At 37.1% G+C, this 418,809-nt stretch overlaps 15 protein-coding genes and 1 long non-coding RNA gene across 31 annotated transcripts; 9 read left to right on the forward strand and 7 right to left on the reverse strand.

Annotated features, from left to right (window-relative positions):
• The first annotated feature begins 12,158 nt into the window (after positions 1-12,158).
• znf821 (zinc finger protein 821) lies at positions 12,159-18,061 on the forward strand. Its single transcript, XM_081359257.1, has 5 exons — positions 12,159-12,284; positions 12,492-12,604; positions 13,895-13,993; positions 14,897-15,060; positions 15,145-18,061. The coding sequence occupies exons 1-5, from the start codon at positions 12,200-12,202 to the stop codon at positions 15,920-15,922; spliced, it is 1,239 nt and encodes a 412-aa protein (XP_081215383.1). The 5' UTR covers positions 12,159-12,199; the 3' UTR covers positions 15,923-18,061.
• Positions 18,062-28,134: 10,073 nt separating this feature from the next.
• On the reverse strand, positions 28,135-37,179 carry atxn1l (ataxin 1-like). The gene is made up of 3 exons (XM_081349089.1): positions 37,077-37,179; positions 33,849-34,927; positions 28,135-29,688 (listed from the first exon to the last, which is right to left on the reverse strand). Exons 2-3 carry the CDS (start codon positions 34,800-34,802, stop codon positions 28,363-28,365), a joined length of 2,280 nt encoding a protein of 759 aa, XP_081205215.1. The 5' UTR covers positions 34,803-34,927; positions 37,077-37,179; the 3' UTR covers positions 28,135-28,362.
• Positions 37,180-38,093: 914 nt separating this feature from the next.
• Positions 38,094-64,847, forward strand: elp5 (elongator acetyltransferase complex subunit 5). The gene is made up of 8 exons (XM_081391973.1): positions 38,094-38,425; positions 38,502-38,562; positions 38,657-38,737; positions 39,917-40,128; positions 40,823-40,998; positions 41,073-41,168; positions 41,252-41,352; positions 64,222-64,847. Exons 1-8 carry the CDS (start codon positions 38,368-38,370, stop codon positions 64,328-64,330), a joined length of 894 nt encoding a protein of 297 aa, XP_081248099.1. The 5' UTR covers positions 38,094-38,367; the 3' UTR covers positions 64,331-64,847.
• Positions 64,848-67,051: 2,204 nt separating this feature from the next.
• Positions 67,052-79,069, forward strand: ctdnep1b (CTD nuclear envelope phosphatase 1b). 2 transcript variants are annotated; one of them, XM_081359055.1, is made up of 7 exons: positions 67,052-67,655; positions 70,251-70,317; positions 70,500-70,618; positions 74,748-74,936; positions 75,059-75,170; positions 77,652-77,736; positions 77,821-79,069. In XM_081359055.1, the coding sequence occupies exons 1-7, from the start codon at positions 67,542-67,544 to the stop codon at positions 77,879-77,881; spliced, it is 747 nt and encodes a 248-aa protein (XP_081215181.1). In that variant the 5' UTR covers positions 67,052-67,541; the 3' UTR covers positions 77,882-79,069. The 2 variants fall into 2 exon arrangements, with proteins under 2 accessions (XP_081215181.1, XP_081215182.1); XM_081359056.1 differs by having other exon boundaries at positions 67,058-67,655; positions 75,059-75,077; positions 77,821-79,067.
• Positions 79,070-81,575: 2,506 nt separating this feature from the next.
• On the forward strand, positions 81,576-88,571 carry gabarapb (GABA(A) receptor-associated protein b). The gene is made up of 4 exons (XM_081354826.1): positions 81,576-81,915; positions 83,536-83,614; positions 87,095-87,213; positions 87,294-88,571. Exons 1-4 carry the CDS (start codon positions 81,826-81,828, stop codon positions 87,357-87,359), a joined length of 354 nt encoding a protein of 117 aa, XP_081210952.1. The 5' UTR covers positions 81,576-81,825; the 3' UTR covers positions 87,360-88,571.
• A 1,447-nt stretch (positions 88,572-90,018) lies between these two features.
• On the forward strand, positions 90,019-99,813 carry spata6l (spermatogenesis associated 6-like). The gene is made up of 13 exons (XM_081350582.1): positions 90,019-90,186; positions 90,670-90,807; positions 90,895-90,943; positions 91,484-91,525; positions 91,624-91,748; positions 91,873-91,956; positions 92,052-92,162; positions 93,810-93,918; positions 94,559-94,590; positions 96,301-96,437; positions 98,208-98,301; positions 98,421-98,523; positions 99,373-99,813. Exons 1-12 carry the CDS (start codon positions 90,139-90,141, stop codon positions 98,490-98,492), a joined length of 1,041 nt encoding a protein of 346 aa, XP_081206708.1. The 5' UTR covers positions 90,019-90,138; the 3' UTR covers positions 98,493-98,523; positions 99,373-99,813.
• Positions 99,814-102,433: 2,620 nt separating this feature from the next.
• slc1a1 (solute carrier family 1 member 1) lies at positions 102,434-117,755 on the reverse strand (the record flags this gene model as incomplete). Its single annotated transcript, XM_081356273.1, has 12 exons — positions 102,434-102,674; positions 105,049-105,183; positions 105,285-105,479; positions 107,899-108,021; positions 109,663-109,770; positions 111,176-111,360; positions 111,447-111,551; positions 111,635-111,677; positions 111,994-112,108; positions 112,188-112,280; positions 112,907-113,047; positions 117,656-117,755. 12 exons carry the CDS (start codon positions 117,753-117,755, stop codon positions 102,434-102,436), a joined length of 1,584 nt encoding a protein of 527 aa, XP_081212399.1.
• Positions 117,756-121,483: 3,728 nt separating this feature from the next.
• Positions 121,484-174,174, forward strand: rap1gds1 (RAP1, GTP-GDP dissociation stimulator 1). 12 transcript variants are annotated; one of them, XM_081353993.1, is made up of 16 exons: positions 121,487-121,863; positions 125,478-125,585; positions 129,862-129,984; positions 139,328-139,453; positions 144,117-144,263; positions 152,099-152,227; positions 152,353-152,478; positions 157,815-157,958; positions 159,345-159,476; positions 159,563-159,697; positions 159,794-159,919; positions 161,723-161,752; positions 165,141-165,280; positions 167,951-168,077; positions 169,753-169,881; positions 171,938-174,174. In XM_081353993.1, exons 1-16 carry the CDS (start codon positions 121,860-121,862, stop codon positions 172,063-172,065), a joined length of 1,854 nt encoding a protein of 617 aa, XP_081210119.1. In that variant the 5' UTR covers positions 121,487-121,859; the 3' UTR covers positions 172,066-174,174. The 12 variants fall into 12 exon arrangements, with proteins under 12 accessions (XP_081210124.1, XP_081210115.1, XP_081210116.1 ...); XM_081353994.1 differs by having other exon boundaries at positions 161,726-161,752; XM_081353988.1 differs by having other exon boundaries at positions 121,507-121,863; positions 125,475-125,585.
• A 1,359-nt stretch (positions 174,175-175,533) lies between these two features.
• Positions 175,534-199,889, reverse strand: tspan5a (tetraspanin 5a). 2 transcript variants are annotated; one of them, XM_081354089.1, is made up of 10 exons: positions 199,505-199,889; positions 190,312-190,362; positions 189,452-189,598; positions 188,091-188,261; positions 186,704-186,829; positions 184,936-184,983; positions 182,881-182,997; positions 181,685-181,746; positions 179,045-179,087; positions 175,534-178,561 (listed from the first exon to the last, which is right to left on the reverse strand). In XM_081354089.1, exons 1-9 carry the CDS (start codon positions 199,586-199,588, stop codon positions 179,075-179,077), a joined length of 819 nt encoding a protein of 272 aa, XP_081210215.1. In that variant the 5' UTR covers positions 199,589-199,889; the 3' UTR covers positions 175,534-178,561; positions 179,045-179,074. The 2 variants fall into 2 exon arrangements, with proteins under 2 accessions (XP_081210215.1, XP_081210216.1); XM_081354090.1 differs by lacking the exons at positions 175,534-178,561; positions 179,045-179,087 and adding an exon at positions 180,143-180,346 and having other exon boundaries at positions 199,505-199,886.
• Positions 199,890-214,642: 14,753 nt separating this feature from the next.
• LOC308685040 lies at positions 214,643-216,764 on the forward strand. The gene is made up of 4 exons (XR_014029413.1): positions 214,643-214,718; positions 215,181-215,248; positions 215,701-215,775; positions 215,866-216,764. It is a non-coding gene; the product is annotated as an uncharacterized lncRNA (long non-coding RNA).
• A 484-nt stretch (positions 216,765-217,248) lies between these two features.
• Positions 217,249-223,760, reverse strand: LOC308686871 (uncharacterized protein; the record flags this gene model as incomplete). Its single annotated transcript, XM_081358941.1, has 4 exons — positions 217,249-217,960; positions 218,058-218,144; positions 220,883-221,501; positions 223,484-223,760. The coding sequence occupies 4 exons, from the start codon at positions 223,758-223,760 to the stop codon at positions 217,831-217,833; spliced, it is 1,113 nt and encodes a 370-aa protein (XP_081215067.1). The 3' UTR covers positions 217,249-217,830.
• Positions 223,761-235,734: 11,974 nt separating this feature from the next.
• frem1a (Fras1 related extracellular matrix 1a) lies at positions 235,735-265,439 on the forward strand (the record flags this gene model as incomplete). The annotated part of the gene is made up of 36 exons (XM_081358497.1): positions 235,735-235,965; positions 239,625-239,719; positions 239,853-240,166; positions 240,942-241,138; positions 241,228-241,551; positions 242,005-242,113; positions 243,196-243,327; positions 243,454-243,798; positions 244,505-244,647; positions 244,794-244,990; positions 245,117-245,207; positions 245,285-245,452; positions 247,528-247,736; positions 247,851-247,944; positions 248,028-248,280; positions 249,413-249,616; positions 250,570-250,755; positions 250,865-251,061; positions 252,166-252,373; positions 252,792-252,936; positions 253,142-253,283; positions 254,239-254,434; positions 254,546-254,810; positions 255,618-256,035; positions 259,932-260,133; positions 260,233-260,377; positions 260,554-260,683; positions 260,825-260,894; positions 261,563-261,709; positions 261,846-262,048; positions 262,945-262,992; positions 263,151-263,312; positions 263,406-263,522; positions 263,624-263,739; positions 265,034-265,119; positions 265,237-265,439. 36 exons carry the CDS (start codon positions 235,735-235,737, stop codon positions 265,437-265,439), a joined length of 6,492 nt encoding a protein of 2,163 aa, XP_081214623.1.
• Positions 265,440-266,746: 1,307 nt separating this feature from the next.
• usp53a (ubiquitin specific peptidase 53a) lies at positions 266,747-320,194 on the reverse strand. Of its 2 annotated transcripts, none has more exons than XM_081355951.1 (18): positions 319,800-320,194; positions 307,283-307,526; positions 306,943-307,111; positions 304,721-304,813; positions 304,485-304,619; positions 299,773-299,886; positions 298,875-298,957; positions 298,613-298,712; positions 297,194-297,340; positions 294,826-294,975; positions 291,982-292,150; positions 289,270-289,419; positions 286,458-286,592; positions 281,487-282,183; positions 278,562-278,629; positions 270,613-270,664; positions 269,633-270,354; positions 266,747-267,740 (listed from the first exon to the last, which is right to left on the reverse strand). In XM_081355951.1, exons 3-18 carry the CDS (start codon positions 307,084-307,086, stop codon positions 267,664-267,666), a joined length of 3,036 nt encoding a protein of 1,011 aa, XP_081212077.1. In that variant the 5' UTR covers positions 307,087-307,111; positions 307,283-307,526; positions 319,800-320,194; the 3' UTR covers positions 266,747-267,663. The 2 variants fall into 2 exon arrangements, with proteins under 2 accessions (XP_081212077.1, XP_081212078.1); XM_081355952.1 differs by having other exon boundaries at positions 306,943-307,108; positions 319,800-319,956.
• A 17,427-nt stretch (positions 320,195-337,621) lies between these two features.
• Positions 337,622-354,124, reverse strand: myoz2a (myozenin 2a). Its single transcript, XM_081359364.1, has 6 exons — positions 353,971-354,124; positions 352,172-352,258; positions 347,912-348,078; positions 347,660-347,777; positions 340,284-340,467; positions 337,622-339,084 (listed from the first exon to the last, which is right to left on the reverse strand). Exons 2-6 carry the CDS (start codon positions 352,251-352,253, stop codon positions 338,838-338,840), a joined length of 798 nt encoding a protein of 265 aa, XP_081215490.1. The 5' UTR covers positions 352,254-352,258; positions 353,971-354,124; the 3' UTR covers positions 337,622-338,837.
• Positions 354,125-363,634: 9,510 nt separating this feature from the next.
• On the reverse strand, positions 363,635-386,520 carry synpo2a (synaptopodin 2a). The gene is made up of 4 exons (XM_081359351.1): positions 386,391-386,520; positions 371,500-371,651; positions 370,307-371,028; positions 363,635-368,884 (listed from the first exon to the last, which is right to left on the reverse strand). Exons 1-4 carry the CDS (start codon positions 386,496-386,498, stop codon positions 365,142-365,144), a joined length of 4,725 nt encoding a protein of 1,574 aa, XP_081215477.1. The 5' UTR covers positions 386,499-386,520; the 3' UTR covers positions 363,635-365,141.
• Positions 386,521-390,757: 4,237 nt separating this feature from the next.
• Positions 390,758-412,810, forward strand: sec24d (SEC24 homolog D, COPII coat complex component). Of its 2 annotated transcripts, none has more exons than XM_081393717.1 (23): positions 390,758-390,853; positions 393,296-393,496; positions 393,976-394,078; positions 394,163-394,305; positions 394,395-394,664; positions 395,934-396,088; positions 396,180-396,291; positions 396,373-396,500; positions 398,756-398,894; positions 399,039-399,154; positions 401,091-401,215; positions 405,307-405,498; positions 406,164-406,257; positions 406,900-407,016; positions 407,115-407,285; positions 407,406-407,502; positions 408,118-408,263; positions 408,527-408,665; positions 409,010-409,128; positions 409,704-409,883; positions 409,970-410,161; positions 410,899-410,991; positions 412,135-412,810. In XM_081393717.1, the coding sequence occupies exons 2-23, from the start codon at positions 393,346-393,348 to the stop codon at positions 412,273-412,275; spliced, it is 3,123 nt and encodes a 1,040-aa protein (XP_081249843.1). In that variant the 5' UTR covers positions 390,758-390,853; positions 393,296-393,345; the 3' UTR covers positions 412,276-412,810. The 2 variants fall into 2 exon arrangements, with proteins under 2 accessions (XP_081249843.1, XP_081249844.1); XM_081393718.1 differs by having other exon boundaries at positions 410,902-410,991.
• Positions 412,811-418,809: the final 5,999 nt, after the last annotated feature.

Raw genomic sequence — 418,809 nt, forward strand, 5'->3', positions numbered from 1 at the left:
TTTAAATTTAGTATATTTTTACTTACACAGTACATAAGTTTGGACAAATTACTATTTGTAATGTTTTTGAAAGAAGTCTCTTATGCTCATCAAGCCTGGATTTATTTGATCAAAAATACAGAAAAATAATATAGTGAAATATTATTACAATTTAAAATAATGGTTTTCTATTTTACTAGGCTATACTTTAAAATATATTTCTGTGATGCAAAGCTGAATTTAGTGTCACGTGATCCTTCAGAAAACTTTATAATATTCTGATTTATTATCAAATGTTAGAAATGGTGCTTAATATTTATTTTATAACATGTGATACTTTTTTTCATGATTCTTTGATTATTAAAAAGTTGTTTTAAAAAAGTCTTCAATATCACTTTTATAAATTTAACACATCCTTGCTGAATATTCCTGTTTTTTTTCTGTATTTTTGATCAAATAAATGCAGGCTTGTAGCATAATAATAAACTTCTTTCAAAAACATTAAAAATAGTAATGGGTCCAGACTTTTTACTGGTAGCCTATCAAACTTTATCTAAGCTAATCTCTTTTTTTGTTTAATGAAGATGTTATTGTTATTGTTGTTATTTTGCTGTTTTATTCAGTTTATTCACAGTTCCAGAATACCACTTCAGTAGATGAACATGAACGTGCTTTTATCATTTTTCTGCGTTATGGGCAGGATTTTTCCCTCCCATTTAATCAATATTGACTGCAGATATTGTCATATTATTAATATCAGTAATATGTTATTATGTATTGCATTGCTACCTTAAATATGCTATACACAAATCAAGTGGAAGAGAAAGACACGATCGCTACTGAGCAGGAAAAAAAATCTAAACTAATATTCCTATAGGCTTTGATGTCAGGGTATTATCTAATCATCAGCATCAGAATATAGAAGATAGACCCATATGAGATCTTTTATTTGAAACATTTAAAAATGTTGCAGTGTGTTGGTTTTTTAACTTTGAATACAAACGTCTTGTCTTTTACTTTTGTAGCTTTTTTACTAGTCAGCTCTGGACGCGATGTTATTCATTGATTGTACGCGCAAATTCAAAGCGTCGCGTCTGGGCACGTTAATGACGCTCGCGCTCTTTTAAACTCATAAAGCGGTGAATGGTTTTTCCAGAAATGACGCTGATCTACAGTATCCCACAAGTTTATATTTAAAATACATTGCAATCACACCAAAATCGATGACCTGCATTACGAGCTGTGCTTCTTTGCGTGCCTATTTCTGCTTTTGCTTCGCACTCAGCACCTGATGGATGCGTTCGTTGACCGCCTCTGATCGCCTCTGACGTCCCCTCGGACTAAACTGGCTGGCGCCTCTACAGTCATGGGCTGGCGTTAATGTGACGTAATGTAACAGTCTATGGTTAAGATAAACATCGTCACTATTTTTAGTTGATTAATAGGCTACATTTTGAAATAAATTGTAGATAGGACATTTAATTTTTTTTTTTTTTTTTTTTTTTTTTGTCCCTCTGTCTGGGCCCCATCCCGCCAATCGGGCCCTAGGCACGTGCCTAGTTTGCCTTTGCGTTAATCCGGCTCTGATAGCAGCATGTCATTTCCAAAGTCAAATAACTGGCTTTTATATTGTTACGGCTTGTAAAAAGCCAAAGCAAATCATCAAAATATTATCTGGAATATATTAACTTTCTAGTAAAGTCACCATGAAATCAAAATTGAGATAGATATATATATGTGTGTGTTTTTTATGGAATAAGCCTATTGCATTATTTAGTATAAATCATTTATCCGTACACATCATTTATTTTAAATCCATAATTGATATTCAAAATAACTTCCCCTCCCACTTGCAGTGACATCTCTCTGATGAAGTGTTTACTGGTGCGAGGATGGGGCAATAACCTGTCATTCACATAAGATCCACAAATAGCAAACCACAACCATCCAATCAATTCCCCATGGACAAAATCAAGTGCTGCCCTACATTTTTGCTTGCTCATTTCACCCGGATATATGTCACAATCTGGTAGAAAAGACTATAGCAACTTCTGTCTCATGCTGATTTTAAGTTACGTATGTGTTTTTCAATTATTAATAATACATGTATAAGCGTGAATTCAATTCAGGGTTATTTTGTACAGCATTTTTTATATAATTATTATAATTACATTATTATTATAATAACAAATATATTTAATTACATAAAACTATATTTAATGTTCTCTCAATTATATTTCTCAAAACAGTAAGTTCAGATCTCTGAACAAATAGTTTCTTGTTCACATCACATTTAAAAAAGTTTCAAATTACACATTTTGGCAAGTGTGCAAAATTGTCTAGAATTTGCACGATAACTGGCTGATCAAACAGATTAGCTGATTCTCAGTAAAACTGTCATAATAACTCTTAAACATTCTTTCATCATGTGAGCAATCACATGCAAAATGATCCATTCAATTATAAAAATCTGACAGACATACAAGTCTATTTCATAAATATCTATGGCATGGAATATTTTAACACATTTAACACATTGTTAAAATATACCGTGTCACAAAACAAAAATGCAACAATATATTGTGGATAGTGTTTAATCTTTTGTGTATAGTTTACCCAAAATGAGAATTACTGTGTGAGAAATAATTCAGGTTTACAGAGTTTAAGTGTCAGTACTAATATGTATAATAATACAATGGAGGAATATTTGCCAAATGTCTTCTGTTACCAGTAAAAAGTGGCGTACATTATTTTAAGTATATCTTGTCAGTGACAGAGTGCAGGCATATTCGTCTAAAATAATTCTGTATTTTCAGCTTCAGAATCATATATATTTTTGTTCTGGTGTCACCATCGTCCTGTGCATTGGGTTAACTTATCAGCACCAAGTCCAAGCCTATTCATTTCCACAACGAATGTAATACCAAATTTAGCATTTTAATCAACAGTACATTTTTTGTTAACCTTTTACCATGTCTTGGAGTATCAAAATAATATCGTAAAAAGGTCAGTATCGTGATATATCGAATCGTGACATGAGGATATCGTTACACCCCATCAAATATCTCTTTTATATCCCTATTTATTGCAAATGCAATACAAGTATTACTGTTGTACATACATATCCAATTGTATCAAACAATTACATGCAAAAGGTATGCAAATATCGGTCCATAAAGTTCTATCTAATCGTATGGTAGTTTAGAAATTACTACTTTGTAGTAAGTATACTAAAGCATAGCTATACAAAATATTTGATATTATTCTGAATAGATAGATAGATAGATAGATAGATAGATAGATAGATAGATAGATAGATAGATAGATAGATAGATAGATAGATAGATAGATAGATAGATAGATAGATAGATAGATAGATAGATAGATGTCGAGTCGGCCACATTTATATAGCCTAACTGAAGAAAAACGGCATTGTCCTCCACATCAATGTACGTGTATCCCACAATGCGTCTCGTTGTTTCTTTTAGAAACCAAACAGGCTTAAAAACGTAGAAATGAAAAAACTGTTAGAAAGGAAATTTGCCAAAATTGTGAATAATAAAAAAAGAGGTGTAGAAAAGCGCAAAGAAATTATCTCTAATTGGACAACTACTTTAAGTCGTTTTGTGTTAATAAGATCATTTTTGAGCAGTGCTCAAATGTGTTTCAATAATAGTTTGTAATGTATATTATAGCCACAAGCCAGTATCAGCCACTTTGAATTGGACTTTTCTCACTGTTTGTACTGATCCAAGATGAAGATGAGCACGTGCGACTGTTACTTTTCTCAGCGCTGTTGTGGATGAACCAATCACTGCTTATTAGGAAATGAAACGCTAATACCAACAGGTGAAATTAGAATATGTAAATGATAATGTTTATAAGTGGACAAATGTTTGTATATAGACAAAACACGTCCTGAGATTTCAGTGTACTTGATCGGGTGAGTGGGTCTTGTGGGCCGCAGAGCGCCCCCTGCAGGAACGCTCGTGTTTCGCGCATGAGCAGGAGGAGGCAGATGATAAAATTAGTCATTCTTCTCACTTCAGCTCATCGCTTGAAATGCATGTCGCTGGAGATTCTCTGCAGTGTATTTGCCCGGCTACATTGGCGCAGGCTTTCGCATCATCTCCTCACATCTTTCCCGATCTCTCACGTTTGGAAACCGAGCTCTATCGACATGAACGCGCTCTCATCGCCGACCAAGACCAAGATGTCTGTTTACGCAGAAGTGATCTTTGATTGTCTTTTAGTCAGATGAACCTAATCGCGCTGGCCAATGTAGCCGATTAGTGCTCAGTTCTGCCCGCTCCGAGCGTTTTGTTTCTGGATTGTTGTCTGCTTCAAAACATTTCCCTTCGGATTGTCCAGAAGCATCTCCACACATCAGTCGGATCAAAGAAGAGATTCGACTTTTTTCATCCGGGAGTGGGGGATAATATGTCAAGACGAAAACAGACCAACCCTTTCAAAGTGAATTGTAGGTATCCCAGGTATTGTAAACACTTTTCATTTACTAGTTCGTGCAAAAGCCGGCGTTCTGTCTCCTGGAGGTGATAGTGACCATGGTCATGTAGGGAAGCCCGAGTCCTCATGATACTCTGTGGCGTTGAGTTGTTTGCTTTGGTGAAGTCTTACATCCGCATTTTACTGTACGAGGACAACAGCCAGAGGCCAGGCGTTCACACACTATCATCACAACATGGTCACGATGTCAGCTTGCGTAAAACCGAATCCAGAGACTGCAAATGAAGCTGTTTCTGTACAGAACATATCCTCACGTGCACGCACTTCTGATAATATCACACTGATTGAGAAGAGATGGTGAAAAAACACTAGGCCTTTATAACCTTAAATAATAGTCGTTAAATATAAACCGCCTGTGCAAAATATTGCAATCAGTCTAAATGAAGCCTATATATATATATATATATATATATATATATATATATATATATATATATATATATATATATATATATTATATATAAACAAATTTTTGTTAATGCGATTAATCACGATTAATCTATTTAACACCACTAATAACAAACTTTTGTTGGATGCGATTAATCGTGACTAGCCTAGCCTAATTGGTTTGACACAACTAGTTTACATATATTAATTTACTACACAAATTATTTGTTATATATATAGTACCAGTCAAAAGTTTGGAAACGTTACTATTTTTAATGTTTTTGAAAGAAGTCTCTTATGCTCATCAAGCCTGCAGTTAAAAAAAAAAATATATATATTATTATTATGAAATATTATTACAATTTAAAATAATGGTTCTCTTTTTTAATATGCTTTAAAATGTAATTTATTTTTGTGATGCAAAGCTGAATTTTCATCAGCAAGTACTCCAGTCTTTGGTGTCTTATGATCCTTCAGAAATCATTCTAATATGATGATTTATGATCAATGTTGGAAACAGTTGTGCTGCTTAATATTTTTTTTATAACCTGAGATACTTTTTTCAGGATTATTTGATGAATAAAAAGTTAAAAAGAACTGTATTTAATTAGAATAGAAATCCTTTGTAACAATATACACTACCGTTCAAAAGTTTGGGAACAATAACTTTTTTTTTTTAAGAAATTAGTACTTTAATTCAACAAGGATGCGTTAAATTGATAAAAGGTGATGTAACGATTTATATTGTTAGAAATGTTTTTATTTTGAATAAATGCTGTTTTTATGAATAAATGCTGTTAACGTTTTACTCATCAATGAATCCTGAAAAAAGTATTCCAAAAAAATATATTAAACAGCACAACTGTTTCCATCATTGATAATAACTGAGTATCAAATCAGCATATTAGAATGATTTCTGAAGGATCATAAGACACCAAAGACTGGAGCACTTGCTGATGAAAATTCAGCTTTGCATCACAAAAATAAATTACATTTTAAAATATATTAAAAAAGAGAACCATTATTTTAAATTGTAATAATATTTCATAATATTACTGTTTTTTTGTTTGTTTGTTTTTGTTTTTTACTGCAGGCTTGATGAGCATAAGAGACTTCTTTCAAAAACATTAAAAATAGTAACGTTTCCAAACTTTTGACTGGTACTGTATATATATGTATATGTGTGTGTTTCTTAATTAATTGTCTTGCCTGAATAAATAAAGATGAATGCTTCTTCCCTAGTTTCCATAGATAAAAAAAAAAAAAAAAAAATTAAACTGGTTGCATAGAAGGTAACTCTGATCTCCTTTGTAGCAATGTACAACATAAAATATTTAAATGTAAGAAATAATATACAGTTATTCGCTCAGGCTGTACATTATATCTCTTATTACACAGTTAATTACAAAATAAATGAATACATGGACATGAAATGGATTTTATTTTTGACTTAAAGTGAAATAGTTGTACTTGTCTACTTATTTTACTTTACCTACTAGAGACAGTGCTGTGACAGGACACATTCACAGCTATCTAAGAAACAGGTTTCCAGTGGTCATTATTTAGAAATGTCACTGAATTCCACTTTTAATAAATCGGAATTAATATTCTAAAGAGCAGGGTAATATATGGAAACAGTTTGGCCACTCATAAACTCTTCGGAAAAAGGTTCCGGAAGGGGGGTTTCGTATGTAACGATGCCATATAATAACATTTTTTGGTTCCCAAAAGAACCTTTCAGTGATCAGTTCTTAAAAGAACCATTATTTTCTTTACATTTTAATAATCTAGAGCCCTTTTTCACTATAAAGAAACTTTTTTGCAATGGAAAGGCTCTGTGGATGTTAAAGGTTCTTTATGGACCTTTTTTTATATGTTTCCATCTGTATTCAAGAAATGTACCATATTTATCTGATGTCTGTCAATGACCATTCTTCAACCCCACCAAACTAGACAGTGTGTTCTCAGTGTTTGTTGGATTGGTGGGGCTGTGGGAGAGGGATGGTTTGAATTCAGGAGTGCTCTCATTGTTTGGTATCCGAGTTAAGTTTTGCCTCTGTTTGTCTGTTTCGTTCCCACCCCCCTCCTCTGACTTTACCCTTTCTCTCATGTGTCTGTTGGATGATGAGTTTGTCTCTTTGTCTGGATTCAGACAGACACTGCGTCACCTCCTGCCTACAGACACACAGACTCTGAGATAACATCACAGTGGCACACAGAGGGGGAGCGAGGGTGGATGGAAGGGAGAAGACGGAGGGAGGGTGGAGAGACAGATGTACAGACAGAACTGGCAGTGGGGGATGGGTAACTCTCTTCCATCAATCACGGGCTGACTGCCGTGAAGCCGCTCTGTTGTAGCCTTTCGTAGTTTAGCGCTGCAAAATCTTCTGTCCTTGTAGATGCCCCCAAACACTCTTTGAAACTGTCCAGAGGATGCTTGGAAAGTAGGGAACTCTTGATAACCTCCTTTAAGTGATTAGTGGATGTAAAATATTACATCCGGCGGCTATTGTTTTTCAGATGGAAAAACAACATGTGGTGGAGTCATTCCTGAAATGGTCTCTGAGCTCAAGTATAAAGCTTTCTGAAGTTCTGCACGGCCACACTAGAAAAACCCGATTCTAGTCCGCTTTGAACTCGGTCTAATATATCGGTTGCCTTGAGATAAGGCAAACGTCACTATTACCATTGCTCATACTTAAAAATGCAGTTGTTATTTACTCACCTTAATGGCGTTCCAATCATGCATGACTTTCTTTCTTATGTGGTACTTAAAATAAGATATTGAGAAATGTCTCAAGTATTTTGTTTTCTTATTGGCATCAATAGTTCCATGAAGACCCTAAAACTTGGTTCTTTTAAGAACTTTACTCTGAAAGGTGCTTTGCAGGTCCCAAATGATTAATCTGTGGCATTGCTGCAAAAACACCCTTTGGAACTTTTATATTAGGGTGTGTTCACATTTGTAGTTCGGTTCGCTTGGTCCGGACCAAAAAAAATGTAGTCCTGGTCCGCTTAGCGTTCACATTGCCATTTTAACACACAACCTAAAGGCATATGGATATGTTCACAACCTGATTGATTGGCTTTTATTACGTATTGCGTCGGAACTTATCCAAAACAATGCTGTGTGCTGGGATAAATGCACTTGTTGAAAGTGCGTAGCCTACATATGATGGTGTTTTGACCAGATGAGAACTCGTGAAGAGCTTATAAAATGTGTAAAGGAGTCAAAACAGCGGCAGGAATCCCTCCGTCACAAACCATGGGGCGATGGGCAAAAAACAGGTGTGCTTGAGGGTCGCATCTTGTGACATTATGTCCCGTTTTTGGTTGGTGTATATGTCTTTGGTGCGTGTTGAGTTAATATTTCAGTCGAATCGCACCAGATTTAGTTTGAAACCCATCTTTTCGGTGGTCTTGGTCCACTTGTTTGGTACACACTAGGGTTCGGATGACAGCGTTCACACTTATTCAAATGAACCGCACTAACAGCAATCGCACCAGAGTTCGTTTTAACATGCCAAGTCTGAACACACCCTTTATTAATCAAGAAGAATCATTTTTTTCAGTTACAAAAAACCCTTTCAGTTAAAGGAACACTCCAACTTTTTGGGACTTTAGCTTATTCACAGTATCCCCCAGAGTTAGATAAGTCCATACATACCTTTTTCATTTCTGTGCGTTCTGTAAGTGTTATTTGACGCACCCACCACTAGCCTAGCTTAGCACAAAGACTGGATGTAAATGGATAATGGTAGCATACTAATCCCAATAAGTGACAAAATAATGCAAACATTTTCCTATTTACATGTTGTGATCTGTATAGTCACAGCGTGTACAAATAACAAGGCTATATGAGACAGAGACCATTTTTAATCGTATAAATACTGGGAACTATATTCTCACTAGGCGTAGGAGCACAGCTACTTGGGCGGAGTGGCTACTTGGGCGGAGTGATTAGCGCAGCACACAAGACATTTTTTTCCATTCAAATCCGTAACCCAAAGTATCCAGAGTACCTCATTTTGTTGTGATTTGCACATTTTAGAGAGCATAGAAGACGGAAAGACTTTCTTGACTGCTGTCATTGCTTCTTTCACTGCATACGCCATTGATAAGCTGTCATCAGACGATTGATGATCTCATGGGCAAGTTGGGTTTGCAACTTTCAGTGAGTTCAATTTAATGTTTGTGTTATACTCTGGTTGCATTTGTGAGTTAACAAAAAAGTAACTGGTTGTGTAAAATAGGCACAACATATCTAATATAGACCTCATGTAGCCCCACCCCTTTTTAGCGTTGTGCGAGTTGTGCTCTGTCTTCTAGTTTGCATGACGGATTTAATGAATGAAGCGCTTGTTTCAAAATCTTCCCGGTCGACTGACATTTATGACATCCTCTTCAAACATTACAATGCTTATAATAACTGTCGTTAACTCTACAATAAGTAAACCCACTTAACCAGACAGTAACTCTTTGACAGCGATGCTTTAGAAAACGGAAGTTCAAACACAATATTCTAAAGATGGCTGCACGCTTGCAAAAATCTTATCGCTGGCTAAGAGAATTAAAGTCAGGTTGTATTGTGATGAAATGTCCAATTTACCAGTAAAAAAAAAAAAAAAAATCACGAGCCTAACCTTTAGGCTAACTCCATTCCAAAATTGGCAAAACATCTTTTCTGATTCGTTAAAACACTGGTGTCTGGGACACCGTGAGCATGGATTCTTTAGTGTACACCGAGTTTTAAACACTTAGCTTAAATGTGTTTCATAATAGTGCTCATAAATGGCTATTCTCACTTTAAAAGGAGTAGATTATACACTGAAACAGCGTTATAATAAGGTCGATGTGTCACAGTTTAAGCATATTAAGCTTTGATGTTACATTTATAAGAGATCAGACTCAATTTTTGCTTGATGGACAATTCTCGCTTGAAAAGGAGTAGATTATACACTGAAACAGCGTTATAATAAGGTCGATGTGTCACAACTTAAGCCTATTAAGCGTACTCAAATCAGGTGTTACATTTATAAGAGATCAGACTAAATTTTTGCCTGATGGACAATAAAACAGGTGGTAAAAATATCTCATAGATCTTTGAAGGAGGGATCTAGAGTCAACCTCCCAGAACACTGTGGCATGTTGCACTGGCACTCATTACTCATATTTTCATCAGAAAACATTCAAATCTGGTTTTATTGGTATGCCGGTTGCCGTTGGTGTTACTCATTAAAGCGGCTTCGCAGAAGGTGTTTGGTAGATGGCAGTAATGGGATGCATGCTGGGTGGGAAGCAGCTCCGTGTGGGTGTATAGAGTGCTCTGGAGGAGATGATTCTCACATTAGAGGCACGGACTCGCCGCGCAGGAGATGCAGGCTGTTTCCTCTGGGACTGCAGTGTATGTTGTGGGTTCAGCGTGTAACGTGGGGGTTGGTGAGCGAGAGGTGGAGTGTGCTTGTTTGGAATGTGTTAATAATGCAGCATCAACTATTGTTCTGTACACAGAGCACCACTGCATCCCTGGACCTAGTTGCCCTTGTTGTTGATATACAGACTTTTCTTTGAAATTCAAGGCGAAAATCTATCAGATTCAGCCTTTTTGATGGGTTGCAACACTGCATCCAGGATTCTTTTTGGTAACACTTTCTATGAAGCCTGTATTTATAATGCATTATAAAAGGTATTCTTAAAGGGATGGTTCGGAGAAATTTCATCCTAGGGTCCTTTGCACCATGACCTCGAGCCAAACACTTTGTTTCCTTGGTCAAGCTTTTTTTTTTTTACCTTGGTCGAACATAATTAAAGTTAGAGCTTATTTAGAGATATCAGCCGAATGGCTTAGTGCAGGCGCTAATGGATCCGAGGTTGTATCTTGTAAATTACCCCACTAATAATGCCCAGAATGGTACCAAACTTCTACAGTAGTACAAATAGGTTTGTATTTCACACTTGGCTTTGTATTGTCGGCAGAATCTGTCCGTGCTTTTCCCAAATCACGGAAGTGACGTCAAAGTCCAGGTTAGCAGTAGCCATCAGGCAAGTGCTATTTAAATAAACTCCTAATGTACTTACAAACTTTCCAATGCCTCATTTTATGAGTACAGAACCTATTTGTACTACTGTAGAAGTTTGGTACCATTCTGGGCATTATTAGTGCGGTAATTTACAAGATACAACCTTGGATCCATTAGCACCTGCACTAAGCCATCCGGCTGATATCTCTAAATAAGCTCTAACTTTAATAATGTTCAACCAAGGGAAAAAAGCTTCTGGGGGGGTGTTTTGCTCGAGGTCATGGTGCAAATTACTCTGAACCATCCCTTTAAGGCATTATATTGCTTTCATAATGCCTTATTTAAATAAAAAATGTATCAGTTGTTTCATCTCATGAGTAATTACTGTTGTTAAGATACCAAAATTATTGTTTAAACCAGGGTTCCTCAATTAGTTTTTTACCAAGGGTCAAATTCTGCCGACAATACAAAGCCAAGTGTAACCTTCACATCGCTTGGATTTTCCCGGTGAAATAGTCTAGAGTCCTTCATTTAAAAATACAGGCTTGCATAGACAACCTAGGAAGTCAGGGAAGGTCTAATTTTTTAAGTTTCGTTACAAGCTGTTCCCTCATTGGCAATACAAAAAGCAATTAGTACATAAATTCTTGCATATAGCCCCTTTAATTTTAATTTCAGTGTGCACATGTAACATCTTACTGGTAACTTTTATTTTTTACATCAGAAACAACACAATATGTTTTTGTTGATTTTATAATAAAATGTTTGAAGCAATTGTGTCCTACAACCTATTCATGATGTCTTATGGCTGTTTCCTTACTCCACAAACTCGTACATTTTCATTTTAGGGTGAGATATCCCTTTAAGTATTAATGCTCAGCATGTAACTTGTCCCACACCATTTGTGCTACAGTCATGAACGATATCTCAAATAAAAAATGTACATCTATATTTTTGGCATTAAAAAGACAAACAATTCTACAGACTTATAGTGAAGGGACCCGAGATTAGAATATCATAGAGACTAGCTGGGTGCAACTAGGATCTTTTAACATGGGCCTGTAAGCAACACCCTAGCAACCACCCAGAAATGTACTAAAAAGACTCAAAATACCTTAGCAACTGCATAGTAATGCCCTGGCAACCAAAGCAGTGTTTTGTACTGACAAGCACCACTCTAAAAAAATTGTTATACAGTATATATCGTGGTATTCTCAGTGACCGTTGTTTCACTCACAGGGCCTTTTCACACGACTGGGTTGTCCGGCCCTCAGCACACTTTTGAGATGGACGCTAGAGATGACTTCATTGAAGACGGCGAATGCCATAGCAACAACTCACAGGAACCTGAAGAGCAAGACAGCACAAGTGGTGAGCTACACGGCGTCAAAGGCAACTCACGACAGCTGTCTGAATTTATTTATATATTTGCTTGCTGCTCATAAAATATAAAAAATCCAGGAAGACAACTGTGATTGTTCTGTTCAGTGTCGAGACTTATTAGAAAACAAAAGCAAGGTGACCTGTGATGGCGCCGTCGATAATATTATTTACTAACTTTTTTTCCTGTGCTGCCAGATGACGGTGATAGTGATTTTGATAAGGATGACTCCTCAAATGCCTCTGCTGATTACAGCATGATGAGTAATAAGAGAGGCCATGGCCTCATACTACAGGATGACGTCAAGGAGGTGAGTTATGCACATTTAATGTACGAAGTAGATTGTTGTGATTATCTTACATTCTTCTTTTATCACATGATTTGCATGACCAGCTTTTTCATAGACAACTCACTTTATAAAGAGCCTCGCAAAACTATTCAGCCTTGACCAGTCTTATTTTAATGATTTGCAAATAGATTTAAAAATTCTGAAAGGAAAAATAATAATAATATTTTAAGATATTCTAACCTTAACTTCTAACCTTAAAATTAAAATGTAAACATTACCCACATTTTATTTATTTTTTATTTATTTAAGCAGCCTTGCATGCTTTTCATATGTGATTTTGGCCTACTATAATAATTGTATGTATACATCAAGGTAATTTATTGAACGCTTAAAAAAAATATTTTGCCATTAAAATATTCAATTTAATGCAAATATATATATATATGTGGTCAGATACTACCTTGAGACAGATTCTGACTAGATTGAGTTGAGAGCTTTGAATGAAGATTGAGTATCTTTTTTATTGTTGTTTTTGAGCCACTAAATTGTTAATTTGACATCTTTATACTGTTGAAAAATATTACATTTTAGATTTGTAACAGATTTACACTCTGAAATCAGTGAATTTAAATTTAATGAAAAGGTACGGTATAGACCTTATGCGTCAGAGAAACAAGCGTGCAGCCATCTTTATAATTTTCTCTTTGAATTTCCGTTTTTGCGGTAGCTCTGCATATTTCTATGGGATCGCTGTTGAAGAGTAATCAGCTGGTGAAGTGGATTTACTTATTGTAGAGTTAACGAAAGTTATCATGATTAATGTTTGAAGCGGATGTCATAAATGCCAGTAGACCGGGAAAATTTTAAAACTAGCGGTTCATTCATAAATCCATAAGATCTTATCTTCATGCTGTGGAAATACAAACCGGAAGACAGAACGCAACGAGCGCAGCACTGAAAAGAGGCGGGGCTACATAAGGTCTATATGATTGTCATTTTATTTAAATTTACATACATTTTGAGGTGTAGAGCATTAGAAAATTCTCCACCATCACATCTTTAAGGGTATTTTTGTAGGGTGACTCATGGCTCTATAGCAACCCAGTTTAAATGACAGTTGGAATGAGTCACAAAGGCTTATGGATCCATTTGTCTGCCACGCCACACCAGTGCTGCATCTGTCATCTGCAGCTACAGTCATTATCAGTTGTCACTTCACTTGTGTTCAATCATACTATTTAAAATATGACAAGACTTACAGTCTCGTTACTCTAAACTTTTAACTGTTTGTTGGTTCATTATGTCTGACAGGAGAGCGAGGAGGGGACAGACCAGGGAGGAATTTTTGTTTGTCCGCTTTGTTCCCTGGAGTTCAGTAGCCCAGATCAGCTCATCGCACATGTCTACCAGGTGAGGACTACTGAAGCCTCTAGTATATTTTAGACTCTGTTAACACCTGGTATTAAAATCCATCTCGAGCGCAAAAACGTTTTGTTATCAGATCACTCAAACTGCATTTGGAGCTTGTCAATTACATGCGGATTGTGAAGCACATCTAAATGCTGAAATATACCACACAACTTTTAAAATCTGAACACTTGTTGACTTTGTAAATGGTAACAGACAAAGACCGGGCATCATACACTAAATGACTGAAGATCATATACTACCAGAAGTTGTCCTGAACAAACTCACACAGGAGATCCTTGACAAATGAAGACAATATGAGTTGTAAAATTGACTTGGCATCAAACATTGAATGTCCTCTGACTGGATGGTATCCAGCTAAAAAAAGAGAGAGTCTGTGCCCATCCTACACTGTGATCGTCTGTGAAATCTGTCAACTATTGACTTCTGAAATTTGCAGACTGGCTCGGACTTTCTGCAACTAGCGATAGCTCCTCCAGACTGCAAATCAGAGCAAAAAATCTGTGCAAAAGTTGTGTAGTGTATTCTAGCCTTAAGCAATTTTTAAAAAAAAAATTATAATTCTTATGTAATTCTAACTTTCTTCCATGTGGAGAAATTTTGAATAAAGGACTGATTACTCTTTTCAAACCATTTACGATGAATGGAGACTACCAAAATGATAAGTTAATGCTACTTTTGGCCATTTTTGAAGCTTGAAAACTCTAATCCCCATTGTAAATGCTTGAAAAATGACCAGTACATTATTTAAAATGGTCCGGAAGATAGAATGTCAAACGAGTTTGGAACAACATGAGGTTGAGTGAATAACCATTTTCATTTTTGGACTGTTCCTTAAAGACGAATTTATGTATGAAATCTCTTTGTCTTATTTTCTGTGACCAGCACACAGCTGTGGGTAGCAGTAAGAGTTATATCTGTCCTGTTTGTGGACGAGCTCTCAGTTCTCCAGGCTCTCTTGGCCGCCATCTTCTTATTCATTCAGAGGACCGTCTGTCCAACTGTGCAGTGTGTGGGGCTCGCTTCACAGACACCAACAACTTCAACAGGTCAGTTCAAGACATGATTTTATCAGGATGCTTCATTGTTTTCAAAAAAACGTATCTTAACAGTTTCCTGTTCTGAAATTGTAGGGGAAAGTTGAAGGAATTCCTAGACACAAGCAGTATAGAGATCAACAGTGAGGGTGAGGCATGTGCCATGTCCAACTCTCTACCCAGAAGCCCTATGACTAACCCCAGCACAAATCCTGGTACTGTACTGACCTCATTGCCAGATGGACTTCTCCCTTCTGCACCTCCTCTTCCCTCACTGTCTGACAGCCTCAGTCCTTCCAGCACAGGCCTTCCACCTCTTCCAGACCTCATGAACCCTATGCCTGTGTACCCGGCTGGAGTTTTGCTGGTCTGCAACAGCTGCGTAGCCTACCAGCAGCTTGTGGATGCCCAGTCGCCGTCCATGAGGAAATGGGCAATGCGTAGGAAGAGCGAGCCCGTAGAGATGCGGATGCAGCGGCTGGAACGCGAGCGAACGGCCAAGAAGACCAAGAGGGCATGTGAGACACCGGAGGAGCGGGAGGTGCGCCGCTTACGAGACCGTGAGGCAAAGCGGATGCAAAGGATGCAGGAGACAGATGAACAGCGGTCGCGCCGTCTACAGCGTGACCGGGAGGCCATGCGACTCAAGCGGGCCAACGAGACACCCGAGAAGAGGCAGGCACGGCTAATCCGTGAGAGGGAGGCCAAGAGGCTAAAGCGGCGCTTGGAGAAGATCGACCCATCGCTGAGAAACCAGATTGAGCATGATCCTGCTGCAATGGCTGCGCTCACCGCTGACATGAATCTATTCCAGTTTTCCTTCCCCATGTCCGTCCCCTCCATGGACAATGGACTGTTTATGAAGCTTCCCTAACAAGCACAGCCCCAAACACCTCTCAGCCTGGCATTTGAGAAGATCTTGCCATTTTAAAAGAATAACTATCTTGACTATAACTGTGATGAGAATGTTATGCTCTTGCAGTTTCAAGGAGCCGCTCACCTTGACAGCGATTTGCTGTGATGTAGGTACCAGATGTCATTCATTTTCAACGTGAGAGGCCATGAGTTGCAACGCAACAATGTTGAGCAGAGTTCAACTTTATGCAGACAGGCAGCAACACCTGGCGACTACCACTGGGAGTGTGGACAGCGATGCTCACATGATTCGCTGCCTGAAACCGTTGGATATTGCAGTACAGAAGTGGTTCTACTGGACAGACAGGGAAGGGAATTGCTTTGAACCCCCGAGGGTGTCGGGTTACAGTAGTAAACAGCAAGAAGAAATAAACCTCCTTAAAACCAGTGTTCAGCAACGTTTAGTAGACTATGATGACATTTGAGAACCCGCCTCATCCCTTTAGCTATGACCTCAGTGAAACATTGAAATAAGACTGAGATGATGTTCCCATCTGGTAGTCAGAGGAGGAAAAAGGGGGCCTGAGGCACTGGAGTCTTTTACTATCACCACCAGTCAACGCCCACTAGCAACCAACAGTATGGTGACTTGCTGACCTCCTCGTATGAAATTTATTTTCTGTCAGTGTGAACGACCCTTTGTGGATTTATGTAACATAAACTGATTTACAAGATTAACTGGACTTATTGTATAAAAGATTCCAACATTCGCAGAAGGGAAACAAGGCAAACATGTTTCCCTGTCTGTAAGCATGTTTTAGGAGATTTGTCTACTTACTTTTCAAGGCTCAGACTTTTAGCCACCTTTCTTCAGAGCAGGAGGTTCTCTGTTTGCACACGGACCTACAGTGACAGGAGTGAGACGTGTAGCCACACTCCACACTCAGTCTACGGTTCAAATTTGCCAGTCTAAAAGGTTGGAGTTTACCTGCAACTATGGCTCATCTCCCAGGACCCTAGATTGGGTCACTACTAGCTCATATTCACAGAACCAACTACCTCACCATAGGCTCTTTGCATGGCCTAGTCACACCTGTGGCCTTGACCGGGACCACAGGGGCCGTGCAGGACCACACACACCGACTCAACGTTCCTTATGCCAACACCTACTATAGTCCAGTGGAGTCCAAACCTGCTCCTGGAGGACCAGCTTCCTGCAGTTCAGCCACAACCCTAAATAAACACACCTGAATTGCGGCATTCAGGGTTACTTGAAACCTCCAGAAAGGTGTGTTGGAGCAGATCAGAGATGAAGGTGGCCCTCCTGGAGTAGGATTGGACACACCTACAATTATCATTGCCCTACACGTTTGCTGAAACGACAACACTATTTAAATGCTGTTTGAATGCCACTGATCCAAATGGTGAAATCTAGGTGGGCTTGTGGTCTCCTGGTCTTTCCTTACACGGTTTTGTGTCCACGAGACCATATGGTGTCCTATTTATCAAGATTTACAAGGATGCCTCCTTTGCCGCCAATATGCCCCTCGTTGCACCCTTTAGTTGAGCCTGGACTATTTGTGCGCACACTCCAAGGGCTGAGGGTGCCATTTGGGAAAACCTCTATTGGAGATGTTGTCCTTTTGTACTGTTAATTACTGAAAGTATCTGCTTCAAAGCACATTCAGACACACTTCTCTGACCTCCCAAAGGCTTTATACCTTATCACAATGCTACACGGGTTGTTGTTGTTTTTTGCTAGGAACTCAGGGATGGTGTGGATCATCGGCATCCTCACAGCCTGAGAACATAGAGGAGCAGGAGACCTCCTATTCCTAATTCTTCATTATCAGATACTACCTTATACTCACTTTTACTGGTCACATTGGCCTTTTTTTCTCTTATTCAGACTGCAAACTCCTCACCTGAGCCAAAATGTCGATAAGGATATTACATAACTCCATTACATCTCAACTAACCAACCAACCAGTCTCTGCTGCTGTCACTGTACTGTATAATGTGTATTTTACCTCTTTAAACTAGTGTGGTCCTGAATTGGACCAGGGAATGCTTTTTGTTAATGGTGAGGCACTTAGTGTGTGCTCGATCTTAATGGCAACACAAGTAGTGTAAAAATTAAAAAAAAAAGTTGCCTTTGTCACTGGAAAGTTGTGCTTTGGTTTTATATTTAATGATTTTAATGATTGTGTGCTATTTCTATGAGATGTGCAATGATGTAAAGGTTTAGCGAATGCATGTACAACAAAACAATCAGGACGAAAACTTCCAGAGAGAAATCCCTCGTATATATGAAGCAGTGATAATGCTGCATGATTATGCTAAAAATGGAAATAACAAGGTAAATACACATTACAAAATGTTTCACACTAATTTAAAGGTGAAGTGTGTAATTTCTGTGCCACCGTCACATGCCCCGTCTTCCATTGTTGAGTTGAATAGGTACTCACACCCCAAATTTCAAACCGATCCAAAGGTTAACACGTAACTCCCAACAAACGGAGCAAAAGCGCCACAGAGCCAGTGTTTCTCAAACGTTTTCAGGTGGTTGACCACTTCAAGAGTGAAAGGAAATGAGCAGGGGTCTAATTCAATGTCCTTTTCACTGATTCTGTCTTGAGCCACAGTTCTCTACATTTGCCAGAAGGCTGTTGTTCTTATTTTATGGAAAGGACTGAAACTTTTAGCTAATAAACTTAAATGAGCCAACTGTTTGCTTGCTAAGAAATTAAAACCAAACACTTACGTACACTAACATATAAACGTTAATCATTGAAGACAGTCAACGGAAACACTTTATCTTAAAATGCATTGTTATAAGTTAATTAGTTGATTAATTCAATGTTGGTGCATATAATAATTTATTTATTCAGGTCTTTTTATTGACTTAAGTCGCAACCACGGTTTGAGAACCACTCTGCACAAAGTTGGGAGAACATTACACACATCACCTTGGAAGCTTTACTTCTCAGTGTTTCATATGGGCGGAAGAGTCAGTCATGTTAAAACGGACCACTGTACATCTGGAAGTACCTCCTGAAAACAGGGTAGACTCTGTGTATGTCTTATATTTCATTCCAATACTTATTGCAATTTATTTATTACTACAGTGAATGATGCACATTCCAGTGTTTTAAATTCACAGTGTCGTCATTACCATCTTCAGAGATACCTCTAATGTTCAAAGTGAAGCAGCTGAGCTTTTCCGCACGGTTGAAGGCAACTGGATACTGGTCCCACGTTTATGCTGTTGTGAAGTATCAATGATGGGTTCCTTAAGGAAAAGAAAAGGATTTAATGTACATGTGATGAAGCATCACTATGCAATTGAGAGCTGTACTCAAGAAACTTTGTATTACTACTATGCAGTTGATATGAAAGTAAATGGACTCAAATGCTCCAGATCACAAACCTCAGGCAACTCTTGACAGTCAAGCCATTTGTCCTCAAGTCCGTAATCCTCGACCACGAGATCCATCCATAGTTTTGTTTTCATTGAATCGAGTTAATGTATGCACATTCAGGAAGAACAATGCAATTTTGATGGTAAAGTCCCTGAAATTCATTATAAAGCACTGAGTTCATAGTACATAGTAGCATCAAAGTTGAGGAAACGCATCCCAATGCAATGAGAAAATCTGATGATTCTCTGTAGTCTAGATTGAGATGTTGACTGGATGCATTGTCTATTTTGAGGATAAAATATAAAAAGAGTATTTTCAAACATAAAACCTATTTAGTCTGCATTATTACTAAACTACATTTTAGTGGTATGCATTGCCATGTATTAAAAAAACATTTTCTTTGACATATTTGTGCATACGACCCCTGGCAATGGAACTTGCATGTTATAAACTACATGTTAATGCATTTATTCAAGCTTTTCATTAAGGATTGGAGTCCAATAATTACTTGCCTTTTTGTTGTCGTCTATCTAGATATTTTCATGCTAATGTTTACAAACTCTCTAAAAGGCCAAAATGACTGAAACCTTATAAAGTGACAAGAATAGCACTGGTCACAACAACGCCAAATCCTGTCCTGTTCAGAAAGCCATGCTCTGTTATTGGGTTAACAGATTGGAAGCTCATCATAAAAGCAGGAACAGAATGTGGAATAAACATTGACTTTACTGCTAAGAGTTTGTTTCTGTCTTTCTCTCTGTGCACACATGTAAAGTGAGATTAAAATATCCGAGACCATATTGAAAATGTGGTATTCATAAATAGTCATGCTGAGAATATATTCTCTGTAATGGGAAATCGAAAAAGCAAAATGCCAAACAAGCATTTTCACTAGTACACTTTCAGGCCCCGTTTAAATATGTATAAAAATATTTGTATTTTCTCTGGTGTACTGCATTTCATCTGAAATTTGATCACCACATGGTTTCAGTAATCTTGATTATTTTCACCCCATAGTGGAATATAAAATAATAATAAAAAACAAGAGCAATTGTACATTCACAGACTCAAAAGTTTGTATTTCAGATTTAAAAAAATTAATGCATTCTACACTGGATATTATTGTAATCATAATCTATTATTAAACTCTGTAATTGATGCATTGGATTCATCAGATGCATCAATGCACTTTTCAAACCCTTTTTAAAATGTATTACAATTTACTAATTGAATGGAACGCATAAGAAAAACAGACGTCAAGCCAGCATGTTAATATTATATAGATATATATATATATATTATATTGTGTTTACTTAACAAACATGATAAATGCAATGTTTCCAAGAAGTTAGCTGTAACAATAAAAATACAATATCTTTGTGTCCTTACATAGAATTAAAACAGGAAAACAAAATAAAACAAAACAGCCCTAAGTAGTTCACAGAGAGGTACAAATATACAGTACAAATCTATTTTATTCAAAAAAGGGTACAAATAAAAACGCAACAAAATATAGTCATTAATGCTTTGTAAAGTTCAGGTAGGTGTAGGGTAGGCTAAGGGAGCACTTTGGGTAGACGACTCTAAGGCTTTTGAGAAGAATTAATACATATTGGTACGGCCATACGATATTAAAACGTACTATACAAAGTTTATACAACCTGGATTATACTTGAGGATTGAATATAACACATACATCATTGCATATATTTCGCAGATTTTTATGCATTAAACAAAGATGCCATCTCATTTAAAACTGGTCACACATCACATAAAAAGCAGTGTCACTTAGTGCCAAGAAGTACAATGTCAAATTTGAGAGTATATAATGATTCCTTTAAAACCGTTAGAAACCTGATTTCAGCCGACATTACTGACTCTGGATTGCTGTGCCCCCGAGTTCTGTCTGGGATTTACACAAACTGCCATGTGTTAGGTTCATAAAGCCTTCCAAAACAATATATACAAAAAAAATAATCAAATCGCAAACAATTTGAAGCAATGATACAACTACAAGTCACTGAAATGTTACCGATACAGAAAACCCTGATGGTTTATTCTCGAGTGGGTTCAGCCGTTTTCACACTTCACAAACTATTAAGCTCTCCATTTTGCACCGGATGTCAACAGGGAGACTAAAATGGACGTCTGTAAAAGATTTCCTCGGACTCTTAGCCCGAACTATTACGTGTATCTGCAGGGATTCTCGTTTTCTACGCACCATCTTCTGACACAGACTCCGCTAAATTTAGTTTTCACTAATTTCCTCAAACCACTTTAATGAGGATTTTCTGAAAAGTTTTTCACTACAAAATCAAAAGAAATTAGTAGTTTATGCAAAATGGGCGAAATTCGGTTTTGTAAGATTCAAACATTACACAATTTCTCTAAAAAGGACCGCTTACTAAGGAAGTGAGGGAAGCTGGAATCAGTGCAAAGCATCAGTCTTGACTTCACTTCTGCTCTACTAACAAGAGCAAAATATAAATAAAATAATCATTTTGAATTTTATCAAGCTTGCATTGTGTTCAACTAAGATACACATCATGAGCTAGTCCAAAAATAAAAAATCATCTTACAATCAGGAAGTGCAACGTCACTAATTGTTGTCAGTGAGCAACCCCGAGCCACATTACACTAGACCTTTACAGAGTCGTCCACGGCCAAAACGACTAGAACTGAATGAGACTGTCTCCAAGTGAAATCGTACGACCTTGCAGAGAGGAAGTCACTTGTAGGCATCGTTTACGAACAATGCACATCTTAAGGCGTTATTGACAAGCTAATATTATACAAAACATATCTTCATATCTGTACAAGCATAAAAACGTTGGATGATTGTTTATGTGGTTTCGAATGATTCAATATAATGGCGAAACATTTACAATAACACTATAGGTGAGGGGAAATAAGTGCAGAACATTTCATTGCATCAAAGTGACAAACGTCTATGTTACATGATTAGGTGAGGCTCTATGGAAGAACAACACGGTTTCAGAGCGAAGAACAACGCAGAAGGCATGTGCACGAGAATAGGGCGTCTACACACCAGAAATATATCCTTTGATTTCAATGGGGAACATGAAAATCATCATTGATAAAGGAAAAACGCCAGTGTTGTGAAAGTGTGACCAAAACCTGAATCTGAAATGCAACGCACTCTGTTGCAGGCTGGTCTGATTGTGCTTTTGTAAGTATTCCGGAAAACAAATTCCCACTTTATTTCAACTAATCCAACTCTTTGCTCATTAAGAATGCATTTCTACCCATGAAACCCTCTGTTTGTCTAGTGTGCAGGCATCCTATTCTTCATAGGGAGATGAAATGCTTACATCAGTGCTGTACTGCTCAATATGTATGCAAAAGCGAGGTATAAAGGACATGATTGGATTAATTATCTCACATCCATTGAGAGAAGGAAATGCAGAAGCGTGGGAATGTAGCTTAAGCTTAAACCTTCTGTGCTGTTACCATTGAATATGCAACGTCAAGTGATAAAAATCACAGCTTTACAGAGATTCCCACCCCCCACATTGATCTTGCGTCAATAGCTAAGCTATATAGTGCTGTAGGGATGACATTTTTGCTGTCCAAAACCTGGAAATGGGGTAAACATTTTAGCACTTCCAGTTACATAATCCTGAACTAAATTGGTTTTGGGTTAAAAGCCTGAAATAAAGTCTGTAGTTAACACAAGCTCAAGACATTTTCATGTTTTATTTTACAACATAAAGTACATTAGTAATACCAGCATGAGCTTTTACTTGTCTTGTAAAAGGCGGTTGATAACAAGTGGCTAAATGGGACTACAGAGGTTATCAGGGACATTAAAGGGGTCATGAATCGGCTTTTTAAAAATGTTTATATTGTTGTCTGACGTCAACTTATGCCGTTCGCTTGGTTTTTACATTCAAAAACATCAAAATGAATAAGTAATAGGCTATTTTCTACCCTGGTTTTGAGCCTAGCTCCTGAAACGCTCGGTTTTTATGGGCATGCCGCATTTGAAGACTTGGAAGTAAACGCCCACTGCTATGATTGGATAACAGTTTTGCATATTATAATGAGTTTCATGTAATGTGTGAATTGGTGGGCGGGGCTAAACAGGCAGTGTTGAAGTAGGCGTTGATCATCTTCTGCGGAGGCGGTGTTTGATACCCTTTGACGTCATAGATCCCCACTTTGAAAAACCTGTCGTTCGCTGTGCCTGGTGTCAATAAAAGCTTTTATCGGACTAACAGTTCTGAAACTTACAGGATATTCTTATAGTATGATGACCTCTTATATGTCAAAAGCTCAATGAAAATTTGATTTCTCAGTTCATCACCCCTTTAAATATCCTCAGCCAAACAGGTAAACTCATCTACACATTTGTCCACGTTCACAACCTTGTTGTGTTTATAATTATGCTCTTGCAAACTATTCTAACTTCAGGGATTTAAAAAAAAAAAAAAAATTAAATAAAAAATAGACTGAAAGAGTTGTCGGACACTTAATGGTGGTGACATTGACGTCATGCAACCGTGGTGTAGATCGTTTATAGCCTACATTTTGCCTTTACTTCTGAGGACTACATTTATGCTTTACAATTCATAAATTGTGTTCATTTGTAAAGATTATCACGATGAACAAAATGTGCAAGAATCATAAATTTTTTGGGTCACAGAACCAAACGATAATCTGCAATAAAAAAAACGATTTCTACAATAATCCGTTGGGTTTTGTTGAGGGAAACAGGGTGATGCTAACTTCCAGGTTGACCTACAAAAATGTCATCATCAGTGCAGCACTCCATTACTAATATTTCTAATTGTAGGTATTTGGGATGCCATGAAGTTTCAGGCAGAAAGGCTGACGTTGCAGTATAGATCAGATCAAAATGGCCGTCAACAGTACGGAATGATTTTAAAGCCAGCGAGATTGATGTATGACATGTGATGACAGTAAGAGCAAAGTGGAGACATGCAAATCTCCCAGAGAACAGAGCTTAATAAGACAGACCAGAGTAAAGTTAAGACATTGGGAAGGCACAAACATAGCGTCAACTCTTCTTGGTTACAGTGCACAGGATAGTAGCTCAGTTCTTAATGAAAGCGAACTCAGTCCATCTCCGCCACGAAGGTTGCATGAGGGAGATTTCATCTCCACGAGAGATGGCTGGTAAGGCAGTGCATTTGAGAAGACAGAGAACAGTGCACCATTGCTGACAAAAAAAATCGAATAAAAAAAAATACAGCACCAAACTAGCGACACAAGATAAGCTTCAAGTTAAGTGATTTGGTAGTGACATAGACCTAACTGACGACTACCATAAAGGTCACCAAGCCTGCGGGTTACTAGAGAAAATACAGAATGTGCAACGATCTCGAAATGTTTCTTGAAACTCAGCCGATCACAGACGAACTGGTGAGAGTTTAGAAACTGCATTACGCATAGGGTGCTGACTGAGTCTCTACTGCATAGCTCTTGCTAAAGCTGTACTTTCTGCTATCTCGAGTCACGTATTGCTTCATGTCAAATGTAATACTTAAAACAATGGAACAGGTCCTAAATTTGAATAACAAATCCCCACTCTTATCAATTTTCCCTGTGTGTGTGAACCTAACAACCTGAAACCAGTCAAAGTTGGTCTCCCAAGCCGGTTGACCAGCTGTTAAAAAAAAAAAACAGCAAACCATACGCACTTGACCAGGCTGAAGACAAGCAGACCAGGTTAGGCAGGTTGTGACCCTTTTGGGCAGCTCACTCTACATAGTCAAGTGAGCAATAATGAAGTGTCCTCTGTGAACTATCTTAAAGGGGTCCAACATGTGCCACCGAAACATTCTGGGACAAAGGGGAAAGAGCAAGGAAGAAATAACATGAACTAGATTTGAGACCAGATTATAAATAGCATGAAAGTGGGACTCCTTTTAAGAGGGAACAGGATGTCTCCAAACAAAACAACAGATGATGCTCATGAAATGCTTAATAAACAACAAATGGATTTGAACCAATGTTGGTTGATCAAAACCAAATACTGTTATACTCGATACACACATTGCCATTTCTTCATTTTGTCTGAATCAGACTTGTTGGTAAACCAGGTAGGTTCATACTAGGGCAAATGGTTTCAGGGCCCATTAAGTGTACCCACATAATTTGTCCTGCGAGTTCAATCTATTAACCCTTCTTTATACCTCTTCCGAACTTCTCTTTAACATTAGAGGTTTTAGAACTGCACAGACATGTGGTATCATTGAGGTTGATGCAGTGTGGAGGAAGTCTAAATCTAACTAGTCAAATGCTAGCGCTACATTTATATAAAATATATATATTATTATTTTACCTAAAAGAAAAAAAAAACTCCTCTTAAAGCCTTGAGTGATAGTGAGAGTGCAAAAACTGTTAAATTAAATCATGGCCCAAACAGAGAAAGCCCAGCAATGCCAAGAGCCAACAACGCAGAGAAATACCAAAGGTCTCATGAAAGAACTTGAACCAAAATGGAAACGAAAAATTGCACCTGACAAATAGTAAGTGGAGGCAAAACACGGAGGGGGAAACAAAGAAACATTACAAAAACAACAACAACAGCAAAAGGAAAAGTGGGAATGTCAGGCTCTTTTCTGGAATGCTGTTTTGAAACTAAACACAATCTTCCTAATGTTTATATTATTTGGTCTAATTGCACTTAAGTCATGATTTCATCCATCTGAAAATGTTCAGTAACTACGAAAAGTGAAACTGCAGCATTTTCTCTTGGCTAATGTGTAAACAGTGTCAACCTTGCCTGTCAGTTTCTCGTGAGCCAAAAACCACCAACAAAACTGAATACTTCAAAAGAACAAACATTTTCCCTTCATTATTAAAAAAAAAAAAAACGAACAATAAAACACGTAATATATCTGATTCCTGTTAAAGAGTCAGTGTGAGTCAATTGAACTTATCTGTGCAATACAAGACCTGCAGTACAAGTTTTAAAAATCACTCGTGGGTAATATTGCCAAGAAGAGAAGAGAACGCAATACTGTACAAGAGTTCACCAATTACAGAAACCAAAGAAGAAACCATAAAAACCTCAGCACAGATTTGAATTAGAAACTATATTAATAAAGCTCTTTCCTCTTTCGAAATGAGTTTACGGTTCAACACTGGTCCTAACCAGGCATGACGTGACAAGTTTCCAGTGATGAGTAGTTTGTCCGTCCAAACTGAAAGCAAAAATGCTACACCCTGTGACAAAAACAAACCTATGGAGGGATTTTGGACCAATAAGATTTCACGTTAGGCAAAGTTACCGAGCGCAATACCACAAAAACAGAAATCGACAAAATTGACAGCCAAAAGCGTCCTGTTGCTTGGCACTTTTTGCAGACACACCACAATGTTTATCATGTCATACCTGGTTAGGACATCATTTAAGGTAGACCAAGGTCTTTTTAGAAATAGCAAGAGCTGACCCTGAATATCCTAATCAGCAGGTGTTTCAGAAAAGCCCCACTTTGAGGTGTGATTTCATATGTCATCTCTGAAGACACTACTGGTCAGACAGAAAATCTGCCTAAAAGAAAGAGGTGTTGTTTTAGGGGTAATTGCATGCTTGTAATGAACTCCTGTAGTAACTGTTAGAACTCTTTTGAGTAATGAGTATTATCACAAAGTAAAACTGCATTATCTTAGAAAATCAAGAGAAGTGCAGGAAAAGGTTTTTACATACAGACTGCAAACGCTGCACATAGAAAAATCTAAATACAAGGAGTAATCTATCCTGTACGGGATTTAAAAAACAAAAACAAAAAAAAAACATGAAAAACAACTATTGCTTTGATTTTGATAACTGAGCAGGGTCAGTCCACACCCAACAGCAGTGAATCTACACTTGTCTGTGCTCAACGCTTCCAATGGGACGATTTCATTTAAACCTGCACGCTTCAGAGCAATAATCCATTTCCACAGGAACAAGCCGTTCGCAAACGACTAGAACCTGTTCCACATTTGGTCTCAGCTTCGCAAGCACGGCTGATTTTGGCTGACACCACATGTTGTCACCAGGAAATCGGGCACAACAATGTAGGATTAAAAAAAGAAGTTAATTATCAGACTGAAGGATGCTTCCAACCATGAGGTACTATTTAGAGGCGTTTTCCTAGGCCAGCCTTACTGGGAAATGATAACTCCAATGGGTTGAGGAGGAGAGATCACATTGAAACTGGAATGCAGATTCAGAGCCACTGCTGAATCAAAACTAAAAACCTCTGAGGAGTCGTTAATGCAACTGTTAAGATGCGAGTGAGACTTCATCTGGAAATAGTTCCTGATTGTAGAAAGATTGTTGGATCGATTGATTGATGTGACGATGCTGGGCAACTGTTCTCAAACTCCAGACTAGAAAGTAGTCCTCAGCAGAAGCACCCTGAGAAGAGGCAGGGAGAGGAGGAGAGTGTAGGAAAGTGAGGACAAACACACCTCTAGAGAGAGACGCATTAAAAACTGTCCAAGTTTTAAGGTCTTAGCCAATAAAAGCCTGGCAGCGCAACAAGGGAAACAGTCAATGTTTAGAGAGAAAATGCCTGTCTTTTAGGGAAAAAAAGTTGTTGTTGAGCAATCTATCCTCTTTCGTCCTTCTTCAAAATATATAATTATTATTGTAAAGGCTTGTCAAGATTCTATGGCTGTATCCCGTTCTTATCCCTGGCCTTTCTGAAATAAACATCTACTTGAGGAACTGCAAGATATCTTTATGCAAGTGATCACTGCCAAAACATGATAGTTCACCCACAGGAACACGCAGACGATGCAGGCTTTGGTACGTGATTTACCAGATAAAGCTGCCCATGCAGATCATTGCGAACTCTGACTATGACCTGGCAAAATAAGTCCTCTGCTCGAGACCAGAACCGAAAAGAACTGGAGAAGGGGGCAGCAGGGGGAATCTTCCAATATGTGCAAAATCTCAAACATTCTGAGGCTACATTCTCTCTCCCTCCGACCACGCTCCCTCTTTCACATCCGACTGACACTTCACTCCCAAAGACAATCTCTTTTGTGTTTGCTGCTACTTGCCGGCGTTCGAGCGGCCCTCGATGGATAGCTTGACCTCCTGAGGGATAAATGATGGCCGAGAGGAGCCAGAGGTGGCAACTGAGGCTAAACTTCCCTCCTCATTCTTGATGTTATATCTTTGGAAGCCAGGGGCAGACCAGCGCCTCTGGGACGCCCCTAAGGAAGAGGCTCCCGCTCCGGTTCCCGGTGGAGCATGACCCTCAGTGTGCAAATAGTAGTTGCTCTGGCTCCGAGTGTGCTCTGCTGAAGTCCTGTTCGGTCTGGGGGACACATCGATGTGTCGAGGACCCCCGACCTGCATGGGCTCTTCCTTGTCCCTGTCCCTCTCTCTGTGGATGCGCTCCATCTTTAATTGGTTTGGTGGCCGAGGGGTGTGCTGGGGCGCAGGGGGGCCCATTGGCTGAGGAGGGGCTCCTGACGTGGAGTTGGCTTTGGTGGGAGTCCGGGCCTGCAGTTGCTGCGTCGGTTTCTGCTGCAACGTGGCTTGCTGCTGCAGCGTCACGGACACGCAGACGTCGCCCACTTGCAGATGGTGGCAGGTGAGACCGTACAGTTGGGCAGTGCCCTCAGGGCTACAGGACGACCAGCCCTGTCCGAAAACGAAAAACGGGTGTTCGGGGGGAACATCTATAGTCACTTTGCTCTGCTGCTCCCCTACGTTGAAATGCAGCGCCACTAGACCGGGCCGCTGACTAGCGCGGATATCCACCACCATGCTCGAGTCGATCTTCAGTCCACCGCTAACTTCTGCGCTCCGCACAAAGTCCTGAGTCTGCAGATCTTCCACACGCTTCAGCTCTCCGGTAGCCAACTGGATGATGGCGCCCTTCATGAAGTGCGACGGGCCGGTGGCTGCCAGCACAGGAGCCTGTGGTAAAGCACCAGGAGCTTGAGTGGGAAGCTGCTGGGAGGGCTGCTGACCGTGTTGGGGAGGCAGCTCTGCCACCGCCCGCTCTGGGAGACACGCTACTGCATCCATGGCTTTTGTATACGTAGCGGGAGGAGCAACGATGGCTGCTGAGGCCACATCGTTGGATTGATAATGCTGCTGCTGCTGTTGCTGTTGGTGATGATGATGGTAGTCCAGGGGCACGAAAACAGGCTGCCCATTGGCCAAGATCACGGCATGACCTTGTTGAACGATATGCTGCTGATGAGCTCTGGATTCAGCAGGATTTAATGCATACGCTGTTCTGACTTCGCTGTGAGTCTCTCGACTCCTCTGAGAGCTTTGAGAAAGGTTCAGAGGGACATGTGCTGCTTCCTTGCGACTCATGCCATGGACAGGAGAGGACAGTCGTCCAACCACCTGCTGGACCTACAAATGAAATGACAAAATTATAGTCAGAAAAAAATCGAATTCTTTAAATGGAACAGTTTATTGAATAATTAGACAAAATATAAAAAAATACATAAAAAGCTTTATAAGACTTTTAGGCGACTTTGCTCTCTTTTGACAGCGACATTTCTCAAATTAATAATATTTAATCTTTCTGAGGAGATCTGCTAGCTTGTTTACACAGAGCGCTGTGAGTCTGACAGGAGGATGGCTGGACCAATCGTGTGCCGGTCAGTCGAAATGGGGCTTCCCATTGACAAATGATCAGGTATTGTGTACATTTCTAAGCTTTTTGATTGGTTCTATACAACGTGTAAAACCATATTTGGAGAGCAGAGACGTTTGAAGGGATTCCCGGGAAATGCTCAGAGGTGACGAGAGGAGTTGAGAAAAGCAATATTCATTTCCAGCGAATTTAGTAAAACTTTGTAAACTTTAATAGTCATTTAAATACCTTTACTCAATTATCTGGACTACGAAACTTTAGGAGATTATTTTTGAATGTCTGTTCTTCGAAATTTAGCAAAAAAAAAAAAAAGTATTATTTCATTGTTTTTCCACATAATCGGCCCATATCTTAAAATGGAACGTTGCGACTTCCGACTCATTTCGCCAGATCGGGTCACATATAAAAAATACATAAAAAGCTTTGCATGTACATTTTTGTTTAGTATCATATCTGATACATCTGACATTTATGGCTCAGATTATATAGGAGAATATGGATCTCTCACTCAAGGAGGAAAAATGGAGCAAAAAATATGAAATTTGGTGCAGTTGATGTTATTTATATTGCCAAAAAGTAAGATTAAAAATTCTGATAGATTGTAATGTAAATCAATGAGATTTGTATAACGTTCAGCAGAATATTTGCATAAATTGCATATAAATATCAGTTTTCAAAATATCTCCCAATAATATCCTAGTGCTGCTGAGTATAAATCAAAAACCAATCTCTGTTGTTTAACTAAGTAGTAGCCTGAGTTACTCAATCCTCAACACACCCAAAGCGGCTAATAAAGGAAGGAAGTGGTGTAAACTGATGCTGACTCACAAGAAATGACCCCAAAAAGGAAAAACTCTGAAAATACATTAAGTAGAGATGAAGCAGGAGACATTTAAAATATTACTCTGTGTAGGTCCAGATTATGTTACAATATTAAATCAAGTTTGAGGACAAGTCTGACATTGCAAAACATCACAGTGCGTAGTTGCACTCCAAGTGAACCTTACTGGTTGTATAATAATCAGGTTGTAGCAGGTAATCAGTTCAACAAAGAAACCTGATTTCCAACTTCTATTCAAATGTGGATACCTGGGAAGTTGTAACAATAACATGTTCAGTGCGGTGTTGGTATTATTAACTAAAACTAAAAATTCAGTAATTGATCTACATATTAGATGAAAAACAAGCAAAAAAAAAAAAAAAGAGAGAAAAAGTATGCTAAAATTAAACAAAAATATAAAAACAAAAGCTAACTCAAAACATTAATAAATACTATGATAGTATATAAATAATGCAAAAATTAAACTGGTACAGTGGGATCCAAAATCTGAAACCGCGCTTCAGAAAATTCAAACATTAAGAATGAAAGATAGAGATTTAAACACGAAAACAAACCCCAGCAAATTAATTATTATATCATTTACAAATTACAATAAAAACTTTGTGTTATTTGTTTAATTGGGTTCTCTTCATCTAGACACGATTAAAAGGTGCAGTAAGCGATTTTCTGAGAAACGCTATTGAAAATTTAAATCAACACCTAAACAAATAATTTTGTGAATTTTATGAATGTATGCTAGATGTCTGTTCTGTGTGTGCTGAAAAAAGTGTGTTTGTATATAGTCCTGGTTGCGTAAATAGGAGAAAAAAAAACAATGTGGATTGGCAGTAGGGGGCGTATACACTCATGGTGAGGAAAGAGAGTGAGTGAGCGAGTAGGACAGAAAGAGAAAGAGAGATGGCCGAGATATTACCAAAGAGGAAAAGGTCTGGGGAATATAATTGGAAGGAGGGTTACGATCAGATAAGAGCTTTAGGACCAACATTAATATTGGAAAGCTTTCCAGTGCTGGAGAGACGTTAAAGAGACGTTAGAAAGAGGGAAGGCCTGAAAACTGACGCAGAGGTTCCTTTGTTTCTGCTCGACACGTGAGCAACACTGTTTTTTGCTATGTTTCACAAAACCAAGGTATGCTATTGAATCACAACTGATTCATCCAATGCATGAGCTGTCTAAAGTGCCAGCTGTTATTGGTTGCCTGTGTTTCATAGCGTGCTCGCTATTTACAGGGCGGAGAAATTTAAGAGATGGGAGCGTCGATTTCACATATCAACAATGTTTCTCATAAATCGCTTACTGCACCTTTAAACAAAGATCTGATCTCAATATAGGTCAAAATTATAGACTGGCCACCATTTTTAATCAGCTTTTCTGCAGTGCACTCAATAGTCCTGTGATGTGGCAAATTATTGTTCAATAAGAAATCAAAGTTAACCACATTATTTACTTAGAAGTACATTCTCGGTGATATTGTAAGAACTTGCTCTTCTTCTGAAATGACTTCCCCCTTTTGAAATAGCTATTTAGGCATTGCTTTACCAAACCCACATTTGGTCTTGCTCTATTCTGACATTTAACACCCACTATCCAATGAGTTTCCGATTATAGCATGCCAGAAATTGCTGTCACGAATTGCTGTCACATGTCATGTCAACAACTCATCTGCAACTCTTTTTATGAACTGTAGTAAAACAGAAGGTCAAATATGTGATCGTTTCATTCAGCAGCAGTTTTAATTTGCTGACATTAGCAATACAATTGTTGTAAAATCATATTTGTGTTCTAAAAATCACCTTTTATGCTTTCAAACACTGTCTCACATACATGGCACATTACATGCACTTTCTTTTTTAAAGCCACAGCATGTACATTTCAGTTTGTTGATCGAAAAAACGGTTGAATTCTGGAGTGAAAAACCACAGACCTTCAATAACCCACTTTCTTTAAATGGACCCTTTTAACATTTAACATTAGCATAAGTTGTAGTGGTGAACGGAAGATGACAGAAAAAAAAAAACATTTTTGCATTACCATTTGCTCCAACAGCAAAATAAAACATCCGTGATGGCGTTTTCATGACTAATATCAAGAGTGATTACGTTGGTCAGAAATTTGTCATCAGATCAGTCCCTCAGCCGTTGTATTAGAAACACCGTCGCAGCAGTGTTAATGCTTTTTAATTTTGGTCATTTACTGCAAAGGTAATACAAGACAATGTTATACAAGTGTATAAAAAAATTATTTGAATGAAAATATGAAAAACTTTACTAGATTTGCAATGCTGGTAATTGTGGAAATGCGAAGTCTGTGAAAAGGGTCCATTTCTAAAACTCTCTACGAAACTTTCAGCAAGAGTCAAGGCATCTTCATTTATATAGCGCTTTTAACAATGTAGATTGTTCCAAAGCGGCTTTACAGTGATAATAGGAAATTAAAGTAACAGAGATTGTTTTGGCTTTACAGCAGCTCTAGAATAAAGTTATTGTCCAGCTAAAGTTCCATCGCAACTATCATTAGTTATTAACTTAGGGGCCGCTAACACGACACCATTTTAACAGAAAACTCTTTAGTTCTTTCTGCACAAACTTCTAAAACCCGAACCTGTGAGAACGCTGATGCCGTGCACATGCGTATTACGAGTTCAGTCTATAGGTATGTGCGTTTGAATATATATATATATATATATATATATATATATATATATATATATATATATATATATATATATATATATATATATATATATATATATATATATATATATATATATATATATGCACAGGTGTGTAGTCCTTCCCTACAAACCAACCCTCAACAAACTACTTGTCTGGCCTTAAAATTAATTTTTAGAACCGGAATTATCCCGACAACGCTTTATCTGTAGAGAGGTAAAGGGAGGGAGGCCTTCGCAGGGGAGAGATTAGTTGACACTTCAGGAGTGCGTTGTCGTCGCATCCAGAATATGTACTTTATAGATATGTAAATATGTAATATGTACCTTATAGATATGTAAAAGACATTTTACATATATTAACACATTGATCCTATAATAGTAAGCCATCTGTCCCTTACCTCGAGATCAGTGTCTGGCGTGCTTCTCTGTCCTGGAGACATTCTGCCCTCCAGCCTGCGGCTTTTCAAGCTCTTGTCTTGATGGGACTCCTGCAGCAGCCGTCCTCCTCCACTTCTGGCCGAATAAACTGCATCTATATGGCTCTCCCTGCCTCCGTGGTCTCGGTCCCCACCATTCAGCTCCCGTTCCTGCTCTAGGGCTCGTTGAGGTTGGACGCCCCTGACGGCGGGGTGTAAGAACACAGGCACGCCTCTCGGGCTGTGCTCCCCGGCAGGTAACATCCCTACAGTCCCCAGCGCCGCTTGTGTCGCCGCCTGCTCAGACGGGAGCACCAGAGGCGCTGTCATTTTGGTGTACGCGTGGGTCGAGACCTGCTGCTGCTGATGGGACGAGACCACTCCTTCCTGAATCACTGATTGGTATGGAACTAGGTGCGGCTGGGGAACAAATCCCGTAGGCATGCCGTAGGGAACCGCAGTCGCGTACGGAGAGCCAACAAACTGCAAGGAGGAGTGCGGGATATGGGTGTAGCCGAGCTGAGGGTAGGGAACACTAGCATGCTGTAACACCGAGGAAGGAACGGTGTAGGCAGGAGAAATGTGGCTGAGAACAGGTGAGTAGGAGCCAGCGGGCAAAGCTACTTTATAGAGCATGCTGTACTGATCCATGGGCAACCCGATGAGACCCTCAGCACCCTCCACCCCATAATGCACGCTCGGCTGGGCTCGCACCCACTCGCCACAACCACTTTGGGCTTCTCCGCTCACTCCAGAGCTTTGTGAAGACGGGCCATCCTCACCTCCTCCTCCACTCCCGATCCCGCTGCCTCCCGCTCCGCCGCTGATGCTACCGCTGCTGCTGTTGTTGGTGGAGGTGGTGTTGTTGTTGTTAACAGGGAGGTCCCGCTTTTTGGGAGGGAGGCACTCCTGGTTGCGCTCGTGGACTGGCTTCATGGTGATTCGGGATGAGAATGGGCGCTGTTACTGAACAGAGGAAGGGACAAAGCCTGACAGCCGCGGAAATAGCACCACTGGAATCAGCTCTGAGAACCTCCCGCTGGCCTCTTCCATCACCTTACCTAAACGCATAAAGAAATTATGTATAAATATAAACAACATATTCAAACTCACGATGTATAGGCTATTGCTGAACATACTGACCAAGCCAATAAAATGGCTGGTTTAGACAACTGTGCCAACTAGTCGATTAAAGAATGTGGACAATCAATGTCATTTTCAAACTCTGCATTTATATATAAATTGCTATAATATTTTTGGTGAATATTTACTGCCATATTACTTATAAGCAACGTGCAAGAGTACATATTTTTTTCAAATAAGTATTACATAGAATAGTTTACTTTGCATTTCACATTTTTAAAGGGAATTTTTTTTTGCCAATTTGCATAATCTTTTTCCATGTTACTTGCTCTCAGATCTCCCCGTTTATTTGTCAGTTTGAAACAATCACCACTGAATCAACCCTTTAGATTTATTAGTTGCAGCCAAGTTTGATTCAATTCAGATTATTTGGACAATATACACTAATACACACAATTTTGCAATTTATGTGCCAAAACTGATAATTGTTGAGCCATTAATTAAACAACCATAATATAATATAATATATAATATAATACAAGTGTTCTTATTAACCTTTTTTTATAGTTTTAATTTTCATAATAAAGATAAAGTTAAATTAAATTATAAATAAAAAACTGAGCCAAAAATGTTGCCTAAGCAACTAACTGAAATATTATAAAACCTTTGAAAAACAGTGACAAAATGCACTTTTTTAGGTATGACTGTGTCATTTATATTCTCGAGCAAAATGTGGAAGTCTCTTTGAGTAACCTTAACCACAGACCTGTTTTACTCATTCAACAAAAGCCACTTTTCTAAAAAACCCATTGGAAATTACCAAGGAAATCCACAAATGCCCCTTCCAGTTCAGCCTAAACACAACGTTGAGGATACTAGAAAGCAAGATACGAGCGTCATGACAAACATCACTAAACCTCAGAGCAGTTAAAGGGAAATTTTGCAAACTTCCATTTACAGATAAGTGAAATCATTCCAAATGCAAGACTTATCATCTTTTACTATATTTTATTTTAATCAGTAATGTTGACATCATTCTCTAAAAACTACAACTGTTATTACTACAACCTTTTAATAGTATTTCAAAGCTTCTTCTAGTAATATTTAACCTTATATCTCACAGAACAAACATCACAATAAAAAATAAGTGCAGTAACAGCCATAATAGTTAATAGAATTAGGCCAAAAAGATAAAGCACTTAATATATATCTCTTCCAGGCTAACCCATGATGCCTCTGTGATTCATACACGTCAGATTCAATAAAGGGAAAGAAAGTGCAGAAATAGAAGGAGCCAAAACCACCATACTAGTTCTCATTTTTGTGTGTGCTGTCTAACATTTGGTATATTTCACATGAATACAAATCTAGGCGTAGTATGTGTTTAGAGCGGACTTCAAGTATCATACATAAATACACGACAGACCCAAAACACAAACATACCCGCGGTAAAAGGCAATAAATTGCCCCAGAAACCCAATTCTAGGCACAATTTTGCTCCGTAGTAAAAGTAGATTTCTGCTACTACACGCCAGGTGGATAAAATGCACCGCCACCTTCCTAAATATAGCAATCTCTCATTTTAATAGCCAATTTCATAAATCAAAAAGCAGTCACCGAATCGTTTGCTAAAACGAAAAGTTTCCATGAAACGGAAACTTCGCCTGCCTACATTATCCTGACACTATTAAACTGAAAAAGACGCGTAATAAAAACACTAAAGCCACAAAAAAATATGCAATAACGTACAAATGTGATGTTTTGGGTGATAGTAATCCCTGTCAGGATTGACATCGCGCTGAAGTGAATCGTGGCACGAGACACTAGTGGTGTTTTCATCAAGACTCAAGCGTTAGCCAGCTGCTATTAAAGCCTTTCACTTCACTTAGCCAGACGTCTCACACGGGCAATATAATCAATAATTTGCATAGAAACAGTTTGGTGCGTTCGCTTCATTTCGTCCAGTCAAAAACTTTGGTAGTCAAAGCATGTTTGAAACTAAAGCAGGACTAAATGAAAGGCTGGGATTGCCACCGGACCGCCGCTAACGAGCTAATCGCTCTTCCCACATACTCAAACCGCCGCTCCTCTACCCGCACGCAGACGCCCTGCGACACAAACACTCACCTCCGCATAGCATCGTGTAGACGACGGGAAAAATACAGACTCTCCGTGGAGTTCGTGCAATAAATCAATGGTGAAATATGGGCTGGTGATATCTGCCCATTCCAGAGGCCAGCAGACTGAAGCCCAGCGGCGCGCGCTGATGACGTCATGGAGGAGTTGATCCGCGGATTGAAACATTTCAGTTTTTCATTCTCACACTCATATCACACTCATAATATAGCATATAATTAAATATATATCATTATTTTACTTGCATGTATTGTATTATATATATATACACACACACACACACACACACACACACACACACACACACACACACACACATGCATATATAATTTTCATATATAAAATCATATTTTTTACAGATGGAAAACATATTAGTTATTTTTTCTCTTTTCACAATTCAGTTAGCATAGATAGGAGTGAATCTTAAACTGTTTCCCCCCCATGTTCCGTGTGATATCACTAGAGGGCAATGTTAAGCTGTCACTAAATGTTATGTTGGGCCTTGAGGAAACAGACAATTAAAAAGCTTTACTGCCTCTTAGATAAAGAAATATCTTTGCTGTTCAGACATAGAGGCTACAAAGCCGGGTTAAAAACAACGAGGCTGATAACACTAATCATGGTTAAAGGGATAGTTCATCCAAAAATGAAAATCACTAACTCACCCTTCAAGTTGTTCCAAACCTGTATTTCTCTCTTCTGCTGAACACAAAAGAAGATATTTTGAAGAATATGGTTAACCAAACAGTTGATGGACCATATTTTTTTCATACTATGGAAGTCAATGGCAACCAGATTCTTCTAAATATTTTCAAAAAGAAATGTATACAGCTTTGGAGCAACTTGAGGGTTAAGTAAATTATGTCAGAATTAAACATTTTGGGTGAACTATCCCTATCCCTATCAAATGAGATCAGGGGTTTTCAATCTTTTAGATGCTATGGACATCGGAGAGACCACCAAACATGACCATCCTCATGCAAGGGACCCAGAACTACACACTACAGCACAGTAGCTGGCGCTAATGCATTACTCAAGTTTGCAAACAGCGATGCAGAAGAAAGTTGCCGCTGTGCTTTTGGGAAATTGAGTATTAATCAAACTCGTGTTGATCGTGAATTGTACCATAACTCTTTTATATAACCAAGAGTTTTGAATTCTACTTGGGTCTTTAAGATGTTTAATCAATAGCGCTGGTTTAATAAGCCATCCAGGAGCTTGCCAAGCCCAAAAGTGATTTGTTTAGCTGTTAGCTAATAGTGTTTATGTGAGCGTTTGAGTCATGCTGCTGCTAGATGTGCTACAGGGAGCAGAGGCTGGAGGATTCATACTCATCCAAGGTAACATCGATACTCTTACCCCGTTTGTACATTTCTACACTGCTGAGTATACTAAGTATATGTTTGTACGTTTCAGATACTGTCAAATGCACAGGTCGGGGCATCCTCAAGTGTTTTATTAATGCAGCATTGAAGAGGCAAGTTCCTGTCTGCAGATTTTTTTATTAAATTTTTTTTATTGACTTCCATTAAGTTGTTACAGTGTTTGGTTTGTGTTCAAATCTGTTAAAGGGGCGAGGACGTACATGTGCTGGGATTCGAGGCGAGTGAAGCAGAAGTGTGTGCTGGCTTGGACAGAAGCTGTGTGCAGAAGTGAGCAAAATAAATGTTATATATATATATATATATATATATATATATATATATAGAGAGAGAGAGAGAGAGAGAGAGAGAGAGAGAGAGAGAGAGATAGAGAGAGAGAGAGAGAGAGATATTAACTCATGATTTGTGACTTGAAGTTGAGACATGCTTTTATGCATATGGTGACACCTAACATCATATAAATTAATATTAAATGGTACTGACAGTGTGTAATTTAGGATGCACATAATTAAAAATCTTTAAATATCATAGTGCTCTGGTTTTCAACTGTTTTGCTTCAGGACTCAAGATTTTACAAGTGGTGAAATAACACCACACTAAACAGTCTATTGTGCAAAAATAAACAAAAATCACCTTAAAATGAAACTTTTTTTTCTTTTAAATTTATGCAAAACAAACATTTTTTTTTTTTTTAAATGCAGATAATTGTAGGAGACCAAGCAGAAAATGCAATGCAGAAACCTGCAAAGTTATTCATATTTTCCCCAATTATGTCTGTATTACTTATTACTGTCTTAACTTATAGAAATTAAAATATGCAGTTTTATTTTAAGTTTTGCTTAAACGGCAGTAGAAATGTTATATTTTATTAATAATAATAGCCAAAGTATCAAGTGACTGAAGAACCTGTACCAAAAAGGTTAGGTTTATAAGCCTGGTGGTTATTTTGTTACTTAACTATGCATGATATTGTTAGTTACTTTATATTTTTTGCATCTCCCATTATTTTTCACTGATGTTAACTAACAAATATTATATGTGCAAAAACAACAGTAAAAGTATTAATATTAGCCATGTTAAGCAATTTATTAATTTGTGTCATAATATGCACAGCCTTTGACATAAATAATATTTCTATTTTTAAGTTGATAAGCCTGGTTATTTTGCTATCTTATATTTTTCATTATTATTATTTTTACCATATTTTGCTAACTATGTAGGATATTATTTATGTATTATTATTTGTATTTACCAAATTGTTTCCCCCTACTGTTTATTAACACATTTTGTAAGGGCATAAACAACAGCAAAAGTGTAATATTTTAGTAATATTAGTATATTACTGATTAATTTACTACCATTCAGGACAGACATGCAGTCTATTTTGGGATTTTATTGAATTTATTTTGCCACTGAAATACTTTCTCACGTGTTCTGTGTGTTTTAAAGGCTTCATTTTCATAAGGGTTTCCCTGATCCCCTCGGCTGGATGTGCAGATCATCTTTCACCGTCGATCAGCTCACTTCTCAACACATAACTAAGCTCATCAAAGACTCGCAGCATGTCAAAGCACCAGTACTTGTTATTGACTCACTCTCATTGGTTTTAAGACATCATGACCCTGTTGTCATCTCTCAAAGACTTCAAGAGCTCAGAAAAGGTGAAACATCTCACACTGACAAACTGCGTTGCCTTTAATGCCCGGCACACATTGTGTGATTTTGAGCTGTCCCAGATGAAAGATGACCAATCGTGGCGATTTCTGTTGGTCGCGGCTCCTAAACGCTGGTCCTACGTCATACAGTGAGAGAGAGAGGTTCAAAGATGGCCATTGTCATGGTCTTGCAACCAAAGATAGCCTGTGATCATTTTCTGACAGTGTTAGAAATTTAGCATGATTTAGCCAATAAAAATGCTACATGAAATGGCGTAATGATCAACGTAACATGGCGCTAAAATTTAACATGGCGCTCCATTTACAAAATTGACATGCCTCTTTTCCTTAGCAATGACCATATATTATCCATAGGACCATATTATCCTCTTTTTTTCAGCGCACATAAAAAACACAATTGCCAAAGTGAGATTCATCCTGCTCTATTTGTTTACCACATGCAGATGGCGTTTTATTCTTCTATACTAACTTGCGTCGTAGCCTACTATTCAATAGGTGTCATCATCATACAGTCTACAAACATGTCGTACCCAAGTTTATTAGATCCATGTCGTACAGTGTGATTTGTAATGATCTTATAGGATTGCCAAAAGCACACAGTCTGTATCAGGCATTAAGTGTCGACTAATTCAAGACTTAGGAAATAATGCTCTTGTTTGTTTCTTCCACTGACCACTAGGAGGAGATGTTAAAACTATTATCAGTCTCCTGCATTCAGATTTGCATCTACAAGGTGTTGTAGGGATTGTAAGCCACTTAGCCAGTACTGTTATCTCTGTGGCACCTGCAAACAATGAGCATCATGCCGTGGCTACGACTACACGACGCACAAAGTCAGGCAAAGTTATGCGAGAGGTAAGCCGTGAGGTTTTACTCTGAATAAACACGTGATTCTAAACTAAAATCATAAGTGTGTAATCAATTTATAGGAAGAGTGTTTCAGTGTGTCCGAGGACGTGACCCTTTCTGTACAGGCCAAACTCCATCAACCTGGGCATGTGCAGAAAGAGCAAAAGGTAGCAGAGGTGAGCAAAGCCGCTTTGATTCTCAATGACTTTAGATGGAGGTTTTTGTTGTAACTTTTTGTCTTTCACTGTGATCTGAGCAGGCTGATCCAGCATCAAACTTGACCTTCAATCTACGCCTGTCTGAGGAGGAGAGAAAAGCCAAGGAGAAAGTGGCACTGCCATTTGTGTTTAGCAAAGAGAAGTAAGAGACCTCTATTGATGAAAACGGTGTTATCTTGTGCTATCGGAATTAGCGTAAATATGAATTTCCTAGTTAAAAATGTAACATGAACGCCCTTTCAAGCTCGGAGATAATTTTAAAGTCGGCATGAAATCAAATTTGACAAATCTTCTTTTTATATGTAATATTGTAGTGTTTATTATAAATGATTTATCTGTGCACTTCATTATTAGGGGTTCAAGCACGAAGTGCTGAAACCCTATTGTAATTGTGCTGATTTTTATTATTAGGGGTTCAAGCACGAAGTGCTGAAACCCTATTGTAATTGTACTGATTTTTATTATTATTATTATTATTATTATTCTGCCGTAAAACGCATCGTGCAGCCCAAACCGTAAGGGCTAGAGCATTGAAACTTTGCCAGATGGTAGTACAAAAATCGAGGAGAGGTTCAGAGATTATGACCCCGATTGGCCCATAGGTGGCGCTATAGCAACCAAAAGCGCGAAACTGCTCATAACTCCTAGACCGTATGTCGCAGACTCAAGTGTCTTATATCATTGGAAAGCTGGACGCCTGACGAACAAAACGTATATCTCCGATTTCATTTCCGTCATGATAGATTTTCCGCCATTTTGAATTTTGTTGAAAATCTACTTTTGCGAACTAGTCCCTGGTTTTTTGCCCGATCGGAGCCAAACCAGTGCAGAAATGTTCTCTGGAGTCTGAAGATCAATAATTATCGAAAAAATGTTGAAATTTCGATTCATGGACGCTAGGGGGCGCAAAATAATCGTTGTGGGAGGAGCCTATTTTACTAAAATGGCTATAACTTAAAAAGTAAATAAGATAGCTTCACCAAACTCGGTACACATGTGTATGGGTTCATTCTGGGGTCACAGTAAAAAAATCGCGACGATTGAACACTAGGTGGCGCTATAACATGAAAAAAACATGAAAAGGGCTATAACCACCTGACCGTTAGTCCGATTGACTTGAAAATTGGTATGCAGTGTCTTGGTCCAAGGTGCCATGTATGTCTATGAGGACATTGGCGTATCTCAAAAAACATGGCCGCCATTGGCCAATGAAGTTGAGCACCTATTAGACAAGGTTAACGGAGGCCGATCGGAACGAAACTCGATGGGCATGTTCGACTCATGGCCCTAGAGGTCTGTAAGAATTTTGAAAGAAATCGGCCACTAGTTGGCGCTAACGAGTTTTTTGGCTCTGTAATCACGTGGTGTTACACTTATCGTCACAAAAAGCATATCATTTGATATATCTGCTCATGCTGAACAACTTTGCCTCAAGAACCATTTCTGTCAATCAAACCGTTCATTAAATATTCATGAATATGTCTAAAACCTACTTTTGCGAACTAGTCCTAGGTTTTTTGCCCGATCGGAACCAGACCAGTCTAGGACAATTCTCTGGACTCTCTAGATCAATAATTATCAAAAAAAAGTTGAACTTTTGCATTTGGATGGCTGTAATAGGATCATTTATAAAATGGGCATGGAAAAATACATTAAAAAGCCTATAAATCCTAAATAAAAACCCAGAACTTCACAAAAATTGGTGAACTTATGTGACATAACATCATTAACAAGCATGCAAAATTTCATGGAGATCGGACGATAGGTGGCGCTATAACTGTTAAAAATCTTTAAAACCATATATTTCCTATGGTAAACTGCCTGTATTGACTGTAAATGGTCTTTTCCATCTCTGAATATATAATTTTCATATCATAATGTTAAAAACTAGTGCAATACAATTCTCTGGACTCACTAGAACAATAATTGTCAGAAAAAGTTGAACTACTTCATTTGGATAGCTATAATAGGTTCACTTCAAAATCTGGCCTTTACCAAGTGTCCCCGAAAGCCTATATCTCTTTAATGAATGTTCAAACCTTCTTAATAACAAGTCAGAACATGTGAAATATCACTCTGAACATGCATGAAAATTTTCAGACAGATCTGACAAAATTTGCCTCTATAACAGTTAAAAAGGTGAAAATGATATGAATATAATGACATATTAAGCCAAGAAGTGGTATTTTACTGCCCCCTGCTGTTTAAAATAGTCATGTTGTCATATTGTTCTATAATTTATATTTAGACTTTATAAAATCACTATTTTAACATTTACAATTACATTTAGTCAAAAATCCATCTGTTAAATTATTAGTATTGACAGTTTGATCACATCATATATTTCAAATGTCTGTATCTACAATATAATGTGTGTGTGTAGTCTTAGGTTTCTGAATAAATTCTGAATGATCTGATTAATAGCTTACAAAGACTTTGTGAAATGTTTATAGACCATTCAAATATATTTTCATAATGACATATCCCAATAGCATTGAAAAAACAACATTTGTCTTGTGTGTGTGTGTGTGTGTGTGTGTGTGTGTGTGTGTGTGTGTGTGTGTGTGTGTTAACATGCATTATGGATTTAAAATGGAAAAACTGGTTTGCTTTAGTGCAGAAAAATGGTGAAAATCAAGAAGTTTAAAGTGAAAGTGAGCCAATATGTGGTCTTCTACTGCCCTCTGCTGGCCATTCTACTTATTAATGTCTACCCACATATGCTTTTGCATTCATTAGACACTAAAAATCACTTATATAACAATAAAACACTAAAAAATCACTTATATAACAATTACTATTGTAGCACAATCATATTTTGTCAGAGTTTATCACTTCATTTTTACTGATACTTCACATAATTGCTAGCAATGTGGTAAATCATGGTTAAATCACACTAAAAACATGGTAAATCAATAAATGATACTAGAATGTGGTGTATCAAGGTAAATCATACTACAATCCTGGTACATCATTCTAGAACATAGTATATCATGGTACATCATGCTAGAACATGGTAAATCATGGTAAACTATGCTAGAACAGGGTAAATCATGGTAAGCCATGATAAATCATAATAAACTATGGTAAATCATGTTAGAATGTGGTATATCATGGTAAATCATGCTAGAACATGGTAAATCATGGTAAACTATGCTAGAACAGGGTAAATCATGGTAAACTATGATAAATCATGATAAACTATGGTAATCCATGCTAGAATCACAGTAAACAATGGTAAATCATACTAGAATGTAGTATATCATGGTAAATTATGCTAGAATATGGCAAATCATGCTAGAATCATAGTAAATAATACTAGAATGTGCTAAATTGTTGTGGGAGGAGCCTATTTTACTAAAATGGCTATAACTCAAGAAGTAAATGAGATATCTTCACCAAACTCAGTACACATGTGTATGGGTTCAATTTGAGGTCACAGTAAACAATTCTATGGAGATCGGACCATAGGTGGCGCTATAACTGTTAAAAAGCTTTAAAACCATATATATCCCATGGTAAACTGCCTGTATTGGCTGTAAATGGTCTTTTCCATCTATTATGTCCGTGGTTACATGCTTGCTAAATAAATCTTAACTTTTGATGCTTTTGTGCTTAAAAGGCTTTAACTGCTTGAACCCCGATAAATGCTGCTTGCAGCTTTAATTAGGGGTTCAAGCACGAAGTGCTGAAACCCTATTGTAATTGTGCTGATTTTTATTAGGGGTTCAAGCACGAAGTGCTGAAACCCTATTGTAATTGTGCTGATTTTTATTATTAGGGGTTCAAGCACGAAGTGCTGAAACCCTATTGTAATTGTGCTGATTTTTATTATTATTATTATTATTATTATTCTGCCGTAAAACGCATCGTGCAGCCCAAACCGTAAGAGCTGGAACTTTGAAACTTTGACAGATGGTAGTACAAAAATCGAGGAAAGGTTCAGAGATTATGACCCCGATTGGCCCATAGGTGGCGCTATAACAACCAAAAGCGCGAAACTGCTCATAACTCCTAGACCGTATGGCGTAGACTCAAGTGTCTTATATCATTGGAAAGCTGGATGCCTGACGAACAAAACGTATATCTCCGATTTTATTTCCGCCATGATAGATTTTCCGCCATTTTGAATTTTGTCAAAAATCTACTTTTGCGAACTAGTCCCTGGTTTTTTGCCCGATTGGAACCAAACTAGTGCAGAAATGTTCTCTGGAGACTGAATATCAATAATTATCGAAAAAAAGTGGAAATTTCGATTCACGGTCGCTAAGGGGCGCCAAAACGTACGTTGTGGGAGGGGCCTATTTTACTAAAATGGCTATAACTCCCGATGTAAATGAGGTATCTTCACCAAACTTGGTACACATGTGTATGAGCTTACTCTGGGGTCACAGTAAAAAAATCGCGACGATTGGCCTCATGGTGGCGCTATAAAATGAAAAAAACATAAAACAGGCTATAACCACCTGACCGTTAGTCCGATTGACTTGAAAATTGGTATGCAGTGTCTTGGTCCAAGGTGCCATGTATGTGTATGAGGACATTGGCGTATCTCAAAAAACATGGCCGCCATCGGCCAACGAAGTTTGAGCACCTATTAGACAAGGTTAACGGAGGCCGATCGGAACGAAACTCAATGGGCATGTTCGGCTCATGGCCCTAAAGGTCTGTAAGAATTTTGAAAGAAATCGGCCACTAGTTGGCGCTAACGAGTTTTACGGCTCTGTAATCACGTGGTGTTACAAATATCCACACAATATGCATATCATTTGATAGATCTCCTCATCCTGAACAACTTTGCCTCAAGAACCATTGCTGTCAATCAAACTGTTCATTAATTATTCATTAATATGTTAAAAACCTACTTTTGCGAACTAGTCCTAGGTTTTTTGCCCGATCGGAACCAGACCAGTGTAGGACAATTCTCTGGACTCTCTAGATCAATAATTATCAAAAAAAAGTTGAACTTTTGCATTTGGATGGCTGTAATAGGGTCATTTATAAAACGGGCGTGTCAAAATACATTAAAAAGCCTATAAATCCTAAATAAAAACTCAGAACTTCACAAAAATTGGTCAGCATATGTGACATAACATCATTAACAAGCATGAAAAATTCTATGGAGATCGGACGATAGTTGGCGCTATAACTGTTAAAACGCTTTAAAACCATATATTTCCTATGGTAAATTGCCTGTATTTGCTGTAAATGATGTCTTCTATCTTTTATCATATAATGTTCATATCATAATGTTCAAAACCAGTGCAGCACAATTCTCTGAACTCTCTAGATCAATAATTATCAGAAAAAAAGTTTAACTTCTTCAAAAGGTGATTTTATATGAATATAATGACATATTAAGCCAATAAGTGGTATTTTACTGCCCCCTGCTGTCATTTCATCATACTACTCCCTAATATTGTTATAAAATTCATATTTAGACTTTTTAAAATCATTATTTTAACATTTACAATCACATTTTGTCAAAACTCATCTATTGAGTATTACTATTGACAATTGTGTTACACTGAGATATGGAAATGGACGAAAGTAAATGAATGAAATGAAACGAAAGTATAACGGCATTTAAGCCACGCCCCCGAATACAAATCCATTCATAACTCGAAAACGGAAAGTCGTTGCGCGCTCAAATTTTGATGGTGAGGACCTCTCCGGGCTCTTGATCGAAACGTGTCGTCGCGGGCCTCGGGAGCGCGCCCCCCGCGCATCGCGAATCCGCGGGACCCCCGATTTTGAACGGCCATTACTCCCGACCCAGACCACCCCGAACATTGTGTGAGAGCTCGTTGGAAAGGGCGCGTCCTTGGCTAGCTTCGATTCAAATGTGGTGTTATTTGCCCTGGGCATTCCAGAGATAATAGCCCGAACAGATATGCCTTATAACAGTCATAACTCCCAGCCCCAATCGCCCAAAAACACATTGATGGTCTCATTCAACAGGGCTCCTCAAGCACTATCTATGCTCTGAGTTTCAGAATTTTTCGCCTTTTGGTTCCTGAGATATAAGTAAAAAAACAAATTCCCATTCATTCAAACACTTCAACTGTAAAATGTAAGCTATAATACCACTGTTGTCCACTAGAGGGAGCAGCAGGATTACGCATGATCTTTTAATTCGCTTCAGTATTGGAAATAAACAAATGCTTTAAGAAGCAATCTTTTTTATTATGATGTTTTTTTTATTATTATGATATTTGTATATATTTTATTTTTTTTTATTATGATTATGAACGGTTTGATTGACATTAGTGATTCTTGAGGCAAAGTTGTTCAAGATGAGGAGATGAAGATATTTTCACAATATCACATCCTAAAAACATTGAAAACATATTTGTCTTTGTGTGTGTGTGTGTGTGTGTGTGTGTGTGTGTGTGTGTGTGTGTGTGTGTGTGTGTGTGTGGGTTTGTGTGTGTGTCTGTGTGTGTGTAAGCATGCTTAATGGAAAGAACATGAAGAAACTGCTTTGTTTTACTGGTGGATAAAAAAGTATTTCAAATGAAAGTGAGTCAATTAGTGGTCTTCTACTGCCCTCTGCAGGACATTCTACTTAATAAAATATTTTCATCTGTGCTTTTGCATTAGTTTTTGGACTATATCAAATTACTTGCATGAAAATCACCTATTATAACACAGTCATGTTTTGTCAAAGTTTATCACTTCATTTTTACTGAGCTCTCAGTTTGAACAATTCTGCCTCTCAGTGATTAATTTGAAATCTGAAAATGGTGTTATACAGAGGAGATTTGCAATTATCATTTTGTTACCTATCTTTTATTTTAAATATCTCCATCTACAACAAAATGTGTGTGCATGTGTGTGTTCAAGCATGGTTAGTGTATTAAGTATTATTGTTTAAGTATTATTGTTTTCATTTACATTTTAACCACCAGAAGAAGAACACTCATTGGTTCATTCTGCTCACTAAAATATTATTTTTAATTTTTTTTCCATTTGAAATATTGTTTAAACTTAATAAAATCATTAAAATAACATTTCAAATCATATTTTGTCTGTTTATAAATCCCACAGACTCACATTGGCTGCAATACTAATGTTTTTGTAAAACACAGACCTGATAGTCTAATCTGTGTGTATTGTGCATATATTATTGATATTATTACTATTGCAAATCATGTTATTGTAACTCATATCTTAATAGAATATTATTTGTAATTTTAATTCTTTATTTCTTAAGTGTTTTTTTTTATGATTACTACAGATATTATCACCAAAGATATCAACTACACCTTCACTTTTAGTATTGACACGCTGCACACACAGCACAATCACACACTCACTAATGCATTCAAATAAATGTAATCTTACTGTGCTACTTTATTTGTACATGATTAGAATGAACAGAAATCTAAGACTATTTTTCTTCTTTTGTTAAAGCCATTTCAGACTCCAAGTAAGCATTATATTACTAATCATCTATTTTACAGGTGCCATACAATTGAAAACTGTATTTATCTTGGCATAGTTGAATGATAAGAGTTCTGGACATGGAACTGACATACCGTGAGCCTCAAACACCATTGTTTCCTCCTTCTTGTGTAAATCTCCTGTTTGCAAAAGACCGCTGAAAAATGAGTGAATCCCACCATAACACCGACTGTGACGTTGGAGTCAGGATCATTAATATTTATACCCCCCAAATTTGCATTTTCCAGTCCATGTTCTAGGCCAGGCAGTGTTAATGTGGACCTGCACAGCCGAATCATCAGAAGATCTGCAGGTATTGTGAAGAAGCAAGCAAGGACAATAGTGAAAATGGCAGATCATGGATATAAATGTTATGTCTGAGGCTGTGCTGTGGATTTGAGAACTTTTCATTCCCTTCCCACAAAACTGTCAACAGGCATGGTTGATGTTTACAACAGGATACCTCACCATTTTAATTCAAAGCTGTTAGTTTGCTCTTAACGGAGGCCGATCAGAACGAAACTCGATGGGCATGTTCGACTCGTGGCCCTAGAGGTCTGTAAGAATTTTGAAAAATCAGCCACTAGTTGACGCTAACAGGTTTTACGGCTATGTAATCACGTGATGCATATCATTTGATAGATCTCCTCATACTGAACAACTTTGCCTCAAGAACTACTGCTGTCAATCAATTTGTTCATTAAATACTTGCTATTATGTTAAAAACCTACTTTTGCGAACTAGTCCTAGGTTTTTCGCCCGATCGGAAATATACCAGTGCAGTACAATTCTCTGGAAGCTCTAGATTATTAATTATATAAAAAACTTTAACTTTACCCATTGGGTAGCCATAACAGGATCATTTAGAAAATGGGTATGGCAAAAAACACTCAAAAGCCTGTAAATCCTAAACAAAAACTCAGACAACTCACTAGACTGCCTTATGTGCTTAAAGACCCTAAATGCTTGAACCCCGCTAAATGCTGCTTGCAGCTTTAATTATTATTAGGGGTTCAAGCACGAAGTGCTGAAACCCTATTGTAATTGTACTGATTTTTATTATTATTATTATTATTATTATTCTGCCGTAAAACGCATCGTGCAGCCCAAACCGTAAGGGCTAGAGCTTTGAAACTTTGCCAGATGGTAGTACAAAAATCGAGGAGAGGTTATCAAATTATGACCTCGATTGGCCCATAGGTGGCGCTATAACAACCAAAAGCGCGAAAGTGGTCATAACTCCTGGACCGTATGTCGTAGACACAAGTGTCTTATATCATTGGAAAGCTGGTCGTCTGACGAACAAAACGTATATCTCCGATTTCATTTCCGTCATGATAGATTTTCCGCCATTTTGAATTTTGTCGAAAACCTACTTTTGCGAACTAGTCCCTGGTTTTTTGCTCGATTGGAACCAAACCAGTGCAGAATTGTTCTCTGGAGACTGAAGATCAATAATTATCGAAAAAAAGTTGAAATTTCGATTCAGGGTCGCTAGGGGGCGCAAAATTAACGTTGTGGGCGGAGCCTATTTTACTAAAATGGCTATAACTCCAGAAGTAAATGAGGTATTTTCAACAAACTTGGTACACATATGTAAGAGGTCAATTTGAGGACACGGTAAAAAAATCGCGGCGATTGGCCACATGGTGGCGCTATAACATGAAAAAAACATAAAACAGGCTATAACCACCTGACCGTTAGTCCGATTGACTTGAAAATTGGTATGCAGTGTCTTGGTCCAAGGTGCCATGTATGTCTATGAGGACATTGGTGTATCTCAAAAAACATGGCCGCCATTGGCCAATGAAGTTGAGCACCTATTAGACAAGGTTAACGGAGGCCGATCGGAACGAAACTCGGTGGGCATGTTCGACTCATGGCCCTAGAGGTCTGTAAGAATTTTGAAAGAAATCGGCCACTAGTTGGCGCTAACGAGTTTTATGGCTCTGTAATCACGTGGTGTTAGATATATTGTCACAAAATGCATATCATTTGATAGATCTGCTCATGCTGAACAACTTTGCCTCTAGAACCATTGCTGTCAATCAAACCGTTCATTAAATATTCATGAATATGTTAAAAACCTACTTTTGCAAACTAGTCCCTGGTTTTTTGCCCGATCGGAACCAGACCAGTCTAGGACAATTCTATGGACTCTCTAGATCAATAATTATCAAAAAAAAGTTGAACTTTTGTATTTGTATGGCTGTAATAGGGTCATTTATAAAATGGGTGTGGCAAAATACACTCAAAAGCCTATAAATCCTAAATGAAAACTCAGAACTTCACAAAAATTGGTGAGCATATGTGTCATAACATCACAAACAAGCTTGCAAAATTTTATGGAGATTGGACAATAGTTGGCGCTATAACTGTTAAAAAGCTTTAAAACCATATATTTCCTATGGTAAACTGCCTGTATTGGCTGTAAATGGTCTTTTCCATGTCTGATCATATAATTTTCATATCATAATGTTCAAAACTAGTGCAATACAATTCTCTGGACTCACTAGATCAATAATTGTCAGAAAAAGTTGAACTACTTCATTTGGATAGCTATAATAGGTTCACTTCAAAATCTGGCCTTTACCAAGTGTCCCCGAAAGCCTATATCTCTTTAATCAATGCTCAGACCTTCTTAAAAACAAGTCAGAACGTGTGAAATATCACCCTGAACAAGCATGAAAATTTTCAGACAGATCGGACAAAATTTGCCTCTATAACAGTTAAAAAGGTGAAAATGATATGATTTAATGGCATGTTAAGCCAATAAGTGGTATTTTACTGCCCCCTGCTGTTTAAAATAGTCATTTTCTCATATTGGTATTGGTATCAGCCATGGTAAATCATGATAAATGATGGTGTGTGTGTGTGTGTGTGTGTGTGTGTGTGTGTGTGTGTGTGTGTGTGTGTGTGTGTGTGTGTGTGGTACAAATATAACAAAGGTTTTATTTTCCAACATGAAAACAAACATAACAGAGTGCTAGTGCACAAACAATAACCGACAATGATAATGGATGAGAGGGGAACTTAAATACACAGATCAAGACAAGGACAACAGGTGACGGTTATGATGATGAGGAGCAGGTGATGATGAGGAGGGTGATGAGGAGCAGGTGCAGGTGATGACGACAGATGGTGAATGTGATGAAGACAGAAGGTGAATGTGATGAAGGTGAATGTGACACCAATATCACTGAAACATTTGTGTGTGTGTGTGTGTGTGTGTGTGTGTGTGTGTGTGTGTGTGTGTGTGTGTGTGTGTGTGTGTGTGTGTGTGTGTGTGTGTGTGTGTGTGTGTGTGTGTGTGTGTGTGTAGCATTATTGTGTGTAGCATATGTAGCAATTATGCATTATGGAGTTAACATGGAAACACTGGTTTGCTTTAGTGCAGAAAACTGGTCAAAATCATGAGGTTTAAAGTGAAAGTGAGCCAATAAGTGGTCTTCTACTGCCCTCTGCTGGCCATTCTACTTATTAATTAATTTTTTCCACATGTGCTTGCATTTATACTTGAATACACACTAAAAATCACTTATATAGCAATAACTATTATAACACAATCATATTTTGTCAGTGTTAATCACTTTATTTGCACTGACACTTCAAATAATTGCTAGTAATGTGGTAAATCATGGTAAATCATGGTTAACTATGCTCTGTGTGTGTGTGTGTGTGTGTGTGTGTGTGTGTGTGTGTGTGTGTGTGTGTGTAAGCATGCATTGAGTTAACATGGATAAACTGGTTTGCTTTAGTGCAGAAAACTGGTTTAAAGTGAAAGTGAGCCAATAAGTGGTCTTCTACTGCCCTCTGCTGGCCATTCTACTTATTAATGAAATATTTCAACATGTGCTTGCATTCATACTTGAATACACACAAAAAAAATCACTTATATAGCAATAACTATTATAACACAATCATATTTTGTCAGTGTTAATCACTTTATTTGCACTGACACTTCAAATAATTGCTAGTAATGTGATAAATCAGGCTAGAAACATGGTAAATCAAAGTAAATAATACTAGATTGTCGTTTATCTCCTGGTAAATAATACTAGAACGTGGTATATCATGGTAAATCATGGTTAACTATGCTGTGTGTGTATGTGTGTGTGTGTGTGTGTGTGTATGTGTGTGTGTGTGTGTGTGTGTGTGTGTGTGTGTGTTTGTGTGTGTGTGTGTGTGTGTGTGTGTGTGTGTGTGTGTGTGTGTGTGTGTGTGTGTGTGTGTGTGTGTGTGTGTGTAAGCATGCATTGAGTTAACATGGAAAAACTGGTTTGCTTTAGTGCAGAAAACTGGTTTAAAGTGAAAGTGAGCCAATAAGTGGTCTTCTACTGCCCTCTGCTGGCCATTCTACTTAATAATGAAATATTTTACATGTGCTTTTGCATTCATACTTGGACACACACTAAAAATCACGTATATAACTAACTATTATAACACAATAATATTTTGTCAGTGTTCATCACCTCATTTGCACTGACACTTCACATATTTGCTAGTAATGTGGTTAATCATGCTAGAAACATTGTAAATCATAGTAAATAATACTGAAATGAGGTGTATCAAGGTAAATCATGCTAGAATCCTAATAAATCATTCTGGAACATGGTATATGATAGTAAATCATGCTAGAATCATATTAAATAATTCTAGAATGTGGCAAATCGTTGTGGGAGGAGCCTATTTTACTCAAATGGCTATAACTCAAGAAGTAAATGAGATATCTTCACCAAACTCAGTACACATGTGTATGGGTTCAATTTGAGGTCACAGTAAACAATTCTATGGAGATCGGAGCATAGGTGGCGCTATAACTGTTAAAAAGCTTTAAAACCATATATATCCCATGGCAAATTGCCTGTATTGGCTGTAAATGGTCTTTTCCATCTATTATGTCAGTGGTTACATGCTTGCTAAATAAATCTTAATAACTTTTGATGCTTTTGTGCTTAAATGCCTTAAAGGCCTTAACTGCTTGAACCCCGATAAATGCTGCTTGCAGCTTTAATTATTATTATTATTCTGCCGTAAAACGCATCGTGCAGCCCAAACCGTAAGGGCTAGAGCTTTGAAACTTTGCCATATGGTAGTACAAAAATCGAGGAGAGGTTATCAAATTATGACCCCGATTGGCCCATAGGTGGCGCTATAGCAACCAAAAGCGCGAAACTGCTCATAACTCCTAGACCGTAAGTCATAGACTCAAGTGTCTTATATCATTGGAAAGCTGGACGCCTGACGAACAAAACGTATATCTCCGATTTTATTTCCGCCATGATAGATTTTCCGCCATTTTGAATTTTGTCGAAAATCTACTTTTGCGAACTAGTCCCTGGTTTTTTGCCCGATCAGAACCAAACCAGTGCAGAATTGTTCTCTGGAGTCTGAATATCAATAATTATCAAAAAAAAGTTGAAATTTCGATTCACGGTCGCTAGGGGGTGCAAAATTAACGTTGTGGGAGGAGCCTATTTTACTAAAATGGCTATAACTCCAGAAGTAAAAGAGGTATTTTAACCAAACCTGGTACACATGTGTAAGACGTCAATATGAGGTCACGGTAAAAAAATCGCGGCGATTGGTCACATGGTGGCGCTATAACATGAAAAAAACATAAAACAGGCTATAACCACCTGACCGTTAGTCCGATTGACTTGAAAATTGGTATGCAGTGTCTTGGTCCAAGGTGCCATGTATGTCTATGAGGACATTGGTGTATCTCAAAAAACATGGCCGCCATCGGCCAATGAAGTTTGAGCACCTATTAGACAAGGTTAACGGAGGCCTATCGGAACGAAACTCGGTGGGCATGTTCGACTCATGGCCCTAGAGGTCTGTAAGAATTTTAAAAGAAATTGGCCACTAGTTGGCGCTAACGAGTTTTATGGCTCTGTAATCACGTGGTGTTACACTTATTGTCACAAAATGCATACCATTTGATAGATCTCCTCTTGTTGAACAACTTTGCCTCAAGAACCATTGCTGTCAATCAAACCGTTCATTAAATATTCGTAATTATGTTAAAAACCTACTTTTGCGAACTAGTCCTAGGTTTTTCGCCCGATCAGAACCAAACGAGTCTAGGACAATTCTATGGACTCTCAAGATCAATAATTATCAAAAAAAAGTTGAACTTTTGCATTTTTCGCATGGGTATATTGGGTCATAAAGAAAATGGGCGTGGCAAAATGCACTCAAAAGCCTATAAATCCTAAACAAAAACTCAGAACTTCACGAAAATTGGTGAGCTTATGTGCCATAACATCATTAACAAGCATGCAAAATTTCATGGAGATCGGACTATAGATGGTGCTATAACTGTTAAAAAGCTTTAAAAAACACATATTTCCTATGGTAAATTGCCTGTATTGGCTGTAAATGGACTTTTCCATCTATTATTTCAGTGGTTAAAAGCTTTCTAAATAAATCTTAATGTCTTAAATGCTTATGTGCCTAAAGGCCTTAAATGCTTGAACCCCGATAAATGCTGCTTGCAGCTTTAATTATTATTATTATTATTATTCTGCCGTAAAACGCATCGTGCAGCCCAAACCGTAAGGGCTAGAGCTTTGAAACTTTGCCATATGGTAGTACAAAAATCGAGGAGAGGTTATCAAATTATGACCCCGATTGGCCCATAGGTGGCGCTATAGCAACCAAAAGCGCGAAACTGCTCATAACTCCTAGACCGTAAGTCATAGACTCAAGTGTCTTATATCATTGGAAAGCTGGACGCCTGACGAACAAAACGTATATCTCCGATTTTATTTCCGCCATGATAGATTTTCCGCCATTTTGAATTTTGTCGAAAATCTACTTTTGCGAACTAGTCCCTGGTTTTTTGCCCGATCGGAACCAAACCAGTGCAGAATTGTTCTCTGGAGTCTGAATATCAATAATTATCAAAAAAAAGTTGAAATTTCGATTCACGGTCGCTAGGGGGTGCAAAATTAACGTTGTGGGAGGAGCCTATTTTACTAAAATGGCTATAACTCCAGAAGTAAAAGAGGTATTTTAACCAAACCTGGTACACATGTGTAAGACGTCAATATGAGGTCACGGTAAAAAAATCGCGGCGATTGGTCACATGGTGGCGCTATAAAATGAAAAAAACATAAAACAGGCTATAACCACCTGACCGTTAGTCCGATTGACTTGAAAATTGGTATGCAGTGTCTTGGTCCAAGGTGCCATGTATGTCTATGAGGACATTGGTGTATCTCAAAAAACATGGCCGCCATCGGCCAATGAAGTTTGAGCACCTATTAGACAAGGTTAACGGAGGCCTATCGGAACGAAACTCGGTGGGCATGTTCGACTCATGGCCCTAGAGGTCTGTAAGAATTTTAAAAGAAATCGGCCACTAGTTGGCGCTAACGAGTTTTATGGCTCTGTAATCACGTGGTGTTACACTTATTGTCACAAAATGCATACCATTTGATAGATCTCCTCTTGTTGAACAACTTTGCCTCAAGAACCATTGCTGTCAATCAAACCGTTCATTAAATATTCGTAATTATGTTAAAAACCTACTTTTGCGAACTAGTCCTAGGTTTTTCGCCCGATCAGAACCAAACGAGTCTAGGACAATTCTATGGACTCTCAAGATCAATAATTATCAAAAAAAAGTTGAACTTTTGCATTTTTCGCATGGGTATATTGGGTCATAAAGAAAATGGGCGTGGCAAAATGCACTCAAAAGCCTATAAATCCTAAACAAAAACTCAGAACTTCACGAAAATTGGTGAGCTTATGTGCCATAACATCATTAACAAGCATGCAAAATTTCATGGAGATCGGACTATAGATGGTGCTATAACTGTTAAAAAGCTTTAAAAAACACATATTTCCTATGGTAAATTGCCTGTATTGGCTGTAAATGGACTTTTCCATCTATTATTTCAGTGGTTAAAAGCTTTCTAAATAAATCTTAATGTCTTAAATGCTTATGTGCCTAAAGGCCTTAAATGCTTGAACCCCGATAAATGCTGCTTGCAGCTTTAATTATTATTATTATTCTGCCGTAAAACGCATCGTGCAGCCCAAACCGTAAGGGCTAGAGCTTTGAAACTTTGCCATATGGTAGTACAAAAATCGAGGAGAGGTTATCAAATTATGACCCCGATTGGCCCATAGGTGGCGCTATAGCAACCAAAAGCGCGAAACTGCTCATAACTCCTAGACCGTAAGTCATAGACTCAAGTGTCTTATATCATTGGAAAGCTGGACGCCTGACGAACAAAACGTATATCTCCGATTTTATTTCCGCCATGATAGATTTTCCGCCATTTTGAATTTTGTCGAAAATCTACTTTTGCGAACTAGTCCCTGGTTTTTTGCCCGATCGGAACCAAACCAGTGCAGAATTGTTCTCTGGAGTCTGAATATCAATAATTATCAAAAAAAAGTTGAAATTTCGATTCACGGTCGCTAGGGGGTGCAAAATTAACGTTGTGGGAGGAGCCTATTTTACTAAAATGGCTATAACTCCAGAAGTAAAAGAGGTATTTTAACCAAACCTGGTACACATGTGTAAGACGTCAATATGAGGTCACGGTAAAAAAATCGCGGCGATTGGTCACATGGTGGCGCTATAAAATGAAAAAAACATAAAACAGGCTATAACCACCTGACCGTTAGTCCGATTGACTTGAAAATTGGTATGCAGTGTCTTGGTCCAAGGTGCCATGTATGTCTATGAGGACATTGGTGTATCTCAAAAAACATGGCCGCCATCGGCCAATGAAGTTTGAGCACCTATTAGACAAGGTTAACGGAGGCCTATCGGAACGAAACTCGGTGGGCATGTTCGACTCATGGCCCTAGAGGTCTGTAAGAATTTTAAAAGAAATCGGCCACTAGTTGGCGCTAACGAGTTTTATGGCTCTGTAATCACGTGGTGTTACACTTATTGTCACAAAATGCATACCATTTGATAGATCTCCTCTTGTTGAACAACTTTGCCTCAAGAACCATTGCTGTCAATCAAACCGTTCATTAAATATTCGTAATTATGTTAAAAACCTACTTTTGCGAACTAGTCCTAGGTTTTTCGCCCGATCAGAACCAAACGAGTCTAGGACAATTCTATGGACTCTCAAGATCAATAATTATCAAAAAAAAGTTGAACTTTTGCATTTTTCGCATGGGTATATTGGGTCATAAAGAAAATGGGCGTGGCAAAATGCACTCAAAAGCCTATAAATCCTAAACGAAAACTCAGAACTTCACGAAAATTGGTGAGCTTATGTGCCATAACATCATTAACAAGCATGCAAAATTTCATGGAGATCGGACTATAGATGGTGCTATAACTGTTAAAAAGCTTTAAAAAACACATATTTCCTATGGTAAATTGCCTGTATTGGCTGTAAATGGACTTTTCCATCTATTATTTCAGTGGTTAAAAGCTTTCTAAATAAATCTTAATGTCTTAAATGCTTATGTGCCTAAAGGCCTTAAATGCTTGAACCCCGATAAATGCTGCTTGCAGCTTTAATTATTATTATTATTATTATTCTGCCGTAAAACGCATCGTGCAGCCCAAACCGTAAGGGCTAGAGCTTTGAAACTTTGCCATATGGTAGTACAAAAATCGAGGAGAGGTTATCAAATTATGACCCCGATTGGCCCATAGGTGGCGCTATAGCAACCAAAAGCGCGAAACTGCTCATAACTCCTAGACCGTAAGTCATAGACTCAAGTGTCTTATATCATTGGAAAGCTGGACGCCTGACGAACAAAACGTATATCTCCGATTTTATTTCCGCCATGATAGATTTTCCGCCATTTTGAATTTTGTCGAAAATCTACTTTTGCGAACTAGTCCCTGGGTTTTCGCCCGATCGGAAACAAACCAGTGCAGAATTGTTCTATGGAGTCTGAAGATCAATAATTATCGAAAAAAAGTTGAAATTTCGATTCATGGTTGCTAGGGGGTGCAAAATTAACGTTGTGGGAGGAGCCTATTTTACTAAAATGGCTATAACTCCAGAAGTAAAAGAGGTATTTTAACCAAACTTGGTACACATGTGTAAGAGGTCAATCTGAGGTCACAGTAAAAAAATCGCGGCGATTGGCCACATGGTGGCGCTATAACATGAAAAAAACATAAAACAGGCTATAACCACCTGACCGTTAGTCCGATTGACTTGAAAATTGGTATGCAGTGTCTTGGTCCAAGGTGCCATGTATGTCTATGAGGACATTGGCGTATCTCAAAAAACATGGCCGCCATCGGCCAATGAAGTTTGAGCACCGATTAGACAAGGTTAACGGAGGCCGATCGGAACGAAACTCGATGGGCATGTTCGTCTTATGGCCCTAGAGGTCTGTAAGAATTTTGAAAGAAATCAGCCACTAGTTGGCGCTAACGAGTTTTATGGCTCTGTAATCACGTGGTGTTACACTCATCCACACAATATGCATATCATTTGATAGATCTGCTCATGCTGAACAACTTTGCCTCAAGAACCATTGCTGTCAATCAAACCGTTCATTAAATATTCACGAATATGTCTAAAACCTACTTTTGCGAACTAGTCCTAGGTTTTTCGCCCGATCGGAACCAGACCAGTCTAGGACAATTCTCTGGACTCTCTAGATCAATAATTATCAAAAAAAAGTTGAACTTTTGCATTTGGATGGCTGTAATAGGGTCATTTATAAAATGGGCGTGGCAAAATACAGTCAAAAGCCTATAAATCATAAATGAAAATGCAGAACTTCACAAAAATTGGTCAGCATATGTGACATAACATCATTAACAAGCATGCAAAATTTTATGGAGATCGGACGATAGGTGGCGCTATAACTGTTAAAAAGCTTTAAAACCATATATTTCCTATGGTAAACTGCCTGTATTGGCTGTAAATGGTCTTTTCCATCTCTGATCATATAATTTTCATATCATAATGTTCAAAACTAGTGCAATACAATTCTCTGGACTCACTAGATCAATAATTGTCAGAAAAAGTTGAACTACTTCATTTGGATAGCTATAATAGGTTCACTTCATAATGTAGCCTTTACCAAGTGTCCCCGAAAGCCTATATCTCTTTAATGAATTACTCAGACCTTCTTAAAAACAAGTCAGAACATGTGAAATATCACTCTAAACATGCATGAAAATTTTCAGACAGATCGGACAAAATTTGCCTCTATAACAGTTAAAAAGGTGAAAATGATATGAATATAATGGCATGTTAAGCCAATAAGTGATATTTTACTGCCCCCTGCTGTTTAAAATAGGAATTTTGTCATATTGTTCTATAATTTATATTTAGACTTTATAAAATCCCTATTTTAACATTTACAATTACATTTAGTCAAAATCTATCTGTTAAAGTATTAGTACTGACAGTTTGATCACATCATATAGTTCAACTGTCTGTATCTACAACATAATGTGTGTGTAGTCTTAGGTTTCTGAATAAATTCTGAATCGTCTGATTAATAGCTTACAAAGACTTTGTGAAATGTTAATTGACCATTCAAATATATTTTCATAATGACATATCCCAATAGCATTGAAAAAACAACAACAACAACATTTGTCTTTGTGTGTGTGTGTGTGTGTGTGTGTGTGTGTGTGTGTGTGTGTGTGTGTGTGTGTGTGTGTGTGTGTGTGTGTGTGTGTGTAAGCATGCATTAAGTTAAAATGGTAAAACTGGTTTGCTTTTGTCACAGTTGTGTTCTGTCTGAGTATTGTTGTCTCTGATCACATGTCTTCCTTTGTTCTGTTTTCCCGCCACTCCTTGGTTTCCACGGTAACTGTCATTTAGTGCATCTGTCACACCTGTTTCCTCGTTAGTCTTGTCAGCTGTGTCTTGTTTCCCTGATCAGTTCTCCCATGTATTTAAGCCCTGAGTTTTGCCTTGTTCTTTGTCAGTTCTATGCTGTAATTAGAGTGTGTTGCTGCCTGTTCCGATATCCTGAGTTTAATTCCTATTAAACCTGCATCTTGTATGTTCATCCTTGTCTCCGCGTGCCTTCCTGCAACCATTCCGTGTTTAGCTTTAGTGGAGAAAACTGGTGAAAATAATGAAATTTAAAGTGAACCTGAGCCAATAAGTGGTCTTCTAGTGCCCTCTGCTGGCCATTCTACTTATTAATGAAGTCTTTTCACAGGTGATTTTGCGTCACTCTAGACACTTATAAAATCACTTATATAACAATAACTATTATAACAAAATCATATTTTGTCAGTGTTTATCACTTCATTTGCACTGACACTTCACGTGTTGTAAATCATGGTAAATCACGCTAGAAGCATGGTAAATCATAGTAAATAAATCTAAAATGTGGTGTATCAAGGTAAATCATGCTAGAATCCTGATAAATCATTCTAGAACGTGGTATATTATGGTAAATCATGCTAGAACAGGGTAAATAATGGTAAACCATGGTAAATCATGGTAAACTATGCTAGAACAGGGTAAATCATGGTAAACCATGGTAAATCATGATAAACTATAGTAAATCATGCTACAATGTGGTATATCATGGTAAATCATGCTAGAACATGGTAAATCAAGGTAAACTAAGATAAATTCATGGTCAACTATGCTAGAACAGGGTAAATCATGGTAAATCATGGTAAATCATGCTAAAACATGGTATTTTCCATCTATGATGTCAGTGGTTACATGCTTGCTAAATAAAACTTGATGTCTTTTGATGTTTTTGTGCTTAAAGGCCTTAAAGGCCTTAACTGCTTGAACCCCGATAAATGCTGCTTGCAGCTTTAATTTTTTTTAAAATTCATGTACCCTTATAATCTTTAATCAAATACATTACCCTTCCCTCCCCCCTCGAAACGAGCTCTCTTCTCTTTCGGTCACGTGCCATGCGGCCAGAGCCGATGAGGGTGCGGCTATCGAGATGCTCTCGAGGGTGAACTTGACTGATAACTTGACTTGACTCATCTTGGTTCGCGGGAATAATAAAATAAAATAAAAAATCCTTCATGGGAGGGTAACGGTGGGGAGTCCGGTGGAGAGAAATCCTCCACAACTGAATGTAAACTGGCATTCATATCTGCCTCCATTTTGTTTGTAACGCCCCAACCTCCAACGATCCAATCAATTCCTGAAGGACGAAATCAACCCCCGCCCTGCATTTTTTTCTAATTTCAGAAGCCGTTTCACTCGGATATACGTCATAACAAGGAAAAAATGACAGTCTCAACTTCTGTTTCATGCCGACTTTAATACCCAAGTCCCAGAGTTGGGCGGGCCATAAACTTTAAACATGGCCGAGGGGAGAACGACTGCTATTCTTTATTAGTTATTTCCACAACAGCTACATAGCCTTGTCTCATCATTAGTGCATATTTACATATATGAATAATCATTTGAAGCATACTGTATTACAAAATAGCCTGTATTTGACCATTATTCTAGAATTGTCAGCAAGCTATTTTATTAACTATCTAGATAGCATGGTGAATGTTTAATTGGTTGTCAATGAATGGAAAGCTAAATATCATTTTGGCTTTAATAAGAAGTCATAATGATATTTAATAAAGATTTCTGTTCTTTCTGACAACAAAGCACTTGAATAACGACAAGCTCATAATCACAACTTCAGAAGTGGGAAGTAGGAAATTTCTGATTCACATGAAGGCAACATTAGTAAAATCAAAGTCAATCTGGCAAGTCATTTCACTCGGCGACCATCTTTGAAACACCTTTTGGGCAGCTATTTCAGGGTATGTTTACAAGACAAAGATGTATGAAACACGGAAAAGTAAAAAAAAAAAAAGAAACGCTGTATTCTGCTGCCAGACCAGTAGTTGGCGAAGTCACTTTGTGAAGAAACAAAGTGTTATAGACTGAACACGTCATACGCATGCGCATGGTGTCACCGCTTTAAAAAAATGCGCATTATTGTAGTTTACACGAAGACCATACCAGAATCGTTTTCAAAAAAACGTAAACTTTGAAACCTGTTTTGAAAGGGTTTGTGTTTCAGGCCCCCAAAACGCTGCTGTTTTGTAAATGAACGGCCATCAATTTTGTTTCTAAAAGCTTAAATCATGACAAAAAAACTGCATTTTTCAGGATGGACCAGCCAAAGTCCTAGGCGCTCGTCTCAGAACACTGACTGTTTCTAAACCGGAGCTTCTAACAGCAGCTGCAGTAACACAATAGTCTTGGGCTGCGTTCAGCCCCGACAAAAAGTTGCAAAACGTTTTTTAAACGGAAACTGTGGTGCGTTGATGACGCAAGAGTTGCAACTATGGCAGCTGAGAAGGCCATTCTTTGTGAAGAATTTTCGGAGCCTGATGAAATCGGTATAAATACGTGGTTAATACTGCAAAATACGCTCTGTTACAGTCACTGCCCTTGCCGTCCAGAATAAAAGAGAACATCCCAATCGAGTGAAGGGATTTGTGGAAACTGTGGTTCCTAATTATTGTGATCCACTTCTTACCTCTGAGACTGTGTTATTATGAGCTATATGACCTTATTATTTTTATTGTGAGTATTAGGCTTATCATTATTGCTGATCACTTGATATGCTATATTTTTACTATAAAACTCTTACGACAAACATGTCTTCTTAATATCTTCAATTGTTGCGCACATACCGAACTGCAGCGGACACATTTGTAAACGACTTTACTTGGACCCATCGTGCGAGCTGTTGCTTTAATACTGCGTGGTTTATATACATGTTGCTGCTGATTGGGCTGACATTTTTGACAAAACCCGTTGCGCGCCGGTTTGAGCTTGAACATGCCCTAGATGTCTAACACACCTAACGACTTTACCAATCAGCGATTGGCTCTTTTATTTAGGAGGCGGGACTTATTCCACCATATTGTGCATTGCACTTTCTCCCATTCATAGTAATATTAGTGCACCGTCTAATATTCAACCAGATAGATAGATATAGATATTTAGATATATATATAGATATATAGTCTTTGGTAATATTTATATACCATTCATATATTTATTCATATTTTAAATTCTTTTATTTTTATGTTTTTTAGTTTAAAGTTTTAGTATTTTTTTATGTGCTTTTGTCATTTTTATTTTTGTATTTTTCTATTTAGGTTTGATTAAAATATATTTCAGTTTTAGTAATTTTACTACTTAAATTTGTATTAGTTAGTTTTATAAATGTTCAGTTAATTGCCAAGGCACCATTTCTAGTAAGGTTTTTTTTTCAAGTTTTTTTTAATCTAGTATTTATATTTTACTTTATTTCAATGAACAAAAAAAAAAATTCATAGTTTTAGTTGACAATAAAAATACTGTTTGTAATACAAAACTGATTATTTAATTAAAAACAAAAAATCTGGGTTACGCTTTATTTTAAGGTGCCCTTGTTATAGTTTGACTAAACTATATTAACAACATATACTTACTGTAGGGTTTGGTTTAGGATTAGTTACATGTAATTATGTATAATTTACTGTTAAAGTTACTGTTATATTGGTACATGTAAAATATGTAACAAGGAAACTGTAAAATAAAGATCTGAACAATTTTGATGTTCTGAGAAGTTCAGTCTTTCATGCTGCAGTGTAATCTGTTTCCCCCCGCAGAAAATCAGCTCTTCTGAGGCCGACTCCTGGCTCGGGACGGATCATGTACGAGCCTGATGCCAACGATGACTTTGATGAGGAGGATCCAGATGATGATCTTGATGTGTGAATGAAGACAGTCCTCATCATGTCCTAAATCCGGGAATGTCAAATCCATCTTTGAAAAATATTTATTTATAATTCTTTATTTTTATTATGAATCAAATAGTCAGTTTGTTCTCAGCTATTACAAGACCAGGTTTGAGGATTTTATTTTGACCTAAATTGATTAACTTCTTAGTAATGTTATGCAGTTTTTGTATTTGTGGATAAAAAGCACTTATTTTCAAGCACTGGTTTGGACTATTCTTGACTTATCACTAAGCTCATTTTTTACAGTTTATATCATTCTGGGTTTTTATACGTGTTGTAGACATGCAACTTTTCACTTGTTGGTGGAGATCTTGAACAAAGCTCATGGGACGATACTCAAACTTTGTGCCATGTGAGGTCAGACATGCTCCAAACAAAGTAAAGTACAATAAATTATCAATAAAATTATATTGAAAGTCCAACATACATACAAATTGTACACATTTTTGACTTAAGCTTTGTTGACCAGAGTTATTAAAGGGATAGTTCACCCAAAAATGAAGATTCTGTCTTTAATTACTCACCCTCGTGTCGTTCCAAATAGTGGGGTGGCTAAGCGCAAATTTTCACCAGAATCGATCACTTAGCGATAAAAGCATGAAATTTGGTATGAAGGCTCACAAATGGTGTCTGATCAGATTTAGGACCGTAGGCGCTCAAAATTTGGCCCCTGAGGGCCATTTTTCAAAATGGCCGCCAAATATAGATTTCGTAATGGGAAAATGAATTAAAAGCTGCCAGAAACATAAAATGCAATAACACATTTCACCATAAATACATGTAAATATGAGCACACTTTCACATAGAAGGTCTTTTCATTTTTCAAAATGGCCGCCATGACCCCCAGGGGTCAAATTTCAAGCGCCTACGGTCCTAAATCTGATCAGACCCCCTTTGTGAGCCTTCCTACCAAATTTGATGCTTTTATCGCAAAGTGATCGATTTTTGCGCTTAACCACCCTACTAAAACCCATTAGACTTTCATTCATCTTCTGAACACAAATGAAGATCTTTTTGATTAAATCTCTTTCTGTCCCTCCATTGACAGCTATGCAACTACCACTTTGATGCTACAAATAGTTCATAAAGAGATCATAAAACTAATCCATTGAGTGGTTTAGTCCAAATTTTCTGAAGAGACACGAACGGTTTATATGATGAACAAATTAAATTTAGTCTTTTATTCACATTTAAACATTGATCAGCGGACATAAACAGAAGCTCAACCGAATCTGCTTGACCTGCGAGAACAAACCTGGTTGGTTCTTGCTGAAGCTCAAACGTGCTGCGTAACACGAGAATGAACCTCATTGGTTTACTAGATCTGATGTGTGTTGACCAACAGAAAGCTGCTTGTTTGGAAAGTGATTTCTGTATGAGCTGTGCTTCATACATCGTTACACTGACAATAGACATTGGGCGTTTTTTCCCTGTGAAATATAACAAATCGAGTAAGTTAGTAACAAACTGATAACATAAACTGGCGTAACAATGTAACATGCTTAAATTCGGCATGAAACGGCTTCTCGAACAAGAAAATAATATAGGGAGGGGCTTGATATTGTCATGGTGAATTGATTGGATGGTTGGATTGTTGTGGTTTGCTATTGGTCGATCTCATGTGAGTGACAGGTTGTCCCGCCCTCGCACCAGTAGATGTTGCTGCAAGTGGGAGGGGTCGAGGGGAAGTTATTTTGATTAAAGATTGAGGCATACGAATAAAAATATTTTGAAAAGAATGTTACGGTTTGATTTCATAGTGACTTTAAAGGGCTTCTGAAGTAATCTTTTGGTGAGCAAAGTTAAAAGACTGGCGCGGTGAATCAAAATCTCATCACTACGCTAAATTGTACGGAAGCGTATTGCATTCACTTGAGGAAAAAAAATCTACTCTGTTTTTCTGAATTAACGAGTTAATTATCTCAGAATTACGAGATAATTTTTCATGAATAAAAAGTTTTTGCTCTGTTTTTCTGAATTAATGACTTAATTATCTCAAAATTATGAGATAATTTTTTCTTGAAATAAAAATATTTGCTCTGTTTTTCTGAATTAATGACTTAATTATCTCAGAATTATGAGATGATTTTTTATAAAAAATATATTTTGTTCTGTTTTTCTGAATTAACGAGTTATCTCAGAATTATGAGATCATTTTTCATTTAAAAAATTTGCTGTTTTTCTGAATTAATGACTTAATTAACTCAATAATTCAGAAAAACAGAGCAAAAACTTTTATTCATGAAAAATTATCGTAATTCTGAGATAATTAACTCGTTAATTCAGAAAAACAGAATAAAATATTTTTTTTATATAAAAAATTATCTCATAATTCTGAGATAATTAAGTCATTAATTCAGAAAAACAGAGCAAAAACTTTTTATTCGTGAAAAATTATCTCATAATTCTGAGATAATTAATTCAGAAAAACAGAGTAGATTTTTTTTTCTTCAAGTGAATGCAATACGCTTCCGTAAAATTGTTCGTTCATTTTAATAATTTAATATCACACAAAAATAAGGACTTTTTTTTTTTTTTTTTTACTTAACCACTGTCATCAGTAAAATAAATTAAATGACAAAAAAAAAATGTGAAAGCTTCCTACGGTTTGAATTCTCACTGGTGAACACTGAATGGGAACTCAAAAGTCTTTTTGAAAAACGCCGCGGCCACGTGAGCACAAACTTTATGTCTCTTCGCGGAAGTGACGTCAGGGAAGCGATGGCGGCCCGTGTTGCTCTACCGTATTGGCTTTAAACTGTTCTCGGCGCTGAGAAATTGTACGCTTTTTCTTTTCGCTTTCTCAAAGATTATCACAAAGAAGCGGAATACGCATATTGGTTTTAATGTTGCAACAGATGGACGGTCGCACTTCGCGTGGCTTTTGGCAGAACGGAGACATTTGTTCGACACTCCAGTTTGTTTGACCACCTTTAGCCAGCGAGCATTTGAAGGAGCCGGACAGAGAAAACTACCTCTCTAAAGATAAAGACATTCACCAAGTGATATTTAACCCACGCACTTTTGTTTTGCGAACGCTGCACTTTAGCACCCTTCAAACGTTTGTTTGAATCATATCAAGGCGCGTGAGGTGTGAAGTTGTGAATGGTTGGCAGGACCTTATTTCCACAGGTGTGTTGTGTTGCTCTTGTCAGCGGTGTAAATCACACCTCACGGACTCTGGTGTTATGGTTGACATGCTAAAGACCCGCCAATGTCTGCTCGGTGTGCGCACTTTCCTCGGCGTGACATCCAGGCTGTGGAGCTTCTTCTTATACATCCTCAGGAAGCACATACGGACGGTGAGTGTCCTTTTCATGTGTGAGCAACTTTTGTTTCGTGACATGGCACTGGACTTTCATGCAGGTGTCTGAAGGGAGAGCAGACACCTGTCTGGAAACATTCCCATTCTCCTAGATGTAAATAAAGTAGCCAGTGGCTTATTATTTCATGTTTAGGTAACACTATTTTAATGTGTCTTTGTTACACGTTACATTACTATAGTAACTATAAATTAGGCATAATTACATGCAGCTAAACCAAATCCAGCAACACTTTATTTTGCAGTGTCCTTGTTACATAATTATGTAACATGTGATTACTGTAGTAATAACAACAGTAGATTATGTATAATTACATGCAACTAACCCTCAACCAAAGCCTAACCCCATAGTAGGTGCTTGATATTTCTCAGTACTTAAATATATAATTACACTGTAACAATGACACCTTAAAATAAAGTGTAACCCCAAATCTTAACCCTATAGTAAGTACATGTAGTTAATTGCTATTACTCAGTACTTAAATGTGTAATTACACAGTTATAGGGATACATTAAAATAAAGTGTTACCCATGTTTATTCTGTGATTCATTAGAGAGACACATATGTCCATTAAGACGTTGGTAACTGCACAACTTGTTTGCTGGTTATGAAGAATAACATGTTACACTGATTCCATTAAACACTGACATTTACAAACTAATGACAACTGAGTTGTCAACTCCTTAAATTGGTAAATGTGACACTTTACTGTTGCGTAAACCGTTAATAAACAGCCGAACATGTACCATTAGTGTAAAATAAGACTTGACACCAAAATGAGTTATTTTTCTTCAAGAAATTCAAGAAATTATGACATTTCACTGCATCTAAAGCAGTAATGATCCGGGGAGATAAGTGCAAAATAAGACTTGACACCAAAATTAGTTGTTTTCATTTTAAATAACTTTAATTATTTGCAACCAGTGTTACTGTTTTTACTAAAACTATTGAAAACAAGATTTTGTTCATTAAAATCGAGCTTAAATAAAATATAAATATTTGATGGAAAAACATTAAATTAAGATAAGTTTAAGAGAAAGAACCTTTAACTAAAATGTATATATGATGTTTTACTGTGAGCCTAAAGCAATAATGATCAGGGTAAGATGGATAAATCAAAAACCATTTTTAATAATATTTATAAAAGAAAGAGGATTCATCATTTCTAACATAATATACTAATAATAATATGTGAATATTATCCAGTAGGTTTTTGTTTTTAAGAAGTAGCTGATAAATGGGTCACATGAGTATGTAAACACTTTGACTAGGAAAACAGGCTGTAATCCCCCTGTGCACAACAGGCTTTGGCGAGCCAGTTGTGTAATAATCTTTAAGATGATCATTAAGACGCAATTATAGAAGTATTACTCGTCTGGGACTCTGATATGGGTGCCGGAGTAGCGGACGCTTCTCTGAACATGCTTTACAGTCATGCAAGCATCGGGTCGGTTCGACCTGATATTATGAATGAGGCCTAATGCAAGTTGGGAATAAACAGCCCCCTTTTCAAAGTCACCCTGGCAGTTTCGCTCGGCTGTTCTCTCCGAAGTTCCTCTGACGCTTTTAGACAGCTGGGAGAGCTAAAGATAGCTCAGAAGAGAGGGATTTGGAGAAAGAGAGGAAGAGTATCCACATTGTGGTGAGTGCTGGACTGAAGCAGAGGGTCTCGGACCTCTTAAAGAGACAGTGATCTGAGTTTGAGCTCAGTTCAGTTCCTGAAGGTTGTGTACTTGAGTAAGCGGCTAATTGACCAGTTGTGAAGTCCAGGACACCCCTTGTGTTCATTTTGACTAATTTAGGGTTCTCACGGTCACGGAAAACCTGTATTATCCGGCTAAATTGTCCATTTCTGGGCCTAGACATGTTATTATTAACATTATTAGGCATGGAGATTTCTATAGTAAATTTGAATGATCAGCCGATATTGATTATATATCATGAATATGATTATTTCTTTATCCATATATTTATTTTATTATTATTTTTCGTTTGCCAATCTTGAATACGGAGAGCAGAAGCACCCTAATGCCAATGTTTAATAGTAATATTTAATTAAATATTGCTTCTTTTTTTTTAAATAAATATAAACAAATAAATATTTCAAAAATATTAATAACAAAAATTAAGTACATGGGGGGGGGTGAAAATATGACAGATAGATAGATATGAGATGGATGGATGGATAGATAAAGAAATATTGGATGAATGGTTGGATTGATAGATAGTCAACAGTATTTTTAATACAACCTGTATTTTTAAATTGACTATACTTTTTATTTATTTATTTAAATTCTGGATATTGTAAAGTTCGACCTGCTTCAGCAGTGATAGACAAGCTTTTTTTTTATTGTGCTTTCATGTGATGTTTAAATGGTCGTTATTCACTTGTCGTTAGAGACTAGTGAGTTCTGAAAAGTTCAGAGTTGATAAATGCAGACCTAAATGTTCCATTAAAACCATTATATCTTGCTAAATAATCTGTAAAAATGTCCTCTGCTGCATTGTACACGTGTCTTGCGCTGTGCTGTACTGAGGTGGACTGTTTCCTGTTTTGTCGTCTTCCTGTTCTAGATAATCCAGTATCAAACGGTGCGATATGACATTTTACCATTGTCCCCCATTTCCAGAAACCGACTCAGTGAGTATATCTTTTCTTCTCCTCAAGTTTAATACGTGATTATTATGACAACACAAAGCTGCCGGTGAGATTTAACATGCCCAATCTGAGTGTTACTTGTCTTTGAGACAGTGTTGTGTTTGTGTGAAGTCTTTTCATATGCGTTGACTGACCTGTCAATTTGTGTTTGTATTCATGTTCAGACACCGTTAAGCGGAAGATCCTAGTTTTAGATCTTGACGAGACATTGATCCACTCGCATCACGATGGAGTCCTCAGACCTACAGTGCGGCCTGGTACACCGCCAGACTTCATCCTCAAAGTAAGATGAAACATTTTTGTTACAGAGTACATTACATTTGCACTATAAAATGCACATCTATAGACCAACGCTCATTAAAAACCTAGAAATATCAAGTATTGTGATTCCAGGCCAGGGAAATTCATGGAAATTTCCATTTACGGTTACGTTTTTCTAGTTATGCTTGGTTCTAAAATAGTCTTTGTTGCTCTTACAAAATAAAGATTTTTCTTATATATATATTTTTTAAAATAAATTAAAAACTATTAAAATCATAAATACTATTTTTTTTTTTAGCCTGACTTCGTCATACTCATATTCTAGTCAGAATGTGAGTCTGATACCGCTCCATAGAGATTTGATTATGGGGCGTGTCTCAACCGAACTAGGAAAAAAAAACCTCTGCACTCAATTGGATAGACCTACAACCAATCAGAGCAACGGAGTAAATGACGCATGTCCTTCATTCATATTTTCAACCAACAAAATGTCGCGGGCGCGGCTCTCTGTTCCTCTTTTAAAATGAATGCGCTGTCGATATCTTCTATAACAGACGCGATGGCGGAATCTACACATGATGTTTCATAAACAAAGTTCGGGAGGAGCACGTATAAATAATCAATCCAATATCAACTTGTCATCAAACAATACCATGTCTAACGTTACTGAGGAAGCATATTCACTCTGTCAACTTACCTAACACTCCTTGACAGTTTTTCAGCATCCCTCGGTCCCTCCACCACCCCGAATCCTCACTCTTGTCTTGTTCTCTCACAACCAGGAACACGGGGGGAGTATGGCTACCGAGCCCACAGCCCTCTCGGACAGCACGTCATATACGCATTTATTCTGTCTTACTTATTTGTGTGAACTCGTGACATCTCATATAGCCAACGCATTTATTCTATCTGACTTATTTGTAAATGTGAACTCGTGAAATCTCAATTCTCCAGCTGCAGTCGTCTTTGTTGTAAACTAATTCAAATCAAGCGCTCTTTGGTGACGTGGGTGATTACGTAACCGCAGACTATCTGTCCATCATCGATTAAAGCCCGCCCTGGCAATTTGATAGGCTCGGCCTTCTAGGAGCCGAGCATAATTACTCCTCAATGGATCGAGTCCAGACCGAACTTCCCGACCAAAAAATGTTGTGGGCGGGGTTCGGGCTGGCACCCAGGCTAATTTTTTTTATTATACATTATAAAAGTAAAATAGTTATAATTATAATATTATTATAATAATTAATATAATTATAATATTTATTAAATGTATAAAAAGCTATATAAAATATTATTATTATTATTATAGACTATTATTATCAGGGCTGTACGTTAACTTTTTTAAAAACGTCCATTTACGGTTACGTTTTTCTAGTTATGCTTGGCTCTAAAATAGTTAAATAAAATAGCAGCTGCTCTTTGTTGATACTATAAATACATAAATACTATTTTGATTATACATTATAAAAGTAAAATAATTATAATATTTATTAAACGTATAAAAAGCGATATAAAATATTACATATTAAAATATAATAATAATAATAATAATAATTATTATTATTATAGACTATTATTATCAGGGCTGTACGTTAACTTATTTTGAACATTGCTATGATATTGCTGTAGCTGGTGCTAGAGATGTTGAAAGTTTTATAGCAATTATAGCACAATGAAACGTGCTATAAACATATGAAACGCCTGTTACCATTTCTGAAAACAACCATAGTTCATCATGCATACTATATATGTATGCTAATTATGTTATCAATCACTCCCGTTTAAGGGTGGGTGATAATTTATTCTGTTGTTTTTGAGTTTATGGACCAAAGTAAATGAAATAAATATGAATAGAAGTCTCATAAAAATATACTTAACAAAGAGCCAATTTTTCATGAGCATATTTTCCCAGGAAATTATTAATTTATTTAATTATTATTATACTTCAGTATATTTACATAATATATCTGAATTCCTAATATCTTTATTATTAATCTTATTATAATCTGTGAGATACACACATTTTTTCATCTGAAGAAGGAAAGACGCAGGTAATCGCACACGGTCAGTCGATCTCTCTCTCACTTGTTTAGTCCAAATCTACAGAGACTCTGTACAAATCACAATGGTACATGGAGTCTTAATAAAAAAAAATACATTCATCACTCTTGTTATTTTTATTAACTTGTTTAACATTCATGACAAATGCATGAAGTGTAAAACAAGAAGGACATGTGAACATTGCATTCCACTGCGGTTGGCTTGTCAGTATTACAAAATTGTGGTTATCGCTACAGCCCTACATGCTTGACATAGGCCCTGTTTACACCTGGTATTAGGTTGTGTTTTGGTCGATCGGATCACAAGTAGACGAGACAGACACATTCCTGTTTACACCTGGTGTTTTAATCCGTCTCTTTTGTCCACTTTTTCTCTGAGGGGAGGGTCTATGGGCGGGTAAATGGACAAAATGGACCTTTCAATCTAATGGACAAACTAAGCTTGTGCAATTTACATATGAACGCGACCAGGGATGACTGAAAAACATCCGGTGAGCATCAGCTTTCGTTTCTGCTCTGACAGCCACAAAAACACGTTGAACGCTGAGTGTGTGTTAGAAATCAGGAATGGTGAGAGAACATTGTGCTTGGTATGTTTTTCGTCTTCAAACAAAACTTGGGTCTCCAGCCGACAAAGTTTAAATCCCCTCTGGCTAGTGCGCTTCCCATAATGTTCACACATTAGGTCAGTAGACGGAGAGACTGTCTTTTGTGGCTGTTCGAACACTTTCGACCACATGAGCGTTTACACTATGAAAGCAATCTGGTCAAATGTGTTTTTGACTACCTCTGGAAGTGGTCGAAAGTGGACAAGCTCAAAACGCTTTACACCTGTATCTAGCGTCGTCCACTTGTGATCCGATTGACCAAAATGCATCTTAAAGGAGAACTCCGGTCAATTTTAACATTGAGCTCATTTTATTGTAGATTTAGAGTGCTGTCAATACAGAGAACAACAACAAAAATCGGTGTTGCCTACACCGAGTTATTCTATTTTTAAAATTTGCACCCTGTTGACTTCAATGGGGCAAGTACTAAACCTGCTTTTAGGCTCTTAACATCCTTGGTGTGTCATTACAAGTGCACAGAAAATGTGAGTAATTCCTTCTGAGTGAACACGAGTGGATCTGACTGCATATAAAACTGATGTTATTTAAGCCAGCGCAAATACCTGTTTACATCCTGTTTTTCGGTTGAAGTCCAAAGTAATCGATTGCCGAGTTCACGCGCGTGATCATAAGTAACTAAACATATGCGCGTGAACTCGGCAATCGACTACTTTGGACTTCACCCGAAAGCAGGATGTAAACAGAGGTATTTGCGCTGGCTTAAATAACATCATTTTAATACATATCTTTCACATCTACTCCAGTCAGATCCACTCGTGTTCACTCAGAAGGAATCACTCACATTTTCTGTGCACTTGTAATGACACATCAAGGATGTTAAGAGCCTAAAAGCAGGTTAAGACTACTCTTATGTTATGAAGACACTCGACAAAAAGACATTTTGGCATAATTGTGTGTGTTATTGTTCGTTCAAGCTCGAAAGAGAGCTGTATTCTGGCATGCTGTTTTGTGCGCACGCACGATTTTAGCGCGAGTCTTTCTGTCTGTCACAGTCAGGACATTCACATGCAGCGCGTTCATTTTGGCATACATGTGTGTTGTTCGTTCTACCGCGAAAGAGAACTTGATACTGGCGCGCGTCTATCTGTGTGTGTGTGTGTGTGTGTGTCAGGAGGACATTCACATGCAGCTCGTTCTTTTGTCTTATCGCGCATGAATGGTTTAAAAGCATTTGCATTAATAAGTGCATTAATAAGTGCGTTAACAGCGGTAATTTTTTTATTTAATATAAAATCGCAGCATTTTGCGTCATATTGCGATACGATTAATCGTGCAGCACTAATACAAACAAACTGGTCTGTCTTACACGCGTGTTACTGTGGTAAGTTTTCATCACGCAGAACAATTTTTTGTATGTTGCACTGTACAGCCCTTTTTAATGCTTCTCGTTTAATCATGAATCGCTGTTATCTTCACCCAGATGTCTCTTTCATTTTCTCATGTAAACTGTCATTTTTTGCAGGTGGTAATAGACAAACACCCAGTCAGATTCTTTGTACATAAAAGGCCGCATGTCGACTTCTTCTTAGAGGTGGTCAGTCAGTGGTATGAGTTAGTAGTGTTCACTGCTAGTATGGAGATCTATGGCTCTGCAGTAGCTGATAAGCTGGATAACAACAAGGGGATCCTAAAAAGAAGATACTACAGACAGGTAACCACTGAAACTCTTTACATTTCATTGTTCTTAAACCTTTCCTATGAGAAATATGGAAAAGGCAGACATTAGTCACGGATATATTTCAACAACACTCTCCGTTTCTTTATCTTGTGCAGCACTGTACACTGGATTCAGGTAGTTATATTAAAGACCTGTCCGTTGTACATGATGACTTATCAAGTGTAGTCATTCTTGACAACTCGCCAGGGGCATATCGCAGTCATCCAGGTAAGACTATAACAACGCGCTGCAGTTTGCACTGCTTCTTTGCAGGATTAACTTGTGTGTGAGCAGTTGCCCAGCTGGTCTCACTGCATGATATCTGTGGTTGTGTACTTTAGGCCATTTCAGCCTCACCGTGTTTAGCATGCTCAGCATCACAGTAATCTATGCCATATGCAAAAGCAGGATTTAAGATCATATATAGGATTTATATATCATATTATATAGTCAATTCCTGATGAATTCCCCTATTTTTTCGAATGAATTTTACTCTGAAATGCATTACATTATGGAAGTAAATTATAAAGTTGAAATTGATCATACACATACATAGAATGAACATCTGAACTTTAGGATGCAAAGTAAATGACTAAATAAAATTTAAACAACACTTTAGAAAGAACTGATCAATAAATGAATAGCTAGGTCTTGAATAAAACACATTTTACTGCTCTGTGATGGGGTTTTTTGTTGTCACATGAGAGAAATTTCACTGACAAAAAAGGTCCATTGTCTGTTGTCATTGTCAATAGTGCAGTGATGTAAGTCACTTTCAAACCAAGCAGATTTCTGTTGTTCAGTGCAGCGAATCCATGAGACCAACAATGATAAATGTAACCAACCGCACATTTAGTCACAAATATATATATACAGTACTGTGCAAAAGTCTTAGGCATGTTAACACCCCCCCCCCCTCCCTCCCAAAAAAAAGGTTTTAAGTCAGTTATTTATATCTTTTGCTGTAGTGTGTCAGTAGGAAATATCAGTTTACATTTCCAAACATTCTTTTTGCCATTAATTGTAATAATCCAGTGAGATTTGTGTATGCACAAGGAGTCTGACAACAGCCGGTATGATCTGATCTCACCATCATCGAGTCCGTCTGTGATTACATGAAGAAACAGAAAAAACTGAGACAGACTAAATCCAGAAGAACTGCGGGAACGTCTCCGAGATGCTTGAAGAAACCTTCCTGCAAAGCTACAGTACTGTGAAAAGTACTGGCACTTGTGTTAAAATGCTGTAAAGTGAGAATGCTTTCAAAAATAAAATCACAAATTGAATTTATTTATGATTTAACTTCTATTAACTAATTCAAATCAATATATGGTGTAACGACCCTTTGCGTTTAAAAAGGCTTTTGTCCAGGTACACTTGCTCATAGTTTTTCAGCTTTGCAGGAAGGGTTTTTCAAGCATCTCGGAGACGTTCCCGCAGTTCTTCTGGATTTAGTCTGTCTCAGTTTTTTCTGTTTCTTCATGTAATCACAGACGGACTCGATGATGGTGAGATCAGATCATGCCGGCTGTTGTCAGACTCCTTGTGCATACACAAATCTCACTGGATTATTACAATTAATGGCAAAAATACTGTTTGGAAATGTAAACTGATATTTCCTACTGACACACTACAGCAAAAGATATAAATAACTGACTTAAAAACAGTTATTTTTTGGGGGGGTGGTATTAACATGCCTAAGACTTTTGCACAGTACTATAGATTCAAATGTATGTTTGCTGATTTTCAACCTGCTTTGTATTGGTACAATGACGGTAGTTTATATAAATTAACAGCGTGTTTCTTTTTCTCTGTTACCTGGACTGAGAAATTCCAGTTTATTTGCAAAAGTCCATTTGACAGCTCCAGAGCTTTCGTGAAAACTACAGATTATACTTCCACGTTTTTGTATCCCCGCCCACTGAGAGTCGGATTGACAGAGGGTTCATCTCCTCTTTAAAAAGCATTATTGTAAAAATACTGTGGCAACAGCCTACATGATGGCATTTTGTTTCGGCTGGTTTGCAGAAGGTGCGCTCCCCGTTCCTCTTTTTCTAAACGAACGGATGAAATGGCGGTTTCTTTCGTTTTTTCCCTCTCGTCTGTTTCATCTAAAATGCTGTGTTCATAGTCATTCAGTTTAAAATGTAGACTACAAACATTTTTACAGATTTTCCGTCGCAGTGTCCAGTCGTCTCCATATTTCCCATTCTTTGCAGCCTTTAGCTTCTGCCTACAACACTGGATCCTTCACTGGAAACCGAAAATAACTTGCTCCCGCTAAATGTTTATTCTTTGCATTCTTGCACCCAGGAGCAATACAAGTCAACACTGTTGTGTCTAAAAGTTTGCTAAGAAGTCAAGCAAAAGCGGTATTTGACTGGTCAAGCCTATCCAATAACAGACTTGGAGTGGCCTTGGATGACAACATGCCCAGTGCATTATGGGTGTTTTCCTACTTGTTATTACCTGTTTCTTATTTGTTAAATTTAAGTTTTCCTACCTATTTGGCAAAAGGGAAGATGACAGCCTTTTTTCTTTGTTTTCTCTAGTCAGGTAGCACCGATTTCAGAAATGATTTCACCTTTCTACCGTATAGACACCCAAGTTTTCTTGAAAACCCATGTATTATAAAAGGTCTACTGAGGAAAAAGTGGTTTGGTTTGAATGTGTAATTGTTTTCTACATTTCTTTTATTCTGACCCATAGATAATGCAATACCTATAAAGTCATGGTTTAGTGACCCCAGTGACACAGCACTTCTTAACCTGCTGCCCATGCTGGATGCACTAAGGTAAGGATCTTAAAACATGGAACAATTTTTATGCTGTTCACTTGAAATCTCATAGCACCTCTTCATTATGTGTTCCCTCTTCAGGTTCACCGCAGACATACGGTCCGTCCTGAGCAGAAATCTCCACCAGCATCGACTCTGGTGATCATCCGACCGAGGGCTTTCTTCAAGTCCGTTTTTTTTTTTTTTTTTTTTTTTTTTTTTTTTTTTTTTTTTTTGTCGAACTGCTTCCCTATCTGACATCCGCCTGATCATTCTCCCTCGACTCTGGACTCATCACCTTCCAAAAACGGCCTTACATGAGGTCTATCAGGAGGAGAGTCGATCCTGAACTCAAAGGGGATGGAAAAGGCAAACTTTAGGATGTTTCAGGAAGCTTTATTTGCCTAGGTTTTTTTTTTTTTCTTTTTTCTTCAGAATGGAGTCTCTGCCTTACAGTTCTACCTATGCTGATCGTGTGCGAGTTATGTTTGTGCTATGTGTGGATGAGGACATCTGCTGTTTTTCTTTTTAATTATTTGAAGATATGAAGTGGCTGGATGCTGAAGCAAGATAAAAACGGACCTTTTCATGACTTGCGTCTTCAATTCCAGTTTGGGACGTCATACCTCACTTCTAAAGGTGGCGCAAACGGAGATCTACTAAACAGACTGGCTAAAAAAAAAAGCCACAGACACTCTGCACATCCTATAGTTCACTGGAAAAACTATTGATGTCACAGACAAGTCGGGGGTTATTGTTGTAGAGTTGTGTATGCTATTATTGAGGTACTGTCTTGGAAAACATGGGTTTTAACAACTTCTGTATGGTTAACCTGTCAAAATTCAGAATGTGGAAGATAGTATTATCCATATTCTGCAGCAAATTCTTATTTTATTTTTTATTCTGGTCAATTGTCATCCTGTTTTAGTTTTGGCAGTAAATGAATTTTTCATGATTATCAGGGAGGATGTAATAGAATATGTGCTTTGACGAAGCTAAACGACAGATTTTAAGCCTTTCTGCTCTAATTCTTCTCTACAAGAATGTATGTGGTCGGTTACGAAATCCTACCACTTGGGCGCCTTTTTACAATGTATTTTTTTCCTTCCTGAAAATGTAATAATGACAAGACTTGAATTTATAAAACTTGTACTTCATTGTATTGAAGAGCTGACTGAGCAACAGACACCTTTTTTTTACTCAAGGCCTTGTTGGTTTCTCTGCACCTGTCTGATAATGTCAATTCTGTTCTCATCAATCAAACACTTGTTAAGTCTCAAGGCAGCTTCCTGGGACACAAGGAGTCCATAGACCTGTGCACGTTACTAATAAAAACGTGTCACTATCTCATACTCTGGGTTCAGTTTCCTTTTACATTATATGTTTTTTTTTTTGTTATTTTTTTCGCCGCTAGGGGTCGCTAACCTCTTACAATAACAAAGGCGTAGGTTGATGACGCATAAGCGGAATTATGGAACTTGTCGTCATGCTGATGGATCTAATAATGTTTATGGATGAGTGAATACACTGATGTTTTTAACATGACTGTGGTGTGAAGCAGGGTGCGATTGCTAATGAGAGACAGATATCAGCGTCACACGAGTCCCGCGGATATAAAGGAATAAAGACATTTCATTCTACCGAACTACACGCAAATGCAGAAATACTACTCGCATAGGTCAGTTTATTTGAAGAATTAAACTTGAGGTAACGCAGCGCTGTTTCACTTGGTCTACACTATCATACTAAACTGCATTTGAGTGTGTTGAAAGTTATAATGTTATTCTATGCGTTAGTTTGTTGGCTGTATGAGACTAGCAGTAAGCTAGATCAACATTAGAATAACATACTGATCATATTCTAACATTTCATCATGTTGAGCTATATAACACTGATTAGTTTAATGCACATTTGCACGTCTCTGTCAAGTCGAAGTTTGTCGCGGACGCTAGCTCTCGGCATCTCGAAAACGCCACGCTAATATTGATCCTCGTTTTAGTTCTCCTTTTGTCCCAAAGTCTGCTTGCCATGGTCCATAATGTTTGAACGAAACAACAACAGCGTGAGCGTGCCGCTAGACGTAACGCAGATGTCCACGTCTGTCGCCATGGTTACTATCATAGACATGATGTCTATGGTTACTATGGCAGTACGAGCGGAAACCAGGGATAACGCGGATATTACGTCATAGAGACAGAGCGTATTTAGGCCACGCCCACACCGGGGGGGAGAACAATCCAACCGTCTCCATTGACTTTGCATTGCGAGAGGCTGCCTCCTTGTCATTTTATGACTTATAACAAAAAACAAAACAATGTCGAAAAGCTGCTTTGTGACAAGGTGTACAGCAAACAAGCTAACAAACCCAGAAATAAGTTTTTATAATCTGTCGACCCCAAAAAAACATTCAAGGACACAAAAGTGGATACAGGCAATTGAAACAGAGCGTAAGGTGTCATATTACTCTGAGAACTATGTCCACTGGAGCAGGGAACGTAATTGGCGACAGTATAACTTATTTTACAAAAATATAATATATAAAACTGACATTTGGATATTTGACTTACCAGTGACAAAATGTTTACTGCATTTTTTAGTGCATACTGAGTGTCAGGATCCCAATTGACCCATTCGTTCCAGCCTGTGCCCACTTTTGTGTCCTTAAACACTCGTTTTTTGGGGTCGACAGATTATAAAAACTTATTTCTGGGTTTTTTAGCTTGTTTGCTGTACACCTTGTCACACAGCAGCTTTTATGCATTTTTCTGTCTTTTGTTATAAGTCAAAAATGAAGGAGACAAGGAGGCAGCCTCTCGCAATGCAAAGTCAACGGAGACGGTTGGATGGTCCCCCCCCCCCCAGTGGGCGTGGTCTTCAGATTATGACGCGTTGCGCTCTGTCTCTATTGACAGGCGACAATGACAAGGGACGAGCCATTATTTAAAATTGGAATTCCTCTGAAATAAAAAATCTTTGGGAACTTTTGGGACAACTGCAGGAAATATATAACACCGTGCAAGTGATTTTTGGATATTTTATTACAAAAATCTTACATATTTTACCTTTAATAGTATACTCTGCATAATTTTGGAAGCAGGCAACAAATGTCTTCTACCCTTTTGCTGCACCAAAAAAGAAAAGAAAAAAAAAACCTTTAAAAAAGATTTTTTTTTTACAACTATATATAAATAGCGTATGTATTTATGTATGTACACACACACACATACTCACTCTCACTCTCTCCAAGGCAAAATAAGAAAAAATGGGCCATGCCAAAAATGGTAAGATGTTTAGTGGTCTTTTAATTGTCTACCTTTTTAATCACAAATCACTGGTCAGGATTTATGTGTGTATAAAGAGAGAGAGATAATTAAAATAGTGTATGATAAGAATTTTTAGTCACTATACTTGACTATACTTTTGTTCTTGTTTTAACCATAAACTTGAATAAATTGTTTGAGGGAATTCAAGTATTTTTACTGGACAAGACAAAAGCCGATTATATATTTTTAAAGTGTAATAATGCTGTGTCCGAGTATGTCTTAAAAAATATATATTTTTTTAATTTTTTAATTTTTTTTTTTAAATGTTAACTTTTTACCAGCAAAGAGGACAGTTTACTGACGTTAAGGTCGATTAATAGAAATTGTTTGTTGTTTATTTATTGATTCAAGAATAATGACCGTTTGCATATTTGCTCTTAAACCATAAACACCTCTGCGTCACTTTGAATACCGGAAGTGAGGGCAGATAGTCATATGACTGACCGGAGCACCGCTTGAAAATTCTACAGTGTGTACAGCCGAAAAAAGTAGTCCCCACCTTACAAATAACAACGAAATGTCAGAAAACACTTTAATAACAATCGAACACCTTCAATAAGTCTTGCGTCAAATACTTTAAATATATATTTTTTTCAGGATGCGTGGTTTTCAGAAAAATACGAGTTTGAGTTGACAAAAATAATGTAAATATAGTGTGCCCGTATTAATGCGCAGAAGGAAAAGCAAAGCACTAGCAAGCAACTGTGTATGAGAGAGAAGCGTTGGTTACGTTTCTGACACTTCTGTGTGTTTCTGAGACAAATTTACTCTTCCTTTAGCAACCATGAAGTTTCAATACAAAGAAGAGCATCCTTTTGAGAAGAGGCGATCAGAGGGAGAGAAAATCAGGAAGAAATATCCAGACAGGGTTCCTGTAAGTCGGTTTGTATCGTTTGAAATGTGTAAACAGAAGCTCGCGTTATAGGGAACCACAACAAACCAGTAAAACGCGAAAGGCGTGATTGATATACATTATTTGAACGGTTCGTCCGTGACAAAACAAACTTATCTTGTGTATATTCGTTCTTTCTAAGCATAAGTTGCACGAACAAAAACAGCTTTAGCTTCAGTAGCACGTGAAGGGCGAAACTGCTGAAGGCCACGTTGATGTATCATCTGAAATACTTAATTATTATTAAAATTAATAGCCTACCCATGGTATGCTATGCGTATTTGAACGGTTTTATAAATCAAATCACTTTTTTCAAATCTTCTTTGAAAGGCGAACAATTCAACACTCATTCAGCTCGTTTTGTTTTTATGGTCTCGTCTACATTAATCCGCAAGGCTTTATGAAAAGATTGAACTTAATTAAGTGTAATATGTGTGTATGAACTTATTTAAATTTTGTTTATGGGTAAAATAATACATTTAGGACCATGTTGAAGTGGTGAATCTTAAAATAGCCTCGATGTCCTGTACAGTCAACATGTTTACATTCAGAAGGTTGACTTATAACCAAGCCAGTAAAAAAACAAAACAAGCAATCCTCTAAAGATTACATTTTGAAATAATTTTAATGTTGATTTCATTATATTCCTTTTGTTTAGATCACTTACAACCAAAATAAGGTGGTGTTTTGTAGTAGCATATAAAAAAGTGCGAGTCATTTTATATCTGGTTCAAATGAATCAATTGTTTTAAGTGCCCAAATATGACTGAAAATTTTAAACTCAACATCGACAATAAAAGTAGCTCTAGTATTGTACACAATAAGCTCACACATTGGCTGTTCGTGGTCATTCTAGATGTTGTAAGTCTCACTGCTTATTTCTGTGTGTGCTTGTTCAACATTGTGGCTTATATATAGATTTTATTCAACACTTGTTAAAAAATTGCACTGCGTTTCTTTCATTTCCTATGGGTGAAAAATCCAATTTGTGACCTTTTTTTTTTTTACCACTTAGACTCATCGAATCAAGTGCAGGTTTTCCAGATTGCATATCTTAGAAACAGTCGTGAAATAACCTTTGAAACACTAATTTTGAGGAAACAAAACAAAAACACATTCAACAAGACTCACATCTGAGGTAGTGATTGCTTTCTGGCGGCTACGGGTCACTGATGTCTGAAGAGAGTCATGGCTGCTTATATTTCATTTACGTTACGTTTGCTTAAAGAAGAATTTCTACTATTGTTACTGTCAGGTGGTATTTTTCCTTAAGTCCTGAATAATTTCTAGACCTGGAATTGATTTTTATTTGAAAAAACAAACAATCATGAATCATTTAAGACTGCTAATGTAGCAACATTAGCAGTCTTAAGTAGTCTTGGGTCCAAAAGTGTTTTGTATAGTTATCTTGTTCCTCATCTGCAACCTAATTATCAAAAATAGCACAGCTTTTCTCAGATCCTCTTTGTGCCAAGTCAAAAATCACCCATGGTAGGCTTGAAATATGTACGGTGCGAAAATCAATCGAAAGTGAATCATCATTCAGTTAGTTAACTCTACCATTTCTACACTAAAACAAGTGTTTATTTGATTGTGTACTAGGTAATTGTGGAAAAAGCTCCTAAAGCCAGGATAGGTGACCTAGACAAGAAGAAATACCTGGTCCCCTCTGACCTGACAGGTAAGTCGTTTTATGTCTCTAATTTTTTTTTTTTTAAAGGATGTTCATTTACAATGTCAGTGATTGCTGAAAATTCTGTGAAAAGAAGGTACATTTTTGTTGAGCTTTTCTATGTTGGCATAGTAAAAGTACTTTTTAAAGTGCCCCTATTATGCTATTTTAAAGGTTCCTAATTTTGTTTTGGAGTCTCCTACAATAGGTTTACATGCACCCAAGGTACATAAAACACTGTAATTGTCTCATAATATACACTGCAGCATCACCTCTTTTCTCAGAGTGTCTGAAATGGCTCGATGAAGGATTCAGTCTCTCTAAACTCAAGAGCCTACTCTTCTCTGATTGGTCAGGTGGCTCAGTCTGTTGTGATTGGTCGACCGCTTACAGTGCTTCAATTACCATAACTGAACTTCAGCTCTGGATCTTCCTCAGCGCTTGATACTCGAACGACACGAACAGTAACGATGGCGTCAGTTTTACCATATCAATTTGAACCCGAGTCCTCATTTTTTTTAAGTGCATGCAAAGTGGATTTGCTCTCGCAGCGCAGAAAACAGCGTCTTCTTGACATGTCGACAACATGAACCAAACCCTTCCAGCCTCAGCTACAAGTATAGTGTTTGAGGACCGGGGGAAAGTGGACGTCGTTCGTGGGCAGCCAATGAAGACCATAGTATGCACACATGTTGAAATCCTACGTAGGCTCGTGCAGAAAGTAAAGCCCTATTCGGACGGGACTAGTTTTCCAAACGACGTTTGAGTTACAATTCTTATCAACCTACGTCTGTGATTTCATGTATGGATTCGGACGGGACTAACATCTCCGTGTTTATTACCGAGGTAGGAGTGTCTGTTTTACTTGTGGGCATTGCAGAAGATCACGTGTTCAGAATGCGTGGATTGCGTGTGGTCATATGACCGATCAATGGCAAGATGGCGGCGAAAAAGAAAGTGACGCGACACTGGAGTAGGGAGGAAACATTATCTTTAATTTCTGTTTGGAGCGAACCTACGTTTCAGTTTCAGTTTGAAAATTGTATACATAACCACAAGGTGTGGGAGCAGGGCCGGATTAACCATTAGGGCAACTGGGCACTTGCCCAGGGGCCCATGACATCTAGGGGGCCCTGACAGGTAGGAAATACACAGAAATTTAATAAAGTTATCAAACTCTTTACGATCTTCTTCACTGCATAAAGTGCATCTACGCGGGTTCACGCGACTTTCCTCCCTCCCCGCTGAACGCCAGCGATTACTAATTCGTGAAATGCACTCCCGCTGGTTGAGCGCGGTAAAGTTCGTTTCAGTTTCGATATTAGCCGGACATTTGTTCTATAGGGTCGGTAGTCTAACAAAGATATCAATAGCAAGATTAGTTTTAACATTATGTGACCATTGTATATCGACATGATGAAATATTCGTTCTAAATCATTCGTGCATTAATGCTGCATAATTATACCTGAGAATGCTTTGACGCGTTTCCACAGCGCACGATGCTTAAGGGAACGTCTGCCAATTCCACCAACTGCGTTAAACGTAGTCTATAATTTGTATTATTTAAAATTACTTTTAACATTTAAAAACAGACGTTTTCAAATCCCAAAGCTTGCAGAAGGTTCCTAATGTCAATACTGACTTTACAGCTATACAGCTTTCCTGGTAGCCTTGAGTAAATTAACATGTCTAAGAAAATGATTCATAAAACGTATAAATATCAGTTGAGCCTATGTTTATTTTCGTCACTGACACAGACGAAAATGAAAAGACTATCAGTCAAAGTTCAGCTTTAGGAGAGGTAGAAATAGGCCAGTATAAGAATACTGAGAGAATAAGAAATATGAAGATGAGGAGAGAGCAGACAAATAATCTAATGACAAGGTTTTAAAGCTAGCCTATTTCTTATAATTTTTTGGCCTTCAAAAGTCCTAAATTGCACATATGTAGGTCAGAGAAATCCATATTTTCTCGGGGGAGCATGCCCCCGAACCCCCCTAACTACGGGGGGCCTTGAGTCTTGTTGCCCAGGGCACAGGAAATTGTTAATCCGGCCCTGTGTGTGAGGCACTTTTTTAAAAAGTTTGTGAGGTTTATCCATCTATACAAAATACCTTTGACTGGGTGAAGTGCAAAGACCGCATAGAATATCTGAAACGACGTGTTACCGCGAATGTGTGAAGCATAACAAGAAGACGGGGTCGGATCCACAACGCCGCCCATTCTTTGAGGAACTGAGGTTTCTTTTATTTCTTCGCAGTGTACCGAACACATCTACATCCATTATCGGTGCGCAAAAATCAGAAACTTGAATACCGGCGCGATAGAGAGCCTACAAACCTTATTTCGGAAAAATATTGTATGGTAGTCAATGGCGAGAGACAACAAATATTTTGATCTCGTTTGAATTGTGCCATGAATTACACATATGATGTTTGTCAATTTAAAAGATACATTTTAAAGTCAAGAAAGTCGCAGTTTGATGTAAAACTGCTGAGGTATAAGACTGTGAAAATACGTAATTACAGAGACTACAAAGCCAGAAGGCGCACATGTGACGTCATACCTTTTCTCTCAATGAATGAAGCTAACTTTACTGAAGCTAACGTCTGACATTTTTTCTATAGTCTTACCTTATAATCGTAACGTTACGCCGTCATGCCTGAGTGTTTTGAGCCGGACTACACACATACGAGCAACGGATCTTGTGAAGTACATAGTGCGAGACGAGAGATGTAGTTCATTGAGCAATTTTCACATAAAACTAAACTTAACTCTTCTGTTTTATGACAAACTGCGACTTTCTTGACTTTCATAATTACCTTTTAAATTGACAAACATCATATGTGTAGTTCAGGGCACAGTTCAGACGGAATAAAAAGATAAGTTGTCTCTCGCCATTGACTTCCATACATATTTTTTCCGAAATAAGGTCCCATGAGCTGGAAGCGGAGGGGCGGGACTTAGGCTCTCTATAGCGAGAGATTGTACGGTAGTTCACGTTGACCAAAGCACACAAGAAAAAGCGTTTTGAAAAAAAAAAAACATTTTCGGCAATCACAGACATTTGCATTCGGACGGGATTCGATTTCTCTGAGGACCGCCGAGTTTGACGAAAAACAGTAGGTAATTTGCTCTGGAATTTTTACAGATGTCGTGTGAGAAAAAGATCTCAAAATCTCAAAGTACGTCTTTGAAACAGAAATTTCTCTAACGCCCCCCTGTGAAACTAGTCCCGTCCGAAAAGGCCTACATTTGAGGCAGTTCAGAATCGGGTCTTTTGGGAGACAATAACTCCATTCATCGTGCACTTTAATCTTTAAAACTTTGTCTTTTACATTCACAAACAGCCATATAACACACTACATGAAAGGTAATATCTGATCAAGCATAATAGGGGCACTGTCAAATATGTTTTTCTTTCTATAGTGTTTTATATTATATTCTTTTATGTTTTAGTTTTATATATTTTTTTGTTGTTGTTGTAGTGGGCCAGTTTTACTTTCTCATCCGAAAACGAATCCACCTGAGAGCCGAGGATGCTCTCTTTTTCTTCGTAAACAATGTCATTCCCCCTACCTCTGCCACCATGGGCCAGTTGTACCAGGTATTTCACTCTTTCCTCGTCAATATGGAAGTGGTTTTATTTTGTTCCTCTGATAATTTCATGTTCTCTCATGCACACAGGAACATCATGAAGAAGATTTCTTCCTTTACATCGCCTACAGTGACGAGAGTGTGTATGGAGAATAGAGCCAAAGGGAAATGACCCCCTCTCCCTCCTCTCTTTCTTCCTTTTAAAACAAGATATAGACGTCATTCTGGCAGCCTAGAGCTCTCAGAACTGAAGTATCAGATGCACTTTTGCTTTGATTCGATCATATCTCCTTTCATGTTTTTATCCTTTCGTTTCTGATGTTTATTAGAGTTTACTAAGAAGTAGTTTTTCCATTTTTCGTTATTCCTACAAAATGGTGTCTTACAAAACTGTCAGGCGCTAGCTCTAATACAATGAAAATGTCACTGAGACTGTTGCATTTTGAATTGATTTCAGCTTTTGTTTCCTAGTCATGCTCATTTTTAATGTTTCTGACCATAAACGAATGTTTGCTCTTTCTAGATGGTTTCTAACTAGCATGTGCAGTCCAGCACTCGCTGGTCAGTCAGTGGAGAATTCGCACTAAAGTGTATTCGGTTATCAGCTAAGTCTAATATGCTGTTGTTACTTTGATTTACTTTTATTATTGTACCTAAAAATGTAGCTGGGTAGATTTATTTTAAGTTGTAAATCTAAAGTGCAAGTTTTATTTGCAGTTTTGTTTTTTCTTATCTCGGTATTTAGCTGTATTTCTGGTACCCTTGACGATGACCATATAAACCAAACGCACGCAAAATTTGTCTGTCGTCTTTTTATCTTACCATCTGGTAAAGTAAACCAAGCGTTATGCTTAATGTGGAAGCTCAGAGGGAAACAGCTGTGCAACAATTAAATATTGCAAATGATAACTCTGCCTGTCCACAATTATAATAGAGGATCTTGCTTGTTTCCTTTCTATAGAGATATAGAGAGAGAGAGAAAGGAAACAAGCAAGATCCTCTAGTCTATTATAATTGTGAGGATCTATTTACTAAATATATATATATATATATATATATATATATTCTCAGTAAATAGTAAATTCAGATTTCCTGGTTGTCAGAGGACAAATGATTGAGTAAGGTAAGATGGGCATAAATGGACATGTATTTAAAATTAAAATAAAAAAATGTATAAGTACAAATACAGTATTTTGAAGATACACAAGATACATGTGTAATTGGCCATCCAGTGCAGGTATAGGTCACAGTGAATGAAGAAACTACACAGGCCTACTGACTTTTCATTCCTAACCTCATCTCTGCCCTCTCTATCATTCTTTCTTTCTTTCTTTCTGGCAATTACAAATAAACTTGTGCAAAATAGCAGCCATTTATGTACTTATTTCTGACCAGGGTACAGTGTAGTCTATTACTTGTGGTGAACACTATTAAAAACTGGAAACCTTTTCTGCTATTTAGCAAAGGATACGGATGGGCGATATGACCAAAATCTTAATTTTACTTCACAGTAACAAAATATATCATGGTTTCACAATTCTCAATATCAGTTTTGATTCCACAGCAAAAACTGAATTTCAAACATTTATTTTCTGTAAAGTTTATTTGTTTCTATAAGTTTATTAAAATTAGAAAGTTTATCTAAAATTTTTAATTAGAATTAATTTAGATTCATTTGACACTATTTACCCACTGAATAAATATATATATATATTATGAATAAAGCTAAAAGCTGAAGATTTTTGTGGTGTATCATTCATCAGTGCATCTTTTTCCACGTTCCAATAATTCCTGCCCACTAAAAGCTGCTAAAAAGTTCCATCCATTCACACTTTATATGATATGTAGAGTCAGATCACCCAGCCTTAACATGCAGTAATGCTTTAAACACATTTGACAAGCTAGTTGATAAAAATCAACAACCGATCAAGACTGATTGAATATATAATGCACTACTTTAACTTCAACCAACAAGTAGAATTGATCATGACATCCTCACCTTATTCCAGAAAAATCGCTGATCCAATGCTGAGTTGTCCTGCAGCTCACATGCATGAGGGGGCGTGTCTGAACTAGTTGATGCACGAAATTAGTAGGCTACCTTGATAAAGAGGATGACTGGCAAAAAGTATTTTATGTATTTTGAAAATACAAAAATACGCGTAATACGCAAACTACGTTTTTCTAAATGCTTTAAAATACAAAATAGTATTACAAAATAAAAAATAGTAAAACTGCCCATCCCTGGGTATGCATAGTACATTTATATTTTTTATATTTATATTTTTTTAAAGTAAATCCAAACAGGTTTTCTGGTTGTCAGAGGACAAATGATTGAGTAAGGTGTGTGTATGTGTATATATATATTTATATATATATATATATATTTATATATATATATATATATATATATATATATATATATATATATATATATAATTTTTTTTTACAGTCTATGATATATATATATATATATATATATATACGACTCTTCTGATTTCCGGTTACTATCTGCTTCAAAATAAAAGTCCTATTCGTAAGCAAAGCGTTACTTTTCATCTGTTGCACCGATTCACAAATGACAATTAATTATACACTTGCAGATGAATAACCACTGTTATAGTCAAATCCTCGCTTATGAGCGAATAGCAGAAATGTCACGAAGAAAACGTAGTTAATATAATCTTTAAAAGCCCATTTTAAAAAGCTTTAGGCATGCATGATGACGCAATTTCGTCGTGACGTAAAAGATTCACTGGGTTGTGTCTGAACCTGAACCGGTTCTTTGAAATGAACTGTTCGAATACATTGAATCGCGGAAATGAGCTGGATTTCCCAGTGCACATGATGCCATGGAAACGCGACGCTCTCCTGGATTGACCATAAATTATCTCGGGAAAATAACAGTTCGCCAACGGTAACAGCAAAGCACAGAATGTCTCATAAAGCAGTTAAAGTGATCGTTGAACTTCACCTGAGGGCGGTGAGGATTTTTCGATAATTATCTTAGATAACTGTGGATAATATGAGAACGCTGTACCGCCACTTAAAGTGATAGTTCACCCAAAAATAAAAATTCTGTCATAATTTACTCATTACATACCTCAAGTTGTTCCAAACCTGTATTGAGTTTCTTTCTTCTGTTGAACACAAAATAAATAATATATTTTTAAATAATGTTGGTAACCAGATAGTTGACGGTAGCCATTGACTTTCATAGTATTTTTTCCTACTATGGAGGTCATAAACTGTTTGATTTCCAACATTCTTTAAATATCTTCGTTAATGTTTAACAGAAGAAAGAAACTCATACAGGTGTGGAGCAACTTGAGGGTGAGTAAATAATGACAAAATGTTTATTTTTGGGTGAACTATCCCTAAGTGAATGGCCACAGTGCAGTGCACACTATTGTGTGTCTTTCTGTTACATTGAAATATGCAGATTTTTATCATACTTGTATTTTAGATCACCTGTCCAGGTGTGCATCTACCAGCCAAAGATGATGTTTACCTCAGTGTGAGTCTTATGAATCAATACAGGAAGTCAGAATGTCTTCCTGCAGTGTTTCCATTACTGATTCGGGAGAAAATAAGGTTTGAAAAGGTGGTGTGATTTACCATTCTATATTTTAAATAAAGTTTAAAAAAAGCCATCTAACTGTTTTGTAAACTCTCGTCTTTTTTCTTGCAGATCCTGAATTCCTCCACCGATCCTGCAGCAATAGCAGAATTCCTGCAGTGTGAGTGAGCTACGTTTATTCCCTCTCTTCCCTCCTCCTTTACTCCTTCATCTAGCTAATCCTCCCCTGCCTTTCCTTGTGAAAAAGGAGTACACTTAAACATAGTTTTAAAAAGAGTACTCATTACAGAAATAATATGCTTAAGTGAGAACTAAATGTAACGTTTTCTGACACTTTATAATAGCATGTCATAATGTACATTGTAGTTTACATTTATATACAATTCCATTAGCTGAACTTTTGAAACCCACTTAAGTAGGACTTAAAGGGGATAGTTCACCCAAAAATGAAAATTATCCCACAACTTACTCACCCTCAAGCCTTAGGTGTATATGACTTTCTTCTGTAAGTGTTAAGAAACATAGCCTAGTTATGAAAGTGTACTCTCTTTAAATGGCCTTTTATTTCATGAATATTATATTATCTGAATGTACAGCTTTTAAAAATATATTTTTAAGATTAAAATTCAAGTGCACATTCAGTTCAATGAAGCACACTACTTTTTCACAAGGGATATTAAAGTGTGCTTCTCTTTCCCAGGTGAACCAGTGAAAATAGAACTCATTCAGTTGATTCCTCCAGGTACAGCTGATATTATTTCTCAAATATTACTAAATAAATCATTTTGCAGATTGCTGACTCAGTTGAATCTCTATTTGCTTTTTATTGCCTTTTTACAGCTGGAGAAATATTGGCCAGTTTTGAAGAAGATGCTCGAAGTTTTCTTTTCCCAGCGCCAAAGCTGGTCCCATCTTTCTCTGGAGTAGAGAGAGAGGTATTAATGACACGCCATCACAATTTTCCTGTAAGTGCTTATTCATTTACCATACTAATTGAATATATTTGCTTACCAACACCAATAATGGATTATTTTGCATTAGGCCTATTAAAATGGGAAATCTGTCTTTATATTCATTGATTCATCTCAGGGTATCTCTCCAAGATTAGAGTTCTCCACAAAGACGAAAATCAGTGACATCTCCAGTAACAATGGCTTCCTGAGTCTTCCTGTGGTAAAAATACAGATTTTGAAATGGAAGAACGATTTTAGCTGTATTGCTTTATAATATTGAATGCAAAAACTTGGAAGATGTTTTATTTGCTTTAGAGGGCAATAAGGAAAACCTCAAAAAAGTCACGGAAACAGGATATCACCTCATCCCAAAGACATCTCCCGTCTGTTTCATGGAGTCAGAGAGAACACCGCAACAGAGATCAGGTATCAGATGTCTCAACTAATTCTGTATACTTTGGGGAACCCCAGTTGGTACATTACTATAATGTTACATGTTGTAGTGGTTTTCCAAAGTTACTAGCCACAGATATACAGTATTAGGCTGCTGTCACTTTAAGACCTGACACACATGGATCCATTATACTGTTACACATGCGTTTTCTTTCTCAACATAAAACATAACTGACTGTATTTACGTGAATACTCGCCAAGACTGGTATTTTGACATTATTTTGTGTGTATTTGACTGTTTAAGCACAATAAGCAGCGATAAGAGCTCAATTTAGTACTGAGAGGCAGCTTTATGTGCGTGCACTTTGGGTTTGAGAATAAAATCTAAGTAAAATGATGTGCAATACACGCAACCCCACGCCGAAATTCAAGCTGTAGCAGCAACAATATTCATCCAAAGCAAATGAAACGAGTAAGTGAGGGGAGGAGGGTTTGTGTGTCAAGATGAGAGAGCGACGAAGCGCAGCTGGTATCCTGTATCTATTCTGTGAAAAACGAGTATTGGAAGCATTTCTGATATTTCGGTATCAATATGTAAAATCTATTTTTTTCGCAACACTACATTGCACTTAGTTTTTTTTTTTTTCAGATGCCTTTTTAATATACACTGGAAATCCAGAGTTCTCGCAAGAGTACAAATTGAATTTGCTCAGCGAGTCACTCTGGTGTCGAGTAATGATGCTCATTAAATATGCCCTTGTAGCCAATCTGCACCAATCACATCGGGTTATCTGATATAGGCGGGCCAGAGGCGAGCTAAACAGATGACGACAGCGCTGTGACGTCGAAGTCATTAGTAAACATTGCAAGACGGCTATGGATGAATACCAGTTGTTTGAAACGGCTTTGGCCGCTACAATGAACGAGTTAGACTTGGCTTTTTATCTAAAAGAGGAACAGAAGACGACGCTCGAATCGTTCCTTTGCCAGAAGGGCGTTTTTGCTGTTTTGCCGACCGGATACGGCAAGAGTCTAATCTACCAGTTAGCTCCACTGGTAGCTAAGCGTATGGGGCTTATTGTTGTGATTAGTCATAGTGTTATCCAATTGCGTGCAGTGAGATTTTCAAATGCATGCTTGGTGCCGCCCCTCGAGCTGGCCGATTTTCATTAGTCGATGCCAGACCATTAATCTTTCAGATTTGGGTCTGGATTTCCAGGCTATTTTTAATAGACTACAATTGAAAAATGTATATATTATATATCAATTTTGACCGGCCAAAGTGGCTAGTAGGAGTGACTACGCTACATGCCGCTGCTGATATCCATCCGCATTTGGCGGGTTGACAGTGCTTCTGTCTTAAGATCTTAATTAGCTGGTTCAGTTGTGTTTGATCAGGGTTGAAGCTAAACTTTGAAGCAAGGTGTGAGTGAGTGGAGGCGGGGCTAATTTCCATATTCATAGAACCGCGTGTACTAAAAAAAAAAAAAAAAAATTCCCAAGGAAAAAACGTTTAAATATGTCATTTTGGTGATCAAAAATGAGTTTGAAGAAATAAAATTATTGACTACAGGGGGACAAACTAGTTCTTAAGACAGTCTCACCATGGTGGCTAAGTTTATGGAATTGGCCCCTCAGTTCCTGAACGTCTGTGTGTTTGTGCTTACTTGCCCACGGTAGGTTCAGAGATCAGGTGGACGGCCCTCTTCCCATTATTCACCCGTCTCTGACAGAAACTCCCGATTAAGAAGTCTTTCACCACATCACTCAAAACCATCAAGAGAAGCAGGTATGAATGCTATAACACCAACCATTAATGTATTTGTCATATTTGGTCATAATTCATTTGTATAAGCTTTACAACTCTCTTTATTAAAGGGGTCATCGGATGCAAAATTCACTTTTATATGGTGTTTGGATATAAATGTGTCTTTGCAGTGTGTGGACACAACCACCATACAATGGAAAAAATCCATTCACTCCTTTTTTTTTAATCCTCAAAAAGCCTAAACACTTTCAATAATCAAGCCGTTTGGATTTTCAGTATGATGTTATATTGCTCAGGCTCCGCCCACGACCACTGACGGACTGTCCCGTATTAGCATATTTCCGCCCTCAGCCATTTGGATACTGTCTACCAAGGCAGGTTGCCAAGGTGAGCAGTTGCTCATTATCATATAAAGAGACATGCACCGCAACGGGCATCGCTGTGAACAGAGCTGTTTTTGAGGAGGTAAAAAGGGTGTTGTTTTACACAACCATTAACCAAAGTATGTTACAAACTTTACATAAAGACCCTAAAGAATCACACCAACTTGTGGAAAATGGTCATCCGATGACCCCTTTAAGTTTTGTGATGTTTGACTTTAACCAACTGAATGTTAATGGGTAAACCATACTTATTCTGTGTACTGCTTGTTTTTCTTCAGGAGACCTGAGAAGAGGCTATTCCAGACCTTGGGTTAGTTGTAAATATTGTTTGTCATTCACTGTGTGTTACTCTATTAAACACAAAATGCTGATCTGGAAGTTAAAAATTAAAGGGCCCCTATTATGGATTTTTGAAAATGACCTTTCATGTAGTGTGTAACAGCTCAAAGTGACCAAGTTTTAAATCTGAAAGTGCACCGTATATATAAAGTTATTGTCTCTATAAAAGTAAGAGTCGACTCCGAGTCAATGAAATTAATCGTTTTTCAAACGAATCCTAAGCCATTTCGTTGTGACGTCTAGACGAAACATTAGCATATTGCCCGCCCACATATTGCCCGCGCCGACACCAGGGAAAACTTGAACCTCAAACCGGCAGCTGATTCCTGTGGATACTGGATAGCATCATATTGAGAAGACGCTGTGCTCTACAATGTGACGGTAAAGCCAGTTTGTTTTCTCTGCCCAAGGACGAGCATGTGAAGAATCAGTGGTCAAAATTAATCTTTAACGTTACCATGATACCACAGCAGTATAATCCTAAACTTTTGCTGTTTTCACTTAATTTTACTGACGATTGCATCTCAAATCTCGGAGTTCAATGCAGGATTTGCAAAACACTTGTCTAGAAAGACGGGTCAGTACCCAGTTACTATTACCTAAAACTGTGTCTATTAATGCAGATTGTCTGTCGTTCTCACTACTTTGAGTAAAGATTAAGCATGGAGCAAGATTTGTTTTACCAACGTTTATGTTACATCAGTCATTCACGCTAGAGCTCGGCTAATGTATGCACTGTTATTGATACAGTTTCCACGTTCACCGCAATGAATTAGAAAAATATTCGGTAAATAAATAAGTAAAATTATCGGTTTGGTTGATGGACATGCACTTGTTAATGCTGATGGTGAGGAATTACAGTTGCAACATCTCATAATGTATCTCAAACTGAGTAGTGTATCACTGAGAAACGTCCAGCTCGAGTCGTCCTTGCGATGGAGGTTCGGGTTGAATAACTAGTTCTTCCAGTGTTTCATCATCGGACTCGCGCTCGCATTGATATGGTAAAATCAACGTCATTGTTCGTTACTGTGTTTAGTTTATGGTGTAGGAAGCCTCGGGACAAGCAGAGCTGACGTTATGGCAATGGGTGTTTTTGTTTTTGACTCGTGCGATGTACAGGATAGACCAATCACAACAGACTGAGCTGTCTGACCAATCAGAGCAGAGTAGCTCACGGAAAGGAGGGATTTAGAGAGACTGATTCATCTGACGAGTCGTTTGAGAATCATTGAAAATGTGGTGATGCGCAAATGTATATTATGAGAAAATGAAACAGTTTTTTGACCTTTGATGCATGTAAGCCTGTTGTAGGAGACTCGAAAATAACATTAAGAAACTTTAAAATAGCATAATAGGGGCCCTTTAATATTAAATTATCTGCAAGTACAGTTTAAAAAAAAAAACACTACAAGTGCACTGTAACAATGTTCATATTTCAGGGAAGGAGGCGGGAACCAGCAAAAGTTCAACGTAATCTTTAATCCAAAAATAAACAAACAACAAAACTAAAGTAAAGCGGCAGGCCCTCACGGACGACTGACACATATAAACATAATAAAACACAACATTTCAACATATTCAATATAATTAAGCACACTTCTTTTTCACAAGGGTATTTCTTTAATGAAAAGCCTGACATGAGCTGCCACTGTCCTTCATTATCTGATATATTCCTCAGATGGCCGATGAAGACTCTTCAGACACAGATGATCTCCTCGACTACGCTGAGGAAGTGGGCCGTCATCATTCCCTTATGGGATATGAGGGATCTCCCAGCCCAAATTACTCCAGCATGGAACGCCAGAGGCAAAATGGGTATGTTTGTGTGTGATCCCCTGGTAGATTTGCATGAATGAATTTGATTGATGTTTTTTTAGTAGAACCGGCTCAATATGAAGTATCGTTCATGTCTGTAGCAGTACAGTTTACTTGCCAGTTTTAATACATTGATTTGAGTCGTTTGTTCACTGTTCTTAAAGGTGCCTTGTGTCAAAAAAAAATAAATTCATACTCCACATTCCATACCAGATGGGGGCAGTATACCTCCAGAAAGTGAGTTGGTCTACTCGAGCAGTGGTTCCCAAACCTGTCCTGCCGGCACCCCAACACTGCACATTTTCTTTGTCTCCCTAATCAAACACACCTGATTCAACTCATCAGCTCATTAACCCATGTGATAATGAGCTGATGAGTTCAATCAGGTGTGTTTGATTAGGGAGACAAAGAAAATGTGCAGTGTTGGGGTGCCGGCAGGACAGGTTTGGGAACCACTGCTCTAGAGTATGAATATGACATCTTCAAGCTACTCCCCTTCACCTTTACCAGTGAATATGTTCATATTCGTTTTGTTCATATTACATTTTTATTGTTAGTTTGAATTACATTAATTTGACAGACAGCATTCGCTGATGTTGACCAAGCTAGCGCCAACGTAACCAGAGCTTCCACCGTGAGACTCATGCAATTGACACTTTTCACACGCTCTCACGCCACACATCAATTTTCTCACGCACAGAAAAATCGCGAAGCAAAGAGGACACGGATACCGACAGACTAGACAGAGCAGGTTAGTTATGATATAAAAAAAAATCTCAGCTCTCAGATTCTGTCAATTTTATTAAGCAATTCAAACAATAAATACCGTTTTGGCGCTTGTAAATGTTACACGACAGATCCCTAGCGCACGTGAACCGATCATCTCTACTAATAGTAAAAAAACACGAACACTGTTGAAAGATACAGTAGGCTACAACTTACCAAAATGTATTCCTCATACATAATATCGACCAGTCAGTGTTTTTTATCAGCGTGAAGAGGTCAATAACACAGTTGGAGAACAATTATGTCAGATTTACCTCAGGAAAGCCATTTAATAAACATAATATAGGTCATGTAGTTGGCAAGAAAAAAAGAGCTATAGAGATTGTGCTATATATGTGTACTATTACAATACTATATTTATGTACTTTATATATACGTTTATCAAACAGCCTTCGATACATTTCTTTGTTACAACTTCCTGAAAAAACTACACAAACATATAAAACAAACTTCTAACGAAATACTAACAGCATCTTACTTACCAATCCAAAAGAAATGTTGCAAGTTCGGAGTCGAACCTCATTTCTTTCATGTCCATTAGTTGTCTCCATCGATGGAAAGCAGTGCCAATGTTTACTCTGGTTCTGTTCCTTTTTTTATCAGATTTTATTTGAATGTAGTAGTGGGCAGTAGGCTACTTTCCACACAATTGACATCAGGTTCAAGTACGCCCACAAGCCGTGCAAGTTATTCATGTTGCCCGCATACCGCCTCCCATGGCCGAAACTGGTATTACGACACCTGTCGTGCCGTGGCTAGTAATGCTTATGCTAATTCAGGTTGATATCTCTGCAGCACTATAACTTGTCATTTTTTTAATGACATCATCGCCCTTATTTCTTCTCATTCTTTTGATGCGTGTAGCTCATTTTTTTTATATTTTTACCTCAATTCTGACACATGGCACCTTTAAGTATAAGCAGTTTGTAATAGTGATGCCTTATTTAAAAACAAAAAATTTAAATACTGTGTTATTTTCTGCAGCTCTCTCTTGGGCTCTTCTGACCTTTGGGAGGAGGTTCAGGAACGGGTTCAGAGCCTTTTAACATCTCCCAAAGCAGTTCATAGACTAGCCTGTGTGAGTACCATTCAAATGCACGCACACACACACTCTATTTCAGAAATTATTGCAGTGGAATGTTATGCAGATTGTTGGATGGATCATTTAACCTCCTCTGCCTCTGTTTTTGATGTCAGGGTGCCACAGACTCTGAGATAGACGAAGTACTGATACGGAGATGTGTTATGGCCCACTCATGCCCATTTTAAACACCAAAAAGGTGTGTGTTATAAGGAAGTGGTACGTATATGCTTAAATTATAAATTATTGCAATAATAATAAGAGTCTTGGCCATAATCTTCAAAAGAATATATTTGTAATATTTTCAGTCAAATGCATGTTAATTGCAATTAAATGTTTATTATAGTTTATTATGTGTATTATAGTTTAAATTGATATTGAAAACAAATAGCAACTATTTAGAATTGCTTTTTTTACCCACTTAAGTAGGACTTAATTAAATCATTATGAAATTTCATAATTACTTCTTGTCTTTGAAATGTCAGTGGAATGTACTGACAAGCCTTTATGATAAATTAAATAATACTTTAATGTCATTTCTATTTAAACTTGTATGTCATGTAGTTAAATATATTTGTTACACATTTGTAAGGATGAAGTTGCAATTTAATACATTAAATATTTGAATATTAAATGTAATATAAAAAACCCCACTACAGTTAACATTATAATCAAGTACTTAACATGTGCTTTAGTATGTTAGTCAACACATCAAGTGTACTTATTTAAAGCATGCCAAAATATCATGATTATTAATACATGATTTAAAATGTATTTTAAAGTAAAACTTAATTTGACATTATTACAAAGTGCACATTTTAAAAGTGTACTTAAGTGTGTTAAGAAACAGTCATGAAAGTCTACTCTTTTTAAGTACACTTAAGTGGGCTTTTATCTCATTAATATTGTATTATCTGCAGTTTATATATATATATATATATATATATATATATATATACAAGTGCACATTTAATACAATTAAGCCAGTTAAGCAAACTTCTTTTTTCTCAAGGGTTGTACAGCTTCAGTGGGTATTTGTTTACAGAGCGTCCTTCTCTTTATCTACAGATGAAGCAGAGGACCCTGTGATTTCTTGTGGCATTGCATCATTTTCCATTCAATTATGAGTGTGTTTGTTTGTAGTTGTGTTTGTATTGCATTTTTATAGTGAAATAGTATATTCCTGGTGTTTTTGAAGCACAGTGGTTCTCAACCCTGTTCCTGGAGGCCCCAAAAAAGTCCACACCTGATTCAGATAAGCTTGTGTCATGTAGTGGAGACCAAAAGACACTTTTGTGATGCTAAAATGGTACATGTGCGTAATATAACCCTCATAACAAAAAAAGTTGGCTTCCTTGTCGAAGCTGTGGTGCAGTAGCATCGCACATGGTCATAAAAGTGTTTGACATGCACCGTTTCACTATGAGATTCCTATGTAAATAAGGAAAAGGTCTATTAATAACATACAAAAACTCTAGAAGAAGAATAAATCTTCTAAAATGACCATTCAGCAGTGCTTTGATGACATCCTTTCTTCTTCTTTTTTTTTGTTGCATTTTTATGCAAATGTTGCCTTTCAATTATCAGGAATTAAAATGAAATCCCTTCTTTGGTAGATTATGAAGTTCAAACGGCTTATTCTGTTTGTGTCAGGGAGCCTCAGGTGTGTTTTTGTCTACTGCATTTCCTCCTTGGACTGCATTTCCCCTTGAGTATTAAATAAATGAAGAACATCTGTCTATATACACACACACACTCACCGGCCACTTTATTAGGTACACCTTGCTTGTACCGGGTTGGACCCCCTTTTGCCTTCAGAACTGCCTTAATTCATCATGGCATTGATGTAACAAGGTTCTGAAATTATATCTCAGAGATTTTATTCCATATGGACTTGACAGAATCACGCAGTTCCTGCAGATTTGTCGGCTGCACATCCATGATGTAAATCTCCCGTTCCACCACATCCCAAAACTGCTCTATTGGATTGAGATCTGGAGACTGTGGAGGCCATTTGATTCTAGTGAACTCATTATCAAAAGAAACCAGTTTGAGATGATTTGAGCTTTGTGACATGACGTGTTATCTTGCTGGAAGTAGCCATCAGAAGATGAGTACACTGATCATAAAGGGACGGACATGGTCAGCAACAATACTCCCTTTTCCTGAAGGCACACCTACATATTTTCCAAGTCAACTCATCAGCTTGTTAGTAGACTCCAAGACCAGAAATATGTGTCAGATAAGGGAGACATCCAAATTGTGCACTGTTGGTGTGCCTTCAGGAACAGGGTTGGGAAACACTGGTTTAAACGATGCTCAGTTGGTACTAAAGGGGCCTAAAGTGTGCCAAGAATATATCCCTCACACCATTACACCACCACCACCAGTCTGAACCACGCATACAAGACAGGATGGATCCATTCTTTCATGTTGTCTACGCCAAATTCTGACCATTTCATATGAATGTTACAGCAGAAATCGAGACTCAGACCAGGCAACATTTTCCTATCTTTTATTGTCCAATCTGGCCAGTCTGGTCATTTTCCTCTGATCTCTGGCATCAACAAGGCATTTTCACCCACAGAACTGCCTCTGACTGGATATTTTCTCTTTTTTAGACTATTCTCTGTAAACCCTAGTGATGGTTGTGCGTGAAAATCCCAGTAGATAAGCAGTTTCTGAAATACTCAGACCAGCCCGTCTGGCACCAACAACCATGCCACGTTCAAACCATGCTCAGTTTGAACTTTAGCAGATCGTCTTGACCATGTCTACATGCCTAAATGCATTGAGTTGCTGCCATGTGATTGGCTGATTAGATATTTGCGTTAATGCGCAATAGAACATGTGTACCTAATAAAGTGGCCGGTAGTGTATATCAAAGAATATTAGAAACATTACACTCTACAATTAAACAATGCAAGCTGAAACTTGTTAAACAACATCTCATGTTATTTTGTTACATGAAAAAAAAATCAATTTAGGCAATTTTTCAGGTGTTGACATTTGTCTTTTTTATTTTGTGGATACACATACAGTACTTGTTGAATCATACAGTATAACTAATTTGACTACTGTACTGTATAAATACAGTTGTACAATGGTGTGCTTTATGGTGTTAATTCAGTTCCAGAACCTCAAATATAGACCATTAATGCTTCACATTGATCGTTTTCTCTCATTTCTGATGTAACAAAATATAAAGAAATTAAATGCTGTAAAAGAAACTTAAAAAACTGCTTCAATGGCAGAAATTTGGCACTGACAACCTCATCGGTGTAGTCTTTTAAAAAATATTCTTCAAAATAGCTCTGATTCAACAACAACAACAACAACAACAAAGTAAAACCATAAAATGAGTGGCTTGCTGAAGAAACTATTAAGGCTTGCCACCTTCAGTGTCATGACAAAATAATTGTGTACAAAGGATCTGATTTTCATTCTCAAGGCCATTCCTGTACTTCATATCAAATCCTTATCATGCAATATTTCATTTAATTTTAGAAGTTTGTATAAAAATGATCCCCTTCATATCAACAAATTGGCACAAATCTGAAATGAAAGACACGCAAAGCTCATAAACATTTGGCTCTCATTAGCAAGTGCAAATACATAACTGGCAAAATTTCACACTTTACCGAGTCTAAAACATATGAACATAATTTGCGAAGAAAAAAAAGCGTATTTCGATAACCTTAAATTCTGCGTTTTTTTTTTTTTGTGTGTGTGTATAATAACATTGGCTAGTTAGCAACATGCTCTTTGTTGTACAATACAAAAATCACCTACTGCTAAAAAGCTATTCATTAGTACAAAGCCAAAGAAAACCACTGCAGTTAATTAAAGGAAAAACCGCTTTGCATAAATCATGGCAACATGTAAATGAGCTGTGGAAGCACAAAGTTTCCTTACGGCCATTTTTTCTCTCTGTCTAGCGCACACGTAAGTTCAAGAGCATGGTTAGGAAAATGAAGGAAGGAGAACCGCAAGGGCAGGTATTGCTAATGTCTGCGCTCAATCATGTCCTTGGTAATGACTTTCTGTCCTAGTCATGGCACAGCTTTTATGAATGGCTCCTACCTCTCTGAACCCTCCTTTCAGTGATGTCACATTTGTCACGTTACCTCTAGAACTGCGAGGTCTCGGTGAAGGAAATGGCGTCGCTTTTGTCAATGGTGAATCCACCGTTCACGTAAGATTTCTTCTCGCACTCGTCGTCGTCCAGCGTGGTCTCTAGGGCGAAGGGGTTGGCCGCATCCACGTCTGAAATCAGGTCCATCCTCTCTAGTTCTCGCTTAGACAGCTTCTGGACTATTCCGGCACCGTAGGCATCTCCCAACACGTTGATCATGGTTCGGAAGCGATCGCTGATTTGATTGGAAAATTCATGTTAACTCTCACATTATAGCAGCTGTAGAATATTAAGCAGCCATGACTCCAATGTTCACCTTCAAAAATCAATTTCAATTCATACTGCACTGACAGACGGCAGGATCGAGACACTTCGTCAGGGTTTTGTCGGATCAATGTCTGTTGGCATTTGTCGGAAGCTTGTTTTTGCTGATTGAACATGTTGAATCGCGCTTGTCTGGTCGTGGAATGACAGAAGTGACTTGCTGTAATCTGGTGATTGTCCGCATTGGTTGGCGTCTATCAGTGCAGTGTGAATTGGCCTATATATGGGCTCTGTTTACACCTGGTATTAAGATGCATTTTGGTCGATCGGATCAAAAGTGGACGACGCTAAATGCAGGTGTAAACGGGGTCTAAAACGTTTTGAGCTTGTCCACTTTCGACCGCTTCCACGGGTAGTCGAAAACACATTCGACCAGATTGCTTTCGTAATGTAAACGCTCATGCGGTCAAATGTGTTCGAACAGCCGCAAAAGAAGCAGCGCACTTGCCAGACGGGACTTAAACTTTTTGGTTTGGTTTAAAAAGTTTGGTTTAAGGATGAAAAACATACCAAGCACAACGTTCTCTCACCATTCCTGATTTCTACCACACACTCGCAGTGTTCGGCGTGATCTTGCGGCTGTCAAGAGTCTTACGTGGTCTTTTTCCATCGTCTCCAGGTGCGTTCATATGTAAATTGCGTGAGCTTATTTCATCCATTAAATCGAAAGATCTGAAAAACCCATACATTTACCCGCCCATAGACCCTCCCCTCGAAGAAATCGGGACAGAAGTGGTTGAAAGTGGACAAAAGAGACGGATTAAAACACCAGGTGTAAACGGGAATGTGTCTCCCTCGCCTACTTGTGATCCGATCAACCAAACGCATCTTAATACCAGGTGTAAACAGGGCCTATACTGCATTACAATGTTCATTCATGCCATATATTGCAATTACCTGTAGTCTTTTAACTAATTACAACTTGTATACTGGGAATTTTCTGAGAGCTTGTACCATGTGACCTCTGTACCACCTGACCGCTGCAAATGCAATAGAGTGATGCAATAACACCCCCTTTTTCAGTGGTGCTTTTTTCGACTCTCTGATTGGTGTAATTTTCTGTACAGCATCATGGGTAATGTAGGTTATCACCAGGAATTACACTGTTAAACATGATTATTTTTAAAAATAAGCTAATGGCTTCAATAGAAGCAAATATCATGGATTAACAACCTCGTAGCTCACAGTAGTTCTGTCCTTAAAGGTTTATAAGTTATCGTTCAAAATACATTTTCTTTATGGAGAAAATGAATGAGTTTTTACTTCCCAAAACCGACTTTTGCACTCTGTTTGACATCGATAATATTGTCATAGAAACACACAATTCCGAGTCCGAAAACGTGAACAGCTGCGAGTAGAACATCACGTGCTGTCATCTTGTAATTACGGTTATTACGACATGGCATGAACACAGTACAAGTCATCTCAGAAACATCATATTTACCAGTTGAATGTACATGAAAGCTATCACAATGGTGAAGGAAACTCTAAACCCTCGCTTCGTCCGAAATCGCATTCTGTCTGAGTATGTACTTTGAATTGAAACTTACTTTGCGACCATTCAAAAATGTATGTTCTATATATTATAAACGTGGGTAGTATGAATGAAATTCAGACAAACTACATCTGCCATGTTGTTACTTTCATGTGACCTACAAACATTGGTTGCGTAACTTCACTGCCATTAATAAATCCCCTCCCGTGGCCTCATGGGATAGTATGATCCATATGATCCTCATCCATCGTATGCACACTTCAGAATAAACATTCATCAACTCCCACAAGGGAAGCTCAAGCATTTTTGCTTGATGTGCGAGAACCAATGAGGTTCATTCTCGTGTTACGCAGCACTTTTGAGCTTCAGCAAGAACCAATGAGGTTTGTTCTCGTACGTCAAGCAGTTTCGGTTGAGCTTCTGTTTAAATTCGCTGATCAGTGTTTATATGTGAATAAAGGCCTGAATTCAATCTGTTCATCTATTAAAGCGATTGAGTTTCTTCAGAAAATTTGGACTAATCGCAAAATTCCTATGGATTAGTTTTGCAATCTCTTTATGAACTTTTTGAAGCGTCAAAGTTTCAGTTGCATAGCATTTAGCATTTAGGCTTCAAAATTCATGCAAGCCGTGTTCATTTGTGAAGAGCTTATTTTCTGCAATAATCTAAAAGCCAATGGAAAAATCCTATTTGGGTTCTGTCGAGGGCACCAGTGTGATGCTAACTTACAAAAATACGTCATCCTGCAGCACTCTATTGTGTCACATTAAGTAAACCCGACATACTTACAGCAGCCAATCGACAGCAACGATGAGGGTGACATCGTTGGCTGGAAGGCCAACTGCTGTGAGGACTATCACCATGGTTACCAGTCCAGCATTCGGGACTCCTGCTGCACCAATGCTGGCGACTGTTGCTGTGATACTATGAAAAGAACATGTCAAAAAAGTATTATTCGGGCTTTTGTCTTTCACAAAGCCACTTAACTCTATTAAATCACACCAACTGGCGTATATCCAACTTACCTAATGGTTACAATCTGGCCAGCGTCCAGATCATAGTTGTTCAACTGAGCTATGAATATAGAAGCAACAGCTTCATACAGTGCAGTGCCATCCATATTGATAGTAGCACCAACTGGAAGGACAAAGCGAGTGATCCTCTTGTCAATCCTGTTGTTCTCTTCTGCACACCGGAATGTGACCGGCAGAGTGGCTGAGCTGATTTAGTAAAGACTCTTGTTATTATAAAAAGCATAATACTTGCCAGAATAACAGTTTCTCATTGATTATTGTGGGTTTAAAAAAACATAAAACGTCTAAAACTGGAGAGACAGATCCTCAGAAGCAGGAAGTCCTGCTATAAACAGCTCAAAAATAATGATCAAAATACAACATCAAAGACTTTTTTAAAGAATTATTTATAGCATTGAAGGAATTTATGCCTTTTGTTTGTGCAGTGGCCAGAAAAGTATTGGGACACTTGAGTGCCACTTGAGACATCTGAATTTCATTGCGTTAAAGCTACATTGTGTAGGATTTTCTTCCATCAAGCGGTGAAATTGTATATGACTACCAACTGAATATTACTTTCTAGCCCCTCCCATTCCGAGGGCGTTTTAACTCCTACGGTGGACGTATTATTTCAAATCTGCCGGCAGTCGCGAGTAATCTCCCCCTCGCATTCGTCACGGTGCCACTGAGTGTAAAAACGCGAAAGGCGAAGCTTGAATTTCCAGGTATGTCCCTCTTTGGCTAATGTATTTTCAAGATGGAGGCGCAATATGGCTGCCGCCATTCGAGCGACTCGCTCGTATTTATTCTAAATGGCAGATTCTACGCTCAAGAGAATACTTGATTAGTTGGTAGAAGTAATTACACATTAATGAGCACATATCATTTTGAAAGAACAAAGTGTTTTTTGCAAATAATCGACGAAAAATTACACAGTGTAGCTTTAAAAAATATATATATTTATCGTGGTTCCATCACAGAGAGCCACAAAATCACTTTCCAGAACATTCTCATTCACAGTTCCATGCTGGTGGAATGCTCTCCCCACCCTCATCTGGAATGCAGAATCCCTGACAACATTCAAAAGACAACTAACGACTCCGTGAGAACTTAACCTCATTAAAAAAAAAAAAATTCCTTTCCTATAATCCTCCCTTATCAGGCTTATGCTACTCTGAACAATGCCTGAACTTTGTATTTGGAGCACTTCTTGTGTTGGTTTTGCCTTTTCACGATGACTTGCTTAAAGGGTTAGTTCACCCAAAAATGAAAATTCTGTCAGTAATTACTCACCCTCATGTTGTTCCAACCGCGTAAGACCTTCGTTCATCTTCGGAACACAAATTAAGATATTTTTGATGAAATCTGAGCCATATCTGAATCCTCCATAGGCTGCTATTGTGTCCGAAACTTGCTGGCCCAGAAAAGTTATTAAAGAGATCGTTAATATAGTCCAAGTGACTACAGTGACTCAATCTTAAGTATATCAAGCGACGAGAATACTTTTTGTGCGCAAAAACAAACAAAAATAACGACTTTATTCCACTTTTCATTTCCTTCTCTCTGGGCCTCGTAGTGTTTTTGCGCTGCGCGTCTGTGTTGCACGTCATCACGCATCACACACATGACTGGCGTCGGCCAATAGTGAGCCTACGTGGTGACGTGTAACACAGACGCGCTGCGCAAAAACACTACGAGGCCCAGAGAGAAGGAAATGAATAGTGGAATAAAGTCGTTATTTTTGTTTGTTTTTGCGCACAAAAAGTATTCTCGTCGCTTGATATACTTAAGATTGAGTCACTGTAGTCACTTGGACTATATTAACGATCTCTTTAATAACTTTTCTGGGCCAGCAAGTTTCGGACACAATAGCAGCCTATGGAGGATTCAGATATGGCTCAGATTTCATCAAAAATATCTTAATTTGTGTTCCGAAGATGAACGAAGGTCTTACGCGGTTGGAACAACATAAGGGTGAGTAATTACTGACAGAATTTTCATTTTTGGGTGAACTAACCCTTTAACTTAGTCCTAAATTGCTTTGAACAAAAGCGTCTGCTAAATGACTAAATGTAAATGTAATGTAAATGTGTGTATATATATATATACTGTATATATATATATATACATAGTCTATATAGTCTTGTACCTTTGTCTTTTTGTCTGATTTTCAAATACTTTTTTTGCTTCCAATTAAAGTTTGTAATGTTATGATTCACCTCGATGATTGGCTTGGTTCATGGCTTATAAAGCTTTAACAAAGACTTTTTTGAAATCCCTATGGGAGAAATGATTGGAAAAAATATGGTGCTGAAAAAGTGGCCGGGCACTGTTCTACTCTGTTGCGTCGCTTCACTGTCATTCATAAATCCTCTTCCCGTGGCCTCGTGTGATGGTGAAGTCTCCACCGAATGAGCACTTCTGAATCAGTTCAGAATATGTCATTCGAACATGCTATTCTGTTGGCGTACTGTTTTTCGCATACTATATAGTAGGGAAGTATTCGATTTTGGACGCAGTGCTAGTGTTTTAAAATCTGTTCAGATTTGAAAAGTTGTGTAGTGTATTCCAGCCCTTTTGTCAACATGCCCAGAAAATACAGATGCTAGAATATTCGTTGGCTCACCTTGAGGAAATCATGAGAGCCGTTACCAAGGCCTGTGCCATTCCCAGAGTGAAGGTGAATGGATTCTTCCTCACAAACACAAAGTATATCAAGGGGAGGAATATGATGGAATGGATGGCGAGTCTGTGGAAGGAAAACATATTTTAAAACATTAAACATTACAATCTATTATACATTATCATAAGTAATGAACATCCAATATATTTTTACCAAGGTCACGTACCCCCGGTTTCACAGACAAGGCTAGTCCCAGACTAAAATGCAGGTTTGAGCTGTTTTAAAGGCACAATGTGTACGATTTTTGTAATAAAATATTCAAAAACCAGTTGTGTACTTCCATTATCCTAAAAGTTCCCAAGGTTTTGTAAATCCAGAGAAATTCCAGTTTTTAATAATGGCTCGTGCCTATCAATTACGTAATGTCCGCGCTATATCCTCGGTTTCTGCTTGTACATTTACATTTTACATTTATGCATATGGCAGACGCTTTTATCCAAAGCGACTTACATTGCATTTCAAGGTACACATTTACTAGTAGAAACTTGAAGAAACCATTTCAAGGTAAACATTTACAAGTAGAAACTTGTAGAAACCATAGACATATATACATGGATTAGCGTCCCTTTCAATGGGCTGCTATACTTAATCCGCTAATGGGGAATCTACGTATATATTTATTTATCAATAATACAGTATCGCGCACGCCGCAGTTGTGTCGTTCAGTCATCATGGTTCGTGATTATTGATTGGCGAGTACAGAAAATCCAAAAAACTAAAACGTAGATCAACTGAGGCAAGCAGGCTTTGGGAAAAACGGAGAAATAAAACAAGGATCAATACCGGCGTGGTGTTTCTGAGACGGAGAGAGCTTCACGACAAACTTGGACTTGACAGAGACTCCGCTCTCGCATGTGTTTTAATAGACAGGTAAGCAAATATTATTTATTGTAAACATAGTTATATTGCACTTTGTTTGTACTTCAGTAACACTTTATAATCAAGTCTGGTGACCAAGTCTATGGCAGTGAAATTATATACAGTACGTGTTGCACAAAAATATTTAGCCATTACTTGCAAATACTGTTGAGATGGTTCAAATTTACTTTTAGTACGATTGTTTTTACAAATAGTCATATCAGTAACAGGCTAATATAGCATTACATTTCACGTTCCTTGCAGCTAATTCATTACGATGACATGAAACTAACATCTCCCATCGTTCCACTCTTTCATAGCATCATAAAAAATGCGACCTCTGGCGGCGAAAACTTACATATTGTACCTTTAACTGAAAGCAACTTATCTTAAAATATGTCAGAGCCATTGTTTTGAGATGCACACCAGTATGTTCATTTCTAAGGCACATTTATAAAAGCTACTTAAATGTCCTAATAAAACTAAGGCTTAATCTAAACCCTGTCTGTGAAACCAGGCCTTGGATTTATATCCTACAATTTCTTTCTTTTTTCTGTTTGACTCAGCAATGTGCAATCTAAACCTGTCCTTTCGGTCCATTCCACACGAGTGCAGATGGCATTTGTTTAACACCGGCTATAGAATCTCCTGACTGATGTTCGGTTGCCTAAATCACTCTAATAAGTGGAAATTTGGAGTTTATGAAATGTTTTATTAGCACATCTGCAGCTTGAGCAGTTTTGAATGTCCTTGGCTCTTATCTGCGAGTGAACAGAGCTGATATGAAGCTGTACGGGAACAGTAAACGGCCAGTAAATCAGCAAGGGGACATTAAAGAAGCTTCTTCACCCGCTGAGCACCGTCACCATGTACAGGCCCATCTTCCTGAAGATTTCCCAGTCGTCCACCTCAATGATCTTAGCAGCAATCAGGAACAAGATGCCAACGGGCATGTAACTGCAGAAGAACATTCGTTAAGTATCAGTACATTTATAATCAATATGACACACAAACACCTGAGAATATGTTCATTTATATCTTCCTACAATATTCTTTAAGTGAATAACGGTAATAAAAACTAGATTTAAAGGTGTATCTGTGCAAAACACGTGCTACTGCTAAGGTATAGTTAACTGGTTGCTAAGGTGTAGTTAACTGGTTGCTAAGGTGTAGTTAACTGGTTGCTAAGGTTTTCTGGCTGATTGCTAATATGCTGTTTCTAGGGTATTCTGAATGGTTGCTAAGGAGTTACCATGTGGTTTCTAGTGTGTTCTTGTTTGTTGCTTTATGGTTTCTAGGTAGTCTGACTCTGAATGGTTGCTAAGGTATACTGGGTGATTGTTATGCATATGCTAGGGTATTCTGAGTGGTTGCTATAGATGGTTTCTATGCAGTTCCTAGGGTAATCTGAATGGTCGCTAAAGGGTTGCTATGTAATTTCTAGGGTATTTGGGTGGTTGTTAAGGAGTAGCTTTGTGGTAGCTAAGGAGTACTAGGTGGTTGCTATGTGGTTTCTAGGGTATTTTGGGTGGTTGTTAAGGAGTGGCTTTGTGGTAGCTAAGGAGTACTAGTTGGTTGCTATGTGGTTTCTAATGTGTTGCTAGATAGTTGCTATAGGGTTTGTAGGGTATTCTGGGGTGTTGATATGTAGTTTCTAGGGTATTCTTGTTGGTTGCTAGGGAGCTGATATGAGGTTTCTAGGGTTTTCTGTGGAGTTGCTTTGTGTTTCTAGGGTGTTCTGGGTGGTTGCTAGGGATTTGCTATATGGTTTCTAGGGTGTTCTGAGTGGTTGCTAGGGAGTTACTTTGTGTTTTTTAGGGTGTTTTGTGGAGTTGCTTTATGGTTTCTTGGGTATTCTGTGTGGTTGCTAGGGAGTTCTAGGCGGTTGTTATGTGGTGTCTAAGGTGTTGCTAGGTGGTTTGTAGGGTAATCTGGGTAGTTGCTATGCCTATGTGGTTTATAGGGGGTTTTGGGAGGCTGCTAGGGACCTGCTGTGTGGTTTATAGGGTGTTCTAGGAGGTTTCTAGGGAGTTGCTATATGGTTTCTAGGGTATTCTGGGTGGTTGCTAGGGAGTTGCTTTGAGGTTTCTAGGGTGTTCTGGTGAGTTGCTATGTGGTTTCTATGGTGTTCTGGGTGGCTGCTAGGGAGTTGCTATGTGGTTTCTATGGTGTTCTGGTGGTTGCTATGTGGTTTCTATGGTGTTCTGGGTGGCTGCTAGGGAGTTGCTATGTGGTTTCTATGGTGTTCTGGGTGGTTGCTAGGGAGTTGGTATGTGGTTTCTAGAGTGTTCTGGGTGGTTGCTATGTGGTTTCTAGGGTGTTCTTGCCACTACAGACATGCTTTTAACGTGTCAGAACTAACCACATAATAATCTGAACAAGTCGCATCGTGGCCTCATTCAGAGCATCGAAAAACTCGAGCAGGATGCGTCCCCTTTCTCCCATCTTGCCGATGACAAGGCCGAAAGTCACACAGAATACGATGAGGCCAAGAATATTAATCCCATCTGAATACGAGCCCACGATCTTGTAGTCTTGGGTCAAATTCTACAGCATAAAGAAGGCAAAAATAAATGCATACATTCCTTAATTTATCTTTCTTCACCATACATTCTTTAACATCTTTGTCTCACCTGTGCAACTGTTGAAATAATGGTGGTGAAGGGTGGAAATGTAGTTGTATTAGTTGTGTTTGTGTTGGTTTTCGATGGCTCAATCTCTTTGCGTTGCGTCTTGTACTAAAACACAGGTGAAGTTTATTTCAACAAAGTATTATATTTGGATTGTTCTAAGCAATATGTTAAAACATTTTTTATTTTACCTGCTGAAAACAGGCTTGCACAAGATTTTCAGGAAACATATTCCTTTGAAGAAATGAGAAAAACAAATAACTTAAGTGCTTAATACATATATTATATTATATTATATTATATTATATTGTATTATATTATATTATATTATATTATATTATATTATATTATATTATATTATATTATATTATATTATATTATATTATATTATATTATATTTGGACACATAAGCCATACTAAAAACGGTCAACATGTCATTGCATAAGTTTATTTATACAATTTTAAGTATTCCTCAGGTGTCATAATCTTTCTTCCAATGTAGACCAAGGGGTGCAATTAAAAAAAAAGTAAAAAAAAAAAAATGTTTTACCTAACAAGGTCCAGCATGGTGTCAACTGTGCTCACATTTGGTGTGCTTCCTGCTCTCTCGATGTTTTCAGTACTCTGAGAGACCCCAGGTTTAATAGTCGTCACAAGAACGATTCCTTTTGAGCACAACATTTTTGTTAAACAACCACAATATATGTCTTTAAAGTTTATAGATTTGATGTTTATGTGACTCACCAAGAATGACAGCAATGATGGTAGTGGAGAGGTAATAAACCACTGCACGAAGCCCAATCCTGCCTGACATCTCTGAGTCCAGCGCTGCCACTCCTTCAGGAAGCAAGGCCACACGTTAACACTTTAGAATGACAACAACAATGCAAGTTACATTGCAACTGGGTCATACTAATAAACATTTTTTAGGGGACTTAGGCGTGGCGTTTTCGGCATAATCAGCAGCATAAATCCTTATCTTTTTGAGATGATTTTGTTGATAAGGGACAATGCAAAGTACACAAATATTAAAATAATGAATTCAGAACTTAGACAAATACTAGCTATTTACAAATAATCTCTAAACTGTGTTCTGATTGCTTTTTTTATGTACTAAGCTCAACTCTTACGCTGTGTTGAAAAACTGTAACACCTTTGGTGTTCCCAGGTAAATTTTTAACCAATATTAGCTCAGATGATTGACGCCTACAATCAGTCAGTTTTATAATCCTTGAGTGATATGCAAGTAAAATGATTTTCAATGAACAGCAATTTTCCTTTTCATTCTTGCACACCCATGCATATGGTGGGTGACTGCTCTATGGTTAAAAATAAAATAGATACAAATATTTAAAAGAAAATATTGGTAACTTTTACCACCTCTGAATTTTCGCTGCCAGTCATAAATGTAGATACTGTGATGGGCTGAAGAGGGAAAGAGAGACTGAGAGAGAGAGAGATACCTGTTATCATGCTGGAGACGATGAGCGGCAGGATGACCAGCTTTAGCATTCTCATCAGGATTTCTCCTGGGAAGCCAAAGTACTGCTTCTCCAGCTGGGACAGAGAGGTATAGTCCCGCACCAGCACTCCGAGCCCGATCCCTGCAATGGATAGAGTGATAGAGAGAACACGTCAAACTGACTGGAAATGCGAAGCTCTTAGTTGTGCCTAATCTACATCAAGCCAGACTGAATGTGCAGAGCTAAATATATCCAAGAATATCTCAACCACACAAAGATCCACTCTGGGAAGAAAAGCTTCAGAATCTTAAATGGTTCTGTCAGGTTCTGAACCGTTTAGGGCTTCCCATTATGGATTTAGTTTAAATTAATACATTTTTATGAATTAAGCAGCTCGTAAACATTCTTTATAACTAGAAAAAATGGGAATAACCTGTTAAACATGAAAGTATTATGCAATCATTTAAGACATTTCTTCTTGTATAGAAACTTTTTGTCAAGAACCCCATTGAAACTTTGTTCTAAGAGTGTATAAATTCATATTGATTTGTGGTGAATTATTTCTGGGAGCTTGTTTCCGCTGTTTGTTTGTTTTTCCTCGCAATTGCGAAAGTTATAAAGTCCAATTCTGAGATAAAAAGTCACAATTATCTTTTACATTTTTTTATTCTGTGGCGGAAACAAGCTTCCATAATAACTAGTGTACTGTAGAAAAATGATCACAAAAACAAAGCGTCATCTCACTGACAAAGATCTGACATTTGGAGAGTATGCTAATGATGCTTTGTGACATTCAGGGAACAAATAAATTCCCTGCATATGTTGTCAACAGATGCAAAACACAAGATGTGCTGAATTATCTGCAGCTGTTAAACTGATAAAGATATTTCAGACAAATGTATCATTTTGAGTTTTCATCATTTTTGTTCCATCCTTGTATAAAGATGGATTTTGATAGTCAGATATGACGTAAAAGGTTTCCAATTAACGTAATGAAGTCATTGCAGCTACAGGAAATGTATTTATATATGTGTCTGCTTCTAATTTCTTTCTGTAATGTTAGCAAAATTCACAATTTTGCAGTATTAAACAAATAAAAGGCTACTTGCAATACACTTTCATGACTGTATTTCTTAACAGACTTAAGCACACTTTTAAAAAGTGCATTTCGCAATAATGTCAAATGAAATGTTATGAAAACCCTTTTTCATGCTTTAAAGATGTACACTTATTTTGATGTGTTGACTAACATACTAAAGCACATGTGAAGTGCTTGATTATAATTTTAACTGTAGTGTGTTTGCGACACTACATTTAAAGGTAATATATTTTAAATTGCGCTTCACCATTACAAAGGTTTATATATATAAATATAAACTGTAATGCATTTTCATTTAGTTGCGATTAACATGCCATAAAAGTATCATGGTTCAGAATGATTAGCTTCACAACTATTTATTTGGCTAAAATGCAAAACCATATCAGATAACTTCCAAATACGCATCACGGAGGAGTCTTGAAGGTTAAACCAAACCCAGATAACCAAAAAAGCCAACGTGAATTACAATAGTTTCTGTTGTACAGTATCTTATCTTTATTACATTTTAATCAGTATTATACTGATTATGGTGCGTATGACTGAGAAAATAACAGTGATTTGCTTGACCTGCCTTTTGTTTTATTGTAGGTGACTGCCTATTTTTTACAGTCTATGGTGACTGCACAAGCTTGTGTGCATCATAATAATCTGTGTTTTTCACAGTGCACAAACATATAAAATACTGTTAGCATAATTTACTTTTAGTATCAAACATATATAATATATAGCATATCAAATATAATATAGGCTACACATAGACATATATTAAAATATATTATAAAAGTGCACATGCCATCACTGCAATAAAGCCTTTTTTTGTTGTCTTGTCAGTACATACAGTGATAATCTATGACCTCTGCTTAATTGCCTCACCGATCAGCTCAGAAATGCCTAATAGAGCAATAGTGAGATTTTATTGGACAGCCTATTAGTTCTAAGCATTTTGCAAAACATTAAACCATTAATGTTTTGATGATTAAGCCTTCATGAACTGGCCAGTTGTGTGCAAGGCAAATAACTGCTAATTTCTGATTACTTACAGTTAAAAGCTTTTATTTTCAAGAATTGCACATTATGAAATGGTTGTCATAAAGTGTCCATTTTTTTTGTACACTTCTGCACAATGTAGCCTATGGAGGAGTTGGCATTCGGGGGAAGCTGTCTCAGTAACACTAAGCTTATATTTTCTTCAATGTAAGCTAATAACTGATTAACAAACAAACTAACATGGTTTAACCACACTGATATATGTGACCCTGGATCACAAAACCAGTCATAAGTGGCACGGGTATATTTGTGGCAATAGCCAGCAATACATTGTATGGGTCAAAATTATAGATTTTTCTTTTATGCAAAAAATTTCCTACCGTAAATATATAAAACATTTATTTTTGTGAGTGAATGCAGCACAATCGCGAACATAAATGGACAACTTTAAAGGCGATTTTCTCAATGTTTAGATTTTTTTGTTCCCTCAGATTCCAGATTTTCAAATAGTTGTATCTCTGCCAAATATTGTCCTATCCTAATAAACCATACATCAATGGAAAGCTTATTTATTTAGCTTATTTAGCTTTCATGTCATGTATAAATCTCAATTTCATAAAATTGTTCCATGTGACTGGTTTTGTGGTCCAGGGTCACATATATTCATTAAGACAAGGTTCAACTACAGTATGTGATGAGGATATATTTGAACAGAAAGGTTGAACTCAGTGTTCTCAGCCAAGTAATTTATTACTTGTAATTTATTAATTACACACATGTTGTATCACTGTGTTTACACTGTTGGTATTGTTAACATAATAGTTCATTTCATGAAAAGTCGTAGCTTAAGCTAGTTTGCTGGTCTTGTCTGGTCTGATTCAAGCTGATTTCCCAACCTCTCCAAGTTGAAAAACCTCTCTAAAACCAGCCTGGTTAAACTCGGAGACCAGCAAACCATATTTAGGCTGCATGGTTTAGGCATGTTTTTCAGCATTTTGAATCCAACTATATTGTAAAATATGGCTTTATAAAAAGGGCCAGCCCAGCCAACAAAAATATGTTCTTAGAATGTTGTGCTAACATTCCCATTGAGTTATAAAAACGTATTTTTTTTAATGTTCTATTCTTTAATGTTTGAAACGTCCAGTTTTTTTTTACAAAATGTTTTATAAATGTTTTTCTCGGTTATGTGAACGTTAAGGGAACATTCTATTTTAGTATTTTGCAAACATTTCTAGAAACGTTTCAGAATGTTCAGAGAGCATTCAAAAGTAACAAGACCAGATTTGAAAGAACGTTCTGTCAACATTAAAATAACGTTTGTTCACACTCTTGCCATTAGCCCAAGTTCTAAAAAACGTTCCCTTTTAGCCGATGTTGTCACAAAAGATTAGCCTGGGAAATTTAGAAATTTAGATTTGCTCTACAAGTAGTCTGGCAAAGAGCTCATTCAAGCCCATTTCTAATCCGTCGAAATCTCGGCACCAATCAGAAACGTTGAGGCGGGCTTTACACAATGACGATCACTCTGATTGGTTTTAGGTCTATCCAATTGCGCCCAGAGGCATTTGAGCGACGTCCGTTGGTGAAGAAAAACTTTTAAATGCATTATTATATTCAAATTGCAAACACATGAGGACAGTCTACATGAAAGACCCACTGGCATATGAACGTGCTACTACATTTCTCTCCGAAACGGTAGGAAATTAAATTCGATTTAATAGAGGATTTTAACTGTGACAAGATGATTGACAGGGCAGTTTACGTGACAGGATGCACGCGACAGATCCGTCCGATAAAGATGACGAAGTAGTATGTCCCAAAGCTTGCCTACTTTTTTGCTACACATTCAAAAGTAAATAGATTTTCTTCACAAAAAGAGTACATACTTTTATCGCGTAGTGTAACTTAGGCGAATTGGGACGCAGCATATGACTTTACACGATGACGATCGCTCTGATTGGTTTTAGGTCTATCCAATTGCGCCCAGAGGCATTTGAGCGACGTCCGTTGGTGACGCCCCTTTGGAAATGAGTTATTAATGAAGCTTTGCCAGACCATAACTCAGTTACTACTGAGAATGGTCTGGTGTTAACCAGGCTAACAAAAGATAAATGTAAGCCTATCAATGAACTGTGTCTTCTTTTCCTAGCCAATAACGACAGACACGTTCAACTGGTTTAGGCATGTCTATAGAAATTGACCATAAAACAGCAAAGTCACTGAAGTAAAGTGTGACAACTAGCCCCGATCTACACTAATTCATAATACTTGTCACTGCTTGCATGACGTCACGTGGAGCACAGAGAGATTTTACTGTGTCACACTGGAAGTCTGGTCACGTTTCTCTGTGGCAGTAGTAAAATATCTGCACACACAAACACTGATCAATGCCTTCATTTATCACAATCACCCATCAAAACACCTGCAGATATTGTACGTGCATACATGCAACAAATAAAACACTTTAATTGCTCTTATTGTCAAATCAGCTATCGATATCACAACGGCGGTCCATAATGTAAAAGCTGCCACTAATAAAACAATAGCGGTGGATACATAATTAAAGGAATGAGGTGTGATAGAGCACAATGAAGCGAGATATAAGAGAAATGCAGAGAAATGTGGCCGCGCTGAAAGGAAGATGAAGGCGCGCATCGTACCCAGTATCACCGAGGCGATGGTTGCAATTAGAATCCAGTTCCTCTTCAGCAAGCCCTTCACATCTCTGCCTCTCCGCTCTTTCTTTCCCAACATATCCATAATGGACAGGCACACGGGCTGATATGGAAACGCGAATGAATATGGCGAGGCTCGCGCTCGTTTCAGTCAGACGGAGGACCGTTGGAATAATGTGAGGCAGGTTTGTGTGACTGTGAAGCTGCAGCTGCTGTTGGGAGGGGTGATGCGAGGGAGTCTTCTCTGTCTGAGCCTCTCTTGATAACCTTTGCTCAGTTTATTGCAGATTGACCTCTGATTTACCTTTATTTCGTCTCATAAATGAAGACTGTGCGTTATAAATTTAGTGGAATTTAGAAAGTACAACATATCACTGACATCGCGCTCGTGCATGTTGCAAAGCCACGTAATCTATATTGGTGTATTGTTAACAGTATAAAAAATCGTATTCTTTCTCTCGATAGTTAAACATTACAAATCTTGCCTTTTTTATGTTTGTTCAGATTAACAATTGACACTCAGTTTAAGAGGAAAGCACGCTCGCACATTTGCTTTCTTCAATAGGCAATGATTTATGACAAACTTATTTGAATTCTAAACGAGTCTCTAAAGATATTACAAAAGATTAATTTTAGTTTAGTCAAGCAAACGTGAAAAACACAGAGACAACGAGAATTTAGATGCTTTCATATTGTCTTGTGAAAATGAAGTGTGCTTACTTGTAGTTACTTGTGTAATGTAGGTTAATATAGCCTACTACTTGTGCCTACTTGCAGATAAGATAATATTAATGACATAAAAGGCTACTTAAAGGGATAGTTCACCCAAAATTTTAAATATGTCATAATTTACCCTCTTTATATTCTTCATATTTTGAAGAATGTTTGAAACCAGACAGTTGACATTAGCAATATTTCATATATATACCACATTCTTAAAAATATCTTCTTCTGTGTTCAGCACAAGAAATAAATGAACACAGGCTTGGTGTAAATGATAATACAGTAAATTATGACAAAAATTTCAAATACTAAACTACAACTTCATCTACAAATGCGTAGTTAGAAATCTAATTAATTGGCTATACAATTTACAACAGAAATGTAATTATTAAAGTATATTTTTTACCATAAAGCTTGTCAGCACATTCAGCAGTAGGCTACACTTAAACCATATTTCAAAGACAATAGAAGTCAGGGATGTCCCAAGACGATCTCAAGGATCGGTAGGCTATATATTTATTTGATAGATAGACCTTTGAGCCCCTGCCCCTAAGACACTCTCTGCACATCCCTCTATACATTGGATTGATTTTAATTACTTGAATGTGCTTGAAGTGTGCTGTGTGCACCAAGCACTATAATACAAGTAGGCCTATCGGACCGGGACTCGTTATCGCGCAGATAGCTGCAATATATCAGGGGCCTCTTCAAAAAAGTTGGATGAGAAAATAACCCATATTACATAAAACAACGTAAAATAAAATGAAATAGTGTATGAATCACTAGTTTCTCTAACAGTGTCCAACAGCGACACCAGCAGGTAAAGTTACAGCGGGAGTCCGCGTCTTTCGTGCCTCCCCTGAGCCCATTGACTTTTACCACAAAGCTTGCAGTGGGTTCAGTGGAGGGTAATTAAAGGAGTAGTTCACTTTAAAATGAAGATTAGCCCATGATTTACTCAGCCTCAAGCCATCCTATAGGTGTAAATGACTTTTTTCTTTCAGACGAATACAATCGAAGTTAATAAACACCCTGACGCTTCCGAGCTTTATGATGGCAGTGGATTGCAACCATCAGATTGAAGCTCAAAAAAGTGCATCCATCCATCATAAACGAACTTCACACGGCTCCGGGGGTTAATAAAGGCCTTCTGAAGCAAAGCGATGAGTTTGTGTAAGAAAAATATTCATATTTAACACGTTACAAAGTAAAATTCTAGCTTCCGGCCAAGCGGCCATACGCAGTCTTACGCCTAAAGCGCAAAGGGAGTCAAAAAGAACTCTAAAGTTCAGCGAATTTATAGATTTAAACTATTATACAATTTAATTTCAAGTGACTAAAAACATTATAATCAGTTCATACTTAAGTATATTCGGTTACACTTTATTTTAAGGTGTCATTGTTACAGTGTAATTATATATTTAAGTACTGAGTAATATTAAGCAACTATGTAGGGTTAGGGTAGGATTAGGATTTGGTTGAGGGTTAGTTGCATGTAATTATGCATAATTTACTGTTATTTCTATGGTAAGTACATGTAATGTAACAAGGACACTGTAAAATAAAGTGTTACCGTATATTCTTTTAAAGTCTTTTTTTTGGTAATAAGTATGCTTCTTTTTCACAAGGGTCTCTAAGGATTATATATTATTTTTTACATTTCTTCGTATATATATATATATATATATATATATATATATATATATATATATATATATATATATATATATATATATATTTATTTATTTATTTTATCAGGTCTGGCATTCCATATGCCATTACTTCTGCATTTAGTTTTTTTTTTTTTTGAGAATGATTGTACAAATGAAATTATACAATAATCCACTGATAATACATTATGTTGCAGCTTCTCATTGAACTTTACCAATGTTTCTATTGTGTAATCTAAAATTGGATTTACCATCTTTATATGAAACTTTAAAGATATACATGTTCAGCATTGATTTGTGAACAAACAGATGATGCAGTGTAGTATAAAAGTTTTTTTTTTTTTTTTACATTTCAAATATATTAAAATAAATACAAGTTGGGAAAATATTAACAAATTAAACATCACAACACTTCTAATTGCTTTACATTTTGCAAGTATTTATTGGTGGAGCAAATCCGAACTTCATTATATCAGAAACATATAATATTTATATACAAAGATTAGATTTTTAACATTTAGGTAATGCAAATTATTATTATTATTATTATTTTTATTATTATGTAAAAAATGTTTGCATTAATAAATAGGCCTATGGAGTTGTTATTGGCCTAGTAGACTGTCATTAAAATCAGACATTCGGTCTATAATAATAGTAAATTCATGGATCATTATAATATAATTTTGTCATCGTCATTTTATTCTCACAGTTACATAATTACAAAAGAAAATCGGGCATTATCTTCATGTAGAAATGCAAATAGCTTTATGAATTTACTTCACAAAGACGTCCAGTAGAGGGCGTGACTTTATTATTTAGAGGTGTGAATAAAACTAGTAGACATCTTACCTGTTGTTTTCTGGTTGGAGCAGAATCTGACATATTAAACATTACAATTCACTAATTCACGAGGCTAAACGTGAGTTTATCTTAATAGCAGTATAAATAAAACGTAGGCTACTTAAAACAGCATTTTATTAAAACATGGATACATTTTCCAGCCAAGACATGTGAATACATTTTAATGTAACAGCTAACTATATTGAAACTGTATACATTTTTTATGTTTTTATGAGCAGAATAATTCATGCGAAAACTCAAATGGGACGCATGAAATGGTCTTACAAATAAATAAACCTAATCGAAATAAAACGCAACAAACAGACTGACCACGCGATGGCGTAATGACGTCACAACGTAAACGAATCACTGATTCATTTTTTTGTAAGCGTTAATTTGAAACGAACCGTTCGAAAGAGCCGATTCGCGTAAACGAATCGGACTTTCCATTTCATATTTGAGTTGTAAGCAACATGACTCGAACAAATCCCTAAGGAGGCGCGGCTTGTTTTACTGACAACCCAGTCTACCAATCAGCGTCCAGACAAGAACCTTCTGTACAGACCACAAACCAATCAGCTGAGTGGAAGGCGGGGCGTCGCCGCTCTCGTCTGCTGTGCAGAGAATCAGACCGCTTGCTCGCTAGAAGGAAGTGCTTCTGAAGTGGCACTGGTTTTATTATGATGCACATGAGCATTCATCTCTTCGGATAAAATTACGTAATTCCTGACATCAGAACAGAGGGATTTAGCCCGGGTGTATTCATCTCCCCGGTACATCTGGAGCTGTAGAGGCTGTTTTAACCGGAGCAGCGTGGGTTAAGGTGGGCCTTGCCCGGATATCTGTCTGACAAGCGAACCAAAACCGATCCGGTACCCGCCTCAAGATAACCAGCATAGTTAGTCCTCCAGAGACTACACTCGGAGACCGTTTGGACAATAACACACACTAGCCAGATGGGTAAGTAAGGCGAAACATGAACATTTGCAGATATCTGGTAGAGAATATGAACTCTTGATCAGTATTAAACATTTACAAATGCAATCCACAGGATAAATGCACACTAGTAAGTGTGTGTGTGAGTAGCTCAGGCTGTAACTGACGGTTTTGAGCCATAAACAGACTCGATAGTGTGTGTCCATGTTCAACATTATGTGATTTGGAGACAGTATGCAGAATCTCATCCTTAAGGGAGTCTGTGATGCAACGTTTCCATGGATTATTCACAAATGCACAACATGACAACACATGTTCATCATCACGCATCCTTCATTTTGGGGCCAGTTATATTCATCTGGTTTGGTGAGGTGATCGCCACTGTTTGGAAACAGCTAATGAGATGAGTATTTAAATCTGCTGGGAATCTATGTTCATCCCTGCTGCCAGGAAATCAAGTTCATATTTCTTAGACAGTATTGTGTGATTGACAGCCTGTGATGTGAAACTTGACACAAATATGTGAACTAGATAAATAGCCCAGTGCATGTTCAAGTTATTAGAATGAATATGAACAATCTGGATCATGCAATAGCAAGATGGTGAGTCTGCAGAGGTCACATATAAGCAGACATACGCCTAATATATTGTGATCAAGGGATGGGCTGCGGTGTGTTGGGACAGTGATTCCCAACCTTTTTTGACTTGTGTACTCCAACAGCCCCATAAATAAGGCTTAAGTATCCATTATGCGACAGCAAATCTAATATTATAGTTAATCATTTAGCATTGTTAATAATGTTATTATAGAAAGAAGAATACACACTGTGAGTGGAAAACACACATAGTACCATATTCATTCTGCTACGTTTGTCATCCACACAAATTGATTGGACTTAAAAACGTTACACACATTATTTTATTTTATTTCCTCAAAATTATGTAAGTTATTCACCCTCCTGCCGTTCTAAATCTGAATTTCTTCTGCAGAACAAGAAATAGGATATTTTGAAGAATGTTGGTTTTGGTGACCATTGACTTTTACATGGAGACATTTGTCAAAATTTATTTTTATTTGACAGAGGAAAAGTTGTACAGGTTTGGAAAGACATGAGAGGGAGGAAATGATGACTGAATTAAAATTTTGGGCTATCTCTTTAAATTTGATATGAAATGAAAGTTGCAACTGACTTTATTACCATATAATGATGTTTGAATGAAGTGGCAGATCAAATTTTTTTTAAATCTTTTATTTTCTTAACTGATTTTCGAAGTAGAAAAAAAGTATAAAATGCATGCCTGAATCATTCACAATAACACCAGTAACATGCATTGGTTTCATGCTGATTTGTAATTCATGTTCAGTCTGTGAAAAGGCAGCAGTTACACCAGAGCTGCACGTATGGGTCAGTTTCTGACTAGTCCTAAAGTATCTGCGGATGTTTCTTTTTGTTTCAGCTTATTTTTCTGAATATCCTGTTTGCTAAACTAAGGGCCATTCCACTGTAATATTAATATTGCACATTACAGATTAGAAAACCTGCGTGCTCTAACTCCTAGTTGTGTACAGTAAGCAAATCAGATTGAAACTGATGTAATTTCGTACAACAGCAACAGTCTTCAGATTTTTTTGTACCTGACTGAATGACTGAGAAATATTGCATAATACTACCCAACAAGGTAAAGGTAGGCTAATTAATTTTGCTTCCATCATATTTCTGCCCAGTGTGATAGGCTAATTATTGAATTATATACACCCCAAAGCATAAGTGTGTGTTTGCTGGATTCAATAACCTTAACTGCAGTTTCTAACCGAAGACAAAGAAGGCTGTTCTTGAAAATTGCAACAACAAAAAAAAAAGAAAAGAAAAGAAAGATATATTTTAAGGTATATTTGTTTTTTTATTTTTTTAAACATTTTTTTTTTTAATGAACTTATAGCTAGTATTAATCAGTTTTGTTGTTATGCTCTATACAGGATTACGGTATAGTTTGTTTGCTTTTTTTTGCTAGACTAAATATGTAGTAGAAGACATTGGTGATTTGATATTAGATCTGACTCATTTTCTCTGTTGGCCTTCCTCAACATGATTTGTTTTAGTCTGTTAATGGAATGAAGGCTTCACTTGATTTATCCATCCATAGAATGACAAGTGTATTCTAGAATCACCATTCACACTTTAATTGGCCAAATTTGGCTTCTTTTCTGGCCTTGTCATATTAGTGGAGCTTTTCTACCTATTAAAAGAGCTTCAAATCCTGAGTTGACAGATAAAGTTGATGATGTTAGTTACCAACAAAGCCTGATTAGATTGGTTTGGGTTTGTTAACTCAAAACTAATCCTCTAACCCTGGTATATTAATATAGATCTCATTAATATAGATCTCATTAATATACATTAATATAGATCTCCCCCCCCCCATTTTCCCCTTAACTTTTAAATGTATGCATCATCTTTCATGTCAAATTCTTACATTTTATCAAATCAAATTCAATTAGTATAATAAGACACTAAAGGGCTGTTACCAATCAAATTAAATCAGTATTAACATAATCTATGTTTGTACTGACACAGATGCTACACCTGAAGTGGCATTTAGATGTATTTGAAAAGCAAATTTACAGGTTCTAAATCAAATTTTCTGAATGTACAAATATGAAATGTTGGGAAAAATGCAATGATACTTTTAAATATGAATCTGAACAAGTGACTGGGTCATTGAATCATTGACTCACCCAAATTGTTCAGAAACGCTGAATCATTCAGTAATTATTGAAACACTGTTGTGTGTTGCTTGAACATTGCTTTAGCAATGACTTAGTTCTGAACTATTTTTGTTGGCGAAACAGAGCAAAAACAGCCAGTGTTGTGTCTAAAATCTAAGTCACTTAATATTAAACTAGTTGTTTATTGAACTGTTACTTAAATGTCACTGATAATAAAACCCGAAAATTTTTGGTGCGCCGAAGTTTCGGTGCTTCCATAGTTATTCTTTTGTTGTTGTCGTTTTAATCAGGCTACTTGAATTCTCTTTCAATTGCCCTTCAAAAGAAAAGAAAAAGTGTTAAAGTGCCCCATTATGCTATTTTAAAGGTTCCTAATTTTGTTTTGGAGATTCCCTACAATAGGTTTTCATGCATCCAAGGTCAAAAACTTACATTTTCTCATAATATACATTGCACCTCACCTAATTTTTCTTAAAACAGTCCGTTGTCTCTCTAAACCTCTTCTTTACAAGAACCTACTCTGCTCTTATTGGTCAGATGGCTCAGTCTGTTGTGATTGGTCTACCGCTTACAGCGCATGTCCAAAACTAAACTCCCATTTCCATATCTGAATTTCAGCTCTGGATTCTTTCTTTAAGGAGACAATAACTTTATTTGTCGTGCACTTTGATCTTTAAACTTTGCAGACCTTTTACATTCACAAACAGATATATTACACACTACATGAAAGGCATAATAGGGGCACTTTAATTTTTTTCATTTAATTCTTTAACAAGCCTTGTGAAGTTAAATGATTTGGGATCCTTGAGAACAATGCCTTATAAACACAAGTATTTTATCTTTACATAACCTCTGCAGTTATAAACTATTGGCGATATAAAGCTGTTGTTTATTTCCCTGTCATCAGCAGATAACCTAAGCGAAGCCCTGAAGACGCTGAAGCTCTCCTCGGCAGACAGCGCTTCAGACAGCGTCGATGGCTGCTTGGACTGCCTGCTCAAAGCTTTGGCCCACAATAGTAAGTCTGCTTATCTTTTATATAGCTGTTCTTTTTTATCTTTACTTGCAGCTGAAATAAAGAATGATTGAGAAGCGAAGGGAAGGAACCTTAACTAAAGCTCAGGGCTCATATATATTATCTTCAGGTTATCCAAGGATGCAGGGTTGAATAAAATCCATTTTGTTGATAAGGACCTTGCAGTGTCACGTTGCTGCGATTAATGTAGCCAAAGATATAAAAAATTAAATAAATGGAAAGCATCATTTAAAATGCAATGGAAAGCTCAATTCTCCCCAACATTATTCTCTCATTTAGATCGGAAAAGACCTTCTGACTACGTTTTATGTACCATTTAAGGTTGAGGTTACATTAAATGGTTTATACAACAATAATAGACCATTTTGGAAAATATTAGGCCTATAATTAGAATAATGGTGTATCAGTTTCCATGAATGGTTATGCAGAAAATAACAGAATAGAAGTGGTAAATGTGTGTAGACTTTGTGATGAGAATTTATGTCTGTCGAAAATAAACACTGACTATACAGACTCAATGAAAACGAAGTAGAACATACGGTTCTACTCATGGTTGTTTAGTTTACTTAAATGCCTTAAGTGCTTCAGACAAAACTTTATCTTTCAAAGATTAATGCCATTGCAAATGTTGGCAAATTCAGTGGCTAGTTTTTCATTATGTGGTTATTTCTGTGTATTGGATCAACTATCTACCTTGTGGATCAATGTTATTTTATGCACTATTATAGTATTTATTAATTTTAAATTAATTAAGTTTTTTGTCATATTTATTTGTTTTTATGTTTCTAACTTTAATTTTATGTCAGTAATTTTAGTACTTCAAGTTATTTTATTTCAGTTAGTTGCCAAGGCAACATTTCTATACATTTATATTTGATTTCAGCTCTATTTTAATTAACAAAAACAATTTTAACAGTTTTATTTTTAATAACAATAGCAACACATTCGAAATAAACAAAAAAAAGAGTAAAATTTACCATCTACATCAGCCGTTGTGTTAGAAACTTGTAGCCATTGTTGGGGAAAGTTACTTTTAAAGGTCCCGTATTATGCCCCTTTTCACAAGATGTAAAATAAGTCTCTGATGTCCCCAGAGTCTGTATGTGAAGTTTGAGCTCAAAATACCCAACAGATCATTTTTTACAGCATGTTTAAATTGACATTTTTTGGGGCTCAGAAAAACGAGCTGTTTCAGTGTGTGCCCTTTAAATGCAAATAAGCTGCTGCTGGACGACCCAGGGGGCGGAGCTTCATGAGCTCGCGCTCAGTCTGTCAGGAAAAATTCATCTCACGGAATGATGATAATATCAGAAACTCTCAGTAACGGTGTTCAGTTCGAGTCGGACAATAATGCCTACAGAGTCAGAGTGCTGTATAGAGATGAAACAGGTATGGTTTAGTAGTTTAATTACGGTTATTATAACGTATTTGTCATCTGCTTGTAGGCTATGTATCCATTATTTATTAATAGCCTACAAGTCTGCTGTCTGAATGATGATCAAACATATACTGATGAGTTTAATAAAGTTTATTGTACATCACACAAAAGATGAAGCGTCAGTTTTACTTCAAGGGGTCATATAATGGTACATGCACTTTTACAAGTTGATTGCACTGAAATGTCTGTTGGCAGTGCCTGTACACAACCATCCTATCATGATAAAAATCCATCCAGTGGTTTTGTTTTAATCTCCTTATATGTTTGACCATCTCTGAAATCAAGCCGTTCGATATTGTGACGTCATAAGATCGTACGCCCCTCCCGCTATTGTGATTGACAGCCGTGTTTCAACACAAGACCCGCCCTGAGCGAGCTGTGACAGCTGTCGTCTGTAGTCCGCCATTGTTGATATGCTGGAGTAGAATGGCGTCTAAGCGATTGTGGTGTTCTGTTCTTAGATGTAATAAGGAACACAGCAATCATTTGGATGTTCCTAAATCCGAGCCGTTGAAGAAGCAGTGGCTGAGTTTTGTTTTTGAAGCGATATGCCCAAAGGATTGACGCGGGGATTCCCTCACGGGGATTCCCCACGATCGTCTGTGCTTTCATGTTTGCGCGAATCATTTCACACCAGACAGCTTCACAAACGAGAAAAAACGGATCGGTACCAACGTGTTCCTGCTGAACCTCCAGAAGATGTGAGTGTAATGTTTTATTAACCTTTATATTAGTATTTATATTAATCTTTGCGAAATTTGCAAACCTTGCTGCAGGCTTCACGATGAATGCGTCTAAGGTTTACACTCAAGGTACATTACGCATGTTTTCAATGTACGACGTTCTCAATATAATTCATAATCCCACGTTTATAACGAATAACACGTGGTTATTGTGTTAGATACGGTCAGAGAATGTCTAATATACGGTGTACCCACAGAACAGAGGGGCGGGGTGAGCAAAGCTCATTATCATTTAAAGACATATGCACTGAAACGGCGTGCTGAAAACAGAGCTGTTTTTGACCAGGTAAAATTTGTGTTTTCTTACAATACTAATGAGAATTTTTAATTAAAGTATATTACAAACTTTTAATTTAGACCCTAAAGAATCATATTAGCTTGTACAAAAATGGCATTATATGACCCCTTTCAGAAAATCACCGTAAGAGCTGAGTAAACACAGTAGCCTAAGTTATTAGAAGTGCGCAAGTAGCCAGTAGAGTTGAGGTAGCATTCCTGTGGGCGGAGGTTAGTCAAGAAACGGTTCTAGTGACATCATTAAAGCAGGAAGTAGAGGGGTGTAGTCCAATCGAGCCGTTTTTTGTAGTCAACTTCTGTTAAATAAAATATCTCGCTTGGCATTGAACTTTGAGCTTTATAATTTTACAGATATTATTTATGCTCTAACAGCAACATTACACACTAACTAAAGTTTGAAACATGGAATCGCATGCAACGGGACCTTTAAAAGTTACTTTTTTATGGAAAGTAACCATTTTTCTCAACTGGGCTGGACTTGCTTATTTATTTTTAATAAAAATAAATAAATAAATATAAGTGCTATTTTTGGCAAATGTAAAGGCCCTCACCACCAAAAGTGCAGATACAAAAGGAAATGTAAATTCACGCCTGTCATTCTGAATCACAGAAGAATAGGGCACAGGTGAAGAAAGTTCAAACCCACTTACTTTAGCAATAAAACCCCAAAAATGTGATTGTAACAAAGTCAGTGAACACTCAACGTAAAATTTGAATGATAAAAAATACATAAACAACTAAACGAAAGTAAAGCGGCAGCCCCTCATGGACGGCTGCCACATAGACTAAAACAAAACACCAACATAAAGTCCAGGCCTGGTCCTTTCCTGTCATCACTCCTCCTTTCATCCCTCTGGAGTTCCCCCGTGAGACTCGAGACTGGTGTGGCGCACAGGTGATGCTCATTAACAATCACTTCATTCCCACAGCTCTCAGCCCTGCCCTGCTTTCCACAGTGATGTTTATCTAAAGTCTTTTTTGCTTATTAGTATGGTTGAATTGGATCATCAAAGGTCAGCAGCAAAGACATTGGTAAATAAAGTGAGGTTAAATACATAAAGTATATTTCTGTTGTTTAACATTTAATTATTGCATGTTTGTGTAATATTCTGAGTTTGCATTTTACTATTTTTATTCATTTTGAGGAATACTGAATCTGTTTTTGTGCAAGTGAGATGAGCAAATGCTCACATTTAGACTAGAACTACAATAACCATCATGTTCACACAGCACATACAACGCCTCTGCACTTAAGATTTATCTCAGAATGGGGACAGGAGAGCTGTGAGTCAATAAATGGAAAAACAACTGGGGTTACTTATTAGAAAAAGTAACTCAGATATTTTGTTGTAAATTTAAAAGTAATGCATTACTTTCCTCGTTACTTGAAATATGTAATCTGATTACGTAACTCTCGGTACTTGTAATGATTTACCCTCAACATTGCTTGCCGCAGTGTTAACTAGATTTCTGTAATTAAATGCCAAGGTACGATAAAATTTTAATACAAGTATGAGTCAATACTAATATTAATAATGTTAGTGTTATACAGTAAATGTTGTAAAAAAAGGGTCTATAGATGAACACAGCATTTTCGTTGCAGAAATATGAACCGAAGTCACCATATCTCAACTAGATGTCACGTTGGACGTGTGCTATTTCAATGATTCTTCGGTTCCTGCATCACTACTTGTGACTGAATCTTCAACCTTTGTGTTTTGCAGGTTAGATAATTTCATAGTATCATATTATTCACTGATGTTTCTCACTCTGTTTTCAGATGTTGAGACTAGTGAAAAGGTCCGGGAGATGGGTGTTCTTGCCATGATGCCCGCTCTTCTGTCTGTGCAGAACTCATGTACACCAAAAGTAGCCAACATCATTGCAGAGGTGGCCAAAAATGGTAAGTGCTACTACATCAGTCGTTGCTCTTCTTGGATTACTGACACCTAGTGGTGTGGATGCAGCGTGGTCACGCTAAAGATTTCACTTGACCATGTCATTGTAGAAATGCACTAAAAGTAAGTGGACCATTAAAGGGCTTATTGCAGGGTCCCCTGAAAAAAAAAAAAATATATATATATAACCTTGTATGAAGATACCATATGAAAAGTTAATGCAGGATTTAAAATTGTTTTGCAAGACATAAAGGGCACAAATTTAGTAGAAAATGTGACAGTTTCCTTGACCGTATTGAAAAAACGTTTTTTTTTTTTTTTTTTTTCATCATCGCGTCATATTACGTCACAAGAGGGAGTCGTTTGCCGGGCTCTGCGTTCGCTCAGTGCAGAGTAGGTTGGTATTCAGTAGGAGCGGTCGTGATTTAGTTTGTTTTCGATGGTTATTGTATTTGAATTTATTATCGTCGTGGCAAATTATTGTGAATTATGGCCTGTCAGGACTTCAAGTCCACAGGTTTACGAACAAGAAAAAGGATGGTGCTATCTTACGTGCCTGGGTGCGTTATGTGCAGGTGAAAAGCCAGGACTTCACTTCTGCATCTGCTTCAAAAAACGCGGTAGTGTGTAGCGTTCACTATAGATGGAGTTATATAATGACGGCGATATGTGCACAGTCTGCACACTGTCACAATATCTTCATCGGGTCGCCCGGTCCGTCGTCAGAATGTGGTTCGGCCGCCGGGGGGAAACATGATGGTCAGAGATCACTCATTGTACATCTGTTTTACAAAATGTGCCTTGTTTTAATTCATGAACATATTCTACATAAACTTGTAATGTAATTAATTTATGTGTTTGTTATTAGTCTGCAGCCGAAACTTATTATTATCATCATAAATAGTTCTATAATTCATTTTCAATCTGTACAAAACCATTTTAAAGGCACTCTATGCAAGATTTGTACCTCAATATCATAGCTTCGAAATCATTTCGATGGTAAATGAACTCTAGTAGGGCGAATCATCCCATAGCAAAGCGGGGGGCGGGGGGGACACCGCTGGCAAAACCAGCAATGCAGGTTTGAGAGGTGGAGCCCCGCCAAATCTCGCGAGAATCACGACTTGCTTTACGGCACGACGTCACATACATCAACAACATATGAAGCAGCCTCTATGGAAGACACCAGCATGCATTTCAGACGTGAATCGACAAAGAAAACGAAGAAAGCGCGGTCGGAAGAGTGCAGAGACGGCTCTGCGTGAGTGGTATTTACGACAATCCCGTTAAATACAAGTACTCCACAGCAACTCTAGGGGTCGCTGTTTGAGAAAAACGGAAACTGCACAGTGTGCCTTTAAAGGTCCCGTTCTTCGTGATCCCATGTTTCAAACTTTAGTTAGTGTGTAAGGTTGCTGTTAGAGCATAAATAATATCTGTAAAATTATAAAGCTCAAAGTTCAATGCCAAGCGAGATATTTTATTTAACAGAAGTCGACTACAGTGAACGGCTCGTTTGGACTACATCCCTCTACTTCCTTCTTTAATGACGTCACCAGAACCGTTTTTTGACTAACCTCCGCCCACAGGAATGCTCCCTCGACTCTACCGAAATTCGTGTATGTACTTGCGCACTTCTTATAACTTACTGTGTTTACTCAGCTCTTACGGTGATTTTCTGAAGTAAAACTGACGCTTCATCTTTTGTGTGATGCACTATAAACTTTATTAAACTCAACAGTATATGTTTGATCATCATTCGGACCTGGTCCAAAACAACAGACTTGTAACGTTAGGCTATTAATAAATGATGGATACATACAAGCAGATGACAAATACGTTATAATAACCGTAATTAAACTACTAAACTATACCTGTTTCATCTCTATACAGCACTCTGACTCTGTAGGCATTATTGTCCGACTCGAAATGAACACCGTTACTGAGAGTTTCTGATATTATCATCATTCTGTGAGATGTTATTGTCCTGACAGACTGAGCGCGAGCTCATGAAGCTCCGCCCCCTGGGTCGTCCAGCAGCAGCTTATTTGCATTTAAAGGGCACACACTAAAACAGCACGTTTTTCTGAGCCCCAAAAAATGACAATTTAAACATGCTGTAAAAAATTATCTGTTGGGTATTTTGAGCTGAAACTTCACATACACACTCTGGGGACATCAGAGACTTATTTTACATCTTGTGAAAAGGGGCATAATACGGGACCTTTAATGTTTGTGTTGGCTGTTTCTACATATAAAGTTTTTATACAGTAAGACAGTTAAATGGAAACTGGAAACTGACTGCTAATGGCTGACACAACACATGCAGGTAAGGGTCCAATAATTTGCTATTGCCTGATACATGATAATAATCTGTACAATATTGTGATCTGAGCATAGTGTTATACATAACGTGGATATATCTATAAGCTAACACTGGTCTCTCAGCAAGACACCTGCCCTGTTCTCCTCACACCACAACTCAATTCGTCTCCTCTGACCGTTCTGTCCAATCCTGGCCTGTCCCTGCTCTCTTGGCTGCATTGCAGGCTCATAATTTACTTATATGGCTGAGGTTCTTCATACGAGTAAACATTTACAATTTCCTCAGCGTCCGAACTGTCATTGCGATCCATTGCTTTCCTATTGTTTATTTTGACCGCACTCCCTCCCGTTACGTCACTTCCGGTTTGGCGGTTTTCAGATGCGGAAGTAAAATTTTCTCACAAAAACAACTCTAGAACCCTTAATAGCATTTCATAAATATATATTCATATTTAAATCTAGTTCCTACATTATTTTTCTATACATTGACTCACTGGGTAGGGGTACTCTAACTGGCAATATGCCCTTTAAAGTTGTGCTGCATTCACTCACAAAAATAAATGTTTTATATATTTACAGTAGGAAACTTACTAAATATCTTCATGGAACATGATCTTTACTTAATATCCAAATGATTTTTGGCATAAAAGAAAAATGGATAATTTTGACCCACACCATGTATTGTTGGCTATTGCCACAAATATACCCGTGCGACTTGTGACTGTGATCCAGAGTCACATATAAAATTAGTAGAATTAAGCTCAACATGGCAGTCTCCATGGGTTATTATAATCATTAACTAAACCCAAAACCATAAAGAAAACATTTTTGTTACTTGAGAAAAAAAACTTATTTTATTTCAGCTAGTTGCCAAGGCAACATTTCTGATTTTAAATATGATATACTAAAATAACCAAAACTAAAAATTGAAATAAAAACTGTATAGACATGTAAAAACCAACAAAGACTAATAAAAATGACAAAAACACACAACAAAACTACTAAAACTTTAATTAAAATGAAAAAGAAAAGAGCCTTAATATTCTGCCTTCATTTTCACTGGCCTTAGTACTAGTGTGTAATATCACTCTTAATAGAAACCTGTTTAATAGCATTTTTAAATATGGTTTTCCCCCTCATAGGTCTGTTTGTTTGTCTCTGCTGGCCCTCAGTTTCACTGATGCTGCAGTCGAGTCTGTGGCCATTCATGCGTGTCATTATTACTGCTGTTGGCAGTGTGAAGGAAATGATAGCCTCGCATGTAAGCTATAAGATCAGTGCAGCAGAACCAGTCGATCTCAAAACAGACCAACAAAACAGATTTCAATTTTTAATGAGAAAAGTTGACTCATAAACACGCTGCACTACACATGATGCAATCCTGAGATATGCAGTTCTATATGAGAAAAGAAATCACTTTTCCTGCAGGAAACACTTAATACAAAAACGTATGATCATTTTTTAAAATCAAATTTCAATTAGAGCTGTTTTGATAATTAAGACATCAATTATTGCTTTAAATCATCAATTAAACTGATAAAAAAAGATGCTGTACTTTATTCGGGGGAACACATCACTAATAAATGTAAGTGTGTGACTGTATGCTGTACATGCAGTGCAAAAAGGAATTTAAAATACAAACATTGTATGCAATATAAATGTAATGTAGGTTTTGTTAAAAAAAAACATAAATACTTGCATTACATCATTTAAATATAAAAATAACCAGCCTATTTTCTTGATCAGTTTTCTTGATTAGTTGTCGAGGTCCTGATTTCTCTGTCTGTGAAATGTTTTATAAGATATTAAAGGGACCCCACCCCAAAAATGAAATTCGGTCATCCTTTACTCACCCTCATGTCATCCAAACCTATAGGACTTTCATTCATCTTTGAAACTCAAATGCATATGTTTTCTGATATTCTCTCATAATATTCTGTCCATCCATTGAATATCTAGGTAAACAACATATTCAAGCTTCAAAAAGTACATAAAGACACCGCAAAAGTAATCCTTACGAATCGAGCGGTTTAATCCAAGTCTACCAAAGAGGAACAATCATTTTAATTAATGAACAATCATTTTAATTAATGAACAGATTTCATTCTTTTAAAAAAAATCAATAAACGCACATACATCGAGCTCATCACATATGGTCAACGAAAACTCGACCATACCAGTGACCAATGAGTTTTTTTCGCACTTGTAAGTCATGCACATCTGATCGTTGTTTTTATTTATTTATATAATATCATAACAACAACAATATTTATAATATTCAATATGTATTGTGCTTTTATGATGGTACCATTTGCAAGTTTCAGCAGCATTATTCTCAGTGGGTGATTTTCTTTTTTTTAAATCCAGTCACAGATGTGATGTTAACAGAATAACAGCTTGGCGGACTAAACTAGAGTATGGGAGAGCTTTCAATCCACAGTACAATCCACATGGGATAATCTCACAGTATAACAAGCAGCTGTACAAAATATGACACACCAGTGTTTTGCCAGTTTATATCTTTTAATTCTTTTTATGACTGTCCGTCCGACTGACTGCACTGTATTCTTCCTTTTGATTCTAAACTGAACTCAAGTGGCACTGAGAATTGGGTTAGAGCAAAATAAGATAATAAGTTTATTCTATGTATCATCTTTTTACTACTTTAATTCATTTTACTCAAATTCCTTATATAACTGTTTTCATTTCCCTTGCTTTTATTGTGTGCTTATTTTCTATGCAAAGCACTTTGAATTGCCATAGTGTGAAATTTTAATTCCTTTCTATGTAAAGCATTATGAATTGTCATAGTGTATGAAATGTGCTATAGGCCTATAAATAAACTTGCCTTGCCTTGCCTTTCTATATGGAGATGTAAATGTACTCGTGCACTTTGCTTTGTAGGCATAATTTCAGTCTGTTTTTGAAGAGCCAGTCGTCAACAGAAAGCCTAAGTTACCTTGTTTATGCACAACAGCAAATCAAATTTATTTTTGCAATTAAATTTATTGTGAGAACACACCAGTGCAGAATGTTATTCTTCGTTCTTTGATCAGCTTAATTAGTCTTTCTGTTAACTGTTTTGAAGTACCGGTACATCATTTTTTTGTATTTTTTTTTTTTTAAATAACTTTCATTAAATATTTACCAGGCTTTGGTTTGGTATATTTAATAAAAAAACAAAGCCAATTATTAAATATTTCCCAAATCTCTTCTCTAAAAGAAGCTTTTAGCTTTGTAATTACAGCTCTAGCACATCAACCTGACTCTGTGTTCTTCTTCACCTAAAGCTCTTAGTCTAATTACACAAGTGTTTCTTCAGACAGATAAGAGCTGGGGTTTGGAAGTGTATGGAGAGTGCCTGAGATAAAAAGGTTAAAATAATGAATGGCCTTTTAGCAGTTTGCTAGGTAGCTAATGACAGTGGCTTGCTGGTGTGCCAGATCTCTGGCAGCTCCTGCTGGCATTCTGCTGTCACAATTCCTCTGGGAACATCTGTGTTTCATCCACTGATGTCTCCAGCACTTTCTATTAGGAAAGATATATTTTAGGGATTTAAATTATGCATTTGCTTCAGTATGATTTACTGCGGTGTTACTATTGCACATTGATGGTAGGGATGGGTATCGTTAAGGTTTTAACGGTATTACTACTCTTACCGATACTCCTTATCGATCCGGTACTTTAACGGTATTCTTATCGGTTCTTTTTGTTATATTAAAAAAAGGAAAAAAATTATTTAGAACATAATTAATATTGCTTTATATTTTGAAATGTAAAATAAATATCTATAGCAAAAGAAAAAGCAATGCTTTAACAAAACAAATAAAACATGTAGGCTGTGTTATGCAGAAGGGTGCAGGCTTTTGTGTTTTATATATTTATATTAAGACATAGGACACCAAAAACAAAGTACAAACACATGGTCAAACAAAAAAAAGTATACAATAAAACAAATATACAAATTATATACCCAGTGCTTTAATTTCAGTAATGTCTGACATTACTGTTCAAGAGTAGCCTAATATGGGCTAAAAAGACATCTAATAAAGTCAGATTTAAAATAACACTGCATAGTTTAAATCATAGATAGATTAAAGCTTATGAAAGCCAAAATTATTCATTCAAGAGCTGCGACTGATTTTCACTTTGCCTTTTGTTGTTTGATTCACATTAATGGAGCAATCGTCAGCAGGTTTATTAGACTGCTGCCTCTTTAAGACCAAATGCAGATCTAATCATTATTACGCCTCATATTTTCTCCCAACTATTTACGCCCATTTAAGACATAAACTGTATTTAAGTGAATAAACTGTTTAAGTGAATCTCCAAGACGGCCATTTTGATATATTTTTGTGTATATTTGATCGTTTAGAACCGCACAAAGCCCAAAATATACGTTGCTTGTCTCGTTGCGGTGTGTTTCGGAGCGCGCGCCTCATTTGAAACAGCGTCTCTTGCTCAATTTTGGTACTTGCCTTTTATTATCAAACGCGTCCCGGAGTTTAGCAACAGTATAGACCACAATTTACAACAATCACCGATCGTGCAGATTCTGACATTACGTTTGGGTTTTAGGGAGAAATGACAGCGCAACGCTGTGAGGGGAAGTTGCGCTAAACAGAATGAATGCGGCTTTAGTTTTTAATGGTTATACCTCAAATATCTTTTTTATAATCATTGGAAGCCACAATCTAAATCTAAAATAAAATTAGTTTAATATCAAAGATCTAAAGTGTAGCCTAACCATTTGAATGTTTAGTTCTGTCCTCATCGTCACTCATTAAGCAGGGCTGTTGTAATGTGCGCGCCGTCGCTCCGCGTTAAAGATCTCTCTCTCTCTCTCTCTCTCTCTCTCTCTCTCTCTCTCTCTCTCTTTAGCAAAAATGCATCACAGTCAAATGGTTAAATATTATTATATATAGAAGTGGCTGGCGAGATTAAATTAGCAAGATAATAATTTCTTAATAGCAATAGCACTTTCTTAATTTCTCCAGTACCGACAGCAGAACCGATAACGTCCGAGCTTATCGATCCAGCGGTATTTCAAAATTCAGCACCGGGGCCCGTTTAATACCGGGTTTCGGTACCCATCCCTAATTGATGGTAATTCCATGGTACCGGTGTTGTTATTGTTAACTAAAACTATTAGAAATAAAGCTGAAATAAAATAAAACGTCGATTAAATGTAGATGTTAGATGGAAAACTTAAACTTGTACATTAAAGATCCCGTATTATGCCCCTTTTCACAAGATGTAAAATAAGTCTCTGATGTCCCCAGAGTGTGTATGTGAAGTTTCAGCTCAAAATACCCAACAGATCATTTTTTACAGCATGTTTAAATTGTCATTTTTTGGGGCTCAGAAAAACGTGCTGTTTTAGTGTGTGCCCTTTAAATGCAAATGAGCTGCTGCTGGACGACCCAGGGGGCGGAGCTTCATGAGCTCGCGCTCAGTCTCTCAGGATATTTTCATCTCAAGAAATGATGATAATATCAGAAACTCTCAGTAACGGTGTTCATTTCGAGTCGGACAATAATGCCTACAGAGTCAGAGTGCTGTATAGAGATGGAACAGGTATAGTTTAGTAGTTTAATTACGGTTATTATAACGTATTTGTCTTCTGCTTGTATGTAGGCTATCCATTATTTATTAATAGCCTACAAGTCTGCTGTCTGAATGATGATCAAACATACTGATGAGTTTAATAAAGTTTATTGTACATCACACAAAAGATGAAGCGTTAGTTTTACTTCAGAAAATCACTGTAAGAGCTAAGTAAACACAGTAAGTTAAAAGAAGTGCGCAAGTACATAAACGAATTTTGGTAGAGTTGAGGGAGCATTCCTGTGGGCGGAGGTTAGTCAAAAAATTGTTCTAGTGACGTCATTAAAGAAGGAAGTAGAGGGATGTAGTCCAAACGGGCCGTTCGATGTAGGCGACTTCTGTTAAATAAAATATCTCGCTTGGCATTGAACTTTGAGCTTTATAATTTTACAGATATTATTTATACTCTAACAACAACATTACACACTAACTAAAGTTTGAAACATGGGATCACGAAGAACGGGACCTTTAAATCTTCCACAAGAAAAATGTGACCACTTACAAATATTTAAACATTCGGAGAATTAAATCTTTTATTTCTGGTTGGTTTGTGGATATCTTTAGTAAAATAATATTTACTCTAATTTTTTGAAAATGTGAGTGATGCTGCTTGCCAGTTTTGTTAACTAAATCTATTAAAAAATGATCTGAAATAAAATCAAATGTAAATATTAGACAACAATCTTAAACTTTGCCTAAATGTTGCCTTGGCATCTAACTAAAATAAAATTGGTTTAATTAAAAGTACTAAAATTACAAAAATGTAATAAAAATAAATTAAAGCTAAACTGAAGTATTTAAAAAAAAAAAGTAAAAATGACAAAAGATATAACAAAATTACTAACATTTTAACTAAACTTAAATTAAAAACTAAAACTAAAAAAAAAGCTAATTCTGAATATTAATAAATACTATAATAGTATATAAATAATATTAAAATAACACTGCGCATTGTACCGTTTTAAATACAGTGGTACTAAATGATTTTCACATTCATGTACCATGTAATTTACACAGTACTTTAGGTAACCTAAAAGAAAACTGAGGTATATAACTCCATAAACATCTAGTCATAAATCCTAAAAAGGAATACTAACAAATTGCTAATTAGGAATTTATTCCAAGATAAATTATTATTGGATAAAAAATGAAATTCCCAGCTTTTCAAATGTTTATCCAGTAGAATTTTCATTTATTATTAGAGAATTATTTTTCGTTCCCATTATGGACCCAACATTTTAGTATTTTAATATGATATTTACTTAGTGATGCATAAAGGCATTGAACTTGGTTGGTTGACTCTACCACGCAGACATTGATTGCACAGCAGAAAGTGAACATGAGCGAGATTTTAAAATCGGTAAGTATTTATCTGATAATGATTTCTTGATCTTTAATTGTTGCCGTTCTCTGCAGAGTTCATGAGAAGCCCGTGTGTGGAAGCAGGGCTCATTCCTCCACTGGTTCAGCTGCTAAACTGTAAAGACCAGGAAATTCTGCTCCAGACGGGACGAGCCCTCGGCAACATCTGCTACGACAGCCGTAAGTGCCCATTATCGCTCCCTCAGCCATTCCAACCCCGGTGCATCGACAGTGAGATATTTTCTTGTCTCTTTGATGATTTGAAGGGGAACTGCTGGTGCAGTTGTCTGACGGAGTGACGTGAGGAAGATAGATTGTAGATGCATGGCTAAACTCTTCTTGCACACATTCCTTTCGCTCATGGTTAAATGTAAAATGTAATTGCACAAGAGCTTTTACCATTCCTAAATTCTCATCGTCCCATAGATGATACGTGAATATGCTATGAGTGGATTAATTGACTTTAGACTATTGAATTCATGCACACTTTCAACAATTAATTATCATTAATGTAACAGTCCATTGTTAATTATTCTGTACTTGAACCATATTGATGAACTAGCAGTGGTTGATAATTGAAATGATATCTTAATGCTAACTTGTCTACTCTGAATTTTTGCTTTTTGTTGTAGGGAGAGTGTACAGTTTGATTTATGGTTTTAATGCATCTTGCTCCTTTTGCTTGCTTTGTAATCGTAACAGTACAGCGGTGTGAACCGTATTGACCTGTATGTTGTAGAAGTCTTAAACCTTTGGGACTTGTTTAGGGAAAAGAAAAGAGCTTTGTCTGGATGAAAAACGGGAAGACTGCCGTTCCCAAGAGTGTGTTTGAGGGTGTCTGTCGAGCAGCTCTCTGGATCACAGCTGAGTCTGGTGATTTTGACTGATGAAAACATGAGGAAGCAGCCATTTTTCCGCAGATTTATGGACTTAATCCAGTTATTTCCATCCGGGTCCACTTAAACCTATAAAACATAAATCATATCTTAATAAAAAGCAGTAGGATGAAAGAGTTTTTACTTATAGTGTACCTCTGAACTGACAAATTCCCTTTTAGCATGTAAATACATTTAAAATGTACACTCCAAAAAATATTGCTGACTCATCCTGCACTCCACAGAATTTTCTCCAATCAAATGCTCTCTAGAACGATAATGTCCCTCCCCTAACATCACCTGTAACCAATCAGCAAGTAGTAATTCATGCGGTGCGTCCCAATTCGCATACTATCCGTCCCAAATAGTATTTGAAAATAGAATTAGTACATCCCAAATCGTAGTATGTTGAAATGAGTATTCCAAAGATACCCTGATAGTCTACTATTTCCGGTCAGAATCTGAAGTGCAGATCCGTGCACACTCTAACGGCTAATATTTCCCACAAACCATTGCGCGTTGGACGAGGATTCGAATAGAACTACAAACACGAGTAAAAAGTGTTTAAAAAACTACAAACATGGAGGATGTGCGAGTCCGGCGGCTATAGAGAAGTTTAGATAAAGGGGTTTGAGTGATTATCGGTATCTAACCTGATGAAAATGTATTTATTCAATGTTGTCCTCATTATATTTCATCTGCAGAAGTATTGTGAACTTTTGTAAAGATACGTTTAGCCATTAACTTTTAAATGCATCATCATATTCAAATTGCAAACACACGAGGAGAGTCTCTGCATTAAAGACCCACGACTGGCAGATCAAAGTGCTACAACATTTCTCTCCGAAACTGTAGGAAATTTAATTTAATTTAATGGAGGAATTTAACTGTGACAAGATGATTGGCAGGGCAGTTTACGGTGACAGGATGCACGTAACTAAGCGACAGAGCTGTCCGTTAAAGATGATGAAGTAATTTGTCCCAAAGCTTGCCTACTCTTTTGCTACACACTCAAAAGTCCTTGATTCTTCACATACAAAGTATGTACTTTTTTCCTCAGAAGTATAAGTAGGCGAGTTGGGACGCAGCAATGGTTCGTGGCTGTGAGACAACCACAGCCTGGCTATTTTTAAAAAGAGGAGCGAGCACATCAATATGCAGCTCTCAAACATCCTGTTTAAAAAGGAACATGAACACAAGAAAGTTTAATTGGGCAACTGATATGATTCTTCATCTCATGTGAGTGCATATAATTTTTAACAGTTAATGTATATACATGTATTTATTTATTTTTGAAGTTGTTTGTAGCAAATGAAATTTGCTAAATCATAATTTTAAATAAATCATAATTTTTACGTTGTATTCCATAATTGACTTAGTATTTCATAATTTGGACTATTTAAATTATGACTTAGGCTAATATCTCATCATTTTGACTTTTTAATTTAGGTATTTATCTCATAATTTTGCCTTTTAATTGCATAATTGCCTTAGTGGGCCCTATCTTATACCCGGCGCTTGATTTTTGCAAGTTTAAGCCTGACGCAGTTATCATTTTCACGTCCTGCGCCACATTGTTTAAAAAGCAAATGCATTTGCGCCCATTTGTGCACCCATGGGTGTGCTGGTCTGAAAACGAGGTGTGTTCTGGGTCATTGTTGGCGCGTTGCTATTTTGAGGCAACAGAAATAGACTGCGTCATTGACCAACTGAAACCTGGTCTAAAGTCAATGCAATATTTTTTTTTTGTAATTTAAAGAGCGTGTTAGTAATGTGCGCCTATAGGCTGGTCCACAAAGCACGTACACTCTGCTTATTAAACACACAGGGACGCACAGCAGCACACAAATATGCCAAATATTGAAAATAAAAGGATTACAATGTAAAAGATTATTATTGTGTACATAAAGATATGGTGGAAAAAGGTGATTTGCTCTATTTAGATTGTTTCCGTAGACGTCAGTGTAATATCTGAACTATAAACTTTTCTCCCAGTACTTCTGTGATAATATGAAAATTTGTTACACAGAAATAAGGATACTGTGTGTGACTGTGAAGCTGTTTCATACCTAGATAGCCTAACTGCTTTTTCTGGGTCAGCGGCAGCACGAACACAGATTTTAATGTTTATAGACATAGGAAGGAGATCGCAGTCTTTTAACGATGAATAGTGCAGCTGTAATTATGATGCTAAATGAAATTTTGAGTTAAAATAACACATTTCCACCTTAGTGTTGATAAAAAAAGATGTCTGTGGGGTTAAATAAGACAAAAAGATTAGAAAACTGGCTTAGTCTATGATATTGGTGCATTTATAGAGATCAAGCTAGTTAAACTGTAAAAATGTTCTCGAATTACTAGCAATTAAGTAAAGATTATGTTATAATAACTGTTACATTTCTGATTATTTATGTGGTTACTAATAAAAATACAAACATGAGATTGCATTAAGAGCTCTTGGCAAATGGACACAGATGGTTTTAATGGTGAAGCTGACTGACGGAGCAGCTGATCTTGATCCCCGATGACCCTGATCCTTTGATAAAGATGACACATGTCAACCGACAGTCATGCATTTCACTCAAGGACTTCATTGAGTTGCAAACCCCACGCACTAGTGTCTTTTTCCCCACACCGCATCCGAAAACCAATATTATACGCCATTTGGAAATCTTTCAACGTCTTTGTTTTCCGTATTCTTGTTCTTTTACTTCGTTTTGTTGCATTTAAATCACTTTCTCACCTTTTTTTTTATCTCTCTTCCTGAATTGTGTGATAGTAGGCAGTCGTCGTAGACTTTGCGTGGGCAAGCACCAGTGTAAACAAACCTGAAACATTGTTCATACCAACTGAGCTGACTCATATCTGACACACAAATACTGTCCTCTGTTCACTGAGTTTACTGGAAAACCTAGCTATACATAGCATAATATAAATCACTGGTGTATAGGACAGTATTTTGCTTCTGTGAAAAGTATGACTAAATATGGGGTGGAAGTACTGTATACGGGATTGAACTGCAGATTCGTGATTCATAAATCACTTTTATGTAGTCAAATGGTGTTGTAAAGTAGGACGTTGTAGTGTAGGGTAGGAGCGAGTGGAGTTACATGAGATGGCATTTTTTGGATAAACTTTATTTTAAGGTGTCCGTGTTACAGGGATAGTTCACCCAAAAATGAAAAGTCTGTCCAGGAAGAAGATTATCCCCAGAAACACAAAACTGAGAGAGGAGACAGACACATACACTTAAATTAAAGGGATTGTTCACCCAAAAATGAAAATTCTGTCATCATTTGCTCACCCTCAAGTGTACGAGTATGAGTTTCTTTCTTCTGTTGAACACAAAAGAAGATATTTTGAAGAATGTTAGGATCCAGACAGTTGACACGGCACCCATTGACTTCCATAGTAGGAAAAAAATACCATGGAAGTGATTCAATGGCTATGACGTCAACTCCGCTGAACCCCGGTGTCTCTGTGGATCTTTTAACACCTTCCCTTGTTAGTGAGGGTGTTGCAGTCTGGATTTTGCTGTGCTTCTTCTGCACTTCTGGTCTCTAGACTCTGGTTTGCCTTTAGTTGCGTCTGCACCTCAACTTCACAGCTGTAAACAAATCCTGTGCTGGTGTGATATGCATTTTCAGCAGACACTTTTTGATCTCATTTGCGGTTCTTTTATCTCAAAGTTGTCATTTTCTTGTGTTCTCAAAGAAACATTATCAGTTGTCATATTCCATTCCATACGGATGCATTCATGGATCCCATCCTGTCTCTCCATTAAAGGAATCGTTCACCCAAAAAGGGAAATTCTGTGATTCTGAATCATTTGAAGAGGTCGGGATGACATGAACTATTCCTTTAACGCCCTCTTCTCTGTCATTGTGTTTCAGGTTGCTGTTTCTTTGTGTCATTTGTTGCCTTTTTTATTGTTTATTTCTTTTTTATGTGACCTCTTTGTTTTGCAGATGAGGGCAGAAGTGCAGTTGACGCAGCGGGTGGTGCTCAGATAGTTGCCGAGCACATTAAGTCTCTGGCCCAAAGCACTGACCCGGCCACCGGGAAGCTCTTGACTGTCTTTTGTGGCATGCTGATGAACTATAGCAATGATAATGGTAATGACCAATCCCGCAAACCAAGAAGGCGATATTTTTGAATGGTCCCTTATTGGTATAGTCTGAGATGTTCACTAAATGATTCGCATATTAATCAGGTCTACATAGATATGACAACTTTTATCTCATTCTCTATAAAATAGGCATGCACATTTGATTTTCTGACTAGCACAGTTATAGCCTACCTCACGGTTGAACATGAATGGTAATATCTGTAGGGGACCACTCTAAGAAAGCCTGTTTCACTTCTCTTATTTATTCTGAATCTAATGTCTTTCACTGATTTGACATGATAGGTTTGCTAAATGGCTACATTTTCTTGCTTTGATCGGCGACTAGCTTTAATGTCCTTTGCAGCTGGTGGTGGTGTTAATGTTTAGTAATGTTGTGACTCCAGCTATCTTGAATTTTTTATTCACCATCCCTAATAAATATTGTCTAATTTTGCCGCTTTCCGTACATAGACTAAATGCAAAAATACAGTATGGGCTAAAAGTGATGTTCTGCGGGGATATTTGTTGTTTTTTTGTGACCTTATAAGTTCGGTTAAATGATGGAAATATTTAAAATACTTTTAAATATGAAGGAAAAGCAAAACAAACTTGTTTGAAGAGGTATTTATTTGAAAAAAATGACAGTGCATTCATAATTATTATGCAAGTCGATATTCTGATCATATATTTTTTTTCGAGCACATTTTACCAATTCCGAACCACATCAATCTTAATAACTATGATTAATTTTGTATATAATACAATTGATATATAATTCATGAAAAACGCCTTGTATTTATTTAGATGTGCATCATTATTAAACAGGTAAAATGGGCCAAAAAAAAAGAGATTTAACTCGCATTGAAAAGTCATAAATTATGAAATGCCCCATGAGAAGGATGCAATACTAATGCAATACTAGAAATTCCAAAATGATATCACTTATAAATGATTACATACAAAATGTAATAATAGTTATTAAGATTGATGTAGTTTGGAATTGGTAAAATGTTCTTGGAAAAAAATCAGAATATCTATTTAAATATTACTATTTAAAAAAAAATCATAGAAAAACAGAAAGCTCACAGGAAAAAGCAAACATTAAATGCAACATAATCAGATTTTAATATTTTGTTGGTTCTCTCTTGTTTTTACATGTGTTTATAATTTATTTGTATGAAAGCTTGGCCAAAAATGATTGACTCCAAGCACAACTACGCAATATGCTTACAAAATCTTTAGCAAATTTTAATAATATTTGATTAAAGGGTGAAGATGTCAGTTTTCCTAGGCCGGACATCACTTTTTACCACTACTGTAAACATAATTTTAATATTATTTATTAAAAAATTAGTTTAATAAGAAATACATTTTTAATTTAAAAACACGATGTAAAATGTTTAATTTTGACTTTTATTTTTAAAAGTAACTGTGTTTTCTGACAAAAAAATTAAATTCTCTATGCATAAAAAATGCAAACATTTCATTGGCACGTTCTTGTGGTTCCATCAACCAATCAGTCCCCTTGATAAGAGAAGGCAGCATGCAGGTTTTCTGTTTGCGGTGCTAAATGTGCCAGCCAAGCAACTGCCATTGATATGAATGGAAATAGCTTTCACCAAGTTTGGACTGCTTAAACAAACAAGCAATGTTTTAATTTGCTCTGCATTTTAAACTACACTTTTAACATTGAAAAAATGACACACTTCGCCTTTAAAAGAAAAGTTCAGCGGGATGCATTATTGGGACACAAGTAAACACATTCTACGGTTTCGAGTATCCGTATCAGTTGTAAAATGCCCAGGTTACATAAGGCTCTGCCCTTGTGTTTTGCAGCAATGCAGTGCATTGTTAAATATTTAAGGGAATGCAGGCAGTGTATTTACATCCCTGTGACTTGATGTCCTTGAATAATTGATGGACAGGCCAAGCGCTGCGCCCTTCATCCCTGTTTGCCAGCAAGGCTTGAAATGGTAATAGCTTTTTTTTCCGATCTATTACACCTCGCATCCAGAGGCTAGTGCAAATCAACAAATTTAGGTCAGGCATTTTCGCTTTCGGTGTCCTGATGAAAATAAATGGTCAGATATGAATTTAATGGAAGAGAACTGCCAGTGGGCTGTTTATTATCGCTGATATCACACTCATGCTGTTTTGAACCACGGCCTTTTTCTTTCTCTCATCTCTGTTTCACTCAAATGTTGTCTTGTAACAGATTGCGTTTTCTTGCAAAGTCTATCTGTTCTAACTTAAAGCCTGTCATCATATTTACTAAGCCACCAAGATAAATGACTCATCTAATCACATAAGCTTGTCACTTTGGGATTTTTTTTTCACATGGGAAAAGACTTTACATGCCTGGTGAGACATTACACTTGTCTAGCATATCTGTAACCAAAAATACTCACTGAACTGTAATACCCTTGTGAATAAGAAGTGCGCTTCAGCATACTTTTAAAAGAGGAATTATTACACAAATAATTTACTTTAAAAGAATATGGGGTTAGTTCACCCAAAAATGAAAATTCTGTCATTAATTACTCACCCTCATGTCATTCCAAACCCGCAAGACCTTTAATTTTCTGAACACAAATGAAGATATTTTTGGTGAAATATAATTGATTTCTGTCCCTCCATTGACAGCTACGCAACTCCATATGAATTGAGCGGTTTAGTAAAAATTGTCTGAAGAGACGCGGTCGCTTTATATGATGAACAGATTGAATTTCACACATCAGTTGTGGTAAACAGAAGCTCAAGCATGTTCACATGACATGCGAGAAGGTTGCGAGAGGTTCATTCTCGTGTTACGCAGCACGTTTGAGCTTCAGCAAGAACCAATGAGGTTTGTTCTCGCACGTCAAGCATAAACATGTTGAGCTTCTGTTTATGTTCGCTGATCAATGTTTAAATGTGAATAAAAGACTAAATTCAATCTGTTCATCAAATAAAGCGATCGTGTCTCCTCAGAAAATTTGGACTAAACCGCTCAATTCATATGGATTTACAATCTCTTAATGAACTTTTTGAAGTGTCAAATTGGTAGTTGCGTAGCTGTCAATGGAGGGACAGAAAACTCTCAGATTTCATCAAAAAGATCTTCAGAAAATTAACAAAAGTCTTACGGGTTTGGAACGACATGAGTGTGTGAGTAATTAATGACAGAATTTTCATTTTTGGGAGAACTAACCCTTTAAATGCACTTCTTTTTCACAAGGCATATCAGCTCTTGAAATGTAGGACCAGGAGGCTGTGCTATATTTTTTAATATACTCTCAGAAGTTAAAACACTTTCACTGTCAATGACTATATTCACAACATAGCATAGCTGCAAGAGCCTTATTGCTTTTATAAAATGGTTACGACATCTATTTGTATTTGTTGAAATAGCTGTTAGTATATAATCTATTTTAGCATGGCTGACACAGGCTGTATTGACCAATCAGTAGGGCTGTAACGATACGCGATATGAAATCGAAATCGCGACACTCGGATCCATGATCCTGTTTCGCGGTGTGAGAAGGCAAAATCGCGACACACCCCTTCCAACTCTCAGAGTAACGGCCGTTTCACACATACTCCGTTTGCAGTGCGTATGCGGTGCATATTTTTTACGTAGCCTACCCATGTTAACCGGTCAGAGCTTTCAGACTGCACGCGGTTGCCGTCCGTCGATCCGTTCCAGTTGCCGTGCGTATACAGCAGTGCAGCGATCGTTTCCGCAACGAGTATTTCTTTTGTGCTGCACGCGCTGAATTAAAGTGACAGCGCATGGTTCGTGGTCAAAATGAACACAGATTGACAATAAATGCGATTAATTAAATAAAATGTAGTAATCTCACTATAAATGTATTTAATTAAATACTACCTTTTTCACTTTAAGACTGGGGAAAAGCAAGAAAAAACACAATTTACCTCAATTTGTAAGGTTTGATTGGTGTTTGCAGCACAGGCAGTAAGCCTCAGTTACCTCAGTGTGAAACAGTAGCCATTTAATTTAGCCTACTTTGTAAATGTAAGAGAACTTGATTGAAGGAGAATTTTCAACATGCTCGAATCATCACCACAATGGAGTTTAGTTCTGTTTGCTTTTCAACAGTATTTTGTTACAAAGAAAACAGAAGTGTTATAGCTTTGGCTATTTATTTATTTTATATATGGCTATTTATATTGTTAATAATTTGCATAGTTAATCTTGTTCTTTGGTGTTCAGTTTATAAAGGTTTTACAAATGTTATTTAATAAAAAATATTGTTTTAATAAAAATGACCCCCCCCCCCCCCAAAAAAAAAAAAAAAAATCGTGATACGAACCGAATCGTGGGTCAAAAATCGTGATACGAACCGAATCGTGGGTTTGGTGTATCGTTACAGCCCTACCAATCAGCATCCAGTAGTGGAAGCGTACTTTTAATTGCATGCATTTTTCTTTTGTTTATATTGTAAAGAATATATGCAGAGTCACTAGTCATGCAGTTCTTCGGTATAATCGAGTCTGTGACGGCTAAATTTTGCTGTTTGTACACTCTCAGTGTTATAGCCCTCCGCTTCGCCGGGACGTTAAACATTTAAATCTCGCATGAGCTTGAGATGAGATGCAAACACTTCATAGTTCTTTTAGGAAACATGACTCATTCTCCATCAGTGAGCTCTGCGGGTCCCTGGTTTCTCTGACGTGATTTGGGCTTCGATTACTGGCAAGAGTTCCTCAATGATTTCTGGCTTGCGTCCAGTTCTGCCAAGGCTTGTTATGTTGTGTTTTCTCATTTGATACATTCTCCCAATAGATGTTGCTTAAATATTCCTCTTGCTCAGACCAGCAAAGCTTCTGTGGTGGATTAAGCGAATAACAGGAAATTATATCGGAGGGAAGAAGCATTTCGGACTGTCAACTTTTTGTTAAATGTGATGAAGGGATTTCTGTTTCATAAGTGTTTTAAAGTGCCTTATACTCTTTCTTCAACTCATACTCAATAACATTTTTCTCCTTTTTCAACTGCGGATGTTTTCCTCTTCCTGGACTGTCTTCTTAACAGTGCTCTGCTGTCTCAGCTGCCATCTCCTCTTTGCTTCATTGAATTTACTGATCAACATCTGCTTCCCGACAAATCCATGGCATCAGATGTGTGCCGGACGGTGCCGCCCATATTTGGTGTGTCACGGGGACATTTCAGGACAAACTGGAACATCTTTGAACCGGGCTTACTTTTAACAGCAATGCATAATTTGACTCTTACTAAAAGTAAACAAGACATAAAATGATACATTTTGTGAGCTTTATGATTAAAATAAGTAGTGGTCGACTGATATGGATTTTTTGATGGCCAAAACTGATATTTTAGAGAGCAGGATGGCCGATATAAAGCCTAAATGATATTACACTATTTAATTTAATTAACATGCATAACAATTACTGCAATGAAATTTAGATTTTTAGCGCAATTTTCCCCCGGAAATTGCGCTTGTTAACTCCTGATTTCTGTTCTGTGCGTCTGTGCGCACCAATCTTGCACTTCTATCTACTCCTCAACCAGACCACCTAGAGACTTCGGGTTTTCGGCATTATGTTAAGGAAGGTCTAATCTCGGGAACGCACAAAAAAATCCAGGAAAAGATTTACTATCTCTTAGTGTTGTGATCCCATGAGGTGAGAAAATTGCGCTAAAACACTCACCGAGTTTTTATTACTTGTTTTGACATATTTGCTAAATTATAATTATATACAATATGAAAAAAATGAACAAAAATAAACAGATTTATACTTTAGCAGCTTCTTGATTCTGTAATTTCACAAATAAAGAAATCGTTAAAAAGGAAATAAACACTGCAACCAATAGGGCACTCAGTAACCTGGTGAACGTAAATTTGTTCAAATAAAGAGAAGGTAATGTTAATTTTACATACAGTACACATATGACATGTATGTGAAAGCAGCAAACTGGATATAGCACAGCATTGAAGGATTTTGCTCACAGCTAATTACCGTAATTATGAGATTCAGAATGATGTATTTCTATGGTAACACTGTCAATGCCAAAATGAATCCGCAGCGGTACAAGTCGGAGCTCTCAGAAAACTCAAGTTCACAAGTTGTAATTACGAGTTCTTTTACAAGTCAGAATCTTGTAAATTACGCCATGGCTTTGCCAACTAACCTGCTGGCTTTGGCGTTCTTAGCGTTGTCAAAATAAAAGTCCAACTGCTGTCAAAATAAAAGCTACTTCTGACACTTATCTGTCAAACAATAAAACCTATACCAATAATTTAAATATGTAAAATATCTGCCTTGATGGTGTATCAGCCGGCCTCTACAAATAATTAAAATATCTGCCAAAATACACGCATAAAAGGTATTCTCTAAAATAGATCATAAAATGTTACGCAAGCTTGATTCTCAGGTAGATTTATTTGTTCTAAAGACATTTAGATATTTCTGCTGGAGAGCAAGTGTGATTGAGCTCAGGAAGAAGGACCTGTGCTTGTGCATTAAAAGTGATGGCTTAGCAGTCCTTTGTTCCACTGTGGGCTTGATTTATCGTTCACATTTTCAGGTCGAGACTATATATTTTCTGTGCTAGTCTCAGTAAAGCACTCTACAAAAATGAAATGTCAGAGCGTTATATAATGTGGCTGAGTTTTACATACTGCTGGTATTACTTTGATCTGGTGGATGGGCTCTTTTAATCTGCTGCTTCATACACAATTGCAGAATGTAAACAGTGATGAAATCACTCATAACAATTGATTAATTTTTTATGCCTTTTTTTAAAAGCAATGTAGTTTTGAAAGGCTTGCTGAAGAAATCAAGTCATGTACATAAAAAAATGTAATGATTGATAATTAAAAACTAAATAATAATTATTGGAAAACATGCTCAAAATATAGTTTAGATGTACATGACTGGTAAACGTGCACCTTCAGCTCTTAGTAAATATATCTTGTGAGTTACACTCACTGATAAAAAATTGTGTTCACTAAACTTTAGTTACTTTTTTAATTTAAACAGTAATTTTTATATAGCTTTTACATTTTTTTTTTTTCTGTTTTAGTCATTTTAGTTCTTAAACTTATTTATTTCAGTTAGTGTTTTAATTTTTTAATGGAATATTATATTTAATTTTATTTCAACTTTATTTCAGTTACTGAAAATGTTTTAGTTTAAGGGTAAGTTTACACGATAACGATGTACTAAAAACAGAAACGTTTTTCCTTTCACGTTTTTCGCATACAGATGTTGTCAAAATAATTCTTGTTCACATGGATCAGCTAAAACGAATAAAAACGCTGTATTATTCATGCCAGGCCAGTAGTTGACGATGTCACTTTTTAAAGAAACTATGCGCCTATAGACAACACGTATATGTATGCGCATGACGTCACCGTTTTTGCAAATTCACGTTTTTATAGTTTACTCAGAGACAATAATAGTGTCGTTTTGCATTTTCAGGCCCCTAAAACGTTGTGTAAATGAATGGCCAAAGCGCATAAAAGATTTCATTTTTGAAAGCGTGTTCTGTGAACAGCCCCTTAGTTTTACTTTTAATTAACAATAACTGAGAAAAATAGCAAGTTATCACGGTTTTATCACTGTGACATTTTGACTGAACATTGCTGCCATTGTACACTGTCATAAGAAAAGACAGACAAAGAAGTTGAGATTTTTCCTATTATGATGATGATGATGATGATGATGATGTTTGAGGATAATCAATTTTCTTGCAATGTAATTAGCAGATTAATGATGAATACTGGACTTTAACTATTGATAAAAAATGCTGTTATATTATCAAAATCTGCATGAACTAGAGTACAGAAAATCTCATGTGTTTCCTCTCCGCTCTAGACTCGTTGCAGGCCCAGTTGATCAGCATGGGTGTGATCCCAACACTGGTCAGACTGCTGGGTGTTCATTCTCAAAACACCGCGCTCACAGAGATGTGTCTCATTGCCTTTGGCAACTTGGCAGAGCTTGGTGAGTTACCGATTCAATTCAGTCACATTGCCCATCTACATATCCACATTTTCATATATTCAAATACTGTTATTAGAACGTATTGGATAAAGTTAACACATCTCTTTTGACTGATCCTCAAACAGAGTCCAGTAAGGAGCAGTTCGCCTCTACAAATATTGCCGAGGAGCTGGTCCGGCTCTTCCGTAAGCAGGTGGAACATGAGAAGAAGGAGATGATCTTTGAGGTGTTGGCACCGCTTGCTGAGAATGGTGAGAATCACAGTGATTGACATTGAGTAATGATGAACACGAATGAACCAGTCAATGTAGTGTCTTTAATTGAAACACTTACAAAATGTACAGTAGAATTTTTGAGCATGGTACCAGGCTATTGGCATTATTCTTCAGTTATTTGTGATTTTTTTTTTTTTTTTTTTTGATAAAAACTGATAAAGATTACCAGTTTCCAAATACAAGACTGTTAGACTTTAAAAAATTTATGCAAGAAACCATCAGCCAATGCCGAAAAGTTGAACCAAAAACTGCACCTTTTAGTATTGTGGAGAACCATGCAAACACCAAGATATAGGAATATGGTAATCATATAGCATTACCGTCTGATACTCTCACTATATCTTGTTTTCGCCACAGTATTTATTTGTAAAGCGGTGCCATTTATCTTTGTTTTGAAGGCGGACCAGTGTTTTTAAAGTGCCTCTATTATGCTTTTTCGTAGACTACCTTTCATGCAGTGTGTAATAAAGCTGTTTGTGAATGTAAAAGGTCTGCAAAGTTTTAAAGATCATAGTAGTGCACAACAAATAAAGTTGTTGTGTCCTAAAAGAAAGAATTGATTCTGAATCAGCAATTCCCAGTCTCACTTCTGTAACATCTACGGAGGTTTGTCGCTAATTTGCATAATGCCAGCCTATGTTCTTCATTGGTTGCCTGCGAACAACGTCTACTTTGCCCCTCAAACACTGTAGTTTTTTCTGAGACTGGAAGAGTTTGGTTCATGTTGTCGACATGTCGAGAAAATACTGTTTTCTGCGCTGCAAAAGCAAATCTACTTTACATACACTTTAAAGGATGAGGACTCGCGCTGGAATTGATATGAAAAATCGACGCCATCGTTACTGTTCGTATCACTGTGTATCAAGAGCTGAGGAAGATCCAGAGCTGAAATTCAGATAATGGTAATTCATGTAATTAGCATTTTGTTTCAGACACGCGCTGTAAGCGGTAGACCAATCACAACAGACTGAGCCATCTGACCAATCAGAGCAGAGTAGGCTCTCGGAAAGGAGGGGTTTAGAGAGACCGAATTCTTTATCGAGCCGTTTCAGACACTGAGAGAAAAGAGGTGATGCTGCAGTGTATATTATGAGAAAATTACAGTGTTTTTTGACCTTGGATGCATGTAAACCTATTGTAGGAGACTCCAAAACAAAATGAGGAACCTTTAAAATAGCATAATAGGGGCACTTTATTTCATAGTTGATATATTTCTGTTCCATAATTTCATTATGTGCATTAAAACAGCACAGGTTAAGCTTCCAAGTTTAGTCATGCTGCGTTTGCTTTCAGCATGAGTTGAGGGACAGTAGTTGTTGATCAAGCTTGAACATGGATATTGATGTTGGCACGTTTCCCGCGGTAGACCCACTGACCCAGTGACTGAGTGACTTCAGCAGCCTCAAAGGCTTTTCCTCCCAGCTGTGAGCATGTTGTGTTACTTATATAGAAAGTCATACTCTACCACCTGTTGTGGTTGGAAACAGGAAACTTTATGAAATGAATGCATGTGTTTGCAGCTGTGTTTTGTCTCAGAAATCTTGAGCGTGAGCCAACAAGATTTTGAGTTCAAATTTCACATTTAAAAATCACCAAATTTTACTCCTTTGCTTTTCTATTCTTTCTTTTATGTAAGCTGGAACATCAAAACCATCCAAGCTACAGAGAGTGGCATGCCTCATAATGCAATGCCTTGCTAATTTGATAATGAAAATCATTCGAAATGCATTTTCCAGGACTCTGGCTATTGCCTTCGGTTGAGTCGCGAGAGAGAAAGCTACAATTAAGCAGATGCGTGAGATTTCTCGGCTGCTTCGCTGTCTGGATAATAAGTGTTATCACTTGTCTTCTCTGCCGTTGCCACATCCATCGTTTCCTCAAAATAGGACTCTGGGGTCTGCTTAAAGCTGCGGTCTGGACTTGCTTATTTGAACGTAAATCCGCCCGCCACGGTCAGATGCTCTTTTTGTCTGTGAGCTCGTCTGAGGATTTGAAGTGACATTGAAATGTGCATCTGGAAGAAAGCTGTGTTTGGATGGTGAATCTTAATTGTTGAAGCGTGTGTTGGAGGGAAATACTGTAGTTATTGAGGTGTTATAAGTGTTTCTGTTTATGTATTTTTGATACGTTGCAAAAACGTAGTGCCTTTGTCTTGTTTTAGAGCTATAACTTAAAACAGATCCTTAAATCCTTAAAACAAAATTAATTTACCTTAGAAACAGAATTGCACACTAATTTCAGCCTTGTTTTCAGAGAATACATCTTGATGTTTTTATTTTATTTCATACACCATTGAAAATATTGTAGTTTCTTGTTTAAAACACAAACCTCAAGATGTTGTTAAATGTCTGCTTTATTTAATTGAGATGCTATTATAATTTTATATATATATATATATATATATATATATATATATATATATATATATATATATATATATATATATGTGTGTGTATATATGAGATTTTATATATATATATATATATATATATATATTAGTTAACTATACTAACTAAACTAATTTAGTTACTGATTCTCCTAAAACAAGTCTTATTGTTTTTTTGTGTTTTTTTTTGTTTTAAATCAAATAAAATGATGCAGATTAAGAAAGATATAATATGGTTTTATTCCATTTTCAGATTATTTCATTTGTTTTTAGCATAAACAAGCAAGCATTTATTTAACAACCCTTTTTGCTGGTTACTGTATGAAAGTGAAAATGTTGAATTCGAAAATGTTAACATTTAAAAAATGTTTAAATGAAAATGTTATTCTATATATTGTTTTAATATTTTTGTTATTTTATATTATTTTCTAATCTTAGGTATAACATATAGTTAGTTATTTTGAACTGTAAGAATTCATGACTGTTCACATAAAAGAATAGAGCGTATGAGCGAGAGAGAGAGAGCAGGTGTGGGAGATGGAAAGCCGACAGCATTGAGAGCATGTGTGAAAGCGGCGCTTTGGTTGTTAGCATTCTGTGCACAGCGCCGCTATCCCATACTGCCAGTCTCCAAGACAACGGCCTACTTAGAGCCACTACACAGCACTACAGGCCAAGCTCTGTGAGTCACGTGGACCGCAGCAAGAGTGTGTGTGTGATATAGAGGGGGAAAGGGTGAGCAGCGCTATACCTGAACAATGCAGGCGTTTCATAACCAGCCAAATGCGTAGTGAGACGCCCATATGTCTGCGAAACAGTCTGACCTCAGAAATCCATCCCTGCAAGATTTCCCCCCCGGCTTGTTGTGTCATTCGCTGATTGCATGAATCATCAATATTCGGTCAATTGGATTGTTATTCTGCATTTTTTGGAATGCAAAATACAATGAATTATATTTGTTTATATTTCAGAAATTGTGTCATGGTGTTACGTTCATTACATCACTGTGTCTGGTTTAGTATTTATGGGTCAGAGGATTATGTAATTCAGTCTATGTATTTGAAGGGGAAAACATGCATTTAAATGCACCAGAATTGGAGTCAGTATGAATCTGGGTCAGTTTATGGTCTGAGATAGTTGTCAACTGATATGCATTTTTTATTTTTTATTTCAGCGGCCATTGCCAATTTCTAGCCAAATGGTTGGCCAATAAAGTGCTGATATATAGATGATGCAATTTAATGATATATAAATAATATAATGTTATGATAATAAATAAGATCATCTGTACACAGAATTGCTAACAAAACAACTTTATTCAAACAAAATGTCATTTTTTTATTTTATTTGATAAAAACATTAAAAACTGACAAAGATTATCCTTAGACTGTTTTTAGACTGTGCAATGCTGATAATTATGTAATATAATTTCATAATGGAAAATAAGATTGGATGTACACTAAGTTCCTAAAATCAAACAATATTTTATATATATTTATATATAAAAACATTGAAAACTGACAGATAGACAAGGCTGCTGTTAAACTAATGTAAGGCTGATTTATACCACAAATAAGATCAGATGGACACTAAAGTGCTAAAATCAAACTAAATATTTTATTTTTATAAAAATGGAAAATCATTATACATATACAACTCTATATGTATATATATTAATTGCAACTTTTTTTCTCAGAATTTAGTTTATATATCACAATTCTGACTTTATAACTCACAATTTAGAGTTTACATCACAATTCTCAGAAAAAAAGTCAGAATTTCAATTTCTCAAAATTGTGAGAAATAAACTTGCAATTGCGTGAAAAAAGTCAGAAATATTTCTCAGCATTACGACTTTATCTCTCACAATTCAGACTTTATAATTTGCAATTGCGAGTTTGTCTTACCAGTGTTGCCAGCTTAGCGACTTTGCCGCTCGATTTAGCAACATTTCAGACCCTTTTAGCGACTTTTTACCAAAAAGGGCCAAGTGACAAATCCAGTGACTTTTTTGGTCAGAATTTTGAGATAAAAAGGTTATCTTTTAATTTTTTTATTTCATTTCTGTGGCAGAAACAAACTTCCATCTAAGGCTGTTATTAGACTTACAAATTAATACAAGAAGCCATCAGCCAATTTAGGTAAGCTCAATTTAAATTCAGCATTTTCTACTTAAGTTCATTATAATGTCAGACTGGTTCTTGGACCAACAGGTTTAGGTTTGGTATCTGGGTCTTGGAGTTTGGGTTTAGCCTGAATCTGAGGTTAGTTTTAGGTTGGGTCTTAAGGTGTGTGTGTGTGTGTGTGTGTGTGTGTGTGTGTGTGTGTGTGTGTGTGTGTGTGTGTGTGTGTGTGTGTGTGTGTGTGTTTGTTTATATTACATTGTGGGAACCAAATGGCCCCACAAGGATAGTAAAACCTGAGATCACCTCCATTGTGGGGACCAGCCAGCGGTCCCCATGAGGGAAATGGGTTAATAAACATACTAAATGATATTTTTTTGAAAATGTAAAAATGCAGAAAGTTTTCTGTGATGGGTAGGTGTAGGGGTAGGGTTAGTGTAAGGGGACAGAATATACAGTTTTTACTGTATAAAAACCATTATGTCTATGGAGAGTCCCCACAAAGATATGTGCGCCTGTTTGTGTGTGTGTGTGTGTGTGTGTGTGTGTGTGTGTGTGTGTGTGTGTGTGTGTGTGTGTGTGTGTGTGTGTGTGTGTGTGTGTGTGTGTGTGTGTGTGTGTGTGTGTGTGTGTGTGTGTGTGTGTGTGTGTGTGTGTGTGTGTGAGATATTGGTCTGTATCTGGTCTTGACTCTAACTCTGATGTGCATCAGGATTTTAATATGGGCTGTGAAATCCCTGTTAGACATGAAGGTGTTAATGAAGGTTGAGATGTTATAAGATCTGTCTCTTTCTCTCTCTCAGATGTGATCAAGCTTCAGTTGGTGGATGCTGGTTTGGTGGAGTGTCTTCTGGAGGTGGTGGCTCAGACGGTGGACAGCGACAGGGAGGAGGACGTGGCTCAGCTCAAGACGTCCTCGGACCTCATGGTCCTTCTGCTGTTGGGAGGTACAGGACCAACACTCTGGCAGCACTTAAATAACCCTTAAATAAACAGTTTGAGGTACATTACGTCATTTCTTCAGCTTGAATAAAGCAAGCAGGGCCTTATAAAACTTAATGACATGGTGTCAAGCTGTGACCTCATACTGTATGTATAATGAATGGAAATTTCCATTCCCAAGAACGTTTTATATAGTTTCCCAGCAGTTATATAAGCTTATTATTGGCTATATAGGGATCCACGTCCTTTTACTTAGTAAAGGTAAGGGTGAAGTGAGTCCTTTCTGGCAGATGTATTTTTCTCTTCATCAATATTAAACACTAGCTGAATAAGTTGTGGGGTATTAAAAATTACTTTCAATGAATGTATTGAAGACATTGAATTTTGATACCTTTTCCAACCTCACATTCAAAAGTTTGGGGTTGGTAAGATTTTTAAATGTTTCTTTTTAAATATTTTTTTTACAATTTAAAATATCTCTTTTCTATTTGAATATATTTTCAAATGTAATTTATTCCTGATGCAAAGCTGTATTTTCAGCATCATTACTCCAGTCTTCAGTGTCACATGATCCTTCAGAAATCATTCTAATATGCTGATTTGATGCTCAAGAAACTAGAAATGTTATTATCAATGTTTAAAACAGTTGTGCTGGTTAATATTTTGTGGAAAAAAAAGAACAAAAAGAGTCAAAATTCTATAATGAATAATAGAAATTTTAAAAGAACAGCATTTAGCTGAAATATAAATATTTTTTAACATTATAAAAGTCTTTACTGTAAATTTTTAGCAATTTAATGCATCCTTGCTGAATAAAAGTATTAATAAAAGAAAAAATATTACTGACCCCAACATTTTGAAGAGTAATGTATATTCTGTCATTACAAACATAATAATCATCCAGATTGTAAAGTGCGTTTCTCTCTCAGCTCTTCATTACAAAGAAGTCTGGAAGTTTTCTTGTTCACGTCCCATATCAGATTTATTAGCCATACTGCTATAAAAAGGAAACTAAAATAAGGTAAAAATGGGTTCAGAGATTTTTTGATAGAATTTCCTTTGTTAAATCAACTTTTCACACTCCATTTTCTCTAAACTGTCTGTTACAGGGCATTTAGTTGAAGAAACATGATTTCACTCAAAATTCAATTTTGGCAAAATGCTAATATGCATTTTCTTTTGAAGTGTGCCATAAGTTTACTTCACTTTCTCTTTAATAAAATGCAGATTATCTGTGATGTATTATCACAACCAGCCAAAACCTAATACTGGTTCATTGAATAGTTTAACCTAGTTGATCTCCATCTTAAAGGCGTTGTAATTTGTCTCATTCTCTCATGTTACTGTATATGTGTTGTGTTTGCAGTCATGTGTGATGTGTTTTCCTGTAGATGAATCGATGCAGAAGCTGTTTGAGGGTGGTAAAGGCAGTGTGTTTCAGAGGGTTCTCTCATGGGTGCCCTCCAACAACCACCAGCTCCAGCTAGCGGGAGCGCTAGCCATCGCTAACTTTGCCCGCAATGGTAAGACCTCAGGCTTACAAGAACTTGGAGGATCGTGTGGTCACTGTGTTCAGATTGTGAATACGTTTTTCTTTTTTTGTGTACAGATGGAAACTGCATCCACATGGTAGACACTGGTATTGTACAGAAGCTTCTTGAGCTGTTAGACAGACATGTTGAAGAGGGGAACGTCACGGTGCAGCACGCCGCCCTCAGCGCTCTGAGGAACCTGGCCATTCCGGGTCCGTCTGAAATTTCACTCAATCATTGAATGATTCACCAACCTCTGCATAAGTGTCTTAAAACTAAATCTGCATCATTTCCCCTGTCTTCCCCAGTGGTCAACAAGTCTAAGATGCTCTTGGCTGGTGTGTCGGATGTAGTGCTGAAGTTCCTTAAATCCGAGATGCCACCAGTCCAGTTCAAGCTCCTGGGAACATTACGGATGCTCATCGACACACAGGGTATTTATTAACCGACCACGATTCTGAAAACAAAACGTTTAAAAATATCTATAGATAGTCCCGCCCCAGAATCATGCCAGTGTTGCTGTGCTGGACTGGTTGTGATGCTCAAACAAAATTTGCATTAAAATGACACGCTTATCTATAATTTAGACTATATATAAACTTAAAAAAAAAAGTCATGAAATGATTAGTTGATTGATGTTTTCTTTTCTGTATTAACTACGATTTGCTGCTTGCTGTTGATGTTATATTAGGTAGTGGGGCATTTCCATTCTAAAGAGAATTTGATTGGACACAAATGTGGCCACGCCCATGAGTGCAGGATGTGTCATCAAGATTTTTGGTTTGTTTTTTTTCTGAAAGAGAAAAACTGCATTCTAATGTTTGTCCCTGTTGTTACTATGAATTTAAAACTTTTAAAAATAATTTTCATTAGCTGAAATAGAATATATTATTTATATTTATTTGTATTTATATAATTATTTTAAGATGGAGAAAACAAATTAGAAATGTTGCCTTTGCAACTAACTGAAAAAATAAATAAATTTGGTTGATTACTAAAACTAAAACTGAAATAAAAAATAAATTAAAGCTAAATAGAAATATAAAAAATAAGAAAATTGACAAAAGCACATAATAAAAAAAGACTAAAATAAAAACTAAAATCAAGATGCAAACAAAATATAAAATAAAATAAAAGCTCAAAATAAATACAATAGTGTGGCATATAAATGTTATATGTAGCATAGAAATAATTCTAAAATAACGATGTAATTGTAACTTCAAATGTCTGTTAAAAAGTTAGCATTTAGATGGCCTCAAGCTAACAGATATGAGCTAAAAGCCACAAAACACAATTCTTTATTCCATGGGTTTTTATTAGGGTTTCAAGCGCGTAGCGCTGAAACCCTATTGTTATTGTTAATTTTCCCATGATGCAGCATTCTCCATCTAAAACTGATCGGGCAGACCGAACCGTAAGTCATAGAGACTTGAAACTTTGAGGGCTGGTAGTACTCACACCTCCTACAACTTCACCAAAGACGCGCCCCGAACGGCCTGACGGGGGCGCTACTACAGCGGTCAAAAGTACGAAATGGCTCATAACTTAAAGTTATAACTCCTAACTCCTAACCGTTAGGCATAGGCTCAAGTGTCTTATATCGTTGAAATCCTTGGCTCAAGGCGGACGCATACATGCATTTGCTCGTCACCCTGGGAACATTTTCGGGTATTTTGGGTTTTTCCAATAACCTACTTTTGCAAACTAGTCCTAGGTTTTTGGCCAGACCGGAACCAAACCAGTGCAGCAAGATTCTCTGGAGTCTGATTGTCAATAGTTATCAAAAAAAATGTGGAAATTTCGGTTCACGGTCCCTAAGGGCCGCCAAAATGTTCAAAGTTGGCTAAATTGGCTATAGCTCGTGAACGGAACGAGATATTTTCACCAAACTCAGCACACCTATGTAAGAGCTCATTCTGTGGTCGCGTCAAAAAGGACACGGTGACTGGCCACTTGGTTAAAAAGGTGTCAAAATTATGTATTTCTATGGCAAATCCCATGAAATGGCTGAAAGCTGCCCTCTTCCTGCCTCATTTGCATACAACCTCACAAAATCGGGCGTGCACATGCGTCACGTGATCCTAAAGAAGCTTGGAAACTTTTATGGACGTCGGGCCATTGGTGGCGCTTTAACTGTCATAAAGGTGAAAAATGCTCTATATTATCCTATGCTTATTATTCCGTACCTACTTTTTGTATTTTTTTTTCTTCTACCAATTGTATTTCCTCATCCAAAGCAGTAGACAACTGCTTAATTGATGTTACAGGTAAATATGTTTTTTTTATCATCTGCATACATGACTGTCCATGCACACTTTAAAACAAGAGGAAGATCATTGGTCTTAAACAGCTTCCTTGAGGCACACCACATTGCAACTCTTTCACATCTGAATAACTTCCATTATAAAATACACATTGTCCCATTAGACAGTTAACTTTTAAACCAATGTACAGTATAAGTACATTTGTAACATTTCAGTTTATCCAGCAATAATTTATAATCCAGTACATCAAAAAAAGCTAAAATCTAACAATACTGTTCCTAATAAGTTATTGTCATTAATCTGTGCTATCTCAATATGCATGCTGAAAATTAGAGAGCAAATTATTCTCCTTAAAGAATAATTGAATTTGCTCACAAACTATCATTTTCAATACTTTTCTAAGAACTGGTAGCAAACTTATTGGTCGACTATTATAACCTTTAAAGCCCAGTGCTGCATTTTTCTGTAGATGAATAACCTTTGCATCTGTCCAAGCTAATCAATACTGATATTAAAGATGTGGCAAACTGGTTCTGCCAAACAACATTTCCTCTCTTAATTTATCAACTTTATTTATGAAAATATCATTAAAATAATTTCCAATTTCATATGGTTTAAAAATAGTTAAAAATGAGTCACCTGTATCAATAAAAGAAGGAATTTGACTTGATTTCCTATCCATTATTTCATTTTTTTTACAATTATATTTACATTCACTTATTTTGTAAAACATTCTTTTCTTTTTCCTATTAATTTTAGTTCTTAATTTGCAATATACGTCCCAATCCTTCTTGTTCCCAGTTCTGTTTGCTGTACCCTTTGCCACATCTCTCTCAAACATAATGTTTTTCAACTCATTACCAATCCATGGTGCCCTAACATTCACTGTACATGTTTTCATTGGTGCATGTTTGTCTTTCAAATGCTGACAATGCGTTATCAGGATGAACTTCCTTATAAACATCAATCCAACATACATTATGTACGTCTGTACGAAATGATTCTTGACTGAATCTCTAATATGATCTTTTATAAATTACGTTTGGTTTTCTAAGTGTTTACATGCTTGCTAAATAAAACATAATATCTTTTTACGCATGTGCTTAAAGGCCTTAAACAGCTTGAACCCCGATAAATGCTGCTTGCAGCTTTAATTAAAATTGATAATCTTCCAGATCACTGTATGCTTTACAGGTGTTTAGCTCAGTTAAAGACAGCATGTGTCATTTGATCTCAGGCTCAGGCTCGTCCCAGCTGCCGCCGCACAGCAGTTAGTCTCTGATATTAAGTGAGCAGAGGATCGATGGCACTCTGTCATTTAAAAACTATGGATCTGCAGACATGGGATCCGCCACGGATGAATTTGCATTGCCATTCAATGGCAGCAGTCCAGCCGTGTTAGCTCTCAGTGACAGCTTGGGTTTAAAATGAATATTCCTGGGTAAATAAACTTAAATACTGCTTAAGCTGTATCGACAGCGTCTGTGACTTGCTGTCAATTACCACAGGCTTGTCTCTCAGTTTGAAAAATCAAGTGAAAACCACAAACACCTTGAAGACAAGAGAAGAAATTTAAAATATCGAACAACCACAATGTTTAGAAAGTATAATAATGGGTAACATTTTACAATAAGGTTCGATTTGTTAACAGTTGTTGGTTAATGCAAGTATAATGAACTAACAGTGAACTGTATTTTTTAGCATTTATTAATATAGGCTAATTTATATCATTTTTCATTAGTAAATACATTCATTCATAATGCATTATTTTGTACAAAAAATATGAGTACATATTAGCCTTAATCAAGATTAAAAATATGAATATTTTGAATTCGTTTTTATTTGCATTATTTTAAGGTAAAATCATTTTGTGTGCTTTTGTCATTCTTTTTGTGTTTTTTAATATTTCTATTCAGTTTGTTTTAAAAAATGTTTTACTTCCCCTTACACTTATTTTATTTCTGTTAACTTTTCACCTAATATTTTTATTGTATTTCAGCTTTATTTAAATTACTAAAAAGCATTTTTTAATAGTCTTTGAGTTTTAATTAACAATAGCAAAACTGATCCAGCTAAGAAATAGTCACTTTACAGTTAATTCATAACCCCTTCATGTAAGAGCTTTAACAAAAATATGATTCTGTTCGGCTTCTGTTATACTGTATATGCGTTTCCTGCTCTTTTTGCTTTTTGACAAACTGAGGGGAATGAGTTTTCACAGACATGATTTATTATATTATATTTAACACCAGAATATGCCTTTAAGAGGATTGTGCCATAAAAGATCTACATCAGTATATCTTAGATGTTCAAATGTAGCTTCATAAAGTATTAAAGCCACAAAGTAGCTCTTCCTTTAATTTTTTTCCTGGAAAACCACAGTCCTTAAATCTTCTCTTAGGTTAACAACACCCAGTTTATAAGCACTTCCCATTACGAGTTTGTGAAGATGGTTGTCGAATGCTGTGTTTCCATTGACACATCATGGCCATACTCCAGGATGACAATGTCAAGATTCATCAGGCTCAAATTATGAAAGAATGGTTGGGAGGAGCATGAAGAATAATTTTCAGTTTTCATTTTCAAATTTTCAGAGTCCTGACCTTAAATTCATTGAAAGTCTTTGGGATGTGCTGGAGGAGACTTTACAGAGTGCTGGACTCTTGCATTGTCAATACAAGATCTAGACCAAAAATGTATGCATCTCTTGATGGAAATAACATCACATTTATTTCAATCAAGAGATGCATACATTTTTGGTTGCACTGCTGAGGTGCATCAGTTTCATCCTGTAAAATGTTTAAGAAATGAAAAGCTACACACTCCATCAATTAGGGTTAGAAGAACTGTTGCCAAACATGTACAGTAACATGCTAGAAACATTATAATCACTGTAATAATGATCCAATCATAGACTTGATAGACTTAAGCATTTGCCTATTTAAATCCAAACAGCGACTTTGTGTGTGTGTGTGTGTGTGTGTGTGTGTGTGTGTGTGTGAGTGTGTGTGTGTGTGTGTGTGTGTGTGTGTGTGTGTGTGTGTGTGTGTGTGTGTGTGTGTGTGTGTGTGTGTGTGTGTGTGTGTGTGTGTGTGTGTGTGTGTGTGTGTGTGTGTGTGTGTGTGTCTGTCTGTCTGTCTGTCTGTCTGTCTGTCTGTCTGTCTGTCTGTCTGTCTGTCTGTCTGTCTGTCTGTCTGTCTGTCTGTCTGTCTGTCTGTCTGTCTGTCTGTCTGTCTGTCTGTCTGTCTGTCTGTCTGTCTGTCTGTCTGTCTGTCTGTCTGTCTGTCTGTCTGTCTGTCTGTCTGTCTGTCTGTGTGTGGTGTGTGTTGCAACATGTGCTCCACTGTGGTTTGTGTTGGGTAGATTATGTTCAGTGCTGTGTGTGTTGCAGCTGATGCAGCAGAGCAACTGGGGACAAACCCAAAGCTGGTGAAGCGTCTGGTGGAGTGGTGTGAAGCGAAAGACCACGCCGGAGTGATGGGAGAGTCCAACCGCCTGCTGTCCGCTCTCATCCGACACAGCAAGTCAAAGGTCTCACACTCATGCACTTCATTCTCTCTCTCATTCCAGTAGCTATGTTTCCATCCACCTGTTTTTATGCACATTATGAGATATTGCATAAAAAATGCTGGATGGAAACACCAGGATGCAAATCAATTCTAAAATTGTGCATCAAAAACGTATGCTCTCAATTGAGGCGGATCATTTTTTAACATAATTTTTAAACTACGATTGAAACGCATTTACCAAACAAATCCCTCGATGCAAAACAAAAAAAACTCACGTGACTCAACAGTGGGTGTGATTGGATAACTGGACTAACAAGCGGACCAATCGCATTGCACTGCCTCTCAAATGATAGTTAGGTCGTTCTGAAATGCCTTAGTCTGTTATCAAAAAGATTTGGTTTAATTCCCTCCCAGTAGAGTCTCACATGATTGCGTTCCCAAACACCAGGCGTCCGAACGCAAAAGAACAGCATGTATTGCATTTCATCTGCACACTTTGAGGCACAAGTCATTTATGATGTACGAAAAACAGCCGCAGTGGCTTCCCCGATTGCAGCAACCCCCATTTTTAATTAGATATTTTGCACCAGTTTCCCATGAAGTGACGATTTTGAACACATGGGATGGAAATGGTGCTTTATTCGCCAATGTTTTATGCAATATTCCAAATATTTGAGCATAAGCATTACATTCGCAACTTTGGATGGAAACAGCTGGTGATGCTTTACTGATGTTGCAGCATTATGCCTAGACGTTAGGGCTGTTGGAACGAATTCCGAAATTCGAATATAATTCGAATATTAAAAAAATCAATACTATTCGAATGCTGAAGTTCCTATTCGAATATTGCTTTTTTATGTATACTTTTAAAAGAAAATGCAATCTTGCCTTTCTCGCCGCCTTGGCACACACATGTGAAAATTAAATGCTTTTGTTTCGTCTGATAAACAATAAAGTTTTTGAATCATAACACAATTGTGCACGTTATCCACGCTGTATCATCACAACTGTCAAAAGTCGCGGAGAGGAATGTCTCCACGGTAACGGAGATCAACAATTTGATTCTCAGTCCACACTACAACGTGAAAACGGCGTCTTCAAATATATACACTTTGGAGTGCGTTTTCATTAATAAAAACGCCGTCTCATTGCTGACGGAAGGCCAAAACGGAGAGGAAAATATACGTTATTTTTTTTATGACAACTTACAACCTGACAAGCTAGGCGATCTGTCCGAGGAACCGCCGCTAAAACAGGCAAGAATTACTTATGTTCTGCCTCTCCCTCTCTCCTCATCACGGGGCTCAACTGCTACCAGCTGTCCGCCAAAAGGCTATAACAGACAAACTGACGGTTTATCTGTGAAGATATGAGACCGATCAACATCACGCATTGGCGATCCATAAGACTGTGTAATGTCGTAAATATTAATAATAGGATGAATTTGAGCATTTAATATTCGAATATTATTCGAATATTAAATAAAATAAGGAATGGAATTCGAATAGTATTATAGAGGAAGATTGACAGCCCTACTAGACGTGCATCATCACACACCGTACCCTGAGCAGGCTTGACACGACTAAAGCCAGGTGCACACCGTACGATTTATAATAGTCACAGTCAGACTGTACGAACATGACAGCAGTCAAGACTCGTTAAAAACGGATGAAAAACAAGAGGACTCGTCCAGAGATGTACATCATCACTCCGTGTCACCATGTTCAGTGACTGTGAGACTGCATTTACATGCGAGATAGAAATGGGGGATAGCAAACTATAATAATCTCTAGATGAGTGGCAATCAAGTTTGTTAATGTTGTTTATATGTGGTGTTTTTAATATGCTAAGACAAACCATGTGCAAATTCATTAGTCAACACCATTGCTGAGTATTTTCTCCTTAAAACTGCAGTAAATCAAAGACACTCTCAAAAACGCGGTTTGAAATCGCCATTGTTCTCTATGTAACAAATATTTGGTAACCAATCACGTGCGGGGGGGGGGTTTAGCATATCATTAACTTTGCTGCAAAGCAGGGGAGTCTCAAAAGAGTTGTTGTTTCACTTCAGGTCCTATTGGTTTTTGATTCGACGGTTGTCGTAGGAGAAGTCACACTACAGGACTGCGCCTCAAAACTTATGACTCTGACAGAATTTCATCGAAAGTAATATTTGATCGCAATGGTCATTAATCGGCTGTCAGCGATCATGTCAAACTAGCAATTAAAGACTTCAAATTTTGGCCTATGATCAGAGGAATCTCTTCGGATTCACAATATTTGTTTCAGAAGGCCGAATCGTGGCCAAATTGGTTCAGTGTGAACCCGGCTTAGAGCAGCGAGCAGTAAATCCCATCTCTACCATGGAAATCTTTTGTTTTTAACCGGATATGACTGCGACAAGGAATGCACTGTAGTTTAGACTAAACATCTATTATGTCTGTGTATTAAACATCAAATATGTTCTTGATTGGTTCTGATTTTGTTGTTTCATGCAGCATTTTCACTTCTAGTGAGGGCGAAACATGTATTATCTGGGTCATTGAGTCATGGTGTTATGTGAGAAATGGTTCGGAAATTTCATTGGACTCACAACTTCGTGCATCAAAGGAAATGTGTTATTGCAGCCAATTTTCCCATCACGATTCATGTCCTCTGGAAGGTTCTGACTGCTTTTTTTCTTTCTGAATAGGATGTGGTCCGAACAGTCATTCAAGGTGAAGGTGTTAAGCACTTGATAACCATGGCGACGAGTGAACACATGATCATGCAGAATGAAGCGCTGGTGGCCTTGGGTCTCATAGCAGCACTAGATCTGGGTAAAAATCAAGGATTACTGTATGTTATATAAATCTGTAAAGAGACGCTGACACATCTGAATGTCCTCCGCAGGGTGAATTCAACTACACTGCAGTGTTATTTTAGCATTGTCTATATGCTATTGTAGTATTTATCAATTTATTTTTATAGTGTCAGTTTTATATTTTAGTTTAAGTTTAGTCTTTTTGTTATCCACTTTTAATTTTTATTGATTGGTATTTCTATTTACCTCGAATTTGTTGTTTACGTTTTATTCATTTTAGTACTTCAAATTTTTCAGTTGGTGTCTAAATGTGTTTTTTAAATTTAAGTTTTTCATCTAATATTAATATTAATATTTTCTTTCGGCTTATTTCAATTAACAAAAATGATTTAATAGTTTTAGTTCTAGTAAACAGTAACAACACTGGGTTACTTTTGTCTTGACAAAAGTAGCAAAAGAGTCCAAATTTACATAAATTCACCTTATTTGATCACATTCAGAGTTTTTGTAGCAATTTGGTGAGGTTGATAGTCTAATTAAAATTCTGAAATAGCTAAACTTACAAACTAACATACTTTTTATAATATTTAGAAAATGCTTTTTAATTAAAATTGTGTAAAGACATTTTATTTATATTGACCTTCCAAAACTAATTTCATGCATTTCAAGGGCTATATGTAAGAATTTTCATTGTCAATATGTGAACAACTTGTAACGAACCTTCCCCGATTTCCTAGGTTGTCTATGAAAGCCTGTAGTCTGATTCTCATGTGAAAGCCTCGGGACGTTTTTGCCGGGAAAATCAAAAGGAGTGACATTTATGTGCGCCCCGGAGAACCTTTCTTCTGTTCAATGACACATGAAGCGAATGCTTACACAATGTTCAGGATTATTCCGAAAGAGCTATTCTGTACTGTAATGTCGATGTGTCATGCAAAGAAAAGGGATTAATTCAAAATATAGTCTTACATAGCCAGATCTGTAGTCTATATAGTCTCAAATATACTTTATAATCTAACTATAATAACAGTGTAATTTTAATTGGCTGGGGCAAACATATCCACATCACTATGATCAGATGCTTTCTCACAGCTGACATTTTTTTTCTTTGTTAATTTTGTTATTGAGAGGAGATCGAGCAGCACATATTTACATACTCATCTAAACGTTGCTCTCAGCAGCGTGGACGCCGTTGGGATGTTTGCTAAGACCCTGTTTACACCTGGTATTAAGATGCGTTTTGGTCGATTGGATCACACTACGAAAGCAATCTGATCGAATTTTTTTCCACTACATCTGGAAGTGGTCGAAAGTGGACAAGCTCAAAACGCTTTAGACCTTGTTTACACCTGAATTTGGCATCGTCCACTTGTGATCCGATCAACCAAAACGCATCTTAATACCAGGTGTAAACAGGGCCCAACAGTATATCGCTGCAAAGGTATTTCCAACATTTGACTTCTAAGCGAAAAAGAATTGTACGTTACGTGAGCACGAGTGCGAGCACGAGCAATACGTTTCTGGCTGCAGTTCACTTAACGGCCACCGGTGTCGCTAATAACAAGGGTTTCTGAATACTACATATAGCCCCTTGAAGCCTTTAGTGAGATAAGGACATTCATTCAGGTATGTCCAAATGTTTTGTGCTGTTTAGAACTTTTAACTGAGTCACTTCACGGCTTTGATTTCAGACTGTGCAGAGAAGGACTTTGTCGACTCCAATCTGGTGCAGGTTCTACACAAACTACTGACAGAGGAGCACAGTGCACCAGAGATCAAATACAACTCCATGATTATCATCTGCTCCATCATGGGATCTGGTGAGTCAAGAGATCACAGAAACAAGTGACTCAACACGTTCACAAGTGTAGGAAGGATTGAACCAAAAGAAGCCTGAAACTACACTTAAACAGCATTATTATTGTTAACAAAAACTATTTGAAATCAAATAAATTATAAATATTAGATGGGAAAAATTTCAGAATTAGTTTCTAAGTTAGTTTAGTTTTGGGAAAAACAAATGTTGCCGTAGCAATTAGAAATAAGCTTACTTAATACATTTATTTAATAAATAACTATATTATGCATACGTTTAGCTAACTAACCCTAAACCAAACCCTAATACTAACACTATAGTAAGTTTATGCAGTGAATTATTATTACTCAGTACTTAAATGCTAAATTACATAGTTACAAAAACGCCATAGTCACAGAGTTGTACTGATCGACCGGCCAGGGACCGGAATTGGCCGGTTTTCTGAATGATCCATTTTGTTGCCAGTGACACAGGCAATAACGTCAGCTGTGCGTTCTCGTTCTCTTCTCTCCGACGGCGAAGTGACACACACCCGCCTCCTCTCACTCACTCGTCTCATTCGCTCCGGTTAAATATCGCTTGTATTGCGCATAAATTTACTAATTCTAATTTGAAATACTAATTCAGTTAAACACAGTCAGTTTTGGAACCTAATTAGTTGAGAAAGATAATGCAATTTGTGTAACAGTATATTGGATCCGTGCTTAAACCCTTAAAGTGACAGCGGCCTAATAAACCTGCTTATGTCTGTCAATGTTAATCAAAGAACAAAAGAAAAAAAATCACTCTCTGCTCTTGACTGAATAAATTTTGTAACTAATTGTAAGCATTAATCTGTATTTAATTTAAAATTTAATTTAATTTCTGTAGTATTTCTTCCCTGAATATACTGTATACCCACCTGAAAAACTTAAAGCCGTGTTTATTTCATATCTCTTTTTATTCTATTGCATTTAATTGTGCTGTTGTTTGAAATTTGTTTATTTGTTTAATTTTATTTTATTACTGTCTTTTTACTTGTTTTTTATGAAAATACAATTTTGCATTGAAGTAAAGTCGATTTTTGTTTGTATATGCTGCCAGTTATAGTTCTTTGGAAGAAAATCGGAATCTTCGTAATCGACCAAGAAATTTGCAATCGGTGCTTCTCTACTTAAAGCGGTCCTATTATGCCGTTTATCAGTCTTGATTTTGTTTTTTGGGCTCTACTTGAATAGTTTTTCAAGCTTGAATTTTCAAAAAACATTATTTTTCACACATTTTAAATTGTTGCAGCACTTTCCAATTCTGTCAGTAACGCTTTTAGTTCTGGTCTCTGTGAAGCCCCTCCTTCTGAAAAGTGCAATGTGCTCTGATTGGTCGGCTGGACCAGTGTGTTGTGATTGGTCAGCATCTTCACACATGTTTTGGAAATGTCACTCCCCTTACCATAAAATCAAGTTTCAACACACTACAAACGCAACTCATCCAGCACCCATTTTTTTGTGAATGCCTCGGGCGGGAATTATTTAAATGAACAATATTGTGACGTGTTTGTTCCTACAATGGAGACGATTCAGGGAGTTCAGAAACAGTGTTTACTGATATAGAGAATAACTCCCATTGGAGGGACTTTGTGATTTGTAACTTTGCAGACCTTTTTCATGCTTAAACAGCAACATTACACACTGAAGAAAATTATTTAAAAAATCACAAGGACCCCTTTAAAAATAAAAAATAAGCATGATCTTTACTTAGTATCCTGATGATTTTTGGCATAAAAGAAAAATCGATAATTTTGACCCATACAATGTATTGTTAGCTATTGTGAAATATACCCTTGCGACTTGTGATTGTTCTTGTGATCCAGGGTCACAAATGTAGCGTTAACCTAATTATTAAATTAATATTCAATTATCAATGTTAACATTTGTTATTCCATAGACATTTGTCTTCATCATTTTAGTAAAGTAAAAATGCAAGTAAAACGTGTTGTGTATGTTGTTTCATGTGCCGAACTAAAGTCACGTGAATCAGTTTATTTGAATGGTTGAATTGTGTGTTTTCTCCTCGTGCCTTAGAGCCGCTTCACAAAGAAGTGCAGAGCTTGGCCTTCATCGACGTGGTCTCCAATCTCCGCTCACACGAGAACAAGACGGTGGCCCACCAGGCCTCTCTCACAGAGCAAAGGTTAACAGCACAGAGCTAAAAGACTCTTCCGCACCATCTCCTCCCTGCCTGCTTCCCCTCACACACACATATCTCTCGTTGTCATGTGCCAAGATGTTGTCCCTCTGCATTCCCTGCTACAGACTCTGAAAGCCCTCTGTTTGCTCCAAGCATGCAGAGACGCGTTACCCAAAGGCGGCCATACTTTATAGACAGCCTTCTGCAATAGATTCATACCCGAACTGCAAAATATTTTTAAAAGACCATAGCTGTGATAAAAAAAGAAAAAAATGAAATTCATCTGTAAAACCATTAAAGGTTTAGTCCAACCAAAAATGAAAATGACTCACCCTCATGTCGATCAAAACCATTAAGACTTTCGTTCATCTTCAAAACACAAATTAAGATGTTTTTGATGAAATCTGAGAGCTTTCTGTCCCTCCATTGAAAGCATATTCAGATCAAATCCATATGAATTGAGCGGTTCAATTCAAATCTTCTGAAGAAACATGATCACTTTCTCAACCACACAAACCTCATTGGTTCTCGCACGTCAAGCGAACATGCTTGAGCTTCCGTTTACTATATTTGATGCCCTATGTTTGTTCATGATCAGTGTTTATATCTGAATAAAAACCTAAGTGAAATCATTCAAACGATCGTGGATTTATTTAAGCGTCTTTGGGTGAATGGAGGAACAGAAATCTCTCAGACTTCATCGACAAGATCTTCATTTGTGTTCTGAAGATGAACGAAAGTCTTACGGGTTTGGAACGACATGAGGGCGAGTAATTAATGACAGAATTGTCACGTTTGGGTGAACTATCCCTTTAAGCGGAAATAAAAGTAGAACAACATGTATGTTGGCAGTGGAAATAGAGCAGTTGTGCTTTCATGACATGTAAAATCACACAAACCAACCGACTTGTGCATGTTTTTTTTTTTAAATCGTCCAGTTTGTTGATGTATCTGTGTTCAGCTATCCAAGCCACGCCCATATGATATGCCCCGCCTCCTCCTCCTGCTTACTAATTTACATAGAAGAGTAGAGATCAAGAGATGTGTTTGTACTGTATAGGGCACCTCTGGACCAGCGTGGACCTTTTCATATTTTGCCTCCTGGTCCTATTGTGCCATCCACGATCCATATCTTTACTGGGAAGAGCTAATTCCATATCATTAGTCGAGAAATCATTGCTTATTGTCATATGGATGTATGAAGAAGCGATACATCTTGGTACCAAGGACTAAAGTTGATTTTGATTATTTCAGGCTGGCGTACACCTCGTTCAAAAAAGCGACGTATGAATCATGTAAAACACATTCCTGATCAGGATATGACTAGCATGACTGCCAGTACACACACACACACACACACATACTAGGCTTCATCATGGCAGATTACTGAGACATGTAAGGGCTGGGACGGGTTATGTGTGTAGCTGAGACCGCCACAGTTATGCTGAATAATGATGTCTCAGACGACACACTCTTTGTGAATGTTTCTTTCGAGAAAGTGTCTTTTTTTTTTTGCATGTGGAGCTGCCTGTCCTCCTTTCCATCCTCTCCAGTGTCCTCCGAACATGCACCTCCTCGCATGTTCGATACTGTTAAAATCACTGTTCTGTGGCCATTTTATGGCAGGTAAATAAGTTCTTATTTATCATATTTGTACCACATGGCAATCCAATATATCTACAGTAGGAACCGTGCAAATATAAATGGAAATAATTGTTGTAAATGTCATTGAACTGTACATTTCAAAGATTTAAACTTATTAAAACAATTGCTGGTGACAAATTTATGCTCTGTGATTCTACCTTGCCTTCTTGTCAAAGTTGCGTTCCTTCAGGCATGTTCATATTTGGGTGGATATAGTTTATTAAATGTTGAACTGAAAGACTTGAGTGAAATGCTCACTGAGCAGATTAATGATACACTGCAGTAGACTTTTATTCAATTGAATAGATCTTTAGGTTGTATTAAAACTCCCTCTTTCATTTCGATGTCAAGAAGAGATTAAAGTGATTTGAGAGAGTGGCTTGAATCAGCAGAAGCACTAGTGATGCATTGTGGTTAGACAAAATCTATGTGTCAAAAAGGATGATGAAATGGTTGAAACAGGCTTTAATAAAACAGTAGAAACTTTTTGTTGTGTGTATATTTAAATTAAAAAAATATACATGAACACAAGCAAGGGATTTATATTACACAATATATTTATATACAGTAAAATATGGAAACCCATTCTACCACACAAGAAATAAATCATGCTTTGTCTTAATGTAAATTCATGTCTTCATGCTTCATGTAAATCATAAAACATGACATAACTCAAAATGATTCATCATTATGAGAATTATGAGTCACACAGCTATATATTAAAACTTGAAATTATGATATAAAATGTAAAGAATTATGAGATGGGCATGACATAAAAAGTCTAAATTGTGACGGCATAATTCTGAGATAAAAAGTTGAAACTGACACTAAGTCAAAGCTATATAATAAAAACTTGAAATTATGATATAAAATGTAAAGAATTGTGAGATCGGCATGACATAAAAAGTCTAAATTTATGATGTCATAATTATGAGATAAAAAGTTGAAACTGACACTAAGTCAAAGCTATATAATAAAAACTTGAAATTATGATATAAAATGTAAACAATTATGAGATAGGCATGACAAAAATTCTAATTTATGACGTCATAATTATGATAAGTTGAAACTGACACACTAATTCAAAACTATAAAAACGTGAAATTATGATAAAATGTAAAAAATGATGATAGGCATGACATAAAAATTCTAATTTATGATGTCATAATTATGAGATAAAAAGTTGAAACTGACACACTAAGTCAAAGCTATTTAATAAAAACTTGAAATTATGATATAAAATGTAAACAATTATGAGATGGGCATGACAAAAATTCTAATTTATGACGTCATAATTATAAGTTGAAACTGACACACTAAGTCAAAACTATATAAAAACTTGAAATTATGATATAAAATGTAAAAAATTATGATAGGCATGACAAATTTTTTTAATTTATGACGTCATAACTCTGAGATAAAAAGTTGAAACACTAAGTCAAAGTAATATAATAAAAACTTGAAATTATGATATAAAATGTAAAGAATTATGAGATAAGCATGACAAATTCTAAATGATGATGTCACAATTATGAGATAAAAAGTTGAAATTGACGGTCAAAACTGATGATAACTCGAAGTTATGATATAAAAAGTAATATGACATAAAAAAAAATCAAATTATGACGTCAATTATGAGTCGAAATTCCATTCTACCACATGCTTTGGTAAATCATAAAACACCTCATAATTATGTCTCAAAAACTTGAAATGATAACTCAAAATAATATATAATTTAACTAAATTAACAGCAGTCTTTACCATTACACTGACCAATATTCGTTGCTGAAGGGATTCTAAATTGATATTTACTATACTAAAGGCTCCTTAAAAGAAAAGCGAGACACAATGTTAAAATCACTTTTAGTGAAGTTTAATGACACACGAGTGCTACATAGTGCGTTACAGAGTGTTACACCATCCAGCTGTGTTGGCATTGTAAAAGTGCTAAAATATCACTTCCATATTTACAACAAACAGGCTTCTGATTAGTCCATACATTACAGAAAAATACTGTCACGGTACGTTTTTCTCTTTAATCAGAAATTGTTTGTGAAAGATAAACATCTGAATAAGAAATGTTCTCTAATTTGTTAGTGCAAGGATAAAATGAAATGTTTAAATGACTTCCTGACGGTTTCAGTGAACTTAAGCTGCAAGATTTGCTTTATATATTTATTATTATATGTAACTTAAGTGCATAAATGAACCAGTGTTAACAGGATAAACTAAAACAAAATAAACATATTGGCAATGAGAGAGAGACCTTCACGTTCTCCCACAGAGATGATCGAGTGCGACAAATAATGAGTTTTTGAAAGTTTGAAGTCGCTTGTCAATTTTATCCATCATTTTTTCAAAAAAGATTATTATTATTTAGGCCCAGATGTTTATCATGGAATCTTGGTCAATCTTTGCACGCGTGTTTATTGTTGAGTGTCATATTTGATACATCAGGCTTTTATGGCTCACATAGTATGATATAGTGAGAAAATATAGAGCTTATACAAGACGAGGACGGAAATAAAAAACACCTCAATTTTATTCAGAGCCCAAACTGAGCAAAAATATGCTGCAGTTACTGATACTTCAATGAGATCTTTACAACAGACTAGAGACTACTGACATAAAATGAATATAAATATCAGCTGTCACTCTATATCTGCACATAAATGTCTTAGTAAGATGATATTTAAAACTTAGTTTTATGATCAGATCTCAAGTTTTTATTGTGGGGGCAAAACCTATAACGCAGTTCCATATGAGAGATGAACAAATAAAGCCTAATGGATTATATTTGATGCATTTTAACAGGTAGGTTCTGTTGATCAGTTCTCTCTAAGCTCACATTATTGCATTACTGATAACTGAAGTAACTAATTATGTTAATTCTTAACTTTGTATGGAAAACACACATGTACTTATGCATTAAAGTGTAACTCCATATAAAATCCCATAAAATCAAAAATAAACTCATTTGTTTATGTGACAAGGGAACATGAGCAGTAATGCTCACTGGTTTTATGGTGCATTGTGGGAATTCTTAGAGAGTGAACGTTCAGTGCACTGGACATTGACTCCCTGGCCAGTGTTCTGACAGTGTTATTTTGAATTTTATGACGAGGCAAATGATGGAAAATTTTCACAGTGAACAAACATTTGGTTGCACTTTATTTTACAGAACGTGCACTTACGTGTACTTACAGTGTCCTTACCAACGAAAGCATGGGGAATATAAGGTAACTACATGTTACGGTTAGGTTTAGGAGTAGGTTCAGGGTTAGTTATTGCAATAACTATAATAAGTACATAGTATGCACATGGGGACCAGGACTGTAAAATAAAGTGCTACTGAACATTTTCTCACATGTATTACACGTGTTTTACACATAAAACACTCTAGAAAAAACAGCACTATTTACAGATGGTAAAAAGTTATGGTTCACACACACACACGATCCAGTGCACTTGGCATCTTGTGTTAATAATTCGCTCCCTTCATCAAGCTGGCGTAGGCCTGTTTACAAAGAAAAAGTAACATACAGGTTTGGACAATGTGACTAGATCACAATTATGTTTTTATCTTTCTAGTTAGGTTGGTACTAAACAGTCCCTCCAGTTTTTCACGATTCCGCGATCGCTGAATACAAAGCAAAATCAACAAAATGTCGCATTTCTTTGCGGTCCTGCATAATTCCTAATTTAATCGCAAAATAATCACAAAAATGAAAAAGACCTCACAAAACATTAAATTATAATCACCCAATTGAAATATCTCTAGTTTAATTAATGTTTCAATGCATTTTTACGTGGATACAGATGTTGCGGGAAAAGGGAAGCTCATTTTCCTCGATTTACTGAATTCTATATTGTAAAATGCATTTTGCAGCTGCACAGTGAGTGTCTGGCTCACTCATTGGCTGTGCTGCGGCAACTGCACATCCAATGGCGCGGGCGCCTCTGACGTGTGCGCCAATGAGCTAGCATCACGCCATTATAAGTCGCAGCCTTAGCCTATATTATTATTTTACTGTCTATGATATTAGTCCCCGAAAAACGCCATTTTAGCAGGTTTAACGACTGAAGCGACAACTTGCCAGGTTACTATAGTGCGGCCGGCTACGCAATACTCATTCCCTACTCTCAGGGAACTGGTTATGATAGTAACCGAGTAGTTCCCTTTCGAACAGTCACTTCGTATTGCGTTGCTATACGCAGTGGGGACGCCATGCAAAACGCCGCTCTATAAGTAACTGGTTGCCTACTGCAGCTCAGGACCCCTCAACTCAGGATTTACACACAGTTCTACTACAGTATAAATTACTACACCTGCTGTTAATATTTACATAGGTCAGGTAGAAAAATTGCCCATAGGTTGTTTTAAAAGTTAATTTGATGAGAATTTGATTAGACCAAAATAAACAAGCTTAATGCATTTTGTTTGTGATTTGTATCATGTATGGCTATTGTGCATCTGACATAATACTATTATGGTAAATGTGATGTCCTAATTATAAAATATAAAAATCACACATTTTTTCATAAATTTCTGGAAATTACCACCACAAAATCAGTCATTTTGATAGCAAAAATCACACCAAAAAATCGTGAAATCCTGGAGGGACTGATTAAAGTCAGCATGCAACAGAAGTTGCGATAGCCTTTTCTTCCCTATTGTGACGTATAATTGTTTGTCCCATATTGTCCCTATTGAAACAGCTTCTGGAATGGAAAGAAATGTAGGCGGGACTTGATTTTGTCCATGGGGAATTGATTAGATGGTTGTGGTTTGCTATTGGTGGATCTCATGTGAGTGACAGGTTGCCCCGCCCTCACGCCAGTAAATGCATCATCGGAGAGGAGATGAGATGTTGCTGCAAGAGGGAGGGGAAGGTATTTTGATTATGAGGGCACAGTATGAATATTATGTCAGAATATTTACTTTCATTCGTAACATTCACCTTGGTTTCATACTGACTTTAAAGGGATAGTTCACCCAAAAATGAAAATTCTGTCATCATTTACTCTCCCTCAAGTTGTTCCAAACCTGTAAGACTTTCTTTCTTCTGCTGAACACAAAAGAAGATATTTTGAAGAAAGTCGGAAACCAAACGACTGATGGACCCCACTGACTTCCATAGTAGGAAAAAAAAATAGTATGGATGTCAATGGGGACCAGCAACTGTTTAATTACCAACCTTCTTTAAAATATCTTCTTTTGTGTTTAGCAGAAGAAAGGAAATTATACAGGTTTGGAACAACATGAGGGTGAGTAAATGATGACAGCATTTTCATTTTTGGGTGAACTATCCCTTTAAGGATTCCACATTATGAAAGTGTATGAATGCATTAATTACCTGTGAGTGTCTGAACGACTAGCTGCCACTTCATGTGAACAAACTGCACAAGAGAGAGATATGAAAAGATAAACGACACGGGTCATAAACGGACATCTAAAGCCAATGGTGTGAGGCCTCATTAACAGTTGGCATTACTCCAGTGACTTTTCCAATAGAACCAAAGTAGGGCTCTTTATTTTTTTTAATGCCGACTTGACAAATGTGGCCTTGCATTAGAGAAATCACCATTGCAATCTACAGTGTGACGGAATGATTTTCAGCTAGAGAGAACATGACTGATGTGGGATGGATGGAAGGGTAGCAGCAAGGCCAGCTGGGATATCAAGGTTATCATGAGATGAAGCTTGACACCAGACAGTCCGAGGAGCTAAACGGGACTAAAAGTGAGAGAGAGGATCTGAGGGAGTAAAAAGGATGGGGTTAAAATGACAGTGACCGAGGAATGGGACACCTTTATGCATTTACTGCACTCGTCCTGCAGTGGGAGATCTCTGTGGGACTGGAACGTTGAGGAAAAGTTATCCTTATGAATTAAATGGTGACACTTTACAATAAGGTCCCATTAGCTAATGCATTAACTAACAATGAGCAATACAGTTAATATAAATACAACTGCTCATTGTTGGTTCAAGTTAGCTCAGGTCTGTTAAATAATATTAAAATATACAACTTTTGAGTAATTGTTGAAATTAACATTAATGGGATGGTTCACCCAAAACTAAAACTTTAGTTCATCTTCGGAACACAAATGAAGATCTTTCTGATGAAATCTGAGATCTTTCTGTCCCTCCATTGACAGCTACACAACTACCACTTTGACGCTTCAAAAAGTTCATAAAGAGAACATAAATCTAATCCATATGAACTCTTCAATTTGGAGGCATTGTCCAATAGTAAGAAAAAAAATACAATGGAAGTCAATGGCTACCATTCTTCAAAATATCTTCTTTTGTGTTCAACAGAAGACAAACTCATACAGGTTTGGAACAACTTGAGGGTGAGCAAATGATGACAGAATTTACATTTTTGGGTGAACTATCCCTCTGAGAATGTGAAAGTGTAACTTGTTTGATGTTAGTGAATGAACTTTTGACGAATGATGGCTGTTATGGGAGTAAGGACGTTCACAAGCCCCCAAACAAGGAAATACAGAGCGGTCAGAATCTAGGAGGACACAAACACAACACAAGCAGGCATGTTACACACCCACCAGACGAACGCCTCCCTCAGGAGTACGCCGAGGCTTTCTTGCTGTAGTGGGGCGGAGGGCGGCGGGCGACGTAAGAGAGGGGCGGCACCCTGATGAAGGCATGGGGAGGAGAAGTGAAGTTGTGAAGCGAGTTGCCGTGATTATGACAGTGTGGGAGATAGTGAGGAACGGAGGACAGTGAGTGGAGGGGGGTGTGTGGGTGTGTGTTGTGAGGAGTTTAATTGGGAGTAAATCACATTTACATCACCTTAGAGAGAGAATAACTAATAAGGCAAGGCTATACTACAGGTCAAAAGTTTGGAGTAATATTTTTTTAAGTCTCTTAGGCTCACCAAGGCTGCATTTATTTGATTAAAAATACAGTAATATTGTGAAATATTATAACAATTTTAAAATAACTGTTTTCTATTGTGAAATATTTTAAAATGTATAATTTTGTAATTTAAAATATAGTTGTAATTTATTCCTGTGGTCTCAAAGCTGAATTTTCAGCATCATTACTCCAGTCTTCAGTGTCACATGATCCTTCAGAAATCATTCTAACATGATGATTTGATGCTCAAGAAACATTTCTTATTATTATTATCAATGCTGAAAATTTGTTTTTTTGCTACTTGAGGCAAGATTTTTATATATATATATATATATATATATATATATATATATATATATACTTTTATTCAGCAAGGACACATTAAATTGATCAAAAATCACAGTAAAGACATTTATAATGTTACAAAATATTTCTATTTCAAATAAATACTATTCTTTTGAACTTTCTATTCTTCAAAGAAACAAATTATCACGATTTCCACAAAAACATTAAGCAGCAAAAACATATAACATATGAGTAACAATAATAACAGCAGCAAATCAGCATGATTTCTGAAGGATCATGTGACACTGAAGACTGGAGTAATGATGCTGAAAATACAGCAATAAATTAGAAAACAAATAGAAAACTGTTCTTTTAAAGTGTAATATTATTTGACAATATAACTTTTTTACTGTATTTTTTTAAAAAGAGACTTTCAAAAACATATATTTTTTTTAATTATTCCAAATGTATAGTTAATAGTATAAATGATTATAATTAATCATAATATTAGGTAATATAGCAGTATGTTTCCATTCAAAAGAGATAAGAGAGTTTCAACCAAACATCTTTTTTTATTCCTGTTTTGTCCACACGGTGGCAGTTCTCGAAGCAAAAACTGTGAACTAAGAAAGGTTGTTTAGAGGTTTTGATAAGACTCCAGAAACACGCTTAGCCATTAACTGTATTAGAGCAGCAAGTCATTCATGTGCATTATGAATCCACACATCAAAGCACTGGGGCGAAAGAGAAGAGCTGCTCGCTGTAGCAGTGTGCAAAACTAGAGCAGGAAGAGAGAATGTGTCGTGAGTTTGCATCTGTATGTTCTTACCAGCTGGCTCTCACAGCTTCAATATCGCTGACTAAATTTTGTGCAAGGCATATTCCAAATATCTGCAGATAATAGAGGGAGAGAAACAGAATGAGTATAGATAGCAGATCCAGTCAGCAAAAAATGCTTTTCTTACTTGGTATTTTTGTCTTGTTTCCATTAAATCAAGATGCATTTACTAAAGTAGTGAGTAGTGAGTTTTGCTTAAAACAAGGAAAAGGTAACACTTTACTTGAAGGGGTGTGCATAAGACTGACATGACACCGTCATAATCATGACATGACACACGTCATGAATATGAAGGAGGTTTTATGCATGTTTATGACAAATGTCATTAAGTGTCATTCGCTCAATTATGACATTTTTAATGCAAATATGACATTGTGTGAGATGTCTTTGTTACGGCAACTTGACTTTACTAAGACAACACAACCTGTCATAAATATGTCATAAACATAACATAGCAGATTAATTATCAAACTTAAGAAACCACTTAGCTTTATGGGTTAACATTTCATTAAACTGTCATGTGGTTGGTTTTGACATTGGCTGTCATGAAGCCATTATAACATTTTAATGACAAATTAAATTTGTACCACTGTAGTTGAGGTCAAGAAAAACATTCATGACACAGTTATAATGGCCTAAAACCAACCACCTGACACTTTAATGAAATGTTAACCCATAAAGCTAAGTGGTTTCTTAAGTTTGATGGTTACTCTGCTATGTCATGTTTATGACATATTTATGACAATTTATGTTGTCTTGGTAATGTCAAGTTGTCATGACAAAGACACTGACAGGTTATGATGTATTGGTTTATGTCAAGTTGTCATAACAAAGACATCTCAAACAATGTCATATTTGCATTAAAAATGTCATAATTGAGCGAATGACACGTAATGACAGTTGTCATAAACATGCATAAGACCTCCTTCATATTTATGACATCTGCCATGTCATGATTATGAAGGTGTCATGTCAGTCTTATGCACACCCCTTCAAGTAAAGTGTTACCACAAAAACTCACTTAATTTTGATTTATTTCCCCAGAAAACAAGACATAAAATCTTATCTAATTTTACTTATCTAGCAAATGCATCTTGATTTATGAATTTTTAGATATTTGGACTGGAAACCGATACTAAAATACTAAGTAAGAAAAGCATTGCAATCGCAGATGAAGGCGTTCTCACCTGCAGCAGCGCGATTCCAATGAAGATCCCAGCCACTATTGTCAGGTTGTCCTGTAGCCACTTCTCAAACTGCGGCACACAGCCTTTGACATGAATGTATGTCTTCTGTTCTGCATCCTAATGAGTATTGAGGAACATGAAATTAGGGTCAAGACTTTCCTCTTTCTAACTATGCACATGAACAGTCTAAAGTTGGGACACGCTTGAATTTAAGTTTCTCAAGTCATCTTACAGACTCTTGACCTGAAGAATTATGCATATGTTGTGGTGACATTTTATTTTGCACTGAAAATAAAGATAGTTTCAAAGTTTGTAATGGAGTATGTTTTACAAGAAAATACAAGTTCAGTATATTTAAGTCTATAAGTTTTAAGTTAACTTAAGTTCATAAATTAGGAAACTTTTAAATGTGTGCATATTTCAGTTTTTCTTTACTGTGCCTATGTACAGTATTTTGAATTACTTTACCGTTGTGTATAAAATGAATAACAGCTTCCTTCTTTTGTATTCATACATGTTAGGGGTGTAACGGTTCTCTGTAAAAAATAAATAAATAAATCTAACCGTATCCGTTCTCCACCCATGGTTCGTCCATCTTAAATCTGACAACGCATCTATAATAGCCTATGGTTTGTTAAAAATAACGCGTAAAACAAACAAAGTTCGGTTAATGTATGTTTCTTTCAATAGATACGCATTCTGACTTCCCAATACGTTACAACAGGATGATTAAAAAAAAAAAACGTGGACAAAACAGTCACTCTTTGTAAACTTTGTTCAATAGGAGTGCCTATACTCTAATATGACCAGTCATTTACGTCATCATCGCGTTGATAGCGCGCGAGTGCTGGTGAGACCTGAACAGCACATTATCTGTGTTTTAACTACTCATTTGTGACCCTGGATCACAAAACCAGTCATAAGGGTCAATTTTTTCAAATTGAGATTTATGTATCATCTGAAATCTGAATAAACAAGCTTTCCATTGGTGTATTGTTTGTTAGGACAGGCCCATATTTGGCCGAGATACAACTATTTGAAAATCTTGAATCTGAGGGTGCAAAAAATCGAAACATTGAGAAAATCGCCTTTAAAGTTGTCCATTTATGTTAGCGATTTTGCTGCATCCACTCACAAAAATATTTTTTTTATATATTTACGGTAGGAAATGTACTAAATATCTTCATGGATCATGATCTTTACTTAATATCCTAATGATTTTTGGCATAAAATAAAAATCGATCATTTTGACCCATAAAATGTATTGTTAGCTATTGCCACAAATATACCCGTGTGACATGTGACTGGTTTTGTGGTCCAGGGTCACATTTAAACAATCAAAGAAGACGTGAAAGAGAACTGAAAAGATTTGTGTGCACTCCGAAACATGGAAAGCCACATCTTAAGTGAACATAAACAGTCGAGAAACACAACGCATGTGTATCAGTATCAGTGTACTGGATCCGTGCGTTACATCTTAAAGTGACAGCAGCCTAATATTCCTGCTGTCTGTGTTTTAAATGTTAATCAAACAACAAAAGACAAGGAAATCACTCACTCCTTTCGACTGAATAGCTTTTGTAACTTGTAATTTAATTTATAGAGTGAAGATTATATGCAATGTTATTTTACATTTGATTACTTGATTCAATTTCTGTACCTGAAAACTACAGTTAGACCTACCTGAAAAACCTAAAATGCGCTGTTTATTTCATTTGTATCTTTGCTCTGTTGCATTTCTTTGTGCTGTTGCTTGTTTGATTATTTATACTTTTCTTTATCTTTATTTGACAGTAGTCCTTTTTTTTATAGCACATACCGAACCGTGACCCTAAAACAGTGATAAAATCCAAACCACGAGTAATTTGTACCATTACACCCCAATACATGCCGTATAGGTCAGCCAAACCGGCCTTCATTTTGAGAGTCGTGCGGTTCGTTACATTGACTGAGGCGAAGAGCAGAAGGTAGGGGAAACCGTGCCAGAGCCCGACACCTTCATTTTGCCTCAAACTGATGGAGTGTGTGGAAAGTAAGACTGAGAGTAAGACTCACCGATTTTGCCCGAACGTCATACCCACACTGTGTGTTGATAACATCCTCCTGCAAAACAAGTCATTCATGTGGTATTAATGCAGGGCAGTGGTAACATTTCAACTTTAAGAAAGTATGTTAACATTCAGAAGAATTCCAGTGTGGGTGGAGTGAAGAGATAAGACTGAAAATAGCTTAGTTTGAGTAGGTTCATCATTTTATAAAATCCCCCCCCCGAACAAACTAGTCAACAGGATGTCAACAGGAATGTTCAAATGAGATCACTGGACAAATGAAAACTATTTAAAGAACAACTATTTAAAGTGAATATAGTGCATCTATATTCACTTTAAATAGTTGTTCTTTAAATAGTTTTCATTTGTCCAGTGATCTCATTTGAACATTCTTGAAATGAACAAACTCTTTATTTTAGTGAAGTTATAATAGGTAAATTACTCACTATTTGCTTTTCATATTATAACTTACTGTGAATGAAACACATTACCGCCTGCAGTTTACCTTCATGCTGAAATAATGAATGGCTGCATTCACAGAAAGGCTCGTAACTGAATCATTAAATGTCAATAATGATTATTTGTTATGAGTTAATAGCTCACAACAGGCCATAATTCCATCCTCTTTGCCATAGATGTTGTGCTTCCTGTGCCTGTCTATTGTCCGCGAAATGTTATTTTTACTCTGTCTACGTAGACCAAATCCTGTTCTATACTTGCACTTTCCTCTCAAGCTTTTAGTCTCTCTCAAATCAGGAAAATAGTGGCATGCAAATTGTGCTTAGAAAAGAACCGCATTCATTTTGTTTGGGAGCAAGATGGCAAGTATCTCAGTGGTAAAAAAAGACGCTGTTTTCTGCGCTGCGAGAGCAAATCCACTTTGCATGCACCTCAAAAAAATGAGGACTTGGCTCGAATTGATATGGTAAAACTGACGCCATTGTTACTGTTATAAAAAAAAGAAAAAGAGGTGATGCTGAAGTGTATATTATGAGAAAGTGAAAGTGTTTTTAAAATTCACCCATGTAATTTGTTTTGGATCCATGTCAACCTATTGTAAGAGACTCCAAAACAAAATGAGGATATAAAAATGTAATTAAAGCTGCAGTCCGTAGGTTTTCCTCTTTGTCGCCATCTCTGTTCGAAATCTACAATTGCAGTTATTCGCGGAATTATCAACTTTACGTGGGTTGTGCCTTGGCACGGCACAGCGCGGATGAATCCAATGTTTTGAGGAGAATGTGCGGCTGTCAGTCACAGCGCCGGTGTAGATACTGTCATTCGCAATCACAGATTCTACTTTTTGGAGGTATGACCAACATAAGAATTTTCCACCAGAAAATTCTTGTCACTGGTTGTCACTGGTGATTGTCGTTTGAACCTTTCTGGATCCGCCATCAAATTGATAACTTTAATTATATCAAGTGCTGCGAGAAAAGGCTATAAATCTCCACCTCCAACATCCTCACACTCATAGCCTACTAGCCGAGACACCTCTTCATGTGTACAGATGTGACGTAATGACGCAAAGACATGCTCGAATTTCCCGCAGAAATCCCCCAGTACCGCTGGAATTAACAACATTATTACAAGCTTACCGTTTTGAATCGAGCTAAGGCAAGCAGATAGTTTTGAACACTGGCTGGTTGAATGTACTTGCTCAAAAATTTATTTTGGATAATTTTAACCCAAAAAAGTTACGGACTGCAACTTTAAGCAACAAATAACACAAAGTTTCTATATATTTCAGTTTCCATAAAAAATGCATTTCTTACCGCTGGGTCTTTGTTGCAACAAGAGAAGGGCACGCCACATTTTTCTCGGCTGGGGTTGCTGTCTGTGCAATTGAAGTAGATGTTGAGGTTCCAGTCATCTGCTCCAAACGCCCCACAACATTCCCACTAAAGAAACAAAAATATTGCCCGACATGGAATTACATTACAATCTAGAATGCACTTTCATCATAAAATTTAGATCAAATTACAATAATTTGGAATATTGGACACAACTCTATAAGGAAGTACAGTGAAAATACAGATGCATTGAATGCATTAGAATGTATCTGCTTAACACACATCAATGTCAAAGATGTGGCATAAGGCGCTTGAAAACCTCGATCCCCCCATGTTCTCCCATTATACGAGTATATTATGTTGACATGCAGTGCTTTGCTATGTCTGTCTTCTTTATCATGCAAGGTCAGCAAGGAAATAACATGACAGCATCTGCCTGACTCTGATATCTAATTAAATCTGTCCTGAGGAAAAGTCATGTTCTGGAATCTGCAGTACAGAGCATAAAGCTGAAAAAAATAAAAATATATAAGCTTCAGTTGTGCTGTGTGGGGCTGCACAAACGTACTGTTTTATTCCTCAGGAAACAAGTGTGACCAACGACTTGTAGAGTTAACAGGAAACTGAACTTTCACATGTTTAATCTGTGATAAATGTCACTGTTAACAGAGAAATGCAGAAGAATGTTTAAAGAGATAGTTCACCCAAAAATGAAAATTCTGTCAGTAATTACTCACCCTCATGTCGTTCCAAACCCGTAAGACTTTCGTTCATCTTCAGAACACAAATTAAGATCTTTTTGATGAAATCTGAAAGCTTTCTGTCCCTCCATTGACAGCTAATTGTCAAAGTGGTAGTTGCACAGCTGTCAATGGAGGGACAGAACTGAAAGCTCTCAGACTTCATCAAAAGATCTTCATTTGTGTTCCGAAGGTGAACGAAAGTCTTACGGGTTTGGAACGACATGAGGGTGAGTGATTAATGACAGAATTTTTATTTTTGGGTGAACTATCCCTTTAACCTTCTAAATGTAGGATTTTTTTTAACAGCTTCAATAGCCTCGAAATAAACACAATTCCGAGCTGACAACTTACTATTCTAAGAAAAAGAAATGTGAACAGACAGGGATCTCTGTGAGTGGATAAGGAATCATCAAGTCATGCTGTTTCTATGGGAACTGCCTGTGTGCACTTTTGTGATGACATGTGGCACAGATAAACTGATAGTTTGCCTTTTTTTCTCCTGTGCACACACACCTACACACTTTTCATTTCTCTTTCATCTTGTTTACGCCTTTCCTCATTTTCAATTCCTAGTGTATTTTCTCTGCCTTTGTGTTTGAGACATGAGTTCTGGCCTTGAGTCTTACATATTCCTGAGTGAAGTCGATCAGGTTCTGCAAATCAATGTCATCTCTGTAGGCTCGTATGTTGTTGTTGATGAAAAAGTTGAGCTGATCTTTAATCCAGTCTTTAAAGACAAAGGCCAGGATGCCGGCAGTCAGCTCCAGGAAGAAGATTATCCCCAGAAACACAGAAAACTGGGAGAGGAGAAAGACAAATACACTCAAATTAAAGGTATAGTTAACCCAAAAATGAAAATTCTTTGAAAAATGAAAAGTCGTTCCAAACCTGTATGAATTTCTTTCTTCTGCTGAACACAAAAGAAGATATTTTAAAGAATGTTGGTAACCAAACAGTTGATGGACCCCATTGACTTCCATATTATGAAAAACAAACAAAAAAAACAATGGAATTCAATGGGGCCCATCAGCTGTCTGGTTACAGTGGTGGATTTTTAATAGATCAAATAGTAAACTGAATATTAAACTAACCATGTCTCTAACATCTAACCTTACTTCTCTTTTCAGGCCTAACATGATAACACTTTGAAACACAATGTACTAAAACGCTCTATCCTGTGTTTTTGGATGTTGTATTCTTGCCATACCCCTTTGACTTTGGTTGTGTGAGTGTATAAATAACACATTTGGGAATTAAAACTAGACAGATGACTAAATTTGAACCTTGTGATTAACAATGAAGTAATCATTAAAACAAAGTTTGCTTTACCTGGTAACAGAAGGGTTTGTCTATCAAACTGGGGAAATTATGTAATGCAGTATCACATTTTTGCCATACCTCCTTATTCTATAAAAACTGTTGTATTCTTTTAGTTGGTGGGAATCTCAATGGAATTTGTCTGAGATCCTCCGGCCTTGCTTCTTCTTGGGAGAGATTCTCTGAGAACTGCTCGAGAGATCCTCTGGCCGTGATTAAAGCATTTAAAGGACATTTGCTAAGGTCTGTTTGTCGATTATTCCTGCGCAGGAAGAAAGCTAGTTAGGGAAGCAAGTTAGTTAGGTAGCTATATAGGGAATGTCGATTGGAGACAACGCAGTAGAATAGAAAGGGAATGTCGATTGGAGACAACCCAGGTAGACTTAGAACTGAAAGGGAATGTCGATTGGAGACAACCCAGGGAATGTCGATTGGAGACAACCCAGATAGTTAGGTTTAGGGAAAAATCTACGACATTACCAACATTCTTTAAAATATCTTCTTTTGTGTTCAGCAGAAGAAAGAAGTTCATACAGGTTTACAATGAACCAAAGCATATTATAACAACTGCATAAACACCCATGCATTTAAGTGTTAAAAAGGCATTACAAATCAGTTTTGCATGAGGCTACACCAACTCCTAATAAGAGTAAAAACTTGGAAAACGTACAAACTTGAGCAGGAGGGTGTTTTCCCTCAGGGCCCCAATACAGCCTGCAAAACCCAGGATGAACATCACCCCTCCCACCACCAAAAACAGCCATACTGGGTCAAATCCACCCAGATCTGTGATGGAGGAGATATTCGAGAGAACTCCCTGAGGAAGAGAGAGAGAGAGAGAGAGAGAGAGAGGACAGAGAGACACAGAGAGAGAGAGAGAGAGAGAGAGAGAGAGAGAGAGAGAGAGAGAGAGAGAGAGAGAAAGAGAGAGAGAGAGACACACAGAGAGAGAGAGAGAGAGAGAGAGAGAGAGAGGGAGAGAGAGAGAGAGAGAGGACAGAGAGCTTTAATTAGCTGAATTGCTGTTCCAATCTGTTTCAAATGTGGTTGTTTGCAATTACAGCAGATACAAATATTTGCAAATATTCCCACTTGTGTTCTTTAAAAGTTACAAATATGGCACAGAAAATGCAAGAGCCACATTGATCAAGAATACACAGACACACACAATATATCCATGTGTGTTTATACATATTTGTGTGTAAAAGACCAGATGGAGCATTGAGTGAAAAATGTAAATAATATTTTCAGTCTTATATTAAACTGTCTAAAAGTGTATTTTTTATGGCCCACCCTACATAGCACATTGGCTACCAATTTATTTACCAAATTACCAGTTTATATATATATATAAAATCAAGATATTAATAAAAACTATAATAGTAGGTCTATGTAGGTCTCCAACAAACCACTGCAGCTCATCTATTTCATGTGAAGAACATGGGACATCTCAACTTCACATGTGCATTAAGATGCTTATCAAATAAAGATGAATTTTATGCATTATGCATTAGATACTTTTTTGCTCACCTTCTCATTCCATGCCCACAGTCCGATTCCAAGGAAAGCCACTCCAAGCAACTAAAACAAGAAAGATGGCATTGCTCTGGTAAAATTGATTCATTAAAGGGACAGTTCACCCAAAAAAAGAAATTCTGTAATTCTGTCCTTTGGTAATCTTCAAAACACAAATTGGGATATTTTTAATGAAACCTGAGATGTGTCTGTCTATTTTTGGATATTACAGTATGCGTGCATTACACATTGGAAAAAAAATCTTGATGATTTGAACAGATGGATTAAAGGTGCAGTATGCATTTCCTGAGAAACACTTGATATTTAAAACAGACACCTAAACAAAAACACCCTTCCCTTCGTTATGCTCCGCCACCTAAAAAACAATGTAGGACAAAGTATGAATTTAGAATTTTTTTTTATTCTTTTGAGTTCACAAAACTGACACATTTTAAGTAATCTGAACGGTTTCATTGTTTTGAGGTTTATGAACTTGTTTCTTTTAATTTAGACAAACTTAAATTTGACTGAAACTGGGCTGGGATTCCCAGCATGCTTTGCCATGACACCCGAAAGGGAGAATAAATGCAAAAAATTAAGCGTTATATAATGTTTTTGTGCAAGATTAATGATTAATATTACTGATTACCACTAAAATGTTGAGTTTGCCGACTTGTTCTGGTTTACAGTGAGGCCTTAAACATTAGTGGTCTGTAAAAGGTGCTTTGCTATCAGTTCAAAACTATTTTAGGTCCATTTTGGGTTCTTTAGAGTGTCAGTAAATAGGAAAGCAACTCTTATCTGCTTCTTATATCCAACTCTGAACCCACAATGCTTTTCTCCAAAGTACAGCCTAATGTTTCCATTTCAAAACTTCTTTGCCGGTGAGCTAATACTGAACACTAGAGATAAAAAAGCATTTTATCAGATTTCCTCAGCCTGACCACAAAATAGGTCATGGCCTTTGAATGTAAAAGGTGCAAACCTCCATTTCTCTCTTCAGGTCTTTTTAATAATTTCAACAGCTTTTCATGTTACACCATGACATTTCTGCAATCTGCTTTTTCATGGTGGCATCTGAGCAGACATCTGGTTCTTCCCATGAGACGTATGTCCTCATTATGTCCATAGGGCAGTGATTCTGCAAGCCCTTCACAACTAGAGAACATGGCTTTTATTTCTAACCTTATTTCTTCACATACTATGATTTTTTTGTTAGTTAAACACATATGCATTGAGTTCAAATTTACGTTGTTGCTCACAAATTCTCTTGCAGCAATACAAATACATCTAATCCATGCAAAGAAAATTACTTTGGGGTTACAAATGTGCAAGTTATTCCTCCAAATAAATGTATTATTGGCAGGTTTTTATTTCACTAAATTCTGTAATGTACATTTGAAAGAAACAGGAACAATTTCCCCCGAAAATTCACGGATTCATTCTTCAATGGCCAAATAAAGAAAAAGAGCATGCCTTTTTACATATATTCATCACCGATTTCAAATATGAACACGATGTGTCATTTCTTTTCAGAGGGATCAGGACCTTTAGTTCGAACACCTTGTATATCTCAAGGCCGCAGAGACACCTCTAGAATTTCATTCACTATTCAAAAAAACATTCACAGCTACATTTCACCAAGTCGTTTCAGTCTAAACGGCCCTATTTGTCTCTCATAACGCTTCATATTTTCATCTACAGAGCACCAACTGTGCGTCGCACTATGCCTCACACAAGGGTTTTTGTGTACATGAATTACTCAAGACAACAGTACAGTGATTGTGGTTCCAGCAATGGCATGCACAGACCTCCGCTGCTGCAAGGGGGAAATCACGTTCCCATTTTTAACCCTCTGTTGACATCGCGTTCCGCAATAGACCTTATTCAGAGCAGTGCCATGACAGGTATGAAAGCGAGGCTGTGAGGGATAGACTTATCAATGGCAATCCGCTGCATAAAGCAGCTCCTAGATCACTAATCATTTTCCTCAGGTCATATTGTCGCGAGTTTTTGTCTACTGAAATGTACTGGAAAGATATTTTTGCAGTGTTTCGTCAGCAGAAAAAAATCCCAAAATACATTAAATATCAGTACAACCCAATGAAGAGATGCTTTCATTCCCGTTAAAAATCAAAGATGGCGCTGCTGTGAATACGTTCTATACGACCGAAAGGGAACTTTAATATTAGCGATTAATAGTATGTGCATGCCACTGGTGTACAGTCCTGTAATTCTCTTACTGAAAAATAAACTTTTAACTCAGATGATGTACAATTATATATAAAAAAAAAAAAAATGGTGTAGGATTTACTTTGAAACAATTTTCACTCAGAAATTGCTAGTCAATTCTACCAATATGACAAAGAAACGACAAGTAACATTGAATTAAATATGAAAGTAGGTAGTAGAAAGAATGAAATGGTAATAGTAATAGTATTTTTTGCCATCTCGAAAATGTTTTTAACAATTAATGAATATTTAATCCACAGTTCTGAAACATATAAACATATACAGTCAAACCAAACTTTATTCAGACACCTTCAACATTTCTCACAGTTTATTCGCTATAGTGGTAATAAAATATGACAAGAACTACTCAGTTATCAAAACTGTTGATATTTCACTGGTTTTGGCCATCCTTCTGTTAGACTGTCTCACAAATGAATTAGGTTGAATAGCTGTCAGTTGTCAGTAGCTGTTAAATGTTGTACAGAATTAGATAATACCAATTTAGGTCAACCAATTACCAAGCAATGGTTAATTTTGTTCAGACTGTGGTGTAAAAAGGTCGCATTAGCAATAATAAAAAAATACACTTAAGCAAAACATGGTCAGGTCAAAGTGTCTGAATAATTTTTTGTTCCCAAATTTTTATAAATTACACTGGTAGTCCACTGTATGAAGACTTGTTGGGTATAATGTGTCACAGTTTACTTTATTTTGCTATCCTTACCTACATAAATGAACTAGTATAGTATCCTGCATCCACTAGTAAAAAAATATCACAAAATGCAATCTGGTGTATGAAGAATTTTTGGTTTGACTGTATTTGTTAAAGGCGGCATAAAATAAAAATTCTGTTTTCTAAATGAATGTTATAGATCACATTGTAAACAATTCATCCGTGCATTTATTTATTTTTTGACCTCGTAATGTTTAATCAAAATTTCAAACTTAATCTTCTGGTGAAAACGTCAGACTTCTCTCTGGTGACATTTGCTGCCCACATCTCAAAATCGAATCTACAACCGTTTCATAGAGCCAAGTTCCCGCCCTACATTTTTGTTAATCCGTTACACTTGGATGTACTTCACAATCTGAAAGAAAAGTTCTGTTGCTACTTTCGTTTCATTGGGATTTCAAATATTGATTTCATCTCATTAAGGAATTTTTTTTTTTTTATTATTATTAATTTGTTAAACGGTTTCTAATAGAGGGAGACCTTGAGAGTGAAGCATGAAGTACAATTTAGTTTCTTGGACTTGTTTACAAAAGCTGAAGTTGTGTGGTGAACAAAGGCTCCATTCATTCCCATCCAACTTTGCACGGCAAAATGGCAGCAAACCGGAATAAATGCCGCTGTTTAAGCATCACAGAGTGTTGTTTGTGATATTAAAGCTGCGTGTCTCTGTGGACTGTCAGGATAAATGCACATTCCTTCTTACAGCCAGAGCAAACATGCAAAATTATGATCACTATCATCCAGATGTTCCAGTAAAGATTAAGCATAATGGTTATCCTGCACTCCCTATAAGATAGAAAATAATATAGCCTAAGATTACTGCAAAGATCATTTCCAGCCAGTCTGGTCAATGTATGGCCAATAGTCAATGTACAACATAGTATTTGCATTATTTTTAATATATTCCATAAAATTAAGCAATTTAACCTTGCATAAACATGCTAGGCACTAATTTCAACACGAGAATGAATTATTCTTATATTTTACTGCATGTTTTGCTGAAATTCTCATTGCCGCAAAGCATCCGTCCAGCTATGTCTGAATGCGGAGACATCGAGAGTGAAGCATGAACAACAATTTAGTGTCTTATTTTATATATATATATATATATATATATATATATATATATATATATATATATATATATATATATATATATATATATATAACCTTGGGCAGTGCAAAATTGGCACGTTGGTTTTATGTTGCACGTTTATGTTTCATGTCTTTTATTTTTAAGGTTTAGTCAGTCATGGTTCCTGTTTGTAATGTGATCATGTCATGTGCTTCCCTAGTCATGTGTAATGTTCTGATTGGTTGTTTTGGTCATGTGTTCATCAGTTCTGTTTTGTCATTGGTTGATTGTCTTGATCATGCTCAGGTGTTTCTTGTTACTCATTAGTCCCTGTGTATAAATAGCCCTCATGTCCATGGCTACGTTTACACTTGGCATTAACATGCGATCACCGTGGCGTGATCCTATCAAGGCAAGCAGATCGGACCATAAGCCAATCAGGACATGGTGTGTTTACACCTGTCTACATCAAGTGGCTTCTGTATCTGGATAACAGATCGGATCTCGCATAAAAAAAAGAAAAGAAAAAAAAGGATGGCTCCAGTGCAATGTCGACCTGAAGTGGTGGGTTTTCTTTTAAAAACAGTTTTCAGTCGGGGGACATTTTACAAATCTCACAAAATGAAGAGGATGAAGAGGCTATAAGTACTAATAATGTGGACAGATGCCGTAATGGAAACAGAGAACAGAGAAACGTATGGGTCCGAGAACGTTTCCAGCTGTGCTGGGAAAAATGCGCATTCTTCGCGGAAAATGAATGGTTCTGCAAATTTCGGGTGCGAAGGCAAACATTTCAGTATTTGCGATGTATATATTAATGACAGTGGGCGGGGTTTTGTGTGACGTCCACCTGTGAATGCACACAAGATGGCTGGATTGTGTTTACATTACACTGAGAGCCGATCACAATGCGTCCTGGACTACCTCCGAACCTGGACAAGCTGATCGGATAACATTCCGATCAGAAGCACATTGGACAACATCCGGATACAGGTCGCATGTTAATGCCAAGAGTAAACGCACCTCATGGTCCATTTTGTTCAAGTTTTGTTAATAAAAGCTGCACTTGGGTTTTCAATTCAACTCACCTTCAGTGGATATGTGTTAATGTTATTTTGCCTCATTCACTTGAGGAAAATTTAGCATAATGTGTACACTAGTGGTGGGCAGATCAAGGCTTCGTGAAACACTGAAACAGGTGAAGCAAATGTGCCGTATTCGAGGCTTCGAAACAATCCGACACCCAATTCCACTGTGACCCCTAGTGGTCAGAACAGTGTAAATGCAACAAAAACCCAAGCCAAACATGCATAAAAACCTTTTACAAATCGATTGCAAATTTTTTATTGAATATAAAATCTTTCAAATGCAATTATCTAATAATCTAATAAAGTTATCAAATGTTATTTTAGCAATTGTCAGGGTTTGTTTTGTTTGTTCTAGGAATGGCTCAGCTAAACAGGCCAATAAGAGACTATTAACTACCATTATTCATTTTAATTATACTTATGTCTTATTAAAACAAAATGTATAAAACTGATCAGGTAGAACCCACAGTGGTTCTCAGTGCCTCCTCATGATTCATGGGTTGACAGAGATCATCGCCCTCAGCGGTGAACCATTGAAATTTCGAAGTATTTCGAAACAGTTATGGCGTAATGAAGCTTAGTTGACTGAAATCACGACTCTGGCAGTTTGATACACGCACTGAACCACTGATTCGGAACAAAACATTCGTAAAGGTTTCGAAGCTTCATGAAGCAGTGTTTTGAAATTGCCTTCACTAGTGTACACAACCTTTTAGTTTGTTCTTGTTCACCATTTATCATCATCACCCTCATACTCTTGGAGGAAATGACATACACCTCAGTGAAAATATTCTGTATAGCATAGCCAGAAAAATGTCATGCAGAAACAAAGGAGTGCTTTGAATTGAGGAACAGGCTAGCGAAGCCTGACTCACTTTCAATTTGGAAATTTATTCAGACTGTGCTGAGATGACAGCAATATTTTTGAGGTGTGTTATATGCTATCATGCTAAAGTAAAATTGCTATTGCTTAAATTAATATTATTGTTCAGTGCACAACTATATCGTACATCCGTTATCCATCTGTATGCAAACGTGCCTACAAAATCAACTCTACAAGACTATAGTGCACTGACTCTGACTATACGCTTCAATTAGCAGCTGCTTTCTGATATAGCCTATAAGAGAAATTACAAATTACATGTTTCATGAGTCATCTGTCAAAATATATGTGAGCTGTGTCAAAACCCCCAATGTGTTAATCCAAAAAAAGAATGTAAAAACAAAACAAAAAGCAGTACTAGGATGAGATCATAACAGCAAATTCTGACTTCAGTGTCCAGTTTTTGTGTAGTACATGTACGTCATGAGTCAACAGTAAACATACAGTAGCTAATGTAGCAAGTGGTTTATTGTAAATGAGTTCTGTAAAGTAGCACAGCGAACGCTCAATAATACCGCCCTCATTATTGAACATCAGAGTTCATGTGAAAGGATGAGCGTCCCAGATAATTAGTAAAAAGTAGGTGAAGAGAGCAAAGTGATCTATCTTGTAACACTAAATCTTACTACATTAGGCTATAGGAGTGTTGTAACACGGGTTGAGTTGTAACATGATCAATTTAACCAATTTAACCAATTATAAAAGCCTCCTGGGGTGACAATAAAAGGTGTGTGACTCATAATAATTTTATGTTTAGTTCATAGTTTGAATGGGACCCACATTAAATGGGACAGTAGCTGTTTCCATTCAAAGCTGCAAATTTAAATGATGCGCAAAATTGGAATATTACTTAAAACATTTGCGAATAGAGCAGCATCTCCATCCCATGTGTTCAAGAGAACAAAATTGCCACTTCCTGGGAAACTGGCGCAAACTATCTATAAACACATCAAGGAAGCCACTGTGGCAATTTTTCCGTACATCATAAATGACTTGCGTCTCAGAGCAAACTGATGAAACAATAAACACTCATGTTCTCTTTCGTTCGGATGCCTGGTTTTTGGGAACGCAATCATGGGAGATGCTATTGAGAGGGAACTATACCTAATCTTTTTTATTATAGATTTTGGCTCAGGCCAAATAACGACCAAACCAGTAGCGACCACTTCAGAACGACCAAACTAATATTTTAGATGTTGCTGTGCTATGCGATTGGTCCACCTTGTCAGGTATACAATCACATTCACTGTTGAGGCAAAATCACAGGAGTTTTTTTGTTGCGCATCAAGGGATTTATTCTGTAAATGTGTTTCCATTGTAGTTTATGCACATGTCTTCTTATTGGATGAGACATTTATCCAGCTCATTTTTAGAATTTATGCGCATCCTGATGTTTCCATCCAGTGTGTTTTTTAAAATGCGATATCCCAAAATGCGCATACAAATAGGTGAATGGAAACATATGCCCCAACATTTGACCCAATTGGCATAAAAGTTGGGAACACTTTATTTTAATGTGATGTAGCCTAGATACACAAGTATATGTAGTTAATATTACTCAGTACTTATTTGAGTAAGTACAGTGTAACCACCTTAAAATAAAGTGTAACCTAAAAGTTTATTTGGCCAAAAAAAGTTATATTATAAAAATTAGTCAGGGCACTTATTTTTGCCTGGCTGTAAACATGAACAAACAATTTAGGTAATAGCCAAAGAAACGGCATTTAATCATCAGACACTGGCATTATTTTATTTGTCACTAATAAACGTGACCACAAAAATATATGTTTTGTATATAAAAGCCAAATTACAATTCTGGTTCCTCGAGATGAACCCAATTAGATTGCACCCCTAAAAATCCCCATAAAAATTACTTTAAAAATTACATTGGAAAATTCACTCACTGATTAAAATGTTTTTTTTTTTTTTTTAAATTTTGTTTTATATGTTAACGATTTAAAATATTTAAAAGTAAAGGTGGTAAGTTGAGGTAGGCTATATTGAACATGGCATAATATATAATTTTGAATTAAATTAGAATTAAATCTGATTATATTAATGCACAAAACTAAAATGAGTGCATTACTGCAAATGTAAGTGTTACAACTCACCCCTCAACAGTTTAGAAATAAACTGTATATTTTGAAATAACTATAACTATTTAATTTGAAGCAGATAAACGTGAATTATGTTATAACAAAGTTATAGACATACAGCACAACAACACTTACAGAGTTACAGACACTGAAACACAATGTTTTACTCTAGGGTCTTTCAGTGCTTTTGAAATAACTGCATTTTCCGAGTTATAATCTCTTGTCACTCCAGTTATTGCATATAATCCAGGATAAGGATCCATGTGTTCTTCCATGCAGTAACCCATCAAACAGGGATTGCTCAATGCTCTCAGGAATTTAGCTAACCTTCTGGTAAGGTTCTCTAAAGGTTATGAAAATATGAAATTTCCAGTAATGTTATTGGAACGTTTGTTCAACGTCATGTTGTCTTTGTTAATGTTCTCAAAACGTTAGCACACACACACACACACACACACACACAAAACATTATTTATACATCGTTCGTCTAACATTTTACTACTTGTTTTTAGAATATTTCGAGAACATTCAAATGTAACGTTCCTATGTTTGCATTATGATAAAAAAAAATAGAAAAATGTTAGAAAATTGTAGAACCAAGAAAAACGTTTTAAACCATTTAAAACACTGGAGATTTTGAAAAACGTTAAGAAAGCACTCAGAAATAACGTTTTCAGAACTTAAATGGAACGTAAGCAAAACATATTTCTGTTAGCTGGGAAGGTCGATGCATTGCTTCACAGAAGAGAAAGCCGATTATCTGTAGTACGCACTTGACTCGGCGGCTGGCATCTGAGATAAACGAGTGGAAGCGATAGCAAAGAAATTAGTTATTAGTTACATTAAGACGAAACGGAACCAGGGGCTCCTGCTGCCTGCTCAACGTAAAATAATCGATTGGTCTTAATTTAATCGACAAATTATGGCTGTCTTGTACAGTATACCGGCTTCTCGCATTTCAAACAAACGGAACAAAGGAAATTAATTGACCGACCTGCGAGATACTCGTATATCAGGTGAATATACTAATATAATCACGCGCAATGACAAAGAAACAATGATACACACAAAGAAATGGTGGTGCACACTCAAAGCACTTACCCAAAATATTATGTTAAATCCAAATATGAAATATTTAATGCAGCAGCTGACTTCTTGAACCTTGTAATGCTTTCCTGACATCATTGGCTCGTTTTCTCCAGCACAAACTACTGGCTCGCATAAAACCCGAAGCAGGTTGAGTTTAGTATTCCGTTCTTAGGACATCGATGTCAAACTGTCCCAGTAATGTTGTTACCCGCATAAAAGAAACATAATGCTGACCACTTTCAACAGCGCCTACGTAAGGTACAATACCGACTGTCATTTATACACCAAACCGCTGACTTAAACACTGTATATCTCGAAATAACTGCCCCTTCTTCACTGCAATTAGTTCACATCGCTTTTTTTGCCACTTGACATGGCTGCTTTGATTGACAGCACCAGTAACCAATCAGCTGTTGTGCCTGGGTTGTCCCTCAACCCTCCCCCACCAGGATTCCCCTCCTCTCACAAGCACGCGCATGAGAGGTTTTCGACAAAGGGGTGCACGCGCAGTATTGCTAAATTTTCGTAAACTGCTTTTTAAAAAGTTAAATCAATGCTGTTTGAATGTGGGAGAGGAGAAGATCAGTGCCTTAACATCGCCTTTCAGGAAGAGAACACTGAAATATTGTATAAATATTTGCTATTTTATAAACCAAAATGCTTATGCTATTCATTATTAGCTTTAGATTAGTGCTGCGTTCCAGTCCACTTTTAGACACGCACTTGCGAACTTCCCTAAGCACTTCCCCTCGGGGGAATTCCTGCCGCCATTTTGAAGTGCGTTCCACTTCGCGAAGTGGACGAGGGAAGTTTATATGGACAGACCCTTGTTCCCTCGATTTTGACCGAGGGAGCAAGTCTACTTCATATGTACACTTCAGGCACCTATATGTCCCTCAATGCAGTACGATTGTGACGTCCTCACAGATCTCATCTAATCGCCAGCACAAAAAACAACTCTATGATATATTAATTCAAAATTATTATTTTTTAAAACAACCCAAACACACCTATAAACATTTGGATGCTGCATTAAACAAATTCTTAAAGGGGAAAATAAATAAATAAATCAACTCCACAGCTGATCAAGGGCTTAGGACGTTCCAGTTCAGCCCATTGCAGTTTCCGCCAGTAGTGGGCACTTGTGCAACGTAAGCAATGACGTACATCCGAGTGAACGAGATGGAGGGAAGTTTAGCGAGTGAAGGGCATGACAATTTTGGACTGGAACGCAGCATAGGTTATTGTTTTTATATATTTTTTAGACCTCTAATTGTTTTTCTTGATCTCACTTTATTTATTGACTGTAGGCTTATATGTGTATTTGTAGTAGCCTTTTGTTATCTTTGTGTGTATTTGCTGCTGCCTTGACTGAAAGAAGTGATTGTAATATATCAATGGGATCTTCCTGGTTAAATAAAAATAAATAAAATAATAAGATTATATTAGGCCTAAGGTGAATAGCTCTAATATTGGATTTTTTTTGCATTTCAGACTTCTGTGACATATTGCGATGTGTAGCCAAATCATTAAATCCACACCCAATACCATTTTGAAAACCACAGGATGTATCCCAATCAATTCAAAAGAGAAAATGCAGATAACACATTCATAAAAGAAATGGATAGATATATTAGTGCTCTTAGTGCAAGTCATGCGCAGCTTCTTAATGTGCGACACTGAAAAGTCTATGCTAAGCCCAAATCACCTTGAGAATAGTAAAATCTTCTTAAGTTAGTCATTTTCTTGGTTATTGATGGATGAAACATGGATATTGAACACCATCAGTTAATCAGTGGTTTTCTTCCTATTTTATGATGAAAGTGGTCATTGCCTTTTATTCTGTGCTGGAGAGTAGATTTAGGGACATTCCATGGAAACTCCACCATCGATGTCTATACTCATAAGGCTCCTTTCATTCTGTCCTGCCTCCACTGATTTCTTTCTATTATCCTTTTCCTGATTCTGCCTCTCTTTCTCTGCGTCTGACAATCTCTCCCTGTCTCGTCACCACACATTTTTGACTGACTAAAGTACTGTCCCACATTAGGCTAATCATTAAAGTGGGACACTAGGAAATTTGATACAAAAATAAAATATATAGTTTATACGTACAAAGTTATACTATTTTTTAATGGATAAACGTTTCATGAGCACATTAGGCCAAAAAAGTAGCAGGATTGTTTTGTTTGAAATTAATTTATAGGCCTATATTTCTTAATATCAAGTTTGTCAAAACTCAAAAAGGTGCTTCCTGTTTGATGATTGCTCCAACCTCATATTCACCTTATTCCGGAAGTAGCACTGGGTGGCGCCATCCGCGTAATCTCACTTCCTGGTTTAGCTACTTAGCGCTTTGTTTGCCCTGGTCCAATCTGTTATCTGTCTTGATACAAGTAGATAGACTATAATATTATAGCCAAATGCGTTGGCCTATGGTTATTAGCAACTGCTGCAATGTACTAAAGTACATTTCACTTGAAGCTTTTGAAACAATGCCACAATCAAATTATTTAATAGCTGTGTCTTTCTAATAGCTATTACTTATGAAGATGTGCACAAACACTACTACATGTAAAGTTTGAAACATTATTACACCACAGTTTGTTTGCTTAATCACCAGATACATTTGCAGTGTATAGCCAACAGATGAGAAAAAAACGAACTGGTGTAGGAAGAAAGTAGAGCCTCAACTAGATGAACAAGAGGGTAACGTTAGCTTAGCTAACTGCTAGCTGCAATTTCTTATGGTTTGATCTTTAACACAAGTAATGGCTGTAAAATAAATCCAGCGACTGAATTCTAGAGGACCATAGCTTTCAAACAAGGTATAGCATGTGTATGTGTCCTGTAGTGAGACCATTACAACATTAGATGTTTGTGGCTAATGTAGGCTAAACACTACACATCGGCCGGGCTGCGATCAGACAGGCAGACGGGTCATATAAACACCTAAAAGTCGTTTAAAAATTACCCCGAGAAACAGTGCATTGCTGTGCTGTTGGTACACACGTACATAGCACATTTGGCACAAATTAGCTTATCTTATGTGACATTTTATCAGTGAGACTTCTCTGCAGTTCTCCTCGAAATTGAATGAGGGTCCGCTAAACCGGAAGTTGGTTTACAACGGAAGTACTGGACAGAAGTAAAAGTGGGCGGGGCGGAATAAGGTGAATATGACTGGACATTTTAGAGGTCATGTGATTTTGATCACATGAAACCACAGCTTTGGCTAACCCATAGTTTCACTGTCATTCATGTACAGTGGGGAGAACAAGTATTTGATACACTGCCGATTTTGCGGGTTTTCCCACTTACAAAGCATGCAGAAGTCTGTAATTTTTTATCATAGGTACTCTTCAACTGTGAGTGACGGAATCTAAAACAAAAGTCCAGAAAATCACATTGTATGATTTTTAAGTAATTAATTTGCATTTTATTGCATGACATAAGTATTTGATACATCAGAAAAGCAGAATTTAATACTTGGTATACTTTTGTTTGCAATTACAGAGATCATACGTTTCCTGTAGTTCTTGACCAGGTTTGCACACACTGCAGCAGGGATTTTGGCCCACTCCTCCATACAGACCTTCTCCAGATCCTTCAGGTTTCTGGGCTGTCGCTGGGCAATACGGACTTTCAGCTCCCTCCAAAGATTTTCTATTGGGTTCAGGTCTGGAGACTGGCTAGGCCACTCCAGGACCTTGAGATGCTTCTTACGAAGCCACTCCTTAGTTGCTCTGGCTGTGTGTTTCGGGTCGTTGTCATGCTGGAAGACCCAGCCACGACCCATCTTCAATGCTCTTACTGAGGGAAGGAGGTTGTTGGCCAAGATCTCGCGATACATGGCCCCATCCATCCTCCCCTCAATACGGTGCAGTCGTCCTGTCCCCTTTGCAGAAAAGCATCCCCAAAGAATGATGTTTCCACCTCCATGCTTCACGGTTGGGATGGTGTTCTTGGGGTTGTACTCATCCTTCTTCTTCCTCCAAACACGGCGAGTGGAGTTTAGACCAAAAAGCTCTATTTCTGTCTCATCAGACCACATGACCTTCTCCCATTCCTTCTCTGGATCGTCCAGATGGTCATTGGCAAACTTCAGACGGGCCTGGACATGCGCTGGCTTGAGCAGGGGGACCTTGTGTGCGCTGCAGGATTTTAATCCATGACGGCGTAGTGTGTTACTAATGGTTTTCTTTGAGACTGTGGTCCCAGCTCTCTTCAGGTCATTGACCAGGCCCTGCCGTGTAGTTCTGGGCTGATCCCTCGCCTTCCTCATGATCATTGATGCCCCACGAGGTGAGATCTTGCATGGTGCCCCAGACCGAGGGAGATTGACCTTCATCTTGAACTTCTTCCATTTTCTAATAATTGCGCCAACAGTTGTTGCCTTCTCACCAAGCTGCTTGCCTATTGTCCCGTAGCCCATCCCAGTCTTGTGCAGGTCTACGATTTTATCCCTGATGTCCTTACACAGCTCTCTGGTCTTGGCCATTGTGGAGAGGTTGGAGTCTGTTTGACTGAGTGTGTGGACTAGCCTGGGTTTCCCCATACTGCCTTGCTCGCAGCGTGATTTTATTCACGCTGCTAGGCAGTCTGGACACCATGGACCAAATTTTCCCCTGAAAAAGGGAACCAATCACAGAAGGGGGAGGGAGTAGCAAGACGATGACTACACCGAAGCAGTTTGTTTATATCTATGGATCCAACATGGCATCAGACTCGACGTTACCTTCTACCCTCATGTTTATCTTGCACAAACGGTAATATTCGCTAAACGCCATTGTGTACAAATAAATCTTTGACCCATCGTCTTTTTCCTCGTCGAATTTCTGTCACTCTACATACGTCATCTGGTATAATTGAAGCGATTGGCTATGAGCTACATACAGGCGCATTTGATAGACATTCATAGCGCCCAATAAACGGCTCTGGGCAACGCCTCAAATACGAGAAAATGAACATGTGGTTCCCAAATGAGACTTGGTCTGACGTTAGCCAGGCTATGTGTGGACAGGTCTTTTATACAGGTACCGAGTTCAAACAGGTGCAGTTAATACAGGTAATGAGTGGAGAACAGGAGGGCTTCTAAGTTTTAGATTCCGTCTCTCACAGTTGAAGTGTACCTATGAAATTTTTTTTACAGACCTCTACATGCTTTGTAGGTAGGAAAACCTGGAAAATCTGCAGTGTATCAAATACTTGTTCTCCCCACTGTATTTATGGGGGACCAACAAACACTAGACCTTAGGTGTCCCACATTAGGCAGTGTCCCACTTTAGGGCATTTCACCCTATATTATATTATCTGACCATAAAAAAACTGATGGAATTTAAATAGAAGACTTGGCTTCTACTCACAGTATACATACAGTTTAAAGTGAATATTACAATTAAATTATAATTACACTAGAACTTTGTGTGTGAATCTGGTGTGGTGACAAATCAGGTCTCCATTAGGACCCCAAGACCCCATTTGACCCCAGGGCTCAAATAACTTTTAATAGGCACTCTCTTTAGCGCCTGTTTACAATTCCTACAAAAATCATGTTATTATAAAGGCTGTTTGAACTGTTATAATGACCATTAATGTCTGTACTAGTTAGTTTATGTACTAGCATAGCATACAGATAAGATTAGCCTGATAGCTTTATACACTCATTTGTACTTGCTACATCTATTCACAATCATTTTTAATGTAATTACGTTTTAAATTAAGTGTTAAATGTCCAAATATTTCAGTTACAAAAACAATATAATGATGTTCAATTATTCACTTAGGCTATTATTATTATTATTATTAAGCTAATTAATTAACAGTTTATCAAATGAAAGAAACTTTAATTTTGTTTTATTATGCACTATATAGTGACCTATATTAACTGATATCAAATCAGCTACTGATGGTTCAGGACTATACAAACAGGACATCAGGAGACTATAAAGGACAGTCAGGACAGCTGAGAAGATAATTGGTTCCCCCCTGCCCAACCTCCATGATCTTTACACCTCCAGAGTGAGAAAAAGGGCTAAGAAATTCACTTTGGACCCCACATACCCAGCCCACTCTTTGAACTATTGCCCTCTGGCTGGTCCCATCAGAACAGCCAGACACGAAAACTGTTTTTTTTCCCGCAGGCTATATTCATCCTGAAAAATGTAACTGCACATGGTCTACCATAACAGTACATTTGTACATAACATTTAAAATTGTACATCTGTAAATTGTATCATAAACTCTTCACTTGTAAATAACATCTGTACATTCATTCAAACAACTATAGCCTATATAAATACATATATTTTTCTATATATTTCTACTACTGTATATAACACATTACATTTTTTGTTTCTTATATTATTGTTATATTTTATTTATACTTTGCATGTTTCATGTCTGTGACAGTATGTGTATTGTGAAGTTGTTGCATGAAACCTTTATTATGCATGTATGAGGCACCTGAGGTGTTGTGGGTGTTGTGTGTATTGTGGCAGGAAATATCGGGAAGTAAAGTTGAGAGTTCATGGAATTACATGTGAGCCTGTTTCTTTCATGATTATACTATACACAGAATATTGAAACATGGTGGTAGTGGGACACGACGGTAAAGACTGAAAACAAACGCTGGAGATTATAATGACGAAACCACTTCTGAGTGAACCAAAGAGATTACAATGCTTGCTTATGCATCTTCAGTAGTATCAAGTGAGACTTCAATACTGTCCAGGCAAACACCTGCTTCTGGCTGATAGCAGAGAACAGGACAGGGGCCAAGTGGAGTCAGAAGTAGTCTATCAACATGGTGTACATCTGTCTGTGTCCAAGGAGAGACTACAGATAATACAAAGATCAACAGAATTAATCATTTTATTTCTAATGTGCTTTTCTTAGACTCAAAGCGCTACAATACACAAAAAGAGAATAACAACAATAAAACAGACATTCAGTTACAATAAACAGCTGAAAAGCTGTGTCTTTAAAGAATTCTTAAAACAGTCCAACGTTGGAGAGTCTCTAATTCCCGATGGAAGAGCATTCCATAGGCGTGGTGCTGAGACCGAAAATGCTCGACCACCCATAGACTTTAATTTATACCGAGGTTGCTGAAGAATACATGACCTAGAATAGCGCAGAGAGCGAGCTGGAGTATGAAAGGTAACTAAACTGCAGAGATAGGCAGGGGGTGTCACGTAAATTACAGAAAACAAAGGGAGAACTCAAATGCAAAGGGAAAAAGATATTTATTACAAAAGAAACACTAAACACAAAACAAAACCCACGAGGGGGAAAACATAACTAAATACAAAACAACAACTTCAAAAACGAACATACCAAAAGGGGTCACGGGAGAACAGGAGACGTGTACAAGACAACGATCCGACACAGACTGCAAACACAAAGGAACTTATAAAAGGGACAAATCAGGCAGGTAATGAGGGAACAACAGGTGGGACAAATGAAACCAATAATGAGATAACAAGGAGGGTGGGGTCAAAACAGAGACAGGAACACAAACACCACATGTGCTACACAAGACAGGACAGGCATGTGACATTACCCCCTCCTTAAGGAGCGGCTACCAGACGCTCCACTAGGGACGGGAGAGACAGACCAGGGCGGGACGGGAGGGACAGAACAGGGCGGGACGGGAGGGACAGACCAGAGTAGGGCAGGGGAAATGGACAGTTCGGGAGGCCAGGGCGGGCCACAGAGTTCGGGCGGCCAGGGCGGGCCACAGAGTTCGGGCGGCCAGGGTGGAGACCTTCCCTCGGGCGGCCAGGGTGGAGACCTTCCCTCGGGCGGCCAGGGTGGAGACCTTCCCTCGGGCGGCCAGGGTGGAGACCTTCCCTCGGGCGGCCAGGGTGGAGACCTTCCCTCGGGCGGCCAGGGCGGAGACTTTCCCTCGGGCGGCCAGGGTGGAGACCTTCCCTCGGGCGGCCAGGGCGGAGACTTTCCCTCGGGCGGCCTGGGCGGAGACTTTCCCTCGGGCGGCCAGGGCGGAGACCTTCCCTCGGGCGGCCAGGGCGGAGACCTTCCATCGGGCGGCCAGGGAACAGGCACCGGCTCAGGAACAGACATCAACGGCTCGGGCACTGGAACTGGCACCACCGGCTCGGGCACTGGAACTGGCACCACCGGCTCGGGCACTGGAACTGGCACCACCGGCTCGGGCACTGGAACTGGCACCACCGGCTCGGGCACTGGAACTCCCACCACCGGCTCGGGCACTGGAACTGGCACCACCGGCTCGGGCACTGGAACTCCCACCACCAGCTCGGGCACTGGAACTGGCACCACCGGCTCGGGCACTGGAACTGGCACCACCGGCTCGGGCACTGGAACTGGCTCGGGCACTGGAACTGGCACCACCGGCTCAGGCACTGGAACAGACACCACCGGCTCGGGCACTGGAACTGGCACCACCGGCTCGGGAACTGGCACCACCGGCCCAGGAACAGACACCACCGGCCCAGGAACAGACACCACCGGTCCAAGTGTGTGCGTAGCCCACACACACCACATGGCTGTGGCCATAATGGCCAGTGTCGCGGTCACTGAGGACTCAGGAACAGACGGCTCCGGCTCAGGAACTGGCACCGCCGGCTCGGGCACTGGAACTGGCACCACCGGCTCGGGCACTGGAACTGGCACCACCGGCTCGGGCACTGGAACTGGCACCACCGGCTCGGGCACTGGAACTGGCACCACCGGCTCGGGCACTGGAACTCCCACCACCGGCTCGGGCACTGGAACTCCCACCACCGGCTCGGGCACTGGAACTCCCACCACCGGCTCGGGCACTGGAACTGGCACCACCGGCTCGGGCACTGGAACTAGCTCAGGCACTGGAACTGGCACCACCGGCTCGGGCACTGGAACAGACACCACCGGCTCGGGCACTGGAACTGGCACCACCGGCTCGGGAACTGGCACCACCGGTTCAGGAACAGACACCACCGGCCCAGGAACAGACACCACCGGTCCAAGTGTGTGCGTAGCCCACACACACCACATGGCTGTGGTCATAATGGCCAGTGTCGCGGTCACTGAGGGCTCAGGAACTGGCTCAGGAACAGACACTGGCTCCGGCTCAGGAACAGACACTGGCTCCGGCTCAGGAACAGACACTGCCTCCGGCTCAGGAACAGACACTGGCTCCGGCTCAGGAACAGACACTGGCTCCGGCTCAGGAACAGACACTGGCTCCGGCTCAGGAACAGACACTGGCTCCGGCTCAGGAACAGACACTGAAGGTTTGAAGGGCGTCTCCAGGATCCGAGCTAAACGCTCTAAATAGCCGATCAGTGCCCCCCCCGGCCATGAGAATGGGCATCTCCCGATCTGTCTCCGACTGGGCAGACGTGGCTTGAACCATCTCTGGCTGGGCAGATGTGACCTGAACAGTCTCTGACTGGGCAGACGGAACGTGAACAGTCTCGGGTTGGGCCACTAGACTCGGGACCACCGGAACAGGGACCACCGGAACAGGGACCACTGGACTCGGGATCGCTGGAACAGGGACCACCGGAACAGGGACCACCGACATAGCCACGGAGGGGTTCTTTCCTCTCCTCCTCCGTTTCGGAACCACCGGAACTGGGACCACCGGAACTGGGTCGAGGAGGGGCCAGAGTGGAGAGTGGTCTTGAAATTCCCCTCGCCCACCTCCTCTACTGCGGCCTCCACGGGTCCCGCGAAATATGACCAACCGGGTCCCCTCAAAACTTTGCCTCCTCTCCCGCTCAGTGGCTGGGGAAGAGACCCTTTGCTGAGTCCTTGACATGGTCGGATCGTTCTGTCACGTAAATTACAGAAAACAAAGGGAGAACTCAAATGCAAAGGGAAAAAGATATTTATTACAAAAGAAACACTAAACACAAAACAAAACCCACGAGGGGGAAAACATAACTAAATACAAAACAACAACTTCAAAAACGAACATACCAAAAGGGGTCACGGGAGAACAGGAGACGTGTACAAGACAACGATCCGACACAGACTGCAAACACAAAGGAACTTATAAAAGGGACAAATCAGGCAGGTAATGAGGGAACAACAGGTGGGACAAATGAAACCAATAATGAGATAACAAGGAGGGTGGGGTCAAAACAGAGACAGGAACACAAACACCACATGTGCTACACAAGACAGGACAGGCATGTGACAGGGGGATAGGCAATATAAATGAACATTTTTGTTAAAACCAGTGTTTTGAATTTGATATGTGCTTGTATAGGCAGACAATGTAAGTCATAGAGTACTGGGGAAATATGCTGACGAGCAGTTGTATGTGTCAATAACCAGGCTGCTGAATTTTGAATATATTGTCATTTTTTGATGGATCCCAACATATAGAGTGCATTGCAATAATCAAGCCTCGACGTAATAAAAGGCATGAATAAGCCTTTCTGCAATAGAAAGCGATAGAAAAGGTCGTAGTCTAGCAATATTTTTTAGATGGAAAAATTCAGTTTCGATTCCATTTTAATATGGGCATCGAACATCAGTTCTGGGTCAGAGATAACGGCAAGGTTGCGCACTTGAGAGGACGGAGTAACAAAGTCCTTGCCAGAACTGTTAAGATTAAGTAAAGCCGTTGGCGTACTGTTTGGCTGGCGTTGGCTGTTTTTGATTCGTTGAGTTTAAGAACATTGTCATGCATCCAGGCTTTTATCTCATCCAAGCAGGTGGTAAGAGCTGTAACTGCAAGGTTTGGATTAGGGTGCATGCTGATATATATCTGCGTATTGTCAGCATAACAATGAAACCCTAACCCAAATTTACGAATTATGTCACCCAAAGGCAACATATAAATGCTAAATAAGATGGGACCAAACACAGACCCTTGTGGGACACCCTGCTGAACTAGTGTTGGTACATATTTGTTTTTCCCCAGAGACACAAACTGAAATCGATTAGTGAGATAAGATGTAAACCATTCAAATGCAGTACCAGAGATTCCTAGCCATACACACAATCTTTCAAGAAAGACAGCATGAGATTTTGTCAAAAGCAGCAGTGATGTCTAACAATACTAAGATACTACAGGCACCCATATCAGCAGAAATGAGAAGATCATTTGTGACCCGGAAGAGGGCAGTCTCAGTACTATGAATGGTTCTGGAGATTGTTTAAGGACAGGTATTGCTGTAGCTAGCCAACTACAACTCGTTCTAAGATTTTAGCCAGAAAAGGCAGATGGGCAATAGGCCTATAGTTAGACAAATCCTCGACATCATAACCAGTCTTTTTAAGGACTGGTGTGATGGCAGCTAACTTAAGGGCCGAAGGAACCTGACCAGTTGATAAAAAGTGATTAATGATACCAGTAATAGAGGGGCACAATAATGGTAAACACTTTTTTTTTTTAAATCTCAATAGGCATGGGTTAGACACAGAATTAGACATAAAACTCCAGTCGTTGAAAAAAGTGATACTCCAGGGTGTTGAGATGGGTAGAAACAGGGACCAACTCGTCCCTGGGAAAAAATTGGAACAGACTTATTCCAGTTCAATGACCGGGATTACATGGTCACAGTGGACTATCTGACCAACTTTTGGGATGTGGATCACTTGGAAAACACACAGTCAAAAACAATCAAATGCAAATTAAAAGCGCATTTAGCAAGGTATGGAATTCCAGACATGGTGTTTTCAGACAATGGCCCCCAGTATTCATCTGATCAATTCAAGAAATTCAGCAAAACCTGGAACTTTACACACAAAACGTCTTAATTGGGGATACCCACACAGTAATGGAAAAGTGGAGTCAGCTGTAAAAAGTGTAAAAAGGCTTATATGGCTAAAGCCAAAAGAGCTGGGGTGGATCCTTACCTATAGCAATATTCGATCACCAGAATACAACAGGATAGCAGCCCAGCAAGGGCACTGATGGGTCGACAAACTAAAACTCTACCTCCAATGTGTGAGTTTTCAGGACTGATATCCAACAAATCAGGCAACTACAAGAATAGACAGTTGAGACAGGCTCAATACTATGACAGTCCAGCCTAAGATCTCAAAGAGCTGCACTACAAGGACAAAGTGAGAGTTCAGCCGCTGACAGGACAGACACAATGGTGGCCAAAGGCAATAGCCCAGTGGAGCAAAGATTGTATGAAATTAAGATGGGAAGTGGACAAATCCTGAGAAGAAACAGAAAACATTTGAGAATGAGCAAAGAACTTGGTGTTGACTTTCCGGAAGTGGCAGGGCAGACGACAGGCAGGATAGATGACCACTGAGACCGTCAGTAAGATGACGATAACGTGAGTGCTATAGAGGCAGCTCTGAAGGAAAGACCTGGCAGGAACACAAGTAACACGTAGCTTGATGTAGATCTCAGATGTAGCACCAGTCTTGCCACCAGGTAGAGGCTCACAGAACCAGAGGCTTGACAGAGGTTAGATAGCTGCACCAGTCAGGCTGCCAGGCAGTTAAGAGTCAGTGGCCAGGGAACTCGGGATACAGAGCAGGAACACACAAGACGAGACTCAAGACAAGACGGACAAGATATAGCAACAATAAAGAGAACAACACTAAACTGATAAGATCAATGACTAGAGAAAGAAAAAGTAGAGAAATAAATATATAAAAAAGCAAACTAATTCTTTCAAACAGATACCTCTAAAAAGGCAACAGACGGAAAGACATCATTATTTGGTTCTTTCTATCACATATAATGAATACATAATGTAAAAAAACTAAGATCTAAGAACTGGAGTTGCTAAAGAGAAGCAATACTTCCACCTGACAGGGAAAATAAGAACTGAAGAAAATAACTAAAAATAAAATTCTAAAACAAGAGAGAAGTCAAACTAGATTATAAAGCACAAGAGCTAAAGCTAAGCAAAACAAAATAGCAACAAGGATAATCTGATACTGGGAATAGGATAACAAAAAAAAAAAAAAAAAGCGTTAGCGCAAGGATATTTTCAAGAGCACAAACCAGAAAACACCACAAAGTACATACACAAAACAAACCAGTGAAGAGGGAGAGAGACACAATATAAAGAATTGAGAGTTCATGGGAGTATGCGCAGAGATGGGCATAAATACATGCAAATATATTTAAAATACAAATACAAAATACTGTGTGGAAATACAAATACAAAATACTGTGTGAAAAAATGTATTTAAATATAAATACAGTATTTTGAAAATACACAAAATACATGTGCAATTGGCCATCCAGTGCAGGTATAGGTCACAACTACACAGGCCTACTGACTTTTCATTCCTAACCTCATCTCTGCCCTCTCTATCATTCTTTCTTTCTTTCTTTCTGGCAATTACAAATAAACTTGTGCAAAATAGCAGCCATTTATGTACTTATTTCTGGTTACAATGTAGTCTATTACTTGTGGTGAACACTATTGAAAAATTCATACTGTATGTAAAACTGTGGGAACCTTTTCTGCTATGTCGCAAAGAATATGGATGGGCGATATGACCAAAATCTCAGTTTTACTTCACAGTAACAATATCATGGTTTCACAATTCTCAATATCAGTTTTGATTCCACAGCATAAACTGAATTTCAAACTCTTTTGAGGTTTTTTGTTGTTGTTGTTGTTGTTGTTGTTGTAGTTGCAGGTAGTCCAATGCTTTTTAAGTAATTTTATGTTTATTTTATGTAAAGTTTATTTGTTTCTATAAGTTTATTGAAATTAGAAAGTGTATCTTAAATTTAAAATTAGAATTAATTTAGATTCATTTGACACTATTTACCCCTTTTTTATTATTATTTTTTATGTTCAATAAAACTTAAAGCTGAAGATTTTTGTGGTGTATCATTCATCAGTGTTTGTTTTTCCACTCCAGCGTTCCAATAATTCCTCCCCACTAAAAGCTGCACGGATAAATTAGCTTACCCCACAAATAGACCCATCTTATCTATGTAAACGATTTAGAAAAAGTTCCATCAATTCACACTTAATATCATCGTTAGCTATGATATGTAGAGTTATATCACCCAGCCCTAACATGCAGTAATGCTTTAAACACATTTGACAAGCTAGTTGAGAGTTCATGGGATGAACTATGAAATGCAAAAATTCAAAAATCATGAAAATACAAAAATAGTCATCTTAAATGTATTTAAATACAAATTACATTTGATTTTTTCCAAAGGCTTTAAAATACAAAATAGTATATTGTATTTCAAATACGTATTTTAAATACATGTATCTGAAATACTGCCCATATGGGAGCCTGTTTCTTTCATGATCATACACTGTAAAAACTAAAGGAGCCTCAAGTATCCTGTTGGATACTCAAGGAACTTCAAAATGTAATTTTGGTGCCTCAAAGCTCTTTTTCCTATAGTAGGGTTACTGGAGGAGCATTGACAATCTTTGAGGTTCTTGCTGGAACTTATGGGATCCTTTAAGCACTTTGTATTTACTTCAGAGGTTCTGGAGTCACCTTTTCATTACCATGAGACCTCGAAGTGCTTTGGGGGAAAATAGAGGAACTTAAATGCGATAAAAGGGTTATTGGAAGATCTTTTAACATTTAAGTGGTTCCTGGAAGATCTCTTATGTTAAAGCCAGCATCTGGAGGAACTCAATGGTTCAGTGAGGCCCGAATTAGATTATTATTCTATTATTATTATTATTATCCTATTATTATTATTATTATAGGCTACTTAATAATAAGTTTGATTCAGTATACATACCCAGGTGAAAAAGACGTACTATTAAATGTATTAAAAATGTACTTGAGTGTGTTTTTTGTAGACCTACAATACAAATATACTTTAATGCATTTTTATTATTATTATAGGCAAGTTAGTTTGATTCAGTATACATACCCAGGTGAAAAAGATGTACTATTAAATGTATTAAAAATGTACTTGAGTGTGTTTTTAGTAGACCTACAATACAAATATACTTTAATGCATTTTTAATACATTTAACAGTAACCTATTCTTTTTCACTTGGGTAGCTTACAAATATTTAGTATAGGCCTATTTTATTAAGTCATTTAAACCTTAAACAACAACACTAAATAATAATAATATTATATGAAGAAGAAGAAGCAGGAGGAGAAAAGTATTATTCTGTCACGAAACTGCTGCTATTCCTCTGCTGTCGTCGCTTCAGTGATGCTCGCGCTGCTCGCGCGCAACAAAGCTCAGCTGATCGACGTCATCGTTTTGAAAGTAACGGCTCCTCTCATCAAAGCTTCCACCGTTTGTTCGGCTCTCCATTACAAGGTTTGTAAACTCGCCAAATAAATATAAATACAGAGTCTACTCACTATATATTTAAACACGCATATATATAAACTAAATTTATTATACATTACTACGTTTTTACAGTGTTTACCACTCGTTTATTGCACAGTATCTGGTATGAAGGTTTTAGCCGCGATGCTAACTACGTTGATCTAATGAACAAATGGAAATGATTGACTTATTGTCTTAGATTGATTTAGTCATTCAATTCAACATATTTTGTACAACTGTGTCTTCAAATTGCTGATATAGCCTAACTACTTTAGAAAATTCTCTGATTCTTGGCGCTTGTTATGAATAACAAAAACAGGTTATAGTTTGCTCTGTTTTTGTTTAGCCTAACGTTAACTTTACTTACTACAGGTGCCCTCATTCTCTCTCCATTTACTGGTCAATAAATATTATGTTGTGAATAATCAGCTTGTTCTTTTGTTTCCCCAGAACAACCATTAGGCTACATTTCTAAAATAATCTGAACATTTCAGTGGCAACATTGACCTGCACCACATGCAAGTACTTTATTACTATGAACTTTATCTGTGTGAAATTGTATTGTTTGACTGTGTACTTGTGTTTTTTAATCAGTTACTCTCTGAAAATCTTCCCTCATGCTCTCAAATCTCATTCATGTTACTCAGAAAAATAATATCACAGGTTTGATTCACAAAAAATGCTATAGACATTTTAACTCTGAATTATAACTTCAAGTTTAGTCTTTTTCGACAAAAAAAAAATAAAATAAAAAAATAGGAAAAAGCAATTAGGCTTCAGAAGACTTGCAACACAACCCATAACACATGAGTTGTGAACTCATTGATTATTTTTAGGATCTTTTCTGGGACATTTTTGGAGCTTAACCATTTTTACATAAATTGTTGCATTGAATTGAACTAGACAAGTGTGCATAAAAATGGTTTCATGAATGATTTACACAATTGTTTTCTGCTTGTGTTTCATGCAGTGAAAGCGAACGGTGACAGGGGTTGCATTATGCCTGAGATCTGCTTTTGGGTTCCACAGACAGAAAGTCAAACAGGTTTGGAATGTCACAAGGCTGAGGAAATTATTTAAATTTCACAACTATCACTTTAATAACATTACTAACAGCAAATTTTGTACTTTGCAGGGATCTCAGTAAGCTGAAATACAAGTTTGATCAAGAATAAAAATCCTCCTGTAGACCTGAAAATCATTGAAGTGCCTGGACCATCCACCAGAAAAGAAGAAAAACAAATGGAAAACGATGCTGTACCTTTTCACTTTTCTAACTCTTTAAGTACCTCACACCAACTTGGTCCCATAGTGACATTTTTGACCACAAACGAAATTGCTGATCGTGTGGATTCTTATTGAAATGACTGGAATTCACCAGTGAACATTCACAGAACAACAGATCATTTTACTGCACCTTAACTCTGTTTCCGGGTCGAAGCCTCTACTTCCTCTATCTTGTTTCATGAGAATACTCAACAACCATTTATGAACACTGTTGATTCAAGTCGCACATTTAAGCTTTTCAAAAGCCATAGTGTACATTACAGTCTCCAGTCTAACGGCATCCCGGACTTCAACATTTTATGATTCAAAATAGCTGAATAACTAACCATCAGAGATTTCAGTATAGAGATAAAGGTTACAGCACAATGAGTGTATATTAGCACTGTTGTTTGTTTTTGGCATCTGATAGAGCTTTTGGACTTGGAAACAGTGATGTCAGATTAACCATCGGACTGAAACACAAATGTTTTAAAGTTAAGTATGATGGACATTTTTAATTAGTTCAAATGTAATTTTTTACATTGATTTATTTCGTGGAACATATGTGTTTCCATGCATTTTGTTGAGATGTCTTTTCTTGTTTATCTATTGTATATACATGGTTGATTATTCATGTTGCTTATGTATTATACTATTTTTTGTGTGTATTCATTGATATTAATCTGTAGTTAGCTTTTTTCCCCGTGTGCATGGAAGTGTATGTATAAGAATGAATATCAAATATGTAATAAACAGTTCTTATTTTGTATTTGGTTCAATTTGTTTATTATAATAGATGTCAAAGGTAACCATAGTAACAACATGAAATTAAATATTAAAAAAAAAATGAAATTTGGTTCCTGGAGGCACCCAAAGTGGTTCCACACAGTGCCTAATATAAGAGTTCCTCAGGAAACCTGTGTGGTTCCTCAGAGAACCGGCCCTTTTTAAAGGGTGCCTAGAGGATCTACAGACGGTTCCGCCGGTGTGGCGAAGTGAAGCACCCCAAAAGGTTCCTCAAGGCACCTTTTATTTTTACAGTGTACACAGAATATTGAAACAATGTCTGCACTATGTCTGTACTTTCTTCTGCACTGCAGCTCCTGTCACCAAGACTAATTCCTTGTGTGTGTAAACATACTTGGTAAATAAAGCTCATTTTGATTCTGAATCTGATATGGAGACCCGATTTCGAGGGAGGACCCGAAATGTCATGACAACGGAATCACTGGAACAGCAAGGAAATTGTTTTGCAGAACAGATTGTTTATTTTTCACATTCTTTCTTTAAGATATCGTCCTAAATAAGAATAGGAGGTTTCAAAAGGCCAAACAGCAAACATGGTCTCAAATTCAAAGAATTAAACAGTTCCTCATATGCATATACAACTTAGTTGAAACACCTCTGGTGCATCTTTTTTTCTCTCCTATTTTTTCATTTTTAGAATTACTCATTGATAGAGATGAAACACTTCAACATAGGTGAACATTGATGCTCCATGAATATTGAAAGTAACGTTTTCTTGCTCTCTTATGACATCATGTGGCCAAAAGTGCACCTGCAATGTTCTCAAGTAAGTTCTCAAAAAACTAAATATAGGCTACTTTGTTTTCTTTTAAAGACATAAATACAGTTCCAGAAAACAAGTATGTGAACCCAGATGCTTTGGCATGAGCTCAAGATTCACACCAGACATCCTAAGAATATTGATTAGATAAAATATGACAAATGCAGAAATGCATAATCCAAGGGTTCACATAGGCTACTTCTTCCTACAACTGTCATGCTCGCAAATACTTCACATACTGCAGTTTGATTATTTTTGCAGTCCTTTTCATTGAGCAGTTGGCTGGCACACACATCTCTCTGCTCTGATATCCTTTAGCTCCTTTATAATAATGTCCGCAGTGTCACTGTTGTACATCACGATGAGAGATGACAGTCCTTGTGGAGTGCAGTTTGATCTATAAAATATATGAAGACAGTTTTAAGGTCATACCTGTGTTAGACTCACAATTGTCATGCAGAACTATAAAAAGCTGCATAGGAGACTGAATGCACCTTTGAAGTAAATCATTTTCTCTGTGGCGTTTTCTTTGTCTCTGAACAGGCATGGGTGACGCAGACATTTCTTTCAAACAGATACCTCTAAAAAGGAAACAGACAGAAGGACATAATTATTTGGTTCTTTCTATCACATATAATGAATAGCCTACATATAGGCTAATGCAATAAATTATTATGCACAACATTAGGGCTGTATCCAAACCAGTGTTGAGGAACTTGGGAAGCTACTTTGAAAGTGTTTGATACAAAACTGAAATAGTTAAACAAGCGTTTTTAAACATTAACACGTACTACATACAATAAAACATCTTTACAGTATAACTGAGTCGATATATTATACAGAGATTTGATTCGGTGAATCGTATTTAGGCCTAAATGAACCGATTGATTCAGAGAACCTGATTCATTAGAACGAATTGGACTTTCCAAGGCCACAAGTTACATTTACAGCCAACCGATTTACTAGGAATAATCAGACTTTCCGGCCTACATATTTACATGTTTAGAATCAGCTGTCTGACCAGAAAGAACCGGACTGTCCTGACCTTTTAGGTGAGCGTTTAAATATTCTCTCAGCTATTAAAACAGCGATGTAACGTTAGCGTTTGGCCGAACTACATTGCTGTTTAAAGAAGTCGCTCGTTAATGCTTTACTTTTAACAGCTGAACTACTGTCATTTTGGTGAAATAATATTTTCAGCAACTAAATTTAATATAGTTATTTACATTTGAACGAAAATGTATTAGGCTGTAGTAGCTGTAGTATAGCCTACATTTATATTAACCTAAATGCAATTAGTTGAACTCATTTTTTTTTACCCACTTAAGCAGGACTTAAAGGGATAGTTCACCCAAAAAAGAAAATTCTGTCAACATTTACTCACCCTCATGTAGTTCCAAACACATAAGACTTTTGTTAATCTTTGAAACACAGATGAAGATATTTTTAATGAAATCTGAGTGATTTATGTCCCATTGACAGATACTTCAAAAAGTTCATAAAAAGATCGTAAAACGGTTTAGTCCAAATTGTCTGAAGAGACACGATCACTTTATATGATGAACAGTTTTAATTTAGGCTTTTATTCACATATAAACATTCATCAACGTGCACATCAGATATGCGAGAACCAATGAGGTTCATTCTCATGTTAAAGGAGAACTCCGGTCAATTTTAACATTGAGCTCATTTTTTTGTACATTTGGAGTGCTGTCAATACAGAGAACAACGACAAAAATCGGTGTTGCCTACACCGAGTTATTCTATTTTTAAAATCTGCACCCTGTTGACTTCAATAGGGCAAGTACTAAACCTGCTTTTTGCCTCTTAACATCCTTGATGTGTCATACAAGTGCACAGAAAATGTGAGTGATTCCTTCTGAGTGAACACGAGTGGATCTGACTGCAGTAGATGTGAAAGAAATGTATAAAAATGATGTTATTTAAGCCAGCGCAAATACCTTTGTTTACGTCCTGTTTTCGGGTGAAGTCCAAAGTAGTCGATTGCTGAGTTCACGCGCATAGGTTTAGTACCTATGATCACGCGCGTGAACTCGGCAATCGAAGCTTAAAAAGCTTCTTAAAAAACAATGAGATTTGTTCTCACTTTGCAAGCAGTTTCGTTTGAGCTTCTGTCCACTGATCGATGTTTAATAAGCCTATTCAATCTGTTCATCATATAAAGTGATCGAGTCTCGTCAGAAAATTTGGATTAAACCGCTCAATTCATATGGATTATATTTACAATCCCTTTATGAACTTTTTACAAAGTGGTAGTTGCATGAATTGTCAATGGAGGGACAGAAATCTCTCAGCTTTTAACTGTCTTTTAGTTAAAATATTCATTTGTGTTTCGAAGATGAACTAAAGTATCTGAAACGACATGAGAGTGAGTAATTGTTAATTTCATTTGTGTGAACTAACCCTTTAAGTATATAGTTAGTTTATATGTAAATTTTATAATTCTATTGTCTTTGAAATGTGCACTGCTGAACGTACTGACAAGAATTTATGGCAAACTAAAATATACTTTAATGTCATTTCTATTGAAACTTGTATATTTAAAAATATTTGTAATGATGAAGTTCCTATTTAATTTAAAATATATCAACTTTAAACGTAATATATCGAATAACACACTACAGATAAAATTATGACCAATTACTTTTCATGTGCTTTAGTATGTTAGTCAACACATTAAAATAAGTGTACATATTGTTGACATTATTACAATGTACACTTTTTAAAAGTCTTTAACACTTAGCTCAAGGGAACTGGTATGACAAGGTAACATAACTTGCTAAGTGGCCTTTTATTTCATTTATTATTTTATCTGCAAATACAGTTTAAAAAAACAAGTAATAAAAACTCAGTGAGTGTTTTAGCGCAATTTTCTGACGTCATGGGATCACAACACTAAGAGATATTAAATCTTTTCCTGGATTTTTTTTGTGCGTTCCCGAGATTAGACCTTCCTTAACATAATGCCGAAAACCCGAAGTCTCTAGGTGGTCTGGTTGAGGAGTAGATAGAAGTGCAAGATTGGTGCGCACAGACAGAACAGAAATCATGAGTTAACAATCGCAATTTTGTCCGGTGGAAAATTGCGCTAAAAATATACCTTTAATATTTAAAGTACACTACAAGTGCACATTCTATATGGTTAGGTGTATTTTTCACAAGGGAAATCGCACACTATCAGTATATCTAGTTAGTACTGTAATCGATTCGTGTTTTGAATGGCACATTCTTAAACTTTTACATATTGTCAAGCCCCCTTATTCATGTAGTGATATATTACACACAGACAGGCTCATACCTACAAATACTTATGTTGAAACTGGATGGCTGCAGTATCCATTGACTCAACTTGCTCGTATGAAGGTTGACATGATGTACATACAGCTTGCATGCAGCTACATGTCTCCCATGTCTCAAATGTAATTGCTGTCTCTCATATTCTGAGCTGACCATGCAGCTCTGCCTGTGTTCTGAACTCACTCCTGAAGCCCTCTGCTTTAGCTCCATTGATTTGCTCCTGTAGACCACTAAAAGCGGCTGGCGAAGAGAGCTGCCATTCAAGCAGTAAAGGCTCTGTGTGAGGGCTTCGTGGAGAACCAGGCTGCCGCTCTCATCCCCAAAGCGAAGCTGGAAGCCCAGGATATCTGAGTGGCTCTGTGGCTGGCTTATTGCAGCTGTCACGTCAAAAACGTCATAGCCTGTCGGAGGAACCCGGTCCAGACTCAATAAGTGCTCCACAAGAGGGCCACTAATGCTCAGGTTATCTCTTCCTGGTGAAAGACTATGGACTGTGACCGTCACACTAAGCGGCTTGTGATGAAGAGTCTTCCTCAGCAGGACCAGCTCTGCAACCCTCATGAAGGGACTCAGCTGGGACATGTTGAACCAGATCCATCCTGGAGTGCCGTACTTTGAATCTTGTTTGAAAAAAAAAAAACATCTTTTAAGGGTCTTTGGGGTGAAAATTAAGCAGAATTCATTTTATACCTTTTTTTATAATATTTATTTAGTTGTATTTATATAACTTCAAAGGTTATCAAATCTTTTTATGCATCAACATCTCTTCAGAGAAGTGTAAAAAATACAACTACAGTGAAAAAAATGGTAACATCCCCCTTGCAGTCAATAATTTTATCCCTTAAAACTAATTTTTGATAATCACAATGACATATTCAAACATTGTTTCCTTTGACAATCATTTCTTAATGCCTTAAAGGGATAGTTCACTTTGAAATTAAATTTTGGTATGTTTTAGCTTACCTCAAGGGCATCCAAGATGTAGGTGTCTTTTTTTCCGCAGTAGTTTCAATTTTGATATTTTTAGGTCAAACCGTTCTTGTCTGTCAGTCATATAATGCAGGTCTATGGTCACTGTCTCAAAGAGCATGCACAGAGTCCAAATTAAAACAATTCGCCATCGTCCAAATGAAACAATTCCCCATCGTAAGTACACATTGATGGCCTAAGACACGAAACGAGCGGTTTGTGTGAGAAAACAAACAGTATTTATATCGTTTTTACCTCTTATACACAGCCACGTCCAAGTGATCTGAGGGCGCGCGTGCATCCTGGTGTGTGACGTGTGCGCAGACTGGTGCATAGTATATATACACTAGATGTCGCATTAAAGACATTCGTTCCAATGAACTGCCGTAGCCAAGGCGACATCTAGTGTATATATCTATGCACCAGTCTGCGCACACGTCACACACCAGGATGCGCTCGCTCCCTCAGATCACTTGGACGTGGCTGTGTTACAAGAGGTAAAAACTATATAAATACTGTTCGTTTTCTCACACAAACCGCTCGTTTCGTGTCTTAGGCCATCAATGTGTACTTACGATGGGGAATTGTTTAATTTGGACGATGGGGAATTGTTTTAATTTGGACTCTGTGCATGCTCTTTGAGACAGTGACCATAGACCTGCATTATATGACTGACAGACAAGAACGGTTTGACCTAAAAATATCAAAATTGAAACTACTGCGGAAAAAAAGACACCTACATCTTGGATGCCCTTGAGGTAAGCTAAAACATACCAAAATTTAATTTCAAAGTGAACTATCCCTTTAAATGTAATTCTATATGCTTCATTTAGTAGCATCTATAAGACCTTATGTAGCCCCGCCCCGCCCCTTTTCTGGCCTGCGCTCGTTTGTATTTCCACAGCCTATTTACCGCTCGTTTTAAAATCTTCCCGGTCACTGGCATTTGTTATGACACCTGCTTCAAACATGATAACTTTCGTCAACTCTACAATAAGTAAATCCACTTCACCAGCTAATTACTCTTCGACAGCAATGCCATAGAAATATACAGAGCTACCGCAAAAATAGAATTTCAAAGACAAAATTCTAAAGATGGCTATGTGCTTGTTTCTCTGGCTCATAAAAGAAGGTTTATACGTGGATCATTAATATGCAAATTAGTCCCCGCCTCCACTCACACCAGCTTGGATTACCTGATCCGAAAAAATGTTAAACAGATATGTACAGACACATCAATGAAAACAACTATAGCACTCATTATGAATGGAATTTTGAAGGGATCTTGACCAAAAATGTATGCATCTTTGATGGAAGTAACATCAACATTTATTTCAATCAAGAGATGCATTAATTTTTGGTCAAGATCTTGTATTGACAATGCAAGAGTCCAGCACTCTGTAAAGTCTCCTCCAGCACATCCCAAAGACTTTCAATGAATTTAAGGTCTGGACTCAGAGGTGCCAATTCATGAGTGAAAATGATTCTTCATGCTCCTCCCAACCATTCTTTCACAATTTGAGCCTGTTGAATCTTAACATTGTCATCCTGGAATTTGGCCATGATGTGTCTTCCTACATGGTTTTAATTTTAATATTTAAATTGTTTACTTTGAATAAAAACATATACTTACCTTCAATGCTCCGGAAGCTCTGTACAAGAGTTCCATCTGCCCCACTCGGGTCTCTTTCCTGTGTGTCCAAGGACTGGTAAACGTGCTTCATGTAGGGGTGTGGCTTTGCTTGCTGAGGTGCCGACAGTTTATTTATGTGCAGCATCTCCAAAATAGCTTTGCTCAGGTCTCTATCCTCCGGTTCCTCCCCCTCATCTTCCATGAACACCAAACTGCGAATCCCTCCTAGTCCTAAAAGACCAATTAGGAAGCATAAAAACGATGCGGAAAACCTCATTCTGCAAAAAAAAAAGAGCTGCCAGATTCACAGAAGAAAGCCGAACCCTGATTCTCCGACACAGCTCGGTCAGGGAACAGTGTGGACAACAGAAACTCGCTCACTCATTAGAGGGTGGGATTCAAAGCCCATGAAACCAACAGCCAAACACTGAAAAAAGCAATTACCGCTTTCCCACAGAAAACCCAGGAATGTCACACTCCATTTGACAGGCATTGTGCTCTTAGTTTTCGTGGAAGTGCCGGAAAGTGAACAGGCTTGTTTTGGTTTTGAGGCTTCAGTTCCTTTCACTTGAATCAAGGGCTCTTTTCAACTAGTTGCTCTTTCTCAATGTAAGCGGATAGTGCTCGTCTAATCTATGTTCATTAACCTTTGCGTTCTTGGCACAAACAAAGTATCAAGTGCAAGCTCTTCATTATAACCTTGAGATTCATTTTGAAAATTGTGGGTAATAAGTTAGCAATAGACATCATTATTGCTTATTTTCATGGCTGGTACTTTTAAAAACACATGGATGGATTACAATTTAATTATTTGCAGAAAATAGAATATAAATTTAGACTGACTGATAACTTTGATTGAGTTTCTGGTACAAATGGCGCCATTTTCTGAGATTCCTGAGAATGATCTTAAAAAACTGTAGAAAAATTGATAATATCTTGGCTGCAAATTACCATTACCCTTTTCATTCATTTTATACGGACATTTCAAAAAATGTATGCAACAGTTAATCACATGTGAAGAATCAATATAGAAAATTCTGTTATCTTAACATGGTACATTGGACTGTTTTTTTACAAGTAGTTGTTGATTCATAAATAGTTTAAATTTTACAAATTTTACTCTGTATTTTTGTCTTACAAATATCTAAACATTCTTAAATAAAGATACATTTACTTGAGAAGTAAAATGACTTTTCTTGTTTGCTGAAATATTGATGCTATTGATGCTTAAAACAAGAACAAATATCTGTCGGATTTTACCTTAAGTAATTTTACTTCTCCAATAAATGTTTCTTGATTTAAGAATTTTTGACATTTGTAATGGAAAACTACACAAAAAGGAAGAAAATCATTTTTTTGCGTTACAAGATTTAGACTCTGCTAGGCTCCATAACATTAGATCGGAAGTGGAAATACTGTATACAACTGAAGTGACTTCAATATCATGCTGTTTGAGTTTTGCTTATTTATACACTGTTTATAAAAAAGAATCACATTTCTTGACTTTGTAAACATGCTATTGAGGTTCTCCACTTGAAATGGTTGACTTTTCCCACAAACTTTAACTAATCTGTTTTATGAGAAGAGATTTAGGAGATTAGTTGAGCTCTTACGTATTCAAAACTGTGCAGTCATGGTAACTTGACTGAAAGGAAACTGAGAAAGACCAGAAAAAGTGTTTGTTGACTCTTTCCTGGCTTACTTAGGCAATAACCACAGATTAATGGCGTTGGGAAAATTTGAAAACTTGAGTATTATTTTAAAATGATTACATTTCTTTCTAACCCTTTGACTCCATAATCCACCTCATAGACTTTAGTTGCTAACATCCAGATGCAGTTGAACACAAATGAGTGTTATACGACTGAAAGCAGATAGTCGACGTCTACTTATCATCAGTATATAAGGGGACCTGGACTCACTTACTTCTTGAAACAATTTCAAACACCTCAGGAAGAGAAAAGTGTAGATAATCGTCTGTGAGGAGGTCCGGTTAAACAACTTACCTCTGTCTATTTAGTCTTCAGAGCTATTATGCTCTTCAGAGCTACAGTAACTGCTGCAAGCTATTGTGAACACACAGAGAAAGAATGTTTAAGTAAAATATCCATGCGAATACCCTTAGATGAGAGATTAACAGGGATTGCAAGGTCAATGGTCACAGTGCAGAAAACGCTGATGGTTATTGTGTGACAATGTCATTTGGACATTGTTCTACTACATTAGTCTTGCTGTATCTTGATGTTAATAAATAACCAAATGCAGTGGGACCCAAAATGATCAGGATTCGTGAAACTCTAAAATCATCTAAAATGATTTTCGGTTACTCATTATTTTTACAGTGTAATTGCACATTATTTAAGTACTGAGTAATTTGAAGTAACTGTGCTCTTACTATAGGGTTAGGGTTAGTTTTAGGGTTAGTTGCATGTAGTTATGCTTAATTTATAGGTATTGGTATAGTAACTACATGTAACAAGGACACTGTAAAATAAAGTGTTACCACGTTTTATGACCACATATATATGTTTTCTAATTAATTAGTATTTTTAACAGCAAAAATCTAAAAGGTGTTTAAAATAGAATACATACAAATACATACAAATTTAATGCAACTATTGTTTTGCACTTTTTGTGTCATATGCGAATATACTTTACACTTCAGCACAATGGACTTCAACATATGGACATCCTCCTTGTACATTTACATATATTCTTTTCTTATTTTTATATTTAATGCACAATCATGAGGGGTGATTAGACAACATAATCCACTACCTTTGTGTATTTGACAAACAAAAACTTGTTTCACGTTACCTAAAATATAGTTTTTCTTTGTGTTATTTTGAAGTTTGTCCCATATTATTTGCCAGCTACCCATTTAGAGACACTTAGAAACTGATTTCACAGATCTTTGTGAACAAACATGCTATGTTTTCAGTGGCGTCATCTAGACACCCTTTGATGGAAGATCTCCTCGATCTGTCATTATCTAATGGTGTGGTGCGGTCGGAGCGTAGATTGCTTTTCTTTGATCTCTGTCTGTTTGTGTTTGCCTCTCTTTTCCGATTGCCTCTGCATTTTTTGCTCTCTTCATACCCAGCCTCACTCCTCCCTAAAAGCCTCCGGAGCAGGACTGTCCCACCTCCCTCCTCCGAGTTTCCACAGAACACCCTCCTCCTCCTCCTCTACTTCTTCCATCTCTTCGCAGGGGTGAGGATTGCCATCGGGACTCTTGTCAATTAGACTGTTGCTGTGAAAGCGTTGGAGTGAAAAGGAGAAGATAATCAGTTGTGGAGTTATAAGTGCTGTGGTTTCAGGTAAGAACTTGTCTGTAAATGTGCTCTGTGTGTGTTTGTTTTGTGTATGTATGTGCAAGAGTGCCACTAAATAACATTTAGATTAACTAAAGAACAGATTAAATATAAGAAATGAAGGTACATTGTACTTATTGTTTCCGTGTTGTATTGCAAAGCACTTGTGCTGCTATTGAGGTGGGATATGGGTAAGGTTTAATGGTATTGGTATGTTTATGGGGTAAACGAAGGGTCAGCAGTAATTACAGAAATTAATGCAGGTATTGTTTAAAAATAGGTACAATATAAAGCCATGTATGTATACAATAAGTGCATTGTATCAAATGATTAACTTAAATGTTAGTACATAGATAGTAGTTAAAGATACTCAATATAAAGTAGCACAGAACATCCGAATATAACTTTTATCAAATGAGAAATGTTAAAAATAATGGGAAAATGTACATTTTTACCCAACTAATGTTCTCACTGTGAAATCCGTGAAATGATATCTAAACTTTTGGCAAACCCACTGAGTCCTTCTGTTTGTTTTCCATATGTGAATTTGTATAATTTCTTAATAATGTTCTGTTTATGAACTAGTATTGTTTGGCTGAGAAGGATGTAACTCTTTTAAGTCAGAAGAGGAATGGCTCTCAGGGTATAGTCTTCATCCAGGTGAAAGTCAGGTGGAAAGCATGTCACTGAAAACAGCTTTCTCATCTCTGTCCACCTTATGAATTAAACTAGTGCACCTTTATTAATCTTTCTTTAAGCTTATGCTCTTAAAATAAAGAGGGTTTTCGCAACAATGCCATATAGAAGAACCATTTTTGTCTCCCCAAATAACCTTACAGTGGTCAGTTCTTTAAGGAACCGAAACTTTTTTGTTGTTGTTGCTGTAAAGAACCTTTTGTGCATCTTTTGTGCATTTTAAAGGTTCAATGGATGTTAAAGGTTCTTCATGAAACCATCAACACCAATAAAGAACCTTTTATTTTTAGGAGTGTAGAATAACAATCCCCCCGACTGATAACCAAACTCCCTTTTTTTTTTCATCTGTGAGTCTCCAGCACTTGCAAACACTGAGAACGGTCATGCTGGTATGCTGCCAAATGGGGGCCAAAGCTGTTTAGAGAGCGAAGGCCTCCCCCTTTCCCTCTGCTCATCTTTGCTTTGGAAATAGTTGGCTGCTCGTTACCCTGTCATTAGCGAGATGAGAAGCAGTGCACAGCGCTGTGAGGAAAGGCAGCCGATTTCTGCTGGCTCCAGCCGGTGTCTCCAGTCAGTCCCAGCTGTACAGAATGCCCACTTCCTCAGAGAGGAACGCACTTTTTCCCCCCCGTGTGACCCAGAAATTGTAGCTCTAATAGGACCATTGGAAGGAAATGATAGTTTACCTTACCTCACCTTTTAAGAAGAACAGTTACCCTTTGTTGTTTTCCAGTAAAAATACTGAAACATCCTTAGAATAAGATACAATTACATGAGAAGCAAAATTGCATGAGATATTAAAAAACATTTTCACAGAATGTATATTGAATATATTGAATGTTTCTTTTTCTGACCCAATTTGTAATTTTCTTAAAGTAGCATGAATCTAGAAAAGGTTTATACCTTAATACACTGCAAAAAAAAGTCGAAGTTGTAAATAAAACAAGTTAGTATGTTTTACAAGAAAATACTATTTCAGTTTTTCTACTTTAAAATTTCACTTTAATTCAGTGTGTTACTTTGTGGAATTGTGTTTGTGTAATTTACTAGCAGGGAACAATGATTATAATGATTATTATATTTATATATATCTCATTTAAGACATATTCTCTCAATTAATAATTCATATTTTCTTAATATCTTGTGCAGTTTTGCTTCTCAGGTAAATTTATGTTCTTTGAAGATTGATGATTACATTTTTTAATAAATATGTTTTTGTTTTTGCTGCATTGTTGAGGTAGTAAAGCCAGTAACGCTGTGTAACCTTTATTTAACTCAGTATTATATTGCTTAATAACTTTATGTTGCTGAAAGACACATACATGGTCATTTTAATTTAACTGCACATTTTTGAACGGCACATTTTGTCATTGCTCATATTGTTTTTCACACTTGGTCTTGGCACGTTTTGATGACAGGAAAACTGCCCCCACATGTTTGAATGGAAGCAGAGAGAAGTTTAGAAAGAGTGCAGAGGGGTCTGGGCCACCCACCCAGCCTGCCTTGGGCTTTCCTGACTGGAGCCTCATAATCACTGCTATATCTACATCAAAACATTAGTACGTGAATACTGGCTAAACTTGAAGATATCTTCCCATTCCTCCAGGCCTCATCGTAATGAACAAACAAATGTTACTAAAGTAATATCCAATCAGTACAAATAAACCTCTAACGCTCTCATAACATCCACATGCTTGAGCTATTTCAATCAGCTGGCTTTAATTGAGTCCTGATTGCTTGTGACTGGTAGGATTGTCGTACTTTTGTGGTTTTAAATGTCACTATTTTTTACGCCTGTTCTTTTAAAAAAAAATGTTTGATTACATTTTAATAAGAAACAAGAGTTGTCAGTAATGGCTCACTTGTTTGGAATTATACATGTTTGTTATATGAAAATGAGAAATCTTTTTCTGTATGCGCACAATATCTTCTGGCACCCACATAGCACTGTTTGTGAACTCATGGCTTGTCGGCTGGTTGAATAGCCACTGTGTTTGTGAGATGTTTGCATCTCATATTCCACATCTGAATCCAGCAGCTGTTCTGGGGAAATGCTGGTGGGATTGTTAAGGTGTCAGCCTACCTGAGAGCAAGATAAGAGTTCAAAACATTTCAGTGAACTTCCCCTTCATTTGTTCTCAAATCTGTCTTTGTCTCTTAAATGCATTTTTTTGCTGGAACCTTTCCTAGTCAAGCCTCATTACAATTTGCTGTTTACCTGAACCCGTGAAGGATCCCTTCAACACTTGTCTGTTGAACTTGCTCCAAACCTACAGAGAACATCCCAAACAGGGGTGAACCATATAATCACAGACTGTACAGCATGTAGAATCATGCCCTGAGAACAACGTTGACAGTTTCTGAACTGTGAGATCACATAAGAGAGTTGGGAATGCACTGTCTGTTTGATGTGGTGCGCACAAAAACGTCTGAAAGTGATTCAGAGGCACATAAGGGACTTTAAGCCATTAATCACAGGACAGAAGGACTTTTTTTTTTTTTGCAAGAAAAAGTAGTTAATCTAGTAAGGCATTTTGGGCATATAGGTTTTAAATGTTGGTTCCCTTGTGAAAAAGAGTACTATTTAAATGATATACTTTAAATAGAATACCTACATGCGAACTGAATGTAATATTTTCAAACACTTAATCGCATGTTAATTGCATTTAATGAAAACTAGTGCAAAATGCCCGTGCACAATCAGTTTTTGTGTGTCTTTTTAGTAATTGTTGGTTTGGTGTGTTTGAGTGCTCATTGTTACAATTACACAGCAAAAGTTCAGTGACATTTTTATTTGTGCATGGTAGAAAAAGCACACAGTGAACTCAGAGAAAACGCTATGCTTGAGCAAACAGTTTGTGAATAGGCTACTACAAATGATGCCCGTGAAAGAGACTGTGAACGCATTGAATAGGATATGTTTAGTTGGTGAATAGCATAGGCTACTATTACACAGTAGCGATAACGTTAAGTGCACCAGAATGAAATATAATATTCAGAAGAAGTAAACAGCATTGCTGACTTACAGATTCAGTTAACATCCACAAATGAATAAGCGCGTCGATTCAGGGAGCAGTGAAAAGTGCCCGTGCAAAATCAATTTTTGTGAGCTGATCACCGTCAAAAAAGTTCAGGAGATATTTCTTAGCGATGGCTGATTTCAACAGTTTCAATATGATAAAAAATAACTTTTATATTGATTCAATGGATTAATTGCATTTTGAAAAAAAAAAGTGTCATGAATTTATTGCATTTTTGGGGGAAATTATCCGTTTTTATAATAGATCGTTGAAAATCAAAATCTGGGTTTGAATTTTTTATGTTATTATAACTTAAAGATGCTATGTGAAAGTTTGAAACAGAAAATAGTCGTTTTCATCTTGCCACTTTCTTGGTAAAGAAAACACATTTTTACTCAAATTAATCAAAATGGATTTATCACGTTCTGGAACCAAACTATAATATTCAGAAGTAAACAGTGTAGCTGACTGAGTGTTTATGTCAGAGTGTTTATTTTTAAACCACAACCTTTTAAAAATGATATATTTAAAGACATCTTTAGCATTTCTCATCCAAACAACGTCAAACTTGGCACTGCACTTACTCGTGCCCGTGGCAAGACACCTGTCGAATTTGAAATCCATCGGACTAACGGTTCGAGAGATATGTGGTTAACAGACACACAGACAGACACACAGACAGACGTTTCTGTAATTTATAGATAGATGTAGTATATAGTTTAGATTTACACTAAATGTAAGTACCTTTTTTTTACTTTTACAAGTAAGACTTTAATACGTCTTTATATGTCATTTCATAATTACTTTTATTACTGCATGGTTGGGATGTGAAAAGTTTCCAGTGCTAATCTTTGCTCCTTTTTTGGAGAATAACCTGTGAAGGGAATACATAGTCCTCCCTGTTACAGACTTCCTGGGGCTGCGGTGTGAAAGCTTAGCTTACAAAACACAAAATCCTCTCTCCATGACATCACGGCAGTGGAGTTGATCAGCATCCTCATGACAGTTGTGAAGTGATTAAGTAAATGTTCAAAGTCAGTGTGCTTTTTATCCTGGAGACATTCCGGTCCTCAAAACTGATTAGTCGAGCAGCTTTCCAAGAGTGCTGATAACAGTGCAACAGCACTGTTTCTATTAAACTGTGCTTGCGTCAGACTGTCAGTGTGTGCTTGTTATTTTTCAGGGACTCCTCCTTCAGGTTACTTTGCAACAAGTGACAAGTGTCTTTATGAGCGAGTCATTGAATCATTCATTTAAATTATTAGTTAAAAATGCTAAAACGAATGAGTCATGGAATCATTCACTCAACCGATTTGTTTGAATTTGCATACAGTACTATCCGTCCTAAATAGTATTTGAAATTTGAAGTAGTGTGTCCCAAATCGTAGTATGTTGAAATTATTATTCCAAAGATACCCTGATGGTCTACTATTTCCGGTAAGAATTCGAAGTGCCGATAGTGTGAATATATCAAACAAAGTATTGCGTTTAAAGAGAGATTGTGTACTATCCATCTTCAGTGTGGAAGTAAGCAATTTCCTGTGAATGTTCTGATTCATTATCTATTATAGGTAAATAACAAAGAATATGAAGTGCAGTAAACAGTAAAACTAATTTCCCTACATACCTGGGTGTTTAAGATTATGATAATACATTAAACAATATGATAAAACGTACACCTAAAATAACTGGAAGTGGCTGACAAAGGAAGCCTTTTTATTTAAAAAGATGGGCTAAAATAGCCTGTAAATGATTTGATATGTGTTTGAGAGTCATTCTTAGCTCAGATTTTAGACGTTTGCAGCTGAAGTAATTTTTAGACTGCTGTGTTTTTAGGCCTCTGTTGAGAGAGCTGGAATGAAAATGAAAAGAAATTCCCTCAATGAAAAGCATAATGTAATGCCAAACTAAAGGTGTCTGGACTGGAAGAGAGTTAAACAAGGGTTTGGGATCAGGACAGGGAATAATTTACCACATCTGGTTCCAGGTATCATCAAGGTGCCGCACATGGTCAAGATGAAAATGTTTAACTTTTTATCAATATTGCCTGACATCATGATTAAAATGGTATAAGTTCACCACCTTTTCACATTTTATAATGCAATTGTGCTAGTAAAAAATGAACATTGATGAAACATGACATCAAATTCTGGATTTCTGGATCGCTGGAAAAATGTTAACCTAAATCCTGTTGTTCTTTTGTTTTTTTTGCAAGCTAAACTACAGCATTTGCTGTAAATACTAGCTTAATAAAAGTAATAGACACTTAAAAAAGCCCCTAACTAGATACATTACCAGTAAGAAATCTCACTCTACCCAAGGTGGGATTTTCACCTTCATCATGTCTGATCATTCATCTAGTGCCCTTATGAAAAAGAAGTACACTTTAGCATACATTTGAAAACTACATTTGAGTACTTATTATAAAATAATATACTTTTAAAGAATATAAGTGCAAGCTGAATGTAATGTTTTGGGCACTTGCATGTTGTTAAAATTGAATTAAATTTTTATTTATATTAAATGCAATGAGTGTTTTTTTTTTTTGACAAACTTAAGTAGGACTTAATTACATCTTTATATGTTATTTCATAATTACTTCCATTATCTTTAAAATATGGCTAAGTTTACTAACAAATGACAAGCATTTAGGGTCAACTAAAATATACTCATTTTTAATGAAAAATTTAATTTCTTTTTAACTGTACTGTATGTCATGTTGACTTTAAAAGTAATATCGAAAACTAAAGTTAGAATTAAGTACTTTACATATACTTTAGCATGTTAGTCAACACAAATAACACAGGTGTACTTTAAAGCATGACAAAAGTTTTTTTAAAAAACACTGATTTATAATATACTTTAAAGTAAAACTTTTAAAGAATTTTTAAGATAAGAAACATATTCAGTGTCTCCAAAGCCACACACACCTTCTTCAAAACACATGAACTCACACAGCAGATTCTGAAAAGCGTCATGAGAGACGGTGTTAAAGGTAGGGTAGGCAATTTCAGAGCGGCTAGCATTAGCAAGCTAGCTTTGAAAGCATGAGATCCTACCCTCCCTTCAGAGTGTTTCCAGAGCCACGCCTTAAATTACCTCATGTCTCAAAGCACATAACATTACAACAATAATGAATGTAAACAACTTACACAGCTCTTACTTGCACCTGACTGCTTCAGATTCACGTCAGCGTTGATAGTGTTGACATAGAAACGCATAAATCCGAGTCTGAGGACGTGAACAGCTTCGTAAAAACAGTAGAAAGTCACAGGTTTCCAGCTCGTAATTACATTTACGACATGACGTGAACGCAGCTTAAGATCGTTGTTTGGGTTCAGGAGGAACTGTAAAAGGCGGCTGCTGTTTGTTTGTGGCGCTCGGTGACTGTCTGTCTAACTCTGCATAGCCTTATAGAACGCGCGTGTGATGTCTGCGTGAGCATGTGCGTGGAAATACATATGTTGACAGGCAGGTAGGACATCTTACTATTGCATTGGGACTGAATGCAATGATTGGACGAACAATGTTTGGTTCTGAGACTTCCACAGAAGATATATGTACATGTTGTAATATATAGACCACTTCTAGTATTGAATACCCTACCCTACCATACCCTACCTTTAAGTGGCCATACAGTAAAGCTTTAAACTTTTCTAATGGTAAACAGAGCAGAGGCAGTAACGCGTTTCTGTTCTTTGTGCTCATGGTTTTGTGTTCAGTTGTTATTTCTCTTTGTTTCTCACAGACTTTATGTTGAGTAGACCCTGTTTGTACCTCTATGAAATTTCACGCCATTCTGACAAAACAGGCTGATTACTATCTGACCATCTTGTTTTTTAAGCTATGAAACACTAGATTAGACTTTTAGCCCGAGGCTGTGGAACAATCTTAGAAAATTGGGTTTTCCAATGGAGGAAGACAGCAGGAAGAAAAGAGGAGAGGCCTTTAAAAGAAAACACGTTAGTAAGTAAACAAAGGCGGACTAATTCCAGATGTATTGCTGCTAGACTTGACAAATGTGACCCAGTGAGCTCAAATTCATAGACATGAACTGTACAAATCCACTGGGTTTTTCATTGTTTTGTTTTGAAGTAACTTGCAAAATAATCAAAGAGTCAAAAATCTGTCTTAAATTAATTTTGTATTGATAAAACAAATTTGATTAAACAGAAAAAAATATTTCAGTATGCTTGGAGTCTGGAGTTGATCATTTTGAATAATATTACTGCATTACTGCATGAGTCCGAATGAAGCTGTTAGGTGGGAAGCATTTATCATTCACTTGAGCCAGCGTTTTAATGGCTCATTTAACCACAGGTGGAAGAACTAAGGATCTTTAGCAGTGTGTTCAGTGCTGACAGATCAGACAGTCTCAATCTCCAAACTGGCCATTCCAGGGCCTGGGGATTGTTTAGGGTCAAAGGTCATTTTTTAAAGTTGACATCTCACCTCAGTAGGACTGGGCTCGGAAGGAGTTTTTCCCCTATCACTCAACAAACATGTCAGAGAGAGGTGATGGAGACGTTTTAGCCTTAAACTGAAGAGAATGTGATTCCTAAATTCCTTCTTTTGCCAGTTATTTGTTGGATCAGTTGAAGAGTTGTATCTTCTTTCCAATTTTTGCCATTCTTTACTTGTGAATCTCACAAAAAACATCTCCTGACCATGTGCAGATCATATTTCACCACCACAAAATAAAACTATTATGAACAATATATTATACATGTTTACAATATATATGTGCATAATGCATATACTCTTCACCAATGTGAATAATATATATATTTGCACTAAAGCTGTGCTTCCCCTCCCCCTATTCCTTCTCTAGGTCCCATCTCGCCCTCCAGCAAAAAGATTTGGGCTATAAATGTCTTTCTTTAATATGAATGTTGATTATTATTAATAATATTAATGCACCTATTCAGGAAAATCCTAAAAATAGGCTTCATTTCCTTTGACCTTTGTGAAAGTGTAATAAAGTGTAATAATATTTTTGTCTGTTTTATTTTCAGATATCACATCTCATTTGATGAATGGAGAGAGAGCGGGATACTGATCCATGAACTGAAACTAATTGTCTCAGATTAATATCAAGAAAAAGTGGAGATGACCTTGTATGATAACATTCTGTGGACAGAGCAAGACCAAACAACTGTTCCTCCTGTAGATTTGTCCACTCCATCAACACAGAGGTCCTGATCCACACAAACTGAACAGAATGACTGCAATAGACAGGACATATTTGCCTGTCCTCATGCTGGGACTTCTCCACCAGATTCAGGGCTCTCTGGTAAAAACCAACCTTGGTCTTAAGGTAAAGAGGGGACAGTCAGTCTTTCTGCAGGAGGGGGACTTGCAGTTTCATATACCCAGAGAAAAGGATGCCTGCAAGCTGGAAGTTGTGCTGAACGAGCCCATTACACAGCGGGTCGGCACACTGTCCCCACAGGTAAACAATGTTCATTATTTCTGCATGCATTTCTCTCTTTGTATTATCCAACACACTTTCAGTGATGAACATGCCAAAAGGTTTTTCATCTGAGTGCATTATATCTGAAGAACTACCCTTGTGAATAAGAAATGTGCTTAATTGTATTTTGTTTTGAATGTGCACTTGTAGTGTACTTTAATGTAAGGTATATAAAAAAAACCCCTGTATTTGCAGATAATATAATATGGAAAAAAATTCACAAAAGTGTACTTAAAGAGAGTAAACTTGCATGACTGTTTCTTAACATACTTTGTTGTAATAATGTCAAATTAAAAGTTTTACTTTAAAGGGGCTAAAAGTAGAATTGTATACATATACATATAATTAGTACAATAAGTTTATGCGTATTTGGCGTGCTGTCCGGGGGGAGGGCTCCGAGCTCGGAGTTAGGCCCGAACCCAAAGTACTCCCCCCAGTTGGTAAGTGTAGATGGAACTGTAAGTGAGGAGATGGGGTGGAGGAGGGATGCTGACAAACTTTCAATGAACAGAGATAGGTCTGCTGTGAATTTATACTCTGTCATTGAGTTGATTACTGATTAATCTCCAGCTGTGCATAATTTGGCTAATTATCTGAACCTGCTCCTCCCGAACTTTGTTAATAAAACATCATTAAGTGAACTGCAGCCAGCAACTTATTGCTTGTGCTCGCACTCGTAACATATAAAAGACTGAACGTGATTCAATGCCCCTCTATATAACTATGGCAAAGTTATTTTTTCGTTCTTTGCTATGTAGTCAAAAGAAGTTGGAAATACCTTTGCAGCAATATGCTGTTAACGAACATCCCGACAGCGTCCACGCTGCTGGGAGCGACTTTTGGTGAATCTGTAAATATGTGCTGTGCGCTCTCCTCTCAATAACAAAATAAACACACAACAAAAATGACAGCGATGAGAAAGCGGCGGTTAAGAAAGCATCTGATCAGAGTGATGTGGATATGTTTGCCTCAGCTCTGCAATTCAACGGCATCATGTCGACAGATGTTGACATGTTTTTTTTCTTAAAGTTAAACAAAGTTTTTCATCTAATATTTTATTTTATTTTATTTCAGCTTTATTTCAAATAATTAAAACAATTCACACTCTGTGTGACAATTTTAATAGTTTAAATTTTAATTAACAATATGTTTTTTTTTCTTTTCTGATTGTAATTCAGGTTTGTTAATGCAATAACAGTTCATAACAGGTTATTAGGTGTATTAGGATTGTGTGGTGCTAATTTAAGTTAAAGTTGCAGTAAGCGATTTCTGAGAAACACTGTTGATATTTAAAACGATATGTAAAAGCGAGGCAAAATAAAATAAAGCGAAGATGATTAACAAATGACATGGAGGAATATAAAATGAACTTCCAGTACACAAGAGTATATACAGCGCAGGAGTTTGTTGTAAGTCACCAGCAGCACACAAGCTCGACACTCAAAACTGTCCTGTTGGTTCTGTGAAACATAGCAAAAGCAATGTTACTCACATATGGAGCAGAAACAACCTCTTTCAGGCCTTCCCGCTTCGGTCTCTCCAGCGCTGGAAAGCTTTTCTAATATTAATGCGGGTCCTAAAGCTTTTGTCTGATCCATAGACTGTAAAAAAATATGGACGTAGTGTCCGTGACGTCACCCGTAGGTTTCTGAAGACCATTTTTGAAGCCTAAAGTGGGCGGAGCCGGCCGTCGCCATCTTGGCCTTGCGTCACTCCCGGATAACAGAAAATAGGCAAACAGGCGGGGCGTGAGTGGAGCTGAGGAGCCTGGGCTGGCTATCTGAAATCACCTAGCTCGACGTGATCGAGTTAGCTGATGATGTAAAGCCAATTAAACGTTCCTATTTTTGCCCTTCGTAATATTATAATAGTCAAAAGACATGGCTACAAGTGAGACTGTGTATTACTTCGAGAGTGTTTGTGTGTGACAGTGATTTATGTGCATACATGTCCGTCACTCTTTCATGGTCCGTCAGCGCGGCATTGCTCAAGTTCGTAGAGAGCTTATTCAGTCCATTTTAAATTCTGATTTTGGCCGTCTCTCAAATGGGTTAAACCATAGATATATTGCCTATGAAGTTCAAGTAAATGCGCTAGAAAATCCGCGCTCATTCATGTGCATTTATTGCATGAACGGAGAAAGCGCCGACGCCCGCATGATTTCATCTGACGGTACATAAGCATATTATAATCCATCTGTTCCGTGAGAGCAGAACGAACGAGCATTTATTGACGTTTTAAATTTGAAAACCCCAAAAAGCAACGAAATTGTCAGACATCCATTAGTGCAGGTTCACGGAGGAAAACAACTGAAATACAGCGCTGGTTGTTCTCTCGAACGATAACGACGGAATCCAAAGACGTGGGCTTTGTACCCAAGTATTAAATTGTATGAAATAATCCCGAAAAAAAGCACAAACACTGCAGAGATGGCAAGTTCAGCAGCTAACATTGCTGAGGTGAAGTGACGGCTAGTAAACAGCAGACAAACGGCTAGCACTGACAGCGGCAATCCATCTGTCACTCAAGTGGCCACTGGCCACACCCTTAAATTTAAATATTAATCAACTAAACGGACGAGTTGTAAAATAATTCACCCCCCTCACAGTTGTTATGAAGGGCAAAATTAGCTGTATAGACCAAAGCCACATAGAGATCCAGGCTGTAAACATATTTTTTTCTGCTGTAAAGTTGGTAATTTTAACATGAGGGAGATACAGATTTGACTCACTTCTGCAGCCAGGCCAAGCGGCCAGTCAATGAATTGCAGTTTAACTCACTTCCGTGTTGGTTTCAAGAGAGAGACGGGGAGGTTGCCGCTTGGTCTGATCATAACCCTTCTTTTTCCAGTGATATTCCTCTGACCTTTTCTCTTGTGTAATGTCTCTCAGCCATTTCTCTTTCTACAGTCCTTCTTCAAATCTCCCTCTTGCTCTCTCTCTCTCTCCTCCCCTATCATGAGTGGACACACTCCCTGCTGCTGATTGTCTACAAGAGTGTTGTGGCACTTGGTCCAATCCACTAGCCTGGAAATCGGTCGACAAAACAGCAAAAACGTCCTTCTTGCAAAGGAACGATTCGAGTGGCGTCTTCTTTTCCTCTTTTAGATAAAAAGCCAAGTCTAACTCGCTCGTTGTAGCAGCCAAAGCCGTTTCAAACAACTGGTATTCATCCATAGCCGTCTTGCAATGTTTACTAATGACTTCAACGTCACAGCTTGTCTTCTGTTTAGCTCGCCTCTGGCCTGCCTATATCAGATAACCCGATGTGATTGGTACAGCTCAGATACAAGAGCATATTTAATGAGCATCATTACTCGACGCCAGAGTGACTCGCTGAGCAAATTTGTGCTCTCGCGAGAACTCTGGATTTCCAGGGTACCAGTCCACTGTTGTTGTGTTCATAAGTAAAATATATTGTGACCGATATTTTAAAGTGTTGTGTATTGACGTAGCCTAATATGTCTGAGAATAGAAGTGAAAGAGTAATAAAGATGGATGAAGTTTGCTACTCCTGTCCCATGTTCTTCATTATTTAATAACTCCAGACAGAAACCACAACTTTCCCCAGCGTTTCTCAGAAATTGCTTACTGCACCTTTAATTTCTGTTCTTTCCACGACTATTTCTCATTTGATAGGTTTTTGACTGTCACTTTTTGGCCGATGAAGTGAAATACACTCATAATGGATGTCCGATTTTAAAAGAGGATACTGTTAAACTTCGTCTGTACAGGTACGTTTTTCATGCTGCTTTAAATAAATACAGTAAATTGAAATATTTGTGGAAGACATTGTATTAAAAGACAGATAGTAAACTTTTTGTCTTTAAGAATATGGACATTTCATGAAGACTTCTTTATGTTTAGATTTACAGAGACAGAGACCTACAGTGAGCTGTTCTCTCTCAGTGTTGAAATCATGGAGCCTGACTGTAATGTAATTAGGTTTGGATCACAGAGTCTCGAGGTGCCAGAGTTTTATGGCCTCTCAAATATCCTAGACGGTAATGTTGTCTCCTTCCACTATGAACACCGACATAATATTGAGTGCACAGTTCAGATGACAACTTTGGAGACACATCTACCTGTTCACGGTCAACTAGTCACCGGGGAACCGGAGAAACCAGAGGGGCCGAGAGGAGATGAACCAGATAGCTTTGTTCCTCTTCGAAGACAGCTGGGTAAAAGCATAACATAATAATATTTGACCAGTTTTCCTACTTTCCTAATGCACAAATGCGCTTTAAAAATGATTCCATCAGGTCAAATTCATGTGAAAGGAAACCTAAAGGTTGCTAAAATATTCCATTAGGTCATAATTCACTTTAGTGGCAACTTTTAACCCAAATTGTTGTCTTAATAAAATTATACACAAATGAAAATTGACATATATGCTGCAATAAACTGTATTTTTGGCAGACAGTTTTTGGATTGGAAGGAATGTAATGGAATTTTGCGAACGACCTGTTTCGATTTAGCAGAACAGCTGATAGTATCACCTTATTTATTTAATTATATATTTACATTTTTTTTAGGTTTTCAGAATACACTACTGGCCAAAAGTTTGGAATAATTAAGATTTTTAAAATGTTTTTGAAAGTAGTCTCTTATGCTCACCAAGGCTGCATTTATTTGACCCAAAATACGGCAAAAACATTAATATTGTGAAATACTATTACAATTTAAAACAATCATTTTTAAAAATATTTTTAAAAATGTAATTTATTCCTGTGATGCAAAGCTGAATTTTCACCAGTCATTACTCCAGTCTTCAGTGTCACATGATACCTCAGAAACCATTATGCTGAATTGCTCCAAACTTCTGACCATAAGTGTTCTTGAAAATACTTCAAAATATACCTTGACTTCATTTGAGCATTATAATATCTGGGGAAAAAACTACTAATCTGTTTTGTAGTTTAATACTGGGGCATCATTTTCTCTGTCCCCCTGCAGATAATAAAGCTCGAGCTCATTGTAAAAGTGACGACTGTCTAAAGGGTCTTAAACTGCTGAAGATCATCAAAGTACCATGCAATGATTTCCTCATGATGGGCATCCGTTACCACCACACCGACCCTCCATCTCCAGACATAGATTACATCGCAATTAGACTGGATCTCATAGACACTCGTAGCAGAAGCATAATTCAGGTGTACAATCCTAAAATAAAAGCATTTTTAAATTAAAGGAGTTTTTTTTACTACATTATTAACACTAGTTCTGCTCACCTCCCATTCAGTCAGAGCAGGCCTGGATCCCGGTAACCATTAAAGACGCGATGCCCAATCAGCCGCCCAAGCCTGCTTTTATGTCCATGTTCATCTTAGAGGTGGACCAGTTCATTCTGACTCCTCTCTCCACGGCAACTCTGGATGCGGAGGATGATGAGACGCCCAAACAGCGCCTGGTGTTCAACATCACTAACCCCCCTAATGAGGGCTTCATCACTCATTTGTCTGATCACACCAAACCCATCTCCTCCTTCTCCTGGATGGATCTCAACGACATGCTGATCAGCTACCAGCCTCCAAACTCCAGTCACACGCAGCGTAGGAACTACGAGGTAACCCTTCTGGAAAAGATACGATTTAGCATACTTTTACAGAGTACTTAAATATTATATTTTAAAGTGTGAACCGAATGTAATTTTTTCTGACACTGCATGTTAAGATATTAATATATAAAATATATTAACTGTAAATGTAATTTCAAACAACACACTAAAGTTAAAATTATAATCAAGTACTCTACATGTGCTTTAGTATGTTAGTCAACAAATCAAAATAAATGCACTTCTTTAAAGCACGAGATAAATAAGATTTAAAACTAATTTGACGTGTGTTAAGAAACATAGTCATGAAAGTGTACTCTTTTAAGATCTGAAGTACACTACAAGTGCACATTCAATACAATTTAGCACTTCTTTTTTTCTGCAGGGGAACTATACTGACTTGATGTTAAACAGAATTATTTTATTTAACTCGATAATGCAGTATGTATTGTTAATTTCTACTAGGTGGAGTTTGAGGTGCATGATTTCTACTTTGAGAAAAGCCAGCCTGTGGTGGTGCATGTGTCAATCAGGACGGCTGATACTAATGCACCAAGAGTATCATGGAACATGGGTCTGTATTGTGCATCATTTTCATATACATGTATACATGTTGCTCTGTTCTCATCTCAGTGTTTTGCTCAATAATCTTTTCTTAAACAGAACATTTGCAAGGTGGAGACTCCCCTCCCCCCAAAATAGGACTTGTTCAATGTAAATTAAATAAGTTTAGCTTTAAAGCAAATTTAGATGTCCAAACTGATGTAAAAAAAAAAAACTAAATAATGACTATGCTTTTTAACACACTTAAATAGACTTTTAAAAAGTTTAAAAAGTGCACTTTGTTATAATGTCAAATTAAAGGTTTTACCTGGAAGTACTTTTTAAATCATTATGTTTTAATAATATGTATTCGTGCTTTAAAGAAGTACATTCATTTTGATGTGTTGACTAACATACTGAAGCATATGTAGAGTATTTGATTATAATTTTAACTGTAGAGTTATTCAATATCACATTTAAAGCTAATATTGATATTTTAAATGTACTAAATTGCAACTTCATCATTACAAATGTATTTAAATACATGAAATGCAAGTTTCAATAGAAATGACATTTAAAGTTTAACCTTAAATGCTTGTCAGTACATTCGGCAGTACACTTTAACAATATTTAGACAATTTTAAGACAGGCTATTAAGACAACAAAAAGTAATTTTCATATAAAGATATGTCCTACTTAAGTGGGACAAAAAAGGCATTAATGGCATTTAATATAAATATAAACTACAATACTTTTTATTGAATTGCAATGAAGTGTTCAAAAACATTCAGTTCACACTTAAGTTTAAATGTACGCTCAAGTGTACTAAGGGAACATGTTAGATTAGAAGAATACGTCTTACTTGCCAAAATCACACTGAATGTAAAGGGTAGTGGGCTGTTTGTGAAATTAAATTAACTTTCTTTATTAAAGATCACACAAAACCACAGTGAGTGGGGTGATTAAATGCCACGGAAATATCATCAATCCCAGACAATTCATTGAACCCTGAAGGAAAATTCTGAAAATTACAGTACCTGATAATCTAAAAGATTAGGATGTGTAATGAATGCCAGACAAATGAGTTTCTCCCTATTTCTATCAAATGAATAGGTCTCAGTCTGTTGGAAGGTCAGTCCCGTCCAATCACATGGGATCAGCTGCAGATTGTTGACAATGACAACCTGAAGGCTGTGAGGATCATCACTGTGGATGGCCTGCAGCATGGCAGACTAACTGTTAGAGGTACACATCCAGATGATTTCCCCACTCCTCAATTTGGAAATATTAATCTGTTATATCAGTTGAGTCACATCTGTGCATTTTGTACAAAATCTTCTCACTACCACTGTATGTTTATCTGTATGTTAGGTGGAAAAGGTTTCATGTTCACTGTGAAGGATATTAAGGATGGTGCGGTACACTACCATCATGATGACAGTGACACTACTAAAGATTATATAGTTTTCCGGATTACTGATGGCTTACATCAAACTAGACACAAGTTTCCCATCAACGTCCTGCCCAAAGATGACAGTCCACCCTTCCTCATTACCAATATGGTGCTGGAGCTGTCTGAAGGTCAGATGGGTCTTTTGAGAGGATCCATTTTGCAAGCCTGTGATATGGACTCAAGTGATGACTACATCATGTTCAACATCACCAGACCTCCTCAGGCAGGGGAAATCATGAAGATTCCTGGTCCTGGGATAACAGGTGAGGAAAAGGGTTGTAGGAAAACTAGAACATACTCTAAATGCATGTTTTTACCTATATACATGTATATTAACCACCTAGAACACTCTAGCAACGTCTTGTATTGCCCAGGTAACCAGTTTAGCGACTGCCTTAAAAGCCAATCCTATTACCCTTCAAACAAACTAGCAACTCACTAGTAACCACCCAGAACACCCTAGCTAGTAACCCTACTAACCATCCCATAATATCATAACACACGTCCTAGAAACCACCGAAAACTCCCTCGCATCCACCTATTGTAGCAACGCCCTATAAGCCATATAGAGCTCCATAGAAACCGCCTAGTAACACCATAGCAACTAACTAGCAAAGCACCCACAAACCCCAACAAACAGCATTTACATTTTCTTCAGAGCATGTAAAAAATCTAATTCATTCTTGGGGAACTGAGTGTCCTCAGGCATCCTTTAAATACCACTGCAAAAAGTTTTGGTAACACTTTTTTTTTACAGTGTCCTTGTTACATATGTTACATGTACTTACCATAGTAATAACAGTAAATGATGCATAATTACATGCAACTAACCCTCAACCAAATCATAATCCTACCCTAACCCTATAGTAAGTACATGTAGTTGCTTAATATTACTCAGTTCTTAAATATATAATTACACTGCAACAATGACACCTTAAAATAAAGTTTAACCAAAGTTTTTTTTTTCAGGATACCCTGTTTACCGTTTTCTTCAGAAGGACCTCTTCCATTCTATCATCTACTATCGGCACTCAGGCAGTGAGGTGTTTGATGACTCTTTTGAGGTGGTGCTCTCTGATTTTCATGACCCTCCTAATCTTTCAGAGCCTCAGGTAAGTTCCAGATTTCCTAAACATCCCCTCTTTGATCAAATAGTAGTCCATGTTATACTGAAGGTTTTGGCATATTTTTGCTGTTTCCTCTAATCTGACTTTCCTCAGAGTTCACATGTTATTCACTAACCAGGTAATCTTTGCAGGTCATTGTGATTCAAATCCAGCCAGTCCCTGATCAGCCTCCACAAGAGGCACCGGGTGTGACCAGGCACTTGGTTGTCAATGAGACTGATGTCACCTACTTGACCAAGCAACAGCTGCACTTTGTTGACTTGGAGTCACCAGATAGTGAGCTCACATACACCGTAACCACCCCACCTTTCTACAGCACCACCTATGGGTACACAATTAAACTAGAAGCCTATGAGGTCCACAGCAGGATGCGTTCAATTCAAACCTGCTGCATATAACTCAACATGTATGTGCTGAAGGAATTCAGAATGATGTTAATGCTTTTGATTTACAGAGGGTCTGATGCAGGAAGGTTGTTTCTGGTTGATAGCATCCCAAAATTTAAAAAGGACCCAAACGCTCCGATGCTTAGACTTTTCACTCAGGTAAATACTTTGATCTGGAGTTAGACATATAATTTTTCCCAAAGCAACCGAAGCTGTAAATTATCCTCTCTTTATAGAATGCAGTCAACTACATGAAAGTTGCTTACATGCCTCCCATCCTGGACATTGGACCCTACCCCCAGCACATCCAGTTTATCCTGTCGGTGACCAACCAGCAAGGCAGCATGACTGCGGGAATCTGCTTCAACATAACGATTCTGCCAGTGGATAACCTGGCACCAGAGGTAGCCCTCATCTACCCAATCCAGAACAGATAATAATTACAGTATAGTGCTTGCTAGTGGTACTTATTGAGTAGAGTTGAGCTTTTACTTTTCTACTCGAAGAAATCAAATTTTTCCCTGTAAAATGGCCAAAAAAGAGATTGAGATATAGATTTAGGTTGAGCTGGAAAGAGATTGACATGTTTGAGTGGACCGCTCTCAATGTTATTTTCGGTTTCCCTGGTTACACATTATGTCCTCGTTTGTTTCTATAGTTACCCATTAGTTTCAGCTGTGTCTAGTTTGGTTGGCTTTTTCTACCCCTGTGTTCATAGACATGTGTTTCCGTTGTTCTTTGTCAGTTCTTGTTCTTTGTCAAGTCTCCTCCACCTCGACTGCTCCCTTGAGGACCACACAAGGATTTTTTTTAGATCTGGTGTGTCAGACTCCCTATCTTGACCACTCCCTCTGTGCTTTCTTTTACACTGATTCAAAACGAGCAGTCCAAGGGATGCCTGGATATTGTGCTCGAAGGACTTTTATGGATTATTTGGAGTTGTTGCTCCTGCACTGCTGTTCCCCTCTCACTATCTGCAAGGCAGGGGAGGAGGAGCCTGTCAGCCCTGCACCTGCCACGGACCCAGAAATTGAGCCCGAGGCCACCACAGACTTTGAGCCTAGCCCTTGTCTGTCATGGTCCAAGTAAGCCGACTTAGAGCCGACTCTTGCCACAGAGCCAGAGGCAGCCACCGCGTCCATCCTGGAGCCAGAGCCGGCCCGCCACGTCAGTCCTGGAGCGAGCTGGGTTGTCCTGGAGTTTGTGCATACTGCCCAGTCTGATAGACCTGTGGTGAGCTGATCCAGTTCCCTCCCTAGTACCTACTCCCTACTCCTCCTCTGCCAGTCCCATCCGGAGTCCATCCTCTTCCTCTTCCTCCTCCCTCCCCCAGTCTCCTATCTCCTGCATCCCATTCGGTCCATCTCAACTCTCTGGTCTCTTCCATTCTGCTGGTTCCATCCATTCTCTTGGATGCACCTTCTCCTCTGGTGTCGTCCAACTCCTCGGCTCTTGCCATGCCACTTGCTCTATGCAACTCTATGGCTCCGCCTCTGGCTTCCCGATCTCCAGTTTGGTATGGTGTTATGGATTCCCCAGCTTCACCTCGGCCCTCCAGGCCCATGTCTCCACCTTGGCCTGTCAACCCTTCAGCTCCGTCCCGGCTGTGTGCTCCCTCGGCTCCACCATGGTCCATCAGCCCTAGGGCTCCTCCAAGCTCCCTCCTCCCTCCGGCTCAGCCTCGGTGGAGTCGTTGCTCTAGGTCCCTGTCTGTCACCAGCTCTGCTCCCACCTCCAGCGCCCTCTCTCTCCATCCCCTCCCAGAGGACGGGCCTTCTGGGAGGGGAGACTACTGTCACAATTATATGAACTCTCAAGGCCAAAGTATACTTCACTTTTTAAGTGTACGCGATGGTCAGCGTTCAGTGCGCATGACGTGAATTTCAGAATTGTGTATTTATTTATACAAAATAATTATACTCAGTACACACACATGCTCAGCACTACTTGTTTTAATAAGGGATGTATTCACCATATTGTTTATTTTATATTTTTATATAATTTTATAATATAAGAAATTATTATTATTTTTGTTATTTTTAGCTTGTTCAATTAGCTGATTTTACTGCCTAGATGAGCATAGTCCTAATGCTACACCTTGTGTTATCACCATTTTATAATTTTATTTATTATATTTTGCATAATTCGATAAGAAATCATTTATTTTTATTTTTTTTAAACATGAAATTTTACTGTCAATATTTAGCATGATCCTAATGCTACACCTTGTTATCACCGTTTTGAAATAATTTGATATAATGAATTGATAAAATAATAAATTATTATTATTATTATTATTTTTTGTGCATGCTCAAGTTAGCAGCTGATTTTACAATTAGCATGGTGCTAATGGTACACCTTTTATCATCTTATTCTACTAACTATCTTATAAATTATAAGTCCCTTTATTAATCATAGATATCAGAACTATAAAAGCACAAGTTGAGTGCTAGGATGTGTTTTTTTTTTTCCTCTTTAGGTACATGCGAGACAGCTGACGGTGGATGAGGGGGGAGAGAGCTGGGTGAGTGAAGAACACATGCGTCTAAAGGACCAGGACTCGCTCGAGGACTCTCTGCATGTGGAGCTGAAGACGAAACCTCAGCATGGCAGTATTTACCTGGATGGCACACCTATGAGTCCAGGCCAGACTTTCACAGTCAGGGATCTGAAAAGCCTAAAAGTTAGGTCAGATGTGGTTCATCATAGTTTGTTTGGGTTCATCGTAAACACTTTAAGTAGTATTGGACCTGGCTGGTTCATTCTACATTATCTTTAGTTTTAACTATTTTGTCTGAACAGATATCGCCATGACAGCTCTGAGACAGAACATGATGATATTAAATTCATTGCCACGGATGGGATAAATATGGCTGACTTTGTACTACATGTCAAGGTAATGGAGATTTATCTTGCAATTTCTTTTTTTTACCACAAAAGAAACACTTGAAGATATCTAACAAATTGCATGTTTGACAGGTGACGCCAGTCAATGATGAGGTGCCAGTGCTAGTGCCAGGTTTGAAACCCATTTTAGCCTGTGCAGAGGGACAGGAAGTGGTCATCACCATTGAGTACATCTGTGCCACAGATCCAGACAGTGATGATAGCACATTGATGTATATGATCGCCCGACAACCATATTATGGGGTAGTTCAAAGGAATGACATTGTGGTGGACCGCTTCATTCAAGCAGATATATCTGCTGGCTTAATTTCCTATAGACACACAGGTAATATAAGAAAATTAGTAATGCATTTCTTTCACTTTTTATATTTCACTTTCTGTAGTTGAACTTAAAGGGATAGTTCGGCCAAAAATGATATTAAACCCATGATTTACTCACCCTCAAGCCGTTCGAGATGCATATGTCAATCGTTTTTCAGACGAACACATTTTCAGTTATTTTAGAAAATGTCTTAGATCTTTCAGTGGTTATAATGTCAAGTTATGGGGTCCACTCCTTCAAGTCCCAAAATGTGCATGCATCCTTCACAAAAGTAATCCATCCGGCTCCAGGGGGATAAACGAAGGCCTTCTGAGGGTAATCCGTGCGGTTTTGTCGTAAAAATATACAAATTTAAAACTTTATAAATGAAAATAACTGGCTTCCGGCAACGGTCGACGCGCGTTCACGGGAGATGGATACTGGCATATGACGTAGGATTACCCTCAGAAGGCCTTCGTTTATCCCCCTGGAGCCGGATGGATTAATTTTGTGAAGGATGCATGCACATTTTTATAGTTAATCATTTTATTAAATGCAATTAGCAAACTTCAAAGTGCTTTTTTGACCCACTTAAGTAGGACTTAAGTACATCTTTATATGCAATTTCCTAATTATTTCTGTTGTCTTTGAAATATAGTTAAAGTGTACTGCTGAAAATACTGACAAGCATTTATGGTAAACTTTATAATGGTATACTTTAATGTCGATCATTTCTATTGAAACTTGTATGTCATGTATTTTATAAAATATGTAATTGCATATTTGCAATGGTGAAGTTGCAATTTAAAATATAGCAACTTTAAATGTAATATTGAATAACAAAAAAAACCCATTTAATTTGACATTATTACAAAGTGCACTTTTTAAAAGTGTACTTAAGTGTGTTAAGATTAAGAAACAGTCATGAAAGTCTACTTTCTTTAAGTACACTTAAGTGGCCTTTTATTTAATTAATATTATATTATCTGCAAGTACAGTTTTTTTTATTACTTTTAAGACTTTAAGTACACTACAAGTGCACAATCATTGTGCATTTCTTTTTTGCAAAGGTATACTGTAAATGCATTTGATATTGTTTGTTAAATATGATTATAAACCTGTGAAGTAACAAATTTATATCAATTTTACTCCAAAGGACACGAGATTGGGCTACAACCACGTCATGACATTGTCACGTTTGTGATCTCTGATGGAGAATCAGGACTACTTCCTTCCTGTTGCAGTGACAAAGCCACTATATTCAGTGCACAAACACCTGAAATACAGAATTCCCTGCCTGTCTATGACCTTAATATCACCGTTTATCCTGTGAACAACCAACCACCATCTATTGCTGTTGGTAATGGGAAAGCTTTTCTTTCTGATGTAATTGTAACATGCAGTATGTATGTGTACGTATTAAGGAGCTACAGAAAGGAAAAACCTTTGTACATTATAAAACAAGATATTAATTGTGTTTAACATATTAAAATTAATTCTTAGTACCACTGTTGTTGATTACTGTATAATATCAATAATCTCATTTATAGTATGATTCATATCCCTTGTGAAAAGGAATTACACGCCAGCATACTTTTAAAGAGAGTACTTCTTATAAAACAATATTCTTTAAACTTAAGTGTGAACTGAATGTAATGTTTTCAGACACTTAATTGCATGCTAATTGCAATTAAATTAAAATGTATTATAGTTTAAATTTATATTAAATCCAGTTAGTTGAACTTAAGAGTGGTTTTGGACCCATTTAAGGAAGTACATCTTTATATGTAATTTCATAATTGCTTCTATTGTCTTTGAAATACAGTTAAAGAGTGCTGCCGAATGTACTGACAAGCATTTATGGTAAACTAATGTCATTTCTTTTAAAACTTGCATGTCCTATATTTAAATTTATTTGCAATTACACATTTGTAATAAAGAAGTTTCAATTTAGTATAACTAAAGTACTTTACATGTGTATTGAAAAATGTACTTTAAAGCACAACAAAAGATTATAATATATTCTGATTTTAAATGTATTTTAAATTTAAACTTTGATTACTTTTGACATTGAAAGTTTGACATTATTACAAAGTGCACTTAAGTGTGTAAAGAAAGAGTCACGAAAGTACACTTAAATGGCCTTGTATTTTAATATGTTCTATTGTCTCCAAGTAGATTTTAGTTTTTTTTTTAAATATACAAGTACATTTGAAGTACATTAAGCACACTTTTTTTTCACAAGGGATATTGTAGCATTTGCTGCTTTTTGCTGACATGCTAGGGTCCATGACACATTTTTTTTCACATCAGGAGAGGTGCTTGTGGTGAATGAAGGAGGGTCAGCCTCTATCACAGTGACCCATCTGAGAGTTGAAGACCAAGACTCTGCTCCAGAAGATCTCAAGCTCATCCTGGTTGCTCCTCCACAGTTTGGCTACATAGAGAACATCCTGCCCAGTCCAGGATTTGAAAAGAGCAACATGGGAATCAGTATCGGTGAGCCAGTTCTGTTATGTGCATTTGACTGTTTTAAAATGGCGTCATTGCATTGGGTTATATTATATGGTAATGCTAGAGCCTGAATTGTTGGTTTTTCCTCGTTTAGCCTCTTTCACCTACAGGGATGTGTTGAATGGACACATTAACTATGTTCAGTCTAGACACCAGAGGATGGAGCCGACCACTGACCAGCTCATGTTGCATGTGTCCGATGGGAAACAGCAATCCTCTTCAGTCCCGTTCTACATCATCATCAGTCCGACCAATGATGAGATTCCAGACTTCCTGGCCAGAAACATCACGGTCAGTCAGAGAATCATCTTGTAAATAACACAGCTGTGTAGCAAATTAGCTCAAAAGGGAAAACTGTGTAATTAATTGTAATGGGTTTTAGCTTTCAGAATTAACCTTACAATCGTCCACCAAGCAGACTGTACAATCTTCTGTCAACTCTAAGAAAAATTATTCTCCTTGCCAAGAAGGCTTTCTTACTGTATATATTGCACTAACAGTACAAAAGCAAAGTGACTTTGATTTGTGAGCCGCAAACACAGAGACAATCAATTGTGAATAGAACAAGGTTTAATAAATGAAACTACTGGTTAATACAGCTAAACTAAGCACAACACATACTGTATATACAGAGAAAAGAATGGCAATGTTTACAATCAGAGGTGTGAGGTGTGGCGAATGAGGTGTGGCGAGCAGGACGAAATTGGTGATGAGTGACACCTGCGTGACGCACCGGTCTCGTATCTCTCACAGAGGAGCAGAAGCATAAAAGGAGGAGCGACGACAGTGAAGGATGAGAGAGGATCAGGCCTGGACTATTTATGTTATGTTTTGTTTTTATATGTGGCGTCAGTCGTCCTTGAGGGGCTGCCGTCTTTACTTTCGTTTTGTGTTTGTTTTATTTTATGATTATTACAGTCTTTAAATGTTCGCCGGTTTCCGCCTCCTCCTTCCCACAACATCTAACCTTGCTACATCAGGCTTTTATTCACATATAGACATTGATCAGCGAACACAAAAAGAAGCTCAACTGAACCTGCTCGAGGTGCGAGAACAAACCTCATTGGTTCCTCCAGAAGCTCAAACGTGCTGCGTAACACAAGAATGAACTATGAACTATCCCTTTAAAATGATAATCAAGCCTTTTACATGTGCTTTGTATGTTAGTCAACACATCAAAATGTGTACTTCTTTAAAGCACAACAAATGATTATTAAAACACAGTGATTGTACTTTGAAGTAAAACTTTGAGGAGATAGTCAGTCAGAGACTTGTATATAATAGTTAAATAACTGAATAAAGCGAGTAGGTTTGTGTGTATACATTTGGCATGATCTGTATCAAGAAACACTGCTCTAATCAGTTGAGGTGTGATGACCAACGTTTGTCTTTTAGGTTCGGGAGGGAGATATGAAAGAGTTGGACCCATCTATAATCAGTGCGGTGGATCTTGATGTTCCCAGAGACCGTTTAATGTTCAGCATAGTCCAGCAGCCTCAGCACGGCTCCATCGTGAGTCTCCCACATGGCAATCATGTGCCGCATTACAAGCACGGATCTGAGATCCCTGTGGAGCACTTCACTATGGACGACCTCAGGAGTGGTACTTTAAAGTCTTTTACGTTTTTCTTTTGACTACAGTCAAAACAGATATTGATGATATAGTCTATTTGTTATATATATATATATATATATATATATACCTGTATTACCAGTAATTTCATTATTTTATCATTTTCATTATTCAAGTAAAACGTGTTCCAAGTCCCTTTGCGCCACCTATTGGTGATTTCGCAAACAAGTGTCACATGTAACTGGGTTGTACACGCAGCGGCACATCCGCGGTAGTAATAGGCATTTTGGTTGACTACCTACTGTGTGTGTATGTGTGTGTGTATATATATACGATTAGAGCTGGGCAAAATGCGTGATTGTTGCATGATTTAATGCGTCCCCAACCTTTTTGTTTTGTTTTTTAATAATACATCAGACAAATTTTTTTTTTCTTGCTCTGTCCTCAGGCATGACTCTGATGTACATGCACGATGACTCTGAGAGTGAGCAGGACGGATTTATTGTTCAGCTCTCTGACGGAAAACACCAGCTCCAGAAACACGTGCAGGTTAAAGTACTGCCTGTCAATGATGAGGAGCCACAAATTATCCGGTAATTGCAGATAAATATCATTGAAGTGAATCATGCTTTCCCATTATTCATCAATAAATTATACATTAGTTTATTTGTTGTAACATGATTATGAATCGCTCACTACTCGATACATTCAAACCATAAATGTTGAAGACATTATAGCCTATCACATTAAGTGGTAAGTCTCTGTGGAAAAGAAAAACACACTATAATTTATTTGCAGGAACACTGGCCTGGAGATGGAGACTGGAGAGTCCAGACTGATCTCCAGTGCTGTTCTTAGTGCTCACGACAAAGACACTTCTTCTTCTGACATCATCTATGTGTTTGAGAGCATACCGAGACATGGTGTCATTCAGATGAAGGTCAGTTTGCTCAATATGCAGTGAGAAAAATATCTAATCTCTTACTGCCAAAAATACCAAAGTCTCTGAGAAATGTTTCCTGAACCTTTGAATATATGCCATGAAGAATTAAGGCAGTTCTGAAGGCAGAAGCGGGACCAACCCGATACTAGCAAGATGTATATATATATATATTAGGGTTGGGTATCGATTCAGATGTTCCAATTCGATTTGATTTCGAATCACAAGCTCTCAATTCGATTCGATTTCGATTCACAAGCTCTCAATTCGATTCGATTTCGATTCTCGATTCGATTTTCAATTTCGATTCTAAATTAGATTTTCGATTCCCGATTCGACTCAATGAATATAGATTTAATACAAATCCTATATTTATTAAAAAGAAAGTTAATTAATAAAAAGAAATTAAGAGCCACAAACCTGTTTTAAACTCTCTTTATTTTAGGTACACTTGGGTACATTAAACAGAAGCCAACTCTAGATTTCAAATGCATACAAAGAATAGACAGGATTTTGATGCAAGATGAAAAATTGATGCTGAAAATTGGACAATTCAGAACAGTCGCATGCCTTGATCAAACAGGATCAGGTTATTTTATGTTTAAGATAAAACAAACATAAAATCTCACAGCATTAGCTGTAACATGGAGGCTGCAAGCCTATGAAAAGTGTAGGAAAACTAATACTGGCTTTTGGGTGATAGAAAAATCAATTCATGGCCTTTGAGAATAAATTTTTCAATCGACCATAAATTTTGTTTTTAATTAATCGAAAAATCTGTTTTTTTTTGCCCAGCTCTAATATATATATATATATATATATATATATATATATATATATATATATATATATATATATATATATATATATATATATATATATATATATATATATATATATATAAATATATGTGTGTGTGTGTGTGAACAAACCCAGAATGTTTGCTGTTCCTCAGGTCGGCACAGAATGGGTGTCTGTATCTGCAGGAATGAACTGCTCTCAGCAGGTTTTGGATATGAACCTGTTACGGTACCTTCACACCAGTCATCCTGGAGCACCCGCTGCTGACTTCTTTGTCTTTCACCTGATGGACGGCAAGAACCTCTCTCCTGCTCAACGCTTCCACATAACAGTCAAAGAACTGGAGAAAGGTGGGCTGCTGCTTTTATTTCCTGATGATATGCATCCTATATTCCAAGAGTTATCAGCAAATTGTTCAACTGAGTCAGTTCTTTTCAAGTCTGCTCTGTGCTGATCTGCAGGAGACATAGCATTGTTCCTGAAGCCTGTGAGGTCTAGTCGAGGGGAGCGTGTGGTTCTCACCACAGACGTCTTGCTGGCGGTAGACGGCACTGACAGGCCGGAGGAGCTGCTCTATGTTATCACTGTACCTCCAGCACATGGTCATGTGGAGCACATCAAACACACCGGCGTGAAAATTCAGTCGTTCAGTCAGCTGGACGTAGCAGCAAACCTGGTGTGTTATGTACATGACAACAGAGCCACTTCACCTAAAGAGACCCTGCAGTAAGGACCTCATGCAAGGACTGATGCAGTCTGCGTTCATTATCAACCTTTTTTTTTTTTTTAAATGGTTGAACTTTGCAAAATAATGTTATAGAGTTATTTTCCCCCCAAAATCTAAATAAATAATACAAATAATATTTAAATAAATATTCATAATTATGCAATGATGTTTTAAAAACATCTAGGAGCTTTTTAAAATGATCTTTGTGATAATTAAGCAAAAATTGAAAATTATTAAATATAATAAATATAAAAATAATTAAATATTAATATATAATTTTTTTCTATTATATTATATATATATATATATATATATATATATATATATGCATGTATATATATATATATATATATATATATATATATATATAAATTCTATTATATTATATTTATATAAAAAATCTATATATTTTTTTATTTTTATATACTTTTTGACATTAGGAACATCAGTAACAAGAATTTTGACATTATATGGGCAATTAAGCACAATTTGCACACATATTGTAAGTACTGTAACTAAATCAATATTAATTAAACAATAATATAATCTGTAATGTGTATATATACAGTGTGTCTACTATATAATAACTATTTATTATTATTTCTTGTGGATATAGGCTTACTGTCAAAATATAATTTCTTATTTCTATATTTATTTATTGTGGGGTGAAATATTACCCAGATGTGAGTAACCTTTTTGTTTATCTTAAATTTTGTTTCATTTTATTGAATTCCTGTGCAGCTGTACCATAAAGATTGTTGATTTGTCCTTTGTGTCTTTGTTCAATATGTCTACATTATCCATAGGTTTGTGGTCAGCAATGGCATATCAACTCGCAACGGGACCCTGGAGATCTTAGTGGAAATGACTGATGAGGTTCTGCCCACACTAGTGCACAACACTGGTCTACGGGTTCCCCAGGGGTCCACCATAACTTTGACACCTGATGCCTTATTCCTGTCTGATCCTGACAGCCCACACACTGCCTTGAGCTACAAGGTGGTCCACCCTCCCCAGTATGGCCAGTTGCTTTTGAAGGGACAGACACTGGTGGCTGGTAGCAGTTTTACCCAGCAGAACATTCAGGATCTGGCTGTTTCATACAGACACTCTGGAGGAGCTTCTCAGATCGATCGCTTCAGATTCACAGCCTCTGACAGCACAGAAAGAGGATTCCTGCTGGAAGGAAAAGTGCAAACTGAGCCGGTCTTCTTCACTCTTCAAGTTAGTTGCAATCATTTGTTTTGGAAAAAAAATTTATTTATTTTTTTGTACCTATTTTTAAAAATTCAAAAAGGTCTGCACTGTAACTTTTTTTTTTTATCAAGTTCAAGCAGGAGATAAAAAACAAGGCAGACATTTCGGCTCTCTGCCTTCGTCAGTGTAACAATTCAGTGGTTATATAGAAAACACTACAAATCTTCAGGTGATCATAATCAGACAATCAATCCACAGACTCTATTTCAACTCCATCTGGAACAACAAATCAATAATAATAATAGGAACAATAACACTTCAGGAAAAAAATGCCATTCATAAACATTGTGACCCAAAAAATAATAATAATTTACAAAATAATTTGGTAACACTTTACAATTAGGTTCATTAGTTAGCATTAGTTAATGTATTAACCAACATGAACTAACAATGAGCAATTCATTTGTTACAGTATTTATTAATCTTTGTTAATATTAGTTAATAAAAATCCAGCTGTTCATTATTTGTTCATGTTAGTTCACAATGCATTAACTACTGTTAAGAAATACAACCTTTGATTTTAATAGCGTATTAGTAAATGTTGAAATTAATATTAACTAAGATTAATAAAGTATTGTTAATTCTTCATGTTAACTAAGGTAAACTAATGAACCTTATTGCAAAGTGTTACCAATAATTTTAAATAATCATAATCCTCTTTTAAACCCAAAGGAGACATAGGGCCCTATTTTAACGATCTGAAACGCAAGTGTCAAAGTGCAAAGCGCAAGTAACTTTGTGGGCGGGTCTTGGCGCTATTGCTATTTTCCCGGCGGGATAAATGACTCTTGCGCCCGGCGCAAATCTAAAATGGGTTGGTCTGAAGTAGCTTCATTATTCATAGGTGTGGTTTGGGCGTAACGTGAAATAAACCAATCAGAGCGTCATCTCACATTCCCTTTAAGAGCAGACGTGCTTTTTCTAAAGCGGATTCCTATTATAACGGCGGATTTGCCAGGCGCGCGCCAGGAGCGGTTCACAGCCGAGGAGAGCAACGCTCTTGTTGCAACCTCCACCTCCACCAGGGAGGTTGGGGATGGAGAAACCCACCCAAATTAACTTCGGTTAAAAAGGCGTATGATAATTTGGGTAAATGTGTAAGCTAGATGTATGCTTTTATAATAAGTTGTCTATCTATCTATCTATCTATCTATCTATCTATCTATCTATCTATCTATCTATCTATCTATCTATCTATCTATCTATCTATCTATCTATCTATCTATCTATCTATCTATCTATCTATCTATCTATCTATCTATCGTAATAATGTATGATTTGCAAAAATGAAAACTGCTGCTTCTGTGTAGATGACAGAATCAAAGTGTATGCGCGTTGTGCACACGCTACATTGATTATGGCCAAGCATGCGCCCTTAAAATAGCATATGAATAACATGCGCAACGCGCCACTGACTTTAAACTATTTTTTCCTGGTTAGTGGCGCAATTGTTTTCTAAACCTGCAAAATAGCATGAAGGAACGTTTGCGCCGGAACACGCCTCCTTTTTTGCGCTGAACCGCCCCCGGGAGCGCAAGTTCATTCCCTAGTTTAGCGACGTGTTTCTGTGGAGGGAAAAGCGCGCTTTGCGCCGGTGCAAAATAGGAATGATACATGCGTCGGTGTACAAAGTCAATTGCGCTGGGTGCAAGATAGGGCCCATTGTCTGTAAATGAAACATCCAAAACGCCTCTCTTGCTAAAAGTTATTTATCGATATCTTTTCACTTTTGTCACTTTTCACTATTTTAAACAATATCACTCAACCACAGGACGCTTTGCCTCCCCATTTGTATACAACTTTCTTCTGTAACTCCATAATGTCATTCTTCACTGCTGAAATCTACAATATCCATCAACACCTTGACTCCATTTCACACCATCTTCACACCTTTGCTGACCTTCATCCACCCACACACACACTCTCTTCTTTTCACCTGCCCTCTCTCTCAGAACTCACCGAACTCATCCAGAAATCCAAACTGTCCACGTCAACTCGACCCTCTACCTACACATCTTGTCAAATCCTGCCTCCCTTCTCTGCTCCCCATCATCTCGGCCATCATTCACTCCTCTCTCACCACTGGAACTGTCCCTACATCCTTCAAAACTGCTGTCATTACACCTATCTTGAAAAAGCCTGGCGCTGACCCCTCCGATTTCAACAACTTCCGTCCTATTTCCAACCTACCTTACATTTCCAAAATCCTTGAAAAAACAGTTGCCACTCAAATCCATTCTCACCTTTCTCATAACAATCTCTATGAACAGTTCCAGTCCGGTTTCCGCCCACTCCACAGCACTGAAACAGCACTTATAAAACTCACCAACGACCTCCTCATGGCAGCTGACTCTGGACTACTCACCATCCTAATCCTCCTTGACCTGAGTGCGGCCTTTGACACTATCTGTCACACCACCCTCCTCAATAGACTGTCATCCATTGGTCTTACCCACACTCCACTAAACTGGCTCACATCCTACCTCTCTGGCCACACTCAGTTCGTTCAGCTTAAGTCATTCAAATCCATTCCCTCCCCCGTCACTACAGGTGTGCCCCAGGGCTCTGTCCTGGGGCCCCTTCTCTTTATCATCTACCTTCTTCCCCTTGGCAATATTCTCCGTAAATTCAATGTTACTTTCCACTGCTACGCGGATGACATCCAGCTCTACCTCACCACAAAGCCCTCAGTCACTCTCCCACCTACTACCCTCACCGATTGCATTGCTGAAATAAAATCCTGGTTTACCCTCAACTTCCTTAAACTTAACAGTGATAAAACCGAGGTTCTCCTCATTGGCACCAAATCCACATTATCCAAAACCAACAGTTTTTCCATCACAACTGATAACTCCTCCGTCTCACCTTCCCCTCAGGTTAAGAGTCTGGGTGTCATCCTGGATAGCACACTATCATTTCAATCACACATCAATAACATCACCCGGTCAGCCTACTTCCATTTACGTAACATTAATCGTCTTCGCCCCTCCCTTACCCCCCACTCTGCCGCCATTCTTGTCCACAGCCTTGTCACTTCACGTCTAGACTATTGTAATTCACTTCTCTTGGGCCTCCCTCACAAATCCCTCCGTAAACTTCAATTAGTCCAGAATTCAGCTGCCCGAATCATTACCCGAACCCCCTCCATCCATCACATCACTCCTGTCCTCCAGCAGCTCCACTGGCTCCCTATACAGTCCCGTATCCAGTTCAAAGTCCTCTTGCGGACATTCAAAGCCATCCACAACCTCTCACCCCCTTATCTATCTGACCTCCTCCATGTTCCCACTCCATCTCGCTCTCTCAGATCCTCCTCCTCATTATACCTGTCCGTCCCACCTGCCCGTCTCACCACAATGGGGAGCAGAGCATTCAGCCGCTCTGCTCCCCGCCTTTGGAACTCCCTTCCACCTCATCTCAGAAATATGGACTCATTCCCTCATTTCAAATCTGGACTCAAAACCTATCTGTTTAAACAAGCCTATTCATTGTAACATCCATTCATCTGTAATTCTAATTGATTTTAACTGGTTTTTAATTTATTTCTTCCATTATTTTATCATTTGTTTTATGTAGTAACTTTTATGTATGCCTGTACGGTGACCCTGAGTGTCAGAAAGGCGCCTTTCAAATAAAATGTATTATTATTATTATTATTATCTCCACCACAGCGGGAATTCATAAATTTTGTAATACCTAACATTTAAGATGTTCAATGATTTGATTATACTCAATAAAGTGTAGCAATGGGAGAAGTAACATCATGTCTGCAAATGTCTGATTTGTGTTCACTCACTCTGATTATTGTTTGTCTGTCATTGTTTTCCAACTTTTAATCCCGTGAAATGATGTGTGTGCCACAGATTGAAGCTCTCGACAGCTCCGCTCCACAGATAGCAGTGCTGGAAACCCTGTGGAGAGTGGAGCTCCTCAAAGATGGTCGTTATGGGATCTTTATTTCCTCCAGAGAGCTTAAGGCTCAGGATAAGAACTCTGCAGACGGTGATCTGATCTATCACATCCTCAGACCGCCTTACTTTGGATACCTGGAAAATTATACCAATGGTGAGAGGTCTGTCTGTCTGTGTATCCATCTATCTAGATCTAGTCTTCCTGTCTGTAATAATGTGTTTACATCCTGTATAATCTTTGACATGTGCGTAGGTGAGTTTGTGAGGCATCGTTTCTCTCAGAGGGATCTGAACAGAAGGAATATCCTCTACATCATAAACTCTGCTCTGGACTCTTTAACTGACAGCCTGGAGTTTGCCGTGTCTGATGCACTGGGCAAATCTGGACCCACTCACAAGTAAACCTTGCGCTTTGAAATGTTGTTTAAAAAAAAAAAATATATATATATATTTCCATTGGCCATAAATAGTTTTCTCAATGTATTATGGAACATCACACCTCCACACATACTGTACACTTGAATGGCATGTTGTTTGTGTATATTAGGATGTGTAATATTACTCCCTTTGTCAGATTGGAGTTTAGCTGGGCCAGTGTGGAGCTGACCAGGACTCAGCATATCATATGTGAGAGTCAGGGGTCAGTCTCATTAACCATCCAGAGGAAGGGGAATGTGCAGGACTCGTCTTATGTGACTGTACAGGTATTGCGTATAGCTTTATTTGTTTATTTGATTGTTTTTTTATTCTTCTGCAGAATATATATATATATATATATATATATATATATATATATATATATATATATATATATATATATATATCTTTTTTTTTTATCTCCATAGGTGAAAGAACTAACAGCATCTGCTGGAAAGGATTTTATACCGGCTTCATCTTTGATTCAGTTTGACCCAGGTAAATTGAAACACTGGGATTTTCTTAGGGTTTTCCTAAAGGGGTGGTATAATGGCCTTTTCATAAGATGTAAAATACGTCTCTGATGTCCCCAAAGTGTGTATGTGAAGTTTTAGCTCAAAATACCCCACAGATATATTTTTTATAGCATGTTAAAATGATCACTTTTTGAGGGTGAGCAAAAACACCGTTTTTGTATCTGTCCCTTTAAATGCAAATGAGCTGCTGCTCCCAGCACAGGGGGCGGAGCTTCAAGAGCTCTTGCGCGTGTGTTAGCAGCTCTGATTACCTCACGCAGACAGCACTGAAAATTTCAAAAACTTTTAGCCTTTTATGTTCAAACCGGAGTTGGACAATGATGGAGAGACTCGAGAAGAAGTGACAACATGTAGAATGCAACAGGACATTTCTGAATGGTTAGTTGATGAATTTATGTAGCTTATGTGGAATTCTTCTAGTCATTGATTAGCATATTCTGTCATGATAATTTATAAATCACGTTCTTGGGGTGGAGGTCTATGTAAATTAAGTTAGAAAAGAAAAGTGAAATCATAATCAACCACCCCTTTAAATAAATAAAATAATGAATCAAGATGCTACAATAAGATCCCACAGAAGATAATTCAATGCTTTAATCATTGCTAACGTGTCCTTGCGTCTTTTCTCAGGGATGGTCAGTCGAGTATGGAGAGTGGAGATTGTTCAGGATTCTTTAGAGGAAGGTGATGAGAAATTTGAGGTTACCTTGGTATCTCCGGTGGGTGCAGTGCTGAAAGACAAATCTAAAGCCACCATCTTCATAAAGGACACAAAGGGTTAGTGCAGATTGCCCATATATTTGGTTGAACAGTTCCTTTAATGAATATAGCAATAATTTTGATCCTACTTTTTTCACGTGATGATGAAACGTCACGTAATGTCTGTAAGGTCATTTGTTGGGTGTTTCTAAAGGGCAGTGCAGAGAGAACAGAATCAAAGCAGGAGCTAGTATTCAAGGCCAGGAGGTTGAGCCAGGCCCGTACCCTCAGCACGGCTCCATCCAGGTGGAAACATTACCCTTCTCTCAGGGCTATATCAGAGGTGATGGAGATATAACAGCTGAAGCTCCCTCCACTGCAAAGAAAAGACTCAGAGTCTTTGGGAATGGAAAAGTGGTAAGTTAGTATCAGAATATACACACATTATACATATACATATATATATATCATCTGACATTTTCTATCTATATATCTATCTATTGGTATTATTTATGGTATAAAATTTGCATACTATGTAGCCTATGTTATACTACAGTATAAAGGTTTTTAATGGCTTTTAAATATTTGGAGTTTTCATTTTCAATTTTAGTTTCTATTTCAAAATATAATCTTCTATTCCTTTTTTAGCTTTATTCATTTAAGTTTTAGTAATTTCAGTACTTCTAGTTATTTCTCTTAGCCGCCATGGCAACATTTATTTAATTTTTATTAAATCTAAATTTTATTTGTTTACACTATATATTTTTTTTCTGTATTTATATATATATATATATATATATATATATATATATATATATATATATATATATTAGGGCTGTCAAACGATTAATCGCGATTAATCGCATCCAAAATAAAAGTTTGTTTTTACATAATACATGTGTGTGTACGGTGTATAATTATTTTCTATATATAAATACACACACGCATGTATATATTTAAGAAATATTTGCATGTATATACTGTGTATATATATTTACTGTATATTATATATAATTTATATTATATATAAATATTTTATATATAAATAACACATTTTCTTAAATATATACATGCATGTGTGTGTATTTATATATAGAAATTAATTATCCACCGTACACACACATGTATTATGTAAAAACAAACTTTTATTTTGGATGCAATTCCAATCGCGATTAATCGTTTGACAGCCCTAATATATATATATATATATATATATATATATATATATATATATATATATATATATATATATATATATATATATATATATATATATATATATTCTGAATACTCTAAAGCACTTTCATCCAGAGGTTCAGCCTTCGGAAATCATTCGTCAAGGATCTGATGTCATTTACAGAGTAAGTGGAATAAAACAATGGCAGTAGAGGAGATGTGTAGCTGCAGTTGTGACTAGATGTATCTGGGTTATATCCAAGAACATTATTGATCTTAAATGATGATACTATAATTTTGTTATTATTCTTAACATCATATTCATTTTATCAATAACTTACAGTATCACGGCATGGTATCGATGGCGGTGGAGGAGGACAACGCTGACTCCATGACTGACAGAAAGGCACAGGTGCAGGTGACCAGCTGGGGGCAGCAGCGCGCTCCTTCACTCAGGACAAAACTACAGCAAACTGACAGAGTTCTGCAGCCTTCTGGGACTCGGGTAAGAGTTCTGTGAGCGTGTCTTGAAATCATCAAATTAATTTGAGTAATCTTGTGCAAATAAACCTGCGTGTTTGGTTGTCTCTCTCCCAAGCCTTCTTCTAAACCCTGTTCTCCAGAGCTCAGTGGCTTCCTCCATTACAACGACAGCTCAGGTCAGATGTTTCACTGTAATGGAGTCTCTTGGAGGCCCTGGACACCTACTAATGAGGTCATTCACATTCATATTTCGATTAAATCATGATGACTAGATCTTCAGTTTCTACATTTCATGAGATGATTTGAATATTTGTCTTTTCTGTACTCGCTCAGACTGTGAAAGCACAGAAATGTCCTCGAGGATGGACGTACCACAACGACTACTGTTATATTCTGAGCACAGAGCGCAAAGCCACGTGGAGCGCTGCGGTGCGGGCCTGCAGAGAAAGGTGAGACAAAAAACAATAATACCACCAATTATGACTTATAAGGCTGGAATACACTCCAAGACTTTTGTCCCGATCTGCAGTCTGGATGAGTCGACGGTAGTTGTTAATGACTGCAGTCTATTTAAAAAATATTGAATTAATTTGTTCATTTTTTTTTTTTTATCAGTTTGAATAAATGATTCAACGACTCGCTCATTAAGACTTCATTTGTTTCATTAGTGATGAATCAGTGTTTTTGAACAAATCTCTTGAATGAATGATTCTATGACAAACACATTCGCTGTGTCTGAAATCGAATACTTCCCTACTATGCGAAAAACAGTATGGCAACAGAGTAGTTTGGCGGAATACATAGTATTCGAAAAACATTAGCTGAAAAGTCCCCGGATGACCCACTACTTCCGGCGAGATTCTGAAGTTAGCAAACGATGGACACTTTACTATCCCCTGAGGCCACGGAAGAGAATTTATGAATGAAGTGAAGCGACGAAACCGATGCCGGTAAGTCATGTGACAATAACAACATTGCGGATGTAGTACGTCCCGATTTCATTCATACTATATGGAACATATTTTTTATTGGTCGAGAAATAAATTCGCATCAAATGTAGCACCTACTCAGTATGCGATTTCGGACGCAGTGATTCTTTTAAACAGTGCCTTGTCGCCTCCTGCTGGTGTAACGATGCAATTGATACAATCTTTATTTGAAGCCTCAAGTTACTTTCAAAAGGTGATTTGTTACCATAGACGTCAGACTATATCTGAATTATAAACTTTTATCACAGTACTTCTGTGATAATTTGAATTATCGTAACACAGAAATAACGATAACGTGTGGTTGAAACATGACAACTGAACAGCGCCAGTGCAGATCTGAACGTTCGCTGTGATCGTAGCTACTTGTCAAAGGTTTAATAGACATAGTTGAATCGTTGTCATTTAGGAATAAGATTGTGTGAGTGTTTGAATCGAGATCGCCATATTTGAACGATTAATCGTGCAGCTCTATGAGGAATTGATTGGATGGTTGTGGTTTGCTATTGGTGGATCTCATGTGAGTGACAGGTTGTCCCGCCCTCGCGCCAGTAAACGCGTCATTAGAGAAGAGATGCCGCTGCAAGATGGAGGGGAAGTTATTTTGATTAAAGATTACGAGGAACATGAATAATAATAAAAAAAAATGATGTGCACGAATAAATAATTTATATAAACACTGTAGTATTCAATAAAATATAAGAATGGTCAAGTTTGTGACTTTCATGTTGACTAACTAAATACCTGTTTCCTCAAGCTTTAATGGAAACCTGGTCAGTGTTTTGTCAAAAGGAGACATGGACTGGCTGTGGGACTTCAGTGAAAGAAAACCCTTTTGGATTGGTAACTTTTTTTGTGAATACTTTGCAGTCAGTGTGATTACGAGTGTTATCAAGCTGGTTCTTTAGCGCAATACGATTTAAACATGAACTCATCGCTCTGTTTTTTCTTGAACCACAGGTCTGAATGATCGTGAAAGTAAAGGCCGCTGGGAGTGGGTGGGTGGAGAGCCTGTCACTTACACCAACTGGAGGCGGAGCCCTCCAAAAAACAGGAAGAAGGGAACAAGGAAGTGTGTCCTGGTCTGGAGGAAGACGAAATGGCAGATGCGGGACTGTAAGAAAGGAAAGGGACACCGTTATGTGTGTTATGTTAAAATGTAAGACTGCTCACAGCATGTGAGGGAACTTTCTCACTCTTCAGTGCACAGTAATCATGATGTGGTTTGATTCTGCTGAACAGCACCGGCCACATTAACAACTGTTTGCTGTCAACTCACCGTTCTTTAGTCCAAGGGTGACGTGACCACGGCTGTGTCTGAAATCACACTCTTGAGTAGGTACTTATTTTGAACAAGTAATTATTAAAAAAAAGTACATTCTATAGAGTATGAATGTAATCTGGAAGTACTACATTCGCCATGTTGACATTATCATGTGACCTACCAATTGTGTTGCTTCACTGTCATTCATACATCCTCTCCTGTGGCCTCATGGGATAGTGAAGTGTCCATCGTATGCACACTTCAGAATCTCGCCGGAAGTAGGTCGTCATCTGGGTATTTCTTCCCTACTCTTTTATGAGTAGTGAATCCTGACATACTTCACATACTGATTTTCACATGCTATATAGTAGGGAAGTGTGCGATTTCGGACTCAGAGGACCGTCATGTGTTGTAATGTAAATGTAATATATGCTACTCGATCTCTATGTATTTATTACTGTTTGTGCTCTGTATGTCGTGGGACCGATTTTCAAGAAATGGTCTTAGATTTTGAAGCTATGTAGAATTTTTAGCTAGCATTAGTATTTTAGTTCACTAAATAATTGCTATATATATATATGTATATATATGAATAAAAATTCCTGACATATTAATGACATCTGAAATTAATGCTCTATTATTTTGATTTCTCTGGAAATTATTACTAACTAATAATTGTGTCCGAGACTGAATATACATCTTTGAAGAATTACAATAAATCTTAAAATAAATAGTATGCATATAGTTAATAACAAGAGATTAACATATACAAACTTTGATAAGCAATGTTTTTATTTTATTTTTAAGAACTCTACCATTTGAAAGTTTGGGTTCAATAGTTTTTTTTTACTAAGAAATTATTTTTTATTCAGCAAGGATGCATTTTACATCGTTACAAAAAATGTCTATGAACTTCCTATTAAAATCATGAAAAACTACAAAAATATTAAGCAGCACAACAGCATATTAGAATGATTTCTGAATGATCATGTGACACTGAAGACTGGAGTAATGATGCTGAAATTCAGCTTTACGTCACAGGAATAAATTTCATTTTTAAAATATATTCGAGTAGAAAATGGTTATTTAAAATGTTTATAATATTTCACAATATATCACTGTTTTTACTGTATTTAACATTCAAAGGTTTATGAAATAAGTGTCTTGTCTTTGTGTAAATATTCACACAAATTAGGCAACCATGTTATGCTTAAATAAATCAGTTTATTAAAAGTTCTTAACCAAAATGAACTACAATATTATAAAAGTTAACATAAGATAAAAACACCTTTATCCCATCGTTACGTATAAAATAAGGCACTATTCAGTGTTCTGCCAAGCAATATACAAAATATCATACAGATAAAAACTAAATGACAAAATGTACAAATCCAAATATGAAAAAAAACATTTCATGTGCCCAAATAAAGTCAAGTTCCACCATTTACAAACAAATGACATACATTTGGATCTCCAGTGTCCATGATTTCTGTGCACATTGAAAAACTCAACATGGGTGACAATATTTAAAGTGGCTTATTTTAATAATTGATCAGGGACTAATTTAATAATAATAAAAAAAAACATAGATATCACACACCTAAACCAACAAAAAAGGCCATGAAACATTTAAAGGAGTTCTTCCCAAATACAGGAATGGTTTCACATTTAGCAGCTTCACCCTCTGGAAATACAATCAAATCTTTTAGCAGCTCTGCCGTCCAAAAACAATCGAAACATTAAACGATTTAAGAGAAAATCAGAAGCAGAGAACAGAAACTCATCCCTCCAAATGAACAAACGCACCGTGGGGTCGGAAGACAATCCATCCCTATTATTCTTTCACTTTTGTTAATCTTGTTAGTCTTAATTAGTTAGTCATCAAATATATTTGAGCCTACGGAGTGTTTTGGAATATTTTCTTCTAAGTTCGGTAATATTGTTCTCTTTTGGCTTGAAAATGTGCAAATGTACTGTTTGATACTGCCACACACACACACACACACACCCTAAGTGTAGAAAGACATGTTCCAAGAGAAGGCCATTGAACATCCAGTGATCCAGAGGTCTCAGCGTCCACGCTTCATCAGTAGCGCTGTGTGTTTCTCACACGACACCTGATGTCATAGAAAGCCGTGTTCGTCCAGTCCTTTCACTGAAACGGGGTTCCATTTTGCAGTGGGTTTACTGGAAGCGGGAACTGAAAAGAAAAAGAACATTCCATCAGTATTATTATCAGACTAGTGTTAAAGTCCAGCTTTATTCTAGGTGAATCTGGCAGCTCAGAAGAATGTCTATCAGTAAAACATCTATACAGTGTTGGGTAGATTACGTACAGATTGTAGTCTGGTACAGATTGAATGAAAATTGTAGTTGGTAATGTAATCTGTTACATTACACATTTTAGGTAATGTATTCTGACTACTTTTAGATTACTTTTGACCCAACTCATTTATCCTTAATTTGAATAGGACTATCTTATTGATAGTATATTGATACAAAAATACAAAAGAAAGAAAGGGATTCAGGGTTTCTCAAACTCTGGTTTGTGAGGGAACTGCAGGGGGTTAGTGAGGTCATAAAAAGCAAAATCATGGAAATGCCAAATGAAAATAAGTAAATCCAAATCAACATACTAACAACACATTTTATTTGTTTAACTGCATGTCATGTGACCATTAATCAGCATCAGAGAACCTGATCTATCCATCCATCTATATTACTACCATCCATCCATCCATCCATCCATATTACTACCATCCATCCATCTTACTTCCATCCATCCATCCATCCATCCATATTACTACCATCCATCCATCATCTATATTACTACCATCCATCCATCATCTATATTACTACCATCCATCCATCCATCCATCCATCCATCCATCCATATTACTACCATCCATCTATATTACTACCATCCATCCATCATCTATATTACTACCATCCATCCATCCATCTATATTACTACCATCCATCCATCCATCCATCCATCCATCCATCCATCCATCCATCTATATTACTACCATCCATCCATCCATATTACTACCATTCATCAATCCATCTATATTACTACCATCCATCCATCTATATTACTACCATCCATCCATCTATATTACTACCATCCATCCATCATCTATATTACTACCATCCATCCATCCATCATCCATCCATCCATCTATATTACTACCATCCATCCATATTACTACCATCCATCCATCCATCCATCTTACTACCATCCATCCATATAACTACCATTCATCCATCTATATTACTACCATCCATCCATTCATCCATCCATCCATCCCCTATTACTACCATCCATCCATCCATCCATATTACTACCATCCATCCATCTATATTACTACCATCCATCCATCTATATTACTACCATCCATCCATCTATCCATCCATACTACCATCCATCCATCCATCTTACTACCATCCATCCATCCATCCATACTACCATCCATCCATCCATCTTACTACCATCCATCCATCTATATTACTACCATCCATCCATCCATCTATATTACTACCATCCATCCATCCATCCATCCATCCCCTATTACTACCATCCATCCATCCATCCATATTACTACCATCCATCCATCTATATTACTACCATCCATCCATCTATATTACTACCATCCATCCATCTATCCATCCATACTACCATCCATCCATCCATCTTACTACCATCCATCCATCCATCCATACTACCATCCATCCATCCATCCATCTTACTACCATCCATCCATCTATATTACTACCATCCATCCATCCATCTATATTACTACCATCCATCCATCCATCCATCCATCCATCTATCTATCTATCCATCCATCCATCCATCCTCCATTTGTCTGTCTTTCTGTGTATCTATTTATTGAAATAGAAAAAAATATAAATTACTACATATAAATTAATGCTTAATCAACGTGCCACATTGTAACTTAAGACAATCACTAATCTTAATGTTATTTTATTTTTACTATTTATTTTAGCAGTGCCTGAAATGATCCCAGTAGTTTATGGTTTCAACCGCTACACATTAGCAGAGATGTACATGTATTTGAGACTCATTACCTGTGCTAGCTATGACTCTGGTGTGCGGTGGCGCCTGTGTTTCTGAAGGAGATGGTGACACTCTTTCCCCATAATCACTTTCACCAGATGAGGTGTGATCCCCGGCTCTAGAGTCGACCATCATATGAAGCCCGGGTCTCTTTTTATAGTACTTGGCACGGTAAGTGTCCGTCATGCAGTTATCCACAGAGAAATAAGTGGTGGGGATCCCAGGAGAGCCGACCACAGGTTTAGGAAAGATGGAGAACTTCTCCTCACCCTCACTAGCCGACAGATCATTCCTCTCCTGATCAGAGGAGCCAGACTTGGAGCTCGTGTCCGACGAGATCATGTGCGATTCAGTTGAGTTTTCCAGCCACTTCTGCTGGATGCTCTGGGACAGGGCCGAGCCGTTCCGGGGAAGGCGCTGAGGACTGGGTGGGCAGGGATCTTGCGGGAGGTTTCGTCGGTTCTCTGAACTCAAGATATGTGGTTTTGGAGGCAACGGTGGAGCTGCGGCGTGAGATGGAGTCCGAGAGGGAAACTGAGGAGGCATGTCAGAATGTGACGACGAATCCTCCAGCTCGGAAAAGGGACCGGCAAGGTCATCGGAGCTGTTCCACTCTGAACTGCTGGTCTTGGTGAAATAAGGAGGGATGGGGTTCCCATTTACCGCATGTGGTCGTTCTACCTCAGTCTTTTCCATCTTCTCCTTAGCAGGAATGTATCTAAAAGCTTGCCTTCTGCAGGAGGAAACATAGCTCTGTTATATTCAATAACTACCTTATAATTGCCCATATGATCCTTGAGAAAAAGAAGTGTGCTTAATTGTATTTCTTGTAGTGTACTTCAAATCTTAAAAGTATAAGTGTGGCTTAAATACATTTTGGGACAATGTGTTTATGGTTTTATGCAACTGACCATTTCTGTATATGGAAAGTACACAAAATAGCATGGAAAATATTCAAAGCTTCATGCATTCATATTTCCAAATAACTTACCTTGGAATAACAGGACTCATGGAACGATCATGTGCTTTCTTTTGGTAGTCACCTATAAGATAAATGATTAAAAACAAATGTTTTATGTATAGTTCCATGCATTCTTTAATGTGTAGTTATTTTTAAAATTACATCTCAAATGAAAAATAACGTGAACAGACAGAATATCTCCAGACAGACTGAGGCTGAATTGGTCTGATATGTCAACTCCCAGCTGTAACATTGACAGTGCAGACGTGTTATGTGGTTCAGTGAGGATGTGTCTCAGTGGGGCATCTGGCGGGCAGTGCTCAGCGGGGGCTTTGGGCCTGTCTGAAGTACACAAGTCCAAAGAGAAAGGGCCCAGGCTGGGCCATCCGGTTCAAACCAGCTTCTCTGTGCGCGCCACTGGCTTGTTAACAATGAGCTCAAGGGGTAAACGCGATCATAAAAGTGCCCATGCCATGCCAAGTGGTCAGAGAGCTTGGATTCTAAAGAGAAAACAGTAAAGCTTTCAATGTGTTGCTGTAGTGACCGCACCTTTAAATCTGACTAGCTGTCAGGTGGACTGTGGGACATATAACCACACAGCTGCATGCTGGGAACACATTCACAAGTCAGGGAAGACAGCACCACTGTGCAGAAACCTCAAAACAACAGTGCAGTTTTCCAAGGAATGATAGAACAGCTACTTAATTAAAGGTTTCAGGAAATCCAATTTTTTTTTTTTTTTTGACTTCAGTATATAAACTTTGAGACCATCTTTAATGCTAGTGCACTTCTAAAAGTTGACTAAATTAAATGTTATGCATATTTACACTCACTGGCCATTTTATTAGGTAAACCTGTTCAACTGCTCATTATTGCCAGCAACTTAATGCATTTAGGCATGTAGACATGGTCAAGATGATCTGCTGAAGTTCAAACTGAGCATCAGAAAGGGGAAGGAAAGGTGATTTAAGAGACTTTAACGTGGCATGATTGTTGTTGCCACACGGGCTGGTCTGAGTATTTCAGAAACTGCTTATCTACTGGGATTTTCATCCTCACTGAACCACATTCCACTGAGCCTAGAATGCTCTAGGGTTTACAGAGAATGCTACGAAAAAGATCAAATATCCAGTCCAATAACCAGACTGGTTCCAGCAGATAGAAAGGCAGCAGTAACTCAAATATCCACTTGTTACAACTGAGGTCTGCAGAAGAGCATCTCTGACTCTGAAAGCACAACACGTCCAATCTTGAAGCAGAAGAGCTACAGCAGCAGAAGCAACAATTCACGCAGGCTCACCAAAACTGGACAATAGAAGATAAGAAAATGATGCCTGGTCTGATGAGTCTCAATTTCTGCTGTAACATTCATATGATAGGGTCAGAATTTGGCGTAGACAAAATGAAAGAATGGATCCATCCTGTCTTGTATCCATGGTTCAGACTGGTGGTGGTGTAATGGTATGAGGGATATTTCCTTGGCACACTTTAGCATCATTTAAAGCCACAATCTACCTGAGTATTGTTGCTGACCATGCCTATCCCTTTATGATCAGAGTACTCATCATCTGATGGCTATTTCCAGCAGGATAAGGCATGTCCATGTCACAAAGCTCAGATCATCTCAAACTGGTTTCTTGAACATGTCAATGAGTTCATATACTCAAATGTCCTCCACAGTCTCCAGATCTCAATCCAATACAGCAGGGCTTTGGAATGTGGTGGAACGGGAGATTCGACAAATCTGCAGAAACTGTGTGATGCTATCATGACAATATGGACCAAAATCTCTGAGGAATGTTTTCAGAACCTTATTGAATCCATGCCACCAAGAATTAAGACAGTTCTGATGGTACTAGCAATGTGTACCTAATAAAGTGGCCGGTGAGTTATATAAAGAAACTAAGAATGAAAATGAAACACTAGAGGGAGCTAAAGATAAAAACTTCACATTACCGGGTCGACAAGTCCATCATAAGGATTTCAAATTTGTTTAGCTGTAAAAGTTCAGCGAGTCATACTTTGATTGCTATAACATCACATTAATATAATTCCCCCCCCCCCCCCCCCCCCAAAAAAAAAAACATACTGAAGCTGAACTGCAATACATTTCCATTTACTCTGATAATGCATACTTTTACAATAAAACATATAAAAAACAGAATAAAAAAAAAAAAGAAATTGGCAAATGAACTCTTTAATTAGTCTTACACTTCCTTTCCTTCATGGGATCGCCGGTTTGTCTGAATCTGAGCACAGTGGTTGCCCTGAGCTCAAGCCCACTGAGATTCAGCCAGCAGTGACTGTGTATATGTGTGTGTGTCTGTGTGGAGTGAGATGTATCAGCACACACTGCCTTTCCCTTCCTTCTGTTATTTTTTTCCCCAGCGCATTAACAACTAAATCCCTTTGGCTAGCATGCAATTATGAAAGGATTGGACTTTAGACCCCATTTTCTGTTTTTTCAAGCCTGTCGTGTTTAAGCTGTTAAGCCTCATGAGAAGAACCTCCATTTGGTGGCCATGACTTGCAATGTTGGAGCTGAAAACAAATAAATAAATAAAACACTGCTGAAGTCCAAAAGAAACCACCACCCCTAACATGACATTCTGGACCCTCCAAATGACGACTCCCTCCATCAGTGCAAGTTTAGGGGAGTTTTTCCCCTTTGTTTAATCTTCCACCAAGCAAATATTGGAAATCCAATTGCTTAGAAAAAAAACAGCATCTCTTTTCAAGAAGCCGCATGATTTGATATCATAATCTTTCATGTCTGCAAACAGTGAGGGATGATTGTATATGATAAAAAGTATTCAGTCTTCCAAACTCAAAGTATGAGTGATTCTTGCCTTAATAAACACCACTAATAAAAGATAATCGTGGTAAGATTCAATTTGTTATAAATGACTAAAATAAAACTGTGATGAATAACTTATGAGTAATATTCTGGTTGGTTAAATAAAAACGAGCACATCACCAGCTGGTGTCATAAAATCGGTGTTATTTTAGTATTACTTATATAAATTTATTAATATTTTGAATTAGCTTTTATTTTTTTCAGTTTTTATATTTAGTTTAAGTTTAAGCATATTTGTTATATGTGCTTGTATTTTATTTTATTTTTAAAATGTTTCTACTGTATATGGACTTATTTTTATTTTAAGTATTAGTTTTAGTAATTTTAGTACTCCAACGAAACTAGAAATGAAAACGAGAAATGTGGGCAACTAACCAAAATAATTTTTAAAAAATGTTTTTCATCAAAAATTACAATACTTTTTCTCAGCTTTATTTCAATTACCAAAAACAAACATTTTAATAGTTTGGTAACACTTTACAATTAGGCCTCATTTGTTAACATTAGTTCATGCATTAACAAGAACTAACTATTTGTATTTTTGCAGTATTTATTAACCTTTGTTAATGTTAACAATCACATGTGCAGTCAGACTGGTTTCAGAAGTTGAGGTAGAGCTCAGATCTGACTGAAAGCTCGGGAGTGGTGTTAAACTCGAACCATACGTCAACACTCAACGTTTAAACCAACATGAGATCACTGCCAGCTCAGCAGCCGAGCGACACACACCTGTTCTCTACGCTCCATAGTTGAGTGAATCAGGCCCAAACAAATCAGCAGCAAAATCCCATGGGCTAGAGGGCTTAGCTGGAACACACTGTTAGCTCTGGAGATTACAATTAAAAAGTGTGTGATAACATATTACCAGTATATGGTGTATGCATTACCAAGTAATTAATTATTGTAATGTAATTTAATTAGTAGAAGAAAGTTGATTTAGTAAAGAAAGATTACTCTTGATTTTTAATTTAATTCCAGTTATAATGTAAATGCATTAAACACTGTATAGACTATATAACAACTCTAAAACTAGTAAATTTAACATCAAAATGTAATGCCTAATGTTAAAATGCATGGTTTAATGTAACCTTCCTTTAAATACTTTTATACAATTTTAAATTATTTATTTGAAAGAATAAGCAGTTTCATGTCTATCCTTGTATTGTTCAACTGCTCAAGGTTGATATGGGATTTAGAAAGTAATTATGCAATAGTTTTTAAAGAGAGTAATTAGTGCAGTAAGTTGAACATGTACTGTAATTAGTAGCTAGTAATGAATTACTTTTTTAGAGTGACTTACCCAACACTGCGTATTACAGCTAAATGAATCTAGTAAAGTAATACTTGCAAATATATATTCGTATAGATATGAATCACATTAGACAAGGCTGAACTGGATCTGCCGACCTGCCAAAAATATTTCCTGATGTCTAAGAATAAATATTTTCCACAGTGCAACAAGATCTCTCTTAAATGCTACTTAGAGAACATCTCTTTATGGTTTTAATGTGCCATGCAGGAAATACCATGATACAAGCTCTCCACCATATTCATACTTTCACATTCACTGGGCCAAACATCAAAGTAAATGGACCGGGCCATTCTCAAAATAACAAACAGCCCTGTCTTCATTTAGTTTTAAGGATTAGGCCCATTTAGTTTACATGCAACATCGCATTAAAAACTAGATTTGCATTGCTGAAGGCAGCAAAAGAACAAAGATAAAGTTTTATGTAAGGATTTCAGACTTTGGTTCAGTGTAAATTACACATCTATGTCATGACACTCAGCAATGTCAGCATGCATGTGTGTGTGTGTGTGTGTGTGTGTGTATCTCTAGAGGGAGAACAGCGAGTCTCTGTAAAACCATTCAGAGCAAACAGCAGTCCTGACAGGAAGATCAACTGTCAGGGGTTCGTCTGTTCAACACACTGAACTATCAGCAACTCCCGCTGGTCTGACCTTTACAAGCATCTTATGGGATACGAAGCGCATACGGCACACTAAAAACTGAGCGCAGCACTGACACTGAACAAGAGGACTACAGAGACAATGAGACCGTTCCATTTATGAGCAAGAGAAAGCACATCCTGCCAACAGCTCTTAAAACCCCTCTGCCGTGCACAAACAAGGACAATGTTCAACTGCACTGTTTACTGAAAGCTTGGGTTGTTAACATGGGATTTAACATTTCCTTCCTTTGCAATACGAACACAGGAAGAGCTGCCAAAAAAAGTTCTCAGCATGCAAGTCACACTTAAAAATGTATGAATTTAAGTGCTTTCCAAGCAGCATCTTCAAAATAATTATTTTTGCGATCAGGTGATTTTTACTGGATCCAAAGTAATAAAACTAACTTGTGTGTTAAATGTTTAGCTGGTGCTGACATTTAATTCGATGTCATATATTCAAATATTTAATCATTTAAATATAATGTATTATAATTATTAAAAACGGTGTAGCTATCAATTATTAAACTATTTTAATCTATGTATAATTATTATATATTATATATAGTGTTTCTGAGACTGGAAGGGTCAGTTCATGTTGTCGACAGGTTGAGAAGATGCTGTTTTCAGCGCTGCGAAAGCAGATCTACTTTGCATTCACTTCAAAAGGATGAGCACCACTATAAGAACACTTTTTAAAAAACACTTTTTAATTTTCTTATATTATACATTGCACATCACTTAAAGGAAGACGCTGACTTTTTGGGACTTTAGCTTATTCACCGTATCCCCCAGAGTTAGATAAGTCCATACATACACTTTTCATCTCCGTGTGTGCCGTAACTCTGTCTGACGCACCCACCGCTAGCCTAGCTTAGCACAAAGACTGGAGGTAAATGGCTCCAGCTAGCATACTGCTCTCAGTGACAAAATAATGCACTGCTACTTCTGAGGAGTGATTTACTCCAACTCTGAGCGAACTCTCTGCTCCTCACCACGGGGCTTCTCAGGTGCTGCGAGCAAATCACTCCGCCCAAGTAGCAGTGCTTCGCCTTCTGAGAATATAGTTCCCAGTATGTATATGGTTAGAAGATGGCTGTGTCTCATGTGACCTTGTTATTTGTACACGCTGTGACTATACAAATCACAACATGTAAATAGGAAAATGTTGGCGTTATTTTGTCACTTATTGGGAGCAGTATGCTAGCTGGAGCCGTTTACCTCCAGTCTTTGTGCTAAGCTAGGCTAGCGGTGGGTGCGTCAGACAGAGTTACGGCACACACGGAGATGAAAAGTGTATGTATGGACTTATCTAACTCTGGGGAATACGGTGAATAAGCGAAAGTCCCAAAAAGTCGGCGTCTTCCTTTAAGTGATGTGCAATGTATAATATAAGAAAATTAAAAAGTGTTTTTTGACCTTGGATGCATATATACCTTATGTAGGAGACTTCAAAACAAATGTAGAAATCATTTCATAAGAGGGGCAATTTAATATTAATTTAATTTTGTAGTAGTAGTGAGGATTTTATTTAATACACTTTCTCTTATTTTATTTTTTATGATTTCTGCTCCATTGGCAACTGGAATAAGGCCAGTTTAAAAAGGCAACACACACAGCACATTTGAACCAATTCCAAGCTGACATTTGGAAAGGACTGTCAAATCAATTTTGAAATACAACTGGATATTAAATGTAATGTAATATTGCAGCTCAAAAAAAGAAGAAGAAGAAAGTAAAACACATATCTGAATTGTATTACTGTTTAAATGACTGCCATCTGGGTCTGCCAAATTATAAACATCATGCATCTCTCACTGTCTAAGACCCCCAACTCATTTACCGTCAAAAGAACGCACATCCATTATTTCCCACGGCAGTGAACACTTCAACGCTCGAGTCGCAGTGAAACACCCTTAAAGGCGAGCGAGAGGACACAGCCTGAGAGATGTCCTTTCTGCTTCACTTCTTCAGCCCATAAAGCTCCCATAAACCACCTACAGCGGGGTAAATAGACCCCCACCCCGGCCATCACAACACACTCACACATACACAAACAGCTCCCAGCGCTGACAACCAGGACAAATGATTCGTCCCCAAACACGACCCCATGTGCACCCTTCACTTCACCAGTTCATCTGGAACGAGAGTGCTGATAACAGCCGTGACGGGTCGTCTGAGGCCGCACTGCCATATTACAGATTTATATATTATTTATTCATATTTTTAATTAGCTTTATTTTGTTTTCATTTTCATTTTATTTTGTTATGTGCTTTTCCCAATTTTTTTAATATTTCTAATTAGATTTAATTTATCTTTAAGTTCTAATACTTTTAGTACTTAAACCCACTTAGTTGCCAAGGCAAATTTTCAGTTGAAGTTTTTTATGTTGAAGTTTTTCATTTAATATTTATATTTTAGTTAAAGTTTATTTTAATTAATGAATGCTTTTGAATAATGACAATAACGACGCTGGTTTTCACGGTACAGTTGAGGTTCGAACTCTTATTTTGATTTCTTCACCATCAAAAACAGTCATTCTTAGTTAGTTAATGAATAATTGTTTGCTCTTATCATTACTCCTGTGTTAAGCTGACTATAGCGGTTGTTTAACACTCTGTGTGGGGTTTTAATCGACCCCCAGCCTCTGTGGGGAGATCTTTCAAAGGGTGAGAGATTGACAAAATACACACTTTGCACTCGTTTTCCATGCTAACATCAAACATATTTTTGCAACATGCCAACATTCAAAAACCAATGTCGGTGTTGTTATTGTCAACTAAAACGATTATTGGTAATTGGGATAAAGCTAAAATAAAATAAAATAAAATAAAATGTAAAAATCTGAAATATTGCCTTGGGAACTAACTGAAATAAGAACTAAAATAATACAAAATGTAAAAAAGATAAAAGATAAAAAAAAAAAAGACAAAAGAAGCTAATTTCAGCTAAAATTAAAATTAATACTGCTTTACAATATTACAAATACAATATTAATATAAAAGCTAACTCAAAACATGAACAAATACTATAATTACACTGATCCACATAAGAGGTTCCATGATGGTTAACATGCGGCCTTAGAAGGCAGCTGCTATATAGGCAGCGTACTTGATTTGAAAAGGCAATTTCTGATAACACTTTTAACTGAGAAGCCTCTGCGGGTTCTTACCGTAGAAGTTGGACGAAGATGAGATCTCAGCCTTTGAATCCTCATACCTCCTTTGGTAGTTTGGGTCCCTAAAAATACACAATGCATTGAACTCAGCAATGTTGTATATGCAAAGTTGTATTTAGCTTAAGGGGTGGTTACACTAGATTTTGTGCACCATTCATTTTAATTTCAAACATATTAATGTGGGAGAATGAGTACACATTAAAATCTTAGTCTTTCACATGATCATTTTAAGTTCACATTTGGTGAGCTTGAAATATTGATGAATGTGTAAAATGAAAAGTGGGTCTAAACTTGGCTAAAAATCAAACATGGACAAAACTCTAATTTTGGCTCTGTCACACAAAAGTAATATATAAGTTTATTGCAAACTTCATACTTAAAAGTGATAGTTCAACCAAAAATGAAAATTGTTTGGAGAGAATTTTAATTTTCGGGTGAACTATCCCTATAAACTATTGTGGCGGTCATCTAGTGTGACCAGCTCTTTAGTCAGTCCACATTAGTTCTTCCCAAGCCTAACCTTTTTAAGACCTTAAAAAATGACGTAAACACCTCCACCTAACATTACTGCTACATGGTGTAGTCTGATTCACAATGACAACAAGATATGCACAGCTACACAAGAATTTGATACCTTATCTGACAAAGAAAAACATTCAAAAGTGTTCTTTGCTGACACAGCTTGAACACAACACTGTTCATAGGCATATCTTGCATGTTGTTTACTTGGTTTAAAGAGACAAGCAAGCAAACAAACAAACAAACAATTACTCTATACACTTCTTTCAAAAGAAATTGGAATCGGTAAGATTTTTTAAAATGTTTCTGAAAAGTATTTTATAGGGTGATAACTTACAGTACAAAAGAAAATACAGTAAAAGCAATATTGTAAAATATTAGCATCATTACGCCAGTATCCAATCTCACATAATCCTTCAAAAATCATTATAATATGCTAATTTACTGCTTTAAAAAAACATTTCTTCTTACCAATGTTTGAAAACATTTGTCCTGGTTAATACTTTTGTGGAAACCGTGAATTTTTTGATGGATAGAAAGTTCAAAAGAAAAGCATTTATTTGAAATAGAAATCTTTTGTAACATTATCAATGTCTTTACTGTCATTACTCATTTATAATCAAATTAATGTGTCCTTGCAAAAAAAAAAAAAAGAATATTAGAAAAAAAGGGCCCAAACTTTTGAACAGTAGTGTATATGTAAGATTAATTAACATTAAGACAATGTTTTGTCCGCTTCGCGTCGTGACCGCATTACCACCTCGGGTGTGCTTTATTTTTCTAATAATTCAACGGCCTGTCGTCAATTATTCCGCTTATACTACAGTTACCACACCTCGAAACATTGTTCAGATTATGTATTTCAAGACGTTTGTAAAGTTTTTGTCATTAAAATGCTCTTGTATGTAGGACTAATTTCTTACGCATCTAAACCAATGCCTCCGTTGCTAATTCCAAAACGTCATTTTAGAGTTAGTAACGGAGGTTTGAGCCACTGATAGAAGACTAATGCTGGGACACACGACTAGCTGACACATTCTCTGGCTGTTTTCATCGCCAGCAGCAGATTTTAAACACCGACTTTGAACACAGACTGAACGCGCTGAACACGCGTTTGGACATGATCAGTCATACGTATCAAATTACATTCATAACCAGCCTTAAAGTGTGTCCCCAGTTATTAATGCAGTTATTAGAGAGAGAGATGTTGCAATAATGAGACAGAAAAGCATGTGCGTCAATATTATTATTTATTTATTAATTCAATTCCTTTTAATTAATTCGAATTAATTCTTTTTTCCCCTATTATTGACAGATGACAGACTAGCCAAATAAATGAAACACAAAGCCCTTTTAACAAGTAGGCCTATCAATAATTATTTATTTGTTATATTATCTGCAATAATAATCCGTGCTGCAGGATTATCCATTTATTTAGCCGATATTTAGTTTAATTTTCTATTGATTATAGATAGGAATATACTTTATTTATTCAAATTAAACTGCATGTTTCCATTGATTGTGAAGCTAGACATTGAAAATTCCAGATCAAGCTCATGCGGCTAAATGTTTTTTTCTTGTTATGAATTGTATCCTATTTTCCGTTATTACAGTTGACTACACGAAGTGATATGGAACTGTAATGCGGTCAAGACCTGCCTGGAACTACTTTAGCTGTGCGTTTCCCTGAAAATAATGCACACCTTAGAACGTTCGTCAACCAATCAGATTCAAGCATTCAACGGCCCTGTAGTATAATAAAAAATAATCGATAATTTGTTTTTTATAAAAGGTATAGTTCACCCTAAAAAGGAAAATTCTGTCATTTACTCACCCTCATGCCATTCCAAACCCTTAAAACTTTTGTTCATCTTCGGAACACAAATCAAGATCTTTTTGATAAAATCGGAGAGCTTTCTGTTCCTCTATTGACAGCCCAAATTCAATCTGTTCAAGTGACCGTGTCTCTTTAGAAAATTTGGACTAAACCGCTCAATTCATATGTATTAGTTTTATGATCTCTTTATGAACTTTTTGAAGTGTTCAAAGTGGTAGTTGCGTAGCTGTCAATGGAGGGACAGAAATCGCTCGGATTTCATCAAAAAGATCTTCATTTGTGTTCCGAAGATGAACGAAAGTCTTATGGGTTTGGAACGTAATTAATGACAGAATTTTTCTTTCCCTTTAAATGAATCCTGCTTTTTCTTGTCGGTGAATCTCATATCTGTGGCCTAAAAAAACTGAGTGCATGAAATCTCCCAAATTAGTATTGAATTCATGTTGATTTCTTGGCTTGTAAATCAGATTTATGTCACTACCGCAGTGACATTTATTACCCAATGTGTCTTAAATGCAAATGTCTTGATGCTCTTCCTGATTGAGCATTACTTTAGTTCTTACCTGGGAAGGTTTGGTTCGGGTATGGATTGCATTTCTTTGTTGCTCAAGTTCTCCACCACAGGAGAGTCCAGATTGGCTGAGCTGTTGCTGAGACGATCACTGCTTTCGTATCCAGATTCAGTGCGCTGGATTTTCCAGTTATCGGTCCGAATGGTGAGGTTGTTGACGCTTGTTTTAACCCTGTCCGGCTCTGGAAGTCCTCGACCCTCTGATTCCAGCGAGCTCCTGCTTCCCATGTCCTGCTTCTGCTCGTCCTCATAAATAGTCATTAAACTCTTGGGTTTGCGTTCTTCACGTCGGCCCCATGGCAACTCTTCGCTCTCCTGGTTAGAGGTCTGTCTGCGAGAGTTGTGTGAGTTTTGATTATTATCAGTGTTTAGTACGCTGTCGACATTAAGTGCCTCTCGCATCGGCCTCCACGCACGATTGGCTCGGCTGCGAGAGCCCTGACTGCTGTCCGTCTCGTAGCCGTTGCCCACATCTAACCTTCGAGGACGATGCTCTGCGGGGGGATGAAGCGGGACGCGAGGCTGAGGCTGAGAGCGTGGTTCGTGGTTGTAGTGAGCGGTCTTAACAGGCCAGTGCTCCGCTTTCGTCGGACCTCTGCCTTGGCTCCTGTACAGTTGTGACTCCAGATTCTTGAAGCCATTCACAGGAGGCGATAGTGAGCGTGCGTAAGGTTTCTCAGGCGCTGAGTCTGGGGATGAGATGCAGAGTTACAAACTGCTTGATTCTCTGGAAATTTACCCTACTAATTTAACCCAACTGGCACTGAAGATACTCAAGGTTGTCTTCAGTGGGGTCTAATATTTATTGTATAATACACAGTGAATGGAATCAGATGTGTCATGACATCTAACCATTTATTTATTTGGATCCATTAACTATTAGCAGTTCATACATACAACGACTTGATTACAATGTAAAATTATTATTATTATTTTATTTTTTATTATTAAAATGGTTTTACCCCTGTCAGGGTGATACAATATCACATTGAAGAAAAAAAAACATATATATTTTTTTCTTTTATTACATGTTTTGAATTACTATTATTTTTTAAAATCTATTTCATAGCTTAAGTCATGCAGTGTATCCAACATGCAGAAAAATGTAAGAAAACAAAAACAAACAAACAAACAAACAAACAAACAAACAAAACGATATCATAGTGACTGGGTGTCAAGATAAAAAAATGATCAAAATATATTAGATATATATTGGTTGTTAAAATGTCGTGGTATGACTTACAAAAACGTAATATTTGTGAATTCATATTTGAATTTTTTTTTTATATATTTTGTTTTATATTATAAACTTTATTTGAAATACATTTATTTTAAAACTGAAACATATGCACTTAAGTTCAACTGTTCAGCACTTAAGAGTTGTCAATCTTTCATGACCAAACTGTATATAAACTGTACTTGGCTTTCCAAACCGGACTAATAAGTGCATATTGCAACTGTGTGAAGGTAGTCCTGGTTCACTCTCAAATTTAGCTGCGTAATTAAATTGTTCATTTACATTACAGAAACAATTCACAGATGCTGCTTCCAGCCTACAGGCCAGACTCATCCATCTCCGACATATGCGATGTTGCACTAACAGCCTGGATGACCTTTTTTCTTGTGAAGGTGGAAGAGTGACTCTCTTTGGGCAGAACAGTGCTGATATTGGCACTGTTAAATAGGCTGGCATAGAAATTTCACGGCAGTGCAAATCCATACTGCTATAGTGCCATTCCACCTAGTGCCAAGTACCTATAACGTTATGCACTATGAGCTTTAAAAAACAGCATTGTCTCATTAGATATTAATGTAACTTTGACTCGCGGTCGTCACACACACTGAAAATGCTAATTATATGGCATAATGAATTCTCAAACAGCCTACACGGCTATCTTTCTAAAAGATGAAGGCAGTCTGGTCAGAGATCTACACGCTGAAGGCTAAAAAGCCATTAGTAAGCCATATACATACTTAAAAAGGGTAAAGCAAAGTCAGGCAGCTTGGCTTGCAAACCACACTTTTACTGCTTATGAGCAATAAAAGGAGATGGTAATGTTGGTCACATGACACTTGCACAATATGGTGAGCCAGTTTCACTGCACATGAGGAAATGACTTTGTGATCCCCATAAGCTCATGTCTATATGGCCCAGTTATGTGCACTGTCCAATGTGCCATGCTGTAAGTGTGCTTAATTGTATTGAATGTGCAAATGTAGTGTACTTAAAATCTTAAACAAATATTTGGCTACACTTTATTTTAAGGCATCCTTGTTACAATGTAACTATACATTTATGTACAGAGTAATAATAAACATGTATTTATATAATTAGAGTTAGGATAATGGATTGGTTTAGGATTCGTTGCATGTAATTATGCATATTTTACTGTTTTTACTACAGTAAGCACATGTAACAAAGACACTAAAATAAAGTGTTAATGTATATCATATAAACTACTTACAGAAAATATAACATTAATGAGGCCACTTAATTGTACTTAATGAGAGTAAACTTTCATGACTTCAAATTAATTAATCCATTTTTGTTCAAATTTAATTTCATTTAAAATCATTGTTTTAATACTCTTTTGTCGTATTTTAAAGTACACTAATTTTGATGTGCTGACTAACATACTAAAACACATATAAAGTACTTGATTATAATTTTAACTGTAGTGTGCTATTTGAAATTATATTTAAAAGTTAATGCATTTGAAATGAACTGATTGCAACTTGATCAGAGGACACTCTTCAGCAGAAACTCGACTCCGTTACCAGAAGCCAGTGATTATAGTTTATACATTTATAAATATGAATATTTTTCTTACAAAAACGCATCGCTTCACTTCAGAAGGCCTTTATTAACCCCTGGAGCCGTATGGATTATTTTTATGATGGATTCAAAATCTCAGGTACTATTCACTCCTATTATAAAGCTGGGAAGAGCCAGGATTTTTTTATTTTTTATATATAACTTAATATATAAGAAGAAAAGCATATACACGATGATGGTAAGTAAATTATGGGATCATTTTCATTTTTGGATGAACTAACCCACTCTTTTCCATGTAATAAAACAAAATTCCTCCTTTTGTATTCCACATAAAAAAGCAAGCCATACGAGTTTGGAATGAAATGAGGGTGAGTAAATGATTTTATTTGTGGCACACACACTCTTCTGACAAACAACTGATGTCCTTACTTTTCAACAAGCAATCTTTTCTAAAACAGATGACTTGATCTGATGAACATGTTTCATTAGAAAGGCTCCAGCAAAGCCTTTATGGCCCTTTGAGTGAGTACCTCTGACCTCATCCAGCATTAGTGTGGTTATGCAAGTGGTGCATAGTATGAAAAAAAAAAAAAAAAAAAAAAAAAACCTATGGAAGTCAATGAGGCCCATGTCTGGTTACAGACATTCTTCAAAATATCCTCTTTTGTGTTCAGCAGAAGAAAGAAATTCATAAAAAACAATTTGAGGGTGAGTACATGATGGCAGAATTTTCATTTTTAAGTGAACTATTCCTTTAATGGTAAAGCTGCCATCTTTAACAATGCAGGTAAACTAAATGTACAATGCAAACTTTGTACAAAGCTGAAACAACCTCAACATTAACAACAACAGAGTGTAAAAGTGTAGTTCATGACACATTTCTTTGATCAAACCTCTCACCTAACCGTCTTTTGCCCATTTGAAAATATTCAAATGATCTTACGTGGACTTACTTTTCAAAATCAGTTATAAAACATTATAAAAATATCATCGCAATCATGCGTTTATTGTCTTTATGTTTGATCAGTCAAAACGTCTCTTTCTTCATGTTATTAAGCTGTAGCGATATCTAATGCATTTGACCATATAAGGAATTTCTTGGAAGTTCATAAGATTTATGGCTCTATGAATCTCACTTGTGGACTTTCTGCGTGAGGTTGCCCTCTGGCTTCCAGTATGAATGAAACAGACATTAGATGAGTGTTTAGCACTCCACAATGCTCACATCGCAAGTACTTCGTAACGATTTTAACTTGAGTAGTTTTTCAGCAAAGTACTTATTTGCTCTTACTTGGGAGCCATATTTTTGTTTTTAGAACTTCTACTAAATTATTTCTTAAGTAACAATACTTTTACATAAGTAAAGCTTTCTACCTCTGGTTAGATAGCTGTCAGTCATCTGGTTTATTTTACTGATTATGGCAGGAGTGATTCATTTAAAATAAAAATGAATATGAAATATAAAAAAAATGCTAATAAAAACATATCACACCATAAAACAACGAAAATACTACATTACCATCTACTGAACTCTCCGTTTAGAGGTGCATGACAATATTCAAAATATATCACCTTAGTTTGACCCATTATTAATTTGAGCTAAAAAAAAAAAAAAAAAAAAAGGAGCTGGGCGCAAGCTAGACTGAGGAACCGTTACAGAGATTACAATACTCAGCGTGAGGATGGAGCACACGTCAGAAGTAATCTGTGTTTTTAACACTTCTCCGGGTTACATAAGGACCAGCAGAGCACTGTGAGCTAGTTTATTCCACTCCAAAGCTCTGCTAAAAGCCCAGAGTGTAACAACCACACATATGTGCTTCTCTAAGGAGGACAGAGAAGATATTTAAAGAGGACCTATTATTCTTTTTTTTACATTTATTCTTTAGAGTGTAATGTTGCTGTTTGAGCATCAAAAAGGTCTGAAAAGTTACAAAGCACAAAGTCACTCCAAAAGGAGTTATTCTCTATATCAGTAAACACCTGAAAGACCTCCATTATAGTCTTGAGTTTTCTTCCCGGGAACAAACACGTCACAATATTCCTCATTTAAATAATTGACATAAAATAAAGGGGTGAGGTCTAAACAGAGTGTTACTGACAGACTGGGAAGAGAGGTGCTGCAACAATGCCTGGCGTTTTATTTAAATATTTGTACATAAAACAGTCAAAATGTAACTTGCGTACCCCGGTTCCGCAGTGTTTCTGGTCTTGTCTGTGACCGGTCCGAGTCCTTCTTGATAAGGTTGATGGGAAGGCCTTCTTTCGGCAGCTCCCTTAAAATCTCTCTGATTCGACTCTTTGGATCCAAGTTCATCTTCACTGTAAGACAAACACGGACATGGTCAACTGCAGCACTTTCACTAGAGATGTAATTCTACAAATTTAAGCAATAGTTTACGATTAAAATTTACTGTTCCAGAAAAATCCTGCTAAATGAGGTTTCTGCTATAGCTTGAATTCATTAGCTTTACTATAAAGGATCATATATCAAGGCCTAAATCGAGCACTTTTTCTACAGGAATTCTGAAATGTTAATGCAGCCATTAAAAAAAACTGTCAAGTATGTTTTATGGGTCAGCTGTAAAATCCGTATGCAGCACCCTCAAATAAAGCATTAGAGTACACTTGAAGTTAAGGATCATTGGGATGGTGAGATAAAGTGTGGCCTCTGCACTCTTTAAATACACCCCTGAGGCTTCTGGGAAGGACAGTAGAGCCTTAACGGCAATCAATGTGTGTGTTTTTCAGGTTTTTTTTGCTGTGCTGGAGGAGAAAAGCAGTGAAGTGTTACAAGAGAGCAAAAGAGTGAGAGACAGACAGATAACAAAAAGAGAAAGGACATTTCTTTCCCTCAAACACACGGCAGTCAGTCACATAACGGTCTCTTAGTGAGGGGTTACTAGATACATCTGGAAAAACATCAGCGATCGCATCTTACATTCCAGAACATACTTAAAAGATACAGATCTCCTTCTGAACTTTGTAAAGTTTACTCTAACGGTGGCCCCAAGACGTACTTGGACATCTAAGCCACATTAAAAACAAAACAAAATGCTGTATATTACAAATATTGTTGCTTTTGATTCTCTTTTTCTTGTTGCTTAGGATAAAAAAGCACCTGAAAGCATATGCTAAATACATAAATGTAAAACAAAACAAAAAACAAAGCCAAACATTGTATATAACGAATATTGATTGTAGCGTTTGTTCCTCTTTTGCAAGACGCTTAGGATAAAAGCATCTGCTAAATGCATAAATGTAAAACAAAACTAAACTAAAAAAAAAGTCAAACAAAGCAAAAAAAAAATCCCCCACTATATTATGAATATTGTTGCTATTGTTCCTCTTTTTCCATGTTGCTTAGGATAAAAAAAAGCATCTGAAAGCATCTGCTAATAAATAAATATAAAACAAAACAAAAAACACAGGCAAACATTGTACATTACAAATATTGTTGCGTTTGTTCCTCTTACAAGCCACTTAGGATAAAAGCGTCTGTTAAACAAAGTCAAAACAAACTAATCAAACTAAACCAAACCCCAAAAAACAAAACAAAAGACAAAACCCCCAAAAAACAAACAAAGAAAACAAAACAACTACATGGCTCAAAAAAAGTTAAATTAGTTCTGAGAAAAACTATTTGATATTGTTTTATAATCAAATGCAGTGGACTTCATAAATGTGTGATTTAGGAATAAATACTTTCTGGAGCCACTATATATTAGATTCAGACTGCCTAAAAATACTGTCAAAACAAATGTACACATGTCCATGAAATAAACTTATTGCAATGACTTGGCGCAAACTGGCAGTGTAAGTTAATGTCACATTTTATTAAAACTTAGTTCGAATTGCATCTGAGCACCTGAATCGCTGAGGACTGTAATAAAAGACTCATTTTGCACGACTTTATAAGCTACTTCCTCAAGCCAAAGGGAATATTTTCACTGCCTAAGGACAGAAAGCCATTACAGAGTTGATCTAAGAGCTTTTAGTGGAGAGGAAACTTCAGCAATAAAAAGAGAGATGCATCGAGCCATTATGGTTTGTAATAAGAGTGGAATGTGGGCTACTGGAGCACGAGGCGATACGTCTCCCTGCAGGACGGTCTTGTCTGTCTTTGTTCAAACATCCTGCACTTCTCTCTCTGATCCTCTGGGTATTAAAACACTTTGCGGGGGAACAGTGTTGCCTCCAACAGAGAACATTTTGACCACTGCACCGTTCATGAAAAAAGGCATGAGATTTGAGATGGCTGAAACAGGTAAATCAAGGTAATTCCTGGGTGTTTTGGGTCTTTTGTTTTAAGGACACAATCTTGAGTAAGGACATTTGTTCTTGCCTTTTAAAGAGGAAAACATATTTGTCCCTCTGTTGGAACTAGGGCTGCACAATTAATCAAATTAGAATAGAAATCGTGATATTATCTTGTGAGGTTTTTAATGATCCTGTTAACGGTCAGAGTAGCTGGACACTTAATTTTTTTTATTGACTTATTTCCCTATCACATATTTTAGTAATCATCATAAATAAGGTACCATCCAAAAACTTAAATACTCAAAACTTGAAATTAGACATTGCCTTACCATGGAAACGGTACTTTAAGAACCTAGCAGGCTCCATTTTTGTGATATCAACTTCAAATTTGGAACACAACTTGGTTAGACTTTGAATTTCTATCAAATTTCGACTTATATATAACTTATTTTGTAAAATACATGTTCTATATAAAATAAAATAAATGTTTAGTTCATTGTTTTACAGTACACTTATAAAGACTGTACTCCAAAGCATTCATCAATTACAACCATTTAAGTTCAGATCAATGCTCAAAAAGGAGGGGTGGACAATTATGAAAGCAGTTGCTGCATGAAAGTGAATAATAGTCCTAGCTATAAGCAGTAAGTCACTGTGAGATGCAGTGACAGCAAATATAAAATGTGAGGTGTTCATATTTCAAGTAGTTTGAAGTGTTTTGTATTGTTTTTTTTTTTACCTGGCCCTCTGCCGCCGCTGGTCTGGTTACTGCCACGACTGAACACAGAAGGAGGCTGAGACTTCTGCTTCAGAGTACCATGATTTGAGAAGAAAGCAGTCAAGTTTTCTCGAGTCAACTCCAACTTCTTACCACTCAGTATAGGAGTACCTAAGAGACAATACAATTAAATAAAAAAAACAAAATGCTTTAAGAACTACTGATAGCTCTTTTTTACTATGTTTATTTGTTAATATTATTTGTTTATATGTATATTACAACACAAATGTACAGTGATTGGCATCTCAGTAAATCTAAAAATTGAAAGAGGCAGAGAGGAAGGGAGGGAAGGAAGGAAGAAAACACCCACAGCTTTCAAAGGCTCTAACTTGTATTCATTATGATTTAATATTTGCACTATAAATTTATGAAGATTTTCAGTAAAATAAAGATACAGGCTCTAACACCTAATCAACACACGGATTTGACTAAATATCCATCATACGTTTAACAATTTGAAGAAACATATTGCTATTTCTAAATGAATTTGTTTTGTAGTGAATCATCATTGTGGTGCAAGGTTTATATTTAGATTTACTACTAATACTAGTGAAACTAGTTAAGCATTGATTTAGAATTCAAGATTTTATTTGTCACATACACCGTTACATACAGATTACAACTTACAACTTGCAGTGAAATGCAAACACTGAATTGCATATGCATTGGCTAATACACAGACTCTAAAAATAGCAAACAACGGTCAATTGGTGCTAATCGATATTAGCATTAGACAGATTCACACTGACATTATCCTCTCTCCTAACAACAACAGATTTTTAAAGAAAAAAAAAACAAACAAACAGGTAAATCAAGGTAACACAAATTCTTGGGTATTTTGGGTCTTGTTTTAAGGACACAATCTTGAGTAGGGATATTTGTTCTTGCCTTTTAAAGAGGAAAAAACATTTGTCACTATGATGTAACTAGGGCTGCACAATGAATTAGAATAAAAATTGTGATATTATCGTGTGAGGTTTTTACAGACATGCGACTTGTATTAGCCTATCAACTGTCAGTGTCCCGGTAGTGGAACAACTTTATTTACTTTATTATATTTTGAGCAGCATTTTTTTAGACAGTCACCATCAGAAATTTGGAGCTGTCAATCGATTCAATAATTAACGGATTAATCTCATATTTTTTTTAATGCAGAATGAAACGTCAAATGCATTGTTAAATGTGTTAAAATGAATTATTTAATATTACTGTTTGTTATATTTTAATTTAATAAAATTAGTGGTCGACTGATATGTCGACTGATATTTGGCATTCTGATTGGCCGATGAGCATTTTTATGAGCGGCACTGAGAACGGCAGCGCCTGATAGCTCTCACATTCTCGGTCTTCATTAGTTTACGGTCTCTGTTCAACAGTCATTTCTAATACATCATTAGACTGAACTGTTAAACAAAGAAAGTAAACGGTATGCGAAAAAGAAAGCATTTGCTTTTATATTATTAGTAAAAGAAAAAAGACAAACAATTATGTTATAATACTTTCTCATTAACCGTCAAAATTCAGCAAGTACGCATCTATATACTTTAAACAAATCTCTGAATATCTAATAAACATTTAAATTTCACAAACCTTGCAGATTAAAAACAAATCCAGCTGTGAGATCTTGTGAAGTGTGCATTTGTAGCCTGCATACACGTGTCACTGTGCGTGACGGTCAGTCTGTGCGTCGCGTGTGAAGTGAATGCGGAATCTCTAATTTCCCACTGTGTCATTGATTTCTTTATGTAAAATTAGTGTTACCTTGTCTTTATTTGAAAAAGATACGATTACCAGTGCGCACGAAATTACCAGATTACTGAGTGTTACAGTGTTTACATCCTTTTACTGTTCACTGTTTGCTGTTTTTAAACAATTACTTTATTTGTGAAAAATACTGTAGATAGATAGATAGATAGATAGATAGATAGAGAGAGAGATAGAGAGATAGAGAGATAGAGGCCCCGTCCACACTACTGCGTTTTCATTTAGAAACGGAGAATTAAAACGAATACGATCTCCGTCCACACGAGCGTTTTAGCTGCGTATTAGAATTGATCTCCGTCCACATTAAAACGACGGAAAACGCGGATCACGTGACCATTCACCAACACTGGGCATGCGCGTGCCGGTGTAAACAGGAAACGGATAGATTATTCCTCAGATCTGATGAAGAAGAAAGTAGCTAACGTTACTGCTGCACACGAGAATTGTCAAAGATCGATCGAATCGGCAGTTATAGCATTGTAAAATGCAGAATTTAGGGAAGGAAGGGAAGGATACGCCATGACCGATGACACCCAATCATAGAGCCGAACGTGAGCTTCTGCGTCATCGTTTCTAAAGTCCTCCATTTTGACCCGTCCACACTAAAACGCCCTCCGGAGATTCAAAACGAAAAACGGGTCGGCAGCGTTTCTAAACTTCTCCGTTTTGGGTCTCCGTTTTTGTCGTTTTAGTGTGGACAGGAGGTGCAAACGGAGCAAAAGGTCTCCGTTTTTAAACGAAAACGCAGTAGTGTGGACGGGGCCAGAGAGATAGATAGAATATCTGTCGACCACTAAATAAAATAACATGTTTACTAACAGCTGTGATCTCTACTTTTTTTTTTTTTTTTTTACATTTTTGTGTTGAATTTACCTGAATACAATAGAACTGCATTGAAAGGTTTTCTACCTGGTGCGTCTCCATTGATTGAGCTCTTATTTTGTCCGGAACTGCTGTTGCTCCGCTGGGCCTCGTCTGTTATCACAGAACTGCCATCAGGGTTAGTGTAGAACAAAAGCAAAGGCTGGAAGTGACCTTTGATGCATTTTGTGACCACATCTTTCCACCTGGGTCCCACCTTAAAAATAAATAAATTCAAGTTATACTGTTCTTTAGTATCGTTAGTAAAGTACATCTGTGAAACAGACAGCAATGAAAAAGTGATTATTATTAGACGTGAAGGCACGCATGCCTCAGGGAGGCTTAGGTAAGAGTACGCAGGCTGTACTACAAAGTCTCTCTAGGCAAACAGATGTAACCTTCCATCTTAATTAACAGACAGAAGAGAAAGAAAGAAAGAAAGAGCGAGAAAGCGAGAGAGTGAAAAGCAGGAAAAGTTAGAAAGCAGGATGTGGACGCAGTGCTTCCCATTGAAGAAAAAATTATCTGAACAGTCTTAATGCAAACCAGGCTCATTGGAAATTTTCTGCAAAATTATATTATGTTGTGTCTTGCACGTTTCACGACATTGAATTGTCCACTGTGTGGCCCATGTTCAGTTTTATCCAAAACAGATAAACGTGAACCTGGCAATGTTTTATTACGTTGGTTGTTGTATGTATCGCGAAATTGTTGAATGAAGTCGTTATTTTTGGGGGGTTTTGCACACAAAAAGTATTCTCATCGCTTCATAACATTAAGGTTGAACCACTGTAGTCACATGGACTATGTTAACAATGTCTTTACTACCTTTCTGGGCCTTGAAAATTGCAATGATATGTTGCTGTCTATAGAGGGAACAGAGAGCTCTCGGATTTCATCAAAAACTTAATTTGTGGTTCCAAAGATGAACGAAGGTCTTACGGGTTTGGAACGACACGAGGGTGAGTAAGTAATGACAGAATTTTCATTTTTGGGTGAACTAACCCTTTAAACATACCCGATAGTGTTAACAAAAGCAAACGTGACACAAAAAAAAACACATTTTAGCTTGCTTGTACTAGAGGTCTGCAATCCCAGAGTGTGGCCCGGGAAAAGTTCAGAATTGCTGAGTGAGGGTGTGCGAGGTAAGATACTGATGAGCGTGTGGGAAGCGGGAAAAAGTAATGACTTGTGGGCTCCCGCGAAATATAATTACCTAATAATAACAACTGTCACTGGTGATCTAAAGCGTTGTGTGTGGAAATTGAAAAAAAAAAAAAAAAAAGCCTATAGCACCAGAACGAGACAGAAACTTCCTTTCTTCCTACAGGCTTTTGTCACTGGGAACAGAAGTAAACGTGAAAGTTTCGGGCAGGAGCGGGACCTTTTATCGTGACTAAATGTTTCACGGGACTACTACTTGAGCGTTCCACATCGCAAGTGCGATGTTGTACAAGGTGAGCGACGTAGCAAGTTTGCCATGTCAGAAAAGTCAAATATATGGAGCTGGTTATGTGATGTAAACATCAAATTTTATTAGTTTACAAATCATGCTCTATGGTAAAAGTCATACATCATAAAATGTTTTGACCTCAAAACCTTTGCTGTGCGAGAAACCACGTGAAAAGTCTTTATTAATCGATAATCTGCCCCAGTAATTGTAATTTGTGTGAAAAGGAATAAAAAGTTGTTGATGTTTTATTGCCTCTAGTGTTCATTTCATCTGGAGACTGCAGTGATTTGTATGTATTAGTAAGTTTGAGTTTTGCAAACATGTAAGTAGAGGCATGTTTTTCCATTGTGCCTGTGTTGGTCAAAATGCAAAGCAAAAAAGGAGCAGGGAAGATTGTAAAAGAGATTAATTAAGAAATGCTTAAAAAAACTAATCAACAAAACTAAAATGTAATTAAGTTAAGACGTGAAAAAAAAATGTGATAAGTTCTGCAAAAATATGATAAGTTCTCTCTATACTGTAAGTTAGCAAACAAACATCTACTGTAATGCACATACTGTGTGTGTGCGCGTGTGTGTGAGGGTGATCCATCTTGGCGGCAGCGACGGGCACCACTAGCCCAGTGAGAGCTGAAGTGCACACGCAAGCAGAAGTCGCACACTACTGACAGATTGATGAAGAGATACGGGCCATGCACCACTACACTGGATCTCGACTTTTTTTCACTCTTGCTGGCTGCCCATCCCAATCTTTTATCTGGTGGTAATTAGTGACCGTTTAGGCTGTTAACTTAATAGTGACTGTTTAGGCAGGTAATAATGAGTGTTTACATAAATCAAAGTTAAAAATTTAACTACGCTTTAAAAGAATCTTTTTAACGAACAAATAGAATGACAATAACAAGTTTGACCTCAAAATCAAAAGACAAATATATTTTGCACAAAGAAAAAGGCTGTAAATTAAAGATTTGGTGAAGAAACATACACAGTAAAAATAAAACAGATCATTGGAGTAAGTTTAACAAGGAAATACTATTTCAGTCTATCTATTTAAAAAAATTCACATTTACATCAATGAGTTACTTGTGGTTTCTTTGTAATTAATAGTGAAATTTATTTGCAATTTTTGAGTGAAACCAGTTTCAAATTAAATCCACCAAATTATTTTTCAGTGAACTATAAACTCTTTGAGCGAGTGTGAAAAAGGAGGAAACAGTTGCAGTGTCAAGTTACAGGAAGTAAAACGGATATAGCGACCATGTGATCAGTGAAAATGGTATAAATGTTTAGATATTTAAATGTGTGGACGGAGGGAATGTTTGTTTAATAACGCACATCACCAGTGCCAGGACTGCTGGGTAGTTGCTAGAATTATGAATAGTAAATGTGTAAATGTATAGAGAAAAGCACTCAATCCGTAACAGGTAAGTATACTCTTACCTCTTTAACATTGGCATCATCAAAGAAAATCCATTTGGATGATTTGGTGTGGTAGGCAAAGGCACAATAATGTCTGCTGGAGTAACAGATCATTCCCACCAATAGCAGCTCACTCTTCTTTGCACGTTCGTCTGTGACACGATAAAAGAGCTGCAAACACAAATGCATTTATTTAGACAATCATAACATACCCAAAAATCATTAACACTTCACAATAAGTTCCCTTAGTTAATGTTGCATTAACTTAATTCATATAATTTATTAACCATGTCATCATTTGTTCACCCTCATATCTTTCAAACCTGTATGATTTTCTTTCAACAGTCAAACACAAAAGGAGATGTTAGAGAGGACGTTTATACGGTTTCTTTTTCTCCATTTAGAGAAAACGGATGGTGACCAAGGACTGTCGAACTCCAAAAAAAAAAAAAAAAAAAAGTAGCAGCACAATTCTTCATACTTCCAGTCTGTTTTGGAGCTCGACAGTCCATAGTCAACATTTACTTTTAATTGTGCACACATGAGCAGCATAAACATCCAATTAAACATCTTTTGTGTTCCACAAAAGAAAAAAACAAAGAAAAATCACAAGTCTAGAACGACATGAGTAAACGATGACACATTCATAGTTTCTGGGTGCACGTTTACAGCAGTTTCATGTGCTAGACTGCAGTCTTCCGAGAAAAACCAAAGAGTCTTCAGAATTAGAAGGCAGGAGTAGGTGACAAAACGTAAAAGTATGTATTTGCTGAAACAAGTTTAAATAAAGCAGCTATTGCACAACCAACACTTGTTCCTCCACCCCTGATTCCTGAATAGCTGGTTTTCTTTGGAGGCTCGTGAAACAATGGATTGCAGGCAGGCGGGGAGACATTTTCCTCTGAAGTCTCCAACATCACATGGAGAACTAGGGAATGAATTAAAGCCTTTGTACTTGTCCAGGGGGTTTCGGCTGAGACTAATCCAACTGGAGGATGGTAACGTGGAAGTGGGCGAAAAGTAGAATGAAAGCTATTTAGCATGTGTGACAATTTGGTGTAAAAGAACTGATTCTTCCAATCTAGATCTTCGATACCAAACCAAATTCACCATGCTTGTTTGTATAGCTCTATAAGGAGATATGTAAGGTCACCTACAGATGCATTTTAACATATAAAATGCATACAGCTGCACAAACAGAACGGCCATCTGGTGGAAAACAATGCTCAAATATGGCTTTATACTCCCACACATGAGGCTGGTAACGAAGGCCGTCTACACACTCAGACGCCAGATGACCTTCCACTGTAGTGGCTTTCTGGTCATCAAGCGTGGGCTATGCAGTCACTGATGCAGTTACACAACCTCAGTCTTATGAAGAGGATAAACTCCTACTTCGTTTCATACATATGTTCCAAGGCACTAACCATAAATCGGCCTCGATGACACCAGCACCAGATGTGCTATAAAAATAAATAACTGAAAAAGAGTAACCGTGGTGAGGTCAGAAGCTTTTTATAGCCATTTAATCTGGATGGAGGCTTCCTATGAATTCTATATTTTATATAAGAGCCAGGAATAAGATGTTTCTTACTGGATTTCCCCACAACAGTCTTCAATGACATATAAACGAGTAACCTAAAAGTTGATTAGCAGATTCTTGTAAATTTAGGTCGTCTATTTCCTAAGCGTGAAATATAGAAAATACTCTTCTTACCAACTATCATATTTTTAGTACCATTGCAATGTAATGTGTTTTCAGACATGCATCATGGTAATTTCATGGGTTTGATTGGATTTTTTAATGCACATATAAAGAGATTGTTCAACAAAAAAAAAAAATTCAAACCTGTATGACATCAACCGTTTTGGTTACCGTTGACTTCTATTGCATTGTAGAATGTTTTCCACAATAGAAAGAAAGTCTTACAGGTTTAGCATGACACAAGGGTAATTAAATGACAGAATTTAATTTTTTGAGTTAACTATCCCTTTAAAAACCATCAATGTAAATCAATGTTATTTGAATATGGTATTAATCAGTATTGTAGTACATACCATGGCACACCAGCCACCATAATTATTAATAAGTAAAACTGAAGACTTTATTTCATCCTCAACACATTCAAATTTATACCAAATTGACATTTGAAAGGACCTTGTAAAGTATAATCAAATGTGACCAATCTGGAAGTACATTAAATATTTATTTTTCTTTCAAATCTTTTATTCTGTGTCACCAAGATGTTCTACAAAGCATTTTTTCATGATCCCCTGGTGTACTGTAGTGCTTTTGTAGTTTGATTCTTTAGGACGGGGTCAAACACCTTTCTGAAATGAACCAGGTGGAGCAGAGCGTTTGAGAGAGTTTGCTAGACAGCATTCTTACCCCTGAGAGGTTGAGGTGTGGTCCGAGAGATCGGAGGACGTCTTCAGTGAGGTCTGAGTGTTCTGAGTCCCACACAAATCCAATGGTCACGATTTCTGGAGAGTTCATCAGCACGCGCCGGATCTTGATTCTCTGACCACAGTTACTCTAGTGAAGGGACAGCGATAAAACATAATTATTTATTTGTTTGTTTTTTAACTGTTTTTGTGTGTGTATCTTTAAATGCAAATGAGCTGCTGCTCCCCGCCCCCTTTTCCAGAAGAGGGTGGAGCCTTTACAGCTTGTGCCTTGGATACTCTGACAATAATCTCTATCATGGTTACGCTAACATGACATTGCAGTTCTCTGTCATCACGAAAGTTTATAAGTTGCATGCAATTTAAAGCCATATTAGTTTAAACTTCTGATATGTGGTTTTCTGAGCACTCACACGCCATGTGAGCACTAAACCAAGCTTAAACTGTCAAATACACACAAAGTTCACATAAACACAGTCGGTTATGTCTGTGAACGTAAACAGCTGGGAAAGAAAGTCGCATGTACATATTAGATATGTGTTTTAAAGTGGCAGCCTTATATACAGTACCTGGTGCTGTTTGTGGTGTTAATGTAAATCAAACAACAATGTGAAACAAACAAGATAAAGATAGCGGACTGTGTACAGCTTACTCAGGGGAGGAGCTAAGCTAATTGGGCCTGTTCCACTGTGACATCCCAATGGATGCATTCCTGAATGGCTCATTTGAGAAACCGTTTCTGATTTACGTGGAAAATAGCAAAAAGAGTGGATGTATTTTTATCATAACAGGGTGGTTGTATACACACTGCGGACAAATAATTATGTTCAAAAACAATGTAAAAGTGAACTTGCTTTATAGGTCCCCTTTAAATGAGTCTATGTAGTTTTTATTATTTTATTGAAATTATTTTAGCATTTCAGCTAAACTAAATGCCTTGGCAACTACCTTGAAATAAGTGTTATGTTTAAAAATATATATATTTTTATTTAAGTTAATGTTCATTTTAATTTATGACTTATGATTTTTTTTTAGGTTTTAGATTTAGTTAACTATAATAACCATGTTTTTACCAAACATTTCATTTCTTTAATGAGATGCATGCTTCTGACAGTGACTAGTACGATGTGACTTCCTACTTCGCCTGTTTAAAAATGCAGAATGTGTTGATATGCGAGAGGAACGTTCCGGTCTCGTGTTTCATCTTGCCGTCACATAGAGGTGTTACACTTGCAGAATATCAGATAAGAAGGGTATGTGTGTTTGTCCTTGTGTGTGCTTAATGACACCACATCACATCACATCACAGAAAGAGCCATCACATTAGTGCATGATGGTGTCCTCTAAGGGCTAAAAGCTCTAGTAAATTCTACATTATTAATCAAAATTACCAGACACCTACCGGACAGTTACGCATATCTCCAACTGTGCTGGCGGCTTTTAGCAACTCCCCAAACATATCTGGGCGCATCCTTTCGTCTCTCATCTCTGAGGCTTGTTGGCTGGAGTGCAGAGAAAGAGGAAGAGAGAGAAACCGAGATAAAAAAAAGCAATTTGATAACAAAAATCACATAGTTTCAGGTATTTTGATCTTTTTAGGTCAATATACCAACAAAAACACATCTCAAGTTTCTGGCAAGATGGCTGGAGAGGGTCACACTTACCAGAGGGCTGTTGTGGACACATAGTGTACGAGCTCAGTGAAGGGTAGCGGGTCGGACGATGCACCACAGCTCCTACACACTGACTGCGGGGGGAATAACACACACACAGTGATGCATGCTAATACATGATGTAAAGCCTTAATTACACTACTTTATATGATGTAAGATGTCTCAACCCACATAAACTGTGTACAACCTGAGGGTGTAACCAATTTAAAAATTCCTTATACGGGCAAAACAAGAATGAACACTTTCTTGTGTCCAAACAGCAAATCACACAATGCTTTAGTTTACAGGGTAGTCTCTCGTGTACACAAAATGTACCGTGGCTTAACCATGGTTTTATGTATTACGCAATGAGTCTCTAACAGTAAAAACAGTAATATTGTGAAATAGTATTACAATTAAAACAAGGTTCAAAACAGTTGTGCTGCTTAAGTTTATTGTGGAAACTGTTTTTTTTTTTTTTTTTGTAATTCTTTGACGATTAGAAAGTTCTAAAGAACAGCATTTATTTGCAATAGAAATCTTTTTTAAACTATGTAAAAGTCTTTACTGTCTCTTTTGATCAATTTGATGCATCCTTGCTGAATAAAAGCTGAATAAAAATTTAATGACCCAAGCGTTTAAACTAATTTATGTGACACACTATATACACACACGTGTACCATGTTATTAACGTCTAATACCATCAAAATACTTTTACAAGGGCTGTGTGTGTTCCCATGCCTCAGGAGAAGGAGAGGGAATGGATCCTGAATTAGTATTCCCTACGACTATTCCGCCCACTGTACCCGGCTGATTGAAAACCCCCGTTGGATAGCGATCAATTCTCTATTACTCACAGGAGGCGCGTCTGCATGCACGTGTGTGAAGGAGTATAAAAGCGCTACAATACCTGTTCGTAAAGTGCCATAGCAAACTTCTGATGAGTGATACAAGATTTAGATGTGCAGGCGTCGAGATCGTCATCTGGCGCGATGTGCAGGTGAATCCTTTGGAGAATGTTCTCCTATGAAAAATACAAAAGCCTACAGTTTGTGTGTGTCATGAGGCATTTTACACAAAAGTATATAAAAATAATAATAATAATGCATATTCACACACACACAGTAATTATGTTGCAGATTCAGTGACATGAAAACAATAATTTCTTGTATTACCAGATATATACACAATGGATTTGATTGGGCTGGTACAATGATGCCTTGGCATGAAGTGAATGCATTCTAAGCTTTAGTAATTTTCCCCAAGCCTATTATCTGCTTAAATACACCCTTTCAAACCTGAGAACCGTGGGTACATTTAGCAACACCAATAGCGCTGTTGACACCAATTTGCCTTTTGAAAGGAGGCAAGATTAATTTTCCCCAGTAAAGATTAGCTTGTTTTAAAACAGTCCTAGTTCAGTATAAAAAGGCAACCCGGAAAAACAGACAAAAGCATTGCCGGGATAGTCTCTCTAGCCAAGCGCTGATAGAGAACCTGCATTGACTGTTAGAGCAGTGTGAACGCATCTGTGCACTCCAGGCTTGCTTTGATAGAGATCATTCATTGATTGTGTTGTTTAGGGGAGCTCTGTAAATGGACCTTTACTGAGGTAATGACTGACTCTCCACAGTCCTGCTGCGCTAAACAGAAATTGATTACAGGTCCCAGTTCTAAGCAGGTTTACTGCAATTAGGTGGCCCTAAGAGAAATCCTGCACATACCGAAGGGGTAAACATGCTTACTTCAGCTTTCCAGAGAGAGAGAGAGAGACAGAGAGAGAGAGAAGAGAGAAGAGAGAAGAGAGAGGAGAGAGGAGAGAGAGAGAGAGAGAGAGAGAGAGAGAGAGAGAGAGAGAGAGAGAGAGAGAGAGAGAGAGAGAGAGAGAGAGAGAGAGAGAGAGAGAGAGAGAGAGAGAGAGAGAGAGAGAGAGAGAGAGAGAGAGAGAGAGAGAGAGAGAGAGAGAGAGAGAGAGACAGACATTAGGACAAGGGTGCATGAACTGTGCTGTGGATACTGTACATAATAGCATCTGAGATTCATTTGGAAATTTTATAAAGTTTTTTTTTATAAAAAGACATCAATCAAAAATGACTACATTAAATTAAGCACTTGGGTTGGATATTATCCACAAATGTGACAAATTGAATAAAAATTTGAGAGGTCACGTTGCCAAAGGCAACCAACAACCTGCACACAAAAAAAAAGGATAATATGATAAATATGATAAAGACGTTTATAAAGTCTAATTATATATTTATCTAGAAAATAATAATAATAATAATAATAATAATAATATTTAGGGGATTAAGGAATTATTATAATAATACATAACATAGTATGAATGCCTGGGCTATATCAAAATGTCTTATATGTTGCATTGATCGTAATGCACTTTTCGTTTGTTCATTAAAGGTATAGCGGAGGATTTTTTACTTCCGGGTGGATCACCTATACTATTGGTCCTCCTAATTGTCAATCATTCTGGTGAATCAATCAAACTTTTCAAAAAGTGGAGAGGGCGGGTCTTATCTAAAATTCGGAAAGATCCTCCGCTATACCTTTAATATAAAAAATATATATATATTAGGGCTGGGTAAAAAATATCGATTTCTCGATTTTAATCGATTCTCATTTTTACGAAACGATATCGATTCTTAAATCCCAAGAATCGATTAGTCATCCTGTTTTCAGTTGATGAATGAATGTAACATTGTTGCGTGCATCCCATCCAATAAATCGCACTAATCTTTGTGCTTTGATATTATTGATATGAAACAAAGTCTCAGATTCAAATTACGTCCATTTTATTACGCAATTCAAAAACATAAATACCATTTTGGCGCTTTGGCGTGAGATCGCTCTGGCGCAGACACACACTTCTAAAATCACAAATGTTATCCTAATATATATTTTTAATAGTATTATAGTATTTATTTTATTTTTATATTTTCAGGTTTCATTGTAATTTAAGTTTTAGTAATCGTTTTTTTAGAGAGAGAGAGAGAGAGAGAGAGAGAGAGAGAGAGAGAGAGAGAGAGAGAGAGAGACAGACATTAGGACAAGGGTGCATGAACTGTGCTGTGGATACTGTACATAATAGCATCTGAGATTCATTTGGAAATTTTATAAAGTTTTTTTTTATAAAAAGACATCAATCAAAAATGACTACATTAAATTAAGCACTTGGGTTGGATATTATCCACAAATGTGACAAATTGAATAAAAATTTGAGAGGTCACGTTGCCAAAGGCAACCAACAACCTGCACACAAAAAAAAAGGATAATATGATAAATATGATAAAGACGTTTATAAAGTCTAATTATATATTTATCTAGAAAATAATAATAATAATAATAATAATATTTAGGGGATTAAGGAATTATTATAATAATACATAACATAGTATGAATGCCTGGGCTATATCAAAATGTCTTATATGTTGCATTGATCGTAATGCACTTTTCGTTTGTTCATTAAAGGTATAGCGGAGGATTTTTTACTTCCGGGTGGATCACCTATACTATTGGTCCTCCTAATTGTCAATCATTCTGGTGAATCAATCAAACTTTTCAAAAAGTGGAGAGGGCGGGTCTTATCTAAAATTCGGAAAGATCCTCCGCTATACCTTTAAAATAAAAAATATATATATATTAGGGCTGGGTAAAAAATATCGATTTCTCGATTTTAATCGATTCTCATTTTTACGAAACGATATCGATTCTTAAATCCCAAGAATCGATTAGTCATCCTGTTTTCAGTTGATGAATGAATGTAACATTGTTGCGTGCATCCCATCCAATAAATCGCACTAATCTTTGTGCTTTGATATTATTGATATGAAACAAAGTCTCAGATTCAAATTACGTCCATTTTATTACGCAATTCAAAAACATAAATACCGTTTTGCCGCTTTGGCGTGAGATCGCTCTGGCGCAGCTCAGCTCAAGAGAAGCAGTGCGGAGCGCACGTGATCTTCTCTTCCGCCTTAATAACACCAGTTACAGTGCGGAATAAACATGAATGAGCATCTGAAAGTGTGTTAAAAGATAGTGTACAACTTATCGAAATCCGTATCATGTGACATGGAATCGCTCAAATCAGTGTTTCAACCGTGGAAAGACGCAGAAAGACGTCAGTAAATCAGCTTGCAAACAATGTCATGTAACGTCACATTTACCTCAGAAAAAACATATCCAGTGACCATAAACTCGTTAGTCAGCTAGAAAAATTAACTCTAGAGAGGAGCATTTTGCTAAATATATGCACCATATTACATAATATTCATTATAATTTTTATAATGTTCTTCTATTTTTAATGCATGTTTGAATAAATCTGGCAGGTTTTTATGACAGCCACCATTTAAATGTTTATATTTCATATAACTTTATTATTATAAAAATAAATAAAAGTGTAATTTAAGTGTTTGTATACAAATCAGTTAATTTTTACCTTATTTTTAAGCTATATTATAGTAGGCTAATGAAGCCTACAGGCTAACTGACTCCCATAGTTAACAACATTAGTTAAGAGATTTGCTTTCCTTGAGAAAATTTGCCATGTATTGAACCTGATATCCAAAATAATCGATATTGAATCGAATCGGATCGTAATCGAAATCGAATCGAATTGCAAGCTTGCGAATCGAAATCGAATCGAATTGTGAAATTTGTGTCAATACCCAGCCCTAATATATATATATATATATATATATATATATATATATATATATATATATATATATATATATATATACACACACACTTCTAAAATCACAAATGTTATCCTAATATATATTTTTAATAGTATTATAGTATTTATTTTATTTTTATATTTTCAGGTTTCATTGTAATTTAAGTTTTAGTAATCGTTTTTTTATATTTCTATTATGCTAAAATTTATTTCAGTTTTAGTAATTTAATAGTTTTCATCTAATGTTAATATTTTATTGTATTTCAATTAGCAAAAGCATTTTAATATTTTTTGGTTTAGTTCATAACACTTATCTCAATGTTTAGTTTTTTTTTTACTTCAAAACGAAAACAAAGATTACGATAACGATAACCGATTTCAATTTATTAATTCTGAGAGATATACACATCTGTAGTGGTCATCATGCATCAAAGGGTTAAAACAAAGCTACAAAAAGTATATATATATTTGTAGCATATTTGTTTGCTATGATTGTAGCATACATATATATATATATATATATATATATATATATATATATATATATATACATATACATATATATATATATATATATATATATATATATATATATATATATATATATATATATACATATACATACATATATATATATATATATATATATATATATATATATATATATATATATATATATATATATATATATATATATATATATATATATATATATATATATATACATACATATATATATATATATATATATATATACATATATATATACATATATATATATATATATATATATATATATATATATATATATATATATATATTTTTTTTTTTTTTTAGCTACAATCAACCAGCCATACATATCAAAATTTTTGCATATCATGGCAAGTTCCTCGTTCTGGCTCACAAAATCACACACAAAGACACTTACGAAGCACTCAGCAGCATCATCCATGAAGCCTAACTGAAAGCGCTGCTCATCCTTAAAGGTTTCGGCTAGGGCATTACGCAGGTTGTCTGAGGGTAGCGCTCGCTCTCGGCTGTGCTGGAACTGACAGAATATTCCCTGCAAAACAAACATGAAGTGCTTTTTAACACTAACACAAAAACTTTTCATTAAAGAAAGTATTAAATGCTGGTTTATGATTGGTTTGGCCATGAGAATACCTTCAAAGCGCAAAAGATGCAGGAGTCCCCCAAGCAGTAGTGGTTTGGAAGCTGACGAAGACTCCGTCGGAAGATATCGAGGTGCCAAAGCACCTGGAGTGCATGGAAATAACAGGAAATTCAGATTTAGAAATACCTCACCTCAATGAATGACAAACATTTACTACATCTCTGCTCCAAGCTGAAATGAGCTGCCTCACAGTCTACTCTCTACATAGGCAGCTCCTTTCTAAGGGTGTGTTTTTTAAAAACACACCATTTTTTAAAAACTAAACCTAAATTTGCCATTTCATTTGCCATAATTTGCTGCCTCAAAATCCTATCTAGGTAGGGATCTCCTCTAAATGGTGTGCTTCTCCTCCAATGTATCTTTCTAAACTACTCATTCTTCTGATTTTGCATGACGCTTCAAAGTGACAATCTTAAAGTCAACATCCGATGGCCATGCATTATTTTTTTTTGTGCCTTTTCTTATTGGGAGTCATTTTGTTCTTAAAACTCTGAGAAATATGACTCATTGTCCTTGCTTGGTGGAACAGCTTAAGGGAGATTAGGCTATGACAGAGGATGAGGGGTGAGAGATGTTCATCTGTGTGTGTGTGTGTGTGTGTGTGTGTGTGTGTGTGTGTGTGTGTGTGTGTGTGTTGGACTGGCAGTGTAAGGTTACTCTTCACTCTTGTCTCTTTCCCTTAGGCCCCAGACAACTTAGTCTGAGTATGACCTCCTCACTCCATGGTGATGAGTACAGGAAAAAGATAACAGAGAGAGGAAAAGATACACTCAATCATAATGTCCATGATCCTATCCAAGAGGGAAAACTGGCTTGCAGTAACTAGCGGACTAGGAGCATGACAAACACTGTTGTGAGCAAGATTTGGGGGTTGATGGGTGGAGTTGGGATGCCGTAAATACTCTTGAGGAGGAGATGACTGGTTGCTGTGGTCAGAACTCAATGTGAGTCACAAGCTAGTTAGAATGTTTACGGGGGTGGGTGATATTTTTACGTTAATCTTGTAAGTCCAGTCGATCTGACTTTTATATGTAGATGATATACTAAGTAACAGTATTTCGTTTGTTCAAAGTTGAAGCCATTAGGCAGTGAATGTTAATAAAGCCATGTTAAAGGTTGTATCAGTGATTTCAGGCCCAAAAATAAATTATCATATTCATCTAATCTTTCCTAACGATCCGCTAGCTGCCCGCCCCATAAGCATGCCGTCAAAAAACGCGTCTCTCTAGGCAGCCTAGGCTCTGAGATCTGCACCCAAAAACAGTTGGTTTCACCAACCACTCAAAACCAAAATAAATAGTGTTCCAACCAATCACAGACAGGGGTGGGTGTTGTGAGGTTTTCGCGTGCAGCCGTCATAGGCAAAACCTCACAACAGCAAGCGGATCGTTAGGAAAGATTAGATGAATGTGATTATTTTTGGGCCTGAAATCACTGATACCGAAGGGAGAAATCACTGAGACCTGAAATTACTGATACTGATAACCTTTAAATGTCATTATGTTCATGATTAAATAATATGGTAAAATGATTAACATTACCATATTCATCTACCTCAAAGTACCATTGGTAAGAATATCTGTGTGGAACTGTGAATATATATGTTACCGGCAAAGTGTGAAATCCCGGTATTGTATAGAATGCCTAGGCAATGTATAGAATGCCTGATGGTTTTTGGCAAAAATACATGACCTAATTCTATACATTACCTAGGCATTCTATAGAATGCCGGATTACACACTTTGCCGGTAACATATATACAGTTCAAAAGTTTGGGGTCACTAAGTTTATTTAAAGAAATTAATACTTTTATTGAGCAAGGATGCATTAATTTGATCAAAACCTACAACAAAGACATTTAGTTTGTTACAAACGATATATATTTCACACATGCTGTGTAAAAAATGTATCATGGTTTCCAAAAACTTAATGAGCAGCCAATGAGAATGATTTCTGAAGAATCATGTGACACTGAAAACTGGAGTAATGATCCTGAAAATTCAGCTTTTCATCACAAAACAATATTACATTTTTTACTGTATTTTTGATCAAATAAATGCAGGCTTGGTGAGCGTAAGACTTCAATCAAAAACATTTAAAAATCTTAATGATTCCAAACCTTTAATGGTAATGTGTATCAATTGATAGATAGGTGGATAGAGAGATAAATGGATGAATAGAATGAAAAAAGTTCCCTCAGGCAAACACGAACCTGCACTGCACTGTTGAGGAAGCAGCTGTTCTGTCCCGGCTCATTTAGTAGTCCCTTGGTGGGGGCCAAGGACATCATAGATCCCGGCTGGTAAGACTTGGAAAGATTGCCTCCTGGTCTCTTGAAGAACTTGACCCATGCCATTGGATTCGGGGTATTTGCCTTCCTGCTGATGAACAGTTACTTGTTAAAGAAGGTTTGAATTGTAATTTCAAGTAATGATTTCACAAACAAAAGATGGTACTGTTGGAAAAAGGTTGTTATGACTATTTAACTTGAGGCTTTTAAGGTCTGCTTCCCAGTCAATCATTGAGTAAAAGCCTTTATTTTTGCTACTGACCTGTATGTAAGAGGTCTCTTGATGTGTATGTCCTAGACAGGATGGTTTGATCATTCCCTGAATTGAGTTGGGGAATTTGGCGAGTTGTTGGCGGATACTGTGGCCATAAGGCCTCTAGTGACTCGCAGCATAGTTATAAAGCACATATGAGGTGTCAGCTGGAATCAGTCAACCTTTAAAGGGTCATCCATGTTTCTGACGCTACTCTTGAAGGACATCAGCCTTAGGACGAGCAGGACTCACTCTGTGGAGAGAAGCAAATGCATGAATTCTGGAAGCAATGAACATGCCTGCTTGAATAACTTGCTCGCAATTTAATCTACACTTTGAATCTGAGCCCGACTAATCACATACATTGATTCCTGCAAATTGAGACGCTAACAACAACACAGAAACGCTTGTCATTATAAACACCTCCTTATAAATCATTAACGGGAGGAGTGGCTATTCATTCAAAACTGTGCAAAAGTCAGTAGGTCAGCTCATCCAACTGGCACTGCTGAGCTAAATAACATTATTGTTTAACTTTTTTATGACTTTGCACCAACTTGTTTCTACAGAATGCAAGGTGTAAGCAAACTGACATCACGGTCTTGGCAAGTGCACAGAAAAGCAATAAAAGACTGAAAATATACAATGGCAGCTTCTTTGTTGCTTACAATCGAAAATCAGTATATTGTGCGGTTAAAACTAATTTAGTCAGTGGCAATGGCCTTAATATCTTTTATATTAGGATGAGTCAATTATGACGTGATAACATTGCATTAAAGCAAAACTGTGGTAAGTCATCATTTTTTTATATAGGCTAGTGCTTTATACAATTCAGACTGTTTCAAAGCAGCTTTACAGTTATAAGCAGAATCATACTGCAAAATGAAACATTTTAAACTTAAATTTTAGCAGTAAAGCAGCTCTACAGAAGGTAATGGTGCTGTTATTCATCTCAAGTCAGTTCAATGTTAATTCAGTTCAGTTCAATAAATGTTTAAAGTGAATCAATTATGAAAGGAGTTCAGCTCAGCTATAAGCATCTCTACAAAGGACAATACTGTCATTATTCACTTTGAGTCAGTTCAATGTTGATTCAGTTCAGTTCAATAACAGCATCGATCTTGCAAAGTTGATCAATTATGAAACAATTGAAATTCAGCTTTGAAGCAGCTCTACAGAAGACAATAGTGCCATTGCTCAGCTAAATTTAGTGCAATGTTGATTCAATTCATTGATTCAATCAATTGGTTAAAGGGATAGTTCACCCAAAAATGAAAATGCTGTCAGTAATTACTCACCCTCATGTTGTTCCAACCCCGTAAGACCTTCGTTCATCTTCGGAACACAAATTAAGATATTTTTGATTAAATCTGAGCGCCGTCTCACTCCTCCATAGACTTCTAAGGGACTGAAACTTGCTGGCCCAGAAAAGTTATTAAAGAGATCGTTAATATAGTCCAAGTGACTAGAGTGGCTTAATCTTAAGTTTATCAAGCGACGAGAATACTTTTTGCGCTAAAAAAACAACAAAAATAACGACTTTATTCCACTATTCATTTCCTTCTCTCTGGGCCTCAAGTGAGTTAACGTAGTGTTTTTGCGCAGCAAAACAAAGTCTTTATTTATAAAGGCGGAATAAAGTCGTTATTTTTGTTTTGTTTTTAGCGCGCAAAAAGTATTCTTGTCGCTTGATAAACTTAAGATTAAGCCACTGTAGTCACTTGGACTATATTAACGATCTCTTTAATAACTTTTCTGGGCCAGCAAGTTTCAGTCCCTTAGAAGTCTATGGAGGAGTGAGACAGCGCTCAGATTTAATCAAAAATATCTTAATTTGTGTTCCGAAGATGAACGAAGGACTTACGGTAGTTGGAACAACATGAGGGTGAGTAATTACTGACAGTATTTTCATTTTTGGGTGAACTATCCCTTTAAAGGTTGTATCAGCGATTTCAGGCCATCTTTCCTAACGATCCTCTAGCTGAACGCCCCATAAGCATGCCGTCAAAAAAACATGTCTCTGTAGGCAGCCTAGGCTCTGAGATCTGCACACAAAAACAGTTGGTTTCACCAACACTCAAAACCAATATAAATAGTGTTCCAACCAATCACCGACAGGGGTGGGTGTTGTGAGGTTTTGCGCTCGTGCACGGCTGCCTATGACGGCTGCACGCGAAAACCTCAAAACAAAAACAGCTCTACAGAAGACAAGTGTCCTTATCCAGCTAAAAAACAAAAAAAACATTGCAATAATTTACCATTTTTGGTAGATGACAACCTTTTTTCTGCTTAGTGGCCCAATGCAAAGTCCATTCGTCATCACGCAGCAGTTTCTGCATAACTACACCTACACGGTTTTAAAACCATTACCACAACTTTATACTGATTTATCGTTTCTAGCAGGCCTAGGCTATGTTACCCAAAAGTAGTGCTTTGTTTAAGAGAAAGAACCTTTTCAAGATTTTCTGAGCCCATGCTGAAATAATGCATTCCTGTGATACCAATATTAACTCTTTCCCCGACATTGATGAAAATATATTTTTAATTTATGAGACGACGCTTCTCCGCCATTGATGAAAATGTCCAGCTTTCCGTGTTTTCACTGTTGAATGGTAGGGGGCGCTATTACACATCTTCTGAAAGAGTGCTGAATCTCCTGATCAAAACACTGGCAAAGAAGCAGCAGAAACAAGCAATAGCACAGTAAAATAACAAGATCATCAACAATAAACAGCATATAAATCAAAACTTCCTAGTGCCTAATGTTACTGGATGAAATGTTGACCCAGGGCGAGCTATAACTGTGCAAGCTTTGGGGTGTTGATGGACTCGATCTACTCCATCTGTGTTTTGATCATCGTTCTGAATCTGATCTGGATGTAGTCTTTGAGAAAAAAGCGTTTTTTCTGCTTTTTGCTCAAAATGTTTAAGCTAGAATAAAGCAGGTTGTTCTTTCTTTTGATATATTGCATGTTTAGATATTCATACAACATATTCACAGGGGAAAATTCTGTGAAAATTATAAAAATGCTGGCAAACTTTTTTTTTTAAACACTGGTGGGGAAAGAGTTAACAACTGAACAGGACATTTTTTGGCTCTGAGATTGTGGTGTGGAGGTCTGGAGAAGATAAACCGCAGAACCGTTTGATTTGGTGAAAACTTAAGACGATTACTTTTGGTTTCAAGTTCAGTTTCAGCAAATGCTGTTAAACTATGTTTGTCCCAAAATGACCTAGACTACATATTTGTCTCCAACTCTTGTGACTGTCGCTCATTCAGAAAAGCAAGAAAAGCATCAACAAACGAGTAAATCATCAAACTTGAGAAAGCATAAATGTCAGGATGATGCATGTTATTTTTTCTGAGAGCGTGTCAGTACACAGACAGCAACGGAAACCTGCTGAACAGCATTTCATTCACACTGGTATTCAAACAACTCAGAAGTAGTTTTAAGGTGACAGAGCACAGTATGACCACTGACCCACTAACAGTAGTTCTGCTGAGATTTAACAAAAAAGCAGCACGTAAACAAGGCAAAAACACCTACTTGAGCCTGTGAGGTTCCTTTCTCATTTATAATGTGGTCACAGTCTGCCACAGGAACACATTCCAGGGTGATCACTTAAGATACAGTGTTGCTAAAGAGCTCTCGTCTTCAGGATTGGGAGCCCTGGAGACACACCTCTGCAAACACATGCTCCAGTTTGAGCCAACAACAACTAGTTTGAACATAATGTTCATGTTCAGGTGTTTTCCCCCCCTGAAAAGTCTATTGATCATCTGTTCAGTCTATTAATAAGTTCTGATTTTAAGCCAAATTATGAAAAAGGCCGATTCAATCCTCATGAGACTGTCTAGGTCATATTTCACAATGAAAACTACTTTAGGACCATTAAGATTTTTTGCATTGTGGTATTACTTTTACCACATTATTTGATAAAATATCGCATTACAGAAATGCAGAAAAAGAGACAATGAATTTTCACGATATCTAATGACTTGCCCAGTTGGAATCACTTCAAAAAGGAAAATACAGTTAAGTGCAACATGTGCAGCACAAGTCATATAGGCTACATAAAATTATAATGTGAACACTATAAAAGTGTGCTTGGGATATGGCTTTAAATGGTGAAACTTTTGTTTTGTAATCAGGCTCAAAAATGATATAAAATTTTGCCGATATATCGGTTATCGGCTATCAAATATAAAGAGTTTTAAAAGGTGGAGATAAAAGTAAATTACTGTTTTAAAAAAAGTAAAAGTTAATAAAATCACAAAACTATGTAAGAAAAGAAATCTGTAAAAAATGGAAAAGGGTAGGACATTGTTAGGTTTACGGACATTTCCTTTAACCCGGGCAATAAGATTCAAAATATGGACAAAACTTCTATGAAATATCAATATGGAAAATTTCTTCAGAAAAACATTACATTGAGCAATATTTTAACAGACTTTTAATAGCATGCCATGGAAACTAAAATCCTCCAAAATGTCACCATCTAATATAACTTCAACTTCCATCACTCAGATCAAAGGAACAGAAAAACTGAATTTTGTTTTAACCCAAGATCTAACTGCTGACTTTTATTTCAACAAGGAAGCAGCACAGAGGAAGCATTACTGAGAAAAAAAAAGCCCCTGGATAAAGTTACCCAGGGTAAGAATCCCATTTCTTTGTTAGAGATGTTTTAATAACTTTTTTTATTACTTCGTTTTACCAACCCACACATGGTCACAACTACTTCTGTTTGGACCTCTCAGATGTCACAAGGCTGGAAACATGAGTCCCTGCCTCTGCAGTCTTATCATCACTGGCAGTAATAGAAAGCAGCGTGGCGCAGAGCGAATCATAGCTCCCACAATCAGGTGATGATGAAGCTGGAGAGCGGAAAATGCTGACGTTATGGGTGACGTTTTTTCTCCTGAGCTCATGAGCCACCGGTTATGGTAATTCATCCCAGCATGACACAAACTTGGCCAGCAAGAGCGAGGGTGAGGTAGAACAGAAAAAAAAATAGGTAAATGACAAAAATACCTGCCATTTGAAAGCTACAGAATCCACACTACCTACTGTACACTGTAAGATCGGTTCATTAACTAGATGATCATCAGTGGTATTTGCTAAGCCAAACATCACTATAATTGCTCAAACTTAAAGGATTAGTTCACGGATGACAAATGAAAATTCTGTCATCATGTACTCACCCTCAAGTAGTTTCAAAACTGTATGAATTTCTTTGTTCTGCTGAACACAAAAGATGATATTTTGAAGAAGTAATCCTTTAAGGTTGTGGATTTCAACAAACCACTAACCCCAACCATTAAACTTTGACACCCTAGCTCTATTTGTGCAACAGACATGAATCAAATAGATCCCTGCAATTATCTATTTTTATAGGCCAAACTGGAACCATCAAACCAAATCTTGACAAAAACCCAATTGAACTTTTCCATTGGTATTTGGATTATAAAGACAACGATATGGTGAAAGTGAACTAATCAGAAGATGAGTTTACTTGTTTAGAGTGATCACTTTGGATAACAGTATCTGCTATATGCATATATGTAAATGCATAAATGTGATGATTATGTTTAATGTCCCCGACAACCTCTGTAGTCACATTTAGCCACTTGTTATCAACCGCCATTTTCAAGACAAGTAAAAGCTTAAAAAACACACAAGGGGATAATACTGGTGTATTTTATGATGTAGAATAAAACATGAAAATATCTTGAGCTTGTTAACCACAGACTTTCAAGCATTTAACCAAAAACCCATTAAAAAAACCCACTGACTTCAGGATGATGAAACCGGAAGTGCTAAAATGCGTCATCCCTGCAGCGGTCTATGGCACGGCTTGTTGAGGAGAGGTGTGCTAAGTGATCAGACTTATGATCTTTGATACAACAGACAGAACAAATCCCAATTCTTTTTTAGACTCCAAACACAAGGCGGCCCTATATCCATATCTAGACAACAAACCATCATAGCTACTAAACCAGACATTTCAAAATATACAGTAATGGTTAGTCTGGTTTCAGTCATGCAATGGGGCTCTTCCTCTTCTTTCCTAATGTAAGAAATTCCCTCATCCATTCTATAAAGAGCTGGAATGTCTGAACTACAGATGAGATCATTTCCTGTGCTTTCATTACTCCTTTGATCAGCTTCCTAATTTACGACTCGCTTAAACTGACATTTTTGTGCTAAGAATATATGGGAAGTAAAATCCTGATTATTCTTGGTCTTGAAAACAAACTATGCAACACATTTAAAGGGATAGTTAACCCAAAAATTAAAATTCAGACATTCCAAACATGTTCTGTGGAACACGCACAAAAACAATTTCATCGTCTTACTCACATTACACTGAATTTTAATGGAATATTTAAGACTTTAAGTACAATAATAAATGGCTCTTTCTCCTACTTACATTATCCATTAGTTTTATATTACCTACATATTAATTACCTACCATGACTACAGCTCTAAGATTATAATTTATCTGAATATGGAGCTCAAGGCTCTGTAATGTACAAAATTTAAGGCTTCGATGAACTGTCTAATCACTAATGGTTTAATATCTTTCCTAAGCTAAAGTAAAGATCCCTCCACAGATTGACAGAGGAGATTCACAGAATAATGAAGCCCCTGCAGGTGTAAATCACTCTAAAAGATCATTTTACGACATCATTTGTAACACTACTCAATGTATAATAATGTTAATTTAAAATAAGAAAATTTATTTCTATCACAATGCCCTTTACAAGTTCAAAAAGTTTAATGCGCATTTCTGCTTTTTTAATTCATTGACTCATTCTTCAACTCCAACTCAATTTTTCCACATAACTCATGATTTGACTTGACAAAGAAATGTGGCCAAATTACATCACATTATGGGTACGTACCATACTTATTTGAAGCAGCAAAATATCATGCTATTCAGCATTTACAGATATCCTATCCTTGTGAAAATTAGAAATGTATGACAAAAATAACGTTGTGAAATAGATGCTAATGAACGCAACATTCTTGTGTTTGAGCAATGACAAAATGTCTGAGACTAAATCACAACACACTGACAGATTATGGAAACTCACATGCCAACAGTAATCTGGCAATGTAATGATGTGTTTGATTGAAATGTATCATAATGTTGCAATGCAAGCATGATGAAAATATCCAACTGAGGGAGGAGTCTGAAAATAATTTGTATGAGAAACACTTGCAGAAAATTACAGATGGATAGTTATGCAATAAAAACAAACAATGATTTTGACATTTTACAGGGCTGGGTTGAAAATATATGTCTCGATTTTGATGAAGCGATATGGATTCTTAAATCCCAAGAATCAATCTTTTAGTCTATGCAGTTCAGTTGATGAGTGAACCTTACATACACTAAACATTTGTAGCATGCCTCCCATCCAATAAATCACAATAAGCTTTGTGCTTTTGATATGAAACAAGTCTTATCTTCTGTCAATTATGAAATACAAACAATTAATGTTGTTTTGCCGCTCTGTGGCGTGACAGATCGTTGTAGCCGTGAACAATTATCCCTTCCTCTTTACTACTAGTAAAGCATGAAATAAACATGAATGAAAATCAGAAGGAATGTTGAAAAAAAAAAAACATACTGAAATGTATGGAGCCCCGCACATGACATGAAGGAAAAAAATAAATAAATAGGCTAAATAATGCGCACGATATACTAATTTTTTCCCTCGATTTACTAAATCGTGCGCATGATTTACCATTTCGTTCCCTTGATTTGCTATATCGTCCAAGTGATTTAGCAAATCGAGGGAACTAATTAGTAAATCGTGCGCCAATTTACTTTTTTTCTTGCAGGTCATGTGCAGGGCTCCGTAGAAATGAATTATGTCTAATGTAATCACTCAATCAGTGTTACAACCACGAAAAGATAGTGTTGGGGTAACGCATTACAAGTAACGCGAGTAACGTAATCAGATTACTTTTTTCAAGTAAACAGTAAAGTAACATTACTTTTAAATTTACAACAAAATATCTTGGTTACTTTTACAAATAAATAATAGTAAACAGAAACAGTAATGCAAAAGTAACAATGCATTACCTTCCATAAAAAATAAGTAATGCAATTAGTTACTTTTTTAAGGAGTAACGCAATATTGTTTGTAAAGCATTTCTTTTAAAAGTAACTTTCCCCAAAACTGCGGAAAGAAGTCAATAAAACAGATTTTAACATTACATTTACCTCAGAAAAGCCAATGTCCATAAAACTCAATAGTAAGATATAAAAAAGAACTATAGGGGAGTATTTTAATAAATATGTGCATATTCATTATACTTTTACTTAACTTGTTCTTCAATATTCAATGTATGTTTGAATAAGTCAGTCATGAAAACAAGTTGTTACTACAACGCCCACCCCTAATAAATTACACACAAATTAAATCTAGCCCAAAAAAGATATTTTGAAGAATGTCGGTAACCAAACAGTTGATGGACCCCCATTGACTTCCATAGTATTTTTTCCCTACTATGGAAGTCAATGGGGTCCATCAACTGTCTGGTTACCGACATACTTCAAAATACTTTCTTTTGTGTTCAGCAGAAGAAAGAAATTCATACAGGTTTGAAACAACATATTGAAAATGGACAAATAACCACTGTGAGGAATATGGGACGGCCACACGCCACAGAACTAAAAACATGTCACTTTGTGAAGAATAACATCCTCCTCTGACAGCAAACCCACTACAATTGCTACACAAAAAGACCAGTTTTGCCCTGGCGGGACACACTGCTGAGGCGAAACATGACACGCTCCCGAAACCCTGAAACAACACTGAGGGAGCGGCAGAAATCCCGGAGGAATGGAGAAGGCTCTTTTGGCTTCAGGCAACAATGCCGCCCCGTTTCCTGTGTGGGCTTCCTGTTGGTCATGCGTTGCGTTCCAGCACGCGGTCAGCACTTGGAGTACACAGACACCGGTCAGGTCACAGCCATTAAATACACAATGCGTTTGTATGGAGGTGACAAAACAACTCCAGAACAAACAAAAACAGATGTATGGAGACATTCATTTTTATCAGTGACTGAAGTACAATATCCTATGAAACATACTCGACTTCCTAAACGTTTCCTCACTTCCCCTACGGCTTGCCAATAAATGTCAAATTCACAATGCGGCCACCGACTCGCTTTCCTTTCATTTCCAACTGAAAAAATGGTTTCCTCCAACAGGGTTTAAAACATTTATTCAGCTTCAGTGGCTTCATGCATTATTAGTGAAGTGCTTAGTCAGACACTTCCACATATTCAGAGGAGGATTCCTTGTAAACAATAACAAATGAAGCAGCTGGCTGCTGTGCTGAGAAAGGGTCTATTTAGATTCAGTAAGATCAGCAAAAACTTCTACCGCTTTGGGTACATTTACCTATAAGCACCTGTCAGTTACTTTCAGAGTAGAATCACACTGGAAAAAAAGTGACATGATCAATAAGTCATCGTGGCAACATAAGTTGTTGTATTACTTTAACTACAATTACAAACTGCAATTTCAACTTTTTTTTATATAAGTTAGACGAGATTCAACTTATTTTTTAAGTCAGTTTAAAATAATTCAAGTTGAAATCACCTGTACTGTACAGTCAATTTGATTACACTTTCAAAAAGTTGAAATAGGTGAATTTTTTTTTTACAGTGCATGACAAGCATGAATAAAGTTTGAGAAGATACTCTCAAATAAAACGATTAATCGCGATTAATTGCATTCAAAATAAAAGTTTGTTTACATAATATATGTGTACTGAGTAGGCTATATAATATAAACACATGCATGTTTATATTTAAGAAATATTTGCATGTATATATATATAATTTATATTATATATAAATATAATAATATATTATATAAATCACACATTTACCTTAAATATATACACATGCATGTGTGTGTATGTATATATACAAAATAATTATACACAGTACCCACACATATATTATGTAAACAAATATTTTTATTTTGGATGCGATTAGTCGCGATTAATCGCTCCACAGCCCTAAACGACTTTCATTTCATTTTAATCTGGCTTATTATCACCTAGGATTATTTCACTCAAAAAAATAATAATAATTTGGTTACACTTTAATTTAAGGTGTCATTGTTATAGTGTAATTATATATTTAAGTACTGAGTAATAATAATTAACTACATGTGCTCACTATAGGATTATGATTTGGTTGAGGGTTAGTTGCATGTAATTATGCATCATTTACTGTTATTACTATGGTAAGTACATGTAACATATGTAACAACAACACAGTAAAATAAAGTGTTACCAAATATTCTGTCAACATTTACTCACCCTTATGTCATTCCATCCAAACCCATAAGAATTTCCATAATATTCAAAACACAAATGAAGATATTTTTAATGAAATTACTTTTAATGAAGTGATTTCCATCTCTCGATTGAAAGTCTATTCAGCCAAAACTCTGAGGGTTCAAAACATTCATAAAGAGAACGTAATGAATAAATAAATAAATAAATAAATAAATAAATAAATAAACTAACCCTTTAAAGACCTGTCAAAATAAGTAAATCCACACAGCCTTGAACATAATGTTCATTTATCAATGTTGTCCTTCCTGTATGATTCATAAATGTGACATCATTGTTAAGCTTGCACAAACAGTCATGTGTTTCAAAAGACGCCCATACGCAGAAACATGCACACGCCTATGCAAAAACTAGGAATGCATTGCACTACAATAGTTACTGAACGTATTCAGGCTGCATGTGAAATCATCAAATCATCTGCATAACTGACTTTCCACGAAACTCCTCCCTAAGTAATTCCACTAATTTCCACCAGGAAACACCTTGAAAGGGTATAGCTGTAAACTGATCTGAAGTCAGTCAGATCTGAATAAGCGGCTTCCCACAGTGGAAGACACAGCCGGTTCTGCCGCATGCCGTCTCGGTGGCAACAGCAAAGCAAATATGAGCATGCTGAAAATGGCAACATGCAAACTAAAGAAATGTTGCTCAATCTCACAATACTCAAGTCTCAAAATGTTTTGGTAAAGAAATATCCATTATTTGTATACTTGGAGTCTAAACTAAAGAGTCACCACACTAATACCTAACAAAAATTAAGATATTTGAAATACTAATGGCACATAACCATTCTGAGTGATCAGAGAATATTCTAACATTTATGGAAAATGTTCTTGCCTTACTAAATGAGCCAAAGAAAAGCTGACTACTCTCTTGTGTATAAATGCTGAACTTCTGCACGGCAGGGTGTTTAAATGAAATGCACGAGCAGCTAACTTTAATGAGAAGAGTGCTTTGGCAGGTGTATAGAGTCAATTTAATCAGCTGTAATGTTTGTGGCAAAGAAACTAATGAATAACATTTCATTGCATCCCCAGACGCAATACCTCTAATAGGCCTACAGCTTCTACCTCAGTCTACTCAGAAAAACAACAACAAATCCTCAAAACCTGACCAAACAATTTATCCAGTTTCTATCGCTTTTTTTTACTCTCCAATTATATTCAAAACTTCAACTAACCATTTTCATGTACACTGCAAGAATTTTTTTCTTAATCAGCAAGCATGTATTGTATTCCAGTAAAATCTAAGCATCTGTAATTTCTTTCTTTAGTTTAGATTTGATAAGCAAAATTGTGTAAGACAAAAACTAGTTTTATCTTGATCTCAGCAAGAAAATAATCACATTCAGTGGGGTTTATTTATTTATATTTTTATATATTATTTATTTATTTGAAGGGGGGAAAAAATAGTAAATGAGCCAGAAAAATGAACTCAAGATAAATTCTCTACACAAGTCAAGAGAAACAAAGTGATTAAGGAAATTATTTTTAAAACTAGTGTAGGTGTATGACATGAATCTTGTCTCAAATACTTTTAAATACATCTATTTAAATGTCTTTATCTGAATTTCTATTTTTAATGTTTGACAGTGTCTTTATTTAAAACATTAAAACAATTTCAATGTAACCAAGACGAGAACCACAAACACTGCTGCCAGAAAGACAAGTTTCCCAATTTCACGAGGATACAGGAATAGTATGAGTTTCATAAATGTATTTAATGAATTGAATTCAGCTTTGTATTGTATCTGGTATATTGTATAGTATTACAACCTTACCATGTATCAAAGCGGATTCGTATTTAGCAGTAGTGACATCAAGTGGTGCTTATTGATAACATTGACGTTGCTTCACACACGTATGTGACGACATACACGAGCTTGGTACTAAGTTGGCTACAAAGTAAAACATTTCAAAAATACAAAATAGACAATTTAGGGATTTGTCACGTAAAGGTTCTAAATGTAACCAGTAAAGCAAGTTGCAACGCTAGTGTTGTAGTGAAACGCTGAGACGCGTCTACCTGAATCAGGTGCATTTCCGCCACATGCGCAGTAACGAGTGAAACATGGCGTTGAAAAGTTTGACCAAAACAAAATGTACTGACATGACAAGAGACGCATCTACTCACCGCATGAACAATAAATGCCGGATACTCCTCTTTTTCTTTCAGTGTCCAGTGAAATAGTTTACTGAGGAGCAGAAATTCCCATTGACTCCTGCTGAATTTCGGCGTTAAACTGCTGGACGGAAAAGCGGAAGCGACAGACGACGCACGAAAACACACCGGTAAAGATGTACACTATACATAACACCATAAGCGCATTCGCTCTTATATCTTCTTATTGTTTTGACTCTTTCTTTAGTTGGTTATTTAAATCCTGTAGAGTGAAATGAAAGGTCCCTGCAGTAGTCCTGTGTGCATTACTGATGTGAGTTACTGACTGACTGACTGCGGGCACCTGAGTGTTTTCTGCTGGTTTCGGTGCTGAGGTGAAACTCCGCCTCTGTTCTGCTCTACACTACAGTATGTACTGCAGTCTGTCCCAGTGCAGCACGACGAAGGGAGGAGTTTTCTCCTGCTTTCTCACACTTTCCTCTGCTGTGTCGACACAGAGAAGCTACTTATTTTTGTGGCTGTGTTTCAAACCTTACGGAGCTGCAGAATTTGGAACATATCGGCGTGTCAGCTGAATAAAGCGACGTGTGCATATGGAACAATATTGAAAGTGCACTTGTAGTGCACAACTTATAATCTTAAAAGTATATTTTAAGAAAACGTGTAGCACGTTAGGGTGACAACAGGCCTATAATATTAATGAAATAAAAGGCCACTTATGTATATTAAAAGAGAGAGTACACTTCTCATGTTTCACACTTAAGTACACTTTTTAAAAAGTGCACTATGTAATAATGTCTAATTAAAAGTCGGAATGTTTTAATCTTGTGTCATGCTTTAAATAAATACACTTATTAAAGTGTTGGCTAACATACTAAAGCACAAAATACTATAATACTGTAAAATTTGACCTCTAGATGCATGATATATTACATTTAATGTTAATATAAATGTAAATTAAAAATATATCTAAATACCTGACATACAAGATTCAATAGAAATGACATTAATGTATATTTTAGTTCACCATAAATGGATTTCATTACATTCGGCAGTGCACTTTAACCATATTTCAAAGGCAATAGAAATAATAATGAAATTACTTGTACTTAAGTGAGTCAAAATGCACTTTAAAATAATTTCATATAAAAACTAGGCTATAATGGTAACATTTAATTTTACAGTGTCATTGTTACATGTAGTTACTATAATAATTCTATAAATGATGTGTAATTACAAGCAACTAACCCTGAACCAAACCCATCCCTAATCCTAACCCTAGAGTACATGAAGTTAATTAATATTACTCAGTACTTATAATTACAGGCTAACAAAGACACCTTCAAATAAAGTGTAACCACTATAATATACTATCAAATAAATAAAAACTATAATACATTTTCATTTAATTGTAATTAACATGCAAAACATTGCAAAAATTAAAAAAAAAAAATACATTCCGTAATAAGAATGCTACTCTTTTTAAAAGTATTCTAAGTGTACTTCTTTTTAAGAAGGGGCCTTAATAGTAATGACCTAGAACCAGGGCCATGTACAGAATAGTATACTATACTACTACTGTACTCTTATAGCTCTAGCTCTCAACTGTATGAAAGAAAGAGGCTATAGTTGTTAAACTTACTTAAGAATTGCACTTATGCAGAAATTCCACTAATTTCCACCAGGAAACACCTTGACCAATACATATTCTATATATTATATGCATGTACTGGCCATTCGGAGCACCAGTGGGCCAGTCGAGTAGTGGGCCGATCACTGATGCGAGGGAGACCTCCCTCATATCAGGCGTTGTTCTTTTCTTCTGTCTGTTTTGTTGGTGTTGTTTTTTACAGTAGAAGTCAAGGGCAACAACATTGGTTACATCATTCTTCAAAATATCTTCTTTTGTGTTTCACCTAAGAAAGTCATCCAGGTTTGGAACGACATGAGGGAGAATAAATGATGACAGAATTGAAAAGCGTCACATTAGCTTTACGGCATCCTAGCTCGAAATCAATGCTTTACTGTCAAGTACATTTCTATTAACCCCAATCCAGCCCTGGTGCCCTCAGAATACATTTCAACCTTTCACTTAAAATCTTGTGAAACTTGCTGTATTTATTTAGACTAACTGAACTATTGTGTGTTGCATACTGTTTTACATTAATAAAATATATACAGTATCAGGCATGTATACAGTGCATGGACCAGCACAGTGTCTCAGTGGGTAGCACTGTCGGCTCACAGCAAGAATGTCCCCAATTCTGAGCCAGGAGGAGTCCTTTCTGTGTGGAGTTTTTTTTTCCTTGTGTCTGCGTGGGTTTCCTTCGGGTGCAAATGTGTGTGTGAGTCCCAAGCCATAATGGAGAGGGTTGGAGAAAGACCTGGCAACCCCGAAAAATTCATGGACAGTCTCTCACGTGTGCCAAGAGATTGCCATAGAATCACCAATACTCGGATACGACTGAAATGGTAATAGATACAGTATATTCTGGGCAGTATGCAGTAAGCAGTTCTCTTAATATTCTACTGTGAACATAGCTGAAGGGTTCCCATCAAATTTGATCAATGCTCATGTATTGACATCTTAAGACCTTTAATGGCTTTGCATTATTTATACTCTTCTATCTGGCGATAAAAGCTGTAGTCTGGTGCGATGTGATGTAAGACTGCTGTTATCTGGACACCATCTGTCCAATCCTGTTACATAAAAAGATGGAGGGGGGGTATTTAACTGTGTTTGAACCATGTAGTCCATTACAATGTGCAATGCTGCTTCACATTTGAGTCATATATCCATATAATCAAATATCTCTTTATTAGGAGGAACTGTAAGTACCTTTTCACAGCATATACGCCCTGTGATTTGACATGCAGAAATCCATTCAGTGCTTGACCATTGTGCTGCACTCGATCAGGCCAGTGGAAAGGGAAATCAGGCACATTATTTGAGTGCTCTTAGAGAGGTCATAGTGTATCGGAACGGGACACTCCTTTCCCAAGGAAGTACTTGGAAAGTCCATTTAAGAGACAATGCATTTTCCTTCTGCAAATCTTTTCCCCCTAGGAACATATAATGTTTCCTTTTTTTGATATTCAAGGTCTTGAAATCATTTGCATTTAAGGGATAGTTCACCAAATATTTTTTTTTGTTCTGAACCAATTTCTTTCTGTTGAACACAAATTAAAATATGTTGATGAATGTTGGTAACCAAACAGTTGCTAGTCCCCATTGACTTCCATAGTATGAATACAAAAATTACTATGGAAGTCAATGGGGACCAGCAACTGTTTGGTTACCAACATTCTTCAAAATATCTTCTTTTGAGTGAAATATCCCTTTCAGTGTTGTGCAAATTTTTATATAAATGTGAGGGGGCTGTGAGTTTATAGTTTTTGAAGGGATTCAAAGATTCAGTTTTTCCACTTTGGAGGACCAAGCTTATGATAATAAGGGCATAGAGAAGATTATAGAAGATCATTAGTTGCTAAATGGAGCGTACATTTTAAATTTTACCAGTCGAGTTTGAGCCATGGCTTATGAGCATTAATTGTGTTAGTTTCATTACTCAGTTCTCATGTTAGAATTATGGCTTAATTATATTTCACGTTTGCATTAGTTAATTTGGCCCAGTGCATTAAAAGTATTTTAACTGGGTGAGATCCTGAAGGCAGGAGATCTTTAAATAATTGGGCTGGTGATATGTGCCATCACTCACCCTGCTGCTATTGATGGGATGAGGCCAAATCAGTTCATACTATTGAAACTTGATGCTTTGATTTGTTTATGACCTCTCTTTGGTAGTGAGTTGAAGGGGGTGGATTGGAATCCACTGCTGCTTCAATGTATATGTAATGAGTGATTATAATTAAGGTATTAATCAATATTTTCCCTTCTAAATATCACATGAGTTGAATGACTTCTCTAGGCTTGAGAGATTTTACTTTGTTATAGAAGTTACCAGTAAGATTACTGAAATGTTCTTTTCATGTATTCTTTAATGTCTGGATTTGATATCTGAATGCAGTAACAGTGCTTGCTTATTTATCCCGGCTTCCAGAAATGAAATAGGGACTTGTTTTGTGTTTGAGAAAGGTCTTCAACGTGTTAAAACATATAGGGGTCATTGAAGCCAATAGTTTAAGGGACCGTTTCTTTGTTAAAGCCTTACTTTCCAGTTAGACTAAAGTGTAGCTCTCCTTGAGAGAAAGAACACGTTATCTTGATGTTTTGAGAGGACTCTCCTGTTTATAGTTAGAGCCTGGCCAAATCCAACCTTGGCAAAGCTGTGTCAGTGTGTGTGTTAGTCGTGTGTGCGTTAGTCTTTTTGGTTGCAGGTTAAGGAACCACTGGCATTATTGGAGATTGACTGAGTTGTTGTTCGGGAAATGTTGGCGCCCAGCAACCCAAATCTGCGACCAGGAAGGTCACGACGTGCCTAACTTCAGGGTCCGAGTATCAGCTGCCTAATCGATGGAGATTTGCTTCCGTCTATCTGTATATGTGTGGAAAATGACTATGTTTATCTATTTCTTAGCCAATCAGAAACTGCAAGCTAGCTTAGACCTTGGTGTAGGGTATAACTGCTGTGATCTTTGTAACTGTAAACGGGGCGGCATACAAACTCACAAAGTCTTGAAGCTGACTTTTGCTGATGAAACTGCAAACTATCTTCAGTAAAACTTTTCTTCAATTTATTATAATTCTGACTCCGGGTCTTCTTTCAAACATCTGGTCCTTGGGTCCTAAACTGTTACCCCTAACAGAGTACAAGTACAATTGCTCTAATGCCTGTGTGCTGGGTGATATTATTGCCCAAAAACTTTAGCATTTGATCACTCTTTTTGAGTTTTAAAGTCATCATGAAACGGTGTTCTGAGTGAAACAGGAAAAGGGATGAGATTTGATTTATCCATTTGGAATTTTTTTGATTGCAAATTGGAATGGAGGAGAGGAGTTGAAAATAAGAGGGCGATGTTGACCAAAAAAAAGTCATTTCAGAAGTGGGGCAATGCAAGTTTTTATATTTTGATCAAAATTAAATAAACTTTTTTTTTTTCTTGCAGTAATACAAATGATTTGTCCACTATAAGACCAATATAAGACCCAGGCTGCATTCGAAGTCGCTTTAGTAGGTACTTATTTTGAATAAGTAATTAATTACTCAACGACTGCTAAAAAAGTATGTTCTGTTTAGTATGAATGTGTGTAGTATGAATGTATTTTGGACGTTCTACATTCACCATGTTGTCATTGTCGTGACCTACCAGCATCAATTACGTCGCCTCAATGCCATTCATAAATCCTCTTCCGTGGCCTCATGGGATACTAAATTGTCCATTGTATGCACACTTCAGAATCTCGCCAGAAGTAGTAGGTCATCTGGGTATTTTTTCCCTACTCTTTTATGAGTACTGTGAATTTGGACATACTTCTTATGTCACATACTGTTTTTCACATACTATGCGATTTCAGATGCAGCCCTAGGAACCTACACACACATACACACCCTTCCCCCAACTCAATGCATTTAGGCATGTAGACAAGTTCCAACTGAGCACCAGAATGGGGAAGAAAGGTGATTTAAGTGACTGAACGTGGCATGGTCTTTCAGTATTTCAGAAACTGCTGATCTACAGGGATTTTCATTATCAACCTCTAGTCTATGGTTTACAGAGAATGGTCTGAAAAAGAGAAAATATACAGTGAGCAACAGTTCTGTGGGCGAAAATGCCTTGTTGATGCCAAAGGTCAGAGGAGAATGACCAGATTGGTTTCAGCTGATAGAAAGGCAACAGTAACTCAAATATCCACTTGTTACAGAGGTGGATGGGCTACAGCATCAGAAGATCACACTGGTGCCACTTCTCTCAGCTAAGAACAGGAAACTGAGGCTACAATTCGCACAGGCTCACCAAAACTGGACAATAGAAGATTGGAAAATTGTTGCCTGGTCTGCTGAGTTTCAATTTCTGCTGCAACATTCAGATGGTAGGGTCAGGATTTTGGCGTAAACAACATGAAAGTATGGATCCATCCTGCCTATTTTCTTGCTAGTAGCAAGGTGTACCTAATAAAGTAGTCAGTGAGTACTATTTCAAGAAATGTATTGATAATAATAATAATAATAATAATAATTCGTTACATTTATATAGCACTTTTCTGGGTACTCAAAGTGCTTTACATGGAAGGGGGAATCTCCTCAACCAGGTATTAATTTATGTTTGTTAGATTAATGTAATTATAATAAAACAAATATTTGTTGTTTTCTCAAATGTTTTAAATTATTTTAATCATCTATACTGCATGTTTGATAATGTGATCATGTGATAAATTCTGATGTGATTGCTAGTAAATACAAATGTATTTTTATGTTATTCAAAATGTAATTCAAATGAGGCCGCCTGCATTCTGTGGTTGTTTATAGCCCAACATTATTTGCACCAGACAAATAACCCAGACTTTAGTGAATAAGATGCAATAATGAGCCTACATACAATGTACAGTTCTGTTGAAATTGCAAGTACAGAAATTGTGAGTATTTCAGTGCATTTAGAATATATTTCTGGTCCTGTGTGTCTGCTGATGCATTTGGTGAATAAAGTGATTCTGATTCTGCATTTAGAACCTGGGTAAGCTAGATTGCGGGTGGTTTGAGAATAAGATGCAGGTTTTTAATGACTCTGTTGGATGCAAATGTTTAGTAAATTCACCCCTGACTGTTTACCAGGAGATGACTGTGATATATTTTGCTTGTATGTTTACTGTAGTCATGGTAGCACTAGCACTTGCTGTAGATATCACTGGCTGTCTTGGTACTGGCAGTTAGAGCAGACAAACTGGCTCTGACAATTAGGATAAGAAACTATTTTTTCCCATTGACACATCACTGAGAAAAACTGGAGGGGACATTTTCAATATGGTCTGAATATTCATATTCAGTCTCACTACAGTCTCTCTCTTTTCACAAAACATTTGCCAAGATATGGAAAGTTTGCATAACACATTAATGCTTTCCACCAGAGATTCTTACACTGACTACATTAACCCCCAATGGTATCAGTCACACTCTAGTAACTTATGGTTACATCATGTGATTTAATTGGACTCATGAGAATGCCAGTTGTACTTAAACAAAATAAAGAACCTTATCCTGCATCTGCACTCTGTATATTCCCTATATATATGACAATAGTTTACATACTCTATGCCATTACTTGTTTTCCACACACATATACACAAAAATGCTTTGTGAAGAAAATATGAGCAGTGTTTACTGTGCAGAACTTACAGCCACAATATAGGGCATTGTGGGTGTGGTTATTCAGTTGATAAGGTGTTCTGAGTTAGAGTATTTTGAGCGGTTTCTAGGTGGTCGCCCCAAGTCTTTATGGGCCTATTTAAATTTAAACTGTGTCCAAAATCACCCCCATATCCTTAAATAGGGCATTATTTGACAGGACAGCCATTTATAGTGGTGTCTGAAACCATAGTGGACATTATCGAGTGCACTCATTCAATTCCATAATGCACCGCAATAATGAGTCTACAACTGATGTACACTCAATGGCTAGAGAATACCCATAATGCACTGTGATGCTCGCGCCAAATTAATTCCTGCGTCTCGCCAGAAGATGGCAGAAGATGTTCTAGCTCAGGGGTGCCCAATCCTGCTCCTGCTGATCGACTGTCCTGCACAGTTCATCTCCAACCCTAATCAAACACACCTGAAGCAACCAATTAAGGTCTTCAGGATCACTTGAAAATTAAAGGCAGGTGTGTTTGATTAGGGTTGGAGATGAACTGTGTAGGACAGTCGATCGGCAGGAGTAGGATTGGGCACCCCTGTTCTAGCTGAATCATCCAGCATCCATTTTCCAAACCGCTGGTCCAATGTGGGTACAGTGTATCATACAGGTGTGGGCCTTGATGGGCTGTCACTTAGGCTCTGCATGGGCAACCCAAATGGGGCCCAGACAAATTTGTCCATCGGCTGCACATGGGCCCCATGTATGTTAGCCTATAGAGGCCCCACTTAGAGCCCACTACGGTCCATAGTGGGCTCTAAGTGGGGCACATTTAGATGTTCATTATATGGGCTTACTTGGGTCCCAAATGGGGCCAAGGTGGGCTACACACAAAAACAACATGAGTGATATCACTGGACCCACAATTGGCCCCTGTGGGACCACAGTGGGTGAAAATTGGGTCCTGTTTATTAATTTCTTTAAATATTCCAGTGATACATGATAAAATTACATGATCAGTTATTTCAACTGTAAAGAAAATGACTTCAACTCGGAATGTGTAAATCAGTATTTTCCAACCCTGTTCCTGCAGGCACACCAACAGTACACATTTTGGATGTCTCCTTTATCTGACCTATATATTTATGGTCTTGCAGTCTATACTAATGAGCTGATAAGTTGAATCAGGTGTGCCTGATAAGGAAGAGTTAAAAAATGTGTAGTGTTGGTGTGCCTCCAGGAACAGGCTTTGGAACCACTGATGAAAATCCTTTTATTATTTATTACTGAACTTCAAGATTGAGTGCATCAGGATGAAAAGCTCTTATTCCTAGGTCGTACAGAGTCCTCATCTTCATATCCAAAGAGTAAAGAAAGAAAAGACAGAAAAAGTAATATTCGACTGGTCAAATGTGCAAACAGCATAAAGCATTTATTCTAATGCTGTGCTTCTTTATCCTGATCCTGGTTAATGTTGTATGTCTCCCCTATTTAACACATCTGATTCAGATCATCAGGTTGTTAGAAGATTGCTCCATTAACTAAATTTAGTGTGTCAGATAAGAGAGGCATACAAAACTTGATAGTTAACTGCAAACATTATAATTTTCATTCTTCACATTCTTCGTTAAGTTTGTTCATTCTTGAGTCTGCCATTACTTAAGGAAAAAAATATTTCAAAATTATCCAATTATATAAAATCAACAACAAAACTTTGTTACTATAAAATTAAATATACATATCTTACCTTGATTTATATCCCTTGACACGCAGGGATACCCCCCCAAATGACAAGGCGGGAACTTTTGAGCACATTTTTTAAGTCAAGGATCATAGATTATTATTATATATTAAATCAATACATAATCATATAAAACAATGAATAAAACAATTTAATCAATTGGTTGAAAACGTTTTCAGCTGCAAAAAAAAAGTAATTATAAATATAGCCTATAGCCTAATACAGCCCAAATGTGGCCATTGCAATATGTCGCCTCAAATAAACAATAATGGGCAACCGAACTGGGGCCCATAACTTTAACCAAGCTGGGGCCCACATTGAGCCCATTAAAGTGCCCACTCTGATCATGCCCAGATGACTCCCATATAACCCAAATAAAACCCATGTGGGGCGCACCTGGACATGTTGGCTGGGGCTTTAGGCAATTTCTGGGTCTTGTTCTATCATATCGCTTTTTGATTTGGTTTAGCATACTTTTAAAAAGAGTACTTGTTATTATAATAATATACTTTAAATAAAAGAATATACTTAAGTGTGAACTAAATGTAATATTTTCTGACATTTAATTGCATGTTAATTGCAATTAAATGAAAATGTATTATTGTTTTAAAAAAAAAGCTAAGATATTAAAAAAACTAAAATACAATGTAATTTTTTTTAAAAATTGAAATTATTTTTTAACCACATTTGTAATGACAAGGTTGCAATTTAGTAGACAATTCATATATTAATATATCAGTATTCCATATTTGTTTACATTAATTTTTTTAACAGCCCAAGCATACATACAGGCCTATAGAATAGTGTGTAAACAGATTTATAAGGAAAAAATTATAAATCAGCTCCATATCGGATTCCAGTGATCAAGGCTTTATGGCGTTCCATGTAAAGCCATTGCAAGGGTTCAGCCAGTAGTGGCCACTCGTTCAATGTAAGCAATGATGTACATTCGAGTGAACGAGACTGAGAGAGGTTAGCGAGGGAAGAGCATTTAAAATTATTCACCAGAATTCACCAATAGGAAAATTTTGGCTGATACCAATCATTTTTTATTTTTGAAAGCCGATAACCAACATATTGGCCGATATATCTAAATCCATATTTTAATATAATTTGAGAGAGCCTGATTACAAAAACAGAAGTCTCACCATTAAAAGCCATGTCCCAAGCACACAATTATAATGATGTTCTCACTATAATTGTATGTAGCCTATTACAGAATTGTGCTAAACTTGTTGCACTTAACTGGAATTTCCTTTTTGAAGAGATTCCAATCAAATTTCAAGCAATTCAAAACCATCATGTTGAACAGTGTACACCTAAAGTGTCTCAGCTAAATAATCCATTATTTATCAGCTTTTTAAGATATCAGGCAAATTTTCTAATTGGGCCTTGACGATAACATTCAAAATGAACATATATCGGCCGATACCGATACGATATCTCGTGCACCCTATTAAAAATTGGACTCGAACCGCAGCCCGTGTGATTTGCGAAGCTCCCAATCTTCTGTATCCAGACGTACCGTAGATGTATGGAGATGTAGGAGTAAAGTGCATCAATGTGGCCTAAACAACCACATACACTTACAGTTGGTCAAGTTGGATCTTGTATCCACCAGGTGGACTGAGTGATCGGATTGCAGTACATCTCAAATTCGTACTGTACCCATTAGAATTCTGTTGTTCAAAACTTGTCGAGTTTTTCAAATCTCTAATTCTGTGTATGAGCAGCAATGCTTGTCTTAGCGAGCATCACTAATGACGTTACATTCAGCCTTGAATGGCTGCTGCGTGTTTGTCATAATCACATTCTGTCAGTTGCAGGTGCACCCGCATGTGTCGTTTTCATTAAAGCTCAGCACCTTTACACCTTTCTACCATGTCCCAGGAACCTGCTCTTGACCTTTTAGTTTTTTTTTGTTATGCCCAGTTCAATTTTAGATCAACAGTGCGCTGACGCTACCTTCTTATGTTATTTGTCCACCTGGTGTGACTAATGTCAAGACTGCAGGCCAGTTATTAGTAGCCATTAGTTCAGGAGGTTAATTGAATGTTAATATCAAAAAACAGCAATAGAACATGCAGCATGTGATGTTGGTTTGTTAATGTGAGTTAAATTTCATCCACTAAACAGGATGTTTATTCCTCAGAGCAGACTGGCACAGAGAAGATTAGACAAAATTAAGCAATAAAAATAAATAAATATCTGGTAGCAAATATAAGAATGGTTTATTGCTGTCCTTCATCTATTTTGATACTTGTATATCTGCAGTATACATCTGTATACTGTGCACATTTTTGTAGAATACCTAGTTCCTCTTCAGTCGGTCACTCCAACGCCACGTCGGGACTGGTGAATAGGAATCTTGCTAGAGAGGCTAATCTACTTTAAATGTGACTAAAACGTGCATATAATGAGCAGCAGGTGCATCGCATCTTCAGCTTTTCGCTTCGGAGCCGAGCTGTTTGTTTGTTCTGTCTCTAACGGGCAATTTCCACCAACTGCGGAACGGCGGCGGAGTCAATAGGTTTCCATTAAAGTCAGTGGGCCCTATTTTAACGATCTGAAACGCAAGTATCAAACGCGAAACTCAAGTAACTTTGTGGGCGGATCTCGGGCGCTGTTGCTATTATACCGGCAGGATAAATGACTCTTGCGCCCGATGCAAATCTAAAATGGGTTGATCTGAAGTAGCTTCATTACTCATAGGTGTGGTTTGGGCGTAACATGAAATAAACCAATCAGAACGACATCTCACATTCCCTTTAAGTGCAGGCACGCTTGGTCCATGGCGGATTGCTATTATAATGGCGGATTTGGCAGACTCACGCCAGGAGCGGTTCACAGCCGAGGAGATCAACGTTCTCGTCTGGGCCGTAAAACACAAAGAAGTGACATTGAATGGGGATGGAGAAACACACCCAAATTAGCTTCGGTTAAACAGGCGTATAATCATTTGGGTAAATGTGTAAGCTAGATTTATGCCTATTTTTTCACATCTTCATGGACACCACAATGATTTCCCTCATGTGGAATATTTTTCTTTGTAATTATGTATGGTTTGCAAAAATGTCAACTGCTGCGTCTGTGTGTAGATGAGAGAAGCAAAGTGTATGCGCGTTGTGCACACCCTACATTATGGCCGAGCATGCGCCCTTAAAATAGCATCTGAACGCGCCACTGAAAACGCGCCACTGACTTTAGACTAGGTTTTTCCTTGTCTGTGGTGGAATTGTTTTCTGTAACTGCTAAATAGCACCAGGGAATGTTTGCGCCGGAACATGCCTCCTCTTTTCGCTGAACCACCCCCGGGAGCGCAAGTTCATTCCCTAGTTTACCGACGTGCGTCTGTGGAGGGAAAAGTCCGCTGTGCGCGGGTGCAAAATAGAAATGATACATGCGTCGTTGTACAAACTCAATTGCGCTGGGTGCAAGATAGGGCCCAATGTGTGTATTTTCACTGACTGCGGAACGGCTGCGTTCCGACTCCGTCCCAGCTCTGGTAATCCGCAGCCCTCCGGAGCAGATACGCAGACCTTCTATTTTTGCCGGATGCCGGAGAGCTCTGCAGCAATTCAGCACAGGGCAGATCGTGCGGGACAGGAAGTCGAGCACAGAAACAAAATAAAACATCCGGTTCATTTTCAAAATAAAATAAACCATGCTCACGGCGGATCATATTTCCCTGCACTACACCTTGAAAATGTCATAATGGGCAGAGACAGGCCTGAAGGGCTACTGCTCTGGATGGAAATAAACTGTTGCTGGTTTTGTGGTTTTGTTTATAGAAACTGTTCAATCAGGCTATTTGTCCGGTCGGGCAAGTAAAATTCTCTTTCACTTGCCCCTTCAAAAAATCCACTTATCCCGGACAAGCGTAAATGTCGAGCCTGTAATACATATCAAAACATATTTTAAATATAATGTACTAATTCCATTATAGCACTCATCAGCCTGCAGCATCCAAGACGATGTTTACTGTAAACAACACAGAGACAGAACAGCATAAACAAACAATAGAGTCACAGCAGAACTCATGTCTACATTTGTGTTTAAAATAGTTACAGTTTTTAGACTTTAAAAACCTTTATCATCACTTGTGATTCACAAAGTGAAAATAAATTTTAAGAAGTTTGTTTCTATCCAGTTGGCTATTGGCTTTTACCGATAAAACTAAAATATGATAATAAAAGGTTTTGGGTTGAACACCAAATTACAGAAACATTATTAGCCTATGTGAAAGTGAATAAAGTTATGTTACGTGTGTAGTGTTATGTACGTCTTTACATGTACTAAAGTAACGCGACGACTATTGACGCCTTAACACGACCAGAATGTGCTAAGCGTTAACGCGGACAAACAGTGCGTGTTGACGCGGTCAAATTTCACGCGTTTCGTTTAAAGACTATCGGCCCCGTTCGCCTTCCATAAATATGCTAATGTTTCATCTAGACGTCACAACGAAACGGCTTATGACTCATTTGAAAAAAGATTCATTTCATTGACTCAGAGTTGACTCTTACTTTTGAAAGACAATAACTTATACGGTGCACTTTCAGATTTAAAACTTTGCAGGATGTTTTCATTCTTTGAGAGCTATGTTATGCACTACATAAAAGGTAATTTTCAAAAATCCATGATAGGGGCACTTTGATAATTTTAAGGCAACGGGTTTCCTCACTATTTTAAGTTAAGTCAACTGATCACTTTTTACTGTGTACTTTTACTGCATTTGCTGTTTGAAGACTTTAATAGCTGTGCCCAAAGTCAGTAAGTTAAGAGGAAGTAGTCCACTTGTGTAGTTTTAGATCTGACATTAGGGAGGAGGCTCTCGCTGCTCTGGCTAGATGTTGATCAAAGAACTACTGGAACTGGAAACGCCCAACTGTTCTTTACACCATACTGAGTTCAGAGATTTATAGCTTGCCGGCCAAAAAAAAAAAAAAAACCCCATGGTGCAAACAGGTGCATTTAAAATATATTTATTTTCACAGGTTTATATGTTAAAAAAAGATAAAAGAGAGTTCCACCAAACCCTTGATAAACAATTTCAAAAGAAACTCGGGGTTACAGTTCCTTGAGGGTTAGTAGGAATTCAAAGAAGCCTGTCAGAGGGGGACGACTCAAGTCTTTCCAACAGCAATCAAACAGACAGTGTTTAGGAATACAGCCATGTCCACTGCGAATGGGATATTGGGTATTTTCAGTCTTAGCACTTATTTTGGCAAGTCTGCTGCATAATTTGATCACATATGTTTCTAAAAAACTGTGCCCACTCTAAAAAAAACACCTTAATACTATATACTGTAAAATTCCAAAAATATATATTTGACTTAAAAAGTGTTTATTTTATGACCTGCTTTCTTGAATGGTGGCATTATTTTTATGACAATTATGAAAATGATTACTACAAAAAGTCCTGCACTAGTATTTCATTACAGTAATGAGAATGCCATTTTACTAGCATTACGGAAATGTGAATGAGCTCGTTTTTTAACATTACAGTATTGACAATAATATTTAAATTGATATTTTTTAACACAATTTTTATTATTGGAATTATTATGGAAATGAGTTCTGGAAAAAAAAAATCCTAATGTCCTAAATAATCCTAAATAATTACGTTATACCATGAGATCAGGTTGGCCACCGTGCACGTCTTTAACCCACAGCACTGCTTTAGCATTATGTAGACTGTGAGGTAAGCATGTGTGTTGACCATACAGTAGACTCACAGTGTATCATTTATTATCAAGTTAGATCATCTGAATCTGCAATCTACACAACAAAGACACAAAGGCAAGCAACTGAACATCAGCATGTTTTCTTCTGACTCAGGCTGAGGCTAATTGGTTGGCTTTTCTCCAGCAGCTTCTGTTTGCCGACACACTCAGTTAGCTATAAGGACTTTACTCAATGTTATGCTGCGGTCAAGGATTTCAACTGCCCAGTGTCTTATAATTAAGCAGATATGACAAGGCATAGTCCTGTGCATCCCATTGTCCTGGCTTTCTAAAAGAAACACATTAACTTTCATTTGTAATACTACATCCTGTTATATTGGTCACCGATTCTTCTACACTCTTAGAAGAAAAGGTTCTAAATATTTCTGTCAGACGCTTCATATATAGAATATTTTAGGGGTTCCCATCATGAGATAATTTTATGAATTTAGTTTAAATTAATTCATGTTTTTTTTTTATTCATTTTTAATTTAAATCAAAATTGTATGAATCAAACAGCTCGTAAACATACTTCATCACTAGAATTTATTTAAACGTACAGTATGGGATTTTTCGCCACTAGGGGTCGCTAACCTGTTTACAATAACAAAGGCGTAGATTGATGACGCAACATTTGCTAAGAATTATGGATCTTGTCGTCAACGTCAAGCCGACCGATCTAATAATGTTTATGGATGACTGAATACATCGATGTTTTTATCATGACTGTGATATAAAGCAGTTCGGGATTGCTAAGAGACAGCTATCAGCTTTCAAACGCGACGCGAGTCCCGCGGATATAAAAGGAATATGGACATTTCATTCTACCAAACTACACGCAGAATTACTACTCACAGGTCAGTTTATTAGACAAATTAAACTTGTGAGGTAACGCAGCGCTGTTTCACTTGGTCTAACATTACACTATCACACTAAACTGCATTTGAATGTGTTGAAATTTATGTGTTAGTCTGTCTGTATGAGACTAGCAGTAAGCTAGATCAACATTAGAATAACATACAGATCATATTCTAACATTTTATCATTGTTGAAGTATAAAACATTGATTAGTTTTATGTAAATGTGCTCACCTGTTTAATAAAGTACATGTAGGAGCAGTCGAAGTCTCGGACGTGGAGCTCTCGTTTATATACTGTCTATGGGAGCTCTCGGCATCTCGAAAACACCGCGCTGATATTGATTCTCGTTTTAGTTCTCCTTTTTTATCCAAAGTCTGCTTGCCATAGTCCATAATGTTTGAACGAAACAACAACAGCGTGCAAATAGACATTGCGAACTACAAAGTTGTCCGCGTCAGTCACTTTGGTTACTATCAGACGGCTCTGGTTCATAGCTCTGGTTGCCATGGCAGCACGAGCGGAAACCAGGGACAACGCGGATATGACGCCATTGACTGCGACAAAACGGAAATAAAGAAACGGGACGTTTCTCGAATTAAATTACAAATTTCTCCTGGTTTGAAAGTTGTTGGAAACAGTCGGGATAATGTAAGTACACAACTAAAACAAATATATAACATAGATATAGTGATTTTTGCTATTTTTAAAGCAAAAAAGTTACATATTGTGCCTTTAAATAACCCGTTAAACATAAAAGTATTATGCAATAATTTAACACATTTCTCTTTGTATAGAAACTTTTTTGGCAGAAATGGTTCTCTAAAGGTACACAGTGGCCCTCTAGCAGTTAAAAAACAAAACTGGATGCATTTTGCAGAAGAACATTGTTTTGGTTGTGCTTCGGCTCTGCGTGACTATGGTTATCACATTACTCATAAAACATTCACTACTAGGCTTAAGAGATATGACCAGTTTAGATCTCAAGCTTACTAACGGAAGACGTTACTGTAGATTTACCCATTAATAAACACGGTACTTAAACCGAAAATAAATTTCAGCACAGCACTACAACAACCATAATGAAATGACCCTTCACAGTAGATATGAACTCCGTTACAGAGCTACATATGGAAATGAATCTGTTCGATAAAATACCTAATAAAAGCGTCATCTCCGAATCGCTTTTACAACATTTCAAATCCCTCAGTTCTCACCATCTCCGAAAAGCCAAGCCAATGTTGATTCTTGTTTTATTACGATCTCTGTCACGTTCTCTCTTTCCCAGCAGATTCAGCGTTTGTTTAAAATAGGAGATTCCCCGGAGGTTTGAGATTTTACATATTTTCAGTTTACGTAGCCTAGGCACAGGCGAGTGACACATGTACACAATTTCCCGCAAAACCCATCCCACTAGTTCTAAAATATGAACACTTATAATAGGCCTACCATAGTGAATCAGGGTTAGACAAAAACATGTTTTGAAAGAAGGATTAATGAAGTATTGACTCATTATTTAAATTTTGTTAATTTTGAACAAAAAAAAGTTGCATAGTATACTTTAAAAATTAAATCAAGAACCCTAGGGTTCTTTATAGAACAACACTGAACCTTTTTTTTTCTTTTTTTCTAAAGTGTACATGTTCTTAGCAGATGCTTTCTCACCAAAATTCTGTACCACACTGACAGCAAAAACCTTTGTGAAACAAACATAACTATAATTTTCAGGTTTTAAACAGCAAAGTAGATAATCTGTTATGCATAATGTACATAATAAACCACTTCCCTTGCTAGCACCGCTCAAATCGGTTTCTACGATCAATTATTCAAAAATATTTGACTGCAGAAGGTCCTCGAGAGCATTGTATGTGATGAAAAATGTCAAAGCTGCTTCTTATTCACCTCGTTTTCCCTTTTATGCCATTGCATCTCTTTTATGCAAAGCGCAGACCCAGCTGAGTGTAAACGGGCTGAAGTTGAGCTGTGATGGACATGTGCTGTGCCCATCAGCGGCTGTCTGATCGAATGCAAGAGACAGCAGCCTTACAAAAGGCAAGAGACTCATCGCTCATCTCGGCTGCGTCAGGAAAACAGATTCAATTTGTCAGCCCTGGAGACTCTAACCTTGGAAGTGAAAAAACTCGACACAAGCAGTGCAGTGCGTACAGTAGTCATGCACTACTAGATTCTAATTTACTACTAGTGCATGCTGTGTTAATGCCAAAAAGCTACTTTTGAAAATTGTTTAAATGGAAACACAAGTTCATTGAATGCTTTGTTTATTCAATAATTTAAACAAATGTTGATAAATACATATTTACAGGTCTATATGGGCAGATTGGCAAGCCCTTCTAGTCTTTGGGTTACATTAGCTTAGTGAAATGGTATAGATCAACATTAGGAGATATTTCCAATAATCCATCAGAAATCAGTCACTGCATGCCATATAATAGCCTTACTTCAGTGTCTCAGTATGCTACATTTACTTTTTGTTTACATACATTCCAGGTGTTTTACACTTCCAGCATATAGTTTGAAATAATTACGATTTTTTAAGGTTTTTGAAAGAATTCTCTTCTGAACACCAAGGCTGCATTTATTTGATCTAAGTATTATTACAATTAAAAATAACTTTTCTATTATAATATATTATGTATAAATATAAAATGTAATTCATTCATGTGATGCAAAGCAGAATTTTCGTTCATTTGTTAACATTGTCAGGGTCTGAATTAGGTTTGAACTAGTTTGAAATTGACACCATCCTTATTTATTTTTAGACTAGAGAAGAACTCGCGGTTATGGAGGGGCGGGACATTTCCCGAACATGCGCTAAGCGGTGCCAATCACAACACACTGGGCCAGCTAACCAATCACAGCACATTTCGTATTTCAAAAGGAGAGGGTTCATCGTAAATGACGCGTTCAACCAGACTAGGGTGAGAGGAGCTGTAATAATATAAAATATGTGAAAAAGAATGCGTTTTTTGAACAATCAAGCATGAAAATTCTAGTACACCCCAAAAACAAAATCAATACTTCGTAAAAGGGCATAATAGGGCCCCTTTAATTTCTTCATCTTTTTATAGTCTTAATTACTTCACAAACTTTGGAATGGTAGTATATCATGCTTTCCACAAAAAAAAAAGAAGAAAGAAAACAACTGTTTTCGGGATTAATAACAATAAGAAATGTTTCTTGAGCAGAAAATCAGCATATTAGAATGATTTCTGAAGGATCATGTGACATTGAAGACTGGAGTAATGATGCTGAAAATTCAGCTTTGCATCACAGGAATAAATGACATTTTACAATATATAAAAATAGAAAAAACTATTACTGTTTTGTTGGTGGGCACCTTGGTGGGCATAAGAGACTTCTTTCAAAAACATTTATAAAGATTAATCATTTTTCCAAACTTTTTACCGGTAGTGTGTATTCCAGTGATAATGAAGTTCACAAAAAACAAGGATAATGCTCAGAGGTCATCTGACTCTGGGATAAATGTGGAAGACATAGATGATATGGGCTCAAGGGGGATGCTGGGAAGTATCAGAGGAGCACTGTCAGAAACCCAGCCTGAGGCGGTTCTGTTGAAGGTGGGCCGTTGGACCCCGACAGGTGCTCTAGCCATGGGACTTGGAATGGCATGGCCGGGTTCCACATCAAGAGGTTTAACAGGGACTTTGGGTGCCTTGCCGAAGCCACCAAATGGAATAGCCACCCTTCAATTAGAGGAGTGACAGTTAATGAGAGCTTTATGGTTTTTAAGACAACACAACAGAAACAATCTTACAGCAAAAAGTGTAGCATATACTGTACAAACCCTGCAACATTTTAGATCATTTTACCCACTTCATCAGATTATCTGGCTGACTGGCTCTAATTCAGAGACTGCTGGATGGCATCTTTCCGCTCATTAAACATGTTCAGGCAGGTTTCCAACATATATACTTAAAAGTCAACATAGCACAGCATTTGTAAACCATTTTATTTTTGTAATTTGACATATTTACATATGCGAGAGAATATTCAAGAGAAAAATGGCCCATTATTATTTTATCCACTGGGAATTGATTTGATTGTGAAAATTGGGCATTATACTGGAGCAGTGTAATAAGCTGAGCATGTTCTCTAGTAATGTTATTGGTAACTAAGGATACGTTTGCACGACAACGATGTAGTAAAAACGGAAACGTTTTCCACCTGCGAAAATGACTAAAAACGCTGTATTATGCTGACAGGCCAGTAGGTGGCGATGTCACTTTGTAAAGAAACACTACGCGCCTATAGGAACTGACGTCATTAGAGAACGAAGTCAACGAACGCCATTCCAGAGCTGAAGCAAATTTTCAGATTTTGATTAAAGATAACCAGGACAAACACATTTTTTTTCTTCTTTGTATTAACTTGCACAGTAATGTGCACTAACAAAGTAAAGTAAATATTTTGATTCTGAACTCATTTTTTAATAACTGAAATAAAGCTGAAATAATATAAAGTACAAATACTAGATAAAAACTTAACTTTATTAATGCAAATTATAAATAATTTATTGGCAACGAACTGATATAAAATAAGTTTAAGTTAAAGTAACGTACAAAAATAACAAAAACTGAAATGTAGGATAGATAAATAAAAAAATTGAATTATTTAAAAGAATAAAAAATGACAAGCACATAAAAAATACTACAACTGAAAATGAAATTAAATTAAATAAAAATGAAAAATAAAAATAAAAGTTAATTCAAAACATTAATAAGTACTATAAAAGTATATAAATAATAGTAATATAGCACTTGTTTAGCATTCCATTTATATATATATATATATATAATATATATATATATTTATTATGCGCATGAATGAAACACAGTTAGTCCAAGAATTTAGATTTCTTACAGGTTTTGAGTATAGCACAAACCTGTTAAAGCTCTTGTATTGAGGTATCTCATGTCTGGTTTCAGGTTCAGGCATGCGGGCGACCAGCGTTTCGGCCAGAGAGGGGTCACTGATGAGGGCCTGCTCCCAGGGGGACTGGTAGGATCTGGGCATTGCTGTACAGTTGAACTTCTCTGCGGGAACATCCTTCAAGGGACCACCATAGCCTGTTGAAAGCATGGGGGGAAAAAAGCGTTATTTGACCATAAGGCATAAACATTTACAAGACATGCTAAATGACAAAAAATGCTGATAAAGAAAAACACGGAAACACTTTACTTAAAGGCCTTATGTACAGTATAATGCATAATAAAAGGAGTTTTTAATGCATTTTTTGACATTTCTAATGCATTAATTATGCCTTATATGCCACATATGATCTCATGAATAATTGTAACCATAGTTATTATAATACTTATCTATTCATTGAACACACCTTTAGAAAATATAATGCATTAAAACGCATGACGAACAACCAATTTCAGATGCAACTAGGAATCTGCAAATATAATGCACTTTAACTTTGGTTACACAATAATTTATGAAAAGATATTATGCATAATAATATACATTATGAATACCTTTACAATGCATTATACATAAAGGCTTTAAAGGGATAGTTCACCCAAAAATGAAAATTCTGTCATCATTTACTCTCCCTCAAGTTGTTCCAAACCTGTATGACTTTCTTTCTTCTGCTGAACACAAAAGAAGATATTTTGAAGAATGTCGGTAACCAAACGACTGATGGACCCCACTGACTTCCATATGGATGTCAATGGGGACCAGCAACTGTTTAATTACCAACCTTCTTTAAAATATCTTCTTTTGTGTTTAGCAGAAGAAAGGAAATCATACAGGTTTGGAACAACTTGAGGGAGAGTAAATGATGACAGAATTTTCATTTTTGGGTGAACTATCCCTTTAACCAAAGTGTTACAAAAAACACAGTTAGGGATTAAAAGACTGACATCTGAAAGACATCTGAATAAAAAAACAAAAACAAGAAGTGCTCAAGTGAAAAAAAAAGTGGCAGATCAGGACAAAGCACATAATCAGAAAATGAAAAAATTAGCATTTAAAAGAGAGAACATTGAAATGTAGAGCTCTCTAATTGAATTGTAACTGGTAAGAATAAGTGAATATAAGTGAATCACCCCCTCAGTTTACTGAGCTTAGGCTTCGTTCACACTGAGATCCTTAGTGCTCAATTCCGATTAATTGCTCAGATCATATCCGAAGTAAACCCAGAGAACATTTAAGTAAACGATTACGCGTTTATTTATAGTGTGATCTGCCATGGAAGCCAGCGAATTTATGTGCAGGCAATGTAAAAAAAAACAAAAAGAGAGCAGAGTTTTTAAACATTTATGATAAGAGCCCTCGTGTTTTTGCTTGTTTGAGCTGTCACCCAGGGCTTTAAACGAGCCGTGCCAGGCTAAAAGCCTCGGGCCCGGAGCACCGAGCCCAAAACCATGCTGCGTTTCCACTGTCGGACCAGAACTTATAATACACATCACTGTCCTTTACTGATTACCTTTCTCTACTGTCTTGATAACTTTGGGTATGTAAAATCTTTGAAGTGACTCCCATGAGTACACAATTGTGACGAATGTTGCTGTAGAGTTTTGAAATGTAATATAATAAGAAATAAAATAAAAGAATGTGTCACGTTCGGTGTGGCACAGGAGATTCAAGGGAACAATCTTTAATAGCTCAGAAGAACATACAGGAGAAAAAACAAAAGCTTCTATACTAAACATTGATGTGACCAAAGATGAACTGATAGAACTGCGGGCCCTCATCCTTCCCTCGGGTCATTTTGACCCGAAACTCATTTTTAAATTATTATTATTTTTTTTTTAAATTGAGTGTTCGTCTGAGTGGTCCAGGACCCTAGGTCGCACTTGAACCACGAATACACAAAAAAAACTTGACTAGATTCGAGGAGTTTTGTGGTTGAAATATAAAAAAGTAACAAATCCTTCTCTGCGGGTCAATTTGACCCCTTACAAATGAATAGAATGCGAGGAATGCTTCAGTACACAAATGCTCAAAATTCGAACTAAAAATGCTAAAACTTTACCCCCAAAAAAGAGCTTTTATAATGTCTACATGTGTATCTGAATGCAAACTTAAAGGCACAATATGTAACTTTTTTGCTTTAAAAATAGCAAAAATCACTATATCTATGTTATATAGTTTTTTTAGTTGTGTACTTACGTTATCCCAACTGTTTCCAATAACTTTTAAACCAGGAGAAATTTGTAATTTAATTCGAGAAACATCCTGTTTCTTTATTTTCGTTTTCTCGCCGTCAATGGCGTCATATCTGCGTTGTCCCTGGTTTCCGCTCGTGCTGCCATGGCAACCAGAGCTATGAACCAGAGCCGTCTGATAGTAACCAAAGCGACTGACGCGGACAACTTTGTAGTTCGCAATGTCTATTTGCACGCTGTTGTTGTTTCGTTCAAACATTATGGACCATGGCAAGCAGACTTTGGATAAAAAAGGAGAACATAAACGAGAATCAATATCAGCGCGGTGTTTTCGAGATGCCGAGAGCTCCCATAGACAGTATATAAACGAGAGCTCCACGTCCAAGACTTCGACCGCTCCTACATTTACTTTATTAAACAGGTGAGCACATTTACATAAAACTAATCAATGTTTTATAGTTCAACAATGATAAAATGTCAGAATGATCTGTATGTTATTCTAATGTTGATCTAGCTTACTGCTAGTCTCATACAGACAAACTATAAATTTCAACACATTCAAATGCAGTTTAGTGTGATAGTGTAATGTTAGACCAAGTGAAACAGCGCTGCGTTACCTCACGAGTTTAATTTGTCTAATAAACTGACCTGTGAGTAGTAATTCTGCGTGTAGTTTGGTAGAATGAAATGTCCATATTCCTTTTATATCCGCGGGACTCGCGTCGCGTTTGGAGCTGATAGCTGTCTCTTAGCAATCCCGACCTGCTTCATATCACAGTCATGATAAAACATCGATGTATTCAGTCATCCATAAACATTATTAGATCGGTCGGCTTGACGTTGACGACAAGATCCATAATTCTTAGCAAATGTTGCGTCATCAAACTTCGCCTTTGTTATTGTAAATAGGTTAGCGACCCCTAGTGGCGAAAAATCCCATACTGTCCGTTGAAAGAACTGACAGCTCATTTGCTCCATAGAGCTATAAGGCCATCTAGTGGCAAGAGTCATGAAATATCATGTTATATAATTTTATTTCCACAAGAGGTCGGCAAAGACCCCCAATGTAAGATATTTTGAACTGAATTAAAAAGGTTCTGCATGATATAATTTAAGTTGTATGTAATGTGCTTAAATGATTATTTATTTATTATTTATTGATAAAACCTAGTAATTTAAAGTAAAAATTAAATTAAGCTTTATGGACAAAAAAATAAGTATAATTTTAGGGCTTCGGGTTATTTTGACTCGCGAGGGAAAGATTTGTTACAAAGCGCAAAGGAAGGATGAGGGTTACATACACCGGGAGAGTAATCAACATAGAACAGGTGCCGGAACTAATTAACAACCAAACTAACAATAACTTGGAACTCAGGAAAAACACAGGAAACACAGTGAAAACGGAACCAAACCAGAACATGACAGAATATACATGTTACACTCTGAGCAATAAAACATTAATATAATAGAGTCTTGAAAGAGATTAAATCAAGACAATAAAGAGATCTTCCATGTTTCTCAATGTTCATTCTCATTTTGGACCCCTTCTCTCAGAACTTTCTCATGTCTCAGTTGTGTCTACTTTTATTTCTCCAAAGGAATTTTAGAAGAAACATCTGAGACACTGTTGATACTAAACTGAGAGACTTATAAGAATCACAAGTCTCCTGAGCTTAGGAAAAGCAACCACTGATCAATAAATATTTCCTATGGATACACCTAATACTCCTTTTATTTTATTAATATTATATTATATGCAAGTACAGTTTTTTAAAGTTTTAAGATTTGAAGTACACTACAAGTGCACATTCAATACAATTAAGTCCACTTCTTTTTCACAAGGGAAGTTAAAAAGGGAATATTGCTTCATTTTCTGAGGGTTTAGCTCTCTATGTTATTGTTATTCTGTATGGACAGCTAGCACACTGTTAGCTACTGCTAAAGGTATTGTTAGCTTCTACAGTGATATATTACTGTCTGGTCATCATTTAATCTACAGTAAAAGGCTTCACAATGTTCTAAAACATGCTGTGGAGGGACGGAGGGGGACCGTTCAAAAAGAGTATACCTCAAATCGCTGTTCACTGGCAGGGCCAGCAAGCCCAAAACAGCAGTTATGTAATGTGGGTGTTCTGTCACATATCACCCTCATGTGGACAATCTCCTTCCTGAGTTTATAGGCTTCAAGGAAAAAAAATGCATATTTCAATGCTGAGGGTCTGGGCAGTTCAACGGGCCTCGGAGAAATGAAAATACAGCAGGGGGGATTCGTTTTTAGACACTGTTTTCATGGGGCAGTGCTCTGACACGTCAAGATGCTGATGAGCTATGAAACATTTCTCATTAGGAGGCAGTTTATGCTTGCTGACTAGTGGCGCACAGGAAAAAGGAATTCGCTCAAAAACGTCGAAAGATGGTGTTAGTGAAAAATATTTGAGACTTAATTCCTTTCTTTGTAATGCATTTACAGGTAACCGCCCAAAATATGTCAAAACAAAGTTCAGTTTTCAGATTTTGTAAGCATATTGCGTAGTTGTGCTTGGAGACAATTGTTTGATTATTGATATCGTAATGAAAATAATTGTGCAGACATAATTGTTGGTCATACAAAGAGATTATGAACACAAAAACAAGAGAGAACCAATGACATTTTGAAACATTATGCTGTAGTCAATGTATTTTTTTCATATGAGCTTTTTGTTTTTCTACGAATTTAGTTTTTGCATAGTAAAAACACCTGTAGCCATAGTTTGCCAAATAATTTTGTCAGATAAATATTGTTCTATATAAAATATAAATATATATTTCCCCCTCCGGATATAACTTTTAAATGCATAGCGTGAAACCAGTGGCTACTCTCTCTCTCTCTCACAGTGAGACTTTGTCTGATATTAATCTTGTTTATTTATAATCAAAAATTCTTCTGCCGGTCTTCATATCATCCCCTCCCCTTCTTAATGAAGCCTCAAAGACACTAAAATAGCAGGACGTACGGTAAATGTGCGCTCATCCACCAATCTACAGTAGGAAGGGTGGCCAAGCCTTAAGGCTATATCAGGGAGTTATAAGGATAGGATCTGTTTAAGATGTTATCATGGACAGCTGCGTCTCTGTGCCACTGCTTAAAGGACACAGGAAACACTTAACAAGCTTCGTGTTAGGACACTACGGCCACTGTTCACACAGGAATTACATGCTCAAGATGTAAATGATGTAGTGTGCAGCATGTAACAGTAAATGCTATATACTGTATATTAAATACATCACAGAAACAGTACATAAATAATCAAAGTTTAGATTTATTGTCACGTGTAGGCTCTTTTGGTTTCGGTTTCTCTGTGTTCTGTTCCTAGTGATGATTATTATGTCATTATGACAGGCTTTTATTTGTAGCACCCTCTATTGGCAGATTTTGACTTTATTTGGTGTGCATGTTCAGAATATCATGTTGTCTATGGCTGAATCCGAAATCGCCCCCTAAACCACAATCATTCACTATTCCCTACGTTAGTCCACTAATACGGTTCACTTGAAGGAGTGGATGAAAACGAGTGAGTGAATTCGGACAACCGTTGAGTGTACATCAGATGTACAATCGTTAATGCAGTGCAATGTGGGATTGAAAGAGTGCACTCAATAACGTCCGCTATGGTTTCGGACACCACTAGAAATGACTGTCACCTCAAGTACCGTCCTATTTGAGGGTATATGGGGGGATTTCGGACTCAGCCCATGTGTTTCGTACAGAGCCCCTAAAAGGGACATGGTGATGGGAAAAATTTTAGATCGGAGGAAAAAATACGTCAATGCTTTTGCTTTTGCAATGCCCCCGAGAAACCTTTTTGAGATTGCAAAAGCATTGAAACATAACATTTTTCCTCCCATCTCATATTTTTTTCCATCACCATGTCCCTTTACAGCAGGGGTGTCCAATCCTGCTCCTGGAGGGCCAGTGTCCTGCAGAGTTCAGCTCAAACCCCAGTTAAACACACATGAACCAGCTAATCAAGGTCTTAATAAGCAAACTAGAAACTTTCAGGTGTGTGTTGAGGCAAGTTGGAGCTAAACTCTGCAGGATAGTGGCACTCCAGGGCCAAGCTTGGACTCCTCTGCTTTAAGGGCTCTGTAGTATCAAGTTTTGTTAATTGTATTGAGCAGTGTCAAGTCATAGTCAAAATGGGCGCCGCTAGACCATTTAATTGCACACTATATATGATTTTTGGATCAAAATATCCAAAAACCACTAGAACATTGTTATATTATATATTTTGTTGATTTGTGTACTTACATGATCCCAAATGTTTCTAAGAATGTTTAAATCCAGAGAAATAAGCAGTTTTAACCAGGACACGGACCCGCGTTACCCCCGATTTCAGGTTTTATTCTATAGAAACCATAGAAACACCAAAGACACTTTAATGTATTATGTGTTTTATTAGACAGGTCAGCCACTGTTTGGATACATTCATCGACAGAAAACTAATCATTGTTATACAGCTCAACACAATTAGTCTTTTTGTTTAAATTTAGTTTTCTTGATTTACCGTGAGTACCATGTTTTACCATGCCTAATATCGATCTAGCTCACTGCAGTGTGCAACAAGTGTCTCATAGTAGCCGCAGAGCAAACGCAAACGTCTGAGTCCCGTCGTATTCTCCACCGGTAGAGGTGAAGACAACAACTTCCATGATTCTGGCTACGCCTTTGTTTTGAATAAACGACCTCTAGTGGAGAAAAATTACATAGTGTGCCTTTAATTGACTTATGTCTTCATTAAAATTCTTTTGATAACTTTCATCAGGGTTTTGGTATGACCGACGCATGTGTGTGGGGGAGCCTGAGTAGTGAGGGGGGATTTGGAACCATCCCAAAAAAGTTTGAGGTCTCTACGACTTGTGATGTCTGATGCCCAGACACTTTAGGGCAGAGTTCTTTAACCCTGCTCATGGCGACCCACTGTCCTGGGAGAGTTTAGTTCCAACCCTAATCAAACGGACAGTGGGTCTCCAGGAGCAGGGTTGAAGATGTCTGCTTTAGGGCAGAAAATTAACAATTGTCAAAAACAGCATAAGTACAATGGGGTTCCTGCACCCTTGGTCCTTGGACTCCTAAAATAAAAAGAAATTGCTGTGGACTAACCTGGGGCAATAGTCTCAGGGTTGAGTGTATTATTGTGTTCCTGGTCAACTCCAAGACAATTTTCATGACTTAAAATGTTTGTCATTTCAGCACTTGGGCCCAGAGAAATGGCATCAATCTGAGAAAAGAAAAACGGAATGGTCACTCACTACAATGAGAATTTGTGGTTGTTTGAATTGTATATAACCACACACAGACCTTCTGTGCTTTTGGACCACGGACTCTGTGTTCTATGTAACAAATGACACTTACGCTGTGCTGTGTGTTGGCTTCATTCTGAATACTTTCAAAGGTGTATTTCTCTGAGCGCTTCTGACGCATCTTAAAGAGACGGGAGCCCCTGTTTGATGCTAAGGAAAGTTCCTCCAACATAATTTCCTTTGGTGCGCTAACTTTCCTTCCTAGATCCATCTCTGCTTCTGTGGAAAAGAGCAAAAACTAAGTAAGTTTACGTCAACACAATTTCATTTTAAAAATAGGTAGTAGTGGCCTAATGGTAAGAAAGTCAGACTGGTAACCCGAAGGTTGCGTGTTTGATTTTCAATACCGCCAGGAAATGACTGAGGTGCCCTTGAGCGAGGCACCAAACCCCCAATCGCAACAGCAAAATGGCTGCCACACTGTGTGTGTGACCACGTTTGCAGTGTGTCTGTTCACTACTCTCTACTCCTAATGTGTGTGAACTAACCTGGATGGGTTAAATACAGAGTATGGGTTACCCTACCTGACCATCACATGTATTAATGCACATGTATTATGCATCCATAAGCCCTATTCAGACGGGATTAGTTTTACAATGGTAGATGGAGTAATGTAATTTTACCACAGGAAGTCTGTAATAACAATGGCCAATTTGCACAGGATAAGAAATCTCAGTAAAACTAGCAGAAGTGTGAGGGAACTCGATTTACGCACCGCCGTCACCTCCCGTGCGTATTACGTTGCTTTCTGATATCACGTGCGCAAACACAGCCTATATTTATATATATAAAACAGTTTGGTCCGGTCAAACAATGTATTAATTAAATTCAGATTGGATTATGTTGGTAATAGGCACTTACCTTACGCTAAAAGAAGTTTCTCTAAAAAGTGCTTTCGACCTTCTTATTGATATGAATGGTATGTGGAAAAAACTTGAATTTTGCCACAGACCGCAACTGAAGGCTTTTTCAAGCGCCTTCATACATGAAAAACCACAGAAAACTACTTTTAAACAGGAAATGAATATTTACGTACATATTTACAGCGGATCTATTCGCACAGGATTAGTATTACCTGAGGTCATTTTTCCGGACCTTTTTACAGGAGGTAAAAGTCGCCGTAATCTTTACTGACATTGTCCGTAATGATTACTGAGATGGTCTGGTAATAATTACTTTACCCCACCTCTCCATGTTAAACTAATTCTCAACCTGCAGGGCTGTCAAAATCAGGGCCCGTTTACACAACACACATTTTAAATAAAAAGAGAAAACTTTTTATGCATTTTGGCCGTTTTTAGTACATTGTTGTTGTGAAACCGTACCCTCACTTCCTAGAGGGCCACAGCCCTGCAGAGTTTGTCTTCAACCTTAATCAAATGCACCTCATCCAGCTAATCAAGTCCTTCAAGCATCTTTGAAAACTACAGGTATGCGTATTGAAGCAGGGTTGGAACTAGGGTTGGGCGGTATTACGGTAATATCGGATACCGCGGGATCTTAAAATAGCACCGGTATCAGTTTCAATACCGTCATTACCGGCACTTATATAGCCTATAATATATATAATTTATTTATTGCCTAAAAAATGCTTATGTGTGGTTGCAGTTTGGCAATATTTCTGGTTCCAACCGAATGAGAAGGGAGAGGCGGTAAATACTGATGAGGCAATTTGTAAATTGTTCCATAAAAAGGTGACCGCGAGAGATGTAAACACCTCTAACCTAATGTCGCATCTCCGAAACTACCACCCACTCACTGCTGCCAGGATGCATTTTGTTCTCGAGTTCATTAAATAAGCGCATTGTTTCGTATTGGTTAAAATATTATAATGTTATTTTTTCCATCTTTCTTGATTATGAAAAGTGAACAGCACAAATAAGATGGGATGCATCGGGAGTCAGACGATTTGACCACTTCAATAAATTTCGTTTTGTAAAAGGCCTCTTTAAAACGAATTTCGTTTTGTATAAATTCTATCTTAATTTTAATAAATTTTTCATCAACCAATTGCCTATATATTTAATATAATCATGACATGATGGGCGATGGCATGCCGCGGTCACTTTAACCGAAACTTGGAGATGGCGATCGTCAATTTCTTTAAACAAAACAATTCAAAACGAAAAGAAATATAGGGTAGCCTACTCTCTGATTAATCCATGATGTGCATTTCTCTCTATGGCGTTCACAGAGATGGCGATCGTCAATTTCTCAAAACGAAAAGACAAAGGCCACTCTGATTATTTAATCCATGATGTGCATTTCTCTCTAGGCGCGTTCATACGGAGATGTGATCATCAATTTCAGCAAACGAAACCATACAAACCGAAAAGAAATAGACTAGCCTACTCTCTGTAATCCATGATGTGCATTTCTCTCTATCGTTCACTATGGAGATGGTGATCGTCAATTTCTTTAAACGAAACAATTCAAAACGAAAAGAAATATAGTCTGATTAATCAATGATGTGCATTTCTCTCTATATGCGCGCTCACTACAGAGATGGCGATCGTCAACTTCCACCTTTACAGAAAAGTTTTATTAAAAATCAAATGGACACGCGTCACCGGATTACAAAGGCACTTCTTGCTTGTTGCACGCACACAGTATTATGTTGAATAATGGTGGGCTCGGGCTCATAATAACAGTTAATGCCGTCGACCGGACTCAGACACAACGTGCACGGCTTGATTTTTTTTTTTTTTTTTTTGCCCGATCTGGCATTCAGTTTCTGAACTGTGTAGGCACAAACCAACAGTTTGGTGACGCCGTCTGAGCCCATTATGTCATCATTTTTAATTAGTCACGGTAATACCGTATACCCCGGTAAAATTGGGAGGGGGTTTGACGGTATCAAAATTCGAATACCGCCCAAGCCTAGTTGGAACTAAACTCTGTAGGACCGTGGACCTCCAGGAACTGAGTTTGACACCCCTGTATAAACTGTGATGCTGCAGTGTTCCTGATAAATGACCAACAATTCAATTTAGTTGTCAGTTGCCTTTAGCAGAGGCCCAAATTGAGTTATTGAAGGCTGTAATGCAGGTCACTCGGGGAGCTCTTACAGGCATATCAAAGGATGAAAATTTATCCTACTGGTATGTTCTTACAGCTGTCAAGCATCATCTTGCCGTCAGCCACCGGCCGATCAGTTGTCCGCTCCCCGAAATAGAGTTTCAAACAGACAACTACAAAAGGATTAGTTGCTCTCGGTAGTTATACATCTCTACGGATTAGTATTTTTAGCTGTCCAGGGTGTGGTTAATCTAATCACTATACAAATGTGATTACACAAATCTTAACAGTATTTTAATGTAACATAGTGACATGATGTGAAGGCCGAGTATGGTAATCCATTCTCAGAATATGTCCTCAGCACTTAACCCATCCAGGTTAGTGCAAACACATTAGAAGCAGTGAGTAGTGAGCACACGCACACACGCACGCACGCACGCACACACACACACACTATACCCTAAACCCTAAATCCACCCATCACACAAAACTTTCAGTTTTGCAGAAAAAAACAAACAAACTTTAATTACTTTCTTTTTAGACCAGATTTACAAATGAGGACGTCCCTAAAGGGAGGTTTTTGGAGATTTTGGTTACATCTACAAATTTGTCCCCAAAATATAGTTAAGTATAGGCACAGTGGAGCAGTGGGCCTAAATGTACTATAATTAGCTTGTTTGGGTTTACAGTATGTTTATATTACTAGGTTTATATTAACTTGAAAGCCTTTTAAAAAAAAAGAAAATAAATGATTTTATTCAGTAAAGATGCAACAATTAAAAGTGCAAGTAAATACTTTTAGTATGTTATAAAAGATTTTTATTTAAAAAAAAATATATCTTTTTTGTTGAACTTTCTATTGACCAAAGAATCATGAATAAAAGTATCACAGTTTTCACAGATATATTAATTAGCACATCTGTTTTCAACATTGATAGTAAAAGAAATGTTTCTTGAGCAGCCAATCAGAATGTTAGAATGATTTCTGAAGGATCATGTGACTGAAGACTGAAGTAATGATGCTGAAAAAATCGGTGTTGCGTCACAGGAATAAATTACATTTAAAATTCATTCAAATAAGTGCAGCTTTGATAAGCACAATAGATTTTCTAAATACATTTTAGCATGTATATATACGTGTGTATGTGTGTGTGTATATATATATATATATATATATATATATATATATATATATATATATATATATATATATATATATATATATATATATATATATACACACACACACTATACCACACACACACAGAGGTTAGTAATAAATCAATGGTAGTACCATCAGTGGCATGGATCTCTCTACAAATAGCAGCCGCCTGCATTTTCCTCTCCTGTGTTGACATCAGAGTATGCTGAGACATGCTGTCTGTGGAAAACAAAGTTAGGGAATGTGAATCTACAACATTTTGCCCCTTGCAATCTCACACATTTTCAACCACAACAAACAAACAAACATACAAACAAACACATAATGACATTCATAGTCCAGTGGGTGACATTTATTACACCTGCTGAAAGGCTGACACTAGCACATCCCTTTAAATAACCCAGAGCAACTAAACATGACGTCTGAGCGAAGGCATTGCTCCCTGTGTAGTTTTGCAGGGGACTGTAAATCGATATGCCTGATATAGACCCAACTGGACAGAACGCTGCACCCGAAGGTTGTGATGTCACACCATGCGGGATTACCAGGGGAAAGGTGGTAGTTTGTGTCCACATCCATTACCGTGCTGTTACATGCTATTCGCTAACCATGTTACTAAAGACTGTAATGTCTGATGGAAAGCTTCTCTAACAGGGCTGAATTTGTGTTGTTACCATTGACTAAAACTATACAAAAATAATTTATTTGAATAATTGAAACAAAAAGCTGATATAAAATTAGCTTAAAAACTTATACAGTAATACTAAAGAATGGTACTATGGTTCATGCCTAAAACATAAGTAAAAATAAAATCAATATTTAGAAATGATGTGCATATTGTATGAGCACAAGTGTACTTTTAATCGTGAAATTCTATTTAAAAAAATGTACTTGCAGATAATATAATTATGACATAAAAGGCCACTTAAGTATACTTAAAGAGAGTACACTAAGTGCATTTTAAGTCATTATGTTTGAACTATCTTTAAAAGTACACTTACTGTATTTTGATTGGTTGACTAATGTACTAAAGCACATGTAATGTACTTGATTATAATTTGAACTGTAGTTTTTTATAAATTATTACGTTTAAAGTTAATAAAAGTACTAAATTTCAATTTCTTCATTTCAAATGTGCAATTGCAAATATAGGCCTATTTAAATACATATCAAAAAAATTTAAATAGTAATTACATTAAAGTATATTCTAAATTTACCATAAATGCAGTACATTTAGCAGTAAACTTTAACAATATTATAAAGAGAGTTGAATCCCAAGTGAAATCACATATGAAGATGTACTTAAGTGGGTCAAAAACCCAACTAATTGCATTTAATATAAATTTTAACTAATACATTTTCATTTAATTATAAATAACATGTAATTTCATGCCAAAAAGCATTACATTCAGTTAAATATATTAAAATATTAATATATTATTTTAATATTATTAAAATAAAAAATATATTATTTCCGCAATAAACACTCTTTTTAAAAGTAAAAAAAAAAAGAGTAAAAAGTAAAAAAAGTCTAAAGTGTACTTCTTTTTCACAAGGGACCATGTCCCCCCCCTCCCCCATTAGGTTGAGTATAATGTACCTCAGTATTTTGTCTAAGGCATTTTAGTTCATTCTCTCAATATGTTTTATTTGCTAAATACACAAACTACATCAATATGTGAAACCAACAGCATGCACATATCATAAATGACCAGAATAATCAGTGCAGGCTAATGCAGTTCAGCCCCATATGCAGTCTATAAGGGCCAGTGACGACTGTGACCTTACCGTACTGCTTTGAGACATTATTGTATATCATTACTGTATATGTTGATGATGGCAGTCAGAAAAGTTGACAGAACTTTTTAACACACTGTACACACAACCCACACATCCCTGCCGCATAAGCACCTGAGGCAGGGGCTCCTTACCTGCGATGTGTCAGGTTGTGTCAGTATCCTTTAACAGAGGTAAGTGGGGTCAGTCTGGATCACTGCAACCTGTGCTTGTTCCCTCTCTGACCAGGACTGAGGGACTCTGGTGGAGCGGACTACAGGGGAGAGGGGTGTCAGAGGGAGGGCCAGCTGTTAGTCTGTCCGTTTGAACCAGCATGCGGTTATTAATAGAGCTGATCACACACAAACAGACATACGTTAACACTTTTGAGTGTAATGGACACACCAGGTGTCTGCTCAGGTTATGACTTCACTGTGTTTGTACAGTTCATTCATTAGCGGGACATTCTTGAGTTTCAGTTCCAAGTTTTGGTTAACATGGTCAATGTTTCTATGATTTGGAGCAAAGATATTAAACACCCTACCGTAGCAGGTTCATAACAACACATTTTATATAATTTAATAGGTATCATTTATTTCAAGGTGACGTATACATTGCTGCATGTACTTAAATTATGCATAATTACAAATAACTAAACCAAAACAGTAACTCTATAGTAAGTACATGTAGTTAATTTATTTGAGTAAGTAATGTACTGCAACTACATCTTAAAATAACTGTAACCATTTAATACTCCATATTTTGTTAGTATGTAAAATTAGATTTGTTATATATATAACGTTATAACGTTATACAGTAAATACCTTTGTGAAAAAATCTTAAACTTAAGTATATTTTAAAAAGAGTACTTATTACGGAAATAATGTTTTCAGACACTTAAGTGCATTATAATAGCAATTAAATAAAAATGCATTACATTTTATATTTATATTAAATACAGTTAGCATTTAACATCTTTTATGTAATTTCATAATTACTTCTAATGTCTTTATAATGTGTAGTGCTGAATTTATAAGCATTTATGGTAAACTAAAATGCACTTATTATATTTTCTATTGAAACTTGTATGTAATATTTTTATTTCACAATGATGAAGCTTTCAATTTAGTACAATTAAAACTTATTAACTTTAAATGTAATATTGAATAGCATACTACAGTTCATATTATAATCAAGCATACGTTAATCAACACGTCCAAATTAGTGTACTTCAAAGCACAAAGAAAGGTTATTAAAACATGATGCACTTTAAAGTAAAATTTGTAAGTTGACATTATTACAAAGTGCACCTTTTAAAAGTGTACTTAAGTGTGTTAAGAAACAAAGTCATGAAAGTGTATACTCTCTTTATGTGTTATGTTAGCAGGTTATCTTTAAAATTTGAAGTGCACATTCAATACAATTAAGTGCACTTTTTTTCCACAAGGGTAGTCACTCAAAGCCCATAGCTTTGACCAGAGTAACCAGTCGTTTATAATCTGTAATCTTAAGCAAATCTGAGCCATTATCTGCAGAAAGCTTAGAAATTCATATGATTCATTTAATGGTGTGTGTGAAGTTACTGTACATGTTTTTGTCCAGCATTCTAACACTCTCGTTTCATCCTTCCCATAAACAACAAATAAAAATGTCACTCCCAGACAGTATCTGTCATGTGAAGTGATCAATCTTTTGATCGCAGACATAAGGAAATATTTTTTTAAGTGTAATCACTGAGGTACTTGAATAAGCAATGAATATGTTTATTATTATATAAATAATTATTTGCAATATAACTGGTATGGCCGACGCTGACTGTAATTTACATGTTTCCTCCAGTGTATATCCCAAATAGCAGATTAATTGCAGAACTATTTTGAACACGGTTCAGTCTTCAATGTCAGCTGCCACATAGTTTGGTTGTATGACAAGTACAAGCTCGGGAGTCGAGCCAGGCCTCCCAAGACATTATATAACTAGACAGGCAACTTGTTACAGACTATTGGGCTGAAAGCGACTCTCCCTAAGGCTATGCAGCATACTTTTTCCCTCCAAAAAACTCCACATCGATAAAAAAACCCCAACTATATGCAGAGATTTCTTCTCAGATTTCTACACATGTTACTTTAATAGAAGTGCAAGCATGGTTTTATGTCAGTCACATACAAAAAGTGGAGCTGTAGAGTGTAAATCACACAAGCTACTTAATACTGAGCTATACTTGGGCAAAACAGTATAAAGCGAGCTGCTTGCTCCACTCTGTGTCAGATGATGCACTTGACAATTCAACAAATATTTAAACAAATTTTGTATCTTGACAAAAACATGTCAAATTTTAGCTTTCTGATATCCTTCTCATAGAAACATTCAGTCATTGAATAAAGAAATACAAGCATGAACAACTCAGTACAAATTAGTATCTTGTATTTTTAAGTGGATTGAGAGCATGCATTGTCACATATGAGAACCCACAGACATTCACAGCAAAATACATTTAAGGAATGATCATTAAATTCGTTTTTTTCTTTTCTTCCATTTATTAGCAAATAGTAGTGAATTTGTTTAAGTGAGTCTGAGTCTGAGTCTGGGGCAACAGGGCATGTGGTAAAGGGTCAGACTGGGTCACTGAAGAGTGATTTAATCTTTTCTAGTGAAGCTTATGTAACAAGTACGACTGTTTCTAATTCAACAGTTTCTGCCTAATAACTTTGTAGCACAGTCACAAACAAAATGATCTTTCTCTAATTTTATGACTATGATTCTAGCTGTCATCACAACTGAAGCAGCCTATTACTGAATTATTTTAATGCAGTAATTTAAAAAGTGCGACTAATTAAATACGGACAGTGCTGAAATGTGTCTCACACTAGCGTTTACGTATTATGAAGACCTATTATGTTTTGTTATTTCTTTAGCATGTATCATTATCATGCATGTATCACTTTAATCCATTCATTAGTTCAAAACTTGTGAAAAAGAAGTGAACTTTTGTGAACTGAAAGTGCACGTTTAGTGTGTTTTAAATCTTAAAAGTATATTTTAAAAAACTGTAAACTGTAAAATGAAAATTAGCCCATGATTTACTCACCCTCAAGCCATCCTAGGTGTATATGACTTTCAGACGAATACAATCGGAGTTGCATTAAAAAAAGTCCTGGCTCTTCCGAGCTTTATAATGGCAGTGGATTGCAACCATCAGGTTGAAGCTCGAAAAACTTGTGACGTCGGAAGTAGCGTAGTGCGTCATGACGTAGCGTAAATTTCAGCAGTATGTCGCATACTAACCCCCTGGATCCGTGTGAAGTTCTTTTATGATGGATGGATGCACTTTTTTGAGCTTCAACCTGATGGTTGCAAGCCACTGCCATTATAAAACTGGACAGGACATTTTTTTTTATATAACTCAGATTGTATTCATCTGAAAGAAGAAAGTCATATACACCTAGGATGGCTTGAGGGTGAGTAAACCATGGGCTAATTTTTATTTGAAAGTGAACTAATCTTTTAATGAAATAAAAGGCCACTTAAGGTATAGTTCACCCCAGAATTAAAATTCTGTCATTGATTACTCACCCTCATTTCGTTGCAAACACGCAAGACTTTTGTTCATCTTTGGAACACAAATTAGATTTTGATGAAATCTGAGAGTTTTCTGTCCCTCCATTGACAGCTACACAACTACCACTTTGATACTTCAAAAAAATCATAAAGAGATCGCAAAACTAAGTCTTTTCAGATAATCTTGACTAAACAGCTCAATTAATATGGATAATATTAAAAAGAAAAATATTAATATTTAAAACTTTATAATGTTTTATCAAAAAGATCTTAATTTGTCTTCCAAAGATGAACGGAAGTCTTACGGGTTTGGAACTACATGAGGGTAAGTAATTAATGACAACATTTTAATTTTTAAGTGAACTATCCCTTTGTGTCCTTAAAAGAGTGCACTTTCATGACTACTTAAGTGGTCAAAAACACTCTAAAGTTAAGCTAATTACATTTAATAGAAATTTTAACTATAATACATTTTCATTAAATTGCAATCAACTTGCAGTTAGGTGCACTTAAGTAGATATTTTTTAAAGTATACTATTTCCTTTTTTTAAAGAAGAACTCCGGTCAATTTTAATCTGTTTTCGGTCGAAGTCCATAGTAATCGATTGTCGAGTTCACGCGCATAGGTTTAGTTACCAATGATCACGCGCGTGAACTCGACAATCGATTACTATGGCCTTCGACCGAAAACAGGATGTAAATACAGGTATGAGCGCTGGCTGAAATAACATAATTTTTATCCATATCTTTCACATCTACTGCAGTCAGATTCACCCGTGATCACTCTGAAGGAATCACTCACATGACCTGTGCACTTGTAATGACACATCAAGGATGTTAAGAGGCTAAAAGCAGGTTTAAAACTTGCCCCATTGAAGTCAACAGGGTGCAAATTTTAAAAAGAGGATATCACGGTGTAGGCAACACCGATTTTTGTCGTTGTTCTCTGTATTGACAGCACTCCAAATTTACAAAAAAATGAGCTCAATGTTAAAATTGACCGGAGTTCTCCTTTAAGTATGCAAAAGTGTACTTACTTTTCACAAGGGATGCACATTCACTGATCAAAATTAGATTAGATTAGATTAGATTAGATTATTGTATTGTAAGTGTGAGTGTTTAAAAGCCAGATGTAACACTCTGTCTATCAAACGTAGTAAAAAATAATCTTTATAAACTCTATCAACTTATAGTTCCGCCTTCTGACTTTCACGGACCCTCATTCTGCAACATCAACTTCTCTGACTTTCAGTATCTTTTTGTTCAATAGTAGCCTTAAGAATTTTACTTTTCTCACTTTCAAAACACCCCCCTATTTGATTTGACTTTCGCGACTTGCATAAAAAGGGTTTCCCGGCTCTCCTTTTAACTTCCCCAAGAACTGCTATCTTTGGCTTTATAGAGTCTCAGTCGATGAGGCCCCATTTTCTTTGGATTACCCTGTGAAGCCCCAAGGTTAGCTTCTGTCATTGACCTTTGGGGTTGACACTGTCTAAAGGGTGACACATACGGGACGGGACCAGCTGGTGCCGACGCTGTGCTCTTGGTTGGGGACAGAAAAGTCAGAGGTGATGGACTCAAACTGTCTTTTTGGTTTTTTGGTGGAGGCTCATATGCAACCTTTGCCTTCCACTCGGCCGGGGGCTCGGGTAAGAGCTTTGTCTGAGCGGCATGGCGCAGGTTGGAGGCAATAGACTGTTGAATGTCCAGATATGTAAAAGCTTCATCCACGAGCCCCAAAGGGTGGCGTGAGGCAGCTTCCCACGGGCTGGGCGGCTTGTGACCCCTGTCTAGCCGGGCAGTCTGTGGCTGAACAGAAGAGGGTTGTGATGCAGGTCTGGGTGATGGAGAAAAGGAAACCGACCTTGGACTGAGACCTGCTGCTGAAAGTCTAACAGGTGGTGACAAGGATGAGCTCCTAAGCCCCTGAAATGAGCAAACAAATACGTTTAAAACAGTGTTCATGGGAATAAACAATCAAAGTTGCAGATTCATATCAATAGTAAAGACAGATAAAAAAAATGGGGGGTCACTGGTATTACACGCAATTTTCACTAGTTAATTTTGCAATTAATTAAGAAGCAGAAAGTAACACTGAATTAAATGTGAAATTTGGAAGTAGAAGGACTGAAATAGTATTTTCTTGTAAATCATATTCCAATAATCTTTGTTTTATTTACAACTTTGAAAAATCTTTGTACATATCCACATTCAGCGTATGTGGATATCTACAAAGACAATTTTCCACCAGGTTTCCACATTGAGTGAACAGATAACTAAGCTTAACCAAAAATACTGTGCTGCCACCGTCTGGTTATGATATGAACGTGCAGGGCTCTAATTACTACAATCACTTGAAAATCCATCTCTGCAGAATGAATAAAATTAGCATAAAAAAAACCTATCTATCAAGGCTTATTTGCTTTAAAAACAACAACAAAGGACAGTAGGTTATGAGCTAGTCATGAAGACATGGGATTCTATTAATGATAACATAAATTTTAGTGAGTTTGTAGTATGACAAATGCTGTTGGTAAAATTTACAGAGCCCCTAAATGGACATGGTGGTGGGAAAAAAATAGATAGGAAAATGCTTTTGCGTTCTTTTGCAAATGAAACTTTTCGTTCACTCACAAATCCTTTAGTACTATTGAAATATATATTTTTCCTCCCATCCCATATTTTTTCCACCACCACGTCCCTTTAGGAGCTCCATACTATAGAGGTTCCATACTTCGGATATAGGGGGGAAAATTACTTGTCAACGATTTAGCATTTTTTGCGTTCCCCAGAGAAACTTTGCATTCACTCACAAAATGTTTACATTCCCCCGAGAAACTTTACGTTTGCTCGGAAAGAACACTAGGTTTTGCGAGGGAACGCGGGTTGCCTTTCATAGGTTCACTCAACGCTGCGATAGCCGTCGCTATGTGAACACCTTCGGTGTGATGAATGTCTGAAGCCCTTATACCATTACGCCATTTCATTGGCCAGTAGCGCTTGGCACCGCCCCGAGAATACGTGCTATTTCATCAGATTTAATTTTCTTCAGGAAGCGAATCTTCTGTTGCCCATAAGAAAGTGTTTTCTCGTGTTCATACTTTTCAGAGCAGTTTTCACTCCTCTCAAGCAGACATGATGAGCTATAGGAGATCCGTGTGACAGGTTCATCGCAGGAGGAGACACTCATGACAGATGCGCTCAGCATGCTCAGGCGGCGCTTAACAGCCTATCTGGATGACCGATTTTTTACCAGCCGCACCCCTAGCCCAGCCCCGTAAGCCTCTCCCCTTCTTCCAAGACCTCCACCATGAGGTATCAAGGTCTTGGAAGCAGCCCTTTTCGGCATGCATTACTAATTCCATCACTTCGCCACTGTTTCCAAGATGGCGGAGCAAGGTTACGTGGTGATGTCGATCTACAAGAGGCTCTTGCGGCCAACATCGCGCCGACTTGGAAGTAACGGCCCCTGCTGCCATCCAAGCCGTGTTAATATTACTTATGCTTTAGTCGGAAAATCTGACATGGCCGCTGGCTAGGCGGCAGCCACTCTCCAAGCTTATAGAGCAGACTTGCATAAGGAGCTGGACGAGGGAGAGGGCCTGACTCCAGAGGCTGTTAAGGAGCTCAGATGGGCTACTGACTTGATTGCGCCTCAGGCGGTTTTAAGGCCTGTTCACACCGGGACGAATTTCGCGCGCGATATTCGCCGACGTTTAACGCCTCGTGACTAAACAAAGGGCGCCAATGTGAGTGTGCACACCGGTGCGAAAAACGCCACGCGTAAAAGCGTCATTTAAAAAAAAAAACGCCTCGGGTTAGTCTTTTTTATTTGACGCGCCGCGTCAAAAACTATCCGACCAATGAGATTGGTGCTTTTGCTCACGTGTCTGGAGCTTCTGAAGTTACAGTAAAACACAACTTGGGGGCGCTCAAACACAAAACGGTCTTGCCGAGCACACATACGTAACGGCAAAGAAAATATACACCAAGTAGCGTCTACACTGCCGGGAAGAAATAAGACGAGGAAGATGCAAGGCAAGATGAATGTAGAGCTGCTGGTCTCGTTGGTGTCAGAACATAAAGAACTATATGACAAACGCGACAGCGACTACAAAAATCTTGATAAAAGAGAACTGTTATGGAGTGGTTTCTGTTTTACATTAAGCGCCATCTAATGTCAGGGAATGAATTTGCATGTTCACTCGGCTCATTGTCAGCGAAAATTGCTTGGGTGTGAACACAAAAAACGCGTTGAAAAACGCTGACGAATTTAGGCTGAATTTAGGCGAATTCAGCCCTTTAGGCTGAGTCCTCTCGACAAGCAATGCCTCAGACACTCCATGCATCCCAGCCTTCGGAGTTCAGAAAAAAGCCCTAGGGTAATGTGCGCACGGCCCGTTTATGACGGCGCTCAAAGCTCACACTGTCGATGCCCGATCGGGCGATTGGACAGCTTTCTGTTTTAGAGGTTCCCGTCACTCATGTGCCTCGGGGTCCTATGCAAGGAGATCAGTATATATTGATAAGATCAAATGTGGTCTCTTCACATTGTAGTTCCTGTTTTCGCATACGCCAGTGGCTCTCTACAATCAGAAGATTTATTGGTAGGCTACCTGTGGTTTGGCAGTTTCCAAAAATATAACGGTTAAGGCCCCTGGCGGATAACTTGGCCGTGTGGCAAAGCCTGCAATCATCTAACAGTGGGTATCACATACTGTTTGGCATGGTTACACCATCCAATTTCGGAAAGGCCCACCTCCTTTCAGTGGGATTCTTCCCACGACAGTGTGTCCCTGGGTTGTCTCAGCTTTGAGTCAGGAGATTTTATCACTCTTAGAGAAAGGGGCTATAGAAGAAGTACCGAATGCAGTGTTCAGTTATTAGAGAGCTGTCTACGTCAGTTCAGGACGGGACGTCCAGTTCACGTAGGTTTAGAACTCAGGGAATCAAGGTTACATACGTAACCGAGATGTTTCTTTTGGGAACGCAAAACTTTTGCGAGTGAACGCAAAGCATTGAAATATATTTTTTCCATTGCCATGTCCCTTTAAGGGCTCCATAAAAATCAAATGTAAAATTATGAATGTATTTATTTTGTAAAATTAATTGAATGTTGTTTTAAAAAGGCAGTATTTCTAAAATGTTAAATAAAGAATAGTTTCAGTGGTTGAATGTTCAATGCCAGTAATGACTGGATTAATGCTGACAAATATATCGGTGTTGATGTTACACATTTTCATTTAGTCTCTGACTTTGTATAAAAAACATAAATGAATAAGTCTAAAGTCATATAAAAGTGACAGGTGCCATGAGGCAAAGTGCTCTCCTCCTCTGCTTTTAAGTCATGGGACCAGAGATCACATTTCTCCAAATATAGCTCCTGGAACAGCCCTTGCAGGGCATTCATTCATATCATTTCCACTTTTCCCCAATTATGAAGTATGTCTTACTTAGCTCCTGAAAGGATGATGCAACACAGGTTCAAATATAGAACAATACCCACGGCTTGCCTTTAGGTCGTACTTATTTTTGGCTGTCAAATGATTGATTTTTTCCACGCAGAAACATATCACTTTACTGCAAATAAAACTTTTGAAAGAAGGATTTAATAGGATGTAAATAATAATAGAACATATAATTTCATACACACCTAGAAAAATATATGGATTACTTATTTTAGGCTGTCAAATGATTGATTTTTTTCCACGCAGAAACATATCACTTTACTGCAAATAAAACTTTTGAAAGAAGAATTGAATAGGATGTAAATAATAATAGAACATATAATTCCATATACACCTAGAAAAATACATGGATTTATAAAATTACATATCTGAAAGGATCTTATGTTAAATGTAATCTACCTTCATTGTGGGAGAGCAACGATTGAGGGTTCAATTGTAACTAAATTGATCATGTTCACAAATAAGCTACAGTAAAGTAACTGGTGGTATTAAATAATAAATAAAATGTATAATTGAATTGAATGATTAAACCTAAGAAATGTTTTATGAACATTATTCCATTAAAATATCTACTGACTTTTATTTCTTGTATTAAAAAAGTATCTGTAATGATTAAAAATGAAGTTAAGTCTTTACTTACCTTATTTAAACTGACCACTACTGAAAGATACTTTGAAAAGAATTATGAAAGCAGAGAATAGTGAGGTGCAAAAATAATGCAGATTGGCAAGATGGAAGTGATTGGTGCTTTGAAGTGTTTCGGAAAGATGGTGCATGCAAAAACAAACAAACAAAACTGAAATAGTGATTTTAATGGCACGGTACATTTTACAAATAGTGTACTATGAAGAAAATATCACACAAAAAAAATTAACAGAAGACAGCAAAAAGAACAGAAGACAGCAGTCAAACTAAAAATAAATAGTTTTAGAACTCGTCCACTTCTTATATCTGTTTTATTTGACGTTAGTTGAACTAAAAAAAAAAAGCTTAACATAAATTCCTCCCTCAAAAAATAAACAAGAATCTACACAAAGTCTACTTATCTTCATAAAAAGTAAAAATTAATAGCTCTCCAACTATGTACCAGCTGTTAAACATTGAAACAGTGACATTATTCAACCTACTTGAAAAAACTCACATACTGAGTACATTCATTTCTTCTTTTGTGAAGAATGTCTAAAACATTAATTACAATTTAGAAATATAACAGTGTTTTTTCTCAGAAGGTGAGAGATGATTGAACCTCCACCATAATACATTATCTCTCAGTTATACAGTATCTCCTTGCACTGTTAGCCAGAAGTTAATACATTGTTTACTTGCATATTCCAAATATCATTGAACTGTTCCTATATTTATTTCTGTCTGTCTACTGAGGTAAAATATTATCATATACACATATGCTTGTGTGAAAGTTGATACTGCAAATCCTTTTATGCATTTTAAATATGATTATATAATAATTGTTTTTTAAAGGATTGCCAGCAAGCAATAGCCGTCATTTCACCGTCTAGGTTAACTAGACCCGATATAGTCTGGTTATGAGTAACTTCTAGCCAAAATAACTGAATTTGGTTACATGTCGTTTTTGTTTCAATAACAGTAACTTGTGCGCGATGTATGATATTCCATCATGTAAGCAAAGTCAACTGTGATTAAAAGTTATTCGGTTTCATTTCTTTGACATATTCTATACACAGCCTTTGCGTCTATTCTTGGGCTATGGTTAAAGTCTAAAGTCTATAGTTAAAGTCTTGCTTTAGCCTAGACGTCAGGGCTGTGTTTGGACGGCTATTAGACGTCTTTTAAATGTAAAATTGCTTGCTGGGTTACATCCTTAAGTTGTATTGCAAATCAGTTACTCAGTAGCCCTCATAACAGACCCTTATATCTATCTCTCTTTTTTCACCTGCCATAATTTTCCCAACATTAAGCATCCATGTTTCTCTTCTCAAACTCACACTCAACACTGATTCCCTTTGACAAAAATTGTCTAACACATTTAATTAGTTGTTTTTGAGCTGACTAAGTACAAGAGCTTTTTACCTGTAGCAAGACAGGCTATAAAATATCAGTATAAATCGGAGCATTATTCTAACATCATGTGATGTCATTTTGAAATGTCTAAGCCCTCTTCTTTGTTACTTATTTGACATATCTTAAACGTAATTTGTAATAAACAATATTTTGGTTTGGAAGTTGGATATGTTCTACAAAAAGTATGTGAATCTTAGCTTAGTTCTTGTTTTTACCTTAGTTCTTAAGGTAAAAACACTAGGAGAAAAAAATCACTATATCTATTTTTCAGCAGTGCTTGGCTTCCACACCTGAGCCGCACTCTTCTTGGCTGAAAATTTGGGCTTTGGAGCAGCAGTAATACTGCCTCCTGAAGTGGAGTCAGCCCTGGCTGCTACTGGGAAAGATGGCACAACATAAGAACTAGGGGCTGGTTGGTAGGCCAATGCAGGTCCGGCTTGATATACTGGATTAGGACCTGCCTGATAGGAGGGTGGGGAGGGCTGTTGGTATGGAGGACTTGGTGCTTGTTGGTAAGGATTTAAAGGAGGTTGTTGGTAAGTTTGTTGGGGGTTGTATTCTTGTTGAAATGGGACTTGATGAGGATGTTGTTGATAAGCATTTTGGACAGGCTGGTAAGTAGCAGGAGGGACTTGGTGGTAAAGGCCATCATGCATAGGTGACTGATCAGCCATTCCATAGGGTTGCTGGGCCTGCTGTGGCATAAAACCATAAGGGGGAGGACCTTGGTTAAATGTCATTTGCTGGTTTTGATTTGGAGCACCTAGTGCTTGGGCTTGAATTTGGGCCTGGGCTTCAGCTGCTTTTTGAGCAGCTAGCTTTTCAGCTGCCTCCTTTTCTGCAGCAAGTTTCTCTGCTGCTGGGCCATAGGTGAAAAGGGAGGATTTCAGCTGATAGGGCTGATGTTTCATGACATCAAGAACATGAAGAGGTTTCGGGGCAGGTTTTCCCTTCTCTTTGCTTTTGTTCTTGTTTGTTGTTGAAGAGCTAGAGGGGGGAGGCTGCTTAATAGCACCTGGTGGATATGAGGGTGAATGAATCGGATTATATGCCAAAGGCGGGGGAGCCCGGCAATTTGGTGAATATTTAAAGGAATTTGGCAAAGAAGGAGAAGGTGAAGATGGTCTTGCCTTATTTGACTGCACTGTGGTAGAATCCACAATGTACTTCTCCATTCTGGATTGCCTCTTGGCGAAAAGTTCAGCTCCTTTCCCTCTCAAGGCTGGCATCTCGAAAGCTGAACCGAAACCAGAGGTTGACATAGTACTACTTGTTGGAACAGGGGATGGTACCTTTGTCCCAGTGGTATATGAGTTCATTCGTCGTGGAGGAGTGGGCTGAGTGGTCTGAGATGGACTCCAAAGCTTGGTTTGTTGGGGAGGCAATTTCTGGTTTGCAGTTTGGGCTATGTTTCCAACTGAACCTTGCTGGTGTTGGGGTGCCCAAACATTTACAGCTGGTTGAGACTGAGATTGTGGTGGTACCCATTGGCTCACAGGTGGTGGTGATGCCTGCTGTTGAAGTTTCGGTGCCCATGGAGGATGCGTCTGAGGCTCAGTTTGTGCCATTGGCTGAGGCCAGGGAGGCTGAATTTGATTCTGTTTAGGTGTCCAAGAGTTCATTACTTGTTGAGGATGTTGTTGAGAAGCAGGTTCTTGTCCCCACTGTGGATGTGGTTGGGACTGGGCTGGCATTGGTGGCCAAGAATTCATGGGTTGCTGCACTGGTGCTGTGGGCTGAGGTGGTGGTTGAGTCTGTTGAGCCCATGGGAGCTGTGCTTGAACTGGACTCTGTGGTTGAGTCCATGCATTTGCAAATGGCTGTGTTGGCTCTTGCTGTTTAGCCTGAGAGACCCAAGGTGGTTGGGGCTGTGACTGCCTCTGAGGTTGAGCCCAAGAAGGCTGTGGCTGTTGCTGAGGGGGTGATGCCCTATGTGGCATTAACTGAGATACTTGGAACTGTTGTTGTTGGGTCCAGGTTGGCTGTTCCTGAGCTTGACGTTGATCTTGTTGCCAAACATTAACTGGTGGCAGTGCAGGTTCATGGGGCTGAGACCATGGGGCTTGTGGTGTTGACTGATTTGGCCTTGGTACCCAAGAATTAATTTGGGACTGAGGCTGTGGATGATGCTTGGATGGGGGTGAAGTTTGAGGCTGTGTTACCCAAGAAGCCTGGGATTGTGTTTTAGAAGACACTTGCAATTGTACTTCTGAAGAATCCTGAGACTGTATCATCCATTGTGGCTGTGTTTGAGATGGGACTTGCAATTGGACCTCATTTGGACCCCAAGTATTTACTGGAAGCTGCTGTTGACCTTGAGTTGGAGCTGGATCCCATGATCTGGCAGATGGATCTGGCTGCGTAACAGGTAGTGCGACAGGATGAGCAGAATTCATTTGGAGCTGGGGTTGTTTCTCGTTCCAGGTTTCTGGTTGCTGGTTCAGCTCCATCTGAGATTCTGGTTGTTTCCAGGCATTACCTGGAGCAAGCTGTTCAGGACAGTGTTGAATAATTTGGGATTCAGGGGCCAATGTAGGTTCTATTTCAGACATGGTTGGGGCCCCTGTTTCAGGGGCAGGAGCAGCCTCAACCTCTGTGACTGGAGCTTCTGCAGGTACTGGGACACTGTTTGCGGTTTGCTCTGGGATGGGTTGGTCAGTAGTTTCTTGTTGAACTGACCATGGGGGAGAAGCGGGGTTAATGTGAGGTTTAGGAGCTACTGGTGGTGGAATTTTGTGTTTCATCTTAGGAGACTGAAGAAAGTTGCAGGCTTCAGCTCCTAAGCTTAAATAATCTTCTTCTGGGCAAGACTCAAAACCTGCCTTCTTGTCATTCCTGTTGAGGAGATTCAACAGAGCAGGATTAGGTGAAACCTTTGGAGACTCTTTGAAAGTGAACATAGGTTTATTGGCACTCCTCCTGGTATCTTGCAAGATACCAGTCTTGATAGCAGGCACAGATATACGCTCATCACGGGAAGCAATCTGTTCACCTTGTCCCAATGAACACCCAGATTGCTCTTGATTATCTGCACTTGTGGGGGAGGAAAATGGAGCGGCCACTCTATTTTGAATTGAAAATGGTTTGGCACTTCTGTTTGTGACTGAAGCATGCATTTCGTTCTGCACTTGCTGATCGAACGTGCCATTCATATGATGTGAATACTGTTGCACTTGCTGCTGTTGGAAGTGTTGTTGCTGATTGGATGATTGGATGTTTTGATACATTTTTTGTTGCTGGTATTCTTGCTGTTGTTGATACTGTTGTTGCTGTAGCTGGTATTGTAGCTGCTGCTGGTAGTCTTGCTGTTGTTGATACTGCTGCTGTTGCAGCTGCTGTTGTTGATAGTACTGATCTTGGTACTGATGATGTTGTTGCTGTTGCTGCTTTTGAGCTGATATGCTGTGGTGTAGATTTACATCCATGTAATTTTGGGTTTCTTGTGCATTCAAATAACTGCGTTCCTCCATGTGTTGGTATGTTTGATGTGTCTCAGGCACCTGCATCGCTTCAACAGGGATCCCCTTACGTCTCATCTCTTCATGTTCAGCTACTATGTCATCCATGCGCTGTTTGCGCTGGGCAAACATGAGGGCTCCTTTTCCCTTGGTCTCAGGTAGTGCTTCCATATCCTGCTTGTTGTCAAGCTTGCGCTCTATCTCAAGTAATCCGGTATCCCAATCAAAGCTCACAATGCTTTTCTGAACTGAGGCATTGGTAAAGAAATCCTCATCAATTTCTGTTTCACTTGTGGCTAGAACAGTGAACTCAACAGCGTGCTCCTCCTTGTCGTCTTCGTCGTCCTGATAATCTGGCTCGTCCTCACCAGTACCGTAGCTTACAATTGTATACTTCTTGGCCCTCTGTCTATGCTTCTTAAACATCAACACCCCCTTGTTATTAGCGTTGGGGGCAGGGGCAGACAGCAGGAGAGCAATGCGCTTGCATTTGGACTTGGCCTCTTTCACCTGCTTCTCTGAAAGGCTCTCACTGCGCCGGAGCCCTAAGAATGACACAAAAAGCAGGAGTTAAGGGTATGGGGCGGATGAGGTCATAAAATAGGGATATTGCAAATGGTTGGTCTTGGTGGCCTAATTCACTGAACGTATATGAAGCATATAAATAGCACTGTTATGTGAGCAGCCAAGTCATTTCAAATGAGAGGTCTTGAACTGAGAAAATACAAGTGTCAAGTAAGAACCATGTCGCTAACCTATTTTTATTTAATGTGAAACCAAATACATAATTGTTTGTTAAAATATACATGGGAATATATGCAATTGAGATTTTGTTGTTTAAAATTAAACAATGCATGACAATGTGTATCAACATGTGTATCAAAATGTATTTTAAGAGAGTTGTGGCTTCTCCGCTAATCAAATGATGAATCCCAGATTTAACGGGTGTTAAATGGAATTTCCTTATCCCCTGACCCACATTATTCCCAATGACCCAATAAATCATTCTCCAAACAGAGATTTGATAACAACCTCACCAATTAACTAAATCTCTGATCCATGTATAACAGCCAGACATTAACATAAGCCATTTACAGCTGTGAATGCGTCTAGAGCACGTTAGTGAGGCTGAGCCAACAGCAGATCCAGCAAAGAAAAAAAGAGAGAGAGAGTAAAAATAGCCCTGGGGTCGTGTGTGGACTTGCTAGTGCCAGAGTGCTAATACAAGCCCATATGTGTAGCGCCAAAAGCTGTAAAAAACTAACCCCCTGCCCTGTTATAGTCAATATATGTACAAGTTCCGTAAAGACCCATATTCCCACCAGACTATGTCAGTCCATTCAAAATAGGTTTGGCTAAAACATGATACATTTCTGATTCTTGTCTTTCCAATCTCAAGGTGGCGATAGCCATAGATGAGTGCTCCTTCCATTTCAGTGCTGCTAAGATGGCCAATTTTAAAGGATCGGGTGACAGGCCAGAGTTGCACATGTCGATGTCTGTCAAATGGCACTTCTGCAAGCATAATTAGCATGCCCATGTTTTATTCTTAACTTTACTAGTCATGCCACCCTGCAAGCCCCCACCCATCACTACATTGAATCATTGCCATGTTCTTTTTTGTTCTATCTATCTATCTATAAAAAATAATTGATATTAAAGTATTACAAAACATTTATGCATACTCTTGCTCACAAATCACTGAAAATATGCATAATACAGATCATAACAGAAAAAGTAATTCTAAACAGGGGTGAAAAAGAAACATACAAACTGGACATGAATTGAGTTTAAGATTTTTAAACCATAACTTTAGAAATTACAAGCACAAACAATCCACAGCTGACTCCGTCAGTTCACTGATGCAATATTTATAACCTACGTTTAAAAAAAAGAAATTATTGCTATTTTGCAAACAGATACCATATCACGTTATAACAAGCAACTGAAAATCAGATGTTACTTACTGGCGTGCCTTGCCCGGTGCTTGTTGGGCTTGTTGACCTCCCTCTCCGATTCAGAGTCCCACTCCTCTGAGGGAAGTCCAAAGGACACAGAAGAGGAGGTGGGAGCTTCTTCAATGTGCCCTCCTTCTTCCTCACCAGAATCCAACCGATCACTGGCCTCTACCCCCTCCTTTCCAGAACTGCTTTTAGATAACTGCTGCACTGTCACCTCCACCTGTCTTGGCAAAGCAGGGGGTTTGCTAACCAACACACCCCACTGACCAAGGGGTTGCCGGTCTTGTCGGGGTATATATAGAGGGCTATCTGGAGAAAATGCGGTGGTGGTATAGTTGACGCTCTCATCCGTCTTTCTATGATGGATGTCTCCCACAAATCCACAAGCACTGCCTAATGCAGCACAATCTGGCTCTTCCAGGGTGGTCTTGGAGAGTGAGAGCTGCAATTCGACCACAGATCCTGGGGTTACATCCAAACTGGTGTCTCCACCACCCTGGGCATAGGTGCCTCTACCTTTATTCCTAGAAGCAGGTATTTGAACTTGCGTCCGGACCAATCGAGTCCCCACAGGAAACTCCCCATCGCTGTCTGTTTCCCCATAATATGCTTCATCCTGGGACTCAGAGATGTATAGTTTCTGAGGGTCTGGATGAAGCCTGGATGGAGATGGGATCCGAAAAGTGGTACTAACCACTTCAAGGCTCTCTTGAGGTTGACTACAGCATCTGCAAGGAGGAGAAGTCGTAAAATCATGTTATTTGCAGTTAATCCGTCTACTTGTTTATAAAGCAAATCATTTATTGGAACTAAGAAAATTATCTTAACTTTTAGTTAAAATTGTGAATCATTCAATTTTCTGTGAATCATATATTAGTGTTTTATAAATCTAAATTAATCTAGGTGAGTGATTTTGGGTCAAGACAGTCATAAACAAGACTTTTTAACAATACTATAAAATGCGAATAGCTATACACTTTAATGCATCACAGTCAGTCTAGTATGAGTGGCAAAAGAGGTGAGGAGTAAATATTGCATTAACCTCTAATGCTTCTAGAATGAAAAGAACAAAGCTAGGCCTAAATCCTTTTTGCTAAACTAAAAATCTCTTATCGCACAAATGAAAGATGCAATACATTGAAACAAGTAAAGAATCAACCATAGTGCATCAAGGAACATTTGCCCAAGTAATAAAATACCTTTTGACAAGCAGCTGTAGACAGTCAGCAGAGGCTTCAATGAGATCAATAGCATCTGAGAGACTGAGGTTAGAGCAAGGCTTTCCATTCACTGACGCCAGTTCATCATTCTCACACAATCCAGCTAGGGCAGCGGGACTACCATCCTCTATCTAGAAGAAAGAAATCATCTCATATTTATTAAAGGGCAGCTTTAGCAATTAAAACTATATAATGTAACATAAACCTAAGGTTATGTAGACATTGCAATGCACACACACAAAAAAAAATGCTTTTTTAGACTGTTATTTGAGTACAAAAATAATTACTTGAGTAGTAGCTTAATGTACGTATATAATTAAGAAGAGGAAATACATTTCATAATAAATGAATAAATTGTTTTCAGAAAAAAAAAAACGATTTTAAAAGACAAAAACGCATTTTTACACTCAAACACTAATACTGGTGAACTGGTTGTGTGTGTGTGTGTGTGTGTGTGTGTGTGTGTGTGTGTGTGTGTGTGTGTGTGTGCTTTAGGTGAACCTTACGTTATGGCAATATCTGAAATTCTTGTCCTTGTGTGGACATTATTTTGGTCCCCATGAGGAAAAGAGCTTATACATTTTTGTTTATATAAATCTAAAAAGGTTTCTGTGATGGGTAGTTTTAGGGTTAGGGGATAGAATATACAGTTTGTACAGAACAAAAATCATTATGTCTATGGAAAGTCCCAATAAAACATGAAAACCCAATGTGTGTGAGTGTGTATTTGTAAAACAATGTGCACATGTATAATACTGTTCATATTGGATGAAATAAAGAACTATAACTATAACATCCTTGGTTCATAGACAGTGTGTCCTAATTTAGACCAAGAGCCTCTAATTTACGCATCACAACAGCTGCATGTCAACTGACTAAACAGTGCAACAGGCCAGAGCAGGTCTATGACCCATAAGCCTTGCATACAGAAGCAGAGACACTTTAACATTAGATTTAATATCAGCCATCTGTAACTTTAAGTGCATCACAAATCAGCTCTCAACTATAAGGTCAAGTCATAAAGCAGAGTAATTGTTCGTCTAAAGATTGCTTGATTTAGCACATTGTATTATTAAAACGTTTATGCAATGACACAAGATACAAGCTGGCAAATGAAACTCTCTATATTGAACTACAGATGAAATCTTAAATATTTTCTTATGGATGACCCGAGTAAAAAAAAGTAACAGAATAATTAAGTCCTAAAATGACGTTGTTTATTCAAACATTTGCATTATAAGTCATTCTCAAGTATAATGGCAGCATCATGAAAACAAATCTATTTATGACCATCTGCCACTGATAAAATACCTTCACCTAAAATAAACTTCTATGATAAGATCCTGAAACTACAGATGTCATGTCATGCCTCCTGAGAGCATCATTTATACTGAGCAATTTCAATCAGGAACTGTGAGATTAGTTATTTTAAACCTCAGTAATGTCGCAACTCACCAGGCATGCCCACACAGCTGCTCAGGCCAAAATAAATAAATAAACACATTTGCATTTCATTTCAGGTTTGTACAACAGAAAATTGTTTGATTTGATAAGAATGCTGGAGTTAGCTATATCTTAAGTCACCATGAAATCAAAATGAACAATTCATATATATTTTTTTTCTGGAATATTGTAGTATTTATTATGACAAATAATAATATAATAATGACTTATCCATGCACATTATTGTTATTATTATTATTATTATTAATTTATGTGCTCGATATTTAATAAAAAATTAAGCGACTTATCTTCTCTTCTCTGATGATGTGTTTACTGGCGTGACAACCTGTCACTCACACGAAATCGACCAATTGCAAACCACAACCATCCAATCAATTCCTCACAGACAAAATCAAGTCCCGCCCTACACTTTTTCTTATCCAAGAAGCCATTTCACTCAAAACAAGCCTATCGCGACTTCCATTTCATGGTGACTTTAAGGTCATAAATGTTCTTTATTGTCTGCCTATCATGCTGTAGAAAGGGTCCCAATGATGTCACTTACTAGGTTTCACGATTTAATAATAGAACAAATTGTATTGTTAGAGAAAAACATGAAAATAAAGAGATATGTTTTACTTTTTGTTAATTTGTTGAGTTAGTTTGGCATCAACTGCATTTACAGTTGGTGATTTACTGTAATCGATATCTAACAACAGTTTGACTACGTTGTTTTTCACAGGCGAGTCCCTCTCCTATATATCTAGCCTAAGCTTTTCTAGCTCATAATCACATTCTCAAACAAAAAAATTGAGAAAAGAGACATTTTCAACATTTTATCACGTCAATAAACTTTGTAAGAAACTACACCTTAGGTGATAAAAAGGCAGTTTACATTAATTATAAGTACTATATAGCCTATAGCTTATATAAGCTCCACACTCTTGGATCCTGGGTATCAGTAAACAGATGACACTAATGCAATAATAACTTTTGATTGCCTTATTAAAAAGCATTTTTAAAAAAATCCAGTTTCAAAACAACATGCTCGAACATGCTGGGCCTACTGTCTTTAGAAGATAGTATATTGCCTATTAATCAACACTAGAGGGCAGTGTCCAGTCAATAAAAGACAACTCGTTTCATATATTATTATTCTTAGATGAAAAGAAAATGGTCGTAGTGACATGAACATATCCGAGACTCACAAACCTGCCACGATAACTGTGATTAACCACAATTATGCTGAAATGTTCTGTCTTTAGTGGTTCGTCTTCTCTTGAATATTTAGACTAAATTGTATTCCTATAAATATATGCCCAAACCGCACAACACTGCCACAGAGTGAAACATTTTTCATTAACACACAGCTTTACAATACATTATGGTGTAAATATTGAAAACATCACACATATTTACTATGCAAATTCATTAACGGTGTGGCCTAAAAACATGGCTACTCAATCATAATATTTTGCACACAAACAATCCTCAAGCCTTTTAAAGCCATTGGCATGATGCCCAGCCAGTTTAAAGGTGAAGGTTCTTTAATTGAATAAAACCATGGAGCTGTTGTGGGATTGTTATGAAGCTGTAAGGGAGACAGCTCTGGTCACCGTATAAGGGCTTTTCAGAGGGACAGAGACGATATAATCACTGCTCAAATGGACAAAAATACTGCACTTCTAATCCAAAAAAGGAGGGGAAAGAGCCATAGCAATTGCACTTGTGACCTTTGCTTTAAAGGCGTACACTTATTTTGAAGCGTTGACTAACATATTAAAGCACATGTAAAGTAATTGATTAAACTTTTAGTAGTAGTGTGTTATTTGATATTACATTTAAAGTTAATAGGCTTTTAAACACTACATTTTAATTTAAACATTACAAATGTTATATGTTATATTTAAATACATGACACAAGTTTATTTTAGTTTACCATAAATCCTTGTCAATACATGCAGCAGTACCTGACCATAATTCAAAGACAATAGAAGTAATGATGAAATTACATATGAAGATGTACTTAAGTGGGTCAAAAAACAAACTAATGTTCAGCTAACCACTTTTAATAACATTGCTTTATGTTAGGCAACGTATCAAAATAAGTGTACCTTAAAGTATGACAAAACATAAAAAACGTAAAGTAAATTTTTTAATTTGACATTATCACAAATTGCACTTTTTACTAAATGTACTGTGTGTGCTAAGAAACAGCCATGAAAAATTAACACAATTTTAAATAACATTGCAAATATGGTGCTCATACAATGGAAGCTTGTTTAATTGAGAATTTTTTGTCTCAGAATGGGAAGATATAGACTTTCAATTGCGAGTTATAAAGTCAGAATTGTGAGATTTGCAATTGTGAGTAAATGTCAGAATTGTGAGCTGACTTTTTTGTTTCTCAGATTGGATTTTCTGAGATAAAAAGTATTTTTTTTCCCATGGCGGAAACAAGCTCCCATTAGATACAGTTGCAGTACACACTAAGAGGGTAAAATGAGACAAAATGTTATTTATCTTTTAAGAATGTTAGTTCATGCAAGTGAAACGAGTGAGTGTGTAAAGCAGGAAATCTTTGAAAAACTAAGTCTTAAAAAACTGCGGCTTCAAACCATAAGCATTCTTATTTTCATTTGTTTGAAAGCAAGGCTGCTTGAGTCATAGTGCATTTGTTACTCGGAGATTGTAATCAAACATTATTTGGCAGAAAATTTTGGAAAAGAAAGTCAAAAGCACAATTACTTTAGTTTTCCTCCCATACAGTAAACACAGCATGCTGGAAAGTTCTCATGCCTCTCAGCTTCTAGTCTCCCACAGCTTACAGCAATTATCTTTCAGTGTTTCCAACAGATATTTCAGGTAAAATGAACCACGGTGGTCCAAAGACTGTTAAATCCACATTATCTGGACTTCATAAACTTGTGTTGCATGGGTAAGTTAGGTAGCAGTTTCACACAGGAGTGAATCCAGCTGTAATGTTGATAGCTAAATGACTTAAGGTTAAGCATTACTCTTTATTACAGAGTTCTGAAAGCTTTCCAACGCTTCGTTATGAAAATATTTATGTAGGAGGAGACTGTATCAATCTGTACTTTTAATGAACTCACATTGGTCCCTTTTGTAGCCCCTTACATATGCCAAAAGATCCATGTGCAAGACAAAATAAAAAAGCAAACTAAAGATTTTTACCATTGTGTAACAATGCGGTACAGCATATAGAATTTATGAAGCATGCAAATGATAAATTACTGCATATGTCTATTATTTGTGATATAAACATAACACACATTAATGCATAAATACCCTACTTGTGCTTTATTGTATTGAATGCCCACTTGTAGTATACTTGAAATCATAAAAGAAAAATTGTACTTGCAGATAATATAATATTAATTAGCAAAAGGTCACTTAAGTAAACTTTTAAAAGGTGCACTTTTGTAATAATGTCAAATTATTTTAAAAGAATACTTAAGTGCAAACTGAATATGTTTTCAGACACTTAATTGAATGTTAAAGGGGTGGTTGAATATGATTTCACTTTTCTAACTTTAGTTAGTGTGTAATGTTGCTGTTTGCGCATAAACATCTCATCTGCAAAGTTACAATGCTCAAAGTTCAAAACAAAGAGAGATATTTTCTTTTAAGGAAATTTCCTTTTTAAGGACTAAAACAAAAGGCTGGTAGGAACTACACAACATTCCTCCCGGGGTAGTGACATCACTAACCTTAACATTTACATAAACCCCTCCCCCGGGAACGCGATTTATAGATTATCAAGACAGAATAAGCTACACATAAGCTACATAAATTCACCAACTAACCATTCAGAAATGTTGTCTACATGTTGTCACTTCTTTTTGAGTTTCTCCATCATTGTCTGACTCCGGTTTGAACATAAAAGGCTAAAGGTTTTTGAAATTTTCACTGCATGTCTGTGTGAGGTAAAAGGACATGAGCTGTTGAAGCTCCGCCCCCTGTACTGGGAGCAGCAGCTCATTTGCATTTAAAGGGACACACAAAAACGGTGCGTTTTTGCTCACCCTCAAAAAGTGACAACTTTAACATGCTATATAAAAATATCTGTGGGGTATTTTGAGCTAAAACTTCACACACACACTCTGGGGACATCAAAGAGTTATTTTACATCTTGTAAAAAGGGCATTATCCCACCCCTTTGATTACAATTAAATGAAAATGTGTTATAGTTATATATATATTAAAGCTCCAATATGTAACAATTTTGTAATAAAATTTCCGAAAATAACTTGCACAGTGTGATATATTTCCTCCAGTTGTGTACTTACTATATCTCAAAAGTCTCCAAAGATTTTTTATTTCAGAGAAATTCCGATTTTAAATAACTGTCCGTCCCGGAAAAGAAATGTCGCCTCTCAGTGACGCAATGTCCGCACTATCCTTTTTTTCCGGTGTGGACCATGTGATATTCCACCACACCGGAATATCACATGGTCAAATGCGGAAGTGGTGGTTATAGCGTTATAGCCATAGACTGTATGGTTATCGTTGTTATGGATCACGATTACTCTCTGGCGAGTATTGAAGTGCCAACAAAACGAAAGCGTCCATATTCGGATACACGCAGACTGTGTGACAAACGGAGGAATAAAACCCGGATAAATATCGGCCAGGCGTTTTCGAGATGGAGAGAGCTGCGCGACAATCTTGGACTTGACAGAGACTCTGCTCTCGCGAGTGTATTGATAGACAGGTAAACAAATAATTAAAAGTAACGTAATAGTTACAATAAAGATGATTTTAATAGATATGAATTACACCACATGTAATAATATAGCATAACATTTCACGTTCCTTGCAGTTCATTAATTATGATGACATAAAATAATACGATCAGACATACAGGTAATACAAAAACAAATAAATTACCTCATCCGTGATCATGATTCATTAATTCCATTTAGATACATCGCTAGATGGTGAAAACTCATTAAAAACGACATCTCCCATCGTCACCTCCTTCATAGCGTCATCAAGCTTCGCCTTTGTTATTGTTGGAAACTGCGCCCTCTTGTGGTGAAAAAATATTACATATTGGAGCTTTAAATGCAATTAGCTGAAGTTCAGAGAGCTTTTTGACCCACTTAAATAGAACTTTAGTACATCTTTATATGCAATTTCATAATTAGTTCTATTGTCTTTGAAATAAGAATAACGTGTATTGCCAAGCATTTATAAACTAAAATATACTTTAATGTCATTTCTATTGAAAATCAAATATACAGCATTTGCAATTACACATTTGTAATTAAGTTGCAATTAATTTACATGTGCTTTTTTAGTAGTCAACACATCAAAATTAGTGTAGGCTACTTCTTTAAAGTGCAACAAAAGGTCATTAAACCATAATGATTTAATGTGAACTTTAGAGTAAAACTTTATTTACATAAGTAATTTACATTATTTACATTATTTTAACAGGAGTGCTAAAGTGTGCTTCTTTTTCACAAGGGTACGGAAATAATGACTATTGACACGCATACAAAGAGCATAACATATTTTATACTCAGTTAGACATGAACACCATTATGCATCACACTGAACAGCCGTCCATCATGAACAGTATTTATCAGCTTTATGTTACATTTTTAGGCATGTTTCTCTGCCGACGAGTTTGCTCTTAGATGAGTCAAGTAAAAGTTATGTCTTCCAGATGACTTAGAGGAGCATGGGGTCAGTCCACAAAGATGGAAGCACGTATCTGTGAACGTTCAGCTCAATCTCTCTCATGACAGTGCAGGCAAGTATTTGACTGCTCAGCTAAAAGGGCGAGCTCACATATGTCTCATGTAAGAGAAAATATATATTCTGTAACATATTATCTCAGCAACCTCACAGAAAAATCCTTGTTATCAGATGCTTTAAAAAAATACATTTTGAATAACAAAATATATCAGGTATCAGATGTGCTTACCCAGACAGCATGGTAACATTGATTCAATATTGAGATTTGATCCAAACCATCATTTTGGTTGACATCAAAATTTCAATGTTTAAAATGTGTTGGATCAGCATTGAAATGTTGATGAAAGGGAACAGCACACATGGTTGAAGACAGTGACATTGAACTAACAGTGAGTCTTAGTTTATGAGCACAAGATCTTGCAGGCATGTATCTGTGCAAAACACTACTGGGTGTTTCCCAATCAGTGGGGCGTTTCAGTTCATGATGGGCACTTTCAATGGTGTTACCTCATTTGTTCTAATACACTGGGGGTTTGGTTTAGGGGTGGGCCCTCATGATTTTAGCAAGTCTTTTGAAAAACCAATTGTAGTTTGCACTAAAAGTTGGCACTAATTGGTATACGCTCATTTTGGTTTTGCATGTGGGCTTCTCAGTAGTTAATTGATGCTTCCTTATTAGAGAGAAAACACAAGGTGCATCCTATACGGAAGTCTTGTGTGTTTGACATGCATGAACTCTCCGAGTTTCAAACAATGGTGCATATAATGTATTTCTGTTTTTAGCATGCTTTTTACTTGCATTTTATTTATTGTTACTAAATCTACTAACATACATTAATTTTCCAAGTAAGTAAAGTGTTGAAATAAATCGCACAGATAGCATGGGAACATTAATACAATGTTGAGTTTTGATCCAAACCATAATTTTGGTTGAGATTGACATTTCAGTGTTTAAAGTGTGTTGGATCAGCATAAATTTTGATGAAAGCCAACAGCACACATGGGTGGAGACAGTGACATTGAACTAACAGTGATTTGTAGTTGATGAGCACAAGATCATTCAGGCATGTATCTCTGCAGAACACTAGTGGGTGTTTGTCTATCAGTGGGGCGTTTTCAAACCACAATGGGCATTTTCAACCGCTTTACCTGATTTGCTCTAATCCAGTGGGGGCTTGGTTTAGGGGTGGGGTGGTTTAGCAAGTCTGTTGAAAAATGGTTGAAAAACATTTATTGTAGTTTGAAATTGGCCACTGATTGGTAAACGCCCATTTTGGTTTTGCATGTGCACTTCTCAGTAGTGTAATGCTTCCTCATTAGAGAGAAAACACAGGTGCATCCTATACAGAAGTCTGGTTTGTTGAAGCACCTGACATACTTACATGACTTCTCTAGCACAGTTTCAAACAATGGTGCATCTACATACTTAAAAAATGCACATTAGGCTACTTTAGTAAAGTTTATTACGAATTTCCTGAATAAAGTTCTAACATCATTTAACACATTTCTTGAAGTGCAGAAGACATGAACATGAGCAAGAAAGTTACACTGCAAACATAGCCCATGTCTTGCATCCATCAGTGCTTGCATGCAGAGCACATTGCTCCTTTAGTAGGAATGAAGGCTGACGAAGATGGACAATAAATAAATAGAAAGCACCCCCCTCCTGATAATGCTGACATTGATTATACACCGAGTTGTTGTCGACAGCATAATCACCTGACCTGGGACTAGATGATATCCTGTGCCTTATCACTGCTTAATCAGGTAATCATTCATATTCCTGAATCTGTATTAAATTTGAGAAATTTCCACTGAAACACAATAATAAAAAACATCTTGCGTTTATTAAGAAAGTGACTGACATGGCTATTTTATTTTGTGATATTTGAAGAGATTAAGTTCTACATAAGGTGAATCTGCAGCTTCAAAGGGATAGTTCATCCCGAAATGAAAATTCTGTCATTACTCATCCTCAAGTTGTTCCAAACCTGTATGAATTTCTTTCTTCTGCTGACCACAAAAGAAGAGAGTGAAGAATGTTGGTAACCAGACAGTTGAGGGTAGCCATTGACTTCCATGGTATTTATTTTCTACTATGGAAATCAATGGCCATCGTCAACTTTCTGGTTACCAACATTCTTTAAAATATCTTCTTTTGTGTTCAACGGAAGAATGAAACTCATACAGGTTTGGAACAACTTGAGGGTGAGTAAATGATGACAGAATTTTCATTTTGGGCTGAACCATCCCTTTAAAGAAATTTTCATTGTAAAAACCAAAGTTCTTTTATTCTACAAGATAAACGTGTTACTTGAATGCTATGTAGTTTCACAGAAATTGAACTGAGATATAGTTAATGGCTATAGCCCATAGGTGTTTGTTCCTCTTCATGAAGTCATGAGTTTAGCTCCAACACCTGCCTGGAAGTGTTCATTGATCCCAATGACCTTGATTAGCTTGATTAGCTGCTTCAGGTGTGTTTAATTAGGGCTGGAGATAAAATCGGACACCCCTGCCGTAGTGATTTTTTTATATTGAAGCATTAATAGATTTAAAAAAAAAATGAAATAATCAGAATTTAATGATACTTTAATCATAGTTAGAATATTTTGTGTTCAGCAACTTTTTTTAAAAAGCGAATCGTATTGTGTACATTCTTGAATGTGGCAACTGAATTGACTTGTTCTCGAGTAACATCATGCTTTCTTTTTCAGATTTCAGAGAACCCAGAGGAAAAGAGGCAGTAGTCTGATGTAAGACAGATTTTTAAAAACCTGAACCGTTGGACCACCTGTAGTTATGACATCAGACTTCTGAAGCCAATTTTATTTTTAAAGGTTGAAATGCTTTTGTCCTATTTCTCCCCCTTTCTTTTTTAAAGAATGATCTTTTAATATATTTTTGTCATTGATTGATTGAATAAAATAAATTAACTCAACTGCTGGAAATGTGTCATTTATATTTTAAAAGGTTTTTGCCAATTTTTTGGTCAGGAATTTGTTGACGCATCATTGAAGTGTAGTTGAAATATTAATGTTGTTTCAACATTAACTTAGTACATCAGATGGCAACATTGGTTGACATTCCTTTTCAGTTGTATTTTCAGTGTTTCAACAAAATGTATTTAGAATCAACATCACATTGTAACATTGATCAAACCATATTACCAAAGATTATTTCTGTTAATTTCAGTGTTGATTCAACAGCAGTGATGTAGATTCAACATCGTAGTGTAACGTTGATTCAACAATATTACCATCGATTTATTTTAGTTAATTTGAGTGTTGATTCAACAGCAGTGATGTAGATTCAACATCTTAGTGTAACGTTGATTCAACAATATTACCATCGATTTATTTTAGTTAATTTCAGTGTTGATTCAACAGCAGTGATGTAGATTCAACATCATAGTGTAACGTTGATTCAACAATATTACCATCGATTTATTTTAGTTAATTTGAGTGTTGATTCAACAGCAGTGATGTAGATTCAACATCTTAGTGTAACGTTGATTCAACAATATTACCATCGATTTATTTTAGTAAATTTCAGTGTTGATTCAATAGCAGTGATGTAGATTCAACATCTTAGTGTAACGTTGATTCAACAATATTACCATCGATTTATTTTAGTTAATTTGAGTGTTGATTCAACAGCAGTGATGTAGATTCAACATCTTAGTGTAACGTTTATTCAACAATATTACCATCGATTTATTTTAGTTAATTTCAGTGTTGATTCAATAGCAGTGATGTAGATTCAACATCTTAGTGTAACGTTGATTCAACAATATTACCATCGATTTATTTTAGTTAATTTCAGTGTTGATTCAATAGCAGTGATGTAGATTCAACATCTTAGTGTAACGTTGATTCAACAATATTACCATCGATTTATTTTAGTTAATTTGAGTGTTGATTCAACAGCAGTGATGTAGATTCAACATCTTAGTGTAACGTTGATTCAACAATATTACCATCGATTTATTTTAGTTAATTTCAGTGTTGATTCAATAGCAGTGATGTAGATTCAACATCTTAGTGTAACGTTGATTCAACAATATTACCATCGATTTATTTTAGTTAATTTGAGTGTTGATTCAACAGCAGTGATGTAGATTCAACATCTTAGTGTAACGTTGATTCAACAATATTACCATCGATTTATTTTAGTTAATTTCAGTGTTGATTCAATAGCAGTGATGTAGATTCAACATCTTAGTGTAACGTTGATTCAACAATATTACCATCGATTTATTTTAGTTAATTTCAGTGTTGATTCAACAGCAGTGATGTAGATTCAACATCTTAGTGTAACGTTGATTCAATATTACCATTGATTATTTGTGTTAATTTAAGTATTGATTCAGCATCGGTGATGTAGAATCAATCATAGTGTAATGTTGATTCAACATTAACTGACGGTGCAAAAGTGATGTTGATAAAACATCACTTTGTAATGTTGAATCAATACTATTACCGTTGATTTTTGGTTGAAATCTCAACATTGCTTCAGCATTAACTGAGGGTGCAAAAGTGACATTGAAACAACATCACTTTGTAATGTTGAAGCAATATTAACACCATTGATTTGTGATTGAAATCTGAACATTATTTCAATATTATCCGAGGGTGCAAAAGTTATGTTGAAACAACATCACTTTTTAATGTTGAAGCAATATTAACACCATTGATTTGTGGTTGAAATCTGAACATTATTTCAATATTAACTGAGGGTGCAAGAGTGATGGTAAAACAACATCACTTTCTAACGTTATTTCAATGTAATCAGTGTTGACGCATCAACACTGACTCAACATTGTTTCAATGGTTACATGCTATCTGGGTATGGATATGTGTATTTTAATACTTAGTTTAAAATTGTGAGAGATTTACCTTCAATTAATGCTAAAACATTTAAAAGATGAATGCATGAAAAATGCTTCAGAAAAAAAATCCATGAACAATAAAGTTATTTTTTGTGTTAAAGACCAGATAACTTGAATGAATGTTCTATTAACATTACTGTTTATTCATATATCTTTGAAAGAACCTTGCCAGAACGTTAGCAAAACTTCTGAGCACATTTTGGGATGTCCTCTGCTTGTCAACAATGAAATGGATGTTTTTTTTGAAACTCGATGATGACAACCTAATGACATCTATACTGGAGTGCATGATTAATATTTAAATTGAGGGGGAGGAGATGTTATAGATGAGCAGGATTAATTCAAACAAGGACCATATTATTTAAATTCTGAGAAACTAAAATTTTTTCATCAACATGTACATCCCAAATAGGTTTAGAAGTTATTTTAGCAGCATGTATGCTTATTGTTTGATTATGCAGTCCTAAAATATATAAATTAAAATAGACAGAAAATAGTTTTACTCGGATTTATGAGTCAAGGCTCTGTGGGTACACTGCATTTCTCCAGTAGTGATTTATTTGAAAGGTTTTAAAATTATAATGACACAAAAAACAGAAGCTTTCTTTGCCAGTTATACTTTTATGAGGGTTTAACTTGTGTATAGTCAAAAGTTTGCTAATTAGGAGTTTGCCAAAGCTAAAGTGTGGGAGTCTATACTAAAAACAGCCTGTAAGGGGCCATACTAATGGCTATTACTGTTTTACTGAATTGTAAAATATGACTATAGTTTGTGATAAACACTTTATGGAGCTTTCAGCTGAGAAAGAAATGATTGCTTAACTATTTTTCCACTAGCCAGGAACAATGATCATCCAAAATGACCACTAGGTGACCCCAGACTCAAGTCTAGACTGTTATTGTCAATTATCTGTCAGTTCTTGTACCTATACAGTAGCTACATTTACCAGAGTATTTCTTTTGGTGTGTATTATCAGTTACATTGCTGGACACAGAGTTGGATTTCAATAAGCAACATGTGGAATGAAAACATCTATTTGTATTTTATGCAAGAGTAATTTGAGCGAGCGGTGTTCCAAGTGTGCTGTCTAAAGGATAGTTCAATTCTGTCATTAATTACTCACCCTCGTGTCGATATGATAAGAGACTCGATCGCTTTATATGATGAACAGATTTAATTTAGGCTTTTATTCACATGTAAACATTCATCAACTCACACATCAGTTGAGCTTCAGCAAGAACCAATGAGGTTCGATTGAGCTTCTGTTTATGGTCTCTGATCAATGTTTTCATGTGAATAAAAGTCAATCTGTTCATCATATAAAGCGATCGAGTCTCTTCAGGAAATTTGGACTTAACCGCTCAATTCATTTGGATTAGTTTTACAATCTCTTTATGAACTTTTTGAAGCGTCAAAGTGGTAGTTGCGTAGCTGTCAATGGAGGGACAGAAAACTCAAAAAGATGTGTTCCAGGATGAACTAAAGTCTTACGGGTTTGGAACGACATGAGTTAATGTACAGTTGACACTGACAGCAGCCATTGACTTCCATAGTACTATGGAAGTCAATGGGGTCCATCAACTGTCTGGTTACCAATACCAACATTCTTCAAAATATCTTCTTTTGTGTTCAGCAGATGAAAGAAACTCATACAGGTTTAGAACAACATGAGGGAGAGTAAATAATGACAGAATTGTACATTTTTGGTCAACTATCCCTTTAAACATACTGTTGAAATACTATTTCATGTCTTTGAAGATCTTTTAAACTTGTTAAGCAAAGAATTTTGAGTATAAACATACAGTATGTCTTTGTCTCCACATGCAGAGTCAGAGACTGTGTTGAGAACAGTCAGAATATTCATATATTCTAATTTGACACTCACAAAACCTGCTGATATAAGAAAAGAAGTTTCACTAACGCTCATTATCACTAAATCAATGTTTCGTCTACAGTAAAAAAGAACAACAGATGATTCCAGCCTCTCAATACTAACAGTTTAGATTCTTGATTTCTATGGAAGTGAGGACAGATACCCTGTACTTGGCCAACAAACATTGTTAGCTTTGCTGTGACCATATAAGGACCCTTGCTGAAGTCTGGGACAGGCAGAGACTGCACAGCACAGATCTCCCTGTAAAATTCAGCTAAAGAAAAACAACTTTGGCAGTGAACATTTATCAAAACAACTGCCGATTTTGAACTCAGCGGGTGGCCACTAAGATATGTTGTCATTATGCAAGAATCTGTTTACAGCATTGCCCATATCCATCAAAGACACACAATGTTTTGTGTTATTTCCTAAATAAGAGAAGAACTATATTTATATATAAAACCTTCATCCATGGCCATACAGTGTAGACAACTCTAAGGACCAGCCAATTATCTTCCACATATTCTCAAATGTACATTAAACTCACCTTTATCCAAGACTGTATCACCAAAACTTTCCTGCTGCCTAACATCAACTTCAGAAAACTTTCACCCTGATGAAAAGAACTGCTTAAGCCAGCCTAAGTTGGTTTGCTGGTTTAATCTCAGTATGCCTATGCTGATTTAGGAATTGGCATCATGTCTATTCAGTTAAAAGTGCCCCCTACTAAGGCTAAGACCGCAGGGTCTTGTTAAATGGCATCTGTGTGATTTATTATAGCATATAAATCCTCCAAATGAGATAAATAGGAGAAACAGTGGGCCTACAATAAAAGAAAAAGAAAACTATGGATATCCATCAGCGTCATCAGGTCCTCTGCCAACACGTACTAAAAACTGCGTCCTCATCATCACAATAGTAGCCTATAGTCTCACCTCAAGCACCTGGAGAGGATGTTGAGGGTCTTGCACGTTCTGGAGGAGTCTGAATCCCCACGGCGCGCCGCCACGCAGCGTCACGCACACAAACTCCCCCGTGCCCATGGTCCTCCTGCAGCGGTCCTCCAGTGTGAGAGAAGTCCAGTTTGTTCAGTGAGATATCGGAGGCTGGCTTTGGTGGGTGTAAATCCACAACATCTGGAGTCCGGCCCTCTTTTCGGCGTCATCCTTCAGATACTAAAGGAGAGGAACTGTTCTTGACTTGTACGCAGGTTTAACCGACACTGAAGAGCAACGCACCACATACAAATGCGTTTCAAGTACGTAGATTAAAAACTTTGTATTCAACTTTGTGAAAAATATGCTACACCTGAAGTAGCGTGCAGTGGTGTTCTGAAATGAGGAGGCAAAGTCCTCACAGTTTAATTAACCCCCCCCCCCCTTTTATTAATAAATCAAATGTAAATTCATGTCCCAGTTAGCCTACACTTAGCCTACACTTGTCACATTTCCTGGTTAAATAAACATTAGCTGCATTACATTAAAGAAGAAACCAAATGCAATTCTATTTTGTATTTTTAACAATATTAGTAATGTTCTATTTATTAAAACCAATCTCATCAAATTAGGGTTTTTAAGCATTTTTACATTTATTTCAAAAACAACGTTAGTTCAGTAATAATTTAAACAATATATTTCATTTGTGAACTGAAGTTCAGCTGTTCTAATAGTCAATTTATTTTCAGGCCATTTCAAGTTTGAAAAGACCTGACAAAGCGATGATGGCTAAGTGGCTTGTTTACTTACTTTTTAAAGGGATAGTTCACCCAAAAATGAAAATTCTGTCAGTTATTACTCACCCTCATGTTGTTCCAACAAACAAAAATAACGACTTTATTCCACTTTTCATTTCCTTCTCTCTGGGCCTCGAGTTAGTTTACGTAGTGTTTAAGCGTAGCACGTCTGTTGCATGTCACCACGTAGGCTCACTATTGGCCGACGCTGGTCATGTGTGTGATACGTGGTGACGTGCAACAGACGCGCTACGCTTAAACACTACGCGAAAAGACTCGAGGCCCAGAGAGAAGGAAATGAAAAGTGGAATAAAGTCGTTATTTTTGTTTGTTTTAGCGCACAAAAAGTATTCTTTATAAAAAGTATATAAACTTAAGATTAAGCCACTAGAGTCACTTGGACTATATTAACGATCTCTTTAATAACTTTTCTGGGCCAGCAAGTTTCAGTCCCTTAGAAGCCTATGGAGGAGTGAGACAGCTCTCAGATTTAATCAAAAATATCTTAATTTGTGTTCCGAAGATGAACGAAGGACTTACGGAGTTAGAACAACATGAGGGTGAGTAATTACTGACAGAATTTTCATTTTTGGGTGAACTATCCCTTTAATTAGTCTTCCCATTAGCTGATTAGCAAAAGCAGAAGACAAGAGGCAGGATTTATCGTATGAATCAATCATATCATACTAGCGCGATGGTGACATTGCCTCCTCTCAGGTGACATGTCCTCATTCATTCTTAATGACCCCCCACTGAACCCACTGCACGGGGTCTGTTAAAAATCAATGGGCTCAGGGGAGGCACGAGAGACGCAGTATCCCGCTGTAACTTTACCTGCTGGTGTCGCTGTTGGACAGTGTTACTTTAGAAACACGTGATTTGTACACTTTTAATGTCACATTTTGTAATATGTGAGTTGTTTCATTTTTGTGATATGGATTATTTTCACAAAAAAAAAAAAAAAAATCTTGCATCAATAAGTGTATTGTGATTGTCAAAACATTTTAGTAACTAAACTGAATTTTATTAGGTTTAGTGACAACATGTTACAATGTTTATATGGTACAATTTCTGGTAAGCTATGTTTTTTTATTATTGCTTGAAACAAATTTCACGATTTCAATTCAATTGAATTCTTGTGATTTGATTTAATATTGACTCATTTGGATAAATATTAGGTACACAAGATAGGCGTTAATTTTTCTCAAAAAAAAAAAAAAATCTCACATAATGCTGTAAAACATAGAGAGTCCTATCAGCTGGTAGTAGCCTAGTAGGGCCTATTTAAGGTTAAAAATGACTCAAATTAAATATAATGCGTTTTTTATTATAATAACAACTTTATTTAATGATATAAATAAAAATGTAATAAATTTGTAATATAGTACACATATTTAGCAAAATACTCTCTATAGCTCTTTTTTTCTAGCCAACTAACGTGCCATAGCCTGTATTATGGTCATTAAATGGCTTTCCTGAGGTAAATGTTATGTGACATAATTGTTCTCCAGCTGTTTTATTGACCCTTTCCGTGGATGAAAAACACTGATTGATCGATATTATGTATGATGAATATACATTTCGGTAAGTTGTAGGCTACTGTTTCTTTCAACATTGTTCATTCGTGTTTATTTACAATTAGCGCTAGTAGATGATTGGTTCACGTGCCGCTAGATCTGCCACGTCACATTTACAAGCGGCAAAACGGTATTTATTGTTTGAATTTCGTAATAAAATTGACAGAATCTGGGATTTTTTTTATATCATAACTAACTTGCTCTGTCTAGTCCGTCTCCGGTCTCCGTGTCCTCTTTGCTTCGCGATTTTTCTGTGCGTGAGAAAATGGATGTGTGGCGTGAGAGCGTGTGAAAAGTGTCAATTGCGTGAGTCTCACGGTGAATGCGTGAGAGTTGGAAGCTCTGGAATAAAGTGTTCTCTGGACATTTCTGTTGGCCAAACAACATTTTGATATTAGGCTATGTGTGTTAGCTTTTTCCGCTTTTTTTTTGATTGTTTTGTTGTTCAATTATTGCTGAAAAGCCTTGCCATTCATTACAGAGTTTTTTTTTCTACTTTAGATACCATTTTAAATATCCCCAAAGTATTCTTCTCAAAAATATTCTTCCATTGTGACTGGACAACAACACTTTTAGGTAAGTCAATGTTTGAAGTCTCACAGAGCCAAAGCAGTGTCAGTGGTAATCAAGATGCTCATTAGCAAAATCAGATTAAATCAATCCGAGACACAAGGACAGAATATTTAACATGCCATATGCCACTGTTCATATATCTGTGGGAGCTCAAAAAGATCAGCGGCAGTGCTAATATTAGTAAATTGCTGTATAATAAACTTGGCAGATCAAGTTGGGGTAAAAGCGAACAGTCTATCAAAGACAAACAGAAAGAGAACTGACTTTATGAAGTCCATTTTCCCATATCTTATAATATGAGAAGTGTGCTTAATTGTATTTATTGTGCACTTTTACTTTAAATCTTAAAAGTGTATTTTATCATATTAATGATATCATATTAATGAAACAAAAGGCCACTTACAGTAAGTGTACTTAAGGAAAGTACACTTCCATGACTATATTCCTTAACACACTTAAATACACTTTCAAAAAAGGACATTTTTGCATAAAACTAGATAAAGTATATTGTAAATTATGATGTTTTAATAATCTTTTGCCATGCTTTAAAAAGGTAGCCTACACTCATTTTGATGTGTTGACAACACACTAAACCTTATGTAAAGTGCTTAATTTTTATTTAATTTATATAATAAAAATGTAATATAATAAATGTATAGAAATAAATACATTTACTTTTATATTAGTGTTATTCGATAGTGCATTTAAAGTTGATTAATTTAATATTTAATAGGTAATAATTTTTAAATGTATCAAATTGCATCTTCAGCTTCACAAATAAAAACAAATAAAATAAATTACAAATAAATTACAAATAGGCTATATTTAAATACATGACATACAAAGTTTCAATAAAAAATAAGGCTATTGGCGTAATAAGAACTTTTTCCAAAAGTAGACTGAAGTGTACCTCTTTTTCACAAGGGTATAACCTGGGAGACACGAAACAGAAATTATATAAATAAAATAAAAAAGGCTGATCAAAAGTAGGCTAGTCTCATAGTACAGTTTGACTTATAAGTTTCTATTTTCTATATGGGGAAAACAAGAAACCTGAAATAGTGAATTAGAAAAGTATATGTTATAATGTCTTAAGAATCCCTCAAAAAAAAATACAAAGTATTATAACTGCAACAAAATGTTTCTCTATAGTGACTGGAGCATTCTCACATTCATTCAACATGTTGTGCACAAAACAAAATATAGAAAAATATGCCCACGATGAGCAGTGTAGAATAATATGATCTTTTTTTGCCAATTTATATACATTTGTCATCAATTTCTCATTCTCTCTATCTATACAGGCCAGCACAGAATGGCTTCTGCTCGCTACGCACATCTGTGTCCTTGCTGACGTGTAGTGGTTCCCACCAGTGTGCGCATGCGCAGAGGCGCCTGCTGTATGACGCCGTGTACGCGCAGACACCGGTGCGCTGTGCTGGAGTTTGACGTGGCACTCTCGGCACGCAATTCAACATCAACAGAGGAAAGGACGCAGTTCATCGTTTTCTCTCAGGTAAGTCTCTATTATTTTGGTATGTACTAATAAACAAACACACTAAAGATGTTTTTTGAAAGGCACCCTTATTTTGAATGTAGGCTAGTTTTCTAGCGCCATTCTTTAAATCATGTAAGTTTGGCTTATACGTCAGTTTCCGTCTCTAGCAGAAAATATTTCGTAACTTTGTATCACTGGAGTGAGTGACAGCTGGTGCGCGCGCTTCCTTATCGCCGGTAATCAATCGATTCTTGCTGAAGTGTTTCAATATGGACTTTATTCAGTAAAGTCAGCTGTAGCTGAAAGATTACAGGTCTGTCATAACGGTCTTTGACGTGGCAGTTTCGGGCAGTGGCAGACTGATACCGTACTGTACTGTATCAATAAAGCATCACTGTTTCTCCTCTGTTCTGAATATCGTGTGTGTTGAATAATATTAGGACAACTTGACCTTACCATGAGTCTAAGTTCTAAAGGCCTCTTACAGAAATACTGACATGATTTCTCAGACAGGCCACTCTTGACAATAATTAGAGAGGAAGACCAGCCATGTTCAGTTTAACAAAGTTGTATTTAATAAACCAGAGGACAGTTTAGTGTTTATTTTCTGGAGGGTTTTTTATAGCTCTGATGTGTTACATGTGTAGTAGAATTTTTATTTATTTTGATAAAACGTTTATTGTAACTATGCGTAGGCTACTGTGGGCCTATAATTACATAATAATCTTAGTTTTTTTTTTAATGTGGATTCAGTAAAAGTTTTAATTCAGTAAAAACCTGATAATTGAATAGCTGTGAAAAAACAATACTATATTTGAGAAAACCATGTATTTTACTGGTTTATTTAAAATAAACTAAATATGAATCACCTTTATGGGAAATTCCTTGCATGAACCATCACTTTTTTGCCTTGTTTTTCTTTTGAGTGTTTTATGCTGCATGTTATGTTGCCGAAGTTGCATTTAAAAATAAAATAAAAAATGTAGGCAATTTTAGGTCATCATGTGGCCTTCCGTTCTCTTACCACCATTATAAACACCAGCACATTTTCATGTAACAAACAGAGTGAAAATCTCAGATAGGTTGATATATTAACATTACATGATTTAATCAAATACAGAGCTGAGACATTTAAAATATACAGTTACCAAAATGCTACCGTATTATTAACGGTAAGTTATTAAGTTAATTAATGTGATGGCTGAATATATGGCCGATATATTCACATTTTGTTTGTGCTGGTTTGTATTCTTGGCCGATTGTGTTATCATAAACTCCTCTTATCTCAGTCAAGTGTCAAAGTTTCCTGATCACACGTGCTTAGGGTTCAAATAGCCTAATGATATCAGGGAAACTCAAAACTGTAGAAAACCTTTCATTATCTCATCTTTATACCCTAGGCAATATTTTACCTGGTGCCCCATGCAACACAGCCAAATTTCACCCCAGCATTATTTTCATGATATTATTTAGCCTATATGTATGTATGTATGTATGTATATATATATATATATATATATATATATATATATATATATATATATATATATGTATATATGTATATATGTATATGTGTATATATATATATATGTATATGTATATATATATGTAGCCTATATATATACATACATACATACATACATACATACATACATACATAGAAATATAATACATATATAAGGCAGATGATGGTTAAACTGTGAAGAAAATAGTGTCATAGTCCAGCTTAATTAAGTTCAGTGATGGTTCATTTCTGTTGTAAAAAAGTTATTAATTTAGTTCATTTATATATATATATAGCCGCTCTGGAGAAAACAGTGATGTCATCGTCCAGATGTCATCCATGCACAAACTATTCATTGAGCACTTGCAGCAAAAGTGTTTGTTTTCCAGTTGATGGCAGTAATCTTCCACTAAACTATGGCATGCTTCATGTTTTCACCATGAATGAAACTGAGACATGTACTGTAGATCTTCTTTAATGTGAATTTTCCATAAAATGTTGCTAGTTTAAATAAACCTGTATATAAATATCATTACTAAATTTGGCAAATACATTTTTAAAATGCCATATATCCCCCCAAATCCACTTAACTGTTGAGGAAAACATTAATAAAAAAAAGTGATAGTACATGGTATGCGTCTAAAAACTGATGAGAACTGCATCTGGAGAACCCAGAACAGCTGTTAACAAAGTTTAAGGTAAAAATAACTGCCATTAAATTATAGTAGGTGTAAAGTGTGAATCTTTTGTTAGTATTATGCTGAATGCAACCGATTTGAAGTAACCGTGTAAAGGTGATGTTTCAAAACTAAACGTTTATGCCTATTTCTGCATTTTCTGTTAATGTCTATTTTAAACCTGCAAAATGAATAACGTTTGTTGGAAACATGTGGGACGTGACATTGAAAACATATAAAGTAGATTGTAATTCAGCCTGTTTTTTTTCCCTTCTCCAGGTCACCTTTTTTTTTGTCCCAGACTGGAATGACAGAGGTATAACAATAGGATGAGTCAGCAAGGTTATGTTGCCACCCCTCCATATTCCCAAGCCCAGGCTGGAATGGGGGGATACTCTACTGGATTTGGGAACCCCCCACCTCAATCGCATTATGGGGCCTATGGATCCCCAAACCAGGGTTATTCTGCCCCACCGACAGGTAAAAGGAAAATTCTTATGTTGATATTTTTACCTCGTTTTAGTACTGGCAAGTTTAATCTTGTCCTTAATACTGGAGTCTCAGCAAAGCCTCATCCTAAATGAACCGAGACAAACTGGAAACTGCTTTTCATTAGTTTAATCTGATATATCATCCCTTAACTTCTTGTAAGGCTGCTTGATTATGCCAAAAGTTCAAAATCAAAATTATTTAAGACTATTAGGAGTGCGTGATATAACCAAAATAGTATTCAAGTCATTTTTTTCATGCATCCAATATATTTTCTAAATGATCACTCAAGGTAACCTACTGTGTTTGTGAATACTCGCCATTTTACAATGGTCACATTACATGATTTGACTGATTTGGGGGAGCACTTCTTCAGAAAAACAGCAGAATCCAAATACTGTACTCTGTAGTTTATATTCTGTGGCTCTTTTTATTATGGACTCACATTAAATTGAATGCTGTTTTTCTAGGTGTGCTCAAGCCACCTGGCTCCTCTCCTTCTGGGATGCCTCCAATACCAGTATCCAGCCAGTATGGTGCTAACATTCAGCAGAACGGGGCCCATCCCAACAGGTAAACACTTCTTCACTGTTGTTGAAAGTGAACTACTTAGTAATATATAGTATATGCCCTAATATATTTTTTTACTCCCATCAGTTTTGCTCCTCCTGCTGCTTCAGCTCCATCCATGTCTTCTTATGGGCAGCCTCCTCAAAATGCTTTTTATAGTATGGCACAATCCCCACCTCCAACTCAACAGCTGACTAATCAAATGAGTTCCATGAATATTGCAGGATATGGTAAGTTAGATACCATTTTATATTAATTTAAAGTTCAGATAGTGGATGTTTAACTGACCCCTTTTATACCCATGCACCGTGATCTTTAGGTCAAAGGCCAATGCAGTCTCCTTCAATCTCAGCAGCGCCACAACAGTTTCAAACATCACCACCACAGCAATTTCAAACATCTCCACCACCTGCAATGGGACATCCTCCTCTTTCTCAACATGGACAGCAGCCGCCTTCATTAGGGTCTCCTCCACCAATGGCCACTATGGGTTCTATGTCAGCTCCACCTATGGGAATGTCTGGCCCTCCTGGTCCAGGTGTCCACCAACCACCACCACTTGGACCCCAAGGCTATCAACAGCAACCAGGTTAAAACTAGGAAATTTTGCAACAATGACAAAGAAAGAGTTCAAAAACTTACATTTAAAGGTGAAGTGTGTTGTTTGTAAGTGTTAAAATGCTGTTCTGATTTTTAAACGCTTTGAACACCTTTTACACTACTGGTCAAAATATTTTTATGTTTTTGAAAAGTCTCTCATGCTCATCAAGGCTCAATTTATGATCGAAAGTAATAACAGTAATATTGTTAAATATTATTACAATTTAAAAGAACTATTTAAAAATATCATTAATTTCTGTGATGCAAAGCTATATTTTCAGCATCATTACTCCAGTCTTCAATGTCACGTGTTCAGTTATGCTCAGTTATTATTGGTACTCAGTTATTCATAATGGTTTTATTTTATTTTATCAATGTTCAATACAGTTTTTGCTGCTTAATATTGTTTGTGGAAAATGTGTTATATTTTTTTTCAGAATTTTTTTGATGAATATAAAGTTCAAAAGAACAGAGGATTTCTTTTGTAAAATTATATATGACTTTTGATAAACTTAATGTGTCTTTGATGAATCTTACTCACCCCAAACTTTTGAATGGTAGTGTATCATGATTTCCACGAAAAAAATATTAAGCAGCAAAAACTGTTTTCAACATTAGTAATAATAAGAAATGTTTCTTGAACAGCAAATCAGCATATTAGAATGATTTCTGAAGGATCATGTGACACTGAAGACTGGAGTAATGATGCTGAAAATACAGCTTTGCATCACAGGAATAAATTACATTTTAATTGTATTAAAATAGAAAACTATTCTATTGTATTACCATTTCAGTCTTATCCGAGTCTTGGTGAGTCTATGGCCATCTCTTGCCATAAGCGAGAGACTGTCCATGAATTTTCTTGAAAGGTCTTTCCCCTATTTTTGATCAAATAAATACAGCCTTGGTGAGCATAAGAGACTTCTTTCAAAAACATTACAAAATTGTAATTATTTCAAACTTTTGACTGGTAGTATACGTATTAATCCTTAGTCCTTGTACCGGTTAGCCACTGAATCCTGCTTCATGAGACGGGCCTCAGCCCAACTCAGCAACATTTACTTAAGCAATGGTGTGAGTTTGGGACGGGACTATCTGTCTGACCAAATGCAGAAGGGTGGTGTGTTGTGTTTGCAATACCTTTTTGAGAACTATCTGTTTGTTAATGTAGAAACTATACACTTCACCTCTACACTATTTTTAGGGGCAAATTTTGACAAGCCTAAAAAAAAAACATTGTTTTTGCTTCTGTCTAAAGGGAGCCCAATTGCAGGCCCGTATGGTGCACAAATGGCAGGACCACAGATGGCAGGGCCACAAACAGGCGCTTTCCCAGGAGGCTTCCCTGGAGCTCCATCTCAAATGGCAGGCCCTCCTCAGAAGAAGCTGGACCCAGACTCTATTCCAAGCCCGGTAATAAAAAAGAGAACAAAATGCTACATTACAGTGTAAAAAGTATTTTTATCTGTGCACATTTCAAGGTACACTGACTTGTCTCCTCCAGACGCAAGTGATTGAAGATGACCAGGTTAAGAGAGGGGGCCAGGTGTATGTCACAAACGTCAGGGGCCAGGTGCCTCCACTGGTCACCACAGATTTCACAGTACAGGATCAAGGTAAGAATCTTTTCACTTCACTCTAAATATTAGCATAAAAGTACTTTTGTTTAATATATTCATTTTTTGTTCTATTTTAAGGGAATGCCAGCCCAAGATTCATGCGGTGCACAACATATTCCTTCCCTTGCACTGCTGACCTTGCAAAGCAGTGCAAAGTGCCTCTGGCAGCCATTATCAAACCCTTCGCTACCGTGCCCAAAAATGAGGTATGCAGCATTTTATCAGCACTCTGATTTTTTTTTGTTGCAGTTCTTCAGTTTTGGGTTTATGTACTAGATTTCTATTTTTATTTTTATTTATTTTTTTACATTTATTCATTTAGCAGACTTGATTTCTAAGTGAGGAATGCTACAACATAAGTGACCATTTCTATGGAATTTTTAGTTTTAAAATGAAAACAAACGTGAGGAAAGCACCTCATTTTTAGTGCTGTAAAACTATATCTTCCCATGTGAAAATATTACTCTTTTGCATACTTGTGAAAGTGTACTTGACACAAATATATATTTATATTTTTAAATGCAAACTGAATGTGATGGATGTATTCGGACACCTAATTGCAGATGAATTGCGATAAAATAAAATATGTGTAGTATTGTTTCAATTTATATGAAATGCATTTAGTTGAGGGCTTTTTTGACAAGTACAATTACATCTTCATAGGAAATTTTATAATGGCTTCTATAGTCTTTGAAAAATGGTTATAGTGTACTCCTGAATGCACTGAAAAGCATTTATGGTAAACTAAAACATTCATTAATGTAATTTCTATTGAAACTTGTATGTCATTGATTCAAATATAGGCCTATTTGTTACACATTTGTAATGTAGTTGCAATTTAGTACATTCAAAATATATCAACTTTAAATGTAATATTCAATAAAACTACAGTTACATTATTACACCTGTCAAAAGATTATTAAAACACAATTATTTAAAATGCACTTTAAAGTAAAACTTTAAAAGTGCATTTCTTTAGTCATGACACAGTCATGAAAGTGTACTCTCATCAAGTATACTTAAGTGGCATTTTATTTCATAAATACTATATCATCTTCAAGTACAGTAAAAAATATATTTTTAAGATTTTAAATACAGTAAAAGAGCACATTTCATACAATTAAGCAAACTTCTTTTTCACAAGGGTTGTTCTAGTCTTAAAATGATACTAGGATACTACTTGCCTAAATGAAAATTCGCTTCAAACAATATGACTTTCCTTCTGTGATAAGCAAAAGGAGATGATGACGATTTTTTTATACTCTTTTCCATGCTAACAAGGGAATTATCCAAAAATGACAGAAAGAGCACAATAAAAGTATCATAACAGTATTTTATATGATTTGTGCTGTATTCCCAATCTTCTGAGGTCATACTATAGTTTTGTGTAATGAACAGATCCAAAATTAAGTTATTAACTTATAACTTATTTCTCTCCACCGAAGGTCTCTACTATCTTTTTTGTTTGTTTTGAATATGCACATATTAATTCAGCATCATCTTAGATTTAATGTGATTTGAGAAGGGGTTTTTTTTGTTCCGTTTGTACATCATTCACTTTCATTGTATGGAAAAGAGTTGTGTGCATAATATTCTGCTAAACGTCTCCTTTTGTGTTACATGGAAAAAATAAAATCATACAGGTTTGGAACAACACAAGGAAGTAAATAATCCTTTGTTTTAAGAACCAACACTGTGGTCGATGGTGTTGTCTTTGGAAAATACTGCCTTTGGAATATGTTCAAACCCTAATTCATCATGGCTGTCCCCTCAGTTTATTGTGACAGTAGTTTAATAGTGGTTTTGATATCTTCAAGACTTGTTTAACTCTGGAATCTTTCATTGCTTTACCCTTCATCATTATACTTCAGAGCCTTTTTAGGAAGTGTTAGTATTCTCATGGGTTTAAGTGCAGTCTCCAAGGAACGTGTCAGATAAATATATTATTGGACTGTCAAATTAAGGAGGAAATCACTCCACTTTTTGATTTTGATCTATATGACTCCATATTGACTGAAAAAAGAAATTGAAATTCAATATTATATTAGCTTAACCTTTTTTTTCTTTTTAAGATCTATGTATTTTATATCTTATCTTTGTAAACATCATTTGAACTGCACAATAACCACAAAGCTACAGATCAGTATGATGTATTTGTTATTGTCTTCAGTTATTGAAGGTAACAATTAAAATTTTCCATATAAAATGAAGTGATTTAAAATATATATATATATATTAAAATGTATCCCTGTTATGGCAAAGCTGAATTTCCAACATCATTACTCGAGTCTTCAGTGTCACATGATCCTTTAGAAATCAATCACATATACTGATTTGCTGCTCAAGAAACATTTCTCATTAATATCAATGTTGAAAACAGTTGTGCTGCTTACGTATGTGCGGCATACGTTACAGTAGGTCTTAATTCTCATTCTCACTGTGATCTGCTTGTGCTCTATAGACTCCTCTGTACATTGTAAATCACGGTGAGACTGGACCAATCCGCTGCAACCGCTGTAAGGCCTACATGTGTCCTTACATGCAGTTTATCGATGGAGGACGACGCTACCAGTGTGGCTTCTGCAGCTGTGTTAATGAAGGTTGGTACTGTACCATTGGTCTTTTTTTACACACAGCATGTGTACTCTGTGTTTCCTGTCAGCATATGGTAGGGATTATTTGTCTGTGCAATAATAGCAAAAAAAAAGAAAAGTGTTTCTAAAAATGTGTTTCCACTACCTTAGTTCCAGCGCAGTATTTCCAGCATCTGGACCATATGGGGAGAAGAATGGATATGTATGAGAGACCAGAACTGTCTTTGGGCTCATATGAGTTCATTGCCACGTTGGATTACTGCAAGGTATCAATCTTCATAACATTCAGGTTTAAACAATGAGAACTTGCTTTTTGTTTTTGTTGTACACTTTTTATAGAAGTCTACAATAGTCACAGTCAGATTTTATTAGATTAGTAAGGTTTATTATTAATAGATTACTTTGATTCCCTCTAGACATGTAATGGTATAAGAGAGTGTGCAGATTATTAGACAATGTGTGTTTTGCCCAAATGGGGTCAGCTTGCCCCGGGAAGCAGCTGAGAAAGGTTTCTTTCTTGGCAGTCACATCACATATTTTGTTCAGCCATATACAATTAAAGGGGTCATGAACTGGCTTTTTAATTTTTTTTATATGGTTGACTGAGGTCAATTTATGACGTTCGCTTGGTTTTTACATTCAAAAATGTAATCAAAATGAACAATCAAAATTAATGAATGGTTTTGAGCCTAGTTTCTGAAACGCTCGGTTTTTATGTGTATGCTGCATTGAAGACTTGGAAGTAAACGTCCACTGCTATGATTGGATAACAGTTTTGCATATTATAATGAGTTTCATGTAATGTGTGAATTGGTGGGCGGGGCTAAACAGGCAGTGTTGAAGTAGGCGTTGATCTTCTTCTGCAGAGGCGGTGTTTGATAACCTATTACGTCATAGATCCCCACTTTGAAAAACCTGTCGTTCGCTGTGCCTGGTGTCAATAAAAGCTTTTATCGGACTTTACTAACTTTATCAGACTTTACTAACTTTACTATCTTTACTAACAAGGATGTTTTCAGTTCTGAAACTTACCGGATATTCTTATAGTATGATGACCTCTTATATGTCAAAAGCTCAAGGAAAATTTGATTTCTCAGTTCATCACCCCTTTAAATCTTGAGAGCAAACATATGTGTTTAAAATGAGGAAAACAATTTATGCTCAGCATACAATAAAAAGACCCTTTAATTGATTATACAGAGGCAGGTTTGAATTTAGTGAGTTGTAAATTTTTAAGCTGCTCTGTCAGCAGGTCAGCGGAAAGTTAACTTGCTTTTTTAGAAATGCATAGTATTTATATTAATGAAAATGCAATACAAAGTCAAAATGTTAAATTCAACTTGCAGTATCTGCAGAATGTAGAAATTGTAAAATTGTAGGACTGCCGTATATAATTACAGTAAGCTATTTCACATTACAGATGTTTACATATAGTCCACAAGACAAAATAAAAAGTGAATAAAGTTTCTTGAGTTTATGCTTAATTTTTATAACTGTGTCATTACCTGGATGATGCACGACCTGGATGTTCTTTGTTTGTCCTGATCACAGGACATTTGAATCCTGTCCAACAGTGACTGTATGATTTTGAGCTCCATCTTTTCACACTGAGGACAATTTAGGGACTCATACATAGCTATTACAAAAGAGACGGGGAGTGTAAACTTTTGAAACCTTTGATGCATTGTGTATTACATTCTCACGGTTCAGGGTGAAAAGTAGCTTGTAATCTCAAATGAACTTGATTTCAATTCAGTTATCGGACTAAAGAGATCCATGACACATTTTTGGCCCCAGTCCGTGCCTGGGTTCCTCATCTCAGCCTGACACCATAATCTGCTGTCTAGGCTCCTATTTCTCTCAGATGTTTATTAATACTTGAGGATCAGCTCCTGCAGTGTTTAATAAAATCATCACAGCTCATCTCTATTGCATAGGCCTATCGGGAGTCAAAACTTGATCCTACTGCCTGTGTTTGGGACTTTGTAATGCGTTTAGCTTGCCATTTCTTTATATAAAAAGATAAAAAGCTTTCTCATGCAGTTGATGTGCTTTTACATAATAATTGCTAACTTTATACGTATTCTCTGCCATATGAAATGCCTCAAATATGTACCAAGTCTGTAAAAAACATGCAAAAATAGCCACTTTGAAGTTCATGAACTAATAATTCATTCTGTGATGTTCTTTTCTGTCTTTAAGAATAATAAGCCTCCCAATCCTCCTGCCTACATCTTCATGATCGATGTCTCTTACAACAACATAAAAAGTGGACTTGTCAAACTAATATGCCAGGAACTGAAGACATTGCTTGACCGACTTCCAAAGTAAGTTGAGAGATAATGTTTGCTGTCTGTATTTAAAATGCATGTTTGAGCCGTTTTAACTGAAAGCAACTTGCACTAACATATCTTAAAATTTGTCTGTGCCAAGTTTTTTTCTAAGGCACATATATTGAAGCTACTTAAAGGAATACTCCACCGTCTTTTCATATTAAACTATGTTATTCCCTTAACTAAGACGAGTTGATACATACCTCTCTCGTCTCAGTGCGTGCACTCAATTGCTCTGGCGCGCGGCGAAACTTTGTTCACTCAGGTCATTCAATACGGGCCAAGCAGAGAAGCTACTAAACACCTCCACGTTTTCCCTATTTAAACACAGTTACTCGCGTAGTGTAACTCGACCTAGGACGGTGACACAAAACAAAACGTTGCGCTTTTCTAAGCATGTAAAATGGATAACTATATTGTATGGCGGAATACCACAGCAACCGCTTATGAGCACTTCGACTTGGCGGGGTGATATCTTCATTCGTGAAAAATCCTCTCACCGGCCCCCGCTCCCTCTGGTGAAGATATTACTCCGCCAAGACGAAGTGCTTACAAGCACTTGCTATGGTATTCCGCTATACAATATAGTTATCCATTTTACATGCTTAGAAAAGCGCAACGTTTTGTTTTGTGTCACCGTCCTAGGTCGAGTTACACTACGCGAGTAACTGTGTTTAAATAGGGAAAACGTGGAGGTGTTTGGTTGCTTCTCTGCTTGGCCCGTATTGAATGAACTGAGTGAACAAAGTTTCGCCTGAGACGAGAGAGGTACGCATCAACTCGTCTTAGTTAAGGGAATAACATAGTTTAATATGAAAAGACGGTGGAGTATTCCTTTAAATGTCCTGGCTTAATCTAAGCCCTGTCTGTGAAACCAGGCCTGTTTTATTGTTGCTCTTATATTTTGTATTAAGACTGTCAGGTTAAAATCTGTGTTTAGGGAAAATTTATATTTTAGGTGCCATGTGCTGTTACTGGTATCTGTGTCCTTTTTCACCATTTGTAATCACAATGTTTGCAGTTTACCTAATATTTCTTGAATACTTTTTTAATTATAGTATTCTTTTTGAATCTTAAACTATATCATAAACAAATTGAGAAACTGTTGTTCAAAGGAGATTCATATGAAGGATATCATGTGTAGGGCATTGCGGAATCCAGTGGATCCAAATTGAAATGTCACCGAATTTGCCAAAATTTAGAAGAATACATCAAAAGTAGGGCTATACAGTAGACTTAAACTTAATCAAATCATGATATGGCCTAGTGTCTGTGAATATTAAAACCGCACAAAGACTGCTATTTAAATATGAAGTCTGCATGTTCTCTGTCTCGTTTGATTGAGCATCACAGTTTTGTCTGTTAATGTGTACAGTGAAACTGCATTTTGTTTGCCAAAGGAATTGTTAAAAAGTTTTTTTTTTTCTTACATTTTGAAATATTAATTAAGCCTCTAGCACTTTTCTGTCATTTTTGATCAAAAATGTTTACGTTTTAGTTTTTTAGGATTTATACTTCATCAGAATGGTTCGAAACTTGTAAAGGTGTCAGCACTTGCTATGTGAACACACACACAAAAAAATTATGGACATGATTTGAAAAGGTTAAATGGTACTGAAAAAAAGAGTCACACTTGTGCTCCTCGTGGTCAGAAATGACTGCTTTGGAAATGAATGGGATTTCATCAATCTAAATTTCATCTAGTGGAAACGTTTGGTACTGCGCCCAAACAAAATCTTACTGAAAGCTCTTTTTTTGAGATATCAACCTCAGATTTGGAACACAACTGGTTTAGATTTATAGCTTTGATTTTCTCACAGTCTAAGAGTAAAACATGTTTTGAAAATATACATATATTTCATATATAAATTGAAAATAGTATTTTTGTGCATTTTTTCATAACAATAAAGTTAAACTTCTATAACCTTTTTTAATTTCCCATTTTTAAACTTTTCACTTCACATTAATCTCCCAAATGTCTTCTTTAAAAAGATACCAAAGCATTTAAGATTTATGACAGTTTAAGTTGTAAATTTAATTTTCAGGTACATTCTCAAAAGTGTTTAACCGGTAATAAATGGATTATAACTACTATGTAAATATAATTATAGTAACATAAAATCCCCTAAAAATACAAAATCTCAAATAAAAAACGTTATCAAACTAAAATATACTACATTCATTTAATAAAAAAAAAAAAAAAAAAGTACTTTTTGACCACCACGGAAGGGTTAAATGTTAGTTTTATGCATTCATTAATTATTGATAGTAAATTTGTATTAAATTATAAAACACAGAATCCAGAAAAATTAAAGCAGACAACACAAAATATCTGAAAAAAACAAAACAAATTCTTGATGTTTTTTTAAATGTGAATAAGTTATTAAAGTTTTATAAATTGAATTGATTAGACATCGTTTTGATTATTAAAATGATCATAGAATCCAGAAAAATAAAAACAATAATTTTTTTGTGGAATTGTCAAAAAATAAAGCAGATTTCATAGGGCCTTACATGTGTCACACTGCTTGACATGTCATGTTAGCTTCCCATGTGCTTCTTTCGACTCTGTAATGGCCAACAGGCTTAAAAATGTCAGTGCGAATAGATCATTATAATAGTATTTTATCGTCTGGACAGTTTATCGTGTAATAATCCAGGTTTGAAAGAAGATATATGATTGCTTTCATCCCCCATCTCACACATTGACGCCCAGCTCCAGGTGTTTGGCTTGGAGGATCTGTGGAGTAAAGTTGAAGCCTTGAGCAGAAGCCACCCCTCCGTATTCTTTCGGCACCTCTTAGGTGGAACACATGTTCATCTCAGCTACTATCAGCCTGGAATGTGAACGAATCCAGCTGAAAAAGAGCCACGATCCACTGCCAAATATGGTAACTAGAGAACAAGCAAGAAAAAAAAAAAAGAAATAGGAAAGAAACAATTCCAATATCTCATCTTTTGAAAATGTCTGCCTGAAGGAAGTCAGGAGGTTGAACGACTTTAGTACTGCAACATTTCCAAGCATTTAAAAGTTTCGTGGGACACATGGCTCCAATTATACCGTTTATTTGGGTGACGGCCAGCTGAAAGGTGAGCTTTGATTCACCTCTTAGGACTTGCATATTTCAGACTTTTTTCAAACTCCCAGTCCTTACCTCTCATCCGCTGGTTCCTAAGGGTACGTCCTTATTTGTTTGGGAGCTGACCTCACTCTGAAAGCAGTCCGGTAGTGCACTCCAAATAAGCCTGTGGTATTATATCTGATTTCTCTCCTCTGTTCCTGGCTTTGCTTGCTAGATTACTTAGTTAATGAAAACCACATTGGACACTCTGAGCTGATGGGGTCGGTTAAGATGCCTGATAGGGTTTGTGTTGGAGAGTTTGTCTCTAGTTTAATGACAGACTTGGCATATATGGACTGAGTGATCCAAACCATCGCCATGTTTTACAATCTTGTAAATGTAGCTATAGAGAGCTACAAACCCCAGATGCAGACGTCATTGTGGGATGCTTGTAATTTACTGGCCAGCACAGCTTAGATGCAGCTCTCCACTATCAGCTATTACACAGTGCTCTGGTATATGCTAGTTGGTGAAATGTGCACATTTCTTTATTTTTAGTTTCTTTCTTCTGCTGAACACAAAAGAAGATATTTTGAGGAATGTTGGTAACCAAAGAGTTGTGGGTCATCATTGACTTCCATAGTATTTTTTTTTCCACTTACCATTGAAGTCAATGGTGCTCCACAATTGTTTGGTTACAAACATTCCTCAAAACATCTTCCTTGGCGTTCAACAGAAGAGAGTAACCCATACAGGTTTAAAACAACACGAGGGTGAGTAAATGAAGACAGAATTTTACATTTTGGGTGAACTATCCCTTTAAAATTAATGACAAAAAAGGCTTTTCCCAAGTTTTGGGAAATTTGTTAGCAAAGGCTAAGTGCAAAGATAGTTTTTCTTTTAGTTTTGAGTGTGACGTCAATGTCCTATTTTTTTTTTTTTTGCTTTTTGTTATTATTATTTTTGATCATATTTGATCTGCAGATATTGATTGATTTTTGTGATGTTCGTTGTGTTTTAAAGAGAGGAGGGAGCCGAAAGTTCAGCCATCAAAGTGGGCTTTGTCACCTACAACAAGATCCTGCACTTCTATAATGTGAAGAGTGCTCTGGCCCAGCCGCAGATGATGGTGGTCTCTGATGTGGCCGAGATGTTTGTACCTCTTCTCGATGGATTCCTCGTCAACTTCCAGGAGTCTCGGCCTGTCATCAACAAGTATGCTCATTTCTATCTGAAGACACTTCTAGGCTTCTTACATCGAGTCATATACAGTATTCACATATATCTGCATATTGGTTATTCGATACTTAAACATTACATTCATGCATTTCGGCAGATGTTTTTATCCAAAGTGACACTGCATTTAAGGTATACATGTATGTATACAAACATATTTTTAATTTCTTGTAATTTTGTTGCTAAAGAATTAATTTGTGATGAAGAATTTTGTATATATCACTAACAATGCCACACATGGAACCATTTTGGTGTTACAGGTATGAGTGTTGCCTTAGAAATATAAATAATTTCTCAGAGAATGTCAACAGCTCAGACTAGAACTACAGAATTGTGTGTGTGTTTGTGTGTGTGTGTGTGTGTGTGTGTGTGTGTGTGTGTCAAACCTTTATATCTTTACACACACACACACACACACACACACACACACACACACACACACACACACACACACACACACACACACACACACACACACACACACACACACACACACACACACACACACAGTTTATACACTTCAGTTCAAGCATGCTTTTCCTTCCTATCACAACACTGCTCGTTATATTTAAGAATGGCTTGACTTTGAGACACACGTTGCCTATTCTTGCTGTTAATGTAATTTTGTGTATTATTTTCTTAAGCCTTTTAGATCAGATCCCCGACATGTTTGCTGACACCAACGAGAGTGAGACTGTTTTTGCACCAGTCGTGCAAGCTGGTGTGGAGGCCCTAAAGGTACATATTAATAGGCTGAACTATTTACCAAAACTATTTACTCCCTTTCTAAACGTACTTGCATACTTAGTTTTTATTTCTACATTGTTTAACAAAAGTGCACTTAAATACTGCACACAATCTTTATTTGATAAACACACAGTTGTTTCTAGGGTCGTCATTTAAATTCACAGGCCTGGGACAATGTTTCCACTGGTCATCCCTGGCGACAGCACTGGTTGTTTCATAATCTCAATGACATGTTCAGTCTGTGACTTAAGTTGTTTTTTGTTCATTTGTTTTTTGATCTTTATTAAATATTTTTAATCAAGTACTCTTAACGCATCCAGATCAGAGAGAAAAAAAAAAGATGTATATATATATATATATATATACTGATTAAAACTCATATGAACAGATAAAACCATCAGGCAGTGAGAATGTTTTATGATTTTATTAGTGCTATCAAATCGATAAATCACATCTAACTTAAAAGTTTGTTTATATGTGTGTGTTGTGTGTATATGCATGCACGCACGCACGCACGCACACACGCACATATATTATATAAAAACAAATTTTAATGTTAGATGCGATTAATCACAAGTAATCATTTTGACAACCCTAGATTTGATATTTTCTGATTTTTTTCTCTCTCCTCAGGCAGCTGAATCCAGTGGCAAACTCTTCATCTTCCACTCCTCCATCCCAACAGCAGAGGCTCCAGGAAAACTGAAAAACAGAGATGACAAAAAACTAGTCGGTACAGAAAAGGAGAAGGTGAATATTTATTGAATATGAAATCCCTATTCAAAAATCTCAGCTACATACTTGAATCAAAATCCTAAAATGAATGATTTGTTTGTCTGTGTTGTCAGACTCTGTTCCAGCCTCAGCGGGGTGTGTATGAGCAGCTGACTAAAGATTGTGTGGCTCAGGGCTGTTGTGTCGACCTCTTCCTGTTTCCCAACCAGTATGTGGATATCGCCACCATGGGCGACGTGCCCTCACATACTGGAGGCTCAATCTACAAGTACAGCAACTTTCAGGTACACATGTGCACACACTGAAACACAGACATCTTGAATATGGTATCAAATTGGGGCTGAACTCTAGGTTTAAATTGCTGCCCTCTTGTGGTCAAACCTCAAACCTTTTTATCTTTTCAGGTGGAGGTTAATGGTCAGCATTTTCTCAATGACCTCAAGAGAGATGTGGAGAAGTCCATCGGATTCGATGCCGTCATGCGTGTCCGTACTGGCACAGGTAATAACATTCTAGAGAAAAATACTTGAAAACTATGTAAGGTTAAACACACTATGTACACAACTGTTTAAAAGTTGAGTTGGATTTTATTTTATTTTTTCAAAATTTGGCAAGGATGCATTAAATTGATCAAAAGTGGCAGTAAAGACATTTATAATATTACAATTAATTTCTATTTCAAACAAATACTGTTCATTTGAACTTTGTATTCATCAAAGAATCCTGAAAAAAAAAAATGTTTTCACATAAATATTAAGCTGCTTTCACCATTGATCATAATAAGAAATGTTGCTTGAGCAGCAAATCAGCATGTTAGAATGATTTCTGATGGATCATGTGACACTGAAGACTGGAGTAATGAGGCTGAAAATTCAGCTTTGCCTCAAAGGAATAAATTATATTTTAAAATGCATTCAAATAGAAAACAATTATTTTAAATGGTAATTATATTTCAAAATATTACTGATTTTACTGTATTTTTAATCATACAAGCGCACTCTTGGTGAGCTGAAGAGACCTATTTCATTAAAACATTAAGAAATCTTGCCGAACCCAAACTTTTGAACAGTAGTGAGTGAATGTATGGCATATCTTAATGTCTGCATGATTCTCAAGGCTTCAGGGCCACGGATTTCTTTGGTGCCGTACACATGAGCAACACTACAGATGTGGAGATGGCAGCAGTGGACTGTGACAAGGCCTTGACGGTGGAGTTTAAACATGACGACACACTCAGCGAGGAGTCTGGAGCTGTGATGCAGGTCAGTCTTCATGTATAACACTGAGCTTTGAGACAATGACAAAGACAAGACATTTGGGAATACTGCATCAAAACTGGTCACATGTTAAGTATCACTGTTCGACATAATCTGTAATACAGTTGTTTGATACATAATATTTTTTTCTTGGTAACTCGAGTGCATTTGAGTCCTCATTGAACTGTTTTGTTGTGATGCTCTTGGAATTCACTTGCTGGCTAGAGCAACACAAATAAGTTTTTTTTTTTTCTACTCTGGTTTCCCAGTGTGCTTTGCTCTACACCACCATCGGTGGACAGAGGAGGCTGCGAATTCACAACCTCAGTCTGAACTGCAGCTCACAGCTCTCTGAGCTCTTCAAAAGCTGTGAGACAGATGCCCTCATCAACTTCTTCGCCAAGTCAGGTGACCAGCTTTCTAACTCTTACAAGAACATACATGAAAACTTCATGATATTGTTACAGATTTGAACATACCGTGACATAATGCTATTTTTTTTTAAATAAAAAATGTACAATAATGAGAATTTTAAATCAATCTGTAAAAACCTTGCTTTCTGATGCTATCTGATCATTTTTTTAAATGGTTTTATAGTGGAATAAAGCGTAATTCAGGGTTTTCAAGTCTTTTCCAGAATTTTATATATATATATACATTTATTTTTTATTTCAGTTTGAGTAATTATAGCACTTATTTTATTTCAGTTAGTTATTCATTCAGTGATTGTGGTGGATGCTTTTCTCCTTCAGCGTATCGGGCCATGCTCAACCAGCCACTGAAGACGGTGAGGGAGATCCTGGTAAACCAGACGGCTCACATGCTGGCCTGCTACAGGAAGAACTGCGCCACTCCTTCAGCAGCCAGCCAGGTCAATGTCACACTTCACATTCATGTCCATCCATGTTCATATGACATATATATACACCCTTATAAAACATCTTCTCCCGTCATCAATTCACTCTGTTATTTTAGAGATCAACTCATTTTATTTCACTAATGCAATATTTCAATTTTATTTTAGTTGAAGTTGAAGTATTTTATACTTTATTTAAATCAAAGTTTTAGTTTTAGCTCACGTTGAAATTCAGAAACCATTTTTAGACATTTTTAAATCTTTATTAACTTTATTAACTTAATATTAATTATGTTTAATAGATTCATATCATCATCTTTTGCGCTGCACTAGAAATCACTAGAAAAACAGATAATATCCTAGCAGAAAATGATCAGTACCTTTTTCGTTAAATTTACAGCTATTTCCTTCAACCATAAAACACAATGCAATGTGTAATTCAAAATAAGGGTAGAACACCTGTAAAAAAAAAAAAAAAAATACAGAAAATTCCTTCTCATTCTCATCCTTCTCACATCAGAGTTTTTTGAGTGTGTATCTCTGATTTGACATGTAAACTGACTGCTCTCCTTGAAAATTTTACCCTACAGCTTATCCTGCCTGATGCGATGAAGGTGTTTCCCGTCTACATGAACAGTCTGTTGAAGACTCCATCTCTTGTGGGCAGTACTGAGCTCTCCACAGATGACAGAGCCTTCTACAGATTCATGGTTATGGCGATGGGAGTGGAGGAAACCCAGGTCCTGCTCTACCCTCGGCTCATCCCGCTGGTGAGTTACACACATAACATGTATATCGTTTCATTAACTTCAAACACTGTGCTTTACAGTTTAAGCATTTGCTCTCTCTCTCTCAGCACACTATGGATGTGTCCAGTGAGTCAATCCCAGCTCCAGTGCGCTGTTCTGAGGAGCGGCTCAGCGAGTCAGGCATGTTCCTGTTGGAAAACGGGCTCTCTATGTTCCTCTGGCTGGGACAGGCCTGCTCACCTGACCTCATCCAGAACCTCTTCGATGTGCCCTCTCTCGGCCACCTGAACTCAGAAGGGGTATGACATTATTCTTAATAGAATAAAACCCATCAATATTTAATCTCTTGATAGAGCAATACTGACCGATACTTAAATCTCTTAATAGAACAAAACCAATCAATATTTAAATCTCTTATTTCAACAATAATGACCAATATTTAAATCTCTAACTGCCTTGAGTGCTCAGATGTGTGCGAGAGTCACTGCGGCACTGATATATGTGCTAGACAACGCTATAAATACAATATAGCTAGATCAAAATCTGGAGAATCACTTGAATCAATGTTATATATCGTCATATCTCCCAGCACCAAAAAGTTTGCTGTGGTAAAGCACTAAGCTATTATTGACATAACAGTACGACTTTCTGTAAAATTGCTTTGAACCGATGCATATTATGAAAAGCACTTTACAATTAAATTTGACTTGACTTGAAATATAACAATTTGAACTAAAAAAATAGACATCGAAGAAAAAAATGATAATTTATCCTATTCAGATGTTTGAAAATATATGTAGATGAACAAAAAAAAAAAAGCTTTTGGGCAACTATTATTATATAAATATTATTTAACTTGTGCTTGTACATTACTTATCTTTGCTTAATTGGATTATATCTCTAACTAATAACCTTATTTTTAATAACACTTTTGATCTCACTGCTTTAATCAAGGAACTGCTCTTTTAGTTCGTTTCATTATGGAAACCAGCGTCAGATCCGCAGTGGTAACTGTAGAGGTGTAATTGTCTTTCAGCAGACGTCATTACCTGTGCTGGATAATGCTCATTCCAGGAAACTCCATTCAATCATCTCCAGCATTTCACAGCAGAGGGCCACATCCATGAAGGTACAGCTCTCTTACCATCTCCTCTCTCCCGCATCTGTCTCGGTCTTGTTATAAAGAGGTTTGGTGTTACTGCGATTTTCAGCTTGTAATGTGAATAATGTGATTGTGAGGCAGTATTAATATAGTAAAATGAATATAATAATTAGACATTTAATTACTGCTATCTTTATACTAGTAGTTTCTCATATATATATATACAGTGCTATGCATAAGTTTAGACACCCATGCTAAAGTTGACTAAAAAGAGGAATAAAAAATCATCTTTTGGAAATTGAACTTAATGCCTTAATTAAAAAATTAGGAAAAATTCAACCTTTAAGGACACCAATTTTCTTTGTGAATGAATAATGTATCGTAAATAAATAAATGTTCTTCCTTAAAATACAGGGTGCGTAAGTTTGGACACCCCTATGTTAAATTCCCATAGAGGCAGGCAGATTTTTATTTTTAAAGGCCAGTTACTTCATGGATCCAGGATACTATGCATCCTGATAAAGTTCCCTTGGCCTTTGGAATTAAAATAGCCCCACATCATCACATAGCCTTCACCATACCTAGAGATCGGCATGGAGTATTTTCCATAAGATCATCTCTCAATGCAAATCAAACCAGCTATTAGGCTAACTGAAATAAAACCATGCCAATCTCTAGGTATGGTGAAGGCTATGTGATGATGTGGGGCTATTTTAATTCCAAAGGCCAAGGGAACTTTATTTATAAATGCTGTTCTTTTGACATTTCTATTCCTCAAAAGAATCCTGATTTTTATTTATTTTTGGTAATAATGTGTAAGAGACCCATTATTAATAATTGATCACCAATAATGATTAATGAGCAGCAAAACAGCATATTAAAATGATTTCTGAAGGATCATGTGACACTGAAGGGTGGAGTAATGATGCTGAAAAGTCAGCTGTACCATCACAGGAATAAATTATTTTTTGAAGTATATCAAAATAGTTATAGTATTCCACAATATTACTGTTTTAACTGTATGCAACCGGATCAAATAAATGCAGCCTTTGTGAGCATAAGAGACTTCTTTCAAAAGCATAATAGAAACCAAACTTTTGAATAGTAGTTTATTTCTTTCTCTGTCCTGATCTGTGATCAGCAGTGTAATCGATGTGTCTCTGTGTGCAGCTGCTGATAGTGAAGCAGAAGGACAGAGCAGAGATGTTGTTCCGTCAGCTCCTGGTGGAGGATAAGGGTCTTCACGGAGGGGCGTCTTATATGGACTTCCTGTGCTACGTCCACCGTGAGATCAGGCAGCTGCTTACTTAACTCTCTCACACACACACACACAGATAAGTGTGTTATAGCGCACAGGCATCTTCTCTTATAACCTCTGCAGCTGCCTATGATATATGAACAAAATCTTTTTCTGCAGTTGAGTATGACCTTTGTGCTTTATTCCTTTCTGTTTCACATGAAGGATGCTGGTAAGTGGGTGATTAGATCGAACACCTTCAAATGCGCCACATCTCTCTGTTCTGAGAAGCCATTATGTTGAGAATCTCTCAATGACTTTATTAAATCATCCCTCCAGATTTAATTTACCAAAGGGAAACATTACTTTGAAACCTTCACACAGTCAACACACAGCAAAATGAACAAACCAGGCTCGTAATGTGTGGATTTGAGTGGAAAATCTGTGCTGTGTCTATTAAATTAATAGATGACATCTTTGTGACTGGAACTACACAGTACCAAACTTGCTAATATATATTTTTTTTTGTATGACTTCAGGGAGGACACCATCACACATAACTGAAATCTAGTCATGTACAAAAATTAAAACCATTTTTTTTTTAAAGAACATCTTTGTCTTAATTTTTTTACTCGCTGTTATTTTGCGCATCACACGTTTACATTTTGTCTGTATGTTTCCAATACTTCAAAATGTGTAAAGGGATGCCACACTGCTTTTCAACATCATGCCTGTGATTTCCATAAGACTTGGGCTTTCCTGTTTAACCATTAGACATATTTAAAGAAACATATCAGAACACTTTCTTAAATCAAAAGAACTGAATGTTGATTAAAGGTGGAACGTCCCTTTTATTTTGTAATTAATGTCAGTCATTTTTTGTCATTTATACAGTTTTGCTCTTTGAAACATTTCCAAAGTTGAGATGTTTTATAAAGTGAGCAATTATTATACTAAATTTGCCTTATTTTTTCTGACTTCTAATGGTACGTCTCTGGACCAATACTGTACATTTTATTACAGTTTGAGATGGATTTTAAAGACTCGTAAGCAACTATACCTCAGGTCACATGCATTTAGCCTTTGTACCTGCTCATTAATGCTTTGGATCGGACACACGTGTGCTTCTTCGTACTGAACACAGAAAAGATTCAGTTCTGTAAACCAAAGGCAGCCTGTCATGTACATTTCAATTTGAAGCCTTTATACAGCTGTTTTTGAATAAAGGTATAGTCCCTGTTAACCTTGAAAGCGTGTATGTTTTGTGTTTATCTGAACTCAAATGAATAGCTTAATCATAGCTATTTTGTAGGCATTAAAGGTCCCATGACATGCTACTTTTTGTAGGCTTTAATATAGGCCTTAGTGGTCCCTAGTACTGTATCTGAAATCTCTTTCCAAAAATTCAGTCTCGGTGCAGAATTATAGCCACTATAAGCCAGTCCCAGAATGAGCTTCCTTCAGACGGGCCGTTTCGGTGTCTGTAGCTTTAAATGTTAATGAGGAGGAGATAGGCGGCGTAAGGTGGAGGGTGGGTGTGGCCTTGACCATCTGCGGCAACGGTAGACCATGCATGTTTACATTGGATATATTGCAATGGCACGGAGACACGCAGTCGTTCAAGCATTTCAGTTTGACCCAGAATCTGATCCAGATGGAGAAGCAACGGATGAAGAAGTTGCAACTCAGCGGCTCCAGCAGGACGTTTCCGAATGGTTAGTTTAAAATATTATGTCTGGACTTTATTCGGATGGTTTAGTTATTATCATGTAGCTAACGCTAACCTACTGTTGCCTTTTCACGAGAGATCTGTAACATCTGTAATTTATCTTATTACAATTACATCAAGCTCTGCGATCTTGAAATGCGGATATCGCGCACGCCGTATAACCAACAGGAAAACGCTATCCAAATAACAAAGAAGTGTACAACACTCGCGTTACAGGGTGTGTATTCACACACATACTTGATGCTATCTAACTTTACATTAGCGCAAGTAACTGCATAGCTAATGTTACAGCCACATTCTACGTGTAACAAGCTAGGTAACCATAAACAGTAAAGCAACAACTTGTATTATTAGTTGACTTACTTGTCCGAGGTGTGTAACGTTAGCTGAGCCAAAGAGAGTTGGTACTGATCCAGACTTTAGTTTCAGACGTTCAGCAAGCCCAGCTCTGTATTAACCCTTCGGTGTTCATTTGTACATCCAATTATTGAGCAATTATTATGCTTCGCTCGCTCAAAAGACATTATATCTCTCGTGGACAAACTAAAATCGCGCCCGCGCGTTCCTACTTCCTATCGCATTTTCTCATGGGCGGAAAATATTCTCTGGGCGGGCAAAGCAGAGACAGGGGAGGTAACATTCCTCCTTATAACGTCATAAGGAGGAGATTCAAGATCAGCGCGGTTGAGCTTCCATTTTCTCAAAGGCAGAGAAAGATAGCAAAAGCTCGATTTACACCGATTAAAATTTCTAGAAACTTGGGGACCATATACAGGCTAGGGGAAGTCATATTAATGTTAAAAAAACCCAGAAAGTGAAAATTTCATGTCATGGGACCTTTAAGATTACCAATGATTCCATATACAATGAACCAGCAGAGCAGTACATTCTGAGCGGTTTATTGACTATGTTACAAAATGCACTCATCTAGTTCCACAGAGAAGCTTAGGATAGGCACACAGAGCACTAGATCTGCTCCAGACAGCGCTTCCCATCACTAAGGGCCGATCACTAACACCGTAAAGCAGGGGTAGGCAACTCTGGCCCCTGCGATCCATTTTCCTGCAGAGTTTATCTCAAAACCTAATCAAACACACCTGAACAAGCTAATAAAGGTCTTCAGAATTACTAGGCTGCGTTTAACTCCGCTTTTAGATATCGGGAACTTCCTCTCGGGAAAATGTCTGCCACAATTTTCCTACTTCGCCAAGTTGGAGAGGGAAGTTTGTTTGGACAGACCCTTGACCCCTTGATTTTGACAGAGGGAGCGAGTCCACTCATGTACACATCAGGCAGATCCATAGACCACAATTCAACACGATTGTGACGTCACAACAGCAACTCGCACTTCATAGCAGATTCCAAGGCTGCATCCGAAAGTTTAAAAATGCTGCCTTCGCAGGATGCATTCCTAGGTAGGAAGGCATCAAGGCACGTCTGAATCCAAAGCAAGCTTCACATCCTGTCTCTTGAGATACCTTCATCCGATCGATTTTTTTGAAGGCTGCCTTTGATATCCCACAATCCAGTGCTTTGCATTCTGTGACAGTTGAGCTAAAAAATAAAGATGGCATCTGAAAGTTGTGGATGGTGGGCAGTTTGTGTAAATGTACATTTTTGACCAACGGTTTCCACTTTTGATGTCATTTCTAGTGAGAAATTATTATTGTTGAAATCAAATATTTGCTTAGTTTTCACCAAAGCTCACTCTTTTGCTGTAGATCATTAAACTGTTATGCTGTCTCAGAAGTCTGTCCGAAATCAGTTTCGTGAGGTACCTTCGTTCTTAGGGCAGCGAGGCAAAAGGTCAGCTGCCTAAGTTTTCAGAAACAGCCCAAGTGATCAAGGGCGTTCCATTGCAAGGATTCCTCGGGCACTCGTGCAATGTAAGCTCATCTAGTCATCCTACTACCTGCCCTCTAGATCCCATCCCCTCACACCTTCTACAAGCCATCTCACCTACACCATTACCAGCTCTCACGCACATCATCAACACATCTCTCTGCGTACTGGCATTTTCCCCACCGCATTCAAGCAGGCTCGGGTAACCCCACAGCTTAAAAAACCCACATTAAACACGTCACTTGTGGATAGTTACAGACCTGTCGCTCTCTTAGCATTCATAGCGAAAACACTTAAACGAGGTGGTACAACCAGGTGTTTTCAATCAATCTTTCATCTCACAGAATAACCAGCTGGATGTCAACCAAACTGGTTTCAAGAACTGCCATTCAACCGAGACTGCATTACTGTCGGCCACTGAAGCCCTATGGATGGCGAAAGCTGATTCCAAATCTTCAGTTCTCATTCTCCTGGATCTATCTGCTGCCTTTGACACTGTGAATCATCAGATCCTTCTGTCCACCCTCTCATCGCTGGGCATCACAGGAACTCCACTTCGCTGGTTTGAATCCTATCTCACATGTAGGTATTTCAGGGTTGCCTGGAAAGGGGAGCACATCAACTGATCACCGGGGTTCCTCAGGGTTCAGTTCTTGGACCCCTCTTCTTCTCCATACACACTACATCACTGGGACCCATCATACAGGCACATCTCTCCTACCATTGCTATGCTGATGACACACAGCTCTACCTTTCATTTCAACCAGATGATCCCACAGTAGCTGCACGAATCTTAAGCTGTCTGGAGGACATCTTGCCATAGATGAAGGAACGTCACCTGGCTCAACCAGGCAAAGGCTGAGGTTCTCGTCTTCCCTGCCAATCCGACTCCACAGCACAATTTCACCATCCAGCTATAGGTTCATCATCAATTACCCCATCAAGACGGCAAGAAAACTTGGAGTAATCTTTGAGGACCAGCTGACCTTCAAAGACTACATTGCAAAGACAGCTCGGTCACGCATGTTTGCACAACATCAGGTAGATCAGGAAGGCCTTTCCTAACAGCATGCAACACAACTTCTTGCCTTTGATATTCCACAATCCAGTGGAATCCAGTTTCCATCCAGTGAGAGTTGAGTTAAAAAACAAGGTCAGTCTGTGTGTAAATGTATGTTTCTGACCGGTGTTTTTTTCTTCTGCTGTCATTTCTAGCTAAAGATTAGTATTGCAGTAATTACCCAGACAGTAACATAGTGTCGGCCCAGATCCGGGCCACATCTGGGGCTATGTGGTTTCCACGCGGGATCTGGACCGACACTAGGTTGCTGTCTGGTTAAATATTTGCTTAGTTATCACCAAAACTCTGTTTTCTTGTAAATCATTAAACCTTTATGCTGCCTCAGAAGTCTGTCTGAAATCAAATCAGTTTCGTAAGGTATACTCTCGTGCGCAAACGCTGCCCGCAAAGTGATAAGGCAGAGAGGCAACAAGTCAGCCGCCTTTCAGACGCAGCCCTAGAAAGCTACAGGCTGGTGAGTTTGATCACGGCTGGCGCTAAACTCTGCAGGAAAGTGGATCTCGATGGCCAGAGTTGCCCACTCCTGCTGTAAAGCCTTCTTCACGCTCTACACATGCAACTGGTTCTCATGTCGCTTGCAGGAAATTGTGCATTATTAGAATGTTATTGGGAAACCTCAAATACAGCAATCAATGACAGCATTGTTTTCAGAAAAGGACTTAAAAGGATCATGTTCAATGCTGTAACTCAATTACAATGAAGTCAGACAGAAAATACAGTTTGGGATGAACATTAACAAAGAAAGGCACTGATTTCTAGAGTAGGGAAAAGCTCATGCACTCTTCTCCTGAAAAAGCTAATGTCATTCAGGCATGCAGGCATCGCAAAACTAAAAATGGACAGACAATCAAGTGTTCTTATTAGACAGTATATAGAACCCAAAACAATAAACATTATTTGCATATTCTGAATAAATAAGAAAAATGTAGGATCTGAAAAAAAAAAAAAAGATGCATCAAAAATGCCCATTTGTACGGAGCCCCTAAAGGGACAGGGTGAAGGAAAAAAAAAATGAGATGGAGGAAAAAATATTTGTCAATGCTTTTGTGTTTGCACAAAAGAAACTTTGCTTTCCCTCGCAAAAACGTTTGTAACGCTGCAAAGCGCAAAGAGCTCAAAAGGTTTTGCGCGCGAACGTTTCTCGGGGGAATGCAAAAGCACTGACTTATTTTAATCTCCTTTTTTTTTTTTTCTCACCACCATGTAACTTTAGGGGTTCCGTACTTTGTAACTTATGAAATATCTACACACATTTTAAATACAAATCAGTGTAATAATTTATTTTCTACAAAGCCCCTAAAGGGACAAAAAGCATTGACAATTTTTTTCCCCTCCATCTCATATTTTTTTCCTTTACCATGTCCCTTTAGGGGCTCCATACTTTTCAACCCGATGTCTGGACTGGCCTCTATTTATACAAAGTTATAAAACTCTTATTATCTCTCTCATTCTCTGGTATACAGGTTATCTTTAGACTTCCATTAAAGCCGCATGATCACTTGTCAAATTTTGAGAATTATTGTGTGGTAAATGCTCCACGTGACTAACCAAAATGCATGTTGAAGGAAACATATGCATCCAAGGATTCAGCTTAGATTCGTATACTAGTTATGATTATGATTGTAATGGAAGCTTGTTGCAACTGGGCCCATGTGTTTCTAAAGACAGCATTAGAATATTGGAAAATCTAAATATTAACAGTTTATTTTGGCGTTGTGTTATCGTGTAATTATCCAATTTTTCTCTGCATAAGTATGTTGTCAGCCACGTTGTGCTGCAACTGAAGTCACTTACCACTAGGTGGCGACGGTGGAGAACATTATAACTCTTGTTGGACTACATTTATAATTGATTTGTTTTTATGATTTGCCCACAGTTAAATCATATTCTATAAAAATTCAGTGGGGGGTGATACGTTTTAACATCCTGAAATCAATTGAAGACGCTAATAGACAG

This window comes from Scardinius erythrophthalmus (assembly GCF_964197995.2).
Source record: "Scardinius erythrophthalmus genome assembly, chromosome: 2".
In the NCBI taxonomy this organism is placed as follows: Eukaryota; Metazoa; Chordata; class Actinopteri; order Cypriniformes; family Leuciscidae; genus Scardinius; species Scardinius erythrophthalmus.

What these genes read in the sequence shown, in the direction of transcription:
- gabarapb (XM_081354826.1), top strand. Translation starts at nt 81,826, where the DNA reads ATGAAGTTTCAATACAAAGAAGAGCATCCTTTTGAGAAGAGGCGATCA. An exon ending in AATATCCAGACAGGGTTCCT is followed by an intron (nt 81,916 to 83,535) that starts GTAAGTCGGTTT and finishes ATTGTGTACTAG; the next exon opens with GTAATTGTGGAAAAAGCTCC. An exon ending in CCATGGGCCAGTTGTACCAG is followed by an intron (nt 87,214 to 87,293) that starts GTATTTCACTCT and finishes TCATGCACACAG; the next exon opens with GAACATCATGAAGAAGATTT.
- znf821 (XM_081359257.1), top strand. Translation starts at nt 12,200, where the DNA reads ATGGACGCTAGAGATGACTTCATTGAAGACGGCGAATGCCATAGCAAC. An exon ending in AGAGCAAGACAGCACAAGTG is followed by an intron (nt 12,285 to 12,491) that starts GTGAGCTACACG and finishes CTGTGCTGCCAG; the next exon opens with ATGACGGTGATAGTGATTTT. An exon ending in TCATCGCACATGTCTACCAG is followed by an intron (nt 13,994 to 14,896) that starts GTGAGGACTACT and finishes TTCTGTGACCAG; the next exon opens with CACACAGCTGTGGGTAGCAG.
- ctdnep1b (XM_081359055.1), top strand. Translation starts at nt 67,542, where the DNA reads ATGGTTGACATGCTAAAGACCCGCCAATGTCTGCTCGGTGTGCGCACT. An exon ending in CATTTCCAGAAACCGACTCA is followed by an intron (nt 70,318 to 70,499) that starts GTGAGTATATCT and finishes ATTCATGTTCAG; the next exon opens with ACACCGTTAAGCGGAAGATC. An exon ending in AAAGAAGATACTACAGACAG is followed by an intron (nt 74,937 to 75,058) that starts GTAACCACTGAA and finishes TATCTTGTGCAG; the next exon opens with CACTGTACACTGGATTCAGG.
- myoz2a (XM_081359364.1), bottom strand. Translation starts at nt 352,253, where the DNA reads ATGTCTCAGCATACTCTGATGTCAACACAGGAGAGGAAAATGCAGGCG. An exon ending in AGAGATCCATGCCACTGATG is followed by an intron (nt 348,079 to 352,171) that starts GTACTACCATTG and finishes TCTTTTCCACAG; the next exon opens with AAGCAGAGATGGATCTAGGA. An exon ending in CCCTGAGACTATTGCCCCAG is followed by an intron (nt 340,468 to 347,659) that starts GTTAGTCCACAG and finishes TGCTTTCAACAG; the next exon opens with GCTATGGTGGTCCCTTGAAG.
- atxn1l (XM_081349089.1), bottom strand. Translation starts at nt 34,802, where the DNA reads ATGAAGCCAGTCCACGAGCGCAACCAGGAGTGCCTCCCTCCCAAAAAG. An exon ending in CGCCAGACACTGATCTCGAG is followed by an intron (nt 29,689 to 33,848) that starts GTAAGGGACAGA and finishes TTTCATTTGTAG; the next exon opens with GTCCAGCAGGTGGTTGGACG.
- elp5 (XM_081391973.1), top strand. Translation starts at nt 38,368, where the DNA reads ATGCTGCTGCTAGATGTGCTACAGGGAGCAGAGGCTGGAGGATTCATA. An exon ending in AGGATTCATACTCATCCAAG is followed by an intron (nt 38,426 to 38,501) that starts GTAACATCGATA and finishes TGTACGTTTCAG; the next exon opens with ATACTGTCAAATGCACAGGT. An exon ending in AAGAGCAAAAGGTAGCAGAG is followed by an intron (nt 41,169 to 41,251) that starts GTGAGCAAAGCC and finishes TGATCTGAGCAG; the next exon opens with GCTGATCCAGCATCAAACTT.
- rap1gds1 (XM_081353988.1), top strand. An exon ending in CAAAGCTTTGGCCCACAATA is followed by an intron (nt 125,586 to 129,861) that starts GTAAGTCTGCTT and finishes CTCTGTTTTCAG; the next exon opens with ATGTTGAGACTAGTGAAAAG. An exon ending in TCCGACACAGCAAGTCAAAG is followed by an intron (nt 165,281 to 167,950) that starts GTCTCACACTCA and finishes CTTTCTGAATAG; the next exon opens with GATGTGGTCCGAACAGTCAT.
- sec24d (XM_081393717.1), top strand. Translation starts at nt 393,346, where the DNA reads ATGAGTCAGCAAGGTTATGTTGCCACCCCTCCATATTCCCAAGCCCAG. An exon ending in TTTCACAGTACAGGATCAAG is followed by an intron (nt 396,292 to 396,372) that starts GTAAGAATCTTT and finishes TTCTATTTTAAG; the next exon opens with GGAATGCCAGCCCAAGATTC. An exon ending in CTGCAGCTGTGTTAATGAAG is followed by an intron (nt 398,895 to 399,038) that starts GTTGGTACTGTA and finishes CCACTACCTTAG; the next exon opens with TTCCAGCGCAGTATTTCCAG.
- synpo2a (XM_081359351.1), bottom strand. Translation starts at nt 386,498, where the DNA reads ATGGGCACGGGGGAGTTTGTGTGCGTGACGCTGCGTGGCGGCGCGCCG. An exon ending in CTACAGCTGCTTGTCAAAAG is followed by an intron (nt 371,029 to 371,499) that starts GTATTTTATTAC and finishes TCCTCCTTGCAG; the next exon opens with ATGCTGTAGTCAACCTCAAG. An exon ending in GCACCGGGCAAGGCACGCCA is followed by an intron (nt 368,885 to 370,306) that starts GTAAGTAACATC and finishes TGTCATTCTTAG; the next exon opens with GGCTCCGGCGCAGTGAGAGC.
- usp53a (XM_081355951.1), bottom strand. Translation starts at nt 307,086, where the DNA reads ATGGCATGGGTCAAGTTCTTCAAGAGACCAGGAGGCAATCTTTCCAAG. An exon ending in ATGATGCTGCTGAGTGCTTC is followed by an intron (nt 299,887 to 304,484) that starts GTAAGTGTCTTT and finishes TATTTTTCATAG; the next exon opens with GAGAACATTCTCCAAAGGAT. An exon ending in CACACCTCAACCTCTCAGGG is followed by an intron (nt 294,976 to 297,193) that starts GTAAGAATGCTG and finishes TTGTGTTTGCAG; the next exon opens with CTCTTTTATCGTGTCACAGA.
- spata6l (XM_081350582.1), top strand. Translation starts at nt 90,139, where the DNA reads ATGTCTCATAAAGCAGTTAAAGTGATCGTTGAACTTCACCTGAGGGCG. An exon ending in CACGCCATCACAATTTTCCT is followed by an intron (nt 91,749 to 91,872) that starts GTAAGTGCTTAT and finishes GATTCATCTCAG; the next exon opens with GGTATCTCTCCAAGATTAGA. An exon ending in CAGTTCATAGACTAGCCTGT is followed by an intron (nt 98,302 to 98,420) that starts GTGAGTACCATT and finishes TTTTGATGTCAG; the next exon opens with GGTGCCACAGACTCTGAGAT.
- tspan5a (XM_081354090.1), bottom strand. Translation starts at nt 199,588, where the DNA reads ATGATGTCAGGAAAGCATTACAAGGTTCAAGAAGTCAGCTGCTGCATT. An exon ending in ACACCCTCCTGCTCAAGTTT is followed by an intron (nt 188,262 to 189,451) that starts GTACGTTTTCCA and finishes CTCCTCTCCCAG; the next exon opens with TTTTCTGTGTTTCTGGGGAT. An exon ending in ATGACGTTCGGGCAAAATCG is followed by an intron (nt 182,998 to 184,935) that starts GTGAGTCTTACT and finishes AATACTCATTAG; the next exon opens with GATGCAGAACAGAAGACATA.